Raw genomic sequence first — 569,309 nt, forward strand, 5'->3', positions numbered from 1 at the left:
AACTCTCTCAGTCCTGGGGAAACTGGGATGGTTGGTCGCCTTGTCTGGAAACCTGGATGATTGGTCACCTTGTCTAGTGAATTCTAAGTCTATCCAAGCCATCTTCCTCTTTCCCTTCCAATCAACAAATATTTAGTGAAGATGACCATGTGATAGGTGCCATTCTATGAACCAAGGCAGGTGTCCCCAAACTACGGCCAGCCGGCCGCATGCGGCCCCCTGAGGTCATTTATCCAGCCCCCCGCCGCACTTCAGGAAGGGGCACCTCTTTCATTGGTGGTCAGTGAGAGGAGCACAGGATGTGGCGGCCCTCCAACGGTCTGAGGGACAGTGAACTGGCCCCCTGTGTAAAAAGTTTGGGGACACCTGGACTAAGGATACAAACAAAAGTCACAGAGGCTATAGACCTCCCATTTTAGTAATGGGGGAAAGCTGATGGACAGGAGAAGTAAGTTAAAATATCTAATATGTTGAGTGGGGATGAGTACTAGGGAGAAAAAAACATCAGGAAAGATGAGTGGGGCCTCGATAGGGTGGTCATAGAAGGCCTCACTGAGAAGGTAGCATTTCAGCAAAGAGATGGGAAAGTGAACCAGGCAGTTGTCTGGAGGAGGAGTGATCCAGGCATGGAGAATGGCAAGGGTGAGGGCCAAGAGCAAGGAAGCTGGCGTGGCCCGAGCAAGAGGGGATGGAGGAAAGGTACCCGTGAGACCTGCTGTCGGAGAAGCAGCAGCTGGCGTTGTGGGCCCTGCAGACCATGAGAAGGACTGTGGCTTTTCCTTTCAGTAAGAGGGGGAGCCCCTGGAGAGTTCTGAGCAGACGTGATTTGACTTACATGGATCCGCCTGGTTGCTAGACGGAGAACAGAGCATGTGGGTCTGGGGTGCACAAGGGCAGATGTGAAGAGGCCAGATAAGAGGCTACCGGGACTGTCACCTCGGTTGAATAATTTCCTCTAGAACTTTGCCAGGATGGACGTGAAATACGCCTTTGTACTTTGTAAATCTATCCTATCCCTTATTTTAGAAAATTGAAGCCACATTTGCTCTTTTGCAGGCTTCGGACTTCTTTCCGTTTCCCCATGATTCTTTCAAGTACTTATGCAAAGTAGTTCATGGAGATGAAGCCTCCACCATCACATCTGTAAGCTCTATCAGTGCCCTGCAGTGAGAATGACACTCACTTAAGTTGGTGAGGAATGATCTTGATTGGCCTTCAACTCCATCTTCATTGCGTTTGTTGTTAAAGCACATCATTCCAAGGGAGACAACAGTGACAAGCGCAAGTCACCATCCTGCTGTTCATCAGCCATCAACAACGCCTCGACAGGTCCAGGCATGACGGCTGCCTTCCTTCTTTGTGATTTTACCCAAAGAACTTTTGTATGTTCTTCACAGGTATCACAAGTGTCACAGCAACCTGTCCTTTAACCCAGCCACCCATTTACACTATTTTTTTGCAGTTACCCTTTAAGGACATCTCCTATATTTTGTAGAATGGCAATAACGGCTAATATTGATGAAGCATTTACTACACGCAAGTCACTGTAGCAGGAATTTCACAGGTGCCATTTCATTTTATTCACAGCTACCTTATTCAAGTGGGTACAATTATCCCCATTTTACATATTTAGATATTAGAGCCCAGAAAAGTTAAATGATTCATTCATCCAAGGTCACACAGCTAGTAGGTGGCAGAACCAGAATTCAAATGCTGTCTGATTCCAAAGGCCGGGTCTTCACCACTCCACCCTACTGCATTCAAATTTACATACTTTTGGCCAGGCGTGGTGGCTCATGCCTGGCGGGCGGATCACCTAAGGTCAGGAGTTCGAGACCAGCCTGGCCAACATGGCAAAACTCCATCTTTACTAAAATACAAAAATTAGCTGGTCGTGGTGGCGGGTGCCTGTAATCCCAGATATGTGGGAGACCGAAGCAGTAGAATCACTTGAACACAGGAGGTGAAGGTTGCAGTGAGCTGAGATTGAGCCACTGCACTCCAGCCTCGGCAACAGAGCAAGACTCTGTCTCAAAAAAAGAAATGTATATACTTTCAAAGTATGTCAAAAGTTCTGGGAGAGCAGAAGGACTTCTAAGATCTGTGTGCACTGGAGAGCTCCCTGTGCAGTCACTTTTATTTTTAGAGACTGCCCTCTTTTTTTTTTTTTTTTTTTTTTTTTAAACTCAGGATAATTTGCGACTTTATTGTCAGGACTTCAGTTTTAAAACCTCTTGAACAATTTTCTCTTGAGAACCACAGCTGATGATTCCTTTCTCTGAAGTTTTGAAGCATCCTTTGTAGAAGTCTGACTCTATATTCTCACCTTTTCATTCCCTGGATCCTATCAACTCTAAAATTCTGTAGTGCCTTCCTCTGGAGGCTCTGATCACTCCCCTCAGTAATCAGTTCTTTTTTGTTGGTCAGAATTAAGTCCAGAACAGCTTTTGCCCACGGGCTTCCTTTGCTTTTGAGCGTAGATGTCAGCTGGGCAAGTCAGGAACTCATCAGAGGCTTAACGCTGAACTCAGCCCTGCACCAAGAGAGCGTCTAGATGGCAGGAGTCGCCCCTCACTGCCTCCTAATCTGCATGCCTATTTTACAGCATTGATGAGAAAACGTGGTCCCCATGGTCTCCTTCTAGCCAAGTGGCCCGTGTAATTCTCATAGACAATGTCCTCCCAGGCCATTCTCCTTTATCCTCATCCAAAGGCTGGTTCTGCCTCTTATTGACCTTCCGTGGCCCTGTTACAGACATGAATCAGTACCCCCGCCCTCCGCATCCACCTCATACTCCAAATCTTTGTTTCTCTAGGTTGCTTTATCTGCAGCCCCCAGCCAAAAAAATTCTGCTTGCTTGTAGACATTTCCAGTCACCCTGGTTTCCTACCCCCACCTTCAGCACCACGGCACACTTAAAGAGACCTTGTTTGTGTTGCTTCTGGATGTCTTAGAGCTCTGAAAGAGCCATTGCTTGAAAATGGCAACTTCCGGGCTGGGCGTGGTGGCTCGCACCTGTAATCCTAACACTTTGGGAGGCCGAGACAGGCGGATCACTTAAGGTCAGGAGTTCGAGACCAGTCTGGCCAACATGGTGAAACCCCATCTCTACTAAAAATACAAAAATTAGCTGGGTGTGGTACACGCCTGTAATCCCAGCTACTTGGGAGACTGAGGCAGGAGAATCACTTGAACCTGGGAAATGAAGGTTGCAGTGAGCTGAAGTTGCACCACTATACTCTAGCCTGGGCAACAGAGAGAGGCTCCATCCCCCAAAAAAAAAAAAAAAGAAAAGAAAAGAAAAGAAAAAGAAAATGACAATGTCCTTCACACAGAACACTAGTAGGTTGGGAGAACACTAAGGAGCTATTCCTTAACTTTTAGTTGCCACCCTTACGAATCAAAAGGACCAGGCTGCCAGCCTGCAAGGGAGGAAGAAAGGCCCAGACTCAACCTATGTAAAAAGGATCATGTGTGGTCTATTTTGGAGGACTACTAAGCTCATTGATCTCGACCTTCTCACTTGCTCTGAGTAATAGCTCAATAAATAAGGCCCAGCAGATATTATCGTCCCCATTTTATAGGTAAAGAGGCTGAGGCTTGGAATATTTAAATAACTGATCCAAAGTCACACAACTAATAAGGTTACAGCTGGAGTTTGAACCCAGGCCCTCTAATTTTGAATTCCCTTGCCCTGTTCAGTTACCACGCCACCTTTTAGATAAAGAACAAGGATGTGGATGGCGTGTGCTCCTCTCAGGGGCAGGTAACACTAGACAGAAACAATCAGGGCTAACTACAGAGGATAAAGAAGAGATGGTGTCACTTACGCCAATGGGGATTATAGAGCTGGGTGTGTGGCAAGCAGGAGCAAGAGCATACAGGGTGGTCCCAGGATGCATGGGGGTGGCACTGAGCTAGGCAGAGGAGCCACAGCCCAGTGTGTGCTTCACCATCCCAGAGCTCTAAGACCATTGATCAGTAAAATCCCACCTCTCACAGCTGAAGCCAGCCTCAAGGAGTCATCTGGTTTAGGCCTCTACCTTCTAATGGCTCAAATACCTATTATCTCTATTCATTTTACAGTGAGCGATGAAGGAGGAACTAGAACCCAGGTCTCCTGACTTAGGGAAGGGCTACATTAAGGATCACTGAAAGATGGGTGGTCATTTTTCTCAGGGTCCTCCACTAGAGTCAGTGGGTCAAAGATGGACTTCCACGGATTGCTGAAAAATTTTCCTGTATGCATGTAAATGTAAAATGTCTGGGGAGAGGGCACCTTAGATTTAATAAGATTCTGAAACAGGTCCAAAATCCAGAAAGGTTGAGAACTACTGCATTAGAGGGTGCAAGAATCATACTCACAGCTGCAGGATTCGAGACTACCGCTGGGAGTTGCCAAGGGAAACAGCCACCCACAATGATGTGAGAGTCTGCCAGTGAGTTTTAGATTGATGAACATTCACCATCTTTACACCTAAATGGGACCCAGATTTACGTATAAAGACATTTCCTTTAAAATGAGGAAAATGAAGTGAATTCCCAGTGTTTTCATTTGCAAAGCAAAGGCTCTTATGTCAGCTCTTAACCTTCAAGCTTTCAGCCCATCAAAACCGCCAAGCTTTCGGGAATTTTACTGCAATCCCCAACATCATCCATGGGTCTCTGACTCCTGAGAGCCACATTAGAGCTCACTCAGCCAGTGAACAATACCTGTCCCACCATCATGTGCCCAGCAAGGGCAGTGGGTTCAGCCAAGTGCCATGAGAAACCTAGACTAAAGCTCTTCTCTTCTTTAATCTTGGGTAAATTAGAATCACCCATCCTGTTCCATTTCTCCTTTTTGCCCCTGCCCCAATTCCTCAGCCTCTCTGACCCCACCCTGCACACATGCAAATACATGGGCTGTGTTCACACGTGCCCATACACGTGCTCGCACAAACACACACAACTTTGTAAATGTCACGTACAGATCTGCTCCAGTCCCCCATTCTATACACCATCTGCCAGAAGCTATTTTAAGCACCTAATAAAACTGTTTTAGAGTGAATCCTGGGGTGTACTGCCCTTTGCTTCTCCAGGGCAAGAGCAACCGAGCTCCAGATGGAGCTAAATTTTGCTACCAAGTGAAGAGGAAGAGAAAGAATCAACCAAGGGCTATGGAGAGACCCCAGGGACCTCCCCACAAGCAGTATGGTGCGTCTCCGCTTTGTACTGACTGTCCCTTGCTGTAACACCCTTGGCTAGTAACCAAACCTCCCCACCTCACCCATAGGCTGCTACCACCTTACTCAGTGGTTCTGAAGCCTGAGCACGAATCAGAAGCACCTGGAGGGTGGCGAAAACACAGGTTGCTGGGCCTCATCTCAGAGTTTCCAATTCCCTAAGTCTGGAGTGGGGCTTGGAAATTTGCATTTCTAACACAAGTTCCCAAATGACTGCCGGTTCAGGGACTACACCAAGAGCTAGTGACCTAACTCATGAGCTTGTTGTGAAGATTAAATGAGAAAACATGTAAAGCACCTGGCACATAGTAAGGGGGTGGGTCTCAGCCTTGGCTGTGCATTAGAAGCACCTAGCGGGCTTTAAAACATCTGGATGCTTAGCACTGCAGACCAATTAAATCCAGGTCTCTAGGGGTGAGACACATAAATTACCACGTTTTTTAAAAGCTCCCAGGTGACTTCACTATGCAGCCAAGGTTGGGAGTCGCTGAATTAAGTGCTCAATAAATTTACAACGCCCTTTATAAGCTACCCAGCCACCCCCATCCTAAGAGCCTCCCTCTCCTCCTCCTTCCTCTGGCTCCCATGGGAAGACCTGAGTGAAGCTTAACCTTGGTTTTGGCTTCTAGAGTGACTGCTGAGGACCATGTGGAAGATGAGCACTGGTTCCTCCACTCAGCGGCTCATCCACTCAGTCATCATCAGCCCAGCTGCCATTAAGGCACCCACGAGGTGCGCAGGGGACCCAGGCATCAGTCAAATCCAGTGTTATCCTCAGGAATTGGTAACATAGAACACAAGATGTAGAATAATAGACTCTCAGATCCTGCAGGGTCCTCCAGCCCCACCTCCCACCCATCACAGAAGTTGTCTCTACAACTTACCCATTATCTCTTCCCAGGATCAATACTTTAAGTGACAGAAAGCTCATCATTGCACAAGGCAGCCCATCCAGCTTAACAATGCTTCTTGTTAGAAAGTTCTTCCTTAAAAAACTGAAACTCACTGCCCTGTAACTCCCATTTGTTAGCTCTAAACTCTGGAAGCTCCTCATCCCAGGCTGCCCCTCCCACATGACTAGACTGCAGCTATGCAGATTTCTTCCATGGTAAGGAGAAAATACAGCCTAAAAGTCAAGGGTGCATTAATCCTATCAAAGCACAGGGTTCCTCTCTATGAAAATTTACTGCCAGGCACGGTGGCTCATGTCTGTAATCCTAGCACTTTGGGAGACCAAGGTGGGCAGATCACCTGAGGTCAGAAGTTCAATACCAGCCTGGTCAACATGGTGAAACCCTGTCTCTACTAAAAATACAAAAATTAGCAGGGCATGAGTGGTGGGCACCTGTAATCCCAGCTACTTGGGAGGCTGAGGCAGGAGAATCACTTGAACCCGGAGGCAGAGGTTGCAGTGAGCCAAGACTGTGACATTGCACTCCAGCCTGGGCGACAAGAGTGAAACTGTCTCCAAAAAAAGAAAGAAAGAAAAGAAAAAGAATATTTACTTTCTGGCTCTCACAGATTGTGCTGGGAAGCTAAAGTCAACATAACACAAAAATATTCACTAATGAACCAACCACAATTTACCCTTAACCCCTCACTAATAGATTCTTTCGGTTTAACTCCAGCCTCAGCCTGACCCAACCTATTGTGTCAAAGGTCTTTGTTGGTCTCTGCTGGTCACAGGTGGCTACCACTGCACAAACAAATATACAAACCAATTGCGAAGTGAAATTGCATATCCTGCCTCCCGAAATGCAGATTTTAATGAGGTTGATGAAATCAATGTTAGAGAATTTTTTGCATCATCCACAAAGCCACTGAAAACATAAGGAGCTGGGGGAAACCAACTAAACTGATGAAGAGAAAACCAGCAAGGATCATGGCAACATCGTTACCTCCAAGTCAATGACGGGGGTATGGCCGGGCACGATGGCTCATGCCTGTAATCCAAGCACTTTGGAGGCAAAGGCGGGCAGATCACCTGAGGTCGGGAGTTCAAGACCAGCCTGACCAACATGGTGAAACCCCGTCTTTAAAAAAAAGAAAGAAAGAAACGGAGAGGCCTTTGGAAAATCAATGAAGCATCGCAATATTTTTGCAAAACAAAGACCCTCTTTAAGATCCTGCTGCAAAAAATCAAACAGGCAACGAAGAGTGTTTCCCTCCAGGAGTCTACCACTTGGTTAAGGAGTCTAGTATTATCAGGGAAAGAGTTCCTATACTATGCCAAGTACAAGTCAGCGATGATCAAGAGTTAGATGAAGGGGGACGGAGATTAATGGTTCAGAAGGGGAGGTCCAAGAAGACTCGAATGGTTGGTGAAGGCTCTGCCAAGGAGGAGGAAGTGGGCTTGTTTTTGAAGGAGGATGTACATCCACCATCACCACCACCTGTCAGCCTCCTATGTGGATACCCGCCACACTCCAGTCAAGAGAGGCCCAAAAATCTACATCTAACATGCCAGGCACATTGAGGAATTAAATCATGATATGTATGGTCAAGATCTCAGGAACACAGACATGCAATGGACCAGGACACGTGGCAGGGGAGGCCGAGGACTAGAGGTACCCCTGGAGGTAAAGGAGGAGGGCACATCTGGAAACCACTCGAGCCCCTGGCTGCCCTGTGTCTAACCCATGTGGGTGTGTTGCCAGCAGGCCGGTGCTGAGGGTCCCCCATAGGTCTGGCCATTTCAGCCAGGAGGAGGACGGAGAAGAGCAAAGTCACATTTTGCTCAGTGAAAGGGAAATTGGCAGCAATTAGCAGCCTTTCCCTCCAGGCTGACGTTCCCCTGTATGGTCAGGGATGCTTCCCAGCTTTCACTCCATACATCCTCTGCCTCCAGTGGGACCCCAGAGAGCAGAACAGGTTGCAGGAATAGGAAGGCAGAGTTTCCCTTCATGGGTGTGGGACCCAAAGCAACATTTCCCACCTCTCAGACCTCCCCACTATTTTTATAGAAAAGAAATAGGCTAAGGTGAATGCCAAGCGGAAAGTAATATATACATGCGGTGAGAAGTGGGGTGTGCGTGCAGGAGGTGCAGGCAGGGAAAACGGCAGTTGTGATTCCTGGCCATTTTGGTTCCAGTTAAGCACCCAGGGCCTTCTCCTCCAGCTGCCTCTCTGGGTCCCCACCATCCTCAGGCAGGGGAAAGAGTGCTTGGGAATCCAATGCTACTCAAATAAGGGGAGTCGGAGTCAGGACTGACCTCTCACTTCCTACTGCCCCCAGGAAAGGAGAGCTGTCCACACCTCATCTCCACCCTTACCTTCACTTTGCTTTTTTTTTTTTTTTTAAAGGTCAGATTCTATGTTTGGTTTTTGTGTATGTGTGTGGTTTGTGTGTGTGTTAGTTTTGTTTTGTTTTGTTGCTGTTTGAGACGGAGTCTTGCTCTCTTGCCCAGGTTCACTGCAAGAGGTTCAAGTGATTCTCCTGCCCCAGCCTCCCAAGTAGCTGGGACAAGAGGCACATACTAACATGCCTGGCTAATTTTTACATTTTTAGCAGAGATGGGGCTTTGCTATGTTGGTCAGACTGGCCTCGAAATCCTGACCTCAAGTAATCTGGCCACCTCAGCCTCCCAAAGTGCTGGGATTATAGGCGTGAACCACCATGCCTGGCCTTGTTTTTGTTTTTGGAGACAGGGGCTCACACCATCACCCAGGCTGGTGCGCAGTGGCACAACCATAGCTTACTACAGCCTCAACCTCCTGAGCTCAAGCAATCCTCCCACCCCTGCCTCCTGAGTAGCTGGGACTTATAGGTGAGCATCACCATGCTTGGCTAATTTTTGTATTTTTTGTAGAGATGGGTTTTTACCATGTTGCCCGAGCTGCTCTCAAACTCCTAGGCTCAAGCGATCCTCCCTCCTTGGCCTCCCAAAGTGCTGGGACTACAGATGTGAGCCACCACTCCCAGCCCTGCTTTGCTTTTTAAAAAAATGTAAATCATCTAATTTCTTTTTATTTTTAATGGTGGTAAAAAGCACATAACAAAATTTATCCTTCTAACCATTTATAAGTGCTCAGTAGTATTCAGTATGTTCACATTGTTGTAAACCAATAGCCTGAACTCTTCATTTTGCAAAACTGAACTCTGTACCCACTAAACAAACACTCCCCATACCCCAAAGCCCCAGCCTCTGACAACCACTATTCTACTTCCGGTCTCCATAAATCTGGCTGCTTTAGACACTTCATGTAAGTGGAATCATACGGTATTTGTCTTTCATTTCACTTAGCATCATGTCCTCAAGATTCCCTCATGCTGTAGAACATGTCAGACTTTCCTTCCTTTTCAATGCTCAGTAATATTCCCTGGTATCTATGTACCACATCTTGTTTATCCATTCATCTGTTGATGGCCATTTGGGTTGCTTCTACCTCTTGGCTACTGTGAATAATGTTGCCATCAACATGGATGCAAACGTCTATTTTCAAGACTCTCTTTTGAATTTGTTTGGATGTATACCCAGAAGCAGGATTGTTGGATCATATGGTCATTCCATTTTTAACTTTTTCAAGATGGCCATATTGTTTTCCACAGCGGCTGCACCATTTTACATTTCCAGCAGCAGTGCACGACAGTTCCATTTCTCCACCCTGCTTTGCTTTTGAGTATTTGAGAACTAGGGGCTGCCCCAGCACCTCTGGACTTGAAATGAGAACCCAGGACCTCAGTTGGGTTTGGCCCGCAATCTTAGTCCTTCTCTGCCTTCTCTTCAGAGCCTCCTCTTTTCATTTCTGGAGAAATGTCATTACCCAGCCCGAGGGGTCATGCTCTCCAGCAGGCCTGAGAGGAACAAAGAAAATCAGGGCTTCCAAGGCAATGAGTAAAACAAACACCCAAGAGCAGTGGCCTCAGATGGCAGCTCCCACAGCAATGAGACAGATTTGGGGTGAGACACAGTGCGTCACCACCTCCTCCTGAGCTGGCTGTGTGGTCCACAGCAAGGGCAAGGAGATGAAAGGAGAGGCTGGACTTGGGGGAACCGGTGTGGAAGTGCGATGCCACTGTCACCTCTCCCCCATGCACGATGGCATCCTCCAACCCAGCCTCTCTGCTGTGTGGTGGAGTCAGCAGCCAATGGTCTCATTCTAGAATCCAAATCTGGTGCTGCCACGTCCTGGCTTCGAATGTTTCTGAGGCTTCTTACTGCCCTCAGACTGAAGTCCAAATGCCTTGCACAATTACGGTCCTGCATGACCTGGCCTTGGTATCTCATGCTGGCTCTCTCCCATCACTCTGAGGTCCAGCCACATCAAATCTGTTTCACTTGCTAGAACCGACCACACTCGCTGTCTCCTTTGGGCCTTCATACACGGTGTCCTCTCAGCTTGGGACATTCTCCTCCACACCACCCTCTTTCTCTCCTTTTCATCTGGTTAGTTCTACTCATCCTTTAGGTTTCAGCCTAGATGGCACTTCCTCCAGGAAGCTTTCCATGACGTCCTCCAATTCTGAGTCAGGGCCTCTTCTCAGTACAGCCACAGAACTTATTATACTGAGGGTGCAGTCTGTTGACTTGGCTGTGTTCTTAAAATACTCGGTTCCATGAGGAGAGCAGAGTCTTGTTCACTTTTTTCCCTAGCACTCAGAGTATGGCCTGGTTCAGCATAGGTGTTTATTAAAAGCTTCTTGAAGAGTCAGTGAATGAGTGAATACATGAAGGACTGAACCATGAGGATGATGAGACTTGGCAGTGGCGGGTGGGCATCAGACTTCCACCTCCCCTCCCACCCACACAACCACGGGGGGTTCTAACCTGCCACCATGTCAAGTTAAAAATTAACCAGACCTTCTGATTTCTTTCTTGGCTTTTGGCATCTCCCCAAAATTATGAAAAATAAGCGTAGGCAAAAAAGGGGTGGGGACCACACAAATGAAACACAAACCCTTGAGTTCCTTTGGAGAGCTACTCCAAAGCTCTGGGTCTGAGCAGATTGAAATTTATCTGGCTTTCCCCTAAGGTGCTTAGTAATGAAGAATGCACAGTTTATTCAAGCCCCTCCCTGACATTCCAGCTTCTGACCAAAGATCACGTTCTGCCCCCTCCAGCCCTCACCACCTCCTACCACCCCACCCACCACCTCCTCTTCCTCTTGCCAAGAGATGGCTGTGATCTATGGATGTCTCCCTGGGAGCCGGCCCAGCCCCGAGGCCCAAGGAGCCAGGTGTGACAGTGATGTATGGGCCCAGGCTGGACTCTAATTGGCCATTCCCTGTGGAGCATGGAGACTTAGCAAGACAAAAATCTCCCCTATAGCATCCTGAATCTTTTCCTGTGGCTGATAAACAGCAAGTCCCTGAACTGGGAACATTCAGAAAGGAAGAGCAATGATTCAGGGGAGACGAGGGAAGGAAAGCCTCCATCCAGAAGTGCTCATGCCAGGGCACTAGAGCTTCATGTTCTAGGGCAGGCGTCCCCAAACTACGGCCCGCGGGCCACATGTGGCCCCCTGAGGCCATTTATCCAGCCCCCCGCTGCACTTCAGGAAGGGGCACCTCTTTCATTGGTGGTCAGTGAGAGGAGCACAGTATGTGGTGGCCCTCCAACGGTCTGAGGGACAGTGACCTGGCCCCCTGTGTAAAAAGTTTGGGGACGCCTGTTCCAGAGACACAAAGGATTGGAACATTTTGTGTAAGTACTATTGTCATGTCATTTGAACTAAAAACAGCATGCAGAACCCCAGAGAACGTCCAGGCCTATTAGCCTTTTCACTCCCCTGCCGTCCAGGAATGGGCAGGGGTCTCTGTACAACCAGAGCTACTATTATGGCTTGTTATTATTACTGCCCCCTGTTACTACATTATTTCTTACACTTTATCTTTAATCCTCCCAACAATCGTAGCAGGTAGGGAGCTGTTCGTGTCATCTAAAGCCGTATACAAACTTAACTTTTTGGTAAGAAGAATAAGTATAATTCGGAATTCGTGATTCACGAATAATTCATGCTCTTGTTTTATTCTGCTTTGTGTTTGTTTGTTTTCTAATGGACTTTATTTTTTAGAGCAGTTTTAGGCTCAGGGCAAAATTGAACAGATGGTACAGAGAGTTCCCACACAGCCCTGCCCTTGTGCACACAGCCTCCCCCGTGCCCCACCAGAGTGATCCATTTGATGCAGTCAACGACCTCCATGGGCACATTGCTGTTACTCAGTCTACAGTTCACGTTAGGGCTGCTCTTGATGTTGTACGTTCTGTGAGTTGGGATAAATGTATAATGACATGTATCCCCCATTACAGTGTCCTACAGAGTACTTTCACTGCCTGAAACATCCTCTGTGCTGAGGTCAAGAGTTTTAACCTCATATCTAGACAAAGAAACAGAGGTCCAGGAAGTTCATGTGACTTACCCAATGCCAGGTCCAGGATTCAAACCAGAGTCTATTGTAATCCCGACTCCAAGCCCTTTCTCCCCTCTAGCACCAACTTCTCCCATGGCAAGTGGGTGAACTGTGGACCCTCATTACCCAGCTAGCCAGGGGCAATGTTGGGATGGAAGCCCAAGATGTTTGCCCTCATCCCAGATGTCTGCTGGGTCCCTCCCTGCCCTGGTGGTCAACCTCAGGCATGATCAGGAGATAGACTGGGATCGTTGGATCAGATCCCAGAACATAAAGCAGACCTTTCAGTTCAGAGAGAAAACCTTGCCATCCAGTGTCCTCTTGGGCTGGAGCCAGGCTTGGAAATTCAAGTCCATCCTTCTCTTGACTCCCAGGCCCTGCAGTCCCACTATGGCAGAGCTGAGCAAGTCCTCTCTGTGCCATTGAGAAGGAGGGAGTGAGATGGTTACACATTTAATAGTAATCATGCATGTCAAGGCTCTCTGATGCCAAAGGGCCCAGGCTAGAGGCAGTCAGGTGGCCTGGCCAGCGCTGGAGTCTGGCCAGATTTGTCTAGCATCAAAGGTACCCCCAACCAGCCCCCTCAAAAACATGCAGGGATGCACATACACATGCTCTTAATTACTCCTGACCTGGTACCAGCCACATTGTTGTGTCCTTTTCTAAGGGACTCTGCCTCCCACAATAGCCATTAAAACTGACAATTCTGAATGCAAGCTGTGGCAAAAAAAAAAAAAAAAAAAAAAAAAAGTAAGCTCCCAGCCCACCATTTGCTGGCAATCTGGCATGTCAGTGCTAACACCCTCATCACCACCGCTATAGTCATCCTCGTCCCTACAGCCCCCGCATTTGGAAGGCCAGTCACAAAGCCTTTTCCCATCCACACCACAGTCCCATGAGGTGAGCTGAGCAGTATTTGTCTCCCCAGTTGGCAGATGCAAAACATGAAGCTCAGAGAGGTTAGGTGATTTACCCATGGTCACACAGCTGAGACTGGAATCTCTGCTTCTTTCTACTACCACACATAAAATTGCTTTGCTGTTGACAAAGCAGCAAGCATTTCTCCAGGTGCAGGCAAAACACCAGGCTGCCAAGCTGTGATGCTTTGGGAGCGCGAAAGCCTGTGCTGAGAGAGAGCACAGAACTTCCCTTCCCTCCTCTAGGCGGGGAGCCCCAGCAGGAGTCTCCGAAGGTCTCCGAGGACTCCAGTGCTTCAGACTCCCTCTCCCAGTGGCCACTCTGAGTCCTCAGGAGAGAGGGACTCCACAGAGCAAGGTGGCAGGTGAGGGAGAGCAGAGCCTCAGTCATCCTTCCTCTGCACCCCTTGTCCCCTCCGCCCCTGAATATGCTTCGGCTCCCCTCTCCCTCCCTATTTTGGGACTTAGGAAGGTCAGATAAAGTTTCCAAGACCTCTCACCCTCATTTCTTCCTGTCCTTCAGGACCCATGTTAAATCTTAATTAGAGGAAATCCGAGGCCATTCCCATGGAGCTCCATTCGAGGAGAGCAGTAACCCCCAGTGCACACACAGGGTGGGCGGGGCGAGCCCAGGCAGCGCACAGGTCTGGGGCTCAGGTGAGTCCCCGCAGGCATGCTGCAAGCTGCCACAGCCAGCCTTGTGGACCTGCTGGGTGTCCAAGTATGTGCAGCCTCCTTATCTATCTCTTTGCACTGGGGGTCAGAAGAATGGGGGAAAATCCGGGACCCATCTGATATGCTGAGTTCAGTTCAGTCTGCAAGATGGTTTTCCCAGTGAAATGAAATTCAGTCACACCCAAAGTGAGAACGGAAAGGCCCAGATAGATGAGGCTAAGACAGGTGCCCACAGCTGTCCTAGAAACTGACCCTGCTCCATCACACACACACACGCACACAGACATACCAGTACATGAACACACACGCGTAGTGTGCATGCCTCCACAGACTGCAGCTCCACTCTAGAAGAAACGATTGTCAAGCATCACCCCACAAACCAAGAGCAGCTCCCAGCTCGTGCGTTACCTCCACCTCCCTCACTGCCCAGGCACTTAGACTCAGAGACCATAGTCACACATGACTCCAGCCAGACCCAGGGGAGCCTGCTCTTCTTGCCCTCTCGTATTATTTCCTGCTCTGAGCTAAGCTCCACAGTCATTCAGCCAAGCAGTGAAATAACTCCTCTTGCCAAAAAAGCTAATGCAAGGTGAAATGGTATTAATAACAGCACAGCGTCTAGACAGGAGGTAATGGTCCTGAAACGTTCTGTACCGGTCCGCCTTCACCTCGCACAGCCTGAGAGCCACATACATTGATAAACTTGAGCGCCTTCAGCAAGGCTTCCCAGCATACAGGTCTAGACGGGATTCTCCCAACCTGGATGGCCCGTGAGAGCCATCCTTAGACAGCGTAGGATGATCGCATGGAATGGGGAGGAGAATCATTCTCAGAATTTTTAAAGGAGACATTTAGATCAGTGTATGTGAGTTACAGGGAGCTCGGTTTTAACTCAATGGAAGACAATTTTCTAACAGCAAAAGCTGGCTAATGATAACACAGGGTGTCTTGTGAGGCGGTGAGAGCTCTGTCACAGTGTATATTAAGACAGCATAGTGTTTAAGAGTTTAAGCTATAGAGTCAGATATACCTGGCTTCAGTTCCTGGCTCTGTCATTTCCTGATTGTGTGACTTTGAGGAAGTTACTGGAAACTCCGTTTCTTCGTTGGCACATAAGCGTAATAATACCTCCTCGGGTTTTGAGGCTTATTTGAGATGAAAGCACATAAACTGGAGTGCCGCACATGAACTATTATTATAAATAAAAAGCAGAAGCTAGGTGGCTGCCAGTCGGGGATGCCAACAAAGAGACTCCCATAGTGGTTGGGGAGGAATTAGATAATCTCTAAGATCCCATCTGACTCAAAGGATATGCATATTCATTCTTTCTTTTTTTCTTCTCCTCATTCAACACATGAAACTACACTGTGACAGAAAATATGCTAGATCCGGAATAGACAAGGGGTCAGAGCCTCACTCATTCCTTGCTTTAAAGCTGTCCCCAGGCCAGGCACAGTGGCTCACGCTATAATCCCAGAACTCTGGGAGGCTGAGGCAGGTGGATCACCTGAGGTCGGGAGTTCTATACCAGCCTGGCCAGCATAATGAAACCCCGTCTCTACTAAAAATACAAAAATTAGGCAGGCATGGTGGCACATGCCTGTCATCCCAGCTACCCAGGAGGCTGAGGCAGGAGAATCACTTGAACCTGGGAGGCAGAGGTTGCAATAGGCCCAGGTCGTGCCATTGCAACACGCTAGCCTAGGCAACACGATCGAAACTCCATCTCAAAAAAAAAAAAAAAAAAATCCCCATCTGATCAGAAAGATGAGATGTCAGCATGCAACACACATGTGTGTGCACACACACTGCCATGCTGCCGTGGCCTCATCGGCATGACAGACACTGAGCCCTGCACAAAGCATGAGTGTGTCAACTTGGCTATTCACTTCTTCCTGTAACGACTCCGGATCACGTACCACTTCACAGACTGTCTCCAGATCTGCCACATCCTGGTGCACCAGCTATCTATTCCCTAGGCCAAAAAAAAAAAAAGCAACAGAAATTTGTCTGCAGGCTGGCCCCATCATTACAGAAGTGACCAGTTGGCAGAGATCATCATTCCACAGGGAGTGTATGTTTCAGAAGGACAAAGCATAACTCCTCCACAGGTGGGATCTGAAATAACCAGGCTAGGCTGAAACAGCAGGCTGGTCTCCTCACAGTATGGTACCAAGTCAGTAGCTCAGGCTTGGTTTCTGCTGTAGAATGTTGGGACATTCAACAATGGCCGTAACCAAGTTAGTCTTGGTGAGTCCGTGTGGCTAAGCCTATGCCAAGCCCTCTACTGAGCCATCAGGGCCACTCTGTGCATTAAGCCCACTGAGCAAACCCTGGGTCACTGAAGGAACAGACTAATCAGCATCCTCAAAGTAGACCACCTTGTCTGCCTGTCCACCTGACTACCATGGGTCCACATGAAACAGAAATATTCGGCAAGGATGAAAGTTTGCTGGGTGTAATTCCAGCACTTTGGGAGGCCAAGGCGGGCAGATCACTTGAGGTCAGGAGTTTGAGACCAGCCTGGCCAACATGGTGAAACCCCGTCTCTACTAAAATTACAAAAATAAGCTGAACTACACCTGTGGTCACAGACACTTGGGAGGCTGAAGCAGGAGAATCACTTGAACTTGGGAGGCAGAGGTTGCAATGAGCCGAGATCTCACCAGTACAGTCCAGCATGGGCGACAGAGTGAGACTCCGTCTAAAAAAAAAAGAAAAAAAAAAAAGAAGAGTGAAAGTTTAGCTGGGCGCAATGGCGCATGCTTATAGTCACAGCCATTTGGGAGGCTAAGACGGGAGGAATGGCTCAAGCCCCGGAGGTCGAGGCTGTAGTGATGATTGTCCACTGCACTCTTACCTGGGTGACAGAGCCAGACACTGTCTCAAAAAACAAACAAAGAATGAAAGGCAACAGTGTTCAAAACACAAACTGGGCATGAGGCCTGTTCCTACAGGCCAGACTGGAAAACCCCATGATTCATGGGGCATCAGATAAATACATACAAGAGTCTTGCTTCTGGAGTGTGTAATAATTAGCCCTAGACCCTAATTTCTCAACTTTCTCAATTAATACTTAGGCTGAATAGTTCTTGACTGTATACCTATTCTAAACATTTATATACCTTTTAACAGAGCTCCAAAATACATGAAGGAAAAACTGACGAAACCGCAAGGAGAAATGGACAAATCCAACTCATAATTATAGTCAGAGATTTTAATACCCTCTTTCAATAGTTGATAGAACAAGTAGTCAGAAAATTAGCAAGGATATAGAAGATTTGAACACCATCAACCAACTCACCTCATGAACATTTCTGGGACACTCCATCCAACAGCAGAGGACACATTCATTCTTTTTAAATCTACATGAAATTTCTATCAAGAAAGAACATCTTCTGGGCCATAAAATAAAACTCAATAAATTTAAAAGGATTTATGTCACACTAAATGTATCCCCTGACCATAGTAGAAATAAATTAGAAATCAATAACAGAAAGGTAACTAGAAAATCCCTAAATATTTGAGAACTAAATACCAAATTCTAAACAATCCAAGGGCCAAGGATAAGGGAAATTAGGAAATATTTTCAGCTGAGTGAAAATAAATCACAACATACCCAAATCTGTAGGATCGGCCTGGGTGCAGTGGCTTACACCTGTAATCCCAGCGCTTTGGAGGCCAAAGCAGGAGGATCACTTGAGGCCAGGAGTTTAGAACCAGTGCCTGAGCAACAGAGTGAGACCCCATCTCTACAAAAAATAAAAACAAAAAACGTTAGTCAGGCACATGGCACATACCTGTAGTCCTAGCTACTTGGTAGACTGAGGCAGCAGGATGGCTTGAACCAAGGGGTTCGAGGCTGCAGTGAGCCATGATTGTGCCACCGCACTCCAGCCTGAGCGATAGAGAGAGTCAAGACTCTGTCTCTAAAAAATCAACAACAACAACAACAACAACAACAACAACAACAACAAAACCCTGGGATGCCACAAAAGTAGTTCTTATGGAGAAATTTGTAGCATTAAACATCTGTTCTGCAAAAGAACGTTTCAAATCAACTCTCCTTCTATCACCGCTCTGCTATAATCTGTGTATATCTCTCCCACGAGATAAGTGCTCTGAGAACTGTAGACGTATCTCATCCATCCTGGGTCTATGGAACCTAACACCTGGTCCACCGCAGGCCTCCAGAAACACAACTTAACTAGAATTCCACCCTTACCGGTTTCCCTGTCACAGCAGCTGGGAGAAGCCCTCTAGAGCTGGGCCTTCTATCCTATTCCATTTGGAATAAACAAAATTCTGGTCCCCAGACATGGCCCAGGAAGACCCTGAGAACTGAAGAAGGGCCTATTTTTCAAGCTCAATCTGCTGGCGGAAAGCAGAACCCAACACCCTAGCCCTTGAAAACCCCCTTTTAAAACCTTGTTGTATTCGGCCATTCTTGCATTGACATAAAGAAATGCCTGATACTGGGTAAGTTATCAAGAAAGGAGGTTTAATTCGCTCCTGGTTCTGCAGGCTATACAGGAAGCATGGCAGCATCTGCTTCTGAGGAGGCCTCAGGGAGCTTCCAATCAAAGCAGAAGGCAAGGGAGGAGCAGGTGCAATCCATGGCAAAAGCAGGACCTGAGTTCTTCCTCACACGGGGCTTCTGCACCTGCTGCTGTCTCCTCCCCAGTTCTTCATGGGCCCAGCTCACCCCACTGTCCTGGTTACAGTTTAGAATGGCCTGTGGTACAGCACACACTGACGTTTCAGCATGCCCAGACTCATCACCTGGAGCCCCTTCCTGTGGCATCACCAGATCTTGCTTTGGATAACTCCCTCTGCTCCAGTGGATACCGTCCTGATGAAACTGTCAATCATAGGTCCCTGGTCTTCATCCTGCTCTCCCCTGGCCAAAGAGTGAGGACTCTTTGTCCCTGGATTGTGAATCCTGAACAAAGCGTCACAAACTCAGAACACCATTGGGAGACATTTGTCCCAGTGGCCACCCCCTGAGGAGACTGTCTTTGAGTGCCTGCCATAAAGGTGCCCAAAATAACCCTGGTTCCTGGGCCTTCTTTTATTCTTTTTCTCTTTTCTTCTTTCCTTTGATCCTGTGAACTCCCCTTATCCTTCCAGAGATGTCCTTTTGCTTAAGTTTTCCAGAACTAATTTCTATTGCTTGCAATAAAGAACTCTGAGGTCCCATCCTCAGTCAACATCTGTGTTTTTCAAAATTGAAACTGATTTTAAAACTTCTCTTTGTTTCCTTGTGTATTGTCTGTCTCCGCCACTGCAATGGAAGCGCCATGTGAGCAGGGACCTATTCTGTCTGCTCCCTCCTGTCCCTCAGCACCTAGCCCCTGCCTGGCACATAGCAGGGACTCCAGAGGAAGGGAGACCCACACTCTGGTCTGTATATTACCGTAGGGTCCACTTAGAACACAGGGCTATGGGAAAGAGAGGGAAAGGAGGGGGCTTATGGAAACCAGTGAATGAGCTTCCACCCCTCCCAGGAGAGTGAATTCTAGCTTTGGATTCCAAGCAGCAGATTCCAAGACCAGAGGTCTCCTCCCCTCCCCCTTTGATCTCTACCAAGCCTTCCTAAGTCTGGAGCAGTGTCTTATAAATCTTTAATTACAAGAAAATTGCAACCCAACCAACGAACACACGAATAGTGTTGATAAATATTTAAAGTTGCTACAGCAGCAGATCTGAAGGGATTAAGAAAAGATATATTGGAGTGACAGTTATTAAACACTAAATCCCAGTAAATGTTACCAAGCATATAAATAATGCAAACTCCTGACAGCCGCGCTGTTGCTGACAAGACAGGAGAGACATCTGCTCAGGGACGTGGCGTCGGGGGAGGCTGTGGGTCCTCAAGGCCCGTGGCAGGGATTTGGGAAGACAGAGGACAGCCATGCACTTACCTCCCTGCCCCCTGGAGTCATGCCCTGCCTCACAGTCCCTTGGCACCACTAGCTCCCTGGAGAGGTGGCACATCATGGCTGGAAGGAAAGAAGAAGTCTCCAGAATGAGTACATTTGGAGGGCCCCAGTGGCTGGGCTGTCACCTGGAGCTGTCTGTCAGGTGGACCAGCTCTGACTCTTCCCAGGGCTCTGGAATGGGCCCGTTTGGATTGCCACCAGCACAAAGCCATTCGGCAGAAAGGTAACCAGCTTTGCTTCATTCATTCCTTCATCTTCACTCCTTTAATTCTCTACTCATTTCTTGATTTACCATTCACGTATTTCCCCCACTTATGCACTAATTGTCTCATTCTATGATTCATACATTCACTAGTGTATGCATTCTTTCGTGCATTTATTTAATTACTCGTGCATGTACGAATTTACTTAAAATTTCCTCATCACTTGTCAAATGTTTATTCAGCACTTTGGACAGCTGGGGAGAAGCAAAGCTGAGGAATACCCAGCCTGTACCCTCAAGATCTGAAAGTCTAGGAGAGGGTGGGGACCAGAAAGATAAAAATATTCTAATAGAGTAGGCTCTTGGCATTTGCAGATTCCATATTTGCAGTTTGACTATTCAGTAAATACCCACAAAGGTCTGTGACTGTCAAAGATCTGCACTGCTACTGTTGACATGCAGCTTTGAATGACACACGCATGGAGGCTGGTGTGTGGAAATGAAGGTACCTGATGAGGTCTGGAGAAGTCAGGGAAGGCTTCCTGCAGGAGGAGCTGATTGGGCACCAGCTATATGCCAGACACTTTACTGTATTAGTTCATATTATTATGACAGCACTCTCCCAGCCCATTTTAAAGATTAGAAAATTGGAGATCAGCTTGTCCAAGGCCGCAAATGGCAAAATAGAATCAGAATCAGGCCGGTCTCCAAAGCCAGTGTGCTTTCTACTGCATTCAGTTGCCTCTTGGAGGCCCCAGCCATCTACCTCTCTACAGTGAAGAGTGGGAAAATCTCTTCTTCCCAAGGACAGTGAGAAAAGGTTATTTTGTTTATTTGTTTGAGACATAACTTATGTTCAGTAAAATACACAGATTTTAAGTGTACCATTCAACATGTTTAGACAAACGTACACACCCATGTAACTAACATCGAAATCAAGGTCTGAAATACTTCCATCATCCTAGAAAATCTCCACCAGAGCCGGGCGCAGTGGCTCAAGCCTGTAATCCCAGCACTTTGGGAGGCCGAGGCGGGTGGATCACAAGATCAAGAGATCGAGACCATCTTGGTCAACAAGGTGAAACCCCGTCTCTACTAAAAATACAAAAAAATTAGCTGGGCATGGTGGCGTGTGCCTGTAATCCCAGCTACTCAGGAGGCTGAGACAGGAGAATTGCCTGAACCCAGGAGGCGGAGGTTGTGGTGAGCCGAGATCGTGCCATTGCACTCCAGCCTGGGTAACAAGAGCAAAACTCCGTCTCCAAAAAAAAAAAAAAAAAAAAGAAAGAAAATCTCCACCAGAGATCACCACTGTTTTAATTTCTATCACCAGATTTGTGTTGCCAGTTCTTGAGTTTCATATAAATGTATTTTTTTCTTTTTTTTTTTGAGACGGAGTTTCGCCCTTGTTACCCAGGCTGGAATGCAATGGCGCGGTCTCGGCTCACCGCAACCTCCGCCTCCTGGGTTCAGGCAATTCTCCTGCCTCAGCCTCCTGAGTAGCTGGGATTACAGGCACGCGCCACCATGCCCAGCTAATTTTTTGTATTTTTAGTAGAGACGGGGTTTCACCATGTTGACCAGGATGGTCTCGATCTCTTGACCTCATGATCCACCCGCCTCGGCCTCCGAAAGTGCTGGGATTACAGGCTTGAGCCACCGCGCCCGGCCCATATAAATGTATTTAACGTATGAATGGCTTCTTTCCCTTAACATAATAAGACAAGTAATATAGTTTAGATATTTGTCCCTGCCCAAATCTCATGTTGAATTATAATCCCCAATGCCGGAGGTGGGGCCTGGTGGGAAGTGTTTGGGTCACACGGGTAGATCCCTCATGGCTTGGTGAGTCCTTGAGGTAGTGAGTGAGTTATCACAAGATCTAGTCATTTAAAAGTGTGTGGGGGAAAGGTGCAGTGGCTCACGCCTGTAATCCCAGCACTTTGGGAGGCCGAGGCGGGTGGATCACCTGAGGCCAGGAGTTTGAGACCAACTTGATGAACATGGTGAAACCCTGTCTCTACTAAAAATACAAAAAATTAGCCCAGTGTGGTGGTAGTGGTGGGTGCCTGTAATCCTGGCTACTCAATAGGGGTAGGAGAATCGATTGAACCCAGGACGCAGAGGTTGCAGTGAGCCGAGATCATGCCATTGCACTCCAGCCTGGGCGACAAGAGCAAAATTCCATCTCAAAAAAAAAAAAAAGTGCGTGTGGTCAGCTGCGGTGGCTCACTGCTGTAATCCCAGCACTTTGGGAGGCTGGGGCAGGGTGATGACTTGAGGTCAGGAGTTTGATACCAGCCTGGCCAACATGATGAAACTCCATCTCTACTAAAAATACAGAAATTAGCCTGGCATGGTGGCGCATGCCTGTAATCCCAGCTACTTGGGAGCCTGAGGCAGGAGAATTGCTTCAACCCGGTAAGCGGAGGTTGCAGTGAGCCGAGATCACGCCACTGCACTCCAGAGCGAGACACTGTCTCAAAAAACAAAATAAAATAAAATAAATTAATAAAAGTGTATGGCACTTCCCTCGTTACCCTCTCTCGATCCTGCTTCTGCCATGCATTGTGCCCGCTCTTCCTTTGCCTTCTGCCTTGATTGGAAGCTTTCTGAGGCCTCCTCAGAAGCAGATGCTGCCATGCTTCCTGTACAGCCCACAGAACCACGAGCAAGTTAAACCTCCTTTCTTGATAACTTATCCAGTATCAGGCATTTCTTTATGTCAGTGCAAGAATGGCTGAATACAACAAGGTTTTAAAAGGGGGTTTTCAAGCTGGGTATAGTGTCTTAGGCCTATAATCCTAGCACTTTGGGAGGCTAAGGCAGGTGGATCACTTGCAGTCAGGAGTTCGAGATAGGCCTGACCAATATGGTGAAACCCTGTCTCTACCGAAAATACAAAAGAAATTAACCAGCTTGGTGGTGCATGCTGTAATCCCTGCTACTCAGGAGGCTGAGGTGGGAGGATTGCTTGAACCCAGGAGGCAAAGGTTGCGATGAGCCGAGATCGCACCACTGCACTCCAGCCTGGGCTACTACAGAGTGAGACCCTGTCTCAAAAAAAAAAAAAAAAAAAAAGCAGAGACAACTGAAAATGCCTGACTTGCTGAATGAATGAGCTCAGAGAACCAGCCCTGTCCATGAGGTTATGCTCTCCAGGTGTCCCCTGGGAGGAGGAGAACATTCCCTAAGGCTTCTCAATTATATTCTCACTGTCAGGGAAAATTACTTTTATACATTACAATTAGATAGCAAAATTTTCTGACACAGGGTGACTGGGGAAGGCTGAGGAAATGCCTCAAGGGTCTGTGACAACAAGGCCTGAATCAGATGCTGGTGTGAGGGCAACTGCCTTGGGGGCCTCCTGGACAATCCAGTGTCTTTCTCTAAAAAGGGCCGTGACTGAGCCAGAACTGCTGGAGCCAACGGACTGAAGCTTTTTCACTGATCTATACATCTCAGTGGTCACTATCTGCAGCCCAGGCTGTCTCTACCCCAGGCAGCTCACTGGTGTGGCACCCTGTGGCATCCTTCCAACATGCCCCTTGAGAAGAAACCAGGCTGTTCATCCCCAGAAGGAAAGAGAGGCTGGAGCAGAATACATGTCCATGTTCCAGACTACATCAGTCAGTCAATTGACAATCATCAAGGAGCCCTTCAGAGGGAAATAGCAATTTCATTCACTCTGGTCTTTAACCACCTATATTCTCTTAGAATTTCCTCATTGTTTGTCTCTATCTTTCTCTCTTATGTTGTCATTGAGTCAATGAAGATATACTGTATTTGAGAAGCAACCCAGTATTATAAAGAACATTAGGCTGGGTATGGTGGCTCACACCCATAACTCCAGCACTTTGGGAGGCCAACGTAGGAAGATCACCTGAGGTTGGGAGTTCGAGATCGGCCTAACCAACATGGAGAAACCCTGTCTCTACTAAAAAACACAAAATTAGACTGAGGCAGGAGAATTGCTTGAACCCAGGAGGCGGAGGTGTGGTGAGCTGAGATCAGCCAATTGCACTCCAGCCTGGGCAACAAGAGTAAAATTCCATCTCAAAAAAATATATATTAACGGCCGGGCGCGGTGGCTCCAGCCTGTAATCCCAGCACTTTGGGAGGCCGAGGCAGGTGGATCACAAGGTCGAGAGATCGAGACCATCCTGGTCAACACGATGAAACCCCGTCTCTACTAAAAATACAAAAAATTAGCTGGGCATGGTGGCACCTGCCTGTAATCCCAGCTACTCAGGAGGCTGAGGCAGGAGAATTGCCTGAACCCAGGAGGCGGAGGTTGCGGTGAGCCGAGATCATGCCATTGCCATTGCACTCCAGCCTGGGTTACAAGAGCTAAAACTCCGTCTCAAAAAAAAAATAATAATAATAATAATAAATAAATATATATATATATATATATATATATATATATATATATATATATATAAACACTGGAGCCAGATTGTCTGGATTTGAACCCCAGCTTTTCCACTTACTAGCTGTGTGATCTTAGGGAAACTGGGCCTCAGATATCTTGTCTATAAACTGGCAATAATCAAATACTCACAGAGGTATTGTGAAGAGCAAAGGAGCTAAATATGTAACCTGTTTAGAAGGGTTTCTGGCACATGGTGCAATAGATATTTTTGCTATTAAAATAATAATTGTTACTGTATGCAAAGCACAGTGCTAGATGCTGCACATGAGACACTGACCAACAGAGAAATTCCACCTGCTCTCATGGAACTTAACCTGGAAGCTGCAGGGAAACTGCATCTTCTGACTGTGATACATGGAAGGAAATAGAAGTACAGTGGCTGGGGGAGATACAATCGGGATCTGAGCTGGACTGAGACATCAGGGAAGGCTCTCCAGACATAGTGATACCGCGTTGAGTTTCAAAGGATGGTGGGAGTTGACTGGGGAAGAAGGGCACAGCAGGTGCAGTCTGGGGTGGGGAGGGGCCCAGCTGTCTGGACCTGAAAGGCCAATGTGAGTGGAGTTTGCAGAGATCCTCAAAGTACGGAGTGGGGAGGGCAGGAGATGAAGCAATGCAGAGGAGTCGGCAGTCGGGAGTTGGGACGCAGCTGCTGGTACAGTCCACAGAAAGGCAGACGTAACACCAAAGGCACAATCCATGGCAGAGATGACTGATAAGACTCCATTCAAATGAAAAACTGCTTTGCAAAACACGCTGTCAAGAGAAGGAGGAGACAAGCCACAGACTAGGAGAACTATTTGCCAAAGACATATCTGATCCAAAATATATAAAGAATTCTTAAAACACAACCATAAGAAAACAAACACCAGATTAAAAACTGAGCCAAGGCAGGGCGCGGTAGCTTATGTCAGCAATCCCAGCACTTTGGGAGGCCGAGGCAGGAGGATCATCTGAGGCCGGGAGTTCAAAACCAGCCTGGCCAACATGGCGAAACCCCATTTCTTTTTTTTTTTTTTTTTTTTGAGACGGAGTTTTGCTCTTGTTACCCAGGCTGGAGTGCAATGGCGCGATCTCAGCTCACCGCAACCTCCGCCTCCTGGGTTCAGGCAATTCTCCTGCCTCAGCCTCCTGAGTAGCTGGGATTACAGGCACGCACCACCATGCCCAGCTATTCTTTTTGTATTTTTAGTAGAGACGGGGTTTCACCATGTTGAACAAGATGGTCCCGATCTCTTGACCTTGTGATCCACCCACCTCGGCCTCCCAAAGTGCTGGGATTACAGGCTTGAGCCACCGCGCCCGGCCCCCATTTCTAATAAAAATACAAAAATTAGCTGGGCATGGTGGCGTGTGCCTGTAATCCCAGGTACTCAGGAGACTGAGGCAGGAGAATGGCTTGAACCTGGGAGGTGGAGGTTGGAGTGAGCTGAGATCGCTCCACCGCACTCCAGCCTGAGTGAGAGAGAGACTCTGTCTCAAAAAAAAGTGAGCCAAACACCTTAACAGACATCTCACCAAAGAAGAAGTACAAATGACAGACACGCATATGAAAAGATACCCCACATCACATGTCACTGGGGAAATGCAGGTGAAAACAACGTGATACTACTACGTACATTAGAATGGCCCAGATCTGGAGCACTGACAATACCAAATGCTAGTGAGGATGTGCAGCAACAGGAAGTCTCATTCACTGCTGGTGAGGATACAAAATGGCAGAGCCACTTTGGAAGACAGCTTCATGGTTTCTTACAAAACTAAACATACTTTCACCAGATAATTTAGCAGTCACACTCCTTGGTATTTACCCAAATGAGAGGAAAACTTATGTCCACAAAAAAAACCCACACACAGATGTTTATAACAGCTTTGTTTCTATTGCCAAAACTTGGAAACACCTAAAGTGTCCTTCAGTAGGTGGAAGGATAAACTGTGGTACATCCAGACAATGGAATATTATTCAGCGCTAAAAGGAAATGAGCAGCCAGGTGCTATGGCATTTGCCTGTAATCCCAGCTACTTGGTTGATTGAGGCAGGAAGATGGCTTGAGCCCAGAAGCTCAAGACCAGCCTGGGCAACATAGTGAGCAAGACCCTATCTCAAAAGAGAGACAGAGAGAGAGAGAGAAAGAGAGAGAGAGAGAGTCAGAAAAGAAATATGAAAAAGAAAAGACAGAAATGAGCTATCGCCGGGGGCAGTGGCTCATGCCTGTAATCTCAGCACTTTTGGAAGCCAAGGCAGGTGGATCACCTGAGGTCGGAAGTTGGAGACCAGCCTGACCAACATGGAGAAACCCTGTCTCTACTAAAAAGACAAAATTAGCCAGGAGTGGTGGCACATGCCTGTAATCCCAGCTACTCGAGAGGCTGAGGCAGGAGAATCACTTGAACCTGGGAGGCAGAGACTGTGGTGAGCTGAGATCGGGCCATTGCACTCCAGCCTAGACAACAAAAGTGAAACTCCATCTCGAAAAAAAAAAAAAAAAAAGAAAGGAATGAGCTATCAAGCCACAAAGAGAGATGGAAGAAATTTACATGCTTATTACTAAGTAAAAGAAGCCAATCTGAAAAGGCTACATACTGCATGATTCCAACTATTTGAAATTCTGGAAAAGGCAAAACTATAGACACAGTGAAAAGATCAGTGGTTGCGGAAGTTAGGAGGTAAAAGGGATGAATAGGTCAAGTACAGAGGATTTTTATGGCAGTAAAACTACTTTGTATGATGCTACACATTTGTTCAAACCCACAGAATGTACAACACCAAGAGTGATTCCTAATGTAAACTGGACTGTGGGTGATAACGATGTGTCATGTGTCGGCGTGGGGGGCATACAAGAACTTTGTCTCTTCCTTGATTTGCTGTGAACCTAAAACTGCTCTAAAAAATAAAGTCTATTAAAAACAAAAAAGGAGCCACCCAAAGCATCCGCAGTGGGGAAAGAAAGAGTCAAATTCCAGATGTGCTAAATGAGGAACTGGAGGAAGGAGGAGCAGGTGAACTCAGTCCAGTGTGCCTCCAGTCCCTGGGCCTTGGGCAACGCCACTCGCCGAGGGTCCACTGGAGGCTGGAGAGCAGGCTGGGGTCGTTTCTGGCTCAGAAATCTTGAATAGGGGAGGGTGAAACACCCAGGTAAGGTGTCCGGCAGGTATTTAATGAATGCATGACTCTAAAGTTCAGAGACGCTGTGTAGATCTGGAAGGCGTCTGCAGGTAAAAGATGGGTTAAACCATGTGCACGGAGGCTGCCCAGCACACCAGGAAGAGACAGAAAAACAGCAAGGTGCGTCTCTGCAAGGGTTCCACGTGTGGCCTGAACGTACAATTTGGAAAAACTGCCACCCCTACCCCATGCATCCCAGCCACCCGCTACACCCTCCCTCTCAATCCCCCCCACGTTTGCACCCTCTTACCTGTCCCCATCAAAACGCAGCCAGCCGGGCTCTCCCTGTTGGGAAACGGAAATCTTGGCCAGAGACTCCACAGCCCACATTTTTAGGTGGGGGCGGGTGTGGCAGATTGGGAATGAGGAGGGAGAGAGGGTAGATGTTTGAGAGGATAAGGGAAATAGAGAACAGCTGGGAGGGAGGAGGAGGAGGAGAATAGGGAGGGAAAGAGGTGGAGGAGGGAAAGGAAAGGAGGGGGCCTGGAAGACGGGGAAGGAAAGACAAAGCATTGCTGGGAATCAACCCAGCAGGAATCACACTCAGTTTTTGTTTTGTTTTGTTTTGTTTTTTCAAATTTCTGGAAGCTAGCATTTACCCAGGTGGGAAAGGAAGCTTCTTTTTTTTTTTTTTTTTTTTTGAGTCTGAGTTTCGCTCTTGTTGCCCAAGCTGGAGTGCAATGGCGGCATCTCAGCTCGCCGCAACCGCCGCCTCCCAGGTTCAAGCAATCCTCCTGCCTGAGCCTCCCGAGCAGCTGGGATTACAGGCGCGCGCCCCCACGCCCGGCTAGGAAAGGGAGCTTCTTCACAAATACCCCAACACATGTATGAGTGTACGCTGCAGGTGTGAATGTGAGTGGCAAAGGGGGGCTGGCTGCGGCTGTGGGTGCTGATGGAGGGGATGTGGGTGCCTTACACATACTGACAAGGAAAAGAGAAATGGGGAGAGGCCTCAAAATAAGCAAACCACCCTTCCACAGTCCTAATAAATCTGTTTTCGTTTCCTGTCCTCATCCATGTGCACGTGTGACCTTTACCTCTTTAACTCCGCCAGAGTTGAGGGAGGTAAAGCCATGCCACATCCAGCAGAGTCCCAGACCACAGTCGCAGACGCCTTCTGAAGTCACCGTCTCCTAGCAAGTCCCTCCCCCAGCAAGGCCCACACCAGCCCCGCCCCTCCCCACTTCCGCCAGGCTCTGGGCATGGTCTTGCATCTGCTTTGCATTTCCAATGAGTGCTCCTCTGCCCCTCTCAGGCTGTAGACACTACCCCTCCCCAGGACTGCAGAGTCTCTGCCTTTTCTGAGTTAAGGCTTTCCTGGGCCGGAGGTGGCTGCCAGGTTTGTGCAGAGCTAGCGGTTCTCAGGCGCTGGGAGCGCACAGGGTCAGCGCCTCCTCGATGCAACAACGTAAGTACATTTCCATGTCATGTGCAATCCTTGCGATATAAGGTGACTGACTGCGTTATAGGCCATCCACAAGATGTCCTCTCTCCCTAACCGTTGTCCTAGAGTTAAAAACACTAGTAACTATTTTTTTAAAAGAGTTATTCCCCCTGAAAATGTTCCCTGTGAGCCAGAATGGTGAGGAGGGCATTTCTTCAGCTCCTTGAAGCAGGTAGGTCCAAACGCTGCCTGCTCTGCAGAGAGCCCGGGAGAATGGGTGTTGCTGGTTGTCCTGCCTTACCTGACATCACTCCAGTAGCCCCTGGGAGCATCTGAGAGGAACCCAATCCCAGGAGCACTGTCACTTGGTAGGATTGCTATCATTTAATTTGCTACACTGCTTTTTTTTTTTTTTTTTTTTTTTTTTTTGAGACGGAGTTTCGCTCTTGTAACCCAGGCTGGAGTGCAATGGTGCGATCTCAGCTCACCGCAACCTCCGCCTCCTGGGTTCAGGCAATTCTCCTGCCTCAGCCTCCTGAGTAGCTGAGATTACAGGCACGCATCACCGTGCCCAGCTGATTTTTGGTATTTTTAGTAGAGACGGGGTTTCACCACGTTGACCAGGATGGTCTCGATCTCTTGACCTCGTGATCCACTCGCCTCGGCCTCCCAAAGTGCTGGGATTACAGGCGTGAGCCACCGCGCCCGGCCACCACATTGCTTTTTAACCTGCTTTTTGTGCCACCTCCTCTGGTAAATCATAAGTGTCCTAAGGGCTGGTTACATTCTATTCATCTCCCAGTGCCTGCCACATTGTGATATAAACAAGCAGAGCAACCACTGAGTGAGCACCTACCCTGGGCCAGGCACAAGTGCTTGACAGGTATAAATGACCTATCAATAGATGCCACTATTATGCCCACTTCACAGATGCTGAGATAGAAGCCCAGAGAAGTTAATTAACATGGCCAGGATCATGCAGGGAATAGAAACCCAACTCATGTTTAGGTTTTTCAGTTTCTAGGGGAAACTTCCCTGAAATATTCTCAGGCAGCAAAAATCTGGAGCCAGCTCCAGGTCCAAGAGGGATGGCTCAGAAGCAGCATCGCCCCAGGCTCTCCCTCTGTTGTGTAGTAAGTGACGCCAAGGATTTAAAATTTCCCCAGAAGTGAAATAATGATCGTAGATGTCTTTACTACAAGAAGATGTGCATTGCTTTTGCAATCTGCTTTTGTTTTTGTTTTGTTTGTTTAAGACAGGGTCTCACTCTGTCACCCAGTCTGGAGTGCAGTGATGCAATCTCAGCTCACCATAACCTCTGCCTCCGGAGCTTGAGTGATCCTCCCACCTCAAAGAGTTGGGACTGCCAGCGTGTGCCACCATGCTTGGCTATTTTCTGTAGACACGGGTTTTGCCATGTTGCCCAGGCTGGTCTGGAGCTCCTGGACTCGAGCAATCCACCCACCTTGGCCTCCCAGTGTTGGGATTATAGGTGTGAGCCACTGCACCTGGCCTGCAATCTGCTTTTGAAAGCACTTTTCTATCAAATATCTTTTTAGATGCTGTGGAGAAGGCAAGGTAGGTATCATTTCATTCTGATGAAGAAACTCAGGCTCTGAGAGAAGTGACCGTCCAAGACCGCACAGCGCGGTGAGGGCAGGAATGGCATCTGTGTGCTGGAAAGACTTTCAGAAGAGGATGCTCTTCCTCTAAATGAGTTTGGGGAACAGCCCAGCCCTTCTGCCCATTTACCAACAACTCAAGGTACACCCGGGGACAGTCTGTCCTCAGGGATAGGTCTCAGGGCCATGCTGACTGCACACCAAACTGCTCCCTTCTTGAAGGAAGAGGCTGAATTTTGAGCACTCCGATGAATGCAGGGGCAGCTCGGGACCCCTGTGCCTCAGTGGCTGCACACTCCAAGGCCAAATTTATGAAGGGGGACTAGCAGTCATCTATTTCCCCCGTCAAACACCGCTGTGGACTTGCAAACGCCAGACTCTAAAGTTGGCTCTCCAGGCTGGACCTGTTCGAATAAGCTATGTCAGCCAGTCAGTCACAGAGGAGCTGGTCCCTCCACCTCCAAAAGACCCCTAAACCAAAGCCTGAGTGGCAGAGCAGTTGTCACCATCAAGCCAAGCCTGGGAGTCTAGGCTGAACTACGAAGAGGACACCATTGAGATAGGCAGTCCCCACCCTCGTAAGCAAAGTGTCCAGTCCCCACCCTCGTAAGCAAAGTGTCCAGTTTTCTGTTGTGTGGGCATCTAGGGAACTCCTAAGGGATCAGCTGCCCAGCAGCCCTTTTCTAGAAATGCAGGCACATCCACATGGATACAGCAAGATCTCCAGGAGACACGTGTCCTTCTCCTCCCCTAACAGCCATGCTGATTGGACCGGCTGTGCAGAGCCCACCTGAGCTGTGCCTCTCAGAGTCCTTCCCTGAGCATTTGGAACCAAGAGTCTCCAGTGCAGCCTGGCTTCCTCATAAACACAAGGGATGTAGACCTCAGAAATGTTAGTGGTGGCCATTTTCCTCCTTGTAGTCAACAATAAAGGAAAGCCACCCTACAGCAAGAGAAAAGAATGAGTCAGCCCTGAAAAGAGGAAGGAGGCCCATTTGCATCCATGCCTGTGGGTTCCATGGTACCCTAAGACTTCTCTCACTGTCCCCATTTTTGCTTAGAGTTGGTTTCTATTACTTGTAACCAATAGAGCTAATACAGTGTAACTCAATCGTTCTCAACCAGGGGTGCTTGTGTTCCCAGGGAGCAGTTGGCAATGTCTAGAGATATTTTTGGTTATCACAACTGGGAGAAAGGGGGTGCTACTGACATCTAGTAGGTGGTCACAGATGCTGCTAAACATCCTACAGTGTACAAGACAGCCCCTCACACCAGGAACCATCTAGTCCAAAATGTCAACTTGAGGACCTCTCAATGCACCATGCTTGTCAAAGACAGGAGCCATCATCATGAAAACAGGCTTTGTGTCTCACTTCTCCATTTAGCAAAGAGTCTTTCATTTTAAATGATAACATTCTGGTGGTGAGAATATGGTGAGAGGACAGACAATGAGTGCAACCTCTATGAAGAATCACTGGCCGGGCGCAGTGGCTCATGCCTGTAATCCTAGCACTTCGGGAGGCCAAAGCCTGCAGATCACAAGGTCAGGAGTTTGAGACCAGTCTGGCCAACATAGTGAAACCCTGTCTCAAGTAAAAATACAAAAAATTAGCTGCATGTGGTGGTGTGTACCTGTAATCCCAGCTACTCAGGAGGCTGAGGCAGGAGAATCGCATGAACCTGGGAGGCGGAAGTTGCAGTGAGCTGAGGTTGTGCCATTGCACTCCAGCCCAGGCAACAGTGTGAGACTCAAAAAAAAAAAAAAAAAGAAAGAAAGAAAGAAAGAATCATTTAACAAGATATTTACCTGGAGCCTTAACATGTTCACTCTTAAGTCAGTAATTTACTTTGTAGAATATATTCTTGGTAGAAAATCTTAATTCAGAGATATACACAAAGATCTATGCAAAAGGAGGTTCCCTGCAGCTTTATTTATAATGGTGAAAAATGGAAACAACTTAAATATCCAACCATTGGGTATTGGTTACATAAATTATGATACATTCATAGCACAGAATAATATATGTAGCACTTAAAATTATGTGTATGATGATTATTTAGTAACACAGGGAAATGCTCATTAACTGAAAAGCCAGAATATAAAATTTTTGAAATATGCATAAGCACAGAAAAAAAGGCTTCAGGGAAATATATCAAAATATTAACTATGGCTATCTCTAGGGAGTAGAATCACAGCTTTTTTTTTTTTTTGCTGTTTTCCTATTTTTAAAAAATATTTTCCAATTTTTCTGTAATTAACATGTATTATAATTCAGAAATTTAATACTAAAAAGGAATACTGATATCAGAATTGAGGAGATTCTAGATTATTCATTCATCAAAAAATAAATATATCTATTAAGGCCCTGCCATGAGCCAGATAGACATTGTGGATAGGCAGAGAAGGTCCCTGACCTCAAGGAGTTTCCAGTCCAGGAGAGGAAGCATTTCAGAGGTTCCAGCTATTTGCAAATTCACTATTATAGAAACCATCTGATAGGCTTTATTATTAACAGCTAAATAGCTACCATTTGTTGAGAGCTTATTGTGTCAGTACTAGATGCCTTACAATTTTGATTTCATGATCTCTACATAACACCCTGAAAAAATATGGTTAAGTCTTGCGCAGTGGCCAGGATTCAAAGTAGATCCATTTACCATCAGCACAAATTCCCAGTCTCTTCTGCTCCCTGCTTCAGTGACAGGGGTCATTCAGGACCATGAGACGTGGCAAACTGGAGCCACCAAGAAAGATTTTAAAGTCGAGAGAGCCAGATAGAAAAGGGTATGCAGGCCAGGCGTGGTGGCTCAAACCTGTAATCCCAGCACTGAGGTGGAGGATTGCCTGAGTCCAGGAATTCCAGACCAACCTGGGCAACATAGTGAGACCCTTTCTCTACAAAAAAAATTTTAAAAAGACAAAATTAGCTAGGCAGCATGGTGCACACCTGTGGTCCCAGCTACTCTGGAGGCTGAGGTGGGTGCATGGCTTCAGCCTGGGAGGTTGAGGTTTCAGTGAGCCTTGATCATGCCACTTGGGCTTCAGCCTGGGCAAGACCCTGTCTCAAAGAAAAAAAAGAAAAGAAGAAAGAAAGAAAAGAAAGGGGCATGAGTGGGAGGAATGTAGGCCACTGACCAGATATCCAGCAGTAGAGCCAAGGGTGAGGTTGTTTGCAGTGTTAGGGAAGGTGGTGGGACCAGGGCTGGGGCAGAAGGGTGGTCACTGTCACAGATGTGCTCTGAGCTGCCCCTGAGAAGGAAGAAAGAAAAAGCAAAAACCATTTAAGAAATGGGGACAGAAAGAAGAGTGCTTTGATGCAGATTGGAGTGGCTGCAGCTGCGGCCAGAAAGGAGTGTGTCCTCTCCCCAGAGGTGAGTCGATCAGAGAAGGTTCCATGCAGTGAGAGGGGAGCACAGAGGAGAATGAGCTTGTGCTGCAAACCAAAGCTCAGGGGACGGAAATCAGGAGGCCTCATGGGTTGTAAAGGGCTGTTGAGATTGCCTCCTCCCAGAAGAAATCAACAGAAAGGCTCCTGCTTCTTTGGCGACCCAGAATCCCTCCGATGAAGCCAGGGTTGCAGCCAGCACTCAGTGTCACTCTTGCTGCTGTGGCTGCTGTTGTTTTTAGGCTACTTTGAGATAATAAATGTGAAAGTGTTTTGAGAAATACAAAGCACTCTATGTTCAAATAAAAGGTGTTGTTTCCATTCTTCCCTCTTCCTGTCTCATTTCCCAAAACTCCCTCTGCACACCAGGCAGCTGCTGGACTGAGCTACTGGACATGTCTCGCCTCCCACAGGCTCCCTTGCCTCCAGCGCCCCCATCCCCTCCCCTTCACCTGGCTGACCCCCTGCTTCCTGGCACACAAGGCCCAACCCTGCGTCCTCTACCCTGGAAGCCTCCCCGGGACCCTCCAGACTGGGCTGGAGCCTCCTCCTCCTGGCTTGGCCAGCACCTGTTGACCACCGGCTGCACATACTGCAATTTTCCATACTTTCCGTTTTTGTTTTAACTTTTTCAGTCTTTTTCCCTCACTCTCCCCACCATAACATAAGTTTCTTGGGCACAGACAGAGTGTCTAATTTGTGACTGCATGCCTAGAATCTAGAAAAGTCCAGGCATATTATTGCAAGCCCAGTAAATGTATGTGGATTTGAATGAATGAGTAAACAAAATAATGTATATGAAGTCCCTTTTTATGGTCTTAGGAATAATCATTATTAACAGTTCATTCAACAATATTCATTCATCACCTACTAATCTTTGAAAGGCCTCTACCAGGTATGCAGGGCAGCACATAAGAGGGTCTCTCTGCTCTCAGGGGAGGGAATGAGGGAATGAGGGAGAATTTTACAGCCTACAGATGACAAAAGCATAAATGTAGTAACACTATGTGCCCTAAAATAACCAGGCTGCCCGCTGTAGAAGTGCAGTCAGGAACAGCTCCCCAGAGGCTTCAGGAAGGCTCCTGAAGGAGGAGCTGACTTGAACTCTGCCTTGTCCAGCACCCCCGTGGCCCTGGGCCCTTCACTTCGTTCTGTTCCTTCTGCTTTGGGATGATTCCAAAGAGCTTATGTCCTTCCCCACCAGCTCCTGAGGAGCCAGCAGCTCCCTGGGCCTCTCTGAGGCCACCATCTGGCAAACTTGGGGAGTCTTTGCTCTGAGGCTCCCCGCAGGGTCACTCCTGCTGCAGCTCCCTCTGGCCAAGGCCTCAAGGCAGCACAGGCTGAGGGATTGGGAGCCCCCAAGCCCTGGTTTGAGTCCTGGCTCTGCCACTTGCTGGTTGTGTGTAGACATAATTATACTTTATCCAAGCCCCCGTTTCCTTGTGTGTAAAATAAGGCCAGGCCAGGTGTGATAGTTCGTGCCTGTGATCCTAGCACCTTGGGAGGCTGAAGCAGAAGGATCACTTGAGGCCAGGAGTTCAAGACCAGCCTGGGCAACACAGCAAGACCTTGTTTATACAAAAATTCAAAAATTTAGCCAGGTCCCAGCCACTTAGGAGGCTCAGGTGGGAGAATTGAGGGGCCCAGGGGGTCAAGGTTGCAGGGAGCTGTGGTGGTGCCACTGCATTCTAGCCTGGGTGACAAGAGTTAGAGCCTGCCTCAAAAAAAACAAAAACATAACGTAAATAAAATGAGGACAGCAATAGCCATTGGTGAGATGGTGACACTTCAATGAAACAACAGATATGGAGAACCTAGAACATTCTTTTAAAAGCCTCCAATAGGCGGAGCACAGTGGCTCACGCCTACAATCCCAGCACTTTGGGAGGCCAAGGCAGGCAGATCACGAGGTCAGGAGTTTTTGAGACCAGCCCGGCCAATATGGTGAAACCTGTCTCTACCTAAAATACAAAAATTAGCCTCGTGTGGTGGCACATGCCTGTAGTCTGAGCTGCTCAGGAGGCTAAGACAGAAGAATCACTTCAACCCGGAGGCAGAGGTTGCAGTGAGCCAAGATCACACTACTACACTCCAACCTGGGCGACAGAGCAAGACTCCATCTCAAAATAAAAAAGTAAACTATTTTTCCCTCTAGGATCCATAAAACGCAGTGCATTGAAGCCAGGGGTGGGTACACTCTAGGCCTCATGGGTGTTACTCAGACATCTCACAGGGCCCTGCACCACCCTCTGGTCTGGGGACCCTCCTGGGATCCCAGAAAAATGAGGCAGGTTAGTAAAACTCTTGGTTCCATTTGTCCTGTAGCCTCTCCCTGTACAGGAGGTCGGGAGGAGCAGTCACAGTCATCCTGCCTGATGCATTAGGACGCAGAAACCCAAGAAGCTTGAACGGCTCACTCAAGTTCCCATACAGCAGCAGCCCGAGGAGGAAACCATTCAGTCCAACAGGAGCTCGGCCAAGTTGCCAGCCAGCCTTGCCTACGGCCAGTGTCCTGTATGGATTCAGGGAGAACTCAAAAGTCAAAACTGGCAGAGGTGGAAGAGGGGAGTGGCAAAGGGGGAAAAAGATGAATCAAGGAGCGCAATCCCCCTAAAGGAAGAAGGCTTCAACGTACTCGGTGGCCCCCTGCTGGCTCCCAGTGCCAGCCACAGCACCATCCTCCACTGGATCTTTAATTAAAAGAACAGGACTCACAAGATGGGTGTCAAGCTACGCACTTAATCTTCACCGGAGTCAGTCCCTCTGGGAGCCACTAAGACAAATCAAAGCTGCTTCTGTGGAGCCCTCACTCTCCAGGGGAGTCGGCAGCAGGAAAAAGATTTGGAAAAACCAACAAACAATTATAATAATAATAATAAAAGAGGAAAGAGAGGAGAGTTGGGAGTAGGAGGGCATGAGGCCCTCAGGCCAAAGAAGGCAGCAGGGTCCAGGCCATGCTTGGTCCCCTAGTGTCTCTCCTCACACCCAGCCCCAGTGATGACTGGTGTCCTCGGCTCGGACCACGGCAGTGAGCCCCTGCCTCTGTGTGCCTGACCCAATTGAAGGTCCTCCTGAGACTTCCCTCTGTCTCTCTCCAGTAACTTAGAACGCTCCTTGATCAAATTCCTTCTTTCAGGCCTCCAAACCTTGCCAATGCTGCTGCTTCCTTGCCTGGAGCATCCTTAGCTTGGGTTTCTGTCACTTGCATTCAAAAGAGTCTAACATAAGAGAACGCTCAGATAGAAGGGCAGGATGGATCACTGTTAATTATGAGGACTTTGGAGGCACACTGCCCAGATTCAAATCCCTCTACCACCCCTTGCTAGCTGTGTGACCCCCGGCAGGTCATTTAACTTGTCTGTTACTTCATCTGTCAAATTCACTCATGACAGTACTTAACTCACAGGGCTGCTGTTAATGAGTTAATGTCCACACATATCTGACTAGAAGAGCACACTGTATAACACGGCCCATTATTACAGCTCTAATTCCATCCCGCAGGACCAACTAGTCAGGGCCCCTTTCCACAGCAGCAGTGAGTCTAGATGGGCCACACTTGGTGCTGCTCCGTGAGGGCAGCCCCTTCTGCTGTCTTCCCAAGGCCACATCTGCAAGTGGAGAGGATTTGACCATCTCTGACTGGGGGAGGGGTGAGCGTAGGGAGGAGGGAGTCTTTATGTGGGACGCCTTTGGAAGCCCTTAGCTTCTGTGTAGTCCTCAGGAAAAGGAATGCCTGCCGGCTCTGTAGAGGGCAGGCTGAGCTGTGGATATGGGCTTCCTATCCTCACAGCAGCTAGTTTTATCCTATGAAGTCTGAAGTCAGATACATTCTACCACCAGATTTTTTTCTGAAGCTCCCATTTGGTCTGTTGGAGAAATTCATATTCTTCCAACTATCATAATTTTGCTCCATCTTTCAAGAGCTCATAACCCTGGCCTTGTTTTGCAAATAGAGCTTTCTTTCTCTCCTGCCTGTCCTTTACCTTACAAAGCTTCCCCATATCGAACAACAAATTTTCAGCTGCTCTGTAGTGCTCATAGGGAGGCCAGGGGTCGGCGGGGAGGGGTGGCAATAAAAGGTAATTAAATAATTTCTGCTGCAGCATGAAAAACTGAACAGCATGGAGTATTATTAATATGATGTGCTCTTCCTGATGAATTAACACAAGCAATCGCTCTCTCCTGTCTGATGTTCAGTAAACATTTGTTGAATGAATAAATGTTAATAGCTTATGATTCTGTCTTTCCTGCTCTGATAAATTACGAAGTCCATGTAGCCAAATGGGATCAAACCCAGTTTATACGCAGTCTGTGTTTTGAGCCCCAGGTCAAAGTGAATAAAACATGTGAAAACGCAGTGATAATGTCCATTGACGACCATTGGCTTCCTGTATTTGTAGGGGATAGAGTCTACCTGGTTTGGTGTTGGTGACTTGAGAGTACCCTCTCCCTCTTCCAGGTTCCCAGGTAAACCAGGGGCAGGTTTTCCCTTCAAGATGGAACTCCGTTGAGACCCCATGGCAACTCTGGTGAACGACCAGCATGTGCAAACTCATTGTTCTTCAGCTGAGCCCAAAATCCGGCAGGAAGAAGGGGAATCCCTGCAGGACTGAGTCTGCCCCCCACTGAGCCGGGCTTTGCTCACTGCAGCTATTTAAGTCTCTCCATAGTGCTATGACTCACCTGTCTGTCCTTGGTTGGAATTCCACAGGGAAGTCACATGCGGAACCTGGTCACTATCTGTACACAAAGCACATGGAGAGATTCTAGGGACAATCATTTCCAAGTAAATTACCTAAGGGCAGAAGAGTCTTCCCGGGAGCTGGGGGAGATTGGAGCGGGGACAGGAGGTGGGAATAAGTGACTTGTGCATTAATCACAAAGCAATCAGCAGATGACAAGGGGCCTTGGAACCACTGGGTCTGTCTAGCTGGACAAGGCGAAAGGAAAGGTCACCCTCGTCTGGGAACTCCCATCCATCATAAAGACACCCACTTACCTGGCTTGCATGTGCCTGGGCTTCCTGTTTTCCCTGCCCAGCAGAGACGCTGTCCTGGCTTGCTTCATTGTCCATTTTCAGACCTCTGGGCCATCCCAGCATCCACCTGGCCTGCCCCACTTGGTCCAGGCCACAGAGGAGGGCGTGGCTTTGGCTAGTTGACCTTTAGGAAGTCATTTACTAGGTGTAGTCTATCTCAGTTCCTGAGATCTGTGAACTTCTCTTTCTGTGCCCTGAATCTCCCCCAGTTATCAGGGCTCACACAGGAGAGCGGGAATGAACTCCCATCCCTCTTCCGTCAACTTCTTCCCTTGATCCTCCCCAGCTTCTCCCCACTCCTGGCAGCCAGCCCCCAGCCTCCTGTCCCCTGAGCACACAGGCTCCAATGACGCAGGAGTGGCCGAGAGAAACAGACCTCTCGCACACTGAAGTAGAAAGGAAGGGGCTCTATTACTACGCCCGGGAGCAAGGCTTTACGTTTTGCCCAAACGACCAAGCTCCCCTAACAAAGAGAAGCTCTACCTTTACATAGGCTTGCACTCGAGATATTACACGTGAAAGGATCTTACATTTACAGCCTTAGAAATTATAAGTGAAAGGGTCTTGGGATTACAGCTTTAGAAATCACATACGAAAGGGTCTTGGGTTTACAGTTTTAGGAATTACATGTGGAAGGGTCTTGGTCTCGGGATGCAGGAGTTGTGTAGGGGTTTGATCTTGTTTAAGTAAAAACGATGTTTTCTGGAGAGATCCTGGCATACCACTCCTGCTATCTTACAGGAAGGTGATTCAGGAGGCCAGCCTTTTTCTTCTATTGAAATACAGTGTGGAGGTCAAGGGGAGGTGATCCCAGATGCCTGAGTCTCCTTCCTCGCTTGCTGGATGGAGCAGTCTTCTTTCTTACCTCCGAGGGCCCTCCTTGGGCTGTACCCTAGCCCTTGGATCGAAACCTGTTCCCAGGTTCAGGACAATTTCTTTCTGACACATTTTCACAAACGTATGTTTCGTCTCCCAGCTCGTTTCCATTTGAACTGGAGCAACGTCCTTGCCCAGGTGTAACCCTTGGCAGTGGATTTCGGCAGTGATGATGAGTTTGGAGTAGAATAAAAGAGTCTTGATTAAAATGGCTACTTCGTGGCTCATATCACAGATAGAGCATGAGATCTGGATTCAGGCATTGGATTTTTAAAATTATTATTATTATTATTTGAGACGAAGTTTCACGATTTCACCCAGGCTGGAGTGAAGTGGCTCTATCTCGGCTCACTGCAACCTCCACCACCCCGCCCCTTGCCCCCACCAGGTTCAAGCAATTCTGCTTCAGCATCTCCCAAGTGCCTGGGATTATAGGCAGCTGCCACCACATCCAGCTAATTTTTTTTTTTTTTTTTTTTAGAGACGGGGTTTCGCCATGTTGGCCAGGCTGGCCTCAAACTCCTGACCTCAGGTGATCCACCCGCCTTGCCCTCCCAAAGTGCTAGGATTACAGGTGTGAGCCCCTGGTATTGGATTTAAATCCTGGCACAACTTCCTTGGTGTAACCCTGGGTGAGTCACTTGTCCTAGTTTCTCATCAACAACAGGGAGAAACATGCTCACCTCACAGATCTAGTTGAGGAGAGGATTTAATAAAAATGATAAATATATTTTTACCTTTTTTTTTTTAGGGAGAGAGAAAGGGGAGGAAGGAAGGAGGGAGGGAGAGAAAAGGAGGCAGGGAGAGAGAAGGAAAGAAGGAGGGAGGGAGGGGGAGAGAGGAAAAGAGGGAGGGGGGAGGGAGGGAGGGAAGGCAGGAGAGAGGGAGAGAGAGCAAAGGTGTTGTTTTTTTTGTTTTGTTTTGTTTTTGTTTTTTTTTTAAGACGGAGTTTCGCTCTTGTTACCCAGGCTGGAGTGCAATGGCGCGATCTCGGCTCACCGCAACCTCCGCCTCCTGAGTTCAAGCAATTCTCCTGCCTCAGCCTCCTGAAGATGGGATTACAGGCACGCACCACCATGCCCAGCTGATTTTTTGTATTTTTAGTAGAGACGGGGTTTCACCATGTTGACCAGGACGGTCTCGATCTCTTGACCTCGTGATCCACCCGCCTCGGCCTCCCGAAGTGCTGGGATTACAGGCTTGAGCCACCGCGCCCGGCCTAGTATTTTATTTTTCAATCCTGGTGCAAAGTTGTAACCATTCTCCTTAGCGTGGTAAGGCCAGCACTTCCAACATTAGGGAAGGGGTGAAGGTTGGGGAACTGAACTGCCCTCTACAGCTGAATAGCACCTAGGCAGGTTATTTTAAAGGTCCTCAGCCCCAAATATCTGTGGCACCTGTGTACTACACGCCTCTGGATTCCCACCATTGCAGGAATTCCTCTGGGTAAGCATTATAGTCTCCCTAGGGGCTCCCATTTTTTCGTTGCTTGTTTTTTTTGAGAGAGAGTCTCGCTCTGTCACCCAGGCTGGAGTGCAATGTCACAATCTCGGCTCACTGCAACCTCCTCCTCCCAGGTTCAAGTGATTCTCCTGGCTCAGTCTCCCAAGTAGCTGGGATTACAGGTGCCTGCCACCACACCCAGCTAATTTTTTTATTTTTAGTAGAGATGGGGTTTCACCACGTTGGCCAGGCTGGTTTCGAACTACTGACCTCAGGTGATCCAACCGCTTTGGCCTCCCAAAGTGCTGAGATTCTAGGCATGAGCCACCGTGCCTGACCAGGGTCTCCTTTGGAAAGGTGAAAATCCTTGTGAAAGTTACAAATACTGCAGTGTGAAAAGTGTAATTAAAATATTTTATTTGTTTTTGTGAGACTACAAGTTGCCCTAGAGCTCAAAAACCAGGAGAAAGCAAGGATTGTCCCAACTATGAGAGGTGAATTCAGGCCTGAGCCAGGCACTCTCTTATCCACGACCTCATTCTACCTCACAGCAACCTTCAGAGGGAGTTATTGTTAAATAATTGTTTAAAAGTAAATCAAGGCCCTTGTATAAATACAACTTCTTACAAACATGAAATTCAGACATGCCAATAATTTAACTCATTGATTAATAAGGGAACTAGTAAGATGTTACAGCTGCTCAAAAAAGAATCCAAAGAGCAGATGCATCAGAAGCCATCGGGAATGCTGACATTAATTAGCTTAATAGATACAAAACTGGTCAATATCCACGGGGCAATAATCAGTTGCATTTCCAATTGATATAATTTGCATTTCTATGGACAAAATCATTTGCATTATTATCAGTTTTCTGCAATTTTCAGAGTCATCAAATAGCTCAAAGGTAACCCACAGGGAAACGGACACCCAATAACAATCTTCTTTGGACATTTCAAAGTCTTTCACAACTTTTTCGAACATCGTGACTATCCTCATTTCATCACAAAGCAGAAAGGATGGAGACAGGCACAGAAAGTAGAAATGAAGAGTGGAAATCTAGTCCAGAGGTACCCAAGTGCCAGCCCATCTGTCCCGAGGGCTGGGGACTCTGTAGAATTGTTTGAACCCAGGAGGCGGAGGTTGCAGTGAGCCGAAATCGCACCACTGCACTCCAGCCTGGCACCTGGCGACAGAATGAGACTCTGTCTCAAAAAAAAGGGACGATGCCTACCTGCTACCTGGGTCCCTAGCCCAGCAGCATTCTCCTTGTCCTAGCCAAAGATGGGAAGCTGACTTGGTTAGAATGGGCATCCAGATACTCAGGATGAACAGAAAAGAGATAAGAAAATTATGACTTACAGACTGACCCCTGGGGATGCCAGAGGATGGTCCAGAGTAGTGAAGCCCGAAAATGAGCTATTCTGGTACTAGCCTCCACACACATTCTATCTATTGTGCTGCATGGCTTGTGCTATGGTCTGAATATTGGTGTCTCCCCAAAATTCATATGTTGAAACTTAATCCCCAGTGTGATAGTATTAAGAGTGGGGACTCTGGGAGATGATGAGATCAGGAAGGCAGAGCCCTCACGAAGGAGACTGGTTATAAAAGGGGCTGGAGGGAGCCTGTTTGCCCTTCTGCCATATGAGAACATATGGAGAGCCGCAACTAGGAAGAATGGGCTCCCACCAGACACCAAGTCTGCCAGCACCTTGATCTTGGACTTCCCAGCCTCTAGAATTGTGAGCAATAACATCTCGTAAAGATGTTTATGAAGCCGGGTGCAGTGGCTCATGCCTGTAATCCCAACACTTTGGGAGGCCAAGATGGGCAGATCACCTGAGGTCAGGAATTCAAGACCAGCCTAGCCAACATGGTGAAACCCCGTTTCTACTAAAGTTACAAAAATTAGCCAGGTGTGGTGGTGCATGCCTGTCATCCCAGCTACTTGAGAGGCTGAAGCAGAAGGAACACTTGAACCCAGGAGGCAGAGGTTGCAGTGAGCCAAGATTGTACCATTGCATTCCAGCCTGGGCAACATAATAAGACTCCATCTCAAAAAAAAAAAAAAAAAGTTTATGGTCAGGTACAGTTGGCTTATGCCTGTAATCCCAGCACTTTGGAAGGGCAAGGTAAGTGAATCACTGGAAGTCAGGAGTTCCAGACCAGCATGGTGAAAGTCTGTCTCTACTAAAAATACAAAAATTAGCTGGGAGTGGTGGTGTATGCCTGTAATCCCAGTTACTTGGGAGGCTGAGGCATGAGAATCACTTGAACCTGGGAAGCAGAGGTTGCAGTGAGTGGAGATTGTGCCACTGCTCTACAGCATGGGCGACAGAGTGAGACCCTGTGCCCCCCCAACCCCCTCCAAAAAAAAAGATGTTTATGAGTTATCCAGTCTAAGATATTTTCTTATGGCAAGGTAAGGGGTCTAAGACACTTGTCAGTAGCCTGTGCCTACACCGTCCTCCCTGCCTATAATGAAGAAGATCCTGAAGCTCAATAAAAATTGGCCTAAGCTGGCATGCAGACTGAGAAAGACAGGAACAGGGCTTGGCACCATCTTGCTTCCTGAGAGTCTGCTCCAGCACCCACGGTGCAGGGTTGTAAGCAAAGCCAGAGACAAAAGGGATTACAGACTTCAAAAGCCAATGACTAACTAGTATCCAGTGAATTGAAGCAGAGATTTCCTAGCATGTGACAATATTAACATTTGCAGCCTGAGTTTTAACTCCTCCACATCAGGGGTTTGGTTGGCAAAGCCCTGTTACCTCGCCCACATTTGACTATCTGCTACTAAAAGTCAGAAATGATCAAAGGCCTTGCTTTTAAAGGCACAGGGCTGCTCTACCAGAGAGGAGAGACCCAGGCAGGCCCCACCTGGAAAGAACAGAGAGTGCACACACGCACACTGGAGTTTGGGGTTTCATTGTAATCAAGTGGGGCATCCCATCACCACTCCACGGGGGAATGAGGGTCGCATCCAGTGGAGGATCTGCGGCCACCAGCAAGTTCAGCACTGTTACTCCGTAGTACCTGCTTTCTGCTGGATTAACAGGGAGAAGCAGCATGCACCAGGGAGATAGCTCCTGATGGTTTTTAAAGAAGAGTGCGTTTAATCTTAAACTCAGAGTGCGCCTGGACAGCTGGGCTGGAAAATTGGTGGTTTAGCTCTGCAGTTTGTGTCAGGGACTCACTGGCTGAGAGAGAATAAAAGCACCTTGATTTTTTTAACCGCCAGTATTATGAACCAAGGTGAAGATGTCTAGGGAGCAGGGACTCAAGAGACTTCTTTTCCCCATTCCTACACAGCAGAGAGAAAAACAGGACCAAGCTCAGAAACAATTGCCCATGGGTCTGAGCAGTTAGCACTACAGGCATTGATTAGGGACTAGGATTTCCTTGTTCCCAGCTCTGCCTTCCAGGAATCACAGCCCCAGAATTCCAGAATCTCAGATCTGGAAGGGACCAGACATGGCACAGGAATCGCTGCTTCAGCTCCCGTGACAGCTCCTGGCCTCTGCGGAGCCCGGTGGCCCAGGGAATGCTCACTACTCCTCTGCCCAGCCTGCTCACTGCTCACCAGCATAGACTGGTGGTAAATTTCTTCTTGTGTGAGCCAAAACCTGTCTCCCTTTCATCAACCAGCGCAGTGGGTACGTACCACGGCACCTTAGATGTGAATAGTCCCTCAGAGATCCCATGAGTCAGACTACCTGCAAGCATTTTTCTCTGGGTCTACCTAGCGTTCTAAAACTTTTTTTTTTTTTTTAATCCAGTATTTACAACAGAGAGATTTCCTAATCTAGCCTTGTGGATTCTCTTGGTATATTGGAAAGACTGGCAACAATGGCCCACACTACCATCTGAAAGGACCTGGCTGGAGTTGGGTGTTGGCTGTCTCACTGCTGTGGGCATGGATCTCCAGTTTACCTGCATCCCACACTCCCTAGTGACGCTGTCCCACCAGCTTTCCTCTGAGATCCACTGGTCTCTATAGCTTATGACCTGTTTGTGCTCCAACTTGTTTTTTGTTGTTGGTTTTTTTTTTTTTTTTTTTTTTTTTGAGTCAGAATTTCGCTCGTTGCCCAGGCTGGAGTACAATGGCACAGTCGTGGCTCACCACAACCTCTGCCTCTTGGGTTCAAGCAATTTTCCTGCCTCAGCCTCCCAAGTAGCTGGGATTACAGGCATGTGCCACCATGCTCTACTAATTTTGTATTTTTAGTAGAGATAGGGTTTCTCCACATTGGCCAGGTTGGTCTCAAACTTCCGACCTCAGGTGATCCACGTACCTCGGCCTCCCAAAGTGCTGGGATTACAAGCGTGAGCCACCAAGCCTGGTTCATGCTCCAAGTTTTACCAGTGACCATGTGCCGCGATCCTCCTTGGCCTATGGTTTATTCCCTTCCTTTATAATTTAACATCTTCCCTTCCAGAGCCATGCTCACCTCAAGGAATTTCCTTCCTCTTGTCCTGTTCCTACTTCCATCTTGTGGCCTTTATTGATATAAAAATAAGCAAACTAACAAAGCAACTTTGTTAACTACTCCTCTCCTTGTGCCCATGCATTTAAATCAGTAGTGCTCAGGCGGGCATGGTGGTTCACGCCTGTAATACCAGCACTCTGGGGGGCTGAAGCAGGTGGATGGCTTGAGCCTAGGACTTTGAGACCAACCTAGGCAACATAGGGAAACCATGTCTCTACAAAAAATGTAAAAATTATCTAGGTGTGGTGGTGCATGCCTATAGTCCCAGCAACTCAGGAGGCTGAGGTGGGAGAATCGTTTGAACCTGAAAGGTCAAGGCTGCAGTGAGCTGAGACTGTGCCACTGCACTCCAGCCTGGTGACAGAGTGAGACCCTGTCTAAAAAACAAAACAAAACAAAAATCAGTAGTGCTCAACTAGCAACAGGACCATCTATAAGGGACTTTGGGAAATTTTCTGTATTACAATAACTGGGGCAATAATTGCTTGGGGTCCAAAAATGCTAAATATTGTGCTATGCTAGAAATAGTCCTATTAAAAAACAAACCAAAACCTTATTTCCATTCAAAATGCTGCTAATTCTCATGGGAAAACACTGATTTACATAGAATGCTAGCTAATTTTGTCCTAAATCATTTTTCTCTATGCCTATGTAAAATGAGAACAACATATTTCATTCTTATACCAATACATTTCCTTCACAGAGTTGTTGTGAGAATTGCGTGAGATTTAAAGAACAGATACTTGACACATACTAAGCATACAACAAATGCTAGCAATGATGGCTGATAGAGAAATTGAATGATGAGACAGGAATTGGTGTGTCTGTCCATAGACCTGAATTCCAGTTCAAGCTGGAATAGCTGATCTGCCATTAACGAACTACCTGACTCCGGTCATGTTTCTCCCCTCTGAACAATGAATGGTTGTACTAGATTTCGGGGGTCCTGGTCATCCAAAATATTCCATGGTTCTGTGTTCCTAATACAAAAAGCACTTTTTTTTTTTTTGGAGACAGGGTCTCACTCTGTCACCCAGGCTGGAGTGCGGTGCTGTGATCTTGGCTCATTACAGCCTCTGTCTCCTGGGTTCAAGCGATTCTCCTGCCTCAGCCTCTAGAGTAGCTGGGATTACAGGCACACACCACCCTGCCGACTAGTTTTTTGTATTTTTAGTAGAGACTGAGTTTCTCCATGTTGGCCAGGCTGGTCTCAAACTCCTGACCTCAGGTGATCTGTCCGCCTCAGCCTCCCAAAGTGCTGGGATTACAGGTGTGAGTCATGGCGCTGGCCTCAATATTCTTGCTGTCTTTTCTTGTCTGGGCTAGCATTCCCAGGTGCAATGGGGAAAGCTGACCCGAAGCTGTATTTCCCTCCCCAGCAAATTAAAGAACAAAGACAAAGAACAAGCCATATGCGTATACAGGACCCAGATACGCATTGGTTATCATTGCGGCCCTGAAATCTATAATGTTTTCAGGGAGGTGGTGGTGGGTAGCCTCAACTTCTCCTAGTTGTTCCCTTTCCTTAGATGGGGAAAGAGTTTTCTCCTGGAATACAGCCTTTTGTGATGGGTACCTGTTGACCACTAGTCCCTCATCACAAAGGGATTCAGGGATACAGCTTCCGAGGCTCCACAGAGTCTCAGAAATAGATCCCTCCCCCTATTGCCTGCTGGAAGGAAGGCTGCTGCCATAGGGGTAGGAGGTGGGAGGTTGCACATCAAAGGGAAAAAACAGCAGTTCAGTTCATTTGCATAAACCAGGAAGAAGGGAACTGCAATAGGTTATTACTGAGAGAATAATTTGTAACTAGGTTACAGATCGTCTCGAGGAGATGGAGACTGAACGGTAAAATGGACAAAATACAAAACGGAAATAGAACTCTCTTGGTGGCTGGTGGGGAGTTACAGGACCATTTACTCTACCTTTCTACTCCATATTTTCCTCCTGGATGTTAGAGGTATTTTTCAAATGCTTTCTCAAAACACCAGGGGTAAACATATTTCAGTAAAGACTTAAGGGAGTTATTCTCAAGCAGATTCAACGATGTTAAGGGAGAAGGACCGCCCGTCCCCTTCGATTTTTATAGGTTACTGGTGCCCTCTGGTGGGGAATAAAGGTTACGTCTGTGGGGTACAGGCCGGAGATTTGATTGATCATTCGTGTTCAGACGCTGCAATCCCCCAGTTCTGATATACCACCAAGAGGAGGCAGTGCCAGGTGATAAGCACTTCATAGGTGTTATCTCACTGGTCAATCAGCCTGCTTCACAGATTAGGAAGCTGAGGCTTAGAGACATGAGGTAAACTACCTAAGGTCACCCAGCTAACTGGCAATCCTAATTCAGTGCCAAGAATTCCAGGAATGCTGATGGTCAGTTTTTCAAACTTAGACAAACTCTCATACACACTCACACAAAAAGAAAAGACCAAGAAGAAAGTAGATGTAATTTCCTCCAAAACGTATCCGCTATGGATGCGTTTTGAGCTCTAGCCAGTTTTGAGCACTTTACTTTGCTGGAGTTAAGATTTCCCAATTTAGGGCACTGGAAAGTTAGAGTCTCTTTACCTTGAATCAAAAGCATGGCTTATTTCCCACTAGTGATTCTCTTAGAGGTTAATGATGAAGGGGAACAAGCTCTGGACTGAGAGGGGGCAAGAGCAGTTACCAGACCGAAGGCGTTAATTGACCATGTCATACTCGATACCGCTTCTGTCGTAAAGTAAGAGTTTTCAAGAACGTAATCTTCAAGGCCATAAAAGATCTTTTTTGCACCCCTTGTCCTAAACCTAAAATAAGTGCTCATTCCCCTCTCCCTTCTTTTCTCCACTCCTTCAAGGTTTCCTGTGTAGGCATGTGTCAGAAATATTAGAGTATCTGCCTAAATTCTGAGCCCAGTAAAACAAAACCAAAATCCATTCTCATCCTCATGATGCTCCGTAACCTTGTCCCTAACCATTTCCCACTGTTCCTCTTCCTCTCCACAAACCTCTCCCTCTTAGCCTTAGACTTCAGCAGTGGTTCTCAGAATGTGGTTTCTCGGCCAGAAACATCAGCATCACCTGGGAACTAGATAGAAATGCAAATGCTTGGACACCAGGCAGACCCACTTTACTGGAACCTCTGGGTGAGGCCCAGCAGCCTGTCAAACACTATCAGACCTGCCAAACTGCTTGCTCAAGTTTGAGAGCCACTGTTCTAGAACAAGGTTCTTAATCCAGGGTCCACAGATGGTTCTAGGAAGTTTAAATGTTTTTTGAATTTGCATATAACATTTTGCACGTGTACACGCCCTTTTTCTGGAGACAGGTCTCAGAGCAGTCAACTCTTGACACCAAAAAAGTTATGAACTACTATGCTGTCCTTCTGTTTCTTTCTTTTCTTTTCTTTTTTCTTTTTGAGACAGAGTTTTGCTCTTGTTGCCCAGGCTTGAGTATAATGTTGCTATCTCTGCTCACTGCAACCTCTGTCTCCTGGGTTCAAGCGATTCTCCAGTCTCAGCCTCCAGAGAAGCTGGAATTACAGGCGCCCGCCACCATGCCTGGCTAATTTTTGTATTTTTAGTAGAGACAGGGTTTCACCATGTTGGTCAGGCTGGTCTCAAACTCTGACCTCAGATGATCCCAAAGTGCTGGGATTATAGGCGTGAGCCGGCCTATCATTCTGTTTCATGGTAAATAACTTCCTGCCTACATCTGCAAACTCTTATTTCCTCCCTTCTTTGCCTTAAAAGATACCTGGCTTTCCCTCCAAAGGATCTTGGTGGTCACTTTCCCATACCTCCTGTGCTTTCAGGATAGGGTATGGGGCCTCCCCAGTACTGCACTCAGACCACTGTTCTTCCATACTTCCAAATCTCTGCGCTTTTTTTTTGACATTTAAATCTATACTTCCCTTTACTCCTCCTTTACTGCTGTCATATGCTGACCTTGCTCCCAGTTTCCCTTATTCATTACAGACTTCGGGTTCCTACCTCCTGCCAACTTGTTGTGTGATAACAACATCACATGAATGACCCTCCAACACCTCGGCCTCGTGGGACCTTAACCACTTCACATCAAAGAATTTCACCTTTGGCCGGGCGCGGTGGCTCACGCCTGTAATCCCAGCACTTTGGGAGGCCGAGGGGGGTGGATCACGAGGTCAAGAGATCGAGACCATCCTGATCAACGTAGTGAAACCCCGTCTCTACTAAAAACACAAAAAATTAGCTGGGCATGGTGGCGCGTGCCTGTAATCCCAGCTACTCAGGAGGCTGAAGCAGGAGAATTGTCTGAACCCAGGAGGTGGAGGTTGCGGTGAACCGAGATCGCGCCATTGCACTCCAGCCTGGGTAACAAGAGCGAAACTTCGTCTTAAAAAAAAAAAAAGAAAAAAGAAAAAAAAAAAAAGAATTTCACCTTCACATACTCCAGCCGCTCACTCTGTTATGCCCTGGGGGCTTGCCCTCATCTGGGATGCTCCACTGTCTGCCAGTCAGCTTACATCAAATTATGCTGTGATGGCCAGGCACGGTGGCTCCTGCCTATAATCCCAGCACTTTTTGGGATTATGAGGTCTGGAGTTTGAGACCAGCCTGGCCAACAGGGTGAAACCCCATCTCTATTAAAAATACAAAAATTACCCAGGCGTGGTGGCACGTGCTTGTAGTCCCAGCTACTCAGGAGGCTGAGGCAGAACATTCGCTTGAACCCGGGAGGCGGAGGCTGCAGTAAGCCAAGAACACACCACTGCACTCCAGCCTGAGCAACAGAGCGCGACTCCGTCTCAAAAAAATAAAAAGGCTGGGCACAGTGGCGCATGCCTGTAATGCCTGAAATCCTAGCACTTTGGGAGGCCGAGGCGGGCAAATCACGAGGTCAGGAGTTCCAGACCAGCCTGGCCAAAATGGTGAAATCCCATCTCTACTAAAAATACACAAAATTAGCAGGGCATGGTGGTGGGCACCTGTAATCCCAGCTACTTGGGAGGCTGAGCCAGGAGAATCACTTGAACCCAGGAGGTAGAGGTTGCAGTGAGCCAAGGAGGCGCCACTGCAGTCTAGCCCAGGAGACAGGGCAAGACTCTGTCTCAAAAAAAAAAAAAAAAAAAAAAAAAAAGTTATGCTGTGGTAACAAACCCCCAAGTCTCAGTAGCTTGCATTCATAAAGGCTTGTTTCTCTGTCCATCGCAAGATAGGTGCAGCTGTGCTCCCTGGTCTCTTCAGCCTTGAAGCCAGGCCGCAGGAGCAGCCCCCATATTGGGATGCACTAGCCTCAAGTAGAGGAAAAAGAGCACTTGACTGACCCATACAATGGTCCCTATGCCTCTGCTCAGAATAGCACAGTGCATCTCGGCTTGCGGATTGGCCAGCCTGTGGCCAGTGGTGCAGGGAGTGCAATCTTTTCCAAGGCCTGGTAGAGAAAAGTGGCACAGGCTTTGACAGTCTACATTCACCACACGCTTTGAAGTCCTGTTAGAGCTTTCTCCTCTCTCTCTCAAACATAGCAGCCTGTCCTTTCAGCTCCTGGCCCTCTCCTCCTACTGTACTATTCTTCTATTTCAATCAGCCCCCTCCTGGAAATGACCATAGATAACATTTACTGAACGCTTATAAGGTGCCATCTTGACGTCTGTTACCTCATGAGTCATTGAGAGCTTAGAGAAGTGAGCCTGTCTTCACCTCCTTCTGTCTTCTTGGTTAGAACTATTACTCCGCCTGTTAGGAAAATGGAAGAACCAGATAGAGTTGAGAGGCCAGGTGAGGGCTGTCAACGTGCAGTAACACCCATCTTCAGGTTGTGTGATATTTCTCCTGTTCATTGGCTGGCCTCAGTGGTTCTCAACCAGGGGCCATTTTCCCACTAAGTGACATTTGCCAATGTCTGGGGACACTTTTTATTGTCATAATTAGGGGAGTGCTACTGACTTTTAGTGAGCAGAGGCCAAGGATCCCTGCTGAACATCTTACAACGCACAGAACAGACCCCCAACACAGAATTCTTCAATCCAAAATGTCAACAGTCCTGAGGCTGAAAAACCCTGGTCTACAAATTGTACAGTCTCAGACAATTGTCTTGCGGAGATTTTCCTACTGTTCTCTCCCCTATTCTCCAGAGGACCTACTCCAGACCTGCTCCACTCTCTTCAAACTCAGCGCAACCACCATCGCTGCTGTATTCAGCTCTCTCTGTCCATGCTTTCAGCGACACTAAACTTTCCAGTTCTTCCCAGATGCCACTGTTTTCTCACCTAAAGACCTTGGGATGCTTCCTCCTAACTCTGGCACTTTTCCCTTCCTCTCCTAACTCCTAGCCTTCCTTTAGATCTCAGCTCATCCCTTCTAGAAGGTTGTTCAGAAGCTCTTGACTACATTAAGTCCCCCTTCTGCTATTTCTCATAGCAGCATGTAGTCTCATAACAAAACATTCACTCTGCTAATATTTACATGCTTAACCAGTTTCCCTAGACAGGAGAACAGGAACCATGTTCATCTTCATCACGGTATCCCCCAGTGCCTAAACAATATAAGATACATGATATGTACTTAATATTTACAGCTCAGGTGTCTGCTGACCTCCACTTCCATTTGAATGTTCTCTTATGCACAAACTCAACACAACCAAAACTAAACTTGTCATTTTTAACTATCTCACCACCATCATCAAAAACCTACTCTTCTACTTATGTCTTTTTTTTTTTTTTTTTTTTTGGAGACGGAGTGTTGCTCTGTCACCCAGGCTGGAGTGCAGTGGCACGATCTCAACTCACTGCAACCTCCGCCTCCTGGGTTCAAGCGATTCTCCTGCCTCAGTCTCCCAAGTAGCTGGAACAATAGGCTTGCGCCAGCACACCTGGCTAATTTTTGTATTTTAAGTAGAGACAGGGTTTCACCATGTTGGCCAGGATGGTCTCGAACTCCTGACCTCAAGTGATCTGCCTGCCTTGGCCTCCCGAAGTGCTGGGATTACAGGTGTGAACCACCACTCCTGGCCTTATATTCTTCATCTCAATGAATGGCACCACCATCCACCAGTTACCCAGTCTTCCTTGACTCCCTGCTTCCCTCAAACCACATTTATTCATCCTTTTTTCCTAAAAACAATGGTCACTGTAAACACTGTTTACACTGTCTCTTCTACCTTGATTTCTCTCAAATCCTTGCACTTCTTTTGGGCTTTTGTCTCAAACACACTAGGTTTAACCAATAGCCTATCTGCGATTCCGAATTGCCTTTGACAGGCTATTTAACATCTCTGAGCCTTAAATACCCCATGGAATAACAAATACCAAGTCAGCACCTACTAAGTGTTCTATTATAATAATGCATCTATTACTATTCTTGCCTGGCCCACTGCCATGACTGTAGGCGTAACACTTCAGCCCAGATTGCTCCCATGGCCTTACTGTTGGCCCTGCTCTAAACAGCACCCCAGTCTACCCTCACCAATGTGGCCAGAAGGATCTTCCAAAAGTGCCGATGAGATGATGTCACTCTCTTGCTCAAGAGCTTCGTGGCTCTCCACTGCCTTCAGGATGACATTCAAACCTACTAGACTGCCACATCACACTTTCACCACCTGGCCCCCTTCCCATCCCAGCTCCATCTCTCACCACTTTTCCTATCACATCATTTGCTGCAGGCACATGAAACACTTAAGAGATCCCCCACATTGCTGGGCGTGGTTGCTCACACCTGTAATCCCAGCACTTTGGGAGGCTGAGGCGGGTGGATCACCTGAGGTCAGGAGTTCCAGACCAGCCTGGTCAACATGGCGAAAACCCGTCTCTACTAACAATACAAAAATTAGCCAGGTGTGGTGGCGGGCACCTGGAATCCCAGCTACTTAGGAGACTGGGCCAGGAGAATCACTTGAACCTGGGAGGAGGAAGTTGCAGTGAGCCGAGATTGTGCCATTGCACTCCAGCCTGGGTGACAGAGCAAGACTCCATCTTAAAAAAAAAAAAAAAGTTCCCCTCAAAAGCCATTCTTTCCCCTTTATAGTTCTTTCAGCTACGGCTTCCTTGGCTGATGTGGAAACTGTCTTAAGCATCTAACTCCATTGTTGGGCCATAGGCAACTTGAGAGCAGATTCCTTACTGTTGTTGTATTCTCAGTACCAACAAGTCTCTGGCTTATATTAACATTTAATAAGTATTTATTTGTTAAAGCAAACTAAGTATGGCCTGAGGACTCCGAACTTCTGTATTTGGGTCCCTGTGGATGAACTGTAACCTAGCTTAACAGGCAGATGACATTGAAAACCTAACTTAGGAGTATGTGCCTGTAACAATAGCTGAGTATTGGCCAGTCCCAGCAGCCATATGTCATACACTGCTGAGTGTTCAAACTGTGTTCACATAAGGCAAATGCCAACCTGTGACCAATCCAGCTGTTTCTGTACCTCACGACCTATTTCTTTACGTCACTTCCTTCTGTCTATAAATTTGTGCTGACCGGGCGGCATCCCTGGAGTCTCTCTGAATCTGCTGTGATTATAGGGGCTGCCCAACTTATGAATCATTCATTGCTCAATTAAACTCCTTTAAATTTAATTCAGCTAAAGTTTTTAACATACTGAATGAATTTAATCCTTTATTTTAAAAAGGATTTATCAAATGAATTCAGGGCTGGGGATGTACATCGCAAGGTTGTCTCTGTATACCCAAACCTGTAATGACTTAAATTTTTCCTAATAGCAATAACTTTTCATACCTTTGTATGTTGGACTTGTGAAACTCCAGCAAAAAACAAAAGAAAACCCAAACCCTCAAAACAAATAACTGAAATTTATCTACTAACAATAGTTTGTGTCAGGCAAAAACAACATTTTGGGAGGCTGAGGTGGGAGGATCACTTGAGCCCAGGAGTTCTAGACAAACAGGAACAACATAGTAAGACTGCATCTGCCCCCCCCCAAAATATTTTTTTAATTAGCCAGGTGTGGTGGCATGAGCTTGTGGTCACAACTTCTCAGGAGGCTGAGGAGGAGGATCACTAAAATGCTGAGGCTGTAGTGAGTCGTGACTGCATGACTGCACTTCAGCCTGGGGACAAACCAAGACCCTGTCTCCAAAACTGCAATACTCTTAAGTTCAGTTTGAGCTTGCCTTCTTCCTCCAGTATCAAAGATGATACATCTACAGCACGAGGAACTCAAGGTGAGCAGGAAGCACATGACGTCACATACAAAACATGAAAAGCCTGAAGTAGACAAAGGAGCTGGACTCATTGTTTCTAATGCCCCTTGTTTTCATTTTTAAAATGTTACCCTGGGGGCCCAGTATGATGGCTCACGCCTATAAACACAGCACCTTGGGGGGCTGAGGCGGGTGATCGCTTGGGCCCAGGAGTTTGAGACCAGCTTGGGCAACATGGCACAACTCTTATCTCTTCAAAAACACAAAACACTTAGCCAAGCATGGTGGTGCATGCTTGTGGTCTCAGCTACTAGGGAGGCTGAGGTGGGTGCGTGGCTTCAGCCAGGTCAAGGCAGCAGTGAACTGTGATCTTGCCACTGAACTTCAGCGTGGGTGACAGAATGAGACAGTCTCAAAAAAAAAAAAAAGTTACCATGGTATGTCCACTATCACCCCACCCCATCCCGAAGGCCTCCTCAGATATATATTACACATCTCTAAAGGGTATCATTTATGTGGCAGCCTTCGGTGCCCAAGAAATCACATAGTTCACACCAATCTGCACCAACTATATGCTAATCCTGCCCCAACTCAAGCTCAGGACAATGAGCCAGATGTTTCACTCACCATAAAGGCTTTAGGTCTAAGTGAACGAACTTTTCAAAGGCGTATGTACTACCAAGCTCTCTGTGGGCCATTCACTCTTCTCTGGCAGCCCTCCAAACAGAACCCAAGGGTCATGGACCAGCGGCTTCAATGAAGCCCTGAAATTGATGTTTAATATTGTGCTATTTATTTATAAGAAGAGGTTTCATGAGTTTCATCAGCTTTTCAAGGAGGACTATAATACCCAAAAGCTTAAGAACCACTGCTAAAGACCCTAGCAGATGCAGGCATACAACTGATTAATGCATATAGCGTGACAAACCCTCAGTACCTCTCGTACTGGCCCCAATTCAAAATCACAACAAGCTCAATGTTAGAAAACACTGTAAAATTTGATGGATTTCTTCAGGACTGGGACCCTGAAAATAAAATACAGCAGTTGCTCTAAAAGGTAACTGGGAGAAAATATCCAAAGCTGACCATTTTAAGTCCATCAACTTCCCCAAAAAAGTAATTTTCTGTTATATCTTTGGTCTGTTGTATCAGATCAAAACATATAACAGCAATGAGATTTAACTGTATACACACAAAATTACCTATTTCACAAATAATGACAACACACAATGGCAAATGGAAACACATTTAATACACAAAAAAAGCACAATTTTAAAAGTGTAAAAAGCATTACATAGTGCAAACACCAAAGAGATACAGAGCTATTAATTTAGTGGTGCTTATAAAGAAAACGAGGCAAGAATGCAGAGAATGCCTCCCCCTTTCCTCAGTGAGCTGGCCACATTCAAAAGGTTATTTATTTTGCTGGAAACTGGAGTTTTATTATTACTCAATTCAGTCACCCAAAAAGTTACTTTACATTGCCGCTTTCTTCCCACTTTATGAAACCACATTTGCTACTCTTGTGACTCTGATCAGAAATATTTGAAAAAATGGCATGTTTTCTATATATTGGTAGTGTGTTTTATGCCACCTACCCAAGTGTATGTAGAAACTTTTTGGGCTGGGTGCAGTGGCTCACGCCTGTAATCCCAGTACTTTGGGGAGGCCAAAGTGGGCAGATCACCTGAGGTCAGGAGTTTGAGACCAGCCTGGCCAATATGGTGAAACCCAGTCTCTACTAAAAATACAAAAACTAGCTGGGCGTGGTGGCGCACACCTGTAGTTCAAGCTACTTGGGAGGCTGAGGCAGGAGAATCACTTGAACTCGAGAGGCAGAAGTTGCAGTGAGCTGAGACTGCACCACTGTACTCCAGCCTTGGCGACAGTGAGACACTGTCCCCACGCCCCTCAAAAAAGAATTTTTGTACATCAAGACCACAGCAAGGCAGTTTTATCAGGATAGAATGTGCTATCCAAATTTACAAACTTCTCTCAGAACACCCAGGGAAAGAACTCTCTTCTAGTTAACAGCCTCATTTCCAGGAAAGGATATCTAAACTAGAAGCATGGGTAAAAGGGCTTACAGTAAGCAAGACAAGCTCTGCCAGGCAGGCAAAAAGGAGAGCTTGTGCTCGGCTTCCATAACATGAGGTATTCTAAATATGTAACTCAGAGCTTGGTACACTAGCCAAGAGCATAATAGGCTCTTACTTACACCTCTTCAAGGAAATTAATAAGACTTCAAATTTGCTTCCCCATGTTTAATCCACCCAACAAACTATGAGGTAGAAGGGTAGGTATGTATACTGATTTTTATAGATGAGAAAAACTGAGGCATACGAAGGTCAAGACTGGCACCCAATACTTACTCCACCTCCACCCAAGAGGTACTTAATAGTGCACAGCTAGAGACTGAAGAAAGTCATATTCAAGGTGGCTGAGGTCTACCTTGCCAAGTGCTGAGGAAGCCAACGAGCATTTCATCCCTCCTTTGAAACATTTTCTGTTGATTTTAAAAGGGGGAAGAAAAAAACCTCAAAGAAATATTTTGATTCTCATTGAGAAGGAAGTGAAAAAAATGAGGCAAACCACAGAGAAAAAAAGTAATTTTGTAAGAAGGAAGTCTGACCTCAATTTCTTTTTTTGAGACAGGGTGTCTGTCACCCACCTTGGATTCCAGTGGTGCCGTCTCAGCTGACTGCAAACTCCACCTTCCAGGATTAAGCGATCCTTCCACCTCAGCCTCCTGAGTAGCTGGAAAAAACAGGCGTGCACCACCATGCCCAGCTATTTTTTGTGTTTGGTAGAGACAGGGTTTCGTTATGTTGCCTAGGCTGGTCTTGAACTTCTGAGCTCAAGCAATCTGCCCACTTTGGCCATCCAAGTGCTGGGGTAACAGGCGTGAGCCACCGTGCCTGGCCTGACCTGACCTCAATTTCTTAGTGCTGAGACAACAGGGAAGCTAACTCCCCTATCCCGCATCATGTACTTTGGAAGCCTCAACTACAAGTTGTTACTTTATTAGATAGTAGCTCTGCCATCCAAGCTTCCCATCTACCACCTAACTCTGCAACAGAAACATTTCCCAGGACTGACTGGAAAGAAGAATCTTATCTAAAGATACTGTAGTTACTAGGGCTGGTAAGTCTTTGGTATAAAAGCAGTATCAAGAAAAAGGTAATAACTTTGAACTAAGGGGATATAAGAGATACAGTAAAGGCGGAAGAAAGGGTTTTGTTTAAGGGAGACCGGAGTTTTTTTTATTACTCAAATCAGTCTCCCAAAGTTATTTTAAAATGCTGTTTTCTTCCTACTTTATGAAACCACATTTGCTACTCTGTTGATAGCGACTATCTGATCAGAAATATTTGTCTGTTGACATCAGTACTTAACCCTTTTTAAAAATAATGCCTTCAGGTAAGAAATTAGGAACTCATAAGCTGTTACAATGTCAATTTTCTTTTTTTTTTTTTTTTTTGAGACAGTGTTGCTCTGTTGCCCAGAGAGTAGTGCAGTGGTATGGTCTTGGCTCACTGCAACCTCCGCCTCCCTGGTTCAAGAGATTCTCCCGTCTCAGCCTCCCAAGTAGCTTGGACTACAGGCACATGCCACCACACCCGGTCTACAACTCCTGAGCTCAGGCAATCCACTCACCTTCCAAAGTGCTGGGATTAAATTAGGCACAAGCCACTGCCCTCAGCCTAATGTCAACTTTCAATAAAGCATTTGCCAAATTACAGCAACTGCTCTGAAAGAGGAATTGCTCTTCTAGCATTATTTTACCCTTTTTAGGTATCCTTGACCCTCTCCACCTTAAGAAATGAGGAATTCTACTAACTGTCCTGTGCTCCCAGAGAGGATTAATCCTAAAAGGGAAAACTACCTGCAGGGGAAGCAGCATCTTGGATTTCAGATAAAGTACCAAAAAATATTAGCTACCTCTTTCTGCAGACATGCCTCTTTCTCTCTAACACTTTCAGTCATCCAAAAGGCTACTGGTAGAGGTGCAATAAATCTAAGTGTAGATTTACTGAAACAGTTTATTTAACTATGCTATATTCACCAGTAACAGTTACCAATAATGGCATTAGTGCACATCCAAAGATCTGAAAATGCTAATAGGACATTTCCCACAAAAGAAAAGAAATCTGGGGCCGGGCGCGGTGGCTCAAGCCTGTAATCCCAGCACTTTGGGAGGCCGAGGCGGGTGGATCATGAGGTCAAGAAATTGAGACCATCCGGGTCAACATGGTGAAACCCCGTCTCTACTAAAAATACAAGAAATTAGCTGGGCATGGTGGTGCGTGCCTGTAATCCCAGCTACTCAGGAGGCTGAGGCAGGAGACTTGCCTGAACCCAGGAGGCGGAGGTTGCGGTGAGCCGAGATCGCGCCACTGCACTCCAGCCTGGGTAACAAGAGCGAAACTCCGTCTTGGAAAAAAAAAAAAAAAAAAGAAAAGAAATCTGGTGGCTCCTATAAAGGGAGAACATAGCAACAACAAGCAAAATGAAAGGTTTTGTCGACAAAAAGTAATTCTCAAAGCAATCAGGAAAAACTGTTCCCAAATTAGGCCTGGGGAGCCACTTCAGCCACTATCTCAGACACTGACTATTTTCAGTTTAGTTCTTAGGGGCCTCAATATTTCCCCTCATCTGCTAAACTTCAACTTGTTTACTCACAAGTCTCATAAATTCTAGCCAAGTAACCTTAACATTCTCTATGGCAGTGCAAAATTCCAGACATTTGTAAATACTGTACATTTCACGTTTAGCATAGGAGAGAGCTTACTGGTAAGATAAAGATCTTTGAAGTGCAGATTCTAAAAACACTGCTAGTTCCTTATCTATGGCCATCTAGATGTAGCAAAGGTAGCATCAGAATCGAAATGTGCTTGCATATATGTGCACTTGAGTGGGAGAACCATCAAAATAAATTGCCCCTTAGGATATAAGTCTGAACAATTTAAGCAGATAACTGACTAAATGACAAACAGATTCACAGTATCTAAAGCCATATATCAGAAATTCACATAATTCTGCAGAGAAAAAAAACAAATGTCTGGTTAACAACTGTCTTCCTTTCAAAAGCGAGTCAAGAGGTAACATTACACAACTTTATATTACAGAATAGAACATTCACCAATAATTCATTAATGACTTTTCAAGGGAGCCAACATTGCATTGAATTGACACACACAAAAAAGTTTCAAATGTCCCTGACCCTTAAAATAAATTCTTACAAACCAAATAATACCATACAATGCATTACATACATCTAACTATACATAAATTATAATTAAAACACAACCATGTATTTCCGATGCTTGGCAGTGACTCAGTCTTACATCATACAAGTTAGTGGCAGTGTAGAGGCTGGCATGGCTCAACTCCAATCTATTGTCCATGCCTAGGATTAGAAATCCGTAATATTCCATAGACAGACTGGAGAAATGGTCTAAGATTTTTATAAAGTCTGATTTAAGCATTAAATACAAAAGCATACCAATTACTGTTAAGTACAAATGCAAGGAGAGTGAGTTAATATTGAGACAGACCTTTTTAGTTCTAATACTGAAATTCATCGTGGTTCTAATGATTCGTCATCTCTGCGCTGAACTTTTTGCCCAAGATAGCAATCATAAATTTAAATGACAACTACAAGAAATCTGATGGTAATTGGGTATGATTATTCAAGTCTATGGCATGATGCAGCAGAAACAATGAGCTCCACTGACACAGATCCTTCCTCACAATCGAGATTTTTAACTCGACCATGGCTTACCCATAACCAGGTGACCATACAATTTAACATCCAGATGAAGACACTTGAACGTGAAAGGGGAGAGATGAAAACAAACTCCCCTTTCCATCTCAGTTGGGATGCAGAAAAATGGGAGCAAATTGGCAGTCTCCAGAAAACCAGAGCACACGGTCCCAATAACTACAGATAAAAGATGAATATCAGTATTTGGAAGTTTCCTTATAGCAGTAAACTCTGAACACTTCACACATAAACTATGTATTGCTTTAATTTAATGGGACTGAGTAAAAAAATCTGTACCGCAGTGGCAAGGAAAAAAAGAACAAAATCAAAAACAGATCAAGAAAATAATTTAGGCTGGGCGCAGTGGCTCATGCCTATAATCCCAGCACTTTGGGAGGCTGAGGTGGGTGGATTATCTAAGGTCAGGAGTTAGAGACCAGCCTGACCAACATGGTGAAACCACCTCTATTAAAAATACAAAATTAGCCCGACGTGGTGGTACACACCTGTAATCCCAGGTACTCAGGAGGCTGATGCAGGAGAATCATTTGAACCCAGGACACAGAGAATGCAGTGAGCTGAGATGGCTCCATTGCACTCCAACCTGGGTGACAAGAGCGAAAACTCCAACTCAAAAAAAAAAAAAAAGAAGGAAAACCCAGGTGAGCAAGCAAGAAGAGGAGTAAAGTTGAGCAGCATAAGAGAATTCTTTCCTGGGCAATGATGTGCCAAATTTGGCATCAAATATCTACAAATTTCAGTAAAAAGCTTAGTTCTTAAGTTTTATTAAAAATTATAACTCACCAGGCACGGTGGCTCAAGCCTGTAATCCCAGCACTTTGGGAGGCCGAGGCAGGTAGATCACAAGGTCAAGAGATCGAGACCATCCTAGTCAACATGGTGAAACCCTGTCTCTACTAAAAATACAAAAAATTGGCTGGGCATGGTGGCGCGTGCCTGTAATCCCAGCTACTCAGGAGGCTGAGACAGGAGAATTGCCTGAACCTAGGAGGCGGAGGTTGTGGTGAGCCGAGATCGCGCCATTGCACTCCAGCCTGGGTAACAAGAGCGAAACTCCGTCTCAAAAAAAAAAAAATTATAACTCATGTAGAGGATCAAATGCCACAAGCACAGGTCCCCAATTGTCCCTGCCTCCAGTTCATCACTTGCAAAAGCAACTGGCTATCAATCACTATAAAGAGAGCATTTGGCGGGAGGCAGGAATAGGGAGAAAATTAACTGGCCAACATGGTGAAACTCTGTCTCTGAAAATGAGCCGCGTGTGGTGGTGGATGCCTGTAATCCCAGCTACTCACTCAGGAGGCTGAGGCAAGAGCATCACTTGAACCTGGGAGGTGGAGGTTGCAGCGAGCCAAGATAGCGCCATTCTACTTCAGCCTGGCGACAGAACAACACTATCTCCAAAAAAAAGCAACAAAACACAACAAAAATCACAAGATGAGTTTTTTTTTTAACTTTTTTTTTTTTTAAAGCTTATCAGCTATTATTAGTGTTAGTGTATTCTGCGTGTGGTTGAAGACAATTTTTCTTCCAATGTGGCCCAGGGAAGCCAAAAGATTGAACACCCCTGTCTAGGGAAAGGATTCCAAAAGCACGTTCTGTATAAAACTTGCAAAGATATTCCAGGAATACTTGTTCAAATGCAAATTATTCCTGGTCCAGATCTCAGGGATCAGTCTCTTGGGCTTTAGGCACTTTTAACAAGCAACCCAGGTGAATTTTATGATCCTTAAGTTTGACAGTTCTAGGGCCTTGGTCTTCAAAATGACACACACATACCCTTGAGGATACACCAACATTTTCCCATGGGGTAAGGACACATGCATCGCTATATGGAAAACAACTTAAAGACCTCCAATTTCCATATGTATTGTCCTAAAATATGTGCTCTGATGAGGCCTTTCAGACCTACCATTTCTCTTTAATTTCCTTGTCACAATAGCCATACTCCTTATTCTCAAAATAAAAAAATAAAAAATAAAAAATAAAAAAACAGATTGCCTGTCAACCTTCCAGTATCATACCAAGGGGCATTGCCTTGGTATAAGCAGCTCCAGAGGCACTAAACAAAGGGGTCAAAAAAAAAAATCTAGGTAACTCCAAAGAGGCAAAGAGGGTGGGGGATGGTAGCTCAGGACTGTAATCCTGAGAGGCTAAGGCAGAAGGGTTGCCTGGACCCAAGTTTGGGACTAGCCTAGGCAACATGGCACAACACTATCTGTACAAAAAACACAAAAATTAGCTGGGCATGGTAGCACGCACCTACGGTCCCAGCTACTTGGGAGGCTGAGGTGGGAGGATTGCTTGGATCTGGGAGTTCAAGGCTGCAGTGAGCTGTGATTGTGCCAATGCACTCCAGCCTGGGCAACAAAGCAAGACCTTTTCTGCCCCTGTCCCCGCAAAAAAAGAATTGATCCTTCTGAAGGCTATGCAGAGAAGTATGTTTGTGTGTTTATCTGAATTAAAACCAAGACATGTTCTGACTGAAGTCTGATTTGACTGATTAATTTTAAACTGAGTACAGGCTTTGCCAGTTTATGCAACAGTATTTTTTCTATAAATTTAATCAGCTACATCTATAGCCTCAAGGCTTTCATAAAAATATCTTTAAGCCTATCTTCAAGGGTTTGTGTGTGTGTGTAAGGGAAATATATATATATATCTCTTTAAGCCAAACATAGTGGCTCACGGCGGTAATCCCAACACTGTGGGAGGCTGAGACAGGGAAACCACTTAAACCCAGGAGTTCGAGACCAGCCTGGGCAACATAATGAGATGCCGTCTACAAAAAAATTTTTTTAATTAACTGGGTGTGATGGAAGCTGAGGCTGGAGGATCACTTGAGCCCAGAAGGTTGAGGCTTCAGTGGGCAGTGTTTGTACCACTGCACTCCAGCTTGGATGACAAAGTGAGACCCTGTCTCTCAAAAAAACAAAAATCTTTAAAGCACATATATAATATGCAATATGCTGGATAGTATATCCTTTGTAAGTACTTAAATTTTTAAAATTTAGATGTCAGATTAAAGTCTTGCAAAAGGGCCAGACTAGGTGGCTCCTGACTATAATCTCAGCACTTTGGAAGGCTGAGGTATGAGGACTGTTTGACCCCAAGAGTCCAAGACAAACACAGTGAGACTTCATCTCCACAAAACATTAAAACATTAGCCAGTGCTCTTTTGGAACGTTATCCTTTCATTAGCAGGTCTTACTCTGTCATCCAAGCAGGCATGGAGTGGCATGATCACAGCTCACTGTAGCCTCCTGTGCTCTAATGATCCTCTCACCTCAGCCTCCCAAGTAGCTGGGATTACAGGATAACTTCCTGCAATGAGTCAGCTAAACAATCCTGAATCCAATCATTCTACCCTGGCAAACTCCAGTATCTGACGCTCTAACACGTCTGGAAACATAAAGTCACTCACATCAGTTTCAACAAGTATACTGCTTAGTGAAATATGGGTCTTTAAAAACATAATGGAATTTGAAAAAAGAAACAACACACTGATGGTAATGTCTTTCTCTGAATGAATGTGTGTAAAACTGTAACAGGCACAAAATCCAAAGCCAAATAATCAAAGACTTACATCTGTCAAACCTATTCTACAGAAGCCATTTCAATATCAGCGTTGTTTCTTAGATATGTTTGAAAATGCATGTCACAATTTAAATCTGAAAACAAAGCCAAGTGCAAACACCAAGTAGAAGCTGCACTACAAGAACATGCAGGTCAGCCAGGTGTAGAAGATAAATGGTCAAAATATGATATAAAGAAGAGAGCTAAGACAGTTATAGCAATTCAATCTCTACCCGGTTTTCTGCATTAACACTGGAATTTAATCTAATTAAAAATAACCTCTCCTGATGGATTATGGCATGTGCCAGGTTTTCAGTTAATACAATGTTTGTGACAATGTGGACAGTGGCCTGGCTAATTAATGGGCAAGGAACTTGGAAGGAGTTGCTTCAATTCAACACCAGGAACCCAGTGTGAAGAACAATGCGAGGACAGTTATCTAAAACCTGTGAGGTTCTTGAAAAAAAAAATTTTTTGAGACAGAGTCTCATTCCATTGCCCAGGCTGGAGTGCAACTGGCGTGATCTCAGCTCACTGCAACCTCCGACTCCTGGGTTCAACCATTTCTCCTGCCTCAGCCTCCTAAGTACTCCTGAGTACTGGAGCTGGGATTACAGGCACATACTACCATGCCTGCTTAATTTTTTGTATTTTTAGTAGAGATGAGGTTTTACCATGTTGGTCAGGCTGGTCTTAGAACTCCCGACCTCATGATCCACCTGCCTCAGCCTTCCAAAGTGGCTGGGATTACAGGCGTGAGCCACCGGGCCTGGCCCCGTGAGATTCCACAGTGTTTGGTAAGATTTAGTTGTATAAGTGTGTTAAGTGTGGAGTGCAGAGTGGCCTCTGTAATAAAAGACCTCTAATGACCAAAAAAAAAAAAAAAAAAATTAGCGAGTGTGGTTATGTTAGTCTATAGTCTCAGCTATTCAGGAGGCTTAAGTGGGAAGACCACTTATGCCCAGGAACCAAGGCTGCAGTGAGCCATGATCACACCACTGCACCGCACTTCAGCCTGAGAGACAGAACAAGACCCTGCCTGTCGTCCCACACCTCTCTTACTACCCCCAAAAAAAGTGCAACCAAAAAACTAATCTAGGATGAGAGCCATGAAATAGTCAAAGGACTGTCTGAAAAGGGACAGGAGGGAGTGCTTTAGGGTGACAGAAACATTCTACTGCTTTCATGGGGTGGTTAGATTTTTACAACTTGTTAGAAGGAAACACTTTATCATGTTACTTATACCTAAATACTGTAAATGTGCATGGAAGAAATCTCGTTTTTCACGAGTTTTTCTTTTGGGTTCATTAACTATGTACCTGACTGCAGCATAAAGTAATCCACAGCACTTCATAATTTAATCAGATTACTTCTGTTTTTCATTGTTGGCCCATTTTTTTCTCACAGCTACCTTGGATTTTAATACCTAAGAACATTCTCTAACAGACAAGTAGGAAATAAAATTAAATAAAGGATTGATCTTCAAATAATGTGATGTGAACTGAATAAATGCATTTTTATATTCGTACTACCATTATGCTATAAAAACCTTAATAACCAGCTGAATCTCTTTCTTGCAAATAGGACATGAACCCCCAGCCTTCTTCAATCTTCTGGCACAGTGAAAACAAGTGACAAGATGGCCTGTCCTCCCATGAATAATGTTCCCATCTCGTGGTCTTTTCTCACATAAGCTACATGGCTTCAAAAGATTCTGGCAATCCTCCATGTTTTCTGTATCTGTTCTCTGTTCAGAAAGGTTATCTAACTGTTCTCCCATGCTTGAGATGGTCTCTTGGCTTTCAGAACTGTGAGCCAAATCCAAGAATTCCACCGAGTTGCAGGGATCAAAGAGTTTAGAGTTTTCTTTTTTTATATACACATCTTTAGGTCTAACGACAGGAGCCGAAATGGTTCTTCGACAATCAGGCACATCAATTCCTTCATTTTCCTTTTCAGGTATGGCAGTGATGTCAGATGTGGAGAGAGAATGGGTTAGTTTTGAACAATCTGAATACCAATCCTTCCTCAAGGCCCAACAACGAAAACAGTACCTCTTGCTTGGAGAGTTAAATTTCTTGCATTCAGTACACTGCCACTCATTCTACAAAGACAAGTGAAGCCAATTAATACTCAGGGGGTGAATATGATGCCGAGAAAAAGGAAAGGAGGTCAAATTCATTCACATCCTCTCACTAAGCTAGTGATACTCCAGACATTCCACACCAGTGAGCTAGCCTAGAATTTGAGCAAATTCTACTCTACAGCCATGTGAAGGAAAGCCTTTGGAAGTTTCACTTACACTGATAGTGCCACAACTACTATTTTTAAGCCAAAATCTGATATAGCTATCTTTAAGAAAAGTTAAATTATTCTGGGTTTCTACCTCATCTGAATGAAATATACATTGTTAACTGTACCTTATGGCCTTCTTTGGGGTTTTTCTTTGTACAACTTACCCCTTTACCAGGCAAGAGGCTGAAGAATGAAGAGACTACTCTGTCATTCTTTTCTACACTAATAACAAATGTTATAAAATCTGGCAATAAAGAAAGCTAAAAGAAATGAGATTTGAAAACTACTAAATTTACTCATGTACTCTCATTGCACCCAGGATTACAGGTATAATTAATTATATGCCTAAATCATGCTCTCTGAAAAATAAATGTTCTTGTCCTTGAATGCCAAGTAATTTTTCTCTACTTCTCCATATTCAAATCAGGAGACAGACACTAGATCTCAATGAATTTTAAATGCTTTGCTTAATTCAAAAATAGCTATAGGGAACAAGTAAGACTAATGTGGTTAACTGCCTGGCTGTGACAGGATCAATGATTTGACATAAGCTGAATTTTATTAACTTTCAGGTCAAAGGCTAAGCACTTCCGGTCTAGAAGTCATAAATAACTCAATTGTCCAGACTGAGAGGCAAGGGTATAAACATGTGTTAAACTGGGATATACTCCAGAAAGCCTCAAAACACTCTTGCCAGTCTGAGATCTTCCAATCTCATTTAAAATGTTGTACAAATAATCAAAGGAACTTCATAAAGATTTGGAATTTGTGACTGATGGTGTGCCATAGTTTAACTGGCATCACTTTTTATTAGTAGTACATAAAATAATAGGGCTTATTAAATTCAATGGCATCCATTTGCTTAACAGTTTTCTGGGCCCAAGTAGCCACAAAAGTCTGATTAATATGGAAACATTTATCTCTGTTATTTGTATTATGGTCAAGAACACTTTTACTGTTCTTGTGACCAATATAGTTCACTTTATTACTAAGTTACACACAGATAATTGGCGATGAACTACCACGATGGTCAACAGCGGTGTGGTGGAAGTGGGGGAAACGATCAACACCAGAAACAACCTAAAATTGTTTCTCTCTCTAAGCAGCAAATATAAAATCTCCTTCTTATCCTTCCTCCAACAACCTTTTCTCCATAGTGTGTTACCTGCGGCAAGACTAAAAGAAACACGGGGAAACAGCAAGTAAAAAGCAAGGAATACGTTTGGGTCTAGACTTGAGTTATCGACTACTGACAAATACATACCTATTAACCCAAAAGCAGAATATCAAATTTTTTTCTTTTTTTTTGAGACGGAGTTTCACTCTTGTTACCCAGGCTGGAGTGCAATGGCGCGATCTCGGCTCACCGCAACCTCCGCCTCCTGGGTTCAGGCAATTCTCCTGCCTCAGCCTCCTGAGTAGCTGGGATTACAGGCACGTGCCACCATGTCCAGCTAATTTTTTGTATTTTTAGTAGAGACGGGGTTTCACCCTGTTGACCAGGATGGTCTGGATCTCTTGACCTCGTGATCCACCCGCCTCGGCCTCCCAAAGTGCTGGGATTACAGGCTTGAGCCACCGCGCCCGGCCCTAGAATATCAAATCTTTTTTTTTTTTTTTTTTTTTTTTTTTTTTTGAGACGGAGTTTCGCTCTTGTTACCCAGGCTGGAGTGCAATGGCGCAATCTCGGCTCACCGCAACCTCCGCCTCCTGGGCTCAGGCAATTCTCCTGTCTCAGCCTCCTAAATCGCTGGGATTACAGGCACGCGCCACCACGCCCAGCTAGTTTTTTGTATTTTTAGTGGAGACGGGGTTTCACCATGTTGACCAGGATGGTCTCGATCTCTCGACCTCGTGATCCACCCGCCTCGGCCTCCCAAAGTGCTGGGATTACAGGTTTGAGCCACCGCGCCCGGCCAGAATATCAAATCTTTAATAGTCCTCCGTTAATATTAATCTGAGTGGAAATTAAGCTGTTTTCCATTTCCTTCTTTTTAAGAAAATAGTATTATTTTTATATTCAACAAATAATTGTAGATAGCCTATGGGTCTTTTGGATTACAGAGAGGTGTTGAGTCGTGGAAACGAGCACAGGACTATTTTGCGTAACTCTGTGTCTCCAAAGAGATTTGATGGCAGGGAGAAAGGCACACAGAGGCATAAATCTCATGGTTTTCAAGGTAGAGAGAGGATAAGATCAAATTATCCCCTTCCCTATAAGTTGCAATAAAAACCTCTTACGAGATATAAAGAAACCAACATCACTTAGCAACTAGGCAAGGGAGAGAGAAATGGGTGGTAGGAGGGGGACAACAGTCTTCAACACAAGTGAACTGCTGGAATTATATCATCTGAAGATGGGGCTGGTGCAAAATAGCTTTCACTGGAGATTCATACCTCAGAGGTAACTTCTACATCAGTATCATCACTTAAGGACTTAGAGTCATCAAGATCATCATTTTTCCCCACTTCAATCACCTGTGAAGACAAAATGTCTTATTAGTAATGTTTACCTGTTTTAGATGAGGCTGATTACCTAGAATCAAAAAAGACAACAGCTTCAATTTAAAACAAACATTCTGCTTCTATCACTAGCACTTAAGGAGACAGCTTGAATGAAAGACCAAACATGATTCTGTACATCTAGTTGGCATTTCAGTAGTAGTACAAATGACAGAAAAGCACTCAGAAGGGTTACCAAATAAATTCTGCATTCAGAAGAGAGAAGATGCCCAGATTTATTACTTTAAATATTTGGGCATGGTGGCTATTTTACAGCCAGGTGCCTATAATTTCAGCATTTTGGGAAGTCAAGGCCAGAGGATCCCTTGAGCCCCAGGAGTTTGAGACTGGCCTAGGCAACAGAGCGAGACCCTGTCTCTACACAAAATATAAAAAGTTAGTCAGGTGTGGTAGTACACACCTGTAGTCCCAGCTACTTGGGGGCTGAGACAAGAGAATCGCCTGAGTCCAAGAGTTCCAGCTTTTAGTAAGCTATGATCTCACCATGGCACTCCAGCCTGAGAGACAGAATAAGAGCCTGTCTCTAAAACAATTTTAAAATAAATAGCTCACGCCAGTAATCCCAGCACTTTGGGAGGCCAAGGTGGGCGGATCACAAGGTCAAAAGACAGAGACCACCATCCTGGTCAACATAGTAAAACCCCATCTCTAGTAAAAACACAAAAATTAGCTGGGCGTGGTGGTGCACTCCTGTAAAGCCAGCTATTCAGGAAGCTGAGGCAAGAGAATTGCATAAACCCGGAAAGCAGAGGTTACAGTGAGCCAAGATCGCACCACTGCACACCAGCCTGGTGACAGAGCAAGACTCTGTCCCAAAAATAAATAATTAATTATTAATTTCAGAGTAGAAAAGCTCCAAATTTGAAAATTTTTATCTAGGCAGACAGGAAGAATTAAACAAAGTATTTTAAATTTTACTTTTCACATTCAAAAGTAAAACCAGTTATGTGATACTCTGGCTGTCCCATAGAAACAGAAACAAAAAGCCCATTTCAAAAGCGAGGAGTATTCTAAATTCCAAAATTATTAAATTTTAAACCCTAGTTTTATAGTCCAATAAATGGAATAAAACCAATTATGAAATAATTATGAACCTCTGTATAGCAACCTCACAAAAAGTCAAGTATTTTAAGTTCTCTCTCTCTCTAAAAAGTTTCCTAGGCCAGGTATGGTTGCACATGCCTGTGATCCCAACTACCTGGGAGGCTGAAGTGGAAGGATCATTTGAGCTATGGAGTTTAAGATTAAACTGGGCAAAACAGGGAGATCCTATCTCAGAAATAAATATTTCCAAATATTGCTTTTGTCTTCATTCAAGCCACCTGCGTTCCTTCTAATGCAAACTACATAACTAGTCTAAGAGAACCCAGGCATCATTTGACTATAACAAACATACTACGGTATCCTTCAGGAACTCCAAATTCCTATGAAAATTCCTTAAACAAATAAAAAGATGACCTAATTTAGGTCTGGTTTTCTTTGCTGTATTTATCTGACGGATGTTGACTGACACTCTTCTACATGCTGGGCACTGGATCTGCTCCCCAGTTTCTTTGGAGTCTTGAGAAAGCTGCCTGTATCATTCTTCATCCGTACATGAGTACATACCATATGTATGAGCACATACAATATGTACTCAAGAGTTCTAATTCCCCTCTTTTCTACTATTTTAACTCCAAAATAGCTATAAAAAAATACCTTCCATTTAGGTATAAAATGGTTATAGAAGCTATCGAGATTTCCAAGAAATAAGTCTCCTACAGGCTACTGTACATTCAGAACACGGGTGTCCAACCTTTTGGCTTGCCTGGGCCACACTGGAAGAATTGTCTTGGGCCACACATAAAATACACTAACACCAATGATAGCTGATGAGCTAAAAGGGAAAAAAAAATATCGCAAAAAACTCATGTTTTAAGAAAGTTTATGATTTGTGTTGATTCAAAGCCGTTCTGGGCTGCATGTGGTCCATAGGATGCAGGCAGGCTGGACTAGCTCAATTAGCAGCTTAGCTTGTTAGCAAAGAGAAAAAAAAACGGTAGCTTGTTGATATAAGCAGAGGGAAAAAAAAAAGAGGAGCTTACTGCTTTTGAGTAAGTAGAAGCCAAGCAGCACTAGTTAACGTAATATTAATTTTGAAATTGGATACTGAAAAATGTTAGTTAAAAAGGGGATTATGTAACCAATCTGTTATACAAAGAGATACAGAGATCTGAACAGATTACATACCATAAGTGCACAAACGGAATCAACGTGAAATTTTTCCACAACGTACCTTTTTGTCACTTATTTTCCCTACTTCTTCACTTGCTTGTTCAGCATCGGCAGCTTCAACTTTTATCCCAACACCTAACTGCTCTGATACTGATTCATTCAAAAACCACAAGTCATCTGTAGTATCTGAAACAATAGCAGTACCCACATCCTAATAGAAAAAAAAAAAAAAGAGTTCTGTATTCAGAGGCTTATCATAGATGCTGAAACAACAAAAATGAACCCAAAATTCAATGTCTTAACACATCGCCAGAGAACGTCTTGCCTTTATTCAATGGACATGTACTCATTCAACAGGCAGCTACTTGACACCTACTACGGATAAACTAATAGATGGATTTAATGGCACCAGGCAAGGACTTTTCCGTTTTAATACTAAATCAGGTATAACACCTGAGAAACCGTATTGAAGAGTGTAAAAGGTAAGGACTTGTAGTTGCTCAAGTAAATAGAATCCATTCCCTAAATTCCCTTCTACAGGTGACACTCTAAGAAGCTAGAAAACATTCCATTAGTTCTGACATATTCCTTCCCTTAAAATGGTCAAGGATGCTTATTAAAGAAATATGAGTAACTTAACATTTCTCAACACTTGTCCCAGAAAAACAAATAAATAAAAAGAAATATGAGAAATACTGGTCACCCAACCTTTCGCCCTGACACTTTCTGAACTCCTGAACACCTTTCAATATATAAAACTTTCTGCATTCATCTATGAATATTTCATGACATGCTTTTCTACAACATTCATGAGAGACAATTTATTTTGCCACTGTTATATACTCATTCATTTATTAAACAAATACTCACTGAATACCTATTGTGTGCCACATACTATTCTAGGCACTAGGTAATGGAATAGAGTGGTAAATAATACAAAAGCCCTGGGCTTACATTTCAGTGACAAACAGACAATACATACGTAATATACAGCAATATTTTTACAAAGTGAAAAGTGCTATAGAGAATAAACTAGGATAAAAGAGAAGGGTGTCTAGAGAGGAGGCTATTTTAATCAGGGATGGGTTTTGCAGGCCACCACTTATTACTACACAGCTCCAAAACAAAAAGTGAATGAATCCAACTGGAACTACATAACATAATAGCCTTGGTGGCCAGGGAGGACCTCTCTGAAGAAATTACATTTGAGGCGAGTCCTAAATCATGGTAAGGCAAAGAAAGACTATAGGGGAAGGGTGTTTCAGAAAGAGTAAAGAACAGATTTAAGGTGGCTGAGGAAGGAATTTTGGGCTACAGTGTCAGAAAGGAGCCTGGTATATCTAAAACACATGTAGTGAACAAGGAAGAATGACAAGAAGGAAGGAAGGAGACTGAATCAGTTATGACTATGGCAGAAAGTCTAGCTTTTATTCTACTTGTTTTCTTAAGCCACTGAAAACAATGTGGTTTATCCATTAAAAAATATCCTCTTTGACAAGTCTAAACTACTAAAAGAATAAGAAACAGGTGGACCATGTGGTATGAGGATGCTGTAATGCCTGGAATGAGGATGTGATAATGTTTTGAATTGGGGTATGACGGCAAAAGTAGTAAAAAGTTGTCACACTTTGAGTATGTTTTTGATAAAGAGCTAGCAGTCTGAATGTGGTCTCTGACAGAGAAAGAAATCAGTATCTCCTTGACATACGGCTGGAATAATTGAGTAGATGGTAAATTTATGAGGCTAGGGAGGGAATGTTTGGCTAAAAACAAGGAAATTCCTTTCTTCTTTCTCTCTTCTCTCTCTCCCCCTCCCTCCCTCGCTCCCTTCCTCTCTCTCTCTCTCCCCTCCCCACTCCCTTCATCTTTCTCTCCCTCCCTCCCTCACTCCCTTCCTCTCTCCCTCCTCTCCCTCCCTTACTCTCTTCCTCCCTCCCTCGCTCCCTTCCTCTCTCTTTCTCCCTCCCTCCCTCCCTCCCTTCTTCCCTCCCTTCCTCCCTTCTTCCCTCCCTCCCTCTCTGAATGACAGAGTCTTGCTCTGCTGCCCAGGCTGGAGTGCAGTGACACAAACATAGCTCCGTGCAGCCTCAGCCTCCCAGTCTCCAAGGACTCTGCTGTCTCAGCCTCCCAAGTAGCTGGGACTACAGGTGTGTGCCACCATGCCTGGCAATTTTTTTATTTTTATTTTGTAAAGATGGGGTCTATGTTGCCCAGGCTGGTCTTAAACTCCTGGGTTCAAGCAATCCTCCAGTCTCGGCCTTTCAGTGTTACAGGCTGAGACTTCTAGAGATTTCAATATTAGCCATTACGCCTAGCCAAAAGTTCTATTTTGAAATTGTTCAATGTCAAATCCTTTAAGTAGAGGTGTTAGAATTAGGCATCTGATGGCCGGGCATGGTGGCTCAAGCCTGTAATCCCAGCACTTTGGGAGACCGAGGCAGATGGATCACGAGGTCAAGAGATCGAGACCATCCTCGTCAACATAATGAAACCCCGTCTCTACTAAAAAGACCAAAAATTAGCTGGGCATGGTGGCACGTGCCTGTAATCCCAGCTACTCAGGAGGCTGAGGCAGGAGAATTGCCTGAACCCAGGAGGCGGAGGTTGTGGTGAGCCGAGATCACGCCATTGCACTCCAGCCTGGGTAACAAGAGCGAAACTCTGTCTCAAAAAAAAAAAAGAATTAGGCATCTGAAAACTAAGCTGGGCATTTAGGGCAGAGATAAGGACTAGAGATATAGATTTGGGTATCACATGCATAAAGATAGTATTTAATGCCACAGGAGTAAATAAGAATTCTTAGAGAATATAATGTGTGGTCAAGAGTAACCAAGAATGTTACCCTTTCAAAGGAAACAAAAAAAAAAAACCGCTCCCCTTCAAATGTGAAATTTACCTGATTTGTCTGTAAATCAGTTGAGCCACTACTTCTAGGTGTATAGTTGTTTCTCAAGTTTCCTAAAAACCACCAAGGCAGGCCAGCTACATCCCACTCCTCAAATCCAAGGTCCAGCCTAGATGTCTCATCTTGGGTTAAATTTTCTATTAAGTCTTCATCTACAGAAGTCAAATGAAAAGGATGATAACTATGCACACAACACATAATAACCAAGACTATCTTCAGAATATTTAAAACTTCTTTATAAAATAGGTAAAAAGAAATTCCTATTCTAAGAAAGAACGAACCAGAAATCAAGTATCTTAGTGGCACAGCTCAAAACTCCTCTCTTGTTTAGGTTTCATTAGCAAGTAATGACACTATTAAGTAGATCATCGCTGTATCAAGTCTAAATTCTAAAAGCACTGTCTTCTATGAGAAGATAGGGGGAAAAAAACGACTCTAAAAGCATCTGAACAATGACCTTGTTGTAAAAGAATTTCTAAATGAGCCAGGCACAGTGGCTCATGCCTGTAATTCTAGCACTTTGGGAAGTTGAGGTGGGCAGATCAGGAGGTCAGGAGTTCGAGACCAGCCTGACCAACATGGTGAAACCCCGTATCTACTAAAAATAAAAAAAAAAAATTAGCTGAGCGTGATGGCACGCACTGAGGCAGGAGAATTGCTTGAATCCAGGAGGCAGAGGTTGCAGTGAGCCAATATCGTGCCACTGCACTCCAGCCTGGGCGACAAAAACAAAACTCTGTCTCAAAAAAAAAAAAAAGTCTCAAAATAAATAAATAAATAAATTTCTTCACTGCACTCCAGGCTGGGCGACAAAAGCAAAACTCCATCTCAAAAAAAAAAAAAAAAAAAAAAATTCTAAATGTTCATTTACTGGCATTTTAAACACCCCTATCATTGCATAATCTATAGAATTACTTGCTTTAGTACACAGTGCCTGATAATAGTCTGATCCATGGCACTGCAAATGATGGTAACATAGTGGCATAACCCTTAAGATCAAAGCAAGGCAACACAAACCATATTGTGGATCACAAGGTTGTCTAAGCAATCTCACTGGTACCACATATTCTAAGTCATTTTTCAAAAATTTGTATGTTTTAGTAGATAACCACCACTACAAGACACTAAACTCTATGTTGTCCAAACACCTACATATGTCCTTGCTGGATCAATGGGCTCTTGGAGCTAAGTATCCAGATATACCACAAATATTAAGGCCCTACATCATTTCAAGTAAAACATCTCATGTCGTGTATCTGAATGACACTGAGGGCAGCTAATAACTTAAGTCTGTTATCATATGATATTCTTTTCCATATTCCAGTCTTTGTTGCGCTCTACTGCTCCTCTTACTTTCTCATTCTCTTCTACCTCTTCCCAATACATTAGGCCTGCCCACAACAACCATGGGCGTTAATGTGTGCTGAAGTACACATGGTGAACAAATTTCTGCAATACATGGGTGCTTGCCAGAACATAAGGTTACCCTATTTACTTACAAGTTATGTCAATAATGCTGACTAAAAGCCTTGTCTGTGGCCAGGGAAACTTCAATTATGTTTCCACTTACTCATTGTTGAAATTATCAGAAACCAAATTCTTGAGATGGTGCCATATTAAAATTATTCTTCCCTACTCGAGCTCTACAACTTATGAAGGAAATGAAAACAGGTCATTCCACAAATAAAAATTCTGTCCTTTCTACCTACAGGTCTTCCTGAAAATAGTAAGTTATTTATTCCCAATTTTTCATCACAAACTACATATCCTCTCCCTTGAATTGGTCCTTATACCTGCCCGTGTCCTCAACTTGTTTTTTGAGCTAGAGGCCCACTTTGTTGCCCAGGCTGGAATACAGTGGCATGATACTGACTCACTGCAACCTCCACTCACTGCAATCTCCACCTTCTGGGCTCAAGTGATCATTCCATCTTAGTCTCCTGAGCAGCTGGGAGCACAGGCATGTACCACCATGCCCAGCTAATTTTCACTAGGCTCATTTAGGTCTTGCTGTGTTACTCAAGCTGGTCTCAAATTCTTGAGCTCAAGCAATCCTCCTACCTTGTCTACCCAAAGTGCTGGGATTACAGGCATGAGCTATGATACCTGGCCTGGATTTTCTAACAGTGCCCAGCCCTGTTCTTACATATCTTAAAATTGCCTTTTGAGTACAAAATAAGCAAGGATTTGTATTAAAGGAGTAAAATTAGACATTTAATATCACGTAGACTGGAATAGTTACAAAGTAGCTAGGTACACCAAAATTCAGTTTATGCTCAAATGCAATTTAAAGAAAACAATCCAGCATAATAAAATTATTCAAATTTAATTTAAACTTTTAAAATAACTTCAACAGCCAAGTTTCTCAGACATAACTAGAGGTTTAACCTGCCATTGATCTGCATGCCTAGGCTAGAAGCCATCGTGCCATAAAATCACTCTGGGGAATTTACAATTTCATTCATCTTTGCCAAAAAAAACCTCCTAATTTTAGAAAGTGTTTTATAAAGTGGGGTTTTGGAGAAAATATGCATTAACTCATTAGCCTGATCACAACATAGCTAATGCAGTGGCAAAGATCTGGTGATTGCCATCCAAGGGCAAAAAAATGTTCTGGATTTGGAATATTTGCATATACGTAATGAGTTATCCTGGGAATGGGACCCAAGTTTAAACACGGAATTCATTTATGTTTCATGTATACCTTGTACACACAAGCCAAAAAGGTAGTTTTATACAGTATTTTAAATAATTATGTGTATGAAACAGTTTTTATCACTGCAACCTGTCACATGAGGTCAGGAGTTAAATTTTCTACTACAGTGTCATGTGAGTACTCAAAAGTTTACAGATTTTGGAGCATTTCAAATTTAGAATGCTCAACTTATACCAGGCTTCTTATATCTCTTCTTGGCTTTGTGATGAAGTGTATTACATCATCTTTGCAAATTTCAAAATGCATGAAAATTGGGCCAGGCACAATCCCAGCACTTTGGGAGGCCGAAGGTGGATCATTTGAGGCCAGAAGTTCAAGACCAGCCTTGTCAACATGGCAAAACCCCAGTCTCTACTAAAAATGCAAAAATTAGCCAGGTGTGGTGGTGTGCGCCTGTAATCCCAGCACTTTAGGAGGCTGAAGAGGGTAGATCATTTGAGGTCACGAGTTTGAGACTAGCCTGGCCAACATGGTGAAACCCCATCTCTACTAAAATACAAAAAATAGCTGGGTGTGGTGGCATACACCTACTACTAGTTATCCCAGCTACTTGGGATGCTGAGGCACAACAATCAGTTGAACCAGGGAAGTGGAGGTTCCAGTGAGCTGAGATCATCACACTGCTGCACTGCAGCCTGGGCAACCGAGAGAAACTGTCTCAAAAAAAAAAAAAAAAAAGAAAAAAAGAAAATCAGCCTTTGCCTAAAGTAGACAAATCAGAATAAAAATTCTAACTAAATCATATACAAACAAGAATAACAAGATTTAAAAGTCTAAGGCAGCTGATTCATGTATACAGAAAAGCCACCTGGTGGCAAATCAATAAATATGTGGCTATTTTCTAGCAACATGCTAGCCAATAGAAGGGTCTTGCATCATCCTAGTACTCATCGGTTGCTAAAAAAACACTACCTTCTTCAGAGCTAACAATGGCAGTAACTAGGTTGATGAAAAAAGTTTTCAAAGAAGAGTGAGGAATTATGGCATATGTCTCTCCTATTTCACATATGGAAAGATTTTTAAAAAGGGGGGCCGGGCGTGGTGGCTCATGTTTGTAATCCCAGCACTTTTGGAGGCCAAAGCAGGCAGATCATAAGGTCATGAGTTCAAGACCAGCCTGGCCAATATGGCAAAACCCCATCTCTACTAAAAATACAAAAAATATTTAGCTGAGTGTTACGGCACATGCCTGTGATCCCACCAACTACCTGGGAGGCTGAGGCAGGAGAATCACTTGAATCCAGGAGGCGGAGGTTGCACTGAGCCGCAATCACTCCACTGCACTCCAGCTTGGGCGACAGAGCAAGACTCCATATCAAAAAAAAAAAAAAAAAAAAAGGGGGCCGGGTGCGGTGGCTCAAGCCTGTAATCCCAGCACTTTGGGAGGCCGAGGCGGGTGGATCACAAGGTCGAGAGATCGAGACCAACCTGGTCAACATGGTGAAACCCCGTCTCTACTAAAAATACAAAAAATTAGCTGGGCATGGTGGCGCGTGCCTGTAATCCCAGCTACTCAGGAGGCTGAGGCGGGAGAATTGCCTGAACCCAGGAGGCGGAGGTTGCGGTGAGCCGAGATCGCGCCATTGCACTCCAGCCTGGGTAACAAGAGTGAAACTCCGTCTCCAAAAAAAAAAAAAAAAAGGCTGACACAGTGGCTTACGCCTATAATCCCAGCACTATGGGAGGCAGACCAGCCTGGCCAATATGGCAAAACCCTGTCTCTACTAAAAATACAAAAAAAAAAAAAAAATAGCCAAGTGTGGTGAAACAGGCCTGTAATTCCAGCTACTCGGGAGGCTGAGGCAGGAGAATTGCTTGAACCCAGGAGGCAGAGGTTCCAGTGAGCCGAGATCACACCACTGCACTCCAGCCTGGGTGACAGAGAGAAACTCCATCTCAAAAAAAAAGTAAAACTAGGCCAGGCATGGTGGCTCACGAGGTCAAGAGATCGAGTCCATCCTAGTCAACATGGTGAAACCCCGTCTCTACTAAAAATACAAAAAATCGGGCCAGGCTCAGTGGCTCAAGTCTGTAATCCCAGCACTTTTGGAGGCCGAGGCGGGTGGATCACGAGGTCAAGAGATCGAGACCATCCTGGTCAACATGGTGAAACCCCGTCTCTACTAAATATACAAAAAATTAGCTGGGCATGGTGGCGCGTGCCTGTAATCCCAGCTACTCAGGAGGCTGAGGCAGGAAAACTGCCTGAACCCAGGAGGCGGAGGTTGCGGTGAGCCAAGATCATGCCATTGCTCTCCAGCCTGGGTAACAAGAGTGAAACGCCGTCTCAAAAAAAAAAAAAAAAAAATACAAAAAATCAGCTGGGCATGGTGGTGCGCGCTTGTAATCCCAGCTACTCAGGAGGCTGAGGCAGGAGAATTGCCTGAACCCAGGAGGCAGAGGTTGCAGTGAGCCGAGATCACGCCATTGCACTCCAGCCTGGGTAACAAGAGCGAAACTCCGTCTCAAATAAATAAATAAATAAAAATAAAAATAAAAATAAATTTTTTAAAGGGTGAAAGGAAGAGGAAGAGAACAAAAGTCTATATACCCTTAATCCAAAACATACCTTCTCTAGAATTTACGCATTTATGCTGTGAGGTAGGCAGTGTGGGGATATCATCTTCTGCAGTTCTTCTCCTGGAAGTGGAACTTTCTGCTGCACTTTGCTGAAAGAAGGGAAGGATGTCGTCCATCAGTGCAGTAGAAATAACTGAGACCAGGGGATGTAGCAGTTCCATTCTGGCTCACCAGTTAGTGTGAAACACAATGGGTTACACACAATAAAGAAAACTCAAGTTCACAACAGTCATCAAATAAAGGCAACATCTCTCCTCAACCCACTGTAAGCAAAGCTAGGAGAATCCCAAACCTGGGGGGAAAAAACCTCTGCACAAAGGTCAAAATCTACTGTTAAAAACAGGCTATCTGTAAAAAGCCGCAAGCCTACTGCAAAATTAGGCATAATTCAGAAAACATGTGAAACCCTCACCACATACCAAGATGATTATAAAATTTCCCCAAATTTGGGGAAGCTTTAGGAAATGGCCTGACATGAACTTAACTGCAACAAGTCTATCAAAATCTAATAAAGTAATTTCCTCACACACACACACACACAAACACACACATACACACACACAAAGGTACACACAAACCCAAAGAAAAATGCAACTGGAAGAACTGAAGATCGGAAGTGCTACATCCCAAAGAAAGGTTCAGAGACTGGAACTCTGTTATGGGCAGAACAGAGAAGGTTCACTCTGTCCTTGGTCTGTGAACTCCCAAGAACCTTTCTTATTAAATTCTTACCACATTCAGGGAAAGGTCTTGGGAGTTCAAGATCCATAGGTACAGAGAAGGGGCCACTCTGTACAACAAAAGAAGTCACCATGTGGTGATTTTACCTTCAGTTGGTCTTGACTTGGAATATCCATACTGTGATCCTGTGCGAGAGCGAGAGTCTGAGCAGCATCTGGATAGCAAGTAAAACAAAAGGAAAACCTTCCCTGGTAATAACCATTCTTTCCACACAAAAAGGACCTCAGCAAACAACCCAGGAGCCAGGTGTAGTCCCTAGAAATGTACTTCACCATGTTGGCTGGACAAGGCTCTCATTTGCAAGGGAAAAATCGAAATTGGTAAAAATGACAAAGACCAGGACAGGCTATATCCAAAATATATTACCAAAATATAATTGGGAAAAAAAGTGAAAAATAGCTAAAAATGTTCTTTCATATCAAGCTTTGAAATTTTTACATGAAAAGTGATTCTAAGTAGTATATAATGGAAACTATTTTTGTCATCTCTTCCTGTATTACCAAATTTGCCTAACTCACAAATAGCAAAAAAGAGTGTGGCTTTTTAAATTTAATATTTTCATGTGTTAAAAGTCACAGAGAGTCATGAGATCTTAAAATCTGGATTTTTCTCCATTTGCGTCATAAAATAATAGCATCTGCATCTAAAGCGACATTCTAAGTGTCAATGATAATTTTATGGTTTAAATCCCATCGCCATCACCTGTATATAAATTAGGTGTTTTCATCTTATTTTTCCCAGTTACTATAAACATTTCCTAAGAAGTAGCAGCAAATAAAGTTTTTCTCAAGACCAATAAAAAGAAGCAAAGAAAAAACCCAGTAGAGAGAAATTCTTAGACACTGCACTAATCTAAGAGAGAAATACATTCCAAGGACTTAAAAAGAAATTTTTCAAGTAGAACAAAAGACAAAAACTTGGCTACAGGGAAAGATCAAGGTGCAAACAATAATCTGGACTATTCATTATTTGAGGCTATGTAAATGAGATACACCCAAATAAGTCTACTGTGCGTCAGGTTCTTCAACCACTACCAGGTTCCGAGATAAAATATTTATGGAAATTATCATCACCATCCAATAAAGGCTGCTAGAGGAAGGATACAGATCCTACAAATGATAGGTCAATATAGTTGTTCTGATAAAAGCAAACATTTTCAAAATTCTTATTATAAAAAACATTATTTCCAGAAACATTTTTGTAGCTACATGGAGGAAATGAAAAGTTCGAGAGACAGCATTTTCTGACCACAGTGGTCTTCAAAGCAAAGTTCAATTAACATATAATGCAGATGGAGCAATTCTTTAATAAAGCAATCCTATTACTGTCATTTATATTTCTAAAGCCTTACTACCTTACTTAGGTTAAAAGAGTTGCAAGCAAAAATAAATTATCTGAGGAAATCACAATGTAAAAAAGAAGTTTTAAAATCAGCCAGGTGTGGTGGCTCACGCCTGTAATCCCAGCATTTTGGGAAGCTGAGGTGGGTGAATTGCTTGAGCCCAGGAGTTCAAGACCAGCCTGAGCAACCCACCAGCCTGGTGAAACCCCGTCTCTACTGAAATCACAAAAATTAGCCAGGTTGGTGGTGCATGCCTATAATACCAGCTAAGCAGGAGGCTGAGGCAGGAGAATCACTGGAACCTAGTAAGCAGAGGTTGCAGTAAGCTGAGATCACAGCATTGCACTCTAGCCTGGTAGACAAACATGAAGTTCATATTTCATTAGTATACTTGGGAAAATCTGGAGAAATGATTTAGAAAGAACTACCTTCATTTTAAACAATGGCATCTTCTTCAACCATCAAAATGAAAAGTCCAATCCATTTGCAAAGGTATAAAATGGATTACAGTATAAGAAAAACACTTCTCTCATTTAAAAAACAACAGAGATGGCCAGCCACAAGCACCAATGCAATTGCAAGTCAGAACAGATTAACCTATCAGAACTACTTGGGGCAATTTCTTCGTTTTGATCATCATACTATAATTGTGGAAGATGTCACCACTTGGAGAATCTGGGTAAAGGATATAGGGAAACTGCGATACTTTGCAACTTTATTAAGTCTGAAATTTTTTCAAAATGACAAATTAAGTAATAAAAATGGGTCAGGCGTGGTTGCTCACACCTTTCATCCCAACACTTTGGGAGGCTGAAGGGGGACTGCTTAAGTCCTGGAGTTCAAGACCAGCCTAGGCAACATGGTGAAAACCTGTTTCTACAAAAAAATATACAAAAAAACTAGCCAGGTATGGTGGTGTACTCCTGTAGTCCCCAGCTACTGGGGAGGCTGAGGGGGGAGGACTGTTTGTGCCACAGAGGTGGAGGTTGCAGTGAGCCGAGATCTTGCCACTGCACTCCAGCCTGAGCAACAGAGAGATGCTGTCTCAAACCAAACCAAACCAACCCAACAACAAGATGTTCTTTATATGGCATGTTAAATTCTACAAAGAAAGTACAAAAGGGAGAATTACAGATATCCTAAGAACAGATCAATCCGAAACAAATTTTACTGAAGAAGTGGATCAGCAATTATAAAATCCTCCATGTATTTCAAATCTTTAGTGACTATCCCAGGAAAGTCATGCTATTCTACAAGTGACTGAATTTCAATAAAGCTGCCATATTATTTGCAGGGCCTTCACTCTCAAATTGACAGATATGTGAAGTGGGCAAATGACTCAATGAGACCAAAAGACTTCAAAATTCATTAAGTTCAAAATCATGTTTCAGTATGAGAGCAACGTCTCCTTCTCTGCCTTTAAAGAATAAATCTTTATTAGGAATTGATTCTAGGGCTGGGCCTGGTGGCTCATGCCGTAATCCCAAGACCTTGGGAGGCTGTAAGTGGAAGGATAACTGAGAACAGGAATTCAAGACAAGCCTGAGCGACATGGGAAGATGCCATTTCTACAAAAAACAAAATTAGCCAGGTGCACTGTAGTGCCATGCACCTGTAGTCCTACCTATTTGGGAGACTGAGACAGGAAGATCACTTAAGCCCAGGAGGTAGAGGCTGCAGTGAACTGTGATTGTACCACTGCATTTCAGCCTGAGCGACAGAGTAAGGCCCTGTCTATATTTAATAAAAAGAAGAAGAAAAGAAAAAGAAAAAAAGGGAATGGATTCTTCTCAAGCTATTTATTTCTGTAAATTATCAAAAGATAGCCCATCTTGGCCAAGTGCAGTGACTCACACCTGTAATCCCAGGACTCTAGAAGGCCCAAGTAGGTGGAATGCTTGAGTCCAGGAACTCAAGATCAGCCTGGGCAACACAGCAAAACCCCATCTCTACTAAAAATATGAAAAATTAGCCAGGCATGGTGGCATGTGTCTATAATTCCAGCTACCTCAGGAGGCTGAGGTGGAAGAATCACTCGAGCCCTAGAGGTCAAGGCTGCAGTGAGCTGAGATAGTACCACTGCATTCCAAGCTAGGCAACAAGAGACCCTGTTTCAAAAGAAAAAAAGATGGTCAACCTAAAAAGATTACTAACTTGGGCTTTCTTCAAAGGGCAATGTTATCTAAAATCTAACATGAAGCTCACAAAAGGGCTTTACGCAGTAGTGGAGCAGGAAAAAAATTCGTTATTTGGAAATGGCTACATTCAGTCTATCCAGTTTACCTATCTCTTAGAGACCACCACTTCAGAGACTTCAGACTCCAGTACAGCCAGTTTCCTATACACACCTAATAGATTAGACTCAAAGAGCAGTATTTAGAAGGTCTAGAATCAAGTAAAGGGTTAGACAAATTGGCATTCAGATAAGAGATGGCTAAAGCCATTAGGTGAAAGGTTCTTGAGAAACCTGTGTAACAGATCGATCAGACTGATACCACCTAAGCTCAAAGATTGTTAATATAATTGACTAAAAGAGGGACAAGCAAACCTTACATGACTCTGATGTGATGAAACACAAGTACGAAGCACCACCTATAAAGCTGTCTTGGCAAAAAATTTAAACCTGAATTTATTCAAGCACTACCAGTTTACCAAAAATAGAGGGAGTAAAGAAACACATTAAAAACAATCACAAGGATACAACCTGCCAACTCTAGAACGCGGGAAATTCTACAGGACAAATGACCTGGTTTTTCAACAAGTAAATGACATGAAAACAAAAGGAAGGTTAAGTTTTATAGACTGAAGACACTTACGAGGCATGTCAACCAAAGGCAATGTGTAGAGTTTGGATCTTAATTCAAGTAAGCCAAAAATACAAGGTATTTTTGAGATAACTGGGGGAAATGATACATAAACTGGCTATGAAATAGGATTATGGAATTATATATTAAATTTGTTATGTGTAACAATGGTACTGAATGTTTGAAAAAAAATCAGCTAGAGATTTTTAAGAGTGTGTTCTAGATGGAGCAATATGACAAAATGTTAACATTATGTCTAGAAAGTGGGAATCTCTCTATTCTATGTTTGATTTTTCAGTGAAAAGTTAATAACATAATAACATTGTGTGACAAGTAGTATATATTCCTCCCAGTCATGCCAAAGATAGCGTTCCATTTCCACCTTCATCTTTGTTGCTTTCCCATCATTTGCCCCCCTTGAACTCAAAGCTGTGATATAGACTGAAAAAAAAGATGTGACGTACCTGTAGTAGCAGTGGCTAAAGTGACCAGATTCTTTCTTAGCATATCATAGAGAGGGCTGTTAAAGAGATAAGATTAAAAAATTAACAACCCCAAATGCCATTATGAAGATATCAGTTGTTTGCTGTTAAATATTAAATGTATTTCTGATGTTCTCTCAACTTTCTCCATAAGGCATAGAGAGGCAGAATTTTTTTCCCAGATTCAAAAAAATTTATTTGATTACTAAGATGTTAATGCCCAGGCCCCTGTGTTACTTTGCCAATATTAAAAAAAAACTGATTAATTTACATTTTATTTCATTAGCTAACAGTAATCCAAGTCGGGAGATTTCCTTTGGAAACTATTCCTTCCTTCCAGGAGTTAAGTTTCACATTTTAATTGGAGAGTGGGGGTGGAGAGACGTCTTAATATAAGACAGAATGAGCTCAGATCAACAGTCATCAAAGCTAAAGAGAAAGAACACTAGCCTTTAAATTACTAATTAGCTTTTGACTGTATAAGCTAATGACTTACACCCCACGCAGCTGAAGAAAAGTAACAGGTCAGATTAGCCCTATCATGATTCTTGCTAGGCTCATCATCAACCCTTAACTGCCCGGCAATTCTACATTTCTCTAATCTGCTCACTCTTCCTCTCTCCAACAATTACTTCACAAAATTCTAACCTAGTCACATCAAGCTTAGTCCTACCCAGGTCTTTACACGTGGTGTTCAATCAACCTCAAACACTCTTTCAACTAATCCCCTCATCAACTCCTTAATTATCTTTCAGCTTTTGGCTCAAATCTCACTTCCTCAAAAGAACTTTTCCTTGACCTCTAACACTCTAAATACCACCCACTCTCGGCTTCATGTATCTCTTTTCTGTAGCACTTACCATGGTGTAGGTTTACCATGAATTCATATAATTTGATTATCAAATTATCCACTTCATAAAATCAGACTGTGGGCTGCTCATTACCATATTCTGAGTACCTCATAGGCTACCTGACATATGTAGGCCCTTACATATTTGTTGAGCAAAGTAATAAACCTATAGAAATTAAGTGGCTAGGTATAAGCACCCAAACAGATACACAAACCCTCACACTTTTTACCTTGGGTCTTTCACGGAGAAGCTCTGACATCCCAGTAATTCTCCCAAAAGATCTCCACCGCAATATACCATATGCTGTTCCTGCTGATCATAAAGCTGCTTCACCATTATGTACTGACCTAAATAGTGCATGACCTGCATGAAATAAAATACCATGTTGTGATCTGTCCAGCTACTGCCAAAAACACAAATTCATTAGAGGAGGTAAGGTAAGTTAGTTTGCTAAAGAGACAACATATTTACAAGACTGTCAATGTTTGTGCAAGGGGTACTACAACAGGAAAGTTGCTCCCAACTACTAGGTCCATTTACTCCTTGTCTTTCTGACAATTAACAGACCCAAACTTTTTAGCACAGAGATGAACTATCTAACAATGAGAAAAAGCAGTGAATTTACCTAGTAGCCTCTTAAAAATTTTCTCAGACATCCAAATAAAGAAGTCTATTCTATTATTAGAAGTAATAAACTTTAAATTTGCCTGGATATAAAACTATTTTCCTAGTCCAGGGCACATAAAAAAAAACTTTAGGCTTCTGATGTGTGTTCACGTAGTAATTCTTTCTGGCAAATGGCATACAATGTTTAGTTAAGTCATCAGCACTGTAAGTGAATGAAACATAAAATTCAAGTGTTTATCAAATATAAATTTAGTAGTCTGGATGAAGTGGTTCACATCTATAATCCCAGCACTTTGGGAGGCCAAGGCAGGCAAACTGCTTGAACTCAGGAATTTGATACCAATCTAGGCAATATGGCAAAACCCTGTCTCTACAAAAAATACAAAATTCAGCCAGGCACGGTGAGGCATGCCCGTAGTCCCAGCTACTAGGAAGGCTGAGGCAGGTGAATCACTTGAACCTGAAAAGCAGAGGTTGCAGTGAGCTGAGATACAACCATTGCACTCCAACCCAGGTGACAGAGTAACAAGACCCTGGCTCAAAAAAATAATAGGCCAGGCATGGTGTCTCATGACTGTAATCCCAGCACTTTGAGAGGCTGAGGTGGGCGGATCACCTGAAGTCAGAAGTTCAAGATCAGCCTGGCCAAGATGGTGAAACCCTGCCTTTACTAAAAATACAAAAATTAGCCAGGCATGGTGGCACGTGCCTGTAATCCCAGCTACTCGGGAGGCTGAGGCAGAATCATTTGAACCTGGGAGGCAGAGATTGCAGTGAGCCGAGATAGCACCACTGCCTGGGTGACAGAGCAACACTTTGTCTCAAAAATAATCAAATCAATCAATAAACAGCAAAAATCAGGAAATTCCTTTTATGCAATAGCTAGAATCAGTGTTCATAACAGAAAGCTTATCAGGTAAACTCAGGCCAACTCTGCCATGCTAAATGAAGGAGACTGCATCATTCATCATAATCACTATGATATAAAAATCCAGAATTTACCCCTTGCCTGCATGTGATGCCAGAATTGCCATGGCCAGCTATCTGTAAGGGCAGGGCTGCCCAGGAGATGCAGGACAAGTGCTAGGAGCACCTCCGGGCAGCTGCTACCCTGGACCCCCCAAATAGTGGAGGGCAGTATGGCAGCAGGCTATCCCCTGGTGGTGGTTATGGGAGTCCTGCCCCTGGAGGGCCTTATGACCATCAGTTGAAGGGCCCTGTGGACAACCCAATCCTGGGATATTTCCATCTGGAACTCCAGGAGGACCATATGGCAGTGTAGCTCCAGGGGGCCCTTATGGTCAGCCACCTCCAAATTCCTATGGTGCCCAGCAGCTTGGGTCTTATGGACAGGGTGGCGCACCTCCCAATGTGAATCCTAAGGCCTGCTCCCGGTTCCAGTTAGTGGAGTACGATCACCGTGGCTCTCTCTCCATGAAGGAGGTGAAACAGGCCCTGGTCAACTTCAATTGGTCCTCATTCAATGATGAGACCTGCCTTATGATGATAAACATTTTTGACAAGACTAAGTCTGGCTGCATCAATGTCTACGGCTTCTCGGCCCTGTGGAAATTCATCCAGCAGTGGAAGACGCTCTTCCAGCAGTATAACAGGGACCACTCAGGCTCCATTAGCTACAGAGCTGCAGCAAGCTCTGTCCCAAATAGGCTACAACCCCAGTTCACCCAGCTTCTGGTCTCTTGCTACTGCTCACACTGCCAATCCTCCCATGCAGCTTGACCGCTTTATCCAGCTGTGCACTCAGCGCCAGGTGCTGATGGAGACCTTTCGGGAGAAGGACACAGCTACACAAGACAACACTTAGCTCAGCTTCGAGGACTTTGTCACCGTGACAGCTTCTTGGATGCTATACCCAACCCATCTGTGGAGAATGCACCAGGGACCTTTCTTGGCTTCTTAAGAGTGAGAAGCATGTGTACCTCTCTTCTTTCCCTGTCCCTCTAGAAGAACATTCTCCCTTGCTTGATGCAACACCATTCTAAAAGAGGATTGAGAGTCTTGCATCACAGCCACCAAATAGTAAGGACCAGGGCTGAGGCCACACAGGTAGGGTCCTGATGGAGGAAAGGATGGAAGTTGAATGTCCTGATGGCCATGAGCAACTGAGTGGCACAGCCTGGCACCAGGAGCAGGAGACACTGGTCCTTGTAATGGAGTTAGTGTCCAGTCAGTTGAGCTCCACCCTGATGCCAGTGGCGAGTGTTCATTGGCCTGTTACTGTTAGCACCTGTGTTCCTTCACCAGGCCATCCTGTCACATGAGCCCATTTTCTCCCAAGTGCAATCTGACCAAGCATGAACGGCCATGGGACCAGTGGCTTGGATTCCACCACACCCATAAATCCTTGTGTGTTAACTTCTAGCTGCCTGGGGCTGTCCCTGCTCAGGGAGCTCAGCCAAATCTGCTTTCCAGGCATCTTTGGCCAGCCTACTGCCCTCCACAGCTGAGACCCCTCACTTGCCTGCCAGGCTCTGCTTGGCTTCAGATTCCAGGGGACAGTGGTCACCTCTCCCTGCCAATACAATACGCTTTTTAGTTTGCTTTTTTTTTCATTTGGGGCCAAAAGTCCAGTGAAATTGTAAGCTTCAATAAAAGGATCAAACTCAAAAAAATGCCAGGTGCAGTGGCTCAAGCCTGTAATCCCAGCACTTTGGGAGGCCGAGGCGGGTGGATCACGAGGTCGAGACATCGAGACTATCCCGGTCAACATGGTGAAACCCCGTCTCTACTAAAAATACAAAAAATTAGCTGGGCATGGTGGCTCGTGCCTGTAATCCCAGCTACTCAGGAGGCTGAGGCAGGAGAATAGCCTGAACCCAGGAGGCGGAGGTTGCGGTGCGCCGAGATCGCGCCATTGCACTCCAGCCTGGGTAACAAGAGCGAAACTCCATCTCTTTTTTTTTTTGAGACGGAGTTTTGCCCCTGTTACCCAGGCTGGAGTGCAATGGCGCGATCTCGGCTCACCGCAACCTCCGCCTCCTGGGTTCAGGCAATTCTCCTGCCTCAGCCTCCTGAGTAGCTGGGATTACAGGCACGTGCCACCATGCCCAGCTAATTTTTTGCACTTTTAGTAGAGATGGGGTTTCACCATGTTGACCGGGATGGTCTCGATCTCTCGACCTCGTGATCCACCCACCTCGGCCTCCCAAAGTGCTGGGATTACAGGCTTGAGCCACCGCGTCTGGCTCGAAACTCCATCTCAAAAAAAAAAACCTCAAAAAAACAAACCAAAATCCAGACTTTAATAAACAGTTTAGAAAAAAAGGTGATACGTGTCAAAATTTTTTGAGCTATAGTCCAAAACACTGCACTTAATTTAAAATCATAAAATATAGGCCGGGCGCGGTGGCTCAAGCCTGTAATCCCAGCACTTTGGGAGGCCGAGGCGGGTGGATCACGAGGTCGAGAGATCGAGACCATCCTGGTCAACATGGTGAAACCCCTTCTCTACTAAAAATACAAAAAACTAGCTGGGCGTGGTGGCGCGTGCCTGTAATCCCAGCTACTTAGGAGGTTGAGGCAGGAGAATTGCCTGAGCCCAGGAGGCGGAGGTTGCGGTGAGCCGAGATCGCGCCATTGCACTCCAGCCTGGGCAACAAGAGTGAAACTCCGTCTCAAAAAAAAAAAAAAAAAAAAAAAATCATAAAATATAGGTATTCTAAAAAACCAGAAATGCCTCCAGATTTGTTTCCTTGAGAGGTGCAATGAATGGTTTTGGAGTGTGACAGTGTTGATAGGTGTGAAGGTTTCAAGTTTAAAAAAAAAAAAAGCCTGATAATTTTGTTTCTTCTCTTTAGGGTTAGCTATCTACCCTACCAAATGAAAGCAGTTCCAACAGACTAATATTTTAATACTGACGCTTTTCCACTTAAAGAATACAATTCCTTTTTGTTCTTTTAAAAAAATCAGAAGCTAAATAAGAGATTTAAATGTGTAAGTGTTTACAATAATTCACAGTGCTCAGAAGATTATTTGACACATTTATAATGAAAATTGGCCAGGTGCGCTGGCTCACGCCTATAATCCCAGCACTTTGGGAGGCCGAGGTGAGCGGATCACGAGGTCAAGAGATTTGAGGCCATCCTGGCCAACATGGTGAAACCCCATCTCTATCAGTAAAAAATACAAAAATTAGCTGGCACCTGCCTGTAGTCCCAGCTACTGGGGAGGCTGAGGCAGAACTGCTTGAACCCCGAAGGCGGAGGATGCAGTGAACCAAGATGGTGCCACTGCAGTTCAGCCTGGTACCAGAGGGAAACTGTCTCAAAAAAAAAAAAAAAGAACAAAAAATAATGAAAACTGCTGCATTTAATTCCTGCCTCGAAATACAGCCTATACATCCAAGTGTCCTTTTTTTGAGACAGAGTCTCATCTGTCAACCAAGCTGGAGTGCCCATCACTGCAACCTTTGCCTTCCAGGTTCAAGCGATCCTCCCACCTCAGCCTCCCAAGTAGATGCTGGGACTACAGGGGTATACCACCACGCCTACCCAATTTTCCTATTATTTTAGAGATGGGGTTTCACCATTTTGCCCAGCCTGGTCTCAAATTCCTGGGCTCAAGTGATCCACCCGCCTCACAGTTTCCAAGTGCTGGGATTACAGGTATGAGCCACCATGCCCAGTGGCCCGCCCCTGGCTTCTCCCACTCCCCCAACCCCAACTAGGTTTCTGGTTTTGGTTTTTGTTTTCAAGAGAGAGGGTCTCACACTCTTGCCCAGCCTGTGGTGCAGTGGTTGCCATCATAATTCATTTTAACTTCAAACTCCTGGGCTCAAGCGATCCTGCCACCTCAGCCTTCTGAGTAGCTGGGACTACAGGCATGCTCCACTCAACCTGGCTTATGAATATTTGTATTTTTTGTAGAGATGAGGTTTCATCACGTTGCCCAGTCTGGTCTCAAAATCCTGGGCTCAAGCAATCCATCCACCTCAGCCTCCCAAAATACTGGGATTACAAGTGTGAGCCACAGTGCCAGGCCCAAAAAGTGTCTTTTTCATCCTTACTTGCTCTGCATTTTAATTCAATGAATTCATGGTTCATCTTATCTTACAACACGCTTCAAAAGAAAGGAAATAATGATGTTCAACTTAACAGTCTTCAAAACAGAGTAAAAGTTGCCCCTCTGATACCTCAGGAGTAGAACTGAGGCCTGATTTCAAAATTACTCATTCACTGGCTTGTATTTCTAAACTGTTCCTTTTTTTTGAGACAGAGTCTCGCTCTATCACCAGGCTGGAGTGCAATGGCACCATCTCTGCTCACTGCAACTTCCGCCTCCAGGGTTCAAGCAATTCTCCTGCCTCAGCCTGGTGAGTAACTGGGATTACAGGCATGTGCCACCACACCTAGCTCACTTTTTTGTATTTTTAGTAGAGATGGAGTTTCACCATGTTAGCCAAGATGGTCTCGATTTCCTGATCTCATGATCTGCCCACCTCGGCCTCTTAAAAGTGCTGGGATTACAGGCGTGAGCCTCCATGCCTGGCCAACTATTCTTAAAACTGAGAATTTTATGGCTTACCTCTTTAACAGTGAACATTTCGCCTTGCGCACCTGCTGCATGCAAAATCTTCAAAAGTGGCAGTTTTGGTCGTACCTGATGTAAACATAAATAAATGTGCTATTTACATTTCAAATAGGTTTCTGAAACTATGGAACAAAAGAACCTCTTTAAACAGCTTCCCTCACTTTTTTTTTTGTTTTTTTGTTGTTTTTTTTTTGAGACAAAGTCTTGCCCTGCTGCCCAGGCTGCAGTGCAGTGGTGTGATCACAGGTCACTGCAGCCTCAATCTCCCCAGCTCAACTTCAGCCTTCAGAGTAGCTGGGACTACAGATGCACACCACCATACTGGGTAATTTTTCTATTTTTTTGTAGATACGGAGTTTCACCATGTTTCCCTGGCTGGTCTCAAACCCGTGGGCTCAAGAGACCTGCCTACCTCAGCCTCCCAAAGTGCTGGGAACACAGGTATAAGCCACCTCACCCAGCAACACTCCCACATCCTCCCCATTTTTTAAAAAGAGATAAGGTCTTACTCTCTTGCCCAGTCTTGGGTGCAGTGGTTGTGAATGTAATTCACTGCAGCTTCGAACTCCTGGGTTCAAATGATCATCCTGCCTCAGCCTCCCAAGTAGCTATAACTAAAGGCATACCCCACTGCACCCAGCTAATTTACTTTTTAAGAAATTTTCTGGCCGGGCGCGGTGGCTCAAGCCTGTAATCCCAGCACTTTGGGAGGCCAAGGCAGGTGGATCACGAGGTCGAGAGATCGAGACCATCCTGGTCAACATGGTGAAACCCCGTCTCTACTAAAAATACAAAACATTAGCTGGGCATGGTGGCATGTGCCTGTAATCCCAGCTACTCAGGAGGCTGAGGCAGGAGAATTGCCTGAACCCAGGAGGCGGAGGTTGCGGTGAGCCGAGATCGCGCCATTGCACTCCAGCCTGGGTAACAAGAGTGAAACTCCGTCTCAAAAAAAAAAAAAGAAATTTTCTATAGAGACAGGAGCCTCACTATGTTGCCGAGGCTCATCTCAAACACCTGGCTTGAAGTGAGCTTCCTGCCTCAACTTCTCAAAGTGCTGGGATTACAGTCATGAGGCAGTTAAACCTCAAAAAAAAAAAAAAAAAAAAAAAAAAAAAAAAAACCCAAAATGATTTACCTGATTGGTTTGTCCAGGAGAGATCCTACAAGCACTGTCAGATGTTGAACACTGGGCAGAGGTGGAAAATGATGTCATTTTGGCAGTGAAGAAACTGCAGTCTGTTGGCAAAACTAAATAGAAAAAAAAAAAAAACTTTATAAGATCTATTCTAACATAGAAAATTCCCTATTTAGCATTCACAGAAAGGCAACCAGCAGAAGTAAAAAACAAATATGACACATCAAATGGAGCATCCTACACAAATGCTGTACACCCTTGCTGAGGTTCTGCATATCTTCAGACGACTTTCTAGTTCAGATCCTGCCAAACTGAAGAATTTAATTAAGTATAAGAATGGTCCATGCTTCTGTCAGGTGAAGCCTGAAACAGCAACAGTTTTAGGCATGCTTCAACCTCCTCAATGATGTTAATGAATGAGTAAACTGTTTTAGCTGAAAGTCAAATCCTTATCTTCCCAATGGTTATCAGGCAGAGCCCTCTCTAGATGCAAGACTGGGGATTTACCAAGGTGAGTCATAGGTTGTAAGATTCCAACAAGACTTGTAGGAAAACCTCTAAAACATGTTGGAACATGTCTTGACAGAGGACCACAGTAAACTAAAAGTCAACACTTTGAGTTCCAGTTAAAACAGCTTTTAAATGTATCAACCCCAAAAAGAACATGGCAATTACAAATCTACAAAACGGGTTAAACCAAGATGGACATAGAGCATCAAGAAAAAGATGTAGCATGAACTGAAATACAGAATAAAGGTTAATGAAAATCTTTCACCTATTATCCAAAAAAAGAAAAAAAAAAAGCTGCAGAGAAGAAAAACAGATTTTTTCATTTTTTCATTTTTTTTTGGAATTTGACAGTTTGTCAATGAGGCCTCACTCTGTCACCCAGGTTGGAGTGCAGTGGCTCGATCTCGGCTCACTGCAACCTCCGCTTCCTAGGTTCAAGCGATTCTCCTGCCTCAGTCTCCTGAGTAGCTGGCGCATGCCGCCACACCCTGCTAAGTTTTGTGTTTTTAGTAGAGACGGGATTTTAGGCAGGCTGGTCTCAAATTCCTGACCTTGTGATCCGCCCACCTCGGACTCCCAAAGTGCTGGGATTACAGGCATGAGCCACTGCACCTGGCCGAAAAATAGATTTTCAAATAAACTTGCTTGAGTTAACCTTCATTCACACTGTTTTTCTAACAAAAAGGCAACAATTATTAAAACTGATGACTAACAAGCCACATCAGGGAAAGGGTAAAAGAATCCTAGAAAGACAATCAATAGGCCAGGCACAGTGGATCACACCTGTAATCCTAACACTTTGGGAGGCTAAGACAGGCAGATCACCTGAGGTCAGGAATCTGAGACTAGTCCGGGCAACATGGTGAAACCCTGTCTCTACTAAAAATACAAAAACTAGCTGGGTATGGCATGTGTCTATAATCCCAGCTACTCAGGAGGCTGAGGCATGAGAATTGCTTGAACCGGCAAGGTGGAGATCTCAGTGGGCCAAGACCTTGCCACTGCACTCCAGCCTGGGCGACAGAGCAATACCCTGTCTCAAAAAAAAATTTTAATTTTAAGACAATCAGCCAGGCTCAGTGGCTCATGCCTGTAATCCCAGCACTTTGGGAGGCTGAGGAGGGTGGATCACCTGGGGTCAGGAATTCAAAATCAGCCTGGCCAACATGGTGAAACCCTGTCTCTACTAAAACTATGAAATTTAGCCGGGCATGATGGCACATGCCTGTAATCCCAGGTACTCGGGAGGCTGAGGCAAGAGAATCGTTTGAACCAGAGAGGCAGAGGTTGCAGTGAGCTGAGATCTTGCCATTGCACTCCAGCTTGGGTGACAAGAGGGAAACTCCCTCTCCAAAAAAAAAAAAAAAAAAAGGCAATCAATAAATACACTGGCTGAATAAAATAAGATCCCTCATGCTTCTGAAAAGGCTTACAGCTGTAACAAAATATAAATTCCTCCCTCTATTACCTTCCTTTGCTACAAAATAGGAAGTCAAATAGATAACAAGCACAACTTAAAATTTAAAAGCTTTGGGGCTGGGCGCGGTGGCTCACCCCTATAATCCCAGCACTTTGGGAGGCTGAAGCGGGTGGATCACGGGGTCAAGAGATTGAGACCATCCTGGTCAACATGGTGAAACCCCATCTCTACTAAAAATATGAAAATAAGCTGGGCATGGTGGCGCACGCCTGTAGTCCCAGCTACTCGTAAGGCTGAGGCAGAAGAATTGCTTGAACCCAGGAGGCCGAGGTTGCGGTGAGCCGAGATTGTGCCATTACACTCTAGCCTGGGTAACAAGAGTGAAACTGTGTCTCAGGAAAAAAAAAAAAAAAAGAAAGAAAGAAAGAAATTAAAAGCTTTATGCCCAGGGCCGGGCGCGGTGGCTCAAGCCTGTAATCCCAGCACTTTGGGAGGCTGAGGCGGGTGAATCACGAGGTCAAGAGATCGAGACCATCCTGGTCAACAAGGTGAAACCCTGTCTCTACTAAAAATACAAAAAAATGAGCTGGGCATGGTGGCGCGTGCCTGTAATCCCAGCTACTCAGGAGGCTGAGGCAGGAGAATTGCCTGAATCCAGGAGGCGGAGGTTGCAGTGAGCCGAGATCACGCCATTGCACTCCAGCCTGGGAAACAAGAGTGAAAACACCGTCTAAAAAAAAAAAAAAAAGCTTTATGCCCAAAAGAAAAAAAGTAATTTTAAAGCTGGCTTTTAATGTGTGGCTGTTGATCTCATCACCTACTTCCTCATTCACTTACTTCTTTTAGAGACAGGGTCTCACTCTTGTCACCCAGGCTGGAGTACAGTGGCACAATCATGGTTCACTGCAGCCTCTCAACCTCCTGAGCTCCAGCAATCCTCCCACCTCAGCCTCCCAAGCAGCTGGGACTTCAGGTGCAAGCCACCATGCCCAGCTAATTTATTTTTTTGTAGAGACAGGGTCTTGCTATGTTGCCCTGGCTGGTCTCAAATTCCTGGGCTCCTCCTTCAGTCAAAGTGCTGCAATCCCTGGGATTATAGGCATAGGCTACCATTCCCAGCCTGCCCTCTAGTTCTTATCCCTTCTTTTAGTTTTTGCTCAAATGACAGTTTGTCAACGAGGCCTCACGTGAACAGTCATTTTTAAAACTAAAACTCCCAACCACTTCTATGCCCTATCTCCTTCCCTGCTTTATTTTTCCCTACCAACCTTATTACCAACCAAAAACACGATATACTTTAATTATTTATTATGTAAAACATAAGCTTCAAGTGGGCAGGAATTGGTAACTATTTGTTTACTTATACATTCCCAGTGTCTAAACTATGTACATGGTAGAGCAACATGGTAGATAGAAACATTAAAAATAATGTGCAGTTTCCAAAAATGGCTCCCAATGAACCACGCTCCCTAACTGGCTCTATGACTTAATAGAATGCAGCAGGTGATAATGTAACAACTCCAGGCCTGGCAGGTTGTTTTGTACTTTTGGAGGTGCGCAAAATCTGGCTATCCTACTGGAGACCACACAAAAAGGCCACAAGGAGAGGGAGATGCAGTTGCCCAGCTGAGCCCGACTGTTAGCTGTATCCTCCAAAGCACCACACATCTTCCAGCCCCAGCTGCCACCTGACTACAACAAAGCACTCACTCAACGGTCTTGAGGTGTCCAAAAAAAAAGGAAATAAAGAAAACACAACAAACCATCACACATATTCCAGCCCCAGCTGTCACCTGACTTACAGCTGCATGACAAACCACAAGAACACCAAAACTATCCAACTCAACCCGTCACTCCACCGAATAAAAAATAAAACGACTGTTTCAACTCACTAAGTTTTGGGGTGGTTTATTCCATAGCATTAGATAATTGAAACAAATGATAAAGACTCATCAAGCCTACGATGTACCAGGCATACATATAAACCCATTTAATAACAAAACAGCCCTACTATGTAGACATTATCCTTATTTTATAGATCAGGAAAGAGAAACATCAGTTATTTGTCCAAGACCACCCAATGAGTAAGATATTGGAGTCCAGATTTCAAACTCAGACAAGCACTAACAACCCCATTTAGCAGCATTTTTCCCCATTAGACCTCAAGCACACAGAATTAATCTCTTTTATTCAAGACATACTCTGTTCACCCACACAGGGCCCATATTACTTATGTTTACCTTTTTATAACTTGAGTACTCCAGGCTGGAGTACAGTGGCACAAACATAGCTCACTGTCACCTCAACCTCCTGGGCTCAAGCACTCCTACTTCAGTCTCCTGATTATCTGGGACTACACGCATGCACTACCACACCTGGCTAATTTCTTTCATTTTTTTGTAGAGACAGGTTTTTACTATGTTGCCCAGAATAGTCTCAAACTCCTGGCCTCAAGTGATCCTCTTAACCCAAGTGTTGGAGTTACAGGCGTGAGCCACCACACCTGGCCTTATTTTTAATAATGCAATCATCATCCACAAACTAGGATGTCTGACAATAACCTATATTTAACCATAACATCCCCCATCCCATTCTGCTGCCTTCCTGCAATAATTATCCTGATTCCTATTGTTTTCATTTCCCTTGCTTTCCTTTTTATACGTTTTACTGATCAAAATGGATTCCTAAAAAATATTTTTGAAGGCCGGGCGCGGTGGCTCAAGCCTGTAATCCCAGCACTTTAGGAGGCCGAGGCGGGTGGATCACGAGGTCAAGAGATCGAGACCATCCTGGTCAACATGGTGAAACCCCGTCTCTACTAAAAATTCAAAAAAAATTAGCTGGGCATGGTGGTGCGTGCCTGTAATCCCAGCTACTCAGGAGGCTGAGGCAGGACAATTGCCTGAACCCAGGAGGCGGAGGTTGCGGTGAGCCGAGATCGCGCCATTGCACTCCAGCCTGGGTAACAAGAGCGAAACTCCATCTCAAAAAAAAAAAAAAAAAAAAAAATTTGGTTTAGTTGCTCTTAGAAAAAAAAAAAAAGGCAGTGATGTTGCACATAATTTGGGAGATTCTGTTCCACTAAAACAGATTAATTCCTACTGTCACATCAAAATTCATTTTTTATAGATTTTTGTTATCATGGTAAACTATACATACTAAAATTTAGTTTTAACTTTTTTTTTTTAAGAGACAGTGTCTCACTCTGTTGCCCAGGCTCATTGTAACCTCAAACTCCTAGGCTCAACTCCTTAACTCCTGGCTCAACTCCTTAACTCCTGGCTCAGCCTCCCAAGTGGCTAGGACTATAGGTTGGCACCAGCACACTTTAGCTAATGTGTTTGTGGGGGGGTGGGGGGGGGCACCAGCACACTTTAGCTAGTGTGTGTGTGTAGACACTGTCTCACTATCTGCTCAGGCTAGTCTCAAACTCCTGGCCTCAAACAATCTCCCGCCTTGGCCTCCCAAAGACCTGGGATTACAGACGTGAACCACTGTACCCAACTCATTCTATCCATTTGTAAGTGTTCAATTCAGTGACACTAAGTATATTCCTAATGTTATACAACTATCACCACCATCCATCTCCATCCAGAACTCATCATCCCAAACTGAAACTCTGTACTTATTAAATAATAGTTCCCCCGTTAGCTTCCACTCTAGCACCTCGTAACCACCATTCTACTTTCTGTCTCTATGAATTTGCCCAGTCTAGGTACCTCATATAGGTAAAATTATACATTTGTCCTTCCCATGTCTGGCTTATTTTACTTAGCATGGTCAAAGTTCATCCATGTTGTAGCCTACTTTTATTCATTTTTCATTTACTTTGACTTCTGTATATCTTGTACGTGATAAACATTTGTTTTTTAGGGTTTTACTGTTATGAATAGTGCTACAGGTTGAGAATCCCTACTGGAAATGTTTGGGACCAGAAGCGTTTCCAGTTCTAGATTTTTTTCAAATTTTGAAATATTTGCATTACACATACTGGCTGAGCATCTCTAATCCAAAAATCCAAAATCCTCCAATGAGCAATTTACTGTGGGCATCATGACAGTTTCAGATTTTAAAGGACTTCAGATTTTCAGACTTATGATGCTCAGTCTTTTATTAACATTCTGGTACATGGCTTAAACAATCTTTTACTCTCTACTATGGTTTTAATAGCCCCAATGTGGCAGTAGTGAGGTGTGGCCTGTAAGAGGTAGCTAGACTTTAGGGTTCTTTTTAATCTGGCTTGTTTTTACCTTTAACTGGTAAGCTTAATTCACTTAATGTAACTGATAAATAGGGATGCTTCTGCCATCTTATAATTTAACATTGTCTTACTCTGTTTCTTTCTGATATGTTACTACCTTTTTAAAAACCTGCATGTCTCCCTGCTACTAAGAATTTTAGGCTGGGTGTGGTGGCTCACGTTTGTAATCCCAGCACTTTGGGAGGCCAAGGTAGGTGGATCATTGAGTCCAGGAGTTCCAGACCAGCCTGAGCAACGTGGCAAAACCTCAACTCTACAAAAAAATATAAAAATTAGTCCAGCATGGTGAAGCACACCTGTGGTCCCAGCTACTCAGGACGCTGAGGTGAGAGGATCACTTGAGCCTGGGGGGTTGAGGCTGCAGGTGAGTCATGATCATGTCACCAAACTCCACCTAGGCGACAGAGCAAGACTCTATCGGAAAAAGAAAAAAGGGTGAGTGCTGTGGCTCATGCCTGTAATCCCAGCACTTTGAGAGGCCGAGGCAGGCAGATCACGAGGTCAGGAGTTCAAGCTCAGCCTGGCCAGCACAGTGAAAGTCTCTGCTTTTTTTTTTTAAAAAAAAAAAAAAAAAAAAAGGGTAGCCGGGCATGGTGGCACACATCTGTAATCCTGGCTACTCAAGAGTCTGAGGCAGGAGAATCGCTTGAACCCAGGAGGCAGAGGTTGCAGTGAGCCGAGTTAAAAAAAAAAAAAAGGAAAAAAAAATCTTTAGCATAACATCATATGGATTTTAAATTCTGATATGGATATGTATTTTTTGTCCTTTCTTCGCTTTTGTTTTTTGTTTTTTTTTGCCTTGGACTTTAAGTCACTAAACAAGACCAAGGAATCAGATTATCTTTACTTCATATATTTATCCTAACGGTTCTCAGGTTTGAGTATCTCAATACTTCATCCAGCACTGTTTTCAATGCAGGTCTTTTGTGCAGTGAAGGTTCCAAGAGTTCACATATCTGAGAATATTTTTATCATTCCCTCCTATTTAAACTTATGTGGTTGGCTATAAAATTCTAGTTTGCCCTTTAATACTCTGAAAACACTCTCATCTTCTTGCATTTAGTGATGCTGTTGAAAACTCTGAAGTCAATTTACTTTTGTTCCTTTGTATGTGACCTTTTCTGAGGCCCCCACAATTTTCTTTTCCTCTGATTTTCTTAAATTTGACTATAACGTATCTAAGAGTCAGATTCCTTATCTCTCATCCTTAGCACTGTAACGGACCTCTGAATCGGAAGTATTTTTTTTTTTTTAATGGTAAAGGAGAGAATTACTCCATTATTTCTTCAAATACTATTTTTATTTCTCAAAGACTTTTATCAGATGTCAGTACCTCTATATCTACTCTTAGTTTTTCATTTATATTTTCTTTGTTATAGATTTTTCTCCTTCTAAAATTCTAATTCATTCCTCAGTTACCCATTCTGTTATTTATTCCATCTGTGATTCCATAACATTACACATGGAATAAAAAACAGAATGGATACAGATGTTCTAAGACAGGTATCACTCTGTCACCCAGACTGGACTGCAGTGCCGTGATCAAGGCTCACCGGAACCTCGACCTCCCCAACTCAAGCCTCCCAGCTAAGCCTCTGGATTAGCTGGGACTACAGGCATTTACCACCAAACCCAGCTAGTTTTTTTTATGTTGTCCAGGCTGGTATCAAACTGAGCAAAAGCCATTCTTCTCAGCCTCCCAAAGTGCTGGGATTACAGGCATGAGGCACCATGCCCGGCCAGTGTTCTTTATTTCAACCACTGTATTTTTCATGTCTAGTATTTGTTTGGTTTTCCCAGTCTCCACTTATACTTTTATTTCAAATTGCCAACATCTTCCCTTATTTCTTTTAGGATGATTATCAGTCTACCTTTAAACTCTTAGTCCATTTGTTCTAACATTTCTGTTCCAATGAAGCTTGTAGCTTTTCTCTTAAAATATCTTTGCTCATCTGTTATTTTTACCCAGAAGACAGGTATCAGTTACTGTGACAAGCAAATATAGGTGAAATCCAGACTCTAGTCCATTATCAGTGAAGTTGAAAGCCACAAGCACTCTCCATCTCACATAACCACTACTCAGATCAGGGCTTCAACTTTCATTTCCCAGGCAGAAGCAGCATTATGATAGCAATCTGGCAATACCTAAGGATTAAGAGGGTAAACCACAGAGAAGTGATTGCCTGAAGTCAGTCACCACCTGTTTTCCCCCTACTCTTCACAAGTATGGGCTTCTCTAATACCCTGATTAACTCTTGAGAGAAGGGCACTAGGGCTTTGAGTTACAGCAGGTGTGGAAAAGGGTAATTCCAAGAAAATGAAGCAGGGGAGAAACTAGAGCAATATTCCAATAGTTGCCTTGCCCAATGGTTTTATTCTCCCACAGCCAGGCCTGGCTAACTACTGTTTCAGGTCAGCTGCTGCCTCCCACCTCCTATCCCCAACCTCCATCCAGTTTGAAACTGACCATGTGTGTTTCTCCAGTATTTTCCCTTTATAGTTCCTTCAAGAATGATTTTCAGGCCGGGCGCAGTGGCTCACGCCTGTAATCCCAGCACTTTGGGAGGCCGAGGCGGGTGGATCACGAGGTCAAGAGATCGAGACCATCCCGGTCAACATGGTGAAACCCCGTCTCTACCAAAAATACAAAAAATTAGCTGGGCATGGTGGTGTGTGCCTGTAATCCCAGTTACTCAGGAGGCTGAGGCAGGAGAATTGCCTGAACCCAGGAGGCGGAAGTTGTGGTGAGCCGAGATCGCGCCATTGCACTCCAGCCTGGGCAACAAGAGTGAAACTCCGTCTCAAAAAAAAAAAAAGAAAAGAAAAAAAGAATGATTTTCAGGAAGAGAGTCCTAGCCATGTTGGTTAAATACCTTCATAGGCATAGGAATTGACCAGTTGGCAACTCTGAAGAATTTATAGGCATTAGGAATTGACCACTTGGCAACTCTGAAGAATTTAAACAAAAATAAAGGTTTCTTACATTAACACCCAACACAAAGTTCTGTACCATTAAAAAGATACTGATTTAAGGGCCATGGAAATTCAGAGCAGAAAAAACTACTTTTGACTGCCAGGCTGAGGAGGAATCAGAGAGAGGGAAAATAGAAGTGGAAGGAATTGGCCGGGCGCGGTGGCTCAAGCCTGTAATCCCAGCACTTTGGGAGGCCGAGGCGGGTGGATCACGAGGTCAAGAGATCGAGACTATCCTGGTCAACATGGTGAAACCCCGTCTCTACTAAAAATACAAAAAATTAGCTGGGCATGGTGGCACATGACTGTAATCCAAGCTACTCAGGAGGCTGAGACAGGAGAATTGCCTGAACCCAGGAGGCGGAGGTTGCGGTGAGCCGAGATCACGCCATTGCACTCCAGCCTGGGTAACAAGAGCGAAACTCCGTCTCAAAAAAAGTGGAAGGAATTTAAAATGGGAGCATACTGCACAAGTTGGTGAAGATCTATTTTTAATAGCTTTAAAAAAAAAATACCAAAAAGAATGGGAGAGAAAACACCATAAGCAATGGCACTGTCAAGATTTTATTCGAAAAATGAAGTCAGTTGAAATCCCTTTTGAATACACCAGTTAGATACTGTTACCCACCCCACCCCGCCCCACCCCACCACCTTTTTTTTTTTTTTTTTTTTTTTTTTTTTAAGAGATGGGGCTTTTCCATGTTGGTCAGGCTGGTCTTGAACTCCCTACCTCAGGTGATCCACACACCTCAGCCTCCCAAAGTGCTGGGATTACAGGCATGAGCCACCGCACCCAGCCTTTTTTTTTTTTTTTTGGAGACAGAGTCTCTCTGTCGCCCAGGCTGCTGGAGTACAGTGGCAGGATCTCCACTCACTGCAACTTCCACCTCCCAGGTTCAAGCAATTCTTCTGCCTCAGCCTCCCACATAGCTGGGAATACAGTCACATGTCACCACGCCCAGCTAATTTTTTTTTTCATTTTTAGTACAGATGGGGTTTCACCATATTGCCCACGCTGGGCTCGAACTCCTGACCTCGTGATCCGCCTGCCTTGGCCTCCCAAGATACCTGCTTTTAAAAGAGAAAACAATTTGGCTTAAAGAAGTCAACTAACTTCCCAAATCTAAAACTTATCCTTTTCCACTACAACATGCTGCTGTTTAGCAGTAACATTCAGTTGCTCACACCAGAAAGTTAAAAGTAATCCTCAATCTCTCCCTTTGCCTCTATTATCACATCCATAACCCAACCTTGTAGATTTGTAACTCCCAAATAACTCAAAACCTTCCCTTCTCTCCATCTGCATGACCACTTCCCCAAACCAAAAAGTGTTATTTCTTGCTTGGGTCACTGCAATAAATTCTATCCTAGTCTTCTAAACCCCACTCCAATACAAACTGTACACTACAAAAAAAAATACATTTTTTTTTTTTTGAGACGAAGTTTTGCTCTTCTTGCCCAGGTTGGAGTGCAACGGCATGATCTTGGCTCAACACAATCTCCACGTACCAGGTTCAAGCGATTTTCCTGCCTCAGCCTCCCTCCCAAGTAGCTGGGATTACAGAAAGGCACCACCAAAGGCTGGCTAATTTTGTATTTTTAACAGAGACAGGGATTCTCCATACTGGTCAGGCTGGTCTCGAACTCTCGACCTCAGATGATCTACCCACCTCAACCTCCCAAAGTGCTGGTATTACAGGCATGCCCCACCTCATCCAGTCTGCCAAAAGCATTTTTAAAAGAAAAAAAATTCTGACCAAGCACAGTGGCACACGCCTGTAATCCCAGCACTTCGGGAGGCCAAGGTGGGTGGATCACGAGGTCAGGAGTTCAAGACCAGTCTGACCACAATGGTAAAATCTCACCTCTACTAAAAATACAAAAATTATCTGGGAATGGTGGCACATGCCCACTATTTTTAAGACTCTGTCTCAATAAAAAGGAAAAACGAAAAAAAGAATCCTATAGTGTCAGGGCCTGGTCAACAGCTTGCTACTGCTGTAAGATAAAACACATGAGGCTGGGCACGGTGGCTCAAGCCTGTAATCCCAGCACTTTGGGAGGCCGAGGCGGATAGATCACAAGGTCGAGAGATCAAGACCATCCTGGTCAACATGGTGAAACCCCGTCTCTACTAAAGATACAAAAAAATTAGCTGGGCATGGTGGCACGTGCCTGTAATCCCAGCTACTCAGGAGGCTGAGACAGGAGTACTGCCTGAACCCAGGAGGCGGAGGTTGCGGTGAGCCGAGATCGCGCCATTGCACTCCAGCCTGGGTAACAAGAGCGAAACTCCGTCTCAAAAAAAAAAAAAAAAAACCACAAAAAAAAAACACATGGTCTAGCGCCTCAGCACCTTTTCAGCCTTACCTTGCACTATTCAGTCTTAAGCCTCAGCCACACTGATCTTTCAGTTTATCGAAGACAGCCTTTGCACACATTGTTCATTCATTTGGAGCACTGTGAGTTTTGCAGAAAACTGATTCATCCTAAACCTTAAAGTCTCAGGTTAAATGTCACCTATTCAACAGTCATCAAGAGATGGCAGGCCGGGGAGCAGTGGCTCAAGCCTGTAATCCTAGCACTTTGGGAGGCCGAGGCGGGCAGATCACTTGAGGCCATGAGCTCCAGAGCCGCCTGGCCAACATAGTGAAACCCCCTCACTACTGAAAATACAAATATTAGGGCTGGCTGGGGTCGATCACGCCTGTAATCCCAGAACTTTGTGAGGCCAAGGCGGGCAGATCACGAGGTCAGGAGTTCGAGACCAGCCCGATCAACAAGGTGAAACCCTGTCTCTACTAAAAATTTAAAAAAAAAAATTACCTGGGTGCGGTGGCGTGCGCCTGTACTCCCAGCTACTCCCGAGGCTGAGGCAGGAGAATCGCTTGAGCCAGGGAGGTGGAGGTTGCAGTGAGCGGATATCGCGCCACTGCACTCCAGCCAGGGTGACAGATTCCGTCTCAAAACACATACACACATTTCTCTGAGCCCTATCTCGATACTGTCTGGAAGTTTCGGTGTGGCTCCAACACGAGCATTTTCAAACAAGCACTCAAGCGCCTCTAAGGCAGACCCTCCGCAGCCTTGAACTTGAAAACTTTAGACACGTCCATGCCACGCTCCCCACCTCCGTCTCTCCCACTTCTATTCTCTGAATTGCCTCAATGGCCCTCAAACGTTGTGTCCACGTAAACTCAATCCAACTACGCCGACTTCAGGTGTGTCACCAGATGGCCAGGGACATCACGTCACCCACCCCCACCTTCATCTTCCGCGAGCCCTAACGCCACAGCCCTCCCCCTCCCCCCGAGTCCTCCTTCCGCCCGGCGCGGCCTTCCCCCGGCCGCCCGACCCACGCCTCAAGCTCCTCCCACCCGCCACCCCCGCTCCCAGGCCCGCACAACTGGCCGTACAGCCGCCCGCTCCTCACTCTCCGGCTACCGCTCCCGGTACCCCGCCGGCGAAGGCCAAGAGCCACACCTTACGGCAGCTCCATGAATCTCTCCCCGGTCGAGCCCTGGGAGGGGAAGTGGTGGCAGCCACAGGTCCTACCTCGGCAGCATTTTGAAATGGCGAGTAATGAGGCCGCAACTTCCGGCCTCCCACAAGGCCCTACACGAGGGCTTCCGGTAAGGCCTCCGAAACCATAGATGGGACAATCGGAGGACTCGACAGCTAGAAAGGCCGAGCTCTCTACCATAGAGTAGATCCTAGTGCCGGGGGAGAGTCGTGGGGCTCGGAGGATTGAAGGTCTTCAGATTTCAAGAATATTTGAGGGACTTGCAGGGTCTTGTGATACTTATGGACGTGTGTTAGGAGATCAGAAAACAAAGAAGGTCGTAATCACAGGCTGCCTTCAGCTCTTTGGAAAAACTACGCTTCGTCTGGCATTCGCCAGTACTCATCCTTCCTCCCCAAGGGTGGCTGGGGAGGGAAACGGAGCGACGGCGTCACTAGGGTGGTAGGGAAGCTTGAAGGCATGTCAAATAAGAAATGTTTGAAGGCGCTGGGTGCGGTGACTCACGCCTGTAATCCCGAGGCCGAGGCAGGCGGATCACCTGAGGTCAGGAGTTGGAGACCAGCCTGACCAAAATGGTGAAACCCCATCTCTGCTAAAAATACAAAAATTAGCCGGGCGTCGTGGTGAGGGCCCCTGTAATGGCTACTCAGGAGGCTTAGGCAGGAGAATCGCTTGAACCTGGGAGGTAGAGGTTGCAGTGAGCCGAGATCGCACCGCTGCACTCCACCGTGGGTGACAGAGTAAGACTCCGTCTTCAAAAAAAAAAAAAAGAAAAAAAGTGCTTAGCATACATCCAGGAAAAAAAAAAAACTTGATCACTACCCATGATTTAAAAAAAAGAAAATACAAAAATTAGCTGGGTATGGTGGCACAGACCTGTAATCCAGCTACTTGGGTCGCTGAGGCAGGAGAATCGCTTGAACCCGGGAGGCAGAGATTGCATTGAGGCGAGATCACACCACTTCACACCAGTGTCAGGGCAGGGGATGCTAAAACCATGAGTGAAAGGTTGGCGTGGAAAGAAAACACATGGAGTAGGCTGACCATTCCACCCTCCGCAACCGTATCACTAAAAGAGAGTCTTTCACACACCATATAATACTTGATTATGAAGCAACAGGAAACCAGAACACCACCTATAAAGTATTCCTGACCAAAAGATAAATAATCCAAATCTAGATATACCTACTAACTGCGAGTTAGTAGGGAAAATGGAGAGCAAGGGGTTAATTAGCCAAATCCAGAATGTAGGAGGTTCTACAGGATCTGGGGCGACAGGGAAGATTAAAGTGGGGGGACTTTTAGAGAACGTTAAAAACACCAACTGCAGGTGGTGGCCTGTGCCTGTATTCCCAGTTGTTCCGGAGGCTGAGGCAGGAGGATCCCCAGAGTCAAGGAGTTTCAGGCCGTAGTGTGCAATGATCACTTCTGTGAATAGCCACTGCACTCCAGCCTGAGCACACAGTGAGATCTCTTTTTTTTTTGAGACAGGCTCTCCGGCTGTTGCCTAGACTAGAGTGCAGTGGCTCCATCCCGGCTCACTGCAGCCTCGACCTCCTGGGCTCAAGTGATCCTCCCACTTCAGTCTCTCGGGTAGCTGGGACTAGAAAGCCGCAGGCGTCCCCAAACTACGGCACGCGGGCCGAATGCGGCCCCCTGAGGCCATTTATCCCACCCACCCCACCCCCCTCGCCGCACTTCAGGAAGGGGCACCTCTTTCATTGGTGGTCAGTGAGAGGAGCACAGTATGTGGCGGCCCTCCAACTGTCTGAGGGACAGTGAACTGGCCCCCCGTGTAAAAAGTTTGGGGACGCCTGCTCCAGACATGACACCTCGCTGATTTTTGGCAGAGGTGGGGTGTCAGTTTGTTGCCTAGGCTTGTCTCGAACTCCTGGACTCAAGCAATCCTGCCCCCTCTGCCTCCCAAAGTTCTGGGATTAAAAGCGTGAGCCACTAGGCCTGGCCAAAATCTCATCTATTAAAAAAAAAAAAAAAAAAAGTACGTTATGAGGAAAGAGAGGATTAAACCTAAACTGAGATATAGTCATACTTAATACCAGGAGGTTGCAAGTATCTTTGACAGATACTAGTTCCACGTGCCAACAACCCTAGGGCTTGGAGGCACTCCTTAACAATGATCTTCCCTGATGAAAGAACACAGCTGCAGCATTTTCTCCAGGTGTCGCTTTAAAACTGTGGTTTTCGGGCAGACGCAGTGGCTCACACCTGTAATTCCAGCACTTTGGGAGGCCGAGGCGGGCGGATCACCTCAGGTCAGAAGTTCGAGACCAGCCTGGCCAACACGGTGAAACCCCGTCTCTACTAAAAATACAAAAATTAGCCGGACGTGGTGGCGGGCGCCTATAATCATTCCAGCTACTCCCGAGGCTGAGGCAGGAGCATCACCTGAACCCGGGAGGCGGAGGCTGCAGCGAGCCGAGGTCGCGCCACGGCACTCCAGCCTGGGCAACAAGAGCGAAACACCACTCAAAAAAATAAAAAAAAATTGCGGTTTTCAAGCTTTCAGGTATACAAAATTCACTGGGAGATGTGCTTATTAAAATAGATTGCTCTGAGCCCTATCTCGATACTGTCTGGAAGTTTCGGTGTGGCTCCAACACGAGCATTTTCAAACAAGCACTCAAGCGCCTCTAAGGCAGACCCTCCGCAGCCTTGAACTTGAAAACTTTAGACACGTCCATGCCACGCTCCCCACCTCCGTCTCTCCCACTTCTATTCTCTGAATTGCCTCAATGGCCCTCAAACGTTGTGTCCACGTAAACTCAATCCAACTACGCCGACTTCAGGTGTGTCACCAGATGGCCAGGGACATCACGTCGCCCACCCCCACCTTCATCTTCCGCGAGCCCTAACGCCACAGCCCTCCCCCTCCCCCCGAGTCCTCCTTCCGCCCGGCGCGGCCTTCCCCCCGCCGCCCGACCCACGCCTCAAGCTCCTCCCACCCGCCACCCCCGCTCCCAGGCCCGCACAACTGGCCGTACAGCCGCCCGCTCCTCACTCTCCGGCTACCGCTCCCGGTACCCCGCCGGCGAAGGCCAAGAGCCACACCTTACGGCAGCTCCATGAATCTCTCCCCGGTCGAGCCCGGGGAGGGGGAGGGGTGGCAGTCACAGGTCCCAGGGCCTCGGCAGCATTTTGAAATGGCGAGTAATGAGGCCGCAACTTCCGGCCTCCCACAAGGCCCTACACGAGGGCTTCCGGTAAGGCCTCCGAAACCATAGATGGGACAATCGGAGGACTCGACAGCTAGAAAGGCCGAGCTCTCTACCATAGAGTAGATCCTAGTGCCGGGGGAGAGTCGTGGGGCTCGGAGGATTGAAGGTCTTCAGATTTCAAGAATATTTGAGGGACTTGCAGGGTCTTGTGATACTTACGGACGTGTGTTAGGAGGTCAGAAAACAAAGAAGGTCGTAATCACAGGCTGCCTTCAGCTCTTCGGAAAAACTACGCTTCCTCTGGCATTCGCCGCTATTCATCCTTACTCCCCAAGGGTGGCAAGGAGGAGAAACAGGGCGACGGCGTCACTAGGGTGGTAAGGAAGCTTGAAGGCATGTCAAATAAGAAATGTTTAGCCGGGCGCGGTGGCTCAAGCCTGTAATCCCAGCACTTTGGGAGGCCGAGGCGCGTGGATCACGAGGTCAAGAGATCGAGACCATCCTGGTCAATATGGTGAAACCCCGTCTCTACTAAAAATACAAAAAATTAGCTGGGCATGGTGGCACATGCCTGTAATCCGAGCTACTCAGGAGGCTGAGGCAGGAGAATTGCCTGAACCCAGGAGGCGGAGGTTGCGGTGAGCCGAGATCGCGCCATTGCACTCCAGCCTGGGTAACTTTAAGAGTGAAACTCCGTCTCAAAAAAAAAAAAGAAAAAAGAAAAAAAAGAAATGTTTGAAGTCCCCAGGGGCGGTGGCTTACCCCTGTAATCCCATTTGGAAGGCCGAAGCAGGCGGATTACCTGAGGTCAGGAGTTCGAGACCAGCCTGACCAACATAACATAGTGAACTCTTGTTTCTTTATTTATTGAACCCCTGTTTCTATTAAAAATACAAAAATTAGCCGGGCGTGGTGGTGCGCACCTGTAATCCCAGCTATTCAGGAGGCTGAGACAGGACAATCGCTTGAACCTGAGAGGCAGAGGTTGCAGTGAGCCAAGATTGCGCCATTGCCCTCCAACCTGGGCAACAAGAGTGAAACTCCTTAAAAAAAAAAAAAAAAAAGAAAAGAAAAGAAAATGAAAGAAAAGGAAAATAGTTGAAGGCTCAAAGGAATTTTTAACCTGCTTATAAACGAGGGAGGCCGGGCGCAGAGCACAGCAGTAATCCCAAACTGGGAGGCCGAGGTGGGCGGATCACCTGAGGTCAGGAGTTCCAGACCAGCCTGTCCAAAACAGCGAAACCCCGTCTCTACTAAAAATTCCAAAAATTAGCTGGGCGCGGTGGCGGGCACCTATAATCCCATATAATCCCAGCTACTTGGGATGCTGAAGCAGGAGAATCGTTTGAACCCGGGAGGCAGAGGTTGCAATGAGCCGAGATCAAGCCATTGCACTCCAGCCGGGGAGTCAAGAGCGAAAGTCCGTCTCAAAAAACAACAACAAGAATAACGAGGGAAAGGGTTGGACATGGAAATTGGAAGCTGTCTTCAAATAACTGAGTAGTATAATATTGGAAATAACGGAGCTTTATTCTCTAAAGTGCAGGACTAAAACCAATAAAAATTACAAGGCAGTATATTTTAGCTCAAAAAATCCTCTAACATTTGGAGTCGTCCTGAAATAAATGCAATTAGGTATTTGGGGGAAGTAACGTCATTTGAAGGCAGTCTTCCTGAGAGGTTTGTTGAAAGCTCTTCTATATTAGGAAACGTTAGACCTGGTTGTGTAACCCAAGAAAGCTCCATCTCATTGTTCTTTGCACCTCTCTTAGCATTTATCACGGATTTTTTAGTTATTCATGTATATATCATTTTTATCTCTCTCAATAAGCAATACAAAACGTGGCTCCCAGTGCTAGATACAGATCCATGCTAAAGAACACAGGGCAATAACCTTCCTTAAATGTGTACATTCCACCTTGCCGTGCTTCTAGCATAACCTTCTGCATAGCTGGGAGATCCAGAGTTCCATAAAGGAGCTGAAGAATTAATTTTTTCATAGAAATCTGCAGCCACCTCACTCGAGAAAAGAAAAGGAGGGGGGGCTTTTTTAGTTGAACCACTGTCAACTATTTCCCCTGTCCTTTTGTGCAATTAGTATTTTTTAAAAACTTCCAGGCCGGGCGCGGTGGCTCAAGCCTGTAATCCCAGCACTTTGGGAGGCCGAGGCGGGTGGATCACGAAGTCGAGAGATCGAGACCATCCTGGTCAACATGGTGAAACCCCGTCTCTACTAAAAATACAAAAAATTAGCTGGGCATGGTGGCGCGTGCCTGTAATCCCAGCTACTCAGGAGGCTGAGGCGGGAGAATTGCTTGAACCCAGGAGGCAGAGGTTGCGGTGAGCCGAGATCGCGCCATTGCACTCCAGCCTGGGTAACAAGAGCGAAACTCCGTCTCAAAAAAAAAAAAAAAAAAAAAACAACTTCCAACAGGAATTTATTTTTTGTAATTTTTAAATAGCATCTGGTTAGTTTGGATCCTTTCCTAATGTCTCCTGGAGTCTTGGAATATGATCTGTTCATGCAGTTCTGTTTGTGTAAAATCAACAAGTATTTGTTGAGGCCAGGTGCAGTGGGATTACCCCTGTAATCCCAACGCTTTGGGAGACCGAAAGGTGGGAGGATCGTTGAAGCCCAGGAATTCAAGACAAGCCTGGGCAACAAAGCAAGATCCCCATCTCTACAAAAAAAAAAAAAAAAGTTTTTTAATTAGCTGAGCATCCTACTGTGTGCAAAGCACCAACCTAGAGGATTCCAAAACAAGATCTGCAATCTGTCTAGTGGAGGAGTCAGACAGTCCAGGTGAAAAGAATGTGCTAAGTGCAGTAATTGATGAGCTGCAGTTACCCTTTCCTAGTTTAAGAGAGATGAGCCCTTTCAATTTGGGCAAAATATTCGCCAACATCTCTAATTTGCCTTCATTTAAAACCTTGAGGGCTGTAGCTGGGTGTGGTGGCACATGTCCTGTAATCCCAGCTACCCAGGAGGCTAAGGTGGGAGAATCACTTGAACCCAGGCAGTGGTTGCAGTGAGCAGAGATTGTGCCACTGCGCTCCAGCTTGGGTGACAGAGTGAGACTCCATCTTAAAAATTAAAAAAAAAAAAAAACTTGAGGGCTGGGCAGAGTGGCTCATGCTTGTATTCCCAGCACTGTGGGAGGCCAAGGCAGGGGGATCACTTGAGGTAAGGAGTTTGAGACCAGCCTGACCGACATGGTGAAACACTGTCTCTACTAAAAATACAAAAAAAATTAGCCGACCGGGGTGTTGGGTGCCTGTAATCCCAGCTACTTGGGAAGCTGAGGGAGAATTGCTTGAACTGGGAAGAGGAGGTGGCAGTGAGCCCAGATCGAGCCACTGCACTCCAGCCTGGGTGACAGAGCGAGAATCCGTCTCGATAGATAGATAGATAGATAGATAGATAGATAGATAGATAGATAGAACCTCGATAAATATGTTGAATAGGCCGTGGTTAAGAATAGAGTTTTCCCCATCATGTTTGACACTGATTTGGGAGTAATTGCTTATCTTCTAATTTTTTATTTATTTATTTGTTTTGTTTTTGTTTTTGTTTGTTTTGTTTTCATCTTCTAATTTTTTAAAGAAATAGGCACAGGATCTTACTATATTGCCCAGTCTGGTCTGGAACTCCTGGCCTCAAGTCATTCTCCCTCCTTGGCCTCCCAGTGTTAGTATTACAGGTGTAATCCTTTAATCCTACAGGTGGTACCCACCACCACACCTGGCTAATTTTGTGGGTTCTTTGTTTTTGTTTTGAGATGGAGTCTGGGCTAGGCACAGTGGCTCACACCTGTAATCCTAGCACTTTGGGAGGCCGAGGTGGGTGGATCACCTGTCAGGAGTTCAAGACCAGCCTGGCCAACATGGTGAAAACCCATCTTTAAAAAAAAAAAAAAAGAGAGAGAGAGAGAGATGGAGTCTGGCTCTGTTGCCCAGGCTGGAGTGCAGTGGCACGATCTTGGCTCACTACAGTCTCTGCCTCCTGGGTTCAAGGCATTCTCCTGACTCAGCCTCCTGAGTAGCTGGGATTACAGGTGCACACCACCACACCCAACTAATTTTTGTATTTTTAGTAAAGACGGGGTTTCACCATGTTGACCAGGATGGTCTCAATCTCCTGACCTTGTGATCCGCCTGCCTCGGCCTCCCAAAATGCTGGGATTACAGGCATAAGTCACCTCGCCTGGCCTCCAATGTTGTTCTTAAGCCAGCAGTGATCTCCCCTAATATGGTTAGCATCTGGAACATTTATCCATCTGTTCCCAGGGATTTCATAAAATGACTTGCCATAATAATAATAATTTTAAAAAGACACTACTGTAAGATTTCCCTTTTCTACCAGTCAAGTAACCTTACCAAAAACAAAAAATTCTGGGTGTGGTCGCTCATGCCTGTAATCCCAGCTCTTTGGGAAGCCAAGGCAGGCAGATCACTTGAGGTCAGGAATTCGAGAACAGCCTGGCTAACATGGCAAAACCCTATCTTTATCTAAAATACAAAAATTAGCTTGGTGTGATGGCAGATGCCTATAACCCCCGCTACTCGGGAGGCTGAGACAGGAGAATCTCTTGAACCTAGGAGGTGGAGGTCAAAATGAGCCAAGATGGGGCAACTACACTCCAGTGTGAGTGACAGAGTAAGACTCCATCTCAAAAAAAAAAAAAAAAATGAAATTGGCTTAAAACCTCAACTGACTTAGTAATCACCACTTCCTTCTTTAAGAACTATGCTTATGTTCTCACTCACAGGCGGGTGTTGAACAATGAGAACACATGGACACAGGGAGGGGAGCATCACACACTGGGGTCTGTCAGGGGGAAACAGAGGAGGGACAGCGGGGGGTAGGGAGTTGGGGAGAGATAGCATGGGGAGAAATGCCAGATATAGGTGATGGGGAGGAAGGCAGCAAATCACACTGCCATGTGTGTACCTGTGCAGCAATCTTGCGTGTTCTTCATATGTACCCCAAAACCTAAAATGCAATTTTTAAAAATGCTTAAAGAAGGCCGGGCGTGGTGGCTCATGACTGTAATCCCAGCACTTTGAGAGGCTGAGGCAGGCAGATCACAAGGTCAGGAGTTCAAGACCAGCCTGACCAATATGGTGAAACCCTATCTCTACTAAAAATACAAAAAAAAAAAAAAAAATTAGCCTGGCATGGTGGTGAGTGAATTCCCAGCTACCCAGGAGGCTGCGGCAGAAGAATTGCTTGAATCCGGAGGCAGAGGTTTCAGTGAGCCGAGATTGCATCACTGCACACCAGCCTGGGCAACGGAGTGAGACTCTGTCTCAAAAACAAAAAAAGATATGCTCACAAAGTGTTGATTTGATTAAAAAGACAGGAAACCTGGGTTCTCGTCTAGTTATTTCTGGAAACCAGAAAAGTTACACAGTGTTTCAGATCTTCAGTTCCCTAATCTGTAAAATAAAATGGCTGAATTCAACCATTTCTTATGGCCCCTTCCAGTTTTAGAAAAATTACAAGTCAGGCTGGTCGTGGTGGCTCACGCCTGTAATCCAAGCACTTTGTAGGCCAAGGCGGGTGGATAACCTGAGGTCCGGAGTTCAAGACCAGCCTGATCAATATGGTGAAACCTCATCTTTAAAAATAAATAAATAAATAAAATCAGAAGTCAGTATTATTAGCCTATAGCTTTTCTGGAAAAAAAATAATGACTTTATACATATCAAAAGGTGTAAAGAATATGATCTCCCTTTTCCCATTCCTCTTCCTAAAGAACAATACTTTACACATACAAAACAGTTACCTATAGTCACCTCTATGGTATCTCCTTCCTTCAGCCTCTGGGGAACCACTATCCTGAGTTTGGTGTTTACCCCTGCCATGCATTTATATATGTGTATATAGCCGGGCGCGGTGGCTCAAGCCTGTAATCCCAGCACTTTGGGAGGCCGAGGCGGGTGGATCACGAGGTCAAGAGATCGAGACCATCCTGGTCAGCATAGTGAAACCCCGTCTCTACTAAAAATACAAAAAAAAAAAAAAAAATTAGCTGGGCATGGTGGCGCATGCCTGTAATCCCAGCTACTCAGGAGGCTGAGGCAGGAGAATTGCCTGAACCCAGGAGGCAGAGGTTGTGGTGAGTCGAGATCGTGCCATTGAGCTCAAGCCTGGGTAACAAGAGCGAAACTCTGTCTCAAAAAAAAAAAAAAAAAAAATATATATATATATATATATATATATATATATATGTGTGTGTGTGTATGTATATAAACTAAAGATCTTTAGGGTTTATGTGTGTACATATTCCTTAAAAATATGTTTATGCGGGCAGGGCATGGTGGCTCACGCCTATAATCCCAGCACTTTGGGAGGCCGAGGCGGGTGGATCATGAGGTCAAGAGATTGAGACCATCCTGGTCAACATGGTGAAACCCCGTCTCTACTAAAAATACAAAAAAAAATCTGCTGGGCATAGTGTCACGTGCCTGTAATCCCAGCTACTCAGGAGGCTGAGGCAGGAGAATTGCCTGAACCCAGGAAGCGGAGGTTGCGGTGAGCCGGGATCGCGCCATTGCACTCCAGCCTGGGTGACAAGAGCGAAACTCCGTCTCAAAAAAAAAAAAAAAAAAAAAATATATATATATATATATATATATATATATATATATATATATTTCACCATGTTGACCACGTTGGTCTCGATCTCCTGACCTCGTGATCCACCCGCCTCGGCCTCCCAAAGTGCTGGGATTACAGGCTTGAGCCACCGCACCCGGCCTATATATATATGTTTTTAAAATTTTTACAAATGGCATCAAACTGTATGTGGCCAACTGCAACTTAGAGTTTTGTTCATCATTGCGAAGTTCAGTGCTGTTAAACTGTAGTTATGGTTAATTCATTCCCCCCTGCCACCTGACAACAGAGTTTTACTCTCGTTGCCCAGGCTGGAGTGCGATGGCACTATCTCGGCTCACTGCAGTCTCCACCACCCGGGGTTCAAGCGATTCTCCTGCCTCAGTCCGCCGAGTAGCAGGGACTACAGGCACACACCACCACACCCGGCTAATTTTTGTATTCTCAGTAGAGATGGGGTTTCACCATGTCGGTCAGGATGGTCTCAAACTCTTGACTCATGATCCGCCTGCCTTGGCCTCCCAAAGTGCTGGGATTACAGGCATGAGCCACCATGCCTGGCCTTGATTAATTCTTTTTTTTTTTTTTTTTTTTTTTTTTTCTGAGACAGAGTTTCGCTCTTGTTACCCAGGCTGGAGTGCAATGGCGCGATCTCGGCTCACCGCAACCTCCGCCTCCTGGGTTCAGGCAATTCTCCTGCCTCAGCCTCCTGAGTAGCTGGGATTACAGGCACGTGCCACCATGCCCAGCTAATTTTTTGCACTTTTAGTAGAGACGGGGTTTCACCATGTTGACCAGGATGGTCTCGATCTCTTGACCTCGTGATCCACCCGCCTCGGCCTCCCAAAGTGCTGGGATTACAGGCTTGAGCCACCGCGCCCTGCGGCAAGTTAGCTTTCTCCTGACGCCCTCTTTCCTTGGCTTGCAGATGGCTGTCTTTTCACTGTGTCCTCGTCCTCCCGTGTTGCCCATTGGCCTTTACGTTGCCTGTAATATAACCTCCTCTTCTTATGAGGACAATAGTCATAATTGATCCCACCCATGTGACCTCATTTTACCTTAATCACCTCTTTAAAGACAATGTCTCCAAATACATTCCCGTGCTGAAGTACTGGGGGTGGTGTTCAACATGAATTTTGAGAGGCACACAATTCAGCCTGTAATAGTAATGGATGCACCACAATTTTTTATTCATCTCCTCCTTCAATAAATACTTAAGCATTTTCAATTGTTTGCCATTGCAAACAATGCTGTTATCATTCTCATGCTTATCTCCATGTGTACTCTAGAGAAAATTACTGAGTCATAGACTACGTATAGTCCACCCTAATAGATCATGCCAAGGTGCTCTCTAAAGTGATTGTAGAAAAAATACACTCTGATAGATGTGTGTGAGAATTATCTTGCTGCAAAAATAAAGAAAATAAATAAATAAAAGAAGTGTCTTGCTGCACATGTTTGCCAGTCCTTGGCATTTTCAAATTATGAAAAAGAATCTGATAAGTGCAAAATTGTTTCTCATGGTGGTTTGTTTTAGATGTCCATGATTATTAGTAAGGTTAAGCATTTTTTCATATTTATCCACTCAAGGTTCCTATGTATGAGCTGCCTAATCAGATCTTTTGCCCATTTTTCTATTGGGTTGTCTTTTACTTTATTTATTTATTTATTTTGAGATGGAGTCTTACTCTGTCACCCAGGCTGGAGTGCAGTGGCGCGATCTAGGCTCACTGCAACCTCTTCCTTCTGGGTTCAAGCTATTCTCCTGCCTCAGGCTCCTGAGTACCTGGGAGTACAGGCACATGCCACCACACCTGGCTAATTTTTCGTATTTTTAGTAGAGACAGCGTTTCACAGTGTTAGCCAGGATGGTCTCAATCTCTTGACCTCGTGACCTGCCTGCCTCGGCCCCCCAAAGTGCTGGGATAATAGGCATGAGCCACAATGCCTGGCTTGTCTTTTACTTATTGACTTATGGGGGTTCTCCATATAATCTGGATAGTAATCCTTCCTGGTTATATTTGTTATAAATAATGACTTCACATAGATAGCTTTTCACTTTTTAAACATTGTCTTTGATTAACAATGTTTAATGAAATCAAATTTGTTAATTTTTCTTATGTTTTGTGCTTTTCTTGGGTACATAAGAGATTCTTCCCTGTCTCTGGGTCATAAAGATACTCTCATATATTTTCTTCTAAGAGTTCTAAAGATTTGCTTTTCTTTTTTTAAGGGTCCAAAGGACCAACTGGAAAGATTTGCTTTTCACACTTAGGCCGTTAATGTGTTTGTAATTGATTTTTGTGCATTTTGTAACATGCAGATCCAACATACAGTGCCCCGATTGGAGTGCAGTGGCTCCATCCTGGTTCACTGCAGCCTCCACCTCCCGGGTCCAAGCAATCCTCCCACCTCAGCCTCCTAAGTAGCTGGGACTACATGCTCACACCATTGCACTTGGCTAATTTTTAATTTTTGTATTTTTTGTAGAGAGGGAATTTCATCATGTTGCCCAAGCTGGTCTTGAACTCCTGGGCTCAAGAGATCCTCCCTCCTCAGCCTCCCCAGTAGCAGGAATCACAGACAGGCACCACCATGCCCAGTTTATTAATTGATTATGCAGGGTCGGGGGGCAGGTCTGGCTGTATTGCCTAGGTGCCTCTCAAACTCCTAGCCTCAAGCAGTCCTCCCAAAGTGCTGGGATGCCACGCCCAGCCTTAAATCAGCTTTCTACATCTGGTTGCACTTAAAATATGTTAATCCTTTGTTGAAAGGTGGATGGTGTCAGAGAAGGTAGAAAGAGCAGGATTCATAGGGTCTGTTCTTGTTACATATTTGCCATTAAATCTGTATGCCTTCATGAATGCCTATTACATGTAAGACACTACTGCAAACAGTGTGTATACTATACTATTTAAATCCTGCCATCATCCTATTGTCCTGACATACAGAGAAGTAGCTTGCTCAAGTTACACAGTGGCAGTCAGGATTTGAACAGGGCACCTAACTGCAGAACCCAGGCTTTGTGTAAGCATTTATCCTTGTTTTTCTTTACAAACAGTGTTGTCTTTTTTTAATCCTTTGTTTTTGAATGCACATATATGCACCCCTTTCTCAAAAATATGAAACAAACAAAACACAATTGATATGAAATATTTCCTAACTTAAAAATGCTTTCCACTTTTTCCCCAAATCCTACTCTTCCGAAACATGATTTTAATGGCTACATAATAATTATAACCGTACCATAATTTATGTAGCTATTTTTCTCGTTTCTGATTACTTTTTTTTCTTTCTAAGGTTCAATTCAGGTACTCCTTTCTGATTAAAATGCCATGATGATCTCTCCTGTAGTCAGATCTTTTTGTACATCCCTGATTATTTCTTTCTTCTTTTTTTTTTTTTTTTTTTTTTTTTTTTTGAGACAGATCTTGGCTCACTGCAACCTCCGCCTCCTGGATTCAGCCGAGTCTTCTACTTCAGCCTCCTGAGTAGCTGGGACTACAGGCAGGCTAATTTTTTTTTTTTTTTTTTTTTTTTTTTTTTTTGTATTTTTAGTAGAGACGGGGTTCACCTTGTTAGTCAGGCTGGTCTCGAACTCTTAACCTAGTAATCTGCCCGCCTGTGCTTCCCAAAGTGGTGGATTACAAGCGTGAGCCACTGCGCCCGCCACCCCTGATTCTTTCTTTCTTTCGTTTCTTACTGGAATAGAAAAATACTCTGGATATGGACACCCCTGATTATTTCTTCAGGACAAATTCCTAAAAGTGGAATTGCTGGACCAGAGCAATCACCTGGAAAGAGATTAAGAATGGAATTTGTAAAGCAACATTAGGTAACAAAGATCCTTTAATGTCCCATTCTCAAAGCTCTACCCTGGTAATTCTCAACACCAGCTCCGTAGCAGAGGGTAGTGCTCAAATTACTGTTGGCTACGGAAGGGAAGAACCTTCAAGGCCACGTTCAGTTTTCCTGTCTCTCTAGCCTAGTAGGGCTTCTGCCCTCAAGGTCGCTGCTCGTGAATTTCTCGAGTTTGTGCCCCTTAAAATTACTTGGATGCGCAGGGCGACTTACCTGAGGTCAGAAGTACCAGAAGTGGGTCGACACGGTGAAACCCCCGTCTCTACTAAAAACACAAAAATTAGCTGGGCATAGTGGTGGGCGCCTGTAATCCCAGCTGCCTGGGAGGCTGAGGCAGGAGAATTGCTTTAACCCGGGAGACGGAGGTTGCAGTGAACCGTGAGATCCCACCATTGCACTCCAGTCAGGATAGAGAGAGGCTCCGCCTCAAAACAAAACAAAACAAAACAAAACAAAACAAAACAAACTACTTGGATGCTTTCAAGGGACCCACTGGATAACCTCACCATCCTTCCTTTCACTTTATACCGCGCAGTGCAACCTGATAGCTTCAGAATAGCAAATTCATAGTCTCTCTCAGACAGACTCTTTTCTTTTCTTTTTTTTTTTTTTTTGAGACGGAGTTTCGCTCTTGTTACCCAGGCTGGAGTGCAATGGCGCGATCTCGGCTCACCGCAACCTCCGCCTCCTGGGTTCAAGCAATTCTCCTGCCTCAGCCTCCTGAGTAGCTGGGATTACAGGCACGCGCCACCATGCCCAGCTAATTTTTTGTATTTTTAGTAAAGACGGGGTTTCACCATGTTGACCAGGATGGTCTCGATCTCTCGACCTCGTGATCCACCCGCCTCGGCCTCCGAAAGTGCTGGGATTACAGGCGTGAGCCACCGCGTCCGGCCCATTCATTCATTTTTTTTTTTTTTTTTTTTTTTTTCCTATGGTTGGATAGGTTTCAGCGCTGATGCCCATCCTATTACAATGGTAAAATAGATCTAAGGTTATTACAGCGCTTCAAAAGTGACACCTTGCCATTCTTTTAATCCTGAACCTATTAGATTACAAATCAAAAAAAAACCTACCTAATAATGCTTACTAGGCGCATAAATATCTTGCAATTCTGAATTAGCTGTGGTGATGCTGGTGAAAGGTGCAGAATTTGGGCCTTTTGTTTTTCTTTTTACGCACGGATCACGAACTTTCTTGGCGTTAAAGCAGTCTCACAAAATGTGGATGATGCAATCGCTCAAGCGCCCTCTATCTTATGTAAGATAGAGCAGAACAACCGTTTCTCCACGGGAGCCCGGATAGCTCAGTCGGTAGAGCATCAGACTTTTAATCTGAGGGTCCAGGGTTCAAGTCCCTGTTCGGGCGGCTGATTTCTTTTTCCATAATGGATAAATAAAAATTGTATACGTTATGATGTAGAATACCATGTTCTGAAATACGTACATATTGTTGAATAATTAAATCAAGCTGATTAGGGTATGCATTATCTCACAGACTTTTTTTTTTTTTGAGGTGAGAGCAGGAGCAGCTTGCTTTTAAGTGTTTTTTTTTTTTTTTTCCTTTCTCAGCTATGAGCAATCAGAAAACTGACGTCTTTCCGGGAAACCACCGTCCCAAACCTCGATACTTGCCAAGGTATTAAATGATTTTCCAGTCATTTTTTTTCCTCCCTGAGAACATATTTATCTAGCATATTCTGAAACCAATGAAAAATGAATTCAATCCAACTTTAAACGTAAGGGTTTATAACATCCACCTTTGGGAAAACACTACAGACGCCCGAACAGGGACTTGAACCCTGGACCCTCAGATTAAAAGTCTGATGCTCTACCGACTGAGCTATCCGGGCAGCCCTTAGTGAAGCATTTTTCTGTTTACTTCACATAAGTCTAATAGATTACTTTTTCTTTTAGATGGATTTTTACTGTTGCCAGGTTGGAGTACCTTGGCACGATGCCAGCTCGCTGCAACGTCTGCCTCCCGGGTTCAAGTGATTCTCCTGCCTCAGCCTCCAGAGTAGCCGGAAGGCGCCACCACACCCAGCTAATTTTTGTATTTTTAGCAGAGATGGGGCTTCACCAGACCAGGATGGTCTCCATCGCTTGACGTCGTAATCTGCCCGCCTTGGCTTACCCAAAGTGCTGCGATTACAGGAGTGAAACACCGCGCCTGGCCTGCTTCCTTTTAAGTAGCTAGATTTAGGTTTTAATTAGGATTAAAGGTTTTTTTTTTTTTTAGACGGGGTTTCGCTCTTGTTACCCAGGCTGGAGTGCAATGGCGTGATCTCGGCTCACCGCAACCTCCGCCTCCTGGGCTCAGGCAATTCTCCTGCCTCAGCCTCCTGAGTAGCTGGGATTACAGGCACGTGCCACCATGCCCAGCTAATTTTTTGCACTTTTAGTAGAGACGGGGTTTCACCGTGTTGACCAGGATGGTCTGGATCTCTTGACCTCGTGATCCACCGCCTCGGCCTCCCAAAGTGCTGAGATTACAGGCGTGAGCCACCGCGCCCCGCAGATTAAAGGTTTTTTTATTTTCTTTTTCTTTTTCGTTTTAGCAAGATAAAGCAAAACAAATATTTGCCTTTCCTTTTCTTCTTGTTCCATTCACTCACTTAACACATGTGTTCTTCAACCTGTTTCATGTTTGGTAAGTTATCAGTATTTTCTAACTCTCTAAAAGGAAATTAATAGTAGCAAATTACAGAAAAATGAGCAACCAAGATAATATTCAAAATTCAGACATAGGGTTACAACTTCCTTCCTTCCTTCCTTCTTTTTTTCCTTTCAATCTTTGCAGCTGCGCTAAGGAACAGCCTCTTTTTATTATACTTCTGCCTTCTATTTATCCCTTCCCTGATAAGACCTCTTAATTATAATTATTCTACCGAGCCAAATTACGGCATCTCTTCCATTAATGAAAAATACATTTCCTCAAGCCTGTAATCCCAGCACTTTGGGAGGCTGAGGCGGGTGGATCACGAGGTCAAGAGATCGAGACCATCCTGGTCAACATGGTGAAACCCCATCTCTACTAAAGATACGAAAAAATTAGCTGGGCATGGTGGCACGTGCCTGTAATCCCAGCTACTCAGGAGGCTGAGGCAGGAGAATTGCCTGAACCCAGGAGGCGGAGGTTGCGGTGAGCCGAGATCGTGCCATTGCACTCCAGCCTGGGTAACAAGAGCGAAACTCTGTCTCAAAAAAAAAAAAGAAAGAAAAGAAAAATACATTTCCATTCATCAGATGATGTAGCTGTTAGATAAGCATTCCTTAGCACAAAAGAAGAAAAGACACTTTGATTCATGCACAGAGGAGCTAATACTATAAGAAAATAGAAGTGATTGAGGAGAAGTCTGAATTAAAATTGTGGGAAAAGGAGTTTAGACCTTTAATTTGACTCTGGATTGAATTTCTGCCTTTCTTCCTTTTTCAAGCAAATTGCAGTTTTCTTTTCTTTGAGAATGAGTCTCATTCTGTCACCCAGGCTGGGCGATTTGGCAACCTCTGCTTCCCAGGTTCAAGCAATTCTCCTGCCTCAGACAGGTGCTTGCCACCAGGCCCGGCTAATATTTTTGAATTGTTTTTTAGTAGAGACGAGGTTTCACCGTGCTGGCCAGGCTCCTGACCTCAGATAATCTGCCCACCTTGGCCTACTAAAGTGCTGGGATTACAGGAGTGAACCACACACCAGGCCTCACGTTGCAGTTTTCAAGACAGACTCACAAGATGAATCTTCCCAAAGCAGTGTGTGCCAGGGGAGCAACACAGAGTATTAAGAATACAAATTGGCCAGGCACGGTGGCTCACACCTATAATCCCAGCACTTTGGGAGGCCGAGGCGGGTGGATCACGAGGTCAAGAGATGGAGACCATCCTGGTCAACAGGTGTGGAACCCGGTCTCTACTACAAATACAAAAATTAGCTGGGCAGCCGGGCGCGGTGGCTCAAGCCTGTAATCCCAGCACTTTGGGAGGCCGAGGCGGGTGGATCACAAGGTCAAGAGATCGAGACCATCCTGGTCGACATGGTGAAACCCCGTCTCTACTAAAAATACTACAAATTAGCTGGGCATGGTGGTGCGTGCCTGTAATCCCAGCTACTCAGGAGGCTGAGACAGGAGAATTTCCTGAACCCAGGAGGTGGAGGTTGCGGTGAGCCGAGATCACGCCATTGCACTCCAGCCTGGGTAACAAGAGCGAAACTCCATCTCAAAAAAAAAAAAAAAAAAAAATTAGCTGGGCATGGTGGTGCCCGCCTGTAGTCCCAGCTACTCGGGAGGCTGAGGCAGGAGAATTGCTTGAACCAAGGAGGTGGAGGTTGTGGTGAGCCAAGGTGAGCCGCGACCATGCCATTGCACTCCAGTCTGGGTAACAACAGCGAAACTCCGTCTCAAAAAAAAAAAAAAAAAAAAAAAATACAAATCTCCAGCGGCCTAATTTTTCCTAAAATCAATTTCTTTTTTTTTTTTTTTTTTGAGACAGAGTTTGGCTCTTGTTGCCCAAGCTTGAGTGCAATGGCAGGTCTTGGCTCATTGCAACCTCCACCTTCCGGCTTCAAGGAATTCTTCTGCCTCAGCCTCCTGAGTAGCTGGGATTACAGGCACGCGCCACTAATTTTTTGTATTTTTAGTAGAAACAAGGTTTCACCATGTTAGCTAGGCTGGTCTCAAACCCCTGACCTCAGGTGATCTGCCCACCTCAGCCTCCCAAAGCGCTGGGATTACAGGCATGAGCCACTGCGCCTGGTCACCTAAAATCAATTTCATCAACCCTGTTACATGGGGTGTGGAACACAAGATTATGAAATTTCAAATACTGATAAGGGAATTCATTGTAGTTTCTGGGAACTAGTGGCTTCTGAACACAATGAACAACAAAATAGCTCAGCCTCAGTTGGGGAAATTTTTCTTTCCTACAATTGTCTGATTCTTTTAGAACAAAGACCAACAAATTGTATGATCCTGAGCAGGCCTGGGTTTCCACATTTATAAAATAAGGGAAATTGATTAGATGGCCTCTAAGATAACTTGTAAATCTAAAGTTTTACCATTCTGTTACTTTTTCCGTTGTGAATAAGATTAGAAGGAACAGACTCAAAATGTGCCAGAATGGAGTGATTTAATTCAACAAACATTTTCCCATCATCTATTATGGCTTAGGCTCTGTGCTAGCCCTAGAGTCTGAGATGAGTAGGGCATGGGTCCTGCTAACAGTCTAGGAAAGAAGACACACACACACCAACAAACAATTTTAACATAAAGTGAAGTGGCAACAGATGAGGATGGATGGACAGAAAGGCAGGCTGTATAAAATGCAGGTGACTGAGTCCCTGAGTTTTCAGCAGGGAAACTTCATGATCAGAATTCAGTCTAAACAAGTAGCTGTCAGAGGTGTACTGAAGAAATTGTAATGAGAAAAACACAGACATTTATTTATTTAGACATATTTTTTCAGCACCCACTGTGCAGATAAGGAAAAACTGCTAGCACTGTTTCTATGAATGAGATGTGGAAATAAATTAGGCTACAAAAGTTTTAAGGGAGCCAGGCGCGGTGGCTCAAGCCTGTAATCCCAGCACTTTGGGAGGCTGAGGCAGGTGGATCACGAGGTCGAGAGATCGAGACCATCCTGGTCAATGTGGTGAAACCCCGTCTCTACTAAAAATACAAAAAATTAGCTGGGCATGGTGGCGCGTGCCTGTAATCCCAGCTACTCAGGAGGCTGAGGCAGGAGAATTGCTTGAACCCAGGAGGCGGAGGTTGCGGTGAGCCGAGATCGTGCCATTGCACTCCAGCCTGGGTAACAAGAGCGAAACTCTGTCTCAAAAAAAAGTTTTAAGGAAGGGAAAAGGTGTCTCTCCAGGCCTCCTTAAAAGGGCAAGAGTAGATAGATATAGGGGTCTTCAAGTTTTTTCCTACCCAAAGGCTTTGTTATATCACATTCCTGTTCCTGCAAGATAACAAAACCAGCTGTTTAAATTAACTGAATGGGATTAATTAATCAAAATTTGCTTACTGGTTACCCACTGCTTCCACAACAGTGAGGTAGACATAGTAGGGAGGAAAACAGAGAATCTGGAAGGAATGTAGAGACTACAAGGTATATTTAGAGGATGGAGAATAACTTAATCTGGCTGGAGCAGAGGGAGATAGAGAGGGGTAAGGTCTCATTGGAGACCACACTTTAACCAGGCTAAAGCAAACAATTTTATCCTGCAGGCAACGGTGAGCTATTGAAAGATTGACTTGTTGGCCGGGCGCGGTGGCTCAAGCCTGTAATCCCAGCACTTTGGGAGGCCGAGGCGGGTGGATCACGAGGTCGAGAGATCGAGACCATCCTGGTCAACATGGTGAAACCCTGTCTCTACTAAAAATACAAAAAATTAGCTGGGCATGGTGGCTCGTGCCTGTAATCCCAGCTACTCAGGAGGCTGAGGCAGGAGAATTGCCTGAACCCAGGAGGCAGAGGTTGCGGTGAGCTGAGATCGCGCCATTGCACTCCAGCCTGGGCAACAAGAGCAAAACTCCGTCTCAAAAAAAAAGATTGACTTGTTAACATTGCAAAGTCCACCCAATATAGTATGAAATGAATCTGTTTGCTTCATTTAGTTGCATCAAAAACACCACAGGCCAGGCGCGGTGGCTTAAGCCTGTAATCCCAGCACTTTGGGAGGCCGAGGTGGGTGGACCACGAGGTCAAGAGATCGAGACCATCCTGGTCAACATGGTGAAACCCCGTCTCTACTAAAAATGCAAAAAATTAGCTGGGCATGGTGGCGTGTGCCTGTAATCCCAGCTACTCAGGAGGCTGAGGCAGGAGAATTGCCTGAACCCAGGAGGCGGAGGTTGCGGTGAGCCGAGATCGCGCCATTGCACTCCAGCCTGGGTAACAAGAGCAAAACTCCATTTCAAAAAAAAAAAAAAAACCAAGAAACAAAAAATACAAATACCATCTTGTACCCATCTTGTACTTTAGCATAAAATCTTCCTGGACTGCTTCTTGAAGCTTCCTTATGCAGACTGTTGAACTTAATTTTCCCACTAGAGGGCAAGCTAAACTCACAGATTCTGTGTATTTGATGATTCTACTGGTTCTTTTTTTTTTTTTTTTTTTGAGACGGAGTTTCGCTCTTGTTGCCCAGGCTGGAGTGCAATGGCGCGATCTCGGCTCACCGCAACCTCCGCCTCCTGGGTTCAGGCAATTCTCCTGCCTCAGCCTCCTGAGTAGCTGGGATTACAGGCATGCGCCACCATGCCCAGCTAATTTTTTGTATTTTAGTAGAGACGGGGTTTCAACATGTTGACCTGGATGGTCTCGATCTCTTGACCTCGTGATCCACCCGCCTCGGCCTCCCAAAGTGCTGGGCTTGAGCCACCACACCCGGCTTCTTTTTTCTTTTTAAAGACAAGGGTTTCACCATGTTGGTCAGGCTGGTCTTGAACTTCCAACCTCAAGTGATCCACCTGCCTTGGCCTCCAAAGTGCTTGGATTACAGGCGTGAGCTACCATGCCCGGCCTAATTTTTGTATTTGTAGTGGAGACAGGGCTTCACCATTTTGGCTAGGCTGATCTCGAAATCCTGACCTTAGGTGACCTGCCCACCTCAGCCTCCCAAAGTACTGGAATTACACGTGTGAGCCACTGCACCGGCCCCCATTTTCTTTATCCAGTCACCTGTTGCCACATACTTCTGTTGAATCCACATCTTGTCTATTGTGAATAATGCTGCAATGAACATGGAGGCGCCGATCTCTCTTTAACATACTGATTTCATTTCCTTTGGATATATTCCCAGAAGTGGGATTGCTGGTTTGTACAGTAGTTCTATTTTTAATATTTTAAAGGAATCTCCATACTGTTTTCCATATGGCTGTACCAGTTTACATTCCCACCAACGGTGTACAAGGGTCCCTTTTCTCCACACCCTCACCATCACTTTTACTCTTTTGACTTTTTGAGAATAGCTACACTACCAAGTGTAAGGTGATTTCTCCTTATGGTTTTGACTTACACTTCCTGATGACTAATGATGTTGAGCATCTTTTCATATACCTGTGAGTCTTTTTTTTTTTTTTTTTTTTGAGACAGAGTTTCACTCTTGTTGCCCAGGCTGGAGTGCAATGGTGTGATCTCGGCTCACTGCAACCTGTCTCCCGGGTGTAAGGGACTCTTCTGCCTCAGCCTCCCAAGTAGCTATAATTACAGGCATGTGTCACCACGCCTGGCTAATTTAGCATTTTTAGTAGAGACGGGGTTTCTCCATGACGGTCAGGCTGGTCTTGAACTTCCGACCTCAGGTGATCTGCCCACCTCAGCCTTCCAAAGTGCAGGGATTGCAGGTGTGAGCCACTGTGCCCAGCCACCTGTGGGTCATTTGTATGTCTTCTTTGGGAAGATGTTGATTCAGGTCCTTTGCTCATTTAAAAAAATTCTGGTTATTTGTTTTAGTTTTGTTTTACTATTGAATTGTATAAGTTCCTTATGTATTTTGTATATTAACCTCTGATCAGATATATGGTTTGCAAATTTTTTCTCTCATTCTGTATGTTGCCTTTTCATTTTGTTGAGCCCTACTATAATAACTTTTAAAGGGATTTTTTTTTTACCCTCCTTCTCATCAGACTTACTGCCTTTGAAAAAAAATCATCATCAATCTATTATCACAGAGGTGGGAAGTTGTAGACCCTTCCTTCCCAGAGTTCCCCAAACCAACACCAAGTTGTAGCAACCTACTCAAGGGCCCAGACTTCTATTGTCACAGTATAGTGCATAGAGTCTTTGAAGCTGAGACTATCACAAGGTACTAGGAAGATGTATAGTACAGGTTGTTTTTTGTTTGTCTGTTTTGAGACAGGGTTGCAATCATAGCTTACTATGGCCTCAATTTCCTGGCTCAAGTGATCCTTTCATGTCAGCTTCCAGAGTAGCTGGGACTACTGGCATGCACCACCATGATTTTTTTTTTTTAATGTTTTTGTAGAGATGGGGTCTTGGTATGTTACCCAGGCTACTCTTGAACTCCCTTAGCTCAAGGGATCCTCCCGCCTCAGCCTCACAAAGTGTTGAAATTATAGGCATGAGCTACCATGCCTGGTTGAGCCCAAGAATCACACAGCATCAAGAGCTCAAATACTGAGGCTGGGCACCCTGGGTCACGCCTGCAATCCTAGCACTTTGGGAGGACGAGGCAGGTTTATTACAAGGTCAGGAGTTCAAGACCAATCTGGCTAAGATGGTGAAACACCATCTCCACTAAAAATACAAAAATTAGCCAGTTGTGGTGGTGGGCACCTGTAATCCCAGCTACTCAGAAGGCTGAGACAGATAATTGCTTGAACCCGGGAGGCAGAGTTTGCAGTGAGCTGAGATTGTGCCACTGCACTCCAGCCTGGGTGACAGAACAAGACTCTGTCTCAAAGAATAATAATAGTAATAAGAGCTCAGATACTGGAATAAATACTTCCTGAACAACACAGCCCTCAAATGTCATGGATCATTGAAAAGGGAAGAAGTCGGACTGATTTCAAAGCCAGTAAGAGTCAAAGGATTGAAGCAGTCAGTCTATCCATAAAATATTTACTGAGCACCCACCCCATCTCTAACATCCATTCACCTTTCAGAGATATTTGAATATTTTTGAAGAAAGCCTATTGAAAGATTTCAAAATAAAATGGTTATAAACACTGCCTTTTAAAATATTAGCTTGGGCTAGAGGCAGTGGCTCATGCCTATAATCCCAGCACTTTGGGAGGCTCAGGCAGGTGGATCACCTGAGGTTGGAAGTTCAAGACCAGCCTGACCAACATGGAGAAACCCTGTCTCTACTGAAAATACAAAATTAGCCAGGCATGGTGGCACATGCCTGTAATCCCAGAGACTGGGGAGGCTGAGGCAGGAGGATCGCTTGAACCTAGGAGGAGGAGGTCGCAGTAAGCCAAGATAGCACCATTGCACTCCAGCCTGGGCAGGAGAGCAAAACTTCATCTCAAAAATAAAAAACAAAAATTGGCTTGGAGTTGTTTTACAGATTAATCCTAGCCTAGAGTAGAGCTATGAGAGAATATAGACCAGATAAACAGACTCTATCATCATCTCCTACCATTGATTTCAGCCATTTGCTGCCTGACCAGTAACCTACTTATTATTAGCACTGAATTTTATTTTTTATTTTTATTTTATTTTATTTTACTTATTTAGTTATTTTTTTCTTGAGTCGGAGTATCACTCGTTACCCAGGCTGGAGTGCAATGGCGCGATCTCAGCTCACCACAACCTCCGCCTCCTGGGTTCAGGCAATTCTCCTGCCTCAGCCTCCTGAGTAGCTGGGATTACAGGCACGCACCACCATGCCCAGCTAATTTTTTGTATTTTTAGTAGAGACGGGGTTTCACCATGTTGACCAGGATGGTCTCAATCTCTTGACCTCGTGGTCCACCCACCTCGGCCTCCCAAAGTGCTGGGATTACAGGTGTGAGCCACCGCGCCCGGCCTATTTTTTATTTTTCAATGAGATAGGATCTTACTCTCGCCCAGGCTGGCATGGAGTTGCACGATCATAGCTCACTGCAGCCTCTACCTCCTGGACTCAGGTGATCTTCCCACCTCAGCCTCCTGGGTAGCTGGTACTACAGGTACACACTACCAGGCCCAGCTAGTTTTTTGTGTTTTCGTAGAGATGAGGTTTTGCCATCTTGCTCAGGCTTGTCTTGAACTCCTGGGCTCAAGCAATCCACCAGCCTAGGCCTCCCATAGCACCAGATGACAGGCATGAACCATCATGCCTGGTCACCACTCTTAGACTCTCAAGCTTTTCATTTTCTGGCTCAGTTGCTCTGTCTTCATGTAAACTAGATCCAGGTCTTCATCCATTCACTTATTGATCAAGAATTCGTTGAGCACCAGCTTTGAATCAGGCAATGAATTGGGCCTGGAAATTCAAAGGTAACACAATGGAGATTCCTTGTCTTTAAGGAGCTCACAGTCCGTTGCCCTCCTCTTCTGTCCCCTCCCCAATTCAGAAAAAAGCAGACAAGCAGTTACAACACCATGATCAGTGTTACAACTCAAGTAGCTATTGGTTGTGTCTAGACACTCTTAGGAGGCACTCTAGGGTCACTTTGCAGAGAATTTGTTGTAGGATGTATTCGTTTATTATTGCTGCTGTAACAAATGACCACACATTTAGTGGATTAATGCAACACAAATTTATTATGCTATAGTTCTGCAGATCAAAAGCCCAACATGGGGTTCATGGGGCAAAAATCAAGGTTCTGCAGGGTCATGTTCCTTCCTGGAGGCTCTCAGGCAGAATCTGTCCTTTGATCTTTCCAGGTTCTAGAGGTCGTTCATACCCTTTGGCTCAGGGACTCCATGCTCTAACTTTCAAGCTAGCAATGTTGCATTTTTCTTACTTTTTTTTTTTTTTTTTTTTTTTGAGACGGAGTCTTGCTCTGTCACCAGGCTGGAGTGCAGTGGCGTGATCTGGGCTCACTACAACCTCCGACTCCCTGGTTCAAGTGATTCTCCTGCCTCAGCCTCCTGAGTAGCTAGGACTACAGGCACGAGCCACCATGCCCAGCTAATTTTTGTAGTTTTAGTAGACACAGGGTTTCACCATGTTGGCCAGCATAGTCTTGATCTCCTGACCTCATGATCCGCCTGCCTCGGCCTCCCAAAGTGCTGGGATTACAGACGTGAGCCACCGCGCCCAGCCTTTCTGACCATTCTCACATCATCACATCTCTCTCTGACTTCAAGTAGGAAAGATTCCCAGCTTTCCAGGACTGATGTGATTAGATTGGACCCACCTGGATAATACAGGCTAATCTTCCACTCCCAAGGGTCTTAACTTAATCACATCCATAAAATCCTTTTGCCACATAAAATAATGCAGTCATAGGTTCCAGGGATTAGGAAGTAGACATTTCCTCCTTCGGGAGACCATTACTCAGCTTACCATGTAGAAAGACAACGCATAAAGGGAAGAGGATAGAGGTGGGGATTGGAGGTAGGAGGCCCTTTCCAGGCAGTGGGAAACCATATGGAAAGGCCCTCAGGTAAGAATATTGAGTATTCTAGGAACTGGGAACTGCAGGAAGTTTAGTAAGGCCCAAGTATGAAGTTTACATTGGAATGTGGGAGGCTGTTCATTCAATACACATTTATTGACGGCTGTGTGGTAGGTGCCTTTAGGAGATGAAGGAATGCACAAGACAAAGTCCTTGTTCTCTGAAGCTAGAGTAAAAAGCAAGGGCTGACTGTGAGAGAATTCCGAGTTTCCTTAGGAGACTGGACTTCAGGAGTTATGCAAAGTCACCCATTAATTCATCTGCCAAAAATGTTTTGAATGCAAGTGCCAGGCATTGTTCTAGGGTCTGAGAATACAGATGTTTCAAAACCAAAGCAAAAATCCCATACCCTACCACTTAGTCGATTTTTTTTTTTTTTTTTTTTTTTTTTTTTTTTTTTTTTGAGACGGAGTTTCAGTCTTGTTACCCAGGCTGGAGTGCAATGGCGCGATCTCGGCTCACTGCAACCTCCGCCTCCTGGGTTCAGGCAATTCTCCTGCCTCAGCCTCCTGAGTAGCTGGGATTACAGGCACGCGCCACCATGCCCAGCTAATTTTTTGTATTTTTAGTAGAGACGGAGTTTCACTATGTTCACCAGGATGGTCTCTATCTCTCGACCTCGTGATCCACCCGCCTCGGCCTCCCAAAGTGCTGGGATTACAGGCTTGAGCCACCGTGCCCGGCCCACTTAGTCGATTTTAAGCAGGGGAAGCAGATGTTTGCTTCGGAAACATCACCCTGGCTGGGTTGCTTGAGAAAAGATTGGAAGGGGAATAAGACTAGAGGCAGCCCAGTCCCTTTCCTCCCCTTCTTCAAGATTCACAGCCTTGTGGGGGTCACGGTGGCTCATGCCTGTAATCCCAGCACTTTGGGAGGCTGAGGTGGGGTTGGTGTGGGTTGGGGGAATCATCTAAGGTCAGGAGTTCAAGACCAGCCTGGCCAAGGTGGTGAAACCACATCTCTACTAAATATACAAACATTAGCCAGGCGTGTTGGCACTCACCTATAATCCCAGCTACTCGGCAGCTGAGGCAGGAGAATCACTTGAACCCAGGAGGCAAAGGTTGCAGTGAGCTAAGATTGCACCACTGCACTCCAGCCTGAGTGACAAGAGCAAGACTGTGTCTCAAAAAAAAAAAAAAAAAGATTCTCCTTTGCTCAGCTTCACTTCTCTCCTTGGGCGCCTCCTCTTTTGTCAGGAGCCCTCTTTATCCTTCATGCCTCCACTGTACTTGGAAACCTGACCTCATGTTCTACACCTGGGCTTCTAGGCACTGCAGGACAAAATGATCAAAACATTCAGATGTTTTTATTCATAGCCACAACATGAGAGTATCCAGTGCCACCTGTATTCTCAATTCTACTGGCAATTCTCTCTCTCTCTCTCTCTCTCTCTCTCTCTCTCCCCTCCCTCTGGAGCTACCACTCTCATTCCTTTCTATTTTAACTTTAACCACTTTCTTTAAGTCTTTAGTCCCTTTTTTTTTTTTTTTTTTTTTTTTGAGACAGAGTCTCGCTTTGTTGCCCAGGCTGGAGTGCAGTGGTGTGATCTCGGCTCACTGCAACCTCCGCCTCCCAGGTTCAAGCAATTCTCCTGTCTCAGCCTCCCAAGTAGCTGGGATTACAGGCACACGCCACCATGGCTGGCTAATGTTTTGTATTTTTAGTAGAGAAAGGGTTTTGCCATGTTGGGCAGGCTGGTTTTGAAGTCCCAATCTCAGGTGATCCACCTGCCTCGGCCTCCCAAAGTACTGGGATTATAGGCGCGAGCGACTGTGCCTCTAACCTCATCTTGACCGTTTCTCTCTCGACAGATTGCTTCAAGACTGTCAGGCAGCAACCAGTCCTCTCAACACCTAGTCTCAAGTTCTAGTCTCTTTACCAGTCTATAAATGCATCTGCTTTTGTATAGCCTTTCTCTCAAGGTTATCAGAGGCAGCTCCACCCCAAATGCCTGGGTCCCATCTCCCTCCTATTCATGATCTTGCTCTCTTTGGTCTTACTCCGCAGCATATGAACATGTTTAAGCCTTTCTCATCCTAAAAAGAAAAAAACAAAAATCTCCCCTTTTATCCTGCATTCCCCTCTACCCACTGCCTTATATTTCTTCTTCTCTTAAATTGCCAAGCTTCTAGAAAAAGTGTGTCTCTTGTATTCTAGATCCAGGTTCATCCATTCCCTTACTGATCAAGAATTTATTGAGCACTAGCTTTGAATCAGGCAATGAATGAGGCCTAGAACCCACTGGAGGCTGGTTTAACTACGATCGCTCTCACTCCATGAGCACCAGTGACTTTCTTGCCCATCCAAAGGGATTTTCCAGCCCTGCCCTCCTGGAGGTTCCTGCTGCACTTGTTATTCAGTCAATCTCTCTTTTTTTTTTTTTTTTTGAGACGGAGTCTCACTCTGGCTCCCAGGCTTGAGTGCAGTGGTGTGATCTTGGCTCACTGCAACCTCTGCTACCTGGGTTCAAGGGATTCTCCTGCCTTGAGAGAGGGCGTGTCACCACGCCCAGCTAGTTTTTTTGTATTTTTAGTAAAGACAGGGTTTCACCATGTTGGTCAGGCTGGTCTCAATCTCTTGACCTTGTGATAAGCCTGCCTCAGCCTCCCAAAGTGCTGGGATTACAGGCGAGAGCCACCGCACCTGGCCTATCCAGTCATTCTCTTCTGAGACTCTCCCGCCCTAGTTTCTGACAGTCGGTGGCCTCCGGTTTTTCTCTTACCTCTCTGTTTCTTCTTTCCTCCTTCCGCCCACCTGGATGACCGCATACAGACTCGTAACTTCGCTGACCACCTATAACCTGCAGAATCCAAAGCTGCTATCACTTGTCCACACCCCAATTTGAGTTTAGTTTCGTAGGTTTGCTGCCTACTAGACACCCCCATATAGACACCCCCATTCCACAGACACCTCAAACTCAGCATGTTCAAAATTAAACTCGGGATCCCTTCCCTAACACCTGGGCTCTGTCTTACTAGTTGTCCCTCACTTAGGTAATGGTACCGCCTACCAACAATTCCTAAGGCTTCAAATGGGGAGTAATTCTAGAGCCCTCTCTTTCCCTAATTCCCTACAGTTTCCATATTATCAAATATTGATTTCTCTTCATCAGTATCTCTTGTATTTACCCAGTTTTTTTCTTCCCCACTGCCACAGCTCTGGTACAGTTTTGAGATTTCCTGATTTCCCACCTGGAATGTAGCCACGGCTTCTCTGTTGAGTTCCCAGGCTGCACTCCTGACCTGTGTTATTAGGTCCTGGCAGAAAGCAAATGGCACATTGCACTCGAGGAGTAATTTGAGGAGAGGTTAAAAAATAAGAAGAGAATTTATAAAAGGTCGAGGGGTATAGGAAAACCACAAGAAATAGTGTACTATCTGCTGGGGCCAGTAGCAAATCAATGGTTCTACCCGCTAGGCCTGAGAAGTCAAAGGAGGGGAGTGATTATCTGAATCAAGAGACAGGGAGGGGAGAGAGAATCACCTGTGGAAGCTGTGATCTTTGGTTGAGGTTGGCAGCCAGTGCACTGTGACTCCAAAGGGAGAAATCCTGAAGAATAAATGTCCAGTTTTCCCTGACCTCCCTCCCCATTCAATCTCCAGCCATGGCTCCTATTGGTCAACTCATTCTAGGAAGCCAGAGGGCCAGGAAGATTTGGAGGGGCGTAGGAAAGACATGCTGTACATCCTCCAAATTCTTCTCTACAATAGGCCAGGAAGGTTTTTACTGATCACACTACTTCCCAGCTCCATTTGTGTACAGCGGGTTCTCTGTCACCTGCAAAACCTAAACTTTTTGGCATGCTCCAGTTTCTCTCTCTCTCTCTCTTTTTTTTTTTTTTTTTGAGAACAAGTCTTGCTCTGTAGCCCAGTCTGGAGTGCAGTGGCATGACCCTGACTCATCACAACCTCCACCTCCCAGGTTCCAGCAATTCTCCTGCCTCAGCCTCCAGAGTAGCTGGTATTACAGGCACGAGCCACTGCACCTGGCTAATTTTTTGTGTTTTTAGTAGAGATGGGGTTTTACCATGTTGGCCAGGCTGGTCTTGAACTCCCGACCTCAGGTAATCCACCTGCCTCGGCCTTCCAAGGTGTTAGGATTACAGGCATGAGCAACTGCACCCTGGCTTCTCTTTACCCAATTTTTTCCTTATCAAAATGTATGATAATGCCTGTGATTTGATCCTCCACTCAGCTACCCAGGCCTACTTCCTGGGAGTTCTCACCTTCAGACTCTTCACTCCAGCAGCATGGAACCAACAGTGGCCCCTGCCTGTATCACTCTGTTCTCTCAGGCTTCTGAGCTTGACCTGATGACAGACCTAGAGTAAGCTGTCATAAATATTTGTATGGTGAACAAGTGGTGAATGCATTCATGGACAACGACTTTTAACCCCTGTGGTTCCTGAAATCAGAAATAACATCATATACATTATGATGTATGTGCAGAGCTGGCTGCCTTCAGTTAATTATCAAGATGTTTCACTTACACTCCCTCCTTCGATCATTATGAAGCCCTGCGTGATAGATGAGGACGCTATTGTTGATGTTCAGAGGGTGAAGCGGCCTACTCAGTCACACAGCACTGGGTAGAGAAGGGACTGTAGGAGCAGAAAGGGGAGAATGATCCCTTTCCTCCCCATAGGAGTCACAGCTGATACTGCTATAACAAAAGACAAGTTAACAAGAAAGAAGCCTAACAAATGTATTTAATCATAGTTTTACTTGAAAGGCTGAGAACCAGGTGTTAATCTTTATAGCCTGTAGAGAAAGAAAGAAGAAATGAGGGCAGTGGAGGAAAAAACGATTCACGTTTTCGGGAAAAGGTACTTTGAGATCAGGGATCGTTGGTACAATGCAAACCAAATGCAAACGAGGAGCTGGCCAACTTATGGTTTCTTTTGGGTGGAGCCTTTAGGAAAATTCTTCCAGAGACCAATGCTCGAAGTAAGGTATTTAGAGTAGAAATTTTAAATATATTGTATGAAAGGTTTTTTTTTCCCCCCTACCCTAGTTGGGTTGGACGATCCCCTGTCTCCCCTCCCCACTTAGGTTGACTGCTATTTTCTGGGTCACAGCTCGGAAGATCCACCTGGACGAATACAAAAACGAGACTCCCCTTCCAGAAAGGAAGGAAGGAGACAGACGAATGAGGCTGAGCGTGTAAAGGCCAGAGACAGCCTCTCTCTACCCCCACCTCACCCTCAAGGTAGGGGCTCCTCGGAACATCGCTACCGTAATTACGGGAGAAATTCCTGAAACGGATAACTGGATCTCAGCACCGTCATTTCTAGCAGAATGATAGCGCTTTCCTCTGACCCAAAGCCAAGGGGTGCCAGCAGGGGAAAGTAACGACCATCCGCAAAAACCCTCACCCAAGTGGGGAGTAGAAATCCTGGCTCTTGGGTTGCAGAGCTCAACTTGACGCTAGCGCGTTTCTCTTCCCCCACGCAATGGCAAGTGGGGAGGGAGTCGGAGGGGAGAGGAGAAGAGGAGAGGAGGAGAGAAGGGGGAAGGGGAGGGGAGAGGCCGAGGGCGGCCCGGGTTCCAGCAGCCGCCCCGCCCTCCGGCTCGCGGCGGATTCGGCGCTGCGGCTGGAGCCGGCGGCCGGGCGGCTGCCTGTCCGGGCTGGGTCTGGCCGAGCCTCGCGTCGCCGTGCAGTGCGCCGGGTGTCCGGGAGATGGCTTCCCCTCTCTCGCCCGCTGCTCCCGCTATTGTCTCACCCGGGGTGGCCTGACTCTGCGAGCTCGCGCACGCTCTCGGCGGAGAGCACCCCTCCCCGCCCCCCAAACTGGTCCTTGCACCCTTGGCTACCTCTCCCTCTCCCCGTTGGACCCCAGGGCCGGCGCGGAGCCTGGAGAGGGGAGCGGCCCGGGAGCGGGCGGCGTGCGGCCGGCCAGCTCCCCTCGCGCTGGTGCAAGAGGCGCTTGGAGCCGCAGAGCGAGCCCGGGAGGCGCGGAGCGAGCAGCCCACGTCGCCGGGCACAAGACACGTCGGGTGTTGCAGCAGAGCCCGCAGCTAGCGCAGGTAGGACACGCACCCAGCAGGTTGCACCGGCCCCAGGGTCTGCAAAGTGCCCCCGGAGTGGAGGCAGCGGAGGTCAAGAGGCTCTCCCTCCAACACGGCAAGAGCGGAGGTGCAACAATGGAAGCAGCCGAGGGGTCCAGGCGGCGGGCTGAGCGGCAGACGCCGTGGGAGCCGAGCTCCTGCCGGCCGCGCAGAGCAGGTTGCCCCTCACCCCACCCCACTGCACTCCAGCGGCTTCAGGGCCTCTGGGGCTCCAGGCACCCGCGTCCCCACCCCCTTCTCGCTAAACACACTTCCTGGCTCCCAGCTGCTGGGCGATCTGAACCAGCCAATGCCTTTGGGGTTTGTTTATTTAAGATGAGAAATAAAAAAAGCAAAACCTGTCCTGTGATGGGGGTAGTGCCTTCCGTGGATTGGGTGAGAAGTCGGCATCTAGCCTGGGGAATGTGTACATTTCTTAGCCGGGCGGAGGTAGAACTGCCTTCTCCCTTATAAGGACACTGCAGCAAAAGGAGACAGAAAGCTTGGAAGAGGGAGAGGGACCCTCAGGCCTGAGTTCGCGGGTGCTCGGAGAAGGCGCTGCCCTCCTGGCCTATACTTGTCTCTCTTTTTCAGCTCCCGACAGCGGTGACTTTGATGTTGGAGGGAGCAATCGCAGCAGGAAGCAAGCAAGGCTGCCAAGCTGGTGTGGGGTGGAGTAGGGTGGGGAGCCCAGGGGCTTGGCAGGCTCCTGGGTTGTGGGAAGAGGTTACCAAATGTATGAGGTTAGTGCACACACCCTAGCTGGCCGATGTTGAAGAGTGTGTGTGTGTGAGATCTGCCTTTGCTCTAGCTCCTTCAGGCCTGCCTTCTCTCCATCTCCACCCTCTTCTGGGGTCTTCGTAGCTTCCCTGCCCCAGTCCTTCCCTTCATGCCTGGGATGGAATCGCTATACGGTCTCTGGCAGCCCTCTTGGGCTGTTTTTTTCTCAACTCTGTTGGAGAGTTTTGTACCTTGGGCTGGCTGGTCCCAGCATGGCACCAGATTCTTTAGCAGGCAGCTACCCGGGGTCCAAGAAGTGGGCCAGTGCTGCCCCTCCTCCTCACTCTAAACTACCTATTTGGGATGTGGCCAGGCAGATGTAAGCAATTTGCACTAAATTCCAACCATGAATCAGTGCTGAATGAAGACTTACTCTGTTGCTGCATTCGGCCTTGGGAAGATTCTAGGAAGAGAAATGGGCCCCAGGGATGGCAATGTTGACCCGAAATACTTCCCTTTCCCCAACTTTAGCTGTGGATCCCAGAGCAGAGAGGCAGTGAGCCTTTGGAATCCCAGCTCCTCCAGAGCCTGGCCATCCCATCTTGAGGATGTGTCCATGGAAAAATTAAGTCGAGGCACATTTTATAGCTCTGTTTGGCAGCCAGCATCTGAAAAGACGGTGGTTCTGAGCTGGAGCCCTAGACCCAGGCTGTGACTGCCTCTTCTTTGGCTTTTGGGTGAGCCCCAGGTTTGATTTCTATGGCTCTGAGCTTACTGCTGAGTGCGCATGGGTGTATATGGCTGAATCTGATCAAGCTGTCAGGCCTGGCTGCTTGTCCATTTCCTTCTCTACTGGAAGCATGAGGGAGAAAGGGCCAAGGGGGTGTGCTGGGTGAGGAAGGGCCAGTTTATCTGGGGACTTGGGCTGTTCCTGGGGGGGCCCCTTTGGGCTTCCTCGGTGGTCTGGAATGCGTTTGGTCTATGCCGTGACCTAGTATGCTCTGGCAGATACTCTCTACCCTTGTGGGCCTTTGGTCCCCTCTTGGTGGTGTCCCCACTCCTCCTATGCCTGGTGCTTTGTGTCTGTATCATGTCTGTGGTTCTTCAGCCTGGACAGCCCTACCTGGACCAGCAGGGAGGAAAATGAGGAGGTCTCTGTTCCCTTGAGGGGCATGTAACTAGCCATAAGGTTCAGGCTCCTCATATTCCCAGGATGTGAACTTGGACATCATAATGTGAAGTAGTAGAGAAAACAGTGTCCTGGTATGACTTTCTTCTTAGCTATGTGAGCTTGGACAGTTTGTGAACCTAAGATTTAGTTTGCATATTTGTAAAATGGAGGTGGGAGAGTAGCCATGGCTTTCAGAATTAATAATGTAATACTGCTTACCAAAAACTGAACAAAATCCTGTGTGCAAAAGTACCCTGAAAACTGCAGAGTACTTTACAAATGATTATTCATCCTGGGTTTACCCTCCATCATAAGGGTAAACTGTCAGGGATGGGGATAGGGTGGGGTCTGAGGGCCATAGGGAGTAGGGAATGTTTTGGGACCTTTTCTTTCTTGCTAAGGAAAGAGTAATGTGACAATACCGAGGTAACTGCTGTATTCCTTGGATAATTTTCATTTTTGAGATGGCGTCTTGCTCTGTCATCAGGCTGGAGTGCAGTGGTGCGATCTCGGCTCACTGCAACCTCCGCCTCCCAGATTCAAGCCTGGGAGGTTCTCCTGCCTCAGCCTCCCGAGTGGCTGGGACTAGAGGCAGGTGCCACCACACCGGGTTAATTTTTGTATTTTTTACTGATAGAGATGGAGTTTCACCATGTTGGCCAGAATGGCCTCGATCTCTTGACCTTGTGATCTGCCCACCTTGGCCTCCCAAAATGCTGGGATTACAGGAGTGAGCCACTGCTCCCGTGCGAGTATTTTTCTTTAAATAGTGTTGACAGGATGGGAACTGGGAGGGAGGGAAAGGCTGCCTCATGATATTCGTAGTAATGGAGGAGGACAGACACCTTCTAAGGGTTGGCTACTGCCTTTAGACAGGACAACGCTGAGCTGGCAAATAATATAAACGCTTACACTCATTGATATCAGCCATCTAGCAAATAATAAAGGTGGGATTTGAAGCAGGCAGTCACACTCCATACCCTGTGCTCATAGCTTCAGTGCCATTCCCAGAGAGATGTTGGGTCTTGGGAGAACAGAAAGGGACAGCCAAATGAGGAGTTCATTCTTTTTGTTTGTTTGGTTTTGAGACAGGGTCTCTCCTTGTTGCCTAGGCTGGCATGCAGTGGGCTGAAGTGATCCAACCTCAGCCCCCACCCTGAGTAGTTGGCACTATAGGCAGGCACCAACTGTGTTTGTCCCATTCCTGACATGGGCATGGTGGCTCATGCCTGTAATCCCAGCACTTTGGGAGGCCAAGGCAGGTGCGGCTAATTTTTAAATTTTTTGTAGAGATGGAGTCTCAGTATGTTGTCTAGGCTGGTCTCAAACTCCTAGCTTCAAAGGAGCCTCCTGTCTTGGCCTCCCAAAGTGTTAGGATTATAGGCATGTGCCACTAAATCCAGCCTCAGAATTCTTTTTTTTTTTTTTTTTTTTTTTTTTTTTGTGACAGAGTCTTGCTCTGTCACCCAGACTGGAGTGTAGTGGCACCATCTCTGCTCACTGCAAGCTCTACCATGCCTCAGCCTCCTAAGTAGCTGGGATTAGAGGTATGTGCCACCATGCCTGGCTAAGTTTTTGTATTTTTAGTAGAGATGAAGTTTCACCATATTGGCCAGGCTGGTCTTGAATTCCTGACCTCAGGTGATCTGCCCACCTCGGCCTCCCAAATTTTCATGATTACAGGTGTGAGCTACCATGTCCAGCCTCAGAATTCATTCTTAATGGATTCCTTAAATTCCCATGAGATGTCACCAGCCTGGGACATCTCATGGGCATGTAGGCATAATCAATTTGACTGGGCCTTATCTGCTTTTCTATGCATTTTTATTTCTATCCCTACCTTCTAAGGAAGGAGGAGATGTGGGATAATCTGATCAAGTCATTTGCTGCCTTCTGAGCAATGCTAATAGAGGGTTTGAGGCTGGGCATGGTGGCTCATGCCTGTAATCCCAGCACTTTGGGAGGCCAAGGTAGGTGGATCACCTGAGGTCAGGAGTTCCAGACCAGCCTGGCCAACATGGCGAAACCTTGTCTTTACTAAAAATACAAAAAATTAGCTGGGCGTGGTGGTGGGCATCTACAGTCCCAGCTACTTGAGAGGCTGAGGCAAGGAGAATTGCTTGAACCCAGGAGGTGGAGGTTGCGGTGAGTTGAGATTATGCCATTGCACTCCAGCCTGGGCAACAGAGCGAGACTCTCAAAAAAAAAAAAAAAAGGTTTGGGACATGGAGGATCCTGGAGAAATTAAGGCAGATTTCTTGTTTTGGTATTTTCTTTTTTTTTTTTTTTTGAGACGGAGTTTCGCTCTTGTTACCCAGGCTGGAGTGCAATGGCGCGATCTTGGCTCACCGCAACCTCCGCCTCCTGGGTTCAAGCAGTTCTCCTGCCTCAGCCTCCTGAGTAGCTGGGATTACAGGCACGTGCCACCATGCCCAGCTAATTTTTTGTATTTTTAGTAGAGACGGGGTTTCACCATGTTGACCAGGATGGTCTTGATCTCTTGACCTTGTGATCCACCTGCCTCGGCCTCCCAAAGTACTGGGATTACAGGCTTGAACCACCGTGCCCAGCGCTTGCATTTTTTTCTTTTTATGTTGAGATGGGATTTCACTGTGTTGCTTAGACTGGTCTTGAACTTCTGGTCTCAAGTGATATCCTACCTTGGCCTACCAAAGTGTTGGGATTACAGGCATGAGCCACCTGTCCCAGCTGCTCTTGCATTTTGTATGATCACATAGAGTATTAAAACTGGAAGGACCTGGGCCATCACTTCCCTGAGAAAAAGTGACTTTCTCAAGGTCATGCAGTTAGTGCAATGCTGGAACTGAACGCTTGCCCCGCAGATCACAACATGACTCATGAAAGGACCTATCCTGCAGCACTTTTTAATTTTTATTATTTTTTAAATTTATTTTTTATCTACAAGAGCCAAGTGCACATATCCTGCAGCACTTGGGAGACTTGTGTCAACCCAGTTAGCAGCTTTGTTTTTGGGAAATGTACTTCCCTCAGGACATTGGGATGGAATTAACTCATCTCAAATCGTCACTCTGGTTAAGGAGACTAAGGAATCAGAGACATTTGTGTTTTGGGGAGCAGAGATCCTCAGGGCACAGAAAAGGAAGTAGAGAGAGATTCTCTGTAGCCCCGAAGCTGAAGTAAGACCTGTGGCTGAAGGAAGCCTTAGCATTTAACTCCTTTCTCTTCCCGAGAACTCTCTGTAGGAAGTCTCCCCTAGCAGAGGCTTCATAGTATTTCAGAGAAGCCAAAGATGGTTTGCCTCTTTGGAAACTGTTATCTTTCCCTCTTGATGGCATCACTCCTGCCACTGTTCCACCATAGAGGTGGGTGCCTAGTGTAGAGAGTTGCTTTACACACGTGGCTCATTCCTCAAACCTGGCTAAGCCAAGCTCACCAGGAAGAAGCTTGAGTGGAAGGCTTCTCTCCAGCCAAGTCTTTCTGTCTCTCATACTAGATGGCATCCTTTGCAGCACACCAGAAGTTATAAGGATGAGGGAAGAAGAGTAGAGGGCCAAAAGAGATTCCATTTTGAGGAAATACTACAGTTTGCTTTGACAGGTGGAATAATCAAGTATGAGTTTTTTGGTCTCAGTTAATAAACTAACCAAAGCCTAGGTAGTAGTAAGGATGCAGCCCTTCAATGGTTGAGATCTCCCAAGAGCCCTCTTTTTCTGAAAGCAGAGAGTTTCTCCCATTCCTGACTCGCCAGGCTGTGTGTCTTCCAGAGTGAAAGAAATTGATGTGACTGTGAGCACCAGCAGAGTGGGTTTAATTCTGACCAAGAAAAGGGAGATGGTTTGCAAATGGGTTGTTCTGGGATCCTGGGAGAAGAACATTATAGCCAGAGATATTAGATTTTCACTCTAGACTTTAAGGAGACAGTTTTTGTTGTTGTTGTTGTTTTTGTTTTTTTGAGACGGAGTTTCGCTTTTGTTACCCAGGCTGGACTGCAATGGTGCGATCTTGGCTCACCACAACCTCCGCCTCCTGGGTTCAGGCAGTTCTCCTGCCTCAGCCTCCTGAGTAGCTGGGATTACAGGCATCCGCCACCATGCCCAGCTAATTTTTTGTATTTTTAGTAGAGGGGTTTCACCATGTTGACCAAGATGGTCTCGATCTCTTGACCTCATGATTCACCCACTTTAGCCTCCCAAAGTGCTGGGATTACAGGCTTGAGCCACCGTGCCCGGCCTTTGTTTTTGTTTTTTAATTAAAAGATTGGGGGCTGGGTATGGTGGCTCACACCTGTAATCCCAGCACTTTGGGAGGCTGAAGCAGGTGGATCACCTGAGATCGGGAGTTTGAGACCAGCTTGGCTAATATGGAGAAACCCCGTCTCTTAAAAAGAAAATACAAAAATTAGCCGGGTGTGATGGCGGGCGCCTGTAATCCCAGCTACTCGGGGGGCTGAGGCAGGAGAATCACTTGAATGGGGAGGCGGAGGTTGTGGTGAGCTGAAATTGCGCCATTGCACTCCAGCCTGAGCAAGAAGAGCGAAAGTTTGTCTCAGAAAAAAAAAAAAAAATCTCCCAGGATCCCAGAACAACAAAAAAAGATTGGGTACAGGAATGGTGGCTTATGCTGTAATCTCAGCACTTGGGAGACTGACGTGGGAGGATCACTTGAGCCCAGGAGTTCGAGACCAGCCTGGGCAGCATAGCAAGACCTCGTTTCTACTAAAAATAAAAATAAAAAATGTTAGCAGGGCACGATGGTGCATACTTGTGGTCTCAGCTACTCAGGAGGCTGACGTGGGAGGATCTTTTGAGCCCAGGAGTTTGAGGCTGCAGTGAGCTGTAATTGCACCACTCTGATTGCACCCAGGTGTCACTCTAGCCTGGGTGATAGAGTGAGACTCTGGCTCTAAAAAATTTTTTAAAAAAGTCCACCAGACTGCCCCTGAGCTGCCATCATGAATACCAGCCATGTGCAGCCTATCGAGCTGGCCAGGGTCACCAAGGTCCTGGGCAGGACCGGCTCTCAGGGACAGTGCATGCAGGTGCGCATGGAATTTAGGGATGACACAAGCTGCTCCATCATCCGCAATGTAAAAGGCCCCGTGCGCGAGGGCCACGTGCTCACCCTGTTGGAGTCAGAGCGAGAGGCCGAGTTAGGTTGCGCTGAGCTTGGTTGCTCACTGGGCCTTGAATGTTGGATTCGACCACTTGAGATGGAAATGGTGTGTCACGACCTGCTCCTTTATTTTGTGCCGCCACAGTAAATAGAGATGGACCTTTAAATACAGCGTTTGTGATGCAAAAAAAAAAAAAGTAGGAAAAAAAAAAAGCTTATACAACTAATTTGAGAGGAGACAAAGTTTGAGTCTAGGTCAAAGAACCTCTAGAAACTGTGTTCCTTCTGTGCTATGCTGAAGGGGCCTGTGAGAAAAAATATGTTTATGAAGCTTGAGTCCTGAATGAGGTGGAGCTTCCCCAGGAGCCAATAATGACAGAAGGGGTTCTTAAAGTCATTTCTGGAAGAGCTTACGATCACAAAGGTTTAAGTTAATCAGATCCTGCTAAAATGGAACTCATTCTGGGAGGCCGAGGCGGGTGGCTCACAAGGTCAAGAGATCAAGACCATACTGGTCAATATGGTGAAATCCCATCCCTACTAAAAATACCAAAAAAAAAAATTAGCTGGACATGGTGGCGCACGCCTGTAGTCCCAGCTACTTGGGAGGCTGAGGCAGGAGAACTGCTTGAACCTAGGAGGCGGAGGCTGCGGTGAGCCGAGATCGCTCCATTGCACTCCAGCCTGGGTGACAAAAGCAAAACTCCGTCTCAAAAAAAAAAAAAAGAAAAAGACCTCATTCATTTATTCATTAATTTGACAAACATCTTGATTGTTTACCAGTGACTTTAGGTACTTTTAAGTCATTGAGTGGTGGAAATATGGGTTGCCTTGTGAACTTATAAGTGGGGCCTTTTTGGTGGTCAGAATTCTTGGAGGGAATTAAGTGTTTGCAGAGATCTGAACAATGAGTAGGAATTGGGGCAGGATGGGGAATGGAGTGTGGTGAAGGAGGTGAACTGAAAGCAGTTTAATCTGGCCAGGGCCACTGAAGGACTTTGCATTTTATCTTTTGTGCATTCATTCCACTGTTATGCATTGAATGTGCACTGACACTCTTCTACCCGCATAGCAGTGAAGAGATGGGTAAAATCCTTGCCTGGTGCTTGGGGTTCTGAGAAAACTTAGTTCACTCGTAGTTCTTGTTCACTAAGAGTAGTTCACTAAGAGTTAAACCAAGCTTTTTAATGTTACTGACAGGAATTCTATACTGATAGATAGGGAATTACTTGGAGAGGTTTTCTAGTTGAACTCAAAAGTTGAGAAGGACTCTCATGGTAATCCTATACATTATACAGGGTAGAGACAAAAGGTGGATTAGTTAATGATTGGTTAATTGTTCATTCAGCAAAAACATCTTCAGTGCCTCTGCTCATTCATTCCTACATTCATTCATTCATCAAATGAGGGGCAGTGTAAATTCAGCAGATGGTTTTGGCTGTGGAACCAGATTGCTTGGGTTCAAAACCTGGCTCCACCACTTACAAGCTGTGTGACCTTGGAAATGTTATTTAATTTCTTTTTTCTTTTTTTTGAGACGGAGTTTCGCTCTTGTTGCCCTGCCTCAGCCTCCCAAGTAGCTGGGATTACAGGTGTATGCCACCATGCCTAGCTAATTTCTTATATTTAGTAGAGATGGGATTTCACAATGTTGATCAGGCTGGTCTCACACTGCTGGCTTCAGGTGATCCACCTGCCTTGGCCTCCCAAAGTGCTGGAATTACAGGTGTGAGCCACCACGTCTGGCCAGAAAAGTTATTTAATTTATCTGTGCATCAGTTTCCTTACATGTAAGATGGGGGAAATAATACCAGAAAATTTTGTTGTAAAATGAAATGAGATAATTAATGAACTGCTTAGAGGAGTGCCTGATGCATGTAAAGGGTGACTCAGTAGCTCATGGTTCTTGTAATTATTATCCCTCAATAGCAGGTTTGTGCTAAACTCTAAGAATACAAGCTTGAATTGAGTGCGGTCCCTGACCTTGAGGGAACCACGTTGTACCCCCCCCCCCCAAATGCAGGTAAATGGATGAGTTTCTTCATGGAGTGGGGTAATTTTTTCTTTTCTTTGCTTTTCTTTTTTTTTTAAAGATGGGGTTTCACCATGTTGGTCAGGCTGGTCTTGAACTCCCGACCTCGGGTGATCTGCCTGCCTTGGTCTCCAAAGTGCTTGGATTACAGGTGTGAGCCACCTCGCCTGGCCTGGAGTGGGGTAATTTTATAAGCTTAATGTGAATCAATTGTGGTAGGGTGCCCTAAGAGTTAATATATACAGTCTTAGGCAGCATTTCCTAGAGATTATAGAAACTAGAACTGTGGTGTTTATTGTTTTGGAGATCTCTTAAACTCTTAAGAATCTGATAAATGCTATGGGGTGATTATCTGGAAAAATACATTATAATTTTGCCTTCATCAAACAGCCTCCGAACCTCTGATCCTATGACAAGGAGCTGTTAAGTCTTCTCCTCTGGGTTGGTCAGACCACCCTGAGAACATAGTATTAGCATGTACTTTGTGTAAGCATCCTGGGGGAGACAAAGATAAATAAAGAGGTAATCCATACAGTTTAAAGACTTAGTGGAAAAGAATGTTTTGTATGTAATGAGATGTTTGTAGATACAAGTTGAAATGATGAAAGTATTGTGTTCAGCTTGGGCAGTGGAACGAGGCTTTATCCATACAAAAAGTTTAAAAATTAGCTGGGCATGGTGGTATGCACCTGTACTCCTAGCTACTTGAGAGGCTGGGGTGGGAGGATTGCTTGACCCGGAGAGTTTGAGGTTACAGTGAGCTATGATCATGCCACTGTACTCCAGCCTGGGCAACAGAGACAGACCCTGTCTCTTTAAAAAGTAAACAAAGAGGTCAGGTGCAGTCACTCATGCCTGTAATTACAACACTTTGGGAGGCCAAGAAGGGCAGATCACTTGAGGTCAGGAGTTCAAGACCAGCCTGCCCAACATGGTGAAACCCTGTCTTTATAAAAATATAAAAAGTAGCCAGGAATAACAGCAGGTGCCTATAATCCCAGCTATTCTGGAAGCTGAGGCAGGAGAATTGCTTGAATCTGGGAGGTGGAAGTTGTAGTAAGCAGAGATCATGCCACTGCACTTCATCCTGGGCAATAGAGCAAGACTCCATCTCAAATACCAAGGCCAGTGCAGTGGCTCACGTCTATAATCCCAGCACTTTGGGAGGCCGAGGCAGGTGGATCATGAGGTCAAGAGATCAAGACCATCCTGGTTAACATGGTGAAACCCTGTCTCTACTAAAAATACAAAAATTAGCTGGGTGTGGTGGCCTGCGCCTGTAGTCCCAGTTACTTAGGAGGCTGAGGCAGGAGAATTGCCTGAACTTGGGAGGCAGAGGTTGCAGTGAGCCGAGGTTGTGCCACTGCACTCCAGCCTGGTGACAGAGTGAGACTCTGTCTCAAAAAAAAAAAAAAAAAAGTATTGGTAACTGTGTTAATAAACAAATAAGAGGTTATCTTTAGTCTTTATTCAGTGCTCAGTCACCCAGGCTGGAGTGCAATGGCATGATCTCAACTCACTGCAGCCTCGCCTCCTGAGATTAAGCAATTCTCCTACCTCAGCCTCCAGGTAGCTGGGATTATAGGCACCTGCTGTCATGCCCGGCTACTTTTTATATTTTTGTAGAGACAGGGTTTCACCACGTTGGGCAGGCTGGTCTTGAACTCCCACCTCAGGTGACCCCACTGCCTCAGCCTCTCAAATTTCTGGGATTACAGGTGTGAGCCACCACACCCAGCCATCTTTATTCTTAAGATTAGTGGGCTAATGTCTATAAAAGTGCTTTGTAGCTATATATAGCTGCACAAATAAAAGCTGTTCTTTTTATTCTAATCACTAGCAGGGGTAATCCAAAACAGAATGCACATGCATGCAGTAGAGCACATTAAAAATTATAAAAATGTTCAAAAGAAAGCAAAGTCACTTTTATTTGTGAGGGACATGCGATGGCTCTAATATAAGAGCAGGTACTGCTGGGTGCAGTGGCTCACACTGTAATCCCAGCACTTTGGGAGGCCAGGCGGGTAGATCACTTGAGTTCGAGATCAGTCTAGGCAACATGGTGAAACCCTATCTACCAAAAATACAAAAAATTAGTCAGGTCTGGTGACATTTGCATCCGTAGTCCCAGCTACTCAGGAGGGTAGGGTGGGAGGATTGCTTGGGCCTGGAAGGCAGAAGTTACAGTGAGCCAAGATCCTGCCACTGCACTCCAGTCTGGGTGACAGATCAAGACCCTGTCTCAAAAAAAAAAAAAAAGAAGAAGAACACGATTAGAGCTGCCCCGCAGGAAGATTATCCTGGCAGTGGAGAGCAGATACTTTAGGGGTCAGCAAGGTGACAGACTAGTTAGTGGTCTGTCTCAATCATTCAGGTGAGATAAAGGAATAATAAATTTTTTTTGGTGCCCAATAAAATAATTTTTCAGGTAAGAGAATAATCATTCGGGTAAAAGAAAGGAATAACAATTGTGTTTGGTGCCCAATATATGCTTTGCATAGGTTATTTCACTTAGTGAAAGTCATCAGAGGCTTGGAAAGGAATGGACCCATCTAAGAGAGATTAGAACAGGAAGGCTGGGGGATTTCCTTTCCTGAAGGATGGGAGAGGTCCGGGCGCGGTGGCTCATGCCTGTAATCCCAGCACTTCAGGAGGCCGAGGTGGGCAGATCACCAGGTCAGGAGTTCGAGACCAGTCTGGCCAACATAGTGAAACTCCACCTCTACTAACAATACAAAAAATTAGCCGAGTGTGGTGGTGTGCGCCTGTAATCCCAGCTACTCCAGAGACTGAGGCAGGAGAATTGTGTGAACCTGGGAGGCAGGGGTTGCAGTGAGCTGAGATCACAAGATTGCACTCCAGCCCGAGACACCATCTCAAAAAAAAAAAAAAAAAAAAAAAAATCAACGGGAGAGGTAGCTGGGTACAGTGGCTTACCCCTGTAATCCCAGCCACTTGTGAAACTGGGGTGGGAGGACTGCTTGAGACTGGGAGGTCGAGGCTGCAGTGAGCCATGATCACTATGCGACAGATTACACCACTTCACTCCAACCTAAATGACCCAGTGAGACCTTGTCTCTTTTTTTTTTTTTTTTGAGACGGAGTTTCGCTCTTGTTACCCAGGCTGGAGTGCAATGGTGCGATCTCGGCTCACCGAAACCTCCGCCTCCTGGGTTCAGGCAATTCTCCTGCCTCAGCCTCCTGAGTAGCTGGGATTACAGGCACGTGCCACCATGCCCAGCTAATTTTTTTGTATTTTTAGTAGAGACGGGGTTTCACCATGTTGACCAGGATGGTCTCGATCTCTCGACCTCGTGATCCACCCGCCTCAGCCTCCCAAAGTACTGGGATTATAGGCTTCAGCCACCACGCCCGGCAGACCTTGTCTCTTAAAATTAAAAAAAAAAAAAGCTCACGCCTGTAATCCCAGCACTTTGGAAGGCCGAGGCTGAGGTCAGGAGTTCGAGACAGTCTGACCAACATGGAGAAACCCCATCTCTACTAAAAATACAAGATTAGCCGGGCGAGGTGGTGCATGCCTGTAATCCCAGCTACTTGGGAGGCTGAGGCAGGAGAATCGCTTGAACCCAGGAGGTGGAGGTTTTGGTGAGCTGAGATCAGGCCATTGCATTTCAGCCTGGAAAACAAGAGCCAAACTCTGTCTGGAAAGAGCACTGGAAAGGGAGTGTAAGGACCTGGACTCGTTCTTCTTGTCTCACCTCTATCGCTGACAAGCTGTATGACTTAACACCATCCCCCTTGCTCACTGGTTCTCTTGTCTACCAAGCTGTGGGGTGTTTGTTTGCTTGTTTATTTATTTTAATTTTTTTGAGTGGCCTGGGAGAGTGAAATGTTCTGGAATGTTGGGGGGAGAGCGTGGTGGTGTTCCAGAATAATCACCAATATCAGCTTAAACACTTACTCAAATGTGATGTGCCTGGGTTTCCACAACAGAATGGGAAAAAGACTATGAAGTTTGGGCCCGCACACGTTTCAGTTTAACTCTTGATTCTATTGTTTATAAGTTGTGTGACCTTTGGGCCAATTATTCCATCCCTTTCCTGTTTTCTACTTTCCGCTTCCATAAAAGAAGGATAATAACATCCACATTTAAGGATTGTTAGGAGGACTAAATAAGACAATACCTGGCATAAAACACCAGAGAGGGAAGAAAGGTCTGTTTCCTTCCTTCTATTTCTGTGATACTCATGTTCATGTAATTTCCCTTCTGTCTCCCCACTTCTCTGCCTCCCTTCTCTTTCCCTTTCACCAGCACAAAGTGTAATACCCTTACTCTTTCGACAGTGGGTTGTACTAGTTTCTGAGACCTTGTAAAGGCACATACATGGGGAAGGTATTTCAACATGGTTCCTGTGGACTGTTGGCGAAAGATGCTTGTACAAACAGTCACACCCTGGCCGCTCATCCAGCTGAAACAGTCTGTGAATCACTGCTGAGAATGACCTCTGACTGGCTATCCTGGGGGACCCTAGGTGAGGGTCACATGGGCAAGGGGCTGGTGGAATGTGAGTGTGCTATAGTGTGCCAGGTGTTCACCCCTCTGCTGAGTGTCTCCTTTGCTTAGTGTAGACTTAGGTTCTCCCTTAAGGACATCTCTGTCTCCCTTGGGACCCTCCTGTGCAAATTGGGGGATAAGAAATCGGAAAAAGGCATCTGGGCATGTACAAAGCAACATCAAAACTAACTGACATGATTCTTTGCTCTATACCCCTCCCCCTCGCTAAAGTCACTTTCTTGTTTCAAAATCTTCATGACAGTTCCATGCACAGAGATGCAAAAATGGTCCATACCATGTAAGGCAAAAGTGTTGCTCTTGTTCCCCAGGCAACAGGGCTACCATTTTTATCAGTGTGACATACAGAGCATCAGAGTATTAAGGAGACACTGAGAAGTGAGGAGATATAGGAAGGCTTAACAAGGGAAGGCTTCTGAGGCTCTTTTTTTTTTTTTCTTTTGAGACAGGGTCTCCCTCTATCACCCAGGCTGGAATGCAGTGGCTCAATCATGGCTCAGTTGATCCTCCTATCTCAGCCTCCCAAGTAGCTGGGACTACAGGGATGTGCCACCATACCCAGCTAATTTTTGTATTTTTTGTAGCAGTGGAGTCTCACTATGTTTCCCAGGCTGGCCTCAAAGTTCTGGGCTCAAGCGATCATCCTACTTTGGCCTCCCAAAATGCTGGGATTATAGGTTTGAGCCACTGTGCCTGGCCTTTCTGAGGATCTTGAATTCAGATGGAGAGAGGAAGCAGGAGGAAGGCAAAGGCACCCTCAGTGGTAGCCATGGCTTTGAGGCCCTAAGAGTCAGGTACGAATGGGAAATAAGTATCTACGAGTCAGGTACGATGGGGAGTCCATACCAGGCTGTACGTGCAGGTGAGCAGGGCAGAGGGGAAACTGAGATCTACCGCTGTAACATGTCTAGGGGTGACCAGGCTGACATGGGCAATCCTGCTGGGATACGCTGTGGTCTGGCACCATCAGGACCACTGCCTTCTGCCTTCTTCCCAGCTCCCCCATCTAGGTATCCTTCCTGTGGTTTGAGGATTCTGGGAAGCCACAGGCTATCTCGGAGAGTATCTCAGTTCTTTTTTTTTTTTTTTTTTTTTTTTGAGAAACAGTGCAGCGCAGTGGTGTGATCTTGGCTCATTGCAACCTCTGCTTCCTGGGTTCAAGTGATTCTCCTGCCTCAGCCTCCCTAGTAGCTGGGATTACAGGTGCCCGCCACCATGCCCAGCTAATTTTTGTATTTTTGGTAGAGATGGGGTTTCACCATGTTGCCCATGCTGGTCTTGAACTCCTGACCTCAAGTAATCTGCCTGTCTTGGCCTCCCAAAGTGCTGGGATTACAGGCATGTGCCATCACACCCGGTCTTCAGTTCTCTCTTAAGGCCTTGCACCCTGAATAGGGTTTCTCCTTTGACCTGGGTAAAGTAGAAAGAATCCTTGGTCTCCCTCCTGGGTTCAGTGTCCTTGACTGACCCTGGAGCAGGATATCCTTCTGGCCCGGTACCAGGAAGAATGGAGGCTCCCAACTTGGGAACCACATGGCTATAGGCAGAGGACTCTGGCCACTTAGATCAACCTGGGCTAAGAATAGCCAAGACCCAGGGGTTGGAGGGGTCAGTGCCTTAAAGGGGCAGGCTGCCTGGTGGGCAGCATTGTGGGGACAGTACTCTAGAGAGGGGCAAGAGGTTCCTAGGCATAGAAGCTGAGGCTGGGGGAGGCTATGGAGCCATGAGGCCTAACACTAGAGAGCACCCCGTCTAGCTTTTCATGGCTCATTCCTCTCTGTGAAAATAGAAATCTGCCGGGCGCGGTGGCTCAAGCCTGTAATCCCAGCACTTTGGGAGGCCGAGGCGGGCGGATCACCAGGTCAAGAGATCGAGACCATCCTGGTCAACATGGTGAAACCCCGTCTCTACTAAAAATACAAAAAATTAGCTGGGCATGGTGGCGCGTGCCTGTAATCCCAGCTACTCAGGAGGCTGAGGCAGGAGAATTGCCTGAACCCGGGAGGCGGAGGTTGCGGTGAGCCGAGATCGTGCCATTGCACTCCAGCCTGGGTAACAAGAGCGAAACTCCGTCTCAAAAAAAAAAAAAAGAAAATAGAAATCTTAACCATTTCCAGGGGGCCTGTTGGGTTGGACACTCCCCTCCTCTGACTCTGCTTTTTAAATGCAAATGTCCCTGGGAGGGACTAACACCTTGGCCTCTCACCCCTGTGTAAATGAGTATCAGATGTTTAGGGGTGTTTCATTTTCCTGCTTTTCTCTGGATTGAAAGATGGGAACTGCTTGAAAGCTGGTGTCCCTTTCCTACCCTGGTCTGTGGGGACCCCAGGGCTTCTCTACACCTTCCCGATTTAGGGAACAACCGGCCACCCTGGGGGCCTGCCAGGAGGTCTGGGGGCATTTGGGAAAGGGCCCCTGTGAGGCTCTTCTGTCTGAGGCTCTTTCCATGACATGCTCTTTGCCTGGGTGCCCCCACCATGCTGGAATGCAGGGAAGGAAGAGCCTGCTTGGGGAAGGGCTGGGGCTGCCCCCCTGGGGCTGAGAGGGCCTGTTTTTCTTTCTCTTCTGGGTTTAACCTTTTTTCTCAGACTTCTTTGTCAGTGACACAAAGAATGTGACCTCGGCTGGATGCAGTGGCTCACGCCTGTAATTGGCCTTTGGGAGGCTGAGGCGGGTGGATCACAAGGTCAGGAGATCGAGACCATCCTGGCTAACGTACTGAAACCCCGTCTGCACTAGAAATACAAAAACAATTAGCTGGATGTGGTGGTGGGTGCCTGTAATCCCAGCTACTCAGGAGGCTGAGGCAGGAGAATCGCCTGAACCCAGGAGGCGGAGGTTGCAGGGAGCCGAGATCGCACCACTACACTCCAGCCTGGGTGACAGAGTGAGACTCCATCTCAAAAACAAAAAAAAAAAGAATGTGACTTCACGGGGTCTAGGCCAGCTTCCTTGCTTCTGGGAGAGCTGGTATGGGAGTGAGTGAGCAGGAAGGGTGTCTGTGAGGGGAGTAGGGTGTGTATGGGGAGGGTGGGGGGGATGGGATAAGCGTGGGAGGTGTGCCGTCTGTATGTAGTGGGAGGCGTAGATGTGTGTGGAGTGTGCAGGGGGAAAAGCGTGGGGGATTGGGGGTTACATGCAGTTTGTGTGATCCCTATGGCTTCAGGTCCCCAAGAGTGACTGTACTCTATTAGGGATTGTCTTGATGTTTGAGGAGTTAGCATTAACTGAAGGTATCTGCTGTATCATTAAACTGTGAGTCCAGCTTGCTGCTTTAGGAACAGCATAGTGGCACAGGACAGTGGGCTGGGCTGTGGGCACATGGTAGAGAGCCTTCCTATCCCGAGGGAGGAAAGAAGCATGGCATGGGGGCTGCTCGGTGCCTTAGCCGGTTCCCACGGATGGCTGGCTCTGTCTTTTTCTGCTTGACTTCCTTTGGCCTTCCTCAGCGCTGAGCAGGTGGCTGTCAGCTGCCAGCAGACTACCACCCACACAGCCTGACCCTGCCCATTGGCTCCTGCACCCAGGCTCACAGACAGTCACCCCCATCCTCCCCACAGACAGCACCACCACCTGGGGACTGCTGGCCCTGCCTCCTCCACTGTTATGTGTGTGATCCTTCTTCGTACCGGGGGCTCTGGCACATCTGTGCTGAGTGTATACTTGTAGGGGAGAGCACAGGGCTGGGGCCAAGAGTGTTTCTGAGTGTTCCCGCCATGCCAGCCTCCCTACATCGGGTCTATGACCTTTTCCCGACTCTGCAGCAGCTTTAATGGGAGACACAGTAAAAAGCCACTTAGTCTTAGTGGTCCTCCCTCTCATCTGGGACAGAAAGGAGGACCCTGTCGCTGAGACAAGAGAGAACCTTTCAGACATCTGAGGAAGGTGCTACCAGAAAGCACCCTAAGAATTATTATAATTGAATGAATTGGAGACACTCACTCAAAAAGGAAGTGTCAGCCCCCAGCAAGGATGTCTTCCTTCTGGAGGATGGTCTCGCTGGCATTATTCATTGCCCTCTGGTCAGTCCAGTGCCTCATCCCCTTGCCAAGGGGCTGGGCCCTTGTTTGAAGCACGCTTCAGCATTGCCTCCTTGCTCCTTGCAGACCCAGATGGGTTAGCCCAGCCCCGTCGATCCCGGTGCAGAGGACCTGGGGACGCAGCCTCTCAGCCAGGGCCTGTCTCTCCTCTCTCTGGTGAGCCCTCCAGGCAGAGCCGAGCCTTGGTATGCTGTTCCCTGACTTTGGAGCCCTGGCTGGATGGGAACAGCTGGGACCTGCTTTATGGACTCTACTGAACAGGCTGGCATCCTCCAGGGGGTTTTCCCCACCCACACAGGAATGAATCCTGCAGAACTGGGTTCCCAAGCGCATGAGCTAAGAAGGCTAAACTGCGGCTGGAGGTGACAGTGGTGACAATCTGGGCCTTGCGGGAGACCTCAGTTTATAGGAAGCAAATGCTATGTGGAGGCAAAGCTGAGAAGGATGGTAGATGGGGGAGGCCAGGCCTAAGGAGAGCTACTGTGTCTTCGCCTCCAACTCCACCCATTTTCTGTGTCCTCTTTCAGGGGAGCTGCTTTTGTACTTCACAGCATCTACAGGATCTTCAGAGCATTTAGGGTTTCCTCGGTGTTGCTGTTTGGAAATGCTGTAGTGGTTTCTGATACAGGATGGGCTGGAGGCTAAGGTTGGTCAGGGGAGGTCATCCTGGGACCTTCCTTGTCCCGCTGCCTTTCTCTGGAAGGCCAAGAAAGCTAGAGGAGTCCCTCATAATTACCATGCCCTTAGACGGAACCTGGGGTGAACTGCATGAGAAGGACTCGTTCTTGGGTGAGGGAAGAGTGGGAGGAGGAAGCAGGAAGTAGGAGCCAGACAGAGGAGAGGTGGCTGCTCTGGTTCCTGGGATGATTCCTGGGTTAGAAATACACATGCTGCCAAGACTTACTTTCTTCTTTGCCAAATGTTCCATTCAGTTGATTGCCAGCTTCTGGTCCCTGGCCTTGCAATCAAAATTGCCAGCTCTAGAGGAAGGAAAGTTTTCAGAAGAGCCATAAGCTGCCTCACCTCTTCCATCCTGGTCTCTCCTCATACTCAAAGCCCAGAGTCAACAGGGTATGTGGCAGGAGCTGTGATGTCCAAGGATTCCATGTGTGTGTTCACAACACCAAATGGTTTCTGAGCTAGAACTGGGGTCTCTGAATTGGGGTCAGCAGTACATGAAGACCTGACTTTATGTAGCTGTGTCCCACAGGCTCCAAGCTCCTGGCCCTCAGCTTGTCTAGGACCCAGACGTTCACTAAACTTTTGTGTGCAGGGTGTGGTATGCCCAGAGAGTAGAAGGATGGACAGTAAGTCCTGGTAGAAAATGCCAGATCAAGCCGGGCACGGTGGCTCAAGCCTGTAATCCCAGCACTTTGGGAGGCTGAGGCGGGTGGATCACAAGGTCAAGAGATCGAGACCATCCTGGTCAACATGGTGAAACCCCGTCTCTACTAAAGATACAAAAAATTAGCTGGGCGTGGCGGCGCATGCCTGTAATCCCAGCTCCTCAGGAGGCTGAGGCAGGAGAATTGCCTGAACCCAGGAGGCAGAGGTTGCGGTGAGCCGAGATCGCGCCATTGCACTCCAGCCTGGGTAACAAAAGCGAAACTCCATCTCAAAAAAAAAAAAAAAAAAAAAAAAAAAAAAAAAAAAAAATGCCAGATCATATGGGACTGCTTTAGTTTAGCTAAGAGGACATTAGAGAAAGGATGTATGAGTGGGAAGAAAACGCAAGCTATTGGCCAGGTGTGGTGGCTCATGCCTGTAATTCCAGCACTTTTGGAGGCCGAGGCAGGATGGATTACCTGAGGTCAGCAGTTCGAGACCAACCTGACCAACATGGAGAAACCCTGTCTCTACTAAAAATAGGAAATTAGCTGGGCGTGGTGGCATATGTCTGTAATCCCAGCTACTTGGAAGGCTGAGGCAGGAGAATTTCTTGAACTCAGGAGGTGGAGGTTGCGGTGAGCTGAGATCACACCATTGCACTGCAGCCTGGGTAACAAGAGGGAAACTCCGCCTCAAAACAAAACAAAAACAAAAATAAAAACACGAGCTGTTATTTTCTGTCTTCTCACATTTGGAACTAAATGAGAGGCAACCAGAGGGCTTGCATGCTAGAGAAGAGAAAGACCTTGTTGGTGCATGTGATTCCGTAACAGACCTACTGTCAAGATAAGCTTATAGAGCTGTATACAACCCATGGGTTTTCCATAAGGAAGCAGGGATCAGATGCACATCTGTTGGAGGCTGGGAGCCGGCCTGCTTGACCTTAATACACCTTCCTGCTGGAGGAGTCGGGTTCCTGGCCGAGTGTGTTGATGTTCCCTGTTAGAGCCAGGCTGTGGGAGGGGCAGGTGGAGCTGGCAGCAGGCGTGTGGAGTGAGATGTAGGACAGGGTCCCTGGCTGCAAAGCCAGTGGGATAGGGGGTATGGGTGAGTGTGGATGCTGGACAGACGTGGAGGTCCTCTCTGAAGAGAAAAATCTGGACCCCAAAGGAGTTAAGTCCTTATGGCCTCTGACCCCCTGATCCTGCCTGCTCTTAGGGGAGGTGCTGAGGATCCCTTCCTGGGGCAGTTGTAGAGCTGAGTCTCTTCCCTTAGTAAAAACTATTGAAAATCAGGATGTGCAAGACTGGGGGCTTGAGACCCTGTCTATTCTTCACCACCTTGCTTTAGAGCTCTCCATTTTGCCTGCCCACTGAAGATGGTCCAAGACATGCAGTACCTTTCCGCTTCCTGCTTTATGCCCCAAGAGGGGACTGAATTCTTTATGTATGTGTCTGCCATCTTTGCTAGATTGTAAGCTCCCTGGAATAATTGTGCCACAGTCATCTGAATACTTTTTTTTTTTTTTTTTTTTTTGAGGTGGAGTCTCACTTTGTTGCCCAGGCTGGAGTGCAGTGGCGTGATCTTGGCTCACTACAAACTCCACCTCCGGGGTTCAAGTGATTCTCCTGCCTCAGCCTCCTGAGTAGCTGGGATTACAGGTGCGTGCCACCACACACAGCTAATTTTTGTATTTTTAGTAGAGACGAAGTTTCACCATGTTGGCCAGGCTGGTCTTGAGCTCCTGATCTTGTGATCCGCCCACCTCATCCTCCCAAAGTGCTGGGATTACAGATGGGAGCCACCTCACCTGGCCTTATCTGGATACTTCTAAGTCTTTAGATATGTGTGTGCCTGGCCTGGCAAGTAGCTGGCACTCAACATCCATTGGGATCCAATCTGTGGCTCAGGGTACGGGGAAGAGATGACCCAGACCACTCCAGATTCTACCAGTCCCAAGCAGGACAATTCTGTTAGGGTGCCTTCCAGCAAGACGGCAGGAAGCCTCACTACCCACTGGCTCCAGTGGTGGCCCTGGGGCTCCTCCCATGCTGGCACAGGGACTAAACAGAGCCAGCTCCACTGGAGGGAGCGCCCTCTTCTTTCTGTCCACCCTTTGACTCTGAACCATTGTGTCACTCTGTCCTGACCCCATTTCCTCCCTGGCCAGCCCTCAGCCATCTGTGGGCAACTGTGGGACTGAGTTTGGTGCCTGGTACAGCTCAGACCCTGGCACTGACCTGCTTGGCCATAGGCATGTCCTCTCGCTTCATTAGCTGACTGCCGCGTGCTTTTTGGGATTCCTTTACTCAGGTCCCCTTATCTTCCTGACAGTTCTGAAACCCTAGCCTGTGGGATCAAACCTGGCTGCATATTCGAATCACTGTAGGGGCTTTTGAAGCACACAGCATCCAGGGACTCGCCCTACTGAGTCAGAACCTCCAGAGTAGAGGCAGGGAATGTGTATATTTTTAAAACTTCCCAGATGACAATTGCAGTCACTCAAATGTGGAGTGTACATTAGCTAATGTTATTGTTGTCAATGTTAAGTTTTGTGGGTATGTTCATGGCCTTGTGTTTACATAGGAGGATGCCCTTGCTTTTAGAGATTCAGGCTGGCATTTTTAGAGGCAAAGAATTTCTTTTTTCTTTTTCTTTTTTTTTTTTTTTTTTTGTTTTGTGATGGAGTCTTGCTCTGTCACCCAGGCTGGAGTGCAGTGGCGTGATCTCAGCTCCCTGTGACCTCTGCCCCCCCGGTTCAAGCAATTCTCTGTCTCTGCTTTCATATAGCTGTGATTACAGGCATGTGCCACCAGGCCTGGCTAATTTTTATATTTTTAGTAGAGACGGGGTTTCATCATGTTGGCCAGGCTGGTCTCGAACTCCTGACCTTGTGATCTGCCTGCCTTGGCCTCCTAAAGTGTTGGGATTACAGGTGTGAGCCACTGCACCTGGCCAAAGTGTTTCTTACAAACACTTTGGAAAGGGCATCTTACTTTCAAATGGTAAAGCAGAGCAAGAGAGAGCAAATGTGGGGAAATGTTCACAATTATTGCAGGCAGGTGGTAAAACAGGCACCTCTGTTTTCTAAGAGGTAGACATTAGGAGAGAACGCAGCCTGAACCACCAAGGTGTGTAACTCCAGGAGGCACCAGTCACATGGTTTTCGTTTTATGTGGTTGAGATAATCATTCATATGGAATTTAGGATGTGTGGGGTACCCGCTGTGTACCCTTCCTCTTTTTTTTTTTTTTTTGGAGACAGAGTTTCGCTCTTGTTAACCAGGCTGGAGTGCAATGGTGCGATCTCGGCTCACCGCAACCTCCGCCTACTGGGTTCAGGCAATTCTCCTGCCTCAGCCTCCTGAGTAGCTGGGATTACAGGCACGCACCATCATGCCCAGCTAATTTTTTGTATTTTTAGTAGAGACGGGGTTTCACCATGTTGACCAGGGTGGTCTCGATCTCTCGACCTTGTGATCCACCCGCCTCGGCCTCCCAAAGTGCTGGGATTACAGGCTTGAACCACCGCGCCCGGCGTACCCATCCTCTTTCAAGGGACCTACATGGCTATTTGTTTTTATACAGAATTCCTAGTAGCCCTTGAAGACTAAGAGAATAGAGCAATTTTTGTTTTGTTTTATTTTTTTGAGACAGGGTTTCTGTCACCCAGACTGGAGTGCAATGGCACCATCATGGCTCACTGTAGCTTCAAACTCCCAGGCTCAAGCAATTCTCCCACTTCACCCTATCAAGTAACTGGGACTATGGATGCATGCCACTATACTCAGCTAATTTTTTTTCCCATAGGGATGGGGTCTCACTATGTTGCCCAGGCTGGTCTTGAGCCCTGGACTCAAGCAATCCTCCCATCTCAGCTTCCCAAAGTGCTGGGATTACAGACATGAGCTATCACACCTGGCCCTGGAGCAATTTCTAATGTGGAGCCTGACAGAGAACTGAATTGGGAAGCGGGGAGGTAGGAAACATGAAACCCTGATTCCTAAAATACTTTTTGCGTGTCCTCTAGTCCTGGAAAATGAAATCTAGGTCTTGAGTTTTTAGAGGAAGCCAGCTCGCTGTGTTTCAAGGTCATTGGGACTGGTTGCTTCTGCCTTTCCCCTTTCCCTTAATGGAGTTCCCTTGAGTCTGGCTGCTGCTCTCTGAACCTTCACTTCACCTTGGGGGTGGCCCTCCTGGTCCTGTGGAGGATACTGTTTGTCCTATTTCATCACCATATCTCAGCATCATAGCGAGCTGAGTGCTGAGCCTTTGGGAGGAGCATTGCCAGTGTGGCCTCGGGCCAGAGATCTGTCAGAGGGCTGGGCTTCCTTCCCTGTGTTGCTGAGACAGTCTAGTGGCGGCCTGGCCCGGAGCCAGGGGGATGTTGGTTAGAGAGGGGTAGCTCACTTTTCCTCCGTCTGAATTCCAGTCTGGGAAGAACCTCAAAAACAGCGCCTGCGTGTATCACCCTGGGACCTTTCCTTCTCTTTCATGTGATTTTGGAGTCCTCTCAGAGATTCGACCTAAGGAATCAGTAGGTTGGAATCAAGGAATCCCAGAGCTGGAAGGCACCGTGTGTGGTTTTCTTGCCATCTTTGCACCTGCCTTACAGATGCCAACCCAACCTGGTTAATTTTGAGACCCAGTCCTGTGTTTGGAGGATGCGAAGGAGCATCCTCCATGTCTCAAAATACCCCACCTCCCAGAAGGTTCTGCCCTGACATTCCAGTTCAAGCTCAGTAGAAATGATGTGAATTTGGAACTTGAGGAACATAGTGGAGGTGATAGATCCATAAACACGTAATTTTGGATAAAATGTCTTAAGCCTATGTTTGAGATAGATACTGGTTGCTATTGGGAGCCAATAGCAAATAGCAAACTGGACCAACTTGAAGCAAATCACAGAGGTGTTACGTAAGTGGTAATGAATGGTTGGAGGGAGAGAGTCTTATAGAGAAATCAGAGAGCCTTTGAAGGATCTTAAGCGGGAAGCTAGGTGATCAGATTTACATTTTAGGAAGAGCCCTCAGGATGTTCTGTGAAAAAGCCTTGAAGGGCCAGGGGTGATGGCTCACGCCTGTAATCCCAGCACTTTGGGAGGCCAAGGCAGGTGGATTGCCTGAGGTCAGAAGTTCAAGACCAGCCTGGCCAACATGATGAAACCATGTCTCTACTAAAAATATAAAAATTAGCTGGGCATGGTGGCGGGCGCCTGTAATCCCAGCTACTCGGGAGGCTGAAGCAGGAGAATCACTTGAACCTGGAGGCGGAGGTTGCAGTGAGCAAAGATCCTGACCGTACTGCAGCCTGGGCAACAGAGCAATATTATGTCTCAAAAAGAAAAAAAAGGCCGGGCGCGGTGGCTCAAGCCTGTAATCCCAGCACTTTGGGAGGCCGAGGCGGGTGGATCACGAGGTCAAGAGATCGAGACCAACCTGGTCAACATGGTGAAACCCCGTCTCTACTAAAAATACAAAAAATCAGCTGGGCATGGTGGCGCGTGCCTGTAGTCCCAGCTACTCAGGAGGCTGAGGCAGGAGAATTGCCTGAACCCGGGAGGCGGAGGTTGCGGTGAGCCGAGATCGCGCCATTGCACTCCAGCCTGGGTAACAAGAGTGAAACTCCGTCTCAAAAAAAAAAAAAAAAAAAAAAAGCCTGGGTGCGGTGGCTCACGCCTGTAATGTAATCCCAGCACTTTGGGAGGCCGAGGCAGGATGGATTACCTGAGGTCGGGAGTTCTAGACCAGCCTGACCAACATGGAAAAACCCTGTCTCTACTAAAAATACACAATTAGCTGGGTGTGGTGGTGCATGCCTATAATCCCAGCTACTTGGGAGGCTGAGACAGGAGAATAGCTTGCACTGGGAGGTGAAGGTTGCCGTGAGCCAAGATCACACCATTGCACTCCAGCCTGGGTAACAAGAGTGAAACTCCATCTCAAAAACAACAACAAAAAAGGCCTTGAAGAGGGTAAGGTTAGTAGGGGGAAGAACTCTTAGGAGGCCATTGTAATAGCCCAAATAAGAAGATAAGGGCTTGAATTAGGGCAACCACAGTTAGGATAGAAGGAAAGATTAGCTTTGGGAAGTATTAAGGAGGAAAAGATGGCAGGCCTTGGTGACTGGATAGAGGGGTGAAAGGAAGGGGGACTCTAGGATGACTGCGGGATTTTTACCTTGGGGATCTGGGGGGTGCCATTCACCACAATGGGAAAGCAGGAGCAAGGAGCAGATTGGGTGGGGGGGGGGAAGATGATGATAGTTGAGTTTTGGACATTTGGATTTTGAGATATGAGTGGGCACATAAACTTGAAGGAGAGGTACATATTTGGAATCATCAACATGTGAGTAGTATGGATAGGAACCAAGAATAGATGATATTGCCCAAGCAGAGGGGGTAGAGTTAACAGTAAGCTGGGAATAGAATCCTGAGCCAACACCAACATTTTAGGGGTGGACAAAGGAAGAGGAAGACAAAGAGGAAGGATAGAGAATAAGACAAAAATAGTGTCGTGAAAGCCAGTGGGAGAGAGTTTAAGGAAGGAATGGTTCATGGAGCCAAATACAGCAGCAGTGTCCAGGCAGGTGGCGATGCCTGCCGACTGGGCGGCCTGGCTTTGCTGCTGGAGCAGTTTTAGTGGGATGCAGGGGGCAGGCACCAGATTACAGTGAGTTACAGAGGAAATGGGAAGGGAGAATTTGGAAACATCAGGTGTAGTCCACTCTCTGGAAGCTTGGCTGAGAACGGAAGGAAGAACGGAGAGGACAAAGCCAAGGGGAGGTGTTTAAGGTGTGGGGTTTTTCCTTTCTTGTTAAGATTAGATGAAGCTTCAAATCAGAGTCACAGCACCAAAGAGAAACAACAACGACAAAAAATGAAGCATGTTTATGTGCTGAAGAGAAAAATCACATTAAGGAGAGGAGACTGAAGATACAGGAGAGGGAAGGAAATCCATGGAACATTATCCTAGAGATGAAGTGGGCGGGGCAAGAGCAGAAGAAAGTTGCGCCTCAGCAGGAGGCAGGAACCGCTTCCCCTGGGCCAAAAGGAAGAAAGTGAAGCTGAGTGCAGATGTGGATAAATGAGTGTTGGAAGAGAGGCTGGAAGTTAAAAAAGATTATTTCCAATGTTAGACAAGGAAACAGGAGCAGAAGAAAGTTATTTCCAATGGCCTGAATTTTCTTCCTCACAAAAGTGCCTGCTGAGACAAATCTTTTTTTCTTTTTCCAGACAGAATTTCACTCTTATTGCCCAGGCTGGAGTGCGATGGCACGATCTCAGCTCACTGCAACCTCCACCTCCCGGGTTCAAGCAATTCTCCTGCCTCAGCCTCCCAAGTAGCTGGGATTACAGGCATGTGCCACTGTGCCCGGCTAATTTTGTATTTTTAGTAGAGACGGGATTTCTCCTTGTTGGTCAGGCTGGTCTTGAACTCTCAACCTCAGATGATCCACCTGCCTCAACCTCCCAAAGTGCTGGGATTACAGGCATGAGCCACTGTGCCTGTCTTTTTAAGGCAAATCTTAATACTCTGCTTGTCCTATCTCAGCACTGAAAATACCCAATTATTCTCTAGATTAACATGCTTAAGCCCAATCCAACTTGAGCATTTATCTGGTGTCTCCTATGTGTAAGGCACTAGGCCCTCCTTTTCCTGGGACCCGTCTCCCAGCTCCAGGCAGCCAGGTTCTGAATATCTCCATCTGCTTATGCTACTCCTTTGAATTTCAAATAGCAAGACTCATACCCACTGTGGATAAAAAGTGATCTGAAAGGAGCTGTGGAAAGGCAGAGAAATTAAGTTAACAGAAAGCTGCTTTAGTTACCCTGAGGCTGGGCTCGGACTGTTCCATCCTTGGTGAACTAATTCCTAAGTATAAAAGGTGTCAGATTCACTGAACCAGAACCCTTCAGACCAGGGTTCTGTGCCTATACCTGACAGATGTACCAGGGTCCCGGAAGGGTACCCCAGGGTAAGGGATAACTTTGTCTTAAGTTATTTTGAATCTCAGCAACTTGCCACACAAGAATGTATCTGAACCTTTTTCCTATTGATGTTTTCAACATTCTAATCATGAGGTGTAATGTTTCATGTTTGTTACCTGTTGGGTGAGGCAGTACAGAAGAATGAACAATTTTTGACAATTTTATGAAATTGTGATCCTCTTGGGCTGCTGGTGCGGAGAGTCGGAAGTGACTACTTCATGCTTGTCTCCCCCAACCTCATCACAAACACACATTCATAGATCCAGAGTTCTCAGCTAGGGCTACACATTAGAATCTCCTGGGGAGTTTTTAAAAAAAATATCATTACCCTACCACAGAGCAATTAAATCAGACTCTCTTGAGAGTATTTGAGCTTCAGTACTTTTTAAAATTCCCCCAGTGTTGTGCTAATGTTGCAGCTGGGGTTGAGTGCTTCTCAACTTGGTTCACGTCATGGCTCTAGAGAAAAGAGTACCAGCACTGAAGAAAGTGGAAGCACTGGCTCGGAGATCATGTGTGACTTCCTGAGGGCTGAGGGGACCAATATTTTGGCACACCTGTAAGGCATCAGGTAGCCGAGTGTCACCTGTTGGCAAGCTTTGTTTCGTTGTATATATTGGTGTATTTTGGGAGGATCCTAGTGCTGAGTAATTACAAGGTCCATTTAACAGGGCTCTCTGGTACTTTCCATTTATAGTTTTATCGAGGTGTAATTGACATATAATAAAACATATTGAAAGCGTTTGGTAAGTTTTGCCATGTGAGTATACCAATGAAGGCATGACCATAATCAAGATAATGAACATATTTGTCACCTCCAAAGCTTCCCTTGTGTCCCTTTGTAACCCATCCTTCTTTCCACTCCGTCCCCAAGGTACCACTGATCTGCTTTCTGTCATTATAGATGAGTTTGCATTTTCCAGAATTTTATATAAATGGAATCATACATACTCATACTCTTGTCTGGCATCTTTTACTCAGCAAAGCTATTTTAAGATTCATCCATGTTATTGCACTTGTCAATAATTTCTTCCTTTTTATTGCTAAGAAGTGTCAATTGTATAGACATCACATTTTTTAAAATCCATTCACTGTTGTTGGACATTTTGGGTTGCTTTTAGTTTTGGGATATTACAAATAAAGCTGCTGTAGATATTCATGAACAAGTTTTTGTTTGGATACACGCTTTTATTTTTCTTGGATAAGTAGGAGTGATAGTTGAATCCTATGTTAGGTGTATGTTTACCTTTTTAAGAAGCTGGCTATTTTCTTTTCTTTTTTTTTTTTTTTTTTTTTTTGAGACGGAGTTTCACTCTTGTTACCTAGGCTAGAGTGCAATGGCGCGATCTCGGCTCACCGCAACCTCCGCCTCCTGGGTTCAGGCAATTCTCCTGCCTCAGCCTCCTGAGTAGCTGGGATTACAGGCACGCGCCACCATGCCCAGCTAATGATTTTTGTATTTTTAGTAGAGACGGGGTTTCACCATGTTGACCAGGATGGTCTCGATCTCTTGACCTCGTGATCCACCCGCCTCGGCCTCCCAAAGTGCTGGGATTACAGGCTTGAGCCACCGCGCCCGGCCGAAGCTGGCTATTTTCTAAAGTGATTGTACCATTGTGCATTTCCCACCAGTGGTATATGAGAGCTGTCCTCTTCAAATTGACTGGAGAAGCTTTGCTTTCATCTCTTCTTGGCTAATAGAAGGTGCCTCTTGGCCAGGCATGGTGGCTTATGTCTGTAATCCCAGCACTTTGGGAGGTCGAGGCAGCGGATCACCTGAGGTCAGGAGTTTGAAACAAGCCTGGCTAACATGGCAAAACCCTGTCTCTACCAAAAATACAAAAAGTAGCTGGGTGTGGTGGTGGGTGCCTGTATTCCCAACTACTTGAGAGGCTGAGGCAGGAGAATTACTTGAACCTGAGAGCCGAGATCGCGCCATTGCACTCCACCCTGGGCGACAGAACAAGACTCCGTCTCAAACAAACAAAAAAGAAGGTGCGTCCGGGCGCGGTGGCTCAAGCCTGTAATGCCAGCACTTTGGGAGGCCGAGGCGGGTGGATCACGAGGTCAAGAGATCGAGACCATCCTGGTCAACATGGTGAAACCCCGTCTCTACTAAAAATACAAAAAATTAGCTGGGCATGGTGGTGCGTGCCTGTAATCCCAGCTACTCAGGAGGCTGAGGCAGGAGAATTGCTTCAACCCAGGAGGCGGAGGTTGCCATGAGCCAAGATCGCGCCATTGCACTCCAGCCTGGGTAACAAGAGCGAAACTCCGTCTCAACAACAAAAAAGAAGGTGCCTCTCTGTCTTCTTGGGGCACAAATGACAGAGGTGAGTGTAGGGATTAGGGCACAGAGATGAGACACGTAGAGATGAATGGATGGGTAGCTGGATGTAATAAACAGGTAAAGTTGTCTTGGTATTCCTTTTTTCCTCCATCTTTCTGTACTTTTTGTTTGTTGTAGACACCAAAGAAGCAGGCATTGGCCCAGATTACATCACCTAAGTTGGATTACTAGTAAGTCTCTCTTTATGACTGACAGATATGTTTATCTCTCACTTGCAGGTGCCCAGACACCATGTCACAACCCTCCAGAACTGAGGTTGGCAGGAAGTAGAGGCTTCTTTGGCTCCTGTGTTCCCCATCCTCACCATGTCTTCGACTCAGGGCAATGGGGAGCACTGGAAGTCCCTGGAGTCTGTGGGCATCAGCCGCAAAGAGCTGGCGATGGCCGAAGCCCTGCAGATGGAGTATGATGCCCTGTCCCGGCTCCGGCAGGACAAGGAGGAGAGCAGAGCCAAGCAGAACGCAGACCCCTCTCTCATCAGCTGGGATGAGCCTGGGGTAGACTTCTACAGCAAGCCAGCAGGAAGGCGGACCGACCTCAAGCTGTTACGCGGTCTCTCTGGCTCTGATCCTACCCTCAACTACAACTCACTCTCCCCACAGGAAGGGCCGCCCAACCACTCTACCTCCCAAGGGCCCCAGCCTGGCCCAGATCCCTGGCCCAAAGGCTCCCTGTCTGGAGACTATCTCTACATTTTTGATGGTTCAGATGGGGGAGTCTCTTTGTCCCCAGGTCCAGGAGACATAGAGGGCTCTTGCAAGAAACTATCCCCACCTCCTCTGCCTCCCCGAACCTCTATCTGGGATACCCCTCCCCTACCTCCCAGAAAGGGGTCCCCGTCATCCTCTAAGATCTCCCAGCCCAATGACATCAACACTTTCTCTTTGGTCGAACAATTGCCAGGAAAACTGCTAGGGAACCAGATCCTGGAAGAGGAAGAGGTGCCAGGAGGTAGGGGTCAGGGCCGCCTGCTGGGGTCTGTGGACTATGATGGCATCAACGATGCAATTACAAGGCTCAACTTGAAGTCAACCTATGACGCGGAGATGTTGCGGGATGCCACCAGGGGCTGGAAGGAGGGCCGAGGGACCCTGGACTTCAGCAAAGACACCTCTGGAAAACCCGTGGCCCGGAGCAAGACTATGCCCCCTCAGGTGCCCCCCCGCACCTATGCCTCCCGCTATGCCAACCGAAAGAATGCGACACCTGGCAAGAACCGCCGGATTTCTGCAGCTCCGGTGAGGACCTTCATGTTTCTCCGGGCTTCCTTTCTCCATGTCCTTTAGAAACAGGGACTAGTCTCTCTGCTGTTCCACATCCTACTCTGCCAAGTCCTTACCCCTTTAGGCTTCTCCTACCCTCTTTTTCTGCCACTGGGACCCTGGCCCTGGTGGGGAAGGTCCAAGGGAGGCTTGATTAGGGGTGGATACCAGTAGAGGAAGGTCGTCTTTTCACAGCCAGTTTTCACATATCTTGGCCAAAACGGCCCTTCTGGGGGCAGGCCTTTGGAAATCCTGGTTCCTAGCGTGTGGCCACTTCCTGATGTAAGGACTGAATTGGGAGTTGGGAATTCATTACCGACTCTGGCTGAATGGCCCTCTGGACTGGAGCAAGTTGCTTCCGCTTGCTCTGAGGCCCTGCTCTGCCAAAATGCTGCGTGGCGATGAAGATCATTCACAATAGTAACCGCTTGTTTAGTGCCCACTGAATACCAGACCTTGGTCCAGATCTCCACAACAACCCTTCCTGATAGTCCAAAGACACGCAGCAAACAATAGCAGGGCCAGCATTCAGCCCTGGCCTCTCTCGTTCCTAAGCCCTTTCTTACCCCCTTTCTCTCTCTCTCTCCCGCCTCTGTTATTTATTGTGATAAAATATACATGACATAAAATTCGGCACTGTCACCATCTGTAAGCGTGCATTCAGTGGCATTATCTACATTCACACTGTCGTGCGACCCTTGCATTATTCATCTCTACCCATTCTCTTCTCACCATGAAAATATTGAGAAAAAGTATGCAGTATGACAAATAATTTTATTTTTTTCAGTACGTAGTGTAAAATAGTGAACTCTCTGGGTCAAGGCCCCCAGGCAAGTTCCAGGGGAGTTCTGATCTTTCTTCTGGTTTAGGGGAGCTTCAGCAGCATCTCCCAGGTGGGACCAGAAGGCCACTTCGTATTTCATCCTTGGTCCCTGGAAACCCTGGCTTCAAGGAGTCAAGAGATACCCCCATGGCTGATGCCTTCTTTTTTTTTTCTTTTCTGAGACAGAGTGTCTCTCTGTTGCCCAGGCTGGAGTGCAGTGGAGTGAGCTTGGCTCACTACAGCCTCTGCCTCCTGGGTTCAAGCAATTCTCCTGCCTCAGCCTCCTGAGTAGCTGGTATTACAGGCACGCACCACCACGCCCTGCTAATTTTTGTATTTTTAGTAGAGACGGGGTTTTGCCACATTGGCCAGGCTGGTCTCGAACTCCTGACCTCAGGTGATCTGCCTGCCTTGGCCTCCCAAAGTGCTGGGATTACAGGCGTAAGCCACCGCACCTGGCTGGCCGATGCCTTCTGTGACAGCTTAACATTCCACTTCATTCCATCCGGTTTCCTCCTTAGCCATTGTTTAAGGGCACTGGGGTTTTCCCACCTTGTCACCTTTGGGATCCTTCCCAACTCTGAAGAGCTACACAGTCCTTTAGAAACAAGGACTTCCTCTGTTTCTGCTAAGAGAGTGACCCCAAAAGCTGAATCAGCTCCTGGGATAAGGCACATCCCTAGAGCTCAGGGATTTTTAAAGGCCCTGCTCTGAGAGGTGGGGCTGTTTCCGCTATTTATAGGGACTGGGAGATTCCTGTTCCCAGCTCCGAGTTCCTCACACCCAGCTCGGCCTGCTCACTGAGTCAGGGCACCCTGGTAGGTGGTCACCTCTGTCGCTTGCTGTCTCTCCTGCCTCCCTCAGTCCCTCGCCCTCCCCCATCCCCTGTGTGTCATCAGAGTTCGGAAACAGAGCTCAGCCCAGAATCTCCTTGAAGAAGTGGGCACAAAGCTAAAAGCCCTTGCCAGGTCTGAGTGGGGAAATGCGGCCTTGGTCCTCCCCAGGTCAGCCTGGTGCAGGGCCTCAGCCTGCTGGCGGGGTGGACCCCTTGGGCCCTCGGCCTGTACCACCACCCCGCTTCCGCCGGGCTTCCAGCCGGAGGGAACCTCCTTATCCCAGGCCAGCGGAGCCAGCTCTGGAAATGGCTGGCTCTGAATGCCAGCCTGATACCCCCGCTGCCAGCCTCTGCCCGGCAGACTCCCCCAGCCAGCATCGGGCAATGCCATCAGGGACTGCCAGCAGGGCAAACGTAAGTGGCTTTTGTTTTCTTATGGTGCCAGTGAGTGGTACAGAAAGGGCATGACAGTGCCCTTCAGTGGCCACTCTGTTCTCTCCTCTCTTGCCTTCTCTTCCCTCCCCCTACTGTCTCTCTTTCTCTTTCTTTTTTTATTCCTCTCTCCCTCCCTCTCTCTCGTGGGTTAATTGCTGACAGTGGTACTATTGTTTTGACTAGGACACAGGCACGAACTTGGCAGAGCTGAGGCCTCACATGCCAACTGTCCCCAATGCTGCCCTCCCCTCTGTGCACCCCCGCCCCCTGCCACCCATTACACCCAGGAGAGCAGGGCTGACAAGAGAGGGTCAACCAGAGGAAACAATCTGGATATTCAAATGAGGAGCTCAGTTGCTGCCATCTGCCCCAAGAGGCAGGGAGGACTTGAGGGTAGCCAGTGGGTTGGATGAGAGGTGTGGGGTGTTGTGATGTGCACAGGCCGGAGCAAGACTCCCCCCGGAAACAGCTGTTGGAACCACATGGCGGCTGAGTCTCCATCTGAGCTGAAGCCTCGTTTCCTGCTGTGGCCTCCTAGGCTGCCCTGGGCAGGCCTGTCAGGCAGAAACGTCATGCACCGGCTCTCCCCCCTCACACACACACTTCCTTCTCCCTAGGGCTGGGCTACAGGCCTTGCTAGGGGCTTCATTAAGAACCCTTCTGGGTGACTGAAAACAGCTCTGGGATAGGAGATAGTTTGAGACCTTGTCTGAGAATCCCACCGCCACACATATGTTTTGAGAGAGGAGATGGGGCCAAGGCAGGCTCCCTGACGCTCCAGCCATCCAGAGCCGGCCGACTCGGAAGCCAGGAGCCAAGCTTCTACCAGGTCTTTCCCTGGCCAGACCACTGCTTTGATGCTTTCTTCCTCAAATAGCATTTACCCAGAAGGCACACGTGTCTGAGTCATCTCTTCTATCTAAGGGCTCTTGGTCTCTCTCTGCTTTGGGTCCCTGGGGCTTGCGGATGTGGAGGCCTTTGACCAGGGTAATCTTCCCTGGGCATCATTTGAGCAGCCTACCTGCTCTAGCCTCAGTGGAGAGGCTGGGAAAAATGGCTCCTGCTCTGCTCCCCGTCACACCTCTGAGAATTCTCCAGAAAGCCCCTGGTGCAGGAGTGGCCCGACAGTACTGAACGGCCTTACCAGCTGCCTCACGCTTATCACACTGTCCCGTCCTGAAGTGGCTTTGGCCACATTCTCATCCATCCCACCCAGGCTTCAGTACTCAGCCAGAGCTTCACCTCCTCCTTCAACCTGGCTCCTACCTGGTCTCCTAGGACAGCAGATATATATATTCCTGGATGTCCCATATGTTCTTGTGCCCCTTTCATTGAATGTCGAGTGACTAAAAATTCTTGTCATCTAGAGTTTGCGTTTAGGTCTGGGAGTATCTCATAGGGAGGGGACACCATGGGGGGAAAGGCACTGAGTTGGCTGCTCTTCTCTTAAAGGTGGGCTCCCGGTCCCACACCGTTGCCAATGGCCATGAGTTGTTTGAGGTCTCAGAAGAGAGAGATGAAGAGGTTGCTGCATTTTGCCACATGCTGGATATGTAAGAGTTAAAGAATGGGGCAGGGGATGTGGGAGGGCTATGGGGGATGGGGAGGAGGGCCATCCATTTCAGAGCTTTCTTTAGGAGGGAAGAAGCACCATAATTAAATAAATTTCAATTCATAGCTATGAAATGCTTCCTACAACAAGTGTCTGTAGGGTTTTTGAAATCTTAGAAGTTTCACTTTTTTTTTTTTTTTTTTTTAAGATGGAGTTTCACCATGTTGGTCAGGCTGGTCTTGAACTCTCAACCTCAGATGATCTGCCTGCCTTGGCCTCCAAAGTGCTTGGATTATAGGCGTGAGCCACCGAGCCTGGCCGTTTCACCTTTTTTTTTTTTGAGATGGAGTCTCACTCTGTTGCCTGGGCTGGAGTGCAGTAGCGTGATCTCGGCTCACTGCAACCTCTGTCTCCAGGGTTCTTCTCCTGCCTCAGCCTACTGAGTAGCTGGGATTACAGGTGCCTGGCACCACACCTAGCTAATTTTGTGTATTTTTAGTAGAGACAGGGTTTCACTATGTTGGTCAGACTGGTCTCGAACTCCTGACCTTGTGATCTGCCTACCTCAGCCTGCTAAAGTGCTGGGATTACAGGCATGAGCCACCACGCCCAGCAAAGTTTCACATTTTTAACAAAATTTATGAAACCTCCATTGAATGGTCAAGGTATCCTGATCACTCTAGGGTCTGACCCTCAGTTGCCCTTAGGAGCAAATGCACCCCAGTTGGCAATAAGTGTGTTATCCGGAACTAAAAGAGAAAGGAAATGGATTCATAAAAGAATTTTCCATTAAACTTAGCATGGAAAGCTTTGTCATTTTAGAACTATTTGCACTGTTCAATGGTGGGAAACATTTTGCAATTATGAGAAGTGTCAGGAAGGGGGTTTCTCAGAGCTGTGACCCCCACTGTCCCCATCCTGGCCTGCAAATATGGAGGGCTGGGCTGAGTGGGGACAGAGGAGCTTTTGAGTCCAGGCATGAGGGCTCCAGCAGACCTCTTCTTGACTACTCTCTTCTAAAGGCCCAGTGAGGGTTTTTTTTTTTTTTTTCTTCCTGTGCAGCCTTCGATCTGGCTCTGACATCCAGGACTACTCCCTCACTGGCTATGTTTGGAGTGCTGTCACCCCTAGTCCAGAGCACCTGGGGGATGAGGTCAACCTGAAGGTGACGGTGTTGTGTGACAGCCTTCGAGAAGCACTCACTTTTACCTGCAACTGTGAGTTAGTGAGCGGGGAGAGGGTGTGACCATCTCTTGAAGCGGGGTGGGGATGACTGTGTTTCGGATCCTATTCCCATCTCGTCTTGTGACCCACATGAAGGGCAATGAGGATGCTCCTTTGGGGGGCTGGCTTTAGGCCAGATTCCTGGTGCAACCTGAACTACTTGCATGCTTTATCTGGTTGGTGACGGTGCTGGAGAACACTTAGCTGGCAGCCCCAACAGCCCCAGCACCCATCATCTTTGCTCCCCCTGCCTTACCCTTCACAGGTTCCTCCACTGTAGACTTGCTTATCTACCAGACCCTGTGCTACACCCATGATGACCTGAGGAATGTGGACGTGGGTGACTTTGTGCTGAAGCCCTGTGGGCTGGAGGAGTTCCTACAGAAGTGAGTGAATTGGTGGGAGGTAACCCCTGCCTTCTGGGTAACAGGATTGTGAGGGGCCTTCTTGGGATTGATGCTGGGACCGGCCTGGCAGCTCCTCCCCAATCCCACAGTCAAGACTCCTGCTTTCTGGGCACACTTGGCCACGTCGCACTTTCCCCAGGAGCTCTGTCTTCCAGCAGGGTTGGCTGACGGCCTGAGGCAAATCTGCTGTGGAAAGTTTGGAGCTGGGATTAGGCAAAGACTAGGTCATATCTGCCTGCAGATCCTGCTTATGGAGAGGTGTATTTGTGGGGAGGGGTGGGCTTGGGGAGACTATGTGGGTAGTGCTATGTCTCCTGCTCTAGATTACGTGTGGTGTTTTTATGGCCTGGGCAGAAGTACCCCTGTGGAGCCCAGGGGAGAAAGTCTCTCCCCATTCTCCTGCCAGCAGGCCTTTTCCCCTGCTAGCCTGCGCAGCTAGTTGTCCTCCTCCCAAAAGCACGCCTCCAGTTCTTCACCCAGTGCCCTCTGTGGAAAGCAGCCTCTCTGGAAAGTCTGATGTGGACCAGCTGAGGCAACCCCCTTTCCACTACCCTGGGTTCTGGAGGGCTGGGGTGGAAGGGAGGCAAGGTTACTACCTCTCAGATGGTACAGCGGTGTGGCGGCAGACAGATAAGCTCTGCCTTTCTCCCTTAGGCTTCAGGGCAGCTCCTGCCCCCCACCTCTGTCCACTTGGAGGAAGCAGGTCTTGAGAATGGAGAAAGGAGAGACCTGTCTCTCACTTCTTAGGAGCCCCCTATAAGTGCCATTCCTTGCCTTTTCTCTCTCTAATACCCAAGTCTAGATGCACGGATGGTTGATCTATGGTTAGAGCATAGGATTTGGCAGTCAGGATGGAAGATTCATTCCCCGGCTTCTTTCTTTTTTAGAGACAGAGTCTCGCTTTGTCACCCAGGCTGGAGTGCAGTGGTGCCGTCTCTAACTGCAGCCTCCGCCTCCCAGGCTCAAGTGATTCTCATGCCTCAGCCTCCTGAGTAGCTGGGATTACAGGCATGAGTGACACCATGCCTGGCTAATTTTTGTATTGTTAATAGAGAAGGGGTTTCACCATGTTGGTCAGACTGGTCCTAAACTCCTGACCTCAGGTAATCTGCCCACCTCAGCCTCCCAAAGTGCTGGGATTATGGGTGTTAGCCACTGTGCCCAGCTATCTGGGCTTATTTCTTCAAATTTAGGGATATTGTGGGGTCTTTTCTGGCCTCTGCCTCCTCATCTGGAAGCTGAGGGAAAAGAAAGAAGCAGGGCCCTGTATGGTACAACTCCAGGGTGTCGTTCAAATGTGCTCCACCTTTAAACTCGCTTATGTATGCACTTTCCCCTAGAGGAACAGGAAGGGTCCTAGACTCAGGGTCGCCTGGCAGAGAGAGAGCACCAGGTGGCCTGCCACTGTTAGAAGGGACCAAGGGGACATAGTGGGTAAGTTGAAGCTCCTGCTGACACCATTACACAGGCTTGAATTCTGATTTGCCACTTCCTAGTTGTGAAGTCTGATGCTCAGGGCCCTCTGTAAGTTGCAGGGAGGGTGAAGTGTGAGAATGACCCAGAGGGCAATCAGTAAATACCAACAGGGAAGGAGCAGCCCACAGAAAAAAGTCACGGGGCTCTGGGCTGGCCAGATACTGCCATTTCCCTTGCAGCACCTCCAGCAATCCTGGAGCCCCTGGGTCCAGAGGTAGTGGGAACTGGCAGGTTCTACCTTCCTGCCAAGACTCAGGTAAAATATTCTCAGTGAGGTGGGACAGGGTCAGTGGCCTCAGGTCACACCCCTTGTGCTCTGACTTGAATGCGTGGAGAGGAAGGCCTTCCACAGAGAAGATCAAGCCAGGCCCCCAGGGGACCTGTGTCCATGAGTCCTGGTCTGGGAGCCCCACTCCTGCCCAACAGAAAAGCGCAGTGCTGGTTCCTGGCTCAGCCCCCAGGCCCCCGACACACGACAACTGGCCGGGGTTGGGGTGGAAAGGACCCTCTGGGGGTTCCAGAAATCTGCTAGTTCCCAAGGAAGCCCTCAGATTTTCTACCCCTGAAAATTAGGAGGGGCTGATACTGAAGGGGTGAGTGGGTTCAGGATGCAGGCTGCTCTCAGATAAGAACCTTGAGGCAGTCCCATGGGAGGGCTGGGTTTCCTGCCACCTACCCCAGCCCCACCACACTCTTCCTTCCTCCCAGGCTCGCCCACCAGGCCCAGCCCTGCAGCCCAGCCTCACCACCTCCAGGTTTTGGCCGCACTTCAGTCTTAGATCTGAGAGGGCCGAAATAGGAGGCTTGGTCTTCTCAGAATGTGGAGAACCCCTCCCTCAAGCCCTTACCAGATCTAGACGACCCTGGGCCCCTGCACCTCCCCCAGCTTCTGCACACACCCCTCCCCTTATGCTCCTGTCCTCTCCTCTCCATTTCTGGCCTAGATTCCCAGCTCTGCTGAGGAAGGAAGTCCTTTTCCGGCTTCTGTTACCCAGCTCTTGAGGCCAGGTCCAGGCCTGCAGTGCTGGCCGGGAGGTAGTTCTCCCTCTGCTCCTCCTCTTGGGTTTCCTTGCTGATTAAAGGTGTGATTTGGGAGAGAGGAAGAAGTTGGATCACAGAGGGTCTCCTAGGCCTTCCTCTCTGAAAGGGGGAGTCTCACATATGGGTGCTTGAGTAGGTGGGACTGGCATGCATTTGGGACTTTTCAAGGAGTCATAGAAATTTTGAAGGTTTTTCACAAACAGGCAGGACCCACAGAGGGAAGGTAGAAAAAGAACTTGAGGCCGAGCGCGGTGGCTCAAGCCTGTAATCCTAGCACTTTGGGAGGCCAAGGCAGGCAGATCACGAGGTCAGGAGTTCAAGAACAGCCTGGCCAAGATGGTGAAACCCCGTCTCTATGAAAAATATAAAAATTAGCCAGGTGTGGTGGCAGGTGCCTGTAATCCCAGCTACTTGAGAGGTTGAGACAGGAGAATTGCTTGAACTTGGGAGGTGGAGGTTGCCGTGAGCTGAGATCGCACCACTGCACTCCAGCCTGGGTGAGACTCCGTGTCAAAAAAAAAAAAAAAAAAAAAAAAAGAGAAAAAGAAAAATAACTTGAATGGGGACACTAACCTGGAGGAGGCTTGGTGGGTTGGTTGTGTTTGGCCTCAGCACCCTAGTTGGTAGCCCTGGAAGAGGGGTCACTCTCTGAGCTCTCACATTGGAGCCTGAGCACAGGTGGACTCCATGTCTCTTCCTGGTTGTCCCCAGTGTGGAGGCCCAGAGAATAGGGCTTTAGCAAATGCTCCCTGGATGTCCTCTGTTTCCCCACACCCTCCCACGGCTCCCAGCCCTGGAGTGAACCAGTGATTACCACACAGGTAATAAATACCTAGGAGAGTCAATATTTGTACGGACCAAGAGTTAAGCATATTAGGTGGCTTTTGTTTCTCTGTTTCTTTTCTTTTCTTTTTTCTTTTTTTAATTTTTGAGACGGAGTTTTGCTCGTTACCCAGGATGGAGTGCAATGGCGCGACCTCGGCTCACCGCAACCTCCGCCTCCTGGGTTCAGACAGTTCTCCTGCCTCAGCCTCCTGAGTAGCTGGGATTACAGGCACGCGCCACCATGCCCAGCTAATTTTTTGTATTTTTAGTAGAGACGGGGTTTCACCATGTTGACCAGGATGGTCTCGATCTCTTGACCTCGTGGTCCACCCACCTCGGCCTCCCAAAGTGCTGAGATTACAGGCGTGAGCCACCGTGCCTGGCTCTCTGTTTCTTTTCTTAAGCTCTACCATGACATTTTCTAGGGGCCAAAGTAGGGGGTGCACCACAGGTGCCACCCTCTCACCTAAACCTTCTTTCTGCATCTCTGTCCCCAAGGCTAAGGTATGCATCTCCCTTCCCGATGAGTCCCCAGGATGCTAACGGTCTTGTCTCTCTACTCTACCAGCAAGCACGCCTTGGGCAGCCATGAGTACATCCAACACTGCCGCAAGTTTGACATTGACATTCGGCTGCAGCTGATGGAGCAGAAGGTCGTGCGCAGTGACCTGGCCCGGACGGTTGGTGTGAGGGTGGTGGAGGGTTGCACAGGGCTGGGGAGGTGGAATGGGAAGGCAGAATGGAACACATCAGGTGGGAGTGGGGTAGGAGTGATGGACGGGTTGAGATAAGGGCACTGCCCCTCTCTGAATAGGGCACTTCTTACGCAGGTGAATGATGACCAGAGCCCCTCCACCTTGAACTACCTCGTCCATCTCCAAGAGAGGCCCGTCAAGCAGACCATCAGTAGGTGAGCATGGGCGCCTGTTTGGATATGCTGCAAACAGGAACTGTGTAGGGACCCCATCAGATGTGCCTGCTTGCGTTTCTGCTAGGGCTAAGGGATTCTTGCAGGTGTCAGGGTTTGGGGCCCACATGTCTTGTCAGGCACGATCCCCACTCTAGGCATGTTTCGTCTCTTCCCTCTGGAACTTTGCCATCCTTCTCTCCAGGTGAGAAGTGGCAGAGTAGAAAGACTCTCCCTCCTTCAGTCTTCACAAGACATAGGGAAAGAGTGCGACCTCCTTTAAATCAGAGTGTGAGCTGAGGAGAGGGAGGGAGAAACTGGGTTTCCCAGGGCACTGGGCCTTTCATGACCTCTCCTATTGTGTTCCCCTGCCCCCAACTCCCAGGCAGGCCCTGAGTCTTCTGTTTGACACTTACCACAATGAGGTGGATGCCTTCCTGCTGGCTGACGTGAGTACGAATCCAGGGGCTGGCCTAGCTGCCGAAAGCTCCTCTTCCCCTTCCCCAGTCCTCCCGAGATCACCCAGCACTATGAGGGATCTGGGTGGAGCCTGAAAGTCTGTTGGCAGAGCCCTTCTTTTTATCCCCCTCGCTCATGGGCAGTGATGAGCGCATTGCCAGGGATTCTGCTCCTCCACAGAAGAAGTAGGTCAGGAACTATGTCCTGGTGCCATTCTCTGGAGTAGGATGTCTCCAGAGCTAAGGGACCTGGAGCTGTCACCTCCTAGCTGCTGCACTTGATGTGCATTGGAGCATGCATCCTAGGAGCAGTATCAGAAACCTTTGGTCTGAGAGGTTCTGTGGTGCTGGAAACCGTCAGGAAGTAGGTTTCAAATGTAGCGAGGGGCCAGAGCTCTCTCTACTTGGACTCACGTGGAGCCTCAAGCCTCAAAACCGTGAGAATCCACATGTGTCTTAAACATCACGAAGCTGAAGAAAATCTGACAGTTGTCTTCAAGAACAATCCCTTGCCGACTGCAATGGTCCACGCCTATATCCTAACCCTTCGGGAGACTGAGGTGGGAAGATTGCTTGAACCCAAAAGTTTAAGACCAGCCTGGGCAACACAGCAAGACACCACCTCTACAAAAAATATATAAATTAGCCAGCCATGGTGGCACACACCTGTAGCTCCAGCTGCTCTGGAGGCTGAAGTGGGAGGATCGCTTGAGCCAGGAGTTTGGGGCTGTAGTGAGCTATGATCACACCACTGTACTCTAGCCTGGGCGACAGAGTGAGACCCTGTCTCCAAAAACAAAAACCAATTCCTGTCTCACTGATCCAGTTTGTAGTAGTCATAGACTCTTCCCTTTTGAGGGGTTCAGTGTTATGTCTAGTCGCTGCCAGAAGCCCTTCTCTAGCAGCCTCTGCTTGAACATTTCCACTGATGCAGGGGAAGCTCTCTGAACCCCTGTGCTGCGCTGGTCTGGCCCTGTGCTAGCGGCTCTAGGGTGAGATGGGGGGAGGGTAGAGAAGTGTAAGAATTGTCATAGCCTTTGGGGAGCTTGTGTTCTTGTTAGAAAAATTGAATAATAACTTACAGCTATGAGTAGACAGAACAGGATTAATTAAGAGCTCCTGGAGGGTGCTAGAGGAAGGGGATTGGCCAGGGACTGCGTTACGTAGGAGGTAGAATTTTAGCTCATCTGTGATTTAAATGTACATAGGTAATCGGAGCTGGACAAGCGAGGGAATTCCAAATGAGGAAACTGCAGGAGCCAAGGTGCAGAGGGGAGGGTGGCTGTGGCATATCTGCAGAAGGGAGATACCTGTCTGGAAATTCTACAGGTCTCTGGGAGAGATCCTGTGTGTATATGAGTAGTGTAAGTAGACTAACGATAGAGAGAGGCTAGAAATAGGAGGAGCTTCAGGGGGAACAGCTGAAAGAATTGGGGCATGTGGGCATGGCCCATTGAATTCAGTGGGAGAGATTGTTCGCTGATGCTGGATATTTGAAAATGAAATGTGTTGCACATTTACCCCTGAGGATCATGAATCTCTACTCTTCCCAACGCTTTCCTTTAAAGACTGGGGGAGGGAGGGGTTGGAGACCAAGAACATGAGAGCAGAGCCTGCCAGCCTCACTGTGCCACCTCCCACAGGGGGACTTCCCGCTGAAGGCTGACAGGGTGGTCCAGTCCGTCAAGGCCATCTGCAACGCCCTGGCCGCTGTGGAAACCCCTGAGATCACCAATGCTCTCAACCAGCTGCCCCCCTGCCCCTCCCGCATGCAACCTAAAATTCAGAAGGTAAAGGGGCCCAGGGTGCTAGCTCGGGGAAGGAGGATAGGAATACTGCCAGGTAACTGAGCTGCCTGTTGCTAGGGTGTGTAGGTGTTCACTCACTAAAAAGGGGCTTCTCTCCACCTCCACCTTTTATGTTTAAGCAATTCAACTACAAGGGCTCTTCAAAAATGGATGCCAAATGTGTCCCCTCTTCCTGAGGTCGAGGGAGAGCTACCTGGGACTGACTGCCGAGAGCCCAGGCCAGTAAAGGCTTTATTCACAGTCACCAAGGCATTGCCTGACAGTCTGCATATCCATCAGGGCGCAAAAACAAACCAGGAGGAAAATCTCTCTGGAGCCAGGGGCTCCAGGACTCTGCAGCCGAGTGGCCTGAGGGTCGGGATGTCTCAGAAGGGTGGACACGATTTCTGTCCTCTGTCAGCTCAGTCTGTCCATCACACAGATCTGGTACCAACCATTACTCTATCCTCTCTGGGGATTCTCAGCTCCTCACATTTCAGTCCAGTCTGGTCCAGATGAATGCAGCTGTGAAAAGCCCTTCTTCCAGCTGTGACGAAAAAGGCTGTGGCCCTGAAGCTCCCCTCCCTCTTCTTTTTCCCCAACAGGATCCCAGCGTCTTGGCTGTGAGGGAAAACCGAGGTAAGGGAACTGCACTTCATCTTTATCCAGTCGGGCTGCCGAAAACTCCAGTCTCTGCCTAGATTCCTTTTTCTGCCTGGCCCCCTTGATTTATGTGTCAGAGTTTGCTTGGTGCGCACACACGAGCACGTGTGTGTGTGTGTGTGTGTGTGTGTGTGTGTGTTCGTTCTTATATGAGGTGTGGACACAGCTGGAGAGCACATTTCTTTCCACAAAGTGTTTTCTCATTATTTTTCCTAGTCATTCCTCCTGGTGTCCCTGGGAGATGGTGATGAGGGGGTGGAAGTGTGGGAGTGGGGTGGCAGGCAGCGCTAGCCCTGCCATCCAGATGGGAAGCCTCCCACTTGGGTAGATTGTGATTATTCTCCCAACGGCTCACACTCACTACGTTTCCGATTTAGAATGGGGCTTGGGAGAGGATGAGAAAGAATTTTTCACTAAGATTTTTCTAGGATTCCCCTGTCATGCCCTTCCAGCTGAACTTTGCCTTAAGATCGACCTATATCCCTGGGATTCCTTTGTTTTGGTTCGTTTTTGTTTTGGCATTCCTGGGATTGTTACGGTGATTCCCAGTCTTTTGGATGTGATAGACCAGTAAAATGTCCCCCAAAGTATTTGGGGGACCAACAGAGAAGCGCCAGCCTTTTACTTGGCCAAACTTTTTTGGCCTTTGCTTTAGTGAAGCAACTGCTAATAATTATTAACACCATTTCCTAAAAGAAAGGACATTTTAATACTAAGTCAGTGGCAATATGTAAAAATAAGGATTATCTTTAACATTGTGTCACTGTCAGTATGTGAAAAGCTCACGACGTGCCTCTGCTTTTTTCACATTTCATCACAGACGGGTGAACTTTGTCACAGCTATTAGAGACTGACTAGCATTTGGGGACCACTTGGGGGGTGCATAGGTCTTAGGCCATCCCTTTCTAGCCAGTGCCATGGCCACAAGATAGGGCTTGTCGAGGCCTCATGTCTTTCTCTTCCGACCCCTTCCCTTCCCAGAGAAGGTCGTGGAAGCCCTGACCGCTGCCATCTTGGACCTGGTGGAGCTGTACTGCAACACATTCAACGCAGACTTCCAGACGGCAGTACCCGGAAGCTGCAAGCATGACCTGGTCCAGGAGGCCTACCATTTCTCCGGGGCCCTGGCCTTCACTGTCTATGCCACTCATCGTATCCCCATCACCTGGGCCACCAGGTGAGCCCGGGGCTGAGCAAGCTGAGTTTGACCTCCACCAGGGCTTCTTCCCATCTGCACGCAATTCCACTGTCCTAAGTCTTAGGATATGTGGCATTTTGTGACACTGTGGTGCAATGGGGCTGCGGGGCTGAGCCAAGTGCCTGAGGAGGACCTGGGTTGGGGACAGCCCGGAGGAGAGAGGAGGAGTCCCTTAGGAGGTGAAGCAGATCTTGTTATTGCCTCTTGGGTGCTGGCTGCCTCTGCATCCCTGCCCCCTCCAGATCCAAGGCCAGTGGAAGGAGGCACGGCAACAGATGGCTGATTCTCAGATAGAGTGCAAGCTCGCTGGCCAGTGGGATTGGGCGGGGAGGTGGGAATGACCCTTTTGTCTGGGGTTCCCTAGGCCTGCAGGGGTGGGTGGAGGAGGATGTTCTTTTGGTAATCCTCAGCTCCTCTGTTGGGTCCCCAGCATCCAAGGCCTGAGGGAATAGGCACTGGGCCCTACCCCGCCCCTGCCGGTCCCCTTCCCCCAGCCCCCTTCTCCTGCTCTCTTTGTTCCTCACTTAATGTATTCCTCTGGGCGATTGGCAGAGAACAAAGGAGGCAGCCTGGGAAACCGGGGCCTTCTCTGACCTCTTCTGTCAGGCACCTGTCATGAGCCACAGGGACCCCCGTGTGTTGGCATTCACGTCGGCATATGTCGTCTTCCTCCCCCACCCTTCTCACTTGCGCATGCACGTGCGCGCACACACACGCACACACACACAGATGCTCAATGGGCTGCAGCTTTCTATAAGGAGGCTGGGTGGCCGGTTCCCACTAAAGAAAGAAAAACCACAAGGCTCAGCATGGAGCCTAAAACCAGGCAGAGGAATCCCGATTGCGTTGCTTTGGCCTGAGCGCATTTCCTTACACCTAGTTTGGCTGTCCTACCCAGAAAGCCCGTGTTAAAGCCCTCAGAGACTGAGTTTTGCCCGGGAAAATGGATTTTGGCCTTAGGGGGACGCATAGGTTTGGGTGATTGTTTTTGGGAGCTGGGTGTCCTGACCTGCTCCCTTTCTTTTGTAGCTATGAAGATTTCTACCTCTCCTGCTCCCTCAGCCATGGTGGCAAGGAGCTGTGCAGCCCCCTGCAGACCCGAAGAGCCCACTTCTCCAAGTACCTCTTCCACCTCATCATCTGGGACCAGCAGTAAGCCCTTCCCCCAGGCTCCAGTGCCCAGGCCACTGCAGACCTGTTAAGCCTCCGAAATATCCCTGGGGCCAGATAACTAGTCCTGGACTACCGATAAACCCAGGCTTCCTCGTTAACCCTAACTAGACAAGTCATTTGAACTCTTGAGTCTCCACTTCCCTGACTCTTAAATGGGGCCAAGTATAATTACCACCTGTCAAGTTCTCATGAGGAGCCAATGGGAAGGATCCATAAAGGCTCTTTGTAAACCATAAAAAACCATATAAATGTTAGTTGTTAGTTTTAACAATACTTTATTTTTTGATCTTGTCTCCCTTAAAGAGTTTAACTAGTTGGAGGGCTTCTCGTTCTCTCCTCCTTCCCACAGTTTCTGTAGACGAAGGCGAGGAGACTCCTTTTTCCCTTTATCGACAGAGAAGGAAGGGTTGCCTTGAGAAAGAATAGTGAGCTTGGATTCACAGGAGCGAGGGTCTAATTCTAGCTCTGTCTCGAATACTACTTCCCCTCTGTTCTTTCTGTGCCTCATTTTCTCAAACTGAGTAATGGGGATATTAACTCAGAGGCGCTTTTGGCATCGAGATGAGATAGGCAGGTTATAAATATAAATATGAAACCAAAAGCACAAGGTGGTATTAATCACCACGTGTTAACAGTAATTTGGTGTCAGGAAGGTAGGCATTAGCCACGCAGAGCAGGAAGGAAGCGGAGGAGAGGGTGCCTTGCTTGAATGGGGGCAACTGCGGGGGTTTTCCTGCCCTGGGCCTCATCTGTGCTGTGCTCTATCTTCCTTCCAGACAGTCAGAAAATCCCCTGTGTGCTGCCCCCAGCTTCACTTCCCCACGCTGACTATATTAGAGTCCTCACTCGCAGAGCAGCACTGCAACTTAAGTATATGGAGCACAGATTTTTTATTTTTTCTATTTTTCTATTTATTTATTTTTTGAGACAGAGTCTTGTTCTGTCACCCAGGCTGGAATGCAGTGGCCCGATCTTGGCTCACTGCAACTTCTGCCTCCCGAGTTCAAGCCATTCTCCTGCCTCAGCCTCCCGAGTCAGCTGGGACTACGGGCACGCACCAACAAGCCTGGCTAATTTTTGTATTTTTAGTAGAGATGAGGTTTCACCATATTGGTCAGACTGGTCTTGAACTCCTGACCTCATGATCTGCCTGCCTCGGCCTCCCAAAGTGCTAGGATTATAGGCATGAACCATCGTGCCGTGCCTGAAGCACAGATTAAAGAGACTGAGGAGGGTCCTGGAGAGGCCGAGGATGCAAAATAAGTTGATAAAGAATCTGGAAATGCTAGAAGGGATGGGTCATTTTACAGATGGACATCCGGGAAAATGGCCTTCACACTCAGGTAATTCATAGAGCAATAAAGGTGTGTATGACCAGTCATGGTGGCTCACACCTGTAGTTGCCACACTTTGTGAGGCCAAGGTGGGAGGATTGCTTGCGTGCAGGAATTTGAGACCAGCCTAGGCAACACAAAGACGTCTTATTGCTACTAAAAAAATTATTTATTTTATTTTTTTAATTTTTTGAGATGGAGTCTTACTCTGTCACTCAGGCTGGAGTGCAGTGGTGCAATCTCGGCTCACTGCAACCTCCGCCTCCTGGGTTCAAGCGATTTTCCTACCTCAGCCTCCTGAGTAGCTGGAACTACGGGTGCATGCCACCACACCCAGCTAATTTTTTCATATTTTTAGTAGAGACGAGGTTTCACTGTTTTAGCCAGGATGGTCTTGATTTCCTGACCTCATGATCTGCCTGCCTCGGTCTCCCAAAGTGCTGGGATTGCAGGCATGAGCCATGGCGCCCGGTCCCTACCTTGAATTTTAAAGGCCAGTCCCCTGCCTAGAGCCTTGCAAAGGGCATTGTCTTGCACTGCCCATCCAGATGCCCCAAATGAGACTTCTTGGCTCTTCATGGTCAAGACTAAGACATTTGGGATAAGGCGTGCCAGTGTTCCCAGGACAGGCTTTGGGCCAGTCATTCTCTCCTTCCTACTGCAGGTGCAGCCTTGGGCAGGTCATTCAACCTAGAATGGCTGTGATAATAGGGCCTACCCCACAGGATTGTTTAAGGAACAGTCGGGACACTGTAAATAAAGTACTTGGCACAGGCTTCTGAGCTGGAGAGCCCTCTTGTTTCGGTTTCTCTGTTCCAGGTGACTGACGGAGTGGCTGATACCTGGGGATACGTGTGCATGAAAATACCATCTGTATAACCCAGTGCCAGTGCAGTAAACACAGTGTCACATAGCAAAAAGTACAGTGTGCACACACATCCAAGTCAAGCTATGCTCCCCTTTTCCCTGATGAGAAACTGAGGCACAGAGATGGGAGTTAAGTTGCCCAGGATTGTGAGTGGTAGAACCAGGACTGGCACCAACCAGCACATTCCAGGAATCCTTCATGGAGGAGGCAGCCTGTGTGATGTGATGTTGTTGAATGGGCTGCAGGAAGGAGAGGGGTTTCTCAGGGAGGAGGGTAAGGGCTGCAGCTAACATAATGGTTATCCTGACCAGCCCTGGGTGAAGGTCTGTGGGAGAGGTTTTGGAATACCAGATATACCCAAGGACTGAAGGGAAGGGGGCCTTGGCTGTGTATCGTTTCCCTTTTCCTTAAGACACGAAGCTGGAAGCTTCTTCCTTGGAGGAAAGGAAAGGGCTAAGCCTCTCCCCTTTGCTATGGGGTCAGCTGATTCTCTGCCCCACTGTAGTGGTACAGGGATCAGCTAACTCTCAAAATAGGCCCAGTAGCCCTGCTTTGTCACCTCCAGCCAAACCCTGGCCTGGCATGTTTGCTGGCTGCTGGAGGGGCCCTAATTATAGCTGTGGGCCCCCCAGGGCAGAGGCAGCTGGGACAGAGCAGGGCTCTGCCAGTTCCCGGTAGGCTGGAGGGAGTGCCCCACTTAGGTGGAGATTCCCCTGGAGGAGTGAGGGCAGCGGTGGAGGCAGGTTGCTTTATCATGAAACTGCTAAACTTGGGGGTGGCCACCCTGCCTCTGTGCCCTCTGGCGTAGAAGTTGCTGGGCTGGCCAGGAGGGTGTGACAGTATGGACTTTGGCCCAGGGACAATTTCCCTGAAAGGTAATGTGGGTCCTCCCTGCCTTTCCAAAGCTCCCCTTCCCTGGGTACTTCACCCCACCCAGCAGTTCCTTATCCCGAGCTTGGAGGGAGTGGCTGGGTGTGATTCAGACCCAGGGACCTGGAGGGAACTCCCGGGCTCGAGGAGCGGTGGGGCTAATGTGTTCTCTTGGCCCTGCCATGGGCTGTCTCACTACTGGGGGACGTGGAGAAGCCCCTTCCCTTTGAATCTTTGAAGTCCCTTTGGCTTTGAATCTCTCTTGGGGGTAGGGGTGAGACAAACCCATCGTGTGTCCCTGGGGCTAGGTGAAGGGACTTGTGTGAGGACAGGTGAGAGGGCTGTGGGGGAGGGTGAACCGAGGGCAGAGAACATGGTGCTTCTTCCTGGTAGCTCCCGGCGAGAAGTGGGGGAGGGATGAGGACTGTCAAAAGGAAAAGGAGGACGAAAGGAGTAGCTTTGTGGGCCTTCTCCAGAAATTCTAAAACGAGGAAAGGAGCAAGGCTGACAACGTGGGACGTGTCATCACCTGAGATCCGAGGTGGCTCTGGCTAAGCGGGTTCTGTCCAGGCACCACCGGCAGCCTCACGATCAGGGGATGTCTGCCTCACTCGGCTACAAAGCTCCGAGGACACCGCAGTGTGCTTCTGGGAACATCCAGTGGGGGTTTCGCCTAGTTTGGGACCTCTCCTGGGTCTGCAGGAGGAGGGCTTCCCCAGGGAGTATGTCTAAACCCTGAGAGGGAGGCTGTATCCTCAGCCTCAGCTTGACTTCCTGGACCACCTGTTGCTTGAAGCCACAGGAATGGCCCCTCCTAATTTGACTTCCCGTTCTCTGTAGGATCTGCTTCCCGGTGCAGGTGAACCGGCTGCCTCGGGAGACTCTGCTGTGTGCCACTCTGTATGCTCTGCCCATCCCCCCACCGGGGAGCTCCTCGGAGGCCAATAAACAGCGGAGGGTGCCCGAAGCCTTGGGCTGGGTCACTACCCCACTCTTCAACTTCAGGCAGTATGTGAGCCCCAGGATACAGCTTCTTGGCCTTGGAAGGGGAGGAGGAGGACAGAGAAAGTGGCCCTGGCTGCTGCACTGGCCAGTGCCAGTGCCCTTGGGAGGGTTGGCTATGTGGGGCTCACCGGTGAAGTACAGAGGGTCCCCAAGCACAGAACTGGTGACCAGGACTATTGACGTAACCAAGAGCCACTGATCGGTTCCGGTGGCATTGGACTGTTGAGGATACACGGAAAAGCAATGCTTTGGTAATATATCATCTGCTCCTGTCATCAGAAGAACGCTAGAGGTCACGTAGCCCAGCCTCCCCACCTCACAAAGGCATCCCTACCACCAAGTCATCCAGACCAGGCTGTGCTTAGCTCACAAGGCCTCTCGGAAGGCGTGAGCTTTTACAGGACTTGGGAGAAGGAGGCGACTGTGGTCTACCGAGAGAATGAGACAGGGGAGTTGGATGGTAGCTTCAGACAGAAAGGCAGATTTTTGCATTGGGGGAGGAGGAGAAAAACCTCTCTGCTTAGCCATTTTAGCGGCTCTTCCCACCCTCCTTCCTTCTTAGGGTTCTGACCTGTGGCCGGAAGCTTCTGGGTCTGTGGCCAGCAACACAGGAAAGCCCTAGTGCCCGTTGGAGTGCACCGAACTTCCACCAGCCAGACAGCGTCATCCTGCAGGTGAGGCTGTAGCTCTTCCCTCCGTTCACCGGCAAGACCATTCCCGTCAACTCTACGTTTTTCCCCTTGAGATCTGGGCTGGGACAGCAAGGGAGTGAGAATGCTAGAACTTCCAGCATGGGATGATGATGTGACTGAAGCAACCGAGTGAATATGGTTAGACGTGGAGTGGGAGGTGAGCTCCAGGGTATCCATCTCCCATCTCCTGGGTTAAATTTATTTCATGAAGTCTAAAGATAGGGTCTGAGACCCTCTGCATTCAGGGCTCAGCTTCTGAGTCCCTTGTATTGAATCCTCATACTTCTGAGTCTGATCAGACCTGACCTGTGCCCTCTTGGGGCCTGAGGGGACACCTTTCCTCCAGCCAGTGACACAGTGCTTTCACAGGGTGGACCTCTTCTCCAGGGAGAAGAGAGGAGCTGTTCACGCCCACAATCTAGTTTCCAGTTCCCAGTTCCCAGCTTCCCTTTCTGGTGGTTATGAGATACTTTGGTATGGAGTATGAATGTTGACATAGAAGGAAATACAGTAATATAGCATGAAAGCTCCCAGGCAGGTTTTTGTGGTTTTTTTTTTTTTTTTTTTTGAGACTGGGTCTCTGTCACCCAGGCTGGAATGCAGCTGCACAGCTTTGGATCACTGCAAACTCTGCCTCCCAGGCACAGATCATTCCCCACCTCAGCCTCCCAAGTACATGGGACTACAGGTGCACACCACCACACCTGGCTAATTTTGGTCTGTCTTATGTACTACTCTATGCTCAGAGCCTAGAAAATGCCTGGCACATGTTCGGATTCAATAGATATTTGTTGAATGAGGCTGGGTGCGGTGGCTCACACCTGTAATCTCAGCACTTTGGGAGGCCGAAGTTGGGGGGGGATCACTTGAGGTCAGGAGTTCGAGACCAGCCTGGTCAACTTGGTGATGCCCTGTCTCTACTAGAAATACAAAAATTAGCTGGGCATGGTGGCATGTGCCTGTAATCCCAGCTACTCAGGAAGCTGAGGCATGAGAATTGCTTGAACCTGGGAGGCGGAGGTTAAAGTGAACTGAGATCACACCCCTCCACTCCAGCCTGGGTGACAGAGCAAGACTGTCTCAAAAAAAAAAAAAAAGATATTTGTTGAATGAAGGAAGGTAGAGCTCCTTGGAGAACTGGCTCACTCAGCTCTGACGGTCTCTTTAGTAGGATGAACATCTGGTGGCATAAAATAGGGACCCAGTGTTCCAGGGCCTTCTCCCAGCATGTGGTCCTGCCTCCCCTCTGGCAGCAGTACCCTCCAGCATGGGACGGAAGGCTCCCCGGCCTCAGCCTGGATGCTTCCCGGGGTTCGGCCAGGTGACACTTGTGTTGAGAGTTCTGACTGGGGCTTGTCCTCTCACCAGCAGACCGCTTCCTCACGTGTCCATTCTTTTTCTTTTTTTGTTTCCCCTCTCATTTTTTGCTGAGAGTTATAGCTGGAAAGGACTTTAGCGCTCACCAAGTCCAACTGGGTTATTTTACAAAGAACCTGAGGGAACGTGAGGGAGGCACAGGCCGGAATGCAGGGGTGGGAGAAAGAAGCTGAGAGTCCACCCACGCTGCCTGTGCTCTCTCCTCACGTCCCTGATCCCGTCCCCCAGATTGACTTCCCCACCTCGGCCTTTGACATCAAGTTCACCAGCCCCGCTGGAGACAAGTTCAGCCCCCGCTATGAGTTTGGCAGCCTCCGGGAAGAAGACCAGCGCAAGCTTAAAGACATCATGCAGAAGGAGTCCCTGTACTGGTGAGGCCCAGGCCCTCACTTCATCTGACCTCCCAGCACGGGGTCCCTGTCCTCCTGCTGAGGGAGTGGAGGTGGGAAGGGGTGGGCATTGCCACCCAGGCAGGAAGTGGTGGCAGCCGCCAGGCCTTTCTCCGTCAGCGGACACTAGGAAAAGTGGAGAAGTCAAGGCCAGGAAATTAGAGCTGAGAATACCCAAGTCCCACCCTGGGAACTTGGTCCAGACTCCGCTACCCAGGAGGACCAGAGCTGTGCCCCACACCCCAGATGTGCTGCCTACTACCTTCTGTCCATGGGGGCAGCTGCCCCTCTACCCTGCCTGCACCTCCTGCCCTCGCCTCCTGCCCCTGCCACAACAACAGCCTTTGAAATTTTCTGGCCCTGTCACTCTCCATAAAGGATCGGGTGTCCAGGCGAGCTGGCAGCTCTCAGGGGTGAGCGAGTCCAGGCTGAGCTCATCCTTGTGGCTGCTGCTTTCACAGGATTGGAGAAGGAGGGGTGGGCTGGAGCTGGAGGAGCTAGAGGGACCCGGTTCCCCTGTCTGCTCTCAGTTTCCCTCTCTGGCTCCTGGCGGCCCTGTGCGTGTGTTGTGTGTAGGGGGGCATGAGAGACACGGGGCTCATCTCTGTCCCTTATGTCCACCCCGAGAAGCTGGAGAAGCTGAGTGACTGCAAACCTCCCTTCCCCCACACCGCCGACTGCACTTCATTAGCCCCTCAGCTCCCTTCTCCCATTAGACACCTGATCTCAAGCAAGGCCCAATTAGCTGTGGGTCCTTGAAAGCCGACAGCTGGTCCCAGGAGGCCTCTTGGCGGCGGAGACCCTGGTGTGGGGGGACCACTGCCCTCTGGTGGTTCTGCTTGAGAACGGTGCCCTCAGGGCCTCTGCAGGAGGGGTGGCAGATTTGGTGCCCTTGGCCCATGCATTCTGCCTGCATCTAAGATGTCCCTGAGTTGGGACCAAACGTAGGATTTGAGCCCTGTTTCCTGAACGCTGCTTCATATTGGAATCACCTGGTGGTCTTTGGAATATACCAATGCCTGGCTTCCCAGCCATTCGGACTTCACTGGTTATCAGGTGTGATTAGCCATGGCGAGGGGGTTCACCTAGCCCCTCAAGTGGCTGTCATTGCAGCAAAGCTTGGGAACCACTGAATTGCAGTGTGCGCAGCACTCCCTGGAGAGTAAGCACTGCAGCCCTGACCGACACTGTTCTCTCTCACTGGCCCCTACCCTCCCGCCACCTTCTCCTTTCCCCCGTGCTCGCCAGGCTCACTGATGCTGACAAGAAGCGCCTTTGGGAGAAGCGATATTACTGCCACTCGGAGGTGAGCTCACTCCCCCTGGTGCTCGCCAGCGCCCCCAGCTGGGAGTGGGCTTGCCTGCCCGACATCTATGCTCTCCTGAAGCAGTGGACCCACATGAACCACCAGGATGCCCTGGGGCTCCTGCATGCCACGTGAGTTGTAACACCCGCCTTTTCTGACCAAGTGACCCTGTAGAAGCCAGGGCATGGCACTGCCGATCACGGATCTGAGCCAGCCCTGGGGAACATGGTAAAGTGGGTGTGGATATTCAGGGATTTTTCCATTTCTCCTTTTGTTTTTTCTTTCTTATTTTTTACCCCAATGTTACATTGTGGTCATTTTTCAAACATACAACAAAACTGAAAATTGTACAGTGAATACCTATGTGCCCATCACCTAGATTCTATTGCTAGCATTTTCTCTGTGTGCTGGATTGTATATATTTCATGTATCCATTCCTGTATCTATCCATCTATCAACGTTTTTTTTTTTGTTTTTTGTTTTTTTTCTTTTTTGAGACAGAGTCTTGCTCTGTTCCCAGGCTGGAGTGCAGTGACACAATCTCCGCTCACTGCAACCTCTGCCTCCTGGGTTCAAGCGATTCTCCTGCCTCAGACTCTTGAGTAGCTGGGACTACAGGCATGTGCAAATTTTTGTATTTTTAGTACAGGTAGGGTTTCATAATGTTGGCCAGGCTGGTCTCAATCTCTTGACCTCATGATCCACTTGCCTCGGTCTCCCAAAGTCTTGCAATTACAGGCAAGAGCCACTGTGCCCAGTCTATCCGTGGTATTTTTTATGCTTTTTTGTTTTTGAGACAGGGTCTTACTCTGCCACCCAGGCTAGAGTGCAGTGGCATGAATACGGCTCACTGCAGCCTCAACCTCCTGGGCTCAAAAGCAATCCTCCTGCCCCAGCCTCCAAATAGGTGGAACAACAAATGCACACCACCACACCTGACTAATTTTTTAAACTTTTTGTCGAGATGAAGTCTCACTATGTTGCCCAGGCTGTTTTCAAACTCCTGGGTTCAAGCAATCCTCCCTCCTTGGCCTCCCAAAGTGCTGGGATTACAGGTGTGAGCTACCATGCCCAGCCTTCGTATACATTTCAAAGTAAATTACACACACCATTAAACTCCCTGCTTTGGCATGCACATTACTAACTAGAGCTCAATGTTTGTTCTGTTGTTGTTTTTTTTTTCTTTTGAGGCAACATTTATACATAAGCAAATACCCAAACTTTACCTATACACTGGCTGAATTTTGACAAATGTATACACCTGTGTAACTGAAATCCTTATTACTTAGTTTTATTTTAACTATTGTCTCTCTCCCTCTTTCTCTTGAAGGGTTCTCTGTGGGCCCAAGGCTTCCAGTCTCAGATCTGTTAGGGCTGCCTTTTCTAGATGGTACCCAGGATTTTCTGCTTATTTCCTGCCACTCTCAGTAATAAACTGTACTTATTCATGTGACCTGCCTTTAGGAGTTTTTGAGGCAATGGTTTTGTTAAAATTCTGTGATTTTCTGTTACTTGCTTGGTACCTTTTGCATGAAAGGATGTTACCAAGACAAAATAATGCTTTTACCCACATCAGGGCCCTCTAATGGTGGGAATTTCTGGCACAGTGGGAGTCAGGCAAGAAATCTTTGGGAGTAGGGTTGAGGACTTTGTCCCATTTTCTTTAAATCATCCAAAGAGTAAAAGTGGCTACCCAATTGCTCTTCTGTGGTTCAAGGTAGACTCTGACCATGAAGGAGGCTCATTCCCAAGGGTTGCTGTCCCAGGAAGGTGCTAAGGATTCTTCTAGTGATGCTGGCAGACTCTAGGGCCATTGCATTTTCTCTCTCCATGCCTCTGAAGCCCAGGAGTGAGGATGCTTGGCTCACAGCTGTGCCTCAGCCTGCAGCGAGGTTGTCAGGGCACTGGGCTCTGTTTTGCAGCTTCCCGGACCAGGAGGTGCGTCGTATGGCTGTGCAGTGGATTGGCTCACTCTCAGATGCCGAGCTGCTGGACTACCTGCCCCAGCTGGTACAGGTGGGTACACTGGTCTTCCCTCCAGTTCTGCTGGTCCCATCTCCAATACCCCAAGTGAGTCTGCATTATGTTCCTTAGAAACCAGAGATCCCAGCCAGGTGCGGTGGCTCACGCCTGTAATTCCAGCACTTTGGGAGGCTGAGGCAGGTGGATCATGAGGTCAGGAGTTCAAGACCAGCCTGGCTGATATGGTGAAATCCCGTCTCTACAAATAATACAAAAATTATCTGGGTGTGATGGTGCACACCTGTAATCCCAGCTATTCAGGAGGCTGAGGCAGGAGAATAGCTTGAACCCAGGAGGTGGAGGTTATAGTGAGCTGAGATCGCGCCACTGCACTGCAACCTGGGCGACAGAGCAAGACTGTCTGAAAGAAAGAAGAAGAAGAAGAAAGCCGGGCGCGGTGGCTCAAGCCTGTAATCCCAGCACTTTGGGAGGCCGAGGCGGGTGGATCACAAGGTCGAGAGATCGAGACCAACCTGGTCGACATGGTGAAACCCCGTCTCTACTAAAAATACAAAAAATTAGCTGGGCATGGTGGCACGTGCCTGTAATCCCAGCTACTCAGGAGGCTGAGGCAGGAGAATTGCCTGAACCCGGGAGGCGGAGGTTGCAGTGAGCCGAGATCGTGCCATTGCACTCCAGCCTGGGTAACAAGAGCGAAACTCCGTCTCAAAAAAAAAAAAAAAAAAAAAAAGAAGAAGAAGAAAAAGAAACCAGAGATCCCAGTGCAATAATGATAGGTGTAGATTACAGGCAGTTAATGAAGCTTCATATTCTCTTTCTCCCTTTCTCCTAAACAGGCCCTAAAGTACGAGTGCTACCTGGACAGCCCGTTGGTGCGCTTCCTCCTGAAACGAGCTGTGTCCGACTTGAGAGTGACTCACTACTTCTTCTGGTAAAACCGTGTGTAGAAAAGTGGGAGGTAGACACATGTCTTTCATGTAGGAGTATTTCACTCTTAGGCACGCAAGGGCAAGGAGCTGAGTTGTCTGGGCTTCAGGATGTTGCTGACTTCCCATGCGGCCTCAGGGGCCTCAGCTCACCCCCATGTAACATAGTGAGGCTTATTCCTGTCTCTCCTCTCCCACACATGGCAGAAATAGGGTAGAAACAAGTTGCAAAGGGGCTGTGAACTCTGCTTAAAGACAGAATGAGGGCACAGACTGGGGTATGGGCACAGGTAGGCATCTCCATATAAGCCATACATACAGAGTATTTTCCCTCCCAAGGTTCAGGGTGGGTTTTGCAGTGAGTTGGAGCTGGGCTTGACTCCATCTCCCCCTGCACCCCTGCCTTTCATCGCTGGAGTGCCCTGACTCCTGGCTCCCTCTGCCTCGCAGGTTGCTGAAGGACGGCCTCAAGGACTCTCAGTTCAGCATCCGCTACCAGTATCTGCTGGCAGCCTTACTGTGCTGCTGTGGCAAGGGGCTCAGAGAAGAGTTTAACCGCCAGTGCTGGCTTGTCAACGCCCTGGCCAAACTGGCCCAGCAGGTCCGGGAGGCAGCCCCATCGGCAAGGCAGGTGAGTGGGGTGACGCTGCCTCTACCCATTTCTCATCCAGGGCATTGGCAGCCAGTTTCTTCTTAGGAATCCTGAACAACAAGATTCCATGCAACGATTTCTGATGTTGGAGCTGGGAGCAGATGACTCTGGAACCTGTAGGCCATAAACAGGCAGTCTGCAAGCTGGATACAGCCCGTGGATGTGTTATTTGGCCTGTAAAATACTGACATTTTTATTTAGCTGTTTGTTTTAAAGGCTAAGCACAGTTGTATAAGTTGTTCACTGCACAAGAGCACTCAGCCAGAAGGGGCAAGTGAGGGCTGAAATCCAGCCATATTTTGTTCATGCTGTGACCCATGGCTCAGGCCTGCTGCCACCCAGAGAGGACACCTTTATCTGTTTGTACCAAGGCACTATAACCAGCCAGCAGTGTTCCTGGTTGCTGACATTTAAAAATGGAGAGATTTTGTATCAACGTCCAGATTGCTAGCTTTTCTTGGCAGAAGCCGGAGCAGCTCTTCCCCCTTAAGAGACAGCCTACCCTCTCGGTGCTCTGGGGCTGCTCCCTGCGTTCTGCCCTCTGCTCACCTCTGGAGCCATCTGGTCTTGCTGCTGGTGTACTGTCCCAGGCTGCGGTTCAGGGGGTCCTCCGGGTATCCACACTTCTCAGGGGGTGATTTTCATACCAACCACTGCTGAGAACCCACCCCCGGGAGGGGTCTGGTTCCCGTTACAGGCCCTCCATTTCACCCCTGCCGCCTTCCTCCCTTCTTTCCAGGGAATCCTCCGCACGGGCCTGGAGGAGGTGAGGCAGTTCTTTATCCTCAATGGCTCGTGCCGTCTGCCGCTCAGCCCCAGTCTGCTGGTTAAGGGAATCGTGCCCAGGGTGAGTGACTGGTAGGTTTGGGGCTGTCGGCGTGGGAGGGCTCAGTGGAGCTGAGGTCCTCACGGACCAGGCACACAAGGGTGAGGAGCTGAGTCGTCTGGGCTTCAGGCTGTTGCTGACTTACCATGCGGCCTTGGATTAGCATCTTTTCCTCAGGGGTCTCAGCTCACCTCCATGTAGCGTGGTGAGGACTATTCCTGCCTCTCCTCTACCCACACATGGCAGAAATATAAGAGAAACAAGATGCAGAGGGGCTGTGAACTCAAAGACAGAGTGAGGGCACAGGTGAGCCTCTCTGTATAAGCTGTAAAGTAAGAGAGAGATTAGGAAGAAAGGCCTATTTGTGGCCTCTTCCCATTCCCAATTATGTATGGACTTTTACAAGCCTAACAGCTTGCAGGATAGAGGAACTGGGTTGGAGGCTGGGCGGCTGGGCCGCTGTCTTTCTTTGGTGATGTTGCGGATGAAGTCGGGGTGGTGGTGGAGATGGCAGCTGTCATCTCTCATTGATTGAGCACTCTCTGTGCCCGGCCCTGTTCCGAGTGCCGGGCTCACATAAAGTTGGTTATGGCATTTTATCCTCACAACTCTTAGAAGTTGGTACTATTGGCAGGCCCCTTTTACAGAGGAGTAAACTGAGGTGTAGATCAGACATGTGACTTACCAGAGGCCACACAACTAGTAAGTTGTGTGCAGAATGAACTAACAGGATGAACAGTCAAGTGCTAGAGCTGAGGTCAGTGACAAGCACTTTATAACAAACTGAACTGGGATGAGGCCTCTAATGAGAGAAGGAAGGAAGTTGCGTTCCTGAGAAATCCGGAAGAAATGGTGAGCAGGTCTTGGGTGGGCCGGCAGCAGCGGGGGAGCAGCATCTTGATCTGAAGTGGAGAGGTCATTTTCCTTTCCTGGCACAGGCCACTCTGACCCTTGTCACTACCCTTTTCACCATGGCAGGACTGTTCCTACTTCAACTCCAATGCTGTCCCCCTCAAACTCTCCTTCCAAAATGTGGATCCCCTGGGTGAGAACGTCCGTGTCATCTTCAAGGTGAGAATACTTTACTCAAGCCTTGTGGACCATGTTGAGGGAGAGGAGGAGGCAGCCTAGAGTGGCTAAGTAGGCCCTGGGTGGTTCCCTTCGCACTGCTCCATGCTGTCTTGATGCAGGAAAGACGATCTGGTGAAAGGGGATTTAGATGAATTCTGCATGGCCCCAGAGGCCTAAGAACAGAGTGTTAGGCATAGGGAGGCAACTGACAGCTCAATAACCCGAAGTGCTTTCTAGGAGGCAGAGCTCCCTCAACAATGGGTGGGGGAAGGTGGCGACCTGCTTGTCCCTCCGGTATTCAAGCAGAGGCTGAATGCCATGTGACAGGGCTGTCTTAAGAGGAAATTAATATATCAGGTGCAGGTCCAACTAGATAAACCCTAAGGTCCCTTCTGACTCTGATGTATCCACAATTCTGAGATGTAAATGATAGCCTCAGAGCATATTATCTAGTGGGGGAGACAAAATACATGCACGTGACTTAGTAACTTACATGTTTGCTGTGTGCAAGTTCCAAATCCAAAGTGTAAATATTCAAGTTTAAAAAAGGCCTGATGGGCCGGGTTCATGCCTGTAATCCCAGCACTTTGGGAGGCTGAGGCATGTGGATCACTTGAGGTCAGGAGTTTGAGACCAGCCAGGCCAAGATGGTGGGACCCCATCTCTACTAAAAAGGTAAAGAAAATTAGCTGGACCCAGTGGCAGGCACCTGTAATTCCAGCTACGTGGGAGGCTGAGGCACGAGAATGGTTTGAACCTCGGAGGCGGAGGATGCAGTGAGCCGAGATGGCGCCACTGCACTCCAGCCTGGGCAGCAGAGTGAGATTCTGTCTCAAAAAAAGCCCGATGATCAGAAGGGCTGCATGTAGAAGCAGACCATGAATTTAATTCAGACGGGCCCGTGGGATTGAGGGATGAGCCAGAACAACACATGGGCAAAATGGGAAGGTTCTTGGACCACCTCCGACCTGCTGTGAGCTGAGCGAGGAGATCAGGGGTGTGAGGCAGGGGAACTCCCTGTTACTGTTAGTTAGGGCGAAGGTCGCCCATCTGGGAGACTGAGAGCTGGGGAGGCAGTGGAGATGGGATCTGATCACTGTCACCCTCCATCCAGTGTGGGGACGACCTTCGCCAGGACATGCTAACGCTGCAGATGATTCGCATCATGAGCAAGATCTGGGTCCAGGAGGGGCTGGACATGCGCATGGTCATCTTCCGCTGCTTCTCCACTGGCCGGGGCAGAGGTCAGTGGGGAGTGGGGGTGAGGGTGGTGGAGGGGACCCCTTTGCTTATTGTCCTTTTGCCCATTGCCAACACAAACTGTGTCCTCCTCCAGGAAGGTGAAGAGGGAAAGATGATTTCATGAGAAGCTGTGGAATGGCCTTAAAAGGGAGGCATGGGAGAGAGACCGTTATAAAGTAAAACAGACTTGGCGCCAAAGCAGCCAAATTTGTAGACTTTGGATCCTGATTAAAACAAACCAATTGTAAGGAAATATTTTTTGGCTGGGTGTGGTGGCTGACGCCTGTAATCCAAGCACTTTGGAGGCCAAGGCGGGCGGATCAACTGAGGTCGGGAGTTCAAGACCAGCCTGACCAACATGGTGAAACCCCGTCTTTAAAAAAAAAAAAAAAAAAAAAAAAGGAAAATTTTTTTTGGGGCCAGGCATGGTAGCTCATTCCTGTAATCCCAGCACTTTGTGAAACTGAGATGGGAGAATTGCTTGAGCTCAGGAATGTTTGAGAACAACCTAGACACATAGTAAAACCTCATCTCTAATAAGAATTAGCTGGGCCTAATGGCAGATGCCTGCAGTTCCGGCTCCTTGGGAGGCTGAGGCAGGATCGCTTGAGCCCAGGAGTTGGAGGCTGCAGTGAGCCCAGTCACATCATTATACTTCAGACTGGGTGACAGAGTGAGATCCTCTGTGGAAAGTTAAAAAAATGTGTGTGTGTGTGTGTGTGTGTGTGTGTGTATATATATATATATATATATATATATATATATATATATGAGAGAAAGACAATTGGGGGAAATTTGAATATAGATTGAGTTAAAGAATTATTGTTAACTTTTTGGATGTGACAATGGCAGGGTGGCTATGTCCTTGTAATTACACCTGAAATATTTATGAGTGAAATAAAGTATCAGGGATTTGCTTTAAAATACTCCAACCAAGGTGACGGGGAGTGGAGAAATAGGGTTGTGGGACTGCAAACCAGATTAGCAAAATGTTGATAATTTTTGAAGCCGGTGAGAGTTACTTGTGAATTCATGATACCATTCTTTTTTTTCTTATATATGTATTTTAATTCCCATAATAAAAATGAAAAGCAAAGGGAGCAGCAGCTATAAACTAGAGAGAGCAAAAAGCCACAGTATGGCAAAGGAAATGTGGGAATGACCTCCCTTTCTCTGGTTACTGTTTTCCTGTTATTATCAGACTCAGTCCAAATGCCTTACAGCTTAATTTATAGGGAAGCGTGAGCCCAGTTCTTATAATCCTCTCCCTGCAGACCCTTCATTCTGGTCTGGAGCATGACCCCCATTTCTCCCCTCACAGGGATGGTGGAGATGATCCCTAATGCCGAGACCCTACGTAAGATCCAGGTGGAGCATGGGGTGACCGGCTCGTTCAAGGACCGGCCCCTGGCAGACTGGCTGCAGAAACACAACCCTGCGGAGGACGAGTATGAGAAGGTAGGGTTGGGGGCTGGGGAGCGCATCTGGGGTGCGTGTGCCTGATGCCGGGACACAGCTCTTGAACCACAAGACCTGCGCTTGCACAGAGAAGACAGCTCAGCTTTGTTGGCAGAAGGACCTACTCTTTCTTGGTTGTCTGGTACCTCCAAATATCTCGGGATGACTCACTCAGATGGCTCTTGAAAGCTGGCTGAGAAGATCCCCTGGTACTGGACTGAGAAACCTTCATTGAGTCCCCCTGGCAGATTAAGTCTTGGAGGAGGGGCCAACTTTTGGGAGCCTACCTGTATCCCATCCAGTGGTGGAGCCTGTTCAAGTTCCCTGGTATCCTCAGAGGGTTCAGTGGTACTTTGTAGAATGAGAGTTGGTTGGAAGAGACTTTAGAGATCATTTTGTTCCAGCCCCTTCTTTTCATAGGTGTGAATGAAGATTTACTCACTCGTTCCTAGTGTTGGAGCTGGTCTGTGGGAAGGCTGTAACTCAAAGCCAGGGTTGAGGTTAGGTATGAGACAGAGATGAGAGAAAAGAGGGCTGACTGGTTCTGATGAAGGAAAATTAGAGTAGAAGTAGAGCTTTCCTGGGTGGTAGGGCCTTGGTGGCCTGCTGGGGTCCATGGCCTGTTCCCAGCCTCACAACTCTAGTCTCTGGGTTAATTAGGTTGAGTGAGGTAGGGACAGTCAGAGGGAACAAGTCACAATAACCAAACTCCTAAGAGACTGGCTATATGCCAGAATGCTAATTCATACGATTTTTAACTTCAAGGGACTCAAATACTAATTTATGTTGATCAATGCACTTTATCCTGGAGGCAAAACCATCATGGGTAGCCAAAGTATAATCAGAACATTGTTTAGTGAATTTGTAAGTAGATGATCTTAAATGGCTTTAAGGGTTTTTATTCCCCAGGGTTTCATTCCTGACCTGCTGGGCTCTCTCTGCATTCTTCTTGTGCCAGCTCATCCTCTCTTATTACTTCAGCTACCACCTATAATACCGATGACTTCCAAAGCCGCTCCTCTAGCCCTCTTCCCTCCCTCCAGGTGGCTCTCCAGCCACCTTCTCGCTGGACTTTTCCACCTGTTTCACCCATGTCTCAAACTCAGTGTAGGCAAAACTGAGCCCACTGTTACTGCTTTGCCTCTTGAAACCTGCATTTTGTCTTTGCTCTTAGTCAGTGGTGTGAGTCTCTCTGTGCATTTACCCAAGCCAAAGCCACAGTCTTCCCGATGCTTCCTTCTGCCTCGCTTTTGCTGTACCAAGCTCTGTTTATTCTTCTTTCCAGCTATCTCTCAGACATGTCCTCTTCTTTCTATTTTCTTACTACTGCTTTTGTTCAGCTCTTTGCTCTCTGTCCCTGAACCACTGGAATGCCTCTCCATTCAGAGTCAGCATCTGCTTGATTTCAGAATTCTGTTTTTTTTTTAGATGGAGTTTCACCCTTGTCACCTAGGCTGGAGTACAATGGCACGATCTTGGCTCACTGCAACCGCTGCCTCCTCGGTTCAAGCAATTCTCTTGCCTCAGTCTCCCTGGTAGCTGGGACTGTAGGTGTGTACGACCACGCCCAGCTAATTTTTGTATTTTTAGTAGAGACGGGGTTTCACCATGTTGACCAGGATGGTCTTGATCTCTTGACCTTGTGATCCACCCACCACGGCCTCCCAAAGTGCTGAGATTACAGGCATAAGCCACCATGCCCGGCCTTTTTCAGGTATTAAACACCCATATGCAGAGGTACTGTACTAGGTGCTGGAGTTATGATTACTCCCTGCCAATGTAATAGTCATATATGTGTAAATGTATGGAATAATACTAAATAAAAATAAGTGTATGGAAGAATGTACAAGAATACACACACGGAGAAACTAACTCTGCATGTTCATGTTTAATCTCAGTCTTTCAAAGATAGCTTCTCTGCCCTTCTAGCCTTTCTGCTAGAATAATGCTGGTAGTTTCTTTCTTTTTGAGGCAGGGTCGCACTCTGCCACCAGGCTGGGATATTCCAGCCTGGGTGACAGGCCTTGTGAAACAGCCAAGAACCTCCACCTCCTGGGTTCATGCAGTTCTCCTGCCTCAGCCTCCCAAATATCTGGGACTACAGGTGTGTGCCACCATCCCCATCTAATTTTTCTATTTTTTGTGGAGACGGGGTTTTGCCATGTTGCCCAGGCTGGTCTCGAACCCAGGGGTTAAAGTGATTTACCCACCTCAGCCTCCCAAAGTGCTGGGATTACAGGCATGAGCCACCACACCCAGCAATGCTGGTAGTTTCATATGACAACCTCCAGAAGAAAGAAACTACAGATATATTTCTCTTGGCCACCTACTCAACATGAGAGTATCCCACACTCTACACATGAAACCCCTTTAATCAGGAGGGAGAGTGCCCCCTGATGGAGTGAGACTTCTTGCCAGTAAGTGGCTAACGCCCTGTATAACTTAGGGAGGGGAAAAGAGTTTAGTCATTTACCCACAGGCACATAGCTATTTTCTCAGCCAAAATGATTCATTTAAGGTAGAAAGAATATCTGTGACAGGCAACCTGCTTGATCTCTCCTTGCTTTTCTCACGCCTCTCTTACCCCCATTCCCTATTCTTACCTAGCCTCCCCCACTTCCTCAAAACAAACGAGATGGCAAAGCAGCAGTCCAACCAGGCCCATTGGAATTATCCTTTAATTTCACCGATAACCACTTGCTGTAGGTCATGGACCAAGATGTCCAAAATTGTTCCTGAGCACTGATAGAAATTACTTAGACCTTCTTTGAGGTCAAAATTCAGCTATCATGGTAGGCAGTGCTTGAATGAGAAAAGGGTCCTGGTATATCTTCAAAATGGGTCCTAAAGAACATACTGAGTACTTGTAAGTAGAGGAACATAAAGTGTACTTCTGACCCAAACAAATGGCCCTTTCACATGTACTTCATGAGACTCTGGGAGAGAAAAGCAACCAGGTGCTTCAGAATAGGTTTTTCGTATTTAATTCTTCATGGCAAAATAATGAAGTTCTAATGAACTATTTCTCCTGAGGTTTTAAAATTGTCAAGTTATTCTGTTTGGGTCGGGTGCGGTGGCTCACGCCTGTAATCCCAGCACTTTGGGAGGCCGAGGCAGGTGGATCACGAGGTCAAGAGATCGAGACCATCCTGGTCAACATGGTGAAACCCCGTCTCTACTAAAAATACAAAAAATTAGCTGGGCATGGTGGTGCGTGCCTGTAATCCCAGCCACTCAGGAGGCTGAGGCAGGAGAATTGCCTGAACCTAGGAGGCGGAGGTTGCGGTGAGCCGAGATCGCGCCATTGCACTCCAGCCTGGGTAACAAGAGCGAAACTCCATCTCCCCATCCCCCCCAAAAAAGTTATTCTGTTTAAAAAAAATAATAACAGGCCGGGTCTGGAGGCTATGCCTGTAATCCCAGCACTTTGGGAGGCCGAAGTGGGCGGATCACCTGATGTCAAGAGTTCAAGACCAGCCTGACAAACATGATGAAACTTCGTTTCTACTACAAATACAAAAATTAGCTGGGCGTGATGGTGCACACCTGTAATCCCAGCTATTTGGGAGGCTGAGGTAGGAGAATCGCTTGAACCCAGGAGGCAGAGCTTGCAGTGAGCTGAGAACACGTCACTGCACTCCAGCCTGGACAACAGAGCAAGACTCCATTTCAAAAAATAATAATAAGAAACCTCTTTAAGCAATAGATTTTGCTTGGGTTTTCCCTAAAATATATATATATATTATGCAGGCAAGACACTGTAAAAGTTCATTTCAGAAGAACCAGTGGAAGAATTTAAACTTGGCGCTATGATCAACACTACTAAATTAGTAGAAATAATGATAGATAAAACTCACCAACAAAAGAACCCTCAGCAGAATAGCAAAAACCTTGCTCAGGACATTTGAGGTCAAATGGAAGACAGAAACTGGTTTCTTGTAAGCCCCTAGAGGCAGATTAGGTAAAGCATGGATAGTAGAGGGAAAGGAGAGAATGGAAATAAAACTCAATATTATGTAGACTTGGGCCTTATTTTTTAGCTTTTTTAAAATGTTGGGTCTTTCAGGCTGGTTTTGCTTTGTATTAGATCTGTATAGTTTATTTGTTTTTGTTTTGTTTTGTTTTGTTTTTGTTTTTGTTTTGAGACGGAGTTTCGCTCTTGTTACCCAGGCTGGAGTGCAATGGTGCGATCTCGGCTCACCGCAACCTCCGCCTCCTGGGTTCAGGCAATTCTCCTGCCTCAGCCTCCTGAGTAGCTGGGATTACAGGCACACGCCACCATGCCCAGCTAATGATTTTTGTATTTTTAGTAGAGACGGGGTTTCACCATGTTGACGAGGATGGTCTCGATCTCTCTACCTCGTGATCCACCCGCCTCGGCCTCCCAAAGTGCTGGGATTACAGGCTTGAGCCACCGCGCCCGGCCTAGATCTATATAGTTTAACTAGTGATTTAGTTATATATTTAAGCTACAATTAATCTTTTTTCTTTGGTGATATTTATTTCTTTGCCTTTTTTTCTTTTTAACAACTTACAATTTTTAGATGTTTTGTTGAATCTATTTAGAGCTGCACCAAGGCAATATGTATTTCCCTTAAAACACTGCAGACAAATATAGTAGGAGTGTGCCCTTTAATCTTCACTAGTTATTGTGAGATTGCTGTGTGAGCTAATAAACACATTTGTAAATACATTGTTTGCAGGAAGAAAACTTCTGAGTTACAGCTCAGGAAAAGCCTGCTGAATTTATGTTGTAAACATCACTTAACACAGTATAAAGATGAAAAGACAACAAAAGTATCTTCATACTTCCTCATCCCCCCATTGCAACAAAACCTTAAATTGGAAGAACCTTCGTCCCCTCTCTTTCCTCTTCCTCTTCCACTTCCCACTTATTGTCACCATGTAATATTCAGAGAGCCCTTGGATGATGGATCTGAATAGAGAAATGCTTACAGATAATCATTAGCCCACATACCAATAACTTACGCTTAAAGATTGGATGCAGTTGTAAAGTGCTCTATAATACAGTGTAACTGTTAAAGGCAAGGGTTGACTCTTTGTTTTATTTTGACGTGGCATGTCCTGAAATAAATATTGATTTAATTAAAATAAAAGAAAAAAGAAAGAGTATCTTTGACAGGGAGAGGATCTGATAGAGATCCAGGTCAAGACTGAGAGTTACGTGTTATGCTCCTTATTAAGTGCTTTTATTCATTTATTTTACTTTCTTAGAACTAGTCTTCCAGAAGGTGAATGCTGTGATTTCTTTATAACCTTTCTATTCTTAGTTTCCAGTGGATTCGTTGTCAGGTTGTAGTTCGATAAGTAGCTGGGGTAGGTGCATTTTGTGTGGAGATAGTTTTGCAGCAGGCCTTGTGAAATAGTCCAGAAGCTGTTAGGAGAACAGATCTATAACCCCATGGGACCAAAAGGGCAAAGTGAGTCCTGTATGAACAGAGGTGACAGTGCATCTGTAGGGTTCAAAGGAGGAGGAGTCAGTGTGAGCTGGGAAGGTCTGAAAAGATATGGGACTCAAGGTCATTGAAGGATGACTGGGTGTAATTTATGGAAGAAGGCAAGGAGGGCAGGCATCCTCTATCTAGTAAGCTTTCCCTCATTCCCAATTTCATGCATTCCTAGCTGGCTATGACGATCATTGCCCTCTGCTGATGTCTTTCCTGAGTTCTTAGGAATTCTACAAACCTCACGAGGAGGGCTCAGAAGGCAGATGTGGTCTATTTCCTGATTCCATGCATTTTTTCTTCCTGGAAAGGCAGATAAGGGGACAGATGTTGACCAGACAAAATAAGATGGATTCAGCCAGGCGTGGTGGCTCACGCCTGTAATCCCAGCCCTTTGGAAGGCCGAAGCAGGTCGATTACGAGGTCAGGCATTCAAGACCAGCCTGGCCAACATAGCGAAACCCTGTCTCTGCTAAAAATACAAAAAATTTAGCTGGGCGTGGTGGCACTTGCCTGTAATCCCAGCTACTCAGGAGGCTGAGGCAGGAGAATTGCTTGAATCCGGGAGGCAGAGGTTGCAGTGAGCAGAGATCGAGCCACTGCACTCCAGCCTGGGCGACAGAGCGAGACTCTGTCTCAAAAACAAAAACAAAATAAGATGGATTCAACCCCTCACCACTTCTCTCCTGCTTTAAACTCAGAAATATCTCTAACACATTTTACCGACTAGAGATGTCAGATTTTCAAGTGTAAAACACTCTCTAGACGTGTTAAGTTGCCTCAGCTCTTCTTTGGAGTGCAGTGACTTTAATTAGATTAGCATTTAGCTGTTACCAAGAACTCTGGAAATAGGAATTATATTTGGATCAGGAAGAAGGATGATAGAGTTCTCAGCAGGGTCAGGAAGAGATCCTTAAGTTGGCTGTCTCAGTGGCTGTAACCTAAAATCATCACGGCCGGTTGGGGAGGTTGTAAAGGTCAGTCTTCCCACCATGTCAGTCTTCCCATTTATTAAGGTTCCCTTAGGCCGGGCGCGGTGGCTCAAGCCTGTAATCCCAGCACTTTGGGAGGCTGAGGTGGGTGGATCACGAGGTCAAGAGATCGAGACCATCCTGGTCAACATGGTGAAACCCCGTCTCTACTAAAGATACAAAAATATTAGCTGGGCATGGTGGCACGTGCCTGTAATCCCAGCTACTCAGGAGGCTGAGGCAGGAGAATTGCCTGAACCCAGAAGGCGGAGGTTGCGGTGAGCCGAGATCGTGCCATTGCACTCCAGCCTGGGTAACAAGAGCGAAATTCCGTCTCAAAAAAAAAAAAAAAAAAAAAAAAGATTCCCTTAGTCTGGGCTGATCAAGTCTGGGCTATTGGATCAGTCCCCTGTCTGTCCAACCAATCTCCCTAGGAGAAAGAAAAGATGATGTTCAGATGAAGTGGTGAAGATATACATATAAGCCTCCATCTTCTTTTCTATAACACATGGGAGATGTTTCTGTGTGTGTACGTGTGTAAGTTAGTACATCATGAAGGATGAGCAGGCAGATGTGAGACCCCGTTGGGGTTCACAAAAGAGAGAGACCAGGGCTGGCTGAGTTCTGTCCGGCTGTGGCCCCTGGAGTCCTTCCAGGCCAGCTTTATGTCCTCTCCTCCCATCTGCCTTGACCCCTCCCAGGCTGTGGAGAACTTTATCTACTCCTGTGCTGGCTGCTGCGTGGCCACGTACGTCTTGGGCATCTGTGACCGACATAATGACAACATCATGCTGAAGACCACTGGTCACATGTTCCACATTGATTTTGGCCGCTTCCTGGGCCATGCCCAGATGTTTGGCAACATCAAGCGGTAAGTGATCTCCTGAAGCCAGGTTGTGAGTGGAGGGTGAGGAGGTGAGCAACAGTGGTTCAGAGCTGGGACGCAAACCCGTGATGGAAGCAGCTGGGCCTCGGATCGTGGTCCCAGGGCTGGGCAGCACTGGAGGAGAGGAGACTGATAAAGACGTCAAGTCCTTGCAGGGAACTTGCAGAAGAATGTGGGGACCAGCTGTTCTTCTCTACCAAGGACTGAACAAAGGGAAATGAACCCAAACTGTAGCAAAAGGGAATCCAATTAGATAATCAGAAAAAAATACGGCCAGCTCACAGATAAGGAACCAATGAAGGATATAGAAATCTTTTAAGAGGGCCGGGCGCGGTGGCACAAGCCTGTCATCCCAGCACTTTGGGAGGCCGAGGCGGGTGGATCACGAGGTCAGGAGATCGAGACCATCCTGGTCAACATTGGTGAAACTCCGTCTCTACTAAAAATACAAAAAAATTAGCTGGGCATGGTGGCGCATGCCTGTAATCCCAGCTACTCAGGAGGCCGAGGCAGGAGAATTGCCTGAACCCAGGAGGCGGAGGTTGCGGTGAGCCGAGGATCGCGCCATTGCACTCCAGCCTGGGTAACAAGAGTGAAACTCTGTCTCAAAAAAAAAAAAAAAAAAAAAGAAATCTTTTAAGATTAAGGTAGGAAAGGAACAAAGAAAAAAGTTAGAGCCCCATCTATCCAGTTTGGACACATGACGAGGGATGAGGGAAGCTGCCCCCTGGTGCAGCCCACATGGCGGGCTTCCTCCTCCGTGTTGACCTTCTATCTGTATGTTCCCCTTGGCTCAGGGACCGTGCCCCCTTTGTCTTCACCTCGGACATGGCGTATGTCATCAACGGGGGTGACAAGCCTTCCAGCCGCTTCCATGATTTTGTTGACCTTTGCTGCCAAGCCTACAACCTCATTCGCAAGCATACCCACCTCTTCCTCAACCTTCTGGGCCTGGTGAGGAGCTCCATCCCTTTCCATACACCTCCTTCTTATTATCTGGCACCATCTTTAAGACTTCCCTGTCTTGCTTCAGGGGATTTCTAGAGATTTACCTCTCTGAGCCCCAACTGAATACCTGCCTGCCCTAGATAAAGGCAGGGACCCAGACTACCTGAGGACGGTGATGTCTGTGTAGGTGTCTAACTCCCTGCCCCAGCCCCTCAGTTCCTGTGGCTCTCCAGTCGCTGCCCACAGCATCTGTCTACCACCCTCTAGAAGGGTTAGGGAGCCTAGCTGTAGAAAACCTTGCCTTAGGGTGGAGAAGCAGAGAGAGTTCTCTCTTGTTACAGCCACCCTCTCTTCTCTCTGCTCCTTCTAGATGTTGTCCTGTGGGATCCCTGAGCTCTCAGACCTGGAAGACCTCAAGTATGTGTATGATGCCCTGAGGCCTCAGGACACAGAGGCGAATGCCACTACGTACTTCACTAGGTAACACCCTGAGTAAATCAGCACTGCCCACCCTGAGTAATTCCCAGCCTGCCGGATTGGCCAAAGCGGGACTGGGAAAGAGGAAAGGCTTAGCTCAGAGGGTAGAGCCTAGAGTCGACCACGTGGATATATTGTCCCAACTTCACCCATGATTTAGGTAAATCATTTTGCTTCTCTCAGCCTTGGTTTCCCATCTGCATTTTGGCGCTAACCTTTGTACACAAGGGGATCACTGTCACTCTTACCTACATTCTCACTAGGTCCCAGTCATATACTTTGTCTGTGGGGCAATGTATAATGTGGCTTTTATAATAATTTCTTTTTTTTTTTTTTTTTTTGAGATGGAGTCTCACTCTGTCACCAGGCTGGAGTGCAGTGGTGAGATCTCAGCTCACTGCAACCTCTGCCTCCTGAGTTCAAGTGATTCTCCTGCTTCAGCCTCCCGAGTAGCTGGATTACAGGTGTGCGCCACCACACCCAGCTAGTTTTTCTATTTTTAGTAGAGACAGGGTTTCACCTTATAGGCCAGGATGGTCTTGATCTCTTGATCAAGACCATCAAGCTCGTGATCCTCGGCCTCCCAAAGTGCTGGGATTACAGGCGTTAGTGGCCATGCCCAGCCTGAGCCACCGTGCCCAGCCAATAATTTTTAAGTTTTTCTTTCCTTCCTTCCTTCCTTCCTTCCTTCCTTCCTTCCTTCCTTCCTTTCCTTTCCTTTCCTTTTCTTTCTTTCTTTCTTTCTTCCTTCTTTCTTTTTTTTTTTAGACAGAGTCTCACTCTGTCACCAGGCTGGAGTTCAGTGGCACAATCTCGGCTCACTGCAACCTCCGCCTCCTGGGTTCAAGTGATTCTTCCGCCTCAGCCTCCTGAGTAGCTGGGACCACAGGTGTGTGCCACCATGCCCTGCTAATTGTTGTATTTTTAGTAGAGACAGGGTTTCACCATGTTGGTCAGGATGGTCTTGATCTCTTGACCTCATGATTCACCTGCCTCGGCCTCCCAAAGTGCTGGGATTACAGGCGTGAGCCACCGCGCCCAGCCTCTTTTTTTGTTTTGTTTTGTTTTTTTTCTCTTTTTTTTTTTTCTTTTTTGTGTCCCCAGTCTCTTTTTTAACTTTCTTGGTCAGACCCTTCCCCCTTGTGAAAACATAGAGTCCCGTGATTCAGTTTCCTCATATTTGGCAATGTTTTTAGGCACACTGTGTGTGAAAGCAAGGATGTGTCTATCTGTGAATGCCTACAAAATGTTGTCCATGTGATAATGTTCTCCATTATATTGTTCACTCTTTTTGGAACTCAGAGAATTACATTTTCTCTGTTAGACCTCCTAACACAGGACTTCTCCCTCTGAATTGAAATCTCTAGATTGAACAGTGCTTGGTAAGGTTTTATTTTACTGAACTTTGAAGTGTTTTCGCCACAATATTTAGAATTTACACAGAGTTCCTAGTTCCTTTCTACCTTGGTTTGATCATCTTTGGCTCAGGTGGGTAGCCAGGGGAAGAGATAAGACCCTCGGGTTCACATGAGCAAATTGTATGAGATAACTGTCTGCCAATCATTTGCTTGAGGAAGATATGACAGAGGAAAATGATTTGATGTGAGCTGACTGTTAGTCTCGAGTCGGGATTATTCCTTGGAACACCCCCGTCGAGGCAGCAGGAATTTGGGTTCATGGTTATATCCTCTTTTCTCATCCTCCTGCCAGGTTGATTGAGTCCAGCCTGGGCAGTGTAGCCACAAAGCTCAATTTTTTCATCCATAATCTGGCTCAGATGAAGTTCACGGGCTCAGATGACCGGCTGACCCTCTCCTTTGCCTCCCGAACACACACTCTCAAGAGCTCTGGCCGCATCACGGATGTCTTCCTCTGCCGCCATGAGAAGATCTTCCACCCCAGCAAAGGCTATGTAAGTGTTTTCTGCAGTTTGACCCCCTTACTCGCTCTCTGCTGACCCTGGCTTATTGAGGTCCTGACTTTTTTCATACTTGCACAGTGGGCACTGGAGTAGACTGCATGTCCTGTGTTGGGAGCAGTCCCAGACCACTGCCCTCTCTCTTGCTCACGTCACCTGCCTAGAACTGGGGAGCTGAGTTGGATGGTTATTCCCTCTGAGTCGAGGGTCCCGGCAACATATGTGGGAAGTCTGCTTTCAGATTCCTGTGTATATGCTGTCTATCATGTGTCTGCACTGGAGAGACTGTTGCCCTCTTCCTTCCGGAATGTGCCCCTCCCCTCAGCACACACACACACACACACACACACACACACACACGCCTTCCAGACCTTTCCTACCCGCTTCATTGGATGCAGAGGGCTTGGCAGGTACACCCTAAGATCTGGACCTTTGCAGATATACGTGGTAAAGGTGATGCGAGAGAATGCTCACGAGGCCACCTATATCCAGCGGACCTTTGAGGAGTTCCAGGAATTGCACAATAAGCTGCGGCTGTTCTTCCCTTCTTCCCACTTGCCCAGGTAGCTGCCCCTTTCCTATCTGCGCAGAGGGATGTGGGGGAGGGGAAAGGATACTGGGTGGGAGATGGGCAGGGCTGCAGCCACGGAAAATACCCTTTTGGACTGAAGAGCTGCCAGCTTTGCTCGGCCTGGTATGGAGCTTGGTGGCCAGTGCTCCCCCTGCTGGCCAAACTGTCCTTGCACGCAAGAGCTCTCACTCCTGGCCCACTGGCCAGAAAAGAAGGCATGAGGCGTTGGTTCAATCTGATGTTTCAAAATTTCTAATCATTTGAAGAGTTACACCATTTTTCAAATGGATAAGCAAAATGTCATATGTACATACAGTGGGATATTGTTCAGCGTTTAAAAGGGAGGGAAATTCTGACACGGGCAACCATGTGGATGGACCTTGAGGACATTCTGCTAAGTGAAATAAGCCAGTCACAAAAAGACAAATTGGCGTGATTCCACTTATCCGAGTTACCTGGAGTAGTCAGATTCCTAGAGACAGGAACTAGAAAGCTAGTTGCCCAGGTCTGAGGGCAGGGAGGTATGGTTGTTGAATGGGCACAGAGTTTCAGTTTTGAAAGATGAAACAGCATGGAGTTGGATAGTGGTGATGGTTGCACAACAATGTGGATATAGTTAATTCCACAGAACCGTACACTTAAAAGTGGTTAAGATGGCAAATTTGATATGTATTTTACTGCGATTTAAAAAAAAAAAAACAAAAAAAAACCTACTTTTCAGACCAGGCGAGGTGGCTCATGCCTGTAATCCCAGAACTTTGCGAGGCCAAGGCAGGTGGATCACCTGAGGTCAGGAGTTCAAGACCAGCCTGGCCAACATGGTGAAACCCTGTCTCTATTAAAAATATGAAAATTAGCTTGGTGGCAGGCACCTATAATCCCAGCTGCTTGGGAGGCTGAGGCAGGAGAATCGCTCGAACCCAGGAGGTGGAGGTTGCAGTGAGCTGAGATCACATGACTGCACTCCAGCCTGGGCAACAAAGCGAGACTCATCTCAAAACAAACAAACAACTTTTTAAATGAATTTTTTGGCCGGGTGTGGCTCATGCCTGTAACCATAGCACTTTGGCAGGCCAAGGCAGGCAGATCACAAGCTAAGGAGTTCGAGACCAGCCTGGCCAACATAGTGAAACCCGTTTTCTACTAAAAATACAAAAATTAGCTGGGCATAGTGGTGGTTGCCTGGAATCCCAGCTACTCAGGAGGCTGAGGCAGGAGAATTGCCTGAACCTGGGAAGTGGAGGTTGCAGTGAGCCGAGATTATGCCACCGCACTCCAGCCTGGGTGAGAGCAAGTCTCCGTCTTAAAAAAAACAAAAACAAAAACAAAAAACACCTGAATTTTTACACTGATGAGAGAAACTGAGGGCTCCCGAGACACTTCTGGGGAGCCATTTGGTTTTCTTGTCTGGGGCCCTTGGAAATGCAGGTGTGAGATGCTGAGCAGGTGTCAGATCTGGCCACAGACGTGCAGCACAGGAGGAATTATGGGGGTCCCTAGAAAGGGAGGCTGATGGGAAAGGGGTGCCAGGGGACTGGAAATGCAAATGAAATGTGAAAAAAGCCCATCGTGTCAATTTTCTTTCCCCATCTTCACCTCCTGCATCCCCACTGCCTATGCTGCCTCGCCAGCTTCCCTAGTCGCTTCGTGATTGGCCGCTCGCGGGGAGAGGCGGTGGCCGAGCGGCGGAGGGAGGAGCTAAACGGCTACATCTGGCACTTGATCCACGCAACCCCCGAGGTGGCCGAGGTGGGTGGGCTCGCCTTTCCTCCTGGCTGTCCAGCCTGGTTGGTCGGGACTGTGGGGGAGGCAGGGGTGGGAGTGTCTGGAGCCAGTAGGAGTCAGGAACAGGACTTGGCACTTCTGGGTCTGCGGGCTGAGTGACCAGTGCTCCAGAAGACAGGAGGTGGGTGGGTCCAGAGTGGTTCCAGCCTCACAGGGTTATGCACAGAAATGCAATTAAACAGAAACGTGAATGCATCCAGGCTCATGGTTATTTTGAGAACCTGGAGTGCTGAGAGTGAGCACAGCCTCAGGAAGGAAGGCTCCTCCTTGAGGAAAAAGTTTTTTGAGCCGGTTAAGTATGTATATCAACCTAGATTTTTTTTTTTTTTAAATTAACAAATGGTATTCTAATGGTCCTAACAAAGTCATGAGGAATCCTATTATTAAACACTTTAACAAATCATCTGACTCTGTTGTCCATGTTCCCTTCCTATTTGTCCATATGCAAGCATGATTTTTACAGTTTTATGATGGTCATAGCTTAAGTATACCTCTATAATCTGAGCTTTTTTCCCCCTGAGTGTTTATAGTATGCATGTGCTATAATCTTAAATATCTGTTCCCCCAAACACCAACTTGCAGTACCATAATCTTAACCATTTGATTTTTTTTTTTTTTTTTTTTTTTTTAAGGCGGAGTTTCGCTCTTGTTGCCCAGGCTGGAGTGCAATGGCGCGATCTCGGCTCACCGCAACCTCCACCTCCTGGGCTCAGGCAATTCTCCTGCCTCAGCCTCCTAAGTAGCTGGGATTACAGGCACGCGCCACCATGCCCAGCTAGTTTTTTGTATTTTTAGTAGAGACGGGGTTTCACCATGTTGACCAGAATGGTCTCGATCTCTCGACCTCGTGATCCACCCGCCTCGGCCTCCCAAAGTGCTGGGATTATAGGCTTGAGCCACCGCGCCCAGCCCAACCATTTGATTTTTGAAAGATATTTAGAGTATGTCATTTTTCTTTCTCACTATTAATGCTCAAGTGAGTATTTTCACACAGGTTTTTTGTTTTTTGTTTTTTTTTTTTTTTAACAGGATCTTGCTGTGTCATTCAGGCTGGAGTGCAGTGGCACAATCACAGCTCACTGCAGCCTCAACCTCCCAAGCTCAAGTGATCCTCCCACCTCAGCCTCCTGAGTAGCTGGGACTATAGGAATGGGCCACCACATCCAGCTAATTTTTATATGTTTTGTAGAGACAGGGTCTCCCTATGTCACCAGGCTGGTCTCAGACTCCTGAGCTCAAGTGATCCTCTGGCCTCAGCCTCCCAAAGTGCTGGGATTACAGGCATGAGCCACTGCCCTCGGCCTGTGTTTTTCTTTCTATGCTTTTTAGTATGAGAACTTTTAAACATGCAAAAAAGTAGAGAAACAATACAATTAGCACCTATGTATTCATCACCTAAACAGTTAACATTCTGCTATATTTGCTTTATCTATTTTTTCATGATATAAAAATAAGTCGCAGGCCAGATGCAGTGGCTCATGCCTGTAATCTTAGCACTTTGGGAGGCCAAGGCAGGTTGATCACCTGAGGTCAGGAATTCAAGACCAGTCTGGCCAACGTGGAGAAACCCTGCCTCTACTAAAAATACAAATATTAGCTGAGCTTGGTAGCACACGCCTGTAATCCCAGCTATTCAGGAAGCTAAAGCAGGAGAATCGTTTGAACCCAGGAGGCAGAGGTTGCAGTGAGCTGAGATTGCATCATTGCACTCCAGCCTGGGTGTCAGAGCAAGACTCCGCCTCAAAAAAAAAAAAAAAAAAAAAGTAAATTACAGACATCATAATACTGTACCCCCTAAATACTCACTATGCATTTCTAAATAATAAGGCCTTATTTTTAATCTAACTACAGTGTTATCCAGTACATAGTTCATATTCAGAATTTCCCTATCATCTCCCAAATTCCTTTTCCCATTCGCTTGTTGGAGCCGTAATCCACGTAAGAACTGCATGTTGTTGGTTGGTATATTTCCTAAGTCTTTTTTAACCTGGAACAGTTCCCTTCCTTTTTGTATTGGGCCATTGTCTTACTGAAGAATGGCCCTGTTTCTGTTCTGTTCAGTGTGATTTGGTGTACACCTTCTTCCACCTGCTGCCCCGGGATGAGAAGGCTATGGGCACCAGCCCAGCTCCTAAGTCCTCAGGTACAGTACCTTCTTTGAGACCTTCCTGCCAACTCCTCTGAACTGCCCCAGGGGTAACCGCTCCTGCTCCCACCTCTTCTCAGTTCTCTCTCCTTGACTGGCCTCCTGTTCCTTTTCTTACTCTCCAGGGAATCTGGTTTCCCACTCAGGCTGTGGGGTCCATAGCTCCTTACCTGGGTTCCCCACAGGGTGAATATTCAGTTGATGATATCCTCAGACCCATCCCCACCCAGTTAACTCTAATCACATTCAGACTACACCTGTGTCGATGCCGCATGAGTATCAGGAACCTGTCGTGGAGAGGCTGGGGTGAGGGGGTTCAGAAAGAAAACAGAAACACTCATGTGGCCTCTCCACCCTTCTTGGTTTCCTTTGTCCCTACAGATGGCACATGGGCCCGGCCCGTCGGAAAGGTGGGAGGGGAGGTGAAGCTGTCCATCTCCTACAAAAACAATAAGCTCTTCATCATGGTGATGCATATTCGGGGCTTGGTGAGTACATGCACAGCCCTGATTTTTTTTTTTTTTTTAATTTTTCTTGAGCTACTTGTCTGGGTAGACCTTCTCTGCCCCATGTCATAAGAGTAACCACCACAGTTTACTGAACATCCACGATGGGCCTATTACCATAGCAAGCCTATGGTATGACCAGGCAATACAAGATACAGCTTCTCGTAGCTGTGGTCTTTGACAAGTAACCTAATCATTCTGAGCCTCATCGGAATGAGGAAAATGTTAGCACCTACCTCATAGAGTCATTATGGGGATTAAATGGGATAATGTTTGTGGAATACTTAACACCATGCCTAGTTTTATTGTAATAATGATGATTATAGTAATTTTCATAAGGGAGAGGTCCGAGGGGCTCATGACCTGGTTATAATGATTCAGCAGCCACGTGACATCCTTTGAACATGATCAAGGCAGTATATAATTACTAAATTTTTGGTATGAGTTCTAAGAGCTTTGTGACTAGAAGAGGAAGGGAATTTTTTTTTTTTTTAGGTGGAGTTTTGCTCTATCGCCCAGGCTGGAATGCAGTGGTGGCATTCTCGGCTTACTGCAACCCCCGCCTCCTGGGTTAATGCGATTTTCCTGCCTCAGCCTTCTGAGTAGCTGGGACTACAAGTGTGTGCCACCATGCTTGGCTAATTTTTGTATTTTTAAAATTAGAGACTGGGTTTCACCATATTGGCTAGGCTGATCTCAAATGCCTGACCTCAGGTGATCCACCCACCTCAGCCTCCCAAAGTGCTGGGATTACAGGTGTAAGCCACTGCACTCAGCCAGGAAGGGAGCTTTTATCGAATACTTGCATTGTGTTGCATTCCATGTTAGGCATTTTGTGTAGGTTGGGGTAGTGGGATATGGCAGGAGGAGCTTGAACATTCATCCATTTGTTCTTCATTCAGTAAATGTTCTAGTGCCTGCTATATGCCAGGCACTGATACATTAGCTCTGGGTATGGGGGGGAGGAACTAAACAAAATCCCTGCCCTCAGGAGACTTACACTCTAGTTGGAAAGGGCATACAGGCAGGTAAGTAAAATATATGGCATAGAAGGTGGTAGTAAGAGTTATGACAAGAAGTAAAACAGAGAAGGAATGCTAGGATGAAATAAAGAAAGTGGAATTTGTACAGAGTAGTCAGGGAAGGCCTCATTGTTGAGGAAGTGTCTTACCAAAATGAAGAAGGTGAGGGAGGGAGCCGTGTTTATGCATCTGAGGGCAGACTGTCCCAGGCAGAGGGAGCAGTTAGATCTGACAGCCAGAGTTGGGAGCCTTCCAGGGGTGCATCAGAAACAGCAAGGACCAGTGGCTGAAGCCGATGGAGCAAAGTGGAGAGGAGTGGATGATGGGGTTGGAGAGGGTATGACAGGCCAGCACCTCACCCCGATAGTAAGAACCCTGGCTTTTTCCCTGGATGACATGGGTTTGTGCAGAGGCGTGACATGATCTGACTTAGATTTTAAAAGGATCAGGCTGGGTGAATCACTAGTTGGCTGCTCTTGAGTGAGCAACTGAATCTCTGACTCATACCTCTACCTCTTAGGGGTTAAGTGGATCAAATGACAAAATAGACAAGGACAGTGGGTATGGCAGGAAGACACCTGGGAACATGGTGGTTCACTCAGAGCACTTTATAGGATGTTCTGAGTGTTTGGATAAAAAGTATAGACTTGTTATCATAGGAGTCTGATTGGTGTTTTCATAGGACACAACGTTATCACGGTAGATATTTTTATCAGAATGGAGTGAGCTTGGAAGGAGACAAAATAAATTCAGTGTGCATTGCAAGACGCCAGATGGGAGATGAGAGTCTGGATCAGAGTATGATCACAGGCATGGTGATGAAGAGACAGATGTTAAGAATCTTAATATCTTTTGGTTTTCATTCTATTGTAGCAGCTGCTCCAGGATGGAAATGACCCTGACCCCTATGTGAAAATTTACCTCCTTCCTGACCCTCAAAAAACCACTAAGAGGAAAACCAAAGTGGCCCGGAAAACCTGCAACCCTACCTACAATGAGATGGTGGGTGGGGAAAACAGTGGCGGGGGGGCAGGGGTTGGCAGCCTACACCTGTTCTCCTAGATAAAGTCATATTAAAGAACGTATTAAGACATAGTATTAAGAACATGGCTGTACTTGCTAATTTAGGTGTTGTCTGTGGCTGCTTTCATGTTGCGATGGCAGGGTTGAGTAGCTGTAACATAGAATATATGGCTTTTATTTAGTTATTTTAAAAGACGGAGTTTCATTATGTTGGTCAGGCTGGTCTTGAACTCCCGACCTCAGGTGATCCGCCCGCCTTGGCCTCCAAAGTGCTTGGATTACAGGCGCGAGCCACCACGCCTGGCCAATATATGGCTTTTAAAGCCTAAAAATATTTACTATTTGTCCCTTTATATAAAAAGTTTGCCAGGCCAGGCATGGTGGCTCACACCTGTAATCCCAGCACTTTGGGAGGCTGAGGAGGGCGGATCACCTGAGGTAAGGAGTTTGAGACCAGCCTGGCCAACATGGAGAAACCCCATCTCTACTAAAAGTACAAAATTAGCTGGGCATGATGGTGCATGCCTGTAATCCCAGCTACTCAGGAGGCTGAGGCAGGAGGATTGCTTGAACCTGAGAGGTGGAGGTTGTGGTGAGCCGAGATCATGCCATTGGACTCCAGCCTAGGCAACGAGTGAAACTGTGTCTCAAAAAAAATTTGCCAGCCCTTTTGGGCTGGGATTTCATGACTGGCATCTGGCCCTATCCTGTGGGAAGGATGAGCCTGCTGGTCCTATGCTGAAAATGAGCAGCGGCCCCAGTACAAAGTCCTCACCTGCTTGAACTCTGAGCAAAAAGCAGAGTTCATTAATGCTTCTCTTGGAGTCTGTGTACCTTCTGTATTCTGGGGACTCTGCAGGGTTGGTGTTAGCCTCAGTTGGATCAAGCCCCATAGACTTTAACATCTCTCTCTCTCAGATTCTCTCTGGATTCTTCCTGTTCCTTCTCTCACCCTTCCCTCTCGCATCTCTCTGCAGTTGGTGTATGATGGGATTCCCAAGGGAGACCTGCAGCAGCGGGAGCTCCAGCTGAGCGTGCTGAGTGAGCAGGGATTCTGGGAGAACGTCCTTCTCGGTGAGGTACACATCCGCCTACGAGAGCTGGACCTGGCTCAGGAGAAGACTGGCTGGTTCGCACTGGGATCTCGAAGTCATGGCACCTTGTGAGCCCAGCAGAGCTACCGCCCAGATCCTAGGCTGGTGGCGGGAGCTGGGAGAGAGGACTCTCTCCTGCGAGACTCTTCCTTGTGAAGGGCAGGGGCCCTGGGTGGGCCTCTGGCTTGGTCCAGGTGATTCTGGCCCCCGTGGTAGGAGTCAGGGAGAGTAAGACGCTCTCTGCTGTCTCTTCGTCTGCAGACTGAACGTGGGTTGGTTGTGATGAGCAGCCCCTTGGGAGGCTGTGAGGTTGCAGCAAAGTTTTAAGTTTACCTTGTGTCAAGGGAGCAATGCCTGGTTTGGGGAGTATGTGGGGTGGGCTGTATGAAGTAGCATTTCAGGGGCGGGTGGGTGGATATCTTTATTTTTAAAAAATGAAATAGTGATGTTGTCCTAACTGGGACAGGAAGCCTTGCGAGAAGGGACATATCTATGCCTCAGAAGGCAAGAGAGGAAGACTGTTTGGACTTTTTGTATGATAAGGTTCTTATTGGACTTTTCCCTAGATTTTTGGTGGTGTTTTGTTTTCTAGCTATAGGAACGATTTGGGGAGGGGCCCAGTGGGTCCTCGGTCAGAGCTCTCCCTCTCTAAGGGCAGGTTGGGGAGGGTAGGGAGGGCTGCCTGTGCTGGACTGAGGCCTCTGCCACTGGGCCTTTCTGATTTTGCCTCCAAAGGAGAGCACTGTGATACCTACACGTGTAAGGAAGGGCCTTCCGTATTGGGGTTCCGCCAAGGACCCATATTCAGGGACCCATGCTCTTTTGGGGGGACTTTTCCTCTTACCTTCCGTACTTTATTAGGACTTGCCCTGAATACCATCTTCTCCCCCTTGCTCCTCCATTCTCCTGGCCCTTCTGGGGGTCTGCTGGTCTCTATGAAAATGCTGGGGGTGCTCCCCCATAGGTCTCTCCCTTCATTTCTCTCTGGTGGGACAAAATACTGCCTGAGTCCTTAGATGTAGTTTCACTCAAGAGCATCTTGGCCCTGGGAAGAGCTCCCTGGGCTGCGGATGCCGCTGTGACTGCTCGCTCGGTGGCCTCTGGAAAGCATTCCCCATCCATCACTGCCCACTTCCTTCTGCTCTGCTGCTTCCCTCTGGAGCTCCATTTCTGTCACCCTTTTATAAGACTTTTCCTCATTCTGTGGGGCCATAAACCTATTTAGTCTGGAGCCAAAGGAATGCCCTATCTGAAGGAAAGGGGCATGGGGTGGGGTGGGGGATTCCATCAAAACTGTTTTTTTTTTTTTTTTTTTTTTTTTTTTCCCCCATGATTTTCTTTGGTCTGTAGGAGGCTGGATTGGAGTGATGATTATTCCCCTGGAGCTAAGCTCAGGAGCCCGAAGGGAGAGACAGAGTCTCTTATCTCTTCATATTCTTTTTTTTTTTTTTTTTTTTTTGAGATGGAGTTTCGCTCTTGTTACCCAGGCTGGAGTGCAATGGCGCGATCTCGGCTCACTGCAACCTCCGCCTCCTGGGTTCAGGCAATTGTCCTGCCTCAGCCTCCTGAGTAGCTGGGATTACAGGCACGTGCCACCATGCCCAGCTAATTTTTTGTATTTTTAGTAGAGACGGGGTTTCACCGTGTTGACCAGGTTGGTCTCGATCTCTCGACCTTGTGATCCACCCGCCTCGGCCTCCCAAAGTGCTGGGATTACAGGCTTGAGCCATGGCGCCCGGCTCTCTTCATATTCTTTATTCCCTACCAGATGGATTTTATGATTACTCTTTTGTGTTTCACTCCAAAGGGTTGTCTTCCTTGCCAAAAAGAGGGAGGGACTTTGAATTTGATATTAACTTTTAAAACCAGAGTTGGCTGGATGTTTCCCGTGATTGGGAAAAGAGTGAAATGAGGAGGTTCTTGTTCTGTAAACTGTCCCTCCCTAATTCAAAGGATCAGAAACTCCCTGTTCTGCTGACTCATTCCATAATGGGAGAAAGAAGCTCCATTGACTGAAGCCACAGGGCAGCATGGAAGTTTAACTTTTCTCTAAAATTAAAATGCCGAGAATAAAGCTGGCTGCTTCCGGGAGGGGGAAGGGGAGTGGAGAGCAGGTGGTGAAACTTTTCCAGATGAATGGACCATAAATGTGTTACTGGCTTTGTGCCTGTAGCTCATTTTATTATGACCCTGTATGCTCCTGATTTAAAGAGATCTGTGTACTGTTTACTTCCCACTTCCCAGAATCCCTTGTATCTCCTTTCTTGGGAATTGTATTTTCTAATAAATGCCATTTGAGAAAAAAATGAAACTGTAATTTTAATTTTTTTGACAGGGTCTTGCTCAGTCACCCAGGCTGGAGTACGGTGGTGAGATCTCGGCTCACTGCAACCTCCTCCTCCCGGGCTCAATGCATCCTCAATGCGTCCTCCCACCTCATCCTTCCCAGTAGCTGGGACCACAGGTGCATACCACCATGCCTGGCTAATTTTTTAAAATTCTTTGTATAGACAGGGTTTCGCCATGTTTCCCAGGCTGGTCTGAAACTCCAGCGCTCAAGTGACCCACCCGCCTCAGCCTCCCATAATTTTTAAAAATAATTTTTTTTTTTTTTGGAGATGGAGTTTCGCTCTTGTTACCCAGGCTGGAGTGCAATGGCGCGATCTCGGCTCACCGCAACCTCCGCCTCCTGGGTTCAGGCAATTCTCCTGCCTCAGCCTCCTGAGTAGCTGGGATTACAGGCACGCGCTACCATGCCCAGATAATTTTTTGTATTTTTAGTAGAGACGGGGTTTCACCATGTTGACCAGGATGGTCTCAATCTCTCGACCTCGTGATCCACCCGCCTCGGCCTCCCAAAGTGCTGGGATTACAGGCTTGAGCCACCACGCCCGGCTAAAAATAATTTTTAGTAGAGACAAGGTCTTGCTACATTGCTCAGGCTGGTCTTGAACTCCTGAGTCCAAGTAACACTCACACCTTGTCCTCCCAGTGTTGGGATTACAGGTGTGAGCCACTGCACCCAGCTGAAACTATCATTCTGAACACTGATTGATGTTTAAATGTTTAGATTGAAACATCTGATGTATGAGATGAAAATAATTGTGTTTTGTTTGTTTGTTTGTTTGTTTGTTTGTTTTTGAGACAGAGTCTTGCTCTTGTTGCCCAGACTGGAGTGCAATAGCACGATCTCAGCTCACTACAACCTCTGCCTCCTGTGTGCAAGCGATTCTCCTGCCTCAGCCTCCTGAGTAGCTGGGAGTGCAGGCGCCCACCACCACACTCAGCTAATTTTTGTATTGTTAGTAGAGATGGGGTTTTGCCATGTTGGCCAGGCTGGTCTCCAACTCCTGACTTCGTGGTCCACCTGCCTCATCCTCCCAAAATGCTGGGATTACAGGCGTAAGCCAACACACCCAGTAAATAATAGTGGTTTTTTATGCCACCAAACAGTAACTTTTATATGTATTAGTGCGCTGTACTTAGCATTTTACATCTGTCTGCTAAATCCATCCTCACAACAACTTGATTAGGTAGGTGTCATTACCCATTTTACAGATGAAGAAATTGAAGCTCAGAGGGATAAAGTAACTTGCCTAAGGGCACACAGCCAATAAGTCTTGGAGTTGGAATTTGAACCCAGGTTTGTTGCATTCCAAACCTTCTGCAACCCCTCCCAGGCGATGTTTAATACAGTCCCTTAAATTGGTCTAATTGACATTTCGGGTGCTTTTTATACATGACATCATTTCCCGTGACAACTGCCCTGGACAGTAAGTATGGCTCATTAATGAATTCTGTCTGCAAACATTCACAGTTCTTACCAGTACTACCTAGTGACATGCCTCCACTCATACAAAATACATTGCGGTGGATGCATCCTGGGCCCTGTACTAGGTACTGGATTGGGGCTTACCACGGTAAATTAAGACAGTTCTCTGCATTTAGGAAGCATACTACCTAGTGATATTTAACCAACTCCATTTTATAGGAGAAAAAACGGAAACTCGAGATGCCTCACAACTATCAAGCCACCACAGCGTAAGTGTAGCCTGAAAGTGACACCCCCAAGTGCAGATGGAAGTGATGTGACCTTTGTTCAAGCATTGAACCCAGAAGTTTTCAAAACTCTCCAGTGGGGAGTCATTTCATACTGGGGAATTATGTGGGGGCTTCTAGGGGATTTTTCAATAGTAAACAGCAGGAAGTATTATCTGCTTTATAAGTGGTCTTGAGGTGTCACTGCAGTTCTGGACAAGTCTCTGTGGACTTTTTAAAGGTTAGTACTTGAGGTCGGGCATGGTGGCTCACGCCTGTAATCCAGCACTTTGGGAGACCGAGGCAGGTGGATGTCCTGAGGTCAGGAGTTCGAGACTAGCCTGGCCAACATAGTGAAACCCCATCTCTACTAAATATACAAAATTGGTGGGCGTGGTGGCAGGCGCCTGTACTCCCAGCTATTCGGGAGGCTGAGGCAGGAGAATTGCTTAAACCCAGGAGGCGGAGGTTGCAGTGAGCCAAGATCGCGCCATTGCACTCCAGCCTGGGCAACAAGAACAAGACTCTGTCTTCGAAAAAGAAAAAAAAGGTTAGTACTTGAATCTGCCAAGAGTCTTAGTGAAGGAAGTGTCTTGGCCAAATGGGGTAGAAATCTGAACCCTCCTGAGGGGGTGAGAGTGAGAAAGGCAGGGAATGAGGGAGAGCGTTTGCCCAGGGAGAAAAGAAACAAAAGAAGCCCAGGGGACCCAGATTTCTGAGTTCAAAGAGAGGTGACAAAAATTAGGTAGCCCAGCTTGCCACGATTTGGGGAACAGATTAGCCTGGATTTGAAAGTTGAATAAATGAGGCAGCATTTTAAGTTGGGAGAGAATTTTCTGGTGGCTGGGACTTGTCTAAAGTGATCAATTCAGCAAGCAACACTAGTGGCTTACTCTGGGTGAGGCAAGGAATCAGGTACTGGGGCTACTCGGCTAACAAAGGTGTGGATCCTATCTTCAAGGAACTCAGTCTTTCGAGGGAGGCAGGCATGGAAAGAAAGAATACATGGAAGTATGATATGGATAAGGCTGCATGCAGAGGGATGGGGCAGGCAGAGTGGGCTTCAGAGATGATTTTATCTGATCTGAGTATTCAAGTCAATCAGAGCTCCAGACTTTATTCTTAGAGTGATGGGGTTTTCAGAAAGGGAACTGCAGGGGTCAGGCACGGTGGCTTACAGCTGTAATCACAGTACTTTGGGAGGCCGAGGTGGGAGGATCACTTGAGGTCAGGAGTTCAAGACCAGCCTTGCCAACATGGTGAAACCCCCGTCTTCACTAAAAATACAAAAATTAGCTGGGCGTGGTGGTAATGCCTGTAATCCCAGCTACTCAGGAAGCTGAGGCAGGAGAATAGCTTGAACCCAGGAGGTGGAGATGGCGGTAAGCTGAGATTGCAGCACTGCACTCTAGCCTGGGCAACAAAGACTCCATCTCTAAATAAATAAATAAATAAATAAATAAATAAATAAATAAATAAATGGGAATGGCAATGCCTAATTTATGCATTAAGACATCCTTCTGGCTGCTGTTTGCAGCAAGAATGAAAGCAGAAGAGAAGGCTATTATAGTCCGGGAGGGAAATGATGGTGGCTTGGGGATGGTGGAAAGTGGTGAAATTCTGGATGTATTTTGAAGGTAGAGCTGATAGGACTTGCTGATGGACTGCATATGGAATTGAGGGAAAAGGGAATTGAGGATGATGCCTCAGTTTAGAGCCTCAGAATGTAGGCAGAGGAATTACTGGGAGGGGGGAGGTAGGCTCAGTAGAGCTGAATCAAGACTTTTGATTGTGGTAAATTTGAGAAGTGTGACAGAAATCCAAGTGGAGAAGTAGTAGAATGGAATCTGAAGCCCGGGGCAAGTCAGTCTGGAAGTTTAGATATGGAAGTCGTCAGCATTCAGGTGGTGTTTTTAGTCTATAGAACTAGATGAGATCACCCAGGTTAGAGAGGTATGTGGGTGGACTGAGGCCAACATGTAGAGGTGGAGGAGGAGCAGATCAATGGTGTCCCAGAAACCTAAAGAAGTATGATCGGTTTCCTGGGGCTGCTGTAACAAAGTATCACAAACTGAGAGGCTTAAACAGAAATGTATTAACAAAGTATCATAAACTGAGAGGCTTAAACAAATGTTTTAACAAAGTACCATAAACTGAGAGGCTTAAACAGAAATGTTTTAACAAAGTATCACAAACTGAGAGGCTTAAACAGAAATGTATTTCTAGAGGTCAGAAGTCCAAAATCAAGGTGTCAGCAAGGTCGATTCCTTGTGAGGGCTGTGAGAGAAAGTCTGTTCCATGTTTCTCTCCCAGCTTCTGGAGGTTTGCTGGCAATCTAGCGTTCCTTGGCTTATATATGCATCAGCCCAATCTCTGCCTTCACATGAACGTGGCATTCTCTCTGTGTGCACGCATGTGTCTGTGTCCAAATCTCTTTTTATAAGGATGCTGTCATCTTGGATTAGAGCCCACCATAATGACCTCATCTTAAGTTGATCATCTGCAAATAACCTATTTCCAAATAAGATCACATTCACAGGCCCCTAACAGTCAAGAGGAGTGAATACAGCAAAATGTTCTTGGTGACTTTAATAAGAGCTGTCTGCATGAGTGGTGGGAGTGAAAGCGACATTGGAGTAGGCTGGGGAAGAGTATAGGTGAAGAGAAAGTGGAGACCATAAGCACTGACAAACTCTCAAGAGGTTTCGCTCTGGTGGTGGAGAAGCTTGGAAGGGCGTCTATCTAGGGAAGGTTTATTATTATTTATTTACTTTTTTGAGACAGTCTCGCTCTGTTACCCACGCTGCAGTGTGCTGGTTATGTTCTTGGCTCACTGCAGCCTTGACCTTGTTGGCTCAAGCAATCCTCCCACCTCAACTTCCTGAGTAGCTGGGATTGCAGGCATGCGCCACCATGCCTGGCTAATTTTTAAAATTTTTGTAGAAACTAGGTCTTGCTATGTTGTCCAGGCTGGTCTCGAACCCTGGGGCTCAAGCCTTGGTTTAAGCCCCCTGCCTTGGCTCCCCAAAGTGTTAGGATTACAGGCATAAACCACCATGCTGGGTGATCTTTTTGTTTTTAATATAGGTGATATTAAATTATGTTAATGTGAATATTAGTGAGAGAAATGTGTATGCTACTAGGAAGAAGGGATAAGAGAGGTCAGAATTTCTTGAGTAAAAGCCGGGCGCAGTGGCTCAAGCCTGTAATCCCAGCATTTTGGGAGGCCGAGGCGGGTGGATCACGAGGTCGAGAGTTCGAGACCATCCTGGTCGACATGGTGAAACCCCGTCTCTACTAAAAATACAAAAATTAGCTGGGCATGGTGGCGTGTGCCTGTAATCCCAGCTACTCAGGAGGCTGAGGCAGGAGAATTGCTTGACCCAGGAGGCAGAGGTTGCGGTGAGCCGAGATCGCACCATTGCACTCCAGCCTGGGTAACAAGAGTGAAACTCCGTCTCAAAAAAAAAAAAAAAAAAAAAAAAGAATTTCTTGAGTAAAAACGGTGGGGTAGGTGGCCAGGCATGTTAGTTCATGCCTGTAATCCCAACATTTTGGGAGGTCAAAGTGGGTGGATCACGAGGTCAAGAGATTGAGACCATCCTGGCCAACATGGTGAAACCCCGTCTCTACTAAAAATACAAAAATTAAATAGGTGTGATGGTGAGCACGCCTGTAGTCCCAGCTATTCCAGAGACTGAGGCAGGAGAATTGTTTGAACCTGGGAGGTGGAGGTTGCAGTGAGCCAAGATCATGCCACTACACTCCACCCTGGTGACAGAGTGAGACTCTGTCTCAAAAAAATAAATAAATAAATAAAAGGGGATACAATCGGATCTAGGAGGCCTCTTGGGTTATAGTGGGATTGAAGGTAGATTATGTGGGTCCAGGTGCCAGCGGATTTGGTCAGGGAAAGATGAGGTGATTTCTGTCCAGTTGTATCTGTTTTTTTCTTGAAGTATGAATGTGATCATAAACTGAGAATGTGTATTTACGGGAAATGCTAGAAATTTGAAGAAAAAAATGTATTGTGAGAGTCTCAGAGTATAGGAGAAGCAAAGCTTCTAGGGAACTGTGGTGGGAGTGCCTGGTTTTGAGGAGATTGTGATCACAAGTACGAAATGAGTCACTCAGCACACCTGAGTGATCTTCTTGAGCAATGGTTAGCTGCAAGGGTACAGGCACAGAATCAGTGAGTAGCTGGGCTTAACTAGGGTTGGAATTTTGCCAGGGAGTAGAGGGCAAAAGGGAAGTTTTTTTTTTTTTTTTTTTTTTTTTGAGACGGAGTTTCGCTCTTGTTGCCCAGGCTGGAGTGCAATGGCGCGATCTCGGCTCACCGCAACCTCCGCCTCCTGGGTTCAGGCAATTCTCCTGCCTCAGCCTCCTGAGTAGCTGGGATTACAGGCACACGCCACCATGCCCAGCTAATTTTTTTAAGTATTTTTAGTAGAGACGGGGTTTCACCATGTTGACCAGGATGGTCTCGATCTCTTGACCTCGTGATCCACCCGCCTCAGCCTCCCAAAGTGCTGGGATTACAGGCTTGAGCCACCGCGCCCGGCAAGAGGGAAGTTTTAATACTGGTTCATGGAAATTCATGATGCGTAAGGAGGGAAATGAATAGTGTGATGGATCACAGAAAGTGGGAAGAGCAACGGTTTGTGGTCTCTGAGGGGCTGACTGGCAGCTAAATAGGGATATCAGGGCAGTGCGGACTGGTAGGAGGCAGCAGCCACAGTGCAGGGATCATGGGATATCAGATACCGGAGCTGGTGGCAACTCTGAAAAATCAAGAGCCATATACCCTTTTACTTCAGGCCTGGCAAAGTCTTTTAAAATAAACAGAATTAACTGAGGGTCTAATTTTCTCCAGCCAAAGTGCCAGTTAGCTTGACAACTGAAGAACTTTTTGTCTTCACCAGCTTGCATGTGGCCTTGGCAACATGTTATCTCTGTGTACAGAGCTGGCCTCCCTCTGCCCTCTAGCAGGCGTGGGAAGGCTGAGTCACACTTTTCCAGCTGAGAGGAAACAAGGCAAAGTCACATTTTCAGAGGTAGCTCTCAAACATTTTAATTTTAAAAACTTTTTTTTTTTCATAAACTTGTAGACTGTTGCTCAGCTTCTTTCTTTCTTTTCCCTTCCCTTCCCTTCCCTCCCTTCCCTCCTTCCTCCTTCCCTCCCTTCCCTTCCCTCCCTTCCCTCCTTCCTCCTTCCCTCCTTCCTCCTTCCCTCCCTTCCCTTCCCTTCCCTCCCTTCCCTCCCTTCCCTCCCTTCCCTCCTTCCCTCCCTCCTCTACCTTTTGTTTCCTTCCTTTCCTTCTTCCTTCTTCTTTCCTTCTTTCTCCTCCCCCCTCCCTTCCTCCCTTCCTCCCTCCCTTCCTCCCTCCCTTCCTCCCTTCCTCCCCTTCCCTTTCTCTTTCAAGACAAGGTCTCACTCTGTCGCCCATACTGGAGTGTGGTGGCATGTTCTCAGCTCACTGAAACCTCAACCTCTTGGTCTCAAGTTATCCCCCCACTTCAACCTCCCCAGTGGGAACACAGGTGCACACCACCACACCTGGTTAATGTTTTGTAGAGCCAAGTTTTGCCATGTTGCTCAGGCTGGTCTTGAACTCTTAGGCTCAAGCAGTCGGCCCATCTTGGCCTCCCAAAGTGCTAGGATTACAGGCATAAGCCACCGTGCCTAGCCCAAATACTTTAGGATTGCATTTTCCCTCTCTAGGACAACTTCCAACATAAGGAAGAATAAAAATTATATATCCAATGACTACATGGGGAAGGGGAGGCCCATTCAAGAAAGTTTTAAGAAATTGTTTTCAGGCGTATGTGCTATCAGTCAGTGAAAAAGTTGACAGTGGAATGCAAGAGGCTTGCTCTTAAGGAAGATGACATTATTTTAAAGTATTATTACTCTTCTGTTCATTCAACAGACATTTATTGGTTGCCTATTATGTGCCAGTCAACATACTACCTCAATGATTCTTAAACTTTCTGGTCTCAGGAGAAAGTTTATAATCTTAAAAATTATTGAGGGCCCCAGCCAGGTGCAGTGGCTCATGCCTGTAATCCCTGCACTTTGGGAAGCAGAGATAGGCAAATTGCTTGAGCTCAGGAGTTTGAGACCAGCCTGGGCAACATAGTGAAACCTCATCTCTACTAAAAAGAAAAAAAAAAAAAAATCCCAACCTGGCACACGTGGTGAAATATAAAATATATTTCACTGTCTCTACTAAAAAAATATAAAAATGAGTCAGGCATGGTGGTGGGTGCCTGTAATACCAGCAGCTTGGGAGGCTGAGGCAGGAGAATTGCTTGAACCTAGGAGGCAGTGGTTGCAGTGAGCTGAGATCGCACCACTGGACTCCAGCAAGGGCCACAGAGACTCCATCTCAAAAAAATAATAATAGAATAAAAAGAAAAAAATTAACCTGGTGTGGTGGTACACACCTGTGATGCCAGCAATTTGGAAGGCTGAAGTGGGAGGATTGCTTGAGCCTGGGAGTTCAAGGGCGGAGTGAGCCATGATTGCATCACTGCACTCTAATTCAGGCAACACAGCAAAACCCTGTCTCAAAAAAAAAAAAAAAAAAAATTACTAAGGACTCCAAATAACTTTATGCCTTTACATGGTTTATATCTATCAATATTTCCTATTTAAGAATTCAAAACTGGCTGGACGTGGTGGCTCACACCTACAATCCCAGCACTTTGGGAGGCCGAGGCAGGTGGATCACGAGGTCATTCGAAACCAAGATACTGAAAAATGTTCATTTAGGCTGGGTGTGGTGGTAGGTACCTGTAGTTCCAGCTACTTGGGGGGCTGAGGCAGGAGGACTGCTTGAGCCCAGGAGTTCAAGGCCATAGCATTCTGGGATTGCACCTGTGAATACCCACTGCACTCCAGCCTGGGCCACATATAAGACCCTGTCTCTAACAATAAATAACAATACAATTTTATTTTATTTATTTATTTTGAGACAGAGTCTCACTTTGTTGCCAGGCTGGAGAGCAGTGGCACCATCTTGGCTCACTGCAACCTCTGCCTCCCAGGTTCAAGCAATTCTCCTGCCTCAGCCTCCCAAATAGCTGGGACTACAGGCGCATGCCACCAGGCCCAGCTAATTTTTGTCTTTTTAGTAGATACAGGGTTTCACCATGTTGGCCAGGATGGTCTCCATCTCTTGACCTCGTGATCCATCTGCCTCAGCCTCCCAAAGTGCTGGGATTACAGGTGTGAGCCACCATGTCTGGCCCAAAATTTAAAAAAAAATTGAATTAAAAATAATAAACCCATTACATGTTATTGATTGATTGATTGATTGATTGAGGCAGTATCGCACTCTGTTGCCCGCCCAGGCTGGAGTTCAGTGGCAAAATCTCGGCTCACTGCAACCTCTGCCTCCCGGGCTTGAGTGATCGTCTCATTTCAGCCTCCGGAGTAGCTGGGACCACAGACGTGCACCATCATGCCTAGCTAATTTTTGCATATTTTGTAGAGACAGGGTTTTGCCATGTTGCCCAGGCTGGTAATGTTCAATTATTTTTCAGAACTAAAAAGCTTAGTGAGAAGAGTGGCACTGTCTTACATTTTTTTCAAATGTCTAAATATCTGGCTTAATATAAAATGGCTAGAATCTCATATCTATCTGCTTTTGCAGTCATTCTATTGCTAGATCACACACCACATATCTTCTAGAAGACTTCACTGTACATTCATGAGGAAACAAGAGTTGAAAAGGAAAAGAAAAGCTTAGAATTATTATAAAAATATTTTTGGCCTTCAGGACTCTCTGAAAGGGTTTCAAAGCAGGATCTCCAGGGGTGCCCAGAGTATATTCTGGGAACCACTTTGCTAGACAGTTGGATACAGCCCTCAAGGAGTTCAGGGACCAGCAAGAGAGAATAGTTACAGGTATATATAATACAATGTATTAAGTGCTTTAATAGAGCAGAATGATGTAAGTGCTGTGAGGGATCTATTAATTCTGGCTGGAAAGGTCAACGAAGGCTTTAAGGAGAAGCTGACGTTTGAGTTGGATCTTGAAGGATGAGTAGGTGTATAAGAAGAAAGGTGCAGCTTTTCTTGGCTGAGACACAGCACGAGTTAAGACATGAAACAAGGAGTACAGGTAAGCCCGATGTTCCTAGAATATAACATGCATGAAGACAAGTGACAGAAGAGGAGGCTGGAAGAGCACAGTGGGAGGGCAGGCTGAAGAGAGCCTTTATTCTGCAGGCAATGAGGAAACAACTGAAGACTGTAAAGCAGAATCACAGGAGAATATTAGCTAATCTTTGTGACCCCTACTCTGTCTAGGCTAGGCATTGAGAAAACACAGTTTTCTTACCAGGCCATTGAAAGAGGAATTATTAGCCTTGCTTTACAAGAAACAGGCTTCCAGTAACGAATTTGCATACTGGGATCTCTATTATGCAACTGACTTCTATTATTAATACATTTTTTCTGAAGTTCTTAGGATCAAGAAGTGAGATTTTCCAGAGGCATGGATACTAATACAGGGTAAACAACACAAACTGAGTCCTCTTGGCTTCCTAGAAAGTGGTTGTGGTCAGGCACTGTGGCTCACGCCTGTAATCCCAGCACTTTGGGAGGCCGAAGTGGGCAGATCATGAGGTCAGGAGATCGAGTCCAGCCTGGCCAACATAGTGAAACCCTGTCTCTACTAAAAATACAAAAATTAGCCAGGTGTGGTGGCACGCGCCTGTAGTCTCAGCTACTTGGGAGGCTGTGGCAGAAAAATCGCTTGAACCCTGGAGGTGGAGGTTGCAGTGAGCTGAGACCCTGCCGTTGCACTTTAGCCTGGGCGAGAGAGCAAGACTCTGTCTCAAACAAAAAAAAAAAAAAAGAAAGAAAGAAAGAAAGAAAGAAGTGATTGTTCCTTGAACAGGTCCAGTAAGACAGGAGGCGTTGCTGGTCTTTTGGGTCCCTAAAGACTTTTCTGCTGTCCCTAGTGCTCATAGCTGCCACCCCTCTCTGTAATCGATATTTGACTTCAGGGGTATCTATTAAAAAGTTGTAGCAGAAATAAATGAACTAAGACCAAACCCACAAGAGAGAATCAAATACAGCAATTAAAATTACCAGCCAATTTTTTTCCAAAGGATAGTGATCCATGTTTTCTTTTTGGGTGTTGTGTTCTGTGTTTCCGGTTGCTAAGAAAGTATTAATAAATATGAATTCAACATGCTGCCTGGTTGGAAGCATAAAAGAGTAAACAGTTCCGGGGACTGAGCTGCTTCTCTGTGACTTTAGTTTGCCCCACATCAGACATATATTTACACAGCACTGCCCAACTTTTACACAAGATCTCAGGTTGATGGTCTAGGTAGTCCTCAGAAATAGGATAACCCTGAAATATCTGTCATGTTGGGTGCGGTGGCTCACGCCTATAACCCCAGCACTTTAGGAGGCCGAGGAGGGCATATCACTTGAGCTCAGAGTTTGAAACCAACCTGGGCAACATGACGAAACCCTGTCTCTACAGAAAATACACGAAAGTTGGCCAGCCAGGCGGCTCATGCCTGTAATCCCAGCACTTTGGAAGGTGGAGGTGGGTGGATCACGAGGTCGAGAGAGCCAGACCATCCTGGCCAACATGGTGAAACCCCCTCTCTACTAAAAATACAAAATTTAGCTGGGCCTGGTAGCGCGTGCACGTAGTCCCAGCTACTCCCGAGGTTGAGGCAGGACGATCACTTGAACCCGGAAGGTGGAGGTTGCAGTGAGCCGAGATCGCGTCACTGCACTCCAGCCTGGTGAGAGGGTGAGACTCCTTCATTTCAAAAACAAAAACAAGCAAACAGAAAGAAATTAGCTGGGTGTGGTGGTGCGTGCCTGCAATCCCAGCTCCAACCGGAGGCTGAGGTCGGAGGCTCGCTGGAGCCCAGGAGGTTGAGGCTGCAGTGAGCCGAGATCCTACTACTGCACTTCAACCTGGGCAACAGAGCCAGACCCTGTCTCAAATAAACAAATGAATAATAAAAATCTAAGACTACGAGAAGCCTACAGTTGGCCTATGGGGCAGTCAACCTTTCATGGATTGAAAACATTACAGAAAAAAACAAAACATAATACAAATAAATACAGTATAACTACTATATAGCCCTTGCATTGTATTAGGTATCATACTTAATCTTAGGGAGATTTAAAGTATCTGAGAAGGTGTATGCAGGTTATAAACAAACACTTTGCCATTTTACATAAGGGACTTGACCATCTGCGGATTCTGGCGTCTAAGGGGTCCTGGACCCAATCCCCATGGCATACCAGCGGATGACGTACACACGTCGGTGTGTATTAGGCCATCAAAGGGCCTCCGGGAAATTCTCGGGTTATCTTGGAAACTCGCTGCCCAAGCCCTTTAACCCAGAGGGCTGCAGGGGCGGTCTCCTAGGAGACCACAGAGCAACGACTGCGCATGCGCCCATCCCGCCGGCTGATGCAACCTCGAGCCGCTGCGCCCCCCTCCCTCGAGTAAGGAAGCCGGCAGGAAGTCTGAGGAGACCAATCGGCAGCCACGCGGATGTGGGCGGAAAGGCCCGCCCCTGGGGGCTGAACGAGTGACGTCAGGCGGCGCGGCGCTGGCGGCGCACAGCCTGGCAGTCCTGCGTCTCATCCGGCGCCCGAGGAGGGGGTGTCCTGCCGGCGCGCGAGCTCTGCGGCCATTTTGGGCTTCGCTTGCACCGCGCCCGTCGGCCTGCCCAGCCCTTCCGGTGTCGCGCTGCTCAGGGGCCTTTCAACCTTGTCACTCCGAAAACCGCCGCCGAGGCCGCGGGCGGGCTCCCATCGATGTCGTGGAAGCGTCGAGACGACTAGGGAACTTCTTTTCCCGCCGAGATGGAAGTCGCGTCAGCCGCCGCCTCCTGTGCCGGCCGTTCGTCCCTGCGTTCTGCCGCCGGTTGCCGCCTCCGCTGCCCTCTGTGGCTTTTCTGCTGGCTCCGAAATCGGCCTGGAGCACCGACGCCCCCGCTGGGCAGGGCCGAGATTCTGTAGGCTTCCCCCGAGTTCCGTTTCCAGCCGCCAGCGCCGCGGCCCTAACCGAGAGACTGCCAAGAAAAAGGAGATGGAGCCGGGGACGGGCGGATCGCGGAAACGGCCCAGCCCTCGGGCGGGCTCCCGGTTCTGGCTACCCTTTTTCCCTTGGCGATCGCGAGCAGCCTCTTCCAAGTTCTCCACGCCTCTTGCCCCGGAAAACTCCGGGAAGCCCACCCTGCTTTCCTCCGCCCGGCCCGAGACTCGGGTCAGCTACTGGACGAGGTTGCTCTCCCAGCTCCTCGCGCCGCTCCCCGGATTGCTTCAGAAGCTGCTGATTTGGGGTCAACTTTTCGGTGGAATGTTCCCTACCAGATGGCTAGATTTTGCTGGAGTCCACAGCGCCCTGAGAACCCTGAAGGGACGCGAGAAACAAGCCGCCCCCACAGCGCAAAAATGTTTGAGTTCGCTCCAGCTGGACCCCTCGGACCCCTTGGCTTCCAGTCCTCTTGATTGGTTAGAGGAGGGGATCCACTGGCAATGCTCGCCCCCAGACTTCGATTTGGAGCTTAAAGCCAAGGGAAGTGCTTTGGACCCTGCAGCACACGCATTTCTCTTAGAGCAGCAGCTGTGGGGAGTGGAACTGTTGCCCAGTAGCCTTCAATCCCGTCTGTACTCTGACCGGGAACTTGGCTCTTCGCCCTCCCGGTCTCTAAACATTCAACGCGTAGACAATTTCAGCGTGGTCTCCTATTTGCTGAACTCTTCCTACGCGGACTGCTTTCCTCGGCTAGAAGTCAGCTATCAGAACGGTGATGGAAATGGCGATTTAGTCGGCTTCCAGACACTAACCTCAGAGAGCAGCCGCCTGAGAGAGGACCATTGTCATCCCCAGCCGCTGAGTGCAGAGCTCACTCCGGCCTCGTGGCAGGGATGTCCGCCTCTTTCTACGGAAGGCCTACCAGAAATTCACCATCTTCGCATGAAACGGCTGGAATTCCTTCAGCAGGCTAGCAAGGGACAAGAGTTACCCACCCCTGACCAAGATAATGGCTACCACAGCCTGGAGGAGGAGCACAGCCTTCTCCGGATGGATCTGAAGCACTGCAGAGGTAACCCAACACAGTTTGTTCCCCCTGCTGGAGACATTCCTGGAACCACCCAGGAATCCACTGAAGAAAAAACAGAATTGTTAACTGAAGAGGTTCCACTTGCTTTGGAAAAACAGAGCCCTTCCGAGAGCTGTCCATCTTGTGAGATACCTATGGAAAAGGAGCCTGGAGAGGACGGAATAAGTGTGATTGACTACTCGTGCATAGGAAATGCCCTTCCCATTTCTGCCAGACCAGCTTGTAGTAACAAACTCATAGATTATATTTTGGGAGGTGCATCCAGTGACCTGGAAACAAGTTCCGATCCAGAAGGTGAGGATTGGGATGAGGAAGCTGAGGATGATGGTTTTGATAGTGATAGCTCACTGTCAGACTCAGACCTTGAACAAGACCCTGAAGGGCTTCACCTTTGGAACTCTTTCTACAGTGTAGATCCTTACAATCCCCAGAACTTTACAGCAACAATTCAGACTGCTGCCAGAATTGTTCCTGAAGAGCCTTCTGATTCAGAGAAGGATTTGTCTGGCAAGTCTGATCTAGAGAATTCCTCCCAGTCAGGGAGCCTTTCTGAGACCCCTGAGCATAGTTCTGGGGAGGAAGATGACTGGGAATCTAGTGCAGATGAAGCAGAGAGTCTCAAACTGTGGAACTCTTTCTGTAATTCTGATGACCCCTACAACCCTTTAAATTTTAAGGCTCCTTTTCAAACATCAGGGGGAAATTGGAAAGGCTGTCGTGACTCAAAGGCACCATCTGAGTCCATTGTGGCCATTTCTGAGTGTCACACCTTACTTTCTTGTAAGGTGCAGCTGTTGGGGAGCCAAGAAAGTGAATGTCCAGACTTGGTACAGCGTGAAGTTCTTTCTGGAGGAAGACACACACATGTCAAAAGAAAAAAGGTTTGTTTCTTGTCTTTTAACATGCCTGGTATGTTCTGACTGGACATGGTTAAATATCGCAGCATGACTTTTTGGAGGCTTAGTAGTGCATGTGTGTTTGAGGAAGGCCTCTAAATTCATATGCTTGGATTGAAAAATATGTAAACGACCCTCCTTCTCCTCTCCCTCACCCCCCCACCGCCATGCACATTGTTCTTGTCTAAAACGAACATACCAGTGTGTGGATGTTAGCAGGAAAGTGTCATTTTTATTTGTATTAGTTGTTCAGGGCTATTTCCTTACAAGCATCAACTTCTCACACCTTTTTTTTTTTTTTTTTTCCAGACCATTAAACTTTGTGTATATACAATTTAATTTTCTAGAGATTGGAAAGGTCCTGTTACAGTCATAGAGTTTTGAAATGATTTTAAATGTGGTATGTTGTTTGCAAATACTTAATATTTTGTTTGCATATAACAAAAGTGTCTTCATTTCTGTCCATTACAACCCAAAGGGATAATGGTATCAAGTAGCAAGTCAAATTTATCTGGTCGTTTGGCATGAAAGGCAATAGTAATTTCAGTGGTTTTGATATCACATGGTTATAATTGAAAGTCAAAGCCAATACAGGAAGTGATATTGCCTTTTCTTAGGAATGCAACGCTAGTTATCAGTGGTCAGCTACAGATTAATAATGAACAATGATGGCCACTTAACTTGGTTTGTCCTGACTAGTTGTTTCCTATTCCCTGACTAGTCTTAAAACTTGAGGCAGCATTTTATTTTCATTACATTGTCAGGTTAACCTTATCTGGGGAGTCTTTTGAGTTAGTTTGTTTTTCTTTGTTGTTGATTCAACTGAAGTTATTAATTGGAATCTCCCCAAACTCAAAGATGTCTGTTATTGTAGAGGGAAAGTTTCTTTAGTTTCCTACACTATTATTTGGAAAGAAAAGATAGGGGGCGAGTCATTATCGACCTCGGATTCTGCAGCATTGGGGAGTTTCCAGTGGACAGTACCATAATCTCTTGGCTCCAAATGGCCAGCTTAATACTTTGAAATTATTCCTGGGTAGAAAATACCTCTAACTGGTGATAATCTTATGTCTTTAGGGCAAAATAAGTCATGTTAAAAATTAAATTTTGCCGGGCGCGGTGGCTCAAGCCTGTAATCCCAGCACTTTGGGAGGCCGAGGCGGGTGGATCACAAGGCCAAGAGATCGAGACCATCCTGGTCAACATGGTGAAACCCCGTCTCTACTAAAAATACAAAAACTTAGCTGGGCATGGTGGCGCGTGCCTGTAATCCCAGCTACTCAGGAGGCTGAGGCAGGAGAATTGCCTGAATTTAGGAGGCGGAGGCTGCGGTGAGCCGAGATCGCGCCATTGCACTCCAGCCTGGGTAACAAGAGCGAAACTCCGTCTCAAAAAAAAAAAAATAAATAAAAATTAAATTTTAGTTCACACGTTGTAAATGTCATGGTAAAAGAGCTTTTCTCATCCTTTTAAGGGGCCCCTGACAAAATGACCTATTTAGAACGAATAGGTAAGAAACAAAGTGGGGGAATGGAATGAGCACTTGACAGCTGGAGACCCGCGTCCTCTACCCCTCAGTGGTTAAGGCCGAGAGATTTGGAAGGCAGCCAGACTTGGGAAGTTACCTAACTCTCATGGCCTCGATTTACTCACTTATGATGGGAAAAATAATATCTATTATACAAGTTATTGCAAAACTTGAATGAGACAAATAAATAAAACTCAAAATTTATTGTGCCTTGCCTTTAAATGCTAGCTCTTATTGAGAGACCTCAGGCCAGTCTCCTGTCTAATTTTAGCTTGCTCATTGAGTAAAATGAAATGAGTAGAGTAGGTGATACTACTGACTCTGAACTAGAAGCAGAATTTATAAATGATTTTGTCTGAATATGATAGAATTATTTGACAGTCTTTGACTACCTGCCATTGGAAAAGATGAAATATGGTGTATGGAATATATGGAGTATATAGTGAGTCTAAAGAAACCCTTCTGCGTTTGTTTTCTTATTCGAATAATGGGGATGATAATAGTCCGTACCTCATAGGGTTACTGTGAGGATTAAATGAAGTAAAAATGTAAAGCTCTTTGAAAAGAGCTTGACATATGATAAACATTACGTTTTTATTATTTATCTTAATGACACAATTAATGAGTAATATTCAAGACTAGAAAGCAATATCTAGTAAGGTGTTAAATACCTAATTGTCCTCAGGGGCATCCCTTGGCCTGATGTAAAGGGAACGAAAGTAGTAGGCCACAGTGGGGTTAGCTGATGTAACTATTAAACATACTTTAAAGCAAGTATTTACTTTTGGCCTTTGATATCATAGAAAGAAATTATTAGAAATTAAATAGGGATTAAGTAGTAATGAGTAGGGATTGTTATGTATATTAGAATCACAATTTTATATATGTAGAGTGATAGCATCTTGAATACAAAGGTTTTTAAAATCTTAACTATAAAGTTTCTTATAGTAACATGGCGTTAAAAATACTAATTTGGCTGTACTTTGTTTATTAAGTAACTTTCTCTCTTCTATATTGTGATTACCAAAGGAGTAATACAAAAATAGTACTACATGTTGATTTAAAAGTTAGAAAGCACTGAAAAATGAAAAAAAAAATTTTAAAGGAAAAAGAATAAAAGTAAGCAAAAATATTGGTAAAGCTTTTATGCTGTGATAAAAACAGTGACTTCCGGGGATGCAGTGGTTATTTTCAGAAATGTTTTGCTTGTCATTTTGAGGGAAGAATATCACAGAACTGTATTTCCCTAAGGATTAAAAAACAGCAAGGGTTAATAACAGCATGAAAAATTCAGTTCCCTATCTGGATTCATTTTACTAACACCAAAAGCCAAGGGCCGGTAGGGCACAGGGAACGGGGGGCAGACAACTGTGTGTGTTTGTGTGTGTGTGTGTGTGTGTGTGTGTGTGTGTGTATTACACAGGTAGATACAGATAAATGAGAGATACAGGTAGATGAAAGATATATATCTCTATATGAAATATTTAGGTGACATTTGACCACTGTTTCATCCAAATGCCATCTAGTCAGAACTTGATATCATTCTTAGCTGGGAATAATAAGATATTCTATGTTCTGAAATAATTGGTAGCATAAAGGATTATTGACCTCTATGCTAATTGTAACATCCTAGAGAGTTGTTGAAATTTGTCTTTATCTTTGTAGGTAACCTTCCTTGAAGAAGTTACTGAATATTATATAAGTGGTGATGAGGATCGCAAAGGACCATGGGAAGAATTTGCAAGGGATGGATGCAGGTTCCAGAAACGAATTCAAGAAACAGAAGATGCTATTGGATATTGCTTGACATTTGAGCACAGAGAAAGAATGTTTAATAGACTCCAGGGAAAATGCTTCAAAGGACTTAATGTTTTCAAGCAATGTTAAGATGAGCTGACAGCCTGTAGTCCTAGCATACACTACCTCTTGCCTGAGAGGTGTCTTTTAAAAACAAATCTTGGCAGCTGTCCTTTGACATTTTTGTTTGTTTGTTTTAGAGGAAATATAACTTGGATCTAGTTTAATTTTTTTTTTTTTTTTTTTTTTTTTTTTTTTTTTGCAAATAACCCACTCCTAAACATTGAGGTTTGAAGCCAGCCCTGATAACGAAGGATTAACTAGCGTTTCTAATCCTCCCTTTTTGGATTTAGTTGGATGTGCTTTTAAAAGTCCTTTGCTTGCCTTAGTGAAAAGGGGACCTTTTTGAGTTATCATTTTGCACTTTCAAAACTTATTTTCTTGGAAAACGATATTTATAGGGCTTAAAACCCATTTTCATTTCTAATCTAAATTATGTATGCCTGTCTGAAAACTTTGGGCTCTTTTTTGTTTCTTTCCCCAAATTCAGAAGTTAATGGGATTTGATGTTTTTCTATATTTTTTTTTATTTCAATGATTTCACCTATCTACCTTAGGCTAAAAAAATAACCTTTTGTATGCTACCAACTTAAAGTACATTATTTTGTGTCACTTTTTTTTTTTTTTTTTTTTTTTTGTAAAAATGACTTGGGTTGAAAATATATTAAGTTCTACCTAGGAAATTTCCAAGGACTGCCACAGAACTCGAATGTGCAGTACTTTACTACTGTGGGAAAGCTGCATCTTTCTACCAGATTTTAACATCTAATGTATTTAATTTCTTTGCAAACTGTTCTTTGGAGAGGGTTCTGTATATGTTTTTGTAGTTCCCAATTTAATACAGTTCTTTGTCTCTTAACAGGTTGAAGTTGTTGCAAAACACTCTGGAAAGTAATAGTTACATCACAAGCATTTTTTAAACTTAAAAGCCTAAATTTTCCTAGGAAGAAAATAGGAGACATCTCAGAGTAATTTGGTTTTGGTATATATGCTCTTAACAGAAAGCCAGTGTTAATGAATAGCATGCCTCAGCACAGTCACTTTGAAAACTGTCAGGATGTCACTGTAAAATTGGAAATGGGCAGTTCTGAATTTTCACATTTGAAATGTAAAATATAAACTTCAGACAATATACAGGTTTATTGTGTCCTATTTAATAATGAGAGAAGTAATGGCAAGGTCTTTACTTTCAGGAAAGAAGTATAGATTAATGACTAGACAGTCTTAGTATGTTTAGCCCAAAGTTTCCTTTGAAGCCTTTGCATTGACTGGTTGTGTTTGGCTAATTTGTTTAGCTTTACAAAGTACACATGAGTTAGGTTGAGGGATTGTTAACCAACTCTTCAGTGGACTGCTCTCACTCCGTGTGCTTCCTATCAGGGAAAGCACAAGTAGAATAGGTGACCTCTTAGTTTTGAACTTACTTTAAGTGTGGGGATGAATTTTTCATCAGAAGTGCTCACAGGGTTACTACCTCAGTTTACAATCTACCTGGTCGTTATTTTATTTCTATCTGGTTTGTTCTAAGAACTGCCTCTAGTATTTATATATTCATACTTAAACACATTAAGAATGCCACACCATAAAAGTTGGTCTGAGTTCTGCAGAGCCCTTATTCTGTGTGTTTTGTGCACCTCCACTTCAGGTCATGGTAGGGAGCACATTTACAGGCTGGTGTCAAGCACCAGCTATGTCAGTTGGAAAGCAGGCATCATTTGCCTTGAAAAAAGCTTTTTGACAACATGTAAGCATTCTGTTAAAACCAAGCTGAAGCATTTTATTTCCGAGACTTACGTTGTGTTTCCTGTTTCTGAAACCTAGCACCTTTTCATATTTGAAAATAATGAGACATCTTTCATTGGATTTTGGGAGATTGTTCTCATGGGATTCTAACCTCACTACCAAATGACTAAAAGCTTGATTAAGAATTCTTCTATACACTACCATCCTTTAGGAGAAGTGATCAGAAGGTGATGAGAAGGAGAGAAGGGACTGCTTTAAAGTTAGACTGAAGGAGAAATAAGCAAAATTCTTGTTAGTTTCATCCCAATTCTAGTTAGAACAAAGTTAAACCCCCATAATCTTATAGAGAAAACCCTTGGAGGTTTTAATTAAACATTTTACACATTTATAATCTTGTTAATGGTGCTTTAAGTGTCAATGTAGCATGTAAAAGGCTTTGTACAGACAGGTAAAAGTTCCATTTCTGAGTGATGAAATGTGATAACACTTCTTTAACTTGAAATCAAAACTATCAAGATTTTATTTTTGTATAATTTAAGGAAGGTAAAGTTAGGGGACTAGAAGACTAAATTGGCTTCTACAGATTAATGATTTAAATGTAACTAGTTTGTTGGGTTTTATAGTTAAAATTATATTTGTGTATATAACATAACTAATCTAAATTGCAATAAAAATATTTGCAATTATTAAATGTTAAATGATACTTTGGTTCAACTTTATATATATCATAGTATTTTACATTGGTTTTGGAATTACTAAACAGGATTAATATAACTGCAAACAACACTTTAGTAATAGAAGAATTTGGTTCTTGAAGTATTATGAGAGGGCCTTCTGAGAGACTGAAGATTTGATTCTGAAATTGGCCCCAGCTTTTCAGTTCTGCTGCAAAGAAAATAAACAGAAGCAATAACATTCAGATGCTGGGCTCAGCCAACGGTTTATCAGGGAAATCTCTTATTTATGCACAAAATAAGAGTCATGTTAATCATGGTATTGTAAAATCATGATGATCTCTCATTTACAAAAATGGGCCAGCTATGGTGGATCATTCCTGTAATCCAGCACTTTGGGAGGCCGAGGTGGGAGGATTGCTTCAGGCCCAGAGTTCAGCTTGAGCAACAGTGAGACCCTTCCCTCTACAAAAAAAGAAAAAAGCCATGGTGGTGCACACCTGTGGTCCTAGCCTACAGTCTCAGTTACCTGGGAAGTTGAGCAAGCAGGAGGGCTGCTTGAGCACAGAAATTCAAACCTGCGGTGAGCTGTGATTGCACCACTGCACTCCAGCCTGAGTGATAGTCTCAAAAAGTAAAGTCAGATGGAATTGTGCTTTAATATTAAATACATGGATCATTGAGACTGTCTCAAAAGAAAGAAAATAAATGTTTTAACACCAGAAACAAATTTTTACTCTGGAAAAAAAAAAGCATTAGGAGGCCGGGCGTGATCTCAGCACTTTAGGAGGCCATGGCGGGTGGATCACAAGATCAAGAGATGGAGACCATCCTGGTCAACATGGTGAACAACCCCGTCTCTACTAAAAAAAAAAAAAAAAAAAAAAATGCAAAAATTAGCTGGGCATGATGGCGTGTGCCTTTAGTTCCAGCTACTTGGGAGGCTGAGGCAGGAGAATTGCTTGAACCCAGGAGGCGGAGGTTGCGGTGAGCCGAGATCAAGCCATTGCACTCCAGCCTGGGTAACAAGAGCAAAACTCTGTCTCAAAGAAAAAAATAAAAGCATTTGGGTTCTGGCAGCCCTATTAATGGATTAAAGAGTAATAGCACTCTGAATAGAGGTACTTTCGTCTTCCCTGTTAATGAAGAAAAGTTATTAAAGATTTATTTCTGAACTGGAAGGAAAGAAACTAACATTTAGTTGCAGTTAAACAATATTTAGTATAAAATGAGTTGACATCCCAGGTTATTTTATTTCTATCTTGGGGTTAATTGAAGCATGTCTGCCATTCCCCAGTAATAGACATGAAAATACCCACATTTACTGCTATGCTTATCCTGATATTTTAGAAACTGTGTTTTTCTTTTCTACTTCAGTAGAAAGTTAAAAGCAAATATTTAATTTTTGACCTTAGAATATTTTTATTATTTTTATTTTTTTTTTGGAGTCAGGGTCTTGCTTTGTCCTCCAGGCTGTAGTGCAGTGGTGCGTCTTTGGCTCACTGCAGCCTCAACAGCCTCAACCTCCCAGGTTCAAGCAATTCTCCCACCTCAGCCTTTTGAGTAGCTGGGACTACAGGTTCACACCACCACACTTGGCTAATTTTTCTGTTATTTTTTTTTTTTTTTGTAGAGGTGGGGTTTTTTTTGTTTTTTTTTTTTTTTGAGACGGAGTTTCGCTCTTGTTACCCAGGCTGGAGTGCAATGGCGCGATCTCGGCTCACCGCAACCTCCGCCTCCTGGGTTCAGGCAATTCTCCTGCCTCAGCCTCCTGAGTAGCTGGGATTACAGGCACGTGCCACCATGCCCAGCTAATTTTTTGTATTTTTAGTAGAGACGGGGTTTCACCGTGTTGACCAGGATGGTCTCGATCTCTCGACCTCGTGATCCACCCGCCTCGGCCTCCCAAAGTGCTGGGATTACAGGCTTGAGCCACCGCGCCCGGCCAGAGGTGGGGTTTTGCCATGTTGCCCAGGCTGGGACCTCAGAAATTTTGATAATTACTCAGATCTGGGAATTTGGTGTTCTCTGTCATATTCTCATTTGGAGAGTTCGTTTGGACTCTATTCTCTGTATCCTTTTTTTTTTTTTTTTGTCATTTATTATAAAAGAAATATGGAAATTATTTACGTGATGAAAGATTTCAGAACTTCAGTGGAATGGGCAGCTTCACGTTGATGCCATTTCAATAGTGACTGACTTCAGTCTATGTACCTTCCAGGAAGGTCACCATCTCTAAATAGGAAATAATTCTTGTCATCTAGAACTACTTTGGTGCCTCCATATTCTGGGAGAACAACTTTATCTCCAACTTTCACGCTAACTGGTTGAATCTCTCCACCCTTTCCTTTAGAACCCGATCCAGCAACGACTACCGTTGCTTGCAATACTTTTTCTTGAGATTTTTCTGGAAGCATAATGCCTCCTTTGGTTACCGTTTCAGCAGCGCTCCTTTCAACCAATACTCGGTCAAAGAGTGGGAGAAACTTTCTAAACACCTGTCCTGCCACGACTCCCTCCGCCTTAGACTCCTACTCTGCTCTGGCGCTGTTTTCTGTACCTTTTTACAATAAAAATGGGAAATCTTCACTTTTTCCTCATAGCAGTGCCTGCTATTTATAAAAGCATACAATACAGAGATATACAAAGACATTTTTGGCACATTAAAAAATAATGCTTCCCAGGAATTGCCTTTCTGAGCTGAGAGACTTAATTTCTTTTTAACTGTAAAAAGAGGTTTTGAGAGTTATTTAATTATATATGTGTTAGTATTTGAAATCTTTCCTTGTGAACTTAGTTGAGTGTTTTGGGATCAACACAAAACACCAATCTTTTCCTTCCTGGATGTGCTCCAGCGAGACTTAAGTCTGTGTTGGTCAGTTGTGACTTTAAAATACAGAGGCAGCGTGATACCAAGATCTGTAACAAGCAGTATCGTAAAGAGGATACATCAATCTCTTTTAACCCTGCTGGCTTTGAGGATCATCAAGCAGGACCTATGATGCTTTAAACCAATATGTTTCCACGGCAAGTTTGACATCGGAATTTAAATAGAACGAACTCATTCTACACACGGAACGGAGAAGGCAGTTGAGAGCAGGGTTATGTATTACCATGTAAGCAATTTGAGTTACATCAGTGTTTCACCGCTGACAGCCTCCTTAATCTCATCAGGGAAAGACAGGGGAAACTCGGTTTGTGGAAAGTAGGTTGCGTGACCCACGGGGAGGATACCCTAGAGATCTAATGAGCCTGAGAGCTGCAAGGCCTGGAAAGCTCAACCACAAGGGAAGCAGCTTTGGAACAATTTTTCAGGTTTGTTCTTTTAATCTTTTTACACTTCCCCCTTTATCTCAGTAATGTCCCTTTTCCATTTCCTCTTGCCTTTATTTGCTGAATATTTTATTTTCACTACTGTTTTATAGTCCCTTACAAAGAAGAAGGATGAAGAACTTAATAGCAAAAGAAGAGGACAATTGCCAGAGATAGCAGAAAGGACCTCACAAAGTTTTTGACTTTCTACCAGAGCTCATTGCACATTTTCCCACAAAAATATTAGGTAAACATTTGTATTAAGACTGGATTGGCCAGCGGCAGTGGCTCATGCCTGTAATCCCAGCACTTTGGGAGGCTAACGTGGGAGGATCTCTTGAGCCCAGGAGTTCAAGACCAGTGTGGGCAACATGGCAAAACCGTCTTTAAAAAAAAAAAAAAAAAAATTTTAGCTGGGCATGTTGGTGCATGCTTGTAGTCCCAGCTACTTGGGAGGCTGAGGTGATAGCTATGACTGAACCACTGCACTGCAGCCTGGGTGACAAAGTGAGACCCTTTCTCAAAAAAGTTGAAAAAAAAAAAAGATGGATTAACTTTCAGAAACATCCCAAGGATGTTCAGGGTCAAAGAAAGAAGTGATAGTAAAGCTGAATAATGCTGCTTTGAATTAAACCTTCTTTTCCTTTTCTTTCTTTCTTTCTTTCTTTCTTTCTTTTTTTTTTTTTTTTTGAGACAGGGTCTCACTGTCACCCAGGCTCTGAAGTGCAGTGGCATGATCACAGCTCACTGAAACCTCGACTTCCCAGGCACGGGCAGTCCTCCCACCTCAGCCTCTCAAGTAGCTGGGACCAAGGCGTGCATGGCTTTGCCTGCCCAATTTTTGTATTTTTCTTTCTTTCTTTCTTGTTTTTTCTTTGTAGACACAGGGTCTCACTATGTTGCCCAGGCTGGTCTCAAACTCCTGAACTCAAGCAATTAGCCTACCTTGGCCTCCCAAAGTGCTGGGATGACAAGCGCAAGTCATCACATCTGGCCAAACCTCCTTTTGTTAATGGGATTCATATATTGGCTCTGAAGGCAAAACCCAGAGGAGTCCCAGGAGTTTTGAAAAAGAACTGGAGATTCGTTCTGAAGTGGGAGTTTTTAAGACCGAATTTCATCATGAAAGATCCACTCCTCTTTGGATCTCAAATAATCACCTTAAAGAGACCTCTGATCACTCTATCCACTAACCCTTCCTTTTTCCTCTCCAGTGCCTTTTAAAATTATGTTCACTCTGACCTCATCTTGTTAACATTTTTACTTCCTTCTCATCTGCTCCCATCTTCACTAGTCTGTAAGCTCCATGAGAGCAGGGACCTTGGTACTTATGAATCCAGAGCCTAGAACTGTGCCTGGTACGGTATAGTCAAGAAATATTTGTTAAATAACAACTTTTTTTTTTTTTTTTTTTGAGACAGGGTTTCACTGCCATCACCCAGACTGGAATGCAATGGTATGATCTTGGCTCACTGCAACCTCCATCTCCCAGGCTCAAGTGATTCTCCTGCCTTCACCTCCTAAGTAGCTGGGGCTACAGGTGGATGCCACTGCACCCAGCAAATTTTTAGTATTTTCATAGAGATGGGGTTTCACCACGTTACCCAGGCTGGTCTTGAACTCCTGGGCTTATGAGCTGCCTGCCTTGGCCTCTCAAAATGCTGGGATTACAGGTGTGAGCCACCATATAGCAACTCCTGGTCTCAAGAAGTCCACCTGCCTTGACCTCCCAAAATGCTGGGATTACATGTGTGAGCCACTGGGCTGGACCAAGTTAATAGCTTTCCCAAAGTCACCTCTCTCATCAGCTTTATTGAAGTTCCATCCAAACAGCCTTGTCTGACAGAAACAAGTGTGCCTAAATCATCAGATGATGTTGAATCACAGAATTTAAATGTCCTTAGAGAAGAGCCACAGCAAGCTTTAACTAAATTTGTAAAAGTAATTACAAATTTCAATTTGGCTAGGGATACCACATCCATTAATTTGAGTGTCATTAAGAAGACACATTGTTAATTTATGAATTTAATATGCAAGCAAATCAGCTGAGACCCTTCTTTCCCAGAATTAACAGGCTGAATTGGAGTACCAGGGTATTCTTGCCACCACACCAGGGGTTTAAGCTCTTTTTGACAGAAGATTGGCTTTGGGTTTCTAGTGATGTCGTCTCCACCAGAGATTTCTCCACTAGAAATCTGGTGATGCTCCGTTGTCTCCACCAGATGGCGTTATCTTCCATCTGGGAGTGCCTGATGGACGCCTGTTACACAGATCTGGTGGCTTTTGCTCCCCTGGAGGTGGGTCCCTTATGTGTAAACAAGCCGGAAAACTGCCCTGCCCTGCCCATTCCAGGCCTGCCTGGCCTAGTGTGACTCCACCTTTTGTGGTAACTACCCAGAAGTAGGGGCTGTTTCTTACGGGAGAACCAACATTTGTTTTTGAACACAAACAAAGGAACTGATTTCTTTTTGATCTGCTCAGAGAGAGAGAGTAAAACGAGCATGGTGATTGGAGGTGAGATCTAAGAGGCTGGTGTTTGAGATTTGCTGGGGTTTGTGTGTTAGGGTTTTTCCACTTCGTCTCTCTAGTTGCCCAGCATTCAGTCTTCTGTTGCATGCCTGTGCACCAGCGCAGCTGTTCTCAATGCGAGGAGGATACCGTATTGCTTCTGGCATAGAGAATCACTGTGTTTGATGACAGAGTGGTACATGTGACTGGCCTGGAAGGAGGCAAAAAGCCAAGAACTATTGGGCTGGGGGTTCATGCTAATGTTGCTGGCTTCCCTCTTGGAGCTAACAGCCAAGACCAGGTAGATGACCGAGACTTCTGTTTGGTAGGTTGATATTAGCTCCATATGAACTGAAATCAACAAACCTGGGTGAGGGGCTGTCCTTAAGCTACTTCCAGGTGTACAGAATGGAAGGCATATAGTGTTTGCATATAACTTTCCTGTACCTGCAGTGACTGAGGCAATTTTCTTTTTCTTTTTCTTTTTTTTTGTATTTTTAGTAGAGATGGAGTTTCACCATGTTGGCCAGGATGGTCTCGATCTCTTGACCTCGTGATCTGCCCACCTCGGCCTCTCAAAGTGCTGGGATGACAGGCATGAGCCACCACGCCCGGCAGGCAACTTTCAACTGTATTGTTGTGGTGCTTTTTCTTTCTCCTGTTTCTGCTTGATTTGACTGAGTAGAGAGGGCAGGGGTTTCTTTTTTGCCCCGCTAAGAATTTACATAGGAGGTTTTTTGTTTTTAACACGTCTAGAAATACCTAAAATGTTTTGCCACGTTTTCTAGACATCTACCTCTGAATGCATTCCCTTCCCCAGGACAATTTGCTGCTGAAAGTCACAGCTCAACTGGCCTGGGGTGTAACCCAGTATTCCCTGAGGGAAGGTTTTTTTTTTTTTTTTTTTTTGAGACGGAGTTTCGCTCTTGTTACCCAGGCTGGAGTGCAATGGCGCGATCTCGGCTCACCGCAACCTCCGCCTCCTGGGTTCAAGCAATTCTCCTGCCCCAGCCTCCTGAGTAGCTGGGATTACAGGCATGTACCACCATGCCCAGCTAAGTTTTTGTATTTTTAGTAGAGACGGGGTTTCACCATGTTGACCAGGATGGTCTCGATCTCTCGACCTTGTGATCCACCTGCCTCGGCCTCCCGGTTTTTTTTTTTAAGATGAGTTTTGCTCTTGTTGCCCAGGCTGGAGTGCAATGGCGTGGTTTCGGCTCACTGCAACCTCCTGGGTTCAAGCAGTTCTCTTGCCTCAGCCTCCTGAGTAGCTGGGATTATAGGTGCCCACCACCCTGCTCAGCTAATTTTTGTATTTTTTAAGTAGAGACGGAGTTTCACCATGTTGGCCAGGCTGGTCTTGAACTCCAGACTTCAGGTGATCTGTCCACCTTGGCCTCTTAAAGTGCTGGGATTACAGGTGTGAGCCACTGCACCCAGCCGGGAAGGTACTTTTTTAGAGGAATATTGAAATACAGAAGAAGGGTCTTGCTGGGAAGTCCAAAGATGGAAGCAGGTGCATGTTCTTGAAATTAATTTCCCAGGTTGTTTCAAAGGATGACAAGTTACACTAAGCCCATGTCCCTTCTTAACCTTCCCACTCAGCATAGAGCCCTCTGGGTTCTTTGGGAATATTTGCTCCCTTGATCAAGTTTCATCTCCCCTCTAAAGGCTTCCCTGATGATGACTCCATCTCTGTCATCTGCAGAATTCTTCGTCTTGTTTTCAGTATTACAGTACCTTTGACACCTTTTTTAGAAGCAATTTTTCTTAGAGACAGAGTCTTGCTCAGTTGCCTAGGCTGGAGTACAGTGGAACAGTTATAGCTCACTGCAGCCTCAAACTCCTGGGCTTAAGCAGTCCTTCCACCACAGACTCCCAAGTAGCTAGGACCACAAGCATACACCGCAATGCCTGGCTAATTTTATATTTTTTTGTGTAGAGATGAGGTCGCATTATATTGCCCAGGCTGGTCTCAAACTCCTGGCCTCAAGAGAGCCTACTGCCTGGGCCTCCCAAATTGTCGAGATTACAGGTGTGAGCCACCTCGCTTGGCCCCTGTATGCTTTTTTTTTTTTTTTTTTAATCACTGTTCATGTCACATCGAATTTTAATTGTGGTTTGCTCTTTCCTTTCTTCCTCTGTAGTGGAAGGGTCTGCACAGTGACCAGAGTATTTCAGACACAAAATACACTTTTCTTTAACTGAAGTGACAATTTCCATAGCCTCTTTTTCCCAATAGGCAGGCTCCCTCCTGACATAGCAATTAAATAATTTATGAATTCATTTCAAAGAAGCAATTTTATGTGTGAAAAGGTCTATCTTCAATGTTTACATTTTTTTTTAATCTATAGTATTTGAGCTTTTTTTTTTTTTTTTTTTTTTTAAAGCTAGCATTATTAGTGATGACTTTAAACCCAAGGTTTTAAATCAGTTGATGCAGGGTCTTCATGACTGATCTTTCAAGCGGTAGCCTGAGGGTCACTGCACTGTGGTCAATGTGATGAAAGGCGCTTCATTATGCAGGATAGCATTCATATCCAGTTTTCCAAGATGGTTAAGGGCATCGTTTTTTAAACTCTTCGGTTTTTTGCCCCGGCGCAGTGGCTCCCGCCTGTAATCCCAGCACTCTGGGAGGCTGAGGTGGGAGGATCAGGTCAAGAGATCAAGACAATCCTGGGCAACATGGTGAAACCCCGTCTCTACTAAAAACACAAAAATTAGCCGGGTGTGGTAGTGCGTGCTTGTAGTCCCAGCTACTCAGGAGGCTGAGGCAGGAGAATTGTTCGAACCTGGGAGGCAGAGGTTGCAGTGAGCCGAGATCACGCCACTGCACTCCAGCCTGGTGACATAAAACAAACAAAACGAGGGCCGGGCGTGGTGGCTCACGCCTGTAATCCCCGCACTTTAGGAGGCCGAGGCGGGTGGATCACGAGATCAAGAGATCGAGACCATCCTGGTCAACATGGTGAAACCCCGTCTCTACTAAAAATACAAAAATTAGCTGGGCATGGTGGTGGACGCCTATAGTCCCAGCTACACCCGAGGCCTGAGGCAGGAGAATCATTTGAACCTGGGAGGCGAGGTTGCAGTGAGCTGAGATCGTGCCACTCTACTCCAGCCTGGGCAACAAGAGTGAAACTCCATCTCAAAAATAAGTAAATAAATAAAAATTTTAAAACAAGTAAAAGAAGACAGGAATGAGGGTATGAGAAGGACCAAAACTGTTGTCAGGAAGTAGGACACTAGAGTTTACGCTTTCCAGGCTGGAACAAATCTTCAGGGTAAGAAAGTCCAAGGTGTGGTCTTGGCTGTGAGTAGCTAATTGGAGTAGGGTGAATAGCCCTGGAGTTGAGGGTATCAGGGTATTGTAAGGTTAGGACATTGGATAGGTAGTTCATTCACATTACTGCTGAAATCACACAGAATGAGCGGGAGACATGGGAGCGAGAAAAAGCTGCTGAACTGGGAGCTGAGGTCCCAAGTGGAGAGGACTGACCTTCACTCCACTCGTCAAGTGGAGAGCAGCTTGGCAGGTGACAGAGACAAGAGGAGAAGAAGCTGATTGGCTGAAGGCAGAAACAGTTTTTGCCAAGATGGAGGCATAATTGTGCCTTCTACATTTATTGAGCTAAATTGAACCGAAGTGCTATGTTAGTCCCAGGAAATGCCAGAGTCGGCACCAGCTGCCATTTTCTAGAAAAATCCCAGAACAGACATTAAAGTCAGCACTGAGAGAGCATTGTCTACCTAGAAAGAGCTGTCAAGAAGAGACCCAGAGAAGAGAGGTCAGCAGGTGGACTAGGGCACCACTGCTCTGGGCTCCACCAGGCCCGTATCTTGCCCTGACAATTTCAGTCCTTCCCTCCCCCTCTGGGGAACCGTCAGTGCCAGCTCTCTGCTCCATGACACATCCTGGCAGGAAAAGTCAGCCAGCCATCTTGGGCTGGCATCATTCCCAGGAGGAGCCAGAGCAGAGGTTTTGAGAGATGGAGCTGCAGGAAGCACATTTCAGCGCCTTTCTCTTCGGAAGAGCAAGGGCTCATTAGCCGAAATGATCATCTTCCCAGGCCTGTGCTCAGACCAACTTAAAAATCACCTGGGCTGTCTCTCCACCCTTTCACCCAGGAGTACAAGTTCCTTCCTGCTCAGACAGAACCCACTCTAACCTCAGCCCTTCTGGAGCATGGGCACCACTCACACATCGCTTCTGCCTGTGAGCGATGTGAACGCACACAGGGCGCACCTCCGGGATGCTGCTGCCGCCTGTTCTTCAGTCTCCTTTGCAGATTCTTTCTCATTAACTTGACCTCTGAGATTTGGGGTGCCCCAGCTCTCAGCCTTGGTCTCTGTCTCCTCCCCACCTATACTCATTTCCTTTGTGATCTCAAACAGCCTCAGGGCTGTAATGCCATCTAATCACCGAAAAATACCAATGCATACCAATGTGTATCTCTACTACCTGGTCTTCTATTAGGCTAGCGCAAATGTAATTGCGGTTTTTGCCACTGCTTTTTTTTTTTTTTTTTTTTTTTTTTTTTTTTTTTGAGATGGAGTTTTGCTCTTGTTACCCAGGCTGGAGTGCAATGGCGCAATCTTGGCTCACTGCAACCTCCGCCTCCCGGGTTCAAGCGATTCTCCTGCCTCAACCTCCTGAGTAGCTTCGATTACAGGCATGTGCCACCGCGCCTGGCTAATTTTGTATTTTTAGTAGAGATGGGGTTTCTCCATGTTGGTGAGGTTGGTCTTGAACTCCTGACCTCAGGTGATCCACCCACGTAGGCCTCCCAAAGTGCTGGGATTACAGGTGTGAGCCACTGTGCCCACACCTGTCATTGCTTTTGATGGCAAAAACTGCAATTACATTTGCACCAACTTAATAGTCTTATACATCCATGCACCTTGCTGGCACCTCTGCTTGGCTATCTCATAGGCATCTCCAACGTAACATGCTCAAAACTGAAGGTCTGATCCCCTCACTCCCTGCCACACATGCTCTACCGTCAGTCTCCCGCCATTTTGGTCAATGGAAAGGAGCTCTATCCTTCCAGCTGCCTAGGCCACATCCCTTGGAGTCATCCTGGCTCCTCTTCCTCTAAGCCCAATTATAGTCTGTCAGCAAATCTTGTCAGTTCCACCTTCAAAAGATACCCAGAATCTTACTATTTCTCACTGCTTCTCCTCCTCACATCCTGAACCAAGCCATAGCCTCCTAACTAGAATCTGCTTCACCCCTATTTCAAACAGCAGCCAGAGTGATCCTCTAAATAACATGAAGTCCTGAAGATCATGTCACTTCTGCACTCAAAACCAGCCAACCATTTTCGGTATCATTTGGAATAAAAACAAAGCTCCTTCCAATGGCTGGGAATGACCTGGCCTCCCTCCACCCTCCATTCTCATGTCCTCCTAGTCTCTCCCTCATTCACCCTGCTCCAGCCTTACTGGCCTCCTGGTCACTTCTCAAACACCTTAAGGATGCTCCCACCTCCAGATCTTTGCCCTTGCTATTCCCTCTGCCTAGAGCATCCTTCCCTGGTGTCCACATGATTTGCTGTCTCCTGTAATGCAAGCCTTTGTTCAAATGTCATTCTTCTCACTGAGGCTATGTAAAATATACACGATATAAGACAGCAGCATCCGCTGCGGTCCTTTCGTTCCCTTTACTCTCTCCATTTCTCTCTATAGACTTATCGTCTGAGACCACACGCTTATGAACTCCGTGAAGGGAGGGACATTCTATCCTTGCCCACAGAGGGTCTTAATAAATATCTGTGGGACCAATGCAATTCAATATACTTGGTTGTGGAGAAACCTCAGAATTCTGCCAACCTCTGGATGCTAGCACTAGAACGGCAGTTTTTATAATGAAACCCTTCTCTTTCAAGCCCTTACAGAGGTATGACTTTAATTAAGCAACTAGTCTGTCTGGTCTCTTGCATATTTACATGGCCATATCTCGAACGCTGGCAGAGATGGTTATTGCCTTCCTTTCCTTTGCTTCCTGGTTCTTGGAAGACAATTATCAGTGGCTAGTGGCCTCACCTGTAGGTGAGCATATCTATTAAACACCAGCCCTCAGCACAGATTGCTGTGTGGTTATTCTTTTACAGCCCAAAGGAATCTGTTACAATCTTCTTGTAACTCAGTGAGTCTCTTGGCCAAGTATGTTTAAACGATGTAGCAAGTGTCTCATTGTAAACTTCCTACGGATCAGGTTTTCAGGAGGCTTGAGTTCTAGTCCTAATTCTACTGAGGAATTGCCGCAATGCTGGGTACTTCCTTGAATTCTCTAGTATCTTTGTTGGAAAAATGTGTTTTTTTGGAGTAGATGATCACTAAGACCCTTTCTTGATCTAAAATTGTGGCTTTCTCAGAACAGAAGAGGTCCTATTGGTGAGTCACGAGAAACACATGATTATCTCTTTGGCTTTCCCATTACACACAAAAAGCCTTTTTTTGTGACTTTTTTATCTGTCAGCACTTTTTCATTTGTTAGGGGCAGAAACCCAGTTCAAACCAACTAAAGGAAGTAAGGGGTTTATTGGCACCTATAGCTGGAATTTCAGGGGTGGAGCCTCCCTTGCAAGCTGGATCCCAGGGCTCCCAGGATACAAGGAGGACCCAGTCTCGCTCTGTCTTCTGACTTCACTTCCTCCTGTGTTGGTTTCACTTTCAGGCAGGCTCTGTCCACATGAGGACCCCAGCAGCACTGACACAGTATCTGCCACCTTCGAATGCAAGAGAAAAAGGGCTTCTTCCCAATAATTTTGGGATCTTTAAAAAACAGAGTCTCATTGGTCTCGTCTGAGCCCTGTGTCCTTTCCTGAACCAGGGGAATGGAGAGTTGTCCGATCTCTGGCTGGATCTCTGTCACAGCCCTACCCTCAATGGAGTGACAGTAAAGGTGGGGCCAGCACACCCAACCCACACAGGCCGAGAGCGGCAGAGGGTAGATGTCACAAGGAAACCTGGGGCTATTAGCAGAAGAAGGGAGAGTGGATGACAGGCAAGTAAAAATAATCATGGACGTTTATTTCGGTCCTCATTGAGGTTTTTTTTTTTTTTTTGAGACAGAGTCTTACTCTGTCGCCCAGGCTGGAGTGCAGTGGCGCAATCTCAGCTCACTGAAACCTCCACTTCCCGGATTCAAGAGATTCTTGTGTCAAAGCCACCTGAGTAGCTGGGATTACAGGCGTGTGCCACCAAATAATTTTTGTGTTTTTAGTACAGACGGGGTTTCACCATGTTGGCCAGGCTGGTCTCGAACTCCTGACCTCAAGTTATCCACCCACCTTGGCCTTCCAGAGTGTTGGGATTATGGGTGTGAGCCACCACACCTGGCCCTCATTGAGTAATGATTTCTTGTAGGTACTGTATTAATTTCTCATGGCTACTGTAACAAATTACTACAAATTGGGTGGTTTAAAACAACTGAAATTTATACTCTCACAGTTCAGGTGTGAAATCAAGGTATCGGCAGGACTACACTTGCACTGGAAGCTCTAGGGGGAAACGTGCTCTTTGCCCCGTTGAGTTCTGGTGGTTGCCAACATTCCCTGACTTCTGGCCACATCACTACGATCTCTGTTTTCATGGTCACATGACTTCCTCCTCTTCTATTAAATTTCTTATGTCTCTCTTATGAGGACATTTATCGTTAGATTTAATGCTCACCCCAGTAATCCAGGATGATTTTCTCATCTTAAGATTCTGAATTGTAGCTGCAAAGACCTTTTTCCAAATAAGGAAACATTAACAGATTCTAGGGATTTGACGCAGATAGTAACCCTGTCACTCCACTGAGGGTTGGGCTGTGACAGAGATCTGGTCAGAGGAGCTGTTTTTTTTTTAGCCTACCACAGATATCAAACCAGAAATAGTAATGTTGAAGTGATTAAGACATCAGAATGTAATGGAGGTTCAGAATAATTTGTATATATTACTGATATATTTTATCCAAATGCTTGATTGCCTTTTAAAGAGATAAAAGAGGCCAGACGCAGTTGCTCACTCCTGTAATGCCAGCATTTTGGGAGGCTGAGGTGGGATCATCGGTTGAGTCCAGGAGTTCAAGGTCACAGTGAGTTATGATTGTGCCACCGTACCACCTCACCTGGGTGACAAAATAAGATCCTGTTTCTAAGAAAATCAATAAATAAAAAGTTTGAAAGAGATAAAAAAAAATTTGCCATGGGGAGAAAAGCAAACAGCTAAATTTCTGACTCAGTTGCCAGCCATGTATGGTTTTCATTTTAATATGTCAACCCTCCTTCTTTTTTCTAGGTAATTGTCGAACCAGCAACTGCTTTTATTTGGGTTTCTACTCTTTTTCTACATATCTTTAGCTCTTTTGCTAAAATGTCATTACCAGCAGTATCGATACTAATCATAACTGATAAACAACAAATAGCCTGTGAAAAGTCACTAGCAAGAATACACCACAGTTAGGGAAATATTTTCAAACCTGATTTCTTATTTCATATGAGTAATAAACATTTAAAAGTCTGAGCCACTGGCCTTTTCTCATCTAGGTAAATGTCCCTAGGAACCCCTGGCTAGACTAGACATTAAACAAGACAAAAACCTTGTGGAAAAAGAGATCAACAGGAGCTCAAAGAAGACAGTGGTGTGATACGTGTTTCCAAATAGATGTCATCTGGTCCCCTGTTTCTGCCCACATTCAACACCAGCAGCTGCCCTTACTGGTTGCTCAGGTTGGACTGGGAGTGCACTGGTTGCTGGTATTTTCCCTTGAGGCATCTTGGCAGCAACGCTGGCAGTTTATATTCTTGACCATCACAGGGGCTAGGCAGGTGGCTCTGTGCTTTGTCAGTGGCGTGAGTCCTACAGGTATTTCATACAGCTGGTGACTGGGGATAGCAGCCCGGCGGAGTCTGCTCCCTTGAGCTGCCAACTTTTCCCAATTCAGGAACGAATGGGCACTGAGACCTTCATCTGTGCTTTCCAGGTGCAGCTCTGCTTTATTGTCAAATGAAGCTTTCTCCATTAGACATTTGTAGGCTCTGAGAAGAGAGAAAGAATTTGGACATTGTGGGCCTCTGCTTGTCTTCTGCTTCTGGAGAATGGACTCAGCCTAGATGTGGCACCCAGGCCAACATGGTGAAACCCCGTCTCTGCTGTATATGTTGGCAGAGTCAATTTCCAGTGTTGGAGCATGAATGATGTAATGAAAAGAGCTCCGGCCTGAGACATTGGTGAGCGGATCCTTTTCAGCCACCACCTTTCTCAGTGACTTTGATCAGCCCCTTTCCCTTCTCTGTTCCTCACTTGCCATATTCAAAACAAGAGGATTGGACTAGATGTTCTCTGAGGCATCTCCTAGCTTTACCACCTGTCAGATGTATACGCCTTATACCAGGTGTCCCCAAACTACGGCCCGCGGGCCACATGCGGCCCCCTGAGGCCATTTATCTGGCCCCCTGCCGCACTTCAGGAAGGGGCACCTCTTTCATTAGTGGTCAGTGAGAGGAGCACAGTATGTGGCGGCCCTCCAGCAGTCTGAGGCACAGTGAACTGGCCCCCTGTGTAAAAAGTTTGGGGACACTTGCCTTATACCCTCCAGGTTGAGCATTTGGGACCCATGAGAAGGATCACTGGCATTTCTTTTTCTAGGAAGATCTCCCCCCACACACCCTGATGATGCTGATGATTGCAGTCAGAGTGCCCCTAAATAAAGTCCAAAAGTACAGGATTGTGGTTAGAATTAAGAGTAGTTCCCAGTTATAATCATATCTAGCATTCATCAAATGTTAATTGGAATGGGTGTGGTGGCTCATGCCTGTAATCCCAGCACTTTGGAAGGCTGAGGCAGGTGGATCACTTGAGGTCAAGAGTTTGAGACCAGTCTGGCCAACATGGTGAAACCCCATGTCTACTAAAACACAAAAAATTAGCTATATGTGGTAGTGAGTGCTTGTAGTCCCAGCTACTGGGGAGGCTGAGGTGGGAGAATCACTTGAACCCGGGAGGTGGAGGTTGCAGTGAGCTGAGATCATGCTACTGCACTCCAGCCTGGGAGATAGAGTGAGACTCCGCCTCAAATAATAATAATAAAAAAAAGTGTTACTTGGGTGCTGCAGGCAGCTGCCAGGGCTATAAAGATGGATAAGATGGAGTTCCTGCCCCAAGGAGCACACAGTCCAATGGAGGAGACAGATGACTAAATCAAGGATTGCGTTACAGTGTGCTAAGTGCATGACACATAGAGGAAAGACATCTAAATCTCCCTGGGGTAGTGTCAGGAATGGCTTCCTGGAGGAGGTGGCACATGGGTAGACACTGAAGGGATGAGTAGGGATTACCTATGTGGAATGAAGATCAAATCTGCTAGAATGCTCACAAAAAGTATGTTCGTCCAACAGATACTTGCCAACTGTCATGGAACACATTGCTCCCTTTAAAGACAGGTGTCTCTCTCATTGTCTAATTATTCTCTTGGGTCTGGTACATAGAATGGAACAGTATGTACCTACATGGAGCACCAGAGGCAGATTTGGAGTAAGCTGGGAAAGCCAGATGGACCCTAACATTTTTTTCTTTTTTGAGACCAAGTCTCACTCTGTTTCCCAGGCTGGAGTGCAGTGGCAGGTTCACAGTTCACTGCAGCCTCGACCTCCCAGGCTCAAAATGATCCTCCTGACAGTGTTCTGAGTTGCTGGGACTACACGCTCATGCCACCACATCCAGCTAATTAATTTTTTTTTTTTTTTTTTTTTTGTAGTGAGGGGGTCTTGCTATGTTGCCTAAGCTGGCCAACTTTGATATAGACCCTGAGCTGGCAGAACTGTGGGCACCAGCAATACTATTTTGTTGGTATACCAGTATGAAATGCTTGCAATCTGCATTCTGTACACATAGCACATTCCCTTTTTTCTCTCTCTATTTTTCTTCCTTTCCCCTTTTCCATTTCTGGTGCAAGTTAGGGGGAATAGAAAGGAGGGACACAAATGATGTTGGTTTCTGAGTATTTCTAAGGTCTCCCCGTGATTCTACTTAGTCATGGCAGGCTTCTTAGAGGAGGCGCTGGGAAAGAAAGGTTAAAAACTAGCTCGACTAATCGGACTGGCATCTGAGCTAGAAGAGGCTCCCGGGGCCGCTCGCTGCTCACAGCCCCGCCACGCTCCCGTGCCTTTGACCTTTGTTCCTCTGCTAACCTCCCACCAAGTAGAACCAGGTTTGATCACTTCCCCTTTTCCGTTCAGTGGCTGGACACGTCCGTGAGGTTCCTGATTCAAAGCACTTTCAGTCAAACTGGTTCCCTGCGCGGGGCGCCTGGACTGGGGACTTGGGGCTGCCGGCGAGTTCTCGGGGCTGTGAATTACCTTCCGAGGCGGCGGCGCGGCTCCGCCCCCGGCCCCGCCGGTGGTTCAAGTGCAAGATCAGAGCTGGGAGCGGAGAGGCAACACCCTTGCTCGCACTGCAACCTGCTCCCTTCGGGGAGGGATCCTCCCCGCTCCAGCGTCTTCTCGCCGGGCTCCGCCAGGCTGGCGGGCAGCAGAGCCAGGAGGAGCGGAGACCCATCGCTGCCCGTTAACAGTCCCGGCAGGAGGGGCATCGTAATTACTCACCGCGCTGATTGCCGGTCATTAAAGTTCAGGAAACGGTCCGAAGAGGAGATCCCAGTCGAGGAGGAGGAGGCAGGTGGTGTCTGGGGCTCCCGGCCGGCCAGGGTTAAGCGCCTGCCTGCTCCCTGCCGCCCGGCTTGCGGCCAGCGCGTCTTCCGTGGGAGGCCAGCCACTGCCAGGGACCCGGGAGCGACACCGCCAGCCCGGCCGGACCCCCTCCCCCATCACGGCCTCTAGGAGTGCTCAGCAAGTGGGGGTTCCCAGGTACCAAGCCGCTTGCCCAGCCGGCGCCTGGGGGCACAGAGAGCGAGAGGGGCTGCAGGGACACCGAGATGGCCGATGAGATTGACTGGCTGGACCTGCCCGGCCGGTGGGCCTACGGAGTTGATCGCGGTGGGAGAATCTTCTTCATCAAGTATGTTGGTCTTGCTCTTCTTTTTATTTCAATTTTTTTTCTTTTAAGTTGTCCAACTTGAAAAGTGGCAGGGCTGGGGGCAGGCTGGAGAAGGTGGGTGAAGTGGTGGCTGGAACAGCCAGCATGACTAACAAGTTTATCACTATGCCTGTTTGAATGTGTCTCCCGCCTTTTCCTCAATGGGTCAAAGTCCAGCAAAGGCTTGGAAAGGCAGGGCAGGGCAGGGGAGGGGCTGCCCTTTCTCCCTCTCCTGTGGTCACATGTGAGGCCTCCAGGAGAATGACTAGACCAATGCCCAGCCTGGAGTTTTTTCAGCTCCTTCCCTGAAAGGACTGGAGGTAGGTCTTTTATTTCCCCCCAGTCTGTCCTACCGGAAGACTTGGGGTAAGTGACAACACACCAGGGGATCCTGCCCCTACCACCCAGTTCCTGGCAACCCTCACCCCAGAGTCAGCTGGCCCAGGATAGCAGTTCCTTTTCCATCCTGCTTCTTTATGGGGCTGTGGTCAAGAGGGAGGGGGAAGATGCCCACTATATGTTTAGCATTCTTGAGAGAGAGCGTCTTTGCTACTCTCAGTCATATATTAGCACTGTTATATTAATTTCATAAACCAAAATGGCTCTGGCATAATCTCATTATAACAAAGTGGCCCTGCTGGCTTTCTTGGCTCGCTTCTACTGTAGTCATCTTTTGCCAGGATAGACATCTCCCAGAAATATAGCAAGTCCAGAAGCACAGCGTCTTGGACTGTTACCCACACTTGACGAGCTTTCCCCTCCTCAAGATAGCCACTCACAAAACATCAGAGCTGGAAGGGTCTTAGACGCAACCCCTTCATTTGTCAGTTGGGGAACCGAGGTCCAGGGAGATTGAAAGTACCGGTCTAAGAGAAGAGCACTTGTTAATCAGAGCTCAGACTCAGCCTAGCAGCTGCTTCCCTGAGTACCAAACTGCCTTTGCAGGGGCTCAGGGAGGCAGTGGTTTCTCCTTGGTGCTTCTAAGTTTTCACATTTGCTTTAGGCTTTTCTTCTGTAATTATCACCACCATGATCATAATAGATGTTGTAATTATATTATCTTAGAAATTAACTCCACTAAAGTTCTTGACCCTAAGTCAGATTCTTAAATAACACAATTTCTGCAATATTAAAACGGCAGTGGCTTGAGACATCAGGGTTTACAAGACTCACACAAGAAACTTATTTAAAAGGTGGATTCCTGAGCCCTACCTCAGGAGATTCCTATTCAGAGGATCTGGGGGAGGGCCTTAGAATGTGAATTTCCACGAGCCCCTCAGGTATACTGAGGAAGTGGTTCGTTCTCTTGTTTCTTCCCAGTCTCTTACTTACCATCCAGCTTCTTTTCCTCTTTCATTCTACAAACATCTATTGGGCATCCACTGTTTGCTGCAGTGCTCGGCACTGGAGATAAAAAAACACACTTTACTTTAAGGTAACAGGGAGAAAACATAAATCAATACTTAGGAAATAATATGGTATTTATTCTTAATCCTGAGGCATTTTCATGATGCTATGAGAAGGAAAGAACTAATGGTCTCCAGGGAGTTCAGTGAGGGCTTCCTGGAGGAGGAAGCATTTGAGTTGATTCTGGAGGAGAGACAAGAGTGAAAGAAGTCTTGGAAGTGGAGGCCTGGGTAAAGAAAGACACCAATAAGTGATGGGGCACAGGTATCCTAGAGCACTCGGAGAGGTTCGGTGGAGATGGGGTGGAGCTCCTGGGATGCTGTAGAGGACCAGGCAGAAAAAGTAGGAAGAGGTAGCTTGAGAGAGCCCTTAAGTGTTAGGCTAAGGGATTTGGACTCCATCCTGTAGGCGATGGGAAGCCAAAGGAGATTTCAAACCCGGGCTTGCCATCCTCAGATCTGCGTTTAGAGCCATCTCCGTGGCAGCTGCGTGGGCGATGATTTGATGGCCGAGTGAGAGGCAGGAGGAGCAACTTGAGGTACGGAAAGCAGTTAGGAAACAATTGCAAAAGTCCCGGAGACAGCTGATGGGGCCCGAATTAAAACGGTGAGAAGTGAAGTGGAGGGAGAGATGGAAGAAATCTTCAGGAACCAAATCAGGAGTGCTCATCTAATGCTTAAATTCTGGGGAGGGGAGACAAAAGGAAGAATCAAAGCTACAGCTTAGAATTTCTAGCTTGAGTTTGACAGAGATTGGGAGTATGGTAAGAGGACCACATTTTAGGGGGAGTAGAGGTTTAATGCGGAAACACCAGGGGACATTCAGGGCGTGCTGTCTAACAGACATCTGGATATACAGGATGAAGTTTGAAGAGAGAGGCCTGGGCTGGGAAGGAGTCATCCTGTGAGGGTAGAACCCCCCAGAAGAATGTAAGGGAAAAGACAGGAGGATTTCCAGGCAGAAGAGTGGCCAGGGTGGAAAGTAAGACCGAGGGGTGGCAGAGGTGAGTGGCGCCAGGACGAGAGGTGGAATGCCTCCCCAAAGCAAGGAAGCAAGGAAGCGGGATGCTAAGAAGAACAAACGGAAGGAATTCAGCAGTACTGGATGCAGCAGAAAGGCCAAAGGCTAAGAATGTCTACTGGAGTTGGGAGTGAGGGAGGCCTTTAATGACGTCTAGGAAAGTAGTTTCAGGAGAGGGCTGAGAACAGAAACCAGATTGCAGTGGATTGGCGAATGAAAGGCCAGGAAGTGGGGAAAGCTAGGAGGGACTAGTGTCCGGTGATCGGTCAGGAGAGAGGAGCGGGAGACAGGAAGCTGCCAGGTGACATGGTATGAGAGGGAGGCAGAGTGTTGAGACTACAGAAGACATGATGGGGGAGGAGGGGAAAGGGATGGGCCACATAAAGTGGGGGGAGGTAAAGACACAAGGCTGGGATGCTCAATAGATGGAGGTTCGATAAAAGACGGAGGGGGAATAACCCAGGCAGAGAGATTAGCCTTAAAGGAAAGAGAGGGCTACCTCTTCTCTAGTGGAAGACGAGTATTAAAGGATGGGTGAGAATCTAGGTAAGTTTTGGGGGTGAGGTGATTGGGTGTGTTGGGAAAGCTCCCACTTAATCTTTTCTATTTTCTCTTCAATTAAGAGATGAGATCCTGGCCGGGTGCGGTGGCTCAAGCCTGTAATCCCAGCACTTTGGGAGGCCGAGGCGGGTGGATCACGAGGTCAAGAGATCGAGACCATCCTGGTCAACATGGTGAAACCCCGTCTCTACTAAAAATACAAAACATTAGCTGGGCATGGTGGCGCGTGCCTGTAATCCCAGCTACTCAGGAGGTTGAGGCAGGAGAATTGCCTGAACCCAGGAGGTGGAGGTTGCGGTGAGCCGAGATCGCGCCATTGCACTCCAGCCTGGGTAACAAGAGCGAAACTCCGTCTCAAAAAAAAAAAAGAGATGAGATCCTCTGTGCGGGAGAGGGGCTGGGTAGCAGAGGCAGGCCTGGATCTTGAGGTTAGCAGGAAAACCTTAGAGCTCTCTGCAGGGAGCAACTGACTGGGGACCTTGAAGAAGATTCTAGGTGGTGCTCAGGGCTCAGCTAAGCTGAGAGACTGGATTTGCAGTGAACCCAGTTCTCCCAGGCAGTTTCTCCATCAGCTCAGTGCTGGAGTAGAGACAGCCTGTGACTGCCTTGTCCCAGGTGGGGGGCAAACAAGGGGAGCAAGATGGTGCAAGGACAAGGGGAAGAGGAAGCTGAGCGTTGTGGGGGGATGTCAAGGGTGGGATGGTGTTGTCCGTGGTATCCAGTGGGGTAGAGATAGATGGGAAGCCTGAGGGGGCCGACAGTGTGTGAGGAGGGGAAAGTCAGGGGCTGGAAAGTCTCAGGAGAGAAGTAAAGGAGGCGAAGGCACTGGCTGACTTCCTCCCCAGATCCTTCCTTTTTTTCTTTCCAGGAACATGTGCACTTTATTGAACACCATTGTAGAAAAGCGTGTGAGGATTAAGGGCTGATACAAGACTCGGCTCGGGGGGCAGGGCGAGGAATGGAAGGTGGAGTACGTGGGAAACAGGTCACGGGCAGGGCCCCTGGTCTGGATGATTCCTCTCGATCTATTGATAGACTTGCAAGATCAGTGTTGGGATGATGGTCAGCAGAATGGTCATGATGATGCCCGAAATCAGGGCCCAGACGTTCAGGCACTTGGCGGTCGAGGCATCGGCCTGGGCCCTGGTCAGGTTGCTAACCATCTTCCTGTCCCTAGACTTCATGGAGTAGGCAAATGCTATGAAGCCCAGGCAGCAGGAGTTCATGAAGAGGGTGTTGAACACGGAGGTCTCGCTGCAGATGTGGATCACGGTGGATGTTGGGGGAGCAGCGTTGTGGGGCACCCCCAGCACATCTCCCTTATGCTCCTCCTTCAGCATCTCATAGTTGGGGGGATGGTCAGTGTTGGCGGGAATGAAGAAGGTTTGGACGGTGTGGTTCATGGTGTCCAGGTAAGACCAGCCATGGTCAGGTTGCTGGCATGGTTCTCAGTGGGCCCTCCCTTTCCCCACTAGTTTCGATTTCTCAGCCATTTCTTTTTCTGGCATTTGTCCCACCCTTCCTTTTGATTGGCTTCCTCTCCCACTGCCTCCCAGGACCAAAGCCAAGACCAGAGACCCAGTATTTAGCGTCTTCTTCAATGGTGCCAAAGCTCAGAGGTCCCTAGAGCAGTGACTTTGTTTTTTTTTCTGCTTATCAGAGGAGTAGGTTAGCTGGGCGATCTCTTCCTGCAGCAGGAGTCCAACCTTAGGGAAGATCAGTGGAGTCAATAGAAAAAGAAGCCTGTGTTCACACCAACCCTAGTACACAAATGTTCATAGTAGCTTTATGGGTAATGGCCCCAAACTGAAAACAACCCGTAAGTTCGGCAACAGGTGAATGGATGACCACACTGCGGTGTTTCCTACAATGGAATACTATTCAGCGATCAAACGGAATGAAGAATGACCACATGGCACACATGGAAAAAAGCATGAAAGTCCGGGTGCTGTGGTTTACAGTGTAATCCCAGTGCTTTGGGAGGCCGAGGCAGGAGGATCACTTGAGATCAGGAGTTTGCAACCAACCTGGGCAACATAGCAAAACCTTGTCTCTACGAAAAAATAGCCAGGGGCCAGGTGAGGTGGCTCACACCTGTAATCCTAGCACTTTGGGAGGCTGAGACAGGTGGATCACTTGAGGTCAGAAGTTCGAGCCTAGCCTGGGCAACATGGTGAAACCCAATCTCTACTAAAAATATAAGAGAAATTAGCCAGGTATCGTGGTGCATGCCTATAATTCTAGCTACCCAGAAGGCTGTGGTGGGAGGATTGCTTGAACCCAGGAGGCAGAGGTTGCTGTGAGCCAAGATCGCACCACTGCACACTCCAGCTTGGGTGACAGAGCGAGACACCATATATATATATATATAAAGCCAGACATGGTGGTGTTTGCCTATAGTCCTAGCTACCCAGAGGGCTGAGGAGGGAGGACTGCTTGAGCCCAGAAGTTTGAGGCTGCAAATGAGCTATGACATGACTGGCAAAGTGAGACTCTGTCTCAAAAAAGAAAAAAATTCAGGCAGTCTAGTTGTATGATTCTATTTATATGAAACTCTAGAAAATGCAACTAATCTATAGTAACAGAAAACAAGTCAGTTGTTGTGTCTTCTGTGAGGACAGAAAGAGCTGGGGGTGGGGGTGGGAAGGAGGAATTGCAAACGGTCACAGAGAAAGTTTGGGAATTTGTTATCTTGATTTTGGTATCAGATGCACAAATGTATAGATAAGTCAAAACTATTACATTGTAAACTGTATAGGGAGTTTATTCAATATCTCACTTTAATAAAAATTTAGTGGAGTCTTTTTAAATTTTTATTTTTTAGTGGAGTCTTTCTTGGTGGAGTTTATTCTACTCCCTGTATACCTTAAAGACATTGAGCAGAGTCTTGTCCTGGGCTCCAAGACCCCATCCTAAAGCCTGGGTGACCCAGGTGATCTGAGAGTTCCTTCCTCCACATACCGAGGTAGCCAAGACAGTCAGGTGCTTCCTGCTGGGCCATATCTGGCTCTGGAAAAGTCTGTGTCACGTGGTCGGTGGGGATTGAAAAATGATGGCTTCATCTGCCATCGAATCTAGAGCTCAGAGGGCCTGTGCTGCTGGGGAGTCTACCTTACTGGGTGTATCTGGAAGAGTTTTGTCTGGGACAGTTCTAGGTCTGAATCCTGTCTTCATCACTTCCTGGTTTTGACTTTGGGCAAATTTCTTAACTTCTCTGAACCTCAGCTTCATAATCTGTAAAATTCCTAGTGCAAGAGAATTTCGTGAATGAAAAATACATAGCATAGTTGACACAGAAGGACTATGGGTTCATGCAGCCCCTTCCTTTCCTTATTCATTAGAGAAGCTGTCAGTTAAGGACCTTCCTTGTTCTTCTCACCTGACTTTAGCAATCATCTCTAACGTTGCCTCTGCGGTGAAGCCTTCATTCTTCCCCTTCCTTAGCCTCATGCCAGGTAGCACTCCTTTCTTTGTGATGGTATCACGCTTTCTACGCATAGCTACAATAGGGATTCTAGTGCCCATCATATTGTATTGCAGCTACCTTTTTCTGCATGTTTCCCAGTGGGTTGTAGATTCTTTGAGGTTAGGGATTAGGTATTACTCATCTTGGGATCCTCAGAGTGTACTCAGTAAATAATACTCTGTGAATGTGAACGAATGAATGGCTTTGTGGACGCTCCCATCTCGTGTGTCTGGGATTGGATAGTCAGTGTGAATGTCAGTTTGGGGATGAGTGTCTTACCCTGAAAAGCCTCCTTGCATCTGACACTTTCTTATTGATCTTTCTGTAGTGATGAGGAAAAGTCAACCAGCTGGGTGCACCCTGGAACAAAGTCACCCATCCAGAGTGGACATCCCTCCTGCCCAGGTAAGGAGCCGGTCTGTCCCTGCCTTGGCAATTGAGAAGGATGCAGTAGCTTGAGGTGGCAGCTGGAATCCTGTGCCCCAACTTTGCTTCTGACTTTTCCCTTTCTCCATTGATGGACTCAGCTTAGCATTTGGACTGCCATCTGGGGGAGACTGCAGGCTGGTTGGAGCTCCCATCGGGGGTTCTCCAAGCTTCCACCTCCACAATTAGTATCTGGGACAGAACTTTGAGGACACAGATTTTACTCCTCTTTCATCCCTCTGCCCCGTCAGAAAATCCCCTGTCTCAAGGGCTCTTGAACTGGCAGAAGCCAGTCCCCAGTGCTGCACTCTATAACTTTATGTCATGACAGAAGTGTTCTCTATCTGCTCTGCCCAATACAATGTCCATGAGCCACATGTAGCAATGAACTGAAATGTTACAAGCATCACTGAGGGCTTGGATTTTTTTTTTTTTTTTTTTTTTTTTTTTTTTTTTTGAGACAGAGTCTCACTGTCACATAGGCTGGAGTGCAGTGGCATGATCTCAGCACACTGCAACCTCTGCCTCCTGCGTCCAAGAGATTCTCATGCCTCAGCTTACCAAATAGCTGGGATTACAGGTGTGCGCCACCATGCCCAGCTAATTTTTTTATTTTTAGTAGAGATGGGGTTTTGCCATGTTGGCCAGGCTGGTCTCAAATTCCTGACCTTAGGTGATCCACCCACCTTGGCTTCCCAAAGTGCTGGGATTACAGGTGTGAGCCACTGCACCCAGCTGGAGTTTTAATCCTAATTAATTTAAATATAAATGGACCCATGTAGCTAGTGGGAGCACCTTCCCACTGGGAGAAACATGACAGGAGACGAGGCTGACATTAATTGCTGATTATGGAGAAAACATCACTGCTAGCCCTCAGGGCTAGTGGGAAAGGTCAGCAATAAAGGAACAACGAAAGAAAGAGCCTTCAGTTTCAGTGGCTGAGGTGGAGACACCGAGTCACAAGGCCTGGGTGTTTTAAGTGGACAGCTGTTCACCCTCCTCATGACGCCACCACAGGCCAGTAAGAGGGGGTATGAGTCACGGTGTGGGGAGATCTGCCACCCCTCTCGCCTTCCTGCCCTTCAATGGACTGGACCCCAGGTGCCTGGTTCCAGGGCCTCCATCACTCATGGGCACAGCTGGCACTGCTGGACACAGGATGAAGCCTTTGGGTTGTTCAGGGTCCTTTTCTTTTTAGCTTCTGAGCTGCGATCATTGCATTTTTAAAGCGGGAAGAGACTTCAGGGATCATCGAGTTCGACTCTTCATTTTATGGTAGAAAAATTGAAGAGCAGAGAGGAAGTACCTGGCTCAAGGCCACTTGGCTAATAAGCAAATGGTGTCATGGTTAAAGGCATACATTTTGGACGCAGAGAGATCTGAGCTCAGTCTTGGCTCTGTTTCTATCAGTGTGGTCTTGCACAAGGGGTTTAATCCTTCCTGGACTTAGCTTCTTCGTCTTTATGATGGGGAGAGGATCACGAACCTCAAAAAAGCAGTAGCAAGGATAACACCAGAGAGCTGGCTCCCAAAATGGAGGTAGCTGCTGCTGTTATTGTCACCAGCCTATTTCCAACTTGCGCGGTCTCCTGACTCTAAGGCAAGGGCTGTTTTCTTCTACCAGGTTGACAGTGGTGTCAGCTTCAGTGTTTCAGCTGTTTACAGGTTGCGACCATCCCCCTCGTTATCATCCTAGGTAGGAGGCGAAGATGAATCCAGGCCTGTGGGCCAATGCTTTCACTTTTGGCTGCAGCCAACTGGTTGTCTGAGGCTGGGGAGGGGTTAAGATGCCCCCAGAGCTTGCCGGGAGGGCAGCTGCCTCAGCGGGCACTCCGCCTGGATGGGAATATAAGCACTCTTGGTGTTGCCCAGGCAGAGAGGGCAGCGTGGAGGGAAGTTGCTAGAAAAAGGCAGGAGCCACAATCCACACTGGCCTCTTTCCCAGGCACATCACAGTGGCAGAGTTATTTATGATTCTGACCCAATGGGGATCCCTCTCCTCGGGGAGGATGCCAACCCACGCCCTCCTGAATGGCAGCGTCCTCCCACAGAGACAGAGGGGAACAAGCAGCATTTATGCAGCGGCACAGAGGGAAGAGTGTGGGCTCTGGAGGCAGCGCAGCGGCACTCACGTCCCGGCCCAGACACTTCCTGTGTGACCTGGAGCCAGTTGATGAACCTGTCTGGGCCTCCGTTTCCTCATCTGTGAGAAGGTTTCGAAGGACACCTATTGTCTAATGTTGCTATGCAGATTAAATGCACTAGCAGAGGTGAAGTGCATAGCTTAGAGGAAGGAAGCCCTCACTAAGTCGTAGCTGGTGTGATAGGTGGGCCGATCCTGGCAGGAGCTGGGCTTGCTGGCTGCCCTGTTTTGCTGAGACAGCAGCAGCATCACCATCAGCAGCAACTGTGGAAATACAGACCCTTGATAAATACAGGTGAACAAAATGAATGATTAGAAACTGGATCTGCCGCTCTGCAGAACCCAGGTGCTGCTCCGCAGCTGCTGGTGCCTCAAGGCAGCTGCTAACACGGCAGGGGCCAGTCAGACCAGCAGTGAATAGCTCTGCTTCGTAAGACTTCATACACAAGGCAGGTGTGTGGACTGACCAGAAAGGTGGCAGTCACTGTCCATCAAGGAAACCCCCACCTATTTTCCAATGTGTCGGCCAGGGGCTTACACTTCCCAAAGGAGTGATCTCAGCTGGCTCCCCGACTGTTCCTGCCTCTGAGAGTGGATGCCCTCGGGTCTCTCCAAAGCTTCCTCCTCCTCCTCAGCCATGGGGTGAAGGAATCCTGTTTGCTGGGGAGGTGGGACACAGCCCAGGGTGGCCTTTTTGGGACAGCCAGCGGGATGTGATGGCACCTACAAGTGATCTTTGGAGATGGAGGTGCTATGCCCACCCGTGGGGACTGCCTGGGTGTCTCCTGGCCTCTGTCAATCTCCTTGTTCACACTGAGATTCTGTGATTCTCCTCTGAACACTTCCATGGATAATTTTATTTTTTTCAGAGACACTGTTAGAGATTTTTAAAACGGCAAATCTCTTCATTTTCCTGGGGCTGATTTCCCAGGTCCGTGGGGTCCTGTCCAGAAGCAGCAGAGCCTGTTGGTTATAACACTGGCCTGGGATTTGGAGACTTGAGGCTTACTCAGATCTTGGGTGTTAACGATCTCTGATGAGTTTCTGGGGCAAGTGACCTGCCCTTCTGGTTGGATGTTCCTGAGGACACTTCTGGGGGAACCATCTGTGTGTTCACTGTGGTATCCAGGGGCTGGCACAGGGCCTGGCACCCAGTAGATGCTCAGTAAAGATTTGCTGAATGAATGAGTGCCTCCTGCCAGACAACGATTCATTTGGTCACTTCACCGCTCCTTTACAGAGGGTGTCCCATCCACTCCCATGCCTCTCATTACTTACTGGGAATTTCAGTGCTAGAAATAATGGACAAAAAAGGATGCGACGGTTGGTTTGAACTTGGCTGGCTTATCTTTGGATTTTCCTGACTGTCCAGGCACCCATCCCTCCTAAGTGCAGGTTGGGTTTGTGGGAAGAGAGGAAGAGAGGTTGATCCCAGGGTATCTCATTTCTGGTGATTTTGCTTCCTCACAGGTTTGCCCAAGGGCTGGGAAGTGGATTCCACCCGTGAAGGAGCTGTGTATTTCATCAAGTGAGTAAGAACCAGCTCCCTTTCTGATGTCACCGCTGGTTCTGCTTTTGCCCTTGTCAGGAGGGGAGATGGTTAAAGTGTCTGGTTTTTCAGTGAAGGCACTGCTGGGTCTGTGACTGGCTAGGAGGTTCCAGCTCTCTTCTGAGAGCTGAGATAGAGATGAGAATGTATGTGTCTGTGTGTCTGGGCAGTAACCAATGTCAGTCCTGGGCGGGAGGTGGGGGAGTGCTGGGCTGGGCTGCACCGGTGGGAAGGAGATGGCTCAACAAAGCAGAGGAAAGAGTCTGCTCAAGTTTCGGAGGCAGGAGATGGAGCCGAGGCGGAGGCAGTGGGAAGGGAAGGTGTCCGTGGGGTGTACGAAGGAGGACGTCAGACTGGGGGTGGCAAGGCCAGCTCTGGTCACTCTTGCTCTAGTGGGTGGGGGCATCTGCGATTCTGGGGGTGGTTTCTGTGGGTGGGGGTACTCTGTTTTACTCCTAGGGGTTGGTTAGGCCCCTCTCTGGGCTAGGGAGCCCTTATTTCCTACCGTGGCTAAAGGTGTGCCCTAGGAAGTGGCCTTGGACTTAACCTTGGAAGTAGAGACACAGCTGTTTAGGCTGGAGCGGTCCATGAGCTACCCAGTGAAACTCATTCCTCTTTGCCTCGGCCTGGGTCTCTCCATCTCCCAGCCAGGCTGGGAGCTGGTTTCATTTGCATGGGTGAGGCTCAGCGTGCCCAGGCCTGTGGGCCTCACCCTCTGGTCTGGCCTCAGATTCTTGCAGGGATGGTGAAGCGCCTCTGCCCAGCCGGCTGGGGCAGTGGCACCACCAGAGGGAGCCCATCTAGCCAGGGGAGGAAGGACCCTCGTCTCATCCCCTTTCCCTCCCTCTCAGCTTTGAAATCCCCATCCATCTATACCAGGAGGGGTTACCTTTCCATCCCCCCACCGCCAAGATCTGCCAGCACTTAATCTGTCACCGTCTACCACCTACGTCAGCTTAGCTGCTAACCTATTCTTTTTCTTTTCTTTTCTTAGACCAGGTCTCGATCTGTCACCCAGGCTGGAGTGCAGGGGTGTGATCTCAGTTCACTGCAGTTTCCACCTCCTGGGTTCAGGTGATTCTTGTGTCTCAGCCTCCTGGGTAGCTGGGACTAGAGGTGCCCACCACACCTGGCTAATTTTTGTAGTTTTAGTCGAGGTGGAGTTTTGCCATGTTGGCCAGGCTGGTCTCGAACTCCTGGCCTCCAGAGATCCACCTGCCTTGGCCTCCCAAAGTGTTGGGATTACAGGCGTGAGCCACCACACCTGGCCCTATTCACCATATTCTTAAAGCAAAAACGAAGTTTTCTTTTCTTTCTTTCCTTCTTTTTTTCCCTCCTCCTCTTCCTCCGTCTTCCTTTCAAAGTATCTGTTCTGGAAATTGTTCTAATATCACATGGCTGTTATAGACTGAATTTTTCCTAAGTTTGGACCCAAATCCTTCTTGCTTCAGTTAAGAATTGTAAATTGTTTCTTCTTTTCTCTCTCGTGCAGATATTACCTTCATATTCCTTTTTGTACATGGCTCTAGGGATTGTTCATTAAACACCTTCACGTGTCTTATGGCATCTCACCAGTCCCGAGAAACGCACCTGTCCACCTCTCTGACCTCGTGTCCCTCGCCCAGCCGGCTGCGCTGCCATCTTTCCTTCCCTCCATCATGTCAAACCCATCCCCACCTCGGAGCCTTGGCACCCGCCACTCCCCCTGTTTGAGAGCACTCTCCTCCTACTTCCACACACCTGGCTCCGACTCCTTGATTAGTCCAAGTGTCACCTCCTCAGAGAGGCCGTGCCTAACTGCTCCACCCAGTTCCCTCACCCCTCCACAGTCTTACTCTTACTTTTCTTTGCAGCACCCAGCACTACCTGAAACATGTTTGTTTATGTATCTGTTTGCTTATGTATTGCTGGTCCCTGGCTGCTGCATAAGCCCTGGGAGCAGATTCTGGCTACTGTGTTTTCCACTCCCTCCTAGAACCTTTCTGGCATGATAGGAACCCAGTATTTCCTGAAATGAATGCATGTGTAAAAAACATTGAGGGATAAACAACAGAGGCATAATTGATTTCTGCTTCAGCTATCAGCCCAGAGCTTTCTTCTGAGCTCCCCCAATTCAGTGTGTCCAGACTTGGAGTCATCGCTTCTTGGTTTCATCTTTTCTGGAAATACTACCAATGCAGAGCCCTCAGAGACACCCTCACCGTTTCTTCTCTCACGCCTCCCCCTGGGTCCTGTTAATTCTCCTCCCAAATATTTCTGAACCCACCTGCTCTCATCATCCCCATGGCCATGGACTCTCACTCGCATTATTGTAGAAGCTTCCCGACTGATCTTCCTGCCTCCAGGCCATAATGCTGCAAGAGTGCTTTTTTTCTAGAATTCAGATTTGGTCATACTAAAAACTCTGCATGTTTTCTATCTCTTACAGGATAACATCTAAATTCCTTATCTGGGCTCGTAGAGGGCATCATAGTCTCACTCCTGGCCCCCTTCCCAGCCTCACCTCCCACAGTCTCCAGCTGGCTCTTTAGCCTTCTCCTCTAGCCATACCAAATTGCTTGTGGTTCCCTCAACATTCACCTCCTTTCCATGCCTCCGGGCCTCTGCAGGTGCCAATTTCTCCTTACATGGCTCGTGCCCACCTGAGGACACTTGCTCTTCCTTCAAGCCCTGCCCATGCCATCACCTCTGCAGGGCTCTGTGTATTGCAGTTAATCGCTTATAGTTGTGTCATTTTCCGCTAGATCAGTAACTGTCCAACTGGAGAACGTATCACAATCACCAGAGGGTTTGTCGGAGCACAGATGGCTGGGCCCTACCCCTAGCATTTCTGATTCAGAGGGTCTTGAACATGCATTTCCCAACACATTCTCGGGTTATGCTGCGGCGGCTGCTCTGGTCCCATACTTTGAGAACCAGTAGTCCAGACTGAAAACTCATCAAGGGCAGGCGCAGCACGAGGAGGCTGTAAAGTCCAGAGACATAGGCAATATTGTTTAGTTATCAACCAGCCATGTGTTCTGTGTTCACATACATTTCCAGACCTGATAGCCTTTCTGTATATCTCAGCAGCAGCTGCCCCTCTAGGAACTAAGTGCTTTAACATTGACTCCTTACCACGCCTTTATGAGGAAGTCCGATAATCCCTGTTTTAGCAAATAATGGGAAAACTGGGACTTACTATTCCATGTCACAAGGCTTGTATTAGTAGAAAGCAAGCAGGGAGGCAGCCTCACGTGTGCCTGATTTCACAGGCTGCGCTCTCAGCATGATGGCACAGTTGCTTCACCTTGCTTGGACAAAGGAGGTGCTCAGTGAGTTCTTAGTGAATGAGTGAGTGAATGAATGAACAGCTGGCTCACTGTTCGTTCCTGTGTTCCCAGTTCCCACAAAATCTTAATGACGTTTGGTTGGTGGGTGAGTTAGAAACGCAAACAATTCCAGAAATGGATTCCAAGTAATAATTAAATCCAGACAACTTGGGAAACTATTTTGTTTCTTTCAGTGTGGACCAGGGAAATTTCAATGAGCAAATACTGACATCTGCCCAGGAGCAGACAAGTATGTTAATTTCGTGTCAACAAGCTCTTTCTTTCAGGGTATTTAGGAAGTGACCCTCATGGTATCCACAACAGACGTGTTGCTCAAGTGCGCCTGAGGTTCGGAAGGTGTCATTTACTGGGAAGAGGGGTGGGAGGAGGCGGGAACAAGTGAAGGGTGAAACGTGGGAAAAACGCCATCTCCAGCCTGCATGCACTTACCGGATAAATCCACAAGAGGGCTCCAGAGCACATGGCCGGCCCCGCAAGGCCTCTCGGGGGTTTGCTCGCAGCGTCTCAGGCTGATGGCGCCTTCTCGGAGGTGACGGGGCCCCTTCCCATCCCCTACCACATCCCAGCCATGGTGGGTCTGGTAGCCGTCTTTCTGATGCCGAAAGCTCTAGCTATGTAACACCCATTCCGGCCCAGCAGGACGTCTTCCCCGCCCCCTTGTCTCCTTCCCCGCCGTTCCCGTGGAAGCCGCCAGCGGTGAGACTTGCCGGTTCTGTCCCCGGGGGCGCCTCTCCCCTTCTCCAAGGTTGGCGGGGAGGGAGACTTGGCAGGACGCTTTTGAGAGCCACGCCCCTGAGAACCCGCTCCTCCACCGAGGGAACCCCGCCCAGCCGTCCGTCTTGTGCTGAACGCTTCCTCCGGGAAGGCGCGGGAACGTGCAGGCAGGCAGGCCACCCACCGTCCCCGCGCGCCCACGCGCTGCTCGGCGCTCCCTGAGGGGCTGCGCGGAGGCAGAGATCGGAACCCGGGGCTCTGCCCCGGCTGCTCCAGGCTGGGCGGTGAGTCCTCCAAGGCTGTGCTGGGTCTCTGGGAGTCATCAACACAGACCCCAACCCGAACTGCGAGACCCTGGAGGAGGAGGCGCCCTGGGAGGGGCGGTGGAGCCACCAAGAGCTGTTTGTTCTGTTGTCTCCAGAAGGCAGACTGGACAGAGTCCAGGAGTCCTGGGAAAGCAGTTCGGGTATAGTGACCCGACTAGCCCTGCCCTTAGAAAGGCAAGTAACACCCCAGAACGGTAAAGAAGGAGGCGGCCGAAGAGAAAAGGCAGTGAATGTGCTGGGTTTCAAAGAAGCCCATTTGCAGGTGGGGAAAACAGAGGCTCAGTAGTCAAGTAACTTGTTCGAAGTCACTGAGTTACTCAGGGACGCGGCTGGGCTTCAAAGTCACACAGATCATCAAAGATAGTTTATCGTTAGCCAGGCATGGTGGCTCCCACCTGTAGTCCCAGCTACTCAGTAGGCCGAGGCAAGAGGATGGCTTGAACCTGGGAGATGGAGACCAGTCTGGTCAACATAGTAACACTCTGTCTCTGCAACAGATAAAAAATTCAGCTGTATATGGCGGTGTGCACCTGTAGTACCAGCTTACTTGGGAGGCTGAGGAGGGAGGATCACTAAAGTCCAGGTAGAGGTGGAGGCTGCAGTGAGCTAGTTCTCCTGCGGAGCTCCCTTTGCTGTTCCCCCCCGCCCCCGCTGGGTTGGTATGCTCTGCAAGGGAGAGACCCATGGGGATGCAGTGGCACTGAACAGGGAGTGAGCCAGTCAATTTGTGGCCACCAGGCTGTATGGTAGGGAGTGGGGATAGTACTGGAAGAGTAGGGAGGACCCTTGTGTTTGGAGACCATGAGTAGGTGCCTGGGAAGCTTGGACTTGATCCTCTGAACAATGGGGGCCAGAGATTGTAGCGCGCAGACAGGATCACAGAGGTGCTTCCTGTGGAATCCTCCCTCCCTCACGCCGCCCCCCACCTTCCCCATTGGAGTTGTTTAAATGAGGCTCGCTTCTCCTTCTTCTGGGCTCGCAGAGCAAGACTTAGATTTGGCAATAAAGGGAATTTGTTTTCTCTGCTCCCTGCACGTCACCTGGCCTTGCTGCAGCTCTAAGATCTTCATACTGCCACCTCTGTTCCACCTTGATCCCCCGAGAAAGGCATGCACCTCACACCCACCCTCCCTTCGGCCTCTCGTGCCCCAGAGCCACCCAGATCCCCCAGAAACATTCACACGTCTGGTTCAGGCTTCTCAAAGGATCTGCGGGACTTGTCTGCAGCCCTTGCCCTCTGTCTGCCAGAGAGGAAACCCGCCCAGCAGGCCCATCTGCTGGTCGCCTTGCCTTTTCCAGCTGCCCGAGGATTATGGGGGCTGGGACTGGGGTCTGTGTCCCCCTCCCTGGCCTCCCTCTGGGATGCTATCTATAATCTCTTGCCCCAATTCTCCTTTCCTCCATTGGCTTCTCAGGGTCAGAGACCCCAAGAGCCCCTCATCTTGGCTGACTCAAAGCAGACTCTCCCCCTGCCTGCACCTGGAAGCCTTGCCAAGTCCTGGAGTGCCAGGGCAGGTGAGTTGGGCTGGGTCGGTTCTGCCTGGCACTGGGCCCTCATCCACAACTTGTCTGCCCTTTCAGCAGAGCAGCTTGCCTGTAGCCAACACGGGGCTGGCCTGGCATCATCTCAGCTGGGAAGGGAACAATGGGAGGTGACCAAGGGTCCTCCTCCCCAAGGGGGCTGGCGAGCTGCGCCTGCCGCCCTAACCCCAGATTACTAGCTCCAGCCTGGCCTGCTCTGGGGTGGGAGGGATGGTCCTTTCTGTAGCTCTCTAGGTCCCTGCCTTCCCCCAACGCTGTGGTATGTGTCAGTGGGGAGTGGAGCCACTGCCCCCACACCAACCAGCCGGGCTCCTCCCAGGCCCTGGGAGGGAAGTCTGTGCTCCTGTACCTTCCACGACACATTCCTTTACAGTTAAGGACTTCAGGTGGTAAAAATGATAAATGTCCTCAGATCACACTAAGAGAGAACCACTGGTATCGGAGTGGAGAGGCTTAATTTTCTAATCAAGTTGTTCTAACAATAAACAAAAAAAGCAATTATCATGTGAGTGGCCTTGCAGACACACTGTCTCTAGCCCCTGCTTCTTGACATAGTTCTGTATTCAGCAGTCACCCCAGAAGCTCATCTGGTCCAGTCTCCGGTTTCCAGGTTTAAGGGGCAGGTGGGACGGAGACCAGTGAGCCTGCCTGGAGGTTTAGGTGGGAATCTTTTGGGTTTTTTCCATCTTTCTGATCCTGTTCATGAAATCTGTGCTTTTATGACACTGGCCCATTGTCACACAGAATCTGTGGATAGAGGGAAACCAAGGCAGAAAGCAATCTTTGTTTAAGCAGAAACAGGGCTGCAACTCTATTGTTGGAGGCCCTTCCTTCTGCCTCTGACCCTGAATAATGCAGAACCCAGGTACCCCGCAGCTTGGCTGGCATCCTTGCTCAAGGTGATCAGGGACCAGTTTGGGCTGAGGTCTAGGAGAAGATCCTGGCATCTCGTGGTGGGCGCCAACCCTTTCCAAATGTTATTTCTCTAAATTCTCTGCACTGAGGTGGGGGCGGGGGATGGGGAGGCCCTGGGTCCTCAGCCAAGCTCTCCTGATGCCTAGAGACATGCCCTTCTCTGGAGTGGACAGCCACAGAGCTGAAAGGTGACCACCATGCTATTTGGGCGAGGCCCCACGCATGATTCCCCTGGGCAGTTTCCGGCTCCCTGCGGTCTCTGGTGGGGGATTCTAAAAATGCAGCTCGCCCAGATGGTGGCCCTGCTTCCCTTTGGGGGGCAGCCTTGTCCCGGTGGTGGAAGGGCCAGGAGGCTGTACTGAGCCACCCTATCCTCTCCCGGGCTGCGTGGATGGGTAGCGGCTTGTCGCTGGTGTGGATGGAGTTAAACCTTTTCGGGGACTATTTACTCCTGATCCTAAGTGACAGCTTGGGGAGGGAGAGTCACGTGGCCCTGAAATCCCCGGGGGAGCCGATGGAGCATGCCCAGCTGCCTCTGCCTGGGAAAGATGCTGGATCCTGCAGTAACCACAACAGCATCCTCTCCCTGCGCCAGGGACCTGCCAGCCGGAGAGATGACTGATTAGATCAGATTAGATCCGGAGCCCCACTTTGTAGAAGGGGGCCCCAGGGGCAGGGGAGGAGGACCCCAGCTGGCCTGAGCTGTGGGGAGGGGTACCTTGGGGCTCACAGAGTTAGAGCTTTCCAGCGTGGGGATCGCACCTCAGAAGCCGGTGAGTCTGTTTTCATGCATTGCATAGATGAGGTGGGAGGAGGAAGGCTGGGCTCTGGTCAGGGCTGGCAGCTGCCTGTCTGCCGCGTGAGCCTGGCTGCTTGCACTGCGGTGCACTGGCTTCCCCATCCCTCATCCTTGGCAGCCTTACTTGGGGATCATGGATGCTGAGAATGCTAATTATAGCCCTCCGTGTGCCCCCACCCCCACCTCCAGAGTCCCCTGTCAGGGCTGATGCTGTTTAAATTGATTACATTTAAACTGCATCTCCTGGATGAGGGCAGCATTGGTCTGGCAGCTTCCTAGTGTCGCGCAGGGGTCCCCCAGGCAGGCTAGCACAGAGAGGCCAGCCCACCCTCCCTTGAATTTTGCCAGCAGGAAGGAGAGGTGGAGGGGGTCCAGGGTCAGGCTCAGGTCAGCCCCAGGGACTCACCTTCCTCTGTGTGGGGAGGGGTCAGGGTGTGTATCGTTCTTATGGGTCAGATTGGGATGCGGGGTGACAGAGGCTCTTGGATTCCAATTCCTAGGAGGCATCTGAGCTCTGCGGGTCTCAGATTTCGTGGAGAGCTCCTGCAAGGAGCTGGAGCCTGGTATGTGGTGTGGGGGGGGCAGGGAATGAGGGGATGGCATTTATAATGAGGGGACCGGGCTGCGGCCAGCTATGAGCCTCGGGGGCATTGTGTGAGGAGTCTGGGGAAAGGAGGATGACTGGGGAACTGGCCAGGGAGGGGTAAGGAGGGCTACAGTGGAGGGGGAGGAAAGGGGGCGAGACAGGAAAGTGGTGGAGGCGGGGAGAGGGGAGAAGAGGCTCCTGGGAAATGCTCCTTGAGACAACAGGCCAACCAGGGCAGGGAAGGGGCTGTGGAGCCAGGGAGAGTAGAGATGGAGAACCAGGAGAGAGGGAGAGCCAGCCTCGGGGCACAGGGGTGCGGTGGGAGAGCTGCAGGAGGGTGGAAGGTGGTGGGGAGGAGGCTGGAGCTCAGAGCTGGTGTCAGGAGGTTGCAGCCTTCAGGGACTGGAGGCTGTTCCCGAAGGCCTGTAGAGACCCCTTACCCCCAATCTGATCACTTGGGTGGTCACTCTGCTGAGGGTCTCCTCCGTGTTGGGAAAGGGTCCTGGCTGGCAGGTATCTGCCTGAGTCTGCTGTCTGGGCAGGTGTGGGGCATTGCGGGCACCTGCCCTACCAATCTCCCAAATCCTGGCTTCCAGGCCACCTTGGAGGAGCATGAAGCTGGGGAGGGCTTCTGTGACTGGGACTGTTTGGTCGCCAGCTTTCACCCCCGAGCAGCTGCGTCTTAGCTTCAGCAGGACATGAGCAGATCCCGCGGGTGAAGAGGAGGTGGGGGCGGCCTAGGCTTGGGCCTGTCTCCAGGTTGGGGTGGCGGGAGGGGCTGAGGGCGCCCCGCCTGGCACTGCCACTGGGCTTTCCTTATGGAAACAAGCGGGTTTCTGTGTCTCTGCACAAGGGTGCAGCATGCCGGGCCGCAGATACGAATTATTAAAAGTCCGTGGTTTTCCAATCAGCGGCGAGGTGATGAATGTGTTAGCGCTGGTGTGTAATTAATCCTGGCGGGCTGCTACACATAGGCTGCAGACAATGGGGGTCCCCCCCTTTTTTGGGGGGGCTCGACCTCTTTTCCTCCTTCCTAGGAAGGTGATGGTGCAGGACAAATTACACAAATAATGACTTTGAATGTGTCTGCCTGGATTATTGAGTTGGATTATTCCTGCTTGTTGTAAATGAAATAATTACTGATCCCTCACCCAGTGAGGGAGGCAGCCACGTTGGCTCCCGGGCTGACATCAGAGCTCCCAACTCGCCCAGGCCCAGCCTGCAGCCGTGGGCTCACAGAGCAAGCTCTCTTGGCCCAGGGGACTGGCCTGGGCCAGAGTAAAGAAGCCGCAACAGCAGACAGGAGCATGGTGTCAACCCGTGCTGAACAGGCTGTGGTTCTCCAAGTCAGTTTCTTCATGGTCTTCCTCCTGCCTGTTGTGAAATTCGATGAGGTCATTGGCACTGGTCTCGGCGCATCCATGGGGCTGGGCCTCACAGGAGAGCTGCAGGATTTGTACTCCCTCGAGCTCCGGGGTGAGGCGAAGGGGCTCTGGAAGCCAGGGCTTAATGAGAGGACTTGAGCAGGCCAGTCTCTAGCCACTTAAAGCACATTCAGAGAGGAAAAAAGGACTCTATTTTGGGAGACATTTAGAGGAAGCAGGAGCAGGAGGAAAAGAAGCTGAGGGTAGGCTCAGTAGAAGCCTTTCCTGGGCCATCTCTCTGTTCAGGAGGCTCCCACTCAGCACCCACAACCTTCAGATGCCCCTCAGAGACTATCTAGTCCAGACTCCCTCCAAGCCAGATGAGCCTTCCTCAGCCTCCCTGATAGGAGCAGCATTCTCACTTGGATAATTCCAGTGACAGGGAGCTCATTACCTCACAAGGCAACTTCCTCTGTGGTCAGGACATTCTTCTATATTGAATCAAAATCTCTCAACTTCTAAATTCCATCCTCTGGTTCTGAGTCTTTGAGGCTGTGTGGAACAAGTCACCTCTCTTTTGCACGTGGGGATAAAAATAGTTCTCTTCTGATTAAAATAGTATTTGATAGTCAGTATGTGGCTGTAATCTATTTTATGTGATCGTTTCCATGTCGGACACCTAGGTTGTCATCTCATTTCCCTTTTATAGATAGCACAAGGTGCACATTTTTATTCATAAGGCTTTTTCTGTGTGTCGGGTGACTTAGGGTAAATTCCAAGGCATAGAATTAATGTGATGAAGGGTATACATGAAAATAATTACTATTCTGTGAGTATAAAAGTAATACATAGTCATTTAAAAATGTGGAAAAACATATAAAGAAAAGTTAAGAATGATCCAAAAAAAAAAAAAAAAGAATGATCCATAGATTTGATATATAATTTTAATTTTGGTATATATGTGCTTTTATGAATTCGTGCATGAACATATGACTGTATTTATCATCATAATACATACATATACCATTAAAATCTTGAACCAGATGTGTATTATTGTCACTTAAACAGGAAGCATTTTTTTCATATCATTAAACATTCTTTTACAGCATTATTAGTAGTAGTAGTAGTTGAGACAGGGCCTTGCTCTGTTGTCGAGGCTGTTGTGCTGTGGTACAGTCTCTGCCCACTGCAGCCTCGACCTCCCAGGCTCAAGCAATCCTCCTACCTCAGCTTCCCAGATGGCTGGATCTACAGGTGTGTGTCACCACACCTGGTTAATTTTATGTATTTTTGGTAGTGACAGGGTTTCTCCATGTTGGCCGGACTGGTCTTGAACTCCTGGGCTAAGTGATCCACCCACACCGGCCTCCAAAGTGCAGGGATTACAGGCGTAAGCCACTGCACGTGGCCTTTACAGTATCATTTTAGAGTGACTGCCTCATATTTCATTATATGCTTATTCGATTTATTTGTCGATACAATCCCTATGTTCAACTAGGTATTTCCAATTTTCTACTTTTATAAACAAGGCTACAATGAATATATAAATATCTGAATCTTCACACATATCAATAATTTTTTCCCTTAAGTTGTATTTCTAGAAGTGAAATTGCCACATTGTTAAAATATTTTGCCAAATTCCTTGTTCAAAAGCACTAATTCACATTCCCGGCAACTGTGTCTGAGGATGGATTTTTGTGGCATGGGCATCAACATTGAGTATTACAACTTTTTTCATGGTTTTAATTTACTGTTTCAATCCATTTGTTTGATTGGGAGTGAGATATAATTTTTTTTTTTTTTTTCTTTTTGAGACAGAGTTTTGCTCTTGTTGCCCAGGCTGGAGTGCAATAGCGCGATCTCCACTCACTGCAACCTCCGTCTCCTGGGTTCAAGCAATTCTCCTGCTTCAGCTTCCCCAGTACCTGGGATTACAGGCATGAGCCACCACACCCAGCTAATTTTGTATTTTTAGTAGAGATGGGATTTCTCCATGTTGGTCAGGCTGGTCTTGAACTCTCAACCTCAGGTGATTCGTCCACCTCAGCCTCTCAAAGTGCTGGGGTGGTAAGAATGGGAGTGTGGTGATAGAGGCGTAGTGCTGAGAACTGTTAGGATGACAAGTGAGGGCTAGAACCCAGATTCCCTCCTCCTAACCCAATGCTCTTCCCCTTCTGAGCCTCAGTATCCTCATCTCTAAAATGGGAATAATAATTCCCGCCCTGGCCGGGCATGGCAACTCATGCTTATAATCTCAGCACTTTGGGAGGCAGAGGCAGGTGAATCACAAAGTCAGGTGTTCAAGACCAGCGTGGCCAACATGGTGAAACCCTGTCTCTACTAAAAATACAAAAACTAGCTGGGTGTGATGGCGTGCACCTATAATCCCAGCTACTGGGGAGGCTGAGGCAGGAGAATCGCTTGAACCTGGGAGGCGGAGGTTGCAATGAGCTGAAATTACGCCACCGCACTCCAGCCTGGGTAACAGCGAGACTCTGTCTCAAAGTAATAATAATAATAATAATAATAATAATAATAATTCCCACCCTGCCTTCCTCACCAAGGGTCAAATAAGTTAGTGTAGGAGGTAGGTGTGAATACAAAGCAATGCGACCTGAGCGTCCATGATCACATCAAATGTGAAAGCTCTTTGAAGTTCTCCATGTGCTCCCAGTGGCCCTGCCCACTGTTTCTTGGACTCTGACCTTCTCAGTTACTTCTCTACTGTCCAGTAATTCCTGACTCCTTGTTTTCTAATCCTGCCCACTCTCCCCCTCAATGAGTGATTAGAGGGCAGTGCTTAGCACATAGTAGGTGCTCAGAAATGCTGGTTGGATATATGAAGCTTTGGATGGAAGGGTTAGGCCCCAAGGAACAGGCACAGAGAAACACTCAGGAGAAAGCCTTGGATGGGGGCAGTGGTGGGGAATTTATTCCCTGTTCTCCTCAGCCTTGCCTCTCATTCCGCTGGACTTCTTTGAGACAGGAGATGGTCTGATTTGTCTTATGTGTATCTGTGATGTTTCACACAGACCCAGGCACAACAGAGTTGTTTGGTAACTGTTTTTTGACTGGCTGAGTGATGAGACAGGGTGATGTAGAGACAGCATGGAATTAAGTGGTGAGTAGGACTTGGGAACCTAGCACCACCATTTTCTCTGGATACAGACTTACTGCATGCTCCTTATGGACCAGGAAGATACTTCGTTACAAAAATGAACCTTTGCCGGGCGCAGTGGCTCAAGCCTGTCATCCCAGCACTTTGGGAGGCCGAGGCGGGTGGATCACAAGGTCGAGAGTTCGAGACCATCCTGGTCGACATGGTGAAACCCCGTCTCTACTAAAAATACAAAAAATCAGCTGGGCGTGGTGGCGTGTGCCTGTAATCCCAGCTACTCAGGAGGCTGAGGCAGAAGAATTGCCTGAACCCAGGAGGCGGAGGTCGCGGTGAGCCGAGATCGCGCCATTGCACTCCAGCCTGGGTCACAAGAGCGAAACTCCGTCTCAAAAAAAAAAAAAAAAAAAAAGAACCTTTATTTTGGTGTATTTATTTGCGAGATGGGGTCTCGCTCTGTCCCCACACTGGAATGCAGTGGCACTGTCATGGCTCACTGTAGTCTCGACCTCCCAGGCTCATGCAGTCCTCCCACCTCAGCCTCCTGAGTAGCTGGGACCACAGGCATGTGCCACCACACCTGGTTAATTTGTTTACTTTTTGTAGAGACAGAGTCTCACTTTGTTGCCCAGGCTGATCTTAAACTCCTGGGCTCAAGTGATCCTCCCGCCTCGGCTTCCCAAAATGTTGGGACTACAGGTGTGAGCCACTGTGCTTGGCCAAAGATAGATTTTTAAACTCACAGTCTTGTAAGGGAGCAGATGAGTGAGCAAACGTCCATGCTATCTATGATAGAGACATGTGCTACATATGTTGTGTCGTGGACTGTCCGGGACGGGCAGGCACGTCTGCCCGGGGGTCTCTCGACCTGCAAGAGGGTCCCAATACCTGGAAGAGGGAGTGCGCCTGGAAAATTAATAAAGACAGAGAGAGAGAAAGCGAGGCGTCTGGAGGGCTGATAGGCTGTGCCTAAACAGCAAATTTTATTTTTCAAAGGCCAGGAATAAATACACTTTCTTGGCTCTGGTTTACGTCATAGTAAGAGGAAATGCAAATGTATGCCTCACATGGCCTATACAATAGAGAAGTCAGATATGCGATCAATGGTTGTAAAAAGTAACAAAATTTTCTACAATCACAAAGTTTGTTTCCAAACATCATTCACAAAGCTTGTTTATATCCAAACATTATTCACAAGGCTTGTTTATATCCAAACATTATTCCTCCTGGCTACAGGTATCTCTGGTTTGACCTTGTTTTAGAACTGAAATGTGAAAAGGTTTTTTGGTTTTGCTCATCAGAATATCTTTTAATCGGATTCTCCTTTGTCTACTCCTGACTCAACTTAACTCAACTTCCCCATTCAGGAATCTCTGAGTCAGGAATCGAAGCCATCCCTTATGGTGGCATTTTGCTTTGCAAATATCGACAGTTAAACCATTATCTAGGGTACAAGGCAGTCTGGTAAGTAAAGGTTAAAACTCATTCTTAAAGTCATAAAAAGGTTAAAAGCAGGAACTGGTTGCCGGCAGGGGGTCACTCGGTCTAGCAGCAAGGCATAGTTTTAGGCCCAAACGATATTGTGGTTGATATTAGAAACTGATCATTCATCTTTCAGTTCCTATATTTCCGGATAGCTCGACTGCCTCCAGTAGGAAACTGTGTTTGGGATCAAACTCACTGTGTAGTGAGACTCACGCCTTTTAGGGGTCTCACACGGGAATGTTCCCCACAATGTTGGTGGCCAAGAAAGGAAAGGAATAGACTCTCCTAGGAGGTTCCCCAAGGCAGGAACCTTAAGCTGAGTCTCAGCTTGGGAAAATTACTCAACTTCTCTGGGTCTCTGTTTCCTTAGCTATCTTGTTAGGAAACAAGTATTTGCAGAGTTGAGGATGAAATGAAATAAAATAATATGAAGAAAATGCCTGGCACTGGATAATCTTTTTTTTTTTTTCTTTTTGAAACAGAGTCTTGCTCTGTCACCAGGCTGGAGTGTAATGGCATGATCTCGGCCCACTGCAACCTCCACCTCCTGGGTTCAAGCAACGCTCCCACCTCAGGCTCCTGAGTAGCTGGGAGGCCGCCATGCCCAGCTAATTTTTGTATTTTTAGTAGAGACAGGGTTTCACCACACTGGCCAGGCTGGTCTCGAACTCCTGACTTTGTGATCTGCCTGCCTCAGTCTCCCAAAGTGTTGAGATTACAGGCGTGAGCCACTGCGCTTGGCCAATTTTTGTACTTTTAGTAGAGATGGGGTTTCACCATGTTGGCCAGGCTGGTCTTGAACTCCTGACCTCAAGTGATCTGTTCACTTTGGCCTCTAGGAGTCCTGGGATTACAGGCATGAGCCACTATACTCGGCCTGAATACTCTTTTTTTTTTTTTTTTTTTTTTTTTTTTTTTTGAGATGGAGTCTCTCTCTGTCACCCAGGACGGAGTGCAGTGGCATGATCTTGGCTCACTGCAACCTCTGCCTCCCCGGTTCAAGCGATTCTCCTGACTCAGCCTCCTGAGTAGCTGGAATTACAGATGTGCACCACCACGCCTGGCTAATTTTTGTATTTTTAGTAGAGAAGGGGTTTCACCATGTTGGATATGATGAAACTTAATAACTTAATAGAAGTTCAAAACGTCTCCTTGAAACCAGGCCAGGGATTGTTTGGTGGGGCGAGCTTGGGGAGGGCAGGAGCTGAAGAAATTCCAGGAAGCTGGGCCCTACACAGCCTCACCCTCTCTCTGCTGTTTCTCAATGAAAAATTTCATACAAGTCACCTATAACATGCTAGGCACATAGTAAGGACTAGAAAATATTAGATCTGCCTTATGATTTTTACCAAAATATTTCACAGAGAGACCACACTTACACACAGACACACGTGGGTTGCATGCGTGTGGACTCCCGATATGCTCAGGAAGGGAGGAGGGTGAGAAGGCCTGGGGTTCGGTTGAGTGACAGCTGGCTGCTGCTCAGTCTGAGAGGCCTTCCTGGAGGTGAGGCGGCTGGACCTCTGTAGAAAAGGTGGGAGGGTTCAGGTTCGTCATGGGTGATGGAACCCGGGAGGACAGCTTGTGGTTCATGCCCAAGTTGGGGGAGCCTGCTTCATGGGAAACATGTCAAAGGGAAAGGTGGCCCCTGACAGCAGGAACTTAGTTATCTCAGGCACGTAGGCCACCTCCCCCGACACCCCACCCCCTCTGCCTGGGCCAGTCCTGGCAGCAGCATCCCAGCTGCTCAGTAGCCTGGCTGGTCCCCTGACCTTCCTAAGCAAGGCAGCCTGGCGGCCATGCTGGGTTGCCGTGGTAACTGGCGGCCTCCCAGCTGGGTTGCCTGGGTAACCGGTTAGCTGGCTTTGGGAAAGGAGGGTGGTGAGCTGGGGGAAGTCGGCCTCAAAAGAGGCAGAGAAGGACAAGGGCTGGACAAGGAGGAAGACAGATCCCAGATGCCCCCAGCACAGCCCTCTCCTCTCTCCCTCATGGGACTGGGAAAGACAGAAAAAGGCAGGTAGGAAAGACTGTTGTGTTGTTTCCAACCCTTTGTGTATGTGTTTTGCAGTGTGAGTCATCTTGGCCCTCGAGGGACTCCCAGGATGTTTGGGGGATTAGACAGGGTGGCTCAGGAGCTAATCCTGGAAGTGATAAAGCCAGGGGCCATCCAAACCGAGACTCAGTCCTGGTCCTCCCCCGTCCCCCACCAAAGCTCAACTTTACCTCTTTGAGCTTTGGTTTCCTCATCTGTCAAATGGAGGGGACTTGGATCTCCAGGGCCCATGTTTGCGGCAGTGCCTGGCACTGTCAGTGGTGGGTTTCCTTCATTTCCTTCCACATTGACTTTTGATTCAGTGGCTGCTTTCCAGCCTGTGAACAGCTTGCACCAGAGGCCAACCCTGCTCTGAGCTCAGCCCTGGGAGGGGATGGTGGTGGGATGGCTGGAATTCTTGAGAAATTAGAGGCATGGCTCTTACCTCAAGGAGTTTACCAGCTCACTCTGCAGAGGGCGGAAAGCAAGTTACACAGGTGAGAACATCTGCAAGAGCAAGAAAGGTTTGTTTTTGTTTTTGTTTTTGAGACAGGATCTCGCTCTGTCACCCACACTGGAGTGTCCTGGTGAGATCATAGCTCATGGCGGCCTCAACCTGCCAAGGAGCTGGGACTATAGGCGCGCACCACCACACCTAGCTAATTTTTGTATTTTTTGGTAGAGACAGGGCTTCGCCATGTTGTCCAGGCTGGTCTTGAACTTCTGGGCTCAAGCGATCCATCCACCTCCGCTTAAGTTCCGGGATTACAATGAACTATTGTGCCCAGCCTGAAAGTTTTAAAAATAAGACATCAAAATTTTTGACTGCAACCAGTAGAAATACATTTCAGGAGTACAAGTCTGTTATCCTTCCTGGAAATGGTGCATGTCGTATTCTAGTCTCGTCTGGCCTATACATATTTATTTTTAAAGGGAGTCCTTACCCTTCAACTTGCTTTCACACTCACGGATGGGTCAGTTCTTTCAGTTTGAGAAACACGGAGAGAGCATGCATGCTAAAGCTCCCAGGTCTGCGCAGGCGCTCCCGCTGCTCTCACCTTCCAGGGGCCGTCACCTGGGGGATCCTCGCCACTCCGATTTGCGAGGTCACTGAGACTCAGAGGTCTCCTGATTTGCCCAGGGCCAGAGGCAGCAAGTCCTGGAGCCAAGACGGGAGCCGGGGTCTCTGTTGCTCGGGTCCATGGCCCACCCCTACGCCTGCTGAATCTGCTGCCCAGTTTTATTCCTGCTGTGAGGAGAACACAGGATTATATATGTATATATTTAGATGGAGTCCTGCTCTGTTGCCCAGGCTAGAGTGTAGCGTTGCCATCTCGGCTCACTGCAACCTCTGCCTCCTAGGTTCACGCGATTCTCCTGCCTCAGCATCCCTAGTAGCTGGGATTATGGGCACACACCACTATGCCCAGCTGATTTTTTTGTACTTTTCCTAGAAACGGGGTTTGGCCATGTTGGGCACGCTGGCCTTGAACTCCTGACCTCAGGCGATCCACCTGCCTTGGCCTCCCAGCATGCTGGGATTACAGGCGTGAGCCACTGCTCCTGGCCAGAAACTCAAGCATTCTTACTTGGAGAGAAACAGAGATCTCAAGATCCAAACAGATCCCAGTGTCTGTCCTGGCCCCCTTAAAACTGAGGGCCTGGAGCAGGCCCAGAACTCAGGTTCCTCTTGTCTGCTGTGGAGAGCTGTGGAAAGAGAAGGCCAAGCTTGAAGCCGTCTGGGTGTTCCCTCCGTGTGAAGGGAGTCAGCCGGGAAGGATGGGTGGGGCTGGCTGCGTGGCTGAAGCTAACCCCTCCCGACAAGCTGTTCAGGCGGCCAAGCGACTGGACCTCACTGTGAGGGCAGACTTGGTATCAGGGGCCTGGGCCATGCCTAGAGGCCTCAGGCTTCTGGGAGGTTTTTTGACACGAAAGCCTTAAACCAGTCCCCAGAGAAGCCAGTTTCTCATTGTCTGTCTCCCATCTGACAACAGAGATGACAGTCAGCAGGATGCTTGCCAAGTGTGGCCTTGAGCGCAGGCTAAGGTCAGCGGGGTGGGGGAGGCGGCAGTCGGGATGTGGCGCATGGTGGCTGAGGTTGGGAGTGTCTGGAGCAAGAGTGCCTTGAGTGGCTGTGGAATACCCAGGCTGAATGCTGACCCTATAAATATTTATTGTGATAAAATACAGATAAGGCCCAGAATGAGAAGCAGGAGCGTGTGAAGGAATCCACACTGCTTGGTCCCATTTTCAGCCATGCTGTGTGAATTTAGCCTGTTCGTCCGTCTCTCAGGACCAGGGTTGGCCCCTGTGCATGGGGCTTAGGAGCTGGGACTGTTTCCTCCCTTCCCTCATGGACTTTGCCCTTTGCAAACAGAACGGGCGCGGCATCTGTGGCTGGGAGACACTCCCTTGCTGTTTGGATGTATTCTCTTATCAGCTTCGAGCTGCCCCACTTGCCCTGTGTTGAAGGGAGGTCTGAGGGTGGCTGATGGCTGAATTAGAGCCCGTGGCTTGGGGAGGAGGTTGCAGAGGGTCAAGAAGCTTCAGCTCTAGCTGTGTCCTTGTCTCTCTAGGGTTCTTGTTAATTTACTCAGCACCCACTGCTTTAAGCAGCATTTCCAACTGTAAAAATGAGAGCGGTCAGAAGGTGTCTTGTCCAGGCTCTTGATTTGGTATTTCCGGTTCTTGGTGCCTCTGTAACATGCAGTGTTACAGGCCAGGGCGGTGGGCGTGTGCGACTAGGAATTCTGCTGAAATTCAAGTGGGATGTACGTTTCCGCCTCCAGCTGGCTGAGTAGAGGCTGGGGAGATGGTGGGTTTCTGATGAGGAGAATCGGTACTTAGGATGGTACCAGCCGGCGAGCATGCCCAGTGCTTCAAGAGGAAGTGATTTCCACTCTGAAGTTGCATGAGTGTCTTTCTTGTAGGAATCCCTAATCTCTGTATTCGTATACTCGGCCATCTACCCACTCAATATACTGTATCCCCTCAAGGCTTGTCCAGCGTGACCTTTGATCACCTTGGAAAAACCTACTTCTGAGATGACAGGCCCCTTATCCAAGGCTACATTGGGAAATGAGGGGGGAATTAGAATTAGAATTTACAGATGTTTCCATGTTTCCTGCAGAGCCGTCTTCTTGCCCCTTGAGTGACCCAACTGTGAGTGTGGGCATGTATTAGCCAGTAAGAGACACGGAGGTGTGGGGGATATGGTTATTTATTTGATTCCACTCTGGTGTGGCTCCCCTGTGGTCATGGCTCATTTGTGGTGGCTCAGGGCTGCAAGGCTGGCCACCTCTCTGCAGGTGCCCAGACCCCGTGTTCTGGAAGAGGCAGGCAGTAGATGCTGCCTCCTCTGGAGGGGCGAGAGTGAGAGTGTTTGCTGCTCTTATGTTCCTGTGCATACAGAGAGGGCCCATCGCTGCTCTAGGTATAATCAAGGGGGCCGTCAGACCGTGCAGAAATCAAGTCACAAAGCAGCTGAGGCAGGGCTTAGCAGCAGTGCCAGGGCGGAGGGACAATCAGAGACCACAGCCAGTGCCAGCAGCCTTCCCGTGCTCCCTGCTACCCAGCTGTGATTGAGGAGGCGGCTATCTAATGGGCAGCTCCTCCAGGGGCCATAGCCTCCCTTTGCAGAACAGGCCTTCTCTGCATCCAGAAACCCAGCGTCCTTAAAGCCAGCTTAACCATCTGGTGGTAGCTAGCAGGTGGGCTTCACTCATTCCCGTATTTTCCGTGTACTTCCCTCCACGCCTCTCTGCTCTTCCTTGCTATCCTTGTAACAGGGGTCACTTTTCAGATGTGTTCAGATATGAGCGTGGAGAGCGACTTTAAGTTGGGTGAGCTGATTTTCCCCAGGGCCTCTGGTCTCTTACCGTGAAGGTCAAGTGACTCAGCACAGAAAGGAGGGTTTGCTCCATCCCGTGGCTTTGTTGGGAGGAACTTGCTCTGGGTCGGGGAAGGGGAGGGGTGGGAGTGGGGTGGGGGGTGTGGGAGCAGAACATAGTGTGGGGGAAGAGGGGACAGGGGAGTCATTGTTGCCGCTGCTGTTCTTTTCAGGGAAATGTAGAGTGTCCCCTCCTCTACCAGCTCTCTAGTATTTGTGCTGTGGGTGAGGCTGAACCCAGGTCACAGTGCACGTGGGCGCTAAGAGAGGGGAACGGGGAGATCCTGTGACATCTGCCTTGTGGTGGCATCCAGATCTGAGCAGGGTGGGAAGAAAAGAACCTGAGACCTCTGGAAGAGTGGCATAGCAGAGGTGGGGAGTGCGGAGAGGGTTCTCAGTGGGAAAGAGTCTGAAAGGGAGTAGGGCGGAGGGGCTGAGACAGGAAGCCTGGGCTGAAAGGCACAGGGGAATCTCAGGCACCTTCCGAGGGGCTGTGTGTGGTCAAGCCGTCCTGGTCTCCTTGTTAGGAGAGTCTGGCAGGGAGGAGGTAGAGTGGTGAGCGTGGAGACAGAGAGTGTCTAGACCTCAGGGAGGACTTTCTTGTCTCAGAATAGAGAGCATTCCCATCGGGCCCAGCATCTTCCAGATCTGGTGTTGTCAGAACCAAGGCTAAAGTCATCAACACTTATACTTATTAGGTTCTATTTGTAAAAGTATCCTTTAATTGGCTGAATCAGCCGGTTGGAAATAGAAGTTATTCTGAAATATCCTGTCCACATATGTCTTTCTCGCCGATAAATGTGTTATCTCCCCACAGCAATTAACATAATGCCTTGAAAGAGTTGGTGCTTGGTAAGTTGCCTTCCCCACCTTCCCCAGGCGTTATGCTTGTGTGTGTGTGGGGGGGGTGACATGCAAGGGGTGAGGTGCTGGAACTCCGGTTTTGTTGGAACTCTCACACCCACGTCTTTTCCTGGGCTAGATTACAGCTTGTTTCTCCACCTTCTGGCTCAGAGCCAGGATCCCGGCTTCCCAGTCACTGGCCAAAGGATTGGCAGGGTGAGGTTGGGTCACATCTTGTCTCTCCTTCTCTGCCTTCCTCCTTGGAGATGTCACTTTGTCACTCACTTCTGGGGCACTCTGATAATATGGATAAGGTACTGGCCTGCAGTGTAATTTGGGTTAGGAAACACTGAACCTCTTTTATCCTTTTTATAATTGACTCTATATATTTTTAATTCTTTCTTTCTTCATTTTCTTTCTCTTTCTTTTTTGAAATAAAAGCTAACTCTGTGGCCGAGGCTGGAGTGCAGCGGCATGATCTCAACAAACTACAACCTCTGCCTCCCGGGTTCAAGCAATTCTCCTGCCTCTGCCTCCGGAGCAGCTGGAATTATAGGCATGTGTCACCACATCCGGCTAATTTTTGTATTTTTAGTAGAGATGGGGTTTCACCATGTTGGCCAGGCTGGTCTCGAACTCCTGCCCTCAGGTGATCTGCCTACCTCAGCCTTGCAAAGTCCTGGGATTACAGGCATGAGCCACTGCGTCTGGCCTTCAATATTTCTCTGAGAAGGAGCGAGCTATTTTCAGCTGGCTTAGAGGAGTTTATCACTCCCACAAGAACCTCAGGAGATAACAGGTCAGAGAACATGAGGCTTCAGCAGCAGCAGCTCATTTACATATTTCCCACAACTCTTCCCTTTGCTCAAATTGCAGGCATCCTGGCTAAGTTTTTAAAAATTTTTTCAAGGCAGTGTCTTGGTGCATTGCCCAGGCTGGTCTTGAACTCCTGGGCTATCTGTCCTCCTGCCTCAGCCTCCTGAGTAGCTGCGATTATAGGTGCACGCCACTGAGCCTGGCCCTGGCCAAGTTTTGGTCTGGGCATTACTGTCACTTTCTCTTCATCACACACACCAGAATCAGTGGACACGTCCGGGCTTAATGTAGCTCATTATAGACACTGTGCTTCTGGTGTCAGAGTCTATTTTTCCAGATGGAAAGACCAGGATGGGGGGGGGACTGAGAGTCTCAGCCTTGAAAGTAATCTTTCACTTGGTTCAGCTTTTCTCCCACATAGCAGACACCTTTCTAGTGTCTCAGGCACGTGGTCAGCCGGCCACTGCTTAAAAGCCCCCAGTGACTAGGAGTGCTGCCCTGTGAAGCAGCTTTTTTATTGCTGTGGACAGTTTCAACCTGTATTCTTCCTTAATGCTGAGCTTAAGTTTCCTTCTGACATCCACACGGTGGTACCAGTTCAACATCCTGGCTGTCCTTTTCTGGGTTCATTTGTTTGCCATTGTTTCAAGAGAGTCAGGCAAGTATGGGGAGATCGTATGACCCGGTGGGGAAAATATGGAGTCTGTCATCCGTCTGCCTGGGTTTGCACCTGGCTTTCCACTCACCAGCTGTGTGACCCTGGGTATAATCCTCAACCTCTCTGAGCCTTGGTTTACTCATCTGTAAAATGTGAGTGATGATGGTACTTACCCCATAGAGTTATTGAGAGGGTTAAATACATTAATACATGTAAAAAGCTTGGAACAGTGCCTGGCAACCAAAGGCAATTCAGTACAAGGTAGCTTTTAATCTTCTCTGAAATAAATTGTCTGGAATTGAACACAATACTCTAGACGTGGTCTGTTCCATGGGACCCTGATGCCCTCCAACTTGACAGTATATTTCTATTATGTCAGACTAAATTTGCAAATCACTAGTGTTTAAATTGAGCTCATTGTACTGAAGCCCTCAGGTTATTTTCCCACGGACAGCTGTCAGGCTTAGATCTCCCCTTTGCTGCATAAAAGATGTGATCTGAGTTAGAGGGAAGGTCAGGGTCAAGGGGAGCCCAAAGCCTCCCTTCACATTGGTTCCAAACACACACGAACTCTCATTGATGCAGTCAAGTCCTTTTTATAATGCTGTTCTGCGATCTAGCGTTCTATTTGGAAAATCTCTTGACCCACACTGGGCTGAAATAAAATTCCCTCCCCATGGGTCTTTTCTTTCTTTCAGTGGGTCTCTTTCATTCTTCTTTGCCCATTCGGTGCATTTGCTTATCAGGTGAGCTGAGCGCTTACTGGTGGGAACTTCCGTACCTCCAACTCTAGCTTCTCTGCTTCTTCAAGTTCCCAGGCTAGGGGGGAAAAGACACAGGTGCCCACAGCATACTCAGAGTGCCTGTTTTCACAGATGGACCCCTAGGGCTTTCTAAATCCTTGCTTCTTCATGGCCCACCAGCATCTGTATCACCCAGGAGCTTGCTGGAAATGCAGAATCCCTGGCCTCACCCCAACATGCTGAATCAGAATCTGTTTTAACAAGAGCCTCCAGGCGATTCATACGCACATTAAAAGTGGAAGAGCCTTGCTCTAAATTATTCAGTGTGGAGTCGGATTGAGGGTATGCAGAGAGCGATAATCCTGTCTTTCAAGGTCTTGAAATTAGTCCTACTGACCAGGTTCCTGGGGACAGACATAAAACTATTTCCAGAATATTTGATCACAAGCTTCATGTTTATTTCTTCATGTGGTGGGTACCCAGACATCAGCATTTTTAAAGAACCCTCAAAGCAGAGAGCAAGAAGTTCTCTGGGTAATTCTAGTGTGAAGCCAGGATTGAGAACCACCGGACCGGATAATCTCTAACAAGCATGATAATACTCATAATAAAGTTTTGTTGTTTTATTTTATTATTTATTTATTTACTTATTTGCTATGTTGCCCAGGCTGGTCTTGAACTCCTAGAACAATTCTCCCACCTCAGCCTCCCAAGTAGCTGGGACTATAGGCATGCACCACTGTGCCCACCAGCTCATAATGCTTTTATAAAATACTCATTTTCTTTCTTTCTTTCTTTTTTTTTTTTTTTTTTTTGAGATGGAGTCTCACTCTGTCGCCCCAGGCTGGAGTGCAGTGGCACAATCTCAGCTCCCTGCAACCTCCACCCCCCAGGCTCAAGTGATCCTCCCGCCTCAGCCTCTCAAGTAGCCAGGATTACAGGCGTGTGCCACCACACACAGCTAAGTTTTGTATTTTTAGTAGAGATGAGGTTTCACCATGTTGGCAGGCCTGGTCTCAAACTCCTGACCTTAAACAATCTGTCTGCCTCAGCCTTTCAAAGTGCTGGGATTACAAGTATGAGCCACTGCACCCAGCCACTCATGTATTTTTTAAAAAATATAGATTGTACTTGTGTCTTCCCTGTTTTATTAGTAACATACTCCTAAGCACATGCATTCCAAACCTCTGGATATGTACAGTTGAAATCTTAAAGTTTAAATGTTGTTTGTTGTTACATTTCTGATGTACTCTTTCTGTTAGTGTTAGGCTACCATTTCAGTATGTGGAATCCTGATTCTGCCATCACTGTGTTAGCCACCCCTCCCAGCTTCATCAGTAGCAAATCCGATAACCATGCCTTCTAAGTCTTTATGCAAGTCGTGGATGGAAATGTAGATCACAGCAGGATCAAGAACATCCCTATGGTGCTCGCTTAGAATCTCATTCATTTATTCAGCCAGCAATGTTCAGTTCCAAGAGCTCCATCCCTGCAATCAGATGAGCTGGGTCTAGCTCCACCTCTGTTCCCTGCTAACTTTGTCACCTTTGGCAAGGTATTACTGCACCAGACTCCCAGTTTTTTAACTGTAGCCAAGGGAGCTGAAGTAGTCACCAGCATCCTCTGGGGGTGCTTTAAAAATGCACCTTCCTGGGCCCCTACCCTTCCCCCACAGACCCTGGTTCAGTTGGTCTGTGGTGGGTACCCAGACATCAGTATTTTTTAAAAGCCCTCAAAGCAGAGAGCAGAAAGTGCTCTGGGTAATTCTAGTGTGAAGCCAGAGTTGAGAACCACTGGACCAGATAATCTCTAACAACCATGATCTGCCTTTCTGATCCAAGTGGCTTCCTGGTGGCCTGGTACACATCTCTGGGGCCTCTTGTCCTGTAGCCTGAGCCCTGCTGGCTGCAGACTGCAATAGGAGAGAGAGCCTGGCTGGCTGGTAGAGCACTGTGGCCAGGCACCAGGTGGGCCATACAGGACTGCAAAGCACCCCGTCTCCCTAAATCCCTGGGAGAGGAGTTGGGATGCCTCCTATCAGTTGCCCATCTCCTGCCCATCTCCTCCCGACTGGAGTCATCTCTGACTTCTCTGAAGTGAGTTCCTTCTCTGTGTTTCTGAGCTTGCTACTTAACGAAAATAGCCTAAGGCCAGTGTAAGTCCGTTTCAGGGAGTCAGCACCCTGTGTGATTCCTCTCTTCGTCTTGTTTCTCTCCTCCCATAACTCTAGAGGCAACAGCACCTCTGAGGCCTCATCTTGCATCTTTTCCTCTATAGACTCCGGCTGGCTGAGGACCGCACCACTCCAGAGCTGTAGCGGCTCCCAGGAATGTCGCTGACCAGCACACAAAGACCCCTCTGACATGGCTGTGGGGGTCAGGATACCTACTTGCCCAGCTTGGCTCATTTGAGGCAGGACTGGCTGCTCCCTTCGGGCTCAGGCTGTGGCTTTGAGCATCGCCTGCCTGCTGCTGGGATAGGAGCATGCCCAGTATGTGCGGTCTCATCTTCTCCCTGCCTCTCTGCAGTTGTGCTGGTCGGGAGTGTCTCTGCAGTGGGCTTGTTAATTGGCGATTCAGCTGGCTGATTGACTCTAATGCGGGTGAACATTTATTTACCCCAGCAGCCGCCTCTCAGACAGCCGTTAATTGCAGGCACGAGAGAGACAATAATTACGGGATAATGGGTGCCTTTTGTGTGAGTCCTTCTCTTTGCACTGTGTCAGCAAACACGGAGGGTTTGTTTTCTAACATTCAGCTACCCTGCTGGGGAATACCACACCCCCTCCAGCTCACTCCATCCCTGTCATGCAGTCCACCCTTCCCTTCTCCTGTCCTGGGTCTGGGGTTCTACCCTAATTCCCTGGTGACAGAGAGCGTGTTCCAATCTTCCAAAATATTGTCTCCTTCCAGTTCTCATGCAGTCCTGATCTCATTTTTAGGATCTGTGAGGTTGAACTGGTACTTTAAAAAAGGTGGTGCTTAATTAACTTTGCCTAAAAATGGGTAAGCAAGTGCTAAACTATATGCCTCCTCCCCGTGTCCTCTTGGTCTTTGTTAATGTGTTTGTATAGTTGTAATTAATGTGTAGCTAGTGTCCTGTGTCATGAATTTCTTTTTTGTTTAATGTTATTTTATACAAACACTCCAGGTATGACAATGATCTATAAATTTGCCATTTTAAATAGCTATAAGTAATTCTGTCCTGTTACTCTATTACTGGATTGCTCTTCTCTTATTACTGAGAATTTGGGTTGTTTCCAATTTGTTGCTATTATGAATAGCTCTGCTATAAATGTCTTTATACACACTGATTTTCCCCCAGTTATTTCCCTAGGGGTTCACTGCATTATGGGTTATATTGATCTGACAACCAGTTGGGAAGAATGGAGGGGCTTGGGGAGCTGGAGGCTGTGGGGAGAGTTTAACTGATTCCCTCCTCTCCCTCTCCCAGCACACAATTCCTCTTTTTCTTACCGCTTTTCACATCCACTTTGAGTATGATCTTTGCCCCAGCTTCCCTGGTAACAGCCCAGGTTGGTGAGGTGGAGACTTGGCGTTCCGATTATTTGCACATAGCAGACCACCCAAAACGTAGTGGCTGAGAGCAAGGCTGATGGTTCTCTCCCAGGGTTCTCTGAGTGGACTGGGCTCGGGTGGAGGGGGAGGGGGTGGCCCTTGCTCGGGTCGTCTCCTGCCAGAGCCATCCTCTGAAGGCTCGACTGGCTGGGCCACCAGGGAGGCTCCTCAGATGTCAGACATGGGATGCCAGCTGTCATCGGCGAGCTGAGCAGGGCCTGTCAACCTGAGCACCACACATGGCCTCTCCATGTGGCTTGGACTGCCCTCAGCGAGGCAGTTGGTTCTGAGAGAGAATGTCTCAAGAGAGCGTTCCAAGAGGTCCAAGTGGAAATTGCAAGGTTTCTTATGCCCTAGCCTCAGAAGTCACACACAGTCATGTCTTACATTCTATGGTCAAACTGAGCCCACCCGGTTGCATGGGGTGGGGAATTGACTCCACTTCTCAATGGGAGGGAACAGCAAAGAATCTGCAGGTGTCTTTGGTCTTCCACTCTTGGAGACTGAAAAGATGTATTGTTTAGTAGCCCATGCATCCCACCAGGGCCTGCCTTAGGAGAGACCATGTGAGAGCCCCCTCCCCCTCCCCTTCATTTCCACAGAAGCAGCCTGCTCCTGTCTTACTGCCACTTACCAAAATCCTGCCCATTTTCAGAAGTCATATGATCGCTCAGCCTTCCCTGGTTGCCCCCGGGAGTTACAAGTCTCCATGTCTTTATCTGCCTTTGTCTCACATGGCTCTTCTCATAGTTATTTATGGGCTTGGCTTGCTAGGTTGCAAACTCTTGGAAGGCAGGGACTCTGTCATGTTCTTCTTGTTAATCTCGACACCCCACCCTAGAGAGTGAAAGTACCTGGTATAGAAAAGTACCTAGTACCTAGTAAAGTACCTGGTATAGAAAAGGGCTTCCGGGCCAGGTGCAGTGGCTCACGCCTGTAATCCCAGCACTTTGGGAGGCTGAGGTGGGAGGATCACCTGAGATCAGGAGTTCGAGACCAGCCTGACCAACATGGAGAAACCCTGTCTCTACTAAAAATACAAAATTAGCTGGGCATGGTGGCACATGCCTGTAATCCCAGCTGTTTGGGGCTGAGGCAGGAGAATCGCTTGGACCAAGGAGGCAGAGGTTGTGGTGAGCTGAGATCGTGCCATTGCATTCCTGCCGGAGCAACAAGAGCAAAACTCCATCTCAAAAAGAAAAGGGCTTCCATAAATTCCATTCGCTTTCCCCTTTTTCACACATTTGAGACTGCACTGACTGTTGAACTAATGAGTTCTTACGAACTAATGACCTTCATGAAGCAGGGCTTGTGGGAAGGCAACTAGCACTTGCTGCACACTTGAACTTTGCACACATCATTTTACACACTTTTTACAATGACCTGGAAAGGAAGTAGCAGTGTTCCTATTTTATAGAGTATGGAGTTGAGGTTTGGAGATGTCAAGTAACATGTGCACGGTGTCATAGCTGGGTCACCCAGTTAGAAAGTCATGGAGCCATAATTCAAACCTAGGTCTTTGGGAATTTAAGGCATATATTCTCTCCTTTATGCTTAACCTCTCGGAACCTCAGTTTCCTCATCTGTAAAATGGAGAGAAGAATACTTACTTCATGGGGTTGTTTGGATGAAAAGAAGTAAGACTGTAAGCCACCCAGGGCAGCACTTGGCACTGAGTAGGGCTTCATTCCCTAGTGCCTGTCACGCCATGACTTCTTGTCCTCAAGGCTTTGACAAGCACTTTACACACCTGGCGTGCCTTTATGGCTGGCAATGCAGTTGACGGGTTTGCCCTCCATGTCTTTGGGTGTGTGCGTTGTTCACTGGCACACCTATGACTACTCTGGTACATGCCTCCCAGTCCCTCCTCCCCTCCCCCTGGAGCACAAGTGAGTCATTTTCCCTGGATCTCCCACCCCCCAAGTGAGAGACCGCCATCTTCTCTGTAACACAGTACAGGCAGCCAGGTCTCTGTCACCCTGGAGGCTTCCCCTAGAGCAGCTGAGGCGAGGGATTCTACCCTTCCACATTAATTGCTTTTGTTTGCTCCTTTAAAATTAATTCCAATGCAAGCTCATTAATCCTTTCTTTTTCCTCATCCTCATCCTCACTTGCTCTCTTCACCATTTTTTGGTCTCACTCTGTCTCTCTGGAGAATATAGGGACCTCATTCAGAATGATTCTGCAGTGGTGACATCTCGCTGGGTAACTTGGATGAGGTGGCAGCCACTGGGAAGGGGCTTCCCTGGGATAGCTGGAGAGAGCTATAATTTATCTCTTTTGCTTCCTGATTCCCTTCCCTCTTATTCCTTTGGCTCTGGTCCCCTCATTCTCTGGCCCAAGGCGCTGCCTGGGAAGGGAGGAGCTGGCTGGTTTAGGCGTCCACTAGTCTGGTCTGATCTTCTGTCCCTTCATTCCCCAACTCAGTTTCATCTCCCACTCCCCTTCCTGGCCATTGATATATGGCATAGAGTTGCCAGGATCACATAAGGCAGAGGAGATTGGACTCTTTTTCTTAACTCTTGTTATACGCTTTCCTCCAGGGCTTCAAACAGAAAAGTCTGGGAGTCCAGAAAGAGATGAGATTTTAAAAACTCTTTTGTCCTCACCTTCAGGCTATTCTTTCTTCCCAGTGCTAGTCCTTTGGTGGAGCAGCAGGGCTCAGGGGCAGGCAAAATGGAAGCCTTCCCAGCAAACTGTCCTGCCAGAGCCTTGGAGGAAGCCTCTGTAGACCTGGCTTTCGTTATCGTGCTGGTACAGCCCTAGCAGGGGACTTGTCACAGGCAGTTGCCAGCTTTTGTGATTCTGTTCCAGTCGTTGACCTAGATGCCTGGAGTTTGACAAATCTTCAAGTACAGAAAAGCATTTCCTACAACCATGTGGATTGCAAATATATGTCTTTTGTGCTTACAAGCCCATGGGAGGGTGAGGCAGGGAGGAGGAGGGCAGAATACAAGCTGGGCAGTATGTAAGTTGGCCTAGTGCGTGATCTGAGTATCTCCCCCTGTGTGTGTGTGTGTGTGTGTGTGTGTGCGCATGCACGCACGCGCCCACACGGGTGCATATGCACACGTGTGCACACACACACACACACCCCACTTTTTTTTGAGACAGAGCTTCGCTCTTGTTGCCTGGGCTGGAGTGCAATGGCAAGATCTCGGCTAACCACAACATCTGCTTTCCAGGTTCAAGCGATTCTCCTGCCTCAGCCTCCTGCGGAGCTGGGATTACAGGAGCCCGCAGTGATGCCCAGCTAATTTTGTATTTTTAGTAGAGACGGGGTTTCCTCCATGTTGGTCAGGCTGATCTTGAACTTCTGACCTCAGGTGATCTGCCTGCCTTGGCCTCCCAAAGTGCTGGGGTTACAGGAGTGAGCCACCACACCCGGCCACACACACCACTCTTAGGAGGTCTGCCCTGATGTCCTCAGCTAGAACTAACATCTCCTTCCACTGAATTCCTGTGGCACCAGTGACTTGTATCACTCACAGCAAATCTATGCTCTCAGTTGTACGGTGGTTAGCAGATCGTACTGGATCAATAAATCGGGGCCGGATTGTAAAAGACCTTGCGTTTCAAGCCTCTATCCTGTAGACAGTAGAGAAGCACGGCAGCTTTGTGAGCGAGGGTGTGACTGAATTGTCACTTGGGGGAAGCGGGGAGACCAGAGGTGGAGGCATCTTGTCATCTCAAGGGCAAGAGGACTGGGGATGACTTAGTGCAGGTGGGTGGCTGGGCCAGTTTCATCTGCAGTCTGAAGGCAGTGTCATGGACAGGGAAGATTGGTGGGTGATGAGGGATTAGGGTGCCACACTGAGGGCTGTTTCGGGGACTCAGTGGGTTTGGTTGAGGACCTGTGTCTTAGGGTAGAGTTGGTGACTGGAGACAGAAGTAGACCAGATGGAACTAGGCACAGGACCCTTAGAAATCCCCTCTTGACACTAAGAAAGTTCACATGGGGCCACTCCTTAAGTAGGGGCATTTGTCCTGGAAAGCTTTAGAGGCTTCTCTTAAAGATGACTTGGCAGAATTATTCATTGGCTGTCAAAGTCATTGAGATGAGGTGACGGGCTGTGGCAAGCAGCAGCTGTGGGACCTGGGTCAAAAAACAGGTACAGATGTGTCCTGCCCATGCCACGTGGACACTCATCCCATGGCCCAGTTCAGAGCAGCCGGCCCTTTCACTCCCCCGGGGCTCAGCACTTACTTACTGCCCAAACAGAAAAGGGGAGAGATGACATGACTCCTTGTCTGTCTGCTTTCTCCCAAGGTCACTTTTGTCTCTGCTTGTCAAAACTGGCATCATCTCCCTGGCACTGCCAGCCCTGGAGCTGGGGGCTGCATGGTATTCCCTCAGTGTCTTCTTGCCTTAACCCAGTGGCTCTGGCAAAGAGCAGGGAGAGGTGCAGCGGCCACTGCAGCGGAAAGATGCCTTTGAGAGATGGGATGGCTTTCAGACTCTTCTTCCTCCCTGCCCCCCACTCCAAGAGGCGCCTTCTCCAGGGCCTTTCTCTGCTGGGGAAGGAAGGGAGGGACTTGATCCAAGGGGCCCAGCCTGGCTGTCTATATGTTGAGAGGAGTTGTCTGCAGTCCTGGGCTGAGGCCAAGCTAAACATCCCCCTGCCCAGCTGCCTGAGCCATTCTGCTTTCCTGGACTGCCCTGGAATGGGAGAGATGGTGTGTGCAGAGGGGAGGTGGCGGGGTCAGGGGTTTGTTATCTGCAGGTTAACCCTTGGGAGGCCAAGGGGAAGGAAGCATCCAGTGGGAAAGTGCTGCGGTCTGTGTCTTGGATAGGTGAGCTCATCCAAGAGCTTCCTCCTTTAGTGGAAGCTAGAATGGGATGTGGCTGGGGAAAGAAGAGACATTGGTTAAAGGATACAACGTTTCAGTGAAACAAGGGGAATAAATTCTGGTGATCCACAATGCAAGGTGATTATAGTTAATAATAATATAATGATAATGTATATTTTTTAATTGCTAAAAAAGCAGGTTTTATTTTATTTTATTTTATTTTTTGAAACGGAGTCTCATTCTGCCACCCAGGCTGGAGTGCAGTAGTGCAATCTCAGCTCATGTAACCTCCAGCTCCTGAGTTCAAGCTCTTCTCGTGTCTCATCTTCCTGAGTAGCTGGGATTCCAAGTGTGCACTACCGCACCCAGCTAATTTTTGTATTTCGGTAGAGATGCGGTCTCACCATGTTGGTCAGGCTGATCTTGAATTCCTGGCCTCAAGCGATCCACCCACCCTGACCTCCCAAAGTGCTAGGATGACAGGCATGAACCACCACACCTGGTCAAGAGTAGGTTTTAAATGTTCTCACCACAAAGAGATGATAGATATGTGAAGTGGTAGATACATTAATTAGCCTGATTTGATAGTTTCAGAGTGTATACATGTATCAAACCGTTGCACTGTACCCATTAATTTAGGCAATAATTATTTATCAATTAGAAAAGAAGACCAAATTTGGAATGGTAGCCCCAGAACCATCCTCCATGGTAATCTTATGGGGAGTGCAAATGTGTGTCATAGGTAATCAGGAAAGTTGTTTGTAGTGTCAGGGTCTTTGACTCCCTCCTTTAGCACAAAGATTTGAGATTTGACTGAGCAGGATACAAAGGGGGCTTTTCGATCCACTCATCTTGTTGCCTCTCCCCCCCACCCCCGGTTCTCCCGCTGTGAGGGAGGGTTAGCTCTGCTGTCCGCCTTCGTCCCTTGCCCAGAAGCATGTTCATCACAGGGGAGCTTTTCCAGACACCTGGACTGAAGTGTTTCTGTTCTGACCGCATGTCTACTCCATTCTACTCCCTCCCATCCCAGGACGTCCCCAGGGCAGGTTCTAGAAATGAGATTCCCTTCCTTGCTGCCCCTGCTGTCCTATTACCTGTGGCCATTGTGTTCAAGACCTGGGGACAAGGCTAGGCCTCCTCACAACCTCAGAGGGACCTTACCATTTTAAACAGGCTGATTAGGAAAGCTTGTTAATGATCAAGAGCACAATGGATGGTTTTTGGTTTTAAGGGAATTTTTTGCTAATGAAACCTTGGATGGAGGCCATTGAACTTGCTGGATCTGGAAGTGGGTTGCTCACTGCATAGCCTGAGAAGGAGCTCTCCCCCAGGACAGCTGCAGAGTAGGGGCCAGGAGGTTCCTCGCAGAGAGCAGGCTTCTTCCTTCCCTGCAGGCTGAGCCTGGCCTGTTGGGCGGTGAGAGAGGGCTCTGAGCTGGAGAGTCAAAAGACTTGGGTTCCCAGCTGGCTTTGCACTCCCTTAAGGATGTGTAACTTCGGATCATTCACTATCCCCTTTGAGCCCTGTTTAAATCAGCTGAGAAGGAGGGATAATAATATAGCGCTTCCTCCTCTGGGTTATGTGAAGCTGCAATGAAAAATAGTCAACGTGTGTTAAACGCTATACAAATGTCAGAGATTATTATTAGTATTGTTATTGTTCTCAGGAGAGGCAGAGAACTGGAATCCTGGGTTGGAGCTCTACCTTCACTTGGAAGTTTCCGCAGCCCACAGCTTCCTCCCCAGGAGAGTAAACTTGGGGCCTTTGGGTGGGAATTGCCTGCTCCTCCAAGCCACTTAGCTTTGGGCAAAGCCCTGGAGGGTTAGATAAACCCTGGTCATCCTACAAACACAAATCTCAGGGCCGGGTCCTTCTCCTCTGCCCCTGTCCCTTCCTTCCCCTTCTTCCTCACTCTCTTCACTCAGCCAGTTTTCATTGCCCCACTGGTGGAGCTGGGGACCTGCCTCTGGCTCTCCTGGGCAGTGTGCCCGAGGCCTGGGGACCTGGGTCTTCTCTGGCTTGGTTTGTCATTTGCCTTATCCTCACTTGGCGGAGGCATTGCAGAGCCTAACAGAAACCTCCTCCTCCCTAGGTGGGGCAGGAACGTTCGTTTATGATAATGATACCCTGCATTTATAGAGCGTCTTTTCTGCGGAGAGCTCAGAGCACTTTTCCTTCTATGCACACTCTCATCTTTCTGGAAGTGCAGGCTGAGGGAAAGAATCACAGTGACTTTATAACTGAGGCTTGGAGGCACTGAGTGACTTGCTTAGGTTATGCAGCCAGCAAGTGACAGCGCCAGGATTTGAGTTTCAGAGTTGGGACTGCTGCCGGGATTAATGCTGAGGTCCCTTGACTTTCAGCGAGGGACTTGTCGGCCTGCTTCCTTAGTGGCTAAAGAGTGAGGACTGATGCCTGCTTGCTGGCTTTACTGTAGGTTGATTCAGAGGTAACCTCAGGCCCTGTGGTCCCTGAAGATCAGTGAGAGTGGGGAGGTGGGAGGTGGCGTGGCCTGCAGGCAGCTGTGCCCTGGCCATCTTGTGACTGCCCAGCATGGACATGAATATGGAACAAGCACCTTGGCTGAATTCTGGGTTAACCCTCTGTCCCCTGCGGCAATGTGCCCGCGAAGCGTGAGCTAGGGCAGGCTCCTTTGGGCTCCGTGATTGGCTGCGTGGTCTGAGGCGGTGCCTCTTCCCAGCATTCCACCCTTCGGGAGGCAGGTGGATTCATTCACTTGTCTCTCTTCCTGGAGCGGACTGCCAGGAGTTAGGAAAGGGACCATTTGGGCATGAGGTGTGTTTGCACCCTGGCTCCTGCACACCTTTCTAGGCTGGTAAGAGCAGGCTCCCTCTGAGCATACTGGGCTGGGGATAGACACTGGGGCCTCTGGGAGCATGGGACTTTGGGAGAAGGTGGGGACAGCCGGCTGACCGTTGACTCAGTTTCTATCTTCCCAGGGGCCTCTCTAACGCTCCCCCCACCCTTTCTTCCCTCACTCCTTACAGTGATTTTCTTTCTTTTTCCTTTCCATTTCCTCTTTTCTCCCTCTTACTCATTATTGACTTGGCACGTTAGAGCTCTGAAATAGGCAAGCATGGTTCTCTCACCTGCTATTTTCTCCTTTCCAAAGGACTTCGTCAAAAACCGAATATTCCTCCTCTCCCTTCTGAACTCTCTGTCCCCTTCTCCACCAGTTCTCTTTCCTCCAGAACGTTCTTCTCTCCTCTCCCAAGAGCTCTAGGATCAGTGGCACCAGGAAGTGCTAAGGGAGGAAGCAGCCTGGGAGGTGCCTGCTGTTTGCCCAAGGTGGGGTTGGCTGTAGCATGGGTTGCTTGGCTGGGCTGGGCTGGAGCATGGACGTGGGTGCTCAGCTCTTCTGTGTTCTTGTTCTTCCCACACCTTCTGCCTCCTTTCTTCTTCCCATTTCCCACTTCTGGTACCTACCTAATGCAGGCAGAAAGGCAACAAGGCCCTTCCTTGATCAGCTGCTGCAGGTGCTGCTTGGCTGAGATGCTTGCTTTTTTTTTTTTTTTTTTTTTGAGACAGAGTCTCACTCTGATGCCCAGGCTGGAGTGCAGTGGTGTGATCTTGGCTCACCTCCTTATTTCAAGAGATTATCCTGCCTCAACCTCCTTGAGTAGCTGGGATTAGAGGCATGCATCACCACCATGCATGGCTATTTTTTTTTTGTATTTTTAGTGGAGATGGGTTTTCGCTATGTTGGCCAGGCTGGTTTTGAATCCCTGACCTCAGGTGATCTGCCTGCCTCTGCCACCCAAAGTGCTAGGATTACAGGCGTGAGCCACTGTACCTGGCCAAGATGCTCGTTCTTTCCAGACCCCAGGGTGCCCAAAGGCCAAACTCAGTATGAGGCTGGAAATGCTCTTTGTTTTCAGCTCTGAGCCTGGGTGATCTAGGGAAGGAGGAGTGCTGGATTTCACCTCAGAAGACTGAATGGGGCTCCTCCACAACCTCATGGTGGGGCCTTGGGAGGACTGCTTCCTCTTCAGTGGCACTGGCTCTACCTCTGTCAAAGGCTCTGAGGGGATCTGGCTATAGAAAGCGAGCTGTAACTTGTCACAGTGGTTCTGCTGGAAAAGGAAGAACAGCCTGAAGATTCTCTCTACAAGTTCTCCAGGGCAGGAGCCCCAGAGACCTGGCCAGCTTAGAGGAGTTTATTGCACTATTGCCTAGTACAGTTACTCCTAATCTGTAGGGTCTCATTTATATTTTTAAAGCTGTTTGTTAGAGAATCAAGCATATACAAAAGCAGAGAGACTGATGTAATTACACCAGTGTGCTGAAGCTACAGTGGTTTTGAAGTCATCTCTTGGTCAGTCTTGTTTCGGGTATATTCCTGGTCTGTTCTGCCCTCTGATAATTTTGAAGCAAATCCTAGACAGCTGAATATTTCATCTCTAAAGAAGGGACTTCCATCACTGCTCAGTTTTTTGGCTAAGATTAAGTATAAATATAGGGACCTTAAGAAAAATATCAAAATATGATCACATCTAAGCAAAACGAACAATTCCTTAATGTAATCGACTATCCTGTTAATGTTTATCTTTCCCTGATTATGTGTATTTATTTTTCTAGTGCTATTTTAAATTTAGATCCAAATAGGGTCCATTCATTGTGATTGGTCTTTATAGCGTTTCTCCTAATCTGTAGGTATTCTCTTTCTTCTGAAGAAACTGGATTTTTTTTTTGAGACAGGATCTCACTTTGTTGCCTAGGCTGGTCTCAAACTCCTGGCCTCAAGTGATCTGCCCACCCCGGCTTCTCCAGTACCTGGGATTACAGACATGAGCCACTGCATACAGCTTGGGTCATTGCCCTGTAGAGTTTTTCACATTCTGGATTTGGCTGATTGCATCCTGGTCGTGTCATTTAACTTGTTCTGCTGTCCCTGTAGTTCCTGTAAATGTAGTTAGAGTTAGGGCTTAATCAAATTCAGGTTCCTTTAATTTACTTGTTTGTGGGACAGAGGCAAGAATCCATTTGTGGTGTGAACATCTATCAGGAGGCACGCGATGTCTGGTTGTCTCTTTTTTGTGTGTGATATTGGCAGCCTAGATGATCATTGCCTAGCTCCATTAATCCATTACAGGCTAATTGCCTATTAATGACTGTCTAATTAGATGTTGCTTCTTTGATCTCACAGTAAGTGATCTTTTGCTTTGGAAAGGAGCCCTTCCCTGGGAGGTGCTATTGTGGTGGAGGCTCTGGGATGGCAACAGGGTGGCCCACTCCCACCTGTTCTGGCTTCTCTGTGGATTGTAAGATGGGTGCCCCATGAAGGCCAGGCTGCAGGTCCTGGAAGGAGTCCTTTGCTTTGCTTTCCAGTCATGTTTTAAGTGTTCGTACCGATGGAGGGAGTCAGAGCCTGAAACATTCCAAATAACTTTTCCAATTAACTATGAAATACAATTTAGCCATGTTTAATCAGATTAATGCTCAGACACAAATCTTTTCTGACTATGCCCTATAATCACCCCAGGCTCTTTCTACTACCAGTGACCTAATAATAACTCTAATAATAATAATAATAGCATACACTCTACAAAACATACACACACAAGAAGTGGTAGAGCACAGAGGTTAAGAGTGGAGCTTTGAGGTCAGCTGGCTTGGCTGTGAATTGTGGCTCCACCACTTTCTAGTTATTTGGCTTTGGGCAAGCTAGTTAACTTCTCTCTGCTTTAGTTTCTATCTTACCTTATAAGGTTGTTATGAATATTAACTGAGACGGTGTAAACAAAGAGCTCAGCACAGTGCCTGGTCGATGTGCAGTAAATGTTGGCCATTGTTATTATTATTATTATTTTTTTTTGAGACGGAGTTTCGCTCTTGTTACCCAGGCTGGAGTGCAATGGCGCGATCTCGGCTCACCGCAACCTCCGCCTCCTGGGTTCAGGCAATTCTCCTGCCTCAGCCTCCTGAGTAGCTGGGATTACAGGCACGCGCCACCACACCCAGCTAGTTTTTTTGTATTTTTAGTAGAGACGGGGTTTCACCATGTTGACCAGGATGGTCTCGATCTCTCGACCTCGTGATCCACCCGCCTCGGCCTCCCAAAGTGCTGGGATTACAGGCTTGAGCCACTGCGCCCGGCCCGGCCATTGTTATTTTGAAATCATCTACTCATGGCAATCTAGTATCTAGCTGCAAGAGTGTGCAGACAGTGCACAGGCCAGAGAAGGAGCAGGCAACTGAAAGCTGACTGTGAGTGGGTGCGGTGGCTCACACCTGTACTCCTAGAATTTCGGGAGGCCGAGGCAGGAGGATCGCTTGAGCCCAGGAGTTTGACACCAGCTTGGGAAATACAGTGAGACCCCATCTCTACAAAAAGTTAAAAAAAAACGTATAAAAAAAAAGAAAAGTGAGGCTGGGCTCGGTGGCTCAAGCCTGTAATCCCAGCACTTTGGGAGGCCGAGGAGAGTGGATCACGAGGTCAAGAGATCAAGACCATCCTGGTCAACATGGTGAAACCCCGTCTCTACTAAAAATACAAAAAATTAGCTGGGCATGGTGGCACCTGCCTGTAATCCCAGCTACTCAGGAGGCTGAGGCAGGAGAATTGCCTGAACCCAGGAGGCGGAGGTTGCGGTGAGCCGAGATCGTGCCATTGCACTCCAGCCTGGGTAACAAGAGTGAAACTCCGTCTCAAAAAAAAAGAAAAAAGAAAAAAAAAAAAGAAAAGTGACTGTACATCACAGACATAGGATTGTATGGTACCTGTTTGAGTATTCATCAATAAGGAGGTCTAAGCAGCGCTTAAAAGCAGCTTTTTTCTTTTTTTACCTCAGTCAGAGTCGTCAGAAAACAGCCAGAGCTCCAGCTCTAATTTTGAGAATAATGAGGTTTTATCCAGAGAAGTCAGGGAACTCACTTTCAGAAACACAATGAGTCAGAGGATGTGCCTCAAATGGGAAAGGAAAGCCATCCATCCTAGCTCTGATACCTGCTCTGTCCTTTCCTTAGGAATGGGAGCGAGCAAGTGAGGAGAGAGGACTGGGGCTTGGCTTAGACCTGCTCTTGTATTTTTCCCTTTTGGAGGCCTGGGCTGTCTCTTGCCCTTGAGGCAGGCCCCCTGAGGCCTTGGTCTAGAGAGCCAGGTGGCTGTGCCTCCTCTCCAGGAGCTTGTGGTCCCCTGGGGCCTGGCACAGCTGCTCGCCCATCTGCCCGTGCAGATCAGAGATAGAAATCTGGAGTTAGATGATTGGACACCACAATCTGCATGGACAGAGAGGGAAGCCTACTTGCAAGGTGCCAATCAACCACGGGGCTCCCAGTGTGCTTTGGGGCCTCAGCGGGCCAGAAACTCCAGGCCAAGAGGGGATCCCAGAAGGCACCCGTTGGCATCAAGGCTCATTTGCCCTGTGCTAGCTCCTTATCGCTGTCTACTTCCTGTACCTCTTCACGTGCTGTGCACTAGAGACACAAGACATCCTGTGGGTCTGAGAGGGAGACAGAGAGGAGTGGAGCTGAGGATAAATCGGGAGCGAGGTCTCAGCGCCAGGTGGGTCGGGGAGGTAGGAAGGACAGACAAGCAGAAAGCCCTGGTCCTGCTTTCTTGGGCATTAAATGAGGAAGAATGGTGCACAGTGAATGAAATGAAATGCTGTATTTCTGTTTCACTGGGTTTGCGCCTGTTACATCCTTGAGCTACTTCTTTTGCTGGGAGTTTGGCCTTGTGACTCAAGCATGTGAGCAGAGAGTGGCAGGGTTTCTATCCCAGGAGGAGGAGGAAGGGGTGGAGAGAGACTGGGGAGAGGCTGAAACCCAAGTAGCTGCTTTGTCCATGATTTCCTACTACAGAGGCTGCTGTACTGAGCGGGCTTCTGCCTGGACCACCCCTGCCTAAGTGCGGAGCCCCAGGGTTTGGGCAGTAAGCAGATCCTCACCTCATTTGGATCATGTAGGAAGGAGGGAGCCAGAGTAAGGATGATGAAAGGCAGTGAATGCTGAATGAGGTCAAGTCCTAGTGCTGAGCTCCATGCTGGCACACAGAAGGCACTCATGAGACATACATGGAATGAATGAATGAATGAACCAACCAAGGAGAAGGAAAAAGGGGTTTGGTTACATGTATCCTCTGACTCTTAATTCTCTAGCTTGATCCTTAGCAGTTGGGTTTAGGGCTTGGACAGCTAAAGTTATTTGCTAGAAACGTGTTGTGAGTGGGGGTAAGGCTCGATGATCTGTCACCTGGAGCACTGCTCTGTGAATTCATCAGGCTTTTGGTTCTCCTCTTTCTCTTTTGTCTTAATGCCTCTGTGGTGCTCACTTGGGTAGGGGGTGGCATGGACAGGGGAAGCCACGCAAGGCTTGTTAGAATGAGAGTTGGAAGACCCTGCAGACTCAGCATCTGTGCTGAGTCTACAGAGTTGCAAATATGGGTCTCTGTTGTCTCTGTTTCTTTGCCAGTGCTTTGCACATAGTGGGCACTGATAGAACATTTGATGAGCTATGGCGTCGCTGTATATTGGCACAGGCAGAAGGGAGAAGCTTTCTTCTCCTGGCTGGATTGTGTGTAAGGGACAGGGGAGGTGAGTATCTACTTGTGCCCTCTCTTCTCCACAAACTGAAGGGCACAGTTGGAGCCAGGCTCTGTTTCAGCTGGCAGAAGGGGGCATAGAACTGGAGCTGCCCTTGGCCGTGGGGAAAGTTGGCCACAGCGGGACTGGACACGTGGAGTGCTCAGAGCCTGCCTCACAAAGCAGCTTAGGAGAAAATTAAGTGGAATCAAGCCAGGGGAAGCATGGCTCACTGTGCTGGACGCATTAGGGAGGGGGTTGGGCAGGATGAGGAATGGGGCTCACTGTTGGCACAGGGACTCTGCCCCTTTTGTGTTCAGCCCAGCCTACATGTTAATGGAAACCCAGCAATGCTTGGCATTGGCAGCCTGGAAATGGCTGCTACTACCTTTCCCCATGCTGCCCTTCCACCCCTTCTTCACCTGGGCCCTAAGATCTTTGCAGGACTAAGTGACCTTGTGACAGGCAAAGCAGAGTCTTGCACCATGGCCTCCTGGGTTTGCTCACAGGCTACTCTAAGAAACCACCAATAAGGAACTTTCTCAGGGCTCAGGGTCCTGAGCACCTTTAGAAGTTTCTAATAGGGGGCCGGACACAGTGGCTCATGCCTGTAATCCCAGCACGTTGGGAGGCTGAGTCGTGTGGATCACGAGGTCAGAAGTTCAAGACCAGCCTGGCCAAGATGGTGAAACTCCATCTCTACTAAGAATACAAAAAATTTTGCTGGGCACAGTGGTAGGCACCTATAATCAGCTACTCAGGAGGCTGAGGCAAGAGAATCCCTGGAACCCGGGGGCAGAGGTTGCAGTGAGCCAAGATCATGCCACTATACTTCACAGCCTAGGTGACAGAGTAAGACTCTGTCTTAAAAAAAAAAAAAAGTCTCTAATAGGATTTTGTCTTCCAGATATGAAAGAAAACCCATCCAGATCTTATAGAGAAACCGAAACCCTGTGAGGCAGGGACTTGCCTATAGTAACGTGCGTGCTGAGGGGCTCACCAAGTAGGCAGCTGGGCATTCGGGCTGCCAGTCCTGGGGCCTGAGCTCTCAATGTTTCTGAGCATGAAGATCTCATGTGGTGCCCATTGGTTCTTTGTCAAAGCAGAGGTTTATTGATGTGAGGTTTTTGCTAGGGCAACCAATTTGTCCCAGTGTGCTTGAGACTCCTGACCTGAGCACTGAAAGTCCTGGACAGACAGACAGTTGGCCACCATGTCCCTATGGATTCTCCCCCTGCCAGCCCTCTAAACCCAGTTTGCATTTCTCTTTATTGTGTTAATTGCAGGAAACATTTCTTCGTGGCATTTGTTTTCTATGGGCTGACCTCAGAGAGCTGAACTTGCAGATAACTGGGAAAAAATGTCACCTACCCAAGGTGACTGATACAAGCCTTTCTGATCTCTCAGGAGCTCTTAAGACAATCCAAATAGCTGCACCTCTCTAAATGCAGTTGAGGTAACCGAAGCACAGCGTGGAGGTGGCTCCCGCCTCTCCCTTGCTGAGCGCTCTGATCAAATTCTACATTTCTGCATCTCTGCTCTCCTAAGTAACTCCAGTATTATCTGATCTCCAGTCTCCTTTACCCAACACAGTCTGTAAGCCAAAGGATGAAGACACAAACAGGTGACACCATAGCCTTTCAATACATGGAGAAACTGAAGTCTATGGAAGGTTTAGGAAGCAGTTGGCCTCAGGTGAGATAAAAGCAGCATGCTCAGAGTCGACTTCCAGTTCAGCACCTTTAGACATAAAGCCTTCAGCTTTTGTGACTTCTGGAATAGTCTCTCCACTTTCACTCATTTCTTCTGAATTGTATCTCTCCCAGTTAAGACTCAACCTCGGAGAAAACTGTTTCTAAGTTCTCTTTTTTTTTTTTTTTTTTTTTTTTTTTGAGACGGAGTTTCGCTCTTGTTACCCAGGCTGGAGTGCAATGGCGCGACTCGGCTCACCGCAACCTCCGCCTCCTGGGTTCAGGCAATTCTCCTGCCTCAGCCTCCTGAGTAGCTGGGATTATAGGCATGCGCCACCACACCCAGCTAGTTTTTTTTTTTTTATATTTTTAGTAGAGACGGGGTTTCACCATGTTGACCAGGATGGTCTCGATCTCTCGACCTCGTGATCCACCCGCCTCAGCCTCCCAAAGTGCTGGGATTACAGGCTTGAGCCACCGCGCCCGGCTTCTAAGTTCTCTTTATTTGCTTCCTTTCCTTGTCTTATTGATGGTGAGACATTTCTGTCTCAGCTTGAGCCGCCTCTCTGATGAGGACCATAAAGTAGCCAGAGCTGGAGTTTCCTATTGCCCAGCCCTGCCCTTCCTGTCCTATCCCATAAAGGAGTTATTCATTGAGGCCGCTTTCTTTATCCTATTTATACATCTTTCCAGCACGTCTTTGTCCCCAGTGACAAACTCATTCTATCCTCTACTTCAGCCTTTAAGATACACAAATTTCCTTCCATCTTCAAAATCCCTTCACAATCCATAGGCCTGACTCTTACCAGCCATTCCTGGCAATCAAAGTCAGAGCAAAGAACTGCCCTTTGCAGGGCTGGCCTGTGGGTTGCAGCGGGACTCTGGGTTGTGGACTCCAGAGAGGGCTCCTGACTTCCTTGTGCAGCTGAAATACAACCCCACTGGCTGGACTTTTATTGTACCTCATCACAGCTAGGAGTGACTCATGCAGACTCAGGCAGAACCTGGGGGCCCAGGGCAGAAGTGTGACTTCAGGTCTCACTCAGCGCTCGTCAGAACATCCATTCAGTATGCTTGTAATTAGAATTGGGTGATCTCACGGTTGAACGGTACTGGGCTAACTTGGTTAAGAGCACAGCTCTGGAGTCAGTCTGCTCAGGCCCTTGCCAAGTCCTGCCACTCCATCCTCAAGCAGGATATTTTACCTGATTTTGCCTCAGGTTCCTCATCCTAAGAGAGAGGTCGTAACAATAACCATCTCAAAAGGTTGTGAAGATCAAACGAGTTGCATTTAGAATTATGCCTCTCCTAAGTATACACTCAATAAATAGCTATTATTATAATACTAGGTAGCTTATGCCCTCTGCCATTTAGCTCTCTAGTAAGCTGTTCATTCATTTGACAAATACATACTGAGCACCTACTATGCACCAGGAACACAAGTATAACCTTGTTGAAGCCTTCCGGTGACACGGGCAGTTTATAATGCCCTCCAATTTCACATGAGCTTGCTTTCTTCCTAAATGTCCATTTGGCTGTGACAGCAGTTGAGAAGTCATCACTTTGGTCCCATCTAGCTCTCAGTGATTCTAGTCTGCATGCTGAGGGGTAAAGGCCACTGGCCTTGGGCACCGGAGGACCTGAATTCCATTGATGATTCAGCTGGTAACCCTCTGGGAGCTGTTGGACACGTTGCTTCATGTTTTTTGAGCCTCAGTGTCTCCATTCTACCTTGAGGGTGCTGCAGAGATAAGATGAGATAACAATGCAAAAATCCTATTAAATGTCAGGTACTAGGATTGAGCAACCAGAAGGCAGTCCTTGGGAGGGTGCACCATCTAAGTGCAGAGGCGGGCCTCCCCCCCCTCCCCCCCACAAGGGTCTGAAGATAACTCACATGAGTGAAAACTCCTGGAGGGCACTGAGTGTCAGACCTAGCACAGTGCGCTGTGGCATGTAGTAGATACACAGTTAATGCCTGCCACACAGCTGTAGACCCTTAGTAAATGTTTGTCAAATGCATAAATGTGACATGAATGGCTCCGACCAATGTAAAAGCAGGGAAGGCATTAAGTTCCAAGGAAATGCAAAACAAAGGGAAGGTCAGGTTTGGACGTGTTCTATCTGGGAGGCCTTCCTAGAGGAGATGACTTAGATTTAGGATGGGAAGACCTTGCATCCATAAAATGACACTCCATGCAATAGGAAGGGCATTTGCAACATGTGTAGGGCCAGTTAGCTTGTTTGGGGTGGAAGAGTGGTCCCCAGAATAAAAGGAGTAGGATAGAAGTTTACATGGGCAGTAGCCACAGTAGGGTTTTCAGAGAGTACATGCTTGGCTGTGGGAATGTGAGGAGCATGTTTGAGAAGTGTGATTGTGTTTGGAGTGGACCACAGGAGGCCCATTATCTGCTGTCTGCCCATTAAGGAAAGAATCCCAGTGGCAGATAGCTCTGGATAATAGTGACAGTGGCTGACGCTCTGGGGGCCTGGGACTGCCTGGGACCACCTGCTAAGCAGCCAGCTTCTATCGTCCACTAACAGCACTTTGAAGGTGGTGAAATCTGGATGGCACCAGTCTGCTGTGTGACCCCACTGGCTTCCCAAGTCACGGCGGGGAGCTAGTGGGGCTCATTAAGAGTCCTGGAAACTTCTGTGGAGTGTAAAGCAAGGGCACAGAGAACTTCCAGAGGATGTAGGGCCGCTGGGACTAAAGCCATCCAGTTTAGAGCCTTGAGGTGTATAGATCATCATTTCTTCTTTCCTCCTTTTCTTTTCTTTCTTTCTTTCTTTCTTTTTTTTTTTTTTTGAGACAGAGTTTCACTCTTGTTGCCCAGGCTGGAGTACGATGGTGAGATCTTGGCTCACCACAACCTCCACCTCCTGGGTTCAAGCGATTCTCCTGCTTCAGCCTCCCAAGTAGCTGGGATTACAGGTGCCCACCACTACGGCCAGCTACTTTGTTGTATTTTTAGTAGAGACGGGGTTTCTGCATGTTTGTCAGGCTGGTCTCAAACTCCCGACCTTAGGTGATCCACCCGCTTCAGCCTCCCAAAGAGCTGGGATTACAGGCGTGAGCCACTGAGCCTAGCCCTTCTCTCCCTTTGAACAAGAAGTCTGGGCACACATAGGTGCTCATCGTTAGTGTATGAAATTGGGCAGCATGAGACTAAAGGGGTGTGTGTAGGGAGGTGGGCTCGGACAGACCTGAGGTCCTGTGCAAGCTCTGCCGCCTGCTGTGTGACTTTAAGAAAGCTTTATAACCTCTCTTTTGTCATATATGAGAAGTCAGAGTAACAAAGGCTTTTGCCAGAGGGTTAATTTGAGGACTAGCTAAAGTGTAGAGAATGGTGGCGACATAGCACGTGGCAAAGTGCTCCATCAGTAAGTGATGCTGGTTTATTAGTTTCTTCTTCTTCTTTTTTTTTTTTTTTTGAGACGGAGTTTCGCTCTTGTTACCCAGGCTGGAGTGCAATGGCGCGATCTCGGCTCACCGCAACCTCCGCTTCCTGGGTTCAGGCAATTCTCCTGCCTCAGCCTCCTAAGTAGCTGGGATTACAGGCACGAGCCACCACGCCCAGCTAGTTTTTTGTATTTTTTTAGTAGAGACGGGGTTTCACCATGTTGACCAGGATGGTCTCCATCTCTTGACCTCGTGATCCACCCGCCTCGGCCTCCCAAAGTGCTGGGATTACAGGCTTGAGCCACCGCGCCCGGCCAGTTTCTTCTTCTTAATATTGTTTAGCCTCCTGCTAAGGGAGAGAAGACGAGCAGGCCCTGCCAGAGCCCCGGGAGCAGCTCCTGGGCCTACCTTTCCTGACTCAGCAGCAGGCTGGGCCCACTCGGGCTGCACTGCCCTAAGCACTGGGGCTGCCAGGCTGTGAGCTGCCCTCTTCTCCTCTGTACCCTGGCAGACACACAGCAGACATGTATTAAATGCTTGTTGAATGGAAGATGCATTTGACATGGTCCTTGTTCTTTCAGGTTCACAGTCTAGCAGGGGAGACACACTTGTAAATAAAGAAGGAAGAAAAAGGAGATGAGATGTGTAGACTGCTTTGCAAACACGGAGGGAGGAAGGCTGCCTGGGCAGGAGTAAACAGCGGCTGCAGGGTCAGGTTTAGGTCGAAGCTTAAAGTGTGGGAAGCGTTGGGTGGAAGGGATGAGGCTCCCGCAGAACACGCGGCACACGCAGGCTGAGCCGCAGGAGGAAGCATGTGTGCCGGAACCAGATCAGCAGAGGCAGAGGCTGGAGCACAGAGCGCACTGCAGGGGCCAGTGGGGGAGGCTGGAAGGTGGACCAGCTTGTGAAGAGCCTTGACAGCTCTACACAGGGGACTGCACTTAATCCTTTAAAAGTTATAAGCAGACATGGGGCACAATCAATTTACTTCCTTTCCTCTCCTTGCTCCCATCCTTATGGTCATGTACAGATGAGTTGAGGATCAGAGAGGCTGTGGCCTGCCTGAGGGTACACAGCATATTAGCTGTGAGGTCAGAGGGAGAGTCCAGTGCCTTTGCCTTTGGCTTCCCCTAAGTGGTGCTTCATGTAGTGGACTGTCCTGACGATGTTGCTTGACTCCCTCTACCATCCTTGTGGGCAGCCATGGCCTCTGGGTAACACTATTCCATATTCCGACCCGAAAACAGCAGCCTTCTCCTTTTAAAGAGCCCAGTGTGATTGAGCATGGACCTCCTGCTTCACCATCCGCCCCCTTCTTTGGCTCAAAGAAGAAGCCACAAGCCCCCATGGAAGTAGCCTCCTGCTTCATTTCCAGGTGCCTGGCTGCCTGGCATGCACCAGGCTTGGCTTGAGAACATGTTTTACAAAAAAGATGAGGCCGGCTTTGCAGAATGTAATGGCATTATTCTGGGTTTTTTTGGGGAAAACTAAGAACCCCTCTGCCCTGCTCCTCATCCTACACACACATACTCTGGAGATGCATCTCCAAGAGTGTGCCGGCCAACCCCGGTGCCCCATGCACAGGAGGCCGCCACGGAGCATGTGGAGGGGGCGGTTGATGCATGAACAATAGCCATGTGGGGAGAGATAGGGGACCCAGCACTTTCCAGAAAAGAAGGAGGAGCTGTGGGGCGCCACAGGAGCTCAGTATAAATAGGGCTGACCAGAAAGTCTCCCTATCTCTCTGCCCCAGGGAAATTCCAGAGAGAAGCTAAGTTGCCAAGTTATGGTTTCTAGTTGTTTCTCTGAGTCACGCAGGCACCAAGCCTGCTCAGAGCCCCTTCCTGTAGAAGCCACTCCTCCCTCCCACCCACAGGCTCCGGGGGAGGGCATGGCTCCTTCTTCAGGCCACTGCTGGCACTGGCTCCCCACCTGAGAAGCACCCCCCCATGCTCACCCCATTTCAGGGGTTGGGAGTCAAGTGGAGGGGTCTACCCAGTGTACACCGCATGCTGCCATCCTCCCAAATCTGCCTCCGTCCCCTAAGACAGCACCGAGCCTCCACTGAATGGGTGGACATGGAGGCATGAAGACGGGTGGAGCGTAGCATTCCCCCAGGGAAGGGGCGGCTGGTTCTTCGTTCCCTTCCTTTGCGGTAGGAAAGGAGAGAATACAGACATGGGGCAGCAGTGCCTTAAGTCCTGTGGCTTCCTGGCCCCTTGGTGGTTGAAAAGCCAACTCTGCTACTCGTGCTCTCTAGTGACATCCCGGATAGATTCTAGGAGGACAGCCTGCTCCATTTGTCCCATTTAGAATTAGACCCGCCGGCGGTGGTGTGCCGTGGTTCAGCTGCACTGGCTTGAGACGACCATGCGCTCCTGGGCCCCGCTCACCCTTTTCCTCCCTCCCGCCTCTTCCCTGCCTGCCCTGTCCCTTTCTCCCTGCTTTCTTTCCTCCCTCTTTGTGTGTCCCTTCTGCTCTCCCTTTCTTCGCTTTCTTCCCCAAATATTTATTGAGAAATGTTTATATGCCAGATACTAGGAATGCAAAGATGAGTAAGACACGGCCACTGCCTTCAAGGAACGTGGAGTGCTGTCGGGGAGACAGACACGCACACAAATGACTGCAATGCAGGGCGACAGGTGTGACTCAGAAGTACCTGAGTCTGACCTACAAAGTGCACAGGAGGGAGGGCGGCTCCTGGTGGGTGGGGACCAGGATGTACGGGGACTGGAAGTGCCTACTAGCTCCAAAAGAAGCCTGCCTTAACGGGACCCTCCCTCGCTTACGTTCACACAGTCGTGACATGAGCAAGTCTCTTAATGTCTCCTGATCTCAATTTCCTCAGTTATTAAAAAAAAAAAAAAAAAAAGTATGTTTGGAGCTTACCACAGAACGAGGAGATATGAAAAGTCATGGGTTGTGCCTAGTATGAGGAGATAGTTAGCCAGCTCTCATTTGTAAGGACAGTGAACAGGACACTGGAACTTTTGGAGGCTGACAGCCTGCTCCTCCTTCTGCGTCCTGTGTTATGAAATGTTCCGTAGCACAGGAAAGGACTGTGGGCGCCTCGCAGGGAAAGGAGAGTGAATCCACAGTTACAGCCCACTCCTGTCTTCGCTCTCCGCTTTCCTTCCCACCACAAGTATCCACTGGGTTGATGTGCACAGTGTCAGCTCTGGAGATGAACCGAGTACCTTGTTTTCAGGGGACTTTGCATGGGTATCCAGATAGGAAGGAAGCAAGGACAGACTGGGAGAGCTAGGGATCGCCGGAACTTGGAGACAGAGGTTACCTGACTCTCTGTTCTCCCATTGACCGGAACAGAAACTTTCCCTCTCTTCACTGTGGGCTCACTCACAGGGTGGCCTCTGGCAAGCCATGGGTCTCTCTGGGCTGTAAAACCAGACTCTTCCCCTCCTAACATGTCTGGGCCATGGAGAAAATGAAATGAGACATGCTCGGAAAGAACCCGTGTCTTCTAGAATAAAGGGTGTGGGAGAGATGTAATATCATCTAGTCAGGTTTATACTGTTCAAATGAATCGAATACTTAATGCATTATATGGTTATGAGTCCTGTTAACCAAGTTTATTATCGCCAGCTATTGTAGTAGAAAGCTCTGGACTTTGTAGTGGGAACCTGGAGGTATTGTTTCCTGAATTAGAGCCACTTGAAAATTAAATTGCTTGGATTTGAAGTGAATGCCTACGAGACCATCCCTGTGAAGCCACCCCTCTCGCTGACAAGGCCAACTTCTCAGTGGCCAAAACTTCATAGGGCCAGCCTTCCCCGTCTATGCGAGAAGTTGGCTGCAAGGTGAAACAGACGCTATAGTCCAGTGGTTCCAAGTCCAGACTTGGGAGGCAGAGTTCAAATCCTGGCCCTGCTACTTCTTCTTCTTTTTATTTTTATTTTTTTGAGATGGTGTCTTTCTCTGTCAGGCTGAAGTGCAGTGGAGCAATCTCAGCTCACTGCAACCTCGGCCTCCCGGGTTCAAGTGCTTCTTCTGCCTCAGGCTCCCTAGTAGCTGGGACTACAGGCACGCACCACCACACCCAGCTAATTTTTGTATTTTTAGTAGAGATGGGGTTTCACCACGTTGGCCAGGCTAGTCTCGAACTCCTGACCTCGTGATTGGCCCACCTCAGTCTTTCAAAGTGCTGGGATTACAATCGTGAGCCACTGTACCTGGTCCTGCTACTTTTTAGCTGTGTGGCAACTTAACCTCTCTGTGGTTCGGCTTCCTCACTTGCACAGCAGGGGTAATAATAGTACTGACCCCGCTGAATTGTAACTGAGTCAGTTTAAAGCACTTGATCCTGTGCTCGGGGATCCTCTACCTGCTCTGGCCAGCCACTCATCCTCCAGTCACCTCTGTCTCCTTCTCTAAAGCCAGGACAGACACCTGTGAAATCTCCTAAGCACTGGGAACTGAACTCTAAGAACACACTGTCTTTGGAGAAACACTTCGTAGCTTCTCCCACGTAGCGACTTTCAGCTTTTCCCCCCGCGCTACAGAAGGATATTTACCTTGTAAGCAAAGATACCCATGTATGCACGTGTACCCCACATGCACTCCTGTGTGTGTAAGTGTATGAAATAACACTTGTATATAGCACCTGTGTCAAGAACTTTTCCAAGGGCTCCACGAATATTAATGAACACAGTCCTCACAACAGCGATATGAGGCGGATACTGTTATCAGCCTCATTTTAAATTGAAGAAATGGAAGCATGGAAAGACTAAGCGGCTGAGTCAGGATTCTGATACTGTGTGTGTGTTTTAACGAAAGGATCCCAAAATAATACTTATTCAAGTGCAGTATACACTATGTTCTATTCTGTTCCATCAAATTTTAAAAATGCATTTCTCCTATGTGCCAATTTGGATTATGTTTTACTAATTTGGGCTCCCAACCCACTGATGACTCCAAAGCCACAGTTTGAAAGACAGGGTGGTAAGAGGAAACCTTCGGAGGAGAAAGAAATGGCAGATTTCCTCTGTGTGGCCTGTGTTCAAAGGTGAGTGAAGCTCTAGCCGGGAGTGTTGGTGGGGCTCTGAGATGGATGAGAAGGTGCCTCCTGTTTTCAGATGTGAGGTTTCTAAAGAAAATAGGCCCAGACCCTCAGAGCTGGCTGAGGAGGCGAAGGCTGCAGGTGGGGCCAGGCTTGCATTCCTGGTTGGGCAGATTCTGCTGATAAACTTTCAGAAGAGGCCTGGCTGCCGGCACATCACTGCTTGTTTTCCAGAGTGACATCAGGAAATGCCTTGTAAGCTGGAGCCCCTGCTGGAGCTGGGACCCAGGGCTGCTTGCTGTGCCTGGGGCCTCTTTAGGCCTGGACTGGTATTCTATCAGCAGTACCCTATGCTTACCTTTTTGGTTTAACTTTTTGAGACATTTTTATATTTACCAAGTTATTTTATGCTCAGAAGAGCTGAATTTGGTAAGTGTCGGTTCCATTCCATTCTGCAGGTGGGGAAAAGAGACCGAGCGAGGCTCGGTGACTTGGTCCAGGCTGGAGGAGACTGGAAGGCACCTCCAGACATCCAGTTCTAGTTATCTCTGCTGCAGATGGGGCGGTAGATTGTGTGATTAGCCTTGGAGACGTTTAAGGGGTAGATATGAAGAGGAGGCCACTTTACCTGTCTGGGGTTTGTCATCTGGCTCCTCTGTTCTGCAGCTCCAGTTGCCCCTGGTGAAATACAGTAGGGTTGATCGAGGCCCTCCCTGGGATATCCTAACTCGAGGCCAAAGGAAAGAGGAATGAGCTGATATCTCTGTTGATTCCCTGGTGGGAAATGGGTTTAAATAGGTATGTTGGATATCTGTCTTGAGTGCTCCAGTGGGGAATGGGCTTACATTCCAGTCGGCCACATAAAAGTTAAATCAAAGACTGGGAGGCCAGAGAAGATGGAAACCGAGGGAAACTGTGAACTTTTAGAAGGACCTCCCTCTCTGTGGAATAAGTTAGCTGAGTCAGTGTGCCAGTGAGCGGGGAGGCGGGGCAAGCTCAGCTCTGGAGGTTCTGCCAGCTCTGGGTGGCGCTGAGCGAAACTTACCCCTGCATACCCTGCACTGGCACTGGGAACTAGGGGTTGGGTACCCCGGGCGGGACTCACCCGTTGAAAGCATTTCTCCCATGTCCCTATTCTGAGCAGCCTGCAGCTGTCTTTCCCGGCAGCTGTCTCCCTGAGCCTACTTGGGTTTCTTGTGGGCACAGGGAGTGCTCTGACACCCACTCTCCACATCCTGTATCGAGAAAGCCAGGTTCTTACCCAACCAGGGCCTCTCCTCCCCTCATCAGTCCTGGTGTTTCTTTTAATAGTTTAAAAAGTTAGCAAAATATTTTTCAGAGCTTCAGTTGCTCCTGAAAAATTCTAGCTTCCTCCCACTGGGAGTGAGCCTTCAAAGATCATTTATCCATTGATCAACGAGAAAATATTTACTGAGCGGGAGCCACTTCACGCATTGCATTACGTGTATCCTGAGACTCCACAGTCTGGCCCCCAAATACCCGTCCAGCTTCATTTGGTTATGAGGCATAATCGAGCTCATAAATAGGAAGCATTCCCACAGTGTCCATAGTAAACACACAGTAAATGTTTCTAGAATTATCGTGACTTCCCAACAAGCGCCTTGACCTAGTCCAGGGACCCCAGCCATCTCCAGTCTCCTTCCTGTGACTCCCTCTGGAACGCCCAGCCTCCTCCTCTCATGCTGTGTCTCCATGCTGTGGCCTCCCCTGGGGGCCTCTCCGGCTCCCCACCCAGCGCTGTCCTCATCCCAGGCTGCCTCTGACGGGAGGAGGGTTTTGTTGGTTTGCTTTTGTCAGTATCCACTCTCTAGGTTAGGGTTTCCTTGAGGGCAGGGCCCACCTCTCTGTTCAGTCTCTAGCACTGTCATGCTCAGGACATGTCTAAGGAATGACTGGCTAACCTATGCCTACAGCTTCACGGCGGAGGGGGTTATCTGTGGGTTGGGGGTGCTTAACTGAGGCTTTCTGGAAGAGGTGGCATTTGAGCTCAGCCTTAACATGGTGTCCACCTTCCTTCCCCTGGGAGATTTGGATTTAACAGGCATCTGGGGGAGAGGGAAGGGGAAAGCTGCAGCCCGAGCAGGAATGCCTAAGGGTCTTTCGGGGAAATATTGCAAAACTCAGGTTGAACTAGAAAACTTCCACATGGAGCCGTAGAAGATGACGTTTGAAAGATGAGTGGGGACGTGCTGCTGTGGGCCAAGCCCTGGGGGTAGACCCTTCTGTAGCAGGCAGGGGAGGGATGACCACTGAGGACTTCTGAGCAGGAGAGTCACATGATGAAAACAGCCATTAAGCCGTAGTCAATGGAGGGCAAATTGGCTTTCATTTTAAAGCCCAAGGACAGAGTCCTAAATGTCCTCTTATCACCCATTTCAATTGCTTCTTGGTATCTAACCTAAATCAGTCCTGCTGTAATCAAAGTCCAGTTCATCTCGCAGGAGTTGGAAAACTGTTGGAAAGGACTGTGGTTCTCCTATTTCTGCCAGAGAGAACCCAGATATCGTGTTGTGGAGCAAGAGTGTGGGCCAGGGTTCCAAGCCAAGCTGGCAGAGCTCTGGGGCACGTGAGGGCACTGAGGCCTGTGTCGATAACTCTAGGGGTTGGGTTTAGAGCCACTGAAGCCCCCGCGGAATGAGAACCCCAGGACCCGTCCCTGAGGTACTATTCCCTCCTCCCCAATACCGGCATACATGCTGTCCCTGTGAAAAGCTTGTCGGCTTCCATACCAGCATCTCTACTGCCCTGCGCCATTGTGGAGGTAAGAGATGAGGTGGATAAAGGTCTCTGAGGCAGGGAGATAAGAGCCTAGAAGAAAAACAAGCTTGATTCAGGGAAGGGCACAGGAGAAGAAGTTAAGGAGAGTTCTCCTATTTTCTTTCTTTCTTTTTTTCTTTTTTTTAAGAGATGGAGTTTCACCATCTTGGCCAGGGTGGTCTTGAACTTCTGACCTCGTGATCCATCCGCCTCAGCCTCCCAAAGTGCTGGTATTACAGGCACGTGCCACCGTGCCCAGCTGGTTCTACTATTTTCACCCCAGCTTGGTTGGAGTACCCAGCTGACACCTGAGAGCAAGGTCTGCCAGGAGCTACAGAGGCAACAGGTGTCTGTCTGTTCCCCTCCAGTCTCCTGGTTAGACCATCCCCAGGCGAGGGGGAGTGGTGGCCAGTTAGGGTCAATCTTGTCCTTCCAAGGTCTTTCTCTGCATTTGCTGTTGGCCAGTTACTCCATTGTCTTCTGAAGGAGTATTGGATGGAATTCCAAAGACCTCGGTCTCTAAAGAAGAAAGCTTTTCTTGAACAGGGAATTTATTTCTCCCCTGGGCTCACAGGGCGAGTGGAACATTCCATTTAAAGGGTGAAACAGGAACAGGTGAGCTACAGTGCAGACAGCAAGACCGAGACACAGGTAGGGGGAGTGGCTGCGCCACTCACTCTGCCCACCTCTGTCTCTGCCATCTTCTTATCAACCTCTTGCTTCCTGTGCCCTAATCCCAAAACGTTAGGATGGCAGGATGTGGCTGTGGGACTCCTGAAGAAGCCAGGTAAGAGGGCATCCCTCAGAAGACCTTGTCCCTCCCCATCTGGGGACCCTCACTTTCCCACCCACCAGTGCTGCTGTGTCCCACAATTCTGAGGGCACCATTCATATTGTGCTATATGGGAATAGTACCCCCTGGGGTTGTGCGGAGGCCAGGAAGTCTGTGCCAGCAGATAAGTAGGAGGGCAGAATCAGACACTTTTCTGTGTTCTAGGCAAACAATAGAGACCTTTCCAGGAAGCTCAGGGGAGGGAGCTGCCTGTAAGAAGATCCCCTGGTGGATGCTCTGTGGGGTGGCTTGAATGGGTTTCTGCGTTTGCTGCTGCTTGCTTAATTAGACACCTACATGGTGCTCTCTGCTAATGACCATGTCTCCCAGGGAGATGACAGATAGATGGGTAGCTGCGAATGTCAGGTGAAGGTCTCCAGGACAGCCACCTGAGGATGGGGGAATGGAGGTGGAGCATCATGTGATTTCCATGGGCTAATCTGGAATATAGACTGTCAAAGAGAGCATTTTCTCCCCAGGACTGGGAAAAGAAGCAGTAGTCTCAAAGTCTGATTCTGTCTTCAATAGTAAAGTCTTGTGTGAGCTCTGAACTCCTGGCTGTGGTTTGTGCTCTTGAGAAATGGGGAGGTCATCCCTATATCCAGGGAGTCACCGAGGCCAGATGAGCCCAGGAATGTGCATGTTTCTGGTGGCAGGCATCCCGGAGTGGAGGACAACCAGGTGTCTTTCCAGCACGCTGTATGTTAGGTTGAAAAGATGAGCCACGTGGGGAGGCCTGACTGCTGTGTGGAGTGCGTCAGTAAGATGGTGAACTACAACTGGACAGATGTGTCAGGAACCATCCTGGGATTTGGAGCTGAGCTTTGGAAATGGGCTAAGGGCTGGGCAAAGCGGCTCACACTTGTAATCTCAGTGCTTTGATAAGCTGAGGTGGAGGAACGTTTTAGGCCAGGAGTCAAGACTGGCCTGGGTAACATAAGGCAACTGTGTTAAGAAAGGGAGAAAAAGTAAGGAAGGAAGCGGGGGAGGGAGAGAGGAAGAAAGAAAGGAGGAAGGGAGATTAAAGAAAAGGACATAAAGAAAGAGAAAGAGAAAAAGGGAGAGAAAAAGAGAGAAAAAGAAAGAAAGAAAGAAGAAATGAGGGGAGACAGGGCACGGTGGCTCACGCCTGTAATCCCAGCACTTTGGGAGGAGAAGGTGGGTGGATCATGAGGTCAGGAGTTCAAGACCAGCCTGACCAACATGGTGAAACCCTGGCTATACTAAAAATACAAAAATCAGCTGGGCACGGTGGTGCATGCCTGTAATCCCAGCTACTCAGGAGGCTGAGGCAGGAGAATTGCTTGAACCTGGGACACCCAGCCTGGGCGACAAAGTGAGGCTTCGTCTCAAAAAAAAAATAAATAAATAAAAAGAAAAGGAAGTGGGCTAACGGCCTTGGTGCAAATGCTCCGGCGCTTCTCAGGGAGTGCACTGGAAGCAAATTGATTTCTGCTGATGACTCGGGAAGTGGCTGCATTTTGGCGTTTGTGATTCTTCTGTGCCTGCCCCCAGCACTCTCTAGCCCGTCTTTGTAGAACCAGGATTGTTGGGTTATAGGCAAAGAGGCCTTGTGGTCCTCACCTGGGTGAGCCAGCCAAATATTACCAAAAGCAGAGCTGCATAGAAAAGGTGCCAGGACCCAGGTAAATGTGTTCATGCTGCCCAAACAATGCCATGCTTCATGGGCTCCTGAGCACCCCAGCCCTGTGGTAAGGCCTGGAGCCAGGCCCAAGCAAGGGCAGGTTGTAGGAAAGCACAGGCCTGTGTGCCGCTTGTGAGTCAGAAAGGTGCCACTCTGCCCTTGAGTGTTTCTGGGATGCTTTGAATGGTCTTTGCTCTTGTTTCCACCATCCCAGGAAGGCCTGAACACCTCCAGGGGGTGGAATCTGGAAAGGGACTGTAGGATTGCTGGGTGCTGTTTATCTCTCCCATGCTGCTGATGGGAATGATGAAAATAAGCGTTTCTGCACATTTCGGGGACAGAGTGAGGTCGGCAGAGATGATCGGCTATCATGGAAACCTGGGACTACAGGGGAAAGACTGCGTTTTGAAGCTGAGCAGACGTAACTGCATTTTGGCTGTGTCACTGGCTAGCTGTGTGGTGCTGGACAAGTTAGCTAACTCTTCTCACCATGAGTTGCTTGTGCTGTAAGATGGGAATACCACCACCCATCTGCAGAGTTCCTGTGGGAATTCAGTGAGACAATATGTATAAAGTGTCTATCCAGCCCTGGCTCAAGTGTTAGGCACTAGTGTTTGGTCAGGGAGCACCAACTTAATGCCTATAGTAGGAAGGGTAAGAAATGGGCTGAGACCAGAGGAAACACTTTGGCTCGAGGGATTCAGTCTAGATCTTAGGATGCATTTTCTGAGTTTAAGGATTTAGGGCCCACGTGGCCATGGGTGATTGTGAAGTTTCCTCCTCTAAAGAAATAAAATGATCCCCTTTAGAGCGTAACCTTAGGGCTTTCATGTTGGGAAGTAGGAAGACAAACTATATTCAGTTTCCTTCAATAAACATTTTTGAGCAAAGGTACTTTCAGTTCCAAAGAGTTGATGATTTTGGGTGTTTAAACACCCTTTGAACATCTTGGAAGAAAGAAGTATTTGAAAACTGTATTATATTTGGCAGTTATCATTCGTATTTTTGTTACACACTCAAGAAGCCCTAATCTGCTTAGTTCTGTAAGTAGAAACAATGAGTAGAAGCAGAACTTTCTATCAGCACTCTTCAACAGTGGAGCAGGCTACCTTCCAAAGGAGTGTGCTGTCCCCGCGAGAGTGTGAGCGGCCTAGGGATAGTCATCTTTCATAGTTGGTGCAGCGGCCTCTTCCTGCACCAGGTGGGAGGGCAGACTGCTTGATGCTGAGATCCCTCCAAAATGTGGGAGGCTCTGATTCTGGGATCACCAAAATCTCCCAGCTGAGGATAAGGGGTTTCCCTACACCGTATGCTAATGCTCTAGAGATTGGAATTAGGGCAAGTTCCTTCCCCCAACCCGTACCACCACCGGAGGCCTTCTTCCCGACTTCCTTCTCTAAAGCAGAGCCTCTTTTCTCTCCCTAAATGTCCTTTACTATGATTTCCCCCCAAAGTCTTTGAGTTTTTGTGCACTCTTGCCCTGCTGCATGTCTCAGAACCAGCTTTTATTGTAGGTGAGTCTTTGCCCTGTGTTTCTAATCGTCTGTAGCAGGATAAGCGGTTGACAATCAAGCAACTATTTATTGCATGCCTGCTATGCACAAGGCACTGGTATAGGAGCCGAGAGGGAAGGCAAGGAATTGCAATAGTTAGTCCAATCCTTAAAGAGCTTCAGTTTCTCTTTTGGAAAGACTTTTTTGGAGTAAAAAGTCAGTTGAGGGTCAAGGTTGCATATGTAAATAACAGTTGAGTGGTAAAGACAGTAGCAGGAGAAGGGGAAGGGGAGGGAGTTACAGATGGCCAGCAGTAGGCTGAGGTGCTTTGGTGAACTGGGCCAGTGGATTTCAGACCCGACTGCTGTTGGGATGAAAGACTGAGATAGGAGAGTCAAAGTTGACCTGGCAGTTATAAGCCTTTTTAACCCGGAGAGTTAACGTTGACATTGACAGAAGCAAGAGTGAACTTAGATGGAGAGCCCCTTCATAATTGATTTTTTTAAAACCATGCATGCATAGTAGTCAAACAACACAGGAAAGTATTCAGTGAAAGTCCCTCTCTTGATCCCTCTCTGATCTACGCCCAGTCCCCTCCTTGGAGATGGTCACTGTTACTAGTGCCTACTGTGTCCTTCCTGAGATGCTGTAAGCCAGGGGTCGGCCAACTGTGACCCATGGGCAAAATCCAGCCACTACCTAATTTTGCATGACTCTTGAGCTAAGAATGGTGTTTATATTTGGTGCTGAAAAAAAAATCAAAAGGAGAATGATATTTTGTGATGCATGAAAATTACATGAAATTCAAATTGTAGTGTCTATGATTAGAGTTTTACTGAGACATAGCCACACTCATTTATTTATCTATGCTTTTTCATGTCTGCTCATTTGTTTACTTATGGTGGCTGCTTTTGCACTATGATGGTATTGCTGAGTACAACAGGGACTTACAAAGCTAAAAATACCTATCTAACCCTTTACATAAAAAGTTTGCTGACTCCTGCTCTAGGTAAATATAGTCACATTGGTAGTTGTTAATATAAACGATTTGTTAGTCCAAAAGTATCATACTAAATTGATACTATCTTCATTGACCATATCTTGGACAGTTCCTTCTCAATACAGTCACCCATTACTTAATGTCGGGGATACATTCTGAGAAGTACATTTTTAGGCAAGTTTGTTGTCATGCGAACATGACAGTATACTTACACAAACCTAGACGGTTTAGCCTACTACGCACCTAGGCTTCATGGTATAGCCTATTGCTTAAAGCTGTACAGCATACTACTGTACTGAATACTGTAGGCAACTGTAACACAATAGTGTGTGTGTATCTAAACATAGAAAAGGTACAGTAAGGCCACACACGGTGGCTCACACCTGTAATCCTACCACTTTGGGAGGCTGAGGCAGGCAGATCACGAGGTCAGGAGTTCAAGACCAGCCTGACCAACATGGTGAAACTCCATCTCTACTAAAAATACGAAAATTAGCCAGGTGTGGTGGCAGGCACCTGTAATCCCAGCTACTCAGGAGTCTGAGGCAGGAGAATTGCTTGAACCGGGAGGTGGAGTTTGCAGTGAGCCGAGATTGCACCACTGCACTCCAGCCTGGGTGACAGAGTGAGACTCCATTTCAAAAGAAAAGAAAAGAAAAATCACTTTTTGTGTATGTGGTCCATCATTGACTGAAATGACCTTATGCAGCATATGATTGCACTATGAAATCATTAGTCAGTGGTGGTCAACCTTAATTTGATTGTAGACATGCAGAGTTTAAGGTGCAGGCTGGTTACCCACAGGACAATGCTCAGTAGGTGGTTTGGCTCATGGGACTGAAGCTTGGAACCTGGAGGTTAAGATGTGAGGACACCTGTAGGGAGTCTTCAGTGTGAATCTGTCTATGATATCAGCCTGCAGGTCAAAGATTTCCCTTAACAGAAATGAAGCATTACATGCTGAGCACGGTACGAAGTAAACTACGGATGTTAATAGAGTGACAGAAAGACAGTGAATGAGAAACATGAAACCAGCCCCCGAAGGAACAGTAAATACTACAGGCAGTTTAGAATTACCTTCTTGAATCAGCTGGTAACTGGAGTTAATGTGGAGTGGTGAGCAGAGTGGGAAGAGCAACGGGCATTTACTGAGTGCCTGCCACGTGCCTGCTGCTGCATACACGTTACCTTTTTACTGTGACTCAGGTAGGATCCTTAGCCTCATTTTACAGATGAGGAAATAGAAGCTCAGAAAGGTTAAGTGATTTTTTTTTCTTGCAATCAGTGATCCAAGTGAGTATCTAGTTGTATTAAAGCACGATTCCAACTGACCTTGACTGATTGATTGATTAATTGACAAGGTCTCGCTCTGTCACACAGGCTGGAGTGCAATGGCATGATCATAGGATCATAGCTCATGGGAGCCTCGAACTTCTAGCCTGAAGCAGTCCTCCCAAAGTGCTTCGATTATAGGCATGAACCACTGCTGGCTTTTAAGCCTCTTATTTCCCTTCTACCATCCAAGATGCTGATCGGGCTGGGAGTCACTCCCTGGCTTTGCCAAGCCATTTCATCATTCTGGCCTCAGCTCTCTCATCTGCAAAATGAGGGATTTGTTATCACAATTGCTACAGTCCCTTCCTAGTCTCACCTGGCCTGATTCTATTATGCATGGAAACGTAAGAGTCAGGGGTGCGCCGTAAGAATGTTATGCAGAAAATTGAGAGAGATGAGGAAGGCGAATTTAGCAATTTATATATGTCAGACCCAGTTATCTGGAATCAGATCCTTAGGAGAATATTCCCTAATAGGAAGGAACAGTCTAAAAATCTCTGCTCCCAAGCTGCAAACTTGCCTGTTGCCCTTATTGCCAGGATCCTGAGTGCCACTTAATCATCTGGACTTGAGCTGCTGGAGGGGTTGGGGCTGGGAGAGACTGTGGACGTACCTGGCAAGTCTCTCTCCCCATGCCTGCACCTCTGGGCTCAGCTCGGCTGGGCTTGCTGGGCTTAGGGTTTCAGGAAGAGCTGCAGCTAGAGGGCTGTCTGATGTTTCCAAGGAGCAGGAGGGGTGGGGAGCGAGGGGAATGCGAGGGCGGGTAAGCCACCAGACCCGAGAAACTGGGGGTGTGAGTGTGTTTATATAGGACTCGGCCAACCTGCAGTTTCAGATTTCAGAGCCAGCTTTACTGGGAGACTTTCTCTAGGTTTTCAGTTAGCACTGGAGCAAGGAGAGAGCTGACACCAGAGTCTTCCTGGAAGGCTAGAGGAATCCTGGAATCCCGGGCTCTCTCCCTGTTTCCTTCCTTCTCATGGGCGTTGCATCGGCCACCCTTGGCAGTTTTCTCTGATCAGAAGTATTGCTTCACTACTTCTCAGTCGGCAGTCTGCGTCTCCCAGTTGGGTCCTGACATCCAGCATAGAAGGTAAAATCTAGGGTCCTGGGGATCTCCACTAGGAAGAACTGGGTCCAGCCAAACTTTCAGTCGAGAGGACCCCGGAGAAAAACACACATGTTGGGCAAAGAGGAATACTTCACAGTAAGGCAGATATGAATGAGTGTGTGTAAGTGAGAGTGAGTGTGTGACTGTGTGTGTGGTGCAGGTACTTCTGTTAACAGTTGGGACGCAAATCTTCTTTTACCTCTTCTTCCTTCATTTATCCCCTCTTTCTCTGCTAGCAAATAAGAATATTGCATAAATGTTCATCTTCCTCAAGGTCTCTCATCAAAAAGTTAAAGAAAGTGTCTAATTTCTAGAAGGTGGCTTGTTCCTCCGTTGGGGTCTGCAGAGAGAATTTAGGGACGTAAGTGCAGACCCATGTGTATCCAGAGGACTGATGCCCCTAGAGTAAGCCCTGGATTTCGTAGGTGCTTAGACCACTTCTTTCTTTTTAAATTTTAGATGGTCGTGGGCGGGGTACGCTTGCAGGTTCATTACATGGATATATTGCATAACGCTGAGATTTGGGTCCCTGTCGAATTGGTCACCCAAATAGTGAACATAGTACCCAATACGTTGGTTTTCAACCCCTGTCCCCATCTTTTCCTCTCCCATTTTGGAGTCGCCAGTGTTTATCTACTGTGGTTATCTTTATGTCCTGGAACATTTCTGATAAAGCTACCTGTAAGCCCTGTAGCTGTCTGCTGGGAAGGTGAAATCCATATGGATTCCAGCATGGTCTCCATGTGAAATTAGCTTGAACCAACCCAAGGGATCAAAGCTATGAGAGGCGGCCGGGCGCGGTGGCTCAAGCCTGTAATCCCAGCACTTTGGGAGGCCGAGGCGGGTGGATCACGAGGTTAAGAGATCGAGACCATCCTGGTCAACATGGTGAAACCCCGTCTCTATTAAAAATACAAAAAATTAGCTGGGCATGGTGGCGCGTGCCTGTAATCCCAGCTACTCAGGAGGCTGAGGCAGGAGAATTGCTTGAACCCAGGAGGCGGAGGTTGCAGTGAGCCGAGATCGCGCCATTGCACTCCAGCCTGGGTAACAAGAGAGAAACTCCGTCTCAAAAAAAAAAAAGCTATGAGAGGCAAGTGGCAGAAGCACTTTCTTCCCAGTGCCTCAGAATTGGGCAGGATGGAGGCCTTGGAGAAGGGGGAGGAAGAATTGCCATTTTGCCAAACAGAAATTTGGGTGGGGCAGGTGATTGGTGGGGGGTGGGGAAGGCTGGCTGAATGTGGCCCCATCTTCCCAGGGTCTGTGTGGTGTTTCTTGGTGGCAAGGAGCAGAGATCAGAGAACTGCTTCGTACAGGGGCTGGTGGGTGGGCAGCCTGGCCTGGCTGCCATTTGAGCAGTCCCCAGTGCTGTGGGCAGCACACGCTGTGAGGCAGGATCTTGCAGGAATGGTGGGTGGCCCAGGCTCAATGGGACGCAGCCAGAGGCTGGAGGTGGTTTTTGAAAAGCACATTTGGGGTGGTGAGAGATGCATTGGAGGAACAATGTGGTGGAGAAAGCTGGAGAAAGAATATGGGGTGGATGGAAAGACACAAAAACAGGGATTGAGGAGTCCTAAACTCTGATGCATTCCACAGCTGCAGTCAGGCAAGAGATCACAACTCTCAATGTAGATATCGTCCAGAATAAGTGAGAAAACCACTGTTTGCCTACTGACTTCTGAATATAATGGGAGAGATGTATGAGAGGTGATGCAGGCTGGGCGAAGTGCAACAAAAATACATTTTAAGCCTAAGAAATCATATAGTGCAGTTGAATTTAGGAGGCAATCACACAGCCATTTGTTAGGCAATATAATTAATAGGTTGTACAGTCTGGTTATTTTTGAAACTATGGGCATTAAACATTTTTTTATTTATATCACCACTTACTTCCAAATAGAATTCATAGCATCTTTATATATTTGGTAGATGCTGCTGTGCATAATTTTGGCCCACAGAGAGTCATAATTTCTTCCTTTTGTTTAATTGTGTAATGCTTTGCAGCTCAGACCACGTGCACTTTCACATCCACACTCCCATTCTAGCTCAGTTTAGCAGGTGTTTACTGATCGTTCTCCTTCCCTAAGCAGTGTGCTAGATCTAGAGTATACAGAGATGGAAAAGAACTGGATCAACACCTTCTAGGATCTCTCAGTCTAACTGCAATCCTGTAGGGAAGGTGGGAAAAATATTGCTGCAATATAGATGAGGAAGCTGGAACCAAAAGATGCTGCTATGGTGAGTCAGCAGGAGGGCAGGATTAGAATCAGGACCCAACTCCTAATCCAGCGTGCCACAGTACTGCCTGCACCTCCCTCTACCCCACTGCCCAGCAATGTGTGCACTTCCCTTTACCTGTTCATCCCCCATACTTTCTGCATCCGAGTAATGAGAAGGAAGCAGTGATATGGAAGGCAGAGTGGAAAACTGCTCTCTGGTACGGAACCAGTCCTCTCTGGGCTCCTCATTGTGCAACTGAAATGGCATCGCTGGGTCTGTGTCTATGTTATGTTGCCAATTTGATGCCCTCTACCATGCACCAGAGGCCTCCTTTATCTCTCAGATAATTCTTGGCTTGGAGTAGATTGTCTTCCTCTCTCTTCTCCCGAATTATTTGAACAGGCAAGGTATGGTAAAATTCAGGGGCTCACAGAAATTTAAGAGGTTTCAGTACGGTGGTAGATGCGTATTAATTTCTCCCTCCCTTCCACACCTGCCCCACTCAGGTTTTCCAGAAGGATCTGAATCCCAAAAGCTTAGGATCTTTCTCTTAATTTTTAGGCTTAAGTTAAAAGGGACATAGAGCCATCATCTGGTCCAGTGATTCTCCCAAGTTTTGTTCTGTGACAGAGTTTTCACCAGTCTGAGGTGAAATAACAAAAATAGGGAAAATATACCAATATTTTTTCAGAAAGCAAAATGTATTGAGTTTAAAGGATATCTTCTGGGGCAGGAGATGTGAGGAGATACTTACTCTGAGGTTATAGCTTATCCTTTTTCAGAGCTGATGGTGAGAGTAGATGGTAATCAGCCTTTTAAAATGTCCTTATTTAGCAAAATTAAAAGTTGGCAACCTTATGTTGGTTCCTCAAATTTCATTTTTTGAAATTTTGTTGGTCCATGGAATCCAAAAATTTTGCCTCCAGGCAGGACCATTTCCAAACAGAGGAGACTTTCCCTGATAAGGTCACTTTTGGGGCAGATTCCTGAAAACTTGAATTCTGATCTTGTCACTATCATCTTTCCCTGTGGGTCTTTAGAACTTGATAAACTGATGCACACTGAGTCTTTCTCCATTCTTACTTTGTGGAAGGTTTCTACCTGGAAGGTGTCTACCTTCCACAAAGTAAGAATGGAGAAACAAACATGCTCTCGGTTCCTCTTCCCCTTTGTCCTGTATAGCAGATTTTCTATCATCTGCAGGTCTTTGGGATTAGGGCTTGCCCATTCTTTTTTCCACAGTCATCCTTTGGAAATGAGGGAGGTCATCTTCTATCCTTAGAAAAGACCAAGGAGAGCTGGGGAATGGATTTTGGGGACAATGTGAGACAACATATATATATATATATGTATGTCTAAGACTATAGGTGTGTGCCACCACGCCCAGCTAATTTTTGTATTTTTAGTAGAGACTGGGTTTCACCATGTTGTCCAGGATAGTCTCGATCCCTTGACCTCGTGATCCACCCGCCTCGGCCTCCCAAAGTGCTGGGATTACAGGCCTGAGCCAGCATGCCCGGCCAGGAGAAAACATACTTTCAACTAGGTGGTTGAAGTAAAGAACATTTAAAAATCTTGTATCAATTTTTCAAATGATGGTCTTCTTAAACTCTCAAGAATATAGGCTAAACCTGGCACGGTGGCTCACGCCTATAATCCCAGCACTTTGGAAGGCTGAGGCGGGTGGATCACTTGAGCTCAGGAGTTCAAGACCAGCCTGGGCAACATGGCAAAATCTTGGCTCTACCAAAAATATGAAAATTAGCCAGGCACGGTGGCACACACCTATAGTCTTAGCTACTCAGGAAGCTAAGGTGGGAGAATCTCTTGAGCCCAGGAGGCAGAGGTTGCCCTGAGCTCTGATTGCGCCATTGTACTCCAGCCTGGGCAATACAGTGAAACTCTCTCACCACACCCACTGTACTCCCAAAATAATATAGACTGGAGCTTTTGTAAATATGGAGACTCCTGGAGGTATTAGAGTGTCTGAGTCTTCTACCTTTTGAGGATTCAGGCCTGGAATTACAACGAATATGTGGGAAACCCCAGACCGGCCCCAGCTGCCAGAATCTGAGACACATGGTTGGTGTGCACATGTGTGCAGACTTCTGCGAGCAAACGCTTTTAGGAAAAACTCAGTCTGAAACCACCCTGGGAATTAAACTAGATGCTCTTTTTTGAGGTTCATTCTAAGACCCTTTTCCTAAAAGCAGATACCCAGGAGCTTCTTTACACAAGAAAACTTTCTGATTTTTTTCATCCCGTTTTCATGTGAAACAAGAGCCCTCCTAGCCTAGGAAAGCGGTTGAGGTTCCTAAGTTAGGAAGGTTGTTCATCTCGGGGGAGAAAGTAGCAGATTCTCAAGCTTTCTTAGAGCAAAGAGGCAAAGGGAAAATGACTACAGGGAAGATTAGGCTCTGATCTGGAAGACCAGACCAAGGTACGGGAGATTCTCTTTTCCTGACAGTTTCTGGAGAGTGATGGGTCAGCCCAGCAGCACAGCCCTTAAGAACAGTGATGCAGAAAAGCCTAAACCTGTGACTGATGATGGATACCCTGGGCCTGTTCAAACTAGCAGAGTGGGGAAAGAAGAAAAGCATCCAGGAGGTGTAAATTAAAGATAGCTGCCAGTTGAGGAGCTTCTGCAGGGTGGACCCTTCCATGGTCATCTGATAGCTCCACCTAGGGTTGGGCAGATGAACGATGGTGACAGGCAGTGGTTTTCTTAGCCCTTCTCTGGTTCCCTCCAGGGGTGGCTTTCCCCAAGGAGAGTCTCGACTTAACTTTGGATGGGTTTGGGACACAGCATTAGGGAGTATAGCTAAATTCTAGGAGATTAGAATCTCTTCTGAGATGTTCAAGCCAGAAGGAAGAAGGTGTTAATCATGCAGCATGGCTTTTTCAACAAGAACGTTCCTGGGACCTTTGAAGCTGTCCCCATCCTTATTGTGGTGAGATTATGGAAAGCAATGCCTGGACTCTAGGGCCAGCTTTGTCTCTAACTGGCTTCATGGTCTTGGGCAACTTGGTCCATCTCTCTGGGCCTCAGCTTCTTCATTTGTCACATAAGGGGATTGAATTTATTGCCACCATCTCTTTGTTTAATTCTGCATGCCTCAGGTCTCCATTTGCTACATAGTAGGGCCTTTCTAAGAATTTAATGTAGACCTTATCACTCCAAGGAAAGAAGCATCCACTACCTCATTCTGAACTGCAGGTCTAGTGTCCAACAGTTGTATGCCTGTTGGAAACCTGGCTGAAGGTGGCAGAATGGAGCTGGGTATTCTCAAGATAGCAGATCCAGGGTCAGAACCAAGACGTCCACTTGGATGACTGTGGCTTCGAGTGGGTTGAGTCCATAATAATCATCAGTAAGTCTCTCAAATGTTCTACTAGAGCCAAGAGATCCGAGAATTGCCCAACATTTTTCACTATGACTGCCCAGGGCTGGTTTCCCGTTTGAAAAGCCTCCTGAGGCCGTGAAGCGCATCAGGAGAAACATGCCGAACCTGTTCTGCTGTGTGTTGATGTTTGTTTCTCACCCTAGTGTTCCATCATCATCATCCCCCTCACAATTAGCATTCCTTCCGTCAACTCCTCATAAACTCAGAGACCCCCACGGCTCTGTCATTCATCCCCTGGGAATGCCTCTAGGGAGTAGTAGCTGGTACAGATGAAGCCGTCAGGTGGTGGTAGGGTGGAGACAGGGCTGGAAGCCCAGTGAGGTGGGGACTTGGGAGGCATGTTTGGACTCTGTGGACATGTCTATACCTGAAGTCCACCCAAATAACACATTGCCTCCGCCAGCTCTATTCAGTGTAGAAATGCAGCAGATTGCTGTAGGCTGATGGGCTGGTCTTTGAATCCTCTCCCCTATCCCATGCCAACATGCATTCCTGGGAACTAACTCCAGGCTGCAGGAACCCAGAGACTCTCCAGGCTGGTGATGAGGCAAGTGCTTTGACTGGCTGTTAGCATCTTTAGCTTAAATAACTCTGGTGACTCTCCTGAAACCCCTGTTTTTGGGAGCTAGAGACATGGCTTGTATAGCTCTCTACTTCATTATCTGAAATCCTTGGGGCCTATGGATTTTAGAATGGTAAAGTAAATGGTACACACTTAATATCCTGCAGCCAGACCGAGAGAGTCACATGAGTGGGATAAATAAAGGCTGTAAAGAGTCTCATGCCTGTTGAGGCCACGGTTTGCTGCTAAATATGCTCAAGTCTGGTTGACTTTTGCTGCCAGTTAGGACAAAACTTTCAGTTCAGATGTTTGTAGGTCTTGGAATGCTATGAAAGCATTGTGGTTCTGTATTGCCTCATATATTCTTATAAGGTGGGACTTGGTCTTCTCCTTTCACAGATGACAAAGCTAGGGTTTACAGAGGACCAGTAACTTGTCCATTGACTTTCAGCTAAGTGGGCTGAGCTGCCATTCTAATCCAGGTCTGTCTGCCTGCAGAGCTGGGCTTTTCCTCCAAGGTATATACCTCTTCAGAATGAATGAAGAAGGCTCAAGAGTGGGCACAGGGAGCTCTGACTTTGATGTCTTCTCTGATTCAGGGGGTACTTTCTGGATATCTGATAGGGATCATTTATTGGCTTGTTCTTATTTATACATTGACTGCTGGGATCCCAGTAGGCTAATGGCTCAGAAGAGAGGAAGTTAAAGTTCAGTCAACTTTGTGGCTTACAAGAAGAATCCAGCTGGCTTTGCGGGGGCTGTGAGAGCCAAGAACAAATGGGGTCAAGTTGGATTTAGTGAGAGATGCATCATCTGCAGGGGAAGCAACCCCCGTATCGAGCCAGTGAAATACACAGTGCTTCCTGCTTCCCCACCCATTGCCTGGCTGGAGAAGTGTTGCCTTGTGTGGGGACCTGTCTTGAGAGAAGGATTGTCCTCAAGGATCATGAGCGCTGGATAAGCTTGAGAGTGATGAGCAGCTTGAAATAGGGAGAATTCAATTAGGGAGTCTCTCTGGTCTTCATTAGTGATGTGAAAAAACAGTCAAAGGAAGTGCTAATTCAATCTGCTGAAGATGCACCCTGCTTTTAACACATCATTGGAAAGATGGACCCTGACCTGTGGTCTGGGCAATGGCATAGATAACCTCCCTCTTCTATCTTCTAAGTACTGTCAGATGGTGGCTGCCAATTCCGGGTCATCTCTAGGTCAGGCAAGATCTGGACTCTTAATATCCAGGCACATGAGTCCATGGTGTTCCTCTGTGGTGAGGAGCCTGCTGTCAGTGAACTCCAAGCGGTGTAAGAGCTGGTCGCTCTGGCAGGGGAGTGGCCCATGCTTCACTAGGAAGCCACCCATTAGGAGGGGTGGTAGGTTAGTTTCCATAGGAACAAGGAACATCTGCTCCAGCCAGCTAGAGAACAGATGGGGGAAAAATATTCTTAAAAGGGCCATTAGCCCATGGAATTCGTACCAGGAAAGTAGCCCTTCTAAAAAAAACATGAGGGGGCAGGGTTTTTTATTTATTTTTATTTTTTATTTTTAGGGACAGAGTCTCACACTGTCACCCAGGCTAGAGTGCAATGGCAGGATCTCGGTGCAATGGCAACCTCCGCCTCCCGGGTTCAAGTGATTCTCTTGCCTCAGCCTCCTGAGTAGCTGGGACTACAGGCGTCCGCCAGCACGCCCATCTAATTTTTGTGATTTTAGTAGAGATGGGGTTTCACCATGTTGGCCAGGATGGTCTTGATCTCTTGACCTCATGATCCGCCTGCCTTGGCCTCCCAGTGTGCTGGGATTACAGGCTTGAGCCACTATGCTCAGCCAGAAGGGGCACATGAAGCCTCTTGATAGGTCCTCACTTGAGGCAACACTTTTCCAGCCAGGCACTGGGTGGGGAAGCAGGTTAAACCTGCTAAACCTGAGAGAACCGTGAGGCCCTAAGACAGTAGAAGACCCACATTTGCTTTGGAAAGTACAGGAGGAAGAATGCAAGATGTTTTCTCCCCTCAATAATGGCTGTCCTCTGGGACTATGTCTGAAAGCTGTGTCAGCCTGCTGGCTGCAGCCAGAGCTCCCTGAGTCCTTCGGTCAGCAGTCCTCCCTCCACCTGCCCTATGGACCTTAGCTCACCTATGTGACAGTCCCCACTTCTGTTGCCAGCTCCCTCTTAAACATCCCAGGAGCTCTTCGGCAGTGGGTGGTAGGAAGCTCATCTGCTTTCTCTGACCCTCCTCTTTCTTCCTGTCCTCTCGGATGGCCCGGACTCTAGGCTGGTCGTGGTCTCCCCTCACCCTTTTCTGCTGTCTTTAGACAAAATTGCCAGTGTTTTCCCTTCTTCCTCCTGTTTGCTTTCCTTGTCTTCCTCATGTCAACCATGTGTGCAAAGACTAGATGGAGACTTTAGGTCCTCCAGAAGTCATCTTGTCCCTTCTGGGATCAATTTGTGACTTCTAGCTATAAGTTACTGACTACTCAAAGCAGCTTCAGCTCCAGAAGGGATTTAATTACATGGGTACTGGGGTGTCTCTCAGAGCTCAAGGCAAAAGAAATGGCTGGACCACAGGAACGGACTAGCAGCAAAAGCTGAATGCCACAGGTGTGGTCTTTGCCCCTCTCTGTGTGCTGGCTGGTTTTTTTCTCTCACTGCAGAGAGGCCTTCCAGCTTCCTGGTCAGTCTACAGGGAAGAAAAGATGGAAAAGCAGCTCCTTCCTGTGCACACCACCAACAGAGTTGCCTGGAGAAGGGCTGATCTCTTTTTCCTCCGCATCTCAGTTCCCAGCCCTGGGGAGAGATCTTGGCTGAGCTGAGATCAGGTGGCTACCCCACGCAACCATAAGAGTGAGCAGGTTTCAGGAACATGGTTATTTCTGCTGTAACCGTGGAGCTAGGGATGGGGCCTGTTTCTAGGAAGGGGTTAGTACTTCCTATTGCCTATCGGCCCTTCTTGGACCTCTAAGCCTAGGGGAGTCTGGCCTGGGGAGTTTATATACCCTGACTCCTCTTGATTAGCTCTTCTCCTGCCTGGCATGAGGACTAGCAAGGGCTAGCAAGGAGCAGGGCAGTCTGACTGACTGAACCTGGGCGTGGCTGTGTGTCACAGAAAAGACCTGGAACCCGGACCTTGAAGGCCATTCGGTCCCTCACCCTCCCCTCAGGCACCGCTCTATCCTTTTAGTAAAGTCCTTCATAAATAATGGGGTTGTTCCATTTGATACCAGGGAGTCAACATCTAAAAGTCTGTTGGAAAGCTCATCATTGTTTTTAAATTCTGTCTTTCCTATTGTAGCTGAGTCCATCCATTGTCTCTCATTCATTTGGGGCTCATGAGGAAGACCCAGGCCCACCAGCTTGCTTAGGTTAAGATTGAATTAGTGAATATGAAACTATTTTTGCATGAGAAGGCAGGGGCTTGGTCCAGGCTCTGTGGGATTTGGAAGCATTTTTGACTGACTGCTGCCCTTCGTGGAAAGTGAACCCCTGAGGAGAAGAGACACATGTTTGACTACTTGTAGAAATGGCCAAGAGCACTCCTCTGGATTCTTCTTTCCCAGCTACAGGCTCCATGGGACCAGAGCCAACTGTGAACCATGAGAAGGGTGTGAAGGTTCAGGCAAGTCGAGGGGCAGAGATGTGAGGAGTAGGGGGAAGACAGCAAAGGGGTCCCAGACCAAGATGCTGTCTTCTCTCCATCACCCACATCGATGGGCAATCAAAACCTGCAGAGAACCCTGAATCCTTTTGATCTCTGATAAGAAACAGCTCATAGTTTGCAATGTAGAAGGGAGCGAATTTCCATTCCCGTGTTTCTGGTGGTTCCACAAGCTGGGGTGTTGAGATGATGATAACCACGAACACATAACAGGCATTGTTTTAAGCATTTTCTGTGTATTAAGTTACTTAATCCTCACAATAGATCCTATGAAGTAGAAGCTTTACCCAACCCCCATGTTGCCAATGAAGAAACTGAGGCACAGAGAGACTGAATAACTTGTCCAAAGTTTCATTGCTAGTATGGAGTAGAATCAGGATTCAAATTCAGGCAGTGTGGCTTCCCGGTCATCCTTCCTTTTCTCGCTGATGGATTGGGGAAGCAGACAGTTCTACCCCAGGTAAACCACAGAAAACCCCATCTGGGGGCCGGGCGCGGTGGCTCAAGCCTGTAATCCCAGCACTTTGGGAGGCCGAGGCGGGTGGATCACGAGGTCAAGAGATCGAGACCAGCCTGGTCAACATGGTGAAACCCCGTCTCTACTAAAAATACTAAAAATTAGCTGGGCATGGTGGCACGTGCCTGTAATCCCAGCTACTCAGGAGGCTGAGGCAGGAGAATTGCCTGAACCCAGGAGGCGGAGGTTGCGGTGAGCGCCATTGCACTCCAGCCTGGGTAACAAGAGCGAAACTCCGCCTCAAAAAAAAAAAAAAAAAAAAAAGAAAACCCCATCTGATGTCAGTTCCTCCGGGCCAGAGACCTTGTCCTTTCTAGCCATGTGCTAAGGCCCAATGCCTTACACCCAGAAGTTCTTATTGGAAAGAAGGAAATTAAAACGGGAAGAGGATTAGTCTTTGTCTTGAGACTCCAACAAGAGAAATTTACATTTAGACATTCCTGTATCCATGTATATTCCTATCAGAGGTAGTGTTTAGAAGTTAAATGTCCCATCACAGACCAGTGTTAGAGCCAGGAGATTTTTCTTTTTGAGAAGGAGGATATGTTAGGTTGTGACTTTCTCCATTAGATTTGATCTTTATCGCTACTCTTGTCACTAAATTCTTTCCTTTCTCTCTCCGTGGAGCTGGTAATTGAAAAAAAGGAATCTGGAGGAATGGGCAGGGTGGCTCTCTGGTTACAGTGGTAATAGCCGTGTTCCTAGACCTGACCTCCTTTCTTTGGGTCAAATTGGATAAGCTTTCCATGGTGCTGTAGGCTTTTTCTTTCTGCTTCCAGTTCACTCTGTGATCCCTCAAACCTCTCATTTCCATCCGTGCTTTCTGCAGACACACAGTACTGAGGCTGGAAGGAGCTGGAGAGGCACAGGCAGGCCCCACTCTCTGCTCTGTGAGTAGTGTGTGGGAGGAGGCTGGAGAACTGAGCACTTCTCTCTGGTGCTGCCTGACTCTCTTGGAGTCAGTGAGGTGGGGGTGTCTCTGGGTGAAGCAGGGGGAGGGCCTGGAGGGGCCCAGGAGCTGGACTATTTCTGTAACACAGAGCACATCTGCAGCCAGCCACAGAGAAGGTCAAACTCTGGGCGCAGGGCTGGAATGCAAGGGGCCAGGCGGCTGGGGGGAGCTGTGGTTTCACCCTTTCTGGCAGCTTAGAGGGCCGTGGCAATGCCCTTTGGGGAAGGTGGGGCTACCCACAGCAAAGTGGGTGGAGTGAGGAGGACTCCGCCCTGGTAGATGGTGATGGTGCAGGGCATTGGAGAGGGTAGAGGAGGGCGTGCAAAATCCAAATGCCCATCACAGGTGGTAGAGAGGAATCTAATTCAAGGTGTAAGGGCTTTAATTCATGCTCTCTGCCACAGACACACACACACACACACACACACACACACACACACACACACACCAGGCAAAGTACTGTGTGAGAGGAAAGAGAAATACTGCTGAGGCAGGAACAAGGAGGCCACAGAAATACATGCGTGTAAGTGTTGCGCCAGTGTTTGGAAGTCCACACGGGGTCGGGGGGCGCACTTGCACTGGCCCTATCTAACACACAGATTTGTCTTAGTAGTCTTTTTCTTCATCAGGACCACACCTCTCCCACCACAAACTGTTTAAGCTCCAGGCTTCCCAAAACCCGAATCTGTCACTGCATGCATGGCACTGACATAACCCCCGGTTCCTTGGTCCCCTGCCTGCACGGTCGCGAAGCCCCTTGCCCTGCACGCATGCACCCCGTAGCTTCTATGCCTTACTCTTTGTCCTCCAGCGTGCGTGTGTGTGGTTTGGGGCTTCTTGAGTTTCCGTTTATAGTTAGAAAATTGCCCTGCTCTGGCTCTGGCTTTGTCACAGAAGGCTCGTGTTGGCTCGATCTGACTGCTGCTTGACCTTTGGCCACCCTGCCATTGGCCTGGCCTGCTCTGGCCACCTAGATGCCTGATCTGTTTTCCTTCTCAGGCTGTGGGTCCTCCTCAGCTGAATCTAAGCTTCTAAAATAGGGGGAGCGTTTCAGATGAGCAGTCAGCCTTTGGAAGGAGCGCTTCCCCGAAGAACCCCAGATGCTCAGGATAAGCATCTCTTTTGTCCTATCATTTGCTCTAGGGGCAATGAGATTCCCTCTCTCATGTCCAGCGGGCCCCAAGGGAACAAGGACTTGCTGTGCACATTATAAGGTTGGATGTGCGCAGCATAAGCAGTAGAATTGGGTTTTTGTTGTTGTTCTTTTCTGGAGATGGAGTCTCACTCTGTCACCCAGGCTGTAGTGCAGTGGCACAATCTCGGCTCACTGTAACCTCTGCCTCCCAGATTCAAGCAATCCTCCTGCCTCAGTCTCACGAGTAGTTGGCGCTACAGGCATGTGCCACCACGCCCAGCTACTTTTTGTATTTTTAGTAGAAATGGGGTTTCATCATATTGGCCAGGCTGGTCTTGAACTCCTGGCCTCAGGTGATCCACCTGCCTTGGCCTCTCAAAGTGCTGGGATTATAGGTATGAGCCAGTATAACCGGCCTAGAACTGGGTCTTCTTAGTCAACTATTTCTGTCCAGTAATGTTGATCCTTAGAATGGACATGCTTTTCAACTATGACACACACAAAGGCCCACCTCCCAGTTCAAGTTATGCTAGAACAGACCTCCCTCACATTTGACATTCTCAGGTTTTAATTATTCTGGCTTCTAAGTACAGGGGAGAGGGTGCTGTCTTGAAGGATAACTTCTTTAGGAGCAAATTATTAAGCATCCATCTGTATGTGTCAAAGTGCGGAGGGGTTTTATAGCCAAGATTGAGCCATTGTCTCCTAAGGAGAAACAGTCCAACGCAGAGGCAGACAGATGATAATGATTATTGGCATTTATTGAACATTTACTAAGTGCCAGGAACTTTCATACATTTTTTATGGGTATAATCTTATTGACTCCTCTGACAAGCCCATGAAGAAGGTCCATATATTATCCCCTTTTCACAGATGGGGGAATGAAGGCACAGAGAGGTTAAGTTCCTCACCCAGAGTCCCTTAGGTAGTCACTGGTGGAGCCAGGACTGGAACTGGGACAGTCTGACTCCAGAGCCAAAAATCTCAAGGCTAATGCAGATTCAACTCAATAAAAATAAACGAAAGGATTAGCTGGTAGGATGATGCATGAGAAGGGAATTTCAAGTTGCACAACTAACATAAAGTGGGAAGAGAGCTGGCTTTGGGCTGCGGCCTGGGCTCTAATCCCAGTTCTCTCACTTCCTAACTGTGTAGCCTTGGGCTAATAACCTGACCTCTCAGGTTCTTCCTCGGTAACAGCAGGACAGCAATACCTCTCTCTGGGGGTTAAGCAAAGAATTCGCTAGCATCATGGAGTAGGTGTTAATTTCCTTCTTCTTTCTGTGCCAGTTGCGAGGTTTTCCTGGGAAGGTGAGGGGTAATTTGGGAATTCAAGGTTAATTCTTACTTCAAGAAGAAATGTCCAACCAGCCCTCTAATACCCTGTCTTCTGGACAAGACTTCCTACCATCGCCACTTCCTCCGTGTCCTCTTGGGACTGCCTGGAATTGGAGGAGAGACGGGCAGAGAGAGAGAAGAGTTTGGCTTAATGCAGCTGTCAAGCAGCTGTCACCCTCTGGCCACTCTTTCTGTGCCTTCTTTTTTTTTCCGCTTAAAAACAAGGACATTCTCTTGCATAACCACAGTATCATGAACAGGCTCAGGAAACTTCATCATGTCGATACAATTGTATTATCTAATATTCAGTCCATATTGAAATTTCACCAGTTGTTCCAATAAGGTCGTTAGAACCCAATTCAGGATCATGGCTCTTTCCTCCCCCTTAGTCTGGAAAGTCCCTCAGCCTTTCTCCAAGCTCATGCATTGAAGTTTTCTTAAAGAGCACAGGGTCCTCTCTGGGACCTCCTGAGCCCTGTCCCATGTTTTCTCATCACTGAGCAGGGCTGACTTGGGTAGGGCGATTCAGATACTCCCCTTAGGTGCAAAATGTTAAGAGGGTGCCGAAAAACTTGGTAGTCAAGATAAATAGCATCTCAATGTAATATTTTTAAAAATCAAAATCAATGCAAACATTTCATGAAGAACAAAATAGTAACATCTGAAACAAAGACGTTTTCCCAAACAGTGCCATTTTAAGCCACATTGGAGGCTGAAGCTAAAGGGAAAATCCAGTCATACTGGTCCTGTCTTTATTTGAAATGTTGATATTTCATCACAGGTTTTTAATGTTAATTTTTATTTCAAAAATATTGCATTAAAATAAGTCTTGATTGGCTGGGCATGGTGGCTCACACTTGCAATCCCAGCACTTTGGGAGGCTGAGGTGGCCAGGAGTTCGAGATCAGCCTGGCCAACATGGTGAAACCCCATCTCTACTGAAAATACAAAAATTAGCCAGGTGTGTTGGCACAATGCTATAGTCCCAGCTACTCAGGAGGCTGAGGCAGAAGAATCGCTCAAACCTGGAGGGCAGAGGTTGCAGTGAGCCAATATCACACCACTGTACTCCAGCCTGGGCAACAAAGCGAGACTCCACCTCAAAAAAAAAAGTCTTGATGACTGAGTTTTTGGATGCCCCTTAAACTTTGTGCCCCCTCCCCTGCCCGCACAGGGTGGGCTTTCTCCATCTCATCCCACCCTCACAGCAAGTTGGGGGAGAGAGGTGGGGCTCCAGGTCAGGGGGAGGAAGGTTAGGGGACAGAGAAGAGGTGGGAGGGGAGGGTACAGAGGCCTGGAACGCAGCCCTGTGTCTGGCTGGGAGCTCTCTAACAGCTTCCAGCTGCTTCCACAGCCTCCAGACTTCCGCCTGGGGAGTGGCCTTTGGCTGTTTTTTCCCCTCTCCACATCAAATGTGTGATCTAATTAGACTCCGCACCCCTTGTTTCTATCAGTCTTCCCTGTCTTGCAGTACACTGCTTAGCTGACCTGTTCCGACCCTGTTTCCATCCATCCCGGGAGCCCTGCAGGTGCTGTCACTGGTGCACTCTGGGAGCATCTGCCCAGTGCTGGGTGAGCATCACAAGCCAGGGGGAGGAACACAGGCGGGCGTCAGCCAGGGCGAGGGACACAGGCGGGTGTCCAGGCCGGGGCAGCTCCTTGTGCCCTGAGGAAAGAGCTTCTGACTGAGGTTAACCTTGCCTCAGGTGTATGAGGTGGGTTATCTCAGCCTCCACTTCCGGCTTCAGGGATTTTGTTTTGTAAAATGAGGGTGGTACTAACACTTGTCTGCCTACCTCATAAGACCATAAAATAACCAAATGGGATAAAGATGAGAGTGCTTTGTGAACGGTAAAGGATTTTGATACTTTCCCTTCTGTCATAGAACAAATAATCCTTTATTTTGATTAAGACCGTATTCAGGTCTGCTGCATTATTTGAGCTAAATCCATGAGAAGAGAAGGGGCGGATTCAGGACCCATGCTCATCTCTGCCTGTAACCAGCATTTCTGTCAGACTAAAGCAGGTCACTAGGAAACCCTGCCCATTCCCACCCTCATTCCATCACCATGTAAAGCAATGGCTGTGCCCAAGAATAAGAGTCATTGTTTTAATGTCTAAATTGAAGGTTTTTCTTTTTTACAGATTTATTGAGGTACATGATAAATTTTATATATTTAAAGGGTAAAATTAGGTGCATTTTGGGAAACCATAACCACAATCAACATAATTAACTTCTATTTATCACTCCCCAGTTTCTTCCTGCCTCTTTGTGATCCGTCTCTCCACCCTGGCCCCAGGCAACACCATTCTGCTTTCTGTCACTATAGATTAGTTTGCATTTTTAAGAATCTTATCTAATAGAATCATACAGCATATACTTTCATTTAGGAAAGCCTGGCTCCTTTTATTCCATGTGACTATTTTATCTTAACATTCATTCATTGTGCTGCATATTTCAATAATTCATTTGTTTTAATTGCCGAGTAGTACTCTGTTGTCTGCATGTAACACATACGTTGTACTCATGTCTTCATGGACATTTGAGTTGTTTGTAGTTTGGGGCTATCACAAATAAAGCTGCTGTGAACATTTGTGTACAAGTCATTGTGTGGACATAGACTTTCATTTTTGTGGGGATAAATGCCTAGAAGTGAAGTCAATGGGTTGTGTGGTGGATGGATGTTTAAACTCTTTAAGAAACTGGGAAACTGCTTTCTAAAGCAGGATGTACCATTTCTATTCTTACCAGCAGTATATGAGCATTCCCGTTCCTCTATATTCTTGCCAGTGCTTGATATGGTTAGTTCCTTAATTTTAGCTATTCTAGTGGGTATGGGTAGAGACAGCTCATAGTAGTTCAATTTGCATTTCCTTGATGACTAATGATGTTGTCTTTTATGTACCTTATTTGACATTTGTATATCTTCTTTGGTGTTATTTGCTATGTGTGTATGTGTGTGTGTGTGTGTGTGTGTGTGTATATATATATATATATATATATATATATATATATTTTTTTTTTTTTTTTTTTTTTTTTTTTTTTTTTGAGACGGAGTTTCCCTCTTGTTGCCCAGGCTGGAGTGCAATGGTGCGAGCTTGGCTTGTTGCAACCTCTGCCTCCCAGGTTCAAGCAATTCTCCTGCCTCACCCTCCTGAGTAGCTAGGATGACAGGTGCCCAGCAACATGCCTGGCTAATTTTGTATTTTTAGTAGAGATGGGATTTCTCCATGTTGGTCAGGCTGGTCTTGAACTCCCGACCTCAGGTGATCCACCCGTGTTGTCCTCTGTTGTTCGCTATCTTAATACTAAGTTGTGAGAGTTCTTCATAGGTTTTAGAAAAAAGTCCTGTCTATTATACATTTTGCAAAGATTTTCTCTCTGTTTATGGCTTATCTTTTCGTTTTTGTAACAATGTCTTTTTTTTTTTTTTTTTGAGACAGGGTCTTGCTCTTTCACCCAGGCTGGAGTGCAGTGGTACAATCTCAGCTCACTGCAACCTCCCCCTCCTGGAGTCAAGCAATTCTCTTGACTCAGCCTCCTGAGTTCTGGCATTACAGGTGCGCTACACCTGTTTTGTATTTTCAGGAGAGATGGGGTTGTACTATGTTAGCTGGGCTGGTCTTGAACTCCTGACCTCAAGTGATCTGCCCACCTTGGCCTCTGAAAGTGCTGGGATTACAGGCATGAGCCACTGAGCCTGGCCTGTAACAGTATTTTTTGAAGAACAAACTTTTAAATTCTGATGAAGTTCAATTTATTGATTTTTCTTGGTAGTTGGTGTGTTTTATGTCATGTTTAAGACATATTTGCCAAATGCAAAGTCACTAAGATTTTCTCCTGTGTTTTCTTCTAGAAACCTTGTAGTTATGTCTATGGTCCATTTTGAGTTAATTTTTTAATGATAGGTTTAAAGTTGTTTATTTGTTCGGTATCATACCAATACAGCACCATGCATTGAAAAGGCTGTCATTCTCTGTTGCATTGCCTTTATACCTTTGTCAGAAAACAATTTACCAAAATGTGTGGATTTATTTCTGAACTCTCTATTTTGTTCCATTCATCTATACATGTATCTTTATGCCAACACTATATTGTCTTGATAACGGTAGCTTTATAATAAGTTTTGAAGTCAGGTAGTATAAATCTTCCAAAGCCATTCTTTTTCAAAGCTTTTGGGTCTTCTGGGTCCTTTGAATTCCCATGTGAATGTTAGAATCAGCTTGTCAACTTTACAAAGATCTGCTAGGGTTTTGGTTGGGAATGTGTTGTATCCATAGAAAAACATAGGGAGAGTTGACAGTTTAACAATATTGAGTCTCCTGATCCATGAAAACAGTATTTTTCTCCTTTTACTTGGAGTTTATTTATTTCAGCAATGTTTATAGTTTTCAGTATGTAGGTCTTTGTCAAATTTATCCCCTAATTTTACACTATTATAAATGGTGTTTTAAATTTTCCTTTTTTCATTGTTTGTGGCCAGTATATAGAAATACAAGTCTATATAGACTTTTTATCCTGAGCCTCTCCTCCCTTGCTTTGAAAAATTCAATTTAAAAGAGCAGGAACCTGAAAGTACCAAGGAACAGGGCATTTGCATGACATGAGAAACATTTACGACGGCTGTAAAAACATGAGCATCTTTCTGCTGTATGTCAGTGGATCATTTCAGTAGCAGCCCTATAGTCACTGTGACTGTAAAGGATGGGAAGGAGGGGTGGTGTGGTCAATTCTGATCCTACACAAGTAGAATACCTCAAGATCTCTGGGGCATTCTTGCGGATGAATGGAGCAAGTGGGAATGCACTGTAGCCCCTTTAAGGAACCCAGCCGGCCAGCCACTGGCCACGAGGAAGGCAGCCCAGGAGATAAGATAAGGCCCCCTGGCAAGTTTAAAGCAGGGGCCTGAGCCGAAGTCACTGGGCTACTGATAGGCAAACAGGAACCAGAGGTGATAAGGAGGAGGTGCCAGCTACTAAATCCGGGCTGGCAAGAGGAGGAGCAGGCAAATCACTCCTCTGGGGCCTGAAAAGAGAGGGGCTATTAATTGTGGGTGTGTAGGGAGAGGGCACTTGTATTCTCTATATATTCCATTTATGATCATGGTAAAAAAGAAAACTCCTACTGGGCTGTACTTAAAGGTACTTCGTTTTTTTTGTTTTGTTTTGTTTTGAGACAGAGTTTTACTTTCGTTGCTCAGGCTCACTGCAACCTCCCCGTCCCAGGTTCAAGTGATTCTCCTGCCTCAGCCTCCTGAGTAGCTGGGATTACAGGCATGCGCTACCACACCTGGCTAATTTTATATTTTTAGTAGAGACAGAGTTTCTCCGTGTTGGTCAGGCTGGTCTCGAACTCCCGACCTCAAGTGATCCGCCCACCTTGGCCTCCTAAAGTGCTGGGATTACAGTCATGAGCCACCACGCTTGGCCTAAAGGCACTGTGTTTTATATGGAGTAAATGCTCAATAAATATAGGCTTACTGAGTTCCTTATGCTCTGTTGAGATGCTCTGATATGGGGTTTAGAGACTACCTGATTTAGAGACTACCTGATTTCTTTCTCTCAGAAGCCTGGCACTGCTCATTTGCATGCATCTGCATAGATTTGCATGTGTCCTACTTGTAGATACTTTTAGATTTCCCCCAAATCGGTTGCCTGTTTTTAAAGGGATAAAGAGGGGATTTATCTCTTCTTGTTCTTGCTCACCTTTCATCTGTATCCTCCAAAGATGCAAAAACAATTTCTGCAACTTTGAACCATATGCAATACCTGTGGTTGTGTAGTTTATGCAGATAGAAGCAATTCTTTGCCCGATGATGTGTTTCTCTTAATTTCTATTATAATTCCTAGTTCTGCTCTCTAAACTTCTGAGTGGGACAGAGAGATATTAAGCTAAAAAAACCAAACAAACCCTCTAGCTGGACAGCCAGAGGCTCAAATTGCTTAGAAAACTTCAAGGATTAGTTCACTCTACCTGGACAGAGTACTTAGAGGCAGTTCTGTGGGTCAGAAGACCACCTTCCCACCGCTTCCCATCCCAGGGCTAGGGATGCTGGGGCTATCTTTGTCTGTTCTCCTTCCACCAGGAATAAATAAAAATATCATCCCTCCCCCAGATCCCAGCTCCTCTATTGGCCCGCCAGGCAAATATTTCATAATGTGGGCTCATCCGATTGGGAATCGTGCCAGAGCCAAGAGCCTCAGGTTGCGAGTGTGCTCCAATCAGGCGGGGCCGCCTGGGTGGGACTAGAGGGCTCTCCTTCTCCACATGGGAGGTGGTGGCATTACTCAGGTAGATGGCATCAAGGTGGGAGTTGCTACTTTCTCAGGGCAGAGTGGAGGGGACAGGGCTGTCCATCAGCCCACTCCGGCTGGGGCAACCCAGCACTGAAGGGGTTAAGGCCAGCCAGCATGTGTGGCTGTTAATGATTGCTACCCACCAGGGACCTGGTGAATATTAAAGGAAAACCTTCTCCCTATTCCTGAGTGTGAAAGGAGTCAGGGCTAGAGGCAGCAGAGGGAACAGCCAAGAAGAGCCGGTGAGTAAGTGGTTGTCTGTCTGGTCTATGTTTGTCTGGGTGACTCTGGAGCAGAAAGGGAAGCACTGGATATACCCATTCCATCAGCTCGAGTGGGCTTTTGTTACCAGATACAAATTCTCGGCGTGGGGCAGATTCCAGTAGCATTACTATTTATTAGAGGGAAATGTTTAGAATTGTCTTCATCTAAGGGAGTGAACTACTTGGCGCAGAAGCCAGAGATACAAACCATTGTCTGTGCTGATGTCAAGACAATGGTTTTGTGTGGCCACCCTGAACACAGAGCTGGAGCCGCTCCTCTTCCTCCCTCTCTCTGAGCCATTGTCTCCGGAGAGGGGCTCCGTAGCTCTGGGCAGAGGCAGCGTGGGCCTCTCTTGTGGACTGATTTCCTGGGATGGGGCCGTGGAAGGAAGGCAGAGGGGACAGAGCCACAGGAGACTGGCCTGGCTGTGCTCCTTTTACTTTCTTGGTTTTATCCCTTTACTTACAGAGTCAGGTGTGGTGAGATGTAGGGTAAGACAGAACCCAACGGGGGTGGGTGCAGAGAGCTAGGGGGAGAACTCTTCACTCATTAAGAAGACAAGGCTGTCATTTGAGAGCAAAACTGAAATCCAGAAAGAGAACCCACCTTTTGCATTTAGATTTCTGTTGCCTCCATCCCCTCAACTTCCCCTTCGGGTCCCTCACCCCTTCACCCTCCAAACCATGTCTGCTCTTTGACCCTGCCACCTTCTCATGACAGTTTTGTACAGAGGGGTGTGGACAAGAATTCCTTGGCTTGGAGGAGGTGGTGGATGCACTGGCTTTTCTCAGCTGATGCTATCTCTCTGTGTATGTACTCACGAATGCCCACGTGATTGAAAAAAAAGAGGGAGACTGTCACCGAGAAGGAAGTGCTGACTTTACCCACTCCCGCCCCTAGCTGGGAGCCCTTTTGTTCCCTTACCTCTTTCTTGGGAGGAAAGACTTTGGATGACATAGTGATGTTAGGCTGGACGTAGGGAGGAACTCAGGGCCCTGGAGAGCCTGCTGGGTAGGAACAGGGTGCTTCCTCTGCCAGTCTTGAAGGCAGATTTGAGCGATAAGGTAAACCCAACCCCCTGGTGGCTTTCAGCTGTGGTGCTTCCTCCTGCTGGGCTGCCCATGGGCAAACAGAAACCGGGCACAATACGGGGGAGGTGCCAACCACTAGACCCAGCAGGGCGAGAACAGGAGCAGCCAAGTTTCTGGGCATTTGAGGCCAAGAAAGAGGGGGAAGTAGAGTACAGGAGAGGAACGGGGAGACTTGTCGTGTTCTGCCTCGTATTGCTAGTCAGCCGCAAATGCAACTAGCCAACCTCCATCCCTTCAGTCCCTGGGCAAGTAGATCGGGATTGTTATTCCCAGGCAGGGGGGCTTCACGGGGATGCAACCTGTGCCCCACAGGCTTGGTTTAGTGCTTTGCCGTTGCTGTCTGGAAATCCTTACGTTTTGCACTAGGGATCCTGCAAATTGTGTGGCTGGTCCCATTCCCAGGCCTAGCCAGAAGTTGCGGCTGCAGAATAGCTGCTTATATACTCCGACAGGTGTAGGCAGGCTCCCCTGTTACTCAGGTGTCACTTACCGAGGCCGGCTTCTGTCCTGGCTGACACCTGTGCTGCATCCCTTTCCCTTTCCCCCTCTCTGTCCCCCTCCCAGGGCATTCTGTTCGTCCTTGTCACAGCCTCCATGCCCAGTCTTTCTTCAAGGCTGCTGCGTGGCAGGACAGGTGCGGGAGCAGCAGTGTCCCTTGTCTGACTGCCTCCCTGCCTCCCTTCTCAGGCCCTCTCTTTTCCTTATCTGGGATGTAGCCAGCAGGTTCTCTAGGCTGGGTCTAGGTCTAGGAGCACCTCTTCGGTTCCTCTGAGATTGTCTTCCCTTCCCTCTGTAAGCCCCAGCTATCCATGGATGCTCTCTGGCACCTGCTTCTTGCGATGTTCGCTTAGGAACAGGTTGTTTTGCTGTGATTTCCACAGGATCCAGGTCTGGATGGGTGCAGGGTGGGGAAGGGGAGGTGCAGGGAAGGAAGAATCCCAAGCCTGCTGTCCTTGGTGGTAGATCCTCTCCCCTGTCCCTCTCATGCCAGCTCCTCCTGCTCTGGACCAAATGGCCCCACAGAAGACCGCTCTTTCCTTCTGCTCCCTCCGGCATCAGCTAGCGGTTGGCCAGTCCGGGAAGGAAAAGGAAAGGAGGAAGGAGGAGCAGGTCTCCCGGGTCTCTCGCCTCCTCCCCAGCTCTCCTTCCTTCTCCTGCTCTCCTCTCCCTGCCTCCAGCTGCTGGATGACTTTTTCCAGTGTTTCCCACCAGGCCAGTGTTGTTTGTAATGATACTTTAAAACCCTGCAGAGAAGTCTTAATGCATGTGATTTAAAAACAAATGAGCCTGGCCAACATGGTGAGACTGTGTTTCTACTAAAAATACAACAAATTAGCCAAGCGTGGTGGCCCATGCCTGAAGTTCCAGCTACTCAAGAGAGTCAGGTGAGAGAACTGTTTGAGGTCAGGGAGCAGAGGCTGCAGTGAGCTGGGATCGCACCACTGAATTCCAGCCTGGGCTGCAGAACAAGAACCTGTCTCAAAACAACAACAACAACAACAACAACAACAACGGCAACAAAACCCGTGAAAAACTATGTATTGTCCAGATTAATTTTGAGTGAACTTTAGAACCTATAATTTTTAACTTTTACTTGTTGACAGCAGATTTTCTTTTTTTTTTTTTTTTTAGACAGAGTCTCACTTTGTCACCAGGCTGGAGTGCAGTCGTGCGATCTCAGCTCACTGCAAACTCCGCCTCCCTGGTTCATGCCATTCTCCTGCCATAGCCTCCCTGGGACTACAGACATGCACCACTATGCCCAGTTACTTTTCGTATTTTTAGTAGAGACAGGGTTTCTCCAAGGGTGGTCTCGATCTCTTGACCTCATTATCCACTTGCCTCAGCCTCCCAAACCACTGGGATTACAGGCATGAGCCGCTGTGCCCGGCCGATTTTCCTTTCTTTTTAGCTTAGCTTAGGACTGTGAGGGAATTTGTATTTACTGAAGACACTGAGCTCGTATCCGCTGGTGGAAAGATGAACTGACTTAGAAGTGCATCTCATAGAATTCAAAACTATTAGAACTGGAATGTGGCTTAGAGCACCTCTAGCCTCGTGCTGTCCAACAGAATGTTCTGCATCAGTGGAACGTGCTGTGACTATTCTGTCCCGTGTGGTAACCACCAGCTCCTGTGGCTCCTGAGACATGTGGCTGGTGTAACTGAGGAACTAAAATAATCGATTTTATTTAATTTTAATTATTCAAAATTTGAACAGCCACATACGGCTAAAGGCTATCAACTTGATGCCAATTTAGGATACTGCTATCATTTTATTCCCTTATTTTATTATTGTATTAATGATTATAATATTAGCCACTTAGTAAGCTACTGTTATGCGCCAAGCATTCTTCTAGAGGTTTTCCATTTGGGATCTTAGTTAGTCCTCCCAGCAACCCCAGTATCATTATATGTTGTGGGTGAGGAAACTGAGACCCAGAAAGGTACAGTGACTCAGTAGTGGTCAGTTACCAAGACTACTGACACTGAGACCACCGGCCTTACCCTTTTCCTTAAGGACAATCTGCACAGTGTCCATTCCTTGCCATCACATGCCAGCTTTTTTCACAACTCTCCAAGTCCCTTTCCAAATCTCCCTCTTCCTCTCGGGGACATCAGGGGAACTCACAAAGGATCGTCTCAGTCCCCAGCACGTGCTCGTCTAGGCACAGTTGTTTTCCGGCTGCTTCCATGGTGGCCGTTGTTCCTAGGCTCCCTCTGGATCCCCCAGCAGCAGGCAGCAGTGCACAGGGAGATCGTTGTGCCCTCAGCCCTTGGCAAGCTCCCCAAGTACATGGGAAGTTCCAGACTCCTTGCTCCTGGCAGAAGGAGGTGTTTAAAATTTCCCACAATCCACCTGCATCCAGCTTACCTCATTACTCCCAGTCTAAGAGAAAAGATCAGCTGAGCCCTCCTGGGGGCGGGGAGCCGGGGGCAGGATGGGTCTCCCTGGGCAGGTGAGAAGCAAAACTAAACTAGAGCCTGCTGTTGCCCCCCAACCCTCACCATGCTGCCCCCCGGGGGGGGGGGGGCTCCTGCTTCCCAGCTCTAATCCGTTTTTACTCAGCTTCCCCGGGCAAAGCTTCTGCTTTGTAGACTCTTATCATAGCCTGGCTGGCCAGCAGGGAGGGGAGGGACAGGAGGGAACATGAGGCAGATGCAACATTCACACTGATCCTCGCCAGAGGGATTTGAGGCTGAGCTCCTGCTCCTTCAGTCGCTATTCAGCCTCCCAACCGGAACAGCACGTGCCCCCGCTCCAGGCTCTGGTGAGCTGGCTGGCCCGCTCTATAACTGCTCCATCAGAGTCAAAGTTATTCAGTTCCCCTGTGTGTGAGGTGCTGGGCAGGGCACAGCAATAAAGGCCAGGCTGTGGACAGTGTGTGTGGCTGCCCTTCCATGCCCCTGCATCCAGGCAGCTGTTGTCAGACTAACGTTTGTGGGTGGCCCCCAGCCCACGTCACACACAGTCCCCAGACCTGTAGCCCACAGATGTTATAGGTGAAAGGGTTTGCGGCTTTCATTACTGTGCTCTTGGAGCAGACCTTGAAAAACTGGCATCTCCTGCTGAACCATGAAGCTCTCTCCTGCTTTCCTGGAGATGAGGAGCTCAGATTGGGTGCATAGCAGGGACAGAAAGAAGGAAGCCCAAGGAGACTCCAACTTTGTCTGATCTCTCCTGTCACTGTAGCTGAGACAATGTACCTCAGCTTCTCTGACTCTGAAATGGGCCTTCCTTACCTCCCTCCCAGCGTAAGGAACGGAGGCGGCGTGAGTTTTATTTTTCCCTTCGCTCCAGACGCCTTCAGAGCATCATAACCTTTCTTCCTCTGCTGTCTGGTCCAGTGGGAAATTTTTGTAGTTTACTGAACAAGGCATCATTCAATACCATTGTTTTACTGTCAAAATGAGCAAACTAAGGCACCAGACAGCTTAATTCTCAAATTGCTGGATTGGGAACCAAGAAGGCAGTGGTAGCTTTTGAGGATGGGGAAGGAGAGGGATCAGCCAGCTTCGCAACTCTCCAAACTAAGTAAAATTCCTTTCGTAGGGTGGGGAAGGGTGGGGTCACTGCTCTCTGTAGGACACCAGAAGCAGATCTGCTGAGTTAGGGATGCAGAGACGTGGTTCTGGTGACCTTCCGCGGACCCAGCGTCGGACAGCTGGGCTGCCTCAGCCTCTGAAGGGCAGGGGTTTGAGATTCAACTGAGAGCTGGAAGGGGGGAGTGTAATTAATTATTGCCCTGCCCTGTTACCCCCGGGATTCGTTCCACATTGCTGGCTGTCAGGAGAAGGCAACTTGGAGGCGAGGGGGCTGGAGCCTTTTTTGTCCGCTTCTGTCTGGCTTAGCTACTGAGGGAAGTCTGAGAGGAGGAAAACCCAGAGCTGTAGGCAGCTGCTTCTCCTTTGAATTCCCCCTCTCTTTAGAAAGGAACAAAACAAGAGCACACAGTACAAGGAGCCTGAGGAGATCCGGGGAGCTGGGTCGCCCCAGTTCTCCAAGTTGGGTCAGGGTGAAGGAGAAAGTGCCTCCCAGCCTGCCCATGGGTAGAATGGTAGAATCGCAGTTCCCCGCAATTGGAAGACACTTCAGTGTTGAGGCAATTAAGGCCTGGCTGTACCCAGCAGTGATATTCAATAATTCATCAGCCAGAAAGGACGCTGGCCTGGAGTTTTGGAGGGCCCTGTGGGGCCAGGCATTAACTCTTTACTCTCTGGATCATGGAGATGTGAGGAGGTCTCAGGCCCCAGCCCAGAGGTGGGACACGGACGCTTGGGGGACTTGGGGGAGCAGCTCCTCCCCCACCAACATGGAAGGGTTTCAGTGTTTGAATCACTGGCACAGTTATGCTATCTACTCTGGTTGTCTTTATTTTTCAGAAGACAAATGGGATTCCATAAAGTAAGACAACCAGTTTAAAGATGAACTAAGCTAGGATGGGAGATCAGAATGAAGTTCCTTTGTGATCTCCATGTTTTCTCTCCTGCACACACACGTGCGCGCACACGAGCTTGAACCCATTACCCTGACTGAAGTACCCCATGCCCTCCTGCCCTCAGCCTTCCAACTTAGGGCTTCCTACCTCCTCTCATAGGAATTAGGGGCCACCCAGGCCCAGAGGAGGGGCTGGGAGACACTACAGTGAGAGAATGGGGGAAGGAACAGTGCCTGGGCTAGAAGGGGGGAAAAACCTGGCCCTGGCCCCCTGATTTGTGATTTCCATCCCTTGTCCACGAAGCCCTCTTTTCTGTCTTCTATTTGTGGTGGGAGCTGAGCTCAGGTGGAACCCCCGCAGCCTTCCATAACTAGTCATAACAGGTTTGGGGATGGGGCTGGGTTTGTGGTGAGGATAGGCAGATTTAAGCAGGAAAGGGAGCAGCATGGGATGCAGCCCAGTAGCTTAGGATATTCCAACAAACTTGCTTGGGGTAGGGAGGTGCCGTCTTCGTTCCCCTTTGGAAATAACTGTGGCGTGCAAGCGGGAAATGAGCAAGGGCAGAGAAGAAAGGAGAGAGCCAGTGCAGGGCTGGGTGGCAGCCACCGGCAGCTGGAGAACTGGCCTTTTGATCTCCAAGGAGCACATGGAGGAGAGACAGTGGGTGTTGATGTTTTTAGAGATTGCAGGTCTCGCTCTGTTGTTTTTTAGAGACAGGGGTCTTGCACCTCAGGTTGGGGTGCAGGGGTACGATCATAGTTCACTGCAGTCTTGATCTCCTGGGCTCAAGTGATCCTCCTGCCTCTGCCTCTGCGTAGCTGGGACTGCAGGTATGTGCCACCATGCCTGGCTAAGGCAGTGCTGTTTGGAGGAGCTCCTTCCCACCTGCAAATACCTAGAGGTGCTGCCAGGGCCTGACTCTCTTTGCCCTCTTCTTTCTGTGGCAGCAATAGGTAGGAAAAGAGAGGGCCTTTGATGAGAAGTTGGTTAGGAAAGTATATTTTCTCCTGGAAATGGCAGAGGGAGCTTCAGGAATCAGATGTATGAAGACGGCTGGAAACATAAACTGAGTTGGTTTTTAACTGGGACAGGATGCTGGAGCAGATAAGGCTCCTTGAAAATAATGATGAGATCCAGAGAGGGAGGTGCAGAGCAGGAGCCCACCCTCTCCCCACCCTCCCCTCCTCTGTGGCAGCAGAAATCCTCCCTGGAGCGTGGATGGTTTTGGCTTGGAATTTGCTATGTGGAGAAAGAAGGAAGTGGGAGGGATGGGACCCCTTTCCACTTGGCTTTGCACGTAAACGTCTCTCCACCTAATGAGCTGTAATGCTGGAAGCCAAGATGCCCTCAGGATGGGGAAGCCAGGCTGGGCTAATTCCTTGTCAGCAGATTCTCAGGAGCTATGGAAATGAAGCAGCTTGGTGTACAGCAGATAATCAAGAGAGGCCCAGTGGGTGGAAGGAATGGAGTATTTCTCTAGTCGTTCAATATTGATCACAGTGGGAGTCCCGGGCGTTCAGCCTGGGGGTGTGAGTGCACGTGTGTGCATGTGTGAATGAACATGCATGCCTGCAGAAGAGTGTGAAACTTGGGTTAATTTTGTCACTCTTGACAGTGTAGTGCCAGGTATACTGCACATGGATGTGACTCTCCAGGGGGACACTTGGAGATGAAACAGTGTGGAATTCTCTCTATGTGAGGTGCTGTAGGGCTGAAGATGTCTCTTGAACTACAGGAAAGCTTTAAGTAGGTGCAGAGAAAAAGGCCTGGAAAATGGAAAGGATCTGCTTTTTTCTTTCTAATGTATTTGTCTTGGGACTTCCAGAGTGCCTGCCCTGGCACGCCCAGCCCCTGCCCCATACACAGTCTTCTCTGCTTAAGCCCTGGACTATGTGTTTTTCACTTTTTCGCTCATGCATCTGGCATATTTCTTAATTTGTTTTTAAGTAGAATGATCATAGCCACGATCTCTTGTGCATAAGATGGTCTACATTTTTGAAAGTTTACAGCTATTATTTCATAGAATTAAAATATGTGCTGGTGAAGCGAACACTGTTATTTCATATGAGTAGAAGGTACCTCATTTACACACGAGAAAACGAAGGGCCCATGACATGAAGTCACATTGCTAACTCAGGTTGGATCTTGGACTGCGTGTCTGGCCCTGCCATGCTTGTTTCCATTGATGGCACTGCCTTCGGGGCCAGCCTCATAGTGGATAAGTGACCACCTACTGGACTGCCCTGGAGTTTAGGGCTGCTTCCACCTCCCCCACACAATCCCCTATACCGCCTGAGATTTTCCCTTCTCTTGGGTGGGATTTGAGAGATCCAACTGGATATGTCTTCTTGGATTCATAATCATGTGTACTTGACAAATGGAAACCTTTTGACATCCCAAAAAGAGAGAGGAAGGAGAACACGGATTACCTATGCTCGTTTCCCTTTCTAACGTCCTGCCTCTTCTAAGTTCTTCTTGGTGTGTAACTAAAATGAAAATCTGCCATACCGTGCAGTTTATTGGCAAAGGGAAAGAGGCCCCGCTAGACATTCTGTGTGCAGACTTAATTCCGAGGATTTCAGAGCTCCCGATGAGCAGGGGAAGCCCCTGAGCCTTCCTTCGTTCCTACTCCCTCATGCTATCTTTACAGGGCATAGGAGAAGTAATTTAACTTGCAGCTTAAGCAAAGGCTGTGGGAGGCCCCTGAGCTCAGCTTGAAGAGAAAGGGGATATTTTTGCCTTCCAGAGGAAGAAAGCTCATTTTCCCAAAGCACCCCTACCCCCTCCTCCTTCTGTGCAGATGAGCTTAATTTTCTTCCCCTCCTACTGAAGGTGGATCAAAGCCAAGCTACATATTCAGTGGGGAGCTAGGGAGGGAAGCTGAGTGAGGGGGCGAGGGGGCAGAAGCAGAGCTTCTCTCATGGAGAGGAAGTAATTAATTTGAAGAGAGAGCTAAGATAGGGAAGCCCTTGGTGATAGAATGTCAACCCCCAAATGCAGGTGGTTAAAAATTAAATCAGGGCTGGAGAATTTCTTTTATCCATTCATTCAACAAATATTTATTGAGCACATATTATGCACGGGCAGGAACCTCAAGCAGGCATCAGGAGAGGGCCCAAGAAACTGGATTAGGGACAGAAGAGGATGCAATCTGAAAACTGAGGCCTCCTGTCACCAGGATAAATCATTTGCAAAGTCCCAGGAAATAGCTGAATATATTGACCTTCTGGATTTAAGATCAAGCTGTTTAAATATGAGCAGCGGTTGACCCCAGTTATGTCTTACCAGCTTGTCTCATTATGGGTTAAATAATAATGTTGTCCATTTGTTTTTCCATTCACTGATCACATTATTCCCTGATCAAGTTCTGTGCTCAATCCAAAAAATTAGATTAGCCCCTTCCTTTCAGTGTCTGTTGTGACATCACAGAATTGCCATGGCAACAGACTGTGATGTCAGCAGACTGCCTGGTGCTGCTAAAAAGAACCATGTTGGTCAAAAAAGGAATCCGTCATGTGAAGACAAAATGGAATAATATAGAAAGCCAGAGGACCTGAAATGTGATATCAAAAAGAACATCTTGGCAGGATAAGATAGCAGTGGGTCTGGAGCCTCCTTGGCTAGAACTCTTTACAGAAAAGCAAAGAACTTAATTGGAGAACAGTCTTGCCTAGAAGCAGGGGGATGGCAGCGATGACCTTCGGAAGGCCCTTGCAGTCCAAGGATCCTAAGACATGAAGGACATTAGGAAAGAGGAGCTCTGACCATCTTTAGCCGCTGGAGAGTTCAGAGGAATTAACATCGACGCAAATCTCCTTGCTGTTGAGCAGGTCTGTCAGTCACCAGCTGGAATGCATCATCTCGTGTCTGCGAAGATTTTCAGCCATAAACACACGATGACCCCCTCTCAAGCCCCATTTGCTGCCCTCTTCTTTGCAAGCCTTGGGAGGAAGCTCTCCTTTGATATTGCCTGAGCAGCCTCATCCTAGCCACCAGCTCTGGTTCCACAACGTCCACGCCCATCTGGTCGACTTGCCACACACGGAGGGAAAGCAACCCGGTGCTGTCAGAGAGGAGGATGTCAGGGACGGGGCAGAGGAGCTTCATTCATTATGCTCCCGTCCACACAGAAGAAGGCTGGGCAGGCTGACAGAAGAGAAGGAGACCTGCTCAATCAATCTCAGCATCTCAGCAGCGGCAGCAATAACAGCAGATGAATCTGGAGCTTCATTTAACCCTTATGCCCACAGGATCTGAAGAATCTCTAAGAAGCAAGTTGGTTTTCAGCTCAGCAGCCTGTGTTGTGGGTTGGGAATTGGGGAGGCAGGAGGACTGTCTCCCTGCAGGTCGGGCTGGCATGAGTTTCTGCCGTGCAGATGGGAAGGCAGCCCCAGACTCCTTCGCCTGCTCAGCCACTCCGCGTCCTTAGCTCAGTGAGGTCGGACTACCTGGGAGTGCTACACCTGCTCTGTGTATGCCTGTCTCTCCATTTCAGCATTTTCTCCTTGGGGAGCTGAATGGGGAGGATATCATCCCCTCCTTGTTTATTCTGCCTCCGGTCCTCTGACCACTAGCATTCTGGCCGAATCCCAGGAAGTCATAGGTCTACTGGGGCACCTGGGCGACCCCTACCACCACCCGAGGAGAGTGCCCTCCTGGTTCTCCAGGGCCAGAGCCGGGAGGAGGGGGAACTGCTGGAGTCTCTGCCACCGATCGCTCTGCCTCTCTGCCACAGCCTTGCAAGTTGGACCGGAGGACTTACTTCTCAGAGGCATGGTAGGAGCGGGGTGGTCGGCGGGTCCTCTGAGGCTGCCAACCTGGGGACAGAGCTGCCAAAAAGATGTTGAAGTTTCGGGCTGATCGACGGGTCAGGTAGGGATTTCTTCCACGGATCATGAGCCAAGTTAAGTCAGAGCAAGCTGAGACGGCAGCACATCCTGCTTGGATCCGGGGGCTTCAGAGTGAGGGGTCTGCTTGAGATGACCTGGAGAAGGAAGCACAGTTAGGTCAATGGTTGCTGCATTGCAGTGCTCGTGAAGGGGAAGCTATTTTGAAATTGGTAGTGCCGGGATAGAATGAGGACGTCATTTGTAGGGGTTGCTGGGTAGGAAAGTCTGGGGCAGGGAGAGATGTGCCATTCCCTAGAAGTCTTGTGACGGTTGGCAGCAGACTGTGTGTGTGTTTGTGTGTGTGTGTGTGTGTGTGTGTCTGTGCCAGTGTCTGCAGGGAAGATTTCAGCAGTTACCATCGGGAGCATGCAGAGCAGAAGGAGACTGGAGGGTCGGGGCAGGGGGCAGGTGCCCTGCGCCACTAGGAAAAAGCAGACAACTTGACACTTCACAGGACATCTTAGTTGCCACAGACTGCATGCCCTCTCCAGGCTCCAGAGGGGACAGATTCAGGGACAGACAGGGGTAACCGGAAACAGCTACCCTTCCTTGCAAAGACTCCCTGTGACGAAGTTGAGGAGCATGTTCTTGTTGGACCTGGGAGGGAGGTGGGAATAACGTTTGGGAAGTAGGGAGTGGCCGATCTATGTGCTAGACTCAGAACCCAGGCCTGGCGGACACGTGCACAATTTTGGGTCCTGGCTGCAGAGCCCAGATTTCCACATAGACTGTGGGCACTGCCTGCTGTGCTTTCATCTTCCTGCATGTCTTTGGATTAGATCTGAGCATGATTGCTTCGGAAGCTGAAAAAGCGCTCTTTGATATTATCTTTAGCTTTAGCAGACTGCCCCAGGGCTAGGATGTGCTCTGGGCTATTGAAAGGGGGTCCCCAAAAGGTTATTTTCTTTCTCTGATGCAACTGGGACCAAGCTAAGATCTCCTTCCTCTGCGGCTGCCTGACCTGCCACTTGTCAAGCAGAGCCAGCCCTCTGCTGTGGGTGTGCTTGAGTGGCCCAGTCTCCATGGCCTCTGTCCTAGTGCCCGCTCCTTGCAGTTCACTGGCACTGCCTCTGGGTTCTCTCTCAAGCGGGATGGGCAAAGAGGACGTTGACTCATCGAGTCTCCCCACTGGCTGGATGGTCGAATCTCCACTGCTACATTCTTGCCAAATAGTTGCTGCCTACAGAATCGATCTCAGTGGTTGCCATTGTGGCTTAGCCCCCCTGCATCAGCTCCTCCGCGTTCTGTCTGCTGCCTTCCTCCCCATCTCCCCTGAGAGCCTCCTGGTAACTGTCCTGACACTCAGTGCGCAGGCTGTCCTCACAACACCCCACCCCACTGCTGGCCACAGCACCCCTTAATGAGATCGGACTGTTGAGCCAGCGCTGACCTTCATGCCTGACAGCCCCTGAGGTCTCAGTGACATCAAGCAGCCCTTAGACAGGAGACTCTGGACTTAGGGGATGGGTGTGTCCAAGCCCAAACTCAAGAATGGAGTTTTTCAAGCTGTCATTTCCTTTTAAGAAAGACACAGAGCATAAAGCAGGATAAGGAGGAGGAGTCCAAGGTCACAAGAAAGTTTTTTCAGCAAATAATAAGGGAGCATTTTTTTTCTGTGGCGCACTGGCAGGCACAGTTCCCAGGAGAGAACCTGCCAGGAGTGAGGTCCTGATGTGCTGATTGGCTGCTGGAACCCCTCTTCCCCACCCTTAGGATCACCACTGAAAGAGTTCAGTGTGGCTTATGTCCAGCCTCAGAGATCTCTAGTAAGTAGTTAGCATTGACTAGTGAGAGGTGACCAGGCTTCATCTCTTCCTTTCCCCACTCCCTGCCTCCAGCCTCATCTGGATGTCAGCCCAGGCCTCCCATGGATCCCACTGGAGGACAGAGGCACAAGCTCCTCACATGGTCACCTGTCCCTGTCACCACCCAGGGTCTATCTACCCATTGGCTTTTATCTCTGCCTCCTTCATCTTTGCCACAACATCTCTTTTTTTTCCCCTCTACAGCCACAATGAAAGACGGAACACATTTCTACACCCAGTGACTGGCCAGGTCCCAGAGGAAAACACAAAATTTGACTTGAAAATGTAAGTTTGCCCCCTACTTGCCATTTGGCCTTTCTGTCCTTAGCCGCTACCATCCCGCCGCCTCCTTGCAGCTGGAAAGCAGAAGGCAACAGGGAGGAAAGGAAAGCAGAAGGGCTTTGCAGGCACCCACCTCGGTTCTGAGGACTGGGAGCCTCTGAGACCCATCTGGCTTGACACCCTCATCCACTTCTCCTAGGGTCTAGCAGAAGCCAGGTTGGTGCACCCCGCAGGTTGAGCTGATGGAATAGAAGACAGGTGTGAGGCTGGCATAGCACTCAGGGGGCCTTTGAGGGAAGCACTGAGAAAATCTGATACGGTCATGAGAGCCAAATGCTAATTCCTCTCACTGTGGATTCTGGCTCACCAAATGAAAGGAGAAAAAAAGAGAAGAGGCTAATTAATTCACTCTCATAGGCCACCAGGCTGTTGTGCCTTTTAAAGTAGAGGAGAAGGTTCTACTTATTATTATTTATTTTAAAAGTCCAGGGCCTAGACTTGGAAAATAAATGTTCAGAGCTGGGAACAGGTGGCTTGTGCTTGTAGCCCCAGCACTTTGGGAGGCTAAGGTGAGAGGATCATGTGAGTCTAGGAGTTTAAGACTAGCCTGGGCAAAAGAGTGAGATCCCGTCTCTCTTAAGAAAAAAAAAAAAAAGGCCGGGCGCGGTGGCTCAAGCCTGTAATCCCAGCACTTTGGGAGGCCGAGGCGGGTGGATCACGAGGTGAAAAGATCAAGGCCATCCTGGTCAACATGGTGAAACCCCGTCTCTACTAAAAATACAAAAAATTAGCTGGGTATGGTGGCGCGTGCCTGTAATCCCAGCTACTCAGGAGGCTGAGGCAGGAGAATTGCCTGAACCCAGGAGGCGGAGGTTGCGGTGAGCCGAGATCGCGCCATTGCACTCCAGCCTGGGTAACAAGAGCGAAACTCCGTCTCAAAAAAAAAGCTGGGCATGGTGGCCCATGCCTGTGGGCCCATCTACTCTGGAGGCTGAGGTGGGAAGATAACTTGAGCCTGTGAGTTTGAGGCTGCAGTGAGTCCTGATTGTGTCACTGCGCTACGGCCTGGGTGACAGAGCAAGACCCTGTCTCAAAAAAATAAATAAAATAAATGTCCAATGTCCAAGATCGCCGGCGTATAATTTCGGAAGGGCTGAAGGAGTGGCTGAGATGACCCCTCACTGGCACGCAGGAGATCTAATTTTGGGCTGATGCTGAGACAGTGGGTGGCAGGGTGTGGTAAAGGGATGGGTGGTTTCCATTGTTTCTTGGCTCTCACCAGTCTCTTTTTTCTGGTCAACTTGAAATCAGATCGGCCTTGGACATGTCCAATAAAACAGGTGGGAAACGCCCGGCTACCACCAAGAGTGACACACCCAACCACAACATGGTGTCCGAGGTCCCTCCAGAGCGGCCCAGCGTCCGGGTGAGTCCAGCCCTCCAGGCAAGCTGCTGGGCTGGAAATGTCTTCAGTGCATGTTTAGTGGGATCTTTGGGAACCCTAGGAAATCAGAGCCTGCCCAGCTATTTCTGCAGGCTCCAAGAGTAGGCAAGGTGACCCAGGAAGAGAGTGGAGAGTAGGAAGGGACAAGGGCTCAGACCAGAACCTCAAAGAAGATCAACATCTAGACCAGAGGTTCTCAACCTCAGCACTGCTCACAGTCGGGGGCTGGATGGTCTGCTGCCCTGAGACTGTCCTGTGTGTTGTAGGGTGCTGAGCAGCCTTCCTGGTCTCTGCCCACGAAATACCAGGAGCACCTCTTTTCCAGTGGTGACTATCAACAATATCTCTGGACATTCTCAGATGTCCTTGGGGACAAAAATCTCCCAACCCCATTGAAACGAAGGACATGGTGATTGAGAGCTCAGAGAGGGAGAAGGAAAGAAGAGAGCCCCAGGAGAAGGAAATCTAGAGAAGAATGTTGCGAAGGCTGAAAGTGTCTTCTGGGTTTAGCGGCCATGTGGTCACTGGGGACCCTGACAAGTGCAGTTTGAGTGGTAGGAGAAGAGCCAAAGACAGACTGGAGAGGTAAAAGGGGGATGGGGGAGGAGGCCTAGGAAGAGCAGAGCGTAGAAACTGCTCTTCTGAGGAACTAGACACCAAATGGTAGTATATCATCACATAACGGAGCACTCGCCAGAAATTAAAATGAACTGGAGCTGTATGTATTAACAGGATAAATCTTGAAAATATAACGTTGAGTAAAAAGCAAGTGGCAGAATATGAGGACTATGATGTCACTTATGTAAATGTACAGACATGAAAAGCAGTACTATGTATTTATAGAAACAGCTGCAGTAGGAGTGCATCATCAAGGATAGGAAGCCTAATTTTGGGTCAGTCATTGCCTCTAGGGAGGGAGGAAAGGTAATGAGACTGGGGAGGGGCTTGGGGGTGTTTTAGCTCCAGTTGTCTTGTTTCGTTAGGGAACAGCAACATGAAATGATGATCATCGGGTCATTCCCTACTTTTCTGAAATGTTTGAGATATTTCCAAAAAGTGTTTTTAAAGACACTTGACTGTGAAGGGAAATGGAAGGGCAGGGAATGGAAGCTAGAAGTTGACTCAGGACTGGAGGGAGGTTTCATTCGCTGGTTTTGTTTGGTTTTAAGATGTTAGAGGCATGAAGGGAATGGGCCAGTTGGTAGTAGGTTCAGGAGAAGGAGGACAGGGAGTAAGTCACATTTCTATGGAGACAGAGGAAGTCACCTGCAGAGGTGTTATTAGACTGGATGAGGAAAAGCCTCTTCTGCCTGAAACTGCATTAAAAAAAGGTGTGTGAGGCTAGGGAGTGGGTGTCTAGAAAATTAAAGAGACGCTCACATGATGTCCTCAACTTGTGCAGGAAAGGAGGAGGTAGGGTTTTCTGCTGAGAAGAATGGGGTGGGTGGGGAAGCATCAGGCTGGGGGCTGGGAGCTTGAGAATATGGGAGACAGGTTTGGGGAACAGGAATGACGGTCAATGAGAAACACATGAAATATTGCCCTATAATTTCAAAGGATCATCTGGGGCAGTAGAGTGTGATTCTGCACAGCCCCAAACCTGAGGGTTTGCGTGGGTTTTCTCCAGCATGCTCATAGCCTGGCCGTGAGAGCAGGGAAGGCAGGTAGTTGGATTAGCCTCAGTTTGCCGAAAGCTGTGGCAGACAGATAGGAGGCTAGATGTTCAGGAGTCAGTGGGAGGTTGCCGGGAGTGGTAAATTATGGGTGGCAGATTCTAGGCCATGGAGAGAGGAGGTAGAATTATGAAAGAGTTGCACTGGAGAAAAGGGAAGGATTTAGGATTTGCATATTCTTAGAGTAGTGGTGACTTCTTCCATTAGAAAATCTCAGTCATTTTATGTGTATTTTTGTTAGTCATGTTCAGATAATTTATTTCCCAGTTGTGGGAGTACTTTATAATAAAGTCCAATTTCTTTCTTACTTCCTTCTGCAAGCAGTTGCTGAGTGCTTGCTATGGCTGGACACTTTGCTGACTCTGGCGATAAAAGTGAAAAAGACAAAAGTTCCTCCCTGCAAAGAGTTCATGGTGCAATGAGGAGATAGAAAGCTGCATTGTGGCAGGTTTTAGGCTGGGGTGTCCAATCTTTCGGTTTCCCTGGACCACACTGGAAGAAGAAAAATTGTCTTGGGCCACACATAAAATACACTAACACGAACAATATCTGATGAACTAAAAAAACAAAAAACAAAAAAAGACTCAATGTTTTAAGAAAGTTTTTGTGTTGGGCTGCATTCAAAGCCATCCTGGGCTGCGTGTGGCCAGCAGGCCGTGGCTTGGACTGCACAGATGTGCGGAGAACCAGGTGTAGCTAACCGCTCGGGGGATCAGGGCATCACGGAGCGAGGGTGTCTGCAGCAGACTTTCAAGGATGAATTGGGATTTGATGGTGGATAAGGAAGGAGGGGTCCTCCCCCAACGCCGGGGAGCACACTGAGAACGGCACAGGAGAGTGGAGAGTAGCAGAGGCGGGGCCTGTCTGGTAAAGGGGCAGAAGATGGTGACGGGCCCTGCCAGACCTCACAGATCTGTCCTCTGTGCTGTGCTGAGGAATCCAACCTCTCTCCTCAGTGCTAGGTGCAAGAGAGAAGAAACAGGAAAATTTGTATTTTAGAAAAAAAACCTTAGTTCATTGTAGAGGGCGGAGAGCAAGAAGCAATGAGGACCTTTAAGATGCCAATAGTGGAATTTGAGAGGGAAGAGCGGATTTGAGGACTATTAAGAAGACGGACTCATCAGCCCTGTATACACGATTGTGTAAACGAAGGCAGGAACAAGGGACCCATGCAGGACAACGCCAAGTTCTGGGGAGGGTGGCTAGGTGGCACATGGTACCATTCACCAGGATGAGAAATACAGAACAGGCTTTGTTAGAAAGAGAATGAGTTTGGTTTTGCACTTACTTAATCCTGGCTAGACAATCCGGTATAAAATGGGTTGGGCTGGGAGAGAGGTCTGGGCTATCGTGTAGGGAGCTTTTCTCACATTGCTCAGAGCTGAAGCAGTGGGTATGGATTAGATCACACAGGCATGATGTAAAAATGAGAAAATAAAAATAAAATAATAAAAGTGTGGTTGAGGCCCGCCTACTTGGAGAGTGGAAGTAGGGGAGATTGAGAAGGAGTGGCCACAGACGGAGGTATTGCAGGGAAAACAATAGTGTTGTAGAAACCCAAAGAAGTGTTTCAGGAAAGTCAGAAAGGTTGAGATTGCCCAGTGCTGTAGGGTGGTCAAGGACTGCGCGGCCTTAATTCCATAACAGTGCAAGAGCCATTTCAGAAAATAGGTAAAGAAAGTTTAGGAGTGACGGAGGGAGAGAAAGTTGAGACTTGGCCGGGCGCGGTGACTCACGCCTGTAATCCCAGCACTTTGGGAGGCTGAGGTGGGCGGATCGCAAGGTCAAGAGATGGCGACCATCCTGGCCAACATGGTGAAACCCCATCTCTGGAAAAAAAAAAAAAAAATTAACCAGGCCTAGTGCCTATAGTCCCTGCTACTTGGGAGACTGAGGCAGGATAATGGCTTGAACCCGGGAGGTCGAGATTGTGCCACTACACTCCAGCCTGGCAACGGAATGAAAAAAAAATGAAAATGAAAAAGAAAAAGAAAGTGGAAACTCTTCCCAGGAGCCTAGTACTGATGAGTAAGTGAGGGAAGGTATTACCTCACAGTGGACAGTGGGTATAGCATTGAAGGGGGAATTTGGGTGTGTGTGTGGCAGTGTGAGAGAGAGATAGAGACACTTTCAGATGGAGAGACTTGAGTCCATTTGCTAAGGAGAAGACGTCAGTGGAGGAGGAAGCATCAGAGACATACTTGAGAGGAGATGCTCAGTGGAGCTTAGTCTCAGAGGACACAGCGGGTCAGAAGTGTCAGCCTTGGAAGGAGGGCAGCACCTCTTCTTTTGACGTTGGAGGAGAAGAGGCAAAGATATTGGTAAGGACACTCATTTTCTAGGTAAAAGGGTGTGAAATTGAGGGAGTGCGTGTCTAATAGCCTTGAATTTCTCTGGAGGAGCAAGCAGGTCCACTGTGAGGAGGGCAGAGGCAGGGGAGGTTGCGGGGTGGGGAGGATGGTGAGGGTGTGGCGTAAAGCTGCCGTTTGGGATTGGGACGGCAGCTCTGTGGCAACCTCATCTATACAGCAGTGTGATTTTTGTTTTTTTCTCCAACAGCACCATAATCTGGCTCTGGGTGCAGGGAGAGTCGGTCATTTGATGAATTTGGAGTGCTGTATTGAGTTTTAGAGAAAATGAGGGAGGAAGACAATAGATTGGGTTTGTGAGAGTCCAGCGGATAGACTCCACCATGGGGCCTAGGCTTTGTGGGGAAGTAACTGAAACTGGGAGGAGCTGATGGATCCAGAAAAAAAGAGAAGAATTGAGGAGCTGGGGACCTCAATGAAGTAGGAAAGCTGGTGTTGAGTTCATGGAGTGAGAAAGCCCAAAGTGTGGAATGTTGGAGTCAGAAAGCAGTTATCCTGAAAGTGAAGAGAGCAGCAGAGGGGCTTGGGGTGCTGGCAAGATTAAAGCTGTAACCCTGGGAGCGCGTGGCTGGAGTGCAGGTGAAGAGTGCTGGAGACCAGGACATCAAGGCGGGATGAAGTTAGGGCATTGATGGGTCCTGCTCCCGAGCAAGGAGATTTTCCACAGTGATGCAAGACAGAATGAAGAGGACTGACATCAAAACCCTTAGACTCTGAAAGAACGATCGAGCAGCGGACAGTGCTGAGAAGGATTAAACAGTGGGACATCAGGCAGTGATGCTTCTAGAAAGGTGGACTGTTGCCAGAGTGTGGAAGGACGACAGTGGCCAGTGGCCACACAGAGCTAGGAGAACACCTGTCTCTCTTCCCAGCTCCACGTTACGCTGGGCATGAGATGACGCATGGGCCTCTCAGAGGAGGAGGGTGCGGGGCGTTAACTTCCAGAATGGGGAGGAGTAAGGAGGCTGGCAGTAGGATAGGCCAGAGTGAAATTAGAAATCACTATTTTCACCTCCCTGCCCCCTAAAAAAAAAAGCTGTGAGACAGGTAAGACTATTATTTTGTTTTTTGGAACTATTATTTTGAGCCCTAATTTAGAAATGAGAAAAATTGCCAAAGAACTGAAAGTCCCTGCCTTTGAGCTAGTAATAGATCTGAGATTCATACCGGGGCTCCTTGGCGTGAGGGTGCCCCAGGGTTAACCCTATAGGGATAGCAGCTCAAGCAGGGGTGGCTCCCTTGCAGACACAGCAGGAAGGAGGAGACAGGGAGCTAGGCCAGCTTCTCTCTCTGCCCCCAGGCAACTCGCACAACCCGCAAAGCTGTCGCCTTTGGCAAGCGCTCACACTCCATGAAGCGGAACCCCAACGCGCCAGTCACCAAGGCGGGCTGGCTCTTCAAACAGGTGAGTCCACCCTGCTGTTCTGGCCACTTAGCCTCCGCCTTCTCCTCCTAGAATGAGGATTCCTCTGTGCTTATGACAGTCTGTGTGTTTTTTTGGTATGTCGTCCTGCTGTCTCTGTGACTCAGTCTCCTAATATTATGAAGGGCTCAGAGAAACCGAGTATACTCCCAAAGTCACACCGAAAAATTTGTGTCAAACTTGGGAACCCAGCCTGTTTTCTTAATGGGTAGATGCAATGATCTTGAAACATGCTGGGTCCCCAACCCCCCGGGAGCAACCCACTAGCTCCCCAGCAGGTCCTGCTTATTATGGGGGGATAGGTGTGTCTCCTGCAAGTCTGGGGTCCACTGATTGGCACCAGATTGGCCTTGCCACTCTCCCTGCCTGCCCTTCCACTTCAGTCATTCTGCCTGTCTCTTGCCTCTTTTATCCTCCCCAGGGGAGGCACTGAATGACAGAACTGGAAGGTCACAGGCAATAAGCTAATGTCAGTTCCTTGCGTCTGAGGTCTCCGGGGCTTGCTGCCGTGCATTAACAGCAGAGCTGCAGCTGGGGCCAGGATGTCCTTATAATTGATGCGGTGCCCTTTTCCCTGCACCCCACCTCGTCTTCCCCGTCCAGCTTGCAGCCCTCACATCTGCCTCTCCCATGTCCTGCAGGCCAGCTCCGGAGTTAAGCAGTGGAACAAGCGCTGGTTCGTCCTGGTGGATCGCTGCCTCTTCTACTATAAAGGTGAGCTTGGCCCTCGGACCAGTAGGAAGCTAAGACCCACCACTCTTTCTCATTCTGCCATACCCCCGAGCTCAGCTTTGGATGGGCACCAGCAGGGCAGATGTCCCCACTGTGGTGCCGGCACCAGTGGCAGCAGGATAAAAACAGAGCTCACTTGTTCGCACACACACCCTCACTCATTCAGTTCACATTCAACAATGCTTGCTAGGTTTCAGGCAGAGTGCCGGCGGTACACTGGGCGAACAAGGTGGTCGTGTGGGTGGCGAAGTTCTGGAGGAGTGGGGCGAGAGGACAAGGACAAGGAGGAGGAGGTCACTAGTCACGACTAGTAGGTCACCTATTAATTGGAGCTTGTGCGTGGCTCTTCCTCCTGTCCCACTGGAATGCACAGTCCCGTCTGTGAAGGCAGGAACTGCTGTCAGTGTTCATCGCGGCTGTATCCACAGCACCTAAGCCACCGTGTGGCATTTGGTCGGTGCTCAGTCAACACCGACTGAGTGAACATAATATCTTCCACTTTTCACCTTCTCTGTCCACCCCAACATCCTCTCCCTCTCCCTACTCTCTCTTTTTAAAAGTTGTGCCAAGGCAGGCTGAGGGTGCCAACAAGCATTGATGTCAGTCATGGCGGCACCATGAAGATGCGGGGGAGGAAACAGGTGTGAGGGATGAGAGGAGAGATGCAGGAGAGGGCACAATTGTTATGAAGCGGGAGAGGCTGTTTCCTTCACTTCCTTGACCCAGGAGGGCACAGCCCTGATTTCCAGGCCTCCTGAGAGCAATTCAGTGAATCATTAACTTCAGCAAACAAAGGTTGTACCCAGTGACCCTACAGAGCACTGCTATCCCTGGTTGCTGTACTGCAGCCACCTGAACCTCAAGGAGAGAAATCAGGAAGGGGCTGAGCATACACAGTGCAGACCCAGAGAAAAGCCCAAGACTGGGGGAGGGGACTCTGCCCAGGCCCAGGACCTGGGTGCTGAGCCTCCAGGATATGGAGCCACACTGGAGCCAGAGTGGGAGGGAAACTGGGAGGAAAGCGGGGGTCTCTGCAGAAGAGAGTGTTTGGGAAGCAGTAGGGGTAGAACCTCCAAGGGCTGAGAACCCAAACGCTCAGGAGGTGTTTGGTCTGAGTCTTTACCAAAACGGGGGTCACTGTTCACCAAGAGATGGACTCAGGACGCCCCCAAATGCTGGCCTGGACTCCACCAGGCATGGGCTCCATCTCTGGAGGATGACAGCCTCAGCTCTCCTGAAGGCAGCCCTGGGGTTCCCCCCTCAAGTGCCTCCTCCTACTCTGGTTTATCCCCTCCTCCCGGTACCATGCTGAGTCCGAACAGAGAAGCTGAACTGTGGGCCAAGTATCATGTAGCTGTGACGAGGAAGAGGAGAAGCAGGGCTTGAGGAGCTTATGACCCTACAGAGATTTCTTCTGAACCCTAGCTGAAGGCCTTTCAGAGTTCCCAGCCTGGGGAGCAAATAGTGACCCCAGGGAGATGGGGAGGGTCTTGCCGTGGTCTCATAGTTGTCCCCACTACTGTCCCACAGAGCACTCCCTCCCTTTCTTGCCTCCTGCTGACAGCTGGGGGCCCAACTGGCCAATCCATCAGGCTCCTTTGGAGATTCGGGATGAATTGTGTAATAGCTGGACTGTTAGCCAGATCCCAGGGAGAAGAGGGCCAGAGCACTCCGTGCTGGGGTGCCTTTTCCTGTGGAGACGTAGAACCTCAGCAGGGACCTGCAGCAGGAGAGGGCAGAGCAGGCTCTGCGTGCCAGGGAGAACGTTAGAAAGAGTTTCCCAGAGGCGCCAGAGAGTGGAAGGTGGGGCAGTCCCTCTACCATGCTCTATCGCACCACCTTGTTACATAAGCCACTGCGGGGATGGTCTTGTTTAGTGAGGCAGGATAGATAGGACAGTGGTCAACAATGCTGGCTTTGGAGTTGACTTTTTGAGTTCGAAGACCAATTTTACCACTTGTTGCTTAAGTAGCCTTGGACAAATCCTCTAACCTCTTTGTGTCTCCTTCCTTATCTATAAAATGAAGGTGCTGATAGTACCTCTTCACGGCTTTGTGCCTGCGCAGTTCCGAAATATGAAATATCTGCTGTTATTTATGTGTTGATTTGGGCACTAGAATGTGAATTCCCTTAGGGTAGGCACTCCCTCTCTCATATTCACCTCTGTAGTCCCAGTGCCTGGAAAAGCATCTACAGGGCCACCACGCTCCCTAACTCCAGGAAGTGTCCTCTCAGAGCGTGTGTGGTGGCCCTGTGTGCCTGACAAATAGGAGGTGAACAACGAATGTGTATTGATATTGATCAGGGAGGGGCAACAACTCCCCCCGCCAACGCACACCCCTTTCTTGTGCCTCCCTCCCTGACAGATGAGAAGGAAGAGAGCATCCTGGGCAGCATCCCCCTCCTGAGCTTCCGGGTAGCTGCAGTGCAGCCCTCCGACAACATCAGCCGGAAACACACGTTTAAGGTCAGTTGGCCTTCCCCTCCCAGGGCCGGTGAGGGAGGGAGGCCTGCTCTTCCAGAGCCTATGGGAATGGAGAAGGGTCAAGAGCCATTGCCCTAAGGAATCCCAGGTGTTGGTGGTGATAGCGGTGGTGGGGGGCGGGGAGGGGGAGTAGCAATGGCCCCGACACTCAGCGCAGTCTCTCATAAGGCGAAGACGAGGCTATACTGGGACCTGCCTCCTCTCTTAGGGGCCTGGCAGGCAATTCTCCCCAGAGTGGACCAGTAGAGATGTGTTTCAGCAGCACCACAACTGTCACTGGGGCAGGAGTCGTTATGTCCTGAGTCCTTGGACCTTTTGCCCAGTGCCTGCCCCTGGGAAATTCCTTTGGGCAGAGGCCGGAGCTGGGGCTGATGGGGTTCTGAGATCTTTTCTGGAAAGGCTTCTTCCCCACCGTGGCTTCAGGGAACTGGACCTACCCCCAAGTCAAACATACTCAAATTTCTTTTTTTTTTTTTTTTTTGAGACGGAGTTTCACTCTTGTTACCCAGGCTGGAGTGCAATGGCGCGATCTCGGCTCACCGCAACCTCCGCCTCCTGGGTTCAAGCAATTCTCCTGCCTCAGCCTCCTGAGTAGCTGGGATTACAGGCACGTGCCACCATGCCCAGCTAATTTTTTGTATTTTTAGTAGAGACAGGGTTTCACCATGTTGACCAGGATGGTCTCGATCTCTTGACCTCGTGATCCACCCGCCTCGGCCTCCCAAAGTGCTGGGATTACAGGCGTGAGCCACCGCACCCGGCCCAAATTTCAATCTTTAGAGAATATTAGCAGTTGAGTTTTATTCCACTCAAGAGCTGCAAACCTTATGAAGAAACCATTTGAGAGAAGAAGTGCACAGGAAAATGGGCCTTTCCTGCCCGCTCCGTATCACCGCCTGGAACCCCTGGGGAGCCACCCGGTAAAGATGTGCCTGCAGCTGGCTCGTCCTAGGCCAGTGTTTTTCCACATTTAAAAATTCATGACCCATCAAAAACCATAAAAATCTCATGCCCTTTTGTATTTTATGATGCAAAAATCATAGGTTCCTTTTCATTTTCCAAATATAACATTATAATATCAACGACACATTTTCTTGGTGCAAAGCCCTCTCTCCCCCAATTGAGAATTGCTGTCCAAGACCCTTCAAAGCTATGATGTTAGACGATAGGACCTGCAGGTCACTCCTTGAGCTTCTAGAGCCTTAGAGACTCTGTCCCTTCCTGTCCTTCAGGCTCCAGTCACCTGGCCACAGAAAAGAGCTGGGCAGCAGGCACAGGGGCCGCTACAGGGAGCAAGGAAGGACTTTCTTGGCACATAATTAGTTTCCAGCCTCCCGGGGTCTTGTATGCCAGAAGTGTGAAGAGAATGAACAATTAATAAAACTCTGACTCCAGGGAGCCAGTTCTAGCTGGGGAAATAGGAACAGGCTGTTTAACCAACAACAAGTCGTCCTGTTATACACAGACACACATACACGCCACCCACACACACAATCAAACAGCCTGTCTCGCCCTCCCCACCAGACCTGTGTAGAGACACAGACATGCTCCAGCTTGGATCTCTGCCAGGAGCAGGCATGAGATAAACCTCCCCGAGTGACTGACACACTCCTCCAGCACAGCCCCCAGATATCACCTCTCTGCCCACCAGCTCCTCACCTCCTTCCCCTTCACTGAGCTGCCTCTTTAAAAACTGACTCCAAGGGCTGTGCTTAGTGGCCCACACAGGGTTCCGATTGTGGCTATTCAGTGGCCTTCCCCAGGGAAGGGAGGGGAGCCGAGACAGATGGGAGGCTTGTCCTGCTGTGGCCACCGAGTGAAACTCTTGGATGGCCAAGAGTGAGCCAGGAACTGTTCCTGCCCAGGCTACCGCTGAATGCCTTAACCTCCTTCTCATTCGGCCCCACAGAGGCTCCGGGGGCTTTGCCCCTCTGGGACAGCGCCCTCAATTCCCTGGCTCCCTTTCATAGTTCCAGGCCAGCGCCCCTGCCCACGCCCCATCAATGGCCCTGTCTTTGCCCAGGCCCTCTGCCTTCCCGTCACAGCACTTGTCCCTGTGCCTCCGTTCTGTCCTTGTTTCCCGTGGCCTGTTTTGTCCCCCAGTGTGACTGTCAGCTCTTCAAGTGCAAGAGCCTGTCTTTGCCTTCCTTGTGACTGGTACCCCCAGTGAGTTCCGTGCACACAGGCCTCTGCCTGGATGCTCACTGAATCGATGAATTCATTTACTGCCCACTCCCACCAGCCCAAGACACACCCACAAGCCCTGCCTATGTGTCTCCTCTCTACAATAACTCTGTGTTCTCCACCCAGAGGATTTGCTTGGGTCCCTGGTCTCTCTACCCCCATCAGTTGCAAGTCCCAGCTGCCTTCTTCTGGCCTCACTGGCTTTTTGACAACACCTCCCCTGCCCTCTCCCACACCTGCCCTGAGCTCCACCCACAAGCTAAGCCCTCTGCTGGGTGGGGACCAGAGGAAGGAGACCCATCCTGGCTCCTGTCAGAAAGAAACTGAGGGCTGGGGACAGATGGAGGTAAGGTGGGATCAGCTGCAGCTGAGGAACCTTGTGAGCATTCAGAGGATGTGGGTTTGATGTGGTTACTCAGGAGAGCCCCAGGCTATCTCAACCCCTAGAGATCCAGGGTTTAGGGCTCAAGGGGTCAGAGGCTGGAGTGAGGCTCACACCTGAGACTCTGAGTCACTACTAGATGTCCCCTGTCGAGTGGGCTAATCCAGGCTACCGAGGATCTCACTGGGGAGTATGCTGAGATCCCAGAAAGAATTTAGTCCTGTGGCCTCTTTTCCTTGTAGCCTAAAAACTTCGAGTTTCACCAGGCGGCCCCTGTTCCCATGAAATAGATGCATCAGTGAAGGCCAGAGCAAAACCACAACTCGTCTGCAGTTACAGAGCTGGTTGGGAGCAGAGCCAGGCTAGCACTGCGATTCCCTGACTCTCCACCACCAGCCCAAATTTCCCTGGTGCAAGCTCTCCACTCCCCACCCCTTGGTAGGCGGAACTGGGCATTGCTGGGTGCTGCTGTTCCCGGTGGGGATGCTGAGTACAAGGGAACAATCTGAAAATCCCCCCTTCCCTGTGCTCCTCACCGTTTCCTGCTGCGTCGTCTTCTGCCTCTCCCTCTGGTGTTTGGTTGACCTGTTCTCTGCTTCTCCTCCTTCTGACCGCGTGAGGACCCCTCCTCTGGACAGGAGCTCTCTTCTGGGTTCCCGCCCGCAGTGCCTGCTCACGGCCGCCAACTAGGTAGTGTGCTCTGTCTGTATGCCAGTGCCTGCCTTTGCATGCCCGCAGAGAGTGGCTCGGCTGTCTCTCCACGTGGAAGAGACTAGCTTCTCAGCAGTGAAGCTGGGGCTAAGATTGGTGTGTGCTCAGGGGGTCCTCTCTCCCAGACATGGGGTCATTGCCTTTGAAATCAAACATGGCGTTTGCTGGGAAAGTGGGTGTGATCGTTGTCCCTCCTGCTTTAATCACCCCAGGTGGGGCAAGTAGGCTGACCCGGTTAATGGGCTGCCTAATGGTGCCCAGAGAGCCAGCCAAGGTGGATACCTGGGTACCAGCTGGAGCCCGCGGGGAGGCTGCAAGCTGCCCTTCTCACCTTGCTCCTGAGTTCCGCATGGGGAAGAGCCCAGGTGCAAGGAATGGCCCAACTGACTGCCCCTTCTGTGGGCGTCTGTGTCTTCTCCCGACAGGTGACTGTGTGCTGGGTGGATGAGGCCGAGGCCAGCTCCACGCGCTGCCTCTCCCCACAGGCCGAGCATGCCGGCGTCCGCACCTACTTCTTCAGTGCCGAAAGCCCTGAGGAGCAAGAGGCCTGGATCCAGGCCATGGGGGAGGCTGCTCGAGTACAGATCCCTCCAGCCCAGAAGTCTGTGCCCCAAGCTGTGCGGCACAGGTGAGTGCCAGGGAACTGAGTGTGGGGTGCAGAAAGAATAAAGAGGAGAGTGGAAGACACTCCCAGCTCTGGGCCATTGCTAATCTCACTGTGCCTGCTTAAAGCCCTGGAGAGGGTGTGAGCCACCACCTTGCATCCAGGCGGGAGGCCTGGCTGAGTGATTTCAGAGCCTGAAGTCTCTCTTCCCCTAGCCAGCTCCTCCTCTTCTGTCTGAGCTGGAGGGGGCCAAGAGGGAAGCCAGGTTCCACTGGGGCCTGGCCAGGAGCCAGAGGTCAGGGACATTTGCATGTTTTTCTCGGCTGTGTGTGTTAAGCACACCATCTTTGGAGGAAAATAAACTCAGGTTTGAATCACACCTTGTCCACTTGGCTGCAGCGTGACCTCAGTGTAAGGGACTTACCCTCTCTGAACCCAAGGTTCCTCTGCTCAAAACCCAGAAAATACAACTCTACATCATAGAGTTGTCATGAGGCCTACACAGAGTGTGTGTAAAACACTTGACATGCAATAAACTCTTAGCATATGGCTGCTCCCATCACCCGCCATCACCCACGGTCTCAGCGTCTGTCTCTCCCTTAGCTGGGTGTGGAGTCTTGAGTTAGGTGCTAACAGGGATCCAGGAGAAGGGAGTTTCCCAGTGTAGACTCCAAGTCCATTCACATAGCTTAGAAATGTTTACCAAGCAATGTTTCAACAAGGATGCTTGAATGTGTGGAGCTTGGGAAGCTGAAGGGGGAAAACTCACAAGTTTCCATCTTCGCTTCAACCAAGGGGCATGCTTCCAAGAGTTCATTCATTCGTTTCACAAATACTTACTGTAAATATGAATGTGTAAGGTACTGTAGTGGGTGCTAGAAACACAACGGAAGAACGTCTGCCGCGTTCCTACCCTTGTGGGGCCTGTATTCTCACGGAAAGTCAGTCCTGGAAGAAATGTGTTTCGGAGAAGGGAGCTAGCGTGTTTATGGGCTTGTGAGTTTGAAAGCAGCAATTTCTGCTCCTGGGACCTGCCATAAATATCTCACAGAAGTTCTAGGAGGGGAGTTGTTATTATGCCCATTCTGCTGATGAGAAAGCCGAGACTCACGGCAGTTAAGTAACTTTCTGTAGGAAAGAGAGCTGCCCCATAACAAGCCTTTGTCACTGGGGTATCAAGGACAGTTACTGATGTGAGTGCAAACCCAACGTGGGGAGCTGGATCAGGGACAGACTAAAGAGAAGAAAAAGACTGGGTGAGATTACTTGTGGCCATAGCTTGAAGGCTGGGCTGAAGCAGGCTGACAGAGGGTGGTGGGAAATGACCTGCAGAGAAGACCTGGGGAGCGGAGTTAACACACCTCCCCACCCATCCTTCCCACTCCTTTCTCCTTCCCAGTCTGGCACCCCCTGCCCCCGCCATGCTGGGCTGGAGTCACTGACATCATCTCCCTTGACATCCTGCAGCCATGAGAAGCCAGACTCGGAGAACATCCCGCCCAGCAAGCACCACCACCAGCCGCCCCACCACAGCCTCCCCAAGCCTGAACCAGAGGCCAAGACTCGAGGGGAGGGTGATGGCCGAGGCTGCGAGAAGGCAGAGAGAAGGCCTGAGAGGCCCGAAGTCAAGAAAGAGCCTCTGGTGAAAGCCAACGGCCTCCCCACTGGACCGGAGCCAGCCTCAGAGCCGGGCAGCCCATACCCCGAAGGCCCAAGGGTACCACGGGGTGGGGAACAGCCTGCCCAGCCCAATGGCTGGCAGTACCACTCCCCAAGCCGGCCAGGGAGCACAGCTTTCCCGCCTCAGGACGGAGAGACTGGGGGACACCGGCGGAGCTTCCCGCCACGCACCAACCCTGACAAAATTGCCCAGCGCAAGAGCTCCATGAACCAGCTTCAGCAGTGGGTGAACCTGCGCCGGGGGGTACCCCCGCCCGAAGACCTTCGGAGGTGAGGCCTGGTGGGGCCCGGGATGAGGCTGATATGGTGTTATGGCCAGAGCATGGGGGCGGGGTCATAGCCCACAGGGCCTCCCCTGTTGAAAACCTGGAAGCCAGGCTGAGTTGGGAGCAAATCCCACGCTTCCCAGCTTGCCTGAATCCTTCCTGCCCTGTGGCTCCACCATTAGAGTCTGGCTGCCGTCCCTGATTCTTGGTTTCTCCATCTACCTCCTTCAGAAGAAAAGACAGAGTGCCCCAACACCTCTCCATGGCGAGCTGGGGAGCCCAGAACACAGCAGGCTTCGGAAGGGGCCCAAAGTTGTTACAGTCAGACGTCCATCCAAGCTGCGGGCCCTCCTCCAACATCCTCTCCTCCAGGGTTCCACCCACTTGAGACTGACTCACTGCCAGACCAACCCACTCCGTTTTTGTGTTTTTCGTTTTGTTTTGAGATGAAGTATTGCGGTATTGCCCGGGCTGGAGTGCAGTGGTACTGTCTTGGCTCACTGCAACCTCCGCCTCCTGGGCTCAAGCTATTCTCCTGCCTCAGCCTCCTGAGTAGCTGGGATTACAGGTGCCAGCCACCACACCTGGCTGATTTTTGTATTTTTAGTAGTGATGGGGTTTCATCATGTTGGCCAGGCTGGTCTCGAACCCCTGACCTCAGGTGATCTACCCACCTTGGCCTCCCAAAGTGCTATGATTATAGGTGTGAGCCACCACTTCCAGCCTGATTTCTGAACAGCTCTAATTGTTTTAAAGCCATGATTTATATGAAGTTGAAAGAAAGAAAGATAGAGAAAGAAAGTAGCTCATTAGTCCCAGCACGGCCCTCTGTGACCATTTACTCCTTTATCCATTGACTGGCTTTGAAATATTTGGGGACACTTATTGGGCCCAATGGTGTCCATCAGGGCAAATGGGGGCTGCAGACTCCTTCCCTGGGGATTTGGGCAGCTCCAGGGACTACAAGCCACAGCTTCAGGAAGGCCGTGGGGCCTGGGAGGAACCTGCCCTCTAGTGGCTTGAGCGGCCGCACATTGCTGGGGGTCTGGTGCCTGGGAACATCAGACCTGCTCTGGAGAGGATCACCTGGGATGAGTACCAAGAACCTACTGGTTCTGCTCCTGACAAGATCATACAGTTAGGAAGCCGGGCATGGTGGCTCACACCTGTGGTCCCAGCTACTACTCTATAGGTGGACGTGGGAGGATCGCTGGAGCCCAGGAGTTCAAGGCTGCAGTGAGCCGTGATGGCCCCACTGCAGTCCATCCTGGTGAGGTGACAGAATGGACCTCTTCTCTAAAATAAAATAAATCAGGATGCCACCCTTTTGCCCCTCCTACGTTGCCCTCCTTCAGGTACCTGGTAGACTTTCTTCGATTTGCCTCTCGGAAAAGATCTGATAAAGCGGTTCATGTGAGATGGAGATGGCTAATAAGGCTTCACGTTTCTTCCTAGGGATACGCCATTTTAAAGAGAAAGATTTAAGCTCTGAATGGCAATGTCCAGCCTTGCGGAGCTGGTTGAGGAAGGGGGCTTTCCGGACAGGAGTCTTTCCCTCACCTCTGGAATAAACCTCAGCCCCTGTGTACCTATTCAAGCACTGGGCTGGGGGACCTGGAAGTGGGGCTTTGGTGGGTGGGGGATACCTGTGTTGTCTGCCTTTTTTACAATGTCCCCTCTCTCTCAGTCCCTCTAGGTTCTACCCTGTGTCCCGCAGGGTCCCTGAGTACTATGGCCCCTACGCCTCCCAATACCCCGATGATTACCAGTACTACCCGCCAGGGGTGCGTCCAGACAGCATCTGCTCCATGCCGGCCTACGATCGGATCAGCCCACCCTGGGCCATGGAGGACAAGCGCCATGCCTTCCGCAACGGGGGTGGCCCTGCCTACCAGCTGCGCGAGTGGAAGGAGCCCGCTGGCTACGGGCGGCAGGATGGCACTGTCTGGATCCCCAGCCCCTCCCGGCAGCCAGTCTATTATGATGAGCTGGATGCCGCCTCTAGCTCCCTGCGACGCCTGTCCCTGCAGCCCCGCTCCCACTCTGTGCCCCGCTCACCCAGCCAGGGCTCCTACAGCCGTGCCCGCATTTACTCCCCCGTCCGCTCACCCAGTGCCCGCTTTGAGCGGCTGCCACCTCGCAGCGAAGACATCTATGCTGACCCTGCTGCCTATGTGATGAGGCGATCCATCAGCTCCCCCAAGGTGAGCCACCAGCCTGACCTTCCTTCCTCATCCCCTGAGATTCCCCAGGAGCCTGATCATCTACTGAGAAGAGGCAGAGATGTGGGAGCAACTGGGCCAAAGGGCCACTGGGCTGTGTGTCCGCAGGACCAGCAGTGCTGCCCAGGGGAGCCCCTGGCCTGTGGTTCTGTCTGTAGGAGAGCTGCCTTGGTGATGGCCTTGCCTCTTGAGTGGGAACATTGCTTTCCGTACATGCCCCCAGGTTGTGCCAGAAACTGTGCTGTCATATAAGAGGGCAGAAAGGGTTCTGTCTTTTCAAATCTTGAGGACGTGGACAGATCCTTGCAAGGGGGGCTGCTGTCTATTTCGGTTTGGGATCTGCTGTGGGACTGAACACAAACACCCCTAACCTCAAGCTTCAGCTGGTGGGGAACTCCGTGTCCCAGCCAGACCCCTCACCTCTGCGATCCCTTTCTCTTCCAGTATGATTACCTGGGAGACAGGAGGCCAGTCCCTGCAGGACTGTTCCCCTACAACTACCCACCATCCCCCACGGTCCACGATAAGATGGTACGTCCTCTCTCCCCTCCACTCTCCCCACACCACGCTCCACCAAGGGTGGAGCTAAACTGGGGCAGACTCCAGGGACTTTCTGTGCCTAGTGCCTGGCCCGGCTGGTTTTTAGAGCCTCTGGATACCTCCTCCCTCCCAGACAGGACTCTAGCCCCAGCATCAAGTTTGGTGCCAAGTAACCCCTTCTCTTCTGTGACACAGGCCGTGGAGGAGGGATGAGATCTGGGAGCATGTAATATCCTGGCCCCTCCCCTCTCCAGCATGCAGGAGAAGGGGCCTAGGCAGGAAAAGTCAGGCCAGAGCTCCTAACAAGAAGCAAGAGCTCCTAAACTTCTTTCCCCTGAAGCATAGTTAATTCACATTTGTCCTCTGCCTGGAATGCCACTTTTTGGGAGAGATACAAGCGATATGATTGAGGAAGAAAAAAGTTTTTGAATTGCATCTCCTCCTTTTTCTCTGCCTCTTTCTACTCGTGTCTCTCTCTGGAATTTGTTCTCCTGAGAACTTTGGCCACCACCTAGAGATCTAGATGAGACGCTCCACCTGGGAGGACGGGGGAGGTCCACTGGGACCATCAGGCGAACCTTTGTCCAGAAAGCCTGTTGCTGACCTGATTCCACAGCAGCACCAGGAGGCCAGGGTGGAGGAGTGCTGGGCAGGCTGGAGGCTGGGCAGCCGCTCCTTCCCCTCTCTGCCTGATTCGCACTCTGCCAGTGTCCAGAGCGGATAAGCCTTGCCCGCAGCAGACACTCACATCTGGAAACAACTGATTTTTCCAGAAAACTTGGAAACAGCCATTAGCAAGTGCTGCCTAAATTGCTCTGGTGGCACTCACCTCTCCCAGGGAGGCCTAGGCAGACCTAGGAGAGATGGCACTGGGGTCTGCGTGCGCCCCTCCTCTCCCTGGAGTGTCCGGTGGAGAACTACTTTGCCTGCCCACATCCTCAACCCCTCCCTTCCTAAGAACTCCTCAAGGGCAGAGGGAGAAGCCTCTCCTTGTCCTGGTCTCTAACTCTTAACTGCTTTGCTTCTTTTTTATTGTTTTCTTTTGTGTGTTCCTGTTTGTTTGTGTTGCTGTTTGGCCTCTGGGCCTCGGGCTCCGGGTAGGATGAACTTTTAGATCTTCAGTTGCAAAGAAACCTAGAGTATTTGGATCAGCAGGTAGGCAGAGCTGGTGCCCCCGTTCCCATCCCACTGCCTTCCTACCTCACCCTCCGCTCCTCCCCACCCCCTCCTCTTCCAACCATTTGACAGCCTTTGTTGGTGCAAGCAGGACACAACAAAGTGGCTTATGTTTTGGTTTGCCCTCGAACACCCCTTCCCTTCAAAGCCCTTTAGGACAGCTGGGAGTTTCCTGGGGAAAGAAGCATAATAAGTAGGCACATGAATAATTAATGCCACCTCTTATTTTTCCAGTGCTCAGCTCAGATGGAACTGCCCCCAGGGGGCAGGTGGGAATTTGCATTTTTGCTGGTGAGGAGGAGGGAGCTCTAGGCTGGGCCTAAAATGCTAGGGATTTAGTTCAGCCTGAATCTGGGACATCACCGGATCGTATTTCACAGGTTGCTGCTAAACTCCATAATTGGTAAACTGAGGCCTACAGACCCTCTCTAGGATGATTTAAAAAGCAATATTCACTCAGTGTATTCGTTAGTTCCTCCAAAAGCCCCTTTGCATACACAGCTCATGCAATCCTGAGAATTCAGGGCAGACACAGGGAGTATTATCAACCCAGTTTTACAGGTGAGCAAGCTGAAGAGGCAGTGAGTGTTCCAGGAGAAGCAAGCAGTTGGTCTCCTGGTCTCTGCTCCAGGGCTCTAACCCTTTCTTGTCTTTTAAGCTGTGAGACTGAGATTAGACAGGCAAGGGGGTCATTATGCTGGGCATTTATATAAGCACATACTCCTAAGTTCGGATCTGTGCTACAGACCGTGGCCTAGAAGTACACACTGTCCTGTGGAGGCAGCCTGGGAGGGTGGAAATGACAACAGCTACAATAATGGGATGCATCCTCCATGCCCCGTTCTATTCTACGTGCTTTTCAGATCTCTAACTCATTCAGTCTTCATTACAACCCTGCAAGGTGGGTACTGCCATTATCCCCATTTCACAGCTGAGGAAACCAAAGCACAGAGAGGTTGAATAACATGCCAAGATCACACAGCCAGTGAACAGCCGAACTTGGAATGTGACTCCGAGCTTTTGACCCAGTTTACAGCTGAGGAAACATCTAAGGTGTGACAAAGCCGGCATCAGACCTCATTAGGATGAGTTCATGCTCTTAAAGTTGCAGGAAAAAACATACATTTAAAATCAGATGCTATAGCTGCAACTGTTGGTTCTTCTAGTCACAAGCCATGTGACCCATCTCCTGTCTCACTGGACCTTCAGGTCGATGTCTCAGTTCGATTTTGTAATATGCCTCAGGCACCAAGCAGCACCAGTGTCCACAGTTCAATAAGCAGGGATGGCTCTTATTGCATTCCGGCTCCGGAAGCAGCCTGTTGTGTCCACACCACGAGCATTCCGGGCCATGTGAGTATAGATCTTAGGATTCCAACTCGGAGCAGGGCAGGGAGGCCCAGGCTTTTGCTGATGGGAAGCAAGATCCGAGGTGCCTTGCAGGACTGAGGAGCAGGCTCAATGCCCATCCATCTCCAGGTTCCTGGGCAAGCTGTCCCCCCCTGTCACCCTTGTGACTGGCTTTCTACTCTATCCACAAAGCCCATCTGTCCAAACATTCAATGCAGACAGCAGGGTCCCTTCCTGGGAGCCTTTATCCTCACAGAGGGGCTGGACCATTAGGCTGGGGGCTTCAGAAATAGCCTTCCAGAGGACCCCCTCATGGATAAAGGGTATTACTCTTTTTTTTGTGTGTGTGTGTTTTTTTTTTTTTTTTTTTTTTTTTTTTTGAGACAGGATCTTACTCTGTTCCCCAGGCTGGAGTACAGTGGCACAGTCAGCTCACTGCAACCTCCACCTCCCAGGCTCAAGCGATCCTCCCACCTCAGCCTCGTGAGCAGCTAGGACTACAGACAGGTGTGCAACCACCACACCTGGCTAATTAAAACAATTCTTTTTGTAGAGATGGGTGTCCTACTGTGTTGGCCAGGCTGGTCTCAAACTTCCAGCCGCAAGCGATCCTCTCGCCTCTGCCTCTCAAAGTGCTAGGATTATATGCGTGAGCCGCTGTACCAAGGATAATACTCTTAAAAGGCAGTCTTGTATGATGTGAAGAGTCCAGGACACAGACATTGTTGCTGTGCTTCTAGCTCTACCATTTACAAGGATTTTTCTTTTTTAAATCTTGTAAATGTCACAGTCTCTCTGAGTCTTTGTTTTCTCAATCATAAAATGGGCATTGTAGAACCTGCCCTTCCTTTCAACCTCACAGATTTGTTGGGAGAATCGAGTGGGAGTGGAGATGAGAGCTCTTTGTCAGGCATTGGCAAGAAGTGGGAATCACCCCTTGCTGCTGTTCTTATTTTGTTTTTCCAAAACTTAAAAATATCAATGAGCACTACTTACCATGTGTAAGGCAGTGGGTTAGGTGCTTTCTTACAAAATCTCACATTTTGGAGAGAAAGAAGGTAGCACACAAGGATCCTCCTAGAGGGAAGACCCACCTGGGCTGAAAGATCCCTAAAGCCGCAGCCCAGGTGGGAGCAGGCCAGGATGAGAACACTCCTGCTTGCTTCCTCTACTTCTCTAGATCTGCTTGTTGGGGAAGGAATGAGATACCCACAGCTGACTGGGCAGGGATGGCTCCTGGCCCTCAGGGCCCTTTCCTTCCAGGACTAAAGAGTTAGAAAAATCAGTTCCTCAGAAAGCCTTTTGAAATGCTGCAGATTCAGGTTCACTGATGTTCTCACAGTTTTACCAGCAAGCCACTGGGACCTCCACACCCTGCAGTCCCTCTTAGCAGCAGATCCCAGTGCTTGGGGGAGAGGAAACACAGGGGTGGTGGGTGCCCTTGCCCTGCCTACAACATGTAGAAGTAAGGCTGCATTCGGGCTGTTGCCTCAAAGGAGTGAGAGGAAGAAAGGACAGTGTGGGGACAACTGAGATTGGAGATAATGAAATAAACACGGGGGACCCTCTGAATGGGAGCCCCAGATAATCTTCCCTAATGTGGCTCATTCCTCCCTTTCTCATTCACTTCCTCTCCCAGAAAGCTCTCCCTGCACAACTCCGTCTTCTGCTGCCTTCCCCTGCAGAGCCATGGAGTTAAAGGGACACAGCCAGGGACATTCCCTGATATTTTCCCTTTTTGGTCCTTTCCCATTGAAACCAGTGGGGGAAATGATGGCATTTCTGGTGGATCTGGTTGGCTCACCCTTTCTCCCACCCCTCCTTTCTCTTCCCCTTCCTCCTCATCCACTCCCTTTTTCCATTTCTCTTTTTTTAATTGGCAAATAGTTTTTCCACTTCCATGTTCCTGAGGATTCTGGAAATAGAAAGCACGTGTTGGAGAGCCTGGTGTCCCTTTAACGTGGCTCGCTTCTTTTGGCCTCCTCGTTTGCTCCCTGGCATCATCTGAGATCACCATGGATGCTGCCAGCCCAGCTCTGGAAACCGTGTTTAGCACTTTCTGAACTAGAGCCGAGGGTGGGCAGGGGCAGGGAGAGGGGCTGGGCCTCTGTATCTGCGGCGGCCCATCCAAAGAGCAGGTCCTAGATTTTCTTTTTTGGTCGTTTCGCTTAGTTCAAGTTTGGGGAGAGCAGCCTTCCAACTGCCTCTATGGTCTTTGTCCAAAGTAGTGTGAGAAATGAGATCAGGGCAGGGAAATGGCAACCGTGGCCAACGTGGACGGGACCCACAACAGCCAGGCACCCTGGGGAAGAGTCACGGGTCAAGGCCTCTGCAGTGCCTCCGGCAAGGGCCCAGTGGCTTCCCGGATCCTTCCGTGGCCTTTCTGCAAGGACCGCTTCAGTGCTGGTCCTGAAACAGAGGTCACGAGGGGTGTGCAAGGGGTGAGGGCAAGCCCAGGGTACTGGGAGAGCTGCCCTCCCCTGTTTCCTGGGAAACAGGCACAGGTGGGTGAAGGGGAGATACCGACACGTGGGTCGGAGTGTGAATAGTTCGTTCCTTCCTCTGCTGCAGATGAGTGAGAGCGAGACTCTCATCAGTATGGTGAACCGCATGGTGGAAAACTCCTCCCCCAGGTCCCAACTCTTCATGCAAGTAAGACCTCTGCCTGGCAGCATGGTCCCTGCCAATGCCATTTCAGCTGCTTGTGCATGGTTGAGTTGCCCATCTAGGATGAGGCTCACGCCACCCAACCTGCTCATCTGCCTGCAGACAGGCCTGGCCTGGTCTTCCTTCCTTAATTCCACTATGTCACCTCCATTCTTCACTTTCATGGGTAAACCCAAGGCCCATTTCCCAAACCATCAAAATAGCCAGCACCAACATCTCATGCCATGCTGGGGATCGCAACTCTGCTCCTTAGTGTTCTGATTTCGATTTCATATTTGTCATATCTTGACAGACATCGCTGGGGTTAAAGGCGTGACTGGTGTAATGGAATCATCTAATATCAAAGGTGTATAGAATGTGCTGTGGGCATCAAATGTGGTGTCAAGGCTAGGCAGCATTTGCTGGACCCAAAGATCCTTCCGAATTCTTGCCAATTTTTGTTTAGACACAAGCCCTGTGATTGGCGTTGAATCAACTAGAGCAATAGTTTTCAACAGTTTCCAATGCTCATTCCTACCATTCTCCTGTTTCCTATTCCCACAGACAGCCATGAATTCACTCATGTCCTCATGGTGGTTACCAACAAGCCATTGGGAGTGACACACTCTGCAGTCCCTCCTAGCAGCAGATCCTAGTGCTTGGGGGAGAGGAAATACAGAGCATGACTCAAGCAGAGTTCTGATCTCTCCAGAGTCAGCCTAGGACAACTGGGATGGGGTTAGGCTGGGCCATCCCAGGCGTCCAGCCAGGGGATGAAGAATGAGGTCCCTGAAACAGAAGCCACCAGAGGTGATGGACCACGATCTCTGGCAGGAGCAGAGCAGGAATGTGATGTCAGCTTCCTAGCCCTGCGTACCCTCGTCCTGCCCCTGCTGCAGTAATCGGCCTCGTGTTTCTGCAGGTCCCTCCGTATCCAGAAGTGTTCCGGGACAGCCTCCACACCTACAAGTTAAACGAGCAAGACACAGATGTAAGAGCAGCTCTCCCTGCTCCCTCCCTCCTCTCCAGCCTCCTGCTGCTGTCCTTTGCGGGGGCTCTCTCTCCATCCATCTCTCCTTCTGGTGGCTCTTCCTACCTTTGATTCATGTCTTCTCTCACCACAACAAGATTCTGCCTACCTCCTCCTCATCCCCCTTCTTTTCTGATCTACCACCTACTCACCCTTCCCTCCCATGCTGGCTGTATCCGTTTCTCCACTGAGCACTCTGCCCTCTTGCCTACAGCAGTAGGATCTGCTTGTAATGGGAATGCAGACTTTGTTGGGGGATAGATCAGTCAGTCCACTCTGCCCAGCATGGCATTAGTCCCTACACGTGACTAGAAAGGAGAATACAGCTCTGCCCCTGCCCTCAGGGAGCTTCAGCCTGGTGGGAGGCGCCAGGTAGCAGCAGGAGGTGGTAACATGGTATTCACCTGGTGAAGGGGAGCCCCGATAGTTTCTGCCAGGGCCAGGGAAGTGAGGCCATGTGGGCTGAAGTTCAGGGACAAAACAAGTAGCACTGAGTTGGGCCTTGAAGTTAAAAGGCCCAGAGGGTGAAATCTGACTCAGTGGCAAGGAGCCAAGCAGGTGTTTGAGGAATGGCGTAAATGAAGGTATGGACTAGGAAAGCATGAGCCCTCCTTCTGGCCTCACCTGTCTGCTCCCCATCACACGGGCCCTACTTAGATAATAGATCTGCCCAGTGAGACTGGGAGAAGTTCCTTCCTGACAGGACTAGACCTCAGAGGGAGGCTCAGCCATCCTGAGACTTCAGAGGGAGGAGGAAGAACAGGATCTTGAGAGGGAAGGGAGAAGGTTCTGTGGGGCTGAGGGACAGTCTCTACTGCTCACTGCTTTTCTAAGGCTGCTTGTTCTCACAACCAGCCTAGGAGATGAGGTCATATCATCTCCTCAGTCCTTTGTGAATTTCCACCCTTGGAAGGACGGGGGTGTCAGAGTTTAACACTTGGCTCTCAGCCCTCTCAACCCAACTCACTTCCTCCCAAGATGAAGACCCGTCTTCTTGCTCTCAGGAGCCACCAAGGTCTAGGTGAAGGTCCAGGGTTCCTCTGCAGCGGAAAGGAGGAGATATCCAGAGGCCAGGCCCTGTAACCCAACTCCCAGGTTTCCATCAAACTATGTCCTTCATCCCCTTCTTTCTCCCTCTCCTTCCCCACTGTCTGGGCCCCTAGAAGCTGCTGGGAAAACTGTGTGAGCAGAACAAGGTGGTGAGGGAGCAGGACCGGCTGGTGCAGCAGCTCCGAGCTGAGAAGGTGAGAAGCTGGAGGTGGTTTTAAGCTGGGGTGCATGGGCGGGGCTGGCTTGGAGAAGGCTGTGGGCTGCTGTCTCCATCCTGATTAAGCCGACAAAGCACGGACAGCCTCCGCTCAGCTCCCTGGTGAGCCTCTAAGGGCTCAGGCCTCTGCTATTCAATCCCAGAGAGGAGCTGTCAGGGCTGCCCATGCCATGCCTTTGCCTTTCTTCAGGAGAGCCTGGAAAGTGCCTTGATGGGGACCCACCAGGAGCTGGAGATGTTTGGGAGCCAGCCCGCCTACCCAGAGAAGCTGATGCACAAAAAGGAGTCGCTGCAGAACCAGCTCATCAACATCCGCGTGGAGCTGTCTCAGGCGACCACGGTAACCCGGGGCACGGGGCTTGTGCACCCATCACCCGATTGGCACTAGACAGGAGGGCCACCACCTCCCAGCTTGTGCGGTCCTAGTCCAGTTGTCCTCAGAGGACAAGAGCAGGGTACTCCTGTGCAGAGGAGCATAAACAAAAACCTCAACACTGCCCTGCAAATAAACAGCACGTCAGCCAGCCAGCTCATTCCAAGCTCCACTGAGGCAATGAGCTTATGTCCCACAGACAGTGCCTGTACCAGGATTTCTTTGGGACAGAGTGAAGTTGTGAGTCGCTTATTTCCTTGGCTGCGCTAACACCTCCGCTGCCCACTTCTGTCTTCTCCCTCGGAGTTGCAAATCACTGGCAAAAGGCTGCTGCCCTGGTCACTGCCTCCCAGTGGGCGAGGGCAGACCTTCCAGCACAGACTGCTTGAGAATGGCTCCAAGAAGCAGCAGCAAAAGCCCCGCAAAAGCATGGCCCGGAAAGGAAGAGGCTCTCTAACCTCCGGAGAACACATGTCCTCCGTCAGGCTCTTTTCTCTTTGCCCTCCACTTTAAAATAAAAACAAGAATTACTATTATTTTTAAGGACAGGGTCTCACTCTGTTACCCACGCTGGAGAGCAGTGGCGCAAACACAGCTCACTGCAATCTCAACCTCCAGGGCTCAAGTGATCCTCCTGCCCAGCCCCCAAGTAGCTAGGACTATAGGGGTGCACCACCATGCCCAGCTAACTTCTGTAATCTGTAGAGATGGGGTCTTGTGGTGTCCCCCAGCTATGCCCTCCACTTTTTATTCCCTAATCTGGGGAGAATAGGAGGATATGGAGGTCATATCATCCCCTTTTCATTTTCTCTTTATCTCAGTTGGTAGTGGGACGGGCTGTTACATCTCTTGTAAGGCTAGTGTTTGGCTGTCATCAGAATGTCTCAGCCTGGCGCCCCTCTCCTTCCGTCCCTCCATGCCCTTCTCCCCAGATTTTCACACCTCTGATATCCTGGCCCCAGGGTACCAGAGGAGTGAAAATCTGTTGCAGGACAAGGAGGAATGCTTTGGTGATGAGCACCTCTTCCCCTGCAGGCCCTGACGAACAGCACCGTAGAGTATGAGCACCTGGAGTCTGAGGTCTCTGCTCTGCACGATGACCTCTGGGAACAGCTCAATTTGGACACCCAGGTGAAGGAGGGTCCCTGAGCCGGCGGGGGTTGGGTTGTGACTAAAGATGAGGATTCGGCCTTGAGACAAAAGCAAAGGCTCAGGCCGTCGATAACAGACTCTATGTTTCAGACCGAAGATAATGGGACACGTTAGTTTCATCTCATAGAGGGAGGAGCTAAAGTGAAGCTTGGGAGACTTCAGTTAGATACAAGGTGTTTTATGACTGAAAGGATTTTTTTTCTCTCTTGGGATGGGGTCTTGCTCTGTCGTCCAGGTTGGAGTGCAGTGGCACAATCACAGCTCACTGCAGCCTTGACTGCCCTGGGCTCAAGTGATCCTCCCACCTCAGCCTCCTGAGTAGCTGGGACCACAGTCATGAACCACCATGCCCTGCTAATTTTTTTATTTTTCATAGAGACAGGGTCTCCCTATGTTGGCTGGGCTGGTCTCAAACTCCTGAGTTCAAGTGATCCTCCTACCTTAGCCTCGCCAAGTGCTGGGATTACAGGCATGAGCCACCATGCCCAGCAGTATTTAAAAACAGACGTGTCCATATAAATAACTCAGGCATTAGAAGAGTGGGTGGTGCAAGAGCAATCTGCTCAGGAATTTTTAGACAGAAAAGAGGCTTTTCTTCCTGAGATGGTTTAGAAGCTGTCTTCCCAGAGGCAGGAGGATGGACCTGATGATCTTGGGGAGTTCTTATTCTTTTCTTTCCTCTGTCTCTTCTTCACCCAGGCCCTGCCTCTTTTCTAGCTAGGTTGCAAGCCCTGTCTTTCTGATGCAGTTAACACCCTGGTTTCCCCCATTTTCTTCTGTTTCCTTCATGGTAATGCCACTCACCACCCCTACCTTGCACCTGGTAGGGAGGGTGAAGTGAAGACTCGCCTGGTCAAGAGGGCTCAAATGCCACCATGTCCCGTGGCCAAGCCTCACTTGAAACAGACATTTTAGGAGGGGATAGGGTTGTGGTCAAGAGCACCAACTTTTGAGTCCAAATAGACCCATATTTAGATGACGGTGATGCTGCTAACTAAATAAATGGCCGTGGGTGTGAGTCTCTTGCTCTCTGAAGAGGGGACAGCTGCTGCCCTTCCCTCCTAGAGTTGAGCAGCCGAAATAAGTTAGCGCTGTATGTGCAAAGCGCTTAGCACAGTGCCTGGTGCTGAGGGATGCTAAATAAACGGGAGCTCTTACCTTTCAGAGTGTGAAGTGTAATTAAATTCATGACTCTTTAGGTATATGCTGGGAGTGGGTGTTAGAAACGGGCTGTTTGGACTTGAAGAAAAGCAGTAAAATGGAGGTTCTTGCCCCACGAAAAACAGGATCTACCATAAAGTGTTCACGTAGATGGGCATTCACTCTAAGACCACCTGGTCCCCCCTGGAGGAACTCAGAAGGGTGGGTCCTCAGTCTTGTTTCGGAGACTCAGTCAATTCTGGGGGTTCGTTTCCTAGAGGCTGAAGAGCAGAGGCTGCCCATGAGAATGATGACTTCTGGAGGGGTGTGTGTGTGTGTGTGTGTGTGTGTGTGTGTGTGTGTGTACAGGGCTCCTGGCTCCTGCTGGCCCAAAGGGATGTGGGTTCCGAGAGGTCGGGGCGGAAGGAGAGGGTGGGACACTCCTCATGGCCATCCCCTTTGACTCTCTGAGTGGCTGCTTCAGAACGAGGTGCTGAACCGGCAAATCCAAAAGGAGATCTGGAGGATCCAGGACGTGATGGAGGGGCTGAGGAAGAACAACCCCTCCCGGGGCACAGACACGGCCAAGCACAGAGGTGGGTGCCTCCTGCGCCAGCCTCCTGGGCTGCCTGCTTCACCAGGAGTGCTCCAGTATTTCTGGCCTCCATCCCACACCTGCCAGCTCACACTGTGTTCAGAGCCAGGCAAGGCCGTCTTGGGACTCCAGAATTGTCCCTGGGTTCTAGGGTGGTAGGTAGGGCTCTGTCACTCCCCACTCCCCACCCCAGAATAGACCAAGTAGACAACTCAGAGACACTGTTGACCATGATACTCTAAAGTCCTCTCCAAAAAAGGTCAAAAGCACCTGAGCCTCCCCAGCTCCCAAGCACATGGGCCCACTGGTGTCCTGTGACCCCTACCTTAGAGTTTTCCTTGAGCCCTGGGACCTCAGGCTGGTTTTCAGGGACAACAATGTCATTTCCATCCACCGTCTTCCCCATGCAGCCCAACTCTCAACAGCCAACCTGTGGCCCCGGAACCTGTAATGAGTCCCTTCAGCAGGCCCAGGTGGCCCTGAGACACTAAGTCCGCCCTTCCACATCCCTGGGTCTGGCTTCTCCCCGCCACCTCCACTCACAGTGTCCATCTACCCACCAGGTCACACACTCCTCCATCGCTCACCTCTCCTCTTCCGTTTCCCTCAAGGAGGACTTGGCCCCTCGGCCACCTTCAGCTCCAACAGCCCGGCCAGCCCCCTCAGCTCCGCCAGCCTCACCAGCCCCCTCAGCCCCTTTTCACTGGTGTCGGGCTCTCAGGGGTCCCCCACCAAGCCTGGTTCCAACGAGGTAAGCTGAGAAATGGAGTAGAAGGTAGGTGGGGGAGGGAAGACTGGACCCTCATTTGTCTGAAACTATACACGTTCTGTGCCCATCTCTTCCCCACAGCCTCCAGCCCTGGTGCTTGAGCTCTTTGTCTAGGGAGGTCATTCTCACACCCTGTTTTGTGAACTTCCCCTCAGGTTTCCCCTTCACCTGTTCTCATCTCCATCTGTCATCTTTAGCTCCCTTTCAGCGAAGCCCGTTCCTGCGCACCAGGCTGGATAGCGGACAGCATGCATCTCCTAGGAATTTAAATCCAGGATGATGCCAGGATAGCGAGAGGGTTGAGGGTCAGTGTGGGGAGCAGTTTCCTAGTCAATCAGCACGCGTTTTCCGGGGCTCAACTTTGAGCCTGGGGTGCCATGAGGTCGATTAGAAAGATACACACATGTGCCCAAAGGCTTCACTCAGGGAGCCCAGCATCCCATGGACTAAGACCGATTTGTAGGAACATGATGGTGTATGTCTCAATATTGAGCCACATGGTTCAGACTGTAAACGCCCTGATGTTCCAGCAGAGGGTGGAGCCTAAACCAGGCTGTGGAGCAGCAAGGCAGGGAGAGGAACAAGGGAAAGGCATTCTAGGCAGGAGAGCGGGTAAAAGCAAAGGGGTGGGAGAGGAGCTGCCTGGCATGGGGGTGAGGCAATGAGAGAGCTTTGGGAAAACCTGGGGAGCAGTGGGAAGTGGTAGACAGGTAGGGGCTGGGTCAAGGAGGGCCTTGAAGGTTGGGCAGAGAGTTAGCTCCAGAGCTGGCACTCTCTGCCGGCCATGGGTGGGAATGCAGTTGTCCCAGGGGCCTGCCCAGGTCCCCAGCGATGTTGTTGTCTGCCTCCTGCTAACGCTCTTTTCTCCTGCTCTCACAGTGGCTGCTCTTGTTCCTCCTAATGCTCTGGCTTCTGTCTGCCTCAGGAACCCGGCCCGCCTCGGCCTCCCCTCCCCAAAGCCTACGTCCCCCTGGAGTCTCCTCCAGCCGTCCCTCCACTCCCTAGCGAGAGCCGCTTCTGGCCCTACCCCAGCTCCCCTTCCTGGCATCGCAGTGGCGAGACAGCCAGGGGGCAGGTACCCAGCACCCTTGGGTCCTGGAGGGTGGGGCAGGGGACAAGGGGCAGTGGGCCAGGTGAGGGGTCAAGGCAGGGCACTGGAGTCATTTCCCCATTAATAGTCCCAAAGCTTGATTTCTACAGTGCCCCTGCCCAGCTGGACTCTGGGATAAGGAAAGGATAGTTGACGCCATCACATAGGCCACCTTTCTGTGCCTTTTTGCTTTCTGTAGGTAATGAGGACGTGAGTTACTGTCTGCCCCACCCCCAGGTGCATGCGCAGCCAGCGCCATGCCCCACTCCCTACCAACATGACCAGCCAATGGAAACTGAGTGACAGTCCTACCAGTGCCGTTCCAATCCCTTCCTGTGCCCATCTCAGGCCCCACTCCGCCCATGCTCTCTCTCTGCCTCCGCCTTGTACTGTATCCTCATTGGGTTTCATGAGTCCCTGGAGTATAAGGATTCAGGCCCTTTTTCTGGCTCGTTCTCTCACCTGCATCCCTAGCCAAGATCCAGGAGATATGCAGTTAGGCTTGGAAGAGGTTATGTGGTGAGTAGAAAGAGTCCTGCGCCTAAAATTGGAAAACACATGTGCTCCTCTAGGCATAGCTGTGTGTAATTTGCATAACCCTGGAGGGTTCGCCTGGTGAGATTGGCAGAGCAGGTAATGTTACCTGTATTTGACAGGCAAAGAAAGGGGACCTCTGCTCTCTAATTGGGCTAGAACTGGAGTTGCTGACCTTTAGCCTGGTCTTCTTTCCGTATTCTCCTCACTGAGGCTTAGATTCTTCAACTGTACCACAAGCAGAGGGGGCTCAAATGATGGCTGAGGTCTCTTCTAGTCTCATGACTGTGTGAGCCCACACATTAAGTGCCCTTTTCATTTCCCTAGAATCCTGACACCAAGGCCTGCCTGGATCTGTTTGCTTATGTCTCTGGTAGGATTCCCAACAGGATCCTCAGAGACACACACCCACCCCCCACCGCCCACCGGCCATTCCTTGACTCTGGCTCACAGCAAGTCTGTGGTTCTTAGTGCCAGCCAAGACAACTGGTCAGGTTGGGGGGCCTCTTAGAGGCCATGAGATCTTATTCCCCCAAATGTCCCATCATTGGCCAGCCTTAAGGTACATGGGTGGGAGGCTCCAGTGTGTCCCTGTCCACTTCCCGGGTGGCACACATAGAATTTCCTTGTTCCCTTTATCTTCAAGGGTTTGAGCTTCAACTACTACAAAACAAAGAAACATCACTGGAAGCCACGCTAACATCAACTGTCTTCTCACCCTTTCTCCCCAGCCCAAGGCCAACTATGAACAAAGCAAGAAAGACCCCCACCAGACATCACCCCTGGACACCTCCAGAGACATCAGCCTTGTGCCCACCAGGCAAGAGGTAGAGGCAGAGAAGCAGGCAGCTCTCAACAAAGGTATTTTCTGTCTCATCTTCTCCTAGAAGTAAGGCAAGGTTGCTCAGGAAGGAGCCCTGGGTGCTCATTCACACCCAAAGTCCGGTGCCACACCCTGGGCTTTTTAATCTCAGTGGAGAATGGGGCTGAGCCTGTCTCTGAGAAGCTGGCTTCCTGCTCTCCTGTGCTCCATGAGGCCCACTGGCTACTCTATCTTTCTGCAGTTGGCATTGTGCCCCCTCGGACAAAATCACCCACAGATGACGAGGTGACCCCATCAGCGGTGGTGAGGAGGAATGCCCATGGGCTCACCAATGGACTGTCCTCCCAGGTGGGTATCTCTGAGAGCTCGTGCAGGCCTGAGCTGGGCTGCGAGCCCCGGGGACTGTGTGTGTTTACACATCTGCCTCTGCTGTGCAAGAAACTCAGGGCTGGAGAGGAAGGTGGAACATGTGGGAGGAGGGGCAAGAGCCCCACTGGAGGAGGAGCTTCCCTGCAGGGAGATGTGTCAGGGATGAGGGAGATATGCTGTGTTAGTCATTTTTTCTCTAGAGGGACAGAACTAATAGGATACGTGTGTATGTATATATGTATACGTAAGTATACATATATTAAGTTTATTAAATATTAACTTATATAATCACAAGTTCCCATAATAGGCTGTCTGCAAGCTGAGGAGCAAGGACAGCCAGTCTGAGTCCCAAAACTGAAGAACTTGGAGCCCAGTGTTGGAGGGCAGGAAGCATCTAGCACAGGAGAAAGATGTAGGCTGAGAGGTTAGGCCCATCTCTCCTTTTCATGATTTTTTGCCTTCTTTATATTCACTGGCAGCTGATTAGATTGTGCCCACCAGAGTAAAGGTGAATCTGCCTTCTCCAGCCCACTGACTCCAGTGTTAGTCACCTTTGGCAACAATCTCACAGACACACCCAGGATCAATACTTTGTATCCTTCAATCCTGTCAAATTGACACTCAGTATTAACCATCACAAGTCTACCCCTTGTCAACTTGAACCTATACACATCTCCTGAGATCATACATAATCTTCAACTAAAGACAATAATAATGTCATAATTACACCTAACATAATACAACGATCCTTCCTACAATGGGAAATGTACCAGTCCCCAACACAAACACTATCATATAAAGTAAACAATACCTAATGCTGATATGAGGTTAAGAAGTCCTGTGTCACATGATAAAGGAAAAGGAAATGAAATAAAGATATTTCCTTAGCACAGGTGTATACATGCACAAACATATTTTTAGCAAAAGAAGGAGGAAATACCCATGATCCTTACAGTCTCTGTCGCTGCAGCTGGTCACATGGCCGCAGCTGGTATTGATGACTACCTTCTTCTGCTATCCATTGTGTATTCCCTCTGTCTTCAGCAAGCACCTCAGCAGGTCATGGTGTTTTTGCTAGTGGAGTAACCCAAACCTTCATTCCTGAAGGGTCTGGGCCATTTGCAGTCCTGCCTGGATTGGGCTATTGTAGTTTCCCATTGACCTTAATCACAGGGCATGGTAATACTAAGAGACGCCCTAATGGATCTCCTGTATTCCATGAGTATGCTTCCTTACCTCCGTTGTGGAGTGGTAGACTGATTTCATCTTGATAGTCCAGCTCAGTCACCCCAGCCAACACCGTAACTCTCTTCTTAGCCTGTTGGTTTAAAGGTAGGAGGAGACCAAAGTGTCCAGGTGGCAACCTTAACTTCCAGTTTAATGGAATTGTTGTTGTGTCTCTTGGTGACAGCATTTCTTCCACTGGAACTAAGACCTCTAGGCCAGGAGAACATCATGTCAAGGGAATAGGAAGCAAAACCTTTGCTAGTGGATCACTAGTGGTGTTGATGAGTGGTACCACTTCCACTCCCACCCCTTGATCCCTGGACCCATAAATCCTGGCTATGGGAGAAAGAGTACCATACATTGGATGCTGCTGATTCAGAGCATACACAGCCTTCTGGAGAACTTTGCCCCAGCCTTGAAAAATATTGCCACCTAGCTGGTGTTGTAATTGTGACTTCAAAAGGCCATTCCACTGTTATGTCAATCCAGCTGCTTCAGGAAGATGGGGAACATAGTAAGACCAGTGAATTCCATGAGCATGAGCTCACTGGCACGCTTCTTTAGCTGCAAAATGAGTGCCCTGGTCAGAGGCAATGCTGTGTGGAACACCGTGACGGTGGTTAAGGCATTCCGTGAGTCCGTGGATGGTAGTCTTGGCAGGAGCATTGTGTGCGGGATAGGCAAACCCGTATCTGGAGTGAGTGTCTCTTCCAGTGAGAGCAAACCTCTGCCCTTTCCATGATGGAAGAGGTCCAACGTAATCAGGTAGCTGGCTGATCACCCCGAGGAATGGAGCCATATCAAGGACTGAATGTTGGTCTCTGCTGCTGGCAAATTGGGCACTCAGCAGTGGCTGTAGTCAGGTCAGCCTTGGTGAGTGGAAGACCATGTTGCTGAGCCCATGCGTAACCCCCATCTCTGCCACCATGACCACTTTGTTCATGGGCCCATTGAGTGATGGCAGGGGTTGCTGGGAAAAGAAGGTGAGTGGTGTCCACAGATTATTAAAGTCCTCCTCTGCTGAGGTCACCCATTGGTGAATACTCACATAGGATACAAATGTCTTCACAGTTTTGGACCACTCACAGAGATCCATCCATATACCTTTCCCCCAAATTTCTTTGTCACCAATTTTCCAATCATGCTTCTTCCAAGTCTCTGACCATCCAGCCAAACCATTGGCTACAGTCCATGAATCAGTGTATAACTGCACATCTGGCCATTTCTCCTTCCACGCAAAGCGCACAGCCAGGTGCACTGCTTGAAGCTCTGCCCACTGGGAAGACTTCCCTCGTCCTAGAAAGGGGCTGTGGTGCTGCAGTGGTTCACTTCTGAGCGGTGCCTGCATATCGGGCAGAACCATCTGTGAACCAGGCCCCAGTCTTCCCTTCCTCTGTCAACTGATCATAGGGGATTCCCCATGAGGCCATCATTGCAGGGTAGGGGAGAGAAGGCAGGGTGGCAGGAGTGGAGACCATGGGCATTTGAGCCACTTCCTCGTGTAACTTACTTGTGCCTTCAGGACCTACTCAAGCCCAGTCACGTATATACCACTTCCACTTGATGAGAGAATGTTGCTGAGCACAACTCATTTTATAGCTAGATGGTCACAAAGCACCCAGTTCATGATAGGCAGTTCAGGTCGCATGGTGACTTGATGACTCATAGTCAAACATTCAGTTTCCACGAAAGCCCAGTAACAGGTACCTGGTATGCTGTCTCTCAAAAGGAGAGCAGTTATCTGCAGAAGATGGCAGAGCCTTGCTCCAAAATCCTAGAGGCCTCTGCTGTGATTCACCTATGGGAGCCTGCCAAAGGCTCCAGACAGCATCCCTATCTGCACTGACACCTCAAGCTCCATTGGATCTGCTGGGTCATATGGCCCAAGCGGCAGAGCAGCTTGCACAGCAGCCTGGACCTGTTGCAGAGCCTTCTCCTGTTCTGGACCCCACTCAAAACTGGCAGCCGGCCGGGCGCGGTGGCTCAAGCCTGTAATCCCAGCACTTTGGGAGGCCGAGGCGGGTGGATCACGAGGTCGAGAGATCAAGACCATCCTGATCAACATGGTGACACCCCATCTCTACTAAAAATACAAAAAATTAGCTGGGCATGGTGGCACGTGCCTGTAATCCCAGCTACTCAGGAGGCTGAGGCAGGAGAATTGCTTGAACCCAGGAGGTGGAGGTTGCGGTGAGCCGAGATCGCGCCATTGCACTCCAGCCTGGGTAACAAGAGTGAAACTCCATCTCAAAAAAAAAAAAAAAAAAAAAAAAAACTGGCAGCCTTTCAGGTCACTCAATAAATAGGCCAGAGCAATACACCAAATGAGGAATATGTTGCTTCCAAAATCCAAATAGGCCCACTAGGCATTGTGCCTCTTTCTTGTTTATAGGAGGGGCCAAATGCAGCAACTTATCCTTCACCTTAGAAGGAATATCTTGACAGGCTCCACACCACTGTACCCCTAGAAATTTTACTGAGGTAGAAGCTCCCTGAATTTTAGTCAGATTTATGTCCCATCCTCTGGTATGCAAATGTCTCATCAATAAGTCTGGTGTGTTTGCTACTTCTTGCTCACTGGATCCAATCAGCATAAGGTCATCAATATAATGGACCAGTGTGATTGCAGAAGCAAAAAGTGATCAAGGTCTCTCTGAATAAAATTATAACACAAAGCTGGATAGTTCATATATCCCTGAGGTGGGACGGTAAAGGTATATTGCTGACCCTGCCAGCTGAAGGCAAATTGCTTCTGGTGGGCCTTATGGACAAGAATGAAAAAAAAAAAAAAAAAGGCATTTGCCACGTCAATGGCTGCATACCAGGTACCAGGTGATGTGTTAATTTGCTCAAGCAATGAAACCACATCTGGTACAGGCAGCTGCCATTGGAGTCACCACTTGATAGAGCTTGTGATAATCCATTGTCGTTCTCCAAGATCCACATGTCTTCTGCACAGGCCAAATGGGATGTGGTGGGAATCGCCACCCCTGCATCTCTCAAGTCCTTCATGGTGGCACTAATTGCCCCAGTCCCTCCAGGGATGTGATATTGTTTTTGATTTACTATTTTTATAGGTAGAGGCAGCTCTAATGGCTTGCATTTGGCCCTTCCCATCATAATAGCCCTCCCCCTACCAGTCAGGGAGCCAATGAGGGGGTTCTGCCAGTTGCTAAGTATGTCTATGCCAATTATACATTCTTGCACTGGGGAAATGACCACAGGATAAGTCCCGGAACCCACTGGACCCACTGTAAGTTGGTCCTGAGCTAAAACTCCATTAGTTACCTGACCTCCATAAGCCCCTACTTTAACTGGAGGACCATAGTGATGTTTTAAGTCCCCTGGAATCAACATCAGCTCAAAGCCAGTGTCCAGTAGTCCCCAAAATGTCTGATAATTTCCCTCTCCCCATTGCACAGTTACCCTGGTAAGAGGCCAGAGGTCTCCTTGGTGAAGGATGTAAGAAAGATTCACTGCCTAAATTGTTGGTAATGTATTGGGGTCCTTCCTCAAGAGGACCTGGCCTCCCCTTCATTCAAGGGGTTCTGCATCTGTAAACTGGCTCAAATCTGGATATAGAGAGGTTGTGCATTCTCTGTTTTTATAATTCAAATTAGTCTTTTGTTCATTTGACTTACAAGTTTTCTGCTTGTATAAATTAAGGAGGAATACAGTAGGGTTCCTATCAATTTCACTTCTAGGAACACTATGCTTAATTTGCCAATGCCAGAGCTCTACATGAGTCATACTATTCTGGTGCCGTTTTGCCTCTGCTGTCCATTACAGTAGCTGCACCCACCTTGCCTTTGACAGTTGAGTGCTACCACTTTGGCCCCTGCCATCTTGAGGTCCAATTATTCCCATTGTATTTAGTATTTAAATGTTGTAGTTGAGTGACTGCGGTTCCCACCGTTAGATCTGACATGCAGAGAAAAGCAATTACAGGGCTCTTCAAAGATGCAGGTGCTGCTCTCAAATCTATTTTGCAAGGCATTGGTCAATGGTATATCTTCTGAACCCTCCCAGCTGGAATGGATAGGTCTAAAGTCACTAATCCACTCCACTATCTCAATCACCCTGAGCCTTTGGATCCCTTCATCTGCATTAAACCAAGGGAGATCAGGCTTTTCCAGCTTGCTCACAGTGGGCTATCTTTTAATCCATATGTCAGCTAACCAAGCAAATAAACTATTAGAATCTTTTTTAACTCCCTGAGCTGCAACATTAAATGCAGAGTCCCTCCTTAGTGGGCCCAAATCAATAAATTCAGCCTAAACCAACTCTGTGTTCCTTCCACCATTATCCCACACCCTTAATATCCATTCCCATGCCTGTTCTCCAGATTTCTGTTTATATAAATTAGAGAACAGTCTTTTTGAGTGTAGTGTGCCTCCTCATGGGTCATACTCTCAACCTCACTTCTAGGGGCCCACCAGGACTTAGTCTAGTTATAGGTCTAGAAGCACACAGAGGTGCTGTGGGTGCCTTCTGAGGAGAATCAACATTTTCTTCCCTGGCAGCTGCTTCCGGGTAGGCCATCACTGTGGCCTCAGACAGCACAGGGTTTACCTCCTCAGACAAGAGTGGAAAGGCTAATGGCAGCATGGGCTGGGGAGGGTATGTTGCCACTGTTGGGAATAAAGAAGCTGTTCCTTCTGGCAAAAAAGGTTCATAAGAGTTTACAAACTCAATGTCCCCAGCTTCATCAGGGTCCTCCTACATGTCCCCATTTCAAGTTTCAGAGTCCCATTCTTTTCCAATCAATGCCCTCACTTTAACAGTAGACACCTGGCCAGGCTGTGCATGCATCTTTCATTGCAGGTCATCCATTTGCATGATAAAAGCTTGTGTCTGTTTTTACGAAATTTCAGCTCTTTCTCCACAGGAGATCAGACTCTAAGTCAGGACAGTCTTAGCAGATTTGAGGCTCAGTATCTGCTTCTGAAGCTGGGAGATAGAGTCCCTGAATTCATCATTTTCTTTCATCGCTTTGTCCACTAAACTTAGAAACAACCAGCCAGCTTCGTTATGCTCCTTGCTTCTCCACATATGGTCAAAGGTATTATGTATAGAGTCACTAAACTTGCCTCTCTATGAGTGGTGAATCAGGAGTGTCAAATGCACTTATTTGCATAACTTTCTAAACGGTTCATGCCAATGACTATCAGTGTTCTCCACACTATTAGAAGTAGAGTCCTTAGCATTTTCGAGTCTAATCATATTAAGCAGCCAACTCCAGAAACTCCAAAGCCAATGAACTCCATCCTTAATACCAAAATCTGTATTAGTTAGGGTTCTCTAGAGGGACAGAACCAATAGGATATATATATAAAGGGGAGTTTATTAAGTATTAACTTACATGATCACAAGGCCCCACAATAGGCCATTTGCAAGTTGAGGAATAAGAAGAGTCAGTCTGAGTTTCAAAACTAAAGAACCTGGAGTCCGATGTTCAAGGGCAGGGAGCATCCAGCACAGGAGAAAGATATAGGCTGGGCGGCCTCTCCTTTTCATGTTTTTCTGCCTACTTTATATTCACTGGCAGCTGATTGGATTGTGCCCACCAGATTAAGATTGGATCTGCCTTCCCGAGTCCACTGACTCAAATGCTAATCTCCTTTGTTAACATCCTCACAGACACACCCAGGATCAATACTTTATATCCTTCAACCCAGTCACATTGACTCAAGTATGAACCATCACATATGCATGAAATATAAAAGAAGGCCGGGCTTGATGGCTCATGCCTGTAATCCCAGCACTTCGGGAGGCCGAGGCAGGCAGATCACGAGGTCAGGAGTTGAAGACCAGCCTGGCCAACATGGAGAAAACCCATCTCTACTAAAGATACAAAAAAATTAGTTGGGCATGGTGATGGGCACCTGTAATCCCAGATACTCAGGAGGCTGAGGCAGGAGATTCACTTGAACCCAGGAGGCAGAGGTTGCAGTGAGCCGAGATCACACCACTGCACTCCAGCCTGGGTGACAGGGCGAAACTCTGTTTCAAAAAATTAAAAATTAAAAATTAAAAAAAGAATATTTTATAAAATTGTCGTAAGGTGCTGTTGCTGAAACACAAAGGAGGGAAAGCAGCAAAAGTCAGTGTTCAGAGTCAAATGTGCTGACCCAAGGCAATGCGGATTTCCTAGGGCTGCCAGGAGTTAACCAATCACCACAAACCAGGAGCCAACAGAAGCTTATTCTGTCACAGCTGTGGAGGCTGGAAGTCCAAATCAAGGTGCCAGCATGGTTGGTTCATTTGGAGACACTGAGAAATAATGTTTCATGCCTTTCTCCTGGCTAACGGTGGTTCCTGGTAATTCTTGGCATTCCTTGGATTGCAGATGCATCAACTAAATCTCTGCCTCCATCTTCACATCACCCCCTTTTCTGTGTGTCTTCTTTCCTGTCCCATATAAGAATACTCATCATTGAATTTAGGGCCCACCCTCATCCAGGATTGTCTCATCTTGAGATTCTTAATTACATCTGCAGAGACCTATTTCCAGATAAGATTACAGTCACAGGTATTGGGGGCTAGGACTTGAACGTCTCTTTTGGGGGCTACTATTCAATAACTTCAGTCCACTCTATGACACCCAAATTTCATGCCCATTTCGCTTGCAAAATACATTTGCCTAACACCAGCATTCCCAAAAACCTCAGCCCGTGACAACATCCTAAGTCTAATATGTCACTGAAGTATCATCAGCTCAAATGTCCCAAATCTCATCATCTAACTCATCTCCATCTGGTATGCATGAAACTCTAGGTATGATCCATTTTGGGACAAAATTCCTCTCCATTTGTAAAACTAGAAAACAAATTAATTGGCTGGGTCCAGTGGTTCATACCAGTAGTCTCAGCACTTTGGGACGTCAAGGCAGGAGGATTACTTGAGCCCAGGAGTTTGAGATCAGTCTGGGCAACATAGTGAGACCCTGCCTCTCCAAAAACTTAGTCAGGTGGGCTGGGTGTAGTGGCTCACACCTACAATCCCAGCACTTTGGGAGGGTGAGGCAGGTGGATCATCTGAGGTCAGGAGTTCAAGACCAGCCTGGCCACCATGGTGAAACTATGTCTCTACTAAAAATACAAGAATTAGCTGGGCATGGTGGCATGCACCTGTAATCTCACCTATCAGGAGGCTGAGGCAGGATAATCACTTGGACCCAGGAGGCGGAGGTTGCAGGGAGCTGAGATCATGCCACTGCACTCCAGCCTGGGTAACAGAGTGAGACTCCATCTCAAAAAAAAATAAAAATTAAATAAAAGTAGCTGGATGTGGTGGTGCATGTCTATAGTTGCAGCCTCCTCCAGGAGGCTTAGGCTGGAAGATCATCTGAGCCTTGGAGGTTGAGGCTGCAGTGAGCTGTGGTCATGCCACTGCACTTTAGCCTGGACGACAGAACAAGACAAAAACAAAAAACAAAATAGAAAGAAAGAGAGAGAGAGAGAGAGAGAGAGAGAGAGAGAGAGAGAGAGAGAGAGAGAAAGAAAAAAAAAAGAGAGGAAAGAAAGAGAAAGAGAAAGAAAGGGAAAGAAGAAAAAAGAAAGATAAAAAAAAGAAAGAAAAAAGGAAAGAAAAGAAAGAAAGAGAAAGAAAGAAAGAAAGGAAAGAAAGATAGACTAATCTGCTTTCAAAATACACTGGCAGAGGACAGGCATAAGTAAGTCATTCCTGGCCAGGTGCGGTGGCTCATGCCTATAATCCCAGCACTTTGGGAGGCTGAGGCAGGAGGCTCTCTTGGGCTCAGGAGTTTGAGTGCAACCTGGGTAACATAGTGAGACCCTGTTTCTATTTTTAAAATAAATTTAAAAAAAATTTTTTTAAAAAAGTAAGTCATTCCTGTCCCAACAAAGAGAAATTGGAAGGAACAAAGGGGTCACCATTCCAAGCAAGTTTCAAATCCAGCAGGGAAAATTCCATTAGGTTTCAAAGCCTGAGAAGAATCCTCTGTGGCTCACTCCCCTGCCCACTGGGTCCACAGAGGCTCCATCAGCCCCTGCCTCTAGGCCTGCCTCTCTGGCCCTTGCCTCTGCATCCATGGCTTTGCTTTTAGTCACTCTTGCTTTTCCTTGAAGGTTAGCATGTGTTTGTAGCTAAGTAGCTCTATTAGCCTATTTCCTCCCTGTAGAATCTCAGAAGTCTCACAGCTATTTTCATTTTCCATTTCATCTTATCTCTGTCCTTTTCTGTACAAGCTAGCAGTGTTCCTGCATGTGTAACAGCCTCAAAAACTTTGTAGGCCCCCTTTGTATTTCAAGGGTGTCCATTCTAGATAACTCCGTCTCTATTTCTGGCTTCTTCTGGGATGGTTAATTGGGTCCATGAGTCACACACCTAATCTCTCTAGCAAAATGTTGTCCAGCCACACCCTTGACCCTCTCTCTGGGGCATGCTTTTTCTACAATGAGTTTCCTAATTTAAGCATCCTTTGTGAAGTAGGTAGGCTGAGAACCTCCCAAATTAAAAAGTGCTGGTTTCTCTTGGCTTAACAGCTCTTTCTTCAATTTATTTTCTCTGTCATTTTCCTGTAAGTACAAAGAGAAACCAGGCCACACCTTCAACACTTTGCTTGGAAATCTCCTCAGCTAAATATCTAAGTTCATCATAGCTTTCAAGTTGTTTCCACTAAGCAGTAGAAAACAATTCATCCAAACCTCTGCCACTTTATAAAGATGACCTTTCTTCCACTTTCTAATAACACATTTCTAATTTCCTTCTGAGACTTTACCAGAAGCGTCTTTAACATTCATATTTCTACCAGCATTCCATTTATGATTCATATGCAATGGGCTCTTCCTATCTGTGGGTTCCACATTCGTGGATTCAACCACTACAGATCAAAAATATTCAGGGAAAAAAACAATTTAAAAATACAACAGTAAAAATAAAATAATAAAAAGCAATACAGGCCAGGCATGGTGGCTAATGGAATTGATTGAAGCTAAGAGTTCCAGACCAGCTTGGGAACAAAGCAAGACCTCATCTCTACAAGTAATAATAATTAAAAAATTAGCCAGGCACACTGGCATGTGTCTGCAGTCCCAGCTACTTGGAAAGCTGATGCAGGAAGATTGCTTGAACCCAGGAGTTCAAGGCTGTGGTGAGCTATGATTGCACAACTGCAATCCAGCCTGCATGACAGAGCAAGACCCCATCTTGGGGGCGGGGTGGGGGTGGGGGCGGAGAAAAAAGCCAACAATACAGGATAACAACTATTTACATAGCATTTACATTATGTTAGGCATTATAAGTAATCTAAAGGTGATTTAAAGTATACAAGAGGATATGTATGGGTTATACTCACATCTATGCCATTTTACAGCAGGGATTTAACAATTCATGAATTTTGGTATCCAGCAGGGTCCTGGGAGCAGTCCCCTGGAATACAGAGGCATGACTGTATTCTCTAGGGCAATAGAAGCTTTCTTTTCTATGCTGTTCACGTCCTCTGAGCCCTTACCAGAATCATCTTCGAAGTTCATATTTCTGCCAGTCATGTCTTCAAGGAAATCTACTAGGCTTTTTCTATTATGTCCCATTACTGAATTCCAAAGTCTCTGCCACATTTTTAGGTATGTGTTATAGCAGCACCCTCCCTTCCCGATACCAAAATCGGTGTTAGTTTCCTAGGACTCCTGTAACAAATAACCACACACAAGGTGGCTTTAAACAGTAGAAGTGTGTGCTCTTATGGATGTACAAGTCCAAAATCCAGGTGGTGTCAGGGTTGGCTCCTTCTGGAGGCTCTAAGGGAGAATCTGTTCCAGGCTTCTCTCCTAACTTCTGGTTATTGCTGGCAATCCTTGGCATTTCTTTCTGAGTGAATGAACCACTCCAATTTCTGCCTCCCTCTTCATGTCACCTCTACCCTGTGTGTCATCTTCTTTTCTTTTGTCTCTTATGAGGACACTCATTATTGGATTAGGGCCCAGTCTAATTCAGGATGATCTCATATTTCTTTTCTTTTTTTCTTTTTTTTCTTTTTTTGATACTGAGTCTTACTCTGTCACCCAGGCTGGAGTGCAGTGGCACAATCTCTGCTCACTGCAACCTCTGCTTCCTGGGTTCAAGTGATTCTCTTGCCTCAGTGTCCCAGGTAGCTGGGACTATAGGTGTGCACCACCATGCCCAGCTAAATTTTGTACTTTTAGTAGAGACAGGGTTTTACCATGTTGGTCAGGCTGGTCTTGAGCTCCCGACCTCGTGATCCACCAACCTCAGCTTCCCAAAGAGCTGGGATTACAGGCGTGAGCCACCTCGCCTGGCAATGATCTCATATTTCTAAATAAGGTTACACTCTCAGGTACCTGGGGTTGATACTTGGACATATCTTTTGGGGACCACTGTTCAGCCCACTACATGCAGACTTCCTGTAGAAGGTAAATGTTAAGGGTTCAGGATGGAAAAGCTGGGTGGGCAATAAGGCACTTGTTAGACCTCTGTTTTCCCATGGCAGCAGGAACGCCCCAAGAGTGCTGTGTTCCCTGGCGAAGGGAAGGTCAAGATGAGCGTGGAGGAGCAGATTGACCGAATGCGGCGGCACCAGAGCGGCTCCATGAAGGAGAAGCGGAGGAGCCTGCAGCTCCCGGCCAGCCCGGCCCCCGAGCCCAGTCCCCGGCCAGCCTACAAAGTGGTAACGCCTTCCCAGCTACCCACAGGCGTGAGCCTGGCATCTGCCAACACTGCCCACTCCCAGGGCATGGCCAGCCTGGGCTTGGGGGGTTTGAGAGGAAAGAGAGGGGAAAGAACCCAAGCTGGGCAGCTGGGAGAGCCGGAGAGTTCTCTCCTCCACTGGCAGAAGAGTCCTTCAAGTGTTGACTTTTTCCTGTTTAAAGAAAGTAACTCACAAAAAGGAATGCCTTAATTATTTTTGTTGAAATGAATTATACAAAATTCACTTAATAGAGAATAGTACAGAATTCACCACATGGAAATAGCTGTCACTGGCCAGGTGCGGTGGCTCATGCCTATAATCCCAGCACTTTGGGAGGCTGAGGCAGGCCAACATGGCGAAACCCCATCTCTACAGAAATACAAAAATCAGCCGGGTGTGGTGGCACATCCCTGTAATCCCAGCTACTCGGGAGGCTGAGGTGGGAGAATTGTTTGAACCAGGAGAAGGAGGTTGCAGTGAGCCGAGATCACACCACTGCACTCCAGCCTGGGCGACAGAGCGAGACTCGGTCTCAATAAACAAACAAACAAACAAACAAACAAATAAATAAATAAATATTTTAAAAATAAAAATAGTCATCAGTTATACACGTTTCTGGAGCATCTCCTCTGTGCCTAGCATTGGGCTGGCTGCTAGGAAGATAATCATAGTAGCTCACCGTTGCATGGCACAATATCATCTACAAATCCCTTTCACGTTACTTTATTTAATCCTTTTAACAGCATTGGGTTAGGAATTGTTATCCCTGTTCTGCAGATGGGGAAACAAAGTAAAGAGAAATTAAAGGATTTCTGGGCTACACAGCTATTAAGTACAGAGCTGGGAGTAGCCCAAGACATCATTTCACTTTTCTTTCTATTAAATTTTAGAAATACGGAAAAATTGACTTGTAAGTCCTGTCCTCAACAGCTTACATTCTAGTTGATGGATTAGAACCTCCATAATGTGAAATCATTAGAAGTTAGCCGGATGTGGTTGGCTCATGCCTATAATCCTAGCACTTTGGGAGGCCAAGGTGGGAGGATCGTTTGAGACCAGGAGTCTGAGACTAATCTGACAACAAAGCAAGACCCCGTCTCTATAAAAACATGTTTAAAAACTAGCTGGGCATGGTGGTGTGCACCTACAGTCCCAGCTACTTGGGGAGAGGCTAGGATGGGAGGACTCAAGGCCAGGAGTTCGAGATTACAGCGAGCTATGATCCTGTCACTGTGCAGCAGGAGTGACAGCAAGACCTTCTTTCGTAAAAAATAAAACGGAGAAATCAAAACAAGTCACATGACTTCAACTGCCCAAAATACACAGCACAGAATGTGAACACAGGGTAGGGCAGGATGGGGAACGGCAAGCACTGACGAGAGATGTCGATGAGATGTCGCTTCTAGGGCCTAGCAGGCGGGCAGACTTTGGGCCAGCAGAAAGGAAGGAGGATAGTTGTGCAGTGGGGTGCGGTGGGAGCAGTGGGGTGGCAGCTGGATCAGGCGGGCTGGGAAGAGAGCGGAGGGCAGGGCATGGCTAGAGCTGCTGGGAGGCCTGCGTAGCTGTGGGGCCATCATGGCACTGGTGTCCCCTAGGTGCGCCGCCACCGCAGCATCCATGAGGTGGACATCTCCAACCTGGAGGCAGCCCTGCGGGCAGAGGAGCCTGGCGGGCGGACCTACGAGACACCCCGGGAGGAAATCGCCCGGCTTCGCAAAATGGAACTAGAGCCCCAGCACTATGATGTGGACATAAATAAGGAGGTGAGTGGAACCAGGAAGGGCTGGAGTGGGAGACCCTGGAAGGGGACATAGGTGGTGACCCCAGCCCCTCCATAGCTCTCCACTCCAGACAAAGTCCTCATCCCCGAGCGGTACATTGACCTGGAGCCTGACACTCCCCTGAGCCCTGAGGAGTTGAAGGAGAAGCAGAAGAAGGTGGAGAGGATCAAGACGCTCATTGCCAAATCCAGGTAACCGTCTGGGAGAGCCTCTACTTCCTCTGCCCACCCTGGCACCTAGGACACCTGGGCCACTAGAAGTCGCTGGGGGCACAGAGCCTCCCCAGGGGAGAGCACGTCGAGGTGGTGGCTCCAGGCAGCAGCAGGGCCCAGCCAGCAGCAGAGGCAGGGATGCAGCCGTCGGGTGCTGGTAAGACCTGCTGGCTCCTGCACATCACACCATCAAGACAAAGCCGAAGGCTCGCCCTCTGCTGACTTCTTTCCCCTTCAAGGCTGCCCTAAATGCTCACTTGAACCTTTTAATTCATTTGAGAACATTGAGGGTAGGGGTCCCAACCTGTGTTTTTCCAGGGTTCCACTCACTCCTAGGAACAGCCTTGCTGGGAACCAGAGACTGCACATTCATGGGGTCCTGGCCCTCCCTGCCAACCTCAGTCTGCAGGCCCCCCTGAGCCACTTGGACCATCCTGTCCCTCCCTCCATTTCTGTGTGTCTGTGCCTCTTCAGTATGCAGAACGTGGTGCCCATCGGCGAGGGGGACTCTGTGGACCTGCCCCAGGACTCAGAGAGCCAGCTGCAGGAGCAGGAGAAGCGGATTGAAATCTCCTGCGCCCTGGCGACCGAGGCCTCCCGCAGGGGCCGCATGCTGTCTGGTGAGAGGGGCTGGGCCTCGCTCCACCCTGCCAGGGAAACCAGCAGACCAGGTGTAGGGGAGGAAGCGTGGCACTGCTGCAGGGGGGGCAGGAGCAGAGAGATATGAGGCTGAGGAGATGCTCCTGGAGGTTGAGATGAGCATCTATTGAGCACCAGGTACTGTGCTAGGCTCAGGGAGGTGCAAAGGGGCCAGAGTTGCTGACATCCAGGAGCTCAGAGCCAGGATGATCCTTACAGTCACCCCAGGGAGTCATGGCCGGAAGCCATGCAGAGCACGGAGAGCCATTCTGCCTGGGCAGGTCTGGGAAAGGCGCAGAGAAAAAATGATAACTGAGTTTGACAGAGAAAGGTAAAAATATTTCTCAGTTGCAGGGAGAGGGCCAGCTATTCCAGAGTGCCCTTTCATTTCCCTTTCTTGCTGCATGCAAATAGGAAGAATCAAAAAAAGATGGTGGAGGCAAAGGGTTGAGAGTGATACAATGAGCACCTTGGCTATTGATCCAAACCTACCTTTCTGCTAAGAAAAGATAACTGAGGAGCTGACTTCACACTGATGCAAAGGCTACCAGGTCCTGGCTACAGGCTGATAGGGTTGAGACCAACAGGGTCAGCTTCTACTCAGCCTGAGCTACCATCCCAGAATAGATGAAAATGTCATTGATCTTTTAAGAATGAAAGAGATTCTCGCCGAGTGCGGTGGCTCACGCCTGTAATCCCAGCACTTTGGGAGGCTGAGGCAGGTGGATCACGAGGTCAAGAGATCGAGACCGTCCTGGTCAACATGGTGAAACCCCATCTCTACTAAAAATACAAAAAATTAGCTGGGCATGGTGGCACGTGCCTGTAATCCCAGCTACTCAGGAGGCTGAGGCAGGAGAATTGCCTGAACCCAGGAGGCGGAGGTTGCGGTGAGCTGAGATTGCGCCATTGCACTCCATCCTGGGCAACAAGAGCGAAACTCTGTCTCAAAAAGAAAAAAAAAAAAAAAAAAATTCTATATGAATGGGAGGGTTCAAGGGAGAGGAGAGACAGTGGATAAGTTGAGGAGCCTGGGAAACTGTTCTCTTCCTCAAAATGAAGGTGCTTAGGATAGAAAGGCAGAGTGAGAGTGAGAGCTTTGAAGGCCGCGGTTAAGAGGAATGACTCGGAAGGGGGAGCCATCGTGGGAGAGAGCATTGGCAGAGGAGCGAGAGCAGGTGTCGGGCCTCAGGTACAGCAGCCCAGGCAGGAGTTGGGCCAGGAACAGGTCAGAAGCGTGGCTCGGAACGAAGTGGACGGGCTGGTGTTTCATGTTGGTGATTAAGGAGCGTTCAAATTCTGGTACTCTGAGGTTCCATTTCCTCATCTGTGAAATTCAAATCAAAATTCCTGTCTCCAGTTCTGGCGGCGTGAGGATCGGAAACAATGTGTGCCAAGCACCTAGCACAGTGCCTGGCATGCAGTAAGTGCTCAATACATGCTCGCAAGCTGTAGTAGTGGTGACAGTAGCAGTAGCACTGTGATGCTGGTAGCTGTAGTTGAAATAGTAATAGCTGAAGTAGAAATAGAAACTATTTGTCATTTTGCTAATTGTTTTAAATATGGATGTTTTCAGAAACCAGAAGATTTTAGCTACGGCAAAGAGGATTTAAGTAAGCCGTAACGAAGAACATTCTGCCAGTTAAGGTGTCATGGACTTTAGCAGGGGTGGAGATATTTCAGGGAGAGGCTGTCTTTAGGCTGGAGCTGAGGGGAAGAGAAGGGATAGCTTCAGAGAGCCCCATCCTGCAGCCAAAAGGCAGCAAAACCAGTTCGGCCACAGGGAAGCAAGCCTCTGATGAGCCTCCCTGTAGTTTAGCTGCGAAATGAGCTTGAACCTTCTGAAGATCAGATTCCACATGCTCTGGGCAAAAGGAAACTTCCTGTTTTCAAGGGGTTAGAGAGACAAGGCTGGTTTAAGAACTTTGCTCTGCCCCAGCCCCAGCCCCTGGCCCTCCCTACTAGTTCCTTAGCCAAAGGTTCCATGAAAACAAAACCTACCCAGCCTATCTGATTTCCATCTTATCAGGGTCTGTGTGCCGAAACCAAATGGTCACCTTGCTTTTGCCAAAACCTCAACTATTTAAAAAAGTGGCCGTGGCAGGGCCAGACCTCAGACTTAGCCCACTGTTCCAACTGCACCTGGCCTGTGGCCCACCTCCTCAGAGCTACAGCCCTGCCAGGCACAGCAAGCCTGGTCCTGGGCACGTACAGGGAGGGCACAGGTTCACACCCTGGACACTGTGTGTGTGGCAGTGCTGGGCACAGGTCATGAGCACAGTGTGCAGCGGGTACAGCGTGTCGAGTTCAGTGCCACGTGTGGCATGTGGTATGGGCAGAGTAATCGGTGAGGAATGCTGTCATTCTTGCAAATTCACCCAGTGCGTGCAGACTCAGGTATGTAATATGTGGGAAGTCGTGGCATTTTTGAGTATGTACGTGTGGCGTGAATGTCATGTGCAGTGTCTGGATCTGGTGATGTTTGTAGATACAAGCATTTATTTGTGTGTATTCAAGTGTGCAGTGGGGGAGTGGAGGAAACGTTGGAGTACAAATGTGGGAATGTGTGCATCTGTGCAAAATTTCTAAGGATGTTGTGTGGAGACCCATTATTTGTGAGTCCAGCTGGTATTTGGTAAGCCCTTGGAGCATAAATGTACATGTATGTGAGTGTACAATATATCAGTGGAGGTAGCGTTTATGAATGCATGTATTTATGTGTGATTGGCTTTTCTGCAGTATGGGAAATGATAAAGTGTATTTGTGCATATGTTGTGTACAGTATATATATTACAATATGGTGAACGTAGGTCCGTGTGCACAGGCTGGGAGAAAGCACAGTGTCGTGACTGTGAGTATGTGTGACTGCTACACGCATATGGTACTTGTGAGTGCACACATTATAATATCACATCTGTGTGATACACATCTGCAGCATATGTGAATTTTAACTGTTTTGATGGATCTATTTATAATATATGTGGAGTATTTTTCTGCCTTCTTAACAAAGTTCTGTTTTCATAGGACCTTTTCTTGCTCATGATTATCATTATAAATATCTTTATTTTGCTGACCTCTGTTAAAGGAATACCCGTAAGGGCTACAGTGGACATAGATCTGTTTGTAGCTATGCTAAATGTTTTCCAACTGTCACGCTTTTAAAGCTGTTAGGTCTGCTTTTTACCAACATTTTCTCTCCTCAGTCGTGCTTTCTTATAGATGTCAGTGGGCCTCCCAATTTCTCCGTGTCTTCGAATTTTCCTGTTTCTAATCTCCCCTGGGCTAGAAACCCAGCGAGTCAACACCTATTAAAATTGTGTATAAATAAGGGTAACTGGACTCATGAGGGGTCCCTATGAGTAAATTATGAGGGCTTCACCGCATGCCATGGAGGCTGTAGCCTCTGTGTTGGCTTCCCTGAGATATCTTTTGCTTCGTTTTTTGTTTTTCTGGCTGTTTTAGAAGCTGAGACTGCTGGATGACTAACCCTTGGATCGGTGATGTGCATATGCACACGAATGTGTGTTTGAAAGTGTGGGTGTATTTGCACATGAAGTTACAAATGTTGGCTCACATGGAAGGGCGCAGGCTTGGAAATACACAAATACACATATCTGAGCTGTGTGCGATGAACGTAATGGTATGGTGTTGCCAGTTACCATGCACAAGCTTTTGCGTATAGGCAGACAACTTCACATCCACGTGAGAGCTACGTGTGTTCTACGCACATGTAGGTGGGTTAGATATGTAATTACAGGAGCCACCTTGGCCCTTTCTCTTGCACAGAGGGTAGGGAAGGTGATGAGGTCCAGGGTAGGGTGGGGATGAGGGTGGGAAGTTCACTGTTGGGACCCCTCTCTGGTGGAAGCACAGTGTGACCCTGGCTGAGGTCTGGTTCCTTTCTGAGCCTGAGTGAGGATGTTGTCTCTGTCATCCTCCTGCCTCGCGGCACAGTGAGGGTCTGGAGACTGCATAGAGCTTGTCCCCAGTAATCAGTCTCCCCTTCTCATCGTCCTTCCACTTTGCTGTTCTTAACATGGAATAATAATGATAATAGAGTGAAATCTCATTAATTCAAACGTCACTTCAGGCTTGTCTCGATTTGCTCAGGAGTGGACCCAGGTTTGTCTTTACTGGACTGATAAAAAGGGTGTCTCCAGTGTTAGCAGGGAGCGTGTTTACAAGCTGTGACTGTGCCAAGTTAACAGACCTCTCTTTAAGTTTATCAGAAATCTCTGTTTTTGTGACATTGGTTAACATGGTGGTCACTTCACCTCTGTTCATTAAATGGGGCCCGATGGTTTGGAGTAGTATGATTTTTACTGCACTAATTTAGTGTGATTTTAGTAATCACACTAATTTAGTGTGATTTTACTGCACAATGATAATGATTAATATAATTATCATTAGTGACACCACTGTGTATAAAGTGCCACTCCCTGGTTCTATCTGCACAGTAGTGGAGAGGTGTGTGAATCTCCCCATCGTGTGGATGGGAGGGGCGCTCTTGGCCCAGAGAGGGCCTGGCCTTACTCACAGTCACACTGGTTCTCAGCAGAGCCTAGATTCGGCCAGCTCTCCTCTGGGGCCTCACACTCTCCTCCATGGCGCCCTGGGCATGAGGACAGCTTGACCTAGCTTGAGCAAGATCCAAGCTCAGTGCTTTCTCTCTGCTTGCCTCCCTGCCTCGCTCCCCGCCTGGGGAGGGGCTCGCTTGCTCTGGGTGCCCACCCTGCTCCCCCTCACACACCCCCATTCACCTCCCTGTTCATTTCTGTTTCCAGTGCAATGTGCCACCCCAAGCCCTCCCACCTCCCCTGCTTCCCCGACTCCTCCAGCCAACCCCCTGTCGTCTGAATCCCCACGGGGCGCCGACAGCAGCCATACCATGCGGGTCTGAGCTCTGACGTAAGCACTTTTCAACTGTATTTCATCCACCTGGGGAGTGGGGTCCCTTCCTCCACCCCATTAAGCCATCTATGCCCTCTCATTTTGGTATTGCTTCTCCCCTACCCCAGTGCCCTATGCCACTCCTCCCCACCATCCATCCATTCATCCAACCGTCTGTCCGTCCATCCATCCATCCATCCAGCCAGCCATCTGTCCGTCCATCCATCCAGCTTCCCCACGCAGTGCTGGGCTGAAGCCAGCTGGTAGGGCTGCTTCTTGGATGTTGTGATGCCCATGGCCTTTGCTTCTCCAGAAGCAGACAGGGAATGGAGCCGAGACCTCACCTGTCTGCTCTCAGGGAAGGCTCTTCCCTGACACCCCACCCCTGTGCCTCCTGTCTGCTGACAAGCTTTCCATCTGTTGAGATACACAGATGCAGAACCTTCAGAAGCCCCCAAAAGCTGTTTCTCCACTCCCAGATCTTACTGTAATTTAAAATAACATTGACAACTATAGCCAAAGTCTGTGAACCCTTCCCTTCCCCAGCCCACAGCCGCTCACTCTGTCAAGTAGCAAAAAACAATGACTTCCTTTCCTTGGTTCCCCTCTCGGGGTTGAGGGACCGGGATGGTTTCTGCCAGGTTTTTGCAGGATGAGGCTTCTTTCTCCAGGGGAGGTTGGCTGGAGTCCTCGCTCCTCTGTGCAGCCCTCTTCTCACCCCATTTCTCTTTCCTCCAGTGCAAGCCCTGGCTGAGGCCAATGCTGTGAAGCTCCACAGAGCCACGTTCTGAAGCCGTCCTCTGCCCACCTGAGGTCCTGGCTCCCCACCCTGGCCCCCTGCCCCTGCACTCTCATGGGAATGCCGCAGGGAGCCAGGCTGGGGCCATGGGCTGCTGCCGAGAGGAACGTGGATACCTGGGTGTCCACACACCCACCACGCCTAGCCCTGGAGCCCTCACAGTGGTCCTGCGCCAGGGCCTGAGATGGCAGTGGAGAGTGCCATCCTTGCTGATGCCCAAGTCACAGGGAGCCTCAGCCTGGCCCTGTCTGGGGTTGTGGTGACTCCGGTGGAACATTCCCTGATGGGGGACATGCCGCGGTGGAGAACGTGCCTGTGGCTACCTTAGGTCAGGACTAGAGGTGAAGAGGAGATGGACGCCGCCTCCTGGAGCCAGCCTGGCACCGAGGACAGCACCTGTCATCACCCCTATCCTCATCAGCCCCACCCTGCTGCCCCAGCTGGACCCAGGGCTTCGACACAAACCCAGTGCTTTGCTTATGGGTGCTCGCTGAGGTCCACTGAAGACTGACCACCCTGCTTGAGCCAAAGACAAGGTGATGAGAGATGGGGAGAGGCTACTGGCTCCCAGAGGAAACAGTGCTGGCTGTGGCTAGAGAAGAGCAGGTCTGTGCAGCGTCTGAGGGCAGGTTGGGAAGGGTAGCAGAGAGAGAAAGGCAGAAGGAGAGAGAAAGAGAGAGGGAGATCCTCAGAGTGGGAGGAGGGGGAAGCAGCAGGACACGTTGGCAAGTAAAGTGGGAAGGAGGGAGATTGGAAAGCGGGTATCCGATTGGTTTCCCCAGGTGGAGCCTTAGGCTAGAGCCCCGTGCAGGGCCAGACCGTCACCTCTGCTCCTCCCACCTCGTTCCCAGGAGGACCCACCAGTGGAGCACGTGGCAGCCTCAGTGGAGATGCTTGGTGTGGGGATCAGGGTGAAGGGGTTTGAATAGCGACTGCCTGGGAGATGGCTGGGGTAAGGGGCAAAGAGAAGGACTTGTCTTATGCAGGGTGTGCTCAGCTTTGGGGACTTCCCTGTCCAGTTCCGTGATATTTCTTGCCCTGTTCCCCTGGAATGTGCAGTGGGCCAGCTGAGAGTATGCCTTGAGGAGGGGAGGTGAGGCCGCAATCTGGGAGGCCGGATTCCAGGACCCTCCCCCATCCCAGGCATCCCACACGAGGACGGGCTGAGCCTAGATGCTCTCACAATCCACCAGCCGGTGGGGGAGAGACAATAAAGCAAAGTGAATTCTTCCTCGGCCCCACCCACCTGGAGATTAATGTAGCCAGAGAGGAGGAACTAGCGGAGCTGAAGACACCATGGCCCCTCGGCCTTCTCTCTGATAGACTCGCCACCCAGAGGCTTCAGCCCGACCTCCAGCGGTCCCAAGAACACCTACTAATTCCTCTCCACTCCTTCATGGCTGGGACAGTTACTGGTTCATATGCAAGTAAAGATGACAATTTACTCAAATATTTATCGAGCACCTTTTACGTACCAGGCACTGTTCTAGGTGCTTAGGATATTCTCATGTTCTTGAGGGATTACAGCCCGGGAGGCTTCCAGCGGTCTTCACTTCTAGCAGGTTTTGTAAACGTGACCCTTGGCTCTATTTCCCATCCTCACAGTTCAAGCACCCAAACCTGCCCTTTCTACCCTGCAGACTGGCAGGTGGGATTGGCTCCCAGGTCATCTCCTCTCCGTCTTTCTCCCACGCCTTTCTCCCTCCACAGGAAACAGGTTTTTCAGGGCCTTCCATGCCTGCCGCTTCGTCCGTCTCTTTTTTTTTTTTTTAAGTAATATTTTTTAGAAATACATGTGAAATACCAAGAAATAATGTCTACACCTCTGCCACCTCTCTCTCACCTCTTATTCATAAAGCTGGCTCTTTATGTTGCTTTACATGCCTTAATATATGTTTTATGGAGATTATACATATTATAGATCTATATATGTAATCTATTTGTTTGGATGTCTGATCTTTTCCTCCAGTTCCCGCCCAGGCCCGTTTTTCTCTCCCGTATTTTCCACGTGGTTCCTCGCATATCAAGGCCATACCCCTTGCCTTTTTGATCCAAAGAAGGGGAGAGGAAAGACTTATTTTAAGACAGATCTATTTTACGCTTTTGTTTAAAAAAAGCAAATCTATTTTCAAAATGTGCAATGTCTGAATGGAATGGGCACACAAGATGAGGAGATGGGGTAACTGTCTTAAGGTCCCAACGCTGTGCCCTTCCCTCTGCCACAGTGGCTTCCTCCCACCCTGTTCCCCAGTCAGGAAAGGGCTGGTCCCCAGAGCTCACCTAGAGAGCATCTTGCCAAGGCAGGGCATTCCCTTGAAGTTCTGGTCTAAGGATTTGATTACACTGTCTGCTCCTCATGACCCTCTGCGGTTGTCAGGCGTGAATCCTTTGGAAGAAACTGTTTGCACAAAGAGACCCATGCAGCCATGCACCCCAGATGAGCTGCTAGACTACCCCTCTTCATCAGCCTGCTGGAAAGGGCAGACAGTAGAATGGCAGCCTATGCCAAATGCTAAGGATGTCAGTCTACGAGGTGGTGCGAAGCCCAGAGGAGGTGGCTTGGGATCCTCTGGGCCATCCCTGGTCCTTCAGCACAGACACGTACGAGTTCCTTGGGCCTATCACACCCCTCTTCACTTGATCCCTCTCTGTCTGGTCACATCTCTGACATCTCCCCTCTGCACCCTTTCTTTCTGGGGGTGTGCCAAAGGGATGATACTTCAGTCTGGCATCCAGACTGCAAAATCAGCTTCTGGGCTGAGGAGGGTCCTACAGACACGGTGACAGCCTCACCCAAGAAACCCCCAGGACTTTATCCCAGCAGACTGCCACTGGGGCACCGAACTAAGCCTGCTCAGCCTTTGTCAACCGTCAAAGCGGGCAAAGGGTCTCTGCTCTTGCAAGGATTTGGGCAGGATAGAAGTCTTTGCCTAGATCTGAAATCAAGGGATTGGGAATCTGGAGCAGAGCTCCTGGCCAGCGTTTGAAGCCTGGCCTCCCACCTGAGGCATTTACTGACACCCTGTCGCCAGCCTGGAACATCCTGCTCTGAATGAACAGAGCCCAGATGGGGCCCAGGGCTAAGTGACCCACCTGGGGAAGCTCTGATTATTCATCCAGGGCCTTCTCAATTAGCACCTTACCTCCATGATCAGTAACCAAGAGGCTGTAATCAAATACTGCTACTGTCACTTTGAAGATTTTCTGAGGTCACAAGCGACATACTTGCTCTCCTGCCTTTTGGAGAGGCATGTTCTTGGGCAGGGCTGGCTATAGCAAGAGGGAACCAATTCCTTTCCCCTTTAGGCACCCTCCACCTGGCAGCTCTTAAAACGAAGGAAAAATAGTATATATACACACACACACACACATATATATATATATATATACACACACATATATCTATTTATGCACATATTGGGGCCAGTTTTATTTGCTAGTATTAGACAATAAACCATACAAGGACATTTATGATCTCAGTGTCTTTAATTAGGATAAAAGTGACCTTAGAAGAAGGGTGAAGGTTAGATAGATGGAATCTCTGTCGGGGGCAAACGGCTGTAGCATCCCCTTAGCATCTTTCTAGCCAATGACCCACCTCCCCGGGAGGAGAGGGTGTCCTGACTGACACAGGTGAGAGTTTGCTTCCTCCTTTCAGCAGCATTCTTTTTAGTTTTAGGTACTAAGGAATCCCAGTGAGTTCTGCATTTGTATCTTGCAAGTTTGTATAAACTCAATACAGGAAATAAAACGAATGGTTTGTACATGTGGTGTGTGTCTCCTACTCTGTGTCCACCCTCAGAGTGTGTGGCAGCTTATGGGGTTGGCAGGAAAGGGGAATGGGGGCTGGGGAATAGGCTGGGTGCAAATCATAAGCTCTCTTCTTCGCCCATGCCTTAGCCTGCTCTTCACGGCCGCCATCCCCAGGAGCTGGAGGAGCGACGGCAAGCTGCCAACACCAGCATCATCGTTTCCATCCAGGTGACCCCAGATTAGGGCTTGTCCCAAGGTTCTGTATAATGAGAGTATCAGATGCTTCAGGCCCTGGCACCTTCCCCTGGTTTGACTCTGAGACAAAGTGTAAGACAGCAGCAGAAGAAAATGAATTCCCAGTCTTTCTTGATAACTACACAATGTGCCATATTGCCACCTTACAAGAAGGTGTATAATTTGGTGGGAAGTATGACACCACCCCAATTCTCATGCAGCCTCAATCCCTTTGGTTTATCTCTCCTGGCAGGTGTTTAGTGGTTATCAGGTACTGACACTCAGTAGGAAGGGCTTTACCAGCGCTTCTCAGTTTGGAATCTTACTGTGGGGAACAAGAGTCAAGAAACCTGGCAAATTGTGTGGGGTGGGTAGTGGAAGAGAAGAAGTGCCCCTGGGAGGCTGGCGGGCTCAGCTCGGCTTCTGCAGGTTGTCTGAGGGAGGGCTGGCTTAAGAAAACGTGGGAAGGGGAGATGAGAAAGCAAGCTTCCTCTCATTCCTGATCTTATGCCAGCTTTCATGACTGAAGCTGAACAGAGACACCTGTTCCCGAGTCTCACTCTGTCACCAGGCTGGAGTGCAGTGGCATAGTCTCGGCTCACTGCAACCTCCGACTCCCTGGTTCAATCGATTCTCCTGCCTCAGCCTCTCAAGTAGCTGGGATTACAGGCGCACACCACAATGCCCAGCTAATTTATGTATTTTAAGTAGAGATGGGGTTTCGCCATGTTGGCCAGGATGGTCTACCATCTCCTGGCCTCGTGATCCACCTGCCTCAGCCTCCCAAAGTGCTGGGATTACAGGCGTGAGCCACTGTGCCCGGCACCTGTTCCCATTTCTAACGGCTAGTACGGGGGTGGTCATTTTAAAAATTTGACTCTATTTTGGATTTTGTCACATCCCCAGGATGATGTACTTTGTGAACCAGGGAGAGCTGTGACCAGATATAGGCTCTGGGGGAGGGCCTGCATCAGAGGCTGGGGTAGGGGGCTGAATATTGGAGAACTCATCACTTTCCAGAGGGGCTGAGCCTCTATCTGCAGCCTCCGTCTGGGCCAGAGCCAGTGGCAAGGGATTGGGGAGGAGGTAGAATGTGAGACCACAGAGCACCAATGGGCGTCACTGCATCCACCAACACAGGCTGGCTCCTCCTCTCAAGGGTTGATGACGGCTGGTGCCTGCGACATTCTCTGCCCAGATCAAGCCAGGTTGGGATTTGCAAAAAGAGGGCAGTAGCTGAGGAAATGTACATGAAAATGCAACTAGCAGAATGCCCTTTAAGGAGTGGTGCTTTCTGGAGGCCAAGGCAAGTGAATCACGAGGTCAGCAGTTCAAGACCAGTCGGGTCAAGATGGTGAAACCCTGTCTCTACCAAAAATGCAAAAAATTAGCTGGGTGTGGTGGTGGGCACCTGTAATCCCAGCTACTCGGGAGGTTGAGACAGAGAACTGCTTGAACCTGGAGGCAAAGGTTGCAGCGAGCCAAGATTATGCCACTGCATGCAGCCTGGGCAACAGTAAAACTCTGTCTCAAAATAAATAAATAAATAAAAGGAGCAGTGTAATTGCATGATCATTTATTTACTTTTGAAGAGAGGCACGCAGGCTCAGGCAGGCAGCCAAGCCTCAGACCCTGCTGCTGCCAAGGAACTAGGGTCATGCCACGGCCCTCCTCTCATCCCAAGCCTCACCTCGTTGCAGAGACTAATAAGAGAAGGTGGCATGTCACCCTCAACTCCTGGCCCTAGCAAGGTGCTCCTTGCTAGCCACATGAAGATTTGGACAAGTCACTAAATTCTTGAGTCTCAGTGTCCTTACCTGGAAAATGGGTAAATTAAACCATCTTATGGAACTTTCAAGAAAGGGAAATGAGAAAATGGATGAAAATCACTTTGAAAACTCCAATTCACTTCCAAATGTGAGGGAATGGAAGTGGTGAGGTTGCAAAGGCTCCCTGGCCACCCGGAGGGGCATGATGTGGAAAGAGGGAGGAGGTTTGCCAGGAACCCTCCTTTGCTAGCTCTATAGCCTTTGCTGGAAGACATCACCAGGGCCCGTGCTGTCCCTGGAGTGTCCCTTCTCTGCCAGTTCTGCGCCTCCAGCCCAGGGAGTAACATACTACCCCACCCCTTTCTCATATGGCAGGGTCATGAGACTGGCCTGGGGTCAAGGACTAGCCCTAGCCTTCCCGGGCCTGCATATCCCCTTCCTGGGTTTGTCCCTATGGAGGTCCCTCTCCAGAAGGGTGAGTTGTGAGCACCCCCTTCTGGGCTCAGTTCCAGTACCCAGAGAATCATGCCAGGAGGGTCCAGTTTCATGAGCATTTAATTTTCCTGAGTTCACAGGTGGGTTCCATGGCTGGAGGTGGGGGCAGGGAGAGGCATCCCCAGCTGCTGTTTTACACACCTGTGGGAGCGGTTTAGGACCATAACTTGAGATGACAGTAGAAGTCTTGCATATAAAAGCATATTAACATAATATTAATAATAATGTGAATAACAATAGTAACTATTATAACTATACAGTAATAGCAATAGCAGTGGTTCATTAAGAGCTTACTATGTGCCAGGTACCTGGTTTTATGCCCCTCACATGTATTTACTCACTAATTCTCATCCTCTATGTCAGTCATAGGTACTACAATTATCCAACAAGCTGAGGCACAAAAAGGATACATCAAACGCCTTCATGAAGCTAGGATGAACCTTTTAACCTATCAGTGGTTTCCATGGGGATGATACTGGCCCCTAGGGGCATTCAGTTGTCTCAAGGGTGCAAAATTCTTATTGGCATTTAGTGACTACAATGCCCAGGACAGATTTCCGAAACAAAGAATTGTCCCATGTCCTGCACAACTTTCGAATGTGCAACTGAACTAAACCCACTACCAGTAAAGGTTGGTCATATTTAAATTGACAGTAATACCAAAAAGTTATTATAAGCTTTTAAAAATAAATTTCACAAAAATTCAGAAAGTTAAGAGATAGTTACAGAGCAGAAGCTTAAAAGGATAAAGGCATTGTCTCAAAATTATTGAATAATCGACTCCATGCATTGTCTACATAGAAGATTATCAGATTTCCACTGCTACATATCTGATTGAAAAGAGTTTCTATCACTAGGTGATACTGAATACAAAGAAATTGACTGAAATATTTAACAGAGGAGACGTGAGAGAACCAGTCATGAAAGCAGAGATACTTGAGATGCAAGAGATCTCACTGGGTCTCCCTAATAAAGGTTTTAGAGTTTATTCCATATTATTGCCATCCTTTATATGTTTCAAGTGTTTTGCAGCCCAAAGATGAACACCAATGTTGTCACAATTACGTGTGGAAATGTCGTGCTTTGTCTTTACAACACTGTCCCAGGGGTCCACGTGCAATTCCTCTACACCGCTTTTATCTTCTTTTCACTTCCCAAATCCATCCTATCCCCCATTGCCCACGGGAAATATATGGTCTCTAAGGCCTTTTAAGATCCCAGAGACTGAATTTTGCCTTAACACTGACGCATTTCAAGACAGAGGTCTATGTGTCCATGGTACACCATGGCGACCCCATTCCACGGGAGCTATTTTGACAGTATACAAACAGTATTTTTCATAGAGATGGGGTTTCTCCATGCTGGTCAGGCTAGTCTTGAACTCCTGACCTCAGGTGATCCGCCAGCCGCGGCCTCCCAGTGCTGGGATTACAGGCATGAGCCGCTGCACCCATATAATTAAAAAAATAACATTTAAAAAATTATGTTAGCTTTTCTTACGTTTTGTTGTTGTTGTTTGGTTATTTTTGAGACAGGGTCTCGCTCCGTTGCCCAGGCTGGAGTGCATGGCTTGACCACGGCTCATCACAGCCTCTACCTCCTGAGCTCAAGCAATCCTCCTATCTCAGCCTCCCCAGTAGCTGGGACTACAGGCAGAAACCACCACATCTGGCTAATTATTTTATTTTAGTTTTGTAGAGACAAGGTCTCTACGAAAGGTCTCTATCTCCCAGCCAGGCTCACTGTCTCTGGGAAAGCTACAAGCATGACCTCTGAAGCCAGGGGCTGGGAGCTGCTGTGCTGGCATCCTGGGGCAGCAGGTAGGGCGGGGTGTGGCTCCCCTGCTCTCCAGCAGGTGGGGGTTGCTCAAGGCCCACAGGTAGCCAGAGGCTGGTGCCCAGGGCATCCCTTTCCCATCCCTGGTTCTTAGAACTGGGTTGCCACAAAGGTGGACTCAGGAGGCCTCTGCCCATTCAGACATCTTTCCCACAACCATCAAGGTCTCCTATGGCCCTGAGGGCCACTCCCCTGCTCAAACCACTGAGCCCAAACTCCTGGGCTCCAGCAATCTGCCCGCCTTGGCCTCCCAAAATGCTGGGATTACAGACATATGCATTTTGAATGCCTGGTCTATTTGCATTTTTAAAATGATGTATGTAGATTAGTCATATCATCTATGAAATTCATTTCTTCATGTCTGGATAGAAGAGACATTGCAGAGTGGATGCTGGCTCTCTTGGCGTTGAGAGCCTCTGCTCTGAGACAGGAAAAAGGATGTTAGGAACTAACTACCCCTTCTTTTGCAGGCCCAGAGGAGGAAAGGACGAATCCCTGTCTACAGAGTTGGTGGGTAGACTAGAACCAGGCCCCCTGAATCGAACAGTCCTACCCCAAACCCAAATTCAGGGCTCTGTCTTCCATAGCTCAACCTCACAGTCAGTTCAAAGCTATACACCGCTTGGGGAAAGGAGGTCGAGGAGGTTGAAGCCCTTCATGTCTAACTTCCCCGATGGCGCTTCTGCCATTGATTTAACTGGATCTGGCCATGCCATTAGGTCATCAACAGGCTTTGTACAGTCGCTCATCGCCTCCCAGCGCCTAGCAAGTGTAATAGCAGAAAGCAAAAAGCTTGACTTTCAAAATGAATTTAGTACATTCCCAAAGAGATGAGTGGATGCCAACTCTTCCCACACCACCAAACCAAGCAAGAAACCTGAGCATCCTCTCTATCCCTGTGCTTCCGTATACAGTCTAAGTTTTGAAGGGCAGATGAGAGACGCAGAACACACGGGCACCTGTGTGGTGTGCGGGGCGTGGGGCATGGGCTGGAGAGGGAGTTAATGATTTGCCACAGGTTCATTTCGCAACTTACCAAGGGTCAGCTTCCTGTGACCTTGTACCAGCTGAGTCCTCTGGGTCACGCTCCACTTGCCTGCTTCCACCAGAAAGGCCCCCCCAGGCTGAGTGCGGCATGATCTCCATCACCGAATGGCAGAGTGAGTGGAGGGTGTGGGGTTGCAATGGGCTATCCGGGCTAGGCTCCCTGCTGGCTCGCTCTCTCTCCCAGCCAGGCTCCCTGTCTCTGGGAAACCTATCAGCGTGAACTCTGGAGCCAGGGGCTGGGAGCTGCTGTGCTGGCACCCTGGGGCAGCAGGCAGGCTGGGGTGTGGCTCCCCTGCTCTCCAGTCAGTGGGGATTGCTCAGGGCTCACAGGTAGCCAGAGGCTGGTGCTCAGGGGACCTGGCAGGTTCCCCAGTGACACTGACCCCTTTCCCATCCCGGGTTCTTAGAACTGGGTTGCCACAAAGGTGGACTCAGGAGGCCTCTGCCCATTCACACATCTTTCCCCACAACCATCAAGGTCTCCTGTGGTCCTGAAGGCTTCTTTTCAGAAACTAAACTCCACTTCCCTGCCCAAACCACCATACCCTCCGTCCTAAATATCCTTCCCCTTCTTTTGGGAAAGAGGTAGGGAGGAAGTCTTGTAACAGGTCTGGGCAATGGGAGGAACTGTGGCTTCATTTGGATGAGTTACTTAAAGGCTCTGGGCCTTGGTTTTTCATCTGAGAAGTGGTGACAACATTTTTTTGTTCACTCAACAGATTTGTCTCTGTTGTGTGCCAAGCACTGTCCTGGATATAGAATGTCCAACATTAAATGAAACAGACTCCCTGCTTACATTCTAGAGGGGAGGACAGGTCATTAACAGAAAAAAGTATGGAGGGCTGGGTGTGACGGCTCACGCCTGTAATCTCAGCACTTTGGGAGGCCAAAGCGGGTGGATCACAAGGTCAAAAGATCGAGACCATCCTGGCCAACATGGTGAAACCCTGTGTCTACTAAAAATACAAAAATTAGCCAGGCATGGTAGTGCGCGCCTGTAGTCCCAGCTACTTGAGAGGCTGAGGCAGGAGAATCTCTTGAACCTGGGAAGCTGAGGTTGCAGTGGGCTGAGATCATGCCACTGCACTTCAGCCTGGGGACAGAGCAAGACTGTGTCTCAAAAAAAAAAAAAAAAAAAGAAGAAGAAGAAAGAAATACATAGTATATATTAGAAGATAGTAAGTCCTCCAGACGACAATAAAATAAGAGGGGACTATGGAGTTCAAAGCAGGCGGGGTTGCTGTTTTATATAGAGGGCAGAGCACTACACAGAGACCTATAGGAAGTGAGGAGGCCAACCCGGGCGGCTCTCTGGAGGGGAGACGGTTCAGGAAGCAGGGACGGACGGTGCAAAGGCCCTGAGAATGAGCATACTTGGTGTGTTTGAGGAGCACCAAGGAGGTGGGTGTGCCTGGAGCAAAGTAAGGAGGGGGAGAATCCTAGGAGTTGGGGTCAGGGAGGTCACTGAGATGACCTTGGTTTTATCTATATAAGATAAGAAATGATTGGAGGGTTTTGTGCAGGGGTGTGATATGTTGTATTTCTGTGTTTAAAAGATCACTCTGGGTACTGGGTAGAGAATAGACCGTGGAGGTATGAAGGCAGCGGCAGGGAAGCCAGTTGTTGTTTTTTTTTTTTTTTCCCGAGACAGAGTCTCACTCTCTCATCCAGGCTGGGTGCAGTGGCACAATTTCAGCTCACTGCCACCTCCACTTCCTGGGTTCAAGCGATTCTCCTGCCTCAGCCTACGGAGTAGCTGGGATTACAGGCGGGCACCATCACACTTGGCTAATTTTTGTATTTTTAGTAGAGACGGGGTTTCACCACATTGGCCAGGCTGGTCTCCCAACTCCTGAACTCAAGTGATTCACCCGCCTCGGCCTCCCAAAGTGCTGGGATTACAGGCGTGGGATTACCACGCACAGCCAGGGAAGCCAGTTCTCTGTGTGCAAAGGTGGAGGAGACTAAGGTGTTAGCAGGGGATTAGTGGGATGTGGTCCATGCTGAATCTGCCTTGAGGAAACTGCTGAGGATTTGCTGATGGATTGGATGTAGGGTGTGAGAGAAAGAAGACTCAAGAATGCCTTGTAGATTTTTCACCTCTGCGATGGGAAGGGTGGAGGTGGGGGGAAAGCAGGAGTTGGGCTTTAGATGTGTCGAGTTTGTTTGTGCTGTTAAACTTCCGGGTGAGATGTCAGGTAGGCGGTTTCGTATGTGAGTCTGGAGTTCCAGGGAGAGGCCTGGGCTGGAGAGAGGAAGGAGGGAGTAATCTGCACAGCCATGTTCTTTAGGACCATGAGTGTCCACGAGAGGGCAGGCACAGTTTCTCACCGCCACACCACTGACATTTTGGGGCAGGATAATTCTTTGTTGTGGGGGCCTGTCCTGTACCTTATAGGATATTAGTAGCATCTACCCACTGCATGCCAGTAGCACCCCCCCACTCCAAGTCGTGACAATCAAAAACGTCCTCAAACATTGCCAAATGTGCCCTGGGAAAGAAATTTACTTCCCGTCCCCTCCCTGCTACAACCCCCTCACCCCAGGTGAAAACCACGAACCTGGTGAATGAAAATATAGAGAGAGAAGGGTTGGGTCCTCAACCCAGTAGCACACTGACACTTTGTTAAACCGAGTAGCCTTCAAGTAAACATACTCTTACCAAATGTGATAAGCAAGTCCTGTGAGGGAGAAATGAGGGAACCAGATTTAGGTCAGGGAACAAAGTGGACCAGCTTTCCCTGAGCAACTGACATTTCAGTTGCGATCTGAAGGATGAGCATGCGTTGTCAAGTAACAAGTGAGAGGGAGGGTAGTGCAGGCCAGGAGACTGCATCTACCGAAGCCCTGAGCCAAGAGGGCTCACACGGAAGCCATGGAGAACAGTGTGGTTGCAGCGTGGCAGGCAGGAGGGACGGTGGCAGGAGAAGAGGTGGCCAGGCAGGCCTGGGCCCCATCAGGCAGGGCCTGTGAGCCGTGGTGTGGACGAGGGGCTGTTGCAGTCTTAGCTCAGTGGGCAGCTGTGAAGGAGTCTAGGCCGTATGCTGACATGATCAGGTTATATGTTTTGCAAGGCCATTGAGTGCTGTGTGGAGGAGGACTGGGAGGGTGCAGGAATGAAGCAGGAGGCCCAGTGCGGGCTACTGCAAGAGTCCAGGGAAGAGATGATCGTGGCCAGGAAGTAGGTGGTAAGAATGGAGAGAGGTGGACAGTTCACAACATATATCTTGGAAGAAGGAAAGAAAACTTAGCAGTGGATTGCATGGGAGAGGGGTGGGCTTTTGCCTTAAGTGGTGGGGTGGGCAGTGGTGACATGTTTACTCATTTGGGGAAAACCAAGGGAGGCACAAGCTGAAAAAAGGAAGATAAATAGCCCAGTTTGGGATCAAGATTAGCCCAGTTCAGGATGGCTGAGAAAAAGCCAGGCAGAGATGCCAAGTAAGCAGTTAAGTGTGAGTTTCAAAGCCCCAAGAGAGGCCTGGACTAGAAAGACATCAATGTCATCAGCCTACAAAGGATGTTTAAAGATGTGAGAGGCTGGGTGTGGTGGCTCATGCCTCTAATCTCAGCACTCTGGGAAGCTAAAATGGGAGGATAGCTTGAGGCCAGGAGTTCAAGATCAGCCTGGACACCTTGCAAAACCCCTGTCTCAACAACAAAAAAATTTAAACTGATTTTTAAAAATTAGCTGGACATGGTGACCATGTACCTGTAGTCCCAGCTACTCAGGAGACTGAGGTGGGAGGATCCCTTGAGCCCAGTTGTTCAAGGCTACAGTGAGCTATGACTGTGCCATTGCACTCCAGCCTGAGCAACATAATGAGATCTCAGCTTTAAGACAAAATTTAAAACAAAATAAACACATGGGGATACATGTGGAAATAGAATGAGAAGAGACGTGAGCTCAGGCACAAGCCGTGTGCAATTCAAATCCCAAGAAGAGGAGAGAGACGTAGGAGCTGGCAGAGGAGACAGAGAAAGTGCAGGTCGAGTAGTAGGAAGAAAATCAAGAATGTGCTGGACACAAGCCAAGAGAAAGGCTGTTTCAACAGGGGAGTGGCCGGCCTCTGACAGATGAGGGCTGATACCTGCCCATTGGATCTGGTAACATGGAGGTCATTAATGGCTAAGAGAAGAGCATTGCCTGCGGAAGTGGACTGGACTGGGTTGGTTAAAGGCACTTTCTATTTTTTGTTTTCTTTTTGTTTTTTGAGATGGAGTTTCACTCATGTGGCCCAGGCTGGAATGCAATGGCACAATCTCAGCTCACTGCAACCTCTGCCTCCTGGGTTCAAGCAATTCTCCTGCCACAGCCTCCCACGTAGCGGGGACTACAGGTGCCTGCCACCTTGCTGGCTAAGTTTTTGCATTTCTAGTAGAGACGTGGTTTCACCATGTTGGCCAGGCTGGTCTCAAACTCCTGACCTCAGGTGATCCACCTGCCTCAGCCTGGCAAAGTGTTGGGATTACAGGTGTGAGCCACCTTGCCCACCCAAAAAGCACTTTTTGGAGCTTGAGACTAGGTTCAGACTCTGCTTCTGCCAGCTGCTGTGTACTCCCCGGACAAATGACTTAACCTCCGTGTTTCAGTTTTGTTTGTGAAATGGGACTAATAGCGGTACCTACAATACAGATGGTTATGAAAATTAAATATGTTAATATGCCTAAAGCATGTATGTGCTTAGACTGTGCCTGGCACAGTGTGTTCATTATACTATCAATCACTATTGTTAGTTTCAAAAATCGAACGGAGGCTCTTCCTCTCCTTATTTCCCTCCTTCCTCCTCCTGAACAATTCAGTCTTAAAGCCATTAGATGGAACACCCAGAAGGGGGTGCCCAGAGTGGGGTGTTAGAAGCCCAGCAGGGTAAGAAGGGTGTTCACACTAGGGGTGCCCTGGTGCAAAGCGTCATCGGTAAGGTAGGGTGATAGGCATCCCCTGTTGGGTCAGGGATGGGGTAGTCTGGAGCCTTTTATTACTACGTTAGGAGCACAGAAACGTCACCAATGGAGCAAATCGGCATCGTGCGCCCCCTACCGGGATGCAGTGAGGAAAGCACAGCATCACGTCTTGGGCTTTCTGCCCAAGATGGGTAACTTGAATCTAGTCTTGAGGAAATATCCAACAAACCCAAATGGAGGGATGGCTACAGAATTACTGGCCTGAATCTTCAAAAGTGTCAAGATCATGCCAAGGAAAGACCTAGGAACTATTCCAGAGAGTTTAAAGAGACATGATCACTAAATGCCACAGAGAATAATGAATCGGATTCTTTTGCTATAAATGATACTACTGGGGTAACTGATGAAACAGGAATGGAGTCTGAAGGTTCGAGGACAGTCACATATCAGTATTAATTGCTTAGTTTTGATGGTTGTAGTTGGCTGTCTAGGAGAAGTTTTTGTTTGTTTGTTTGTTTTAATAGGTTTTTGGGGAACAAGTGGTGTGTGGTTATATGAATAAGTTCTTTAGGCTGGGCCTGGTGGCTCACACCTGTAATCCCAGCACTTTGAGAAGCCAAAGCGGGTGGATCACTTGAGGTCATGAGTTCGAAACCAGCCTGTCCAACATAGCGAAACCCCGTCTCTACTAAAAATACAAAATTAGTCGGGCATGGTGGTGCATGCCTGTAATCCCAGCTACTCGGAGGCTGAGGCAGGAGAATTGCTTGAACCTGGGGAGGCGGAGATTGTAGTGAGCCAAGATCGTGCCACTGCACTCCAGCCTGGGTAACAAGAGCAAAACTCCATCTCAAAAATAATAATAATAATAATTTCTTTAGTGGTGATTTCTGAGATTTCAGTGCACCCATTATCCAAGCAGTGTACACTGTACCCAGTGTGTAATTTTTAATCCCTCAGTCTCCTCCCACCCTGTCCCCTGAGTCCCAAAATTCTATTCTTATACCTTTGTATCCTCATAGCTTAGCTCCCTGTTATGAGTGAGAACATACGATGTTTACTGTTCCATTCCTGAGTCACTTCGCTGAGAGTAACGATCTGCAATTCCAGCCAGGTTGCTGCAAATGCCATTGTATGTTCCTTTTTATGGCTGAATAGTAGTTCATAGTGTGTGTATATGTATATATATATATATATATATATATATATATATATATGTATCAGTTTCTTTATACACTCATTGATTAATGAGCATTTGGGTTGGTTTCATATTTTTGCAATTGCAAACTGTGCTGCTATAAACAGGCATGTGCAAATATCTTTTTCATATAATGACTTCTTTTCCTCTGGGTGGATACCCAGGAGTGGGATTGTTGGATCAAATGGTAGTTCTACTTTCAGCTCTCTAAGGAGTCTCCACACTGTTTTCCATAGCGGCTGTTCGAGTTTGCATTCCCTCCAAGAGTGTAGAAGGGCTTCCTGTTCACCGCATCCATGCCAACATCTATTTTTTTTCCTTTTTTTATATGATGACCGTTCTTGCAGGAGTAAGTGGTATCACATTGCGGTTTCGATTTGCACTTCCCTGATCATTAGTGATGCTGGGCATCTTTTCATATGTGTTTTGGCTGTTTGTATATCTTCTCTTGAGAATTGCCTGTTCATGTCCTTAGTGTCCAGGAGAATTTTTAAAGATCACACCAAAGCATTCAGGGGTGATCAGGTATGAGGTGGCAACTACTTTCAAATGGTTCAAGAAGAATGTTCTTTGTACTGTACTTGCAAGTCTTCTGTACATTTGTGATTGCTTAAACCAAAAAAAAAAAAAAAAAAAAGGAAAAGGAAAAGGGAGAAAAAAAGCCAGTGACGTTCTGAGACTCGCTGCACGGCCTGGGGCCAGAAGGACTCATCTGCCTGCTCCATGAGACATTGTATCCTTGAAGCTGCAGCTGCTTTCTGGAGCAAGAAAGATATTGAACCTGGCTTTTCTTAACATGAGCTACAAAGGAGGAGTCTGGGAAGCCTGGCTTGTCTATATCAGGTGACCGTGGGCTCTTGGAAGCAGTTCAGGAGCTGCAGAGCAAGGGGCTAAACAAGGACACCAGTGTGCCTTGCCAGGGAGACCTAAAGCTGGTCTCGGAGGTCTGGGGAGATCTCCACTTCTCACTAGGTGGCCCCTGGAGGGCCAGGCCTCCCTGAAGTGACCTTGACCTCCCAGCTGTTTTCAGCTGGGTGAAAGCATGACAGCGCAGGCCAGCAGAGGGCGCGCTGCCAGATCTCTCTGCCTGGATCACGGGGACCTTGCCCGGCAGACATGCTGGTCACTCCTGGGGGCATCTGTATGACATCCCCACCCTCCGCTCTCTCTGCCATGGTTGCTGCCTGAAAAGAACTAGGAGCAATCTCTGGCTGGGTAACTTGACTAAAATCGCTAAGCTACTCCAGAAGCAAGAGGCAAAGGCAGGATGGAAGCTTGTGTGAGAGAAACCCACTTTTCTGTGGGGTTCTGTGTCCCACAGAGTGCTGAGAGCACTAAGTGTGGCCCATAAGGAAGGCTGCCTCCATCACAGGGAAGTCCTGGAATTGCACCTGCCCTTAAAGAAGAGGGTAGAACAGGTGGAAGAGAGATAACCATGCCAGCCAGCAAGTCACTGCTGCAGAAGAAGGAGGAATAAACAGGAGAATGGACATCACGTGGGAATGTGAGAAACTTACGCTGTTTCTACAAAATGAGTATGAGGCTGTTCTTAAGTGCGTACAGGATGAGCGTACAGATAGTTTGACAAAACAAAATGAAAACCCAATAAAATGTGCACATCGTGTTTCCACACAAATACGCCTACCGAGGAGGAGGGAAGGGTGTATAGTCAGAGCTGTAATGAATGACAGACATTTGTATGGCAGGTGGAAGCCAACGACAGATATTTTATAACAAGCATAAAAACCTAAAACACCTTTATCATTTGGGTTAAAGAAAGGCGACTGTGGTTTTCCGCCACAATATTCCGACCTACACAGAATTTTCATGGAAATTCAGATAGATGTACTTCTAGATTCTCAATGTTGTCTCTGAGGATGGCAGTGTTGACAGAACACAGCTTTGTCATGACCCACAGGGGTGATATTCTGCTGAGCTGTCCCAGCTTCTGAGAAATTTAATTTGGGCCAAGAGGAGGAGATAGAAGTAGGGAATGAGCCCACATAGATTGTGAAGGCTTGTCAGGAAGACAAGGAATCAGCTTTGAGTAGAAAATGGATTCTGGGCAGCTGCGTGATATGTTGAGAGAAATTAAGTTACACTGTGTCCCAATCTTACTGGGTCAGTAAGACTGACATGATACCAGACTATGAGCTGAGCAAGGTTTCAGTTTGCAATTTGAATGCTACATCCCATCATTTTTTGTTTGTTTTTGTTTGTTTCTGTTTTGTTTTTGTTTTGAGATAGATGGAGTCTTGCTCTGTCACCCAGGCTGGAGCGCAGTGGCACGATCTTGGCTCACTGCAACCTCTACCTCCCAGGTTCAGGCAATTCTCCTGCCTCAGCCTCCTGAATAACTGGAACTAGAGATATGTGCCACCATTCCCAGCTAATTTTTGTGTTTTTAGTAGAGATAGGGTTTCACCAAGTTGACCAGGCTGGCCTTGAACTCCTGATCTCAAGTGATCCACCCACCTCAGCCTCCCAACGTGCTGGGATTACAGGCATGAGCCACTAAGCACCTGGCTCCATCACTGCATTTTTTATTATTCTTTTAAAGAAGCTCTTTGACCTTTCTGTATTAGAATTGGTCCTAATCCTCTTAAAATCTGCATAGCAACAGATGAAGGATTAACCACCCAGAAGATGACTGTGTTTTTTCTTTCAGTCGTAAGTATAACTCAGCCAGTAAATCTAGTCTCAATAATTTTGTTTTTGCTTTTACAGTTCTGCCTCTAAACACCAGAATAATTTTCCCCCTCACTTTTAACAACTATCTGCAAAAGATAATAATAACAATTTCATAGAGATTATGAGGACTGATTCTAACAAATCCAGTAAAATTTTTGACAAGTGTATCAAGACCATGAAATGGGGAAAGAACAGTCATTTCCAACAGATAGTGCTGGGGAAGCAGGGTATTCACATGCAAAAGATGCAGGTGGACCCTTACCTTATACTATCTGCAAAAAGTGACTCAAAACAGATCAAAGGCCCAAAAATAAGAGCTAAAACTATGAAACTCTTAGAAGAAAACATAGGGGAAAGCGTTACAACGACGGATTTGACAATGATTTCTAGGACATGACACGAAAAGCACAGGCAACAAAAGAAAAAAATGCATCAGTCAGACTACATCAAAGTAAAAACTTCTGTGACTACAGAATGGGAGAAAATATTTGCAAATCATATACCTGATAGTTAATACCCAAAATATGTAAAGAACTCCTATAACTCAACAACAAAAGGAACAACCTGTTTAAAAATTAAGCAAAGGACTTAACTAGACAATTCTCCAAAGAAGATATACACACAGCTAACGAGCACATGAAAAGATCATTAATCATCAGGGAAATGCAGGTCAAAACCACAATGTGATACTACCTCATTCGCATTAACATGGCTGCCCTCAAAACAAATTCCACTTTGTGGCATATACCGGAAAGGCTTGAAAGCAGGATCTTGAAGAGCTATTTTCTTACTCTCATATTTATGGTAACACTATTTACAATAATAAGAGGTGGATGGAAGCAACCCAGATGTTCATCAACAGATGAATGGATCAACAAAACACAGGATACAGAGAACAATGGGCTATTATTCTGTCTTAAAAAAGAAGAAAATTCAGACGTGCTACAACGTGAAGGAACCTCGAGAACATTACTAGTGAAATAAAATAGTCACAAAAACACAAATATTGTATGATTCCACTTATGTGATGTTCCCACTGTAGTCAAAAATTCATAGAGAAAGAAAGTAAAATGGTGACTGTTGGAGGCTGGTGGGAGGGGCATGGGGAGCTACTGTTTCATGGGTGTCGAGTTTCAGCTTTGCAAGATGAAGAATTCAGGAGATGCACTTAATACCACTGAACTGAACATTTAAAAAATGGTAAGATGAGCCGGGCGTGGTGGCTCACGCCTGTAATCCCAGGACTTTGAGAGGCCGAGGCAGGCGGATCATGAGGTCAGGAGTTTGAGGCCAGCCTGACCAACATGATGAAACCACACCTCTACTAAAAATACAAAAGTTATCTGGGTGTGGTGGCATATGCCTGTAATCTCAGCTACTCAGGAGGCTGAGGCAGGAGAATCGCTTGAACCAGGGAGGCAGACGTTGCAGTGAGCAGAGATCGCACCACTGCACTCCAGCCTGGGTGACAGAGCAAGACTCAGTAAGATGGTAAGTTTTGTTTTATGTGCATTTTGCCACAATTGAAAACTTTAAAAGGTAACATGATTTAAAAATGAAGCAATACAATGAATTTTCATTTGTTGACTATCCTAGTAGCAAAGATGAAGAAAATGAACAATTCTGAGTGATGCAGAGGGTTAAGGAAAAGCAGAACTACGTATCCTTTTCTTGTACAACTTGTCTGGAGGGGAGTGATCTGAAATATGTATCAAAATGTCAGAAATGTAGCCTTTGCCGGGCGCGGTGGCTCAAACCTGTAATCCCAGCACTTTGGGAGGCCGAGGCGGGTGGATCACGAGGTCGAGAGATCGAGACCATCCTGGTCAACAAGGTGAAACCCCGTCTCTACTAAAAATACAAAAAATTAGCTGGGCATGGTGGCACGTGCCTGTAATCCCAGCTACTCAGGAGGCTGAGGCAGGAGAATTGCCTGAGCCCAGGAGGCGGAGGTTGCGGTGAGCCGAGATCGCGCCATTGCACTCCAGCCTGGGTAACAAGAGCGAAACTCCGTCTCCAAAAAAAAAAAAAAAAAGAAATGTAGCCCTTGACCAAATGAGGGGGCCTTCATGTCCTGCACTTCTGGGCTACATTTGCTGGCTCTGAGCGAACTCCTGCAGCTTCAAAGAATGCCCTGAGACGCTTGCAAACCTTGGGAAGGGGGCTCACTGTCAGTGTGCCTCCAACCTTGGCAAACTGCCCAATGCCACCGGGCTGAACTGAGACTTGGCGGAGGGGTATGTGTCGGGGCCTGCGAGGCGCCTGCGGCAGGAGGGAGGGAGGACAATGGAGCAGGTGCAGGGTGGGTCTCGGATACAGGTCCCCAGCTGGGAAGAGGAGTGCATTCCTGATGACTTCTGTTTTTCCAATCTAGTATGAAATGTCACCACCTGAGGGCTGGAGACAGGGCAATTCTGAGAAGAAAGGAAACAGTGTGGAGAGTTGCGCAGGGGGTCCAGCCTCTTGAGAAAGGACCAGGAGAGCCGGATGGTTCTGGGGCTCTTTGGGGCTGGTAGTCCTGAGTTTTCAGTGGCTCCCTTCTGCGTGGTGTGGGCTGTGCTCCGGTGGTTCTCAGTTGCACCAGGCAGGAGCAGAGGAGGCAGATGCTATGATCAGCCCTGACACTGATGTGGATAATGTGGCATGTGGACACAAGAGGAGGCTGAGAGTATAAAGTGGTGAGGGCGGCACCAGCTGCCCCACAGGGCTGCGGCAGGACAGAATGCCACTGTGTACAGAAGTGACAGGATAGTTCCCAGGTGCTAGACGAAGCTTCCTGCCATCCTTCCTTTCCCTTCCCATCCCACCATCCCCTGAGAGCATAAAAGCTGAGATTCCTGGATGGAAGTAGAGTCACCCTCATAGAGGGCACCTGTCCTGTGGCACAGGAGGAAGTTTCAGGGTCCCCACCTGCTCCCCAAAGCCCTTTCCTGTACAACCTCCTTGCCCATTGCAGAGATTGGAGCGGGCGTTACTGGTTTCGGCATCTTCTTCATCCTCTTTGGAACCCTCCTGTACTTTGATTCCGTGCTCCTGGCCTTTGGAAACGTGAGTCCCCCAGCCCTGTGTCCCCACTCCCCTGCCCCAATCTTTCTGAAGTCTCCATTGCCAGGATAGTCCTCGCAATAAAGACTTAAAATTTATTTAAGTCTTTAAATAAATCCCAAGTTTATTCAGACCATGCCCATCCAGGGTCAGACATCATCAAGCCTGGGCAGAGGAGGGCACAGGAAATGGACACAGAGCCTGCTGGCACCAAGAATCTGAGGACCTGGATGCTCACACTGAGCTCTGGGCGAGACCCTGGGGGTTCTAAGGAGACTCAGACACTGTCCCTGCCATCTGAATCCCGCTCTGGGGCTAGGGATATAACACTACATACATGGCTGAGAGGAAGGCAGGGGCCGTGGTAAAGTCACAACAGGATAAACACATTTAATGTGAAACAAGGGCTTGGTGGAAAGAGGGCACGCTGAAGTGGAGAAGGGTGGAAAGCAATTGGAAAGGAAATGGGTGTGGAGGTGGATAAAGCGCTTCCAGGGAGATGGGAACAGCAAGAGAAGAGGTATACAGAAGGAGAAAGGAATCATGGGACATGCTGGAAGAAAACCAGAGTTCACGTTGACGAGAGCCTGAGCCCTTTCAAGGGACCATTAGGAGCCAAGCTGAAGACAGGGCATCCAGGGGAGGCCTGGAGGGTTATTCTGCAGGTGGGGGAGCCTCTGAAGGTCCGTTTGACTTTCGGTGTGGCTGCCTAACCCACTAAGGCCTCAATCTTCACTTCTGTGGAATAAAAATCTCACCCAACCCCACCTTCCCTAGATAGTATGGTGAGAAATGAAGTCCCATCTGAAAGAGTGCTTGGGCTCTGGGCATTGGGTGGGCAACTAGAAACGGGCAGAGGTTCCGGTCCATCCCCCCGCCTCTGTGCAGTCCTGTTTCCAGCAAGACTTATCAAGGTTCTGGGATCCTGCCACATTGCTGGACAGCTCTCGCTCAGGTGGTCTTGAAGAGTTAGCACATCCTGCCCCTACCCACAGCTTGGCTCCGGGCCTGAGCCCCCCACTCCTCAGGGGGCTGGTGGGTTTCCTTCAAGCTCCCCTCCCTCCCCCACAGCTGCTGTTCCTGACGGGCCTCTCCCTCATCATCGGCCTGAAGAAGACCTTTTGGTTCTTCTTCCAGCGGCACAAGCTCAAGGGAACCAGCTTCTTCTTGGGTGGTGTGGTTATCGTGCTCCTACGCTGGCCCCTCCTCGGCATGTTCCTGGAAATCTACGGATTCTTCAGCCTGTTCAAGTGAGTGCAAAGCCCTATAACCCTAGACAGACCCACCAAAGGGTCTGAGTGGCTGAGATTACCCCAGCAGGGGAGTGCAGAAGCTGGGACTTTATCCCGTAAGAGATGTGAACCGTGGACACTGTGGAAAGGCCCCCTAAAGCAAACTGAAAGGTACTTTGGAGGGATGAGCCTGTCCATCAACAAATATCAATAGAGTGCTGACTGTGTTCCCAGTACTGTGCCTGTGAGTAGGAAGAGACACGAAGCCTGCCCTCAAATCTCAGCGATCCAGCCGGAGAGGAAGGGCAGTGAGCTAACACGGCCAGGCACGCTCCTGATTATCATCTGATTTTATCACGACAACTCACTATAGGATTCTCCTCCACTTCACACACAAAGAAACCAACATTCAGAGAGGTTGCCCTGGCCTGAGGTCTCAAACTGGTATGTGGAAGAGGTCATTCTTGAACCCAGGGGGCTCTGGCTCCTGGCCCCTGTGTCACCCCCTGGCCTGGCCTGTGTCAGCCCTGGGCCTGTGAAAAGGCAGAGTGGAACTCAGCCGTAGTGTGGCCACTGTCAGGCCTGTAGGCACTCAGAGGGGAGCCCAGAGTGACGTTGTAAAGGAAGTGGGACTTGAGAGAAGCCTTGAGGGATGGGGAGGGTCTGAGAGAAGTCTGGGGGGTACTGGGGAAGGAAAGTAAGGGGTCCTAGAGAAAGCGGGGGCGGGAAGGAAGACTTCATGTCTATAGGGTACAGTGGAGAGAATAGGGGTGGGATGGGGACAACGGGGATGGGGAATGATGAGAACGATGGCTTCTACAATCATGGAAGGGAGTGGGGCTCAGGAATCCCTGGGTTCTCATAGGCGCCCCTGTTTGCTGAATGCAGCCTTGAAACCCCCGATTGGCCTGAATGGTCTAGGCCTCAGAAACATGGGGAAGTGTGGCTTTAAATTTTCTCATGTATACCTGCCATCTATTTATTCCATATTCAAATATATCATTTTTCAGCTGGGTGCAGCGGCTCACGCCTGTAATCCCAGCACTTTGGGAAGCTGAGGCAGGTGGATCACTTGAGGTCAGGAGTTCGAGACCAGCCTGACCAACATGGTGAAACCCTATCTCTACCAAAAAAAAAAAAAAACAAAAAAAAAAACCATAAAAATTAGCCAGGCATGGTGGCAAGCACCTGTAATCCCAGCCACTTGGGAGGCTGAGCCACAAGAATCGTTTAAACGTTGTGGGTGGAGGTTGCCGTGGGCCAAGGTTGTGCCACTGCAGTCTAGCCTGGGTGACAGAGGGAGACTCTGTTTAAAAATATATATATATATTTATTTATTATATATATAAATATGTATAATAAATATGATATATAAAAATATATATGTTATTTTACAACAGTCATTTATTCAAATTGTCAAATATACAATAAACACCTACTGCATGCCAAATGCAGGGCCAGGTGTGAGGATGTGGCACTGAACAAGGAGAGAGTCGCTAAGGACCTTGCAGGTTAGCAGGGAAGACACATAAGTTCTGACAGCAGTTAGCATTTATGGAGGGCTTACAGAGTGGAGTGGGACAGCAGCAGGTTCTGTACTTCAAACAGAAAGTCAGCCTTGACAAAGACACTGTGCAGTAACATAGAAGGGGCAAACGAATGACAGCTGTCAGGGACCTCAGAGTGTAGTGAAACCTTGGGAAACTGAGGCCCAAGGTCAGGAAGAGGCTCAGCCAGAATCCACATTTCAAATCACCCCTCCAATCTGCCACACACCGGGATCCCTTCCCATGCCAGCCTTGGTGCCCCCAAGCCCTGTGAGGAGTCATGCATGTGTCCGCAGTCAGGCCTTGGCAGGGTATCTCTGATGAGAGCAGAGTTGCCAAAGGCAGGGACGGCTGTGTGCCTGGGGGAGCCAGGGCACCAGGGAATATAGTGGTGAGCACGGCTTCCAACAGCCACCCACGCCCAGGGCCCAAGACGCCCGGGGCAGGCAGATCTCAGGAAGAGAAGAAAGCTTTATGCCAGAAGAGTAATGATCATGACAGTAACAATAATAAAAATAAGCATTTCCTGAGCATTTCTTTGTACACAGCCTTATGATGTACATACCGTTATTGTTAGCCACATTTTATGGCCGGAAACTGAGAGATTCAGGGAAGTTAAGGAATTTGACTAAGTGTGTATGGTGCCAGTAAGTGGTAGAGCCAAGATGTGAACCCAAGGACTGTGACCCTAGGGCCTTCATTCTTTTTTTTTTTTTTTGAGATGGAGTTTAGCGCTTGTTGCCCAGGCTGGAATGCAATGGTGCCATCTCAGCTCACCGCAGTGCCCGCCTCCTGGGCTCAAGTGACTGTCCTGCCTCAGCCTCCCGAGTAGCTGGGATTACTGGCATGTGCCACCACGTCCAGCTAATTTTGTATTTTTAGAAAAGACGAGGTTTCTCCATGTTGGTCAGGCTGGTCTCGAACTCTCGACCTCAGGTGATCCGCCCGCCTTGGCCTCCCAAAGTGCTGGGATTACAGGCGTGAGCCACCGTGCCTGGCCAGGGCGTTCATTCTTAACCATGTCACTCGGCTGCCTCTTGGAACACAAGAGTGCGAAAGCAAGCCCGCCCCCAGTGCCCGGAAGCCAGAGCTTGAGTCTTTCGGTGGACCTCAGCCTCCTGCCCTCTAGCCTCTCTTCTTGGACCATGACTGACTCCTCCCTTCTCCCTTCTGCTCCTAGGGGCTTTTTCCCTGTGGCCTTCAGCTTCCTGGGAAATGTCTACAACATCCCTTTCCTGAGTGAGGTAAGCAGATGATGCCAGCAGCCCTGTAGGGTGAGATGGAACCCACAGAGCTGATAAAACTGCTGCCCCAGGAACAGGGGCCCCTCCCCTTTCTCCCCTGAGACCCCCTATCCCAGGTGCGGTGCCTTCAACTCCTCTTCCCCCTGCACCTTCTCCATTTGACAAGAGCCCATGGGGGAAGGGGATCCAGATGCAGTCGTAGCTGAGTGTGGCTGTAGGGGAAGGTAGCTATGAATAGCTTCCTGTTTACAGCCAAAGAAATGAAGACGCAGAGACTCTAGGTGACCCAACCAGTAAGTGCCTGAGATTTCTGGGGATCTGGCTAAGTGCTGGCCCCAGGATGTGTGACAGTCGATGACGGCAGGAAAAGCTTTTCTGAGTGCGGCAGATTTTTATCCTTTCCTGGGGACAGGCATGGCCAGTGGTATCTAGCCCCTGCCCCTCCCCGTCCCTTTCTCTGAAGCATGTGGCAGAATATGAGCTCTCTGAGGAGCCCAGGGAGACCCTACAGCCAGCACCCCTCCACAGCCTCCAGCTGGACCCAGCCCCCTACAGCCCCTCTCATATCTGTGCCTGGGACAGCTCCCGGCTCTCAAGGCCAGCTCCGTAATAACCTAGATATTGCATCTGCTCTCTACCCTTTGTCTGGAGTAATGATTCTTGGCTCCCACAGCTGTTCCGGAGACTTCAAGGCACTAGCTCGATGGTCTGAACAACAGAGATGAGCTCCTTGAACTTGGATCATTGGTTGAGGGGGCTGGAGGGAGAATGGGAACCACTCCCTCAGTCCCCAGCACTGACTCACACCCCATCGTATCCGGACCGCCCCAAGTCCAGAAGGAAGAATGGAGCTGAACGACTGACCTCAAATCCCCAAGTCGAGTCAAGAGGCTGCCAAGACTGTTGGAAGCAGAGGTGCAGAGACCCAAGGAGACTGGGCTGGGGCCAACATCACACCCCCACTCTATATTTATGGGAGGAAAAGTGAAGATTAAATTCCCAAGCTGTGCGTGTGTCTGAGGCTCAAAGTTGGCATCTTAGGGCGGGCATGGTGGCTCACACCTATAATCCCAGCACTTTGGGAGGCCAAGGCAGGCAGATCACCTGAGGTCAGGAGTTTGAGACCAGCCTGGCCAATATGGAGAAACCCTAAACAGTACAAAAATTAGCCAGGCGTGGTAGCAGACGCCCGAAGGCCCAGCTACTCAGGAGGCTGAGGCAAGAGGATGACTCGAACCCAGGAGGCAGAGGTTGCAGTAAGCCGAGATTGCACCCCTGCACTCCAGCCTGGGCAACGGAGCCAGACTCTGTCTAGAAAAATAAAAGTTGGCATCTTTAGCCCATTAAATCCACCTCCTGCTTCAGGGCAGGCCAAGGTACGTATACATCATCCCCCACAGCGAAGTTCTGGTCTGTGAGTGTCAGTGCTGTCCTCATAGGCCATCATTTCTGTCCTGGCATTTATCAGCCCTAATGGGTGCGATAATCACATGTCTGCAAGCCCCTGTTAACAGCAAGCACCAGACAAGTGAGGAGTACCAACCTGCAGACTGCCGGCAGGCTTCTTAAGCATCAGGGGACCGCCAGGTCGGGTTCTGTCACATATATTCAGCGCTCCCATGGGCTGGGCAGTGAACAAAGAGTTGAGGGAATCTGTGTGTGTGTGTGATCTGTGTGTATGGGTGTGTGTGTGTATATGTGTGTGTGGTGTGTGTGCGTGTGGGGGGGGTGTATGTGTGTATGTGTCGAGCTTGTGCTGGGAGAGCTTCCTGTCTGAGGGTGGAGACACAGCCCCTGCCTTCGGAGACTCCCAACCTAAGAGAAGAAACAGTCCCTGCCCTGGAGAGCCCCTTGTCCAAGGGTAAAGAGAGTCCTTGCAGGCTCAAGAAAGAGACAAAGGTCACTTGCAAAGCATGCAGTTAGCAAATATCCATTGAGGGCCCTCTCTGTATGTGCCCAGCGATGGAGTGGGTGCCGGGGGTACAGGGGGAAGGGGGCCTTTCGCTGTCCTCAAAGTGCTGTACCCCATCAGTCACAAAACGATATGGTGCTGGGTGCCGTGAAACAAGGAGGCGGGCTCCCAAGCAGGCTGTCTGAATGTGCTGCCACCTGGAAGTCCCCTCTGCACCCCTGGCACTTCCCACCTTCTAGAGCTCCCATTTCATCCTCCTTGCTCATAGCTGGCTGCTCACCTAAGGTCTCTGACCACACCACAGTGTATTCACCTCAAAACCCTGTGCTGAGCAAGTGCTCAGTAACGGAGGAAAAAAGAGAAGCAGGCAGGAAGAAAAAAGGAGAGAATCCCACCACCACCCGCCTGCGCCAGTCACAGGGCACAGTCCAGGAACCGCCTGGAGACCCACGCTGACCTGGCTTTCCCACAGAGCTGGGAGCGCAGGAGGGATGAGGAGCCCCAGGTCAGCCTGTGCCCTTTTCCTCCCTCCTCCCTGTCCTTCGCCACTGTGTCTACTTCAGACTAGGTGTGTCTGTGGCTCTTGTCAGAGAGGGAACAAGACAATTCACACTGACGCCTCTCCCCACGCTGCTCAGATAGCACGTTTCCACATTGTTTGGGGGCAGAATGGATCCTCTGGGTGGGAAAAGAGTGTGGGGGATGGAAAGAGCAGGTGAGGAGGAGAAAGCCCGTGTCAGAGGGCTTGGGTGGGGTGGAAGGAGAGGCTGCCTCGTCACAGAGCCCAGGGGCGCAGGCGGCCAGGGGGTTGTGCTCTCCAGGAGGGTCTGAGGAGGAGGGAGGGCGGCAGAGTGGGCCTATGCTTGGAGACGTCACAGGGCTTCATAAAAGGGATGTGATCAGGGAGCTGGCGAGAGTGAGCCCAGGAGCCCAGCTGCCTACTCTCTGAGCGTTCACCCAGCCAGGTGGTCTTGTCACCTCAGCAGCTCCGCCAAGCTCCCGCCCAGGCCAGGACTGAGGCAAGGTAGGCACATTGGGCATCCACCCTTGGAGAGGGGGTCTGCCCTGACCTGGGGATGCTCCGGAGGGGAGCAGGGAATCTGCTCTAAGACGGACAGATGCATTGGGGCAGGCAAAGGCAGGGAGGGGGGACACTGACCTTTCCTGTTTACCAGCCTGCCCCGATTATCCTGGGATACCTGGGTGAATACACTAAGTCGCACTTTGTGAAGCTGGCACTCTGGGGATCTGGAGGGCTCTCTCTTGCTGCAGAAGAAATACATGCAATCAGTGAACGCTGTGGCTGGAATTAGAGACCACAGATACTTTTGGATGGACCTGGGGAATCCCTCAGGGCTCCTGAGATTAATAGGGCTCCTCTGAGCAGCTCCCCCAAATTACAGATGGCAAATACAAGCCAACCGAGGGCACCTACGAAGAACTAGGGGCCACCTTACTTCCAAAGCTTTCCTGCCATACCCAGAATTTCTCTGTTACTCACTGGGTACAAACCCCCCAGGGTGGAGGGAACCACAGAAATTGTCTCCAGCAGGTCTGGTCCCTTTCCAAATCATTCCATTCTATCACATACACTAAGTGCCCCCATGCCTTTTGTCTTTAATCATGTTTGTTGGACAATCTCAAAGTGTCTAACGACTTTTTCAAAAAGAAATTAGACTTGGGAGCTGGAAGAGATGGGGTGGGGGGTGTGTGGGGGGGGGCAGTGAGGCAGAGCAAGGCAGGATGATGGGAAATGGTGTGAGGATCAGGGTACATGGCTCCCATTTCAGCAGCCAAAATGATGAGGCCAATTCAACTCATAGCCTCTCAGAGTCCACAATGAATAGGCTATGGAGATAATTGACCTGATAAATCAAGGAAAGGTTTTTCTCGTCCCCTGAATTACAGGCAATAAGACAATTTAATGACCGTCTTCAAGGCTGTGAAGGGATATGAGAGAGAGCAAGATGATTGCCTCTTTCTTTCTTCATCCTTAGCAAAGAAAAAGAATCAAATTTATCTTACAGCAGGAGAGAACAAGGTCAGACTCAGGAATAAGGATGGGGTGAGTGGAACACAGGCCCTGTGCCTCACCTGGTCTTTGTTCCCTCTCTCCGTCTCAGCCTCAGGGCGCTCCTGGGACCTCTTCTCGCCAGGATGAACTCACTGGTTTCTGGGCAGCTGCTGCTTTTTCTCTGTGCCATCCACTTTGGGGAGCCATCAGAAACGGCTCCTGTGGAGAATCCTAGACCCGCAGGTACGCATCCTCTGGGGAAAGGGGTGGGCGAGAGCACGTGGGCTGTTGCAAAATGAGCTTCCCCGTAGGGTTGGTATGAGTTTAACACTGCGTTTGGTGGAAACCTAAGACTGGCACATGTACAGCTCATCAAGGGGTCCCATCAACCTTGCAAGTGAGGGATGCCTTGCCTCTGTGATGGGCCTCAGTCACCCACCTAGGTTCCAGGGCTTGTTAACCCCTGAGTGCCTTCATGATTTCCTCACACTGCGTTCTCTGCTCTACATCAGCAACCTCTCTGTACTCATGTTGAGGAAGAACTTCATATGCAACCTTCCTTTATCAGATTCTTTGTGGAGAATTTGAAAAAAAAAAAAAAAAAACTGAAACAAAAAGACAGATTTTTTTTGGGGGGGGGGGATGGAGTCTCACACTGTCTGCCAGGCTGGAGTGCAATGGTGTGAGTTTTGCACTTCCAGAGTGCAGCTTGCTGCAACCTCTGCCTCCAGAGTTCACATGATTCTGCTGCCTCAGCCTCCCCAGTACCTGGGATTGCAGGCGCACACCGCCACACTTGGCTAAGTTTTTATATTTTCAGTAAAGACGGGGTTTCACTATGTTGGCCAGACTGGCCTCGAATTCCTGACCTTGTGATTTGCCCATCTCAGCCTCCCAAAGTGCTGAGATTACAGGTGTGAGCCACCGCACCCAGCATAAAAGGAGAGATCTTTGATACTATCACTGTTTGGGGACAATGAACTGTCTCCATTTCGTTGGGGAACTGATGAGCTGGAAATTTTGAGACCCACAGAGGTAAAGAGAATTCCCTAGAGTTGCTCAGTCAAACACTGCGGAAGCCCAGCAGGTGTCAGAGCACCCAGGAGTGTGTCTGGTGAGTGGCACGAGTCGAACAATGCGAGTCCCCAAGTCAGGAGCTGTGGCTTGGAACACTTCCTGGCATCAGCTTTCTGGGCAAACTAGAACCCATAGTTCAGCTTCTCTGGACCTCAGTTCCCCCAGCTATGAAACTTGGAGCATACCCTCTGCACATCTGATGCCACTGTACATGCCCGTAAGACCTCCCAGAGCACAGAGGACATGGCTTCTGGTGTCCTTTTCCAAACGTATCTTCTATCCTGGGATCAGGCATTTTTCTGAGTGAGGGAGGCTGTTCCAGACAATAACCATGCACTGCCCAGGAACATAGAGTTGTTGGCTTATTTTGGCGAAAAACTTTAGTTGAGGTTACCAGCAGCAGCCTGAACAGTGATATACTGCTGGTCTAGTGGGTGCAACTGGAGAGGAAGCCATCCTTCTCCTATCTCAGCCAAGCCCTGGATAAGGGCGGAGGGACCTTGCAGGTGATTGTCATTAACTCTGGATCAGGTCCACACTACTCTTTTCCAGAGTGTGCCAGCGCATGGAGGAGTGGGGCTCAAAGCCAGCCCCCACCCCAGCACACCCATTCACGCACCAGGCACCATTTCCACTAATCTCTTGCCACAGTGGGCTGGAGGTATTGTCTACTCCGAGCTAGTTGCCCTATTTTACTGCCAAAAAGTACAGTGAACTTAATGAGCCTTGCATGTGAAGTGCCTTCCAAATTAGCCTTGTTAATCCTCAAACGAAGGAGAGAAGTTATACCCAGGATGGAGGAAGAGAGCCAGTTAAGGTGACCTAGATAATTTTTGTTTCTCGTTGAGTCCTTATGCAGCTTATGGAGGCGGGGAGGGTCACAATTCTTATCAAAGACCAGGTTGGAACACAGGTGTGTGGGGCCACAGTAGCTTAGCTCCACTTCCTTGATTTCTGTTACTGTGTGTGTGTGTGTGTGTGTTTTTATTAGCTTTTACGTATTTAACAAGCCTTTATTGAGGCCCCACTATGAGCAAGCCACTGTTTCAAGCACTCTGAGAGATACAGTTGAATGAACATGGCCCCATCACCCAAGGAGCTCACAGCCAGGAAGGGGCCCAGAGCTGGGTGTTGAGCAAATCCTTCGGTTTTCTTTATTTCCACGACCCACTCTGTTTCCTAAAAGGAAGTAATGTAATATGAAAGTGATTTAAGCTAATTTTGGCAAACATTCTAAATCAAAGCTACGTCGGAAGAGGGAGGTGCCGGGCCTGAGATGATCCCCGCTAAGATGGTCGTGCTGGTTCTGCATGGCATTTAGCCCCGAGCTTCCAAAAAGTCAAGGAAGGAAAAGAAGGGTAGGATGCGATGTGAGGAGGCGTTGCCAAGCCGTCTTTCTCGGTCCCCGGCCTCATCTCTCTGTGCTCTCTGACCTAGGCCAGCAGCTGGGATCCCTGGCCCTCCTGGTCCCCTGGGAGCAGAGCCTGCGGAGCGCCCAGAGGAAGCCGGCTGCAACTGCCAGGCTGAGCCGTGCGCTGTGCGCACCCTCCGAGAGCTCCGGGAGCCCCCAGCAGACCGGCCCATGCGCACCCAGCAGCCGCCAGATCCCCGCACCCCGGAGCGAAGTGCAGCGGGAGCTGCCGCCACCCTACTGGAACGTCTTCAGCTTGCGCTACGGCTAGCGGGAGGTGGCACCCGGGAGCCACGGCGGGGGCGCTGGGCGGGGCTGGGGGCGCTGGGCGGGGCTGAGGGCGCAGGTGCGGGGCAGTGAACTTCAGACCCCACAGGAGTCAGAGCATGCGGGGCGGGGCGGGGCGGGGCGGGTGGAGGGGACGCCGGGCAAAGGGAGGGGGCGCTGGAGCTTCCGGCCTGAGGCAATAAAACAAATGTTGCATAAGTTACCGACTTGTGATCTGTGGCTCATTTTTGCAAGCAACTCTGATGAAGCTGTTCCTCTTCCATCCTCACTGGATAGTTAGCTGGTTTCAGGATGCCTGTGGTGTCATTAAGATCAGTGCTTCTCACACTAGATGTAATGAAGGAACAGGCGGTTAGTTCTCCAATCCATTGCAGATGGGTACTTAAAACAAAACAAAACAACAATTTAAATTGATCACTGAAAACCTAAAAAAATTAAAAACAACAAAAGACCAAGTTGGATGGTGCTTGAATGTTTCAGCGATATGAAATTTCTATAAAAACTCTGGAGCTGTCCTCAGAATGCCTAGACTTATCTCCCTGAGGATAGGTAACATTTTGCAGAGGGACATGGCTCACTGCCCACACTTTGAGTAGTACTGGGCGGTAAGGGCGGTGTGGGGGAGATGGACTGATTAAGTACCTTTCCCTTTCCCAGAGAAGTTGGGCACCTTGATCTGGAAGATGATGCCAGTCACTGATCTCTCCATTGAGGCTTAAATATCACCTGAGCCCCACAGTCAGACCTCTGCTGGGGTCTTAGATGCAAGGGGCATCGACATCGGACCAGCCACTCACTCTCCTCTCTCCCCTCCAGGGAGCCAGGTTGAATCTTTACACATATTGCTTTTCTTCATCCTCATAACTACCCAGGGTGATGGGCATGCATTGGCCCCATCTTTATAGGGAGAACCATGAAGTTAAGAAGGATAAATCACTCGCTCCAGGCATGGGCAATGAGCTCCAAGCCTAATAGTTCTCCTGATACCAGAACCTGTCTTCCCCACTGACCTGTCATGCCTCTCTGCCATGGCAGGGTTTCCATCAGAGTCAGCCAGATGCCGATCAAGAAAGGGTAGCCTGCCTCAGGGGGACTTACTTGGTGGTGCAATAGCTGGGGAGTAGAAATTGTGGTAGGAAGAGGTAGAGCTCATCAGTGGGAAAACCCCAGGAAATCCACCTCCTGCCCACGAGAAAACACAGCACTATTTAATAGCCTCAGGGTACCCCTATGCTGCTCAGTCTAGGATGAAAACGTTCTTACCAAGAGGGATGGTAGGACCCACCCCCATACAGTGAAGTGCCACAGTATTCCACCCATTACGGAAACCAGGACTCCACAGGATGAAGGCAGAGCTGTGTTACTATGGCAATGAGATAGGCTGTCACGAGAACATGACAACCTGCTCCCCCAACTCTACCCTTGAAAGTGCTCTCCAGGATCTCTCAAATTATCGGTACTGCTGTGAGCTCACATAATCACGTGTCATGACAACATGATGTTGGTATTTGGAAGGGCTTTTCAATCCCCGATCACCCTGGGATGTGTCTCTGTACCTCTAGAAGCAGAATCATCAACTCAACACCTATTCTGTTAAGCATGTTCTCCTAGCACGTGCAAGCAAGCCTCTCTCTGATGATGAGTAGGAAGAGGCTGATGGTTTCCTGAATTCTGCTCTTAGCCAGCCTAATTTTTACAAAACTTCCTGTTACCCCATTTACCCTTCCTCACAAGCTTAAGTTTGGGCAGATGGGAGGGTGTGCATGCTGCTTCAAGTGCAGGAGAGGGAAATGTGTTCTCTGGGGTGAGAAAATGGCCTGTGTGTGAGAGGGCATGCATGTGGGGGCTAGATATGAGAAATTGCACACGTTCATATGCACATGCCTGCATGACCTTGTATATGGTTCAGGTTCCTCTAACCATCTTCTAGTCCTTGTCAGCACTGCTGCAACCCAGGAGTCCTCCAAGATCTCTCGTCTAGCTGACCAGAGGCCCTGCTTCAGCAGACAGCTGGAAGAGAGAGGAATGCCTGTCCCATGCTTCTAGCAGCCTGAACTGCTACCTTTGAGACTCTGGGCTTTGCAGTTCTTGGCCCCGTGTCTTGGGAAAAGTTGGGGAGTCTCTGTGGAACAAAAGGGATTTCTGATTTCACATGGCTCTCAGCCTCTGAACCTACTGTCCAGATCCAAGGGAAGGAGAGGGGAAGATTGGAGGCTGTGAAGGCCGCAGGGACTCCCTTCCCTCCCTCCGGCCTTTCTGGTGGGCTCAGAGAGTGGGGCACTGGAGCCTAAACACTTGGAGATAGGGCTGCCCATGGTCACTCGAACCTACTTCTTCTTGGGGTCTCTGGACAGTGCCCAAGGGGGAGAAATCAGCAGGGCCCGGGCATCCCCTGTAGGTGGAAGTGGGAGGATCTCTTCCCAGGCTCCACCCCTTTTGGTAAGTCTCAGTAGATGCCGGCTAGGAATTTGGGGCAGGGGCGAGAGGGATGCGGGCCGTTTCTGCCTCTATTATCACTCTTCTCATATTCACAAGTCATCTTTTCAGTACCTGCAGCATGCCAAGCACAGGCCTGCCTCATACTGTCCTCACAAGGGCATGAGGCGGGAATACTATCCCCATTGTATAGAAGAGAAAAGTGAGGCTTGAAGAGGTGAAGTGGTGTGCTCAAGTAGTTGCAAAGTCATAGAGGCAAGAGTCAGACCCCCACATTCTAATTGCAAATACCATCAGCTTCCTACACACTGCAGCCTTTCCTTCTTCGGTAGCCCCCACTCCACTTAAAAAAAAAAAAAAAAAGTGGCCGGGCACGGTGGCTCAAGCCTGTAATCCCAGCACTTTGGGAGGCCAAGGCGGGTGGATCACGAGGTCAAGAGATCAAGATCATCCTGGTCAACATGGTGAAACCCCGTCTCTACTAAAAATACAAAAAAATTAGTTGGGCATGGTGGTGCGTGCCTGTAATCCCAGCTACTCAGGAGGCTGAGGCAGGAGAATTGCCTGAACCCAGGAGGCGGAGGTTGCGGTGAGCCGAGATCGCGCCATTGCACTCCAGGCTGGGTAACAAGAGCGAAACTCCATCTCAAAAAAAAAAAAAAAAAGTGCTGCCAGGTAGCAGACCCCATCCTTTTCCTGAACGATTTGTCTTGGGAAGCAGTCTGGCAGGCAGTGTCACTCAGCCCAACCCATCTGCAGCGCCTCTCCACAACACTAGTGACAATACAGGCAAGTCACCAATCCCCAGGGCAAGCCTCCTCTTCTCAGATGGCATGCCAGGGCCCACACATCTGCTTTTGCCCTGCCTGCCTTCTCTCTCTGACAGCAGCTTCCCAGGTCTAGAATTGGTCACAGGGAGGGGAAGGACGTCAAGTCCAAAGAGTGTGCCCTTCCTCACCTTCTGTGCCTTCTTCCATCTTCCATTCTAAAAGACATCAGAACCCATCAGCGTTTCTTTCTTGGCTCAGAGTTGGGAGTCTGGGGATGGGGCTTGTTTTTGGTTACTGGGGAAGCCAACACATGGCAAACAGCTCCCTAGTTTCATCACCCTGTGGGGATGAAAATTAGACATGATTCCTCTAATATCTGCCTAATAGTCTTTACAATTAACCCTATAGCATATTAGCTTCATAAAATGCTAAAAAGTACCACTTTGAATACATCTGAGTTTACTCACTCCCTAAGCCCCTTAAAAGACGGCAAAGGAGGTCAGGCATGGTGGCTCACACCTGTAATCCCAGCACTTTGGGAGGCTGAGGCAGGTGGATCACCTGAGGTCAGGAGTTTGAGATCAGACTAGCCAACGTGGTGAAACCCCATGTCTACTTAAAATACAAAAATTGCCGGGCGCGGTGGCTCACACCTGTAATTCCAGCACTTTGGGAGGCCAAGGCGGGTGGATCACAAGGTCAAGAAATCGAGACCATCCTGGTCAACATAGTGAAACCCTGTCTCTACTAAAAATACAAAAAATTAGCTGGGCATGGTAGCACGTGCCTATAATCCCAGCTACTCAGGAGACTGAAGCGGAGAATTGCCTGAACCCAGGAGGCGGAGGTTGCGGTGAGCCGAGATTGTACCATTGCACTCCAGCCTGGGTAACAAGAGAGAAACTCCGTCTCAAAAAAAAAAAAAAAAAAAAAATACAATAATTAGCCAGGTGTGGTGGTGGGCACCTGTAATCCCAGCTACTCAGGAGGCTGAGGCAGGAGAATTGCTTGAACCTGGGACACAGAGGTTGCAGTGAGCTGAGATCGCGCCATTGCACTCCAGCCTGGGAGACAAGAGCAAAACTTCATCCCCACCAAAAAAAAAAAAAAAAGTCAGCAAATGAAGAAAAAAGGTATAAATCTTCAAGGACAAAGAAAAGGGACAGGAAACCATAGCAGATGAGAAATGTCAACAAGATTTTGAAGATTGAAATTGTAAGGAGGGCTTGGCAGAGAGCAAAGGAAACCACAACCTTGAACCCAGCAAACGGAGTTACCAAGGGGACGTAACTGATTCCTGCCCAGGACCAAGCCTCGGCATGTGGAAGTGTCTGGTAGGGAAGAAACTTGAACAGAAACAGGGAGATTGCCTGAAAATCTGCTAGACTTCCCGAGTCCCCTCCCCCAGCCAACACAACCAGGCTACTCTGCCAGGAAGAGGCCAGACGCTTCCTCTCCTGAGGACTGCAGTGGAGACACTCCAGTCATGGGGACAGCAAGCACAATCAGGACGGGGATTGTGAGAGTGGCTGAAGGTTGAGTGTGGTGCCACACACCTGTCATCCTAGCACTCTGGGAGGCCAAGGTGGGCGGATCCCCTGAGGTCTGGAGTTCGAGGCCAGCCTGGCCAACATGGTGATACCCTGTCTCTACTAAAAATACAAAAATTAGCTGGGTATGGTGGTGTGTGCCTGTATTCCCAGCTACTCAGGAAGCTGAAGCAGGAGAATGACTTGAACCAGGAGGCAGAGGTTGCAGTAAGCCAAGACTGTACCACTGGACTCAAGCCTGAGTGACAGAGTAAGACTCTGTCCCCACCCGCTCCAAAAAAAAAGAAGAGAGAGAGAGTGGCTGATAAACGGGACTGTGTGACAATCTCTCTGGATGAGCCCCCTCCCTCTCTTTGTGCCGGGAATGCAGGCAGCAAGGTATATATTCCCCGTGGGGGAGACCAGAGTCCCCAAAGAAAAGATTTTCTTCGGATGTTGACATTGGAGGGTCCCCCCAAAAAAGCCAGCTTGGAACCCCCATCTAGAGTGGGGTGCACCTGCCCATGAGTTCTCCCTATGCACCCTGGGTTTCTAGGCTCTTCCACTTTCTTCCCTGTTAACCGTGCATGAAGTCAAAGAGTCATAGGAGTTTGGAGAAAACTTCAAGTTGGAAGAGTAGACCAAGCACACGAATACAGAGGAAACAAACGTTCTGCAGAAAACAGATACGATTTTTTTGCGTGTGTTTAAAAAAACAAAAGTTACAAAATTTCCCATCTTTCCAAGTGTAATCGCAGCACTTTGGGAGGATAACTTGAAGGATAACTTGAAGCCAGGAGTTCAAGAGCAGCCTGAGCAATGTAGAGAGACCCTGTCTCTACAAAAAATAAAAATATTAGTTAGGCATGGTGGTGTGCTCGCACCTGTAATCTCAGTACTTTGGAAGGCTGAGGAGGGAGGATCTCTTGAGTTCAGGAGTTTGAGACCCGCCTAGGCAACATAGAGACCTTGTTTTTTAAAATAAACAAAACTAAAAAAAGACTTGGCTGGGCGAGGTGGCTCACGCCTGTAATCCCAGTGCTCTGGGAGGCTGAGGCGGGTGGATCTGAGGTCAGGAATTCATGACCAGCCTGACCAATAATGATGAAACACTATCTCTACCAAAAATACAAAAATTAGCTGGGCGTGGTGGCACGCACCTGTAGTCTCAGCTACTCGGGAGGCTGAGGCAGGATTATTGCTTGAACCAGGGAGGCAAAAGTTGCAGTGACCGGAGATTGTACCACTGCACTCCAGACTGGGTGACAGAGGGAGACTCCATCTCAAAAAAAAAAAAAAAAAAGAAAAAGGAAAAGAAAAAGAAAAAGAAAAACAAACAAACCAAACCAAACAAAACAGTAAGATCCCTGAAGGTATAAAAGAAAATTTTGCATCCATAGCATCTATAAGACAAGTAGCAGATGCGATAAAAACAGAAGTTATCAGAGAATCAGAAAGGACCTTTGGAAGTTAAAAATAGGAGATAAAAATTAAAAAAAAAAAAAAAAAGGCCAGCCATGGTGGCTGTAATCCCAGCATTTTGGGAGGCCGAGGCAGGTGGATCACAAGGTCAGGAGTTCAAGACCAGCCTGGCCAACATGGTAAAACCCCATCTCCACTAAAAATACAAAAATTAGCCAGGTGTGGTGGCGGGCACCTGTAAAGCCAGGTGAGCTTGAGGTGGCCTGGGGCCTGTGGTGACCTCTATGCCTCCTGCACACCCAGGCCCGGAGGCAGGAAAGACCTGAGCTTTTATTTTGTCAAAAACCGAGGGGTGGAACATGAGAGAAATTCTCATCTACTACAAAAGAAGAGAAATAAAAATGTATAAAATTTTGGCCTGGAATGATGGCTCATGCCTGTAGTTTCCAGCACTTTGGAAGACCGAGGCAGGTGGATCACCTGAGGTCAGGAGTTCAAGATCAGCCTGGCCAACTTGGTGAAACGCTGTCTCTACTAAAAATACAAAACTTAGCCTGGCATGGTAGTGGGCGTCTGTAATTCCAGCTACTTGGGCATCTGAGGCAGGAAGAATTGCTTGAATCTGGGAGGCAGAGGTTGCAGTGAGCCAAGATTGTACCACTGCACTCCAGCCTGGGTAAAAGAGTAAGACTCCATCTCAAAAAAATAAATTAATTAAAAATGTGTAAAAATTTAAAATTAAGAATGGCATCTTTCTTTAAAAGTTTATGCATCACCTTTAGAATATGCATGACTAACAATAGCAGAACAGTCCAGAGAGTTAACAGTCTTACCTGGGAGGAGCCAGGCTGGGGGCTGGAGGTTGGGGTGGGATTGGAGATTGGTGGTTTTCATTATAAACCTTTTAGTTGTACTTGTTTTTAAAATTACAGCATGTTTTCTTCTGATTAAAAAAATATTAAGTCCAGCCTGGCCAACATGGTGAAACTCTGTCTCTACTAAAAAATAAAAAAATTGGCTGGGTGTGGTGGGTTGCACCTGTAATCTCAGCTACTCTGGAGGCTGAAGCAGGAGAATTACTTGGACCCGGGAGGCACAGATTGCAGTGAGCTATCGCACCACTGCACTCCAGCCTGGGTAACAGAGCAAGAATCTGTCTCAAAAAAAAAGAAAAAAAAAAAAAAAGAAGAAGAAGAAGAAAGAGGAGGGAGGAGGGGGAAGGAAGGAAGGAAAGAAGGAAGAATGAGAGAGTTGGGTGGGGAGGGAGGAAGAGAGGTTAATTTTCTGGGAAATGTATTATTATTATTTTTGAGACGGAGTTTTGCTCTTGTTGCCCAGTCTGGAGTGCAATGGCGTGATCTCGGCTCATCACAACCTCTGCCTCCCGGGTTCAAGTGATTCTCCTGCCTCAGCCTCCCGAATAGCTAGGATTACAGGCATGTACTACCACGCCTGGCTAATTTTGTATTTTTAGTAGAGACGGGGTTTCTCCATGCTGGTCAGGCTGGTCTCGAACTCCCGATCTCAGATGACTGGCCCACCTCAGCCTCCAAAGTGCTGGGATTACAGACGTGAGGGACCACGCCCAGTGGGAAATGTATTCTTGAGGTACTGAGGAAAGATTTTTTTGCTTGGCCAAACTTTAGTCAGGGCTTTCTAATCTTCTGCTAGAGTTATCTGGGCACTTCCTTGTAAAATCCAGTTTTAGCAAAGAGCCCTGCTAAGTCAATTTAGCAAATAATCCCCACCCTCAATATCTGATCACCCTGGAAATGTGAGCAGGTTCCTCAGCCTGCACCATGCCCCAGGTGATGTCTGATCACCCCCACCTGTGGCAGGAATCTGTTAGATGAGTTTAGCCAGAATCCCCCCAATGCCTCTGATGTTTCCTCTTAGTAATTCTCATCCACTGACCCACCCTGCTCCTTGGCTTTGCATTTTCACTTGCCCATGCTATATTTGGAGTTGAGCCCAACTTCTCTTCCCAAATGAGAGACCCTGTGGCAGTGGTCCCTGTACCCATCTCAAAAGTCCTGAGTAAAGCCTGCCTTACTGTGCTTTAATAAGTGGCATTGGATAAGTTTTCTTTAATAGTACAATCCCTGGCCGGGTGCCGTGGCTCACACCTGTATCCCAGAACTCTGGGAGGCCGAGGCGGGTGGATCACCTGAGGTTGGGAGTTCAAGACCAGCCTGACCAACATGGAGAAACCCCGTCTCTACTAAAAACACAATATTGGCCAAGCATGGTGGCATGCGCCTGTAATTTCAGCTACTCGGGAGGCTGAGGCAGAAGAATCACTTGAACCCAGGAGGTGGAGGTTGCAGTGAACCGAGATCACGCCATTGCCCTCTAGCCTGGGCAACAAGAGGGAAACTCCATCACACACACACACACACACACACACACACACACACACAATAGTAAAATAGTACAATCCCTGTCCCTAACAGCCATCCTCCATCCCAGCTATGCTTCTGCTGGTGACACTCAGCATGTGAACCCATAGCACTGTCCTATCAGAATCACCACCCTCCTGTCACCCCCTCTACACACACACACACACACACACACACACACACAAAACACTGCTGTGCTGCCACACCCTCCTCTGGAAAAGGAACCTTCCAGCTTAACCTTGTCCGACGACAAAACAGACTCCTGGCGCCGTTGAGGAAAAGCAGTTTTCTCTGTTTCTAGCTTTCATGCCTCAGGGTATGGATGTCTGGTTTCACCACGGTGGGTGCATCTCATTTTAGGAACACCCTTCAATCAGGCTATCCCACCAAGCCCCCAGCCCCTTGCCAATCCTCTCCTGCCCCAGGCCCCTGCAGATCCTGAGACCTGTGTAACCTGCCTTCGATTTTCCTGGGTTGCCACTTAAACAGGCCTCAGGTTGGGATCACCCCAACCCTGTGGCTGAATAGCTGTCCCTTTAAGGTTCCCAGGACAAACAACTCAGCACGCTGGGCTCTCCTCATCACCTCCATCCCAAGGTTCTTCTGTTCCTGCCCACGACGTGCCCAGAGCTCTCTGAGTAATTATGCCTTCAGGTGGGTCCACCCACACAAGGCAGCCCTGGATGGATACAGAATTCCATTCTGGGTCTTTCTTTCCCTCTCAAGGCCCCAGTTGCTCATCTCTACCTGCAGAGTTCAGCGCCCCATCTGATTGGAAAATTCCTCTAGAGCCAGCTGGGGTTCTTCAGGGATGGGGAGTGAAGCGTGATGCAGGAAGGAGACGGATGGAAGAGAGGCGTGGCCACTGTTGATCTCACTGCTTGCTTGCTCATTCGCTTGTTTTGTTTGAGACAAGGTCTTACTGTGTCACCTACCTGGAGTGCGAAGGCCCAGCCACAGCTCACTGCAGCCTCCAACTCTTGGGCTTAAGCTATCCTCCTTCCTCAGCCTCCCAAGTAACTGGGACTACAAGTGTGTGCCCCCATGCCTGGCTAATTTAAAGAAATTATTTTTAGACACAGGGGATCTCTATGTCACCCAAGCTGGCCTTGAATTCCTGGCATCATGAGATTCTCCCACCTTGGCTTCCTGAGTAGCTGGGATTACAGGTGTGACACACCACACCTGGCCCCATTTGCTTTTTTTTTTTTTTTTTTCCCCAGAGGTGATCCAAACGCACCCATTTGCTTTTTAATGAATGGAAGCATGACTGGCCAAGAGATGGTTAGTTCACACACACTAAGCCTCAGTGAGTCCGATTTTTACCTCTTTACCACCACCCCTGGGCAGAGGCCACAGTAAGAGTTTTCTACTAAACTGCTAATACCAAGGATAAGTCCATGCCTGTTTCACAACAGCACAAACCAGACACTTGATGCCACCCAGACTTCCCTCTCTCCACCCTTGACCTCCTCTGACCACTCCAGGCTTCGTCTCAACACCTGACTCTCCCTGGGCTCATTATCATGGAGGAGAGTGGGATCTGGGTTTTTCAAGAAAAACCCTGAGGACCACTGATGTCCTGAGAGATTTCCAGAGGTTGTGGGATCTGAAGAAAGATGAGGGGGCTGGGATCGACTGGATTTATGCTTCCCCTGCCTGGTTCTCATGTCCCGGCTCTGCCCCACTGGGAAAGGGCCAGGGCAATATGACCCTTCCCTCTGCCCCCACCCGCTCCACTTCCCTGAGCAAGAGGTGACGCAGGCCAGGGCTTTTGCGTAGCATCCTGGCAAGCCTTTGTGAGAAGAACTGGACCCCGGGCAGAAGGGGTCAAGAGAGGACCTGATAAGGGTCCCCACACGCTCTCTTTTCCATCCGCAGCCCAGACCACTGGAAGGCCCAAGTTCAGTGGCGAGGAGAGAATCTCCTGACTACGCCACCTCCCCTTCTGTATTTTCTCCCACCCCTGCAGCAGAAATGGGAGAGCGACGGGTCAGGCCACCCGGCAGTCGGGACACACCAGGGCTGGCCGGGCTGACTCTGCCCACGGCAGGGAGCTCCCTGACACCTGAGTGCCTAGGCAGGGCTGTCCCCAGGTAGGAAGTTCACCACCTCAGAGGGCACTTGCCTTGTTGGGCGGTGTGGACCGCTGGACAGTTCCTCCTTAGACTGGAACTCAAGCAGATTCTCCCCCTCCCACCACATCTCACCGGCCTCAGATCGACACTGTGGGCACAGAAAATAGGGCTGGCTCTGACTCCCTCGAGGGCTGTATATGTGGCTTCTCTCTTCCTACGAAGCTCCTCCAGGGCCCCTGGCCAGCCTTCAGGACGGGGTTGCAGGCCCCTTGCCCGTCCCAGCTCCAGACCTTGCAGTCATGCTCGGCTGTCTTGCCCGTTTTCTGATCTCAGGATCTCCGTTCCAGCTGTTCCCCTCCCAGGCTGTGCACTGGGGTAGAAACCGGGAGAAACAAGATAGGGGCTTCCATTTTGGACCCTGTTACCCTTTTAGAAGTTGATTTCCTTGCCTGCCCTGTGGTCTCTGCAAATCTTGTCTGTACTTGCCCCCTGTCTCACAGTGAGTTAGCAGAGTCCTTGTTCCTCCTCTTTCTTCTGGTGACGTTATTCGTGCTTCATATTCTCACTGTATGCATGGCTGGGCTCAGGCCACATGGCGGTCGGGGTCGGTCGGTCGGTCGTGGTGCTGCATACACGCAGGAGGCAGGGGATAGATGGGGGAGGGAGGCCATGTTTGGCTGGAGAGCGCTGGGTCCCCAGGCGTCCTAGATCTCCTAGCAGCTCAGGGCTTCACATTGCCTGCTTTGGATCTCCTGGCCCTGCCTTTGCTCTTGAAGAGTGTTGAGAATGTGCCAGACCCTTCGGCGGTGACTGAGCAGCTCCAAGCCTCTGGAAGGATTGGCGAAATCCGAGACTTCTGCGACGACGGGAAGAAACTGTGGTTGGCATTTCCTGTATGGTGCTGTCTTAAACTTAGTTTGCCCGAGATGAGTTATTTGCTTCACTGTACTTGCTATGCTCTATACTGCTCTTACCTGGGGACACAAAGAGTAGTGTGAAAAATTAAAATGTAGCTTGTAACTTTGGCCCTGCTGAGCTGTTCTTGGAAAACAGGAGCTCTGCGTAAAAGACAAACCACATAGCCCGGCTGCCAGAGAGAGAGGATGGCACGTGCTAAGCCTCTCGCTGCAGGCAGCCTGCAGACGGACGGGTAGCACAGGGGCTTCTTACCCAGATTCCTTTCCCAGGAAAGGCATATTGATTCGGACCCTGGAAAGGGAATGTGACCCTTATGGAGTGCTCATCAACGGACTGTCTGTCACGAGGACAATCCTCTGTGGTTGAGATAAGGATGCAAAAGTCTTCCTTCTCCCACTGCTCCTCCCCGCCTGCATGGGAGGCTCCCCTTCTTGCAGCTTTGTGGTCAGGCCCGTTGTCCTGTGTCAGATCCTGTTCCCCCTGCAGCTGTGAGCCCAATGATTTTCTTGCTGATAATTATAAGTTTATAATTAACCTCTATTCTGCTATGGTTTATGGTTTTTATGCTGATGGACAGAAAGTAACTTTTAACGCTGTTCTGCTTTTACAATACCATATTGTGATCTTTGGTCCACAGTTTTTGCTTATGTTTCTTTTTGTATAATTAACACTGAAACTTTGTATAACCTCACTCCCCCTCCCCTATCGAAAGAGCCTAATGAAAAACTGAGGTTTTCAGGGGAATGTTAGACATCCACCACGGAGCAGCTGTGGTGTCTCCCCTGGGCCCAGCTTTGAAGAAAACTGTTTCTTTGTCTTTTTTCTTTTTTTCTTTTTCACCGACCACTCATCACTTTGAGAGATCCTGAATCCACGTTGGTATATTGGGAGCTGGTTTTCCCACAGAAGAGTCCTGAATCTTAACCAAAAATAGACGTGAGGGTCTCCCGCACTGTACTGGAGTCTAAACTATCCTAGGTGTGGGGCTTAGCAATGCTCGCCTTTCCCCATAAAAAGCTCTTTGGGGTTGGACCACTCTCTACGGATTCTCCTTTTGAATCCCGCTGGCTCTGCCAGTTGTCCCCAGCACCCACAGCCACAGAGAGGGAGTCACAAGGTGGAGCCCTCAGCTCGTCCTTCTCTAAGTTCTCTGCAGCCTCACTGGCCTCATCTGAACAGTGGGGATGGTAGTTACCACTTCACAGCCTGCCTGGAGAACAAAACCCAGTCGTATTCAAAGCACCTCACAGCACACTGTAGGTGCTCAAGTACGCTGGCCGGTGTTGCTCATCTTCTGCTGCGGCCCCTAGGCTGACCCCAGCTCCCACAGCCTCCCAACTTCCTCTCCCTGCTCCTTGCTCCCTTTCCTCTAGGGTTTGCCGAGAGCAGATGGAGAGAAAGGGTGGGTGGTCAGTCACCCTCACTGGCTATGACAGGCTGCAGCCATGGTGGGAAAAGAGACAGCAACCCTCTTAAGCACTCTCCTGAGATCCATGACAGACCTTCCTCCGGCATAGCAGGGGCTTCGAGCTGGAGGTGGAGACAAGTGAGATTCTGGGGCAGGGCACCCACTCACCTTCAAGCTCAGTAGCTGTACTCATGAGTAACACAGGGTATGGTGCGGGAGAGCTGCACGTCCCCACTCTGCCACTTACCATCCGCAAATCATGACACATTGTTACCCTCCTGGGTCTTGGCTTGTTCCTATATTATGGGGAAACCAATCCACTCACCTCCCAGGCTGACGGAGACACTGGGAGAAGACCCTCCTCCCTTCAGGACCTGCTTTTTTTTTGTCCTGGACCCTCCACACGCTCCCTGATGTCATTACTGGACTTGCAGGTCCTGCCCTGTCATTTATCAAAGACTTCGGCTACCGGTTCACAGGACTTCCTCCACCCCGTGTGCTCTGCAACCTCCTGGATGACATCACCAACCACGCAGATGGTGACCTGGCCATACCCGAGCCTCTGAGACCCTTGGGGCCTCATTTCCGACAACTGCACCCCGCCCCTCTACTTCAGCTATCCATAGCCATGTTCTATTTGGAACTTATCACTTACAAGTACCCCTCCAGACTATCTCAAGCAGCCGACGCTCAGCCTGCTCATCTTCCAGCTTTGTGATTCAACTGTTCCCACCAGCCCTGCTCACTCTTCTCTCCTGCCATGGTCATCTACTTTCTTCCCAATCACCAGTCCTGGCCTGTCTTGACTTCTTTCCTCTAGCCACCTTATATTCCACAGTTTTTCATTCAATTACAGTTTTGTTTTGTTTTTTTGAGACAAGGTCTGGCTCCATCACCCAGCTTGGAGCACAGTGGCAACAATCACAGCTCACTGCAGCTTCAGCCTCCTGGGCTCAAGCAATCCTCCACCCCAGCCTCCCAAGTAGCTGGGACTGCAAGTGGGCACCACCACGCCCGGTTAATTATTGTATTTGTTTTGCAGAGACGAGGTCTCACTATGTTGCCCAGGCTGGTCTCAACATCCCAGGCTCAAGCAATCATCCTGCCTTGGCCTTCCAAAGTGCTGGGATTATAGGCATGAGCCACTGCCCCGGTCCGATAACATATTCGGTAAGACTCTAAATTCTTTTGTCCTTCATCTCTGATCACCCCAGCCCTGGATGAAGCCAGCTGTGCCCTTTCTCTACATCTGTATCCAAGGAGCTGAGCACTGCGGTGTTGGTAGGGTGAGTCAGAGAATCAGGCCAACCTGCTTCCTGTAAAGTCATGATTGCCAGCCATTAAATGTCTTCACTCCTCACAGAAATCCTCTCGGTTTCCCTGGCCAGCTTCTTCCCACTTTCCATAATGATTCCAGAGCTTCACCAGTTTCCTCATGCCTCCAAACCCCGTTCCATCCCCAACTCTCAGCAGAGCTCCTTGCTTCCTACTTGTCAGGGAAGATACACGGCCACCAGACAGGCAGTCCTCAGCTTCCACCGCCAAGCCAGCCAACCACCAACACCTGCACACGCCTCGCCTTCCTTTCCGCTGCTGCAGTGGATGGGCCGCGCCATCCCGCTGTTTTCCACCCTGTGCACGCCTTCCCTCCCAGGAATCCTACTGTGTTAATTAACTCTTCCTCTCAACTGAGTGCTTTCTATGCATTTAGATATACTCAGCTCCCTCCCATCATTAGAAAGGAGTGACAGGGAGAGAAGGAGGAGAGGGAGGGAAGGAGGAGGAAGAAAGAGAAAACCCTCACCCGCTCCTCATTCTCCTCCAGCTATCACCCTCTGTCCCCTTTTTTTATGATTCCACTTTTCAGAATAGCTGCCTACACTCTGTTGTCTTCATCTTCTTACTTTCTATCCTAGTCTGTTCAGTCTGCTGTTTAAAAATGCCATAAACTGGGTAGTTTATAAACCACAGAAATGTATGTCTCACGGTTCTGAAGTCTGAGAAGTTCAAGATCAATGCATTGGCAGATTCAGTGTGTGGCGACGGCCTTTGTCCTGGTTCATGAATGGTGTCTTCTCGCTCTGGCTCACCTGGTGGAAGGGGAAAAGAGCTCCCTTGGGCCCCTTTTATAAGGATATTAATCCCATCAGGACTTAATCACCTCTCCAAGGGCCCATCCTCTTAATACCATCATATTGAAGGTTACAATTTCAACCTATGCATTTTGGGGGACACAAACATTCACATAGTGGCACTTCCCATCACTCATCAACCCATCCCTGTGTGGACTCCTACCCCTCTGAATCACCGAAACAGCTCCCACGGACAGCACCGGTGCCCTGCAGGTCTCCATTTTAACCCAAGTCTCGCCTCACCTCGCAGCAGCACCCACCGCCGCTCACCATCTCTCCCTAACCAGTCTCTCCCGGCAACTTCAGAGACACCTGCTGCTCTTCTCCTCCCTCTCTGGCCCCTCCTTTGGGGTCTCCTCTGCAGATTTCTCCTCTGCTGCTTGTCCATTAAAGCTCAGAGTCCTGGGCTTTCCTGCTGCCCACCTTCTCCCTGGCTAATTTCATTCATACCTGTTGCATTAATCACCAACTGCAAATAACACATACATCTTTCACCCAGGCTTATTTGTGCTCCGCCATTTGATACCACCCCGGGGATGTCTCAGAGGAGATCCATACTCAACAGTTCCTCAAGCTCATTGTTCTCTCCAGCCCTCTTCCCCATCTGAAATCCTGGTTCTCGTCCATTCGCTCTGTGTACCCAGAGTGCCTCCAAAAGCCAATCTCTTCCTCACTCTCTATATCCACTCTCTATACACCACATCCTGCAGAGTCTATTTCCTAAATTTCTCTCAAATCCATCCGATCTTTCTCATCTTCACCACGCCCACGTACCCTAGTCCAAGCTAGTTCTAGCACCATGACCTCCTCCCTGGTATATGCCACACTATTCTGGACCATCCCAACTCCTTGCTAATCCACACTGCAGCCAAAACACACGCAAAACATATCTAATTCCATCATTCCCTTTTTCTTCTTCTTTTTTTTTTTTTTTTTTTTGAGACAGAAAGCCAGAAAACCAAGATGGTGGACCAGCATCATAAAGAACCATCTTCAGTCAGCATGAGCTTTAGGCTGTTTTTCATGTTAAGGGGAGAGGGAAGAAGAAGGGGTTTGGGGAGAAGAAGGGCCCCATGACCGCAGACACCTGGGTGCCAGTGAGGGTCCAAGGAGGTTGTAAAACTTCTTTTTTCTAGGTCAGGTCACAGTGTTCCTGTAAATCTTTAGCATAACATTATTATTTGTCTGTATTCTCCCTTATCTCCTTGGGGTTTAGTTTGGGGGAAAGAACTTTTTTTTTTTTTTTAAGTTGAACTACAAGCTAAACTCCTATAGTTAGCTGATCTATGTGCAGAGCTAAGCAGAAGCTTTTAACCTAAAGGATATTACCCCTGGGGGTCAGAGGCAAAATGGAGTCAGTCATGCTAAGTCTCCCTCCACTCTTTTTTTTTTTTTTTTTTTTTTTTTTGAGATGGAGTTTCACTCTTGTCCAGGCTGGACTGCAACAGCACGATCTCGGCTCACTGCAACCTTTGCCTCCTGGGTTCAAACAATTCTCTTGCCTCAGTCTCCCGAGTAGCTGAGATTACAGGCACCTGCCCCCACGCCCAGCTAACTTTTGTATTTTAGTAGAGACCGGGTTTCACCATGTTGATCAGGTTGATCTTGACCACCTGACCTCAGGTGATCCAACCGCCTCAGCTCCCAAAGTGCTGGCACAGGCGTGAACCGCGGCACCCGGCCCCTCCACTCTTACAATTAAACCTGCTGTTGCTTCTCCCACCAAGAAACCACTCAGGAAGATTCCTCCGTGTTCTAGATGGAAAAACTGGGCTGTAGCCTGGGAAAAGCCAGATAGGGACAAAGCCAAAGTTAACACAGAGGATGGAGCTTCTAGGGTATAGGGGATGGGTCTGGGCTAGGGAGCTGGGAAGCAAGGTTCTATGCTCGTCCCGGTTTTGATGTTGGCCCTGACAGTGCTGTTTCTCATCAGCTTTTGCCTGCTTCAGGGGTCACAGGGCCATGCCAGATAGAGGGCTGCTAGCGTCACTGGGCACAAGACTGCTTTCCCACAGCTCTCCTTCCTCCAGACCCTCTGTTCCACATCTGGAAACCTGGGTACCCTTCACCCACCTAGCTCTGTCCCATAGTGAGATTTATTGCTGGCTGCCCTGCCATCCGCCCCGGGGTAATAAATCAGGACAGAGCAGAATTGCAATCACCCCACGCATGGCATGTATAAAACGAGAAGGACGAAGGGAGCTGCAGAACCTCCGCAGATCTCAGAGAGCCCCAGACTGAGGGAAGCATGGACGTGTGGAGAGGGATGCCTCGCTGGGGACTGCTGCTGCTGCTCTGGGGCTCCTGCACCTGCGCTCTCCCGACAGACACCATCACCTTTAAACGGTAATTGGTAATGCAATCAGAGAAGGGGTGGGAGGGGTGCAGGGCTCCCACCTTCCCAACACCCTGGCTTTTCCGTATGTGATGTCATTCACTCCTTACAATCAGCTGGATAGAGAGGCATGGACCTGTTCAGAGAGGTCAAGAGACTTGCCCAGTGAATAGGTGGCACTACTAGTCAGGTCTAGAAGCCGTGTCTTTTGCTTCCTGCCCAGAGCACCATGCTAAGCGCTGTAAAGAACTCAGAAATGATTAGGACATGCCCCTTGCCCTTGAGGAGCTCACAGCCTGATTACTAAGGACTATTAAGAAGGGCATGGGTGGCCGGGCATGGTGGTTCATGTCTGTAATCCCAGCACTTTGGGAGGCCGAGGCAGGAGGATCACTTGAGGTCAGGAGTTCAAGAACAGCCTGGTCAACTGAGGAAAGCCCCTCTCTACTGAAAATAAGAAAATTAGCCGGGCACGCTTGCATGTGCCTGTAATCCTAGCTACTCGAGAAGTTGAGGCAGGAGGATTGATTGAACCTGGGAGGTGGAGGTTGCAGAGAGCCAAGATTACACCACTGCACTCCAGCCTGGGCAACAGAGTGAGACTCCATCTCCAAAAAAAAAAAAAAAAAAAACAAAGGGCATGAGTACAGTTAACTCTACCAGGGAAGCAGCGTGGTATCATGGCTAATTGCAAAGCTTATAGAGATGGATTGCCTTCATTTAAATTTTGCTTCACTAGCAGAACAAACTAGATCTGGAACCATGGGCAAGTTATTTAACCTCTCCAAGTCTCAGTTTACCATTTTAAACAGGGATGATAATAACAGTGCCTGCCTTGAGGATTTAATGAGATAAGGCATAGAAAGCCGGGCACGTTTTAGGAGCCCAGCTACTATTAGTATTATAGGATAGAGTCTTACAATTACCAAAAGAAAGGCTGTAGGCAGCCCACAGCTAGGAGGAGAAAACCCTAGCCTCCACTAGGAGCCAGGCCCTGTGGGAACAAGCGATTCCTTAAGACCGAAGAAGAAAGCTGGGAACGGTGGCTCATGCCTGTATATTCAGCACTTGAGAGGCTGAGGTGGGTGGATCGCTTGAACTCATGAGTTCAAGACCAACCCGGGCAACATGGTGAAACCTTGTTGCTACAAAAAATACAAAAATTAGCTAGATGTGGTGGTGCACACCTGTAGTCCCAGCTACTTGGGAGGCTGAAGTGAAAGGATCGGCTCAACCTGGGAGGTGGAGGCTGCAGTGCGCAGAGACTGAGCCACTGCACTCCAGCCTGGATGATAGAGCCAGACCTTACCTAAAAAAAACAAAAAGAAGCCGGGCGCGGTGGCTCAAGCCTGTAATCCCAGCACTTTGGGAGGCCGAGGCGGGTGGATCACAAGGTCAAGAGACCGAGACCATCCTGTTCAATATGGTGAAACCCCTTCTCTACTAAAAATACAAAAAATTAGCTGGGCATGGTGGCGCGTGCCTGTAATCCCAGCTACTCAGGAGGCTGAGGCAGGAGAATTGCCTGAACCCAGAAGGCGGAGGTTGCGGTGAGCCGAGATCGCGCCATTGCACTCCAGCCTGGGCAGCAAGAGCGAAACTCCGTCTCAAAAAACAAACAAACAAACAAACAAACAAACAAACAAAAAGAAACAAACAAACAAAAAAAGACTGAAGAAGGAAAAGAGGCAGTGTTTGAGAGAAAGCCTCACAGAGAAAGGCGTTTTCATCTGGGGACAGCAGATGTGACCAGCAGTACTGAAAGTAGGAAGGCACATTTTAAACATGGTAATACTTGCTAAGCCTACAAAATGCTTAGGGTTTCACAGGATCTTTTTACATGTTTCATCTCATGTCACGTTTCCAACAATTCAGCATTCCCACTTTGCAGATGAGGACGCTGAGGTTCAGGGAGGTGATATATAAGAGGCTGAGCCTCAGCACACACCGGGCCTTTTGCTTCCAAAGCTGCTTTCCCTTGCTCTGCAGCTCTCAGAGAAGAATTGCTGAGCTGTGAGCATGGGGTAAGAGGAAGGGTGCTTCAAAGCAGCACCACCCCCAGGATAAGGTAGAGGAAAGTAAAGACATCTTCCCCTGTTGTCATCCAAAAGAGAAACAGAATGGAATTGGGCAAGGGGTGGAGAGGGAATCCAGCTATTGAAACAGAAGTATAGGAATTCTGCTACCTGCTCTGTGCAGAACATCATGCGAGGTACTTGGGGCAGCAGAATGAATGAGCTCCATTTGCAAGGTGGACATGTGCATATACACACTCACAATTTACAGTTATTGAGCAGTGGGCACATGGTTTCATCTGCATGGTGACTCTGAGGTAGGGACTACCATTAGACCCATTTTTAGAAAGGAGTTAATGGAGGCGTGGAGGCCCAGAGGGGTTAGGTAGCTTTCTCAGAATCACGCAGGTGGCAAGGGGATTCACGCATGCCCCCCGCAACCACTGTCTTCACCACCGTATGGTGCCAGTTCCACAAGCTGCAGAGTGCAGGCGGTGAGACCCAAGGAAAAACAGAGCAGAAGCCCAAGGAAAGGTGAGGCCAGTGTGGGCTGGAGGTCTTGGGGCAAGCTTCCTGGAGGTGGGGGTACATGTTGGGCCTTGAAGAATTAAAGAACTGGGGGGAAAAGGAAGGGGAAAAGGGAAGAATTTTCTGGAAGGGAAATGGCAAAAAGAAGTCCAAAGCACAGGCTGTTTGTCCGGAGTAAATGGCGGGAAATGCAACCTCTTTAGAGTCACATCTCTGATCCTCCATTTTCCCATCTGTAAAGTGGGAGTCATAAAGTCATCCACCTCAGGAGATCGAATAAAATGATGATTATGAAAATATGTGGTAACAGTCAACTGTGATAGGAAGATGACAGATCATTTCTGTTACAATACCATGCTGCTAGGCATAAGAGTTGCATTCATGTTCATGGGCAAATGGGGGTAAGTAGAATGCACGGGATACAGGACGGAAGGAGAGGGCAACGTGAGTGTAGGGGGACCAGCCGCTGAGACGAAAGAGGGAATCTCCGTGTCTCCGTGTGTGTGGCAAAGTCTAGTGCAGAGCTAACTGGGACCTTCTGGCTTCCATCCTGGGACCTTCTGGTAAAACAGCTAGAGACATCTTCCTCTGGGTTTTGGCAAACAGCCTTTATGTCAGGACTCAGGGGACTCTATATAGGAAATAGGGCCGAGACATGCTCTGAATCCTTGCTCCAGCATTTCTGAGTCACCTTCATCCCTGTGAGGCTTCATTTTCTCATCTATAAAACGGATGACAGCTAGTGTGCAGAGTTGCTGTGCGCCTGCATGGGTGTGTGTACAATGCTGGTGTGCATTCATTCAGCAGCAGCTCAGTGCAGTCCGTTTCCCAGGTCTCTTTCATTCTGCCTCTCAAAGGTGATGGGAAAACAACTGGACAAGAAGCCAAGAGACTGGGACACATCTCTCCAAGGACGAGGTGCATGGTGCTCTGGAGATGCTGGCATCTCTCTAGGCCCAACCCAGCTCAGGGGCTTCACTCCACCACAGCCCTGGCTGGATGCCTGTCGCCAGGTGTCCTGGAAACCTCTCAGCGGCTGCGGGCATCTGCTGCCACCTAGCGGCCTCCCATGGCACTGTCTCCCCGCCAGCCCCCAGTTTTGACAGAGGCACTCCCTGGCCTTCATCTCCTTAGAGGGAATGTCTGTGCCTGCTTCCCCTCTGCCCTCCCGCCAGCTCAAATTCCTTAAAGGCAGTCAGATCGTTATCGTTCTAGCTCCAGTTTCCAGTACAGTGAGGCACAAAGTAGTTGTTCAGCAGGTGATTATGGAATAAATGAATGAATGAATGAATGAATGAATGAACGGACCATAACAAATGGCCTTGTCTAATCAAAATTAGACAACAGAAGGAAGTCACTTCAGGGTTATTTAATCCCAGGGCAGCCGACTCTTCTAAATTGACTCTTGACAAGCGGTAACTCTCATAAATGCTCCAGAGGCCCTCAGGGACAGAAGTGATTTCCACGTGGCTGCATTAGAGGCGTTAGAGGCGTTTGTACTAAAGCAGGGGTTTGGCCTGGAGGACCCTCTCATTAGGGTGCAAGTACACACTTTTTTATTTGTGCCTCCTCCACCCTGGGCCAGGATCTCCCTTAAGAGAATGCCCTCAATCCGAGAAAGCCTGAAGGAACGAGGTGTGGATATGGCCAGGCTTGGACCTGAGAGGATGGCCCTTGTCAACGTCACCTCCTCTGTGATCCTCACCAATTACATGGACGTGAGTGCCTGGCTCGGCCCTTCGCTCCCTCTCTCCCTCCTTTCCCTCACGGTCTAGGGCTTTCTTTGCTACAGGTCCCACCCTCTCCATGCTGTGTTTGACTAAGGTGCTGAGGAGCACGTGAGCACCCCAGAAAATTCCCACTTTCCCCCGGGTGCGGTGGCTCGCACTTGTAATCCCAGCACTTTGGGAGGTGGAGGCAGGAGGATCACCTGAGGTTGGGAGTTCGAGACCAGCCTGACCAAAATGGAGAAATCCTGTCTCTACTAAAAACACAAAATTAGCCGGGCATGGAGGTGCATGCCTATAATCCCAGCTATTCAGGAGAATGAAGCAGAAGAACTGCCTGAACCTGGGAGGCAGAGGTCGCAGTGAGCCAAGACTACACCATTGCACTCCAGCCTGGGCAACAAGAGCGAAACTCCATCTCAAAAAAAAAAAAAAAAAAAAAAATCTCATTTTCCAGCTGGAAGGCCTGACCACAGAAGACAGAAAGGCACTCAGGAGCCAGTCAGGGGCAGGGTTAGGTTTGGAACTCAACCCAGGCCTCAGCCCAGGTGTCACAGGTGGGTGGGAAGGGCTATGTGACTCAGGTGGGGGTTTCTGTGACCTGGCCCAGCACGGGGGGCTTCCTGCCCTAGCAGATCCTCAAGGGTCAAGGTTCCTTCCTGCTTCATTCTCAATGTTTTTATTTCACCCTCTTGCCTTACTGAGACTCTCACTTTCTGGGATGCCAAGGGATGATGCTAAGCCTCCTAGCAGCTCCTGCAGGAAAATGGAAACCCAGAGAGGCCATAGGACCCCACCTGGGCCAAATCTCCTCCCAAGAGCCAAGAGTGGGTCCAGGCAAGACCCCAAGACCCAAGCTCCCCTGAGCCCCTCCAGCCCTCTCTTTCTATTTACCCCCACAGACCCAGTACTATGGTGAGATTGGCATCGGCACCCCACCCCAGATCTTCAAAGTTGTCTTTGACACTGGTTCGTCCAATGTTTGGGTCCCGTCCTCCAAGTGCAGCCGTCTCTACACTGCCTGTGGTAAGACCTAAGGCCCACGGCGCCTCTCCCCAGTCCCCCTGCCCTGCTGTGCATGAGCAATCCTGCCCCTTACCCAGCTCCATCCCCGTTACCACCAAGGTAGTGGCTTCCTCTCTGCCTCTGTGCCCACTGACACTTAGGGGAGAGAGGCAGATGGCTCCCATTTTTCTGATATAGCCACCAAGGTAAAAGAATAAAAAAAAAAAAAAAAGGCAAGCTCCAAGAACCCCTGGCCACCCAGAAGGCCACTCTCCAGTCTTCCTGAAATTGAGACAGGACTGAATTCTCAAACCCATTGCAGGAACTCAGAACTCTTCCACCCCTAGACTTTTTTTTTTTTTTTTTTTTTTGAGCTGGAGTTTCGCTCTTGTTACCCAGGCTGGAGTGCAATGGTGTGATCTTGGCTCACGGCAACCTCCATCTCCTGGGTTCAAATGATCCTCCTGCCTCAACCTCCTGAGTAGTTGGGATTACAGGCTCCTGCCACTATACCCAGCTAATTTTTTGGTATTTTTGGTAGAGACAGGGTTTCACCATGTTAGCCAGGCTGGTCTCGAACTCCTGACCTCAGGTGACCCACTCACTTGAGCCTCCCAAAGTGCTGAGATTGCAGGCCTGGGCCACCACACCCAGATTCCATCCCTAGTCTTAATCAACAACCTCTTATTGTGCACTTACTCTGTGGCAGCATCTTCTCTGCTGCTATCGGTGTAGTGATTACTTCAAATTCCTTCATTTAGGACAAAATTCTCGAGGTATGGGCACATGAGGGATGGCCCAAGAAAGCCAGTCTTTGATTGATGAAGCACATAGTCCAAGCCCCCTGACCCTAGGGCCACTCATCCCTGCATCTAAGCTAAGTCCTAAGCCACACCAGCCATACCCATAATGCACCCTGCCTCCGAGTCCCCCTGTCTGGGCCACCATTGGACAAACCTGAGCCTGTGTTCCCCAGCGTATCACAAGCTCTTCGATGCTTCGGATTCCTCCAGCTATAAGCACAACGGGACGGAACTTACCCTCCGCTATTCAACAGGAACAGTCAGTGGCTTTCTGAGCCAGGACGTCATCACTGTAAGTGGGGCCGCCCTAGGTCATCTGCCCCCCACCCCTTCTGTTCCCAGGCCTCTCCCAACCCTCCATGGGCCACACCTAGGGGGAGGTGCACTGCACCCCACTCGAAGCCTGGGGAGCTGAGGAACACCCTGCTCTGCCGCATCTGACGGGAGCTGCAAAATAGCAGTACCTGTGGGGGAGCAAGCCTGGGCCACAGGCTCACCGCTGGGTGACTTACAGAGGCTTTTGCATCTAACTTAACTTTATCTAACATAGGGCTTGTCCTGAGCCCCACAGCTGCAGTCAAGTCACTTGTCCAAGTTCACCAACTCTGACTGGGCTCTTAGCTACACCTTACACTGAAATCCAGGGGCAGGGGCCGGGTGAGTTTTAGCGTCAGTCATAGATTTTAAGGTCACCGTTGAGGTTGACCTTGGGAATTGCGTCAAGGCCTGCTTTTCTTTTTATTTGGCCCATGTCTGAGCCTTTCCTCATTCTGGAGTTTCTCAGCCCCTGCTCCATCACTTAGGGGAGGGGTACACATGGAACCTGAGAGGAAATCCGGGTGATTTCTGCCTCCCTCCCTTTTTCTGTGAGCTCAGGTATAAAGGAGGAAGAAGAGCAAGCTTGGTTGTGCTGGAGAAACTCTTCACCCACGATAAGGGAGAAGGCCGAGACCCAGTACGGCCGGGCATGAATGCCAGACCACTGGGGAGGTGGTGGGGAGCTTTGGCAGCTTCTCTTTTGCTGCTTGGCAGGACCACCCTCTCAACCTCTGCTGTCCAGTCCCTGGTCAACTCCGGCTCTCTCTGGGCTCCGCAGCAGAGATGTGTATTGGCACAGAGTGTATGCGTGCAGGGTCTAGGAAATATTCTTACCCTGATTTCTGTCCCCTGGAGCGTGTGTGCCCCTGGGATCCCTAGTGTAGAAGCCTAGACCAGACTCCAGCCAAGGAGTGGGCAGTGGGCTTGGTCTCCTCTGGTCCTTCCTCCCACAGGTGGGTGGAATCACGGTGACGCAGACATTTGGAGAGGTCACGGAGATGCCCGCCTTACCCTTCATGCTGGCTGAGTTTGATGGGGTTGTGGGCATGGGCTTCATTGAACAGGCCATTGGCAGGGTCACCCCTCTCTTCGACAACATCATCTCCCAAGGGGTGCTAAAAGAAGATGTCTTCTCTTTCTACTATAACAGGTGGGGCCTGGGACCCCAGGGACCCCAGGGACACCAGGGGCTGAGGTGGGGGAGGCAAGGGGAGAAGAGCTGGGGAGCGGAAAGAAGGTCTGGGCCAGAATTGGTTGTGAGTAGGTGACGGCTATTCTGTATCTAGAGCTGCATTAGCAAATATGGAAGCTACGACTGAAATTTAAATTAATTTGGTACAGTTAAGCATGAATTAGGCACTCAACAAGTGGCTCTTAGTTGCACTAGCCACATGTCAAATGCTCGGCGGCCGTGGTGGCTAGTAACTACGGTCTTGGACAGTGTGGACAGAGAACATTCCCAGCATGGCAGGACATTCTAATAGACAGTGCCACTCTGGAGCAAGAGGAGATGCCAGGTGGGGATGGTGGAAAATAAGGTGTTTCTGTGACCTGGAGCCCTGCCTGTGAGGGCCACGGCTCCTCCCACACAGAGACAGGCAACCTCGGTCATCCATTAGATCCCTCATTTGTTTGTTTGCTCACTCATCCATTCAGTAAATGCTGTGTGCCAAGCACCGTGGTAGGCTCTGGGGGTACAGCAGTGAACGTAGTGATCAAGGCAGAATCCACACTCCTTACCCACATAGCGCTTACAGGCTAACAGGGAAGACAAGACATATTCCAACGTAATGAGTGTCACAGGCAGGCAGCGAGTGTGGTGCTGAAACCATGGACGCTTTTCAGTTCTAGGCTGAGCTTATATGCAGCTCAGCCAGCCTTGGGGAAGCTGTTGTCAGCCCTTGCAGAGGGTTGGGCTTTACTCCAAACTGCTGGGCTTAGGAAGATGGCATGAGTTGGAGATAAGAGGGGCTGGGAGCAGTGGCTCACGACTGAATCCCAGCACTCTGAGGGGGGCCGAGGCGAGAGGATCACTTGGGCCCAGGAGTTAAGGCTGCAGTGAGTCGTGATTGTGCCACTGCACTCCAGCTAAGGCAACAGAGTGAGCTCCAGTCTCAAAATAATAATAATAATAATCACAAGGGTAAGAACACAAGGCCAGTGGCAAAAAGAATAGAGGAGAGGAGGTCAGGCTCAGTGGCTCACTCCTGTAATCCCAGCACTTTGGGAGGCCAAGGTGGGTGGATCACAAGGTCAGGAGTTTGAGACCAGCCTGGCCAATATGGTGAAGCCCCGTCTCTATTGAAAATACAAAAATTAGCCAAGTGTGGTCGCACACATCTGTAGCCCCAGCTACTCAGGAGGCTGAGGCAGAAGAATAGCTTGAGGTGAGGTGGAGGTTGCAGTGAGCCGAGATTATACCACTGCGCTCCAGCCTGAGCAACGGAGTGAGGCTTCATCTCAAAAAAAAAAAAAAAAAAAAAAAAAAAAGAGAATAGGGGAGAGGATCGGAGTCCGGAGACATCTCAGAATGAATGGAGAGGAGTCTCTGGTTTGGTGATAGGAAGGGAGGCCTTGAGAAAAAGCCAACTGCTGGCTCTGCAGTCCGGGGTGGTCTTCAGAAGAGCGTTTTGGAGGAGGTGGGGACAAGGCCAGATGACAAGCAGTTAAGAGGCAGACGTGGGTGACAGGAAGTGGAGGTCATGAGATATAGGCTGCCCTGGGAAATTCAACGGGGAAGGGAATGGGGGTGGTGTGTGGGGTGAGATCCAGAGCAGGCGAGGAAGGGTGGGTGTTTTAAAATGCTAGAGGATGCTCGGGTGATGCCTAGAGGTGGAGGAAGAAGCCAATGGAAAGAAAGAGATTAAAAATGTGGAAAGAGGAGGAGCTAAGTTGGGGCACCGAAACTTGGAGGCCCTGGAAGAGAGGAGGATCCAGCAGACAGGAAGAAGCCAGGCTTTCGGAGGAGAGGGCCGGCCTCTTCCTTTAACTTGGGATGGGAAGGAGGGAACATCTGGAGCGATCCTGAAGTGTTGGTAGAGGAGCAGGAGGGAATTTGTGCTGGCACATATGCATACATTCTGAATTTGTAGAAACACAAGCACAAAATAACATATGGACACCTACACACCCATGCACACATTGTGCATGGGTGAATGCTAGTATGAATTCTGGAAAAACACATCACACACACATGCATGCCCTGGAGAATAGGCCTACGGTAGTCCCTGAGCCAAGTGCAACGTGGAGGGAAGGAAAACTCCAGACTGGGCACCCGGAGCCTGGCTCCAGTGCCATGCTTGTTCACTCACGGCCTCGGTAACCTCAGGCAGGAGACTCCACCTCTTGGTGACTCCATTGCCTGAAGAGCGAAGAGTACAGAACACCCACCCTGCCAAACAGCAGGGCTGATGAGGTAAAATGAAGCTTCCTTTCTGCTGTCTCTCTTTCTCTGCAGAGATTCCGAGTAAGGAGAAAGGACCCCCCCCATGGCTGTGACCTTCCAGTATTCCCTGAGCACCTGACCTAGAATCCCACACACCACCGGCCCACAACTCGAATCAGCAAGCCCAGCCTCCACTAGATCGCGAAGTTCTCTGTCCCTCCTTCCAGCTCTCTCCATCCCCCTACCCACCCCACACCCAACAGCCTCCCCAGGGTCCCCTCCCACGCACTGCTCAATCAGCAGCCACCCAGCCCCGAGTGCAGGGCGTCCATTTGTGTCTTGTTCAATCCACTCACAGTCCTTGAACCTGCTCCTTTCCTGTGACCTCTCTGGGGATGCTTTTGGGGGCACAGTTGGACTACCCTGCAACACCCTCTGGTTGGGCTTGGGGAGGTGCAAGAAAGGCAGAGAAGCAGTAGTCCGCGCTGGCTGGCTGTCCCACATGCCCCTGCCCTAGAGCCCTCTGTCCTGCCCTGCACCCTTGCCCAACTTTCCCCGATTGCCTGAGTCCCTGGGTCGTGGAGGTTATGGGTTTCCAAGAGCTTCTGATCTCTCCTTTAGGAATTCCCAATCGCTGGGAGGACAGATTGTGCTGGGAGGCAGCGACCCACAGCATTATGAAGGGAATTTCCACTATATCAACCTCATCAGGACTGGCCTCTGGCAGATTCCAATGAAGGGGTCAGAAATCCTCAACACTCCCCAGGCTCCAAAAATTGCTGTCGTCACTGGGGTTGGGGAGGGTGGGGAAGGGGCATCCTGCCCTCTTTCCAACGCAGCCACTTCTTAAGCACAGCCACCATTTGCTCTCTGCCTGCTCTGTCCAGCCTGGGGAACAGAGAAGGGAGGGACCCGGGGAGAAGCAGTGGAGAGCGACAGTACCTTCCCCCCTCCACTCACTGCCTCAGTGGGCCACCAGCATGGGCTCCACCCATCCACCCACACTCAGGAAGGACATGCAGCCTGGAGGTGCCCATTGGCCTTCTGTCTGTCTGACCGACTGTGGCTTCCCCCAGGGTGTCTGTGGGGTCATCCACCTTGCTCTGTGAGGACGGCTGCCTGGCACTGGTGGACACGGGTGCATCCTACATCTCGGGTTCTACCAGCTCCATAGAGAAGCTCATGGAGGCTCTGGGGGCCAAGAAGAGGCTGTTTGATGTAAGAAGCCAAAGAGGGAAGGTGCCACGGGTCGGGGGAGCGCCACCTGGTCTTCGCTCACAAATCCCCCAGGCAGCATGAGGTCCCAAAAGAGGCCATCTCAGGCCTTCGCTTGTTCACCTCACACTTTACATGTGTGGCCAGTCACTCACGGAGAGAGGCCAGGCCGCCAGTGCAGGACCCCTTGTCTGCTGAGATGCCTTCCACACTCAAGAAGGCTCCCTTTGCCCCCCACCACAGTACGTTGTGAAGTGTAACGAGGGCCCTACACTCCCGGACATCGCTTTCCACCTGGGCGGCAAAGAATACACGCTCACCAGCGCGGACTATGTATTTCAGGTGAGGTTTGAGTGGGCCCCCTCGGTGGCAGGGAGGAAGGCTGGACAGAGACCCCCAAAGGGGAAAAGATTACAGGGCTCGGTTATGTTAGAATCATAGTTCTCAAACTTGGCTGTGCGTGTCACCTGGAGAGCTCTGAAAAAAAATCCTGGTACCGGGGCCACATCCCATACCTATTAAATCAGAACCTCTAGGAGTGGTACCCGGGGCTTGGTCTCCCCAGGTGATTCCAATGTGTGGCCACGTTTGGGAATCACAGGGCCTGTTCCCTCATCTCCATTTTCTTATCAAATGCTCCTGGTAATCTTAGGCTCCTGCATTCTGATCCTCTTTTCATCACCAATAGGCTTAGAGAAGTTGAAGAGCTTGTCTAGGGTCAGAAGCTAAGGTGAACCGTGGGCTACTATAGGAAGTATGGGGCCCGATGCACTGTTTGCCTGGCATCTAGCACGGGACCTAAATGCAGCAGTGGTGCAGCCCATGACGGAGCAAAAACGGCCAAGAAGTGAGGGAGGCTCCGGGTGGCTAGGGGAAAGGGGGCGAGAAGGCGGAATGTGACTGAAGACAGCTGCTGGGGTCAGGCACGGTGACAGGAGAATGCTGAGGTGCTGGGTAAGGAGAAACTCTCCCCTTCCTGCAGGAATCCTACAGCAGTAAAAAGCTGTGCACACTGGCCATCCACGCCATGGATATCCCACCACCCACTGGACCCACCTGGGCCCTGGGCGCCACCTTTATCCGAAAGTTCTACACAGAGTTTGATCGTCGTAACAACCGCATTGGCTTCGCCTTGGCCCGCTGAGGCCCTCTGCTGCCCAGGCAGGCCCTGCCTTCAGCCCTGGCCCAGAGCTGGAACACTCTCTGGGATGCCCCTCTGCCTGGGCTTATGCCGTCACGTGGAGGCACCGGGTATGGAGCTCCTGCTGGAGGCGTGCCCTGACCCCTGCACCAGCCCTTCCCTGCTTTGAAGACAAACAGAATAAAGACTTCATGTTCACAGCCTGTTGCATCTGGGTTCACTAGGGTTTAGGACAGAGGGGCTGCGTGATCATGTATGGACAGGAAAGTGACACGGACGAGCTACACATTCATGCTGTCCACAGGTTCCTGCGTGCAGGGATGATGCCATCCATCGGCCATCAACAGGACTCAGGTGGAGCTGTTTACACAACCTTGGGTGGGAAGCCTGAAGAGAGCCGGCACCAAGCCCCCTCTAGTCTCTCAGGAACCAAGGCTACTGCTGTGGCAGTAGACCATGGGTCAGAAGGTTCTCCCAGTTCACAGAAGCCAGCTCTGAGTTCAGACTCTGCTCTGCTGAGCTAGTCAGCCCTATCTCTTGTCCCTGCAAAACTCCCCTCCACTCTCCTTACTGCCCCTGCCCCTGCCCCATGTAGCCATTTACACAGGCACTACCTGTGTAAGGCACTACCACCTAAAACCATAGAACACCAGAGATCCGGGCAATACTTCCACTTTACAGGTGGGGAAACTGAGGCCCAGAGAATGGAAGGCCTTGCCCAAGATTACTCAGTCAGGAATCAAGTAGTGGCTGGGCGTGGTAGCTCACGCCTGTAATCCTAGCACTTTGGGAGGCCGAGGCAGGTGGATCACAAGGTCAAGAGATGGAGACCATCCTGGCCAACATGGTGAAACCCCATCTCTACTAAAAATACAAAAATTAGCTGGGCGTGGTGGCGCGTGCCTGTACGCTACTTTGGAGGCTGAGGCAGGAGAACGGCTTGAACCTCCTGGGAGGCAGAGGTTGCAGTGAGCCAAGATTGCACCACTGCACTGCAGCCTGGTGCCTGGTGACAGAGCAAGACTCTGTCAAAAAAAAAAAAAAAAAAAAAAAAAAAAAAAAAAAAAAAAGAATCAAGTAGTGAAGAATACTGAAAGATAGTGAAGAATCAAGACTGGAACCCAGTCCGTCTGAACCGGGTCCTGGGGGCTTTCCACTTTATCACAAGCAGTGGGTACTGTCACAAGTACAGTGCTGCACACACCCTGGTTCAGGGCCACGTGCACAAGCACACAGGCACGCACACACACTGCTATCCTCCATCCCATCCACCCAGACTCCTCAGGCTGAAGTCTCTTCTCTCACTCTTATATTATTGGGCTGTCTGGGGGCATGTGGAACTCGGGAAATGAGAAATCAGCATCCATCTGGAGCTGCCGAAGGCATCTCTCTTCACCACAGTTGCTCACCTCTCTTTTGACAGAGTTACTGAACGGCCCAACCAGGCCCTCAGTACCTCTCGAGTCCCTGCAAGAGTCCCTGTGCAGAGCCAAGAACCCAAGCCTGGGCATCAGGACCCTGGACTCCCACTGATTCTCCATGTTCTCTTGCCCTGTGTAGCTGTACTTTCTCACTGCAAAGGATGTGTTGGAGGCCAGGGTTTTTTTCCAGCTCCGTCCCGGGGCTCCATGACCTTCAGAAGGCAGACATGACCCCATATCTCCTTCACTGTCCAAAATGGCAGCCACATGTGGCTATTTACACTAAAATTAAAATTAAAATCGAATAAAATCAATGTGGCTAGTGGTCACTGCGTTGGACAGCAGAGATACAGAACATTTCTATCATTGCAGAAGTTGTGCTAGGCAGAGCTGGATTCTGGACAGCAGTAAGCATAGGAGCCTTGTGGCTGAGAGGTTCAGGGATAGACCAAAGAGGTAACTGGGGAAATAGGAAAGGGCCCCTTCTCTGAAGGTGCTTTTCTGGGTGGGGCAGTGAGGGATGGTGACTAGTGAGATCCCTAAGGCCTCACTATAGCAAAGAGGGCCGGCAGCCAACAGAGCCCTGCTCAGGAGGTGGCAGAGAATGACCAAAGGAGAGAGTCTGCCTAGCAGAGAGACTTGGAGCCAGCCTGGCCTCTCTCCAGGCTCCTCCCCACAGCAACCCTGCCCCGGACACCTTGTCACCCCTTCCCCTTCCTTCCCACCCCCAGCCATCACGACGCCTTGCTATGGCCTTGTAGCTGTGCCAGGCCTTTAGTTCTCCTCCCCAGGACGTGGGCAGGGTCTGTCCACTTCACATCCCGAATGCCCAGCAAAGCACTGGGCTCAGGGATACCCACTGGCCTAACTACCCAGCCCCATTCACACGCTCAGGATAGGAGGGAGGCTTTAACTCAGTACTGCCCCAAGTCCTGCCCAGGATGTGCCCAAACACTCCAACGTCCTGGCTGCTCAGTGGCCTGCCAGGGGACAGCACGGTCTGCTGGCCTGGCACACTCATCCCAACGCCATCACCCAATGTCCCCTCTCCACGGAGTGTTTCTGTCGGGGGTGGGAGGTTGCCTGTGGGGGCTCTCTGCAGGGAAGCACCTTTGAGATGCAGCAGGGGTCGCCCCTGCAGAGTCATTTCCCGGGGTCCGGGGACGGGGTGGGGGTGGGGGCAGGGAGCAGGGGCACAGAGGGGCGAGCCCAAGCTGACGTCGCGGGAGCAGCGGATCTCTCCATTCCAGGATGAGGTGGGGGCGCAGAGGGAGCCCTCCCCAGCCTCCTCCCTCAAGCTACCCGGAGGGAGCAGGAGTCTCCCCGCCTCGGAGGCCGGGAAGCGAGCCACCCGGGCGAGGCGGAGCCAGCGGAGGCCCCACCCCCGGCGTCACCGGGTCCCCCAGGGGGGCGTCGCCCCCGCCCCCGCCCCCGCCCCGCGCTCCAGGTAGCGGCGGCCGCAGCTGCCGGCGTTGGCTGCCTGCGCTCCCCGGCGGCCCGCGGGCCGGGGCAGGGGCGGGCCGGGGGCGTTCCCGCGGGCCGCCGCCCGTGATGTCACAATCGCGGCGGGCCGCGGCGCTCCGGGGTCGGCGGTGGGCGGCGGGCCGCGAGCGGGCGATCGAAGCGGGCAGCTCGCGCCTGAGTCATGGACTTCCCCTGGCCCCTCCTCTACCCCTCCCACTCCCTCGCCGGGCCCCCCCGCCGGGGCTAGCGTCGGCCGCGGCTCCGAGGGGGTGGGGCTGCTGGGAATGGCTGTGCCCCCTTCGGCCCCTCCGCCGCGCGCGTCCTTTCACCTGAGGAGGCACACGCCTTGCCCGCAGTGCTCATGGGGCATGGAGGAGAAGGCGGCGGCCAGCGCCGGCGGCCGGGAGCCGCCGGGCCCCCCGAGGGCCGCCGCCGTCGCGTACTTCGGCATTTCCGTGGACCCGGACGACATCCTTCCCGGGGCCCTGCGCCTCATCCAGGAGCTGCGGCCGCATTGGAAGCCCGAGCAAGTTCGGACCAAGGTAGTGGAGTGGGCGCGGGGCCGAGGATGGGGCCCTGCCGGGGCTGCCACGAGGATGCGGGGACCCAGTCCTCCCATCCTTCCGGGGTGTCGGTCCCAGGGGTGCGCGGCTGCTGCGCAAGAAAGGTTTGGAACGTGGTTTGTGTACGGATCTGTTTCGTCCCTAAGCAAAACTAGGCTCACACCTCCCTCGGCCCTGCACACGCCCCCCTCCTCGTGGGGCTCTTGGGCACACCGGGTGGCCACCCGCCCACTATCGGCATGCTGCGTTTGCGGGCCGCACCCCCTGGCGCTGGGTGCTGGTGCCCCTCGCTGCCCAGAAGCGTGTACCCAGCCAGCTCTGAAACCTGAAGAGGCGTGAACTTTTAAGAGACCCCCCCGCAAACACACGCATACATTTCTGCCCCACCCCATGGTGGGAGCAAATCCTCCAGGCTCTGAGCTGCCTCTATGGGTCCCTGGAGCCACCCTGTGGAATTCCAGCTAGCACCCAGTCCCTCACCATAGCTACAGGCTCAGGCTCAGCACCCCCCCCCACACACACACACACAGGCCATCTTCCCCAGCGCCAGCTGGCCACAGGTCCCGGGACACATCTGTGGACAGAGCCATCCACTGAATCCACTCTCACAGCGGCTCCATGCAGTGGGCATTCTGGGGTGGGGTGGGGTGGGGACAAAGTTGTGGGGAGGTTCTAAACCAAGTGTGGAGGCTGACAGAGCCCCCTCAACCCTGGGGAGGGAGTAGCATTTTCAAAATAAAAGGTCCTGTTGGGTGTAAGACTGTCAAGACATCAAGCAGGCCTGAGGTTAATTCCAGCACTGACCTAACATGCCATCTGCCCTCCCCTCTCCTGCTTCGGTTTCCCTACCTAAAATTGGTTCAGCCTCAGTTTCCCTACCTAGAATTGGTTCAGATGACCTCTAAGCCCCTCCCAGCTCTGTCCCATTGTGTCCCACTGTGCCCCATAAATCCATGACTCCTTTCTCCTTATCACCTTGCTGTCCAGAGAACCTTGCTCGCAGCCCAGTTGTCTCCCGCCTTTTCTGGTCAGGACCTCTGACCACTAAAGTCCTGGGATGGGTGCCAACCTTAGTGCCCTCCTTGTACCTCTGCCACTGGATGGGGCACGAGGTAGAGCAGAGCCCACTGCCTGGCCCAAGGTGAGAGGCAGCTGGTCAGGATGTTCTGTTCTGGACAACTCCCAGCCCTCCCCTGCCACATTCTGGTCCATGGGGTTTCTTTTGGTGCTGGGAGTGGGAGGGGGCCTTTGCCTCCCATGTAGTGTGGAAATTTCTCCACTGCCAAATCCTATTCACTAGAGGCAGACGCAGGAGTGTGTGGAAGCTGAACCCAAGCTACTTTTTTTTTTCTTGAACTCTATAGAGACTGGAGATCACCAAGGTTGGGGACAGAGTGGAGCATGAGTGACTTGGCTAAAGCACTGGGGGCTTGGGGTGGTTGTGCTCAGCATTCAAATGAGCACCTCCTGCGGGAGCTACAGAGCCCTGGGGAGAGACCAGAGGGACCCTGCCCCACCCCCACCCCCACACTACCCTCTCCCATGCCAGCGCTTCACAGATGGCATCACCAACAAGTTGGTGGCCTGCTACGTGGAGGAGGACATGCAGGACTGTGTGCTGGTCCGGGTCTATGGGGAGCGGACGGAGCTGCTGGTGGACCGGGAGAATGAAGTCAGAAACTTCCAGCTGCTGCGAGCACATGGCTGTGCCCCCAAACTCTACTGCACCTTCCAGAATGGGCTGTGCTATGAGTACATGCAGGGTGTGGCTCTGGGGCCTGAGCACATCCGTGAGCCCCGGCTTTTCAGGTGAGGAGGGTGCCAGGGCCTCTGTATCTACTGTTCTTCAGGCCTTGGGCTTGGAAATCTTTGGCATGTGGGGCCCGTAGTGGAGACTTGTAAGATCTATGAGTTCCCTGAAATTGCATGAAAATGCATGTTTATATGCATTGCTCTACAGAGAACGGCTATAGCTTTCCATGGATTTTAAGTGGTGTCTGCTAGAAGGATGGGTTCTGGGGAAGGAAAGGAAAAATTGTCATGAGCACAGGACCAGAGGACCTGGTTCCCTAAGGGCAGCAGAGGTCTACTTCCTGGTAACGTACCTCAAACCTCTGCCCGCTCCGAGTCTGACCTGGAAACATCTCAGAGCCTTAGAAACTAAATCTGAGCCAGATCCCCAGGGCACTCAGGGTGTTCGACCTCTGTCTCTGTTTGTCAAGGAAAATGGGCCCTGTCCAGGGTAAGCATGGTTTACCAGCCCAGGGAGATGCTACCTCTCCTGCCATTCTGAGTCTCTGCCGGGCTCCCTAACGAGGTGGGAACCCAGGTTTGGGGAACTGTCAAGACCTCCTTTCAAAGGCTCGCAACAACCTGTGGCTCCTGGGGAACCCCTCCCAGTGAATGCTTGGATGTGGTGGGCCCAGGAACTGGACTTTTCCTTCAAGCCCTGGGGATGCTGTAGAGCCTGGAAAGGGGGAGGACCAAAGAAGGGTCCCTAGTACCTCCCTCTGCTCCGCGCCAGAACAAGGGTGGCAAGCAGTGTCCTCCTTCCTCCCTCCAATGCCATGACCCACATGGAGGGCACTGACTTGAATGAGGCCCGAGGCAGGCTGGGGTTTACTCCTGCCGCCTAGGAGCCTTGGCATCTGCCCAGGCTAATCCAAGGGCAGGAGGCCTCACTGACTGAGGGGAAACAAGCACACCTGGGGGTAGAGCAAGAAGCTTCTTGGCTTCATCACCTGCCACCCACGTAACCCCAAGTGCACGTGGCTCTGTTTGTGTATGCCTTGCAGGGACTGAGAAGAAGAGGATCTGAGAGCCCTTCCACCCCCGTGCTCCTAAGCTGCTGGTCGGGTGGCATATTTCAGTTATGTATTGTAGCTGTGTGTGTGTGTGTGCATCTTGAGGGTGTGAGACGTACAAACCTATGCAAGGGTGTTTGCAGGTTCTAGCTGAACAGCTCCTAAAGTACCCAGACTAGAAATGTGAAGTCACAGCAGGGTACAGGGGACCCTGTCCTGCCTTCTGCCACTGCACTCCCCCCAGCGCTCCCTCAGTCTGGTGCAAATAAGCTCGGATACTGGCAGGTCTCACCACTCCCAGGATCCCTCCGCCTCTATGTGTCTGAGGCTGTCACTCATCCTCTCATGCAAACAATTACCATTGTCAAGAAGATTGAAGGTGGATTTAGGTTCCCTAAGAAGGAGAATGTGGCATCTGGGGGAGAGCCAGAAATTGGGATAGGTGTAGGAGGTAGGCCCTTCCTTGATGATTTTCCCAGGATAGACCATCATTTCTCTGGGTGAAGGTGGATGTCTTCGGGGAAGGCCTCCAGGAGTCACCCTCTACATGTTCCCTTGAACCCCACCCCCAGCCTCGGCCTGCTGAGGCTTTGCAGCATGAAAATGCTGAGTGCTGAGGTTACTTTCATTGCTATTCCAGACAACAGCCCTATTGATATTCAAGAAAACGCTCTGTTCATGCTCTGTTCCGAATCTTCCTTTGGGAAGGGAAGGCCTGAGTGTCAGGTCTGTTTCCCTGCCTTGCCCAAACCCTGGTGGGTTCCCTTCTTCTGCCCCAGGGCTCTGGCCTCTGAAAGAAAGCACAGCCTTCCTCTCTCACCCACGTGGTTGCTGCCACGCCCCTTGTCTCCTCTACCCTTTAGGAGGTGAGGGCCTTGGGGGCTTCCAGAGGAACCCCAAAACTGCTCTGTTATCCCAGTAGGATATGGCCTGCCTCTTCCCAGGGCCTGGCAAGAGAGAGGATGTCCGTGAAACAGCTTGGTATCAAGGTTTCAAACAGCCAATGCCTTTGTTGTCTTTCCCCGTGATTGTTATTCGAGCAACAGGCAGAGGCTGTATGTTGGAAGGAAGCTGACTGTTGGAGGCTTAGCAGACGGTTGGGGGGTGGGGCTGCCGAAGGGAGGACTGGCAGGGGACTGGGAGGGCCCAGCTGGGACACAGGGCCTCGGGCGATGGGGTCCTTATCAAGGCCCTCCTTCTCTGACCCGTCAGCCTTCCACTCACCCCCACCTTCTCCCAGCAACCTTCCCTACCACCCACTCCTTCTCTCCCGAGACCTTGGATAATGTCCACAGGAGAACTTGAAAATAGAACGCTGGTTTGTTTTGCGTCCTTGGCACTCAGCCGCCAGCATTAACTCCCTATAGCCGAGGAAGGGGCTGCCCTGAGCCAGTCTGTTTTCCTCCCCACCTTAGCCAGGCTGATAAGAGGCAGGCATTTCTTCCCTGCCTGGCATCACCACCCCCGATCTCTTGGTGCAAAGTGATCTATGTTCACGTACCCTGAGAGGATGGGTCAGAGTCCAGGGGGAGGAGAAGCTGCCCCCGCCCCCATCCCCGAGTGCCCCTCTGTTCTCAGGGGTTGCCGTGGGTACACTGGGGTAAGGCAAGGCCACTGACCTGTGACCAACAGCCCACTGCTCTGCCCTTCTGCTCCCTGAGGCAGCCCCAGCCTGACACCGGAAAGGGAGCTCCTACCAAGCTACGGTCTTTATTTTCCTTCCTTCTGCTGAGACCTTCCTTCTGTGGGACCTGTGTTCCTAAGGGACTTGCGACGATCCATCCTTGGCCCTCTGGCTAGTGCCCGGGTGGGCCTGGAGGGCCCCTATCTGGCCAGGAGGGGCTGAGTGGGGAGGGCATGTCCCAGCACTGATGCTCTACTCTTCCTGTTCCCTGCTGTAGGTTAATCGCCTTAGAAATGGCAAAGATTCATACTATCCACGCCAACGGCAGCCTGCCCAGGCCCACTCTCTGGCACAAGATGCACAATTATTTCACGCTTGTGAAGAACGAGATCAACCCCAGGTACACAGATCTGGGAGGGTCCGAGCCTGCCTTAATGTGATCCCCCTTCCCCGTCCTTTTGGTTTCAGCCCACCCTGCCAGGAGGTTTGAGGGCCCAGGTCCTGGGGAGGGGGCTGGGGAGTTTCCCCTGCAGTCCCCTTCAGTCCTAGTTGCTAAGCCTCTGTCTCCAAGCAGAGTTAGGCCTGTTGATTAAATCTCAGGAGCTTCGACGAGCAGTTTTATACCGGTGCGCTCATTTCTCCTTGACTCTCTGATTGTGGCAGGGACCAGGGTTGGGGACGTTTCCCCATTTTACTTAACAGATGCTGAAGCTCAGAGACTGAGCTTGGCCCAGTGTGATGGGGCTTGTGAGCGGCAGGGCTGCTGTTTCTCAGCCCAGGGCTGTTTCCACCTGCCCTGCCTTCTGAACCATGAGCAGGGCAGGGCCCTCAGAATGAGGCGGGACTAAACTTATCGTCAGAAGAACTCAACTCATCAGCTGACAAGCCCTTGGGACATTAAGGTGCCTGCTGCTTACCAAGACCTTTCATGTCCCCATGTGCCTTTGGGGACCATGCCCCCACCTTGCTCAGACTGACAGCTTGGTGCTTCCCTCACTGCTCTTCCCAAGTAAGGAGGTAGCTGACATTGCCTTTCCCCAGGGAAGACAGGGTTCCCTGAGTTTTCCTTTAAGCGCCTGGACCAGCAACCTGAGAGTCCTGTAAACCTTTAGACACCTGACTCCCCAGCACACCCTGAGTGCCGAGGAGAAGGTGGAGGCCTGGAGGAAAGAGTGGTGTCCTGCCTTCCATCCTCCAAATAAAAGGCAGGAGTGAGTCTCTGATTCCTTCACACTCCTTGCTGGGATTGGCCATCACCTGTGTTCCAAATGTTCATGGGAGCAGGGTGCAGACGAGGTTTGGGGGGAAGGATGTGTCTTCCCTCTACTAAGATGACAAGATAATAATGAACTCCATCCCCATTTGAGTATGTCTCTGTCACCCACACGCATGACTGTACCCGCATCCTCCCACGCCATGCTTACCAGGCGCTGTGTTGGGACTGTTTGTCCATGGTGGCCCAGGCCTGCCCTCTCTTTGACCATGTTCAGACCTTGTATGTCAGATATTCTCTCTGGGACGAGGACTTCCTTTTCCCTCAGGGCTAGAACAGTTCACAGAGAACAGGTCCTTCCAATCCTTCAGCCCACAGCTTTTATTCGACAGATGGAAAACGGAGGCCCAGGGAGGGGATGGGACTTGCCCAGGTCACTGATCAGCGGCAGCTCAGGAACTAGAGCTAGGGCCTCTGGTGCTCAGACATGGTCCTGAACACTACAGCTTCCTTCGACTGTGCTGCCCCTGTGTGACCTTGAGGGGTAACGTTATTGGGAGGGAGTAATCCCTGGAGGAGAGCTAGCTCAATCTCTTTGCTCCTGTCACACCTTTGAACCTTGAACAAATCAAGTTGCTTAACTTCTTTGAGCCTCTTTAGGGGATGATCCATGCCCTAAGCGGCCTGACTGCCCAAAAGCAGAGCCTCGATGAGCAATCATTTAGACGAGATAAGCACCTGGAGCTCCAAGCATTGCCTAATAACCCTGGATTATTCAGTCCTGCGTTTCACAGACCTTGATTGACTGGGATTTAAAACAATTTAAAAATGAATGTGACATTGGCCCTGCCCTCAAAGAGCTTAGGAGCCATCTGGGTGTACGGGACACGGCCATGCACAGCTGCACAAGGAGGCAGGGTGCGTAATGTACGCTGGGGGTGGGAGAACCCGGGGAAGTTGTCTTGGCAGAGGTGGCGTGGCGGAAATGAGCAGGGAGGGTACTCCAACTGGAGGAGATGGCTGGAGCGGGGTTTGCTCACGAGTGACGAGTAGATGAGGTTGGCTGGAGCAGATCTTTGGGAGGACTTGACTCTTAGAAAGAGTCTTGTGGGGAGAAAGTACTCTTGCCTGCCCAGATCCTGACAGCGGAGTGGAGACCGGCCAGGCAGCAGTCCCAGTATCAGGAGGAACCCCAAGTCTTGCCTACAGAGACCTGCAGCCCCTTCCTCACCCTCTGGCTGAGTCTGGGGCAGAGGAGCAGGAGGACAAGTTTGTCCTGGGCGGTGTTTCTGGGATGCGGTGGTGGTTACTCTTCTGCCAATCCCACAGCCTTGAAAGAGCCCCGTGGTGGCGGGACTGAAGGTAGCGAAGCTGGCGATGTTTCAAGTGCTCAGGGGAGGGAAGCAGAGCAGTGAGGGAGGCCCTGGGGAGACGGAAGGCCAGGACCGTTCCCACAGTAACCATCTGCGTGGCCTTGGGGTGGGCAGGGTGGGGGTCAGATGGAGGTCAGGGACAGAGCAGCAGGCATTTTGGATGTCACAGCCATGTTCTTCAGTTCGGGACCTGAGCAAATCAAAGGAGCCCTCCCAATTCTTCTCTTTTGGTGGTCAGTCTAAGAAGAAAAAAAAAAGGAATCTTAAAAGGTAGCTTCTTAAGGAGAGTCAAGACTGAAACATATCTTATGCAGACCTGTCGGCACAGATAAACTCCAGGAAGCACTGGGGAGGCCTCCCCCATATCACTCCTCCCAACGGACTCCCTGGACTCAAAGAGGCATTTGCAGAGCCTCTGAAGGGCACCCAGGCCTTCAGAGAGAGTACACAGCCTTCACAACTGGAAGACTCTATTCAGTTTGGATCCTTGGACAGGCCAAGGACTGCTTTCGTTAGATGAGGAAGTCGAGGACCCAGCAGTGCAAGAGATGTCTAGAGGCTGGGAGGAAGCCTCTTTCCTTCTTTTCCTTCCTTGAGCCTCAGTTTCCCCATGGGGCTGGACTAGATGACCTCAGATCTTTTTTTTTTTTTTTTTGAGACAGAGTCTCGCACTGTTACCTGGGCTGGAGTGCAGTGGTGCATTCTGAGCTCACCACAACCTCCACCTCCCAGGTTCAAGAGATTCTCCTGCTTCCGCCACCCGAGTAGCTGGGATTACAGGCGCCCACCACCAGGCCCAGCTAATTTTTTTTTTTTTCTGTATGTTTATTAGAGATGGTCTTTCACTATGTTGGCCAGGCTGGTCTCGAACTCCTGACCTCATGATCTGCCCACCTCAGCCTCCCAGAGTGCTGGAATTACAGGCGTGAGCCACCGTGCCTGGCCGACCTCAGATCTTCTTTAGCTTTGACTTTCTCAAAGCCTGGAAGGGAGCCTGTCCTCTCTTCTTTCCCCAGTGGGGACAGAGGGGTGCCTCAGTCACTGAATACTCTTCCTTGTGTTCTGGCCTCTGGGCTGGGTGAGGGAGCGATTGGTCTGTCCCGTGACAAAGTGAGAGAAGGCCAGTCTCATTCTCATCCTCCTCTACATGCTCCTGCTGCCCTGGACAGAGAAACACAAACAGGTGACACAGGAATGGAGATCAAGGCCCAGCCTCCTCCTCTCTGCCCATTGGTGGTTCTAGGTTTTTAAGGACTTCGATCAGTGTTTGGCCTTTTCAGTGTACACAGACCTGTGTGCCTCCTGGGAACAAAAGTTCAGAGCACACGAGGACAGCACACCCTAATCAGACTTCCACATGGCCTTTAACTTGATTGATTGGCTGGTTTCTTCATTCCCCAACATGTGTTTCTTTCAGCAGGAAAGACTGCTGGGTGCATGGGATGGGGGTGGTGCAGAAGGAGAGGTGGAGCCATGCATCTTTGCTCATGCTGCCAGGTTGCCTGTGCATTGTCTGGCAGGGGTCTGGGACCGGGGAACACGTACGCATAGCTCAAGGTAGAAGGGATGAATCACTGGGGAGCCCACAAAGCAAGCATGCTCTCATTGAAGGCTTTAGCGTTCCTTTGACAGCATAGGAGTGAACTAAAGAAGCTCTTTGTGGCCGGGCGCGGTGGCTCACGCCTGTAATCCCAACACTTTGGGAGGCCGAGGCAGGTGGATCACGAGGTCAGGAGTTCAAGATCAGCCTGGCCAAAGTGGTGAAAGCCCATCCCTACTAAAAATACAAAAATTAGCCGGGCATGGTGGCGGGCACCTGTAATCTCTGCTACTTGGGAGGCTGAGGCAGAGAACTGCTTGAACTCGGGAGGCGGTGCAGTGAGTCAAGACCACGCCACCGCACTCCAGCCTGGGTGACAGAGCGAGACTCTGTCTCAAAAAAAAAAAGTAGTTCTCTGTTCGCTTTCTCATATGAGCCGATGGTCTGTTTGTGAGATGAGAGGTTAGACCATAATGTCCTAGGATTAAGAAGATTTTAATTAAAAAGAAAAAAGAGGTTAGACCAGCCCGTCTCTCTGGTCCCTTCTACCTGTGACATGGTGAGCTGCTGGGGTGAGCGGGGGCACACCAGGACATACTTCTGCCTCCTCAAGAGAGCGCCATTGCTCAGCTCCCTGCTCTTCCTCCCAGGGAGGAGCTTGTGGGAGAGTCTCGACGTAGGCAGCGGCACCTCCTCCTGGCGAGTTTTCCCGGCATCCTAAGAGCGGGTCTGATTTGCATCCCTCCCCACTGCTCCCAGTGCCCTTGCTCTCTCTTACTCTGGAATCCCTGAGTCCGGACATTGTTCTCACCTGCCCTGTCCTTTCCCTGTGTTTCCTTCCTTACCCTGCTGTCCCTTTCACAAAGTAGCAGGGATGCCCTCAGCTGGTGACTTTTCTGTCCTGCCTCATGCTTTTATGCCCAGGTCTTAATCAGCTTCCTAGTGTAACCAGAGAAGTCAGATGGACAGGAAGCCTCAGTGCTATTTTACAGATGATAAAAGTGAAGGTCTAAGAGACTGGCCATTTTCCCAAGGTCCCCCTGCAGTAAGACGGAGGAAGTGATGAGGCTCGAACTCAGGGCTCTCGAGGCCAAGCACCTCCCTGTCTATCAGCCCTCCCTTCACTGGCTACCTTTTTTTTGCCACTACCCAGCCTTTCTGCAGATGTCCCTAAGGTGGAGGTGTTGGAACAGGAGCTGGCCTGGCTGAAGGAGCATCTGTCCCAGCTGGAGTCCCCTGTGGTGTTTTGTCACAATGACCTGCTCTGCAAGAATATCATCTATGACAGCACCAAAGGTATGGCTTCTATGGCCCTGGGACAAGCAAAAGGAGACCTGGATTTAGGTCTTTATTTTTATTTTATTTTTTTAAGAGATGGGGGTCTCGCTATGTTGCCCAGGCTGGAGTGCAGTGGCTATTCACAGGCGCGATCCCACTACTGATCAGCACGGGAGTTTTGACCTGCTCCGTTTCCGACCTGGGCCGGTTCACCCCTCCTTAGGCAACCTGGTGGTCCCCCACTCCTGGAGGTCACCATATTGATGCCGAACTTAGTGTGGACATCCGATCAGCATAGCGCACTACAGCCCAGAACTCCTGGGCTCAAGTGATCCTCCCACCTCAGCCTCCTGAGTAGCTGTGACTACAGGCATGTGCCACCGCACCCGGTGGATTTAGGTCTTAAGTTAATTTGTAGGAGGGAAGGGGAAAAGCAAATAAAAATTTCCCACTTTGAAAAATCTGTGCCAAGGGCCGGGCACGGTGGCTCATGCCTATAATCCCAACAGTTTGGGAGGCCAAGGCATGTGGATTGCTTAAGCCCAGGAATTCAAAACCAGCCCAGGCAATGTGATGAAACCCCATGTCTACCAAAAAAATACACAAAACTTTGCCCGGTATGGTGATGCATACCTATAATCCTATCTGCTCAGGAGGCTGAGACAGGAGGATCCCTTAAGCCTGGGAGGTGGAGGTTCCAGTGATGGAGTTACTACACTCCAGCCTGGGTGACAGAGTAAGATCCTAATTTAAAAAAAAAAAAAAATCTGTGCCAAGAAAGAACTCAAAATCATCGTTTGCAGAGGTCCTCAATAGTAGGGCACTTAAGCCATTACTCCTGACAACTCTGGGCTTCTGAGAACACTGTGGCTGTCCCGAGCCTTCAGGGAGGGAGGGAGAGAGGGAGGGAGGGGGAGTAGGGAGAGGGAGGGGGAGAAAGAGACAGAGAGAGAGGAGAGAGGAGAGAGACACAGCACACCTCCTGTGTTGCTGCTGAGAGCATCACTCCAGGGAGTATTAATACTTAGCTGTATTCCTGATCCTTAGCCATGCTGAGGACAGATGTCTTAAAATGAGGAGAGCCTGAAGATCCAGCTCTGTGAGAGGGACACTGGGAGCTGGGAAGGGCAGATAGAAGGATGGAAGGAAGTAGCTTAGAAGGCTACTGCAGCGATGGGGTTGGGCAGGGTTGCTGCAGAGGCCGGCATTGGTCAGTGGGTGCACCCCAGAGGTCAGCGGAAGCTTGACCAGGCCCGTTTCCAGATCTCCTGGGCCAACTCTCATCGACTGTCCTCTGTTTCATAGGTCACGTGCGGTTCATTGACTATGAATATGCTGGCTACAACTACCAAGCTTTTGACATCGGCAACCATTTCAATGAGTTTGCAGGTGAGAGGGGCATTGCTACCGTCACATGCTGCGTAGCGATGTTTCAATGACTGACCACATGTAGATGGTGGTCCTATGAGACTACTGTATGTTTATGGTAACAGGTACCATATTTTTACTGTACCTTTTCTATGTTTAGATAAAGAACTACTTAGCACTGTGTTATAGTTACCTGCAGTATTCAGTACAGCAACATGCTGTACAGGTTTATAGTCCAGGAGCGACAGGCTGTACCGTGTAGCCTAGGTGTGTAGTATGCTGTCTGTCTAGATTTGTGTAAGTACACTCTGTGAATATCACACAAAATCACCTAATGGTGCATTTCTCAGAAGGTATCCCTGTCATTAGGCAATACAGGACTATATTTGGCCGATGGCCGATGGCCGATGTTCAAAGCACCCTGTTTATGATGGGGACCGGGGCCAGGGCATAGGGAGGGCCAGAGATGGTTCTGTACTTGGAGGGTAGAGGCTGGATAGCTTTTGTCCTCCAAAATATCACAGCTTGAGGGGTTAAGGCCCAGCCTGCTTTTAGAGAATTCCAAGTCTCGTTGGGGAACCAGGCCTCACATACACAGGGCAGACCTCTCTCGGCCCATATGGCACTTTGGTACCAACTAAGAAAATGTGACCTCCGTGGGATCCCTGAAGATACTCAGCTTGGTACACAAATTAGAACAGGACCCCTTCCTCCGGGTGGACACAGACAATTGCTGCAGCTTGGCTACCACAGCACAGGACAGCCTCCGCTCCTTTGTCCAGGCTCCTTTATGCCCAGTGCAACTGGCGAAGTTGCACGTGGGGGCCTTCGATGCAGAAAAGGAGCAGAACAAGCTACAAGCAGCTGTCTGCCTGGCGGCCCGATGAGAATCCTCTAAGTAGAATCTAAGTGTGTGCGATGCAGTTTGACTCCCTAAGTTCAGTTCCTGGCTTTGCCGCTTCCTGGCTGTGTGAGCCTTGGGCAATTTATTTACCCTCTCTGGTCCCCTGTAAAATGGAGATCATAATAGTACCCACTTCATAGTGTTGATATGAGATACACACACACACACATGCGCACACACACACGCACACACACGTCTGACACATACTAAGCATTGTATTGGCGTTTGGTGCTGTGATTAGACTGGGAAGCTTTTCCGGAGTGGGAATGGGAGGGGCAGGGTAGGGGGGTGATTCCTAGGGTAGGCAGTTGTTCTGTAACGCATAGTATGCACAACGGGACCATTTGTGTAAAGGAAGCAGGGCAGGTTTTTCCGGCTTGAGACTTAATTAGGTGGGACCGAGGAGGCAACTCACATGGACGGAGCTGGACACTGGGACTGGAGAGCTGTCCCCCGACTAGCACGGTGAGGGGTTCACATGATGGGGCCGGGCCCTGTGGCTCAGGATGGGTAAGGCATGCACAGGCCAACTGGAGAGCCACTCTCCACCAGCGCCGTCAGGTCAACCGTGTTCCTTCCGGAACCCCAGGCGATAAATCTGTTGAGCATTGACTGTACCTGAGAGTACACCTGGGAACGCCAGGGGTGACGGGGCCTCGGCTGGGCAGAGCAGCCGAGCCTCGGGGTGTGCCATGGAGCAGAGGCTGGTACCAGCAGGGCCCTGGGCCTGGGAATGCTTGGATATGCCGGGCCCACTGGCCTTTCCGCAGAGGATAATTCTTAAGCGTTTTAAGTCCTTCTCACCCACAGCACAGAGCAAAGTCCAACTGGAATTTCTCCAAAGGGGTAGATTGCTGCCTGCTCCCAAGTTGACAATGGAGGAGACAGAACCTAGCAGGGGGAAGGAAGAGAGCTGGGGAGATCCAGACCTGGGGAGAGGGACTCACGCGTACGCAGGAGTGAGGAAGACAGTTCAGGGCACTGGAAGATGAGACTTCCAACCCTGACTCTGCCTCTAATCACCGTTTGACCTTGAGCGCACTTCTCTTCTGCGGGCCTCCGTTTCGACGTCTGTTCCAGGAGATTCTTTTCTAGCCACACTCCCGGAGCCTCAGGAGACTGTGTATGTTTCTCCAGGGATGTAAAGGAAGCTTGAGAAGGACAAGAAGAAGAAGAAGGAGGGGACGCTGGAGAAGGTGGCCCAGTCCCGGTCCTGTCTTAAACAAACTTCTTTTTCTACCAGCTCTGAAGCCACGGGCTCTTCCACCATGCCCAGGATGAGGCTGGTGATACTGGGCTGGCAGCTGGAGGGCTACAGCGGGGCTGGAAGGAACCAGAGCCATCTGATCCATGGGTTTCCAGCCCGGCTATGCACCTGAGCCATGTGGAGAATTGGCCTTGGGTGGGGTGCTCTGCGGGTGATGTTTTTAAGTAGCCAGCTTAACACCAGGAAGCCATGTTTGATAGCCCTACCTGAAGTCTGGCTCCCTCATTTGGTAAATGAAGAAATTTCAGCCAGTGATAGGAAAGGGCCTCCCCTAAGGTTGATGATGTTAACATGAGGCCTAGGACTGGCAATGCTGACCCAGGGCTTTTCACTGAGGGCCTCCTGCGCACTGGCGTTCTTGTGCAGTGGATGGGAGACACCGTGGAGCTATCTCAAGGGGTTCCTGTGACTCCCAGGACGGTGTCTTGCTTCTTCACCAGTCTGCCTCTCTCTGCTTTCCTCGATCCCACAGAAGCAGTGCTCCTAGCTGGGATGGGGTAGACCCCCACACTAGCTGAGTTTTGTAATCAAAGAAGCTGCCACCTTCTTGGGCACAACCTACAAGTCAAAGGAGATGGGAGTTTTGAGGGGAGAAGGGAACACCACTGAGCTGGAGGAGACCCTAGGTGGGCCCCTGTCCCAGCAACTTGTATCTGGCCTGCCTCCCCATCAGGTGTGAATGAGGTGGATTACTGCCTGTACCCGGCGCGGGAGACCCAGCTGCAGTGGCTGCACTACTACCTGCAGGCACAAAGGGGAGTGGCCGTGACCCCCAGGGAGGTGGAAAGGCTCTACGTGCAAGTCAACAAGTTTGCCCTGGTGAGTGCCTTGTGACTAGGGCTGGGGCAGGAAAGGAGGAGTCAGCAGTAGGGGCTGGTGACCCACCTAACCTCCTATCCAGAGCCCAGGGCTAGGTGAGAGCCTGGGGACACCCATCCCCGGCTCCTGACCCCATCCTGGAAGTGAAGCCTGGAAAGAGCCCTCTTAGGCAGCCCTTAATACTTGATGCCCTGTTCCCTGCTCCCCCAGCCCCACGAAATCTAGGCTCTCTCCTCTCTAGACAAACTTCCGAGAAATAGCCTAGCAACCTATGTTAGCAATTCCCTTGTTTGAATAAAGTAGTTCTTTCTAATGTCTAACCTCAGCCCTTCATGCTGCAGTCAAATTCATCCATATACATATGTACATATATACATACTTTTTTTGAGACAGGGTCCCACTCTATCGCCCAGACTGAAGCACAGCGACACAGTCATTGCTCACTGCAGCCTTAAACTCCTGGGCTCAAGCCTCCTGAGTAGCTAGGACCACAGGTGTGTACCACCACCCCTGGCTAATTTTTTAAAACTTTTTGTAGAGATAGGGTATTGCTATGTTGCTCAGGCTGGCCTCTAACTCCTGGCCTCAAATGATCGTCCCACCTCAGTCTCTTGAGTAGCTACAGTTACAGGCATAAGCTGCCATGCCTGGCTATGTGTGTGTGTGTGCATATATGTGTGTGTGTATATATATATATATATATATATATATTTTTTAACCTTTAGAGAAGACAGAGAATGTCAAGCTCTAATCCTTCTTTGTAACTACCTCCACTGACTCAGAACTCTAAGTAAGCTTTTCCCAGCAGGCTCTTCCTGCTTAAATGACTGTGCTGTCACTGCTCAATTCTGAATGTCCCTTATCCAAGGCACCTGGTCACGCCAGGGCCCCACTGGTGTGTGCTCAGGGATTGCTAACTAGTCTCATTCGTGTCAGCTGTGCGTAAGAAGATAAGTCAGCTGCCTTGAATTTCACAGTACAGAAGAGAGCTAAACAAAATCTTTACTCTTCTGTAGTTTCAGATTCCCTATTCTGTTTTCCTCACTGGCACAAAACTGATTCTACATTAGGCTCTTCCTCCTCAGTCTTAAGACTTTAAGACCTTAAGAACAAGCCTTGCTCTCGCTTAGTTTTTTAGTGATCACTCATACATGCCAGCTTACTATACCCCTTTTAAATACTGGAAAGGAAATATAGTGTAGCCAACCCCTGAGTGAGGAGGAATCTGGGATGGGGTGGGAATGGGGTGGGAGGGCCACAAGGGTGGGGGCTGTCACGTGAGGAAGGGATGGTGTCACTAGCGTTTGCTCAGCGGTAGATGGGAACCACAGCTCCCTGGCTTTCCTTTCCTTAACTTTTATTTTAGGTTCAGAGGTATACAAGCAGGTTTGTTACATAGATAACCTGCGAGTCACTGGGGTTTGGTGTCCAGATTCTCTCATCACACAGGTAATAAGCGTAGTGTGCGACAGGTCGTTTTTCAGTCCTCACCCTCCTCCCACCCAGTTCCTGGCCTGGTGGGTACCTCCAGCCACGAGGAGGGCAGAGTTTGATGCTCAACAAATGCCCAGACTTGGGGGTTCTTGTTTCCATTATCTAGGTTCATTTTTCCAACCCAACCAGCCTCCCAGTAGGAGAGAGGGAAAGGAGTGGAGAAGGTTAGTGGAGGGATCTTCCAGCAGACACGCGGCCAGGGCACGGCTGCCCATTGCTCTTCCTTCCCTGCACCTTCCTGAGGGGCACTAGCCCCCACTGGCCATTAGGCCTAAGCTCTGGCTTAGAGGTCCATCTTGGCCTGTATACCTTGGCCTTGAAGACTCCAAAAGATTCCCCTGGGTAGGGAAGAGGCCAGAGGTGGCGTGTGGGTCCTGCTTAGGTTGTGAGCACCCCCCAAAATTCCTCACTGCTGACTGCCCACCTGAGGGTTGGTGAGCACCAGGGCCTTGGTAGAACTGGCTCTGCCCACCATTCTCTAATAAGAGTGGAGGCTCCAAATGCTGTGTAGTGACTTGGGCTCTAGAATTTCCCCAGCCTGTGCTGGGGAGACCCCACCACATCTCATCCAGGGTCCTAGCCGTGTGTCGTCACAATGACTGCAGCTCCGTAGAGTCAGAAGGAGGCATGGAAAGATTGCCAGGCTGACCCTCTCTGGTCTGTTTCCAGGCATCTCACTTCTTCTGGGCTCTCTGGGCCCTCATCCAGAACCAGTACTCCACCATCGACTTTGATTTCCTCAGGTGAGTGCGGGGCTGATGGCGGGGTGTGGACAAAAGGGAGCGTCTTGGTTGAGCCCAGGGTGCAGGCAAAGGACAGCCCAGGCAGAATGCCCAGAGTCCGTTCCCCCGGCTCTGCTGACTCACCCCCGTTCCAGCTCATGTTCCAGCTCATCCCCAGCAGAGCCATTGCCCCCAGGGGATGCCAGAAAAGTGCCACTCTGAAAAGAGAAGTGTCACATCCTCCCTGTGCCTCGTGGGAGGTCTGCTAGTCCCCACTGCCCACTCCCCGCCCTGCTGCCAGCGCACCTATCCACGGAGCCTGGTGGTGGATGGAATCGTTGAACATCAGTCTGAACGATCGCAGGTCCGCCCCTCGTTTTACAGCAGAGAGGACAGAGGTCCGGAGAGCAGAAGTGACTTGCTGAAGTCATGTGGCTGTTAAGTGTGGCCATGCTGCCTTCTGGTTGGGCGACAGACCCAGCTACTCCTTCAGTGACTCCTGACATACACAGCTAGCCGCTGCTTGCATATTGATGATTCAGGGAGTCCCTGTCCTGTGAGGTTCCTATGTCTCGAAGGACCAGGAATCATTTCTTCCTCCATTCTGGTCCGGGGCTTTGCCCTTCTCCTCCTCACCTACCTTCAGCTGAAAGGGAATCACTACCCTGGCTTCAAAGTGTTCATAAGAGAAATGCAGATGAATGAAAAGCATGGTGAGATGTCACCTCACCCCATTAGGATGGCTGCTTTTAAAAAAACAGAAAATAAGAATTGTTGGTAAGGATGTGAAGAAATGGGAACCTTTCTGCATTGTTGGTGGGAATGCAAAATAGTGAGCTACTGTGGAAAACAGTCCAGTGGTTCCGCAAAAAATAAAAATGTAACTTCTGCATGATCCAGCAATCCCATTTCTGGGTGGGTAGCCAAAATAATTGAAAGCAAGCTCTCAAAGAAATATTTATATACCTGTGTTCACAGCAACATTCTTCTTGGCACAGTAGCCAAGAGATGGAAGCCACCCAGATGTCTGTCAACAGATGAATGAATAAATAAAATATGGTATATACATACAATAGAATATTAGCCTCAAAAATGAAGAAAATCTGGTCACTTGCTACAACATGGATGAACCTTAGGACATTATGCTAAATAAGCCAGCCACAAAAAGACAAATATGGTTCTATAAGAGATAACGAAAGTAGTCAAATCCATAGAAACAAAGTAGAATTGTTGCCAGGGGCTGGGGAGAGGGAGAAATGGGGAATATTGCTTAATCCATCTAGTTTCCATCGTCCAAAATGAAAAAGTTGTAGAGATTCATGTGCACAGCAATATGCATATACTTACCAATATAGAACTGTAAAAACAAAACTCCCAACAAGCATGTTTGTGGAAGGGTTGCTCTAGTCTGATATAAGAAGAAAAAATTATAGTGGAAGTAAAAAAAAAAAAAAAATAGGCTGGGCGCAGTGGCTCACGCCTGTAATCCCAGTACTTTGGGAGGCCAAAGCAGGCGGATTCCTTGAGCCCAGGAGTTTGAGATCAGTCTGGGCAACATGGTGAAACCTCGTCTCTACAAAAAATACAAAAATTAGCCAGGTGCGGTGGCATTCACCTGTAGTCTCAGCTATTCTGGAGGCTGAGTGGGAGAATCATCTGAGCCCAGCAGGCACAGATTGCAGTGAGCCAAAATTGTGCCATTGCACTCCAGCCTGGGTGACAGAACCAGACCTGTCTCAAAATAAATAAATATTAAAAGCAAAAAAATAAGGCTGGGCACGGTGGCTCACACCTGTAATTTCAGCACTTTGGGAGGCTGAGGTGGGAAGATCACGAGGTCAGGAGGTCAACCATCCTGACTAACATGTGAAACTCCATCTCTACTAAAAATACAGAAAAGAAATTAGCTGAGCGTGATGGTGCGTGCCTGTAATCCTAGCTACTCCAGAGGCTGAGGCAGGAGAATCACCTGAACCAGGGAGTTGGGGGTTGCGGTGAGCTGAGATTGCGCCACTGCACTCCAGTCTGGCAACAGAGAGAGACTCGGTCTCAAAAAATAAATAAATAAATAAAAATAAAAAATATGGGCCGGGCGCGGTGGCTCAAGCCTGTAATCCCAGCACTTTGGGAGGCCGAGGCGGGTGGATCACGAGGTCAAGAGATCGAGACCATCCTGGTCAACATGGTGAAACCCCGTCTCTACTAAAGATACAAAAAATTAGCTGGGCATGGTGGCACGTGCCTGTAATCCCAGCTACTCAGGAGGCTGAGGCAGGAGAATTGCCTGAGCCCAGGAGGCGGAGGTTGCGGTGAGCCGAGATCGCGCCATTGCACTCCAGGCTGGGTAACAAGAGCGAAACTCCGTCTCAAAAAAAAAAAAAAAAAAAAAGAGATCGAGACCATCCTGGTCAACATGGTGAAACCCCGTCTCTACTAAAAATACAAAAAATTAGCTGGGCGTGGTGGCGCGGACCTGTAATCCCAGCTACTCAGGAGGCTGAGGCAGGATAATTGCCTGAACCCAGGAGGCGGAGGTTGCGGTGAGCCGAGATCATGCCATTGCACTCCAGCCTGGGTAACAAGAGCGAAACTCTGTCTCAAAATAAATAAATAAATAAATAAAATAAAAAAATAAAAGAGGCAAAAGAAATAATAATACTAATCAGTCTGGTTTGGGAATGACCTCCTCAGACCTAGATAGGCTTAGAGCCGGTGAGAAAATTCCCTCATGATGTGAGCACCCCCAGCACGGCCCACCTGCCTGCCTTCCTCACACCCAGCTTCCTTCTGTCTTCCCCCAGGTACGCAGTGATCCGATTCAACCAGTACTTCAAGGTGAAGCGTCAGGTGTCAGCCTTGGAGATGCCAAAGTGACCAGCCACCCCATCCCTCCCCACCCATCTGTCTAGCCAAACATGTTCTCCAGAGCTCAATTCTGCGCTCTGGGGTCCACATCCTTGGACAAGGTGGGAGAGGAGCCAGGTGGGTGTCCAGGGAGAAGGCTCTGTCCCTGCCGCCAGCCCCTCATGGTGGCCGCTGAAGACCTCATTCTCCTGTCTGGAGGGGCTGATAGGACCCACTTCTGGGAGTCCCCTTCGCCTCACCAGGCTTGGGAGGAAGTGCCTGCAGCCAGGGCCTGGACCATAACCACCCCTGGGAAACATCATTCCCAGACTCAGGCCCTGCTGGAATTGGGGCTGCCTTACATGTGTCTTTACCCCTTCCTGGCCTGGGGAAGGAGGCGGGGAGGGCTCCTTTCTACCTCCAGTGCCCTGAGCCTCCAGCCCGTCTCCCCCTGCATGCCCCACGTGGGAGGTGCTGAGCTCCCAACCAGCATCACGCCAACCCTGACACATGGATGTACATATCTTGGTGATGGGTGGGGGCCAACAATTGAGCATGACAGCTCCCCCAGCAGCCACCTCATCTGAGACCCTTGACCTCCTCCAAACCGGATCCAATCAAACGACCTCTTCCCAAACCTCAGCCCCAGGAAACAGGCTCCCCAGCGTGCTCTCCTGCGCTTGTTCTGTTCCCCTGCTGGGGGGACAGGAGAGGGAGTGGTAAGGCCCTGGGCCTCCAGAGCCTGGCTCCACTTCGTGCTGTGGCTTGGCCGGAGGGGACATGGCCAAGGATGAGGTGGCCAAAACCAGAACCAGCAGTCTCCTGCCTTGTTCCTTCCCTGGCCCCAAGCCCTCCTTCCAGGGATGCCTCTCCAGCTCTACCTTATGTCCTGAAGCTGACCTGAGGTCTTCCTATCTGGGAATGACTAGAGGGCGCCAAGAGGATGGGGTGGGGGCCAGCGTCCCCCGGGCCCAGCATGGGATGCTGGGCAGGATCCCATCAGAAAGGTGCTGACTGGGCTGGCTGCCCAGACGCGGAACAGCCTCCACCTCCTTTCTGCCCTCACAGCTCCTCGGGCCCTCCTGGCTCTGGCCCAGAAAGTGATTCATTTGTAAATTATCATGATTTCTGCATTAAAATGCTCATTTCCGGACTGCTGTGGCTGAGTGGCAATGGTGACGAATTGACCCCTGCATGGGGGGCTGAGTGGGGGCTGCAGCCCCTCCTGATGACCCCTACAACCTGGGCTTTATGCTGAAGTCACGGTAGCAGCCTGCACACGTCCTCCCCTGCACCCAGCTCTGAAGGCTCTGGAACTTCTTGTAGACCTGGGCAGGACCCCTATTTCTCTCACTCAGCTTCTCTGCCTTTGACCCTTTAGGTAGAATCTACCCTTACAGGGAATGAGGCTGTGATTAAAAGGACGCTGGCTGACCCAGATGAACCAGTGGCGTCCTAAACACACGTGCTCAGGACATCTTCCTCCGTCATCACCGGCTCCCAGCTGTCAGGGGTGGGGAAGAGGCTGCTCTGAGAGTGGGTAGAAGTGATTTCTGTAACTTTCTCCGAAGGCCAGAGGGAGGAAGGAGCAGATGAGACGGGGGGCACCCCTCTTAGCAGCCCCGCCACTCTGGCTATACTTTGCAGGCTGTGCATCAGGCAGCAGCTGATCCAGGACTGCCCCCACCAGGAAGTGCCCAGTGCGGGCAGCAGTGGCAACAGCAGCCGCAGCCTGCCAGGTGGACTCTGGTTGTTTGGCTTTTGCCTGCAAAAAGCACTCTGGTGCCATGGCAACCACTGGAGCTGGCACCTGCCGCTGGAGCCTTCAAGGTCATGGTCATCCACCATAGCCAGGCCCTCCATGGGCAGCAGCCTCGGGGGGTACTAGTGGGGGACACCAGCGAAAGCAGTGCCCAGGTGTGGGGATGGTGCCAGGTAGGGGCCCCTTAGGGTCATCTATGGGGTCAGGTGGTCACAGGCATGACCCGTCTGGACTAAATAGCAGTGTCTCCACTCCTTGTTCCTCTCTGAGTCACCTCTGGAACTGAGGGCAAAATTAACACTGTGAGGCCAGCTTTGGTTCTAGCCTGCTGGGCTTTGATGCTGCAGTGTTGGAGGCAGCCATTGCAGTGGTGAGTAGGGAATGGCTGGGACACCCTGCCCCCATCACCCTATGCCCCTAAAGCCCTGGTCACCATCTGCATGGGAACTAATTAACAGCAGGCATCATCCCACTGCCACCTCTGAGAAAGCATTCTCATTCCCCTAGTCCTCCAGGGCAGTGAGCTGGTGTGGTGGCAGAGGGCACAACCCTGACCCCGAAGTCTGGGAGTTCCACCTTCACTCCTTTCACTGCCACCCTGGGCTAACCAGCACTCCTACCCTCCTGGCTGAACACTGGGCTTTGGAGGCTCCCAAGTGTGATCCGGGCTTCACTCCCTTGGGCCCCTTCCAAGACCCTTAGCAAAGAGCTCTAGTTAAAGGATTCCTGGGCAGGTTCACCTTCCAACGAGCTCCGCCCCTTGGTCTCTGCCCGTGCGGCATGGAGGGGACAGACTTGTGGCCCAGCTTTCCTGTTAATGACTACAGCACTCTGCTCCTGGCTTCTGCAACCACCTGGCCCCATCCTGCCTCTCATGGGACTGAGGTTGGGGCTCCAGGGTCCGCTCCTGTGTCTCAGCAGATGGAATAAGGCAGGCAAGACAAGAGGACTTGGGGAAGGGAAGAGGAACTCAGGACCGCCAGAGAATGTGGGAGTGAGCCAGGCTGGGAGAGTCTTGAGGAGACTGGCAGAACCTGGTTTGTACCAGTGGAGGAGGCTGGGCCAGAGGACCGAGAAGGGCAGAGGGGATGGACCGTGGGAGGTGCAGTGAGCAACTCTCCCTCGCGACCACCAGGGGGCAGGCGCCGCCGCCAGCTCCTCCTCCCACCTCTGCCAGCATCTTTTCCAAACATGGGGTCGGGAGGGCAAAGGAGAGGACGCTCCAAGAACCCGGGCTGGGAAAACCAGCCAGCCAGCATCCAGGACACTCCCCAGACCAAATGGCCGGGCCCTTGATTCTTGGGCAGTCTCCATTCTACGCCCTCCCAACTTTGGGGTCCTAGAGTCAGCCACACCTACCCTCCCTCACCAGCACCCTCTCCAATCTAGAAATCCCTCCACAACTCAAGAGCCTGAGGACTGCCCGAGTTGGGACGTTCACGCTGCTCTCTTTGTGGAGGTGATCCTCATGTCGAGCCAGCCTTGGGACCCATCCGGGAGTTCAAGTGCAGTGGCTCATGAGCTTTGTGGAATAATACACTTTGCCACCCCTGCGGCTTTGGAGAAAGCAATCTTGTCCTTTCTGTGCAACCCCCGTCTCCTCTTTCCTAGAGGAAACAACGCCTGGCCCTTCTGACTATTCCTCTAAGGACGGTGTCCACCAGGATCCCTCCTGTGCCCCTCCACGTGGAGTGCCAGCTTCTGGGCCCCTCCACTGTGAGGACAGACTTCCCTAGTGAGGGGGTGAGGAAGGGCATGCTGCCCAGGGACTAGGTCTGTGTGGGGTACACTGGACCATCACCTCCCTTGTTGGGAACACAAGCCTCTATTAATCCAGCCCAGGTTCAACTCTTCCACAAGAACTGCCATTTGGTTTTGCTGTCCCTATTCCATACCGATGGGATTAATTTTTCACAAGAGCTGTTTCTCTAGACTGTGGTTAATGTGCATTTTGAGTGGCTTCAGGCTGTCATCCAGCCCTTGCAGGGCTATTACTTCCCCTAATGTGATAACTAGGTCTGAAGTATTCACTCAAAGCACGTGCTCAGGCCAAGTACAGTGGCTCACACCTGTAATCCCAGCACTTTGGGAGGCCAAAGTGGGTGGATCGTGAGGTCAGGAGTTCGAGACCAGCCTGGCCAACATAGTGAAACCCGTCTCTACTAAAAATACAAAAATTAGCCAGGTGTGCTGGTGGGTGCCTGTAGTCCCAGGTACTCGGGAGGCTGAGGCAGGAGAATCACTTGAACCTGGAAGGCAGAAGTCGCAGTAAGCCAAGATTGTGCCATTGCATTCTAGCTTAGGTGACAGAGTGTGACTATCTCAAAAAGAAAAAAACAAACAAAAAACAAAGCATGTGTCATGGATAGACAGCCCTGACCAGTATTATCATTAAGGTCCCTGCTTCATTAATTAGCATCATGGGAGCCTCTGATGGGCTTCAAGGTATCCCTTTGAGTCCTTTTCTGAGAAAATGATCCACAGCTTTCATTATAAGATAATGGAGCCCCCTCATAAGGCTCCTTCTCCGAATGATAAGAACTACGTGTAAGGTTTAACTTTGTTGTCAAATGAGGACAGTGAGGCCCAAAGGAGAGACCTGGCCCCCACTCCCCAACCCCAGCTCTGTGGCCAGTTCTAGGAAGACCCTGAGCTTCCTGACTCCTATTACAGTGCTCTTACTACTGCGTTCTTTCTTAGGATCCGGGTGGGCTCACCTCCTCAGGGTAGGGGCATTCAGCGTGGGTTCTGTGGATGACACCTGTCACAGGCTTGGCCTGGGATTCCCTTGCCTTAAGCTGGTTCCTCCGAGGCCCCATGCCTGAAGCTCCCGCAGGCTGCCACCAGGGGACACTGGCGCCCAGGCTGGTGGCATATTTAGGAATTCTGGACTTAGGCCAGCCTCCCTCCTCCCCCGCACAAGGGCCAGATTCTGAAATGATCTGTCTTTATTATGTCATCAGAAAACAAAAAAATCCCCCGAGTGTAAACAGGAGAAATGTGCTGGTTAAGTTACTCATCATTATCTTATTATTAACAAAATAAAGCACTATCTATGTTTACAGTCATAAAAAAAGAAACAGCCTGGAGAGAAGTGGGGGCGGCTCTGAGGCTGAGGATGGAGAGAAGACAGGGGCAGACACAGACTCCATTATCTGGCCCTGTGGGATTTGGAGTTCCCATACTGATCCGAGGGCTGTTTAGAGTTAGGTGAAATTGGGATTTGATTTCCTTAGGAAACTAACTTGTGAAACTGATCAGAGGCTGAGATCCAGTCCCTGGTGTAGAGTAGGGGAGGGGAGGAGAGGGCAGGCAGGTGAGAGGCAGGCCTGGGTGGGAGAGGCTGAAGCCCAGGAGTCTTCTCAATTTCTTCCAAGAATGGGGAGCCCCCCACCCCATGCTCATGAGGGAGGAATAAAGACTAGCTGCCATGGGGAGCCCCTCTCCAGGGCCTCTGACACTGGCAGGAAGGGGAGCACCATCAATCCTCCTGTCCCGCCTCCCTCGTGGGATCAGGTTGGGACCAGGGGTGGGGGCACCAGGACAAAGACCCTCGGAGGCCAAGGCACATTCCCATGCTGATCAGAGCTAAAAATGGCTCCGTGGGAACGGACTGGCAGAGCCAGGGAGGGAGTGAAGGGGAGGGCAGGAGGAGGTCAGGAAGGCTGATGAGCCCAGGGCAGACCAGGGGCCTACACAGACCCAGAGAATCCGGAGGGCACAGGGGGCAAGGACAGACACCAAGAAGGAGAAACAACGAGGGCTGTGCAGAGACAAGGACGGAGAGCGACAGAAATGCACACAAGGACACACAGAACCTGAGACACCCAGACTGACAAAGAGGTAGCAATTTGGGGACAGAGAGAAGCACAGAAAGAGGCCCCCAGAGAAGCAGGAGTGGCATCGAGAGACACACCCACAGGAACTCAGCAAACTACGGTGCCTGGCACATAGTGGGCACTCAATAAATATCTTGTGCAATGAATGAACAGATGAAAACACACACACGTGCACACGGGCACGCACACACACAGCAGCCAAAGGGGCCATGGGTTTGGCAGAAACGAAGACAGCAAGGGACAGCCAGACCCTTTTGCACAAAGTGCAAAGCGATCTTGGTGAGTGGTCTGGAGAGTGTGGGAGGGGTGTTGGTCCCACAGTGGCTGGTCCAGCCAGGACAAGAATGGAAACAAAGCATGTGACCCCAGGGAGACCGGTCTGTAGCTGCCATAGCCCAGGTGGGTAGACCTGCAGGGGAGGAGGGTCATACAGTGTTCCCTGGCCATGAGCCCTAAAGGCTGAGGTGCTCAGCCAGCTCAGCCCACAGCCACGTTGCAGTTCCTGCCCACCCAGGCCAACAGCTCCTCAGGCAGGGAGGGGGCCTCTCCCCTCATGAATCTATCTACAAGTGCACAGCTTTGCCCATCTCTGCGGCATGACCAAGTCCAAGTACCAACACAGTCTTAGGTTGGCTGGCTGTGCCCGTCGGGCTGGGACGAGGTCTTCCCCAGAGGAGAAGGGGCGGGGCCCACTCAGCCGAGATCAGTCTGTGAGCACCACCAACTCTCCATCGCTCTTCTCTTCGCCCTCCGAGTCCTCGTCCTCGCTGTACCGGTACATCTCGCCGTCGGCCACCGAGTGCCTGTCGTCTGTGCCCTCGCCCTCCTCTCTGAGGCTGCAGGTGTTGACGATCACAGGCATGTTGGGGTCCAGGCTACGAGGGACATAGTGCTCCACCAGCGGCTGTGCCAGCGGCATGCCTGCCGCCCGAGGGTACAAGACATCCGAGGAGCTCATCTGCACCTGGCCGGCCTGCGGGCTACGGGGCGGAGAAGGAGCACGATGATGGATGCACACTCAATTCAACCCCAAACCCATCTCCCCTCCAGGCCTGCTCCGAGCATGCCCTCCCACTCCACACCCTCTTGGCTGTGACTCAAACACCCTGCCCGCCCCCTCCCCCCCGCCCCGCCTGCTTTCTGTTGGCCAAATTCACTGGTACCTACAGCCCTGCAGATGACCTGCAGACCCTGGACCATAGATGTGTTCAACAGATAATATTCTTGGAAGATCATATATGAATCCAATTTTTAGAAACTGCGTGTTTTATTTTTTTGTTTACTTCTACTTAGAGACAGGGTCATGCCCTGTCACCCACGCTGGAGTACAGTGGTGCAATCACGGCTCACTGTAGCCTTGGCCTCCCTGGCTCAAGTGATCCTCCTGCCTCAGCCTCCCAAGTAGCTGGGACCACAGGTGTGCACCACCGCACCTGGCTACTTTTATTTAAAGATGAGGTCTCACTATGTTGCCCAGGCTCGTCTCAAACTCCTGAGCTCAAGGGATCCTCCTGCCTCAGCCTCCCAAATCGCTGGGATTACAGGTATGTGTCACCACACCAGGCAGAAATTGCATATTTTAAATGCCCTAGGAGATTTGGTGCTTGCTTTAGTCAAGTCAAGAACCTTTCTGTGTGATTAATACTTTGATTTCTAGCCCCTTTGACTTTCTATTAAGTTCCTCTGCCATGGGATCTACAGGCACCGTCCAGGTCCGTGTGGCCAGTCCTCCGGTCACAATCCTGTGTCCTCAGCCACTGGGTGCTCACCACAGTCACATACATAGCCATACACAGTCGAGTTGCATGTGCAGGCTCAGCTACACCCAGGTAACACACACGTATGCATATACACAGCACCCCTGGGGTCACACACAAAGGCAGGCCCCACACGGACACCAGCCACTCATGAAAGCTACATGTGCACACACAGTCTCCTGGCCGCCTGCTCACGGGATCACATAGCTCTGGCGGGCATCCTGGCGTCGGGTCCTCATCAGGGCCTTGTACTCGCCCACACGCAGCCGCTTCCCCTCCACGATGCAGGTGCGCTTGGGCCGCGGCTTGTACTTGTAGTCAGGATACTTCTCCAGGTGCTGCCGGCTCAGCCGCGCCTGTTCCTCGTAGTAGGGCTGCTTCTCCTGGTTGGTCATGGACTTCCAGCGAGATCCTGACCCAACCCCCCAGGAGCAGGCAGTCAGTGCTGGGCTCTGCTGACCACCCCGAGCAGGACCTGAGACGACCTTGGTGCCCAGGTGGGTCCACAAGATAATATATGTGCAAGCACCTAGCAAGGGTCCTGCCCGATGTGGGTGCTCCTTGGATGCTGGGCAAATTTGAATGAATGAAGTTGGCCTGTACAGGGGTATCCAACCGCCAGCTTAAGACTCAGCACCCACCCACGTTCCTAACAATCCAGCAACTTCCTTGAGCCTCTGGCCTGCCTGATTTGCGTAAACAAAAGAGCAGCCACCTTAGGCCTTCAACAACCCAGACAGGCTCCCTGCTCAGGACAAAATACCTGATGTCTCAGTCGACAAGAGTCCTTCGCTGACAGCAGAGGAGCCTCAGTCTTGAGCACACCTGCCCCCTTGAGCCCATCTGCCCTGCCCAACATCCCTCCGTGGCCAATCAGGACATGTCATTTTAAAAAACCTTTCTAGTGACAGCCCAAGAACACTAGTCTCTCCTGTTTTCTGCCAGATCAAGGTTCTGGGCAAACAGTGGAACAGGTTAAGTTTAGATCACGAGTACTAAAGAATGTAAACACACACACACACACACACACACACACACACACAATCTCTCTCTCTCCCCTTGAGTTCTTGAGGACAGGTGCTACTGAACACTTCAGTGGTACAAGACCCCAGAACCCAGCTGCCCTCACATCCCCAGCGACTCCTGCACCCCTATCAGCAGATTCCACTGGAGTCCAACACAGTATGGAATATCACCAAAGAAAGCCCTGAATGGAGCCAGCTGACTCCTGCAACCAGGTCTCCCTGAACCATGGCCCCACCCACCCCCTCTGAACCATGCCCCCACCCCCCAACCATGGCCCCACCTACCCCTCCCCGAACCATGGCCCCACCCACTGGCCCTTACCAAGGATCTTGCTGATGCTGGAGTTGTGCATGTCTGGGAAGGCTTGTAGGATCTTCCTCCGCTCATCCTTGGCCCACACCATGAAGGCATTCATGGGCCTCTTGATGTGACTGCTGTTTCGGGACTCGGGGAAGTGGCGGGAGCCTGGGGAACAGAAGTGAAGTCAGCCAGGTAGTCTGTCTGGGGTGACAAGAGTGCCCCAGAGCCAGCAGAGAAACGTTCCCCTCCTTGACCAGCAGGAGGCACAGAGGAGGCTCCCACAGCCGCCAGCCCAGGAGGAGCAAGGCAGGAGCAGAGGGGGCAGAGGAAACAGCAAGAGGCCCAGCCAGGGAACCAGAGACAGACACACAAGAAAATCCCAGCAATATGGCCTCAACAGAGAGCAGAAACTCAGCAGTCTCAGAGACAGGACAGAAAGCAGACTCAGAGACAGAGCAACAGACACCTAATGGGACAGCAGAGGCACACACACCTGGAGAGGACCCAACAGACTGAGGGAGGGAAGGGATCAGAGGCAGACACAGCCTGCCCTGGCCCTGGCAGGACAGAGTTGGGCCCTCCTGCCCATCAGCCCAGCGCCCGAGCCCTCACCGTCCATGTCGCAGCTCAGCATGGCTTCCTCCGGTGGGTGCACACAGCTGTCCTCCAGCCGCTCCTTGGCCGGGGATGAGTCCAGGCTGATGAGGTCCTAGGTTGACAGGGCAACCTGACATCAGCCTCCTCTGCATCACCCACTCCTCTCCCTCCTCCTATCTTGGTGGCCTCAGACTGTGTCTTCCAACTCTAGCCACCATCTGTGGCTGCCCCCAGGTTCAGGGCAGTAGGGGACCCTACCTTGCGGAAGGGGGTGCTGGGAGAGCCTTCCAAGGCCCCACTGTGGCTGTGCAGCAGCTGCCGAGCATCCTGGATGGCTTTGGTGACAGCATCCCCTTCACCAAGGAAGCCTGCGGCAGAGGGCAGAAGAGAGGGAAGAGAAGCGAGGTAAGCTGAGGGCGTCAGCCCAGTGAGAGCCCAAACTCCATCAGCCTCCCGCCATGCCACTCCCATGAGGCACCTGAGTGAGTGTTCCCTCCTGTCCTTCCACAGGGTGACGGCATTGCGCGTCCTCAAGGGGATGCCACTTACACTGGCTATTTATTGTGCATGTCAATAGACTGGAAATGAGAATAGCACCCTCTGGAACTGTGCAACTCTGGCCTGAATCGCTGATGCTTGGAATGCTCAGACAGACATAATGAGGGGGAGGAGGAAGGGGAGCTTCTGCTAAGAGCAAGTCTAACCCAGAGAGAAGGGACCTGCTCCCTGCTAAGAGGGCTGACGGACAAGTGCGGGCAGGAGGAAGCTTACCCAGAGGCAGGCTCGGGGGGCTGGACTGCAGGTCCCTCGTTGGGCCCCCACGGCTGGGGGGGCGGGGTGCACAATTGCTCATCTTGAGGCTTGGGGAACTGGAGGTGTTGGGCAGCTCAGGAGCCTTGGGCTTGGCTGTGAGGTTCAGGGGCTGGGAGGGCTCCTGAGGGAGACCCGGCAGGTCAGAGGATGACAGACACCAGAGGAGACTCCCACAGTGGGACAGAGAGGAAGTGAGGTGAGCATACCCAGAACACACAAGGAGACAGACAGAAAAGTGGACACAGAAGGAGCAGGTGAACAGGAACACAGGACGCCATGGCTCACCCGTCCACACCCCGCAGTCCCCTAAGGCAGCAGCCAGCCGTCAGAAGCTCAGCAGGGAGCCCCAGGCCGGTGGGTAGAGGGCAGTACCTGCAAGGGGTGGTGGGCGGCCATGGCCCCAGGCCTCTTCACCACTGGGGCAGGGGGACTGTGCAGCAGCTGCAGCGGATACTCCACTATGGAAAAGGCGGCAGGGAGAAAAGTCCTGGATGAGCACAGAACAGCAGACACCCCGCTTGACGAGGTCCCAGCACAAGGTGGGCAATGGCTCGCAGCTGGCCCAGCTTGGTTCCAACCACTGCTCTCTCCAGCCCCAAAGCATGGCCGGAGGTCTCCTGTCCACTCACCCCCACTGCCTCTGCAAGCTAACCAGTATCTTCGCCGGGTTATCCCCTTCCCAACCCACTCTAAATAGAGTTTCCCAGATTCTAGAGTCCCATCCAATGGCACAATGAGAGAGGGGACACCGTCTATTCATCCAACAGCTACTTTTATTTTGTACCTACTGGGCGCAGGACACAAAAGTGGCTGCCTGTTGTGTAGAACATCTCATATGTATCATCTCACGATAATACATGGTATGCAGTAGATAACGGGGGCTGAATACATCATCATCCCATTTGACAGATAAAGAAATGAAAACCGGCCGGGCGCAGTGGCTCACGCCTGTAATCCCAACACTTTGAGAGGCCTGGGCGGGCAGATCACGAGGTCAGGAGATCAAGACCATCCTGGCCAACACAGTGAAATCCCATCTCTACTAAAAATACAAAAAAATTAGCCGGGCGTGGTGGCACACACCTGTAATCCCAGCTGCTCGGGAGGCTGAGGCAGGAGAATTGCTTGAACCCGGGAGGCGGAGGTTGCAGTGAGAAGAGATTGCACCACCGCACTCCAGCCTGGGCAACAGAGTGAGACTCTGTCTCAAAAAAAAAGAAAAAAGAAAACCTTAGAAGTCAAATGGGGCTGGGTATAGTGCCTCATGTCTGTAATCCTAGCACTTTGGGAGGCTGAGGGGGAGGATTGCATGAGGCCAAGAGTTCAAGACCAATCTGGCTAACATAGTGAGACCCCCATCTCTATTATTAAGAATTTAAAATTTTCAAAAATAAAAATAAGAAGAAAAATGGGTTGCCCACAGAGCTATTAAATGGCAGCATCAGGATTTGAACCCCACACTTCTAGACTCCACAGCCATTCCTGCTCCTCGACATGGCACTCCTACCTACCCTATGTCCCTTCCAGGCCCAGCCTCCAGGTGGAGAGCCAGGCCACATGCAGAAATCACAAAGTGCATGGCAGGTGCTGATGAGGGCCGCACCGGCAGAGCGCCAGCAAACTGCTGCAGCTAGGCTAACTAGAGCAGGCTCCCTGGGGGAGCCGAAGTGTGAGCTTAGCACCCGCAAAATGAGCAGGATTCGGGCAGGTGGAGATGGGATGGCGGTGAGCTGTGGGGAATGGGGCAGGCCATGGGGGCCAGGTCAGCTCCAAGGCCCGTGAGGGCCAAGGTCAGTAGTATAGAGCCCATGCTGTGGGCACAGAGCACCGTGTAAGGCTTGTGAGCTGGGGAGGGCCACTGTTTGCAGTCAGCTTTTGCAAGGGACCTTGCTTGCTTAGTTTCTAGAGCAAACAGAGGGGGAGGCAGCCATGCCAGTCCCTGGCTTCCGGAGCTGATTTCCTTCCTCACCTGGAATGCAGTCGGGGGCCCTATCTCCGACCAGATCACACTGTCCCCTGGCCTCCACGGCTCCCCTCCACATTCATGGGGAGTTGCAATGGTTTGGAATTGCCCTGTCCTTCACCTTCAACCTTCTCCACTCCCAGCTCCCCCGGCTAACTGGAAACTTCCACACTGGGCCTGTCTTGGTCTACTCGGGCTGTTAAAACAATGTGCCATAAAACTAAGCAGCTTACAGACCTCGGAAATTCACTCCTCACTTCTGGAGTGAAGCACAATCTGCTTCAGAATGAATTATACCTTGAGTCTGACCTATGACTGATTTCGGTGAGATTTATTATTGTTGTTTGTTTTGTGACAGGGCCTCACTCGGTGTCTGTCTCGCTCTGTCTCCCGGGCTGGTGTGCAGTGGTGCGAACACAACTCACTACAGCCTTGACCTCCCAGGCTCAAGCAATCCTCCTCCCTCAGCCTCCCAAGTAGCTGGGACCACAGGCACAGGACACCATGCTGGGCTAGTTTTTTTTATTTTTTGTAGAGACAGGGTCTCACTTTGTTGCCCAGGCTGGTCTTGAACTCCTGGCCTCAAGCAATCCCCCTTTGTCAGCCTCCCAAAGTGCTGGGATTACAGGCATGAACCACTGGGCCTGGTCTAGGTGAGATTAGATGAGGCTCTAGACTTGAAAGTTTTGAACTGATGCTGGAACAAGTTAAGATTTGGGTGTCTACTGGGAGGGAATGAATGTATTTTGCCTATGACAAGAACACGAATGTGGGGGAGTCTGGGGCAGAATGCTATGGTCTGAGTGTTTCTGCCCCCCACAATTCCTATGTGGAAAGCTAATTCCCCATGTGACAGAATTAGGACGTGGGGCCTTTGGGAGGTGACTGGGTCGTGAGGGTGGAGCCTTTAGGAATGGGATTGGAGGCCTGAGGGAGCCTGTTTACCCCTTTCACCACGTGAGGACACAGGGAGAGATGCCATTCTGGAACCCGAAAGCCAGCCCTCACCAGACACCAAATACGCTGGCTTCACAGTCTTGGACTTCCCAGCCCCCAGAACAGTGAGGAATACACGTCTGTAGTTCATGAGCCACCTGGTCCATGGCATCTTTCTATAGCCCCTGAATGGATGAAGATGGGGCCTGGCTTCCTCAGTCCACTGCATTTCCCATTTCCACCACCCCACAGTGCCCGGCGCAAACCAGGCAGGAGCAGAGTCGGTGGGGCTGAGCAGTCGCCCCAAGCTCACGGCCTATGGGCCTTGGGAAATTTCCTCTTCTGTCTCTTTCTCGCCTGTGGAACAGGGAGGATGGACTAGCATGGCTGCCTCTGAAGCCATCTGCACTCCTGGGGTAATTATGGGCAGCACCTCTGTCCTGTCCCCATAACTCTCTGTCACTGCCCTAATTCAGGTATCATCCCATATTGCTAGAATCACCTCAGCAGTTCCTGCTTCTGGCCAGTCTCCCCTCCACCCGCTACCTCTCAAAGCAGAAAGACACACTTGCCACTCAAACATTCTCAAGCACCCCACTGCACACACAAAATAAATCCCAGACTCCATGCTCCGCCCCCAGCTGCGCCACACCGTCATGTCCCACACCCTTGTCTGACACATGGCCAGTCTGCTGAATTTCAGTGATGGGGTAGAAGGCCAGAGTGACATGGTCTAGGCAGGGACAAGAGTTTGAAGGTAGGAATCACGGCTGTTAGAATTTGGGAGATGTGGCTCACACGTAATCCCAGCACTTTGGGAGACCAAGGCACTTGAGGTCAGGAGTTTGAGACCAGCCTGAGCAACATGGCCAAACTCCGTCTATACTAAAAATACAAAAATGAGCCAGGTGTGGTGGTTTACAGCTGTAATTCCAGCCACGTGGGAGGCTGAGGCAGAAGAATCGTTTGAACCTGGGAGGTAGAGGTTGCAGCAGTGAGCTGAGATTGAGCCACTGCACTCCAGAGCCCAGGCGACACAATGAGTGAGATTCTGTCTCAAAAACAACAACAAAAAAAGAACTTGGGAGATTTATAAACTCCAGTTAATATTCCAGGGTTTTGTTTTTTTGTTTTTTTGAGATGGAGTCCTGCTCTGTTAACCAGGCAGGAGTGCAGTGGCGTGATCTCAGCTCACTGCAACCTCCACCGCCCCGGTTCAAGTGATTCTCTTCCCTCAGCCTTCTAAGTAGCTGGGATTACAGGTACCTGCCACCACACCCAGCTAATTTTTGTATTTTTAACAGAGATAGGGTCTCACCGTGTTAGCCAGGCTGGCCTCAAACCCCTGACCTCAAGTGATCCGCCCACCTCGGCCTCCCAAAGTGCTAGGATTACAGGAGTGAGCCCCTGGAAATATTCCAGTTATTAATACTCTGGCATAGTAAATGTACCAGAACTGGGAAGACTAGACCTGGATTGCTATATCATCTTCCATCTGGAAAGGGCTTTATGGTTTTCCATTGTGCTATTTCTTTTCATTCTCCCAGTGAAGTTCAGTGAAATTCAGCAAGATTCAGAAGGAGGATTATTTTTCCACCAGACAGGTCCGAAGTGGAGGCCCAGAAAGGCCACATAGCAAATTAATGGATGAGAGCGGCTCCAGGGTGCCTTCCCTGACCTCGGGACAGGCTGCCCGCAGTGGTGGGACCTCCCTTCTCACACTCACCTGGTTTGCAGGGAATGGGTTGAATGGGTAAGGCCAGCTGGGAGTCGGGGGCGACAGGCAGAGGTTGGTGGCTTGGGGGGAAGGCTGGGATCATGACATAAGGCATGTTAACCTGCTGAAGGCAAAGAAACCCTGTGTGAGTCCCCAGGGACCCAAAGAGCTACCCAGCTATGGTCAGCCCATGACACAGAGAATGGACCCACAGACAAGAGGCGCAGGGTGTATAGAAGGGATAGTTTTCCAAAGAACCCCTCTGGTCCCAGGCCATCTCTGTGGGCCCCTGTCTATCTGCCCTCAGGTCTCAGCTGGGGAGGAAGACATGACAGGCTCCTCCCCTTAAAACAGGGAAGGAAGACAGGTTGGGGTCTAGAACAGAAATAACCCTCCTAGGGTCAGGCCTGAGTGATTCTGCTCTGGGAGCTTTAACTTGGTGCACACATCCCCTGTCCCCAGCTCTTCTCCAGGCCGGTGTCAACTCCCTCAGCTGCCTCCTGTGCCTCTCCAGGGCTCCCTCCTGGTTACCTGGATCTGCTGCTGAAGGAGGTTGATCTTATGCTGCTGCTGAATCAGCTGCTGCTGCTGCTTTGCAATCTGGGAGAGGGAAAGAGTAGGCAGAGTGGGTCATGGACATTAACCCTGGTGCCCAGAGCCTGCCCAGCCCTAACCACGCCCTGCCTTCCCCAGTAGTGCAAACCGCGGAGCGGGGTGGCAGTGGGGAGCAGAGCGCTCAGCCCTCAGAATTGGTTCTCCTTTTGCAGGAAGTTCATCCCTCCCTCCAGGACCGGGAGGCTGCGCAGGAAGCTGCAAGCTGCTCTTCCTAGAGTCCCTTTCATACCCTCCTACCTCTAACCCCTCACTACTGCAACCTCCACCTCCCAGGTTCAAGGACTCATGAATCAGTCCAGGTAGGAATCCCACAGCCCCTGCCCCACCTACCCCTGGCCCCAGCCTGCACTGGTGGGGCCTGCCCCTAAGGCACCCTTCTCTAGGTCCTGACACACTCGCTTTCCTGGGAAGAAAGCCACACCCACCGAGCAGGGCCTACCTGCTCCTGCTGCTGCCGCGCCAGCTCCATCTGCTGCTGCTGCTTCTCAAACAGCATGGCAGCCATGTTCTTCTGCTCCGAGTGGGCTGTCAGGAGCTGGTCCCGCAGGGTGGACAGCTGGTGGATCATGACCAGAAGCTGGAGCTCCTTCTCTGCTAGGCTTTCTTGGGTCCCTGCTCCACAGTGAAACAGCCCCCAACGGGATTCTTTTTTTATTTGTTCATCTACCCACCCATCCATCTACCCATTTATTCATCAGACATTTATTGAGCAACTGCTATGTCCCAGGACTATTTGGGGGCTGAGCCACAGAGACAATGACACAAGACGCCTGCCTTGAAGGTGGTTCTTCGTGTTGCTGCCTGGCAACTACTAGCCTGGAAGTTCTCCCTTACTAGTCACGAATTCCAGGCCCTAAAAATGCTGACAGTGGGACATCTCAGCCCCAGAGCCCCAGGTCTCTTGGATGTCCTTGAGTGCTCAGCACCACACAGGGCCAGGATGGACACCATCCCATCAGAGGGATCCAGGGGGACACACAGGCTTTGAAGCAAGTTGGGTCTGGGTTCAAATTCGCATTTCAGCCCAACCTGCCTGTGAGCTGTTAGACAAGTTTATCAATTTCTCTGCACTTGAGGGTTTTCAAAATCTGTTAAGTAGGCATAGTAGTCACTTCAGAGGGTTACTGTGAGGGATAAATGAGCTAACAGAGGCAGGACACGGTGGCTCACGCCTGTAATCCTAGCACTTTGAAGGTCAAAGCTGGTGGATCATCTGAGGTCAGGAGTTCAAGACTGGCCTGACCAACATGGTGAAACCCTGTCTCTACAAATATATATATACATGCGTTTTATATATATATATATATATATATATATATATATATATATATATATATATATACATACACATATATATACATATGTGTATATATACATATATACATGTGTGTATGTACATATATATATACATATATGTGAATATTCATATATATGTATATATAATATATGTGTATATATATTTATAGAGAAATTTATAATTTAACACACACAAGTTAATATATACAAAGCTCTTACTCCAGGATCTGGCACAGGGTCCTGAACCAATAAATGTTAGTGCTTTCCTGATCTCCGGTTTAGCTCCTGTCTGATATAGCAGTTTATTCCTGAGTGCCTGGCCACAGAGTTTTTTTTCCCACATCAGAAATCACTCAGGGATCCTTTGAGAAATAGAGATGGCCAGGCCCCTACCATACCATGGGGTTCCCATTCAGTAGGTAGGGGTGGAGCCTGGGTATCTGTATGGTTTTATCCCTGTGGATGTGATCAAGGACAATGCAAAAATGGTCATTCTGGCTGGGTGTGGTCTTTGGCTCATGCCTGTAATCCCAGCAATTTGAGATGCCAAGGTGGGAGGATTGCTTGCGTTCAGGAGTTTGAGACCAGCCTGAGCAACATGGTAAGGCCTCATCTTTTTTACAAAACGTATAAAAATCGGCTGAGCACGGTGGCTCACGTCTGTAATTCCAGCACTTTGGGAGGCTGAGATGGATGGATCACCTGAGGTCAGGAGTTTGAGATCAGCCTGGCCAACATGGCAAAACCCTGTCTCTACTAAAAATACAAAAATTAGTCTGTCACGGTAGCAGTGCCTGAAATCCCAGCTACTCAGGAGACTGAGGCAAGAGAATTGCTTGAACCTGGAGGGTGGAGGTTGCAATGAGCTGAGATCGAGCCGCTGCACTCCAGCCTGGGGGATATAGCAAGACTCTGCCTCCCAAAAAAATAATAATAATAAAATAAATAAAAATTAGCCTGGCTTGGTGGCAGGTGCCTGTGGTCCCAGCTACTCAGGAGGCTGAGATGGGAGGATCACTCAGGAGGTTTAAGCTGCAGTGAGCCAAGACTGTGCCACTGCACTCCAGCCTGGGTGATACAGGGAGACCCTATCTCAAAAAAAAATCACTCTAAGGAATCCAAGCAGCAGCCTGTTAATAACCACTTCTCATTCACTTAGTGAAGTCCCACTGACTTAGAATTAATTAGAGTGAAAGGAAACTTTCTGCTCATTTTGCAGTTAGACCTGGGAAGTCGCAATGACATGCCTGAAGTCACAAGGGTGCCTGGTGAGAGCCCAGATTCATAGCCATGGGATCTGATTCCTACCAGGCCTCTCCTGCACGGGCGGAATCAGACCTAAAGCCTGGGGCCTCCAGGTGAGGGATCGTGATGACACCGAAAGCCAGGCAGGAGCCAGATGGCACAGGATAGGTATGAGGGTACCAAGAACTGCCCTACAGAGCCAGGCTGCACGGCCAGGCCAGGAGAAGAGAGATGGAGTTCAAACACCTCCCCCACCCCCTACAGGCCTCCACCTTTGACATCTTTGGCTTCCATAGAGCTCCTTCCGAGGAACCTCTCCTTCCAGTCACTGGACAACAGCTTCTCGATGGCTGGCACCACTGGAAGACAGCAAAGGGGTGAGGAATAACTGTCGTAACACCTCCCTGCCCCAGGACTCTGCCTCTAACTAAAGCAGACATCTTACCTTCTTTCAAATTTCGGTTGAAGTCCAGCTTCTCCTGACTTCCAGAGGCAGCCTCCGACGCTCCTGGTCTCTTGGGTTCTGGGGACCCATTACCCTCTGGAGAGCTACAGTCCTGTAAGACATGCTGAAGTGTCACTGTCACCCCCAAGAGAAGGGGACAGGCTGCAGGGAGGGCTGGGCACCTCCAAGATGTATATCCTGAGCGATCCCAACCCTGCTTCAGTCCTACTTCTCCACCTGGTAGGTCCCTCTGTCCCCCACCTGCTGGACCTTTGCTCAGGAAAAGAACAAAAGATTTCAAAACAAAAGACCTGCGTTTCAGTCCAGGCTTAGTGACTCACAAGTGGCTTGATCCCACACAAGTCCCTGAACTGCTCTGAACCTGACTTCCCTCTTTTGAAAATAGAAATATTAATACCTCCTCTGTTACAAGATTGTTGCTGGGATCAAGGGCGTTAATGCATGTGAATGAGGTTTGCCATTGCAATCAGGGGCCAAAAGTAAGCTATTAATTATTACTCCCTTCAACACACCCACTACGCCAGCGGGGCTGCATGGGGAGCAGGCAGGGGCTGGCAAGTTACTCACACTCCCCGCTGCCTGCCACACTCCTCTTCTCATCAAAGTCCTCCTCATCCTTTAAGGCCTAGCTCGAAGCTCTACTTCTCCAGGAAGTCTTCCTTGATCACCCATGCCCCCACCCCGAACCCCCCTCCTCCAGGCTGGATTCCTTCTTAGAGCCTGTAACTCTCATTTTTACTTATTTGAATTTGAATTACATATTCCCTTTCTACATCTCCTATGTGAAATAATAGAATTTTTAGGAGGAGCAAGAATCCTTGTTCATCGTGTAGCTCAATCCTCTTTTTTGTTTGTTTGTTTTGTTTTGTTTTGTTTTGTTTTGTTTTTTGAGACGGAGTTTCGATCTTATTACCCAGGCTGGAGTGCAATGGCACGATCTCGGCTCACCGCAACCTCCGCCTCCTGGGTTCAGGCAATTCTCCTGCCTCAGCCTCCTGAGTAGCTGGGATTACAGGCACGCACCACCACGCCCAGCTAATTTTTAGTATTTTTAGTAGAGACGGGGTTTCACCATGTTGACCAGGATGGTCTCGATCTCTTGACCTCGTGATCCACCCGCCTCAGCCTCCCAAAGTGCTGGGATTACAGGCTTGAGCCACCGCGCCCAGCTTTGTTTTGTTTTGTTTTTTTGAGACGAAGTCTGGCTCTGTTGCCCAGGTTGGGTGGAGTGCAGTGGCGCAATCTCAGCTCACTGCAACCTCCACCTCCCTGGTTCAAGTGATTCGTCTGCCTCAGCCTCCCAAGTAGCTGGGACTACAGGTGTGAGCCACCACCCCCGGCTAATTTTTTGTAGAGACAGGGTTTCGCCATGTTGGCCAGGACGGTCTGGATCTCCTGACCTCGTGATTCGCCCCCCTCAGCCTCCCAAAGTGCTGGGATTACAGACGTGAGCCACCGAGCCCAGCCCATTCTCTTGCTTTAAGGGTAAAGAATGGTATCATCTTTAGCAGTGACCTAATTCTTGCTTGGGCAATCAGATTGATTTTCCCAAATAACCTGAAAAACCTGGTAGATTACTTTAAAGCTAGACTTTTAGCATGTGTGTCCCATCTTCACATCTAGTCCTCAGATGCAAAGACTGGGCCACACATAAGTGAACAGTCACTATCAAGCAAGTGACTGAGTGAGTGTGGGCCCGAGTCCAGGTCCTGCTCTGATAGGTGACCTGGCTTCTGGCCTCAGTCCGAACCCGGCAGTGCCTTCCTGCTCCCCTTCACGGCGTCTTACTCCTATGATCACCATTTCTGCCTGTATCTGCTGCCATCTAGGGTTGTGGGCCTGCCCAGCCTAGGAGAGAGGCCAGGGACATCGCATGCGTGTGGGGACGGAGGCACAGTGGGGACACTGACCCAGTAGCCCCTGAAAAAGTGCTGGGCACCTTGGCTGGAGCTCGCGGGTCAGCACCATCCTGAGAGTCCCGGGCTGGGTCTCCAGGCTGAGGTTCAGCGGCAGTGGCTGAGCCCTGGGGGGCCTCGTGGCAAGGCTCCTTCTTCTCCTCTGACTTGATGGTGCAGTTCACCATGGTGCCAACGCCATCCAGGGCCAGCTGGGCAGAGATGGGGCTCCTCATGGACATCCTGGGGAGGGACAGAGTGAGCCGAGGTGAGTCTCCAGTCGTTCGCTCCCCCCACCCCACTCGAGCGCCTCCTGGTTTCCCTCACACGGGCACACTCACAGAAAGGGCAAACCTGCTTGTGAACCCACAGAAAAATCAGCAAAGGCTCTGTGGCCCTCACGTTTTTTGTTTTGGTTTTCATTTTTTAAACAAAAAGTTCTTGAGAAGAGTGGGCCCACCCTTCCTCACGCCCTGCCTGTTTAATGCTGGGACTATGGGACTGGTGGACTGGTGGGCCCAACTCACGAGACCAGATCCTGACTGGCAGTTTCTGAGCTCAACAGAGTTGAAAAGTGTGTGTGCGTGAATATCTGTCTGTGCATGTTTGTATGTATACAAATGCTTTTTTTTTTTTTTTTTTTTGGAGACAGAGTCTCACTCTGTCACCGAGGCTGGAGTGCAGTGGCATAATCTCGGCTCACTGCAACATCTGCCTCTGGAGTTCAAGCGATTCTCCTGCCTCAGCTTCCCAAGTAGCTGTTACAGGCACCTGCCACCATGCCAGGCTAATTGTTGTATTTTCAGTGGAGACAGGGTTTCACCATGTTGGCCAGGCTGGTCTTTTACTCCTGACCTCTCAGGTGATTTGCCTGCCTTGGCCTCCCAAAGTGCTGAAATTACAGGCATAAGCCACTGCGCCCAGCCTACAAATGCATTTTTGTAATTAGTTATCAAAACTTAAAAGTCAAAAGATAGCACATAAAAATCTAGATTTGAACTTCTAGTTCAATTGTTGTGACAAAAATTGGCTGGAATTGAGTAATGGGTGTTTTTTACGGACAGACCCGTCTACCTTAGCCTCTATACTCCTACTACTCCCCAAAAAGGAAAACAAGTGTTAGCTACATAGAACATATATTCTTCTATATATAAGACGTATAGTCTTCTTCTTATGTTGGAGGCAAGGTAAAAGTAAATGATTTCTTATTTCATGCATCTATCAAAAGTGGGGAAATAGCCACATATGGTGGTTCATGCTGTTAATCCCAGTTACCCAAGAGGCTGAGGCAGGGGCATCACTTGAGGTCAGGTGTTTGAGGCCAGTCTGGGCAACATAGTGAGACCTCCATCTCTTTAAAAAAAAAAAAAAAAAAAAATAGCGGGGGTTGGGGGTGGGAATAACAGGCTGAGATGAGTGGCTTTAAGAAAAATATTTTCTGTCTGGGGACAGAGGCTCTCGCCTGTAATCCCAACACTTCGGGAGGCTGAGGTGGGCAGATCACCTGAGGTCAAGAGTTCGAGACCAGCCTGGCCAACATAATGAAACCCCACCTCTACTAAAAATACAAAAATTATCCAGGCGTGCTGGCATGCACCTGTAATCTCAGCTATTCAGGAGGCTGAGGCAGGAGAATTGCTTGAACCTGGGAGGCTGAGGTTGCAGTGAGCGGAGATCACGCCATTGCCCTCCAGCCTGGATGACATAGCAAGACTATGTCTCAAAAAAAAAAAAAAAAAAAAATCGAAAAATATTTTATAATATCTAGCTAGAATAGCTCATTTAGAGTCTGGCCATCATAGGCATTTGAGTTTACAATGCCTGGTTTAAGTAGCTGGTATTCCTCGCAGACCCTCCTGAGACCCTGTACCTGCTGTTCCTTTCCTGTCACATCACTGCCCGAGCAATTGCAGGATCTCAAGGAGTGGTTTCCAGGGGTCACGCCAGGCTTGGGAGGAGCAGCAGATGCCTCTCCTCCAAAGTCACTGGGGCACACATCCAGAGACTGGATTCCAGTGGGAACACACAGCAGGTTCCAGCTATGCATGGGTCCTGCTTCAGCTACTGACTAGCCCATAGACCAAGGGCAAATTGCTTAGCGGCTCTATACTTCACATTTCCTCACCTATAAAATGAGCGTAAGAGTCTCTACTCTATAGGGCAGACATGAGGACTAGGAGTTTATATTTATATGGTACTTAGAACAGTTCGTGGGACCTGTAAGCACTGATCTGGTGTTTTGTGGTTTATTACATTTCCAAATACAATCACATGACCTGGTGTTTGTTAAACCACTGCTAGTTGAAATGCAGTATAAGGACCAACAGCTTCAGCAGGCCTTGGGGGCTTGTTTGAGAGGCAAAGTCTTGGGTCCTACCCACAAATCAGAATCTCTGCGAGTTAGGCCAGGGATCAGGTTTAACCAGCCCTCCAGGTGAGTTTGAGATGCACTAGTTAGAAAAGCACTCTTAAATAAATTGTTTTTATTTTTTACTTTTTTTTGCATGGGGATTAATGTTTAGGGGAGGTATGTAAGGCTAAAATCAGACACAGTAAAAATATCTGTAGAGTAAAAAATCCCTTAAACATCCCAGGTGCAGTATGGTATTTAAATATTGCATCAACTCTGTAAAATGTTTGTTACATAAAATGAAACATGCATTGTATATAATAAGAGTACATGTACAGTATTATAAATAAGCAAGCATTATAATGGAATAAAATACATTCAGTCAGGCCTCTGTATTCATAGGTGCCACATCCACGGATTCAACCAACCTCAGATCAAAAACATTTAAAAAAGAAATTTCATCTCTACTGAACATGTAGGCTTGTCATTATTCCCTAGACAATATACTGCAACAACTATTTACATAAGATTTACATTATATTAGGTATTATAAATCTAGAGGCGCAGTGGCTCATGCTTGTAATCTCAATACTTTGGGAGGCTGAGGTGGGAGGATTGCTTGAGGCCAGGAGTATTGCTTTTTTTTTTTTTTTTTTTGTAGATGCCCACTAGCATGGGCAACATAGCAAGACCCTGTCTCTACAAAAGAATATGAAAATTAGCTGGGCATGATGGCATGCACCTGTAGTCCTACCTACTGGGGAGGCTGCGCTTGGAAGATTCGCTTGAAGCCAGGAGTTTGAAGCTGCCAAGATTAAGTCACTGTACTTCAGCCTGGGTGACAGAGTGAGACCCTATCTCAAAAACAGTAACAACAGTAAATAAAAACCAAGGTAAACGGGAGGATGCGCATAGGTGATATGCAAATACTGTGCCATTCTATATCAGGAACTTGAACATTTTGGTATCTTCGGGGGTCCTGGAATCAACCGTCTCAGATACAGGGGGCTGACTGTATCTGTGTACAGTCTTACATCACTTAATAGCATGGCATGTTCTGAGAAATGCATCACCAGGCAACTTCTTTGTTATTCAAACCTCGCAGAGTATATTTACACAAACCTAGCTGGTACAGCCTACTACACACCTAGGCTGTATGGTATAGCCTATTGCTCCTAGGCTACAAACCTGTACAGTGTATTATTGTATTGAATACTGTAGGCAATTGTAATGGAATGGCATTTGTGTATCCAAACATCCAAAGATAGGAAAGCTACAGCAAAAATACAGTGGTAGAACCTTGCGGGACCACCATCCTGCATGTGGTCCGTCGTTGACCGCGACGTCGCTTGGCAGGCAGCGCATGAATGTATGTGTATTTGATTTGATTCCACCCTGCTGATCAGACCAGACCCTCATGCTCACCCACCTTCAAAGTGTAGGATTCCCCAGCGGCTGGGTCCCAGGACACGGCACTGCAGAGAGGGGCCTCCCTGACTATAAGAACGACAGCCCCATCCCACCTAGATGCAGAGAAGAGAAGAGGCCCCAGCCCAGCTCACCCTGGGGTCCCCTCCTACAGCCCAGGGGCCTGGAGAACGTCCAGGAAGCAGGCGGCTCAGCCCATCCGGGCACTGGGAGGGGCTCAGAGCCAGGCCGAGAGCAAGTGGGGAGAGAAGTGGGAGTGCCCGCAGTCGGGGAGGGGGTTTTATCCTAAAGCCGAAGGCAGCAATTACATAACAAACAAACCCTGGGCTCAAGCTGTGAATTAATCAAACCGCTGAAAATAAAACCTTCCTCTCAGGAACTTCAGACAAAAGAAATGAAAACAACCAGGCTGGCTGGAAAATAAAAGGCAGCAGCACTGAATGGAGGACAAAAGGAAGCCAGACAATAGGGTGTTGGACAAAAGCAATAAAGCCAAAGGAAGTGTGACAGGCGCACAATGCGGCCTGTGGGCCTCTGATCCGCCGGCTCCGTGCCACCTCACTCACACCCACCGCGGGCGCAGGCCGGCCACTGGTCCGGACTTGGGTCCTCAGGGTCTCTCCTTCATTCTGTCCCAACTTCAGCGGCTTCCAGCTCCTACCTCAAAGCCCTCCCACTGCAGCCCAGATATCCCAGCAGCAGCCATGGCCTCCGGGAGCATGGTCAGATGAGCAGGCCACAAAGGCCCAAGCAAGATCTCCCCATTTGGGGATGGTGAATGACCGTCCATCTCCGGAGCTGATGGTGGAGGCAGAGGAGGTCATCATCTGTCCTAATTAACCCTGCGAGTGCACCGCCCAAGACTGCAGCCACTTGCCACATGTGGCTCCTAAGCACTTACAATGCAGCCGGTCCCAACAGAAATGTGCTGTGGGCAGAAAACACACCCCAGGTTTCGAAAACTTAGTACACAGAATAGAATGTAAAATATCTCATTAATAATGGTTACTGATTACAAGTTGAAATTCTTTTTGGATAAGTTGGGTTAGATAAAAATACATTATTAAAATTAATTTCGGGCCAGGTGTGGTGGCTCATGCTTGTAATCCCAGCACCTTGGGAGGCTGAGACGGACAGATCACAAGGTCAGGAGTTCTCGACCAGCCTGGCCAACACAGTGAAACCCCGTCTCTACTAAAAATACAGAAAATTAGCTAGGCATGGTGGCGAGCCCTGGTAATCCCAGCTACTCAGGAGGCTGAAGCAGGAGAATCGCTTGAACCCAGAAGGCAGAGGTTGGAGTGAGCCAAGATTGCACCACTGCACTCCAGCCTGGGTGACAGAGCTAGACTCTGTCTCAAAAAAAAAAAAAAAAAAAAAAAAAAAAATTTCATTTCACCTATTTCTTTTTGTATTTTCTAATATAGCTACTAGCAAATACGACATATGTAGTTGCCATTTTATTTCTGTTGGACAGCACTGCACTAAGACACCTCCTCCCTTTGAGCTTCTACACCCGTAGCCCGCACAGTCCCTCCAGCCAGGTACTGGGGATCACCCTTATATTAAGGAACCTGTCTCCTGGACCTCTTAGCGGCTTACCCTGGCCTCCGGCACAAAGCCAGTGGCTCCTGGTGACCAGCCAGGCTGGCTTAGAGGTGTCAGTCTGTTCACTAGGGCTTGATGCCCACCAGATCACCCTGCCCAGAGAGGCCCTTCCATCCACACAGGTGTCTGGCTCAACTGCAGGTGCTGGGCACTGGCCCTTAGTTGGTATCCTCTGGGCCCACTTGTCCGTGAAAAGGCAGCAGTCCAGGCGCAATGCCACCCCGCCCCCACTGGAGAGCACCTGCAGGGTCTCACCTTTGGGTAGAGGGTCCTTGGGTACCTCTTTCACCTCCCTCTCCGCCTCCCCAAGCACAGGCATGCTTGAGAAGAGCATCTGCTTTCCCTGCCCTGTCTGGTCTTGAGGGAACCGAGCCTCAGCCTGCCGTGGCCCCGAGAGACACAGGTGTCTCTGTGACGTTCATCAGTGCGAGGCTCCAGACCAGGCGTCCCCAGACTTTTTACATAGGGGGCCAGTTCACTGTCCCTCAGACCGTTGGAGGGCCGCCACATACTGTGCTCCTCTCACTGACCACCAATGAAAGAGGTGCCCCTTCCTGAAGTGTGGCGGGGTACCGGATAAATGGCCTCAGGGGGCTGCATGCGGCCCGCGGGCCGTAGTTTGGGGACGCCTGCTCCAGACCCTAACCATCCCAGAGAGGACAGCGACAGTCCCATAATCAACTAGATAAGGCTGGAAGGGGAGTGAGGTGGAAGGAGAGCGGACGTTGTGTGCTCACTGCTCTGCCACTCTGCAGCTGAGGGTCTCTGCACAGTTTGCTCACCCCTGCAAGCTGTGTCCGTAAAATGAGGGTCCCGGAGGGAGTCAGGGGACAGCCTGGAAGACCCACAGGGTTTGAGTTCAACAATCTGGGTTTAAATTCCTGCCCTGCCACAGGCTGACTTGTGTGAACCTAAGCAAGTTAATAACCGCTCTTAGCCTGTCTCCTTGGCCATACAATGGGCACAATAACCCATATCCCACTGGTGTCCATAAAAATTACATAATACAGGGTGAATATTTATTCTATAAGTTGTGTGCAGTCCAGGATGCTCTGCGAGTCAAGTGGTTGAGAGAAGAGCTTCTATGGTCAGACAGACTTGGGTACATTTGAATCCCAACTCTGACCATTCATTGCGGTTCAACCTTGGGCAAGTAACTTAACCTCTCTGAGCCCATTTCCTCTTCAGTAAAATGGGAGTAAGAACCTCAACACGGGCCAGGCGCAGACGCTCAGGTCTATAATCCAGCACTTTGGGAGGCAAAGGCTGTTGGATCACAAGGTCAGTAGTTCAAGACCAGCCTGATCAATATGGTGAAACCCCATCTCTACTAAAAATATAAAAAATTAGCTGGGTATGGTGGTAGAAGCCTGTAGTCTCAGCTACTCGGGAGGCTGAGGCAGGAGGATCACTTCAACCCAGGAGGCGGAGGTTACAGTGAGCCAAGATCGCGCCACTGCACTCCAGCCTGGGTGGCAGAGCGAGACTCCTCCATCTCAAAAAAAGAAGAACCTCAACATGAAGAGATGAATCGCCCGTTAATAACCCAAACCCTATCAGAGTGCCTGTTTTACATTCTCACGGCACTTTGAGCTCAACCTTCAAACTACCTGTCACATTTGGTAATGATACCTTTACATGCTTAATTTATTTTGGGGTTGCCGTGCACGGTGGCTCATGGCTCTAATCCTAGCACTTTCCTGAGGTCAAGAGCTTGAGACTAGCCTGACTAACATGGTGAAACCCTGACTCTAGTAAAAATACAAAATTAGCTGGGTGTGGTGGTACACTGTAATTCCAGCTACTTGGGAGGCCGAGGCAGGAGAATCACTTGAACCCAGAAGGCTCAAAAAAAAAAAAAAATTTTGGAGTCACCTGGTAGCCAAAAATATACCTGTTTCTGATCATCACTGTGGCTCCAGTGCCTAACACAGTGCCTGAAACATAGTAGGTGCTCAATAAATATTCTTTTTTTTTTTTTTTTTGAGATGGAGTTTTGCTCTTGTTGTTCAGGCTGGAAGGCAATGGCACGATTTTGGCTCACTGAAACCTCCGCCTCCTGGGTTCTGGCAATTCTCCTGCCTCAGCCTCCCAAATAGCTGGGATTACAGGCATGCGCCACCACACCCAGCTAATTTTGTATTTTTAGTAGAGACGGGCTTTCTCCATGTTGGTGAGGCTGGTCTTGAACTCCCGACCTCAGGTGATCTGCCCACCTCAGCCTCCCAAAGTGCTGGGATTATAGGCATAAGTCACCACACCCAGCTCAATAAATATTCTTAGATTGGTGAGAGAGTGACAGAAAGTTCAGCAGCATGGCACAAAGCAGGCCTGGTAACAGATGATGGAAACTGGTTTTGTTTTTGTTTCTGTTTTTGTTTTTTGAGACGAAGTTTCGCTCTTGTTACCTAGGCTAGAGTGCAATGGCGCGATCTCGGCTCACCGCAACCTCCGCCTCCTGGGTTCAGGCAATTCTCCTGCCTCAGCCTCCTGAGTAGCTGGGATTACAGGCACGCACCACCATGCCCAGCTAATGTTTTGTATTTGTAGTAGAGACGGGGTTTCACCATGTTGACCAGGATGGTCTCGATCTCTTGACCTCGTGATCCACCCGCCTCAGCCTCCCAAAGTGCTGGGATTACAGGCTTGAGCCACCGCGCCCGGCCGATGGAAACTGTTAAGACTATTAGACAGCTCCCGCCCTCTCAGTCTTTTCTCCCAAACCCAATTATCCTCTTCTGCCTCTTCCTTGAGTCTAAATTCTTCCTCTGAGTTACCTAAATACCCCCAGCAGCAAAGCGAATCCATTTCCTTTTCTTTTTATCTTGAGTCAGATAAGAAACATTTTTCATACTTTTTAGATGGAGTCCTCTCTTAAGTTCCCTTTAGACTTTCCAGAGACTAAAATAATCCCTTAAGTTCCTTTACTCCCTCATTACACAGCATGCTCCTTGCTTCAGTGATTTTCCATGTGGCTCCTCAGAAGGTTTATGGTCAGTAGCCTCAAACTCCACTCTCCCAAATGCCCAAAATGCCCAGAAGCCAAAGAACCCTGGGTCCACAGGATACAGGAGTTACTGGGCTCCCTCAGTTTCCACCCCAGTCCGATGCCTTGGTCCTGGTCAGAGACCACAAGTCCACAGGGTGGCCCGTCAGCCTCTCGCTCGGGTGGAAGTGCTCCTGCATGCCCAGCCTCTTCTCCTGCTCAACCTTAACACACTTTATAAGCAGAGAAACTGAGGCCAGGGGCTATCGGGTTCACACAGCTTGCTGGGCAGCACTGCTTCAAGACTATATAGAATGGCCGGGCACGCTGGCTCATGCCTGATCCCGGCACTTTGGGAGGCCGAGGCGGGCGGATCACCTGAGGTTGAGTGTTTGAGATCAGCCTGACCAACATGGAGAAACCCCATCTCTACTAAAAACACAAAATTAGCTGAGCGTGGTGGTGCACACCTGTAATCCCAGCTAGTCGGGAAGCTGAGGCAGGAGAATTGCTCAAACCAGGAGGCGGAGGTCGCAATGAGCTGAGATCCCACCACTGCACGGCAGCCTGGGTGCCCAAAACAAAACAAAACAAAACAAAAAACTATGTAGCGTCAGAAGGCTTCAGCCAGCTGGGACACTGGGCAGCATCTCTGCTCTGCCCTCCCTTCCTTCTCGGGAACCTACCTCACAATCCCTCTTCCGTCCTTCTTCCACCTTGATCTTATCTCACCCAGTGAGCATCCTTAAATGAAGACCTCTAAGAGGAAAGAGCTCCAGCCATCTTCACCCTTGACACGCAGAGCCTTGAGTCTCTGAGCTGGTGCCTGCCAGGCCCTGGGGCCCCCAAATCCAGCACCTGGGACAAGGTATAGAGAGGCACCCGCCTCCACGGAGGGAGAGTGGTTCAAAGCATGGCCCTTATATAACACAGCCTGCTGCAGGTGCCGGTCCTCTTCCTTTCTCCTCCCCACAACCAGCCCTGTCACGGCCCCTCTGACCCCCACCCACCTACAGGCGCACACACACCTAGCCCCTTTCTGCACAAAACAAATCACCAGCCACTTCCTCTTCTAACCAGTCAACGACCGACCCTGTTGGATTGGAATCAAAGGAGTTTTTACTGTCAGCCCTTCCTCCCTCCACAACGACAGCCTTCCCACCCCACAAAAAAATATCTAGATGAAGATAAAGATAGAGATAAATTCCAGTCATCGTAGCATGACGGGTGACTCAGACCCTGGGGTACAGGAAGCCTGAACAGACAAGCAGACCCTCCAAGAGGGCCAATGGCTACACTTCCCCGTTGGGCACACCCTAAGCCCCCTCCACTGCTGGATCCCACTCCCAAGCTTGCCCTGAGAGGGTGGTGCCAAGGGGCATCGCCAGGGAAAAAGATCCATGCAGCAGGAGTGGGGCAGGCCTTGAGTCCCATGGGAATGCCACTTCCTCTGAAAGCCCCAGAGAGCTGAGAACCTCAGGCTGCCCTAAACAATAGCCCAAGGCGTGGGTGCCCAGAACAGTGCCCCGGTGCCACATCCTGCCATTCTTCTAACAGACCACACCCTGCCACCCTTCCTGGCTACACCCGATCCTATCTCTAATGTTTACTCAGAGCTGGGAGCTGGACTGGCTGCAGGCTTGGGACAAAGCTTTCCTGATAGTCCCTCTCTCCCTTTTCAGCCTCTGTCGGCCCTGGGGGGTATCCGATCCAGGGCACAGCCTGGTCTGGTCTAGCCCAGCTCAGGGGGCCACAGCCAACACTCCCCAGTCCTTTGGCTGTTTTCAGGCTGGCCAAGGTGATGGCATTCACCTGGTAGAGTGGCCAGCATCAAACAGAGGCTAGGTAAGCTCCAGAGCCTAGGAGAAGAGGTGTCTTCCCCGAAGCACCTCTGGCAGAACCGGAGCCCAGTCCAGCTAGTACAATACCAACTCCCCTTGTAGCTCCCAAAGATGTCCAGACACAGACTTTATGATTTTTATATTTTTCAATGCCAGTGCTGCTCAGCCCTCAGCATAACTTCAGTTTTCATGAAATAAACAATGACTATCAAAAAAACAAAAACAAAAACAAAAACAAAAACAAAACTCAGGCTGGCACAGAATCCCGGCCCAGCCTGAGGTTCTGTGGCTGCCAGGACTCAGCTGACCCTGGCCCATGGGCACAAAGGAAAGCAGTGGCTAGGGAGAGACTGCAGCTATGATGTTCCCACCTGGACCTCGGGCCTTGGAGGCACCCGAGTCTTCTCCCAAACCAGGCAGTGGGTCGAGAGAGAAACAGACGGGACCACTTGAAAGAGCTGTTGAGAGGGGCCGGGCGCGGTGGCTCAAGCCTGTAATCCCAGCACTTTGGGAGGCCGAGGCGGGTGGATCACGAGGTCGAGAGATCGAGACCATCCTGGTCAACATGGTGAAACCCCGTCTCTACTAAAAATACAAAAAATTAGCTGGGCATGGTGGCGCATGCCTGTAATCCCAGCTACTCAGGAGGCTGAGGCAGGAGAATTGCCTGAACCCAGGAGGTGGAGGTTGCGGTGAGCCGAGATCGCGCCATTGCACTCCAGCCTGGGTAACAAGAGCGAAACTCCGTCTCAAAAAAAAAAAAATAATAATAGAATCTGGTACAGAATATATGTTTAGGGAAGAGAGTAAAGAGAAAAAGCCCCATGGCCAGGCGTGGTGGCTCACACCTATAATCCCAGCACTTTGGGAAGCCGATGTAGGCAGATCACAAGGTCAGGAGTTCGACACCAGCCTGGCCAATATGGTGAAACCCTGTCTCTACTAAAAAATACAAAAATTAGCCAGGCATGGTGGTATGCACCTGTAATCCCAGCTACTCAGGAGGCTGAGGCAGGAGAATCGCTTGAACCCGGGAGGCAGAGGTTGCAGTTAGCTGAGATCATGCCACTGCACTCCAATCCTGGGTGACAGAGTGAGACTCCCTCTCAAAAAAAAAAAAAAAAAAAAAAAAAAGAGAGAGAGAGCCCTAAAGCAGGAAGAAGTCCTTCTCCTCCCTAACCCCAGAGCAACAGGAAGCAGGACTCACACCCTATTCTCCTCCCCAGGCAGCCCAGCTCTTCTGGAGGCAGGTGGGTGGGTGTGATGACCCAGCATTCCTGGGAGGCATCCTGGTGTGGCTGATGGAAAAAGGACTTTGTCTCACGGACCTGTGTCTGAAGACTGGCTCTATTACATACCACCGGATGTGTGGCCATGGGGAAGTTTCAGTTTCCCTGTCTTGAAAATGGAACAAATAATACCTACCTCGTAGCGTTATCCAGAAGACTAAACATGACGGTGTTTGTGAAAATCAAAAAAGTGTTTGCTCCCTGACCCACCACCACCCCCTACACCATGTGATCAAACAAGAAGACGTGTACCTGCAGAACACGGGGCCAGCACCCTCTTTCTCCTCCACCTGTTCCGAGCAGCCTCCCTCCCCAGCCTAGGCTGTCAATTTTCTGATTTGAGTGCCCTGCTGATGTCCCCAACCACCCTGGAGGTCCCAGCAGGTGCCCCACAGTGCAAACAGGCTGAAAGGCGACAGATCTGCCAAGGAAGTCCCACATTCGCAGCACCACAGCTTATCTGGCCAAGCCATGGTGCCTTCTCTTCCCCGGCTGATGACACAAAACCTGTGCAGAACTCATGAGCTTCCTCATTTCCTCTGGAGCCCATGAGGGTGAAGTGCTGTCCCATTAACCCTTGCAGTCTCCTGCCAACCCTGGAGGGAGGGGAAGGTGGGGACTACAGGGATGACCGCAGGCAGGGGAAAGGACAAGCACAAACCGCTGTGTTTTCCCACCAGGCTGATGAAATCTCACCTTTGCCAAACAGTCCTTCCACCGGTACTGGGGTGGGCTGGGCAGCACTGGCTTCTGCTTGGTGACAAGTCTAAGCCACACAGACTAAGCCTTCACAGCACATGGTAAAATGATGCTCTGGAAGACATGCAGCATTGGTTCAAACCCAGCATCCCTCCTAACTAGCCAACTAGTTTAACTCTCTGAGCTTCATTATGTTGCCCAGGCTGGTCCTGAATCCCTGGGCTCAAATGATCCTCCTGCCTTTACCAATAACCGGGACAAGTAGTAATATAGACTCACCAGTGAGGTTTCAAAGAGTAAACAGATAACACAGGCAAAGCCCAGTGCCTGGCATACACCTGTGCTGAACAACTGTAATCTAGATTAGGAGATGAAGGGTAGAAAAGTGGGCAGCCACTGGGCTCTAAGTAGCCCAATGGATACTTGAGCTTTAACCTCTTTACACCTCAGATTCATTGTCTGAATGGGGCTAACAATACCTACCTCTCATGCTTGCTGGAGAAATGACACGTTATGATATAGAAAACACTTAGCACAATGCCTGGCACAAAGCAGAATGCCACTTAGTATTGTGGTGGCTGAATGAAGGACTGCGCTTCCAGGAAACCTCCGCCAGCTAGACCACTCAGCTTCAAACCAGTATGTTTCCAAGGCCCCCTGCCACCTTTTTTTTTTTTTTTTTTTTTTTTTTAATAAAGATGGAGCCACGCTATGTTGCCCAGGCTCGTCTTGAACTCCTGGGCTCATGTGATCAATCTGCCTCAGCCTCCCAAAGTGCTAGGATTACAGGTGTGAGCCAACGCGCCCAGCCATCTAAGGCCCTTCCTAAATGCATTTCAAATATCAGCCTCAAATATTAGCATCTGTGAGCCCACAGCCCACTGCCGAAGTGGGTGCTTCCACACAGCATCCTGGGATCCCAAAGGCTCAAGAAAGCTTTCTCTCCCTCTTCCCACCTCAGCCACACAACTTACTGCAAAGGCAGGGGAAACGGGTCCACGATCCAGATGGATAAGTGGTACAAGAAAGAAAGACTTGGGCCGGGCGCGGTGGCTCAAGCCTGTAATCCCAGCACTTTGGGAGGCCGAGGCGAGCGGATCACGAGGTCAAGAGAGCCAGACCATCCTGGTCAACATGGTGAAACCCCGTCTCTACTAAAAATACAAAAAATTAGCTGGGCATGGTGGCACGTGCCTGTAATCCCAGCTACTCAGGAGGCTGAGGCAGGAGAATTGCCTGAACCCAGGAGGCGGAGGTTGCAGTGAGCCGAGATCGCGCCATTGCACTCCAGCCTGGGTAACAAGAGCGAAACTCCGTCTCAAAAAAAAAAAAAAGAAAGAAAGAAAGGAAGACTTTTGACCAGATGCAGTGGCTCACGCCTATCATCCTAGCACTTTGGGAGGCTCAAGGGGGGGTGGATAATGAGGTCAGGAGTTCGAGACCAGCCTGACCAAGACGGTGAAATCCCATCTCTACTAAAAACACAAAAATTAGCCAGGTGTGGTGGTTACGTGCCTATAATCCCAGCCACTTGGGAGGCTGAGGCAGGAGAATCGCTTGAACCCGGGAGGTGGAGGTTGCAGTGAGTCAAGATTGTGCCACTGCACGCCAGCCTGGGCAACAGAGCAAAACTCTTGTCTCAAAAAAAAAAAAAAAAAAAAAAAAAGAAAGGAAGACTTTCATGTACCACTTAACATTTGTGGGTAAATTTCATTCACCCAGAAAGCCACCAGGCAGTGTTAACAGGAGCACAGCCTTGAACGCAGAAGGCCGGCATGCAAACAGCAAACACACTTTGGCCTCATCCTCTCCTCCCTGAGATTATCTCCCTAAGACTCCAGAAAAAAATATATACCCTGAGAGACAGTCTAAGGGCTCCCTGAGAGGTTCAAGCCTCTAGCTCTCAGCTTGGGCAGCCTTTGAGGAGGTGAGCAGCAGCTCTGCGATCACAGTGGCCAAGACCCCCAGGCCAGACTGGTACCCTGGCCTCCGGTTGGCCCAGCCCACTCAAGGCTACAGCGTCCCCCACCCCAGGAGTTCTAGCCTAATCACCGCCACCTCCCCTGACATAAGCTTGCTCATCGGACACCCCAATTCAGCAGCTCTTCCTCGGGCAGCATTCATTCTTCCATTGAACAAAGTGTTCCGTTCTTTTTCTCTGCAAAGACTGCATTTCCCCTCCTATTATCTACCCCATCGTCAGCCACGCCTGCCACTAAAGCAAGATTTCTTCTTTCATTTTGTTATTTTCATGGTCCCTTTTTTTTATGGGTGGCTGTTTGTTTTTCCTGGTTTGGGCGCCTTTTCAACAGGGCAGGGAAGCAAGGGGAGGAGAGAAGTAGCAGAGTCTCTGTTTTCATCTATGATGCTCATCAAACATCCCCAAAGCAGACAGCTTTCATTCACCCCAGTCTGCCCAGGACTCTGATTTCCTTCACCAGCACGCTTTGGAAACAGAGGCAGGACCACGTCGATCAAGACTTGGCAAAGGGGTGAGATGGAATATGACCCAGGGAGGGACATGTGGAACCCACAATACTAATAATGTAAAATGAATAATGGTGACATTCAAGATTATTTAGCAAGGGAGTCATGGGCACTGATCAGTCCACTGGGGCTCTTAAGACAATCAGATCAATTGGCAGATGTCAGCCACAAACTGGCTGAGTCACACTGGTATTGGCAAAAGACCCCAATTATAGCTAACTTTTTATTTTTTAAGAGATGGAGTCTCACTCTGTCACCCAGGCTGGAGTACAGTGGCACAATCACGGCTCACTATAGACTCTCAACCTCCCAGGCTCAAGCAATCCTCCCACCTCAGCCTCCTAAGTAGTTGCAACTACAGGTGGATGCCACCATGCCCAGCTAATTTATTTTTTGTAGCAACAGGGTCTTGTTATGTTGCCCAGACTGGTCTTGAACTCCTGGCCTTAAGCTATCCTCCTGCCTTGGCCTCCCAAAATGCTGACGTTACAGACGTGAGTCACCATACTCAGCCTATGGCTTACTTTTAGTGAGCTGAATTTACTATGTGCCAAGCACTTTTTGAATCACTTTTATTTATATTAATTCATTTAATCTTCACAATATGGCCAGGCGCAGTGGCTCACACCTGTAATCTCAGCACTTTGGGAGGCTGAGGTGGGCAGATCACGAGATCAGGAGATAGAGACCAACCTGGCTAACATGGTGAAACCCTGTCTCTACTAAAAATTACAAAAACTTAGCTGGGTGTGGTTGCACACGTCTATAGTCCCAGCTACTCAGGAGGCTGAGGTAGGAAAATCACTTGAACCTGGGAGGTGGAGGTTGCAGTGAGCTAAGACCGCAACACTGCACTCTAGCCTGGGCGACAGAGCGAGACTCCATCCCCCAAAAAAAAAAAAAAAAAAAAAAAAATCTTCACAATAATTACCTAAAGTAGATAATATTATCATCTCCAATTCACAGATGAAAAAAAGGAGATGTCAGCTGGGTACAGTGGCACATACTTGTAATCCCAGCACTCTGGGGGCCAAAGTGGGAGAATCGCTAGAGCCCAAGAGTTCGAGATCAGCCTGGGCAACGTGATAAAATCCCATCTCTACAAAAAATACAAAAATTTGCCTGGCATGGTGAGGCGTGCCTGTAGCCCAAGCTACTCAGGAGGATGGCTTGAACCCAGGAGGTCGAGGCTGTAGTGAGCCATTATCATGCCACTGCACTTCAGCCTGAGCTACAGAGTAAGACTCTGTCTTTAAAAAAAAAAGAAAAAAGAAAAAAATGGAGACACCAACATGATTTGAACCCAGGCAGTCTAGCATCAGAATCTACCTCTCAAGCAGACCATAGGAATCAACTACTCATATGCTAAGTATAATCTATAGGAATTTAGCCTTTTAATTGTTTCATTAGTCCTGTGAAATAGCTACTAGGAGCCGTTGCCCAAGGTCATAGCCAGTGACTACTGACCAAGAAACTGAACCCAGAAAGTAGCTAATGAGTCTCTTTTTTAAGTGCTGGATTATACTGGCTTCTCTTTGACTGGTCAGAGATCCCAAGAACCAGGGAAGGTTATCTCCTGGAGACGCAACCCTCCCACCTCTGCTGGGCTAGTGCTGCTCCCACGATGGAAGTCAAGGGAACCAGGCCCTTCGCCCTGGTACAAGTGAAGCAAGAGAAGTAATAGTAAACCTGGAGCAGGAAAACCCCTGGTTTCACAGGCTACAGGTTTCACTCACTCCTGCCAGCTATGCCAAGGGACCAGGTGAACATGGGTCAGGAGCTCAATGGAGCCTGCCTGTACCACTTGCAGAGACAAGGTGACTCAAAGCCAGAGTCCCACCCACAGTATCTTCCCTGTGAAAGAGGTTCCTTGTGAACAAGGGGTAGCATTCTGGAGGCCACTAGGCTGTCCAGACCCTGACTTCCCTTATATTCATCACCCCTCTGTTTTCTGGCCAGTCCTCCTCACCACCCATCCCCACACCTCCCTGTTAGCTTCGCATTCATTCCTCAACTTTCTTTTTTTTTTCCTTTTTTTTTTTTTGAGACGGAGTTTCACTCTTGTAACCCAGGCTGGAGTGCAATGGCGCGATCTCAGCTCACCACAACCTCCGCCTCCTGGGTTCAGGCAATTCTCCTGCCTCAGCCTCCTGAGTAGCTGGGATTATAGGCACGCGCCACCATGCCCAGCTAATTTTTTGTATTTTTAGTAGAGACGGGGTTTCACCATGTTGACCAGGATGGTCTCGATCTCTTGACCTCATGATCCACCCGCCTCGGCCTCCCAAAGTGCTGGGATTACAGGCTTGAGCCACTGCACCCGGCTCATTCCTGAACTTTCAATAGCATCAAGCAGAGCTGGGTACTTAGTAGACCCTGGCAACACATACACCTAATGAATAGTTGCAGTCACTCTTATTTTATCAGTTTTTTCTTAAACATAAAAGGAGTGTGTGCTTATTGTAGAAAATCTGCAAAAAAAAAAAAAAAATTTTTTGTCTCACTCTTGTCGCCCAGGCTGCAGTACAGTGGCACCATCTCAGCCCACTACAACCGTTCCGCCTCCCAGGCTCAAGGAATTCTCTTGCCTCAGCCTCCCGAGTAGCTGGGATTACAGGTGCCCGCCACCACGCCCAGCTGATTTTTGTTTTTTTAGTAGAGATGGGGTTTTACCATGTGGGTCAGGCTGGTCTTGAACTCCTGAGCTCAAGTGATCCACCCACCTTGGCCTCCCAAAGCGCTGGGATTATGGGTGTGAGCCACCATATCCAGCCAATCTGCAAAATTTAGAACATAAAACAGGTTGGGCGATGGTAACTCACACCTGCAATCCCAGCACTTTGGGAGGCTGAGGCGGGTGGATTGCTTGAGCTCAGAAGTTCCAGGTCAGTCTAGGCAACATGGCAAAATCCCATTTCTACAAAAAATACAAAAAGATTAGTCAGCTGTGGTGGCACACAACTATAGTCCCAGGTACTAGGGAGGTTTAGGTGGGAGGATCACTTGAGCCTAGGAGGTTGAGGCTGCAGTGAACCATGATCATGCCACTGTACTCCAACCTGGGCAACAGAGCAAGATACTGTCTCAAAAATTAAATTAAATTAAAATTTTAAAAAATAAGAAAACAGGCCAGGTGCAGTGGCTCACTCATGCCTATAATCCCAGCACTTTGGGAGGCCAAGGCTGGCAGCTCACAAGGTCAGATCAAGACCATCCTGGCCAACACAGTGAAACCCCTGTCTCTACTAAAAATACAAAAAAAAAAAAAAAAAAAAAAAAAATTAGCTGGGTGTGGTGGCACACACCTATAGTCCCAGCTACTAGGGAGGCTGAGGCAGGAGAATCCCTTGAACCCGGGAGGGAGAAATTACAGTGAGCCGAGATTACACCACTGCACTCCAGCCTGGGCGACAGACCCATTTCATATCCATTTAGGAGGTAGCCGCTGATAACAATTTGGCCTATTTCTATGCAATCTTTTTTTTTTGAAGGTGGCTTTCTTTTTCATCATTAAATTCATAGGCAAGTTTTTTATGTTATTTATTTTCTCCCACTTAATAGTACTCAGCAGTTTTCACGTTGCCAAAAACTAGATATTAAAAATGATTCGTAAAGCCATTCTTAATGGTTGGGAATCTTCCACTCTATGGCTGTGCCATAATTTGCTTTATCCCCATGCCTCATGATTCAATTCTTTCAATTTTTTTTTTTTTAGACAGAGTTTCACTGTTGTTACCCAGGCTGGAGTGCAATGGCACGATCTCGGCTCACCACAACCTCCACCTCCTGGGTTCAAGCGATTCTCCTGCCTCAGCCTCCCGAGTAGCTGGGACTACAGGCACGTGCCACCATGCCCGGCTAATTTTTATATTTTTAGTAGAGACAGGGTTTCACCTTGTTGACCAGGATGATCTTGATCTCTTGACCTCGTGATCCACCCGCCTTGGCCTCCCAAAGTGCTGGGATTACAGGCGTGAGCCACAGCGCCCGGCCAACTCTTTCAATTTCACATTACTGAAACCCTCCCGACCCCTAAGGGCATCCACCCTCCCAACACCTCTGCCAGGTCACAGCCACTCTGCTGCTGTGACAGGAGGGAAGGCAGGGCCCCTAACAGTTAGTGGACCCCACCTGCCCTCTCTTGATGGGCTGGGGACAAAACAGCAAAAGGGGTTTAGGACACAGAATGGAAGCCAGGACAAGGCTAGAAAGCCTGGCCCAAGGGCCTCTGCAATGTGGAAGGATCTATCAGTGTTTCTCAGGCTTTGACTTGCTCTTAAAAGATAAAGAGCACAATGGGATTTCACTTCACACCTAACAGGATGGTTATTATCAGAAAAAGAAGAAGGAGAAAGAAGAAAGAGGAGGAGGAGAATTGGCAAGAATGTAGAGAATTTCTAATGGAAATGTAAAATGAAAAGTGGTGTGGCTGCTATGAAAAACAGGATTGATGCCGGGGCAACACGGCAAAACCCCGTCTCTACAGAAAATATAAAAATTAAGTGGATGTCGTGACTCATGCCTGTAATCCCAACACTGCCCGAGGCGGGCAGATTATGAAGTCAAGGAGTTTGAAACCAGCCTAGCCAACATGGTGAAATGAAACTCCATCACTACTAAAAATACAAAATTAGCCGGGTGTGGTGGCAGGTGCCTGTAATCCCAGCTACTGGGAGGCTGACGCATGATAATTGCTTGAGCCCAGGAGGTGGAGGTGGCAGTGAGCCAACATCGCACCACTGCACTCCTACCCGGGTGACAGAGCAGGACTCTGCCTCAAAAATAAATAAACTGGACGTGGTGGCATGCACTGTGATCCCAGCTACTTGGGAGGCTGAGGTGGGAGGATCGCTTGAGCCCAGGAGGTTGATGCTACAGTGAGCTGTGATCATGCCACTGCACTCCAGCCTAGAGACAGAGTGAGACTATCTCATAAAAAGTGAGAGAGAGAGAGGGAAGGAAGGAAGGAAGGAAGGAAGGAAAGAAAGAAAGAGAAAGAAAGAAAGAAAGCCGGGCGTGGTGGTTCACGCCTGTAATCTCAGCACTTTGGGAGGCCAAGGTGGGCGGATCACCTGAGGTCAGGAGTTCAAGACCAGCCTGGCCAACATGGTGAAACCCTGTCTTAAAAAAAAAAAAGAAAGGAAGGAAGGAAGGAAGGAAAGGAAAGGAAAAACAGGATGGTGGCTCCTCAAAAAATTAAACAGAGTTACCATATGATCCAGCAATTCCACTTCTGGGGATATACCCCCAAAACTCATAGTGATATTACTCACAATAGCCAAAATGGGAAACAACTCAAGCATCCATCAATGGATGAACGGATCAACAAAATATGATATGGACCTGCAATGAAATATCATCAGCCCTAAGCTGGAAGGCAATCTTGACACATCTACAATGTAGACAAATCTGGAAGACGTCATGTTAACTGAAGTAAGCCAGTCACAAAAAGTCAAATATTGTATGAGTCTACTTATGTGAAGTACTTAGAATAGCTAAATTCGTAGAGACAGAAAGTAGAATAGAGTTGCAGGTGCTGGAGTGAGAGAGGAAGGGGAAGTTATGGATTGTTCAATGGTAACAGAGGCTGGGCGCGGTGGCTCAGGCCTGCAATCCCAGCACTTTGGGAGGCCAAGGTGGGTGAATCATGAGGTCAGGAGATCAAAACCATCCTGGCCAACGTGGTAAAACCCCATCTCTCCTAAAATTACAAAACTTAGCTGGGCATTATGGAGTGTACCTGTAATCCCAGCTACTCGGGGGGTTGAGGCAGGAGAATCGCTTGAACCTGGGAGGCAGAGGTTGCAGTGAGCTGAAATCGCGCCACTGCACTCCAGCCTGGGTGACAGAGTGAAACTCTAAAGGTTGGAAAACAATGTGAATGGACTCAATGCCTCTGAACTACATACTTAAATATCGTAAATTGTACATTATGTCTACTTTAATCCGATTTTTTAAAAGATGGGGAGAACAGAAAAACTGCGAATAAGGTGCACTTTCAGGGCATCTTGTCTGAAAGATGCCAAAGATGCCCTGAAATCTTTCTAAAATCATCTTATCTAAAATCCCAATCTGTGGATGGGCAGAGGCAAGGCCATAAACACAGCCTCACCAATCGGTGAGGGGGTTTCGGGGGCAGCAGGGCTGGAGAATGGCTGCCTTGGGAGAACCCGTGTTCCCAAGGCCGTAATTAACATCACTAATTGAAGTGTCTAGAAGCAGCGAGAGCCAGACAGTGCCAGACCCGCCCGACCAACTAAAAGTCCTTCCCTCCCTGCCTCCAGAAACAATTAAAGGCTTCCACGTGCAACCCAGAGACAAGGTGTATTTAGGATTTCTCAGCAGGGAGTTCAAGGGACCCAGGTGACGAGAAGATGGAGATGGAGGAAGAGATTTAGTCTTCCCCTAAAATCAGTTCCTTGACTTTCCTGGAAATCCTTTTGGATGTGCATCTTAGGTTGGTGGTTTCAAGGCAAAGCACTGAGCTGATACCTGTTTCCAGAACAGCTCTGCCCCTGGCTTGCCGGACAACCCTGGGGGCTCACTGTGCAGCTCAGGGCCGCAGAAGGTTTACTCCTGGTGCCCTCCCTGCCTGGAGAGGACACAGCACAATGGTCCAGACTGAAGCTCTAAAACAGAAGGTCTGTGCTCACAGAAGGGAGTGGCGGGACAGGGGCCACTTGGGGAGAGGAAGAGGAAGTGGGCAGCGTTCCCAGTTTGCAGGGACTTATCCATTTGAGGTCACAGATGCTGGCTTCTGTGGGCCACCCAAACCATCCTTTTCCTTCTCAATGAATGACAGGCAAGCTCCAGAGTCCCACTAGCCCTAACGTTCATTTGATGCTTCCATTTTCTGATTTAGTGCTTTACGGGCAAAAATATCCCAGTTCCCACTTAACCAATAGCACATCACAGGGTTTGCTGTGTCTACAAGAGCGACCCGTGCTCCACGGTGTGATTAGGAGTGAGGCCGAGCCGACGGCAGCCCACAAGGGAGCCTTAGGGATTTTCTGCGGAGACTGAAAAAGCCACCGGCATCTTTGTTCATCTCTGTCCAAAGAGGGAGACAGATGAGCCTCCCCGTCCTGGCCCTCTCTCTGCCCCCCACTGGGCGGTTAGAGCTCCCTGTAATGCTTCCCTTCCCCCACTGCCTGCAGACCTGACCCAAGGGAAGGGGGTCAATAAACGGGGTCACTGAAGGCGCCCAGCTCAAAACCAGCTCTGTTGCTTAGGAAGAATTTAACCCTGTCCCTCCCGGCTCCTGACTCTCCACCTTCACAGATCTACCTGCATGGATGGGAAAAAATAATTGCAGAGAGGGTCTCGAAGAGCCCAGGTGAGAGGTCTGGGTGTGCGGTGGAAAAAGCAGAGGGCTCAAGTTGGAGCGTCAACTCTGCCACAAACTCAATGTGCGATCCTGGGCTCATCTAAGTTCTCTGAGCCTCATTTTTCCAGTCTGTAAACTGGGAGTCAAAATACACACACCAGATCCCTAGGAGCCTCGGCATAGTTATCTTCTTAATGTCAACGCCCTTTACACACTTGATGGTTGATAAAGCCCCACACATGTGTAAGAGATTTGGATGCCTTTAACAAACCACCCAACCTTTCAGGTCTCAGTTTTTCCATTTGCACATGGAGTGAATTATTCTTCCCTGAGAGACAAATGTATAGGTAGGGGAGGGCTGGCAGGCCTCTAATGCAGTAGAAATAAACATGTTGCTAAGCTTCTGATTTCTGCGATCCAGTTGTAGCTCAGGGCAGGCCACATACAGAAGCTCCGCATCAGAAAGATAACGAGAGTGCCTGCTATTTATTGAGTGATCACCACCAGCTAAGCACTTCACAGATATTTCCTGCAGGGACGAAACCCATTGTATAGATGAGGAAACTGAAGCTTGCGTGGAGACGAAATTCCACTCACGGTATGCCTGACTCCAAAGTTCCAAACCACAGCACGAGGTCTGTCAGATTTTTTTCCCCAGGCACTCCAAACCCCAATTAACCCTCTCTGCCTGCTGGGGCTCGGTGCCAGGGGACAGCCGGTGACAAACCCTCTCGGGGCCTGGATGCTGCCCGCCACCATGGCCAGAGGGAGGGTGGCCTCCCACACCCACACCACCGCCCTCACTTCCTGTCAAGCCCTACAGGCATCATCCTGAGCACCCAGGGTCCAAAGGTCAGGTACAGGCTGTTTATTGTTACAAATTACAGTTCACCCGAAACTGGGTTTTGTGAATGTGGTGGCCTCATGCCTCAAAGCAGTCCCTCAAAACTACATGTAAATTCCATGGGTTTCACAGAATCAATCCTACGTGGTGTAGAACTGTCCCCTTGGTGACCAGCAGTTAGGGTGGGAAGAAAAGGTAGTGTGCTCTGGGCCAGACTGTCATTTCAGTCACACCTGGGAACGCCCTACCTACAGCTAGTATGTGACAAAGTTTCTTTTCTATTCTGAGCTGTTCCCTGGGGCCAGCATGGCGGGTCCACGCCCCAGCCCACCTCCACCCCATATCCCCATGCTGCTACACTGGGGACAGCGGCTCTCACCCTTGCTTCTTTGACTGAACAGGGGTCACTCCAATAACAAAATAACCACAGCAACAAATAGCAACAGTAGCAAACACCTGGATAAGATTCCCACACACTATTCTAGACTCTTCTCATGTGAGGCTTTTAATGTTCCTTCTCAAGTGAGGGCATCATGATTAACGGCGTTTCACAGTTAAAGAGCAGAAACGCGCCGGGCGCGGTGGCTCAAGCCTGTAATCCCAGCACATTGGGAGGCCGAGGCGGGCGGATCACAAGGTCAAGAGATCGAGTCCATCCTGGTCAACATGGTGAAACCCCGTCTCTACTAAAATACAAAAAAAAAAAAAAAATTAGCTAGGCATGGTGGCGCATGCCTGTAATCCCAGCTACTCAGGAGGCTGAGGCAGAATTGCCTGAACCCAGGAGGTGGAGGTTGCGGTGAGCCGAGATCGCGCCATTGCACTCCAGCCCGGGTAACGAGAGCAAAACTCCGTCTCAAAAAAAAAAAAAAAAAAGAGCGGAAACGAAGAGAAGCTAAGTGACTTGACACAGGCTGCACAGCGAATCTGCACGTAGCAACTGAGGGAGGGATACTGTGGGGGACAGAGGGGACAGGGGACAATACCTGCCCCCTCCACACACCAGAGAGCTGCTTCCCTTCCTTTCCCAGATCCCAAAGAGGTCATGCTCATGACCCTAGGAGGAGCGCCCCCCCGCCCAATCCAAGTAGACCCAGGAGAGCTGGACTGTCCTACCCAAGGACAGACTTCAACAACCACCACCACAGCAGCCATGACACTAACATCAGCTCCCACTTAACCAGAGCCATCTATACTCCGGGTTCTATGCTAAGGCTCACAATATATACATCACTTTATTAAATCCTTTTACTCTCACAAAGTAGGTGTTATTCTTTTCCCACTTTGTAGGTGAGAAAACCAGAATGTAAGAAAGTTCTGAGGCCCCATGTGGTGGTTCACATTTGTAATCCGAGTACTTTGGGAGGCTGAGCCAGGAGGTTTGCTTGAGCCTAAAAAGTCAAGGCTGCAGTGAGCCGTGATGATGCCACTGCTCCAGCCTGAGCAACAGAGCAAAACCCTGTCTCAAAGGAAAAAAAAAAAGTTCTGGGCCAGATATGGTGGGCCCATGCCAGTAATCCCAGTGCTTCAGGGGACCTGTGTGGTGGGCCCATGCCAGTAATCCCAGTGCTTCAGGGGACCAAGGCAGGAGGACTGCTTGAGGCCAGGACGTTGAAGACTAGCCTAAGCAACACAGCAAGACCTTGTTTCTACAAAAAATTTAAAATTTAGCCATGTGTAGTAGCATGCGCCTAAGTCACAGCTAAAATCACTTGAGCCCAGGAGCTCAAGGGTACCATGAGCTAGGGTGGCATGATTGCACTCCAGCCTGGGCAACAAAGCAAGACCCTATGTCAAAAAAAAAAAAAAAAAAAAAGAGAGAGGCCCAGCACGCTGGCTCATGCCTGTAATCCCAGCACTTTGGGAGGCCAAGGCAGGTGGATCACGAGGTCAGGAGTTCGAGACCATCCTGGTCAGCATGGTGAAACCCTCGTCTCTACTAACGACACAAAAATTAGCTGGGCATGGTGGCACGTGCCTATAATCCCAGTTATTCAGGAGGCTGAGGCAGGAGAATCATTTGAATATGGGAGGTGGAGGTTGCAGTGAGCCAAGATCATGCCATTCCACTCCAGCCTGGGCATCAAGAGTGCAACTCCATATCAGGGGGAAAAAAAAGAAAGAAAGAAAGAAAGAAAAGAGAAAGTGAAAGAGAGAGAAGAAAAGGAAGGAAAGAAAAAAGGAGAGAAGGGCAGATAGGAAAGAAGAAAGAAAGAAAGAAAAAGAAAAAGAAAGAAAGAGAAAGGAAAAGAAAAAGAAAGAAAGAAGAGCAGAGCCAAAGTTGGCTGGGCACGGTGGTCCACGCCTGTAATCCCAATACTTTAGGAGGCCGAGGAGGGAGGATCACAAGGTCAGGAGTTTGAGACCAGCCTGGCCAACATGATGAAACCCCGTCTCTACTAAAAATACAAAAATTAGCCAGGCATGGTGTCGAGTGTCTATAATCCCAGCTACTCAGGAGGCTGAGGCAGGAGAATCACTTGAACCTGGGAGGCAGAGGTTGCGGTGAGTCAGCCTCACACCACTGCACTCCAGCTTGAGCAATAGAGCGAGATTCCGTCTCTAAATATATAAATAATAAAGACATCTGGAGATCAATATTCCTCAATCCTGCACAACATAAGCATGCCTATCCTGGAAACTGCACATGCTGGATATCCCAGGAAAGCTGGCCACGCTGATTTGCTTGGGCCCCAGTGGGACCGAGGCCGTAAGCAGCATGCGTCAGGGCAGACTAGGAAAAGCAACTTGTGTTTTTCCCAGGTGGCAGCCCTGGGAACCCACTAGCCCTGGCAGGGAAGAGAAAGCTGTCTCAGTTACCAGGCAGTTCAATACGGAAGGCAGCAAAAATGTCTTTGAATGGAAAGGAAAAGGAGAGGGTTCTGGTGGAATTTTTTTGTAGGACAATGAGAGAGCAGCTTCAGCCTGAATGCACGAGCCCCCCATTCTGAAAGTTCTCTGACAGATCCTCTGGTTCGCCACTGTCAACAAAGTCCTAGCTCCTCGGCCTGTGTCCAACGTTCCTTCCGACGCACGTGGTCTCCACCTAACTGCAATCTAAACTAACACTATCCCTTCCCCTCCGAGGGGCTCCTCAGCCTCTGTAAGTCACCGGTGTCCCTCACAGCACCTGGTAAAAAGGTGTCCTACAGAGGCTCGTCTTGGCATAACACTGGGCCCAGAATCCGTGCTCAGTACACACTTACCAAATTCACCCATGCTGAATCGAACCTGAGTTCATCCTTTCCTGAACCTCCGGCAAGAGTCTTGAGCTTGGCCGGGCATGGCGGCTCACACCTATAATCCCAGCACTTTGGGAGGCCAAGGCAGGTGGATAACTTGAGGTCAGGAGCTCAAAACCAGCCTGGCCAACATAGTGAAACCCTGTCTCTACTAAAAATACAAAAAAGTTAGCCAGGCATGGTGGCACACGCCTGTGGTCCCAGCTACTTGGGAGGCTGAGGCAGGAGAACGGCTTGAACCCAGGAGGTGGAGGTTGCAGTGAGCCGAGATCACGCCACTGCATTCCAGCTTGGGAGACAGGGCATGACTCCATCTCAAAAAATAAGTCTTGAGCTAGCCAGGGAGGAGGCTGTCAACCCAGAGAACAGAGGACAAGTAACCAGCTCAGAGTTAAGTGGCCGTCAGCTCTGTGTGGAGGGTAATAGTCCAAACCTCACAGCCAGAAACCAGGCCATGCTCTCTCTGCCTAGCACCCTCTCTCCCCAACTGCCCGACACACACATTCTCTGTGCTGGTTCTTCCCAGAGTCCCACCAGAGCTTCTTATCCTTCCAGTGAATCTGCCCTTCAACAACCATCCAATGGCACCCAGCTTAGAGACGTGGGTGGGATGCGAAGAGCCACTACCCAGGGGTTGACTCTCCTGTCTAAGCAGCCTGGGCTCCCACCAGAGGCCCAGCCGTAAGGCAGAGGCCCCGGGGCTTCAAGTATGCCCTCCCTCCGGGTTCCTGAAAGAGTTCCTCCTACCAGCGTTCCCTGCCCTCTGGCACCATGGCCTCTGGGCAACACTGGCCCTTCGAAGCCTAAATGATGTCCCTATTTCTAACCAAAGCCCTAGCTGGAAGAATGAGGAAAAAGGGGAAGAATGAGACCAACTCACGTGACAGGTGGATGGAGGTAAGGGGCGCACCTCCAGGAATGGGGACCAGTGATGAGCCCTGGGCAACGTGGAGGCCAGCTCAGTGGAGGGGGTGCCACAGGTGCTGCCCCCCTGCCCTCTCTTCCGGGACCCCCCCACCCACACAGCCCTGGTGCCCGCAGGGCTCTATCTACTGCCCTGATCTCGCAGCCGCCAAGTGAAATTCCACCAGCTCAGCACTTCCGCAGGGAGGGGTTGCTGTGCTCGTGCGCCGCTCTTTCCACAGGGGTGGCCGCCTTGCGTGCTCCCCCTCTTCCGGGGTCCCCTCACACCGCTGCTCCCCTGTTCCTCGGAGGGGTCCCCCCAGGCCCTGCTCCTTCAAGAAACGATGATTTTGTTCCAAGCATCATTGCTCTGACCTCATTCCACAGAGAGCAATCTGGAGCCTGAGGCCCGGCAGGCGTGAGAGTGGGAGGGAAGCCATTCACCCTGCTCCCCAGGGCTGGCTGGGCTCGCAGGGGAACGGCATGGCGTCCAGAGGAGCGCCTCCCCACACGGGGCTGGGCTCAAAATGCACTGCGCTAAACCCGTCCGCTTGCGCAGGCCAAGACACCACACACTCAGTCATAAAATTGTTCATCTGCTCCTCTTTCCTGTCCAGCCTCTTCCCCAGCCCCCTCCAAGTGTCTTCCCCCAACACTGGAGAACAGAATGTGCTTGGCTGGAGACCCGGATGTAATAAATTGCTTGTAACAGAGACTCAATCTGAAAAACAAATTAATACAAGGCCTAGCTCTTCCGTTCTGCCCCTCTCATTCTCCACGCTGTTTCCTGCAAGGCCAAGCAGAGAAAGAAATGGCTCCTTGGCCACAGTTGCTGAGAGGGAAATCGATTCCTCCCACCCTGGGGACCACCAGAGGCTCCATTCAACCCACCAGCCTCTCCCTTCATGAGCTCAAAGGCCAGATCCGGAGGAGCCTCCACGGCATGTACTTGCCCGAACTCGAATGGAGCTTTTGTTTCACGTCTACTGGACAACTGCTGAGTGCCAGGCAAGGTGCCCTGATCCCTGACACAGGCGAGGTGGTGGCTGCCGGGGTGGGGTTGGGAGGGGAGGTTGGGCCTGTGCATCCAGCCCTCTGTGCTTAGCTCAGAGAGGGCAGGTCCGATCACCCCATGCTGACTGTGTCCCTAGTCACCTACCCTCTGTCCAGGAGTAGGAGTAACGGGACAGGAGTGAGAAGGCACAGACAGGCGCAAAAAGGCAGAACTAACCATCTCTGGAAAGAACAAGAGTAAAAGGCAAATCTGAATGTGCCTGGGGATAGATTATAAAATTATGTTTAGTGTACTGGTTATATGCAAATGGCATGTAAACATGAACAAAATCCCTGGAAAAATCCAAGCGTCCCCGCTGCTCTTTCTGCCTTGCTCTTTCTTACTTGGGCAGTTTCCAAGGCTATGCAGGGAGTCATCTGATCACCTGGCCAGGAGACCCCACAGTAGTGTCCCCAGCCTAATTGGCCATTATTTCCTTTGCGCCAACGCCTCTCCTTGGTCTCAAGCTCACCTTGTGGCTACCTGAGAAACATGACTGCAGGGGAAGAAAAGAAAACAGGGCCATGTCCACAGCCAAGGTGGGACGTGAGGGAGGACGGGCTAAATGGGGGCTCTACAGCACACACCTCTCCAGATTTGGTCTCAGGATGGTTCCCTGTGACTGTCGGAGACCCAGTGGGCTCCAGACAGTCCTCGATGCCCTGGCCCTTCCCATCACCAGTTCACCACAATCAATGGCAAGACACCAGGGCAGGAGGCCAGGGGACTCTAAAGCAGGATCCCAGTGTGGACTGTCACTTGTTCCGAACAAGTCAGACATGCCGCACAGACCGGCCTCATCCCTGCTGACCCGCAGCCAGGTCGGACTCTGGAGAGCCCACCACCTAGACCGTTTCCAATTTCCTCAACTGCCAAATTCAAGAATTAGAGGCTCCCTGCCCTTCCAAACTAGAGGGCTTTATGAGGTACCCCTGATAGAAGCCTCACAGAAGCATCCTGTGCAGGCTCTGGCACTGTCTGACTCCACATCCGGGTTTTGAAACTGCAGCAAAAACTGCCAGCATGGTTGCGGTCCTCCTCATCCAACTCTATTTCCAGCAAACCAGAATTCTTCTTTTATATTGAGAGGACTCCAAATGGTCCTTCCCAAGTTGCGGATGGGGGAAGTGAGGCTCCAAGTGGCAAAGTGACAGGCCTGAGGGCATACGAGCCATGAGCAGTAGAAGCTGGATCAGGGCCTTAGCACCAGTGGCCCCAGCAGACCCCGGAAACATCACAACTGGAAAGGGGAGATGTCGGGGGGCCCCCATAAGAAAAGGTGGGACAGGGGGCCCTACTGCTTCATGTGCAGGGAGCAGCCCCTGGTGGGAAGCCACAGGAAGGTCCTGGAACAAACAGCTGCAGCCACCATGGAGTCAGGCTTCTTCTGCTTCAGTCCAGCAGGGCCCAGCTGGTGCCCCTGGGAAAGTGGGCACCTGACCCCTCTGTATAAGGGGAGGCGTCCTAGGCCTCTTAGCCTAACTTATCTACCCAGGCGATGGGCAGCCTGGCCCTTTCGCCTCTGCAGAAGTCATAGAAGGAAGGAGAAAGAGCATTGTCTCCTTGTTACAGCTAAAGACCAAGGACCAGACAAGGCTTCCGATGTGGGCCAGGTCACAGAGGAACCCTAACAGCTACCACTTACTGTGCGCCCAGCACACATTTTTCTCTAATCCGTACCATCACCCTGCCATGGGGGAGAACCATTACCCTATTTTGTGGATAAAGAAAATATGGCTTGGCCGGGCGCGGTGGCTTACGCTTGTAATCCCAGCACTTTGGGAAACTGAGGCGGCTGGATCATGAGGTCAGAAGATCAAGACCATCCTGGCCAACATGGTGAAACCCTGTCTCTACTAAAAATACAAAAAATTAGCCAGGCGTGATGGCACGTGCCTGTAGTCCCAGCTACTCAGGAGGCTGAGGCGGGACAATTACTTGAAGCAGGGAGGCGGAGGTTGCAGTGAGCTCAGATTATGCCACTGTACTCCAGCCTGGGCAACAGAGGGAGACTTCATCTCAAGAAAAAAAGAAAAAAAAAAAAAAAAATATATATATATATATATATATATATATTGTTTTTAAAAAATTAGGTAAATGGCTCCATATCTACAGTCAAAACCCACAAGCCTCCAATCTAGAGCTTTCTGACTCTAACGACCCATGGTGTTGTCACTAAACTGTCCTGCCTCTCCACAAATTGAAGGATACTCCAGAGTGTGCGAGGCTGAGTTATTCACAATGCGGTGAACTGTGGAGTGGGGAGGTGAGACAGACACGTGACGGCCAAACCTGGCACCTGACCCTGGAGGAGCCGACAAGGCGCTAGGGATGAGCCCCGCTCCCTTCCAGGCCACACAGGCCCTCCACACCGGGCCCAGGCCACCCCTCCAGCTGTGCTCACAGACGGTACTTCAGGCACCTTCACACCTCCAGGCTCTGGCTCACATGTGTCCCTGCCTAGAAGGCACTACTTCCTACATTCTTTTTTTAAAAACATGCACTTTCTGCTTTTGTAATTCTTACATTCTTGACCAGCAAACTCCTACACCTCACTCAAAACACTGCCTAGATGTCCTCTATAAATCCCTTCCAAACAATCTTAGAAGAGTTCATTATTCCTCCAGGGCATCCTGGAGACCGTGGGGACCACTGGTGTCCAGTACTTAACCAACCTGTTATTTGTTTACCTCTCTACCCCCCAGGCTCTGGCTAGATTTGAACCTTCAGTATTCTCTCAGGAAGAGGGACAATAACAGGCACCTCTTAATGGCACTTACTATGTGCCAGGCACTGTTTTATATCCTTTCTTTACATTTTACACTTTTTTTTTAATGGAGTCTTTGTACCCCAAAACCTAAAATGCAATTAAAAAAAAAAAGAAGAAGGCCGGGCGCGGTGGCTCAAGCCTGTAATCCCAGCACTTTGGGAGGCCGAGGCGGGTGGATCACGAGGTCAAGAGATCGACACCATTCTGGTCAACATGGTGAAACCCCATCTCTACTAAAAATACTAAAAATTAGCTGGGCATGGTGGCGTGTGCCTGTAATCCCAGCTACTCAGGAGGCTGAGGCAGGAGAATTGCCTGAACCCAGGAGGCGGAGGTTGCGGTGAGCCGAGATCGCGCCATTGCACTCCAGCCTGGGCAACAAGAGCGAAACTCCGTCTCAAAAAATAAAAAATAAAAAATAAAAAAAAAAAAGAAGAAAAAGAAATGGAGTCTTGCTCTGTCACCCAGGCTGGAGGGCAGTGGCACAATCTCAGCTCACAGCAACCTCCCTCCACCTTCCGGGTTCAACCGATTCTCCTGCTTCAGCCTCCCAAGTAGCTGGGAGTACAGACACGTGACACCATGCCCGGCTCATTTGTATATTTTTAGTAGAGACGGGGTTTCACTATGTTGGCCAGTCTGCTCTCGAACTCCCGACCTCGTGATCCATCCACCTTGGCCTCCCAAAGCACTGGGATGTGAGCCAGAGGTGTGAGCCACCACACCCGGCCTCACATTTTACATCTTTACATGTCACCATCACAATAGCCCCATGAGCCTGCGGCAGGTACATTATCATCATGGTTAGGTTATGTTACTTACCCAAGACCACACAGGCAGCCTGGCTCTAGAAGCTGTACTGGTACTATCTTATTCTCCATGGCCTCCTCAGTCCCTAGTGAAGTGGCTGGCACACAGTAGGTGCTCTGTAAAGGTCTGCTTTAAAATAGGTAAGAGGGAGGTGGGTTGTCATACCCCAGCCACCACTTGCCCTAAATCCTTAGGTCTCATCCCAGCTTACATCACTCCTGACATTCACCATGTCTTTCTTCCCCAAAGCTCCAGATGCTATTCCCATCTCCCATCCATTTCATGTTTGGGTGTCCCAGGGAAGAGATCTTGCTGTGTTTCCGGCAGGAAAACTGAGACACACAGAGGCCTCAAGGCTGGTGGATTGCTCAGAGGCAGCTCTCCTGCCTCTCGGGCTAATGCGCCTCCCTCTACATGGACTGGTCTCACCTCTGTCTCAAGCAAGAAAAACAAACCCTGAGAGGAGGCAGGGGGTGAATCTGGAAGACAGCACCCCCTGGCTGACCTGGTCACTGATCTCTGGGCGGGGCCTGAAAGGAGGGAGGAGGGGGGCGGCTCCCTGGGGCCAGGGAGGAGGAGACAAGAGGCCCTTTGTGTCTACAGAGCTCCTGAGACACCTGTTCTCGCGTCCTGCCTGCCTGTGGCCTCCCTCCGGGCCGGCCGAGCCTGTGTGCGGCCTTGTTTATCCTGCAGCTCTGGCAGCCAGGCCCAGCCCGCTCCCAGCGTGGGGCTCCAGCAGCCCCTGCCAGCACCTGCCCGGTCCTGGCAGCCCTGGAGGCTTCTGGCCAAGCACAATTGCCCTGCTGTTGACACAGTTGTTGATTTTCGGGAGGTAGGGAGGGATGGGAGGAGAGAGGCAGCAAAGGCATTTAATGCCAGCCTAGCTAATTTGCAGTTGGCCCTAGCAATCCTGCACCCCTTGCAGCTGCCTGGGAGAGGCTTGGGGTTTCAATCCCGTGGCAGCTAGGGCCACACACCACACAGTGCCCAAGTCCCACTTGAACCCAAAGCACCACCCCACAGGCAGCCCCCATCCCCAGGGCCCCCACCGGCAGGGCGCCCACGTATGTTAGTGCACACCAAAACCGATGCTCCCCCGTGCTGGCACACGCAAGCTGTAGCTGTACAGGCCCCTGAGTTCTGGCAGCCTTTGGCCTCCTTGTCTCCAAATGCCCAAGCACTCACTCTCCCTACAAAGTCACCCAGGTCCTTGGTGACAAACAGGACCATCTGACATGCCCTTAAAGGCCCAGGTGGGGCCCCTGGGAGATGTGGAGGGGACATGCCCTTATGACCTCCTCCTCCCTCTGACCTGTTCTCCCCACCTTCCAGGTCTTTATGTTACATCTTTCAGGGAGACTTCCCTGGCTGCCCAAGTCTGATGTGGGTGCTCCTGAAGCAGCATCCTGCCCTGTCCCTCCTTCCCCTCAGTTTGTCAGTACCGGTGTCAGTTATTTATTTCACTGTTTTTTTTTTTTTTTTTTTTTTTTTGAGATGAAGTTTCACTCTTGTTGCCAGGCTGGAGTGCAATGGTGTGATCTCGGCTCACCACAACCTCCACCTCCTGGGTTCAAGCAATCCTCCTGCTTCAGCCTTCTTAAGTAGCTGGGATTACAGGCACACGCCACTACAACTCGTTAATTTTGTATTTTTAGTAGATACGGCATTTCTCCATGATGGTCAGGCTGGTCTCGAACTCCCAACCTCAGGTGATCTGCCCACCTCAGCCTCTTAAAGTGCTGGTATTACAGGCGTGAGTCACTGCACCCAGCCAACTTCACTTTCTCAAAACTGGGTCAGGCTGTTCTGGTCTCATGTCTTTCGGCCCCAGACTCAGGTGGCTATGCATAGCCACAAGGCAGGTGCTCCCTACATACTGGCCTCAGGGATGGAAGACCAGAGCATACCCCTGACAGACCCCAACATCCACTCCATCTCCAATCCAAGTTCCTGCTTTTCTTTTTTTTTTTTAAATTTTTTAATAGAGACAGGGTTTCACTGTGTTAGCTAGGATGGTCTCGATCTCCTGACCTCGTGATCCACCCGCCTCAGCCTCCCAAAGTGCTGGCATTACCGGCCTGAGCTACCTTGCCCAGCCAAGTTCCCGCTTTTCTTTTCCTTTCTTTTCTTTTCTTTTTTCTTCTTCTTTTTTTTTTTTTTTTTTTTTTTTTTTTTTTTTTGAGACGTTTCGCTCTTGTTACCCATGCTGGAGTGCAATGGCGCGATCTCGGCTCACCGCAACCTCCGCCTCCAGGCAATTCTCCTGCCTCAGCCTCCTGAGTAGCTGGGATTACAGGCACGCGCCACCATGCCCAGCTAATTTTTTGTATTTTTAGTAGAGACGGGGTTTCACCATGTTGACCAGGATGGTCTCGATCTCTTGACCTCGTGATCCACCCGCCTCGGCCTCCCAAAGTGCTGGGATTGTAATCCCAGTGGCTTGAGCCACTGCGCCCAGCCCAAGTGCCCGCTTTTCAATCACCTCTTGCATTAGTAAGGCCCCATGCCTGCTTAAAAGGCTGAGGTGCTTCTGGAGTTGCCTGCTGATCTGCCACCAGCACACGCACCTAGATTGGTAAAGCTGGCTAGCCGAGCTGTTTCCTTAGAGATCAAGGAGCACGGATCCCGAAGGGCAAGGAATGGGTGAGTTTAGATGACGGGAGGTGGAGAGAGGAAGGCAGGGATGAGAAGACTCTGAGTTGAGGAATAGCAGAAGGTCCTGGGGCAGGGGTTGCTGTCAGCTGAGGCAGAAACTTCCCCTCTTCCCCACGTGTCCCTTTTCAGTCTTACCTGCCCCATCTGAGGGCTCCTAAACCCAATCAGTCCTGACTCAGGAATCCAGAGGTCCCTTAAACCTGTGCCCAACTGGCCCAAGAGGACTCGGGCTCAACAAAGGGTGTCAACAGATCCCCTCTAAACTGCCAAACACACCGACACTCACACACAACCTCTTTCCCGAACACACAAACAACTCTGGTTCTCCAAACTTCAAGTTCATCAGTGCCCAGAAAATGGTAACACAGATAGCCAAAATCAGCACCAAATGGCGGGTGCCACCATGGTGAAGAGTATGGATCTAAGGTCAGGTGAACCCAGTAGAAGAGAAGAATTTACACTATGAAAAGCAAAGGTCCCTGAAGCTTTCAGCCAGTTCCAACAGGCTAATGTGTACAGTTGTACAGACTGTGCACTACACAACTCTAAAAGAGGCTCATTCACCTAGACTTGTACATCCATTTCAAGAATTCTCTGGCTGAAAGCAGTCAAGTGCCTCTCTTGTCTACCTCAGATATCGAAGAGAAGCCCTCTTGCTACCCACCTCTACCCAACTCAAGATTTGACACAGGTCCCCTTCCTCTGTTCTCTGATCCTGTTTCCTGTTCTGGTCCCTAGGAGTTACTGGCTAGGGTATGTTAGCCAACTAAGAGGAGAGGTCCCCTCTCTCTGCTCCACCAGCCCCCATTAGGGAGCCCACCATTGGGCACTCTCTGCCACTCCTCTCTTCCTCAGCCCCTCGCCCTGGCCAGACTCCCCCACATTACGTGCTCCTAGGCCAGGGAGATGGCTGGGGGGGTCCATGATCACCATGGAAGCAAAGTTGAGAGAGCAAAAGCCTTGACTGCCCACTACTGCCCCTCCCCAGCTATGCCGGCGTTGAAACCCCAATCTGCTTGGGGGACCAGAAGCTCTTCCTTTTTCTCCCACTCTACTCTCCCTTCCTTCTTGACATGTCTAATGTCCTCACTGTCTCCCTGGAGCTCTCGGAGGCCCTGCCTGGTTCCCATGGGTCAGAGGAGCCAGGCCAGGGTCTCCAGAGCACAGGCCCCTGCCTGCCTGTCCACATACACACACACCCCCCACACCTGACCCTCCACACACACACACACACACAATCACAGCCTTCCACAAACACACACACACCTGGCCCCCCCCCCACACTTACACACCACACTCACACACACATCACTCAGCCCTCCACAAACACACACACCTGACCCTCCACATACACACACACATCACACTCAGCCACACACACACACACACACACACACACTCCTCCACCTGCTGAGAAGAGAGGAGCCAGGCAAGCCTGAGAAACGGCAGGGGCTGAAGGAGCCACTCCCTCTGCTTTCAGCAGTGTCCTATTCAAGCCCCACTGACCTCACCCCACCTGCCTCTGCGCCAGCTGTACCTGCACGCGGGCTTCCTTCCACCCCTCCCCATCCCTTTTATTCCCCCTTCTCTCCCCACCCTACCGCACCCTCATAGAACAGGCCGGAACCAAAACCTCACAGGGATGGTTGAGTGACTTCAGACTCCTTCAATAGGGCTAGAGGGTGGGGAGAGGTTGTTCGGGTGAAGGTGGGGGACCTCACACCCCGAACAGGCTGAGAGCTAAGACAGGAAAACCCTCCTCACCCTCCACTGAGGAATGCCAGGTCCTGTCTTGTGTGGCCAGGCAAGAGTTAATGCTTTTAAGTCAGTGTTGAAGGCAGCTCACGCCAAGGCTCCCCTCCCTGTCTAGCCTTTCCCAGGCGCCAGGGCCAAAGCAGGAGGCCCCATGAGTCCCGGGCAACCCCCCGCCCCGCTGACCCCCGCCCCCAGAGCCCGTCAGGGGGTCTATGGGGTCCCCTCAGTTGTCATCATGAAAGGGCATCAGCCCAGTCTGACATATTTCCACAACCACTCCTCCGGCCGGAACCCCTCTTAACGCTGGTCAAGTCCTGACTCCTCTGGTCTTCCATGGAAACCAACGCTGATGACTTTTCTGTTTCGCTATCTGGCAAAATTAGATGTATTTTAAATCCTTTTCATTCTAATATCAAAAGTGATACACTTTGTTGTATTACTTTTAGATACTACAGATATAAGAAAATGAATAGGAGCCACGGTCTTTAAAAAAAAAAAAAAAAAAAGTCAAGGATTTCACCATGTTGGCCAGGCTGGTCTTGAACTCCTGACCTCAGGCGATTTCCCCCCAACACACACACATGAAAAGGAAGTCAACAAAGGATACTGCCCATCCCCAGCTCCGGGAGCTGCTCTGCCTGCTGTACCTCCTCTAACTCAGCACCTGCCTGCATGCTGGACTTCTAAGAAAGCCTTCAAACGGCTGGTCCTGGACCCGCACAGCATCTGCCTGCCTCTGCACCAGGGCACCACCAGCCATACCTGGGACCAGGCCCTGCTCCCAGGTTCCTCACCCCCTTTGTGGAGGGATGGGAGGGGGCGGGACAAAGGCCCTCTGGGAACTAGTTCTCACTGCATCTTGTTCCACAGGCTGCACATTCCATTCTGAGTCAAGCAGGGGGCGGGGACTGGGGGAGGTAAGGCAGAGGGGAGGAGAACGGTCTGGCCTCCTCTGGGGCGGATCCCCCAGGGAGCGCCAGGCTTGGCAGGGATTACAACAAAAACCACCAGAGCGGGAGGGGAGCCAGTCTGTGGAGGGGGCTCCTGCCCAGTCTGGGGCTCCTTCCCCTCTCTCTCCTCTCAAGCCAAAACGCTGACACCCTCGCTGGGACAGGTCCCAAAAAGACCCAGGGGACAATGTAGGGGGTAACACTAATACCCTCCCCCCAACCTTGCCCCAATCCCTTGGGCAGTTTATGGGGCTTCATGCCAGGGCTATTTAAATACTAAGGCCACCGCTGGGGGGACAGTGGAAGGAACTGAATTCCAAATTTGATGACTTCCCAGTGTCAGACTTCCTGTGACCAAAAGGCCCGGGTATCGTAAGCTATTTGAGAAGAAAGGTGGCAGCTGGTGATGCTGTCCCCACTTCTTCCTTCTTTTCCTCTACTATGCCATACACATTCCTCTCCCCAGAAAGCACCCGTGGCTGAAGCCCTCAACATGTGGCTGCAGATCTCAGGACGTCTCCCAGCTGTGCACACCCGGTGCACACTCAGAACTCAGAGGCCCGGCTGCAGACACAACACATCCTGGGGCTTTGGCTTGTCCATGGAAGACCTTGGGAGGAGGCAGGGGAGACCTCAGCCACTTCCTCCTCACCTCACAGCCTCTAGGAGGTCTGACCACGGCTGCTGTCCATCAAGACCATCAGGATCCTCCCTGAGAGCAGCACCACAGTCCGCTCGCTCTTGCCAGGAGTGAGCAGGGAGGCAGGCCCCAGGGCCTCCAGGTACTCACAAAAGAGGCAGCCCGTGGAAGCAGAGGGGTCTTCTTAAAGCAAGAAGGACCTTCTGCCACCACCCCCCTCCCAGGGCAGGACAGCCACCTGCAGCTACAAGGTTCTATGCTGTGAGGCCAGCCTCGGTGGTTCTCACCTGTAATCCCAGCGTTCTGGGAGGCTGAGTTGGGCTTATCGCCTGAGGTCAGGAGTTCGTAACCAACCATGGCCAACATGGAAACTACATCTCTACTGAAAATACAAAAATTAGCGGGGTTTGGTGGTGCATGCCTGTAATCCCAGCTACTGGGGTGCCTGAAGCAGGAGAATCATTTGAATCTAGGAGGTGGAGGTTGCAGTGAGCCCAGATTGAGCCACTGCACTCTGGCCTGGGCAACAGAGCAAGACTCTGTCCCAAAAAATAAAAATAAAAATAAAAAAAAAGGTGGCTGGGCACCGTGGTTCATGCCTGTAATCCCAGCACTTTGGGAGGCTGAGGTGGGTAGATCATGAGGTCAGGACTTCAAGACCAGCCTGGCCAAGATGATGAAACGCCATCTCTCTAAAAATACAAAAATTAGCCAGGCATCGTGGTGGCCACCTGTAATCCCAGCTACTCGGGAGGCTGAGGCAGAAGAATCGCTTGAACCCAGGAGGCGGAGGTTGCGGTGAGCTGAGATCGCGCCACTGCACGTCAGCCTGGGTGACAGAGCAGACTCCATCTCCAAAAAAGAAAAAGGTTCTATGCTGTGGACTACATAGGCTGGACAGAAACCTTTTCCTAGGGGAGCTTCGAAGGCTTCATCAGCTGGGCTTTCAGCTAGGTCCATGGCATACAACAAGGGCTCTTAGGAGGGAACTGCTGCATCACAGCTGCTCAGAGAAAAGTATTTGCATTTTTTTAAAAACCAGTCACTCTAGATCAGAGAAGCTGACAGAGGTTGGAGGAACCCTGCTGAGCTGGCCTGTAGCAATATCCTAATCAAGTCTTCCCGAGGACTAAGGAAGGGGCAGTCAAAAACGGGGGTAGTCACCGAGGCAAAGACCACCATCCAGAGCATGGCTTCCTGCTTCGGGGCAGGGAGCTGACAGAAGGGAAGCAATCCTCCGTGGGTCTAGTTCCCCATCTGGTAAGAGGCATTGTGATGGCCTCCCTGGCTGACATATCCAGGTTCCAGAAAGGGGACTAGGAAAGGGTGAGGATCGCAGCGAGTTCAGGCAGGAGCGAGCCCTCTTAAGCAAACACTGAGCACAAAAATAACTCCCATTCAAAGCACGATTTACTGTGTGCCTGGCCGGCCCTCCCAGCACAGAGCCCTTTTCAAACACTCAGCTTCACCCCTGAATGTGGCTGGGGGAGGGGGCTCAGGAGCACAGCTGCATTTGAATTCCGCTTTTTCCGGTGGTGTCAGCTTCCTGGAGACTTACCCAGAGGAGCTGCCCAATAAGGACCAATCTCAAAGCACCCCCAGAGAGGAGAAAACCTTTGTAGAATGCAGCGTCAGCCTCTCAAGGGCAAGGACACCTAGATCCCTTGGTGGAAGAGGCCTAGCACAACCAGCACTTGTCTGGCAACAGCAAACCCCAGAGCCTTTACCATTCACGGAGCACCGCTGCTGCAGACACCATCAGCCATTGGCCTCCCAACAGTTCTAAGAGGAAGATAGTATCACTGTTATTGTCCCATTTCACAGAAGGGAAAACAGAGGCTCGGAGATGTTGTGGGACAAACATTTCTCCTGGCCCTAAATCCTTCTCACTGTGGATGTTTTCGTTAGTCTGCCAATCACCACTGTAGCAAAATGCCCACTACGGGGCTCTCCCACCAAGAGGAATGATGGGTGCAGGTGGAACGTGGAGTATTCTCCGGAGCCAAAGCAGCACATCCTCCAGGACTTGACCCTGGCACTCCTGATCACAAAATCTGAGCTGGAGGTGGAAAGCCCTGCCCTCCAAGCAAGTGTAATCCAAATCATCAAGTCAGCCTCCTAACTGACCTGATTCCATCCTTGTTCCCCTTCAAGCTATTCACTACTAGTCAGCCAAGGTGATCTCTCTTTTTTCACTTATGAAAGTAATTGGGACCGGGTGTGGTTGCTCACACCTGTAATCCCAGCACTTTGGGAGGCTGAGGTGGGTGGATCACAAGGTCCAGAGATCGAGACCATCCTGGCCAACATGGTGAAACCCTGACTCTACTAAAAATACAAAAAATTAGCTGGGCACGGTGGCTCGTGCCTATAGTCCCAGCTATCAGGAGGCTGAGGCAAGAGGATCGCTTGAATCCAGGAGGTAGAGGTTGCAGTGAACTGAGACATGTTGCCCTCCAGCCTGGCGACAGAGCAAGACTGCGTCTCAAAAAAAAAAAAAAAAAAGTGAATTGGACAGGTGTGGTGGCTCACACTTGTAGTCCCAGCACCTTGGGAGGCCGAGAAGGGCGGGATCATTTGAGGTCAGTAGTTCGAGACCAGCCTGATAAACATGGTGAAATGCTGTCTCTACTAAAAATACAAAATTAGCCAGGTGTGGTGACACAAGCCTGTAGTCCCAGCTCCTGGGGAGGCTGAGGCAGGGGAATGGCTTGAATTCGGGAGGCAGAGGTTGCAGTGAGCAGAAATCCCATCACTGCACTCCAGCCTAGAGTATATCTCAAAGCAAACAAAAGTAATTCATGACCATTGTAGAAAAGTGAAGAAACAAACAGAAGATAAAGAAGGAAATTAGAGCATCCATATGTCCGGTGTCCAGAGCTAACCTCTGTAAATCCTGTGATGTACCCTCCCAGTCTTCCCTCTAGGCATGTGTACATGATGGCCACGTGTATACTTATGATGTTCTATACAAGACTGGGGCTGTACCCTAGTTTTATGTCCTGATTTTTTTCACTTCTTATGTACATTTTCCAGGTTACAAACTGTTGTTTGTTAACCACGTTTGTTGGGGGTTTGGGGGTATGGTTTGTATAACGCCACCTGGTATTAAATTTAGAAAGGACAAAAGGGTCTGCAGCAAAAACAATCCTTTGGCCGTCCCATTCCTCAGCCATCATTTCCCTCCCCTGGGGCAACTATGATAACCGTTTCTTGTGTCCCATTACATCTTTTAAAATCATAGAGCAGATCATGTCACTCCCCTACTTAAAACTCTCTGATGGCTTGCCATCGCCTGCAATAAAATCCAGACTCCTAACCAGTCTTACCAGGCTCTGGCTCTGGCTCTGGCTCTCACTCTCCAGTCTCTCTTCTCCAGCCACATAGCTGTTGCCCATGTTCTGGCCTCAGGGGATTTCATGTGCTATTCCCTCTGCCTGCAATCCCCCTTCTCCAGGTCTCTATGCAGCTGGCTCCTTCTCATCCTTCAGGGCCTGGGCTGAGCTGTCCTCTTCCCAGGATGGCCTTCACTGGCCTCCCAATCTAGGGCCACCACTGCCTGACCTATATATGTTTTCTGTCACATCACCCTGCGGTATTTCTTTCACATTGCGTGTCATAATCTGATAGTCGTGGTTACTTAAAATTATTTACTGTCTGTCTCTCTGCAATAGAAAGAAGCCTCTTTGAAGGCAGGCACGCTGCCTGTCTTGTTCTCCGGTTATCCCACAGCATAGCACAGGCCCTGGCACATAGCAGGCAGTCAACAATTTCTGTTGAAGGAATGAACGGGATGACCACAGTGCCGCTTGTCACCACTAAAAACTGCCAATTGCAGGATCTCCAACACAAAGAAGCAACCTTCTGGCCATCCTCCCGCATGCCTGGGGTGGAGGTTGGAGGGTCTGAGAAAGGAGGACAGGAGCCTGTTGTCCAAAGCAGTGTGGCTGGGCGGCAGCAGCCTGTTCTTCCTCCTGCTGGCTCAGCTCACCCCTTACCTGTGCTATGCATTTGCAGAGTCCCGAACCAGATAAGGAACGTGTGACAAACCCAAATGCCTAGAAAATCCTCCAACTCCAAGTAGAAAAGTTGGAGGTGACACTTTTGCCCCTCGCCCCAAATCCCACATCCCATCCACCCAGGCAGCTGTGCTATTCCAGGTTCCCTAGTGAGCCCAGCAGCAGGTGACAGACACAGACACTACTCAGGGAGCAGGGCTCCTTCCGGACTCTTCCCCTGGGCCCCAGACACCTGGGCTCCTCTCTCTGGAAATTCACCCAGACCCCAGAGACACAAATGCGCGTCCAATCCTGAGCCAGCAGCCCAGGCTGAGGATGCTCAAGGGACACGCTTTTGGAGACACTTCTGTCCTGGGACCCGATTTCCTTGGAGAGAACACTGCAGATGGGCCAAGATTGATTTTTAAGAATGAGGAAGGCCGGGCGCGGTGGCTCAAGCCTGTAATCCCAGCACTTTGGGAGGCCGAGGCGGGTGAATCACGAGGTCAAGAGATCGAGACCATCCTGGTCAACATGGTGAAACCCCGTCTCTATTAAAAATACAAAAAAGTAGCTGGGCATGGTGGCACATGCCTGTAATCCGAGCTACTCAGGAGGCTGAGACAGGAGAATTGCCTGAACCCAGGAGGCGGAGGTTGCGGTGAGCCGAGATCGCGCCATTGCACTCCAGCCTGGGTAACAAGAGCGAAACTCCGTCTCAAAAAAAAAAAAAAAAGAATGAGGAAAGGAGGGAATAAAATGTTTTCACAAAAAACTGAAAGAAGGGAGGGAGAAAGAAGGAAAAAAAGAAAAAGGAAAAAGACTCAAGGCGATGGCACTAGCCAAGGAGTAGGAGGGAGAAGTTTGATCTGAGGGGCTGATTTAGGAAAGGGTGAGAGAGAGTACAAGATCTCTTCCTCCCCAGAAGTGGACAATATTATAATCCATTAGGTGAGCACAATCGCCACTTGCTCTTCTGGACTCTGTACAAGGTCAGTTGAGTAATAATGAGCTAATTCTTATTTAGCACTTACTATGTGCCAGGAACTGTTCTCAGTTTCACTATATGAAGCCAATTAGTCCTCAGGACAACCCCACGAAGTGCTCATATTAACCCTATTTTATGGCTGAGGAAACTGAGGCACAGCGGTTAAGTTAAATGTCCCACAGTCATACCACCAGTGGCATCTGGATCTAACTCCGGCTCCAGGACTCTTAACCACTAGGCTCTATTTGGCTCTCAGTGGTCCAGGTAGGTGGGTCCCTACACTCCTGGAGATCATGCCTTCCAAACCAGTATCCCCTAAACCAGGTGTCCCCAGACTTTTTACACAGGGGGCCAGTTCACTGTCCCTCAGACCGTTGGAGGGCGGCCACATACTGTGCTCCTCTCACTGACCACCAATGAAAGAGGTGCCCCTTCCTGAAGTGCGGTGGGGGGCCGGATAAATGGCCTCAGGGGCCCGCAAGCTGTCCGCGGGCCATAGTTTGGGGACGCCTGCCCTAAACGATCACGACATGCCAGTTTCAAAGATGGGTGCATAACTCTGCCCATATCCCATGCGGGAAAGTCCGAACCCACGCTGCTCATCGATGGGGAACTGGAATCCAAAAGTGCTGAATCCCAGCATCTTGCGAGGCGCTTTCTAATGAAGCACAGTGGAAACAAGGGTCAGCCTCACGCCCTGACTCAGGACTGCGCCCAGCCGCGGATTACGGAGCCAGGGAGTCGGGGAGCTAGCTGGCCAGCGCCGCGTCCTATGAGTCCGAAAGCAGGACCGCGGAAGGCAGGGAGGCCGCCTCAAGCCCAAGGCAGAGGGCAGAGGGCAGAGAGCGGCCTGGATCGACGGAGAGCACCGCCCGGCCGGAACCGGGCTTGCCTCCCTAGACTGCGAAACGAGCAGAGTTATGCACCCATCGTGGAAACCCGCATGTCGTAATCATTTGGGGGATACTGGTTTGGAAGGCATGAACTAACTCAGGGAGGTAGGGACCCACCTACTTGGACCACTGAGATCCAAGTACAGCCTAGTGGTCAGGAGCATCGTCTCTGGCTGTCTTTGACCAGATCCCTTCACCAGCGCCAGCGCCGAGGCGTCCTGCCCGGAAATTCCCAGAGAGTCAAAGCAAACTTCCCAGGAAAACTCCTCGGCTTCCTCCAAGCCTCTGTCACCGAGGCGGCTGCCAAGAGCGCCAGCGGAGTCTTTGCAGCTGCCGCGGGCCCTCCAGGGCGGGAGCCGCAGCTGGAGCGCTCGGGGTCCTCCCGGAAAGGTCCAGGGCTGAAGTTCAAAATTCACTTCCCGCCCAGGCCGGGCTCACCGCCCCGCCTGGGACTCTCCGGCAACCCCCACGTCTCTGGCCTTCCCCAGCTCCAGTTAAGTCCTGGAGCGCCTCCAGCCTGAAGACCCATGCGGGCAGCTGGGCAAATCCCGCGGGCGATCCCTGCGCGCCTGGGGACGCGAAGCAGTGAGAGCCGGCGCACACACACGACCTTGTGTGTGCGTGTGTGTTTACGTACAGAACGCGCGGGGTGGGAAAACAATGGCGAGCCGCTGGGAACTGAGCGACTAACCGCTCCGCATCTCCCTACCCCTAGGCGCGATCAGCGTTTGCAGCGAAATCGGGATGAACAGGCTCAGCTCCGAGATCCCAGGGCGGGAGGCGGGGGTAGTAAGAAGCAGCCTGGGGTGGGGGTGGGGGTGGAACAGGAGCAGTCGGAGCAGAAAACAAACAGGATGCGGCGCCGGTCTGGTCTGCTGGGGAACGACCCTGGAACCGTGGCAAGGGGTGCGCGTCTGTTCCCCAGAACCCCACGCAACCATGGCGGAGGAGCTCTGCGCCTAGTCGCAGGCACCTGAGCCCCACGCAGGACGCGCGCAGGTCGCCTGGGCTTCCCGCTGAGAAACCCTTAAACCAGGGGCATAGTCGAGCTTATAAGAAAGACCTAGGTTCCCTGCGGTCCGCGAGGAGCGGGTTGGGGGTGCATCCTAAGCTCGACCCGCGTGGTTCGCGCGCGCGAACACACACACACACACACACACACACACACACACACACACACACAGTGCCTTACTGGCTGCCACCCCTCTCCACAAGGACTCGGGTCTGCCAGGGTGGAGTCGCCACTGCCCAGCGTTGTTGGCGGTAGGTGAGGGTCCGTCCCTCCTCGAAAAACTTTGCATAGGGTGGAAACTCGCAGGGAAGAGAGCCAGTGGGTGCCCAGAAACGTCGGGGCGCGAGTGTCAAACTTCAGAGGGGTGGGGGAGATGGGTGCGACGGCGCGATCGCGGCGCGGAGGGGCGCACTTACTAATCAGCCAGGCGCGGGGCTCGGGGCTCGGGGCTCGCGGCTCCGCGCTCCTGCTCCTCCTCCGTGCAGTCCTCGCGGCGCAGCCTGGGCTTCCCGTTCACATGCCCCCGCGACGCCGCGGGCGGGCCGGGTTGAGGCCGCTGGGCTGGGAGGGGGCACGCCCCCCCGCCGTCGGCCGTGGAGTCGCCGCGGACCCACGGCCACCCTGGGTCCGCGCCCCACGGGGGGCCGCCGTCCGGGGCTGCGAGCTCGGTTCCGGCCGGGCGGCGCCCTCTCCGCCGAGCCAGGCCGCTCTCTGCCCTCTGCCCTCTGCCCTGGGCTTGCGGCCGTCTCCCTGCCTTCCGCGGTCCTTGCTCCGCGACTCGCCAGACGCGCCGCCCGCCCTGCTCTCCGGCTCTCGGGCTCTCCGGCTCTCCCGCTCCGCGCTCAGCGGCTCGGCTCGGTTCCGAGTCAGGGCCTACGAGGCTGACCGCTGAGCTCTGGGCTCAGACCCGGGCTTGCCGCTCCTGGGCCCGGGTTCCAGGACCCGTGCTCACACAGTCCAGTTCCAAGCCGGGACGCGAGCAAGGCGCTCGCGGCTGGCTGCTGCGAGGCGACTGGGCAGCCTAGAGGAGAAAGAGGGAGGGAGACTGAGAGCGCGCAGGGGGAGGAGGGAAGGAGAGAGGGTGGGGACATGCAGAAGATGGGAGGGACAGAGAGTTTCCTCCTCCTCCCTGCAGCCGGGTCCATCCAGGCATCAACAGCTGGAAACCTCTGTTGGAAAGGGGAAAGCTAAGGTTTCCGGGCGGCGGGGGAGGGTGAAGGTGGAGTGAGGGGTGTAGAGAAGAGCAGGAAGAAGGTGGATTCTGCCCGCTCCCATTGCTCAGGTATGAGGGTCTCCTCAGAGAATCTTCACTCCTTACAGCAAGACCTAAGAAGTTGGTCCAGCTCCAAGCCTCCCAGCGCCTGCAGACAGATGGCCTGGAGTCAAGGTTTTTAAAAACTCCGTTTCTACGGACCTCTCTTAAGAACCTGATCACCTGTAGCTAGATGGCTTCCTGATGTCTCCGACCACTCCCTAATCCTGTCATTTGCAGCCTCTCAAATAAATCTCTTATTTTCTCCTGTCCTGTTATATGGGAGGATAGGGGAGAATGGAGAGTTGGCTTCCTTTTATTCAACATGTTTATCAAATGTCTACATGTCACCGGGCACGGTGGCTCACACCTGTAATCCCAGCACTTTGGGAAACCGAGGGAGCAGATCACCTGAGGTTAGGAGTTCAAGATCAGCCTGGTCAACGTGGTGAAATCCCTGCTTTACTAAAAACACAAAAATTAGCTGGGTGTGGTGGCACATGCCTGTAATTGCAGCTACTCAAGAGGCTAAGGCAGAAGGATTGCTTGAACCCAGGAGGTACAGGTCGTCATGAGTGGAGATCGCACCACTGCACTCCAGCCTGGGGGACAGAGTGAGACACCGTCTCAAAAAAAAAAAAAAAAAAGTCTACTTATGACTGGCTCATCTGGGTGCAAGGGACACGAAGGCAAATGAGACACTGTCCTGCCTTTTCTGGATTCTGATTTTGTAGAAGAACGGGTCAATGTACCTTGCATTGAAGTTAGAGAGCTAAGATAGGGCAGGAAAACGGGCGTGGGGCCACCAAAGACAATGGGGTGTGGGGACTGGAACCAGAGTCTTCTTGGGAAAGTGGCATCTGAAATGGGTCTTGGAAGGACCTGTGGGTGTAGGGCAGGTTAAAGGAGTGACAATCGTGAACCTACTAAGAAGTCTATGCCCACAGTGTGGGTGGCCTGCGTGTCCAAAGGTGATGGTCAGCAAGGCTCTCAAGACCTTCAAAGGGCTTTGATTTCATCCTTGCCCATTGCTTTGCTTGGCTAACTCCTTTTATTCATCTTTTAGGTCTCAGCCTAGATGTCAACTTTCCCAGGAGCCTTTCTTGATGGCCACATCTGGGCAAGGCTTTCCATCTATGGGCTCTGGAAAACTCCCCACTTGTAAATAATATAGTAGCCATTCATTTGTCTGTCTCCTCTTTGGACTGTAAACCCCACAAGGACAGCGGTGTGTCTCTCCACTATGCCTAGCCAGGGACTGGTAAAGAGCAGAGCAGACTCTTGGTAAATACTTACTGGTCAATATTTGTTGATAGAAGGAAATGGGGAGCCACCGAGGCAAGGCCTCAGATGCCATCAGTCTCGCTGGAGGTAGGAAGGAAGCCAGTGACCAGACCATGGCAGTGGCCAGAGTGTAAATGATGCAGGCCTGAGCTAAGCTGGGAGTAGGGGGAATGGAAAGGAGAAAACAGGTGGATGCCGCAGAGTTGGAGAAACCAACATTAAGGACCTGATTTTTGGATAACTATGGATGAAGCCATTCTAAAGACCATGAAAGGGTTACCCAAGTGACGCCAAGCCTTTCCTCCTCCCAGACAGCATGGCTGTGTTTCCCGTATATCTGGTTCTTTTTCTCTGGCCCCTGATCATCTTCAGTGTGGCAGCTTCATTGTGGGTCCCTCCCTGCAGCTGTCCTTAGCAACAGCTAATTGAAGGAGGAAGAGCAAAGATCAGCCCTTCCAATCACTGCCACCAAATTAAGATATTAAGTGTCTCCCTACTGGGTCTAAGGCACAGCAGTATTTTCCTGTATGATACCTATTTGGACCTTATCCCTATCCTGGTTAGTGTCATTATCCCCATTTTATTTTAGTTGTTTAATTTAATTTAATTTCATGTCTTTGCAAGTCCTTGAGTACCTTGAATCCCATTTTAGAGCTGAGAAAAATGAAGCTCCAGTTAGTGAAGAGAAGAAGCTATCGGACTGAAGATTCTAGATTTTCTCTACTACTGCACAGTTTCCGAGGAACACCTATCAAATGTATACCATTTAACCCAGTCAACCACTCCTTGAAACACTCCATGACTCCCGACCTCCTGAGTCCTGCCACCTCACTGGCTCCTCCTTCCCAGCCGCCCTTGTTTATGTTCCTCTGTCCATGGGCGTTCCGTGTGGGCTCTCTCCGGTACCCAATTTTCCTCCCACCACCTCTCCCTAGGTAAAATTTTGTCCTTTTCCATAGCTTTAAGTATCATCCATATGGTGATGACTCTCCCAATTATTTAAATACCCAAGACTATTCTCCCACCACACACTTGATGTTTCTACCCCAGGGCCTCACGGACATTGTAATCACAATGGGCCCAGTGCCCGAGGGCCTGCAAGTCAATGCACCAACACCAAGGGCTGCAGCAGAAAAAGAATTTTAACTCAAGGCCGAGCAAGGAAAAGAGAGAAAGACCTCAAATCTGCTTCTCCAAAGAGTTGGGGGCTAGGGATTTTAAGGGGTTTGGAGTGGGCCGAGGTGTGGGAATGATGGTGGATGTGTCGAAGAGTACAGAAGGGGAGATGAAGGTACCGTATTCTCATGCTGATTACCCTCCTCAGTGAGGGTCTTCAAACTGGTGGCATCAGCTGGAACTCAGGAGCTAAAAACATCTTAAGCAAATCTTAAACAAAAGCCTTATGATTCCAACATCAGTGATCCTATCTATAGGAACAATGGGGATGCAAATCAATCTTCAACAAAAGCCTTATGATTCTAACATCAGAATTCCTATCTATAGGAACAATGCGGATGCAAATGGTCAGTATCTGTGACTTTTAGCAACAAGGAAGTGCGTCAAAGTGCAACCTAATTCATGCTTTTCCTTTCCTTCTTTCTTTTTTGAGACAGGATCTTGCTCTGTCACCCAGGCTGGAGTGCAGTAGTGAAGTCACGGCTCACTGCAGCCTCAACCCCCTGGGCTCAAGTGATCCTTCCACCTCAGCATCCCAAGTAGTTGGGACGACAGACACAGGCACGAGCCACCATGCCCAACTAATTGTTTTTCGTTTTTTGTAGAGACCAGGTCTCGCGATGTTGCCCAGGCTAA

At 48.9% G+C, this 569,309-nt stretch overlaps 10 protein-coding genes, 2 non-coding genes and 1 pseudogene across 40 annotated transcripts; 10 read left to right on the forward strand and 3 right to left on the reverse strand.

Moving 5' to 3' along the window:
* Positions 1 to 56,504: 56,504 nt before the first annotated feature.
* Positions 56,505 to 109,408, reverse strand: MDM4 (MDM4 regulator of p53). 9 transcript variants are annotated; one of them, XM_074384970.1, is made up of 12 exons: positions 109,161 to 109,408; positions 93,405 to 93,517; positions 92,261 to 92,335; positions 89,199 to 89,249; positions 86,319 to 86,452; positions 85,221 to 85,276; positions 80,697 to 80,764; positions 79,859 to 79,958; positions 74,565 to 74,725; positions 71,730 to 71,879; positions 69,329 to 69,409; positions 56,505 to 66,740 (listed from the first exon to the last, which is right to left on the reverse strand). In XM_074384970.1, the coding sequence occupies exons 2-12, from the start codon at positions 93,480 to 93,482 to the stop codon at positions 66,171 to 66,173; spliced, it is 1,524 nt and encodes a 507-aa protein (XP_074241071.1). In that variant the 5' UTR covers positions 93,483 to 93,517; positions 109,161 to 109,408; the 3' UTR covers positions 56,505 to 66,170. The 9 variants fall into 9 exon arrangements, 8 of the variants coding, with proteins under 8 accessions (XP_074241071.1, XP_074241068.1, XP_074241070.1 ...); XM_074384967.1 differs by lacking the exon at positions 109,161 to 109,408 and adding an exon at positions 106,124 to 107,707; XM_074384969.1 differs by lacking the exon at positions 109,161 to 109,408 and adding an exon at positions 106,052 to 106,199.
* On the forward strand, positions 87,749 to 88,637 carry LOC104652930 (peflin pseudogene; annotated as a pseudogene).
* An 11,637-nt stretch (positions 109,409 to 121,045) lies between the features above and the next one.
* On the forward strand, positions 121,046 to 121,118 carry TRNAK-UUU (transfer RNA lysine (anticodon UUU)). The gene has a single exon. It is a non-coding gene; the product is annotated as a tRNA-Lys (tRNA).
* Positions 121,119 to 121,529: 411 nt separating this feature from the next.
* TRNAK-UUU (transfer RNA lysine (anticodon UUU)) lies at positions 121,530 to 121,602 on the reverse strand. The gene has a single exon. It is a non-coding gene; the product is annotated as a tRNA-Lys (tRNA).
* Positions 121,603 to 137,378: 15,776 nt separating this feature from the next.
* On the forward strand, positions 137,379 to 221,031 carry PIK3C2B (phosphatidylinositol-4-phosphate 3-kinase catalytic subunit type 2 beta). Of its 3 annotated transcripts, none has more exons than XM_039466378.2 (33): positions 137,379 to 137,852; positions 167,351 to 168,370; positions 171,940 to 172,040; positions 173,102 to 173,256; positions 173,529 to 173,649; positions 177,581 to 177,665; positions 177,843 to 177,922; positions 178,305 to 178,368; positions 180,021 to 180,167; positions 180,770 to 180,803; positions 181,809 to 182,004; positions 183,055 to 183,177; positions 187,111 to 187,278; positions 187,838 to 187,949; positions 189,573 to 189,715; positions 190,982 to 191,170; positions 192,962 to 193,055; positions 193,859 to 193,953; positions 194,399 to 194,579; positions 195,340 to 195,447; positions 196,405 to 196,497; positions 197,612 to 197,741; positions 199,061 to 199,197; positions 206,335 to 206,504; positions 207,317 to 207,473; positions 207,838 to 207,947; positions 209,655 to 209,856; positions 210,301 to 210,425; positions 212,065 to 212,182; positions 214,280 to 214,361; positions 214,746 to 214,852; positions 216,766 to 216,894; positions 217,893 to 221,030. In XM_039466378.2, exons 2-33 carry the CDS (start codon positions 167,438 to 167,440, stop codon positions 218,079 to 218,081), a joined length of 4,878 nt encoding a protein of 1,625 aa, XP_039322312.2. In that variant the 5' UTR covers positions 137,379 to 137,852; positions 167,351 to 167,437; the 3' UTR covers positions 218,082 to 221,030. The 3 variants fall into 3 exon arrangements, with proteins under 3 accessions (XP_039322312.2, XP_039322311.2, XP_039322314.2); XM_039466377.2 differs by having other exon boundaries at positions 137,380 to 137,852; positions 177,581 to 177,692; XM_039466380.2 differs by lacking the exons at positions 137,379 to 137,852; positions 167,351 to 168,370 and adding an exon at positions 168,377 to 170,466 and having other exon boundaries at positions 177,581 to 177,692; positions 217,893 to 221,031.
* On the forward strand, positions 144,302 to 154,429 carry LOC101037008 (small ribosomal subunit protein eS28-like). The gene has a single exon (XM_074384974.1). The coding sequence runs from the start codon at positions 144,698 to 144,700 to the stop codon at positions 145,004 to 145,006; it is 309 nt and encodes a 102-aa protein (XP_074241075.1). The 5' UTR covers positions 144,302 to 144,697; the 3' UTR covers positions 145,007 to 154,429.
* Positions 221,032 to 232,652: 11,621 nt separating the features above from the next.
* Positions 232,653 to 239,583, forward strand: PPP1R15B (protein phosphatase 1 regulatory subunit 15B). Its single transcript, XM_010348923.3, has 2 exons — positions 232,653 to 235,051; positions 238,260 to 239,583. Exons 1-2 carry the CDS (start codon positions 233,132 to 233,134, stop codon positions 238,479 to 238,481), a joined length of 2,142 nt encoding a protein of 713 aa, XP_010347225.1. The 5' UTR covers positions 232,653 to 233,131; the 3' UTR covers positions 238,482 to 239,583.
* Positions 239,584 to 257,931: 18,348 nt separating this feature from the next.
* Positions 257,932 to 420,014, forward strand: PLEKHA6 (pleckstrin homology domain containing A6). 15 transcript variants are annotated; one of them, XM_074384977.1, is made up of 29 exons: positions 257,932 to 258,691; positions 265,492 to 265,568; positions 269,203 to 269,260; positions 362,925 to 363,005; positions 364,314 to 364,428; positions 369,789 to 369,893; positions 370,553 to 370,625; positions 373,010 to 373,110; positions 376,891 to 377,033; positions 378,477 to 378,959; positions 380,643 to 381,159; positions 381,622 to 381,708; positions 382,819 to 382,872; positions 386,815 to 386,895; positions 387,812 to 387,880; positions 389,083 to 389,163; positions 389,377 to 389,526; positions 390,595 to 390,690; positions 392,336 to 392,447; positions 393,010 to 393,197; positions 394,141 to 394,290; positions 395,571 to 395,700; positions 395,904 to 396,010; positions 407,730 to 407,906; positions 409,523 to 409,690; positions 409,766 to 409,899; positions 410,395 to 410,540; positions 415,344 to 415,467; positions 416,188 to 420,014. In XM_074384977.1, the coding sequence occupies exons 1-28, from the start codon at positions 258,609 to 258,611 to the stop codon at positions 415,457 to 415,459; spliced, it is 3,882 nt and encodes a 1,293-aa protein (XP_074241078.1). In that variant the 5' UTR covers positions 257,932 to 258,608; the 3' UTR covers positions 415,460 to 415,467; positions 416,188 to 420,014. The 15 variants fall into 15 exon arrangements, with proteins under 15 accessions (XP_074241078.1, XP_074241077.1, XP_074241080.1 ...); XM_074384975.1 differs by having other exon boundaries at positions 257,933 to 258,691; positions 376,831 to 377,033; positions 393,058 to 393,197; XM_074384978.1 differs by having other exon boundaries at positions 257,933 to 258,691; positions 393,058 to 393,197.
* Positions 420,015 to 425,387: 5,373 nt separating this feature from the next.
* On the forward strand, positions 425,388 to 442,256 carry GOLT1A (golgi transport 1A). 2 transcript variants are annotated; one of them, XM_003938316.4, is made up of 5 exons: positions 425,388 to 425,495; positions 437,130 to 437,221; positions 438,290 to 438,468; positions 441,178 to 441,241; positions 441,915 to 442,256. In XM_003938316.4, exons 1-5 carry the CDS (start codon positions 425,471 to 425,473, stop codon positions 441,951 to 441,953), a joined length of 399 nt encoding a protein of 132 aa, XP_003938365.1. In that variant the 5' UTR covers positions 425,388 to 425,470; the 3' UTR covers positions 441,954 to 442,256. The 2 variants fall into 2 exon arrangements, with proteins under 2 accessions (XP_003938365.1, XP_010347214.1); XM_010348912.3 differs by having other exon boundaries at positions 425,399 to 425,495; positions 438,356 to 438,468; positions 441,915 to 442,245.
* Positions 442,257 to 445,297: 3,041 nt separating this feature from the next.
* Positions 445,298 to 447,932, forward strand: KISS1 (KiSS-1 metastasis suppressor; the record flags this gene model as incomplete). Its single annotated transcript, XM_010349002.3, is given in 2 exon segments — positions 445,298 to 445,410; positions 447,682 to 447,932. Coding segments are annotated over 2 exon segments (351 nt in total), but the record flags the coding sequence as incomplete, so codon positions are not given.
* Positions 447,933 to 465,262: 17,330 nt separating this feature from the next.
* REN (renin) lies at positions 465,263 to 477,677 on the forward strand. The gene is made up of 10 exons (XM_003938315.3): positions 465,263 to 465,381; positions 469,499 to 469,631; positions 470,543 to 470,666; positions 471,622 to 471,740; positions 472,720 to 472,916; positions 475,224 to 475,232; positions 475,773 to 475,892; positions 476,228 to 476,369; positions 476,610 to 476,708; positions 477,349 to 477,677. Exons 1-10 carry the CDS (start codon positions 465,284 to 465,286, stop codon positions 477,508 to 477,510), a joined length of 1,203 nt encoding a protein of 400 aa, XP_003938364.3. The 5' UTR covers positions 465,263 to 465,283; the 3' UTR covers positions 477,511 to 477,677.
* Positions 477,678 to 480,395: 2,718 nt separating this feature from the next.
* On the forward strand, positions 480,396 to 501,391 carry ETNK2 (ethanolamine kinase 2). Of its 4 annotated transcripts, none has more exons than XM_074384989.1 (8): positions 480,396 to 480,934; positions 482,505 to 482,764; positions 485,661 to 485,783; positions 490,663 to 490,805; positions 492,093 to 492,176; positions 495,000 to 495,145; positions 495,539 to 495,639; positions 497,309 to 497,381. In XM_074384989.1, exons 1-7 carry the CDS (start codon positions 480,677 to 480,679, stop codon positions 495,629 to 495,631), a joined length of 1,107 nt encoding a protein of 368 aa, XP_074241090.1. In that variant the 5' UTR covers positions 480,396 to 480,676; the 3' UTR covers positions 495,632 to 495,639; positions 497,309 to 497,381. The 4 variants fall into 4 exon arrangements, with proteins under 4 accessions (XP_074241090.1, XP_039321644.1, XP_010347212.1 ...); XM_039465710.2 differs by lacking the exon at positions 495,539 to 495,639 and adding an exon at positions 500,163 to 501,391 and having other exon boundaries at positions 480,403 to 480,934; positions 497,309 to 497,382; XM_010348910.3 differs by lacking the exons at positions 480,396 to 480,934; positions 482,505 to 482,764; positions 495,539 to 495,639 and adding exons at positions 484,947 to 485,465; positions 500,163 to 501,391 and having other exon boundaries at positions 497,309 to 497,382.
* Positions 501,392 to 505,791: 4,400 nt separating this feature from the next.
* On the reverse strand, positions 505,792 to 565,982 carry SOX13 (SRY-box transcription factor 13). The gene is given in 15 exon segments (XM_010348909.3): positions 505,792 to 506,786; positions 507,759 to 507,975; positions 508,911 to 509,054; positions 509,502 to 509,598; positions 509,745 to 509,854; positions 510,258 to 510,420; positions 510,672 to 510,757; positions 514,925 to 515,039; positions 515,447 to 515,515; positions 515,970 to 516,142; positions 518,344 to 518,430; positions 518,517 to 518,628; positions 520,448 to 520,474; positions 520,477 to 520,675; positions 565,378 to 565,982. Coding segments are annotated over 14 exon segments (1,875 nt in total). The 5' UTR covers position 520,675; positions 565,378 to 565,982; the 3' UTR covers positions 505,792 to 506,509.
* Positions 565,983 to 569,309: the final 3,327 nt, after the last annotated feature.

Source organism: Saimiri boliviensis, chromosome 14, assembly GCF_048565385.1.
Source record: "Saimiri boliviensis isolate mSaiBol1 chromosome 14, mSaiBol1.pri, whole genome shotgun sequence".
NCBI lineage: Eukaryota > Metazoa > Chordata > Mammalia > Primates > Cebidae > Saimiri > Saimiri boliviensis.

Bases quoted from the DNA above. Each gene is read 5' to 3' on its own strand.
- MDM4 (XM_074384967.1), bottom strand. From the start codon at position 106,271: ATGGTAGAGAGCTCGGCCTTTCTAGCTGTCGAGTCCTCCGATTGTCCC. The intron at 92,336-93,404 runs GTAAATCATTTT...TGTTTACATCAG, and splicing joins CTCCTGGACAAACCAATCAG to GTACGACCAAAACTGCCACT. The intron at 69,410-71,729 runs GTACGTTGTGGA...TTGTCTTCACAG, and splicing joins GGAAAATAAGTGACAAAAAG to GTGATTGAAGTGGGGAAAAA.
- LOC101037008 (XM_074384974.1), top strand. From the start codon at position 144,698: ATGAATACCAGCCATGTGCAGCCTATCGAGCTGGCCAGGGTCACCAAG.
- PIK3C2B (XM_039466377.2), top strand. From the start codon at position 167,438: ATGTCTTCGACTCAGGGCAATGGGGAGCACTGGAAGTCCCTGGAGTCT. The intron at 191,171-192,961 runs GTGAGTTGTAAC...TCTGTTTTGCAG, and splicing joins CTGGGGCTCCTGCATGCCAC to CTTCCCGGACCAGGAGGTGC. The intron at 193,056-193,858 runs GTGGGTACACTG...TCTCCTAAACAG, and splicing joins ACCTGCCCCAGCTGGTACAG to GCCCTAAAGTACGAGTGCTA.
- PPP1R15B (XM_010348923.3), top strand. From the start codon at position 233,132: ATGGAGCCGGGGACGGGCGGATCGCGGAAACGGCCCAGCCCTCGGGCG. The intron at 235,052-238,259 runs GTTTGTTTCTTG...TTATCTTTGTAG, and splicing joins CACATGTCAAAAGAAAAAAG to GTAACCTTCCTTGAAGAAGT.
- PLEKHA6 (XM_074384975.1), top strand. From the start codon at position 258,609: ATGGCCGATGAGATTGACTGGCTGGACCTGCCCGGCCGGTGGGCCTAC. The intron at 265,569-269,202 runs GTAAGGAGCCGG...GCTTCCTCACAG, and splicing joins TGGACATCCCTCCTGCCCAG to GTTTGCCCAAGGGCTGGGAA. The intron at 409,900-410,394 runs GTAACCGTCTGG...GTGCCTCTTCAG, and splicing joins ACGCTCATTGCCAAATCCAG to TATGCAGAACGTGGTGCCCA.
- GOLT1A (XM_003938316.4), top strand. From the start codon at position 425,471: ATGATCTCCATCACCGAATGGCAGA. The intron at 437,222-438,289 runs GTGAGTCCCCCA...CCTCCCCCACAG, and splicing joins TGCTCCTGGCCTTTGGAAAC to CTGCTGTTCCTGACGGGCCT. The intron at 438,469-441,177 runs GTGAGTGCAAAG...TTCTGCTCCTAG, and splicing joins GGATTCTTCAGCCTGTTCAA to GGGCTTTTTCCCTGTGGCCT.
- REN (XM_003938315.3), top strand. From the start codon at position 465,284: ATGGACGTGTGGAGAGGGATGCCTCGCTGGGGACTGCTGCTGCTGCTC. The intron at 469,632-470,542 runs GTGAGTGCCTGG...TTACCCCCACAG, and splicing joins TCCTCACCAATTACATGGAC to ACCCAGTACTATGGTGAGAT. The intron at 470,667-471,621 runs GTAAGACCTAAG...TGTGTTCCCCAG, and splicing joins CCGTCTCTACACTGCCTGTG to CGTATCACAAGCTCTTCGAT.
- ETNK2 (XM_039465710.2), top strand. From the start codon at position 480,677: ATGGCTGTGCCCCCTTCGGCCCCTCCGCCGCGCGCGTCCTTTCACCTG. The intron at 480,935-482,504 runs GTAGTGGAGTGG...CTCCCATGCCAG, and splicing joins CCGAGCAAGTTCGGACCAAG to CGCTTCACAGATGGCATCAC. The intron at 485,784-490,662 runs GTACACAGATCT...GCCACTACCCAG, and splicing joins AAGAACGAGATCAACCCCAG to CCTTTCTGCAGATGTCCCTA.